The 444,332-nt window shown below is 36.4% G+C and overlaps 1 protein-coding gene and 2 long non-coding RNA genes across 7 annotated transcripts; 2 read left to right on the top strand and 1 right to left on the bottom strand.

The window, feature by feature from the left end:
• The first annotated feature begins 34,806 nt into the window (after nucleotides 1–34,806).
• Nucleotides 34,807–108,531, top strand: LOC123287192 (uncharacterized). Of its 2 annotated transcripts, XR_011504717.1 has the most exons (6): nucleotides 34,828–35,072; nucleotides 43,443–43,566; nucleotides 46,393–46,556; nucleotides 83,691–83,777; nucleotides 104,080–104,168; nucleotides 107,308–107,602. It is a non-coding gene; the product is annotated as an uncharacterized lncRNA (long non-coding RNA). The 2 variants fall into 2 exon arrangements; XR_011504716.1 differs by lacking the exon at nucleotides 104,080–104,168 and having other exon boundaries at nucleotides 34,807–35,072; nucleotides 107,308–108,531.
• Nucleotides 55,529–437,809, bottom strand: CEP128 (centrosomal protein 128). Of its 4 annotated transcripts, XM_014846721.3 has the most exons (25): nucleotides 437,479–437,809; nucleotides 435,467–435,622; nucleotides 421,250–421,408; nucleotides 419,469–419,555; nucleotides 406,389–406,515; nucleotides 405,210–405,328; nucleotides 402,066–402,157; nucleotides 398,062–398,134; nucleotides 381,886–382,002; nucleotides 349,871–349,957; nucleotides 347,037–347,111; nucleotides 345,039–345,171; nucleotides 337,495–337,646; nucleotides 316,473–316,823; nucleotides 308,418–309,068; nucleotides 301,268–301,432; nucleotides 286,419–286,595; nucleotides 281,674–281,733; nucleotides 264,941–265,133; nucleotides 128,834–128,883; nucleotides 110,334–110,357; nucleotides 82,588–82,665; nucleotides 79,138–79,251; nucleotides 67,606–67,714; nucleotides 55,529–59,897 (listed from the first exon to the last, which is right to left on the bottom strand). In XM_014846721.3, the coding sequence occupies exons 3-25, from the start codon at nucleotides 421,391–421,393 to the stop codon at nucleotides 59,770–59,772; spliced, it is 3,306 nt and encodes a 1,101-aa protein (XP_014702207.3). In that variant the 5' UTR covers nucleotides 421,394–421,408; nucleotides 435,467–435,622; nucleotides 437,479–437,809; the 3' UTR covers nucleotides 55,529–59,769. The 4 variants fall into 4 exon arrangements, with proteins under 4 accessions (XP_014702207.3, XP_070370246.1, XP_070370245.1 ...); XM_070514144.1 differs by lacking the exon at nucleotides 301,268–301,432 and having other exon boundaries at nucleotides 58,682–59,897; nucleotides 437,479–437,787; XM_070514143.1 differs by lacking the exon at nucleotides 110,334–110,357 and having other exon boundaries at nucleotides 58,686–59,897.
• LOC139045718 (uncharacterized) lies at nucleotides 60,733–65,028 on the top strand. Its single transcript, XR_011504718.1, has 3 exons — nucleotides 60,733–61,449; nucleotides 64,050–64,126; nucleotides 64,834–65,028. It is a non-coding gene; the product is annotated as an uncharacterized lncRNA (long non-coding RNA).
• Nucleotides 437,810–444,332: the final 6,523 nt, after the last annotated feature.

Raw genomic sequence — 444,332 nt, forward strand, 5'->3', positions numbered from 1 at the left:
TAAGGCAATCTGGAAAAAGAAAACAAAATCGGAGAACTCACATTTCCCAATTTCAAAACCTACTATAAAGCTACAGTAATCAGGACACTGTGGTACTAATACAAGTGTAGACATATAGAAAAATGGAATAGAATTAAGAATCCTGAAATAAACCCTTATATTTATGGTCAATTAATTTTCAACAAGTGCCAAGGGTTGGACCCTTACCTCACACCATATACAAAAATTAACTCAAAATGGATCAAAGATCTAAATGTAAAAGCTAAACTATAAAACTCTTAGAAGAAAATATAGGTGTGAATCTCTATGAACTTAGGCAATGGTTTCATAGATATTACACCAAAAGCACAAATAACAACAGCAAAAAAAATAGATAAATTGGACATTTGCCATCTTCTTTTTTTTGGTTTCTGTTTGTTCTCTCTGATTTTTGTTTCTGTTTTCTTTTTCTTGTCATATTGTGGGGGTTTTTGAAATAGTTTTTAGAATTCCATTTTAATTTATCTACGGCATTTTTTAGTTTCTCTTTCTAGTTTTTTTAGTAGTTGCTCTAGATATTACATTATATCTACATAACTTATCACAGTCTATTTGGTATTGTCATTCTACCAGTTTAAGTGACATATAGAAAACTAAACTGGCTTTACATCCCTTTACCCTCCCCCACTTATAATTATAATTAATATTTCCTCTCCATATATTTAGAGCCATATCAGACATTATTATAATTTTCTTTCAACCGTCAAGTATAATGTCTGTTTAGAGAACTTCCTTTATTCATCATTTAGGGTAGATCTGCTGGCAATAAATCCTCTTAGTTTCCTTTCATTTCAAAATGTCTTGATTGCCCTCTTCATTCTTGAAGTATGTTTTCTCCAGATATGCAAGTTAGGGTTGACAATCCAGACTCCTAGGCCCAAGGGTGTTGCATGGGAAACAGCAACAGCACTCACGGACTTTAAAGGATCCTGGACTTTGTAGTAGTAACTAAAATGAAACCCACATCCCTGAAAAGCATACTTGGCCAAAGATTTCCTGCATGACACTTGCAAATGGAGAGAGAGTCCCAGCAATAACCCAGAGTGAATTTACCACTACCTCTGTGGTATTGAAGCTTGGGGTCAAATTTAATTTGACTTAAAGGAAATTTGACTTACATGCTTTAAACCTCTTCCACACAGGGGAACAGGAACTCAATCTCGGAACAGTTATATTTCCCCTTCCTTTTTTATTTTTTCTAATTTGTTCATTCAATTTCTAGATGACTGTAGCCTGCTATGATAACTGTATGCTCTTGGTTTAAAAAAAAAAAAAAACCCACATATCTGAAATAAGTCAGCTCTTCTTACAGAGCTAGCGTTCCACACTGTGAAACTACTTTAGCCTGGGCCCCAGTGTTCAAAGGGAATTTATCAAAAGGAACATGAGTTTCGAGTGTGATGCTTCTCTCACCTTGCACTGGAATGTCATCTGCGACTTTAAAGGTAAAAATCTCTTCTTTTATGCTCTCTATTCCCTCTGTGGTCTGGGAAACGCAGACATTGCCTAGACAATGTGAATCCACTTTTGTAGTTTTACAGACACAGTGGACATTATCGGTTCTACCTGAGATTTTTGGTGTACCATGTAGTTTTCTAAGGCTGTATTTTCTACCACTTTTTGCTGGGTCCTCCTGAGACTTCCATGCTCCTCCTCTGCTTAAAATCCTTTTAAAGCTATTTTTACTCTTATTTTTTCCAATTATTTTCTCAATTACTAATTTTGAAAAATTGGGGGCACCCAATAGATACTGTAGTTGTAAATGTACTCTTGACTATCAGATATTTATCTTGAGGCTAAGTCTGTCTCTGTTTCCCTGATGTCAAACCTGTATAGCTGCTCCTACTACATACAGGAATCTCTCCAGGACGTAGCAAATGTATCTCAAACTCAATGTATACAAAGCTGAACTCCAACTTTCTCATTAGAAACAGCCTCTCCTCCTGTGACCCCCATCTCAGGAAATGGCATCACTGCTTATCTAGTCAGGTACCCAAGCTATCTTCTCACCTCCTAAATCAAACTGTTACCAAGACCTAAACCTAAATATACAAAACTCTTCCTTTCTCCATCCCCACTGCTATTCCCTTACTTCAGCTGCCAATCATTTCTCATCTAAACAAACTACTACTGTTACTCCTGCTTCTCCTCTCCCTCCTTGTGCTACTACTGCCACTAATAAAACAATAATAATAATGGCTGGCATTTATTGAGCAATCTCTATGAGCCAGACACTGTTCTAAGTGCTTAATGTGATTTGGTTAGTTTGTTCCTGCTCACACAATTTTAAAGAATAAGTTCTACTTTTATTCCCATTGAACAGAGAAGGAAACTGAGGGCACTAAGAAATTATATATTTTACCCAAAGTACTACAGCTAGGAAGAGGAAGATCAGGGATTCAAACCCAGGAAAGACAGCTCCAGAGTCAGGACAGTTAACCGCTATCCATCGCCTCCAACCTCACCTTTATTCCCTCCCTCCTGCAAATCCCTCCTTCAAGCCACTGCCACACTGATGATTTTAAAATGGAAATCTGATCACGTCACTCACCCAGATAAAATTCCTGGAGCCTGAGGATAGTATTAAATGACTTCCTGTCTCACTGAAAAACATTTATCCCCTACTCCATCCAGGCTCATCTCCCAGAGCACACGTCCTCCAAACTTGCTCCAGTCACATTCACCATTTATATGGAGATCCTTTGCACAGATTCTTCTGACTTCATTTCTCCCCCATTTTCTTCTGCTGGCTGAAATCTATTTTTACTCCAAGAAGTAAGCGGGTAGATGGCAACCTCTCAGCAATCCCCAGGACAGGTAGTTTCCAATAGCCAAGGGCCATTTTCCAAAATAGGTGTCAAGTGTAAGACATTAGCTTAGCATTGGCAGCAGCTGAGGAAAGCATATACCAGCCAGGGAGTGGAGATGGCAACAATAGCATCTCTTACAGCCTCTTTCACATTTATTGCTCTGCCTCGTAACTACTTGTTGTCTTCATGGCTACATAGGGGATTTCCTGAGGACAAGAATTATAGGTTTTACTCTGTATCTCATTTGCAAGCACAATGTCTGGTAAACTGTTGAATGAATGAATAAATGACAGACAGACAATGCAGTCCCCCAAGGAAATCCCACCATAAGTAGGGAGATATGCAGCCAAACAAATACTTACCCAAAAAAAGTGAGTAGTGCAATAGAAATACAAAGGAGTGACATGCTCAGTCTTGAGTTCCAAGAGAACAGAGTCCATGAGAGAAGGGTTTACTATTTGTCTTATTCCCTACTCTATCCCCTGAGCCTAACAGAGGGCCTAGCCTTTACTTGGCACTCAATAAATACTTGTGACTACATAAAAGAATTTTCATGGACTGAATTCCTGAAATCAAGAGTTGATTAAAATTAGTTACAATTAATTTCTTGTAACTTGTACACATCAGAAATTCAGCAACTTCTAAAACAGTTCTCAGAGTGAGGTCCCAGCATAAGCATCACCTGGAGGCTTATTAGAAATGTAAATTCTAGAGCCCCACCCTAGACCTACAGAGTTAGAAACTCTGGGGGTGGTGCCCATCAATATGTTTATTAGCAAGTTCTCCAGGTGGTTTTGATGTACGCTAAGGGTTGAGCAACTGTTCTAAAGCAATGGTTCTCCAACTTGGCTGCACATTAGAATCACCTGGGTGTGAGTGTGTGTTAGTTATGGACTGAATGTTTGAGGCCGCCGCATAATTCATATGTTGAAGCCGTAACCCCCAATGGGATGATATTTGCAGGTGGGGTCCTTGGGAGATAATTTGGTTTAGATGAATTCGTAAGGGTAGAGCCCATCCTTGTGATGGGATTAGTGTCTTTGTAAGAAGAGGAAGAAAGATCTCTCCATCATATGAGGACACAGAGAGACGGCAGCTATCTGCAAACCAAGAAGAGAGTTCTCACCAGAAGGCGACCCTGCTGGAACCCTTACCTTTGACTTCCAGCCTCCAGAACTGCGAAAAATAAATGTCTGTTGTTTAAGTGACTCAGTCTACGGTATTTTGCTATAGTGGCCTGAGCAGACTAAGCAGACCAGTGTGTATAGCAGACTGAGCAGATCAGTGTGTATACGTTTATACACGGACGCATACATATATACACATATTTTGACCCTTAGTCTATCCTCAGAGAGCCTGATTTTATTTGCACTGCACCAACACTGGTTTTTCTTGGTGCTCAGAAAGCTTGGGGCTGTCTTGGAACTTCTCGGTTTTTGCAGTCTAAGGAGCAGGTCCGTGTTCTGAAGCTCACAGATTTTTACTGCCCCTCTCATCCTTCACTTCCTTATTTTTGGAGGCAGTGTGTGCTGGGATAAAAAGAATGTGGACTTTTAAGTGAGAGACATGGATCTTGTTTATATCCAAGCTCCACCACTTAATAGCTTTGTGAGCTTGAGCAAGTCACTTAGTCTTTTTTAGCTTCAGTTTCTCATCCCCCCAAAATATCCACTCTCTGAATAGTGTCAAGATTAAATTAGATTATGATAATGAATATAAAATTCTAGCATAGCACATAAAGCTAGATAAATGCCCGTTATCTTTTCAAATAAATAATCCTCCCTCTCAAAGACCATATTACAGGTTTAAAGACTTCCCCAAACTTCATAATTATAACAATGCAATAAAACAAGGTGTATTTTTGTCATTTCTGACATGCACATATTGAAGTAATAGAATACAGCAGAGGTTTTTTAAGCGAATATGCTATCTTCAATGACACAACACGTAGAATATTTGCATATCCACCAATAAATAGTATTAACCTTGACACTCCAATTATTAAAATATCAAGTGAAAACAAAACCTAAAATAATATTTTTAATAAGGGGTTTTAATAAAGAATCTCAGACATGTTCCAAAAACACAAAACATCTTGCTTTAAGATAGTCTTACTCTCTTGGTGAGTGAACACAAGAAGTTATGTTTTATGGTTGTATTCCCCTGAGCTAAGGGAAATTTTGAGAGTTTTGTTCTCTTCCATGTTGTCTTCTCATTTTGCCTTCTCAGACACTGACCAGAGGCATTAGGCTACATGCCTGTTGGGGGGTGGGGAGAGGAATTACTGTCAGTTTAATGAAAGACATTTAGCTCCCTTTTGCAAATTTTTTAAAACCAACTATTTGAGGTATAATTTAAATACAATAACATTCACCAACCTGAAGTGAGTAATTTGATGAGACTGGATAAATGTACACAGTTGTATAAATACCGCACAGTCATGATACAGACTATTTCCATCACATAAAAAAGTTCTTTCTCCTTTTGCCGTTAATCCTCACCCCCTCTACCTCAGACCTTAAGAGCTATGGGTCTGCTATCACTGCTATCACTGTAGTTTTGACTTTTCTAGAATTTCATGTAAATGGAATCATACAGTCTTCTGTATTTGGCTTCTTTTATTTAGCATAATGCTTTTGTGGGTTTTTGATTTGTTTCCAGTTCTTGGCTATTATGGACAAAGTTTCTATGAATATTTCTGTACAATTTACTGTGTGGGCATGAATATGTTTTCATCTCTTTGGATACTTACAAGTGGGGTTGCTGAGGTCATGTGGTGGGTGTATGTTTAACTTCATAAGAAACTGCAAAACTGTTTGCCAATGTGGCTGTAACGTTTTGCCTTCTCACAAGTGATGTGTGAGAGTTTTAGTTATTCCACATCCTCACCAACACTTGGTATTGTCAGTATTTTTTATTTTAGCCATTATATTGTACCGATATGGCATCTATTTGTGGTTTTATTTTACATTCTTCTGATAACTAATGATTTTTTCATGAGACATGAGATTTCATATTAAAAATATAATTCTTTAACATTTTAATTTTATTATATTAACTAAATTAATATAATATTAATATGATATCTAATCTTTTTCAGCAAATGATACAGCTTACATTGTATTATAGTTTAAAGTCTTACACATATTTAACAAATTATTCCTAAGTATTTCATAATTTTATCACTATTATAAATGATACGTTACATATCAATTTCCAGTTGTTTATTGCTCATATATTCGAATACAATTAATCTTTGTGCATTGACCTGGCATCCTGCAACTTTGCTAAATTCATATTAGTCAGCACTTTTGTAGAAATTTCCTTAAGATTTTCAAGATAAACAAATTTGTGGCCTGAAAATAATGACTTCTTCCTTCCCAGGAGTCACATTTCAACCTCAAGTGAAAACTAACCTCATATAATAACTGTACATTCACCAACTTCTCACCATTACAGCTCTTGAAAAGTTAAACCACATTTTGGACAGCTCCCTTTTTTCAGAGTAACCTTTTTCACCCAAAAATGCACAATAAAAACACAATAAAAGGTGATATTTTGACATTATATACTAATTTTCTTGACACAACAGTTTCTAGTCACAGAACCTCATGTGGAAGCAAATATAAATTGTGTGCCCATATGGGTGACCCCCAAATGTTTTGCTTTTATATATGCACACAGAGTGAGAGGGATGGAAAAGTAATGTATTCTAACACTCTTTTGTCTATATTGGATGTGTGCTATTTTCACTTGTTTTTAAGAATTTAGTCTTTACTTTGCCTTAACGGTGATTTCCTATGCTATAACTCTTCTAAGTGTAGTTTGATTGCAAGATAAGAACGAGCCCCAAAGTATTGCAAATTGTTGTAGGATTCTAGTTTGCTTCCTATCTGTTCTTATTCCTGTGAGCATCCCCCTAGCAATGCTTTTCACCTTTGTAACAGTGTTGCCTTTCAGTATCAGCAGCTGAAGCCAGTTTTTAATTTTTCCAGTACTGGTAGAACCATCATCACCCAATTCTCCCCCGCCCCCAAAGATCTCAGCACCAGCAAAGCAAAGCCACTTGGTCAGAGGTCTGACTTTCAACTTCTAAGATTTAAAATTTCCAATCTCTCCCCCTTGCTCATACACCCCTAAAAGTGGGGGCCGGGCTGCTCCCTGCAGTTGCTACCTCTGCGACACCTTAGCGTTCTCTCGCTTTTTTTTTTTTTTTTGCTTTTTCCGTTACATAGATAATAACTTTAAACATAGTTAATAATTCATTAAGTTGATTCATTTCTGTTCAAAAAACTGCTGTACTTTGCTTTTGGCAGACCCTGACAAAGATATAGGCACTCGGAATAGTCCCGTAAAGCAGATCATCAAACATACTGCATTAGGGTTAATTTGGTCATTTCATGGGCTTGCATGAGTGTTGAGCTACTTGTTAATGGGAAATGGATTGTTACAGATCCATGACATGCACTGGCATATGATAAATCAAAACATCACTTGTGATTGATTGTGATGAAGTGCTAACTAAAGCAGGTCTTTAGGAAACCAAATGGCTACTGCCCTTCAGCACTGTGGCAGCAAAGGTAACAAGGATGTGGTGTGGGATGGATTCTCTGAGTGAACTGGAACACTGACAGAGAGAGAGTGGGGAATACTGTGAGTGGATTCTAAGGGTGTTAGACCAAGGAGGACCGAACAGAATTCTGCAAAGGGCCAAATGGATTGATGTTGATGTATTTATGAGTGTTTCTGGATTTAATGTGTTAATTGGAAGTGGTTCTACTAGTTTATAGTGGGTCCAAATAGTTTATTTTGATTGAGTGACACTTGACTCTTTGATAGCCTGCATTTAGTGAGATTAAGATGCCCGAACATTCCTAGCAAAATGTAGAAGAGCGGATCCAAAAGGCTTGGAATGTTACAGCAGATTTTTCACCTGTGACCTGTATTCCCACACCACTACCACCCTCAACCCACACTACATTCACTGAGGGGGCTCAAAGGACACTCCCTTTACACTGGTGAGGGGAGAATCAGAATCTTGGGAAAGCGGTCTGGTTGCCGTCCTCTGTAAGCAGGTATTGAAAGTGGGAGACGGTGCCATTGAGATAGATATGCTCCTGATTTTCAGTGGGATCCTGAGGTGCAGAGGCCAAGTGTCAGTGTTTAACTGACCAAGATAATGTGGATGCATTTACCATAACAGGCAGAAGAAATAAACTGGTAATCAGTATGTTTTGACCTTCAGATATCTTTGGCAGTGGCAAATTGATTACACTGTCTCTAGGAATGAAATACATAGACAGCTTACTAAAATGTTATTTGAGCTATAAAATAGCAGTTTCAAGTCTGATAGAATCCAGACATCAGTTGACACGATGCAGTGGCATAGTCTCTTGCCCAGTTTCTATACATAAGCCTAGAACCCATTGATTGAAGGGAGAGTCTAGGTTCATTTGAGGGCAGAGCCTCCTACACTGACACACATATATATCATAAATCTTCCTTCAAGACTTTTTCAAAGGGAATTGTAGGCATTTATTCATATGACTGTGCTATGGGAAAAAGAAATAGCCAGATCTTTTTGGAATTATGAGGCACTGGCTTTCAACTGGCTCTGACTTCTAGGAACCTAAATGTCACTTGGTCTGCCAGTCATATTGGAGGTTTATGGTGGTCATGTAGCAAATGGAGTTAACAGTAGTGTGCTGGAGAAAGATATAAGATAATTTTGGAGTCATTATAATATAGATGAATATTTAGAGCCATGATACTGGATGACATCACCAAAAAGTGGTGTACACAGAGAAGTCCAAGGATTAAGCCATGGGATATTTCAAATTTTAGACAATGATGATATGAGAAGGAACTAGCAAAAGAGATTGAGAGGCAGTAGCCAGAAATAGAGTAGGGATACCAAGTGAATGTGGTGTGCTGGAAGCCAAAGGAGGAAAAGAGAATGAGCAACTGTGTCAAATGCTACACATCAGGCAAATAAGAAAAGGACCAAGAGATGGCAACTGGATTTTAGCAATGTGGTGACCAGGAGAAAAGCAGTTTTAGAGCAATGGTTGGTGCCTGATTAGAGTGGGTTCAAGAAAAGAAATGAGAGGATACATTGGAAACAGCAAGTGCAGACAACTTTTTAAAGAAATTTTGCTGTAGGAAAAGAGAGAAATCGCACAGCAGCTGGAAGTAATGAGATCAAGAGAATATCATTTGTGTTGCTGTAAGATGAAGAAATAATAGCATGTTTTATGTTGATGGAAATGTTCCAATAACAAGGGGAGAATATGATAATTCACAGAAAGAAAGGAGAATTATCAGACCAATGTCTCTGAGCGGAAGAAAGTTATGACATTTCATGCACAAATGAAGAGATTAGACTTAGCTTTGAGCACAGACAGTTTATAATCAATAATAGGAGAGAAAGTAAAAAATATTAGTATAGATTTAGGACATATATAAAAGAGAAATAATCTGCAAACAAAAACTTTGTTTCTTATAAAATTATAAAATTCTTATAAATTCAATTTTATAAATTCTTATATCCTTACAAGACTTTAGCATATGTTAAAAGTTCTTATGAACTTATAAAATTGAAAAAATGCTGGCAAGGTTTAGCAAGAAAAAAAATGAATGCTTTCATAGGCAAAATTAGGAATAAAATAGAAGATATAACTAAAAATGCTGCAGATTTTTCAAAGACAACAAAAGAATACCATGACCAACTTTGTGGCAACAAATTTGAAAACAAATTCTAGGAAAATGTAACAGTGAAAGTGACTAATGAAGAAACAGAAAATTAATAATCCAGTAGCTGTTTAAGAATTGAACCTGTGGTTTAAAATCTTCCCTCAAAGTAAACTCCTACTGAAGGATGAAGTATTGAAATGGCTCTCTTTAAGATCAGGAATAAGAGTAAGAAGAAAATAAGCTATCACTGTTTATATTCATCACTGTACTGGAGAACCTAGCCAAAGCAGTAACACAAGAGAAAGAAAAAAGTTATGAGAATCAGAGGGTAAGTATAAATACTCTTAATATTCTCAGAAGCCATCACACCCTTCATGGATAACCTAAAAGAATCAACAGAATCTTAAAGAATTAATAACAGCTTACTGGATTAAAAAATCAGTATATAAAAATTACACTTTTGAAAACTTTCAACAGAAAGATTATTTTTAAAACAGTATCATTTCAACAGTAATACAATTATAAATACCTAAAAATGCACAAATGAAAATTAATTGCCTTTTTATAAACTTTCAGCAGAAAAATTGTCTTTAGAAAACAGTATTTCAATGGTAAAATTATAAATACTTAGAAATGTAGAATACCTATATGAAAAAATTGTAAAACTCTTGAAAGACATTAAAGAAGACCTAAGTAAATGGAGACATATAGCGTATTCATGGTTCATGAGACTCAATATCATAAAATGTCTTTTCTTCCAAAATTAATGTATGGTTTTGTGCACTTCCTCAAAATCTTAACATGTGCCTGTGGTGGGGGGTAGGGTGGAAGGTGTGCAACCATATGCGTTTAAGCAAATAAGTGAACCCTGATAGCTGGTTCTGACATCAATAGAGAAGCTCAAGGTTACAAGAGCACCCAAAATTCTCCTAAAAAACAAGAATGACAATTGACAATAGATTGTAAGGAAAAAATAAAAGTTGCAGTTTAAAAAAAGAATCTTCTAAAGTATCCTGTGAAATTTTTAAAAACAGCTTTATTGAGGCATAAGTGAAGCACAGGAAACTGCACATATTTAAAGTATACAATTTGATGAGTTTTGACGTATGTATATACTTGTGAAACCATCACCCTCCAGAAGTTTCTTTTGCCCCTTTGTAATGCTTCCCTCCCCGACCCCGCTCCATTTCCAGACAACCACTGATCTACTTTATATCACTAGAGATTAATTTTCATTTTCCTTGAATTTTATCTAAATGCAATCATACAGAAGGTCCTCTTTTTATCTGGCTTCTTTCACTGGGCATAACTATTTTAAAACTCATCCACATCATGGCATGGATCAATAGTTCCTTCCTTTGTTGCCGAGTAGTATTCCCAAGTTAGAATTAAAATGGCAACTTCCTTAAAAGATGGGAAAGCAAACACCAGGTGGATGATCTCACATCCTAGAAACCTTCATACCAATGGACCTTCACAAATTTTCTTATGTTGGTCCTCATTTTGCTGCCTCACATTAGGAAGCTGTGGTTTTAATGAATTAAATCCTTCTCAAAGACCTCTTGCTGAACGCCATCTTTCCTACTCACATGCTTTGACTGTTTAGCTGAATACAGTATATTGTTACAAAATTGTAGCTCTGAATATGGATTCCCTACAGGCTATTTAGGCTTTACTTTATTCTGTTTCTAAAAACTGTAGCCTGTGCACCAGCTAGCTAATGTGAGCTTTTGATCACAAGAAAAGGTTTATGGATAGCTCAGCTCTGTTGCGAGAAAAGCAACTCAAAGGGCAAGTTGACTGATTATCAGGAGAGACAGGACAAGTAGCAAAACTTTGAGTAGATGCATCATGTACTCTAGGGCAGTCGCAAATTAACATTTACTTGAGTATCTCCTATATCCTGGGCATTATTATCAGAGTTTTATATGTATTGTCTCATTTAATCCTTAAATCCCAATGAGATTGATGCTATTAATTATTCTTATTTTATGCAGAGAAAACTGAGGCATGGAGACAGTATGGTCACAGAGGAAACAGCAGGACACAGCAGAGCCTGGACTCAAAGGGCAGATACACCCTGGTGTGAATTCTAGCCTTGACATTTTAGTAGTGCCCAGTTTCCTTGCTGGTTAAATAGACTTCTATAAAATAAATACCACACAATAACAGTACCAGCTCATAAGGTTGTTGTGTGGCTTAGAGGATACAATGCATGCAAAGTACTTAGCAGAGTGCCAGGCACAAAGCAAGTAATAATTAATAGCTATCATAATTACTATTATTAACATTATTATTGCAATGACCAGGCAGTAATATCGTCAACCATTATTACCCTGAGTCAACTACGCGAAAGTAAAATGTTTCCAAATCTTCTAATCAAAAATAAACTGTCACGTCTAAATATCCAACATTTAAGAAGCACAGAAGATTAATAGTAATTAAAATACGTTCTGATTTTCCACCAAAAGTGTTGATTTCTACTCTGTCACTAAGCGTGATTTCTTACAACACTTTAACACAGCTAATTTTCTTTAAAACACCTTCAGAGAGAAAGGCACCTAATATTTTAATTCTGTGACAAATGTATTCTCTACATGGGTATTATCTGAGAATTAGCAATTTGACTCCTTGATCAGTAATCCCTGCTTTACTTTGTTTAGTTCAGCCAACTCCCATTTCTTTTACTTTTCTCAGCACATAGTGTGATAAACGTTCCCACTGCAATGTGCTTCACAGGGAAACTGTGAGGTTGCCAAGGCACACACACAAAAAGTCTCACCAGGAGGAGATGAGGAGGAGAGTAATATAGCAAGGCTGCCATGGCATTCTGGAATTCTTTATGGCTAGGGAAAGCTTGAGGGCTTGCTCTTGAATATAGTTAACCTCATGGCAACTTTTAGTGTAAGTTCTTCCTTTCCCATATCTGATCACAGCCAAGGATTATAAACTCTTAACTTAGATAAGATGGGGACCACGAGCTTGCCACATGCCCTTGCATGCCACATGACAAAATTAGCCTTGCCAGTTGCATCTCTTCCTATCCCCATTCCAGCTCAGGATTAGTGCAATGACCTTTTCTAATTGAATGGCACAAATTCCTGTCTGGAGTCTTATTCTGAATTGTAGTTACCAATCATATGACTGTAAGAAAATACTCTGAGCTGTTAGCACCAGGCAGCTGGAAGAGGAAACTAAGGTAGGAATTCTCGTTCTACAAAGCCGTCCTTGGCTCTTTCATTATAATAGAACATAACTGAAACACTGTCTAGCCTTGTGGGAAAATAAAGATGAGCATTTGGCAATTGTCACTCATCACTGTCAAGTCCTTCTCAGATACCTACGTGAAAGATGATTTTACTAATTTTAGCCTCTTATTGGAAACAAGAAAGAGTTGGAAAGGACCTTAGTCCAGACCCACCACCTCTTTGATTTAGGTTTATTGCTCAAGTCATTTGCATTTAGGATCCATCACATCCCTTGCCTGTCTCTCCCTCAAAAATACCCCCTCCTCACCACATAAACACTGAGCCCTCAATACCATCCAGCAATAACTGCAGTGTCAAGAGACTCACTCTTCTATTCATCATGAGTATGCCCAACTCTCTATGCCCCTTACATCTCCAGACTCCTCCACCTACCCAATCCTTTTCAGTCAGTGATCTCATCCTTCTACTCATAGAGAAAACTGAAGCTACCATAAATAGTAAACCTAAAAAGTACAGGCATCAACACATGTTGCTCCTTCCACAATGAGGAATGGATGATCCCCTTATTTAAGAGGGACCTGTACTATGTACACCTGTACTATGCATCCTTTAATAGTCCTGACTTCTTAAGAACCTAATTCTATGGATTTCCCCACCTCATTAATTCATCTTCAACCATTTTCTCTCTGTGGTCTCTTTGCCATCAACATTTAAACATTTTCAAGTTTCTCTTCTCTTAAAAAGAAAGATCTCTCCCTCAACTGTATTTCCCCCACCAGCTACCACTCTATATGTTTTTATTCACAATCACCACTTCTATTTTAGTCCCTTTCTCTGTTTTATTAGCTCCTCAGAAACTTGTTCTCCACCCTACCACATATACCATGAAACAGTTCTTGCCAAAGCCACCAAAGACCTTGATGTCATCAAATTTAATTGGTCTAGCTCTGTTTACCTGACTTCTCTATAGTATTTGATACACTCAAATTTGTTTTTCTATTTATTTGTTTCCTCCTACCATAGACATCTACCTCTTCTCATCTTTCCCAACTCATCCTGCTCTACTTCTCCAGTAAGTGATGGAGTTTTCCAAAACTTAGTTCTAGGCTCTCTTCTCATGTAAAACTATAAACTCTCCCTAGGTGATTCCAATTGCTCTGCACATTTTCATTTACCATTGCTATGCTAATTAAGCAAAATTAACTTTTCTTTTAGCCTTCTGTGAGGTCCATATCTATACATTTAACTACATATTCATCCTTGTTCACACATTTGAAAGGTAGCTTAAATCCAACTTATCCAAAACCAATCTCAATCAGTTCTCCCAAAATTAGTTCTTCTGAATCTTCCCCATCTAATAGTCCTACAATATATATTTAGTTGCAGGCACAAGAAACTGAGGAATTATTCTTGAGACTTTCTTCTCCTTTAACTGTCATATACAATCAATCATCAGGTTCTCTCTAACTGAGAGAATCCCTATTTCCTTCTGGTCATGTTGCCTAAAAGGAACTTCTGACCCTAGGAGAGAATTGTATTGAAATCACACTTCCAGTTCTCTTTCCATCCCTCCTCTCCCCACCCTCCTCTTTCCTCCTCAGAGAAGAAACGAATCACCTTACTGGTTAGCTTAGGAGAATGAGCCAGGCCATTTTGTGTATTTCCTTCTTTTGGCCGTTCATGCTGTAACAGTATGAATTCTAAAACACGTAGAAATAAGCAACCAAAAAAGTGCAAGACTTGTACATTGTGAACTACAAGACATTGATAAAAGAAATTAAAGAAGATCTAAATAAACAGAAGGATATCTCATGTTCATGGATTGGAAGATTTAATATTATTAAGATTTACCCAAAAATGATCTACAGATTCCCTGCAAACCCTATCAATATCCCAGGCGGCTTCTTTGCAGAAATTGACACGCTGGTACTAAAATTCCTATGAAAATGCAAAAGAGACAGAATAGTCAAAACGATCTTGAGAAAAAAGAACAGAGTTGGAAGACTCATGCTTCCCACTTTCAAAACTTACTACAAAGCTATGGTAATCAAGACAGAGTGGTACTGGTACAATGATAGACAAATAAATCAATGGAATTTATTAATTCTAATTAAGAATCCAGAAATATAACCTTACATTTATGGTCAATTGAATTTCAACAAAGGTATTAAAACAATTCAGTAGAGGAAAGAACAGTAGTTTTGATAAATGATTCTGGGACAATTGGATATTTGGGTGCTAAAGAATAAAGTTGAACACCTACCTCACATCATATGTAAAAATTACCTCAAAGTGGATCAGAAACCTAAATGTAGTAGATAACCTAAAAATAGGTTTATAAAACTCTTAAAAGAAACAAAGGAATAAAACTCTATGACTTGAGTTAGCAATAACTTATGAGATATTACTCCAAAAGCACAAGCAGTAAAAGAAAAACTGGATAAGTTGGACTTCATCACAATCAAACTTCCGGACTTCAAAGGACACCATCAAGGAAGTGAAAAAGACAATCCACGGAATGATAGAAAATATTTGAAAATCATATATATTATAAGGGACTTTTATCTTGAATATATAAAGACAATCTCTTACAACTCAATAAAAAGGTTGAAAAATGGGCTAAGGATCTGAATAGTTCTCCAAATAATGTATACAAATAGCCAATAAGCACATGAAAAGATGCTGAACATCGTTAGTCATCAGGGAAATACAATTCGAAATCACAATGAGATACTACTTCACATCCATTAGGATAAATATAGTGTTGAAAAAAAAGACAGATGACAAGTATTGGTGAAGATGTGGAGAAATTGGAGTCCTCATACATCGCTGGTAGAAATGTAAAATAGTGCATCGACTTTGGAAAATTATCTGGGAGCTCCTGAAATGTTAAACATAGAGTTGCCAAATGATCCAGAAATCCCACTCCAGTTATGTCTAAGAGAAGTGAAAATTTATGTCCACACAAAAACTTGTATGTGAACATTCATAGAAATATTATTCATAATAGCCCCAAAGTGGAAACAACCCAAATGCTCATCAACTGAGAAATGGATAAACAAAATGTGGTGTGTCTGTATAGTGAAATACTATTCAGCAATAAAAAGGAATGGAGTACTAATACATGCTACAACATGGATGACCCTCAAAGACTTTAGATTACGTGAAAGAAGCCAGTCAGAAAAGACCACATATTGTATGACTTCATTTATATTAAATGTCCAGAACAGGCAAATGTATAGGGACACAATTACAGCATGTGTAATTATACTAAACTACTGCATTTTTCACTTTAAACAGGTAAATTTTATGATGTGTGTATTACTTTCCTTTCCATCTTCAAAATTAGGAAAGTCATATCTCTCTGACCCTTATTACGTTGTCAAATCTTTCTTTGTAACCCAGCCAGAAAAGATTTTCCACTTTCAAGAACCCATGTCATGAGATTAAGCTCATCTGGATAAACCAGGATACTATCCCCGTCTCAAGGTCCCAACCTTTAACCATATCTGCAAAGTTCCTTTTGTCATGAAAGGTAACATAGTCCCAAGTTCCAAGGTTAACTTATGGGCATCTTTGGGAGCCCATTATTTTGCCTATAATGTAAATTATATCTCAATGAATATGTTTTTTCAAAAAGAGTGGGTGCATTCTGCTCTTCTGCCTCCAGGAGGATGTAGACCAGGCTCAGAGCCCAGGTCTGGCTTGCAGAGGCAGTTGGAAACCCCCGTCTCGCCATCCATGTGACAGGACCTGCACAGAAAGAAGACAGCAATCCTAGGAAAGCACATCTATAGGCTAAACCACTCCTTCAGTGGGTCCACATTCTAGACTTGGACAGAAGGCATTAGGAAATAATTGGCCACACACCTAAGCTTCCCTCGAATGATGCAATCGTCTCATGAGTCAACTTTCTTCAATTTATTCCAAACTCAGAGGATGGAGAAAGAGGATAAATTACTGGCCCAGAAGCTCCAGCACTGATTTTGTCTTCTAGATAACACTCATAAACATCAATTTTACTCTATCTTTACTGACAACACTTTACTTTAAGCCTCCATCATGGCTCAATACGATTATTAAAATGACTGCTTTGTATATTTTCTCTTTTCTTCTAATCCACTTTCCTAGATGCAGCCAAGGTGACTTTATTGAAATGCAGATGTTATCACGTGACTCTGCTGATTAAGCCTCCACTTGGCTTTCCATTACTGTTGGGATAAAAATTTTAAACATCCCACATCCTCTGGTTCCAATCACGGTGTCAGTCTCCACTTGAATCATTCTCCCCCTGCATTATGGCATCTCAGAACCCTCATGCGCTGCCTGTTTTCTAGGTGCTCCCCTTTCCCCTCAATCTTCACCTAGATGATGGTAGCATGGCTCACAATTTCAGATTAAACTTCCCTTCCCAGAGCTCCAGTCAAACTTGGAAAGTTTAACATGATGCACTTTGCTTTAGCACCCTGCCCTTTTCCTTTGAGGCACTTATCACAACTTTTATTTAATATTAATATCAATAAATATTATCCATCACTTCCAATCCCAACTGGTACATTATTAACACATCATTACCAGTGCGTGAGAGAAAGTTCCTACTGTCCCAGGCAGCCCTATTCCCACCAGATCGTCTCTATGATAACTGAAAGAGAAATCCACCCTGGGAAAAATGGCACAACCCAAATGTATTCTAACATAATTTTGTATCACTTGTCTGGTGGTAGAATTAATGTGCATAATAAGACTATGCACCCATCCATAAAAACAGATCATAAATAAGCTCATAAAAAAATCACCATATCATAGGAGTTAATATTTCAATGACATATCCTATTTGTTTCTTCTGCTATTTTCCTAGTACTTCCATGATAAACAAATCCATTTTTTTTAAAATGATAGGAATCACAGGGTTAAAAGGGACTTCAAAATATCACTAATTTTTTAACAGTGGTTTATATAGAAGTACATAAACTATATGGTAGGGTATAAACAGGGTAGACATGAAGAAAATCTTTAAATTTTGAGTCCTGACTATGCCATCTACTAGTTGTGTGACTTCAGCTAAATTATTTCACCTGTCTTAGCCTCCATTTCTTCATCTGTTAAAAAACAAGAGATAGTAACACCTAACTCAAATGGCTGTGAAAAGTAAAAGTAAATTAGGCCATTTGTGAAGTGGCTAGCACAGACTGTTAACGTTAAACACAGTCATTCTTAGACTTGTAGATTTCACAAAAATTTTATATCTATAAAATATCTCTGAACATTATATATAAATATAAACATATTTGCATAAATATAATATGTAAAATTTAAAAATAATGTATATTCAAATATACATATATTTGATTTAGGTAACATCTACAGGATATGTTATTGCTTATTTTGTCAAATATCATTATGAAAAAACATCTATAGAACACCATTATTTTATCAAAAGAAAGACACCTTAACAACAAAAAAGTAGATCTTTACATTTAAATTGAATACATTTAGTTTTACGTTATGCATTTCTCTATGGGAGGATGAAAACTTGATCTCAGACTATTACTGGCTTGTGGGTTGCATCTGGAGACTCACAGTTGTAGTAGATATTTCATTAATACAACTTAAACCTAAACCTGTTCTAGGCTCTGATCTCAGACAATAGAGTGTCTGAACCATTCAGTTGAACCCAGCCCAATTGCCTGAGCTCCTTGAGTTCTCAAGAAGAGACTCACTCTCCTGTGACTCATGACATCTCCAAATCTAAATACGCCACATAAGATTAACCTTTAATGTATTTTCAAGTAAACTCATGCCCATTGTTTTTGATGGCAGAAAAGTATGGTTCCTAGTAGGAGTTTTTAATTTAATTAATATTTAGCTACTTTTCTATTATTTGGGAAAATTCCAATTAGCATATTCCAGCCTAGTTGTCTTTAAAGTAAGTTTGAAGAAATTTTAAAATATAGGATTAAACTCCAGCTAATGAAGCTGCAGAGTTACCTACAGAAGGGCTAAATTTCAGTAAATTTGAAAAAGACCACCTAGTGCTGTTGTGGAATATAGTTTGGGCAACTTTTTGGAAAGAAGCTGGCAACAACATAGCAAAAATCTTAAATATTTACACCCTCCAACTTGCATAATGATCCACAATAAAACTCTTCAGGAACAAAGATATTCATCTTAATTTTAATGACTAAAGCTTGGAAAAATCCTAAAAATCCCAAAATAAAGAAAACCAACACACTAAACATACACTCACATGATAGAATATTATGGAAATACTAAAATGTTCACAAAGAGTTTTTACTTACATTGTATCATAGACATATTCTCATTTATTATGTTCTAGGCCAGGGGTCAGAAAACTCTGAGAGTCTGTGGGCCAAACATATTCCAGCACCTGTCTCTGGATGGCCCATGAGCTAGGAAATAATTTTTACGTTTTATAATGATTGAAAAAAATCAAAAGAAAAATAATATTTTGTGATATAGGAAAAATATATAAAATTCAAATTCCAGTGTGATAAATAAAGTTTTATTGGAGCACAACCAAGCTCATATGGTTATGTATTGTCTATGGTTTATTTGGCATTACAACTGCAGAGTTGAAGAGTTATAAAAGAAATTATGTGGCTCACAGAACCTAAAATATTTATTACACGGCCCTTTACAGTGAAAATTTTGCCAAGCTCTGTTCTAGGAAACAGTGCTATTTCAGTTTGGTCCACTTCCAAAGCTCCTTCCTTCATGCCATGCTGTCCCCCACGTGCATATGGAGTGGGAGTGAAAGGCAACACATCAAAATGTTAGCAGTGGAAAGTTATCTTTGAGAGAATAGCGTCTGGTCCGTGACGGACACTCAATATTGTTTAAGTGAGTGAATGTCTGCATGAACACTAATGCATACAGAGAGATTCATATGGAATTGGTGTTCTTGAAAGGTCCTATGTCTGTCTGTCCCTTGCCATTATCTACAGAGAAGTAGCCACTCAATGAAGAAGCCAACAATTGCTTAAAGGGGACTTTGGGTTCCTCATTGCAAGAGGATGCCAGGGTTAAGAACTTCTAGAGTTATGGATTTATGGGGAAAGAATCTTCTCTCATCAAAGTATGGTTTCTGAGAGGGCTCTCCTGACCTACGGAGTTTGACAAGCCAGTACTGCTGTTGGAATTAACCATGCTTGGAGCGGGGTCATGCAATAGAAACGTCTGGTATATTAACTTGTCTCTACACCTGTGCCACTAGCTACATGTGGCTACCTAAATTTCCATCAAACTATTTAAAATTAAATAAGATTAATATTTTAGTTCCTCAGTCACTCTAGCTACATTTCAAGTGATCAATAACCACATATGCCTAGTGGCTTCTGTTTTAGACAGCTGAGAATAGATAATTTCCATCATCATAGAAAGTTTATTGAATAGCGCTGCTCTAGACAATAGGATAACTCTTTTATGCAATTTATTGTATGGGGTGGGATTGAGCATTTTTGCCCTAAACCATCTGTGTGATTTGTTAAGCTAAGCTTCTGGTTCCAGTATTTTCCATGACAACACATCTCAAAATTTAGAAATCATTAGGAGAGGAGATTTGCCTTCCAAAATTCTGTTTTCTAAGTTTTTAGAATCTATATGTACCTATCTTACCTTATGCTGGAGATCCAAAAATTAGATGTGGCTCCCCACCTCACATAGGAAAGGCAAGGCTGATTTTCACAGCGTACAATTCTTATTATGCAATTATGATATATCAAGGTCTGTGAATGCACGTTGCTAATCATTTCCTTCCCTTCTCTTCTTCTCTGTGATGTGTTTAAAGCTTGTGGGCTATAAATCAAGTAATTGTTGACTGTATCCTGGCTTGCAAATTTACTTATAACACTGTTCTCTACTCCCGAGGCCTTTTAACATCTTCTTCTCCTGGATCGATGACAGGAATTTAATCTGCTCACAGATGGAGAGACCAAGGGAAAGAGAATTACAAGGTCACTGTGTGACATTGACCTTTCTAAGAACTGACTCCACTCAACCAACAATAACTGACCCAGTGCTAAGAGTGATGATTTGACCTTGAAGAACATTCTTCAGCCAAAACTTCTTTACAGGCATTTTTTATTTCTGGAACTGTTTTCTGCATCTGTGGAAAAGAACAGCTCTTTTTCTTTCTTTTTTTCTTCTTTTAGTAATTGTAAAAGTAGTGAATGCTCATTTTTAAAAATTTAGTGAGCATAAAGGATAAAAAAATTCAGAAACTAATTGCTCACTAATTCATTTTTCTTTCATTCAAGAGTATTTAGTAAATGCTTACTACATGCCACACACCATTTTACTTGAAGACAACTTTTACTTAACTCTTGATGCCTACTTTTTTTCCCTTCATATAAATCTGGGAGATAGCACAGTATAGTGGAAAGAGCATGATCGTCAGCATCAGACCAACCTGTGTCCATATCTTGGCTCTGACACGCACTGTGTGAAGTTGAGTTAAGTCATTTAAACTCTCTGAGTTCCATTTCCTTATACATAAAATCAGTATGTTAGTAGCAGCTCTGCAGGTTTTCTAAGCATTTGGACAATCTCTGCTCTGTTGGGCAGCATCTAGGCTGTTTGGGACACAAGCCCATGAGTCCCAAGCAGGACTTTGCACCAACCTGGAGCAACACAAATGAGCAGGGATTCTTTTTTTTTTTAGTCATAAAAAGAAGCCTGGAGCAGGCAATCAGGGAATATGCGCCACTGGGATAGTGGCCAAGTTTTTCCAAGATTCAGGGAGGAAAGACAGATTTTTTTTTTTGTGGGCCGAGCTTGCAAATCCCCAAGTGTGTCACCAACTACAAAGCGCTCCATGTGAACACACCATTCAGAGCGATGATTGTTAGGTTCTCAAGCAAAGTGGTAGACTCAACACAGAAGAGGATGTATGCAGGGCAAGTAGGGCTGTGTAATCTTAAATTATAGTGAGTTAAATAGGAGCCTTTGAGAAATGATTAGGTTTATCCATAGTATTTGCAGGTCTCTCTTGCCAGCTCACATACTGCGGCCACAATGGGAGTGAAGGAATCATGGAACCTTCCATACAGCCTTGCCAATTCTCTTTTTTAGTAGGAAGCTGATTATTCAGTTTGGAAATTAACCCAGATTCCTTGTTTCTCTTTCTGCCTACTTTCCTCCACTGTTTTCTGATCAGTTCACTTATTAGAAGCTCTGCCAGAGGGTAGAAAGGAACATGCTCAGGAAGCATTGAGTCAATGTTTCATTGTTTTCTGGTAACACAGATAAAAGTTATTTGGAAGACTATACTCTAAGACTGTCCTTTACTCCTGATTATGCAAATGGCAGATCAGTCAAAGCCCTGGTAGAATTATCTTGTTTTCTACACCAATACTCCATTCTTTAGAACTGGACATTCAAGGGCTACCATCTCCTTTTTCCCTCATTACGATGGACAAATTAAAATCTGGGTGCACCAAAACTCTCCCAGACGTTTTATGTTTATTTTTAGCTCCACACATTAATCCAAAACTAGTTTAGAGAAAAACAAAGTGAATTTCATCTTTGAACTGATGAGAACAACCTACAACATATTGAATAACTTAGAGAGTTTCCACTGTATAATAAGTCAACGATTGATATAGTTTAGTTTCCTGCCTTATAATCTGATTTTATGAAAAATATAGTTATTCGGAAAATTTTTAAGAACATTATCTTCTAACCACCATGCCACCATGCAATATTTATTGCTACTGCAAAGATGTTTTTTCCCCCTTAGCCCCAGCGTGAGATCATTTTATGCCCTAAAGCACATCACAGTATGCCCTGGAGCACATCTTGGGAATCAGAAGTGAATCTTTAAATCACCTAATTTCACATCTCAGCAGCCATGCTTTGGTCAATAAGTGTGCAGAGTACACACTGAGGCAGAGGTTAAAAACACAAAGACAAAACCCAAACTGAGTGGAATAAATAACTTGCCTTCAGGTGGAAAGAGTTTGTATTTTTGTTGACTTAGTCCTTCGTAATACCCCTTTCAAAAAAGACTAGCACCTCAACATCCACAGAACAATACCCTCCTCCCACCAAAGTATTTTTAAAATAATTAGGCTCTGTCTTTATTACATGTGAGATGTCAAATAGAAGTGATATGCCTCTGGAGTCTGCTTCCGGGTGATATATCACTTCTGATCTTTATTTGTTCAATTTGAAGATTATTGCTTTTCATATTGCCTGTGAGCCTTTGGAAGCTAAAAATGAGATCCAGCTCTCAAGATCTAGGCAAGCTATCGATTTAGAATCCTTTAAAAAGAGTCAAGTATGCAAATCCAACTCTGGCCACAAATATACTTTTATTTTATTCTTAAAATTATAGAAGAATGTATATGGACTTTGGAGAATGGCAAAAATTGCTGTGTGACCTTCATCAATTTAATTAGGATCAGCTTTTTGTTCTGCAGAATGGATTTAGAAATCCCTGCTTCACAGGATGGTGGTAAAGTCTAATGCAGTTCTCACTCTAAACTTCCCAGAGTGTTACCTTTCATACAGGAGACATTCAAATATTCACTGACTTTATAAGCAAATTTGAAAAGTTAGTTGAATATCTTCTTGTTATGTTACAGGCAGGACAACACTATTTGGAAACAGAAATGCCTTGGGGGGAATATCAGTTTTTCTGAAGAGTCCAAAGAAGGAGGGTTGATTTGTTTGGTTTTGATTTAGTTTTATTTGAGGTCCTGCTGTATATCACGCATTAGGCTAGGCAGTGGGTATTTATTTCTCTCTGGACTACAGAAGTAGGGGCTGATTCCCCATTATCCATTCCATCCTCAAATCACTGGCCCATGTAAATTCTGATATTTTCTATACCTTCCATGAGTGATGGGTTCAGGAGTAACCAGTTCTGATCAAAAAGGGTGCAGGGCAAATTTAGAAGAAAGGACACCTGCTAAGAGACTGCCCCATGATGTAATAATTTCTCTCCTACCTCCAGACTTGGTCATTTTAGGGCATAATCCTCAGGGCTACAGCAGCTATCTTGTGACTAGCATGAGGATGAAACAAAATCCAGGATAGCAGAGGGTAGACGATATCATTGAGTTGCTGAGACAACAAACCCTCAAGTCCACCCTGCTACTGGACTTCCTATATATGAAATAAATCATGACCCTCTGTAAATCAGTCTGGGTCACTTGGATTCAGCAAATCAGAACACCACTCCAACTAAAAAGAGCAGCCTCCAACTGGTCCCATTCCTTCAACTCTTTCTCCCTCACAGTCTGTTCTAAACACAGCAGCCAAAGTGATCTTTCAAACTCATATCTTCTCATTCCCTGGCTCAAAACCATCTGATGGCCTCCTAAAACCCTTAGAATAAAATCCAAAATCAGTACCAAGGCTTACAGCCTTCCATAAGCAATTCAATAGTGACCTCCAGTAAGATGGATGGCATCATCCAATGTGATCTGACCCTTTTCCACTTCTCCAAAGTCATCCTCTCCACCTTACCTTCTCTGGCTCTGATATAGCCACAATGGCCTTCTCCCTGTTCCTTCAGTAGTTTTTTTCCCACCTCAAGGCCTTCATGCTTGTTGTTGCCTTTGCCTGGAATGCTTTCTTCCAGTTCTTACATCATTGTGTTCTCAGCTGAAAGTCATTTTCTCAGAGAGGCCTTAATGATCTTATTTAAAAAAAATAGCTTGCATACTTACCTAAACCCAACTCTCCACTTCATTATGCTAAATCATTTTTTTCATAGCATATGTCACTATCTGAACTTGTATTATTCATTTATTTATTTACTTGGTTTTTCTGTCTTCCACACTAATATGAAAACTCCATAAGAGCAGACTGCCTATCTGCCTTGTTCACTCTTGCATTTCCAAGGCCTTGCATAGTGCCTAGCATATAGTAGGGATTCAAAAATTATCTGTTGAATGAATGAAAGGCTAAACCATTGCAGCGATAGGAGTAACTCAGCCTGAGATAAATAGATAAAGCAGAAAGAGGAATCAAAGGAGGCAGGAAAAAATATTCAAAAGAAGTCTTGGTAGAGGTATTAAAATTGAAAAAGTACAAATAGGAATATGTAATACAAAAGAAATGCTATAAATACAAATGGCTAGACATTTAACTCTAGGAGAAGAAAAATAAATAGATGTCGCTTAAGTTCAACAACAAATCTAAAATCTGAAGAGGAAGATATGGTGCCTGGTCCCAAGGGGAAGTAATCCCCACTGGCCCAGAAGTCAAAAGGACCTGAGATCTAAACTAGAAGACCACACAGATGTAAATTTAATTGTAGCTGGTCAAAAACAAAAAGTTTGGGATTACATATCCCCTCCCTTCTTTGTGGAAAAAAAAAATATGAGAGATTGGAAAGAAATATGAGCTCTGTCTCTAGGAAACTACAGAAAATTTAGAGAAATATGAAAACATAGGAGGGGAATAACCTTTAAAAAGTGTCTCTTTACATAGTATTAGCATGACATGTTCCTTGGAACAAACCTAGAAAAAGTTTGTGAATTAGGAAAATGAAGAGGATATACAAGGAAGGAGATATGGAGCCATGTGAAATGTAAACAGCTCTCTTTTCTGCTCACACGACAATATAGCTGAAATTGTCTTCCAAAGCTTAGAAATTAGACAGTTATCCAACAGTGAAAAAAAGCATCACCTATAACAGGAAGTAATTAAAACATGCTTGAAGGGGGCAGTAAGACATGAGAACTTTGTAACAAAAATTAAAAATACATACAAAGAAGGTGCGATGAAGAGGTAAACTCAAAAGCTTTAAAACACTGAGAGATCCCCGTCCACGTAGCAGGTGGAAAGAGAGAAGAAAAGAGTAATATTCTCATGGACTTCAAGCAATATGGAAAAACTAAAGCTGGTTGAAGGAAATTTACAATGGTCTTTCTGAACACTTGGACCCCAACCAGAACTCGTGACCTATGATTCTATCATTACATAAAAATTTACCGTTAAGTCAAGGGCACCTGTGTGATTATAAACAGATCAAGGAAAAAAATGTATTAAGACCAGTAGTCTTCAAAAACAAACAAACAAAAACTTTAGAAAACTGATGTTTACCTCGTAGACACAAGAAAAGAGGAAAATAATAAAGCCATCTGTGCTGATCAAAGAGTCCTTAACTCAATCACTTGGAGTAGGATCCTGCTTATGCACAGGACTGGAGACTGAACTGTGAGAGGAGGATAAGAAGGTACTACCCAAGGTTGTGCAGTCTTGAAAACTCCAATCTCTTTCTACCGTGTAAGACATTTGGGGTTATTGTCACTAAAATAATAGTAAAAGCTAATTTTCTTTTCTTTTCTTTTCTTTTTTTGTGTAAGGAAGACTAGTCCTGAGCTGACATCTGTGCCAATCTTCCTCCACGTTAAATGTGGGTTGCTGTCATAGCATGGCTAATGACCGTATAGCTGTGCCCAGGGTCCAAACTTGCAAACCTGGGCACCAAAGCAGAGCATGCCAAACTTAACCACTATGCCACAGGGCCTGCCCCAAGATAACATTTTTGAGTGCTTCCTGGCTAGCAGACACTGTTCCAAGCATTTTATACATGGTATCTCATCTCTCATAACAACACTATAAAGTAGGTTCTCTTCTTTCCCCATTTTATGAGAGGGAAAAGTACTCATCTCTGACTTCACAGAGTCTATTGGGCCACCATTGGAAATAGTAGACTCCAAAATACCTATTGAATGGATATATTAGGGAATGAGTGGAAAGGATTTAGAAGTAAAGAAAGAAAGGAGAGACAGCAATAGAGAGAGAGAGAAGGAAGGGAGGGAGAAGAAGAGAGAGGTGATTCTGGAACAATTGGTAATAACAAAGGTCAAAAAAAACAGTAAGACAGCCCAAAAGACCATAAACAGAAGAGGAAGATGAAAGTCTGAGGATCTCAAGAGGACCCTTCAGAAAAACAACAAAATGACAACAGGAATAATTGAATAAAATGCACCACATGTCTCAGTGGCTGTAATAATGTCTAACATCCTAGACAGGATGTAAAAACACACAAGTCTAACCATTTGGGAATATGCTGCTTACACCTTGGGCATAGTATAGACAAGTAAGAGAAGCAATTCAGCCTACCAGAGAAGATGGGAATTCTTTCTTTCAAGGTAAATAAAATACAATAAAAGAAAGAGAAAAAGGAAGGAAGGGAGGAAGGAAGGGAGACTTAACATCCTTATTATATTTACATTGACTACTAGGACCTGGATATTCCATAGTATACAATTCTGCTCTGAAGGAAGTGCCAAAAATAAAAGTAAAGCTAAATATACTGAGGCATGCTTTTCTCGACTATAGAAATTTGTATGAAAATTAACAAGAAATATAGCCTATTTCATGCATGCTTGCTGTGGAGGAAAGGATCACTATTCTTATTAGGACTTTGGTCTAATGAAGCAACTCTTAATTGCAAGAGCTGGGAAGACTGAAATGCAGAGATGTCCCCCAGTGTACAGAAAGACAGCCAACAGGATGACATAAGCTTCCAAAGTCTGCTAAAAGGTACAGAGGAGTAGCCAGGGAGAGGCTGGACAATCACACCTCTGAGCACTTGCTAATGCATTGCAAAGATAGTTTCAAGACCATGATGAAAGAAAATGTTTAGAATAGCACAAAGACTATGAGATACACCCAGAAGGTTGTCAGAGAATGGCAGTGATGCCTACCTCTTCACGCATAGGCTTGATCTACCTAAAATTAGAACTAGACTGAGTGACACGGGGTGGTGAAAAAAAGACCATCCCTCATGCAAGATGTCTACTGTCTAGTACCATTTCTATTACCGTCTAGTTGTGTGACCTTGGGCAACTCATACAACCTGTCTGGGATTCAGTTTCCTCATCTGTGTGAGACAGGAATTATATTGGTTGATCAGAGAGATTGCTTCCATGTCAGAAAGCAATTCTATAGGGGCCTCCAGTAGGAACTGGAACAGTAATCATTGTAGTAATCACTACAGTAATCATTGCAAATAGGGCAAGTCCCAGTGAAAAAAGTCAACTGCTGTATAGATGGACAACTTCAACATAAAGATCTCTGTGTCATATGGTAGTCCTTTGCAAAAGTGACTAGTGATGAATTTCAGAAATATCTAAACTATTGTGAGATGAATATCATGGTCATTATTTTGAGTACCTATGAATTTTAAGTTTTTAGCAATTTTCAGAATTATCCTCTGACCCATGGAATAGTGTTCTCTCAACCTTAGGTTATGACAATGATATAGAAGCTTGGGATAAAATTTCTTCTTACAGCAATAACATGATCTCCCCTAGTTTTAATTCTTCCACCCAACTACTGTGTTGATCTTGAATTGTATGCAGAGGCATGAAATGAAGCCCATCAGCTCCGACCAACTACATGGTTGAAGAGCAGCACTGTTTAGAATGCTCTCCTGGATAGGCATTGTTTTTGTCTGCCCAGGAGCCCTTTGTTGGAGAATCATTTATCCCTCATAACCTGAGATCCTAGAGTGGCTACAATGGCAGGACCCTGCTTCCTTGGCTTCAGATAATCAGATATTTTATCTCCTGGGAATTTGAATCTTCATGAGAAACACACAGCCACATAAGACAGTTGAAAGGAATCATCCAATAAAGGCGCCCTAGAAAGAATATACACAAATTCCTTATTTGGTTTTCCAGTTCTTCCTTGACTCTATGAGCTATTCTTCACTTAAGCTAACCAGGGTTAGTTTCAGTTGCTTGCAGCCAAAGAATCCTGATGCCAAGATGAGACAGTGTTAGTCTTCCTAATCAAGTTTCTTGAAGGGAAACATCAGGATAATGTTGGAATTCCTAATCATTTGGGAAAGTAAAGAAAAGAGTAGAGGGGCTGGCCCGGTGGTGCAGCAGTTAAGTGCGCTCATTCCACTTCAGTGGCGTGGGGTTCGCCGGTTCAGATCCCAGGTGTGGACATGGCACCGCTTGGCAAGCCATGCTGTGGTAGGTATCCCACATATAAAGTAGAGGAAGATGGGCATGGATGTTAGCTCAGGGCCAGTCTTCCTCAGCAAAAAGAGGAGGATGGTAGCAGATGTTAGTTCGGGACTAATCTTCCTCAAAAAAACAAAAAGAAAAAGAAAAAAGTGGATTGGAACTGGAAGAACAGAAATCATCTGGATTAATTTATTTTACTAATGAGAAAACGGAATGACAAAGAGAAGAGACAGATCTGAGATCATACAATTAGTAATTGATGGACCCAAATTCAAAACACCTGATGCTTAAGTCAAGCACTTTGCTCCAAACACCAACAATTTTAATGGATGATCCACAAACAAATGAGTAATTATCTATTAATTAAACACAGACTATTTCTAATGAAAAAACAAAGTTACATAAAAGTGACCATTTTGTTTTTAAATGTTTTAATAGGAAATACATTCACACAATTCAAAAAATATATAGAAATATATGCAGTGAAAGGTCTTTCTCCAACACCTGCCTCATTACCCTTCTCCATCCTCAGGTAACGAAGTCTTTTCACTTCTTGCATATGCTTTCTTGTGTATGCAAATACAAATATATTTTTCCCTCCTTTCTTACATAAAAAGGAGCATAATCGACATAATTTTATGTACTTTGCTTTTTTTATCTTATAGATCCTCCACATCATTACATAAAGAATTGTCTTATTTTTACAGGTGCATAAAATTTCACTTTGTGGATATACTATAATTTATTTAACTCCTCCACAACTGATAGACATTTAGGTTGTTTCCTATCTTTTGCTGTTCAAACAAGACCCTTTTAAATAACACCAGTTTGTAGCAAAGCAATATTTTGTGGGGATAAGTTTCCAGAAATGTGCTTGCTGGGTCAAAGGGGATATATGCATTTGGAAATGTGATAGATATTAACAAATTGCCCTTCATAGGGGTTCACGTAGTTTTATACAATACACCCATGATCATAATACCTGTTTCCCCACAGTTTCTCTAACTGTGTTACCAAAGAATCACCGCCCAGTTCAGCCATCTTAGGGAAAGTAACTCAGAACAGTTCATTTTGTTTAACAAAAACAAAATTATTGAAAAAAAATTTTATAGCAGTTTCACCTATAGGTTTTCCACCTTGAATGTGCAACAAAGAGAATGTAAACAGAGAGCTAAAATCTACGGTTTTAAATAGTTACACAGTGTAAGCTATTCTCTGAAATCCTTTTTGTTACATGAGAATTCTTTCCTTTCATCAGCCGTCATTGTAATTCTTTAAACCAGAGAATTTCCAAGGATTCAGGCTCCAGTTGATTTTGATCACAATTCCACCTACCTGGTAACCAGACTTCTGGTGAACTGGAACATCAAACCTAAAAGTGGCACAGGATTCCAGTAAACAGCTGTTCCAAAACCAGAGTACTTTAGTCTTCTTTGTAGACACACCTCCAGGGCAAAGTGAGGGCCTAGTATTCTGGGCAAAACTGATTTGATTCACTTTATAAGCTGGGTTATTTCTTTTCCCCATTAGGCGACAATCCAGACTCTCTCTTAGACCCTTTCTCTGCCTCCACCACATCTTTCTATCACTCAAATGTGTTAGTCTCTAATAGTCAACTCTTCTCCCTACATTCTCTCTCTCTCTCTGAGAATCCACCCATCCTCAAAGCTTCAACTACCAGCTCCAGGCAGATAAAAGTCAATATTACAGATTTTACCTCTCTCTCTGTTGGCAGATTGCATAGTAATCAAGAGTGCCAGCTCTGAGTTGTTGGCCTGAGGGAAACTCCTGTAGCTACACTACCACCTCTTAACCATACCACGGCCAAGTGAGAAGAGACCTAATCTTGATGACTGGAGGATGCCTTTAGAAAGAGGAGGCTGGCATTCTTATTCCCTATTTGGATGGCTGCCTCTTGGAAGGCAGCTCACTTGTTGGTCTATCTCATGCTTTCTTGAATAAAAGACTTGATTAAAGTGGCTAGATTGGAGGAGCTCCTGGAATGCTACTTCATGGTGTGGCAAGGAGGTGTGAGTTTCCCCTGGGGTATCTAGTTAGAACTATTCTTGGAGACATATACCTGGGCTAGAGTTTTTCTTGCTGGTACCCCAGCCAAGGATCAAGAGGCTGTAAGATATAACGTTGGGGATGGGAGCTGGGGTGGGCAAGGTAGAGCCAGAGCAGAATTCCTAACTGAATTATAATACTGTAAAGAGAGCCCTACCTCGCAGGCCATCCAAATAATTTATACATGTGACTTACTATAGACTCAGCATTTGCACACCTGTTACACAGAGAGCATAGCAGGCTAGTTTGTGTTGGCCAGAGAAGCAAAGATAATCTAAAGAAAGAGAACTACAACCTGGGCAATTGAGTCAAGAGACATCTGCCATTCCTCCATTGTTTCCCCCAAGCATCCCTCAACACTAGAGGTCATAGACCTTGAAAAGAGAATGAGAGAACCAGATTGTGACCCCAACTCCCAGCCCCAATACACTCACACATGCCACACAATGCCAACATTCAACCTGGACTTGACCACCCAGTCAGCTTTGACCCCTTCTGCCTTATTGCCTCTTTATCCTGTTGGTCACCACGTCCTATTCATGCCTCCACTCAATGAATTCTTAGCCTCCTTTCCAAAGTAAATCCAGAATACTCCCTGTCTTTGCCCACTTACCTACCTATGTTAGTCAGCTATTGCTGCAAACCTAGGGACTTACAACAATAAGGGTATATTTTTCTTGCTCACTGGTTTGAGGGTCCCCAGGGACAGATCTGCCTCAGTCTGTAGTTGGTTGGGCTCCAGGCTTTAGGTCAGGAACAAATTTACATCACATATCTCTCATCATCCTTGGACCAGCAGCTGTTTGGGGCATGTTCTTCTTAAGGCAAAAGGCATGAACACAAGAGGGCAAGCAGAAAAACATGATCTCTCTTGAGCTATTAGCTCAAAACTGGAACACTATGACTTCTACCCACATCCCATTGGCCAAAGCAAACCACAGGACCAATCCCAACATCAATGAGGCTAGAAAATATACTCCATTCACTCTAGTGGGAGGTATTGCAAAATCATATGGCAAAGGGTATAAATGTGTAATTCTAACAAAGAGAGGGCATGGATAATTGTGACCACTGAATGAATCAATAAAAAAAGTCCATCCTTTGGTCACAATTATTCACATCCCTCTCACACTCAAATTACACTTAACGTCTCCCCAAGACACTACAATGGGATGGAGACATGTGGAGCAGAACTGAACCCAACTCAGCCTGGAGCCAACACCAGCTTAGGTGACCTGCAGCCTAAAACAGAGATACTCCGCTAAGCCAGCCTAAATCAGCAGAACTAAAGGGTATTTGCTGATAGAAGACCTGAGTTTTAGGGTGGTTTATTAGGCAGTATTTATGTGGCACTAGCTGATTAATATAAAGCATTCTCTCATTTTTTTTCTATATCCTTGACATGACTTCAACACTTTCTCAAACTTCTTGAATCCTTCTTAGGTCTCAGATTGACCCAAATCTTCTTTCAACACCTGTTATCTTCGTCTTATCTCCATTAGTATCTATAGAGGCTATGCTACTTACTTTATACTTTAAATATAGTCACTCCGGGTATTTTTGAAAACTTGTTATTCATTCATCTTTCAACAAAGACTTTTGAACACCTACTATGTGAACAATGACAGGAGCTAGGAATACAATGATGAAAACAGAAGCCATCTTCAAGGACTTTATAGTCTAATAGGAACAAAATAGTAACAATTAAGAAGGGACATGAATGCTTTAATTTCTAAAATATCAGTCTTAGATGCTCAATGAAAGTTTTGCCAAGGCAAAGAGTTAAAGGCAAGGATTATTTTATTCTTTCTTGATCCCCTTATAGCACCAAGCCACAGAGCCTTTCTAGAATAAGTGTCCAGTAAACAGTCAATTGTTTTGTTGTTAAATGGCCCCTACATGACAACTGCCTTTGTGATATGTCTAGCGGCTGAGTCTTTCATCCACTGTTCTCAATCACTGACAAAAAATGTGTCGAACATTGTGCAAGGCCCAGGTGGTCTTGGCTGCCAAGGGGAGCATAGTCTGGATGAGACAGGTATGTATACACAAGATCATGATAGTAGTTAAGATACACGAGAGTACTATTGGAGCAAAGAAGGGTGACCAACTTCATCTGGGGAAGTAACTTTATAATGTTATAATTATAGTTAGATCTTTAAGTGTACAAGTTTTTGGGGAAGAAAAAACTGGGAAAGGCTACTCTAGGTCACAAGAACATCATGTACAAAAGTACAGAGTCATGAAAAAGCAGCTGGGTTTGGAGATTAGCAATGCATAAGGTATGGATAGAATTTAGGTTGGGTAGGAGCTGAGGGATGAGAGATGAGGCCACAGCTGAACTGAGAAGAGCTCTGCATGCCAAAGTGACGAACTGAGATATTATTCTATGGAGATCAAAGAACAAATGGAACATTTTAAGAATGGAAGAATAGTGATTGGATTCTTTTATTTATTTGGGGGTGACCACCTCCTGTAGTATGGAGGTTGGAATACATAAGGATAACTTGATTATAGAAAGATCAGTTAGGGGGGCCGGCTCCGTGGCCGAGTGGTTAAGTTCGCATGCTCTGCTGCGGCGGCCCAGGTAAAAAAAAAAAAAGCAAGATCGGCAACAGTTGTTAGCCCAGGTGCCAATCTTTAAAAAAAAAAAAGAAAGAGCAGTTAGGAAACAGTTCCAGGCCCTAAATGATAAAGGCCCATCTAGGCTGGAGGTGGATTGGAGAGATATTTCTCCCATGGAATTGACAGGATATGCCGAGTCAGTAGATGGGCAATATAGGGGAGAAGGAGGTAAACCAAGGCTGCATCGTGTCTAAGCTGGGAGCCCAATGGGAGTAGTGACTTCATAAAGTAGGAGGAAAGGCAGGTTAAGTAAAAAGAGCACTACTCTAGCACAATGGTAGCACTACCCAATTACATCTTGTTCGTTATACTCATTGCTCTACAATCTGGGTAAGGTACTTCACCTTTCCGAACCACAGCTGCATCATCCCTAAAATGGAAAAATAATATCTACTTCGTGACATTGTCCTGAGGTTAAATAGGAGTAAAACATAAAAACATCTAGCTTACTCCCTTGATAAATAATTCTTGATTGAAGGAAACTGACAGAAATAGAATGAATAGCAGAGACAAGGGTTTAAAAGTAGGCTTGGTTATGTGACCTTGAGCACGTTACCTAACCTCCTTGACACTCAGTTTCCTTATATGTGAAATGGAAAATTTGTCCTACCTCATTGTTTGGTTGGGAAGATTAAATCTGAAACCCTGTGCAGAGACTGATGTAGTCACTGGCACATAATTGATGCTGAATAAATGTGCATTGAATGAAAGTATCAATTAATTCAACTAAGCTCAGTACTTCTCATTTAAGGAAGTAGAAAACTACCTCAGTTCAGTAAATATTACCTACACACTCATAAATATACACACAAAAGAGGATGTTAAGTCTGTCTTACATTAGAATTTAAAATGCTAAGCTCCTATTATTTGGAAAGTTAACTTACTTAGCAAAGTTCCTTCTTCAATAATGTCCAAAATAACGGCATGCCTCTCTATTCTGGTTGTGTTAAATAACAACTAGAAACTAGCTTCATGTCTTCTCATTAAAGACAAAGCCAGGTATACAACTAATTCTTTGTGCAGACTGTAGATGACCTGCATAAATATTACCCCAAAGAAGTAGTACTAGACTGAGAAAACTTGAGAACCACTGTTTTTAAATAACCCAACTACTACCAGCATTAATTCATTTTTTAATTGTTTGAATACCTTTGATGAATCGTTGTGGGTATTACTTCTGCTTGAATAAATGCATTTACTTTGTATATGGTTGCTGTGACAGATAGTGCTGGATGTTCCGTAGAATTCCTTCTTCTCAACTTTCTTTTAATAGATGAGCCCACTCCTCCACCCTCTAACCTTCCTTCTCCACCCCATTTTTTTAGAAACATGGCCTCCCAGCTACAGACTACATTTCCCAGCATCCCTTGAGGCTGAGTTCATGTGTAAAGTTCCAGGCAATGGGAGAGGAGGGAAATTGATATCTTTCATTTCTGGGTCATCTCCTTAAAGACACTGGCCCTGGCCTCTCTCCTATCCCTTCTTTTATGGGCTGTAGCACAGACGTGGTAGATAGAGACCCAGCTTTGGTAATGCTGACAAGCACGACATCAGGGAATAGTAATTCAGCAGAAAGGAAGTAACCTGTGTCCTTTAATAACCTTGAGGAGTCAATCTACTTCATCACCTGGACCTCGGGACTGAAATGTGAGAAATACATTTCTATCTAAGTAAGCCACTATCTTTTTTTTTTTCCTTTGGTTATAGCATTTCAACCTCTACCCCATGGAATACAGGGTTTTACCTTGCTTTGCAAGAATTAAAAAAAATGGTTTCAATTGTGAAAATTGCCTTTAGGACAATATGTATAAATACAAAAGTCTGATGTGCCAGGCTGAACTTTCTGAATACTTGTTATCACACCAAGGTTATTACCAAGGGCTTTTCCATCGCTCCTTATTTGGTAACGGTATTTTGAGTTTGAATGGAGAATGGTTAATTGTCAACTTGGTGGTTTTGATTATGTTTATGCTGTTGTTTGTAAGTAGCAGTTTTCCATTTCTTTTATTAACCTTGCCAGTGAGTGCTGGTTGAATAAACTAAAGACATTTCCATTTGCCTTCTCTCTGTTACTAGACATAACCATAAATTACATAAAGAAATGAGAGCCTAAAAAAAAATGATTCACCAAATTTTAACCTTGAAATAATAGTGTCAATTTTGTGTACCATAATCACCAATTTCCATTAAAAAATTTTTTTTGACTGAAGGGCAGTATTGGAAACAGAATTTCAATATTGTTTTGACAGTATTTTGACAATGCGACAAAATATGATTCAAGATTCTAGATTTGCATATCTTCAGTAATAGAGTATCTTGCATCAGTATTTTTATTACTAGTGTAATAAATAGCCATGAGATGGTTTAGTTGTCAAAAATAAAGTCAATAAAAAAGATAGGTAACATAGAATTAGAGCACCAGGAGATGGTGGAAGACAGCATAATATAGACAGAACATTTCAAAGTTATTACTCACGGCCGCTTATACAACTTAACTCAATCACGTATAGGACTATCGTGGATCAACGGACTTGCAAAATAACTGTACTGCCGATATTTCAGTCACTATCAATAATTCTCAACTTCACAGAAGCTAAATCAGTTTCTTCCTCTCGCCTTCCCAGTAACCAGTGACAGCTGTTGTAGTGGAAAGAACGCCTGGCTAAGAATCAGGAAACTTCATCGCTAGCCCTGGCTTTCCCACTTACTAAGTGTGAATTTGGGCAGGACATTTAACCTTTGCTCAGGATGATTATGAAGTTCAGAGTAAGATCATCTATAAAATGTATTTTGGAAAATAAATAGCTTTATACAAATATACAGTAGTATGCATATATGTGTGTGTGTGTGTGTGTTATGTAAGAAAAACTATCATTAACAATATAAAGGCACCTATAAATGTATTTGTTCATATACACATATGAGCACATATATACGGATATATATATTCATGTATATAAAGATTATATATTTGTATACACACACACACACACTAACTAAATTCAAACTTTGCTATTTAGGATTTATGTCCTGGCTGCTTCTAAAATGAGTCAAGGCAGTTGAAAATTAACACAATGCAAAGGTGCAATGAGAAGCTTTAAAGCAAAACAAAGTCCATGTAGATGACATTTAAGAAGTATTTTTTAGTGGAGCACTTCTGCTCTTCATTGACGGCTGAAAACCAAGCAAATAAAGGGACATTCATAGTAATAATAACAGGTTACTAATAATTTATTGTACACCAGTGAACTCTCCCCCTCCAAAGAAAAGTTAGACTCTTGACAATAACCTATATTTGGCAATACGGTTTCACCCACATCCCATTCTTCTGTCTCCCCCTCCCTGGCTGATGAAGTTAATAGGCCAGCTTTGCCAGAGTTTTCAGGAAATAACATCTGGGAGGTGTCAGGTTCACATAGTGGAATACGAGGCACACATTAGTCTTGCACCCTAGAGTCAGTGGTACTGTTACTGTAACATACTCTTGAGCTTTTTTCTTAGTGATCATCTTTAATCATGAGATTAAGGAACAAGACGACTATCATGAGAACAACCCATCTTTCCTTTACCTAGTCTCACACCATCTGATGGTTATTGCGGTCCCAATAATCTTCCCTACTAAAATAATTTCAAGTGAGCTACATTCTTTTTTATACACGTGTAAATAAATTAGGAATTAATTTCATTGTTGGGTGGAGGGTAATACAGAGACCTGTGATTCATCAGCTTGAACAATACCATTCAATTTTGAAACCATCCATCAATTCCCTTTGATCTTTATTTTAACACTACCAAAAGTAAAGCATTGCATGTTATGGCCTCAGTCCTCAACTTGAACCACAAATATGTTAGACTGTATTTTTATTGGACAGATTAGTATTGATGGTCATCTATCTCAAACTGAATCACACACAGTAATCACTGGGTTAACATTGGGACTAGCAAAGAATGGTATTTGAGATTCTCTCCCACCCCCTAGTCTTCTTAAAAATGGTAACAAGTAAAATGAGTTACAAATATCTGCACAGATGGCCTGGAAACAAAGAGTAAGAGTGAAGATTGAATACCATTTCTGTACTTCGTTCTACTGCTGTGGTCGGACTCATCACTTAACCAGAGCTTCACACCAGGAGCGTGTCCAGACATTAAAAAAATGCTCACAACTGAGACGTAGGCCTTTCAAAAGGTGGAATTTCTTCTCCAGAGTCATATTTGTACTTTCTGATACTCACAAGAAAACAGTTCCTATGGAAGAATTCTGCAGCAATGCTTTCAAAGTTTGCCATCTTATAACCGTAATGTGCCTTTCTTCCAAAGGAGACCTCCAGAGCAGAGTCTCACTTAGTTATCACAGTCTACTGGCCAAATAGGCTGCAGAGCACGCTGGCCCCATTTTACAAATGGACGCCTGAGTGTCATCTCAGGCTCTCCCCACACAGAGAGAACGAGAGTGACAGCCATGTATTCCACTCATTTCTTGAATGTGCATTTGTGAGCTCGCATGTCAATGCCAGACTCCTTAAGCAGGTGCAGAGTAAACAAGTAAAATACATTAGGAACGCTGGTCCTTGTGATTAGAATTTAACCAGTCTCGCAGAGCTACTGCAAAGGGACAAAATGTATGGAGGTAAACATAGTCTAGTTGACCCCAGACTCACCTGACCCCTCTTGTCCTCTTGGAGTTGTAAATACCTGCCCAGATTGGCAGAAGTCGGCTAGAACAGAGACAGTGGAGAGAGAGAGAAGCCCCAAACCCTTAGCCTTTATATACCCCCTCTCTCTCTATTCAAACATCCTCTTCACTCTGATTGGCTTCTGGTTCTCTCACTGTCCCTTGCCTTTGAAGTGTTCTCCACTCAGCAGCACTCAGGGTTAATGTCCCCAACTTCCCCAAAGCATCTACGCACATCCTGGGCACGTAAGTGTATTTCCAGTGACCCAAAGTGACAGTCAGTGGACGGTAGCTTCTTATAACTCCTTTTCCTGAAGACTTGTGTGTCTCCCTTGCACAGCTTGTCTTGGCTCTTCTAAAAGGCCAAGGGAGGTTATCTATTCTTTTCACCCACAGGATATAAACCATAATGTGATTCTGTTTTAAAAAGATGGTCTGCAAGACTGGCAGATCACCGCCAGAAAGAAAACTCAGGTTCCATATTTGAAGCCCTACCTCATCTTCCAAATCAAGCACCTCTAAAAACTTATGAGCCCATTATTGCCTTTCTTTTTGTTATCTTCCCACCCAGATTCACAATATTTTCCTTTCTTAATCTGATTTTTCCCTTTTTTCTTCTTTATAAACTTTATAAAGTTCATGCTGACACAGCTGAAGCTATGGATTGTTTTTCTGAAAAAAAAAGGAAAACAAATTCTTTATTCCAGGCTTCCCACACCATATTATAGAATGAACACATGTGATTTCTAAGGAGTCATAACTGAACTAATTTTGTCATTTCATCGTCATTTCTTGACTGCACAAATGAATGTTCAGGTCAAATTCTGTCATAATAGGATAAGGGAGTTTCCAAGCTCTTTTCTTGGGGTAAAATTTTATTATACCCATTATTGAGTAAAAGCAAAAGTGAAGTTTAGGAATCATTCAGCTATGCATAGACTTTGCTGTTATAATGGTATTTGCTGAAATGGCAGATGTCCAATATACCATTTTTGAATTTCACCATGACCATTTCTGAAAGCCAGAATATGATAGCATTCTTACCTACATGTAATTGAATTTTACAGCTTTGGTCTACACAGAGACTACAAAAACCTCTTTTTTAAAATCATGTTTAATTGAATTGAACTGATTTCTGCCAAAGGGATAAATATCTGCTTTCCCTGAAATCTTTATTTTAGCGAAATTCAATTAGTAACGAGATTTAACTTTTTTGACAATGAATTTATAACATACTAAGTTTAATCTCTTGAAATCTTGAAACAGACTAACACATCCCTCTGTCCCAATTTCTCTGGATGCAGATGTACTGAATGTCCTCTCAGAATCCTCAAACGTTGAGTTATTTTTGATTCAGAACATTTCCACTGGTTGCCCTTGAGTAGACATGCCATATTATCACGTTACCTTTGGAATCTCTTTAGACTGTGACCCACATTCTCAGCAAGGCAACTAGATATGAACACCTTCTTCTCTGCTGACTTTTTCTTTTTAAATGACATCTCCCTTGAGTAACTGGTCACCTTGCAAGGTCTCAATCCATTGAGTTGAGTACATGTGATACACATTCAATCTATTAACTATAGGGATTATTTTCTCAATTTAGAAGTACCAAGAACATTATTAATATCTCCCTACATATTTGAGTTGTGAAGTTCACAATGTTGTCCTAGAGAATTGCATTCCTCAATATTTCTTGTCTGTACGTGTGTTTGTGTAGTCATATACCTATAGTTAGAAACATAAGTTCTAGGTCAAGTCCCACCTATCTAACTCACAATTTGGGCTTTGATAAAATAAATATTCATTTAAATTTAGCTCTTAATATTAATTATTGTTCTCTGTGGATACAGAACAGGATATTCTGTCTTTGACAATAATCTTTTCCACATGGTCTGTCTGAAAAGAATCTTGTGAAGTAACTGTCTCCTTGTCTTCACCTCCCGTCTCCAGGTGCCCATACCAATCTTCAGAAGTGTGTTTAGCTAACAAAGACTTCAAATGTTCTGTCTACCCAAGATATCTTCATTTTAACCAAGAATGAATCTTAATGAATTTCTAAATGTTTCTAAAGGTTTCCAAATACCCTTGATGGGGGTAGGGGAGATTGGGGTGGAAACATTGCCAGTATTTTGAAAAGAAGGGAGCAGAAGAGAAGTGGCAAAATGCATACCTTGCAGTTTCAATGAGCAAAATTGCACCAACTAACTAGTACTTCCATACATTATTTCTAATCTTTACCCTGAAAAGTGGATATTATTATTAACTCCTGGTTTTTAAATAAAAAAGCTGAAGCTCCCACTTGTTATGTGACTTGCCCAGGGTCAGACAGCAGTGAAATGAGAGGCAAGATTCAAACCAGATCAATGGAGACCCACACCCACTCTCCTGAGCCTGCACATTTTCCTGGACTCTGTCAAAAGTCTTTGGAGAAGGATAAGTAAGAGTTCAAAATCTCCAAGGATCAGTTCCAAGCAATTTGGAATTTGTACAGGCAAAGATGTTTGAATCAGAAGAGATATATATATATATATATATATATATATGGAGAACCTAAATATGCCCCTCCCTCCATCCTTTTAAAACCCAAGGAAGGTAGAAGAGTAAAACAGAAAGTGCATAGGCTTAGAAGTCAGACAGCACTGGGTCAGATTCTGCTTCTGCCATTTACAATACCAGCTCTTACCCTGGGTAAAATTATTTAGCTTTTTGGAGCCAAGTTCCCCTACATAAAAAATGAATATGGGCCAGCCTCATGGCCTGGTGGTTAAGTTCAGCACGTTCTGCTTCGGTGGCCCAAGTTCAGTTCCCGGGTGCAGACCTGCATCACTTGTCTGTCAGTGGCTATGCCGTGGCAGTGGCTCACGTACAAAAAGAGGAAGATTGGCAACAGATGTTGGCTCAATGCAAATCTTCCTCAGCAAAAAAAGGAAGATCGGCAATAGATGTTAGCCCAGGGTGAATTTTCCTCAGGAAAAAAAAAGAATATAACAATATCCATCCTATGAGCCTACTGTAAGATTAAATGAAATAACTTATACAAAAGTGTCAAGATAAGTGTCCCACTCCTAGTATGACCTCAACAAATGGTTCTTCCTAAGGGCCATTTCTTCATCCTTCCTTGAATGGCTGGAATGGTCCTTCCTCTCATCTATTGTTATAGTTTGTTTACAACCTTTAAATAGCTGCAAAGGAAGACGATTTTCAAGTCAACAGCAACATATTCTTAAATGAGCACTGGATAGCAGCTGTACCATCATGGCTATGAGCATGAATCCTAAATCCTAACTGCTGGTTCAAATCCTGGCTCTACTCTTTATAGGTGATGCTATCTTAGCACATTTGCTTAATGTTTCTGTGCCTCAGTTTCCTTATCTGTAAAATAGAGATAATGATGGCATTTCCCTTGTGAGATTTTGTAAGATTCAAATTCATTAAGACAAATGAAGTGCTTAGTACAAAGACTGGCACTTAGTACGTGCTCCATAAATGCTAGCTATTATTATTAACCAAGCAAATAATAGAACTAGAACAATAATTCTCAGTCAAGGATGATTTGGCCCTCCAGGGGACATTTGACAATGTCTGGAGACATTTTTGATTGTTACAACTCAGGGAAGGGATGACATCTAGATGGTAGAGGCTAAGGATGCTCTAAACATTCTAAAATACACAAGGCAGCCCTCACAACAAAGAATCATCCAATCAAATGTCCACAGTACCAAGGAGGAGAAATACTGAGCTGAGAAAAATCATCCCTGGTCAACAGAGATCCTAAGATATGTTCCCCTTGGAGCACAAATAGTCATTAATGAGATATCGCTGGAAAACCAAACATCCCTGTAGAAACTACACCCCATTCAATGGCAATGTTGGAAAAAGTCAAAATAGTTATTAGAACACGTCACAACTAGAAGGACCCACAACTAAAATATACAACTATGTACTGGGGGATTTGGGGAGAAAAAGCAGAAAAAAAATAGTTATTAGATATATGAGATTATACCACTTGAGTATGTCTTAGAGTGATGTTAAAATACTCTTTTAAAAGACCAATAATTATCATTAGAATCACCATTCTAAAATTCATTGAATAAGAATCCTGAGAAAGGATGCATAATGGCTTTAGAAACCGCAGGTCCCATAAAAATTAACACTTGCAAATTTATCTGGATTCCTTCCCTCATAGGACCCAGCAAGAGGAAGTGATCTGCTTATAATGGATACTGGGTAGGAAAGAAAGTGGGCAGGAGTTTTCTTACTCCTTTCTATGTTCATCCTCCTCAACCTTGCTTAGATACTTTCTGGTAGTGGGTTTACTGAAAGAAAGCTAAGTATGAAGGACTCAAAGTCTCTCTTTTCTCGCAGTCTCAATGTCTCAGGTGAATTTAGCAGGATCTCTTGCTGGGAGGATTAGTTTTCAGTCCTCTCGGTGAGCTTCTCTATATCTTGTCTAGCTTGAGTTGAAGAGGGTATGTTGGCAACTTGAACCAGAACCGACTAAGCACAGGGGATGGCCTTTCCTTACCAAAAAATAGCTTTCAAAGTCTGAGGAGGAAAATAGGAATCTCTCCATAAGGAACTCACCCTTGGTCCTGACCTTCAATATTTGGGACTTGATGGTGGGGACTCAGGGAACTGGAAATTTACAGTGAGGTCCCCCTTCCCTCCTCAGTCCTTGGTAGGGAGGTACTGCTCAAACTCAGAATACTGTTCCAATGAACAGAGAATGCATGAAGAGGTATGACTCCTTTCTCATGCTTGCAGGTAAGATCCACCAGAAGGTCATATGTGTTTAGGATGGACTCAACAATGTCTGCCATACGTCAGAGGGAGATTCTTTGTACCATTCTGATTGGAGTGGGCTAAATAATGGTGCCCAAAATATCAGGGCCTAATCCCTGGCCCCTGTAACTGTTACCTTATTTGGAAAAAGGGTCTTTGCACATATGACTAAGTTAGGGATCTTGAGATGGGGAGATTATCTTGGATTATTCGAGTAGGCTTTAAATGTAAACATGAGTATGCTTATATGAGGAAGGCAGAGGAAGATCTGACACATAGAGACAAGGAAAAGGCCATGTGACCAGGGAGGCAGAGACTGAAGGGATGTAGCCACAGGCCAAGCAATGCTAGAAACCATCAGAACTTGGAAGGGTCAAGGAATGGATTGTCCCCTAGAGCCTCTGAAGTAAGTGCAGGCCTGCTAATACCTTGATTTCTGTCCAGTGGAAATAATTTTGGACTTCTAGCCTCCACAACTGGGAGAGAATACATTTTTATTGTTTTAAGCCATCAGTTTGTGGTATGTTTCAGTAGTCACAGGAGTCTAATACACTGGTCACAACTGTGGATTCTCTTCTCACAGGCCTCCATTAGCCTAACCTAAGAGGGAAAAAGGAAGGGAGGAAGAGGAAGAAGAATGAAGAAATAGAAGGCACGCAAGAGATAAAAGAAAACTGAAGAGGAAGAGAAGAAGAAGAATTGAAAAGGTAGAGGAGAAATAATTCCCTGAATGGTATAGGTCACATGTGAATCGTATTGGGGAGAAGTACATATATAGCCCCTAAATTCCACTTCTATTTACATGATGAACATTAAGGCTATGCCTAGGCCTGGGTCATAAAAGGAATTTGTCTTTAAAACATCTTCACGATTCATCCGATGGTCATAATGTAGCTTACTTAAGTTTTCCTCATTAAGGTTACCAATGACCTCCTTTCGGTCAAAAGACAGAAACCCCTTAGTCATCAAGCTCTTTAACCTGACTTACCAACACTAAACATCCTTCGAGATCCTGCTCATAACCCACTTCCTCCCCAAAATCTCCCTTGATCTTTGTTGCTTCTGTTTTCTGAATTCCTATGACACTCACAGGAAGCATGTCTGTTATTTCTGCCCTTCCAAAAAGAGGCCAGGGATGCTGCTAAACATCCTAAAATGCACAAGACAACCGCCTGCAACAAATAATTATGATATTTTTATACCCCCTCCAGCAATTTGCACAGGGCTGGTCTGTAATAGAGTCCTTGTGGTGACTGCCCACTATTTTGAGTCCAACAATACAGATGGTCTCATTTCCTTCATCTTCTACCTATTTATCATATTGTACAATGATGACTGATTTTGAGAATTATATCCCTGAGGCATGTTAGGTCTAAATGATAAAAAATAGATTGACAAAATTCATTGTCTAGCTAGTTAAAAAAAATCTACTCACACATTCTAGAAAGATTTCCAACTGAAAGAGTTGAGGCCAGAAAGCATTTCTCATTCATCCTAGTTTAACCCCAAAGTGCAATTAACTACAACCCCTCAGTCCCAAATATTTGAAGCATCTGAAGATTTACTTTATTACCAGAAGAGTTAAAGGTTTGTCCTAAAATATACCTGAAGGTACTTGCCTTCTGGTATTTATTTCGCAGTATGTGGCAAGTCTTAGTATAAAAATAAGCTTATTTTTTAATTGATTATATGTTTCTGGTTTAAAATTTCCCAGAGGAAAGTCTCCATTCTTGGGCCTCTTTATGTTTTTCATAGTGGTTTTTTTCTCTTTTTTTTTTAGTGAGGAAGATTGGCCCTGAGCTAACATTTGTTGCCAATCTTCCTCTTTTGTTTTTCTCCCCAAAGCCCCAGTACATAGGTGTATATCCTAGTTGTAAGTCATTCTCGTTCTTCTATGTGGGATGCCACCATAGCATGCCCGGATGAGCAGTGCGTAGGTCTGCACCCAGGATCCCAACTGGTGAACCCCGGGCCACTGAAGCGGAGCATGCAAACTTAACCACTCAGCCACGGGGCCGCCCCCTTCATATTGCTTATTTGCATCCAGTGTAACTGAAACTGAAGTTCAGTTCAGCAAAGTGTCCCACAGTAAGTGATCAGGTAACTGCCCACATGCCAACCATTATGTACACACCTGGCTAAAGAATCTAGTCAAGGACATGCAACTGTCTGCAAGCATCCCTCATGATGTCATGTTTAAATGTTTATTATTTTTTAAGCATAAAAAGACCAAGGCACATTGTGCCATTCCCATAATGTAAAAGCAGTGAATATAAACCACATCGTACAATTATGAATCACAAACACACAGAGAATGGAAATAAATTAAACAAGTGAACTAATTAACTCACTTCCCAAACAGAAAACCAAGACATAAAATATTGTACACCTTAGTGAAATAACAGCTGTTCTTATTAAAAACCATATATTCCATTAATACGATATTTTGTAATTTATTGCCTTTCCCACCTTGGAAAAATTATGTTACAGCTATATGGCCTATATTAACATTTTTTTGGCCTTTTATAAGTAACAGCTTTTGAAACTGGACATTTAGCTATCCATTGTCAGTTGCTTGAGAAAAGATCTCTCTTTTTTTTCTGGCTCTTTTAGAGCACTCCAAAAGAATGATTTCAGAGAAATCATAAAAAGATTAATTCATAATGATGAAATGATGAAATTCAAAAATATAAATGCACCCCCCACCCCCCGCCCCAGTGTGTTATCTATGTATCTAGAGCATGATGCAGTCACTTCATCCACATGAACCACAGATTTCTACTGTGATGACCTTAATTAGGCCAGAATAATGACAGGATCAAAAGGCCCACACACCCTGGAAAGCTTAGAGCCTTTTTAAGTAGGGAAAAAAGTTCTGGACTAGGCTGATATTACCAAATTCCTTTCTTCCACTTTCTAAAGAGAATCCTATAGGTTGTAGCCTGTTTTCCTGTTTGTTAACGATAAAATGCTTAATATTCTACTAGCTCTTTCCGAAGCTCTTCAGCGTCACTGTCATCCTGAGAGAACTCTGTCCCTGAAGGGGAAAATAGTTTTCTTCACCCAGGGCCTCTTTCCTTGTATTAACATCCCGTGAGAATATTAGCTCTGGAGGAAAGAATTTGGTGGCGAAATTCCATATTTACTCATGAAATCCACCCCCAACTTCCAGTCACATGTTTTAGTAGGACAGTCAGAAGAAAAATTCCCCATTCCCACTGCCCTGTCTTCCTGCTCCCCCTTAGCTTCTTCTGACACCCATTCTGGGTTTTTTTTCTTCCTGAACCAAAAGCCACTTTTACTAGCAGAGGCTCTTTAAGGCAGAAAAATACTTAAATTAAAAAAATTACTTGGCACTGGCTGGAATATAGACAGGAAATGGAGTCTGTTCAGTCCTCTGGGCTCTAACCCCACCTGACTCCTCTTTTTTCCCCTCCCTTGGGTTGTAGGAAGGGTATATAAGAGTATATAAGGCTCAATAAGATGCAGGCAATATTGTGGGGTTGACAGGTTGCCTCTCTTTCCTTTCCTAGAAATGTTGCTTCAAAGACCCAGAGAAAGAAAAGAAATTCCTTAGTGCCATTGATTTCTTAAAATGATTTTTAAATGGCTGTTTGCACATGTGGCCGAGTAACAAAGCACAGGAACTCTGATGCCACTTTTTGCATTCAACTGTGGGCTCCATATGCCATCTTGGGTAAGTTACTCAATTTCTCTGTGCGTCAATTTCCTCATTTGAGATATATTCTTGAATGAAAATGATAATAATACCAACCTCATAGGGTTGTGAGGATTAAACGAGTTAAAATATGCAAAGTACTTCAGAATAGTGCTGGCACATAGTACACAGTATGTATTAGGTATAAATATCTACACCTCTTTCCCAGACACATAGGAAGATCTGAAGACATGGTTATAGCAATATAGTGTGTATATGTGTGTGTGCATGTATTCATATATATAAATAAATCAACTAGCACTAAATACTTGATGAATTAAATATGCTAATTCTAAAATCCAATTAGCTTTTTCCTGATTGTTACATAGTTTGAGTGATCCCTTGCTATGCAGTAAATGGAGACAAGAATCTCAGAGGTCAAAGGAGATTTTTACAGCTGAAGTGGATCAGGCCTAGATAATAAAGAGAAGCAAGGGGGATGGCTCCATGGCCGAGTGGTTAAGTTCGGGTGCTCCGCTGCAGCGGCCCAGGGTTCAGATCCTGGGCGCGGACATGGCACCACTCCTCAGGCTACGTTGAGGCGGTGTCCCACATCCCACAACTAGAAGGACCGGCAACTAAGATATACAGCTGTGTACTGGGGGCTTTTGGGGAGATAAAGCAGGAAAAAAAAAAAAAGCAAGAAACTTTTATGGCGGATCACCGTGTACAATGTTCTAAGCTTGGCACTTTTCATGTGCCATTACATATAAGTCTCCTAACAATTCTTTTCAAGTAGACACAATTAGTTCCATTGTGCAGATGAGATAAATGAGCTCATGTTAAGTAACTACCCGATATTACACAGCTAGTAAGTTAGTGGTGGAGGAAGGATTCTAATCCTACATCATTTTTAAGCAAAACATAACATGGAAAAAGGAGGAAGGCAGATTATGCAAGTAAAATTTTACAAAAGGTTAATTATTGAATAGATCGTTGACAGACAAGATTTGTAACTCAAAGATGGTTTGGCATCTCTTAGAATTAGCTTTGAGGTAGAAATTCAGACTATACACTGTCCACTCTTAATCCGGTGAAGAATGCCATTGTACATTTCAACAGTAGACTCACAGACTATCAGAGACAGAAGTGACCCAGAAGACCATTTAGTCCAACTCCTCAGTTAACAGCTAAGCAGCACACGAGGTGAAATACGAGGCTCAATGTGCTATAGGCAATTAGTGGCGGAAGCAGCCAGGATTCCTCTGGAGCCAACACTCCTCCCCTTTCAGCATGCAGGATGGCCAAGTGGACACCACAGTTTTAAATCCATCCATTTAGGTGAATGTAAATTCCAGTTAATTTTAAATACCCCAATTCCTACTTAAGCATCTAAACCTAAAAAGAATATTAGGGTGATTCTTAAAATTCTTTGGGAAGATGTAATGAATAAAAGAATATTCTTTAGTGGAAAGCAGGGAGAGTTGTAGATCTAGGAGCTGCTACTTTTAAAACCTGACTAAAATTCTGGTATTGTTGTATCCTGTCAAACAGGAACAAAAATTAAATATTGTCTTGGTGGGAGATCAGCTTTTTAAAGGGAAAGTGCTAGTCTTCTTCATGCAGAGTGGAATTGAAAGGATCTTTAGGGGCTGGCCCTGTGGTTGAGTGGTTAAGTTCATGTGCTCCACTTCGGCGGCCCAGGGTTTCACTGATTTGGATCCTGGGCACAGACCTAGCACCACTTATCGAGCCACACTGAGGCAGCATCCCACATAGCACAACTACAAGGACCTACAAGTAGAATATACAACTATGTAGTGGGGGGCTTTGAGGGGAAGAGGGGGAGGGGAAGGAGGAGGAAGAGAAGGAGAAAAGATGGCAAAAGATGTTAGCTCAGGTGTCAATCTTTAAAAAAAAAAGGGTCTTTTTTTTTTATTAGATTGCATTCATTCACCAAATATTTGCTGAGTACCATACAGCTATAACAACAGGAATCCTACTTTCCTTGCACATTTCACAGTGTTCATTACAGTGCTGGGCTTTAGGTAGTCATTGATGGATTGGTGGTGCCTTCTCCTATGTTCAGTATATTAAATGACTGCAGGACAAAGCCACTGAGGTTATGTCAACTGCTAATGATGACTTCCTATGGAAGTGGAAGGAAATGGCTCGTGACTATTCCCATGCTTTTGTTGTCCAGAACCATGCAGCATAGTATGCACTTCCTTAGTTATAATATCATCAGTAATGTGAAGTCCAAAGGCTTAAAATTTCTTTCATTGTGCATGCATCAGAAGTTTATAATCAATAGCACTATCTCTTATCAGGCTGACAAGCATCAGGCTGTGTGATGCTACCCATACTAAAAAAATTGCACCATCTAGCTCTATCATAGTATATAGCTAGATCATAGGGCCTAGGAAGCTTTGTTAATATGAGTTATAAGACATATGAAAAGCACATTATTCATGACTTCAGCAGCTCTAGATTATTTCAAACATAACAAAAGAGCTGAAAATGCCAGACCTTGGGAAGCTCAAACTTTTTGACCTAAAACTTCAAAATATGCCAAACATCATTTTGGTAGAAAGAGTTGTAGATTGCAATACCAATATGGAGAGAGAGGAGATACTAAAGGTAAAGACAAAGAAGGACGGAAGTACACAACTCTAAGAGATTTTTTACAGTAGACACTTAGCTCAAGTCAGCAAATAAACTACTAACTGACAAGAAATTGGCATTTGAACTAAGCAAGGGTCTTAAGCCAAATGTCCTGAAATAAAGGAATGCTGGTGGGATGAATAGGCAATGAAGCCACAATCAGCCACAAAATAGCTGGCTATTAGCAGGCCTATGAGGCCCAGCAAAAATCTCCCCACCATATTGCATAGGGCGTGGAGCAAAACTTCCTGAAAATGATATTGAAAAGTCAACAATCATGAAGCAACTGATGTTAACTCATCCATGGGTCCCTCCACTTTCCCTAAAATACCACATTGCAAAGTCAACTTTGGATTTAAGGGATCAATATTACAATCTCAAGGATTTTGCTCCACGTTAACCATCCAGTGAAAAAGTCTTGGTGAACTGTGGGGTGATGACAGGAATCTACAAAAATCCACAAATATGATGGCCAACACATAATCAGGCCTCAATTGTACACAAACACAATGGAGACAGTATATGCAATGATAATTTACTGATATCCATTATGAGAAAATCAGTACATTTCATGCTCAGTACATTAGTTGCTAATATTTGTGACATAGAGCTATTAACTGACAGGTATGGTTTTCATGCCATACATGGCACTGAAGGCATGGTTTAAATCCTTAGGCTGAAATTCCAAGAACAATACTGTGATTTGAATTTTCATGAATACAATTAGGCAACTCATCTGTTAAGGGCTGAAAGACTGCAAATTTGGCTATTGAGATCAGTTAATAAACACCTTGCTCACTGTAGTAGCGAGGCATGGTTGAGAGTGTAGGTGTGGTTAGCTCAGCCAGTGAATGTATTTTCAACATTTAAAATAGGCCAGCTACTGTGACAGGCAAAACACAGTGCCTTTCTTCAAAGTGCTTACTACCTAGTGAAGCATCTTGCAATTTTAAAATACAGTAATTATATTTAGAGCATGTATACATAATGCATCAGATAAAGACGTTTGCTAGGTACCATTGGTTGCATTCAGCAATTTACTACGTAGCTTTCAAAGATTCTTATTGTGGATACAATATTGATTGGAAGAGGTAAGAAGATGTTCAACTTATGATGACATCAAAACAATAACAAAAAACCTAAATCTTGGTTCCTATTACATACATTTTTCTATATGTTAGGCCTTTGGCTAATAATTAACTCAATGCATTGCCAATATTAAAGTGGTGATGATTTACTTTGCTCTGACTTCCCAAGTCCTACCTGGATTCCAAATATTATCAAATGGCTCTTCACACAAGTTATGGGTAACTCGGGAATTGGCTCCCATGATACTACCAGCAAAAGGTAAGTAATTATTCTGTTGGTAAAAGACAGTGTTGCCTTTGTACAATTGAGCAAACATTTGTACAAAGTCGTGGTGTTGAGATGAGTACCAAAATAAACATGGATCTCACTTTGGTGCTTGCCACTTTGATGAACATCCGTTATCACATTAGGAAAGTTGGTAGGTTTCAAATGTGTTGTCTGCACATGTAGAAGGACAAAAGAAGATTCCTTACACATCCATGCTTTCAACATATAACACCTGGGTTACAGGCCCCAGAAGATTTTAACTTATCCTCCTTTAGATGCCTACTTTGTTGCCAGTTCACTTGTAATCACTCTCTGAGCAGAGCAATAAACACTAAATATTTAAGGGTAATGAAAATTTAGCCTTAACATCAACTTGCATGAATACTGCATGAGAAAGTTTTTCTTTAGCTGCTCTGTGGTACCAGTGTCTGCGACTGTACATCCCACTGAGAAATATAGAGTCCCAAAGGGTAAAATTAAGGATAGAGAACATATGACCTCAGTCACGGGCGTCAGGATAAGAAATGCATAACACATGATCACAACTCAAAAGATGTGATCTCAAGGTTACTGCAGACAGAGGATGGCAGCTGTTCAGTTGGACATCTGGATCTCAGTGGCTCCAGAACTGGATTGTTCTCACATGAGATCTGTCTATGAGAAGCTCAGCCCATCTTCAGTAATGGTTCTGAGAATTTGAGTGTAATCTTCATGTAGTGCCCAAGTAATGATACATTTTCACATACACACAACATCTTTGTTTCTGGAAAGTAAAGGTTGCCCAAAAGCAAAATATTAAAACAAGAAGGATCATTTTTGGGTTGCATACAACCCAAACTGTCCAAACTGATCCTTCACCTTCAGTGTTTACACGCAAAAGAAAGCAAAGATAATGTAAAGGTCTTGGGTGTCTTCCCGTATTATCTGATATTATCTAAATACATATAACAACTTTTTACCTGTTTTAAAAGTTCAGTTTCATTCCCTTTTCTGAGAAGAGCAATAAACAGCAAAATGTTGATGGGCATATGCAAGTCTAGTTTAGTATGGAAGTCTAGATGTACCAATTTCAAATGGTGTATTATATAACTATTGTAATTGGTACCTAGGAATTATGAAGTATATGCATATTTGAACATATATATCCAGCTAATCAACTTTTTCAGTGCACCAAATGAAGAAATTATGTTTAAATTCTTAAAAAATACAAGGTTAAGATTAGTAATATTTACTGAAGACTTTTTTAGCGAATTAAACAAGACATAATAGGTTCACATTAATTGATGAATGAATAAATAAATGGATAGACAATTGAATTAATGGAAATAATGCTTTCTTTGGTGAAGGGCCACAAGTGCTGAGTAACTTATGAATGTAAGTTTGTTGTTGACATAGTCCCTGTTCAACACTGGGAAATTTTTCCAAAGCAGATAGCAGCTTTTAATAAAATGCATTTGTATGTTCATGTAGGCTGGTTTTTCTTAATTATCCATATAACCCTTTGGTACAAATTCCAAACCACAAAATAATTGACGATATTTTAAACACAGTTTCAGGGGTTATGCTGTGTGCTCAATTGACTTGATATTGTTATTTATGCAAGACCTACATTTCAGTACTTTTATTGCAGCGATTGACTGGGCAGGGAGGTGTCCTTAGCAAAGACTCTGAATGGGGCCTGTCGCATTGTGTTGCTCAGTGAATAACCACTCTTCTAGAAAAAACACACTTTCTTTAATGTGTGACATAGTGTAATATTTAAACCAAGTGTTCAGAAATTGAGAGATGTTCTTGAAAAGATTTAGTTGAGATACTTTAGAATTGGAGAATTTTGTAAAGATTTTGATTTAGTCCAGTCCTAAGCAAATAAGGGGAAGGGGAAACAACTTAATTACAAACCAATATTTCAAATTATCAATTATTTATAATGGAGGGTACAAAATGTAAGATAAAAGGCCAAGACAAATTATATACGGGCACTAATGGTCAGCCTTTCAAGGACAAAGAAGTGGAAAGATACAATAAATCCCTGATCTCCTTTGTAGACAGTGAGGAAAAGCTGGATGAGACTTAAATGTTCAGGGGTCATCAAATCAAAATCTTTCTTAAGATGACAACGTCAGAGTCTGGAAATGTTACTCTGAAACATAGTGGATGACTGTGAGCCACTGTTATAGACAGGAAAAAATGAAATTGCACGTGAAATGGTAACAGAACCAATGCCCCAAATCAGGTTACTCCCAAGTACCTGAGACAGAGAAAAAACAGGATTAGAACTCAGCCCTAAGGAAGTTCATATGCTTTTGATAATCAAATACCATTTCTACTCTTCAAACCAGAGAGAAGAGCCATATCTGTAGGTCCTGATTTAATAGGATGCCTTGATGATAATCGTGATGACTGAGTGAGGGTTCTGGTTAACAGAAGTCTGCTAGGCAGAGCTGGTGGGGAAGTGACCTCTAGTAGTGAAATCAAGCATCTTTGGAAGCTGTTTCAGGTCCTTCACCTGGGTAACCCTTGGGAATGGGAGTCATAGCTTGGACACCTGGGAAAGTACATGATATTGGAAACCAAATTTTAGAAGGGTACCATTGTATATCACCTGGAAAAGAAACGATGTTCTTGTTTTTGTTTTGGGATAGAGACTGAAACTCAGAGAAGGCTATAATCAAATGAACTTTTAAGGCATGGCTCTTGAATCGGAGCATTCATCAGAATCATCTGGAGGACTTGTTACAACACAGATTGCTGGCCCCACCCCCAGTTTCTGAATCACTAGGTCTGGGGATGGCCAGAGAATTTGCAGTTAACCAGCTCCCAGGTATTGCTGCAGTTGCTGTTGGTTTGGGGACCACACTTTGAGAACCAGTGCTTTAAGGAATATCAAACAAAAGGATATGTATCTTCCTCCCAGAAAACTGTCATTTGTTCTCAATGGAATCTAATCAGTAGGTTTACATGCAGTTAAAATTTAAAAATGAGCAATGACCACCACCATTAATTTGGAACAGTCAAACTAACCGCACAAAAGACTTCTCCAATGGAAAAAATGGGAAACTCTTTCCACGGTACACATTGGCTTTATTGACTGTGGTCTTAGTCAAAGCACAGAATGAACCTTGGCCAGCAGCATGAGGTCTCTCAAGCTTGCAGCTGTTGGGAGCAGGCTGCTCTGCCAGTGACTCTGGGCAGGAAGTGCCTTGTTAGAACTGATGTATCTATTTTATTCAGCTCAGGGAAAAAAAAAGACAAAAATCCTTAGGTTTCTCCAAACTTCTTTTAACAGCCCAACCTCCCCAAAGCCACCATGTTAGATGGCTTTGCTGCCATGGCTGCTTGACTCCTGGTAACTGACAGCTTGAGGGTCAGTATGATGCGAAGTTTTAAAAATGCTAAGCCATAAATCAAGCCTGTTATCTTCACTCACGGTGGGCTTAATGATAGCATAAATAAAATGAAAATCCAAAATGACAGACAAGCACAGGGCCCTCAGACTGAAAAATATCTGAAAGGAGTCTACTTTGCATCGAGATCCAAACTGTCAGCAAGCACTCATTAAGGATGAGTGCAACATTCATCAGAAATACGACTTGACGGTGCACAAGTTCAACAGGACTTCTCACAATGCTGCTTTCCAGGGCCCTGCATCAGATAGAGGATGGACTGCTACTGCAGTTTTTTCTTTCAAGCAAACAGTCTAAAGTGTGTGTTGTTGAAGGCAACCCAGCTTCCTCTGTGTTCATATCATCTTACAGAACTCCTGCTATCCTTCATTCCCTTATCCAGCTAAGTGCTCAGCAACAATGGACAAACAAAATCTAAACTAGCATTACCACTACCCTAGGGATAACACTGAATAAGAATTATGCAGTATGATCTGATAATCGCTGGCTTCAAGAACTGAAAAGAAAAAAAAGCTTGTAAAGGAGATGTATTAGAAATTTAGATTTTAATGCAAAGTGACACATTTTGGGAATTGCTCTTTTGGCTTTAAGGCAAAGAAGGTGATATTGATTCTCTTGAAATATGAAGTACATATAAAGATGGCACTAAAAAATAGCCGTGCACCTTCACACAAGGATGAAGAGTAACCATATTGTTTTACCAACAGAAGACTTTCACACCTGGTTAGAGACCGGCCCACATCATGAGAAAAGTAACGTGCTTCATGTATTAATCCTACTAACTCTACAGTCGCCATCATCCTGATGTCTTGGCATACATGCACAGGTCAAGTGAGCATGACTCCAGTCCACAGGCTGGCCCAAATAAAAGACACAAAATTGCTTCCAAAGATCCTTGAGGAAATGACTGTGGATGCCAGAGAAAGAAATGCAAGAGAGACACTTCCAATTGAAATATAGTATTTCAACAACAAAGAGAGATGCACTATCTTGAAGTACATGTTTTTACATTTTGGCCAAGTGTTTTGGGCTTTTAAAAGCCATTTGAACTCCTCATGGCTTCAGTGACTCAAAAATACACCTGACTGTAAATTGAAAAATTTCTAAGAAAAAAACAAAAGGAAACTGTAATTTTATGGAAAAATTGATACTGTAAAAGTTAGACTTATCCTTTTCTTTTAAAAAAAAGTATGATTTTAAGAAAATATTAAATCAGAATTTAAAGGAGACTGTCAATTAGTGACTAACTAATGAGCATATAATATACTCCTTTCCCTCAGAATAAGATATTTTCTTACTTTTAAATTATAACATCTGAACTGTTGGTAGTTTAATATCCACTAATTTTGTTTAAAAAAATATTGCTTCGAGCCAGTATTCTGATCTGTTATTTCCAGTAAAGTATACAGCTAAGATGACACAGAGGTCGAATATTTAAGGATAAATTTTAACTTTCATTTTCATTTAAATAATGCCAGTCAAAATGCTTTAGTGAAGAATGAAAAATTAAAGTGTGCCAAGTCGTGGGGATCTATGGAGAGATGACAGAAGACAGTCTGGGCATGAAAGTCCAGCATCTGACAGTTTGAGAAACCAGTGCATTTATTCTAGGGAATAGCAATTGTGCAACTCCAATTTCTTAAAACATAGCAAGTTATTGTTATAATTATTATTCTATTGTGATAAACGTTGTATGGCTCTATTTTGACTATAGTAACATTTTTTTTTTCACCTTCCTGCCTATATGCTCAAAGCCACAAGGTTCTACATGTTGAAAGGTAGAGGTCATCAGATTATACATTGTTTCAACTATCCTCTTGAAAGGGAACTAACATGCTGCTATGTTTAGAAATCTACTATATTCCCACAGAGGGCAAGGCAGCAAGTGCACATCCAGAGTTGTCACATGGCTTTGTACCACATCAGAGTCAAGCTGTGTTATAGAAGAAAAGATAATACCCAGCCACAGAAGTATTCCTAGGGTTTCAACCATGTGAGTAGTCAAACTGGCTGGTCCTGAAAGAAATGCAGGTGCTACAAACCTCAGTCTGCCCCTTTATTGAGGGCTGTTGAGTTACTAGACTTCAGAGATCAACAGTAGGCGTGCACCTGGTAGAACACTAAGAGTGACTTGGGTGGGGTAAAGATTTAGGTAGGTTGTGGGTATAGGCATGGATAGAGCAGAAGAGGCTAAAATGGGGGCAGATGAGGTTAGAACTTGAAAGTTGGGCTGGTTTCACCAGAGCAGAGCAGCTTGGTTTACTTTGTTACTAATCAAAAGCAAGGGAGACTTCCCTGCAATTTGTTTGGGGGCTTGGAATCTAAGGTTCTGCTTCTAGATGTAAGCATTTCTTCTAGCCTTAAATTAGATGTGTCGTGTTTTGTACGGAAATGAAACGAAATGGAATCTTTGATGGTTTAAATTTCTTTTCTCAAATAGGGCTAAGCTGATATGTTTTCATTGCTAAACATTTGAGAACTTAAAAGTTGAAAGATGTAACTATTTTTATATCATACTTTGGTGCACGAAATGCCTTTATATACAAACTTTCTCAAATTCTCTTTCCAGCTTAAGGTTCATGGTTTAGTTTTGATCCAAGAAAACCAGATGCTTTCGTGAGGACAGCTTCCTCATTTGAAGGCCATGAAAATCACAAATTTTCTGTTTCGTTTTGTTTTAAACTGAGAGAAAATACTGGGACAGTTGGTTTGAGGAGGGGGTGTAAGAATCCTGGAAAAGGAGTAACTTCCTTAATGATCATTCATATTCTTGACTACCATATGATGTGTAGTTGGGTTCATAATACAAATCCTGAGTAAAACAAATTGAGATATTTACCCCTTCTAAAAAGGGGTTTGCTAAGTAAATATACTATCTAATTATATATACGAACTTGGTCTCACTTAAAATAATATTTGTTAACTATAAGATTCAATACAGATTAGAGAAAATGTAACAATTACTGTGACTCTAAATACACTTTACATACCACTGACTTGAGCCTCAAAATGGAAAATGCATTTAACATAGTTGAAATGAGAACAAAAAGAAAAATAGGCTTGTTTTCTTAGCTAAGTAGCTAGGCACTTTCTCTCCATGTAACCTTTAAATCCAAATGCCCTATGTGCACTATTTTGTTAAGCTATAGATTTTATCTCCTTATTAGTAAAAATGTGTAAACTATCACAATAAGAAAGTAAGTTGGGTTCTGGGAAACTGGATGCATAAGATGTTATATAACCAACTAGTTTCCAACCTTCAAATCAGACACAAGTGAAGGAAATAATAATGACCTGAGCCAATGGGAAAAACATCAAGCCAGATTTCTCCCAGCTGTGTTTCTCGCCTCTGTGGCCTTCAGTAACTTCAATGGAAGTTTAGTGTGTTTAGGGAGAAAGATGGCCAGAAGAATCAAAATTATTAAACCAAAAAGGTCAATATTCAAATTAAGTCTTGGACCAGGCCCACCGCAAGAATAAGGTTTATCCCTTCCAATGTCCTAGTGCTATAAGCAATATGGCTGACCGGCCACAACTCAAATGGGGCTGATATCACATGCTATCCTGCCAAAAGGGTGAGTAAAGGAAAAACAGTTGCTGGCTTTAATATGAACAAATCAAACTATTAGTGTTCCTTAGCATTCCTCCTGATTTCCAACTCAAGCTTATGGTGACTGCAAGAGATAGGAAAAATCCTCAGAGGACACAAGTCCTTGGATTTAATTCCATATACACAGAGGGCCAAGGAATTTTGACAAAATTGTTGCTCACAAAAAGTTGACTTTGCCTTTGAAGTTCTTGTGTGTTCCATATTTAAAGTCCGACACCTTCATTCATCCAACAGTAGCATAGGGCTTTCAATAATATGATATAATGGTCTTGTTTTTTTTCAGATTTGAAAAAGGTCTTTCATAAGATTCTTCTCCATTCTGTTATAAAACCATCAGCTAATATGTTTTCAAGGGTTTGCCAAGTAAATAATCTGAGTTACCTTAAACTTTCATGTCTTACTGGCCTGATGTAATTTTCTAATGACCACAGATGTGCTAAAAATGGTTTAGATTAGTTCCTATTAAATAGAATGGACTGTATGAAGTTCCTACTAACACACTAAAGGAAAGGCTGTTAAACTAACCTTTATCTGTAGGATTTAAGTCATTTAGATCCAAAGAAATAAAATATTATGGTGTTGGTCAAAACATCAATGCAAATACTGACATAATTTCTCAATACCCCAAACATTACTATAGAGTGATATAGGTCATGTGGAACACCAGGATTGTGAGCCGCTCCTTCATACAGGGCTACTCTCACTAAAACCTCATAGAGCTCATTAGCACATTAACAGCTTGAAGTCCTGAGGTTAGACAAAACCAAACCAAACCTGTTTAATGTTGTCTAATTCACAATTTCTACTAGCCTGAACACGTCACTTCTTTTTCATGTAATTCCTAATGCCGAACACACTTTTGGACATGCACACCTGTTTTTTCCTGTCTCTTTTTTCCTGCCTAGCACACTGACTGGCCTATAGTAGGAACTCATAAAAGGTAATTGGAATGAACAAATGATAAAATACATGGCTGTACTCTCAGAGGTTATGTCGACTGCTATTATGTAATTTTTTGATATAAAACATCTCCTTCTTCTGTAGTAACAGTTGCATTCAAATTCAGAGAAATAGAGTGCCATTTCTTCTGCTGCACTTTAAAAATATGGTAAGTTAGGAAAACATATCTTGAATGGTAATAGAAGCATCTTTATGAAATATGAGAAATCCAACAAGCAAATATACTTTAACAAAGACAAAATGTAATGCACATTATGAAGGTATTGTTTTATTGTCCTTGTCCCTGTGCAGGATATTTCCATCATGGCCAGTGGGATTCAGTTTCTGGATGTTTACTATAATCTAGCATTTAATAGAAATCTTTCTCCACTGGTAGATCAGCATGTAGAGGATAAGTTCTTACAGACACTGATGCTGAGAAAGGCTAAAATGCTCAAAGTAGATCGATAGTATCAACTTATACAAGAACTCTTGCAGAGTAAATCTCCCGGACACAGGAGTTTGGTAGTATGATTTTGATCAGAGTGAAGCAAAGATGATGCAGGATATGACTGAAGTAACCACAGTGGGACATTTGGCCACAAAAAGACAAATAAATAAATTGTGCTATGAATTCTTTACCATGCTCTACAATTCAGATAGCATTTGTAAATCCTTTATTGCTGTAAAAAATGGATGATTGGAAATAATTTTAAGATACTACAGGTAGTAATAAACTGCTGAGATGATGGATGTAACAATCCTGAGCATTTATAAAGTGGACTGTCTAATATTATATGTGCATATCTCCATGACATGTTACAACACATGATAATTTAGGGAGAAAGCATTTTAAAAAAATCAGTGGTACATAAACACTCTCTGACTCTAAAGTGCTGGTAACTTCTGCCTCAGGGGGAACTCATTTTCCTCCTTTCTAGAAAGCCAGTAATTTTTGAAAGACCTCAATTACAAATCCAAATTTTGGTTGGAAAAATGTGACTGACCACCCCTGAAAAAGGAAAATGCAAAGTGAAAAATATCACTCTTTCTCTGCTGGTGTTAAGTTGTCAGTAAGTTAGCTGCATGTCATTCATGAGCTGATATTACTTTGATTGTTTTAACTTATATCATTTACAAAGATCAACTGTATTGTTATTTTAGTCCATATTTGGCAACGCTGAAGAGCAGAAGCTTCGGATATGGCTGATAGATAATCTGGGCCAAATTGCAGCAAGGATAGGCTATTATTTGTAAAACATTCACGTAAAGCAATTAATTACATTTTGCTTTTTTTGCTTTCGTATTCCTCCGTTTTGGATTGTGGACTTGTTCCATCCGTAAGTAAACTTGTGGCATCTTCCTTGATCGAAGGGGAATCTGGAGCAACAGATCTTTTGGTAAATGCTGCCAAGGTAAGAGAAAAGAGAAAAATAAACCTAGATGAATATAATCCCTGGGTTGACAAAATTGTAAGTAATCACTGTGTTTGATCCAGTTTTCTGTAAACTTTACATGGACCATCATGTAGGAATAAACATAATCTGTGTCGTATATTTTCAGCAACACATCTATAATTTAATTTTTATTTTTTGGGGGGGATTTGAAGAGTATGTGAGAGTGGAAGAGGTGTGCTTGGTCATATATAATGGTAGAAAGCACACACAGAATTCTGGAAGGAGAAATCTTAAGGGTCTTCTCTTTACAGAATCCTTTGTTATGCAAAAGGAAACTGGGGCCAGATCCGGAACCTAGGTTTACTGTTCTACTACTTCTAACCTCTCTGCTGAGCTCCAGACATCTATATCCAGCTATCTATGTGAAATCTTTCCACCGGATTTCTAATGTCTGATACCCGCCCATCCCTTACTCTTCTCCATCTTAGAAAATGACATATTCATCCACCCAGTTTCTCAAACCTTGGTTCTTTCCTTCCTTTGTCCAACCTGCTCCACCCATCCAGTTTAAGAGTAAGTTCTCATGATTCTACTTCCCAGATTCACCTAAGGCATCTGCTTCACACTATCTCCTCTACCATCACCCCAGTCCAAGCCACCATTGTCTTTTTTTGTTTTCCTCTTGCCCCCTTCTCCACACCACAACCAGAATTATCTTTCTAGAAGGTAAATCGGATGATGTTACTCTCCTGCATAACCCCCTCACCCCCATCCCACCAATGGCTTCCCAGTGAACTTGGAATAAAGTCCAAACATCTGACTGTGGCTGAAAAGGCTCCACCGGGACCTCATCTCCTATGCTCGCTCTCTCTCACTCATTCTCTCACTCATTCACTCTTACTCACCCTCTCACACATTCATTCTCACCCTCTCACTAATTTACTCTCATCCTCTCACTCACTCTCACTCTCTCACTCATTCACTCTCACTCTCTCACTCATTCACTCTCACTCTCTCACTCATTCACACTCACTCTCACTCATTCACTCTCCCTCTCTTTCACTCGCTCTCTCTCATTCACTATCACTCACTTTCTCACTCACTGTCTTACTCATTCACTCACTCACTCTCACTCATTCACTCTTACTTACTTTCTCATTCATTCTCACCGTCTCACTCTCTCTCACTCATCCACTCTCACTCATTCATTCACTCTCACTCATTCTCTTCCTCATTAATACTCTCACTTATTCACTCTCACTCACTCTCTCACTCACTCTCATTCATTATCACTCACTCTTATTCATTCTCTCACTCACTCACTCTCTTACTCATTCACGCTCACTCAGTCTCTTACTCATTTATTCTCACTCACTCACTCACTGTTCCATCTCTCTAAAAGACCATACCACTTTCTTCTCTGGGGCCTTTGCACTTACTGCTCCTTGTATCAGGACATCTCTTCCTACCCAATTTTAACTCAGCTGGTTCTTCTTGCATTCAGGTTTCAGCTCATTTGTAACCTCCTCAGAAAGGTATCTACAGTAGCAGTCCTGTTCCAGGTACCTTTTATCATTTCACCTTTATAGCACCAATCACCATTTTAAATTATTTGTTTACTTGCTTACCACTTGTTTTCCATGACATGACGTGACCTATTCTATCTTGCTCATTACTGTTTCCTCCAGAGCCAAACAGACAGTCTTGTGCATAGCCTCTTAGCAAATACTGCTTGAACAAGTGAACGTACTTGGGGGATTTTAAGACAGAGTCAATTGGGATTTTCTAGCTGCTTTCTAGAAAGTGTCTAGAGAGTACCTTGTCAAATTGCAACAATCAGAACTCAATTATTTAAAATTATCTGGCACCTAATTGGTCAGTGAAAAGAGAGTCAAAAAAGAAATCACGGGGGCCAGCCCCGTGGCTGAGTGGTTAAGTTGGCGCGCTCCACTTCGGCGGCCCAGGGTTTTGCCAGTTCGGATCCTGGGCACCATGCATCGGGCCACGTTGAGGCGGCATCCCACATGCCACAACTAGAAGGACCCACAACTAAAAGTATACAACTATCTACTGGGGGGATTTGGGGAGAAAAAGCAAAAAAAAAAGATTGGCAAGTTGTTAGCTCAGGTGCCAATCTTTAAAAAAAAAAAAAAAGAAATCACTATCACATAAAATGAACCTATACAATGGAGAGACAGAAAGGTTGTGGGTTCATGGAATAAATAAATCCTTTCACGGACAAGAAACTTTTTTTTTTTTTACCTTATCAGTACCTCAATGTTTTTGTTTTTGTTTTGCAGGGAAGGATTCGCCCTGAGCTAATAATCTTTTGCCAGTCTTTCTCTTTTTTTTCTCCTCAAAGCCCCAGTACATGGTTGTATAACCTAGTTATAATCCCTTCTAGTTCTTCTATGTGGGGCACCACCACATCAAGGCAAGAGACAGACGTGTGGTGGTGTTCTGCGACCAGGAAATGAACCCAGGCCACTGAAGCAGTGAGAGTGCTGAACTTTAACCACAGGGCTGGCTCCCCAATGTTTTTATTGCCATAAATCTTTGGCATTTTATTCTACAATTTTGAGGACAGACTACATATGAAGCATCTATTCACAGTTAGCCAGGTGAACCCTAAGTATAACACAGAAGTGAAAAGAGTGTGCTATTCTTGCCGTTGGTAAATTATTTTTCATCCGAGGGACTTAAACTCCTTCTAAAGGCACCTCAAAACACAAATTGAGAATACTAACTTTTCTTTTAATAGCAATGTAAACTGAGGTGAGGAAGTGAAATAAAGTTCTTTTTAGTAACGTTCATTGATTTGCTTTTCTGAAAATATCAAGTTAAATTAACATGTAAAATTCATTCCAGCTCCCATAATAATCCTTAGATAACACTTTGCGCCCATGAAAAATCACAGTCCTTTCTTTTTGGGATTACGTATTCATTTATTTTAATAAACACTATTTACAACAGTTTTAGAATTACAGAAAATTTGCAATCTGCATTTATTTTTAAAATTTAGTTTAGAGATACCAACTCCACAAACATTAAGCATTTTAATCTCAAAGGACTCAAGATTTCGAGAAGTCATCAGATTACTGCAGACCTCACTCAGTTCCAGTCTGGTCCCGGCCCCAGGAGTGAAGGCCCTGTCCTGGAGTTGTGTTCCTTTAGCCTAAAAGGAGCTATACATGGAGACTAGTGGTCAGTCAGTACTTATAAAAAGTAAAAATGACAGTTTCAAAAGCTGGCATTATGAGTTTCTCTTACTAAGCCCCCACTGTCTACAGGCTGAAGGTAATGGAATCCAAGACTTCTAAAAGAGTGTCCTGAACCACGGCCATAACTTCTAGCCAGCCAGGATAAATTTGGTAGTAATCATGGCTCTAAATAATGGATTTCTGTGTTTCTATTTCCAATGGTAATATAAACTTACAATTTATACATTTCTTCCCTTCTTCCTGGCAGAAGGAATTTACCTTTTCTTGAATTGACCTGAACTATACAAAGCTGACACAAATTACTACTTAAAACAAACTTTCATTAATGCTGGATCATTTCAGAGACCACAAATTATGCAGTATTTTCCCATTTCCTTTGTTTTTTCCATGGTCAGTGATTCTAACGCTTTAGTTTGGTCACAGTTTGACAGGGCACCTAAGTCAGCAGAATGAATGCCTTCGCATCTCCAGCACAGACAAAAGGGCCTCATCCAGTACAAACCCCAACTTGAGTAAGGAGGGGCCGCTTCTGTGGGCTCATAAACTCAGGTCTGCCTCAGCACCTACGCTTATTTACTCCTTATGTCTTCATACAGGTCTAAGCTGTTTTCAACGCCAACCTCCAGCTTTCATGTTCCATTCAAAAGTTAACAAGAAAATCTAACCTTGCTAGTCAGACTTACAAGCTGGGGTTTTCTTAGGAGCATTTTATTTTTATAAGATTACTTTTTAGTCAGTGTACATACACCTATCAACTAGCATCAAAGGGCTCCAAAGAAAGACAGCAGTCTCTTGCCCCATCCCTCCCAATCCCACAGTCCTACTCCCCAGAGTCAGCCACAATCGACTCTTTCAGCTTTATTTTCTGTATTTACTTCAATTTTTGTAAAAAAAAAAAAAAAAAAAGCTTATATTGCTATTTTCTGATTTATCATTTTTAGACTTATCCACACCCATCCACTTACCCTCGCTCCATCCTCCCAAAATAGCTACATCTGAACTCCTAGTTATGTCAATAGTAAGTATTTATATTATTATGACTACGTAAATATGGCTTACACAACCTAATAGGTATACTACGACAATGTTTCTTTTCTTGCTCATTTTTTCCCCTGGAGTTATTAATTGACTAATGTTTTTATTTCTGTTTTTTATTTGCTGTTTCTCTATGACCATCCTTAATTGTTTCCAATAGCTCAATTAGATCTGCCATCTATTAGTAGTTTTTTTCTAAGTGTTCAACTGAATCAAATAATCTATGAGTTTGTTTATTTCTTAAAGATTTTCCTGATGAAATCTTTCCCCTCCTCCTTCAATGTGAGAGACCTCAGGAACATGCATGTCCACGTTAGAAGGGCCCACCCAGCAAGTAGCTAGAAAAGTGAATGAAACAAGACCCATGGTAGGGGTGGGGATATCATCACGAAACTCACTGGGGTGAAAGATAAGATCCTAAAGGTTCTCAGGGCTGGGGTCGGGGGTAGTGGTGGTGGAGAAGGTCACTTCAAAGGAGTGAGTGTCAAAACAAAATGACGTAAGGTTTTTCAACAGCAGTACTGGATTTTGGAAGACAATGGTACAATGGCTTCAGAAGGAAAATCATTTTCGACTAGAATTTTATAGCCAGCCAAAATCTCAGTCAAGTGTGAGCGGAAGAAATCCTTTTTCAGAAATACAAAGACTGAAAACATTTACCTCCCTTTCTTTAATGTGTTTCCACAAAAGAAAGGACTGAAACAAGCAGAGAAAGGCATGGGATCTGAGAAATACGGGCATCAACACAGGAAGAGGATGAAGAAAAACATCAGGATGACAGCTGTGCAGCAGGTCGTCCTTGTGTGGTGGGCCCTTGTAAGCTGCCCACTTCCGGCCTTTGTTCTGTTTTCCTTATTCTCTCATCCCAAGACTCTCACTAATCAGGTATTGTCCCTCTTGAAATGATTTTCTGAACATCCTATATTTTCTCTCCTATTGTTCCATTCTTTTTCTTCTCCTTTCTTTGTGATTTTCTCAACTTCTTCTACCTTTCTAGTTGATCATATTTTACATTTCTGAGGCTTCTTATCCTGTGTTCCTTTTTCATAGCATCTTGCTCTTATTTTTAATGGATGTAATAATATTTTCTCTTAGATCTCCGAGGGCATTAATGAATATTTTAAAGACACCTTCTGTTCCTTGTATTATCAATTTACCATAGGTTCTATTTTTCTCTTTGTTGGTCTTGACATCTCTCCTTTTTAATTTTGGAGGTATAAAGGGAGATTAAAGAAAAATTATAGGGCAATTTCTATAACTAAGCTGAAATTGTGCTACGAAAATGGGAAGTATTCAGAGTGATCCTAATCCAATTCTAAAATACCACATTATGAAAAATGCACAGAAAATTCAAGGTTCATCAAAAAAGCAAATAAGAACAAATATGATTTTTAGAAAAAAGTTTAATTCGATCACTTAAAATGATTAACAATAAGGTAGCTATGCTTAAATCTTTTAAAGTATCCTTGAAAATATGGAGGCGGGTGTGGGAGGAAAGTCCTAAAACAAAGTTGTCAAAAAGAAGAGTAGTAAAACATAAGGCTATGAATTAACAAATAATTTATCAATAAATTAAATAAACAGGTTTACTTTTTAAGCTAAAGTTTTGAGTCAGATCTTACAATCTAGACTATAATAAGTATTTTCTTATCCAAATTATGTTCTCAGTGATATTTTTTTACTATGCTTATTTCCTCTTGAGCCAGTGTATTTATAAAGAAACCTATGGCTGCCTGTGAGGAACATCTTAGAGAAATGACCACTGCTGATCATGAAATGCTACTGAGTGGAAAACTGAATACACTTTCTTTCACTGCCTATCATAATAATAAATAAAATTCCAAACATCTTGATGTTTTCCCCTTAAAGTCTTCTAACCACTTTCTTCGAGGTGTCTTTCTAGGGAGCCTTACCAAAGTCACGATGGCAAAATAAAATACCAGTAGAACAATGACCTCTGTGCTCATATCATGGTGCTGTTTATCTCCAGGCTCTTGAATATCTTACTGGGTGGGATACTATGATGTTTAATGGTGCTCTATCCTTACCCTCCCCCTCCATGTTTACATACATCAAACAGACCTGAGGAAATTTTTCCATTACTTAATATGAAAGATAAGAAAATTTAGCCTACGTATATATCAGATTCTAAGGTACCAAAACCAACTTGAGATACGATCCATATTAAAGGGCAGCTGCCAGATTAGAATAGCAGAGGGTTTATGCAGATATAAAATCACTTGGTAAAATGCTTAGGACAGGAAAGAGAAAATGCTTAGCTTTTGGAATAAAATAATCACGGTATAATGAAAACCAAACTATTTATCAGAAACTGATACATATTTATTTAATGAATCCATGAATATAAATCAGCAAAAAAGAGAGTTATCACTTTTGGATTTGACCTACTTCCTTGTGGCTTATTTTGGTGTTTTATTTTATAGCAACCTAGCTTTTTTAAATGACAGAGTTGTCAAATTTAATGGACAAACTCTATGCCCATGGTAAACTGAAGAGCTAAATGATTATCTAAATAAGACTCCATTAAATAATATTTGAGTCCCAATGGTTTGGATGAAAGTGGACTTAAAAAAAACAACTCATATCATCATTCATCTAATATTAAATAGGCTTTTAGTATTTGCCAAGTACTATGAGGATTCTAAGGACACAGTGGTGAACAAAACAGACATCATTCCTATCATCATGGAATTCACTCTTTGGTGAAGAAAAGAATCAGTAAACAAAAAATCACTCAAATAACAAATAACTCCAGAATTATTCTGAGAAATGTTTTAAAGTGAAGTTGTAAGGCATTGTGGGCACTCATAACAGAAACCATACTTAAAACTGTAAATTCTGGAGGCTTCTTTAAGGACATTACAGGCAAACTGAAACTGAAGAATAAGTATAGCAGAGAAGGAGAGGGAGTAGATGGTGGGAGATGGTAGCCTGGGTCAACAGACTCACACTTGATGTTGATGACATCTCATCAATACTTACAGTATACTCACAGAATGAAATCTAGCCGGTAATAGTATTAGTATCCTTATCTTTGCACAAGATTAGGTATTGCTGAATAGTTCTATGTAATGAGTTTCCACTTTTTGATGATTTGAATTTTATTATAATACCATCTAACTTCCATTACCCCCTCATCCACAGTTACTAATGGTCACCACACACAAAATTTGCTTCATTAAGATTATTACCTTGGGTGACTGATTTTAAGTTTTTCTGAGAAGTATAAGGTCAAAAAGAAGGGATTCCATATTTTTTTTAGTAAATTGGTGACACAATAAATGTACTTTTGGGGCATTATTTGTACGACTCATAATGAAAATTTTTTCAAACTCACAACATGAATATAACTTTCATGTCCTGGCCTTACAGTTTAATCTTTCTATGAGTTGCATTTTCTTAAATCCAATTTAAAAACTGGTTCAGGACTTCATTACTTACAGTTCAAGTGTGAAAATCGTGGACTGGACAGGAAGTGACTGCGATCCTGCCAAGAGGATGAGTGACCTAACCCATGAGCATGGGAACTTTCCGCAAAGGTTCTGTCATCCTAAAATGGAAAGCACAGAATTTCAGTTCCATGATTATGAAATGTAAGGATTGGGATTTATTAGAATGTACTGAAAATTAAAGTGAACCTCAATATACAAGCTATGTTATACCACAATTTAATATAAGACTTGAACAAAATAAAATATGTACTCTTAAAGAAAATATGAAAAAAAAAAAGAGAGAAGGACATCACCCATAGCTACAACGGCATGACATATTTCTTTCCAGTCTTTTTTTCCTGTGGATAGAATCTGTAAACGTTATTATAAAACTTTGTGTTCTTCATCTGCTTACATTAATACTATAAATATTTTTGAAGTCATTATATTATCCTACCCTTTAGCTTATGTGCTACTCATATACTATCTGGTGGATATCCTACGCTTTACTCAGTTATTAATTTAGTGGGCATTTAGGGCGTTTCCAATGTTTTACTCCTATAAATAACACTGTGAGAAATATCCTTAAATATATGACCTATTCCATATTTAGCACTATTCCTTATGACAAATTCTTAGTTGGAAATACTGGGTCAATAAAAATAATTTGACGTTTTAAAATACATTTAGCTAGACTGCTTTCCATAATGATTACACTAATCCTCTTACTCATTCAATAAATATTTAATACATAAACAAAAATGAATACAGAAATGTTCCCTCTCCTCATACAATGTATGAATGTGTCCTTTTCCCCAAATCTTAGCTGGAAATGGGAATTATAACTTCAAATAATTTTACTAACTAAATAGACTAAAAAATATACGCTTTAATAATTTTTCTTTGATAAACAGTAAAATTGCAATTTTTCTCTTGAATGTTTTCCAGTTATTTATTATACTTCGTTTTTTCTTTCTTTCACTCATTCATTCAACAGTTATTTATTGGGCACCTACTATGTGCTGGTCAAAGAGCAAACAAAACATTGGGGTATATAGTCATGAAAGCTTCAGGCTTGCAGGAGAGAAAGGCATTAAACAAACTACACAAAACACAATCTAATTTAAAACTATGATAAGAGCTATAAGAAGAATAGGCAATAAATAGGAAGACCTACATTTAGATTTGAGGTCCAGGGAAGGCCCCTCTGGGAGGTGATGTTTAAGGCAATATTTGAATGCTGAGTATGAATCAATGAGTCAGCCAGGCGAAAACTTAAGGGTGGAGGATGGGAAGGTGGGAGAGAAGGGGCAGCAGGAGAGGGTGGTCAGGGAATGATGTTCCAGACTGGAGTGGAGGTGCTGAGGTGAGAAAGAGTTGGTGTGTTTGAAGAACTGAAGGAAGACCCCATGGCTTAGGCACACCCAGTACGGGGGGAGTGGTTACAGTGAAATCCAGAAGTGGGATTTAGATTTGAGATTTTGTTTTTCTTAAGTACAATCAGAAAGCAGTCAAGGCTTTTAAGGAGAGGAATGACATGCTTTGATTTATATTTTTCAAAGATTGCTCTGGCCTCTGTGAGGAAAATAGATTCCAGCGGCTCAAATGCTGAAGTGAGAAAATCAATTAAAAGACTGTAATTGAGGATAACTGGGGGGGTCAAGGGAGAGGAAGGGATCAAGAATGGTGCCCAAGATTCTAGACAAACAACTTCAGGTTAGGTGGCCCCCACATACAGTAAAGCCTTATGTAACACGACTGTCTGATGAATTAGTTGTCCTTCTCTGTACTAAGTACCAAGTTTATATTTTATTTCTTTGTCACATAAGTATGTATGTAAATGCAAAAGAAAGGCCAAAAAGAACACATTTATATATTTTTGTAAAAGGCCCACTATTCTGAGCTAAAAGCATGGACATAACCCTCAGACGGTTCATGATCATTAGTCCTCATGTACCAAAAGATGAAGTCCCTGAGGTTTTTAACCAAATGATTTATAGTTTTCACTAATTACAGGGATTTCATAAGAAACTAGAAGTCATTCACTATAGGATCTCTGGAAAGGAAAGGACATTGTGTCCCAAGTGTATTCCAACAGCTATTTTAGAATGAGCTGATACAGGGCAACCAGAGGCAGGGGAATGGACTTGGCTATTATAGTTCAGATGTGCAACACTAAAGGCCTGGGGAGAGTTGGAAGATGCACAAATGGAGAATTATGTTCACAACCAATGTTAGAACATTTGATCATGGTTTCTATATGAAGCATGAAAGAGAAAAGCATAATAAATGGTTTCCGACTAAAAGATGCTTTGATGCTTATGGGCCAATAAGCGGAAGAAAAAAATAATTTTTTGCCCATGACACCTAGACTGAGAAAGACAATGAGAGGACCTATGTAGGTAGGTCTGGGAGTCTTGCTGCATGAAACAGATGGTGCAATGACAGCCTCAATGTGTGCCGACCAAAGGAAGGATGAAGTACACAAAGATATACAAATCCTCTTCTTTCCAAAAGCATGTTTTTAAATTTGTAAAACAAAATCAACTGGCATCAAAGCATAGATTATATCTTTTCTATTTACAGAAAGAGAACAATTTATATTTTTAATTATAAAACCAACTTGTCGGCATGTAACAGTTAAAATGTGGTATAATTTGGAAAATACAGAAAATATTAAGAAGAAAAAAATTAATCCAACAAAATAAAAAAAAAACCTATTAGCCTAATTTAAGGATCTACGTTTTCTAGTTCTTATTGATAAATATCTGTTTATACTGAGATCACCCTTTGTTGATAATTTCATTTCCTACTTTTTTCATGTAACATTATATATATGATAATTTTCTCTATCATCATCATTATCATCATTATAGTTATACCATAGTTTATTTTTCTGATCTCCTATTGTTGGAAATTTAAGGTTGATTTCAGTTTTTTTCTATTATAAATAATTTGATAAACATCTTGGTGCATAAAGCTTTGTCCCTATTTTTAATTTATCAACAACGTAGATTCTGAGAAGTAGAATTACTGGGTGACACATTTTAAGGCTCTTTATTTATAACCATTTCATCTAAGTTGTCAAATTTATTGGCAGAGTTGTTCATATTTCCTAATTACCATTTAATGTCTATAGGAGTTCTAGTCATATCCTTCTTTCAGTCTGAATATTGGCAATTTTTATCTTCTCCCTTATTTTCCTAATCAATCTGGGTAGAGGTTTTTAAATTTTATTGATCTTTTCAGAAAACCCAGTTTTGGTTTCCTTTTTTTCCCTATTTTTCTGCTTTCTATTTCACTGATCACTGCTCTTCATCCTTCCTTTTACTTAATTTAGGTTTAATTTGCTCTTTGTTTTCCAGGTACAAACTTGGATTATCGATCTGAGATTTTTCTTTTTTTGTCACATACACATGTAATGTCATAAATTTCCTTCCAAGCATTGCCTTAGCTGCCTCCCACAAATTTTGATAAATTGTGGTTTTATTCTCATATAGTTAAAATACTTTCGAATTATCCTTTATATTTCTACCTTGACTCACCCATAGGTACTTAGAAGTATGCTGTTTAATTTCTAAATATTTGGGAATTTTCTAGATATCTTTCTGTTATTGATTTCTAGTTTCATTCTACTATGGTTGCATAATTTCAATCATCTTAAATATATTGAGATTTGTTTTATTACCCAGAATGTAGTCTATTTTGGAGAATGTTCAATGTGCACTTGAAAATATGTGCAATCAGGTGTTGTGGGGTGGAGTGGTTGTGGTCTCTAAGTGTCAGTTAGGTCTAGCTGGCTGACAGAGTTGTTCAAGGATTCTATATCTTACTGATTTTCTGCCTACTGTTTTATCAATTACTGACAGAGGAATGTTGAAATCTCCAACTATAATTATGGATTTGTCTGTTTTTTTTCTTACAGTTGTATTAGTTTTTGCTTCATATATTTTGACACTCTATTAATAGGTACATAAAATTTAGGATTCTTATCCCTTCCTTTTAAAATTGATGACTTGTTCAATCAGTCACATTTCTTCTTTTCATATAGAGAAAATGAGGAGGTTTAATTCTAATATATCTTTAAGTTCCAACATTTTGTGTCTTCAAAAGATTGTCAGGACCTCCAACATTATTACCTTGAAGTTTAATAAAATGAACCCTAAAAGAACACTCTAAAAGAAAAATATTTCACAATCCCTTTGAACAATCAACATACCAGAACACGAAAAAAGTACCTTTAGGTCCTCCATTATATAGTGATATAAATATAAAATTTATAAGTAAATTTATAAATATAATTTTATAAATATATAAATTAAAATTTGTGGAATTTCTATATAAGCAAATTTTACAAGGTGACCATAAGATGAATGTTTCTTTCTAATTCCTATTTTTTAACCGAATGCTTAAATATTAAAAGGAAAGTATTGGTTAAGAAGGAAGATTCTTTGCAATTTTAGTAATCCTAGCTTTTGCTTTTTACCAATTCTTATATCCTTAGCACAAGGACCTATTTTTATTGCTGTCTTCAGTCTCAACAAGCCAGTTAGCCAGAATTCCTTGCAAAAATTCCACTGGGTGAAGGGACTTGCATTTTCTAATATTTTCCCTGGGTTTCTTCCACTTCTTTTTCATAACCCACATTGTAACTGGTTTCTTAAAAGCTGTTCCAACCTGACTAAATCTCTTTGCTAAACTGATCTCTAATGATTAATATTTAATGACGCCCACCAAGTATTTTTCTCTCAGGAATATTCTAAGTTCAAAGTTTATAAGACAAATGATACATTTAATTTTTTTTTAAATTTTAATTTATCCAACCCTTCCCCTGGAGAGAAGGAAAAAATACTTATGCGTTTCTGAATCTGTAGCAGAAATGTTTTCCTGAATTTGTCTCTTGCTTAACAATGCACCATCCCTCCATCTCTTCCCTACTCTTAATTCCCAATTCTCCATCAGTGCTGGAAAAAGCTTAACCTCTTCCTCAGTGAACTTAATTCCTATTTGAAAGTTCAATCTGAACAGTTTACTTAATGTCTGCCCTCCATATCTCAATCTGCATGGCTGCTGTAGCTTTTAGCCTCCATGAGGGTGAGGCTTTGATTGTCTCTATCTTTCCAACTACCTATCCCAATATTCTACAATCTAGCACAGTGCCATTTGCATTAGGAACTCAATAGAGGTAATATGTAATCATTTCTTGACCAAAAGGCAGAAATGAAAGTTTGCTGTGGTGGAACTTGGGAAATAGGACACTGTCACTCTTGAATTTCTCAGTTTCTTCATATAAAAAAATGAAGACACTGGATCAGATCATCTCTAAGTTCTCTTGGCACTAATATTTTGCGATTCTAATCTATCTGATTGGAACCACTAAACAACCAGTATTTCTAACTATGCAAACTATCTTTACCACAGGAGGTCCAAATTTACACGACACTATAAACCCAAAGCCAAACTCATCTACAGATGAACAAACTCAGAAAAATACTGTGCTAGTCAGGCAATTTGATAAATGTATTTTTATCCAACTGATATTTTATTGTATAAAATTTAATATTCCTAGAAACTCACCAATGAAAAGGATTGTACTCATTTTTTTTAACCTATTTCAGACTTGGCTCTACATGACTTTAATCCATTTTCAGAAACCAAATATATTCACAGTAAATAAAAATTTGCCATACAAAAGGACACTCAAAAGGATGTGCCACGACTTAAGAAACAAAGCAGAGATGCAAAGATATTTTAAGGGTGGTGCCTCATTGGAATCTATGCTTATTCTCTGAAAGTGACTATTTTAAAGGTAACAATAATTGTTTGGATGAATATGCTATGACATGTTTATTAAAAACTATTAGGACATTCAATTGGCATTCCTTATGTACCTAGTACTTAGTATCTAGAATTTTGAATTTGAGATTATGAAAAATGTTATCTTTATAGGTGAATTTCTTCACAATCTTTCCTAATGCTCTTGTTGTGTAAATTATTGGGAAGGGTGAAAGCCCGTGGCTTGTTAAGGGAACTGGGTTTGGTAGGGTGGGGCTTAAGCAGGTTAAAAAACTAATGTGCTTATCTAAGTACCCATGTTGATTTGTAAACAAGCACTTTTGATCCACTGCTATTTTCAGATTTTATATAACAAGAAAAATGCCAACTCATTTGGCAACCTTTTGTTTAACTTCTAAAGAGAAAGATGAAATCAACTAGTTAAATATTATGGCTGGCAAGTTAGTCTTGATCACTTCAAAAGAATAAAAATCTCTTCAGATTTCAGCATGATTTGATTGCCTACAAGCTTTCAGATGTATCATCTAGGCATTACTGGAAAAATAGCAATTAAATTTTTGTTAGAATTCCAGAAAGGTTGAAAACTAGGAAAAAAAAGTTTAATCACCAATTTAACATATATTGTACATTCACGGTGTATTCTGGAGTCAAAGATGAGGCAGACAATGTTTGCCCTCAAAAGTCACACAATCCAGTAGAACAGTAAGTCCCAAATTTCAGTATTCACCTATAGTTATACCATTTTCTTTTACGTTAACTTAAAGATTAGTCTTGCACCCTAAATCTCTATATAGAAGAGGTTTAAAGGATGGCAAACTGGTTGGGGTTGGGAAAAGTATGGAGCTATATTTGCATAGCAGTTTACATATGATTTCTTATCAAAGCATGGAGAGAGATGGTTATAAATGCGATAACTGGGGTATTATGCGGTTAAAGCTCCCTCAAATTCCCCCATGGTTGCCACTACTGTTCCCAAGCAATACTTGTAAAAATACCTGAATAATACATTAGTGATAGTTTTTAATAGTCATTAAATAAAAATCACCTACAATCTTGAATTACACCAGGAGTTACGCATAGCATGTTTTAGAAGCTACTATCGTAGAAAATTTAAGAGATGTACAGAAATAGCTGACCTAAGAGAGAAAGTGCTAGCAGCCATTAATTGCTATGAGCAAAGTAGAAACAAACCATGGCAAGATTCAAGGAGGGAGAAACAGCTTCTAGGAGCAAAGCACGTACTTATATCATACACATGCTTACATTGAACAAATATGACAAAGGGATTGGCAAACTCTGCCTTTGTAAGCTGTGCTGAAAGCCGTTATCAACACTTCCTCAGCTACCTCATCTTATCCTGTAAAACATCTGCTTCTTTAAAAAGAATTTGCATGCTAACTCTTCAACTAGAAGTTGAAAATCATGATTTTCCTCTCAGGAGCAGGAAGGATGGGAACAAAACATGCCTTCTATGATTTTATTAAAAAATCTACTGCTAATTAAGACCATATATTTAGTATGGGCAGAGAGCAAAAGGGGCAGGTAGCAAATGGGGATTTCTTGGACAAAACCATGCTCCTCTGTGAATTCAGATCAGCAATGCTGTGTTATTGGCTAACTTTTGAACATTCTGTTCTATTTGAAACAGCTGGGACAGCAAGGAAGCCTGTATGTCCTACAGAAACCCAATTAGGCCTGAAGAAAGAGAGGCCGTGAAATGCTTCTGTTGTCTACACAGCGATGGAGGAAATGTCGTGTCAGATTCAGCTTTGAATTGAATTCTAAATATAAACTTTTGGATCAGGCTTTGTCCAGTTAACTTGGTCAGCTTAGTACAATGTTATATTATGCTCTCAGCAATTGGGACGTTGGTCCTGCTGAAAAATCTCGATAGGTTTCTAGAAATCTGATCATTTTTGTCCTGGTGATGGCCATGGGAGTAAACAGCAGGTGATGACTTTAGCTTGGATTGAAAGAGAACCTGACTTGTACACTTCCTGCTAATGCTGCCCTCCAGCAGCAGTGTGGTCATGCTGGATGTCTCACTGCCTTCCTACATCAGCAACAACACGAGAGAAGCCAGTTGCCAACATGGCTCTGCTATTCCAACAGTTATTTGTCTGTCAACAGTAATACAGTCAGGGCTCCACAACTGTAATGCTAATAGTGATCCTCTTCCAAGCAGATGCAGATAAAACACTTCCCTGTACCTTGTCATCACAGACATCTCTTCAAAAGACTTTGGAGCCTCAGAAATCCCAGTGCAGTTTATGGAGGGCTCTGGTACAGCCTTTAACCCTTTCTACTTTGCCCTACAGTTGTTTGTGCGAAGGCTTTGAATTCTTAAGGCTGGTAATGATTTTTCTTACTATGCCATTCTCTCTAGCCCCTAGAAGAGTGCTTGTATACAGCGGAAACTCAATAAAGGTTTGTTGAATGTTATATTTAAAAACAACAACAAACATGAATGTCCCATAATCAGAATGGAAGTTCCAAAAAGGCAGGGCTCTTCTATTTTGTTCACTGATGTGAGTCCCACGTGTCTAGTAAGTTCCTGGTGCACAGCTGATAACCAATGAATATTTGCTGAATGAATAGATAACTATTATGACTTTCCACAGAGCTTGGGCAGTATTTATTTGATTGGTAAATAAAGAAGAGGCAATATTTTCCATATGTGCAAAGGAAGAAAGACTAGATTGGTAATTTCTCCTTTCTCTACACCAGGCATTGGCAAACATCTAAAGAGGGCCAAACAATAAGTATATGAAGCTTTCTGAGCCACACAATTTATGTTGCTGCTACTCAACTCTGCTGCTGAGTGTGAAAGCAGCCATAGACAACATGTGAGTAAATGAGTGTAGCTGTATTCTAATAAAACTTTATTTACAAAAGCAGTTGGCCGGCAACATTTGGCCCATGGGTGGTAGTTTGCCAGCTCCTGCTCTGAAACAACTGTGCAAGAATTATCTATTAGTATTAAGACAAATAGATAATTATTCCCTCCTTGAAGACCATGACTTTTGTATCTTTATACCTCCCACATCCCTCCCTCTAAAAGGTAGTACAGTGCTTTGCAATATGGTAGCTGTTTGTTGAATTAAGCTGAATCTTATAGTAATTGATTTTCTGGAACCACAGTTTTCAGGGGACCCAATGAATTCAAGTCCCTGCAGTGTGTCTTTTCTTTGAACTCTATCCTAGCAAAATCTGTGGGAAGTTAATAGCACTGAAATAATGTCTTATTTCATTTCAATATGGGACACCTTCCCTCTTGATAGAAAGAGTCCCAATGCCTCTTATTGGAAACATTTTCTTCAGGGTGTCAATGATTAACCAGAGGTGGCTCTTCTGATTATCCATGAAGCCAAGAAATGATTAACAACTTTCTCACTGCCCATCTGAGCTCACACTTTTGAAATTGCTTCGCCTCTCAGTCTTTTTAAATAAATTGTTTTCATAAAAAGCATATAAGCAAATGATCATTGGTATCTACAACAGGCAAAAATGTGCTCCCACATTTTCCTCTCCAATGACTACAAAAAATGTGATATTCTCATGAGTTTTGCGTTAGATTACTGCATTATTTCAGGCCAGACATCTGTTACACGTGGTGATAGTTTAGAAATTCATCACTGAAATGGATCAACGTTTTAAAATGTTTAAGTAGTATTAATGTGGAACAATCTTATCATAAAATGTGCTTTGTGACTCTTTCCTATACTTGCACTCCTATCTGCAAAATCTTCAAACTTATTTCGCATTTTGCTAAGTGTTGGCCTCACTTACAAGCCAGGCCTTATTTCCTCTTCAGTTGCAAATGTAATTTGAAGGAGAACTCCAATGAGATTACTTGCTGCACATGTTACACATTCACAGCTTTGCCATATGCTGTCACATAAATTGCACTGATTTATAGCAATTTGGGTGCCAGTAGATAGCAATGATTCACCTGATACTAAATCTCACTGTATTGGGAAATAATGTTTTAAATGTTTCGTTTGTATCTAGATCTCTGTTGAACTAAGAGGCATGTATTGCGTTTATGTCTTTTTAGAGACAACTGACTTTTACATATTAAAAATACAGTCCTATGTTTGGTGACTTCCAGAAAAATTAAGGCATATGAGGTCCAAATTTACACTGTGATAGCCTAGTGGTCAAGGACATAGATTACTGAAGCCAGGCAGATTTAGGTTTTAATCCTGATTCAACCACTTACTTGCTCTATAACCTTGCTTTCTTCAACGGTAAAAGAGGAAAAATAATGGCGCCAACCTGACAGGGTTGCTGTGAGGATTAAATGAGATAATGCATATAAAGCATGCATCTACAAAAAATGCAATCTCATGTGGTTTGTCCTAATATATGCTCAATAATGAACAGTTATTATTTTCAGCTACTGTTGCCTAAGCCTCAAACTTCTGTTTAAGGCTGGTGGCACTCCTTTAAGTGGTAGAGAAATGCTTGAGGATATGGGACCTGATGGGAATGTTCAAAGACAATTTAGTGAACTTCAAATTTTCCATACGAGACAACAAGGTCACTACTGGAGGCAATAAAGTCCATCTATAAAAAGCAAAGGTGCAAAAGCACCAAGTCCCAGGACACTCTCTTCACAGTAGGGTAGCAATAATGTGGCATAATTGTGTTAGGTTTTTGTTTGGGATGGGGGAAAGAGAGTGCTGATTTTAAACATGGTAGGGAGGAAAATGAACACTTTTTATATCCACTGAGCATTCTATCCAATTACATTCAGAGGAGGGAACAAGCTTCTTAGAAATTATATTTGGCTGTAACAAGTGAGTATATACACGGCAATGAATATTCATACATACTGAAGTTTGTAAGAATATAAAAATGTCAGAAGAGCCTTTAGCTTGTTTTCCCATAAATTGACATGGAGTGTACATTTGAATATAGAAGGATTCTCTCTAGGTCAGTGTTCTCAATGGGGAGCAATTTTACCCTCTAGGGGACATTTGGCAGTGTCTGGAGACATTTTTTGATGCCACAAGTCAGGATGGGGGATGTTACTGGCATCCGGTGAGCAGACTCTAGGGATGCTGCTAAACATCCTACAATGCACAGGACAGTCTCTACAGCAAAGAATTATCTTTGTTAATAATGCCAAGGTTGAGAAACTCTGCTCTAGGATAATAACTGTGCAAGGTCAAATGGGTTTAAAACCACCTACACCCCAGGTGGATCTTGGGGAGAGTCTGGAGAATGGTAAGCTTTTTGTTGATATGAGCAAATTTTCCCAGTCTCCTGTGTTGGTTCCATACTAATGAACCATAAGTTGAAGGAGTAGTTCACATCCTCAGGAAAAGAATGAGTGTAAATGCCAAGACAATAGTTTACAAAATACTACATGTTACTTGACCTATTGGGGACTTCAGCATAGAGGAGGGCAACCATCCACACTAAGCCTTTGACCAATCAAGAGACTAAGGGTTTCCTGGCTCAGGATTCTTAAGCAACATCAATACCCATAGACAAACAACATATTCATGGCATAAACTTAAAGATTAGTTCCCAAGTAAAAAGTTGTAGGCACAATCTTTGGCTTTTTATTTTCTACTGCCACAAAATTGGAAATCCATTTCATATATCAAGGAATATCTTTTTTTTTTTTTTTTACAAGTACCCTTACGCAAACCCTACAGGGGCTGCTTAGAAGGTTGTAGCCATAAACATGGATAATGAATGCTCAAGGACTGAAAATGTATACAAAGGACATTACTTTGAAGCTTTTGATTCTGTACTTGGTGTCATCTCGGCGCTGCTGAAGAGATTCCCTGTGACCTCTGTATTTAGAATATCTCCCATCAATTCTCTCAGATAAACTGCAGGAATCCTGGAAAAACAACAAAGTTTCTAAATTAGTAGATGAAAGAAAAATCAGTACTCAAAATTAGAATAAGAAAGTATTGATATGTAGATAATAATTAAGGGCATTCAGAGAGATATATAGGGGAATCATAGGTCCCCAAGGATAAAGAAGAAAATGTTTGCTTTGGATGCTACCATAAAAACAGGGTCCCAGATTGGTTATTTGCATTCTTTTTACAATTAGTCCCTATGCCAATCTGAAATGATTGACATCCTTTAGTTGAAGGGAAAAAAGTTCAAGTAACAGTGAGTTGTCCAAAGATGGTCATTAATGGCACCACGCCACTTTTGGATGTTGTGTACTGTCCCTTGCAGTAATACTTGGTATCAAAATATTCTCTTTAAAAAAAGAAAATGTTACCTTTAAAATTAGCGCCTCTTTTTCTTCACTAATTCTTAAAAAACATTCTACCTTTTAACTATTACATCACGTAGATTTTTAAACTTAAGGATATCTCATCTGCCCTCAAAAGCATAAAAAGATTCAGGTAATAAAGAAATTAAGAAAGCAAAAACTTCCAGGGCCTGTCTCCCTCCCCCTACTCCCCCCCTCCCCTTCTATCCCTTTTCTTCCCCTTTCCTTCCTTTCTTTCCATTGTTCCTTCATTTTGAGGGGAGAGAATGGAACACAGTACACAGTCACTACAGCCAGTGATTTAGACATTTGTATTATGAATTAGGGAGAAATAAGAATAAAATGAGGGCAACTGATTTTCATATGTAAGAAAAATCATCTGTGGGATTTAGTTCCCCAAATAGTCCCAAGGAAGTTATTGAATGTTCAAGCTGGAAGGGATATTAGAATTCCAAAATTCTCATTTTTATTAAAAAAAAACTACAGCTCAGGGAAGTTCAGAATGATTTGCCCAAGGCTAGGCAATTCGTGGCGGACTGAGCTTGGAACCCAGCGCTATTTCCTTTCCACCAGACCAAATGTGTAATGTTTAAATGTGGGATTGTAGAGCTGAACTACTTTAAAAATGAGGTTAAAAAAAAATGAGAGAGAGACTATGACACATTTAAAGAAGACTAAAGTCAAGACTAAATAAGATGAGGTTTGTATTCACACTTAATGTCACAGACTATAGTATTATCAAGAAATATACAGGTGAAATATATTTTCACGTATATGCCAATGATGCCAGTGTCAGGAGGGACTATAGAGATAATATCATTCAAGTCCCTCATTTTATGGATGAGGAAAGATCCTGAGATCTTCAGTGTTTTCATCTGTGCATGAGCTCAAACTAGAACTTAGTTCTCTGGACTCCTGTTCACAGCATATTGATCTGTAGAATGTTAGGGGTTTGAAAAATATAATCTACATCTAATAATCTATAGGCTTTATGTATGTGTATTTAAGGCGATTTCTAGTTGTTTTCATTAAATTGATTAAATGGGCTCTTTTTACTTGTATAGATGGCCCTAGAGTACATAAAGAATGGGTTTCAAGCTAGAGGCAGTAGGGAAAACAGACAGGCTTTGTTGTTAATACATAGAATTAGAGCCCAGTTCCAACCAATTTGTACACTCCAAGCATCAGTTTGCTCAGCTGTTAAGATGGTGGAAAATAATACCCATCTATAGGGTGTCTCTGAGGATTTGAAAAAATGTAATGTAAAGTACTTAGCTACCACCTGCTACATAGTTGTGCATAATACCTGCTAATGAACTCCTTTCCATTTCAAAGGTAAAGGTCTCAATTTTAATGACTGATATTGGAAAGTACAATTCTGAATTTTGAAAAATGGTCTAAAAATTTCACTATTTGGCATCGTCATATGTGATGTGTGTAAATGTAAGCTAGACTTGTAGATAATCACTAGCCCATATAATGAAAAATAATAATAAAATAATCTTTTGGTAATAGTAGAGAACAGAACTTTTAAACTGTACTTATGAATATTCTGTTCAGTGCAGACCACTGGGGAAAAAGTGAGCTGAGACTGGAGGTTAAACTTTGTTTTTATGCTGTTCTAAGACAGGCATCTGTTTCTCAGTGACAAATGCCACCTGTTTCCAATACTGTCTCTTGTCTGCCCTTCCCTCATGTAGATAACTTTTGTTAGCTACAGAGAAAAAGGTGGAAAGGATGTGGGTGTAACATAGTGCCTGCTTTCCACACTGGGCAATATAAGAGTGAGTAGAAATCTCATCTTCTTGGACAGTGGTTTCAAAATTCTTTGACAGAGTTTTAGACTGCAAATATATAATCAAATCATGAGAAAGAATCAAAACTTTAGTAAAATATACTAGAAACTCTTGGTTTTATTCTATTTGTGATAGTCCAGATTTCCGAATGTATCAGCTCAACCCAAGATCCCACTCAAAAATGTTTAGTTACTGAACTACCAAAAACGCTTAATGAAAGGTGATTTTAAGATAGTGCAGATCTTGAGAGCCTCATCATATCAGTGCCTCCAAAAAATCACTATGGCATGTCAGGCTATATTTCCTACTTACTATATCTCAAATAACATGTTAGATTTAAAGAGAACTTAAACATAAGTCATATTTTAAAGCCGATGTGAAATAAGAGGTTAAGTGGACAAAGAGAACTCTCACCATTGCTAGCTTCAGCCATATAGGGTCAAGAAATTATAAATCACTCAAATTTTCATTAAATATGCATCCATAAGGGGAAATGAAAAGATGTTCTCCAGCCTGGACCTTGTCTGGTAGGACTGGGTGGCAGGGTTATTTGCTTTGCATCTGTCCTCTATGAGGAAATCTACAATATTACAGTAGATAAATCCAACATGTAATTAATTGGCTTGATAAATGAAATGCTTTGTGGTTAGAGTTCTATCAACAAATGGCATGGGATATAAAATCTAAAACTCTATGTGGATTTGAATTCATGTAGCATAGTATCAGGGTAACCTGTGCACCATCATATCTCTAAACCAAACAGTGCTTTGGAAATCTGTAATTAAAAAAAGAAGATAATCCATAAATTAAAATTGCTTATCAAAAAAGGTATCTATTGTCAATGTAATGTGCTACGTCTTTTTAATTCTTAAGTTTTTCTAAATTATAGTTAAAGCTTTAGGTGGCCAAATGAGCTTCTACTAGTGGGGTAAAAGTTTTTATTTTCCTATATTGTGCTAATATATAAGTTCCATTATTTTCAATCCTGTCTTTACAAATGTCAATAAACTCTGATATGATGGTGCATTAAAAATCCCCACTGTTTTTCGGTATTTCCTCCCTCCCTACAATTTTCTTTGCACATCAGGAAGATGTCAAGTGTTCTCACTCAGATAAAAATACTGAAAGAGACAAGCCAACTCTTTCTCACTCTGAAGTCTTTGAAATCTTCTAGCAGGCTCAGTTTCTCAGGCACAGACTCCAGATGGTCCAAGGCCACTCGGGTACTCTGGGAAAGAAAACATAAGGAAACCAAACATTATAAAAAATTGATCAATACTCTCAGAATCCAACTACTAAAAATCAGTTGCACCATTGGTGTAAGCAGTTCAAGCTGAAGATTTGGAGAGTCAAATAAGAACAGATATAACAGTATTTCTAAGGTAAACATACCTTTTTAAATCAGAAGAATTATTTCCTTTCACACAGTATATGAGATGCATTTGCCAGACTGACTCAGATATGAAAACTTCCTGAATAATTGCTTTCATCTGATATGCTATGAAACTTTCTATAGAGTATTTCATATTAATATTAATTTACAAACCTGCTTCAGTGAACATCAGAAATAAACCACAAGGTAATACTGAGAGATGAATTTGCAGTTACGTATCTATGCAGCATTTAGAGATCCTCACACAGTGCCATTATAAAGAAGAAAAGAGTTCCCAACAATTATTTTAGCTAAAAAGGAAAAGAGCAGTTCTCAAAAGACTTGGGAAAAATATCTAAAATTAAATATTTGTGACAGGGATACAAGATCCTGGTTATAAATCAATAACTTATATAGTCTCTGATTAGCTAGTCCCTGATTTACACCCACCAATATAAACATTAAGAGAGAACGATCTGAAAATTATTTCAAAGCCAATGTGAACCAAGAGATTAAATGGTAGAATAGCCTTGAGACCAGAGACTGTATCATATGTAACTCTGTATTCTTAGTCCTGCCACAGGGCCAGCACACATAAGGCAGGCAATAGATGTTAGCTTTTAAATTTAAAATGAATTTTAATTATTAAATGAAGTAAACAACAACCCCTATGGCTGGTGCATGAGAAGAAAGTGAAGTGTCTTGAGAGAACCTGGACATAGGTTTTCACAGAGCTGTCGAGAAGTTAGTGGCCCCCCAATATTCCATGTGCTACCCTACATCTCCCATGTGAACGGTTCTTAACAATATGAGTGCAAGTGACATGTGTCACCTCTGGGCTCAGACAGTTAAGAGGCTTTATGCTCCCTCTTCCATCCCAGCTCCTGCCATGAGGACCTTGGAGGCCACACGCTCCAGATGGCATAGCTACAAGACAGAGGAGAGATGTTGACCATATCGGACTTCATGTGAGTGAGACATCAACCTCTACTGTGTTAAGCCATGAGATTTCAGAATTTGTTAGTGACCAATGCATAGCACAGCATTAATTACTGCAAATAATAACTGAGAATTACATAATTGAATGGCAGGCTTCTCAGGTGGCCAACTGGGTTTTTTTTTTTGACGGGGGGAAGCTCCAAATTATAAGTATCATGAGGCTTTTTTTCTAACGCGGAGTTCAGTTCTTCTGGAACTAGACAGGGTTAGGAACTGGTGTTCTCATCATTTGGTGTACCCACTTTCACTTAATCTTCCTATTTTAAATCACCTATCTCATCCTAATGCTGTTCTCTGCCTTCATCTCCAGTCGAGCTTCTCCAGGGCATACACTTACATCTCCGTGGGGTTTGTGTTGGGGCCGGGATGAAGAGAGGGAGTTGAGGGTGTAACTCCTCCTTGCAGACACTTTCAATGTGTTCATTTCCACCCCCTCCTTCTGCGGTAATTGGTACCTCCAATTCAAAAGCCTTTCTGAAAATCTACAGTGAATGATGCTGCTTTCCATCGCCATCCTCTGACAGGCGCTTGGGTTTCACCTTCTGTGTTCCGAGTCATTTTACCATTTTTCTTTTATTCTTTGACTTGGAGTCATAGATGTCTTCCAGTTGTCAACATGCAAATCAGTGTTTGTTTCTTCATATTCTTATTTTTCTAACGTGACTTTTGAGAGTAGAGCATAAACACTCTTACTTTGCCATTTTGAAACTGGAAGACATATGTGCTATTTCTTCACATTCACAAAATCTTCCTTTTCTAGTTCCATTTAAAGAACTTAGTATTTTGTTCCTTCTGTTTAATATTTTATGATTGTCTTTTCTGCCATGCATTTCAAATGGCTTCATTTAATTTTTTCATTTGTAGGAAAGATTCATTAAAATGACGTTTCTTAATACATGCCATAACATGTATGTTTGTGAGAACAAGTAATTTTAGCCACCATATATGCTATATTTATTTAAATAGCAAAATTATAGATTTCTTCAAGAATCATATTGGCCCTTGGACAATAAAATACAAATCAATGCCATGGTGATTTTAAAGCAAAACTTTATGCATTGAATAAAATCTTCTTTATGAACAATGGTTCCAAATAGACTTGTAGTTATAAAACTTTCACTTTTTTCTTTTTTGGTGAGGAAGATTGACCCTGAGCTAACATCTGTTGCCAATCTTCCTCTTTTTGCTTGAGGAAGATTGTCTCTGAGCTAACATCTGTGCCAATCTTCCTCTATTTTGTATGTGGGATGCCACCACAGCATGGCCTGATGAGCGGTGTGCAGGTCCACTCCCATGATCCAAACCTGTGAACCCCAGGATGCTGAAGCTGAGCGCATGAACCCAACCACTCTGCCATCAAGCCAGCACCTAAACCTTTTTCCTTTTATCCCATAATTTTTCTCATTCAAACGTGACACTCTGAACGTGGGCTAAGTGTTAAATTCATTTTGTTTTTAAAATAAACAAGTGATCTCTTTCCCTACAGTAACATCCAGCATATTATGCAAATATTTAGGCTTAAAATTTTCAATCAACTAAGTGACTCCACGAAAAAGTTTTTTCTTGCATGTTTCACATACTGGTTTATTTTGACTATTTGATTATGTTTTGGGGTGCATATTCAAATGGCTATGTCTTTTTGAGTGAACCTTAAAAAATTCCTTGGCTCCTTCTTTCTCAAGTGCAGTCATTTCTCTACTCCATCCCCCCACTCCCCATATCTCCATTAACATCTTTCTACTTTCTCATCATCTAGTTGATTGTGGCTTATTATATATTCTACTTATGTGTTGTTTCTAAATATCTTCCTCAATATCAGAAATACTTTTTGGTACCATGACTGTCTCTTCATCCTGATAGTCCAGTCAATCAGTTAACATCCAATGTACATCTAGATATCATAGAAAGATCCACAAGACATAGATGGCACAATTCCTGTTCTTCAGGAACTTTTAACTTACTTTAGGAGAAACATGCATATGCGAAAGATGTAAGAATTATACAAAGAAAAAAGTGAACTGCATTTATTTTAAGGAAATTACACATACTGCTGCTGAGATTTCTAGGGTATCTGCAACAATAAGATGTGAAGTCATGAAGACAATGAGTCAGGCCTGCAGGCATCTCAGGTCTCATAATTTCATGCTTAAGTGATATTTTGGGGAGTACATTTATTTTCTGACTGTCCTTCACTCTCTCAGTATGCTTAAAACCAGCACGTTGGCATACAGACTTAAGAGTATGCATATTCACGTTCAAACTCTTTGTTTTGTTTTTTCAAATGTCAGATTGGCTGGGGTTCGGTGATAAGAGTCTTGTCACATTACATGTCATTTCAAGCTCACTTTTCACCAAAAGCTAACACTGCTAGAGAGACAAGAATGATTAGCAGATGAATAGTCTACCTAAGGAACTTGTTGGGTTTTAGAGATGCCATGAGGACCTATAGCATGTTAGTTCCTAGGGCAAAATACTGCATGCCGAGTTAGGGAAGCTTTTTTATTTTTAAGTTGGTTAATTATTTCTGCCTTATATAGTCTAATGTTTAAAAGGGCACAGACAAGTCCCCATTGTTAGAATTAAGGGAACAATTTCTCAAGTTCATTCAATAATGGCACCAGCAAATGACAGGTGCTTAACCTCTCTTTAATTTTCTTAAAGCAGTTTTCTAGAACTAAATCAGACATTCCCAAAGGGGTTTAAAGACTGTTTCTCCTTTGAAAGTGTTACAAGACAGTAAATTTCACATCAAATTTGAAAACAAAGAAAAATTCACAATTAAGACTCCATTTCACAAAGGACCAATACACTGTGTATAATACTTGGCTTATCTCAGAGGTTTAAGGAGCTAGACTTCCATTAGTCTAGGAGCAGTGGCAAAGAAATGATCAGTTACTCCTAATCCTGTTTAGAAGCACAATGAAAGACTGAGCACAAAAATATAATTCAATTTTGAATATACTTCTTAATCCTCACACCACTGTATGATGTAGATACTACTGGTATTCCCATTATACAGATGAGGCAACTGAGGACCAAAGTGTAAAACCTCACAGTCACGTGTTGGCAAAACTGGGATGTGAATCCAACAAGTCAATATTTTTATGGTCAAATCAGCAGTTAAAAAGGATAGCAACTAGAAGCTGTAACACTGAGTGCTTTATGTGAATTCCCAATCCCTCTCTAGCTACCAAATCTTAACAGCTAGAATTTTGGAGATATGTCCTTGATGGGCTTATTTCTGGAAGAGAAGTTTTAAGATGAACCCAGGAAGGACTTCATCTTGCCAGTGCTGAAGAGTCTGTGCTCAAGACCATGCCTCCAAGCATATACACACACAAAAGGGGTCGGGATATTCTTTCTGTTGATTAGAAGAAGTTAAGGATGAGATTGAATTCTGTGGTACTCACTATCAACCCCTTTTCTTTTTCTGTAACACTTAGCATTAGCATAGCACACTATCTGGCCACAAGAGGTGCTTCAATAAATCTAATGAACCCACTAACTCTTGGCCTCTTTATTAAAAACTCAGAAGCAAAAGTTTGCTGTTTCATGTATTTTTCTCTAGACTAATGGCAAGATCGAGTGGTAGAAACAACAGTGAAACTCAGAAATCCTACAGGTGTGTTTAGATATCTGCTGAAAAGGGCAAAGAATAATCTGGCAATTTTACTATTCCAAAATCTTCAACACACACCAAACTGCCATAGAGCTGGGCAGTTTGTACTGGTTCACAGTTATTTTTCCTTAGTTGTCCCTTTGTTTCAGACTACAGGGAAACTGAGTAATACAATATGACAACATAAGTGACAGCAATTAGAAATTAGAAAAGAGCTTCACTGCAATTCTTAGATTCCTGTCTCCTGTAAAGACAGCTTCAGAAACAGATTTAACCATAGGTGTATTTTAGTAAATACACTTCTCTTTGTAAAAATGCATGTGTTTATTTTCTTATTAACATCTAACCACTACCATTTTCTTCTACTGCTATTGAATTCATGTTTTGAAGTTTAGACGATAAATAAATTAAAGGAGATGCTGTCTATATTTTTATTTTAAAAATAAGTGTGTGCTGTTTTGGCAGTACACGGATGTTAAATAAACAAGGTTCTGAAGCAGTTTATTTGGGTTCAAAAATGCAATTCTATTTCATTTGGAAAGAGATCCACTGCAAAACTTTCTTGACAAATGGTTGAAAGATGGTAAAAGGACCTGAGTAAATAAGTTTCAAGGCAAGGAAAGGTGAGATCATAAAAAGGATAGACGGTCTGCCTTTTCATTTGTGGTGACACAATCCAGCACAGCTGTATCGGCTTCATAGGGCCCTCTTTTCATCCAAACTGTATAAGACACCCACTGGAAACAAACTGAACAGTAGCAGAGAATGGACTGGCAAAGTCATTTTGTTGATGCGTATCCTTCAAAGAGCCCCAGTGCTCAAAGTTGTGTGGATTTCTTGGAATATCAAGAGCCCTCTACTTCTAGATTGTGTACTTTAAGAGAGGTCTCAAAATCAGACACTCACTTAGCAGTGTTTACGCGTGTCTTGGGGTAAGAGGGTACACGGGCTTGTTAAATAACACCAGTTAACATAGCAATATGACATCAGTGACAACATTTGAGCTGAATTCCAGAAAAATTTTCGTCAACAACAAATTCTATTTGTCTTCATATAACATCATTCTAGTCAAAAGTGGTAGATCTCCTTTAAAAATCACAAATTTATAAAATTTGAGAATAGGTAGCATATCTTCATTGGAAAACTTGGACAAGGAAGGCTTTCTAAGTATGTTCCAACTCTCATTCAAGTGAAGAAGTATATGAAACCTACAGAATCTGCCATTCCAGATTATTGCTTTCTTATTTTTAGATATAAGCAAATTAGAAATTATAGCCAACCTATGATCTTATTATTAGCTTAATTTGAGGATTTTTTTTCAATAAGACCAAGAATGAGTTGAAGGAGAAAGGAAGACAGAGGGAATAAAGAAACATATCTCTTCCCCTTGAGATGCCCTCTTTAAATATTTTTCTTGCCACTCCCTGATATCAAGGAAAAACAGCACAAGAAGACCAATAAGGACTAGTTTAGTGTTCTCTGTATGCTTAACAAGAATTAGATCCTTACAACTGGTCTACAAGGAGGAGGGTCTTGAGATTCACAATCTAGTTTCTGTGAAATCATTTTATTTCCTAAAATTGAAAATAAAATGTACTCATAAAGAATTTAAGAACATTTGCCAAAAAAAATGTGATTGTATGTTAATAATGAGCAAACAGTATAAGCAAGGGCTTCCTGGAAGAGACCAAGTTTAGTAATTTCTGCTAAGGTGGCAAGTAAAGAAACTATGCTTCTGGATTTACCAGTCCCAGACACGTGTTTCTAACTGGCCCATGAAGAAGAGTGGTGAGGTGGAAGGTATGCTGAATCGGAAGTCAGCATACCTAATTCATGCATATGCGCAGCCCCAGTAATTACTTACTTGTCTTGTGCGATTTGGGGAATATCACTTTTCCCTGCCCTTCTGAGCCTCAGTCTTTCATTTGTACAATATGGATAAAGAATGATGATCTTTATTATCACACACCCCCAGGGCAGCTGTAATTATCAAGTAAGAGAGCGAATGTGAAAGTACACAGCAAATTGTCAAGTACTTTCCAAATAGCAAGTATTAAAAAAACCCTGATTCTGGGAGGTACTGTCAACTCTGGGGACTTTCAAATGCAGAAGAGGAGGCTAGTGGCAATCTAAAATTACAGCTAATAAAAATTAGTCAACAGAAGACAAAGCAGAAACAAGGCAAACAATTATAACTATACCCAATATTTAGAAATACATTTACTGTTCTACAAACATCATCCAAAATATAAAAGTAGTAGAAGCGTAATGGCACCTAAATTACTTTTGTACATACTGTGCCCTTGGTGGAAAATATTTCCTCCAGTCTCTTTATCTGGTTAAAACTTTTCCCCTCAACATTATGAGCATTTTCAAGCATATAGGACATCTGAAAGAAATTTACAGAGATCACCCATATGCCCACCACCTAAATTCTATTATTAGCATTTTCTTATATTTGCTTTGTCACATATTAATCCATCTATCCATCCTTATGTCTATTCATTAATCCAACTTACTTTCTGGAAGCATTATAAAGTAAGTTGCATACCTGTAGTACACTTTCCCCTAAAAAGTTTAGCATGTATATCAACTCCACCTCAATATTTATTTTTTAAATGTAAAATTTACATCTAATGAAATGCACAAATGTTGAGTGAACTGGTTAATTTCTACTACCTTTCATCACTTCCTCAGGGAAGGCTCCCCTCTCTTCAGTGATTCCCTCAAACAAACTCTCTGTTGCATCATTAGCTTTCCTTTGTAACACTTACCAGAATACTAGGGTTACATTAATTTGTGTGATTATTTGATTAATGTTCATGTTGACATTGGAAAATAAGCATTATGAGGGGAGGGAATGTCTGTCTTCCTTCACCACTGTATCCCCAACATTCCACCCAGTGCCTCCATAGTAGAGATACTCAGTTACTGCTTCTTGAATGAACGAATGAGTCTTTCTCAATGAAGGAAATACTGTCATTCATTTATTCAATCTGCAAACATTTACTGAATGACTACTCTACATCAGACACTGTTCTAGAGTGAGCTGACCGGGAGCAGGACAAGATGAGGCCAAAGATGAGATGGCTTAGGCAAGATCTTAGAGAGCCTGTTAGGGCACAGTAAAGTTCTTGTATTTCATTCTGAATGAGATAGAAGGTCTTTTGAGGGTGATGAGCAGAGGGGTGACATGCTCTCATTTACACCCAAAGTTGTCTGCAGACTGCTAGCCCCTCATTCCCAAGCAAGAGAAGAACTCACGGAGTTTGGGAGTACTGGGAGAAGGTGAGACAGGCATCTCACTCCCAGGCTGGGGACTTGCTGAGCAGCAGAAACTCCGAGACCCACGTCAGAGGTTCCATGTGAGTGGAGCTCTATGAGAAATTCCCTGGGAGAATGTACTGAATGCTCAGAAGGACAAGGATGCCACACCAAAAGCTCTTGATTTACCCAGAATACTCTGACATCCCAAGAACACATATTCTCACTGTAAAGTTCTAAAAATGTCTTAAATGTCCACAAAATGCTTCTCCAATAGTTTATTTAGATTAAATTAGAGAATATTTTTATTTGTGGTAGCCTTCTGTTGAGGACAGCCAGCAGGATAATAGTGGGAAAGATCACAGATTAGAAATCAGGAGACAAAAGGTTATATCTCAGCTTTGCCACAACCAGTTAGATGAAACTGGGAAAATCAATTAATCCGTGGACTCTCAGTTTCCAAATCAGGAAAATGGACAAGTAGGATCTAAAAATCTCTAAGAGCCATTTTGGCCCTAGTTATAGTCTACCGTAGCTTTGACTTCTTCCCCTAGGAGGTTGGGATCTGATTTTCATATTAAAGAATATGAAAGAAAAGAAAAAGGTTTTAGAAAGAGAAAGTAAAACAAGGAGAAAACCTTATATCAGATTCTAGGGGTTCTTATTTACCCATGGATACCAGTGGGATGGGAAAACCTTCACTCTTCTATGGCAGAAAGCAAAGGTAATGACTGCATAAGAAAGACAGAAAGAAAGACATTTTTGTCTTCTTGGATGTTCACTCCATCAAATGACCAACTCCAAATATTTGTGATTTTGTATTTTTAAAATGGATACTTCTAAAAGCAGGCAAAAAACTTGCTTTTCATTTTTTTTTCCACTTTATAACTGGTCAAACAAAAAAAAAATTTCTTTTTTACAGTTCTCCTCTCATCTTAAATACTGCTAATTAGCGTCTGGTTCTATCCCCACAAGCGTTATTTGGTACTTTAGCTTCCCTCCTCAAAGCTTCTGTGCCATCATGACTTTGCACATGAAGGTCCATCTGTCTTCCATGTTCTCTACACACTGCTTAAGTTAGCTCTCTGATTCTCCTGCAAGACTTGGCTTGGTCACACCTCCTCTAATGTGGTCATTAAAAGCACAAGCTTTTGAGCCAGTCAGCCTGAGTAGAAATCCTGGTTTAGTTACCTACTGGTTATGTGTCCCTAGGGGAGTTCCTGGATCCCTCTGCACTGGGACTCAGTTTCCTTATCTCTATATAGGAATAATAATAATACCAAGTGTAGAATTATTGTAAGGATCAAATACATTAACACACGCAAAGTACTTAGAGCAGGGTGGGGCACTAGGAAGCACTCCAAAAAACACTAGCTTTTGTTACAATGATAACGCGAGCTATCGTTCTGTGAATGTCTCCCTTTAAGTCTGGGTTAGGTGCCCATCCTCCACGCTTCCTTCCTATGCACGCATGCCTCCTATCACGTGTCTGATCATTTCCTAACTGCGTGTTTACTTGTCCCTTTCAGAAGACAGCGAACTCCTTAAAGGCAAGACTGTAATTTTCCCTATATTTCCAGTGCTCAGTACTTGGTATCACACACAACAGCTTTTAGTTTTATGAGAAAAATCTTCTCAACACAAAGATCAATAAAGACAAATGTAGAACTTAGAAATGTTGTGGAAAGAAAAATACAGCAGAAATTATTTTTTAAAGGTGATTTCAAAAATGAACTGTTTTTGAGGGACAGAGAATATTTCTAAACAGACTCAAAATCAAAGAAATACAAAAAACAAAACTGGAAGAAAGATGAGGGATAGTAAAGTTGAGTTATATGCTCTAGATAGAGTTAAAGAGACGAAGAGAATAAAAACATTTGTGGGTCTAAGAAGATGAAGCAGGAAACATGTGATGTGAAGGACAAGCTGCTTCCTGTGGACAAGCTGACAGGGGCTTAGCCATGCTGGTTATGACAGGGACACACGCACAGGGTAGATACCGAGAAATGCTAATGATTTCCCTGAATACGGCAAAGCCCTCGCCCCAACGCATCAAGACACGCTAAAGTAAGCAATCACACTTGCCTCCTCCATATTTAACATGGAACAGAGGGTCCTGATATGGAATACCGATAAGGAACGATAATTGTTCTGGCTGAGGTAGGGTCCAGTCTAATTTACTTCAAAGGACCTTGGTGAGGTGAACATAATTAATCTTCTCTGTTCTCAAAATAAAGGGTTATTTTCTTTTTAAGAGATGTCCTGTGTTCTCAAAGAGAATGACAAAACAAATTAATCATTTTCCATTACTCCACACACAGCACTTGGATGTTGAAAGAACATGTGAACAGTTAATCCCCCTATATGGATGAGTTTCTGGTGACAGGCAGATGAGATCTAAATAGAAATCAGGCAAGGTATGTTATTTTTATCATCATGGCTTTGAGACTTAATTCAAAAATATCTGAGATGGACTCTGCCTATACTTTTAAAGTATCCTTTCATAATTAATCCTTTTTTGAACACTTAGAAACACTCTTTTGGATCTTGTACAAACCATTCCTCAGGCTGACTGCTGCCAAAGCAGACAGAAGCAAAGACTGTCTAGAATTTTTTTTTTTTGCCACGGAAGATTAGCCCTGAGCTAACATCTGTGCCAATCTTCCTTCACTTTATATGTGGGTTGTCACCACAGCATGGCTGACGAGTGCTATAGGTCCGCGCCCGAGATCCAAACCCGTGAACCCCGGCTGCTGAAGCGAAATGAGCCAAACTTAACCACCTTGCCACAGGGCTGACCCCCTAGAATATTTTTAAACCATAGAAAATTCAACTGAACTATCTCTTAAGGAATCCCAACTGCCAGGTTATACTTAGGTCTAAGTTATAGCAATACATTTTGGCAGATAGCTCACCTAAACAACTAATGTCAGAGATGAACTCTAAGTATGTTTGAGATGCTCTGTGAAGAAATGTCCTGAATGGCTGAACAGAAGGGCAAGAGGGAAGAGATGGATTATATGTGAGCAAAAGTATATATTTTTAAATAAAGTCACTCAGAATTTTCAGCCATTGGCTGAGAAAGGTGGACCATGAAAGCCAGTGGGCATAATACAGCCGACGATACTATTTGGTGAGCAAATTTATGTGACATTTATGTGACACAACCAATTGTTTTCCTGAAACTTCAATTGCCAGAAAGTTTTTTTTTTTTCCCTTTTTCCAAATGAAAGCCATGGATTCCTTCAACTGGACAACAATGAAGCTTTGTGGCCTGGCGGTTAGTATGAAAAGGAGTTGGTCTTGCCAAAACAATTTGAAATTTTGGACTTCGCCTCCTTCCCCCACTGCACTTTAACATACGCAACTAAAATGGACAAGTTCTGCAGGCTTTACTAGACACATTAAAAAAAAAAAGTAGCCAAAACCACATGACTTTGGATATTTAAAGTATGTTATGAAAACATGCAATACTCTGTAAATTAGGCAGGATTTCACAGCACTTATTATACAGAAACTGGATTGGACATCCAGTCTTTCCTTATCCAACAAGCATTTACTAAGCACTTACTATGTGAAAATTAAACTATAATATCACTACATTAGACTTCATTCTGCTAAAGCTGACCAGATTTAGTTCAAGTGTATTCTTTCAGTTTCTGTGTGAAAATAAGTTATTAGGCCAATAGAGAGAAATATGTATATTATATTGTAATCTTTAATTAACTGCCTTTTTCCCCATTAAATTGGGAAATTTTAAGTATAGGGACTATGCCTTATTGACTATTCTTTGAATCTATGGTGTTAACACATAATAGCTACTCAATCAATATTTATGGAATTTGGTGCTACAATTGCTTCTTAGTCATCCAGTAGCTATATATGTGCAATGATATTTTAGAAATTTGCTAATGTGAAAGGTCATATAATCTACATTTGATTTGGGGATGATCCCATATGCTGCCAAGTGAATATGGGTGTGTCAGGAGTTCTGGGATACACTCTAAATGAAAAATGAAGTTGCAACAATAAGATCAAATTATGTGAGAAAGGTATTCCACTTTTTTTTTTGAGGACTCTTCCTCCCTACATTTTCTCAGGATATTCTAGTACAGGACACCCATAAGAAGTACCACTTAGAAAGACCAAATCTGAAGTATTTTATACTGCTTTCCCTGTCCTTTGCTCCCCAACACCCAACTTTAGTTGGAGGCCAAAGGTGAGAGCTTTGCTCTATATTATTTCTAAGAAGGTGCAGGCATAGGTACATATCACAAAGTCATGCAGAGTACTACTTTAAATATACCTACTCTCTCTCTCAGAAGGAATCCAGTGCTTTAAAGGAAGTTTCTGGAGATGCAAATGGGATGCCTACTGACAGTGAAAACTGGGCCTATCAAATTTACTGTAATGTCACTTAAAGTCAGTTGCAATTTGCATGCACACTGTGGGAACCACAGAAGATTCATTTGTAAAACAAACAAACAACAAAAGAAACAAAAAGATGGTCATACAGAATGGCAGTTTGCTCCAGATACTGGAACACAACACACTTTCGCTTAATCTTTAATATAGCAGGAAAATTAGTCACACTATTTACTATTCAGGTCCATTGGGCAGATTTTTAAAAAACATTTTAGTTATTTGATAAATAATTTAGAGAAGAATAAAGAAATAGTAAAAATAACTTTATTAGACATTTTAGTGAGAATTTAAACATGTTACATATTCTCCTGGTTTTGAAGATAAGAATGCTACAAATTGCTGTATAGTGCCAAATTTCCCCACTCTGTGAGCCTTCCTAAACCCCTTTTGCAGGGTCTGATATGCAATCTGATAGTTCATGAGATACTTGTGTTATCCTTGCAAGAGGAACTACACTTCACACTCAGTCGTCTGCATGGAGTAGTCGGTTGGCACATGTTGAATGGAGAAATGAATGAAAGGCACTGATCGTGATGCTATAGCTAGTATTAACCCTAAAGTAGAAAGGAGAAACAAGAAAAGAGAGATGAAGGAGGCAGGTAGTTTACAGAATCTTAGTCAATATACTGACAGCAACTTGACTAAATAGCCAATTTGCCCAATTTACTGATTTATAAAACAACTTATTTGTTTTTTAACTGTTCATATAGTTTCCAAAGATATTGTTTTAGTAAATTAGCCAATTTGTTAAAATCAGAGAATGAGTCATTTGATCAATTAATGACTAGGCAAATTTGCCCTCCAAGTTAGGTCTGATAACTTTAAATTTTAGGAAGATGCTAAAATTAAGCACCCTAGATTCTAGGAAAATAACATTTGAGAAAGAATCTTACAACTGCTTTTTTGGTAGCTTAGAAAGAAGAAATACTGGGGACAGAATGATGGTATCAGTAGAAAAGGCATGAAATTAATTCAGTGGAAATGAATGGGACTAAATCCAATAGCTAGGAAGGCAGTCACACTAGGCTCTAGGGAATGGACTGTAAAGTACCTTCTTAAAGTAGACACTGAAGATGGCCCAAATCAGTGATTCTCAACCATGACTGCATATTAGAATCATCTGGAAGAGCTTTAAAAAATAGTGGGTCCTGGGGCCGGCCTTGTAGCCCAGTGGTCAAGTTTGCATGCTCTGCTTCAGTGGTCCAGGGTTTCCCCGGTTTGGATCCTGGGTGTGGATCTAGCACTGCTCATCAAGCCATGCTGAAGCGGCATCCCAAACAGCAGAACCAGAAGGACCTACAGCTAGAATATACAACTGTATACTGGGGGCTTTGGGAAGAAGAAGAAGAAGAAAAAAAAAGAGGAAGATTGGCAACAGACGTTAGCTCGGGGCCAATCTTTAAAAAAAAAAAAAAAAAAAAATTAGTGGGTCCTTCTCCAGGTCAACTGAATCTGGAGGCTGGGAGTGTGTTGAATTAAAACTATTAGCATTATTAAACAAGAACTGTAAATCTAAATTTCTCAGAGCCTAAATTTGAAACAATTGAACAGAATTTTGGGGGTTAACTTTACATAATATAGAATAAGACAAATAAGCAGTGTAACAGAACTAGGACCAAAATTCAAATGTCCAGATTAATGAGCCAAAACTTTCCAGTCCATATACTCCTCTTGTGACTGGTGAAACACACACAAAGGAGGAATGTTTTTAAAAATTAGAAAAGAATTTTCCCACTCCCTATCTCATTTGATCTTCTCAGCAAACCTGTGAGACAAGCAGGACAAGTATGAGGCCCATTTGATAGATAACAGAAATTAGGCTCAGAGAAGTTAAGGGAGTTGCCAGTGCGAAAGAGCCAGGACTCACGACCAGCTCTTCTAACTCCCAGTCCACCAAATGCTAATCATTCTCTAAGAAATCTGGGGATCACCTGGCTTTTGCCTCACCCTCTCACTCAACTCCTACATGTCTAGGAACAAACACACTCTTCTTCAAGAAAAAAATTGATGTCTAATGAGGAGCTTTGAGGTGTTATAGAGCAAAACAAGTTCTGAGTTAGAAATGATAGGAATAAAGATGAAAATAGGAAGTTCTCTGAAAAGATATAAAGGGAGTCCAAGTGTTTTAAGTCAGTGAATCTATATTTAATGCGTTTTATACTCTCTGGTTAATGTCTGGTGACAATGAAACAAACAAATCAAGGATGTGTTCCATTGACCTTTGCTGTGGATATAGGTAGAGAGTGAGATGTTAGTATAGAAAAACATTGAAGAGGCACCATAAAATCATTTATGGAACACCAGCTATGCAAAATAATTAAGAACTGAGCCTAAAGAGAATAATGAGGGAAGGGCTATTTTGATGGTTTGGCCTTTACTGTTTGATATTCAAGTATAATGTAATTGGGGGCAATGATAGGTTGAAATCTTTCACTGATGTTAAATAATTAACATAAGACCACTTTGGATATTTATATTAATAGTGCTAATAGTGACAATTTATACGCTCTCCAGCCTTTCATCTGAGATCAAAGTTTATTACACGTCCTAAACAAACTTTATAAACACTTGTGTAAGTGGAATTAGAGCTGCTATGCAGATGCATAAAATAAAAGATCAACTGAGGTGTTTAATATCACTGAGCAAGCTCAAGACAGAACTAGCAATGCAACCTAGGGGGCACGTCAGCTCTTTTCTTCAACATTCAAAAGGTAGAAAACTAGATCAAAGTTTTTTTATGAAACTCCACTTACCAATAAGTTGAGGGCATATTCTGACAACTCTAAATATGGTCTAAGAATGTCAGTGTCCTATTTATGAGTCTACTTCTTGCCCTGCTCAAGGTAAATAAGAGCTCTGGCTGTTAACTTTCTTCCTCTTCACTTTGTATCATTCACTAGATACTTGTAAAGCGTTCCTTAGTCATGTCTTCATTACTCTCACCAGTCACAAGTTGAGTATGTGGAATGGAAAGAACATTCTGTCACTAATCAGGACACTTGACTTCTAGCCCTAGTTTTGCCACACTTGGCAACTCCTAAACTCCTCTGGTCTCCAGACTTCTCAGCTACAGAGTGAGGGTTTTGACAAGGATCTCTAAGACTCCTTCCTATTGTAACACTATCTAAAATGTGAGAGCCATGGCGGCAGGGATCTCATTTGCTACACACCCTAGGACACCACTGAGACATGGTCGGGATTCAACAAGTATCTGTTATATAATATTATATAATTAAATCAGGGTAAATTGTTTGACAGTAACTACCAGCAAGGTGGACATTTTGTGAAGATCAGATTTTTAATTCCCCCATAAAGAGCCTATGATAAAGAGGACCTTTTAAAAATCACCTAGTTCAGCCCTATCATTAAAAAAATAAGAAAATTGAAATGTAGAGAGGTTAAACAACTTGCCCTGGGTCATGTGCCTGGCTATCGTGGAAACATGACCAGAATCTAGCTTTTCAGATTCCTAATAAAATACAATTTTACCAATTTTACCATATCACTATCATTTTAAACTAGGCATATAGTAATTTTCACTTGAAACTTGTATGTAATTGGTTAAAATTAGATGCACAAAATGAAAATACTCCAAATCAGATTTTATTTAAAAGCTACTTCAAAAATGTGTGTAACATACACTACTCACTCCAACTAGACATTAAGAGTGTCTAGTATTTTGTTTTATAGTTAAGTTAGGATCTTTGAAAAAAGACGTAATACACCATTACTCTGAAATTTTACACAGATGTGCTCTCTTAAAGGGAAGGGAAAGCATTTCTTACATGTATTACATTTTTCAGAAAGATACTTCCCTTGTGTTTTCTAATATACACTCATATTATCTTCACAATATAAAGCAAGAGCTTTTTATCCAGGGAGGGTACTATGCTATTGATAGTGTTTAGAACAGGACCATAAAACACATTATCCAGCAAGGCAGTTAGACTGTATGACTACCTATCAGCATCAAATATGAAGCTGTCAGTCTGACCTCCAAACACTGAGCAACTCAATAATACTAAATTCATCTGCTGGTGAAGCTGCACTCACTACAAAATTTCTCAATGATATTTCCCTATGTCACCGTGTTTATGAAAAATTTGAGGCCTGTAAGAAATCATTTTTGCAGGCTGAAGGAAGTTTTACATTTTTAAGTTGGTCATCACCTTCAGCCACAAGGTTGCAACTTTGAATAAACAGCCTACCTATTTTACTAGCATTTTCTTCATTTGACCATAAGCACGGTCGTGTTTAGAAATTTAACCCTTTGAAGATGACCCCATTATTGGAAAACATACATATTTTAATAGTGAGTAACACAGAATACAGTCTCTGTATTTTGGGACAAGGTGGCGAAAGGAGAATGTCTAGATTGTTTCAACCAAGATCCCTCATGAGAGATTCATGAGGATATTTCCGTTTGCCCTCGATGCGAATATACAGAAGGTAGACTAACATTAGAGCAGTGGGAAACTTGGCAGAACGGGCTAGGACAGGGTTTGTGCAAACCCTTTTTCCGGTTTCAGTTTGAATGGGTTCCCAGGAAGTGTCAAGTTCGAACAAATCCAAAATTTTACAATGTAGCTCAGCCAAAACTGCTGAGATTCACCTGATTCTGGGTCAAAACCGTACAGAGCACACTGCGTTTTATTTGGTGTAAAGCCAATTTGACTGAACCTTTCAGGCAACTTCAATGAGAGGCTCATAGCCTTGGCAAAACCAAAAATGAACCTAGCTTGATCTTTGGTTTTGAAACAGCAAGTTCTGGCCTTCTAAGGCGATAAAGGCAAGTTTTACTTCGCTTCAGGATTCTTACAAATACTTAGAAGAGGCATTGCAAATAATTAACAGTTATTTGGCCAGATTTTACATACTCAAGTCAGTTATTTCCTGAGCTTAACCGGGTCACCTCAGTAAGTACATTAACTCTATTGCGTCCACATACTCCTAACGGCCCTAGAGCAGAATCTGGTGTCCTGACATAGAATAGTGGTCCTTCTTCAACAAGTTCTGTATCTGTAGAGTGGACTGGACCTGTAGTAGAGTGAAGGACAATTAGTGCCAGATCCAGGGTGGGAGGGAAAGAAGATTACAAACAAAAACTCCAACAGCCATTGTCTAATCTGACAGCAGACATGCGAAGTGAGAGCATACAGTGTTAGTTAGTAATTTCCAGAGACATGCTGGCATACTCTTAGACTCTTGGACACTGAGATCTTGAAGATCAACCCGTGTGCATAGTTCAAATCTGTGACCACTAATATTTGCTGAATGAATCCTTTAGAGATGTGTTAAAGGCTCTAACAGTTTTTTAAAAATAAAAATATTTCTGACGGTTTTCTAATGTTTTGTAATTTTTCCCAACATAGGCAAATTTATGTATGTTTTTCTCTACATAGCTACAGGTTAGGATTGATCCTACAAATTATGTTATCTCTGTTAAGTATACATTGAAAACAAGGGAGCTTAGATTGCTCTAAGGAAATTGAATTGAGGAGCTGATTAAACACTGACAAATGGCAACTGCATAATTACACATTTGCTCTAAGTCAACGGTTTTCAAAATTTTGAGTAGATACTCCCTAAATAATTTTTAAACTATGTATCTCCCTTATCTCCCCTTACCATACACATCCATTTTTAATTTGTCTAAATGTTTTCATCATGAGTTTAGGTAGTTGCAAAGGATGAAATTTCTGGAATATTGTAAATATTGACATTTTAAAATAAGACTCATATTGCTTATATAAACCTATCCAGTGAACTTTATAAATACTTCAGTAATTTGTTACCATCATTTATCTACTTGCAAAATAACTAAATAAGCTCCTCTTAAAAGGTAGAAATTTTATATTGTTCCTTTTCCCTTTGAATTTATTTCCAATCTATTTTCCCTCACAGACTTTTATCCTAACATAAAATATATTTATGCTTGCAAGCTTTTTATTGGTTATCTTATACTTCATCCTTCTCTGTAACAAAAATTCATACATACAGAGAAAAAAACTGACTTTTAAAACTCCCTGTGACCATAATGCTTTGTGTTACACTTTTATAGATTGAATTATTAAAATTAGTAATAGATATATTAAAACTTTTGAGAAAAATTATTAAATGTGAAATGTCAAAACCCTCAAAGCTTCCAAAAGCATCTCTCTCAATGGGGTGGATACAGCTTTCTCTTCTCCTGCACTCAATTAGCTCATGTATCCATTAGTAAATGCTAACTTTTGTTTGAATAAAACAGGTTTCCATTTCATTTCTATTCCAACTTTTTGTTTCTATAGATTTAATCACTGAGAAATCTTGTTCACATAAAAAAGGATATGAAAATGAAAGTAGTTTTGTTAGAACAATGTCATTCAATTTCTTGAATGCCTTCCTAGTTTTATTGCAAAGATTACATAGGGATCTGTCATCAAAAATTAATTTTAATGATCTATCAGCTCGATTAGGTCCTCTTTCAATTTTGCTGAAAGAATTAGAAATGACTTGGCCAAAGGATTGTAACATAGTTATTCAAGTCATTCACTTTCTCTTTCTGGAAGGTATACCAGAAAGGCTTTATTTACCAAGACTTGTCAAATGACTACAACTGTTCTTCTTTCACTTACAAGCATTTCACTGAACTCAACATATGTAAAACAATTGAGAAAAATAAAATTGTTGTTAATTTTAACACCATTCTATTAGTATAAAATTTTTAATACGTTTATTTTATCTTAGCATTAAACATATTTTCATCAAGACCTTAAAGCTGCAGATTGGCAAAGCCAGTCCTCATTGTCAAACCAATCAGCCAAATCAGGCTTACTTTCTGGCAGAAAATTGTCTGACTTCCTTTTTCAATTCTGTGAAGTGTGTTAATGTGTCCCTGTGACAACCATCTCACTTTTGAATCATAATTCTAGGACAGAGAAGTAGATAAGGCACGGAGCCATGCCAGTGTTTGTCACCTGGATTAAATAAGACTGCTGCTTTCAATTACATATTTCTTTCCAACACTTCTTAGTTTTGTTTTCTGGAGCTATACATTCTCTGATCACAGTAGGATGGTGGAAAAGATGAGGTCATTAAGTAAAATTGTCTTTAATCCCCCTTAACACCAGTCAACAACATTATGTCAATTTCAGAACACCTCATTCCCAACACCCCATATATCTAACACAACTTTTTGTTCTTATCAAAAATACGTGTACAACTAAGGAGGACAAAGAAGCCTTATCTTAGTGACTTGATTAAAGGAGGACAGGAAGGTATCAAAATCTTAAATTGAAGCTTGTTTGGCACCCTGAAGTGCCTGGGGGAATCTGCCATCATAGGAAAACCCTGAATGGGTGAGATGTCGGTTTTTCTGTAGATTGGGAGGAGGGCGACCATTTTGGGAGAAAGTGCATGTAGAAGCTGAGGATATAAAAATAGATTCTCTTACAAGTATTTGCGTCCGAATACCCCTTGGAAGATCTTTGCATACTCCCAGGGTACGCTACTGCAGTTTGAAGACTACTCCCCAATTCATCAGCTATCGTTAAACATTGCTGTCAGGGGCAGCATTAATCATGTTGTTGTAAAACTTAAAAAAAGTGCTGCTAACGTGTTTCAATTCCCTTTGTTTTTTAGTGAAATGTGTCATAGATACAGAAAAGTACATAAAATATATACATACAGTTTAAAGAAAAGGACAATTCCTCATGGTTTTAATTAGGATTTCCCTGGTTACTAATGAAGCTGAATATATTCTCACATGTTTCTCCTTCAATTGAAATGCTTGCTCATGTCTTTTACTCTTTTTCTTTCCTTTTTTGGAAATCCGGGTTTTTTTTTTTCTAATTGCTTTGTTGGCAATCAGATTTGGATACAAATTGATTTGGATACAAATTGCTAGTCATTTATATCTTCGGCTACAAATATACTCTATGTGGTTTTTCCTTTCACTCTTTTTATGTTGCCTTTTGATTCACAGAAGTTCTTAATTTTAACGTGGTCACAACAGTCATTTCTTTTATGATCTATGTTTTCAGCGCCTTTTTCCCTCCCCAGAAATCCTCCAAAGTCCCAAGGTCATGAAAATATTAAACCATATTTGTTTTAAAGTTTTATGATTTTGCCATTCACATTTAGGCTTTCATCCATTTTTTGCATCTGAGATAGGGTTCAATTTCATCTTGTTTATACCATCTGTTGAAAAGTCCATCCTTACTCCCCCGATAGGTGGTGCCAGTTGTATCAGATAGCAAGTTTCCACATACACCTATTTCCGTTTTTGGGTTCTCTACTTGATTACGTTGACCTATTTCTATATTCCTGTGCAAGGACTCCACTGTCTTAATTTCCACAGCCTTAATAAGGTCTGATATATGCTAGGAAAACTTCCCCCACCTTGTTCTTCAGAAGTGTCTTGGCCATTCCGGGGTGTCTTCTCTATAAACGACTTGTGTTTTTGTTGCTGTTACTGTTAAGATTTTTTCCTATGTACTTTGTATTTGTTGTTACTTTTGTATTGATATACTTTGAATTACATTTTTTCACTGCTTGTTGCTGGTGTTAGAAATAAAATGGAGTTTCATTTACTGGGGTTTTTTTTGGGCACCTGAGCTAACATCTGTTGCCAGTCTTTCTTTTTTTCTTCTTCTTCTTCTCCCCAAAGCTCCCCAGTACATAGCGATATATTCTGGTTGTTGCTCCTTCTGATTGTGCTATGTGGGATGCCGCCTCAGCAGGGCTTGATGAGCAGTGCTAGGTCCATGCCCAGGATCCAAACCTGTGAAATCCTGGGCCACCGAAGTGGAGCATGCAATCTTAACCACTCAGCCACGGGACTAGCCCCAACATTTACTGTTTTTTATCAAACAAACTTGTGAAACTCTTTATTTTTCATAATTTAACTATGAATTCCTAGAGCTTTTTATATCAACAATAACATTATTTATAAATAATGATAGTTATACTGTTCTGGCTAGGACCGCCTGCACAGTGTCTAACAGAAGTTGTGGAATGGGACATCCTTTGCTTGTTCCTGGTCTTAAAGGAGGACTTTCAAAATACTAAGGTGATATTTGCCATAGGTTTTTATCACATGACCTTTATCAGATTAAGGAAATTCCCTTCTGTTCTTAGTTCGATAAAAAGATTTATAATGATGATAATGATATCATGGGAGTAAATGCTTCTTATTCATTGATCGAGAGGACTGTATTAAATTTATTTCTCCTTAATCTGTCACTATGGTGAATTTCTTTGATTAATTTTCTAATATTAAACCAATTCTGAATTCCTAGAATAAATTCAATTTGTTCATGATGAACTATCCTTTTTCTACCTTCCTGGATATATTTTGCTAATGTTTTGTGTATAGTATTTTTGTATCCATGTTAGTATATGAGAAGTCCCTTAATTTCCCTTATTAATAATTTCCATGTTTGGTTTCATCTTAAAGATTATGCTAACACATGATAAGTTGAACATGTTCCCTCTTTTTCTAGTTTCTGGAAAAGTTTTTGTAAAACTCAAATGATTTGCTCCTAGAACATTTGGTAGAAAGTATCTATAAAATTATTTGGGCTTGGTGGCCCTTCCTGCAGAAAATTTTAATTGAGCAAAAATTGTTGATGAAATATTTTATTATTTTTTAAAAATTTAGTTATGATACTATTCATGTTATTTCTTCTTAGTTCTGGAAAACTTTATTTTTCTATTGATTTAGTTATTTCTCCTAATATTCAAATGTATAATTGCAAAATTATTCACAATACCCCTGTATGTGGTTAAATTCTCCAAGAGTTATAATTATATCCTCTTTTTCATTCATAATATTGTTCATTTGCTCCTTCTCTCCTTTTTTCTTCATCGATCATGTTGAACACTGGTCTTTCTATTCTTCTTTTTAAACAATCAACTTTACTTTGTTGGCCCTGTCTATTGCATGCTTGTTTTCTATTCATTAATTTATAGTCTTTTCTCTATTTTTTCCTTTATTTTGCTTTTTTCTTAGGTTTACTGTGCCATCCTTTTAATTTCTTTTGTTGGGTGACTAGCTCATTAATTTTTATTCCTCTTTTCTAATATAAGCATTTAAGCCTTTAAGTTTCCCCATAAATACTACTTTTGCTGTATCACACACATTTTAATATATAATATTTTCACTATCATTCAGTTCTGTATATTTTATAATTTCTATTATAATTTACTTTCTGACCCATGAGTTGTTTAGAAGTTTACTTTGAAATTTCCAAAAGTCTATATCTTACCTGGCTCTCTTTTTGAATCTCAGAGCTAGTTATAATCATATCACTAAATTCTGGCCCATGGAAAGGAAGAGAAATGGTATGTGCAACTTCTGGTTTCCACTCAAGGGAAGTTACATGCCCTCCTTTTCGTTCTTTTACCTAGTTAGAATGCAAATATAAGGGCTGGAAGTGGAACAGGCATCTTGGGCCAGGAGGGGGAAGCAATATATTGAGGATGGTGAAACAAAAAGACAAAAGCAGCTTGAGTTTCTGACACCATACCTGCCATGGACACCATCTATTTGAACTGTCACACAAGAGAGAAATTAATTTCTATCGTACTTAACTCACTATTATTTTTTGGTTTCTCTGCTAACTGAAGTCATGCCTAACTTTAACTAATACAAAAGCATAAGTATCCAAATTATCATGGTATTAATGGAAATGAAAATAAAGACAGATTTGAAAAGTGCTATGAACTGAACTAAATTTGTGTCTCCAAGATGAACGGCCTTATATTCCCCTTCACTTCCTAAAATGACTCTTACTTCACCATCTATGTCTCCTCTTCTCCCTTGACTTCCCACTTACAAGTTCACTAGTTCTCTTCTCTAAATCCTGGCATCCACTTTAACCCTGCCTTTTTGGCACTAGAATACCCCAACCCTTAATTTTCCAAGCATATTCCTAAAGTTGGATTACTTCCAATGTGCACTTTTCCTATTCTTATTTGCAGTCTCTCACCACTCCACTCTATCCTAAACACTATTCCTAGAGTTGTATTCCTATTCACCACATTACCATGACACAACCCCGGATTAAAAACCATGAATGGCTCCCTATTGGCTAAACAGCTGTGCTACCACTTTTTACCCACCAACCTTCAATGCATATGATGGCGAATGCCCAGAGATCACAGCACGCTTTCCAAAACAGCAGTCAGCATCCTTCCCAACAGAATGTTTCAGTAGCTAGTACCAACCAGGAGGAACTGGAACTCAGGAAGAAACCCATTTGTCTCCCTGATATAAAAGATCAAGTCTAAATTCCTTGGTTTGTATTTCAAAACTCCAAAATGTCTCCTATTACTCTCTCAAAGGGTTATCTCCAATGAAACTACAAGAAAAAAATGTGAAAGACTTTGAAATAAAACAAAAACTCACGGGATGTCTTCAATGAAAAACGTTTTTGCCTAGTACATCCTTCTGGGTTTTCTGATTCTGTAGGATCTCCATATCTGTCATTGTCTTTGAGCTATCCATAATTCCTCCATGAGATATAGATAACTGATAGCAATGCAAATGATTCTTGTTCATAGACATGCAAATAAATTTCATCTGGGGAGGTTCAATTGATTTTCTCCCTCCATTTTGGAAGAAGCCAGTTTTGCATCTATTTTAAATTTATTTCAGCACTCTTTAGTGCCTACATATGTGTGTTTCTTTGACTGTTCTTTTAAGTCAGAGATAACATCTTGTTCATTTTCCCATTAGTAAGTTAAATCAACTCATTTGTCATGAGATCATTTTATATTTGTATGTTAGGCATGATTCGATGATTTGTTCTTTTTTTTTTTTTAATATCTTTTTAACAAACTCTTCATGACTACCTTCAAAGCTTGATTACATCCCCAATATAGAGTGCCTTTTCTGGCTCTTTCTACCTGACAATACTGACTCTTCACATTTCAGAGATAAACCTAATTTCCTCCATCATGTCTTCAAACTGGAAAATCCATGACTTTTCATGATGAACTTAGACTGCAATGATGTCAATTTATTATACAATTATTTTTTCTTCATAACTCCTACAAAATGCATTATCTGTGTCATTTATGTGCTGTAGATAGTGTATTTTTATCTTGCACGATTAATTTATTTATTTAAGTAACTTCTCTCCTCAATTAAAGTGCAAGTTCCTGAGAGAACTGATCACAATCTATTTTCCTTTTCTTCTCTTCAGAGTCAACGCAGTGCCTTACACAGTGCCCAGGAAATATCCATTGCTGAGTCCCATTCATGGCCCATGAATCGGAGCTTTCAACAAAGATTTTTTTTTTCAGGTCATCGCTTAGCTTTATTTGGAGAATCCATCTGTTATATTTTGGCTGAAGGTGGTTCCTTCCTAGGAAAATTCACACTAAACTTTAATGAAGATCATTAGAGCTTCTGTGAAACACCAAATAAAAGGTAGTGCCGATCAGAAAGGCTAGGAAAAAAAGAATAAATTCATGTGCTTCTGGAGGATTTTTTCCCTCATCTATTGGACTGGTACTGTGTATACCCATATTCCTAAGATCAGCCTTATGTGAGGGTCATGTATGTTCAGTTCAAAATTCATTCTTTCATTCTACAAATGTTTATTGATTGTCTACTATATATCAGGAATTTTGGACAGGCCCTGGGTCTGCATTTGCAAGTAAAATGTAATTTTTAATCCAAGAAACTTACTTGCTAGTAAAGAGGGAGAGGGGAAGTTGAGGAAGAGGGGGAGAAATAACCACCTGATTGTGATTTAAGCATACAGAAAATCGATGACAAGCCAATTCAAGTTTCTTAATAGGATGAAAAGAGCATCTTATTTTCAGGTATTATAACTACTGAACCTTTAAAATCAACCTATTGTAAATAGTCTGAATTGAAGGATGAAGTTTCAAACCTCTGCAGATTTGCATTACCATCATATACACCCTACATTCAATGCCTTATGCGATCTTAATACCAACCCAACCAACCAAGTGTTAGTAGACCACCAACACTTTTCTGTGGTTTAAGTGCTGAGTTCTGGGAGAATAATAAATGAGCTTGAGATTACTTTCAGCATATTTGGTTTTATGAACTATAAAATATTTTACCAGTTGTATAGTCTACCAAGTATATTAAATCTGCTCCTTATAATGCCATATGAAGTCAAAGGACTTCATAATATTTGAGTATTAACATTATTACTGAGCATTTTCCTTTTTATGGTTTTACTTAATGATAATTATTTCAAATTAAAACCATCTTGAGAAAACTGCCATTGTAAAAATCCTAGTCCATTTAATCAATTTTATTTTTCTCATGATGACTTTTAATTTTTACCTTTATTCCTAAAGGAACCCTTAGAATAAGGCATTTAAGATTCTACTCTATAGTACTTTGTTAGTAAAGCCATTATATGAATAAAAAAGACTAATAAAAGTTATAGGCTTTTTGTTGTTGATATAACTTTCAGCTTCTCATGAGATATTGGTATAATTAAAATGATTAAATAAAAAATAATAACCAATCACATAATGATAATGATAACCTAACATTTGTTTGGTCCTAAATATTTTCACATATATTTTCTCTCTCAATTTTCACAACAATCTGATAAGTTTAACTATAATCATTTTTACAGACGAAGGAATCAAAAAACAAGTGATTTGCTAAATGTTGTATAAATGGCATTTTGTATGCTGAACGCAAGTCTTCAAACTCAAAATTTCTGGTTTTGTTCATACTTTTAAAAAGAGCATTTAACTCACAAGCCAAATCCTGCTGGCAAGACACTTCCTAAGGGTGAGTAAAATATATATGGAGGAACACTAAACATTTTATTCACTTACAACGTCATCATACCGAAACTGAGAAAGTCAGTGTACTTTCCAAATGGCCCAGTTAAATCTAAGGAATTGATTATTTACCCATGAGGGTCTGGACACTGTCAATCAAAATCACTTGCTTACATAGGCCTAAAATATGCTCCATTAGCATCTTTCCATTCCTCATACTCACAAAATAAATATTTTATTTTTTATTACCCTTATCGTTTAAAAGTTTCATTTTTTTCTGCTCATTAAAAGCATAAAAAGAGAAAATAAAAATCACTACTAGTCCCACGCCACTCCTAATAGTTTGCGTGTTTTCATAAAGTCTTTTTAACACAAAATGTGCATATTCAATATTTGCATCATACTCTCCTTCTATCTTTATATACCACTTTTCCCTCCCATATTACAGAAGGCAATATTAACTTTTTGAAAATATGACTTTTTATGGCTGAATAATGTTTCATCATAAGGTGGTACCATAATTTATTTCACCATTCTTCCAATTCATATGGTTTTTATTATAAAAACGTTTATTTATAAAAGTAAAATAACCTTGCTTTATAAAACTTGAAAAACAGAGAAAGGAGTGAGATCACAGCCCTAATTCTGGTCTAACAAGTCACTATTATGAATTTTGCTCACTCCTTTTTATTATTTTTTCATAGGCCTATCATTATATGTTATCATTAAAGTACACATGATTTTACATCCTGAATTTGTTTCCATTTAACATTTTATTATAAGCCTTTTCCATAACCATTGTGGCACGTTGGCTGGAAATTCCACACTTTATCTAACCATTATTTTATTGCCAAACAATAAGCTGTCTCTCTTTTTTCTATTTAAAAATAAACCATTTTCCAATAAATATTGCAAGCATATAGTCTTTACATTCATGCACTTAAAAAAATTCTTTCCTAATACTAGATTCCTGCAAGTAAGATTATTAAGAAAAATGCCGACCAGCTTTTAGTATTATTTGGATTTTGGTGGAAAACAGTGCCAAAAAAAAAAGTTAAGTGACCGAACTTCAAAGTATACACAGCATCCTGATCTGTTTCTTATCAGCCAGTCCTTTTACTGATTGAGAAATACAGAAACAAACATACGGGATATCGATTACATTTAAACTAATTACGTTTTCCATAAATTAGTATACTCTGGCATCATCAATTTTGGGAGGGCAGTGACCACTTAAATATGCACATTTTCATTTTTTCTAAAATTTTTTTCCCTTTTAAAAGTCTGTATCTACATACCTTTCAGGTACAGTTTAGCTTATTTTGCCCTTTGCATCTTAGATGTAGTTTTAGAAATGCTTTCCGGAATTTCTTCCTTGGGGGTGCTCTGAAATCCACATCAGACACAGCAGTAATTCTGACAGAAGGAGAAAGAAAATGCCCCAACTTACCGTTTCTAATGCATTTACACGGTCCTGCAAATAAAGCATAATATATAATTATAAAAACAAAGCTATTAAAAATCATTTCAAGTTTACTTAATTTTCAGATTTTCTATTTATCTTCTATTAGTAATAATTTATCTTAAAAATGTAAAAAATGAAAACTCCTACTCAGGATGATCTCTCCAATAGAAAAATAGACATAAAAGAATCACTATACCTTTTCTCATCTCAGCTAGCATTAGGACTATACAGCTTAATTTAACAGTAAATACCATAATTTTAGATATAGTAACCAAAAGGAATAGTAAATAATGGAGTATAAATATTAGATATATTTGAATATATGAAACACAACTAGGCAATAATAGTGATGTAAAAAAGGAATTTAGCACATATACCAGCTCTCAATTATATATACAGTACAAAATGTAATCTCACAGGAAGGTAAAATTCAGACATAAGAACATTTCATCAATTAAAGTTAATAAGTAGGTTGTTAACTGAAACAAGGCAGGAAAAATAAATGAGAAAGATACATCACACGCAGCCAATCCTGAACCCAGATGGGACTCCATTACCTGTAGTATCTTAGAAGGTTTTAGAGACATATTGTCTTTAAAAAGAACCATTGACAACATTGCTTGAAAAGCTAAATGATTAAGAAAATGGTTGCCTTTTGAATCCAATAGTTGTATTCTCAACTCTTTTCAGGGCTGAGAGCTACGTACAGAAAGCTTTTACAAAATACAAAAGGCTGAATTGGAGAGCAGAGTCTGAAGATTTAAGAAAGTGGAAGGCCATCCTTTTCAGGAGGGTCAAGGCCATTTTTCTTTCTTTTCTCTCATTTTAAGCAGCTGTAGGGAACGTGTGAAATTTGGATTTCTTTTTTCTTTAATCAAATTAATCATCTCTTCTAAGAGGGAAAGGGGAGAGGGGGGAGGCACAGAGAACCACTCAACTCAGGTCTCTTGTGGCCCTGCAGGGAATCCTGACACTTAGGAGCAGAAAGAACTTGGCCCTCACCTCCATTCTCCCCGCCTCCCCTAGCACATAGAGGCCTAGCCTTTGACAACTTCTGCAACGCAAGCTCCACCCTCACCCTGGGAAACTGGGTTGAATATTTCTACCCTTTAAACACTTGGCTATGTGGGCGTGAGTTAAATGAATTTATTATGCAACAGCAGCCCAAAGCAGACTGTTTTTTAGCAATATAATCTGTTTAACTGCATTTTTTTGTTATCCTTGAGAGAACCTTACCCTTGCCCCCATAATTTTCATAAAATAACTGCTATTTTGTTGGTGACTTGTGTACTGTCACATTTCAGCACTTCATAATAAATGCATATAATGCCTCAAGGGGGCTTCGATCTCTTGTTACCAGGCATCTTATTCAGAGGACATCAGGGACAAAACCATTCAGCAATGCTTTATCATTCTTTGCAGACTGAATGAAACCTTATTAGATGCCTTACAGAGACAGAAACAGTCTTTGGGCCATATCACAATTCTGTAAACCATCTTGGAAGGCTCAAAATATTTACAGTTACTATTTGGGCCTTAAGTTTTCTCCATACCGTGTATTTATGGGCTCATATTATTTAGGATTAGCATATTTTAAAAGCACACAAACAGCTGCTTTGAAATCAGTGATTGCAAGTGATGTCAAAACAGTAGAATTGAATTAAATTCTGTCTGTCTTAATTCACATCTCAGTGTTTGGCAAAGATAAACTGATATGACTTATGTATTAGTGTCTTCTTTTTACTTAAATATTTGTTACAGGATTTTAAAAGAAAGATATACTGTCATGGACTGCATGTTTGTATTCTCACAAAACTCGTGTGTTGAAACCCTAATCCTCAATGTGATGGCATCTGGAGACGTGGCCTTTGGGGGTAATTAGGTCATGAAGATACAGCCCTTATGATGGGATTAGTGCCCTTATAAGAAGAGAGACAAGAATGGTTGCTTCTCTTTCTGCTCTCTGCCATGTAACGACATAATGAGAAGATGGTCATCTACAGGCCAGGAAGAGGGCCCTCACCAAGAACCAAACCTGCCAGCACCTTTGTTCTTGGACTTTCCAGCCTCCAGAACTGTGAGAAATAAAGGTTTATTTAAGCCACCCAATCTATGGTAACTTTTTACGACAGTCTGAGCTGACTAAAACAGGTGCCTGGTTTATAAGATTATGAACACAAATGGTCAAAAAAACTCCATTTTGGTAAAATATAAAGATCAATTAATAATCTATTTCAATGCAATTTAATTATGTCTGTTTGTCTATAACCTACTTCATTCCAAAACGGTATTGAGACAGCTTTCAGAGAAAAATACATATGTTTAGAAAATGAGAAAATTAAAGAAATAGAAAATTCAGTTCATTAACCTGAATTTAAATTAGTCAATTTGCCAAACAACGACAGCTAATAGGATACCAGCCATTGCTGCCGATTAGTGAGTTCTGTGTAAATTGTAGAGTTTTTGGTCTTAAATGTAGGCTATAAATAAAAAGAAACTACTCCTAGTCTTTACGAACTTATTAACTTGCTTTTAAAATTTAAGAAAAGTATTTTGAAAGTTTAAATGGTTATCGTTGACTTCTTCTTTGGTAGGCAAGATTAGTTATTGTAATTCTGTATAGAAAAGCATTAGACTACAGCAAATTCTTATTCTCAAAAAAATATTTGCATACTTCCTTTCATGGTATTTTTATTACAAAAGAGGTAACCTTAAGCCAATATTGTGGCACTAATACAGCATGAAAAAAATGCCAGCATATGTCCTAGAATGAACATATAATTACACCAAAATATACTCTCTTTAACCTCAAGCTAATATTGATTTGCTACTTGGTCACAATGGGGTGTACACTGGAATTTATGAATAAGCCAAGGCGAATTCGTTAGCATCATTGGAGATGGGCAAATATTGGTAGGCTAAGTTAGGAGATGAATGCTAAATGGACTGTTGGTATCTGAATCCCTCATCATTAACAGTTTATTTGATTTAGCTCAGCCAATCACCAATCAATTAGCCACACTGATTCATCTATCCCATTTAAGAGATGAATTAGAGGATTGAAGGGCTAAATAATCAGAGTTCTCCTGTTTCTGGTAAGTGTAGTCAGATAGGCCTAGTGACTATTTTATCACAATGATACAGCATTTTCCAACAATGCTTTAAATTTACCTATTAGCAAAACAAAAAGCACAATATGGACATACAAATAGAACAAGAGTCTCTATGCCTTCCAAGTCTAAGAAGCTTTAAGAGTATACAATGATTCTGGAAACTTCTCTGGGACTGAAGGGCAAATGATAGACATGTAATTTTCAAAAAGAAAAATCCACAATGAGGTCTCCCTCTCACCACTCTTCTAAAAGCACAAAACCTCTCTTCTGGAAGAAAAATCCACTCAGCTCCACCCAGAGAGACCACTGCAGAGCACTTTTCCTGTCAATGTTAACTCTGTTTAGTCAATAGTCACAATTTACCTGCTACTTTCCATGTGAAGTATATAAAATACAGTCCAAATATGTACCATTTTTCCTCTATGCATTTCCACATGGCAATCCATTACATTTAACAAATTGCTGATCATTTTTTAATAATTAAAAGAACTAGAAATAATTTCAAATGTGTTCTTTTCCAAGCTTCAAGATATTAAAATGAAAGAAAAGGAAAAGGCCTTTACTAACCTTCTCAAAAAGAGACCAGCATTTCCTAGAGTGATATAAATAATTTAAAACAAAATAGATAAAAATTACAAACAACCTCAATGTTGCAACACCAAAAAAAACTTTAAAATATAGCATAAGTTGGCTCTGAATATACCAAATGAATCAATGATCCATACATAAAATGGCATGTGATCTATTAAAAGTCAGACAAAGCTACTCTACTTAAGAAAAACCTTAGCACGAGGGGCATTAGAGAAGCTTGCAGGGGGGGTTTCCCAATCACCCAGTGTCAGATTTAGCCATCATTAGATCCCTGTAGTCAATCTCTGTTAACTCATTTAGCTAGCTGCTTCTGTGCCTTTTTCAAATAATCTGCCTCAGGGTCCAAATAACAAAACAGAAATGTTGAAAAGAAAACCACAGCAAGCCATCCAGATTTTGTGTAAAAATTTGTCAATAAAAACCGCTCAACATTTGACTCATCAAGAAAAGCCAGTTTAAAGCGATGTATCCTTTTCAACCCGAGAAGGAGTACCGGTTACGTTCCTTCTATCTGCTTTTCACTCGGGTGTGGCAAAATCCCTGATACACTCAGAAGCAGAAACTATCACAAGGTTTAAGAACAGAGTTGAAGTGTGTGCTCCACATTTCCGATTTGTTCTCTCATCTACTACCACTGTCATAATGGAGACCTGAGGCAGCCAGCTGTTCTTCTATAGCTTTCTCCTGCTGTATTCTCAGGTTGGTGTTTGGTTTGTGGTTTTGTTTGTTATGATGCCATTACTGACCATTGTGCTCCAGTTAAGTTCACTGTTCAGGAAGGGCTGAGGATGCACTTACAGTGAAGTGAGATGCGTACAGGGTTTTGTTGGGGTGGGGAATATCAGTGGGGTGGAGGAGAAAGATGAAGAGCAAAAAAAAAGAAATGGGCCTCTGTTGGTTTGTTTCAACATATTTCACGTTGAAAATGCAGCCTGAGAGGCTAGGCAAGGGTTTTGCTTAAAGTCCCTATAAACATTTCTGGTCAACAGTGTGAAACTAATACCAAAAAAAATATCTCAGAAACCCTTTATATTTCAGATCACAAAGCAAAGCAATGAGGTTTCGTTTTTATTTCCTTTATAATGAAGAATCACTTTAAGATTCTTCTTTAATGTACAACATAATGTGGTTCTTACGTGTGTGCCTACAGGATAAGACTACAAACCAAATGAAGGACAAAAGACAGAATTATCTTTCCCTGGGAATTGCTCAATTCCACAGTGAAACTGCTGGTAACAGGTAACAAGAGTTCAGTGAATGACATCGGGATTGGGGAACAACTAAAAATTATTTGCAGATAATATAAAGGCTATGATGGCGGTTAGGGCCAACGCAGATGACAACCAATGTAATTTCAAAGATGGACTGTCCGCCCAAAGACACACAGGAACAGGAGCTGAGTAGCAGGGGGAGAAAGTCAACAATCCAGAAACCAACACACCATATTTTTTTTTCAAGGATTTACATTTTAAGAAACAAAGTACATGTCTCCAGTTGTGAGGTTAGTCATATATCAGCTGAATATGCTCTGAACTCTTATGCAAATCATAGTGCAGTGGTGATTATGGCATAATTTATGAGTAGCTTTGTGTCATGCAGAACTTGTGGAAAACAATAGGGTATGCTTTTTTTTCAGAGTGTGTATCTGACTGCCACCAAACACAGCTGATCTAATGAGACTCCCTGAGGCTGGCATCTCCTCTGTTTCCCTCAAGGGCACACATCTCCTGGGCTTCCAGGTGAAGAATGCTCACAAGGACATGCACATAACCATAGAATCCTTTGACCCAAGCTCCTTCCTCCCGAATATCTGAATCACAGCACTTGATGGTTGACTATCATGCATGTCACACAGCTGAGTCATTAAATGGTACAAGCAAACAGTCCACTTTGGGAATTAAACTGCTTACCTTTGAGCAATTCCAATAATCCCCATCCTAATTTACATGCAGAGTCATTTACTCAATTCTTTTCAGGAATTAAAGCACAAAGAACATTATATTAGAGATTCTCTCTCTCTCACCCTCATTCCCACATTCCTTCTGGGGGTTTCTGCCTACAGTTTCCTCTCACCTTTACATAGCAAAGAGAGAGCCTGCTGATAAAGATAAGTCATAAGCAGATGATTTTAAAATAATATATTTGGCTGACATGAGTTAGGTTTTTCTTGCTTCCTAATTCAGTTTGACTAAGATTAAAACTATTATTGATCTCCACTTCCTAATATATAAGCACAGGTAGGAAGAGAAATGTGGTTAAAGGATTTAAAACCAACCTTAGATTATCTGTTCTCTGATAATCAATGGCACGCTATTCTTAGTATCTAAGAAAACCCAGGGAAAAACCCAACAACTTGGTTTTTAGTTGCACTTCTGGGAAGCATACCTGAGGGTTGATTATTCTCTATATCCTAAAATAAAGCAGATGTATTTTGACTATTCAGTTTCAAATATCCTATATATTCCTACCTATGAAATACTTAACTGCTTTTTCTTCAAATTGAGCTTCATTCTGATTTTTCCTTGCAGTCTGACTAATATCTTCCCAAGATGGAATTTTAAACAGTAGCCTTGGCTGTTTAAGAGAGATGTGAATAAAGAAAAAGTTGGAGGCTCTATTGTCTTAAAATAATCGAAAGCACTATAAATAGTAACAGTTATAAAAACAACATTAATAGGACTAAAATAGCTTCAAGTTTTTAATTTCTGCAGTTATAGAAAATGATATCATATTATACTTTTAAAATGGTCCCCCAAATAATTCCACGCCCAACTTAGTCCAGATTTTAGGGAAACCTTTACTTGAAATTTAAAACATTTACTCTTCAGGATTATAAATACAGAGTAGTGATTTAGTTCAAAGTAGCTTCAATTGTCTTGCTTTCAAAATCAGTCCTGGAAGTAACTGATCCTAAATTCCAAAGTCCATGAAGTGAAGGAATAAATAAGATGGGAGCTTGTTAAGAGACACATCTGGGTGGTCTGAGCTGGAAATGAAAGTTACTTTTACACTCACAACCTTACCTGTGGATAAGGAAGTACTGATATTAAAAGTTCAGGAAAGTCTGATTACTCAAAATTATACTCTCCCTCCATTTGCAAAATTATTTAAAATTCTATCAACAAAAATTTATTCTTTGAGGAAGAACTCAAAAATTGATTCTTTGACTCCCCTACTCCAGTTCCTCTTTTAAAGGGCAAACATTCTTAAGACGGATAACCATTAGACTAGTTCATTCCAAGGAAGGGGGCAGCAAAGTAGGACGGTGGGTCAAATGCGGCCCCCTGCCTGTTTTTATAGGTCCACGATTTAAGAATGGTTTTTACAATTTTATTTGGCTGAAAAAAATCAAAGTAAGAAAATTTCATGACAAGTGAAAATTATATGAAATTCAACTTTCAGTTTCCCTAAATAAAGCTTTATTGGAACATAGCCTACTCATTTCTTTACATATTGTTTATGGCTGCTTTCTTCTATCCTGGCAGAGTTGAGTTGTTGTGAGAGAGCATATGGCCTGTAAAATTGAAAATATTTAGAATCTGGCCCTTTACAGGAAGTTTGGCGACCCTTTGTTCTAAGATGTTGGTATCCTACAAGAATTACTTCCTGCCTCACAGAGGTCACCCTGTAGCAGACCCTGTAAGATTCTAGAAGGAAAAGATAAGGTAAAACCCACTGACCAGGGACAAGAAAAGATAACAGGAACTAGAAACTTTTTACTCAACTTATAAACTTTGAAACAAAGTTTAAAAGTTGCAGTATATGCATAAATACATATATCACAATATAAGCCATTCCTTAGGCCATATCAGTTTCTTCCTTTTGTCCTTTATGCCTTTTATCCACCATTTTTCCTTTCCTTTCAATGTCTTTCCTTCTTTCCTACCTTTCTTTCTCCCTCTCCCTCTCCCACTCATTTATTCATTTAATTAACTCATCCATTCATCCGTTCATTCACATTGACTGAGGCAGACACTATGTTGGCCATTGGGTACATAGTTATCAACAAGGAAGATAAGTTCTCTTTGCCTTTACAGAGCTTACATTCTAAAGAAGACGACAAAGACATCAATAAAGAAGATACCCAGGAACTGTGATGGGGGGTGAGGGCAGAGGTTTACTTTAGACAGGTTGGTCAAGTTAAGTTCCCACAAAGGGATGACGTTTGAGCTGACAGTGAAAGGATGAAAATGAGCCATTATACAAAGAGCTAAGAGAAAAGCACTACGGAGAGAGGGAATAGAAAATGCAAAGGTCCTAGGACAAGGAAAGGTTGCTTAATTTCAGAAACAAAAGGGACACTGGTGTTTGTGTTGTGGCTGTTAATGAAAACATTCCTTTAAATTACCAGTATCATAAAAATCAACGCTATTTATTAAAAGCTTATTATTTGCCAAAAATTGCATTGGGTGCTTTTCACATATGGTCTCATTTAAAGCTCACAAAAACTCTCTATAGGTGAATATTATTAACTTCATTCATTTAAAGTCGGAGAAACAGACTCAAAGACATTAACTGTACTGAACTCCACACTGTGATTAAATGTTGAAGCTTAGACTAGCAGCCAGGTCCGCCCAACTCGAAGGGGTCTACACTTACTCTCAAAAACAAATTAAAGGTCATATTAAAAAAAAATATATATATATATATCTATTTAACAGTTCTATAAAACAGAGCTAATGGAAACACCATATGCTGACAGTGCAGTTTTATGGGCAAATAGACAATAAACACTTTTTTATTACCATCAGGGATATTTTTTGTATGTGTGGTAGAGGTTAGGGGATACACTGGAAAACTGTTCTGGAGCCTCTTTCACAAAATTACACACGCCAGAACAGCATTCCAGAACTTTAACAGATGTCAGGTGACAGTGTAACAAAACGCATACTCTATCACAATAAAATTTAATGCTCAAATAAAAACCATTATTTGTACACATTTTTATATTTATTTACTATATAATAAAAGGGATGATATTTTTGCCATATGCCTTTCTTAAGTAAGTTGCATGTCCCTCTGAGATCTTGGCCCGACATTAGGTCAGCTGAAGCACACAAAGTCAATACCACTGGGGAAATATCAGAAGAAAGGATAAAGGAAAACACAGATCTAAGCTTAAGTAGCTGTGCTGTTGTGCAGTTAAATGGCACCTCTACTGTGCTGGTCTCCCAATTCTTTTAGATCTGCGCTGCAAGAGCTTAGATGCATCACTGAGCTCATAAATGGCCTCCTCCTCCCACCCCTGCTTCATTTGTGACAAATTTATTAGTTCTTTCCTAGCAGTGAAATGAGAACTAGGGATTTCAATTACAAGAACATAGTAAACGCATGGAGTCTCTCCTAGGTAATATTTTTCTATTTCACGTTATGAGCAAATATAGAAATATTGTTAACAGACATTAAATGTTATTTATTAGCATACTAATCAGGCTTCCCACTTTTAAAAGTAAACAGTAAACTTCTAACAAATTAAATTTAGAATAGTGAGTGTAATGCAGATACTTTGGAAAAGGCATGTACTTCAGAATCAAATTTTTAAAACCAAAATAATCACTGGTTATGATAAGAAGAGAAAGATATAAGAAGAGATGTTTATTAGTCATTCTTTCAGCTCATTTTAGTTTTATCACTTTTTGCACAATTTAAAATTTATGCAAAGTTTTCAATGTTGCCTTTAATTTTTGCCAGAATATTTTGAACCTGGTTTAACACTGAAATTGAAGAAGCCCGGGGAGGGCTTTCATAACAACTTTCTTCAGTCTGTTTATTTAAAACATGATGAATAAGCAAAATGAAAAGGTGCAGAATGGAAAAAGAAAAATGATCCCTTCTCCTTCCTAGAAGTGTTCGAGATTACTGGATTGTTCGTAGTCTCACACCAGGAATTGAAATGTTCCTCACATGCCAGCAGCCAAATATATACATGACACTGTCCCAGTTGCCATGTATAAGTTAGTTTAGAGCCTAAGGGTTTATAAGTAGTTTAAAGTTGCCTGACTTATTTAATGCACTTTCTAAAACTTATTTAGTTTCTATCGTCTTTTTTTGAGGAGGTAGGGGGTCAGTAGTATTTGGCCACACTAAATGCTTAATATATTTCCTAATGAGTCATTCTTACAGAAAAATTATGGAAGAGACTAAAAGAAAGATGGCCAGGAACCTAAACAAACAAACAAAGTGTAGAAATTCTGATCTCCATAAGCTGGTAGGGTGGTATAGAAGCCAGGCAGATTCTAAGAGCCCTGTCACTTATGGGCTGAGCCAGCAATGAGCCTTAGCTTCTTCATCTGTAAAATGAGAATAACAGTATTTACCTTATAGAATTGTTGTAAGGAATAAATGATATATATTCAGAAGTTTTAGCATAGTATATGACACAAAAGAATTCCTCGTTAGCTATTAATATCATTCATTAACCAGTCAGAGGGGGATTTTTTCCTTTTCTTTGATGAAGGCCCCATCACCCTTTGGGGCCGATTTAGCACAATGTTGACAGGAATTTACAAGTGCTAAATAAGTATCTGTAATAGGTTGAAACATAGTATTAGTGAGTTTTCAAGATGCCAGACAGAAGAAATCCTTTATAGTGTTTCTGGAAAATTAGCCAGAGATGGGAATGGGAGATAGCCCTAGAAGTGAGAATTATGAGTTTCTTCCAATGATGTCCTATTAACGCTTAGAATCTCAGAGATTTGTTTTATGAGTCAATAGAAACTGTTTTAACCAGAAGTGTATTATTGATGAACATTTGCTTCCCAATCTGTTACATAATACAGTCATTATGAGAAATATTGCTCTTTATAACTGTCCATGTTATCAGGAGATGGAAGACAAAATGGAGAACATGTGTTATGGTATGAAAGTTTGTGTCCCCCCCAAAATTCATAGGTTGAAATCCTAACCCCCAGTGTGATGCTATTAGGAGGTGAGGCTTTTGGGAGGTGATTAGGTCACACGAGGGTTCCACCCTCATGATTGGGATTAGTGCCCTCATAAAAGAGACTCCAGAATGCTCTCTCTGCTCTCTGCCATGCAAAGACACAGCGAGAAGACAGCCGTCTGTGAACCAGGAAGTGGGCCCTCACCAGATCCTGAATCTGCTGACACAAATACTGAATACAGATACTGAATCTGCCTTAATCTTGGACTTCCCAGTATCTCGAACTGTGAGAAATACCCGTTTCTAGTTTAAGCTACCCAGTCTAAGGTATTTTTGTTGTAGCAGCCTGAATGGATTTAAGACACACGATTATCTGTCTGAAGCTTAAGGCCTATGTAGGGATGTGACGTGAGAAGAACTAGCAGATACATATTATGGAGAACAGTCTTCAAATGATCATTTAAACTGCAACTCAAATGAAATTGCCCCAAATTGTAACACTACAATTGACTCTGGAGACACGGCAGAAAATTGCAGACAAGCTCAACACTGTGAAACATCATAAAGTGCGTAGTTTTCATTTTTCACAAGAAAACGTAAGCTGCTTTTTACATCTTTACATCAGCCCCAGTGCCTGTGGAGCCCAGAGCTCAGACTCTGATAAACATACCAAGGGATGTTTTACGGAAGTGTTGCTTTTCATGGAGTCAACCGCAATGGGGACAATGTAGGGAGACAGACAAAAGAACTTCCCCCGTTGTGGGAGCAATTTACAAAATCTCTAACACAAACTTGGTTCATTTTCACTACCAAGTTTTTTAGTAAATTTTCTGTCACAGTATAAAATTTGGGCTTTTGAGCTCAAAGATCACACTTTATCTTTGCATTTTTTCCTAATGTTTCCAAATGGCGTCTGTTTTTTTCAGAGGCTTTTTAGGAGCTTGACTCAAGGAGACTGCTGAATCCTGAAGACTGGTGCTTTGCATCCCTCTGGATAAAAAGAACCAGGCATGTTTTTATAGTTTTTATTCTCAAAAGAAAATGATCTAGTCAATCAACTTCCACACATTCAGACACAAGAATACTTCACTCTCAGGGCATTCTATTTTCCAGTTTAATTCTGTCATAAATTTGGAATTAAAATTAAGTTGCAAATTTCAGGTAAAATAGGGTGATAAAATTTAATGATCACTAAAATTTCAAGTGGAATCTATTTTACTGAGCTTGGTTCCCTGCTCTCCTGAGGCCTCTTGACGTAGTAAATTGAAGTGTGCAAATCTAATTGGCTGAGACCCTGCTTGACCCTAATACAGACTGCTAATGTTTTATCTCTGTTGAGACCTCATACGGAATTTAAGGCTTAGCAAGCCTTTTCACCTTTTGAGAAAACAGAGATTTTAATGAGCCATTAAGTCACCTAGCCCTGAAAGTGGCAGTGTCGCCCCATCCTCCATCCCCCATAATCACCCATGTTTTGTTTTGTTTACATCATTGCTCAGAATAGTTTTTTTTTTTTAATCATATATCAGAAAAGGAAATCGAGATACATGGTGATTTGCCTTTGTTCTGGGGAATGCATCTTGGAAAGAATAAGTAGGTATGCATTACATTTTGGTTTCTAGAATTACAGGGGTTCCATTATAACTCTCATGAGTCAACCTAGAGATAAGCAGGATACTGAATTTACCTTCTAGTTTAATAAAGCCTTAAACAGTCAATCCCAATTTATCAATTTATTCAAATTGGGACTTCTAAAAATGTACTTTAGCATCTCCCAAGCAAATTAAAATTTCTGGGGAAAATTAGGAATTGCTTTAACCAATCCTTCAAATCTTCTGGAGATCCAGTGACAGCCCACAGCATCCCACTTCACCCTCACTTTCCCTTCTAACGTAACTCAAGGACTTTTAGCTGCCCCATCCCTGCATTTCTACCCATGATCTCTAAAATCCCCAAACCACTCTGTGGTTTGCAAGTACAGGTTATGGGCATTCTACAGTCAGGCAGAAATGACTGACAGCAAAACCACGGAAATTATCTAGTTGGTCTGTCACTAGCCCAGTTTATCACATGGTTGTTTACCAGGATGGATTGGCCATCTACCGGGACTACTGAGATGTCAATGAGCTCTACTGCCAGCCCCTGCCAAGGCAATTTATTTGCCCATGTCAAATTTTTGCCTTTGGTGGTTTTTCCTGCCCAGTTTATTTCCAACAATGTGCCTGCCAATTCTACACTGGAATTCTTTTCCATAATATCCCTATATTAATATTTATTAGACTTGTTCCAAAAGAACTAAGAAATTCAACTTCTATTTTTTTCTTCAAAACGCAGTGCTGCCATAGGCTACTCCATAAGTAGCTGAAATGAAGTAATGGCTGAGGGAAAGATTATCTTCTCCTTCCTGCTCATCTCAAATGCCCTTGCCTAAGCACTATATAGGTGACAAAAACAAATCAAACACCTGCCCTCACTCCCAAAACATTTCTAAAAAGTAAATCAAATCCTTCAAATGGAAGGTCCAAGACTATTTATAAAATATCTGGGAGAGAAATTAAATATAATTATAGGTCATCTGAAAACAGTATGTTAATAATGCTGCTTAATATTCTTTCAAGGGCATAGCTTCTGGAATGTCTTAGGAAAAATATATTACTTTTTTAAAAAAACATAAACCCAATTTGTACAAATTAAATGAAGGATTCAGCTCACTTCTAAAGAAAATACTGATACTAAAGAAAGTGCCCAGAAGTACTTGTGACATTTAGAGACCCAACAACTAAAATGTTTCCTTTTTCCTCTTAAAATAATGAGATTGATACTCATATCTAGCCCATAAAATCAATTTCATTATTGCCACATTGTGACTTTTTTCATCTTTTCATTATGTGTAGTAGCTATCCAAAGATGTAACACTTCCTTTAGCATAAGCTGACCAAAATCTGAACTTAAAATCACTGTTGCCCATGGAAGGAGAAGGGGAGTAGGTGAGAGAGAGGGAGAGGATGAAAGAGGGAGGGAGGGAGGGTTCCAGGAGGGCAGGGACCTTTACTGCTTTGTCGCCAGTATGCAGCACCATGTCTGGTATACAGTAGGTGAAAACAGTCAGTGTGTGGAATTAATATTTATGGAAGACCTGCCAGGCACCAAGGTTTCTACATTTCTTATCCTAGTTAATTCTCCCAACAGTCCTATGAAGTATCATTATTGTCCCCGATTTATAAATATGGAATTGCCTCAAAATGACGTAAAGATGGCCCAGTAAAAGAGGAAAATGAATAAGAAAAATCATGTTCATAATCATCTAGTTTTATCTCATTTAAAATAAAATGAAAAGTGAGATGACTAAGTTAGCATAAGAGGAGGGGCATATACATTTTCCAGATACTGTTTAGTGACTGTCATAGGGAGCACTTTGAAGCTTTTCATAACTAAGCACAATACTCTGTTGGTGTGATTTGCAATCTGGGGTTCACAAAGCAACATGGGGAAATGCAAGAAATTGATGAAAGGCAAACTAGTAAAGTAGGTTGGTAATTAAAAAAATGAAAACAAAAACCAACAACAGCACCTACTACTTACCAGCCATCACAAGGAAGGTGTCAGTCACCGAATACTTTTCAATTAAATTGAGGAAACATGGATTACCTTTTGTATCTATTTAAAATGTTTCAGCTGATCTTGAGTGGATTAAAGAAGGGATTTGCTTGCTTCACTGTACCTCAAACCAATATGCAAATACGACTCTGATACCATACCACAAATTGATAGTCAAAGACAATACTTTGTTTTTAAGAAGAGTAGCACACAATGTAACTGCAAATGAATGTCACACAAAAAAATGAGCTAGACGATGTTAAGCTCCAGTGAAGAATTTTGGTAATTACCAGCTGCATTGTAAAAATCACTGTCAAATATGTTTGTCTCCGTTGTTTATGATTCCTCTGAAGATTGAAAACATTCTCCTCTATGCTCCCCTCCCCAGTCGCCATTTTATCCTTTTCCTTTCCCACTGATTTCTACCACTCATGCCAAATTTCTCACTTATTGACCTTTGGTTTCAATACTACATTCAAAGAGGGAGGGAGAACAGAGCAGGATGGAAAAAAGGAGGGAGAAAGCGTATGTGTTGTTTTTTAATGGGTAGGTCTTAGAGAGAACCAGGAATAGGTACTATATAAACAAGAGACCAGTAGGGTGGCATTCATTTGTTTATTTAGTCAACAGAAATGTACAGAGTACCTATATGGTGAGGTGCTAGGCTAAGTAGAGGATATTTGGGAAAGTGAAAGACATGAGAGTTGCTTTATAGGTATGATAGGAAATTACAATTCATCACGAATTTTTATTTTAAAACCTAAACCCTTAGTTTAGTGGATTTGAGGATTTAACAAATACTTATTCAGTTTTACTGATTACTTTCCCTTAGAAATAGTCTTTGCTAAACTTCATGACGCTATGCTCTCCTGAATTTATTTTTCTTTATGCCTTAGACTCCTTGGCAGGATTTTCATCCTTAGCTTGTTACTTAAGTGTTGATGTTCCCTAGGGTTCTGGCTTAAGTTTTCATCTCTTTATGCTACATACTTCCTCTGGGAGTTCTCATTGCTCCTATGAGTTTTAGTAGCATCTAGATGATACGGAGACCAGATCTGATGATACCAAATTCTGCATGTTCAGTTCAAACTCCTTCTGAGCTCCAGACTCATATTTGAACACCCTCTTGACATTACCACCTGGATATTTCAAGGTACCCTACCTCAAAATATCATAAATTGAACTAATCAAGTTCCCTTCACTCTCACCGATAAATATAACCATGCATGAAGTTGCCCAATCAAGAAACCTAAGAGTCATTCTTAACTCCTTACTTCTTACTTCGTAACAACCAATCTCAAAGTTCCATGGATTCTTATACCCTAAAATATATTAAGAGACCATCCATTCCTCTTCATGCTCTCTGCTACCACCCAATTTAGGTCACCATCATCTCTTGCCAACATTCTCACAAACACGTGCTTAACTGGTCTCCCTGGTTTTAATCTTGCCTGTCTCCAATTATTTTAGACTTTATAGCCACTTATCTATTAAAAATGCAAATTTGATTATATCATTCCCTTGTTTCAAACCCTTTACTGGTTCCCCATATACTAAAGGTAAAGTCCCAACTCCTTTACGAGGTCCTTTAGACCTCTACAAACTCCTGTCTTGCCTCTCCTCTCCCAGATGCTACATTCCACCGTAATGAAATTCTTTTAGTTCTTTAAACATGAAATTGAAGTTTTCTTTTACCTTAGGCCTTCCCATACCCTTCACACCGCTAAAACTTTTCTTATCTTCACTCTAAACTAGCCGATGCTAACTCTTGGTTATCATTTAGATATTGGCTTCCTTTGGGAAGCCTACTTGAATTGCCACTCCACCCCAGCTCACCCTACCCACTTCAACCCCCGACGCTTGCACCCAAACTACCCTTATCTCCATCAAACAAAGAAAGGTGTTATATGTTCCCACAGTGACTTACACATCCCCTCTAATATCATTTTTTAATATTATAAACACCTATTTAACATTCTTTTCCACTAACTCTGGTGTACAGAGCAAGAAACTATCCAGTATAAGCAGCTTGCCTTTGTATCACTATCATGTAGTACAGTGCCTTGCACAGAATTGGTGCTCAATAAATATTTGTTCACTGAGTAAATGGAGGACCTTTTACTTAGAGGAAATTGGAAAAGGTTTAGAGATAAATAAACACCCACTACCCTTAAGGAGGATAACATTAAATGCAGAATGTCTGTTATACATAATTATATGATGATAATGAGTAAATAAAATTGACTACAATTTGGATACATGGGGATTTGCTAACATTGTAAATTGGAATTAAATATTTAGCTCTCCCTTCTGGGATAATCTAATCCACACTAAACACTTCTGGAAGACAGTTTTATGATTTTATATTACAGATGAGAGCATAGGCACAGCAAAGTTAATTGAGTTACTCAAGGTTACCCAGTGAAATAGAAGCAAAGCCAGGACTTAAAACTCATGTGCTATCATTTTGGTTTTTTGAAACAATTTTGTCTTTTTGTCCCCAAAATTCTATTGTGTGATGGTAGGACTTCAACCTATAAACTTTAATAGTCTTCTCAACACTATCACCTGTGATATTTATATTTAAATATAGAAACTAGGAATTTAGGCATTTTTTGACAGATTTTCCTCTCGTCTTTAAAATGAAACGCTTTCTGTGATGTGTCTCTGCACCCTTGTGCACTATGAGAGGTGTCAGTTCCTTCTTTGTTCTTAATAGAGCGTTAGTACTAGGCACTAATTACCACTACAAAGTGCCAACATTGAACTCTCCTGCTCTTGGACATCATATTAAATACTCTACATTTATAAACGTCCATAGTTAGTTGGCTGGTGCATTCTATTGCATTCAGTGAGCATTTTGGTAGAAAATGCTGCCAGTACTTAATAAATATTTGAGAAGCAATATAAGCTATTAAATTTAACAGGATCTGGTTCCAATATTCATATTGCGAGAGAGATAAACTCAAAAAGGTTTGTGCTGCCATTTCAAAAGGCCAGATATGTACTATGTACCCAATAAATATGTTTATACATGGTACTCTGGGGCCAATGGCAAACACACTGCATAACCAAAATGCCTCAAAAGCCTTTATTACCTTCTCAGTATACCCATCTAGTGTACATAGAAGCTTTGCTTTTTATAATAACAAGCATTACTGATATTAGTTTCTCAGAGATAGACAGGGCTAGTATACACATTAGAGTTTTTCTAGCCCCAGACTGGACCAACCAGGGCTCTCTCTTTTTATACCTGAATATAGTTTAAGATGTTAAAAGAATTTAATCTGTACAAAATTGTGGCTAACACATCCCACTTTTGTTAGGTATATAGAACTATATTCTCCTTGATGATTTTCAGATCAATTACACAATTTTCTCTTAACAGATACATCATCAAATAGAAGAATCCTCAATTAAAGAATATTTCCCTTGCTCTTTGGGCTTTGCTTAACCCATCCTTCATTCGCCAGACGCAAACATCTTTACCCCTAAAGCCCTCAAGCCAGCTCATTATACCACTCTCCACTCTCACCGTGCAGCTCTAGGCCCAGGAAGAACTCTAAATGTCCAAAGTATTTACTGTTCTTAATCCCCAATGTGACGCTGAGTGAATTGGTTCTGTCATGTGAGTATAACTGATTATGTTTCCCCTAATAAAGACAGACACTTAAGTTACCCACTTGTAAGTTAGCCCGATGTAAAAGGAAGAGAGAACTTCCGTCAGATGCCAAGTTAACATCAATTGCTCATACCACAGAAACGTCAGTTAAAATTCTACTGCAATCTTTCAATCACAATTTTCCAGTCCAAGAAAGGTGTATAAATCCATAGTGAATTGAGAGGCATCTAAGGTAAGTCTTATGCCCCATATATGTGTAAATATTCTTGTTTGGCCATTGGTAGATGACATTCATGGAGTCAAAATATTGTTGACCTTCACTTGAAAATGTAGATTCCATGAATTCATCCTCATTCATCAGCCCTGTTTTTGGGGAAGTGACTTTGCAACGAGGTTGCTTTCATTTCCTAATGCTGTAGTCCATGTCAAGCTATACCAAGGAATAAAGTTCCTTTCAAGAGAGAGTAGCAGAGAGGCTGAGTCAGCTTCCTGCTTTAGGAGACTACAAATGCTCTCAAACACTTCTAAAGGGAAGCAAAGTCCAACTTGGGCTTTAAAGTTCTAATGTATGTTTTCACTCCATTTGCCATAGTGGTCTGAATGTGACAATAACAAGGATTAATAGAGTAAAACAGTTTTCATCCCAAGGATACCTGCCCTATTGGAGAATTTACTTTACCTGCAGAGATTCCATTTCTTCATCTTTTCTGTGGGTCTCCTCCAGCAGATCTACAATAAGAAAGTAAAATACCCATCAAAATACAATGTAAAAATGGCTTGCCTCTTATTATCAAACTCAATTCAGTAAGTAGCTTGTATAAACTGTTGCCTGGAAAGAGAATTTGATGTTTAAGTGTGAGAAGCAACGTGAAATAAATGCCAGAGAATGAGACCAACTCAATTACAAATCCAAAACTATACCAATATTTTAGGAATTTGGTCCAGTGCTTATATAATTCAAAAGTAATACAAAATTTTCTTTAAAAAAAAAGAAACTTTTTTTCTTTTGAAAGAAAAATTAGAAGCAAACCACTTCCTCTTAAAATAAGCTCCCAAGCCAAGTTCCACCTCCAGAGTCAATTTTTATAACCAAATTAAAACAATTTGGAATAATGGGTGTTATTAACGGAAGCAGAACACCACCTTAACAGTAAAGTCATATTAATTATCATTTCACACTGAGAGGGTGGGAAGCATTGAAGCTACATCTGACTGGGAGTTTGGCACTATCTCAGAGAAATTGGTGGCTGGAAGGGAAGGTAGTCAACTGAAGAGAGTTCTGTCTAAATGCATGCGTACAGCCATGGTGTCTCAAGGCCCTACATTAATTTATGAACTTGCTATAAAGGAAAATATATTTGGCAAGCAGACTTTTCTGCCTGCAGCTAAACCACGCTGTGCTATGATCTTATTAGATCTCACAAACCTAAAGAGGGCTGGGCTGAGTCAGAACTTGGATGAAAACTGGCAAGAAACACCTACAGCAGCGCACATTAATATTAGCATTTGCCTTACTCTATGATTGATATAGTTTACCAAGAGGCTGTGCCACATAAAAGGAAAATATAACTTACAGAAATTCAATATATATCCCAGAAAGGCAAATGCAAATGTTTTTAGCAAGCGCTGCACTGTATTACTACAGCAGGAAGCAGTAATATAGTGGGCAGCCAAGTCACGCTGGTGTATGTCGTAACCAGGCAGGCAATACACTGAAAGTTTAGGAGACCCTGTAGATGATATAATTGATAGTGATGGCCCTTTGAGACTGCACGGCTAAGAGAGATACAGAGGAGTGGCAAGCAATCCTCTCAAGACACAATGCACTGGGATTAAGAATAAGAGGTAGTTTTTGCTCTGTATCCCATAGAGGAACTGACTTTGGCTCCCAGACCTCCCATAATCAGAGTTATAACCTCTAACTTTAGAGCAGAATGCCAATGTATTAGGGGATATTTTTTAAAAGAGTTTTTGGTTGATATATTAGGTTTGAAGCTAACGATGGTTCAGAAACTAACTTGGGGTGTGGTAGATTAAGTGCGCTCAATCATTCCTCTCCCTCCATCCTCACTCATTTACATTGTGATGTGGCAGCTACTTTCATCAAGAGGCTACACACATCTACTTCCCACATCTTGCATCTAGGATGGCCTCCTCACTTGATTTGGTAAACAAAATACAGCAGAAGCAATTTTGCCCCAATCTGTACTGAGGATTCAAGAGGCCTTGCACATTTTCACTTTTCCATTTGGAATTCTATCACTATAAACAAGCCCAGGCCAGCCTGCTAGATGACAAGAGACACATGGTCCAGGGCCCTTCCCACCCCTGACACACTGCAGGTTGCCCCAACTGGTAGCCAGCAAATGCCAAGAAGCAGAGCTGCCCAGCTGACCTGAAGATGACTACAGATGACTCAGATGGGAGCCTAATTGACACCAGAAAACCTGCCCGGCTAAACCTAGTGCCAAGTCCAACTCACAGAATTATGACCGAAATAAATGGAATTTGGGGATGGTTTGGTACCTAGCACTTACCAGCTGATAGCGACCAGCTGCTAACTGAACACCAACCACTTGGAATTTATTAGAAGGATGTAGGAGTAATTAACAGATACATGGGAAAAGAGGATCGAGATTCTGGAGAGAATAACAACTGGTCTGGGTGGGTAGGGATGCAGGTAGCATGAACTAGCGGGCATTTTATCCTGGTGCCTCTAATCTTTGTGTCCCTCCACTCAAGAAGAAATTCCATACAGAGAAGAGCTAATGAACCTAGCTTAGATGTCTTCCCTACTTCTTGGCTAGAGGAAAAGTACGGAGCGCTTTTATTGATAATCCCAAAAGGAGTAGATGAAGAAGAAAAAGGATAGCTTCCAAATGCAAAATCAGGGTACTGTTAACAGAAGGAGGAGGGATGGATACCAGACAGGCCAAAACAGCAGATGCCTACTCCAACTGGTTGCAATAAATTGTGTCTTCTGCACAGCTCTCTTCAATATTTGTGAGATATAAGATCACTGTTGTGTCCGTGTGTGGACGTGGCCATTTTGCCCCACTCCTTATGGATATTAGGAAGTTCTCAGAGCTGAGCGCCTTGTAATGAATTGCATTGTTTACTGGTACGGTGCAGTTGGAGTGATGGATAGCGGGGTCCACCAACCACTAAAGAAAACTGATCTTGTTCCTTCACAGTCAACTTGGTATGGCAAACACCAAACACTTTAGCTAAAACTTACTGGATAAATAATAGGTATTGGATCTCTTATATAGCCCAACTCAACTCACACATTTGATAAAATACTGATGTAAAGAAGGTCAGTCTAGCCTCAGCCCTTCATAGTAGAATTACTGCAATTTAAAAACTATGTTTTCAGTTTTCTCCAAATACATAAAAGTCATCCTGCTCTTTCAGAAAAGTCAATACAACTGGCAATCCTTGATTTTGGATGGCTGAACAAAAACAACTACAAAGGAATTCCTACAATTGGCATTTAAAATATAGAACTCCCCATCTCTTCAGCCCCACTGAGCCTCATCCCAGCTTCTATCAAGAGTATAAGTGGACATGTGTTTTTGTGTTTTCCTCTATGCCACATCCCTTCCCTTTGAGAACTTCTTGTTGCTCTTCTCCACGTGATTCCTGTGAAACTTTCAGTCAAGGTGCCTAACTAACTTCTCCTGCCACAAAAGTAGGTCACGACTTAGGCTGGATGGTCAGAGCACCTTACCACCCTGAGCATATAAGCTAAGCAACACCAGCATGAATCCTTTTCCAGGGACTAATATGGGTACCAGGAGAGAATCTCTCTCCTTCTGAAGCTGCATCTTATATTAGCCTGGTTTTTCCAAGGCTGTATTTTCTACTTTGTCAAAGAAACCTGTGCAAGAATGAAGCTGGCAAAGAAGAAAGCAGAGCCAAGAAACAGAGAGTTGGCTGAGGACAAGATCCACCCTTGCCTGAAGCCCACATAACTCTTGGACTTCTAACACTTTCTTCCTTTTTTTTCCTTCCTTGCTTTTACTTAAATTAGCTTTATTTGGATCATTGTCATTTTTAAAAGCTTCTGGAGATGTGGTTGTATTGAACTCTCCTGTCTCTATTTGGGAACTTGGAGAATTTAGAGTTGTCAAGAACTTTCTATATCAGTGAAACGTTTCATTCTACAATAAACAGATGAAGCCATGAGGCTCAAAGAAGGCAAATGGTTTGTCTGAGATTACCTAGTTAGTGCTTGAGCCATAGCTAGACCTTGGCTCTCCTACCCTCCCGCCCTATCTATCTATCATGCTGTCATTTGTACCACTCAGTACTTAACTGTATCCTTCCTCAGACTGCTTATTTTTTAAAATGCACACATTTGTATTCCTCTCACTTCCTTTAGGAGTTCTCTGATGTAACACCCAGGGCTTGAATGTCTTTATATCCATATGCTACCTAACTACTGCCTCTCTACCTTTGCTACTTAACTTAGATCCCCAAATTGCCTTCTCTGCCTACATCCTGCTCTACGCAACTGCTCACTTGTTAGGTGCATTGTTCAAGTACATGCATTTGGAATGATGAACAGGGTTATTAACCTGTGCTGATGAAATATGGCTACTGGGCAGCACTGAGAAGTGACTACTCTACTGCAAACAGACACAGATGAAAGAATGTAGGTGAGACCTCAGGACAGTGGAAGTGACGTAATGCTAAGACACCTGAGTGTGATTAGTGCACCTCGTTATAATGAATAATCTTATTGCTTTGTTCTTACCAGCTTTAGAACAAATGATCAGCATGGAAAAAGCTGAAGGGCAGCTCTGCTTGCTTGCTCACCACCGGCATGTTCGTGTTTTGCTTTATTATTCTCTGGTTTGCTGTTCAATACAAACAGCAATTCCACTGCCATGCAAATTGCTGTGGCTAAATGTGCTTCCATCAACATTAGTTAATGAAAAATGTTTTTGGTGAAAAGGGCAGCAGTCCTGTGTATTTTCCTTGGACTGGCTCCAACTCTTTAAATGAACTGATACTAACTCATTATGACATACAGTCATTAGAGGGGAAAAAAATCCCATTTAAAAAAGCAGGACAACACGGATGAGAATTGGAGAATCCCGTTGTTTTGCTTTTTTCCACTTTGCATTTCTCTGGCACACTCAGGGTAATATATCATGACCGTGTTTTTGGCTAAGACAGTCTTCTACCACTTCCTTCACGGTCTTTGCAACTAGTGGTCTGGCTGTTAAATGTTTAAGGATGTTTCACACTTTTTTATGTTGATTCTGGTTCCTGGTAGCCAAGAAAGCAGATAGGTTGTTTGTTTATTTGCTTTTAAAAGGAGAATCATACCCAGGTGTGCATGAGCAACACATCCATCTAGCAACTTGACCCTTCCCAGAAAGGTTGGAGATCAAGTCTAGAAATGAGTAGTTCTTTCTTTTTACTATAAAATATCTCATTCATGCTATAATTCAGCCTAGCTGGTAATGGAGAGAAAGTTACAGAAACAAGGGCTTCAGATATAGCAACATTTATAATAACAGCACTGGCCAGAACAGCACTGGCAGCAGAATATTGTGAATCAATGACTGCAGTTTAGAGAAAAGCATTTTGTTTCTGGCTCTTGTACCTCACTTAATAATTCAGCCCTCCTGTTCAGTGTTAACTCTATGCATCCTGACATTTACCTGAAACAATAAACAACAAATTCTCAAAAGAAGTCAATATCTTTTAAAAAGTAAATTTGTGCTATTCCTCTTTGTGGGTGGCTGTCATGGTATAATGAAATAAATCAAATAAAACAGCATGCTATAACCCTTAAGGGGTCATAAATGAGGGACCTAGCTTCCCACAGTTGTACACTAGATACGCGAGGCACTAGCTACATGCTGAAGACAATGGCCAATTTCTCTTTTTCTTTTTTGGCTCCTACGTTATTAAAATCATTGACATTTTTAGGGACAGAAGGGGCCAGTGAAATAATCTAATCCCAGGGTTTTCACTTGTTTTTTAAAGTAGAATTCTGTCTTATGAATGAAGTCATACACACTTTCAAGTGCATATTATAAATAAAGAATTTAAAAAGCTGAAAGGAAGCTGCTTTGGTGAAAGCACAAGTAGAGAGCCTGGGGCCAGCCTGCTGGACTTCCCTCCCATCATGGGGCAGACCCCTGGGCTGCCACGGATGAGCTATAAAGCTTCAAATTATGCTGACTGAAAACCACGGGTCTAATCCAACCACCTCACATTTTACAGATGAGGACTGAGTTCCGAGGGATCAAAAGCTTCTGTCAATGTCACACAGCTAGTGAACAGAAGTGTATTAACCTGAGCCGAAGGCTTCTGAACTGGACCAGGGTCTGGTACTTTTTTTCACAAAACAGTGGCCACCCTCCTTTGTCTTTCAAAATTTGTATTGAAACAACATAGTATTCCAAGTTCTACTATAAATGCCTATACATTTTCCACTGCCTCCCCAACGTAAAGGAAACTTTACTAAAGCACTTATGTAACATAAGTGAGAAGATCTACAGTCAAGGGCTGTCAAGAATAAAATTCCTCTACTCTGGGAGATGACATCAAAAGATGTGGCTTTGATGAGAAGCAAATACCTAGACACTTGACAAGGCGGTTGTCTTTGGCAATGTGTGTTCAACATACAATATACAGAATATCTCACAAAATAAAACAAAAAAAATCTGCATAAATGAATAGGTGACAGTTAAATAGTTCCTCAGCTTAATATAACACTTGTCAGTAAAGACTTTTCCTATTACACTAGTAAATAGGATAAATGAATAACAGTATCACTCTAAAATAGCCAAAATACCTAAAAAACAATCAAATGTTTTGGCTTTAAATCAGTGTACGTAAAACACTTAAAATAGTGTCTAGTACCCAGCAAGAATTATATATGTGTTACTCTTACTATTATTTTAAAAAAATTACCCTTCAGAATGCCTACTAAAATCAGGAAGATGTGTGGAAAAATAATCAGCTGCATTTTAAACAAGCAAAAAATTCCCTCAAGTATACTGCTTTTAGACTCCATCTATGATTGGTAGCTACATTATTTAGAAATCTGCCATATCTACTGCCACCCACTGGTACATATCTGGATATACCGCAATGAGTTAAGAGTTTTCTCATCAGGCCTGACCACAGAAAACACACAGGTTAAAATGAAGAACAACATTCAAAAAGTATGGCTATCCTCTGTGGTTTGTCTCAGACACTGAAACAACATACTGGTCTACAGATGGAGCCCAAATGGTCCAATAAATGAAAGGTTTATAACCCACTGTCTGTCTTGGGTATGTGGTAAAACATCCAAACACAGGTACTCATGTTTTATTTGATGTCAGTTCATTTCTGGTGAAACTTTCCATCTTGACAACTTTAGAGATTTAAAACCTCTTCTCCACCAAACTGCTACTCTACAGAAAACAACAATAATCAACCCCGTTCCACCTCATTCTCGGCTCGGGCATGGAGAAACACCAAGATATAGAACGGAAGTTCTGACTCAGTCAACGACTAAGATTTCTGTCATTTCCATTAGCAACAAGAGCAGAAAAAGTAAGAACATATTTTAGGAAACAAGTCACTGTCCTAAATTGGTCTAAGAGCTGTCTTGGTCAAAAGGATTATATGTGAAAATTAGCAAAATGAGCAAGAGAAGGTTATGATCTATTGTAAACACTACTTCAAGAATAAATTTCATACACTCAAATACAGGCATAAAATCACATTTCTTCCCCTATATAGATTATCTCTAACTTGTGTTCACCTAATGGAAAGCTGGCTTTTGTTTAAATTCCTAAGGTTGGAAGGCAGTTTATTTTGGACTCTGTACTGGCTCTAGACTCATAAGGTGCAAGTGGTTATATATTTGGGGCATATAGAAATCCTGTGTATTTGACTTGTTATCTGATGATCTCCTGTTTATAGAAGCTACAAAGTACGTGCGGGTTTCTTGATGCATCTACTACCAAACCAAACCTAGGCTTACTAGGCCTTCCAGACTCCTGGGTCTATCATAGATCTACTCTAAATGTATCATAGACAGAGTTCTGAAAACCAAACATGAAGAACAAATCTTGAAAGGAGTGAGAAAGAAACAATATCTTAGCTAAAGGGGAAAAACAGAATGCTAGTGACTTTCTCATTGGAAACCATGGATACCTGTCAGAATGGCTATTATCAAAAAGACAAAAAATAACAAGGAGAGGCAAGGATGTGGAGGAAAGGGGACCCTTGTACACTGTTGGTGGGAATGTAAACTGGTGTAGCCACTAGGTAAAACAGAGGTTCCTCAAAAAAATTTAAAAAATAGAACTACCATACAATCCAGCAATTCCACTTCTGGGTATTTATCTGAAGAAAATAAAACATTAATTTGAAGTTATATATGCACCCCTATGTTCACTATAGCATTATTTACAAAAGCCAAGATATGGAAGCAAACGAAGTGTCTATCAATAGATGAATGGATAAAGAACATGTGGTATATATACAATGGAGTAATAGCCATAAAAAAGAATGAAATCTTGCCAATTCTGACAACATGAATGAACCTAAAGGGTATTATGCTAAGTGAAATAAGACAGATTTGTGATACTGTATGATTTCATTTATATGTGGAATCTAAAAAACAAAACAAATGAAGAAACAAAACAAAATAGAAAAAGACTCATAGATACAGGAAACAAACCAGTGGTTACCAGAGCAGGGAGGGTTTGGGGGGTGGGCAAAATAGGTGAAGGGGATTAAGAGGTACAAACTTCCAGTTACAAAATAGATAAGCCATGGGGCTGTAATTTACAGCATAGGCAATATAGTCAATAACACTGTAATAACTTTGTATAGTAACAGATGGTAACTAGATTTATTATGGTTATCATTTTGTAATGTATATAAATGTCAAATCACTATGATATATACCTGAAACTAAGAGTATACTGTATGTCAATTATAGTTTTAAAAAAAAGAGAAAAAAGAAACCACGGAGGCCATAACATATTTTTTAAATGCTGAAAGAAAAGAACTGACAACTCAGAATTCTGTACACAATGAAAATATCCTTCAGGAATGAAGGTGAAGTCAAGACATTCTCAGGAAGAAAAATTAAGATAATTTGTTGCCAGCAGAACTACACTAAAAAAGAAATGATGAAAGAAAGTTCTCTAAAAAGAGAAGAAACGATGAAAGAATCTGAGACAATCAGAAAGAAAGAAGGAAACAAATAAAAAGTAGGACAAACCCAATAGATTTCCCTTCTCCTATTGAGTTTTTAAAATTACGTTTGATGGTTGGAACAAAAATTTAACATTATCTGATGTGGTTCTAAATGTATATAGAGGAAATATTGAAGACAATTACATTATAACAGGAAGGGCAAAAGAATATGAAAGAAGAAAGTTTTCTACACTTTGAACTGGTAAAATGACAGTGGACTGTGATAGTTATACGTATATATAAAGTAATGCTTAGAGCAACCACTAAAAAAGCTCTACAAAAAGATGCACTCCAAAACACAAGTGATAAATCAAAATGGCATTCTAAAAAAATGCTCAAATAACCCACAGAAAGGCAGAAAAAAAAGCAGAGAAGTAAAAAATACAGAAAAGAAAGAAAACGGCAGACTTAAGTCCCAACATATCAATAATAGTGTTATATGAAAATGGTCTAAATACAGCAATTAAAAGATAGAAATTGGCAGACTGGATCAACGACAGAGAGATCCACAGGTCAGGACCCATGCATCTGACAATATGCTGTCTGTAAGAAACTCACTTCAAATATAATGATATAAGCAGGACGAAAGTAAAAAATGGAAAAGGATACATCATGCAAACATTAATGAAAAAAAGCAGGAATATAAGATAAAGTAGATTTCAGAGCAAAGAGAAAATTACCAGAAACAGAAAGTGACATTATATAATGATAAAAAGGGCTAATCTACCAAGAAGATATAGCAATCCTATATATATACACATATTAAACAACAAAGCTGTAAAATATGTGAGGAAAAAACTGATATAACTGAAAGAAAAAATAGAAAAATTCAAAATTAAGAGTTGGAGACTTCAACATTCCTCTCTCAACAACTGATAGCACAACTGGACAAAAAATTTTTAAAAACTCAGAAAAAAAAGAAATAGAAGGGAACTTCCTAACTTGATAAAGAGCACCTACAAAAACCTACAAGTAACATTATACGTAATGGTGAAAGATGGAATGTGTTCCCCTTAAGATCAGAAGTAAGGCAAGAATGCTTTCTTTCATAATTCTTATTCATCATGGTATTGGAAGATCTATCCAATGCAATAAAGCAGGAAAAGGAAATAAAATGTATATAGATTGAAAACAAAGAAATAAGCATCCCTATTTGTAGATGACATGATTGTCTTCATGAAAATCACAGAGACTCTACTCTGCTCTCCCTACCCCCCCACCCCCCGCCAAAAATAAAAAAACAAGCTCCTGGAATCAATAAGCCAACTCAGCAAGCTCACAGGATACAAGACAAACATATAGAAGTTGATTATATTTTAGTATACTAGGAATGAACATGTGGAGACCCAAATTAAAAATTACAATACCAGTTGAAAAAATCCCCCAAAATGAAATACTTAAGTGTAAATTTAACAAAACATGTAAAGGACTTATGTGCTGAAAACTGAAAAACAATTGTGAGACATATCCTGTTCATGGATTGGAAGATCACATCGTAAAGATATCAATTATCTCCAAATTCATATAAAAGTTCAATACAATTTCTATAAAAATCCCAGCAATATTTTTTGCAGCTAAAGAAACGATAATTCTAAAATTCGTACGGAAAGGAAAAGAAACTAGAGTAGCTAAAACCGTTTTTAAGAAGAAGAGTAAAATGGGAGCAATCAGTCTATTCAATTTCTAGACTTATTATATAGCTATATTAATCAAGACTGTGTGGTCTTGGTGGTGGTACACACACATACAACGATGGAACAGAGAGAGAACCCAATTACCGAAATGGAGAACAGATTAAAGGTTGCCAAGGGTTAACGATGGGGGGAGGGGGGCGGTAGAAGGTAAGTGGGTATGGCTATAAAAGGCAACATGAGGGATCTTCGCATTGATGGAAATACTCTGTATCTCTACTGCATCAATGTCAATATCCTGGTTGTAATATTGTACAATAGTTGTGTAAGATACTTCTATTGGGGCAAAATGGGTAAGAGGATCCTAATGTATTATGGGATCTCTCGTTATTATTTCTCACAACTTCATGTGGATAGAAAATTATCTTCAAAAGAAAAAGTTTAAAGAAACCAGACAGGCTTTAGACAAAATGGCAGATAATGGATATTAAAAGTTAACTGATTAATTACTTTTTTTTTTTAGGAAGATTAGCCCTGAGCTAACATCCACCACCAATCCTCCTCTTTTTGCTGAGGACAGGCCCTAAGCTAAGATCGGTACCCATCTTCCTTTATTTTATATGTGGGACACCTGCCACAGCATGGTTTGATGAGTAGCACATAGGCCCACACCCTGGATCTGAACCGGCAAACCCCAGGACCCCAAAGCAGAGCATGCGAACTTAACTGCTGCACCACCGGGCTAGCCCCTGATTAGTTACTTTTTGAGATCAGTACCTAAAACATCTACCCTTTCCTGTCCATCCTCATTGCAACTGCCCTAGTCCAGACAGCCATATTCTCTTTTCTAGACAACCACAATTGCCCATATTTCTAAAGTAAAGTATATGGTTTGACACTCTACTACTGCTAAAATAAGGAAAAAAGAAAACGTTGGACATGCTAAGGAATATAGAGCATGAGTGCTGGTATCAGAGTCACTGGGATATATCATCTTATCCATCTACTCCTCTTTTCTCCACTCTAAAATGGAGACAAAAATGTCAACATTATAGGATTACTAAAATGATTACATAAGACAATGTACATAACTTTTTCAATTAATAGTAATTATCATCACATTATTCATCACACTTATAAAAAGATATCATGATAATAATTGCTATTATTAATTATGAACATAAATTGTGTTGATGATTAGAGAGTCCTGCTTTTGCAAGAGAAATAATTGGGTAAAACTCCACATTGATAGGACAAAGACTATCAATATTCTCTCAGATATTGTATTTGGTTCTGAAGACTGAGACTCTACAGTATTATTGCCCCCACGTCCCCATACCTTATAAACTAGAAATTAAGTCCTTTCTTGTGGATTTGAATTCATGGGGATCAATACAGTGGAAATGTTGTGAAACATACAATGCAGTTTTTATTAAATCCAAAATGAATGCTGTGGGGGGAAAAGTTGTCAGTAAAACTTTCAGAAAAACAACGATATCTTCAAGTTCTATACATTCTATTTCAAAAATATGTCCTGAAATTCTCACCTTAATTACTACAATAGCGTCCTGCCTGTGTTCCCTACGCTGTCTCTTATCATTCACTCTTTCCCCTACAGCTGCCCTCAGTTATGAATCTAAAAGAAACATGCTTAAATCACTCTTCACTCAAAAGATGTACCGTGGATTTGAATTGCTTATAGTTTTGGATTCCATCTGTGCTGCCACAAGTGACTGATTGGTCATGGCTTTCTGGAGTGTATATGGTCAAGTATTCTAGGGATATGCCTGAGCTCAGTGGAAAGAAGTTCTTAAGTTCAGTTTTGATGTTGTCCATGGATATAGAGGCATGGGAGAACAGTGAAATGTAGATGTCTAGTATTTTCCATGCTGAGATAGATAAAGTCCAAACTCTTTAGTATATTGTTTATAAAGGATCTGTCTACAAATTTACTTCTAAGACCATTATCTTCTGTCATCACTGCAACATCTCCTTGCATTATCTGTAACATCCTTCCTAGACGTTACTAACTAGAAAATATCTAACTACTCTTCAAATCCCAGCTTAAAACAAATATATTCTGTTGAGTTTCACAAACCATCCCATGCCCAAGCCACCACTCATATTCCTGGGGATATCGCTTCTGCTTCTGTGTTCCCAGAGTACTCTGTTTCTACTTTTTAAGTTTATTCTATTACAGTTAATCGTTACACATTTGGATCTGTTACTAGATTCAAAAGCTTTGATAAGTATCATATTCAGGAGCTTTAGCTCAGAATATTGTATATATTAAAGAAACATTTACTGAGTAAAGGAATTTTGAAGAAACCAATAAAAGCCAAACTCCTTACAAATGTTCATAGTGTAAATGGAGTCTTCTCCATTTGCTCTGGCCTTACATCCATACCACGATATCTGGAAAGCTGGAAAGGTAAATCCTGGGCTGATACAGAAACATCACAGACTTGATATACATCCCTCAAGGTAAGAACATTAGATGACAAACCAAATGAATCAAAATAGGTAAATGCTACCCAGCATTTCAAAACATTTTTCTGAAGTTATAACCACAATTACTTCATTACAATTTATATTATTCTTCTATATTTTATCCCTTCTAATCTTCCTGAAATGTTTTTGATTTCCTATTCCAAAAGCAGTTATCCTCTGGCAAAAGTCAGAAGAATCTAGTCTGATCTGAAATCAGAATAACTTGACAAATAGAACAATCAAGGCAAAACCCATGACTACACAGGTTGATCAGCAATTTTCAAGTTCACAGCCAACTTTCTAGGAAGCCCATTCAAAAAAGGTATGGTTTACTCAGTAGATGGAAAAAAGCGGAATGAGGGTCAGGAGACCTGCGTTCTAGTTCTTTCTCTGCTATTAGTTAGTTAACTAGATTTGTAAGCATGACCATTTAATCTTTCTTGGCCACAGAGATCATATCAAGAAAATAACAGGAGTGGACTAGATTACTACAAAGTCCCCTCTAGCACTGAATTGAAGCACTGTACTTTAGTAGGTTGCTGCATGGTCTCTACATGTGAGTTTCTGTCGCTTAGTTGAGTGGCTCAATCTGCATGAGCAACAATTATCCACAATTAACATGGATGACAATCACCACCTTAAAACTTTTTAGAAACCCAAACAGATTCTTCACTTAGTTGAAGTAATTATTCTTATTGTTAGGACTGTTTATAGATAATAAGGACATGTGAGAAATTCATTCTCATTCACCTCTAATATCCATCTGTTTTCTTTTACACCCAGAGTAAATACACTTTAGATAATTACAAATCTTCCTGTTTTGTTCTTCAAATCTTCACAATTACAATAATTCTTCTATATCTTCTTATTCAGAGTTCTTTTAAATTCTAATAAACAAATTAAATCAACTGTTCCAGCTAGAAGTAGAAAAACAGCACAAAATGGGTTTTTACACAAATGGATTATATAACACAAATATTTTCATTTGTCAGATCACTTTCTTTTCTTGTCAGTGTCAAGGCAAAAAAAAGACCAAGAATGTCCTCAAAGGGCAGGTTTCCCCCAAACTAGATATCAGACAGACCTTCTAAAGAGTAGTTAAGAGCCAGCCCTGTTGGCCTAGTGGTTAAAGTTTGGCGTGCTCTGCCTTGGCGGCCCAGGTTCAGTTCTTGAGCTTGGAACCACACCACTCATCTGTCAGTTGCCATGCTGCGGCAGCAGCTCACATAGAAGAATTAGAAGGACCTACAACTAGAATATACAACAATGTACTGGGGCTTTGGGGAGCAAAATAAAAAAAAAGAGGAAAATTGACAACAGGTGTTAGCTTAGGGTGAATCTTTCCCAGCAAAAAAATAAAAGAATAATAAAATAAATAAATAGCGAGCAGTCAAGCTTACCCAAACCCAATTCATAAATAGGTGGAATTGGGATTTTAGTGGTTTCAGTCCTATACTATTAATGAGAATTTAAAATGTGTGTCTCATCTAAATAGAAGGTATTCAAAAAGTATCCAACTAACTGATAATGGAAAAATAAAAGTAAACCAAAATAGTCTCAAATGTAAGATTACAGCATGAAAAGAAAAATTTTAAAGGAGTGTTTTCTTTGGTGTTATGTTCAGATGGCAAATGGTTTTCAAGGATAGTCTCACAGGTCATTGCTTCCTTTAATTAGGAACTTTTGCTAAACATAAAAAAGCCTCAAGTAATTTTTAATACTGATTACAACTGCCTAGTACATTAACAAATTGTCATATTAACACTGGCCATCTTGTACTGCCTATGTTTAAAGGTGATTCATTTCATTTTCACAGATTTTAGTTAATTCTTCCTTTCCCACTAGGTTGATCATTGAACAGTGACAGAGACATTTTGCCATTTTTGTTTCTGGATCTGCAGCATTTTGACTGAAAAAGAGGTCCAGAAAATGTAAAAACCGTGGATCCAAATTAGACAGTGGTAGTGACTTGTAGATATATTCAAAAAAGCCAGGCTCTGTGAACTCCACAGGCACACTGATTGAATAAATTTCATGTTGCCACAATACTTCTGGAAGTCTCTTTAAAATTCCTCTTTCCATCAGCAGCTTCTCTTATTTGCATTAGCTGGGAACAGTACATATAATCATAACTGACAGTGTAGAGGGAGTTTAGGCTTATGAAACAGGGAAAGGAAAGGAAAATGCTCATTGTTTAGATTCTCTAAAGTAGAAACTGTTATCTTTGTTTGGGAAACAGAATGTACTGTACTTGGAGTCTAATCCCTAAGGTTTAGGCAGGTCTGCAAGTTTATAACAGACCTCCCAGGTTCTACTCTCAAACAATGGCCTGTTTTCCCAGCACTTTCACACATAAATACATGTAGAGAGCAGAAGAGCCTGGCTCTTGAACATCATGTTATTTCGTATATATGATCTCTTTTCAAAGGTCACCTTCTCTGAGAGGACTTTCCTGATCTAAAAAGATCTCAAACAGTACACATGCTCTTCTCTGCCATCATTACTCTCTAAACCTGCTCTGACATAGATACATATGTATTACATATAAAATATATACATATTTACATATTTATCAACAATATCAAAAGCTATATCTAAAGACAAACACACATAGCTCATTTACAAAATAAGTAAGCATTCTAAAGAAAATAAGTATATACTAAGAAAAGATTGAAGCTGCATAATAAATATGAGCAGTTACAGGGTAACCAAAGCAACAGAAAATGTGAGAAAGAGGAGGAGGAAGGAGATAGAGTAGAAATAAAAGCTAAAGACACATGGGAAAGACTGCTCTTCCAAGAGCGTTTCCTCCTTCTATTTTTAAGTTCTATCCCTCACATATGCGACCATACTTTCAACACCTTCCCTGGTTCCCTCTCTCTGCTCTTATCTATTACAACTCTCCTCCTTGCAGTCTCCGCTCCACTTCTGCTTGCTTCCCTTCCCCGCTCTTGGAGCACTACGCCATTAACATCAGCTCAGGGTCTTTGCCAAGACTGACTCTTTGGCCTATACAAACTTTCCATTCAATCCACTTCATTTAGGTCTCTGCTCAAATGTCACCATATCAGAAAGGACTTCCCTGATCTAAAAAGATTGAAAATAGTACACACATCCATTCCTTCCAACTTACCCTGCTTTGATTTTCTTCATAGAGCTTTTTGACACATGGAGCATTACCTGTATATTTATTTAGCTGTTTATTGTCTTTTCCACTCCAGCAGAATGTAGGCACTGTGAAAACACTGATTTTGTTGTTCAGGTCACTAAGTGTCTCAGGCATCCAGAGTGCTGCCAGGCACATAGTGGGTGCTTAGTAAATACTTGTTGAATAAATGAACCTAATAATGTAAAGTCGAACTTTATACAACACAAATTACAACTCATTTCACATCTTCATTTTCCTCCAATACCAACCTAACCTTGCTTAATCACTTCCCAAAGCTTTTAGAATATAATCTACATTCCCTTTACGGGTTGGACTGTTTAATTTTCCAGTCTTGTCTTTCACCATCCCTTTCCATACTAAATTCTATTCATATGAAACTATTTGCAGTTCTTAAATGGAGCATGCTCCCTTATACCTCTAAATCCAAGTCTGTTTCTTCTGCCTGGAGTACCCTATCTACTCGTTTATCCTGGCCAACTCTTACTTCTCCTTCAGGATCCAGCAAAACTTTCCCATTTGGGGTTAGATACCCTTAGTAACTGCTGCCCTGTGCTTTGCTGTAACACACTACTTTCACAGTATTAAAAAAAAAAAAAATAATTGTCTCCTTATTGATCTGGTCCTCCTCTCACATTATGGGATCTTTGGGGACTGCAAAGGATCTCTTTGCACTTGTTTAACACAGTACCTAGAACCCAATAAGCACTTAATGAATACTGATTAAATGGATGTATACCGTAAATTTACATGAAAAACTAACGTATTCTGGTTTTTGAGATTCGAGAGATTTCTGAACTATGACTTAAGAATATTAGAGACATACTATAATACTGCAAAGACTAAGATCACAAATTTCTACATTAGAGTCTTCATTTGCAATAAACTACATAATCAAATATTTGTTATACGTAATTTCAAATATAAGGCTGAGATATTTTAAACTTGGTAAAGCATTTGGATAAGTAAATATTATGTAATTGGGAAGGGCTAGGCATGACTCATTTTTTTTTTCAAAAAGTAACCTTGGTTAATATTTCATGATTTGCCTATAAACTGAAACTACTTGCCTGTAACTGACTTCGAAACTTTTAAAACTAAGACATTAAAGCATATACTTTGAACTTTACAGCAGAAATAATACGAATTTCGTTTAAGATGCAAATGTAGAGATTCTATTATGATAGTCTCCCTCAACCACGCTCCCCTCCCCCATCAGCTGGGTGAGCATTTGGGTGTCCATTTTCCCACATGGTGATGGATTTGCACTTTGCTTCATCAGGTCTCCCTTAGGCCAAGAACACATTTTAGACATAATTATGGGAGCAGTCTGTGGCAGTGGAAAACCAAAGTTAACTGAGCCACATGGAAATAAAACCCATGTCATTGGTGTCATTACCAGTACACTCTAACCGACAGAGTTAACCTCAATGTAAACAGCAGGCAAAAATAGCACAACACTCCATCTTTTGGAGAAATCAGTCCCGTTGGAAAGAATGCAATGAGAAGGAAACACCTGGACTCATATTTTTTGGACCAAAAGAGGACACAAGTATTGATATTTTAAAATTATACACGTATGTGAGTAAAAAAAGTAAAACAGTTGAAAAAAAGCTTACAGTTAAAAGTAAGTAATCTTCAAGGATCAACATACAAAAAGGAAGAGCACTGAAGAAGGAATAAGTGAAGGTAAAATAAAAACTTTTATTTTCCTCATTCTAAATGGTCTAACGGATAAGACTGCGCGAAATAATAAGAGCAACAATGTATGTGTTTGTTTATACATATATCTTACGTGTGCGTGTGTATACACATATATGCTTATGTACACTTACATGTAAGTGAAATAAATAACAATAAAGATATAACAGATGGGAGGGAGGAAACTATTTTATTTTAAGGTACTCATACTATTTGTGAAGTGCTACAATGTTACTCGAGAGTGGACTTGTATTAGTTGTAAATGTATATCGCAAACTCTAGGGCAAACACTAAAAAAAAGTTTAAAAAGAAGTATAACTGATATGCTAAGAAAGAGAGAAATGGAATCATATAAAACACTAAACGAAAGCCACAAAAATCAGAAAAAGAGAAGACAAAAAAAGGAAGAAAGAACAAGAGCAACAAATAGAAAACAGTAACAAATTAATCCAATTATATAAATAATTACTTTAAATCTCAATGATATAAATGCCTGCAGAGATGGTCAGAATGGATCAACAAACACTATAACTCAACTATATGTTATTTACAAGAAATCTACTTTAAATATAAAGATGCATATATATTACAAGTAAATGGGTGGAGTAACGAACCGTGTTAGCACTCATCAAAAGAAACCAGGAATAGCTGTATTAATTCCAGCAGAGCAGACTTCGAAGCAAGGAAAGTTATTAAAGATAAAGAAGGATATTTACATAATGATGAAGGGGTCAATTCTTCAAGAAGACATAACAATCTTTAATATGTATGAACCTAACAACAGAACATCAAACTACATGGGGCAAAAACTGATAGAACTACAAGGATAAATAGATACATCTACTATCATAGTTGGAGACTTCAACAACCCTCTGTCAAAAATGGACAAATCTAGCAGTAGAAAATCAGTAAGCACATAGCTGAACTCAACACCATCAATCAACTGGACCTAATTGACATCTATAGACTACTTCAACCAATGATAGCAGAATATATAATCTTTTCAAGCTCCAAAAGAACATTTACCTAGACAGATCACATTATGAGCCACAAAACATACTTTAACAAATTTGAAAGGATAGAACATCCCAACATACAATGTCTGCTCTCAGACCACAGTGGAATTAAACTAGAAATTAATAACACAGAGATAATTTGAAAATACTCAAATATGTAGACATAAAACACCATATTTCTACAGAAACACATGGGTTAAAGAAAAAAATCAAGAGAAATTAAGAAATACTTTGAACAAAATGAAAATAAAAATAAACTTATTAAAATTTGTAGGATGTTGTGAAAGCATTGCTTAAAGGGAAATTTATAGCATTGAATGCATATATTAGGAAAGAGCAAAACTCAGTAATCTAAGTTTCCACCATAGGAATCTATAAAAAGAAAAGCAAATTAAATCCAAAGTAAACAGAAGAAAAGAGATAATAAGAATTAGAGCAGAAATCCATGAAACTGAAAACAGAAAATCAACAGAGAAAAATCAACAAAACCAAAAGCTGGTTCTTAATGATGATCAATAAAATCGATAAGCCTCTAGCCAGGCTAACTAAGAAAAAAAGAGAGAGGATACAAATTACTAATATTAGAAATGAAAGTGGGGACATCACTATAGATCCCACAGAAATTAAAATAATAATAAAAGAATACTATGAATAACACTACACCCACAAACTTGATAATGTAAATGAAAAAGACCAACTCCTTGAAATACACAATCTGCTAAAACTCACACAAGAAGAAATAGACAATATGAATAGGTCTATATCTATTAAAGAAATTGAATAAATAATTAATAACCTTCTAAAACAGAAAGCACCAGGCCCAGATGGGTTCACTGGTGAGTTCTACCAAACATTTAAGGAAGAAATTATACCAATTCTCTAGAATCTCTTTCAGAGGACAGAAGCAGAGGGAGCACTTTCTTACTCATTCTATGAGACCAGAATTACCCTAATACCAAAACCAGACAAAGACATTACAAGAAGACTACAAACCACTATCTCTCACGAACATAGATGCAAAAATTCTCAACAAAATGTTCACAAATCTAATCCAACAATGTGTAAAAAGAATTATAAACCACAACCAAGTGGGATTTGTACCAAGTATGCAAAGCTGGCTCAACATTTGTAAATCAATTAATGTAAGCTATCATATCAATATATTAAAAAAGAAAAATCACATAATCACATCAATAGATGCAGAAAAAGGACTTGATAAAATCTAATGCCCATTCATGATAAAACCTTTCACTAAATTCGGAATGGATGGAAACTTTCTCAACTGGATAAAAAATATCTATAAAAAATCTACAGCTGGCGCCGGTCCAGTGGTGTAGTGGTTAAGTTCGCATACTCTGCTTCAGCAGTCAGGGGTTCACAGGTTCAATTTTCGGGCGGGACCTAGCACCATTTTGTCAAGGCATGCTGTGGCAGCATCCCTCATAAAATAGAGGAAGATTACCATGGATGTTGGCTCAGCAACAATCTTCCTCCAGCAAAAAGAGGAATATTGGCAAAGATGTTAGCTCAGGGCCAGTCTTCCTCACACACACACACACACATACACACAAATCTACAGCTAATGTCATACTTGGTGTGAAACTTGAAGCTTTCCCACTAAAGATGTACCCTCTCATCATTCCTTTTCAATATTTACTGGAAGTCTTTGCTAATGCAATAAGGCAAGAAAAGGAAATAAAAGGTATACAGACTGGGAAGGAAGTAATAATAAAACTGTGTTTATTCACAGATTACATGATCACTTATGTAGAAAATCTGAAGAAAGAATCAACAAAAAAGACTCTTGGAACTAATAAGTGACTATAGCAAGATTGTAGGACACAAGCTTAATATAGAAAAGTAAATTCCTTTCCTATACACCAGCTATGAACAAATGGAATTTGAAAGTAAAAACACAATACTTACATTAGCATCCCCAAAAGGAAATACTTAGGAATAAATCTAAGAAAATATGTACAAGATCTATTTGAAGAAAACTACAAACCTCTGAAGAATAAAATCAAAGAAGAAATCAATAAATGGAGGGATATTCCATGTTCATGCATAGGAAGACTCAATATTGTCAAGATGTCAGTTCCTCCCAACTTGATCTATAGATTCAATGCAATCCCAGCAAGTTATTTTATGGATATTGACAAATTGATTTTAAAGTTTATATGAAGAGGCAAAAGACCCAGAATAGCTAACATAACACTGAAAGAGAAGAACAAAGTAGGAGGACTGATGCTACCTGACTTCAAGACTTACTATAAAGCTGTTTACTATAAAGTGTGATGTGGTGCAAGAATAGATCAATGGAACAGAATATTGAGCCCAGAAACACGCCCACATAAATATAGTCAATTGATCTTTGATAAAGAAGCAAAAGCAATACAATGAAGCTAACATAGACTCTTCAACAAATGGGACTGAAACAACTGAACATCCACATGCAAAAATATAAATCTAGACACAGACTTTATACCCTTCAGAAAAATTAACTCAAAATTAATCACAAACCTATATGTAAAACAGAAAACTATAAAACTTCTATACAATAACGTAGGAGAAAACTTAGATGATCTTGGGTATAGTGATGCCTTTTTAGATAGAACACCAAAGACACAATCTATGAAAAAAATAATTGATAAGATGGACTTCATTAAAATTAAAAACTTCTGCTCTGTGACAGACAACATCAAGAGAGTTAGAAGATAAGCCACAGACTGGGAGAAAATATTTGCAAAAGACACACTTGATAAAGCACTGTTATCCAATATATACAGAGAACTCTTAACACTCAATAAAAAGAAAACAACATGACTGAAAATTGGTCAAAGACCTTAACAGATACCTCACCAAAGAAGATATACAGATGGCAAATAAGCAGGAGAAAAGATGCTCCACTTAAGATGTTGCCATGGAAATGGAAATTAAAACAACAATGATATACCACTACATACCTACTGGAATGACCCAAATCTGGAACACTGGCAAGGATGTGGAGCAATAGGAATGCTCATACATTGCTAGTGGGAATGAAAAATGGTACAGCAACTTTTGATAACAATTTGGCAGTTTCTTACAAAGCTAAATACACTATTACCATATAATCCAGCAATTGCACTCCTTGGTATTTACCCAAAGGAGGTGAAAATTTATGCCCACACAAAAACCTGCACAGGCATGTTGACAGCAGCTTTATTCATAACTGCCAAAACTTGGAAGCAATCAAGATGTCCTTCAGTAGGTGAATGATAAACTATGGTACATCCAGACAAAGGATTATTATTCAGCATTAAAAACAAATGAGCTATCAAGCCATGGAAAAACATGGAAGAAACTTAAATGCATATTACAGAGTGAAAAAAGACAATCTGAAAAGACTACATACTATATGATTCCAAATTTATGACATTCTGAAAAAGGCAAAACTATGGAGACAGTAAAAAGATCAGGGGGTTGTGAGTGGAGAGGGATGAAAAGGCAGAGAACACTGGATTTTTTAGGGCAGTGAAAATATACTCTGTATGATATTACAATGATGGCTATGTCATTATAGATTTATCCAAACTCACGGAGTGTACAATACCAAGAGTGAACCCTAACAAAAACTACGGATTTTGGGTGATTATGATGTGTCAATACAGGTTCATCAAATGCAACAGTGTACCACTGTGGTTGATAATGGGGGAGGCTATGCATGTGTGGGGGCAGGGAATATATGGGAAATCTCTGTACCTTCTAATCATTTTTGCTGTGAATCTAAAACTGCTCTAAAATTTTTTTTCAAAAATAAGCTACATTCCAAAATACTTAAATACTAACTCCTGTCTCTTAGGTAACCTCAAGTCAACTTCTACCACTACTTTCTAAATTTTATTTCCAGCTCAGTGTATCTATATGTGAATATGCAATGTGTGTGTCCATGCGCACAGTCCTCTCCCTTTTTTTCTAACAAACGGTAGCAAGTTATATACTGCTTTTTTTAAATGTGTAAATCTTTGTACCATTTGGAATTAATTTTGTTGAAAGGAGTGTAGTATGGGTTATACTTTATCTTTCCTTTTTTTGTCAAGATAAATGGCTAGTTGACTTAAAGCCATTTATAGAATTACCAGTCTTTTCCCAACTTACTTGAAATGAGACCTTATTGGGAACTAAACTCTGTATTTGAGCATATGTCCAGGAATGCTACTGTTCTTATAATCTGTTTGTGTAGTCATTTGCTACTACCACTGATTTAACATTGCTTTATGTCTGATAAATCAGAAGAGGTATAAGAATCTAACAACGTATTATGCAGTAGGTAACAGAGATTGGTAAAGGTGGTATTATGTTATGGATACTAGAAAATATAATTCATGGGGTATTCTCATCAATCCTGAATCTCAAGTATTTACATACAAAATAGTGATAAAACCTTTGGTTTAACAATCAAATAAAAAGTATGAACACAATATCGGTGTACGTATGGGGAAACACATATTTTCATTCATTTCTGGTGGGAGTGTAAATCCGTACGACCCCATTGAAGGAATTTATGCAAATGCCACCAAAACAATCCATTCACACACCCTTTCACTTACCAATTCTACTTCTAGGAATTTACTCCATAGCCATATTTTAGTTGTGCAAATGACATATGTATGTTGTTATTCATTGCAGTGTTACAGCAAAAGGTGAGAATATCTTAAATTCATTTCGGTAGGGATACTTGTTAAATAAATTATGGTACAGACACACAATGGAATTTCTACACCGTTGATAAAAGAATGAGGAAGTTCATTGTATATTAATATGGAAAGATCTCCAAAAAAGGTTAAGTAAAACACATGATGTTGAACAGTGTGTAGTGTGCCATGATCTGAGTAAAAATTAATAGAAAAAGAATATATATTTTTATTTGCTTATATATGCATAAATTATTCCTGGCAGGATAGATAAGAAAATAACAGTATGCAAATGTATGGCAAACGAATAGAACTGAGAGTAAGATTTTTCAATAAATTCTCTAATGTATCATTTTAGTTTTAAACCTTGGAATCAATGATAAACAAAGTATATATTGAGAAATTATTTTCCCAAAACCATAAGATAAGGAGTTTTCACTTTTATTATTATTCAATTCAGCTTTATTAGACATCAAGAGATTACTAGAAAAATATTAAGAACCTTACACTGCCATGAATTATTGGGTGAAGAAAAAGTGAACTAGATACTTGTGTCAAGTAACCAAAAAAAGTGATTAATTTTTATCTAAAGTAAATTTTAGTTTGGAATGAGAAAGAATTAATTATACATTATAAATTATGGCCAAGTAAATCTTCAGTGAAATCTAGTGAAAAGTACCTCAATGAGATATAAGGATAACTCAATTTAACACTAATGTCATAGCATCTTAGATTATGGTTCTTTTAAAGTAAAAACATCTTCATAAAATTACAGCTTAAATTCAAGTAGTCCTCAAAGTTAAATGATAAAAGAAGATTAAATATTTTAAATATAAGTGAAATCAGTAAATATTGCTCTTAAAAACTTAGATATAAAAGTACCTGATAGCATAATAATGGCTATGATCTTGCTATTTTGTCATAGAAGCCACAAAAGTATAATCTGTCTTTTAATATTCTGAAACAATGGTAAGCAGTTTTTTGTCTAATATTCTTCATAGATTTCAGAGTTCTTTTATTGTCTCTGATGAAATTAGGTTGAAATCACCTTGGAAATCTCAAAATGACCTCATGAAGGGAGTAAAAGGGTAAAAGAAGAAACTACAGAGAGTTATATACACATATACAATGAACGAATGAAAAGGAAAAATTTTAAATTCTAAGATTATGAATAGCATGAACAAACAGAATGACCATATTAATTTGATCAATGTACTTCTCTTGTTGTGTATAGTGCCCTTGGTGATTATTACATTAGATCTTACTGGATCAGAACATTATGATTCTTAGTCACTTTAAAAAGTGCCGTGAATTTTCATTTGAGAATTAACCAGAATTTCACTTTCAAAAATATCAAAGGAAAATCATATTCTTTGAGAGTCCATGAATTACTTAATAATACCATAGCCGGGAAACTGAAAGCAAACTGGTCTATCAAACACTAGAAATCACAACTGATCTGAAGAGGAAAAACGGACTTAGTAAAATTTATATCACTTAATAATATTAGTGAAAATTAAACTAACACATCCAGAGTTACTGTTGACAATATTAAATTCAACTGAAGCCAGGAAAGCTCCAATGGATCCAATCACATTTTGAAAGTCATTTCTAAAATCCCTACAGACCAGAGAAACCAGAAACTTGGTTCCTAAAAGCTTAGAAACAGAAGTATCTGCTGGGTAATGACGGTTGTGCTCTCACAGCTAAAGGGTAGCACAGATTATATACAGAATGGCAGTCTGCCTCAAAACTATCCTGAAACAAGAGAAAGCATCTTTAAAAAATAGTTTCTGGGGCCAGCCTGGTGGCATAGGAGTTAGGTTCGCACACTCCGCTTCGGCAGCCCGGGGTTCGCTGGTTTGGATCCCGGGCATGGATCTATGCACTGCTCATCAAGCCATGCTGTGGCAGGCATCCCATATATAAAATAGAGGAAGATGGGCACAGACGGTTAGTTCAGTGCCAATGTTGCTCACAGACACAAAAAAAATTTCCAAAATCATCATCCAAATGACCCTTTGAAAGACATAGTCTATGTTCCCCCTCTACATACAAGTATACATAAAACATATTTCTAAATACAAATTCTAACTGGCTTCATTATATTTTGATTAAAAGTCATTATGAATTAAGACAGCAAGCTACCCAGGGATAAGACTAGAGTGGAACACTGGACAGAAGACAGCAAAAAGCCTTTGAGGAAACAGTTCTTTATGGTGGGAAAGTTGAGATATGCGCAAATCCAAATATGCCTCTTTATCATCACAATAAGGAAATACAAAGGAAATGATTTATTTACATAAAAAGCTAATCTCATTTAATTAAAAGATGATTACAGAAAATATTTTCTATGCAATTTTCCATAATAAAGTCATCTGTTTCATATTTGACAAAACAAGGTTTTTAAATTATAGGGGGAAAGACAAATGGATAAAAGGAAAAAGAGACATAAGAATTAATGAGCAAGATATACAAAATATAAATAAAATGGGAAGAAAAATATTGAGATGGTTAAAAAAGAAAGGATAAAAAAGAACACAACGATTTCAAAATGACTTAGAAATAGTATAGTTTATTTTGCTTTATAAAAGTATAATTATCATTACATAACCTCCATATTGCTGAAGCCCATGGACACTTTTCTATCCCTATCTTATTTGGGATCTTCGCAGCATGTGACACTGCTGACTACACTCCTCTCCTGGAGACTCACCCGTTCCTTGGCTTATGCGACACTGCTCTCCAGAGGTCCCTCTTATCCTTTTGCCACTCCTCAGTATCTTTTGAGAATTCCCTTTCCCCTGGCTAAACCTGAATATTACTAATTAATGGGTTCTGTCCTTAAACTCTTCAGGTTAACATCTAGGATCTCTGCAGATCTGGTTCCAGAATATAACGAGCCTAATTTCAGCTCTCATGACCCACCTCCAACCACACAGAGCCCTGTCCGTTCCAGGCAGGCTGCTTCATGAGATCTTCTTTCATAATGCTGTTCCTTGTCTTCGGAATGCCTTTCTTTGCCTGGATAACCCCTACTCAACCTTTAAAACTCTGGTATAGTGTCATGTCCTCTGAGAATTTTCTTATAAATCCCTAGTCTAAGGTGACTTTTCTCTGTGCTTCCACAGAAATCTGCTCATATAATAGCATTCACCACTGCTTAAAAATCACTAATTCACCCATCTCCTTTCCCACTAAAGTATAAACTCCTTGAGGTCAGACCACATCTTTTTTCTTTTAACTTTTTTACTAAGAAGTGTAAAATGCACACATAAAAAGTTACTAAAGGTACAGTTTAATGAATTATCACCAAGTGTACACCTGTGTAGCTATTCCAAGAAAGGTATCTTATTCGAATCTGCATCCTCAATGATTAGTGTATAATAAACACTTAATAAATATATGATAAATACTAATAAATGACAGTAATTAGGTTTGAAGTATATTAATCGCTGCAAGAAATCACCCCTGTGCTATGATCCAAACATCAGATTTTAGATACAAAGATCAAATATTATTTATAATGGGGAAACTCTATAGTCATGTAAACTGCATGGAACTGAAATTTGCATCTCAACAAATATTATGTTAAATGATAACCTTGCCAGGAAACCAAAAATATAGAGAGCTTGGCATCAAAGCTCAGGGAAAGATCAAGGTCCATCAAATATTACTTTTGTCAGCTCATGATCTTCTGGGTTAGCCAGTTACAGGGGATAGCCATAGAAGATCTCTAAGACGAAAACCCAGAGAGAGGCAATCAGCCAGCAGCTACGGAACTTGGCTTCCTAGCAGTGACGACGTCAAAAGGATTGATGAAAATGAAACAGCTACCCATCTGCCCCATGGTGGGTGGATGTGGGAGACTGTAAGCATGGTGGCCAGGAGAAATGCTATAGGGGCATGGAGAGGACAACTCCAAGAGTCATTGAGTCAATTGCTTAGAAATGATAGCAGCAGACAGGCCCACTGGAGTACTGGAGATAGTACTGAGAGATAGGTTGTCTGAATTTACATAGGAACAGTCTGCAGCCTGGGAGGCTAAAGAGCGGAAGCTTAAATACAGAAAGGCTATAAAAACAACAGCAGCAGCTGCTAAGCAATGGGACTAACTACAGATGTATCTCACTTAGAAAGGGCTAGAGGTCTCCCGTGGCCTGTTCAATTTCACTCTTGCTGATGGGCGCAACCTCCCTACCAGACTCAAATAATTATTTAACAAAACTTCAAAATTTGCATTACATTTTTACTTCCCTGATACTTCATTCAGCGAGAGCCATAATATAAAGGAAAGATGCTTAATAGGCATCATCATAACGACAATGACAATAATAATAGCTAAAATTTATGAGTGCTTACTGTGCTCTAGACACTGTGTTCAAGGTGTTCATGCATTTTCTCATTAATCTTCATCCAATTACCCAGAGACTATTATTTTCCCCATTTTACAGAGGAAGAAACAGGCTGAGAGAGAAATTCACCTTCATGACTCATAATCAGCAAGGCAGGATGTCTAATCCAGGATGGACTCAGAACCTGCACTTTTCTCTGTTATGCTAAATTACCCAAATTCAAATGATTTCTTTCTGTCAGACAAGTATTTTAAAAATTAAGTCTTTGCATTTCTAGTCAGGATGATGTACGCTGACAGGATTCTTAACAAGCAAATAGGAGGAGGGTCTTGGAGGATGCCCAAATTTACTTGAGTTCTCCGAACACCCGTTATGAGTGTTTCAAATTCACATTGCTGTACATCACAAAGTACTATATAGTCTCATTGAGGAAAGAGTGGCAAAGTTAGATTGAATCAAGACCTAACTGTCTACAGTTTTAAAAACTAAATTATTATGACTACTGGTGCTCAATTAGAATATCAAAACTACAAAGATATTTAGAGATGGTATAGTTTAAACACAAAAAAGAGAAAACTGAAACCCAGGGAGAATAGGTAACATAATGAATGATCCTACTGTCTACTCAGTTACATAACGAAGACTGCAGACTTCTTAGAACACAGTCCAATGACTGATTCTGATAATCACAGGGCTCCAGTGGAAATTATTTAGTCCCGTAAACAAAAGCCTTCCAACAGTTGGGCTGGCAATTTTGCAATCAATCAACTATATCATAAACACAGAAGAACAAATTTCAAATTACCTAAGCAAGCCTAGTTACCCATGCAGAGGATGCCGTGGCAGCAAAGAGACCTGGATTCAAATTCAACTCTGATTCAAAAGAGCAAAATACTTAACCTATGTGAGCATCATCTCTTAAACATAAAAGGGTAGGGTGACTGGTACTAACTACTCATTGGATTGTTGTAAGCATCAAATAGGAAATAGGTGAAAGCATCTAGCATGACACAGAAAACGTGTCTGTTCAAAATGCTGTTTTCCTTCCTAAAAGGAAGGGTGGTGTATTGGTTTAGGCATCAGCTGTGTAGTTGGGCTACGTGGTTCAAATCTCACTTCACTTAATAGCCATGTGATTTAAGCAAGATACTTATCCTCTCTGTTCTTCAGCTTTCTCATCTATAAAATGGGAATGGACTGTTTCTAAGGATTTAATGAAATAATGCATGTAAAGCACTCAGCCTACATCCCAAGACATAGAAAGCATTCTTGAGAGGAATTATCTTGATTCCATTCTGTAATATGCAAGAACTTTAAGTATTCAGATACTCCCATTTATTTTTCTTCTGTAAAAGATACTGTCAACACCTTTGCTTCAATTTTTATTCCCATATCATTTTTTTGGTGAAGACTTAAAGAGCCTATGGTCATCAAGTAATTATATAAAGAAAATTGAGGGCCACACATCCATTTTCAATATCCAAATTTAAAACAAACCACAATGCATATTCACCATTCAAGATAATACCAATGTATAAAATGAACAATTTAGCTAAGGCCTTCTGGCAATAAGTTGGCTCTAACTATGCTAGAAGTCTTCTTACTGCACACATCTTGAAATTTTGAATAAAACAAATACATAGTTAAGTTCACAGGAAAAAAGGGGAAGTCCTTGCTTGCATAAAGAGTTAAATGAAAACCTGAGAGGTACAAATAAGTTGTTGCTGCAGCAGACCCTGTGTGGGGATAGGATTGTGGGGGAGGTCTAGCAAATCTGAAGACAGGCTGTAACAGCTAGACTTTTGGATTTTAATACCCTTAGGTGACAGGAAATAAAATCTTGGACTCATCCTGAAGGAGGCAGAAAGCTGGGACTGAGATTCTTGCATGAAGCTGGGATCCTCTCTAAGGCCATACCTTCCAAACTTGAGCATCCAAAGAATCACCTGGAGGGCTTATTAAAACCCAGATTCTTCAATCCATCCCAAGTCATTCCAACTCAGCAGATCTGGGAATTTTCATCTCTAACAACCTCCGAGGTAATGCTGGGCTGCTGGTCCACAGACCAAATTTTGAATAACACTGCTCTAAGGGCTGCATCATTAGTGAAAACGATCATAAAAATGATCTTCCTTGACCCAGGGAAGTAAGAAAGCTTATCCCTGAGGGCTCCTATGCTGTAAACTGGTTTGGAGTAAAATGTACACTGCCTACATGGTATATGAATGCTACAGCTAAGAAAGTAACATTTAAAAACTGGTCCTGGGTAAGGGATTCCTCTCAGGCATATGGAAGAAGTAAACATAAGACGGCTCTGTAGGGAAACTTTCACAAGCCACATTATGTAAAATTCCCATTTAGATAACTCACAACCAATAATTACAAAACACACAAGGAAATGTTTATCAGGAGCAAGAGTCTATAAAAAACAGGAGGATTGGCATCCCTACAACTTAAGATGCTAGAACAATTGAAAGAACTTATAAAATAAGTTTTCAATTATCTAAAGACATACACAAGCAGGAAAAGAGAACAGAAAAAAAAGAACTTCTAGAAATGAAAAATAATACTCACGGCTACTAAAAGTTCAACAGATAGATTAGACATTGGCGAAGAAAGAAGCGGCAACTTGGAAGAACTGTCTAAAGAATGCAGCACAGGGGATAAAAAGATACTAAATAGCAGTGAAGGTTTATGAAGGATACGATGAGAACTTCCAACATGTGACTAGTGGAAATTTTATGAGTAGGCTAAAAATAGAATAGAGAGAAGCAGTTTTAAAAGACATAATGGTCAAGAATCTTCCAGAACTGGAATTCTAGGTTTAAAGATCATAGAGAGAACCAAATAGAATAAACAAATAAGTCTATACCAAAAACATAAAATAGTAAAACTGGAGAATACATTGGCAAAAAAGACCTCAGAGGAATGAAAAAGATAAGACAATTCATTTGTAAAGAAATCACCACTTGGCTGACAGAAGACAGATAATGGCAGCAAAACAGAGACTGGAAAGTACTATCTTTCAAGTGGTGTGAGAACATAACTATCAGCCTAGAATTCTCTACTCGGGTAAACAACCATTTAATAATTAAGGCAAAATAAAAGACATTTCCAAGGCAGAGAATTTACCACTCATTGAAAGAACTACTTAATGATGCTTTTTAGTAGGAAGGAAGGAAACTGAGCCCAAAAGAAAAGACTGGGCCACAGAGACAATGATGAGCAATGCAAATAGTAAGTATGTGGGGAAATCTAAATAAGCATCATTATTAACAATAATTTAAGAAGGTTTTAAAAAACACGGAACTAAAACTAGATAATTCTAACATGCAAAATGGGGTGAGTAAAGAGAGTGGAGGGATTCTAAGGTCCTTCTAACGTTTGAGGATAGAGATGCTGAGTCACTGCACACTTTAAGTCAAGTAGACATGCTCTAGTTTCAAAGGTACCTACTGCAATAAGACAAATAGGATGCAATACTCCCAAACATGTAGAGAGAAAGAATGTAAAGAAAACTGAAACAAGTTATGGATACATAGACAAATAGTAAAAGTATAAATATACACAAAAGAATGATACATACTGAGTTCAGGATCGTGGTCACAACTAAAGACTGAGAGAAGAAAAAGGGCTATGCTTAGAATCCTAACAATATACAACAATGTTTTCATGTAAATATGGCAAAATGTTACCATCAGGTAAATCTAGGCTGTTGGTACATTAACTTCCATCATTATGATTTCTGTATACTCTATGTTTGAAATATGATGAATTTTTCTTACGTTAAGAAAGCAAGGAACTTTGGTTAAGCTAACAATAAGAAAGGCTTAGTTAGCTGGAAAGTAAACAACTTACAACACATTTATTTTCCAAGAGAAGTCAGAGTATGCTAAACTAATCAGGTGGCAGGCCCAATGAAAACCAGGTTAAAAAAATGTTTAACATATATTTTATTTCCTCTTGAATCCCTACCTATTTGGTTTGTCTAAATTCTCTGATTGTGGAAGAACTTATAATGAAAAATACACATACAAAAAAGTTGTGTTCTTATTCTAATGATGGTTGCATCAGTGGTCAGAAGTGGAGATGAATGAGTAAGAGATGATATTAGATGAGATTTAAAGCAAATTCTACAGATCAAGCTAAATCTTATAAAACTATTTGAAGGGCAAGAGTAATATACTAACCAGCATAAAACGTACACATAGAAATTTAGAAAAACTAAAAATGGGTTGCATTCTAGATTAGTCTTTGAAATGCATTTGTTTTCTTATTTCTCAAATCTCAAGCCCCAAATCTATTGTGATATATTTTTTTGCTTTGGTTTCAAAGGATCTCTAACTTCAGCATTTTTCACTGATAATTCAATCCCTCTGCTATTTGTAAGGGGTTTCTTTTTCCACTCAACATCATATGAAAATCATGCTTTTTTTTTAATGACTCATACCTTACAGTACGTTGTTTATTAATTCCAAAACAATTCCTGTTAGTGACTGTTATGATATGCCCTGGAGAATAAAGGCTAAAATTAGACTTTTTGGCTTTCACTTCATTCATGGGCAGGTATGTGCAGGCTTTGACCTTTCCCCTCCTCCAGCTGCTTATTTCTTATAAGGCAGCAGAATAAGGGCAGAAGTCAGAAACATGGAATTGCCTGCCTAGCTTTCAAAATTAAAGCTGACAGGTACAAGGGGGTAAAAGAAAAACGTGTGCACACAGATGTGGTGACAGACTTTGGGGAGCTGTTTATGGCATTATTTATGCAGTTAAAAATAGGTACATGTATCGGAGTGTTTTCTTCTCGGGGGGTGGTCTTTTGGTTCTTTGTTTTTGCCTTTACAAAAAGATGGCATCTTCAAAAGACGTATTTTTCATTGAAATGGATCTCCAAGCTGTCCAATGCCAATCTCATTTATTAAGGTTTAAAGCATTGTCTGTCTCAGGTTTCATCAGCTCTGGTCAGAAACAGACAATGTTATAATTTATATTCATATTTCATATAACAAAAACAAAATGTGTTTGTCAATGTCATGAAGCAAAAGACCAGGAAGCTAGAACGTCACACGATTCTTCGCACACAGGAGGCACTCAATAAATATTTGGTGAGTTCAATGACAAACTACAGTAGTCAACAAATTTTTTTCTATAAATGACCAGATAACATATATTTTAGGTTTGCAGGCCATGCAGTTTCTTTCTCAAATACTCAACTCTGTCATTGTAGTGGGAAAGCAACCTCAGATAATATATAAACAAATGAGTGTGGCTGTATTCCAGTAAACGTTTATTTATGGATACTGAAATTTGAATTTCACATAATTTTCATATGCCACAAAATACTATTCTTTTAATTTTTTTCTGACCTTTGTAAGTAAAGACTATTCTTACTCATGGGCCACACAAAAACAAAGAGTCAGAACTGGCCCGTGGATTGTAATTTGTAGACCTCTGAAATAGAGTTTAATGATTTCATAAGCCATATGATCTTATTTGTCAAAATTACATGTGGAATATAAAGGATTAAATTATGGAGCATAAGAAGAAGTGTGGAAGCAATTGAAACCATGAGTAAAGTGGTTAAACTCATTAATTCATTTAAACTGTATCCACAATTACACACGCATTTTTCTTTTTGAGTAGCTTCATAAGAGATTAGTGACCTTTGACCCATGTACCTGCAGGCTGAAAGCAACACACATCTTGACAATATAGATACATTGATTTGAGTTGAACTTTATAACACTCCAAAGAAGGATACATCTAAGGCAGGAATTCTTAATCCGGACCTATACATCTACACTTAGAATCAATGGCTAGCCTTCACGGATTCCTTGAACTCCTGATTTTTAAAGCTGTAAATATTTGTTTATATGTGCATTTTTCTGTACAGTCAGTAGAGCTTTCACCAGATTTCCAGAGGTCGCGAGTTCAAAAACCAGTGATCCAACTGATTGGAAATGATTATCCAATAGGGCCAATCACCACTTTGAATCTTCAGTATGCAAATGCAATACCATTTTTTTAAAAAAGAAAGTATCTAAAAGCTTGATATTCTAATTAGCATTAAATGGAACACATTTAAAAAGATCATTTCCTTCTAGAAGTGATTTTTAAGGTATCAGATTAGCTCCCTCATTAATGCCAAAATCAAGTGTGTCTGTATCACTCTTAAAAGCAACAAAACACTAAAAACGAACTGTGGTACGCTGAATAATAACCCTCAAACATCTCCAGGTTCTAGAACCTGTAAATATGTTACCTTATATGGTAAAAAGGACTTTGTAGATTTTTAAGGATCTTGAGATGAAGATATTAGCCAGGACTATTCAGCTGGACCCTAAATGTAATCACAATTACATTTCTTCATTTTAAGAAGGAGGCAAAGGGAGATTTGACCACAGGAGAGGAAAAGGGAATATGATGACAGAAGCAGAGATGAGAGTGATGCGCTTAGAAGACGGAGGAAGGGACCACAAGCCAAGGAATGCAGACAACCACTAGAAGCCGAAAAAGGCAGATTCTTCCCTCAGAGCTTCCAGGAAGAACCAGACTTGTGGACACCTTAACTTTAAGCCAGTGAAACTGATTTCAGACTTCTGACTTCTAGAACTGTAAGAGAATAAATCAGTGTTCTTTTAAGCCACCAAGTTGTGGTAAATTTTTATAACAGCAATAAGAAACCAATATAGAAACTATTTATTCCTGCTTCCACCAGTTAGTACTAACTGGTCCTGCACCTTTTCACCTTAATTTTTATTGAGTTTGATCTCTGGTTTCTAGGAAATCAAGATATGGACAATTTGATTTCACATGTTATATTTATGTGTTCCACAACTAGAGAAATACACAAACAAACCAAAACAGCAGGTAGTAAGTGTCTAAATCCAGCCAACTTTTCTCTCCCTAACGTGAATTCTATAGACGCATTTGTTGAATAACTATTGAGAACTTTCATATAAGTTATGTCTTCAATTTTATACTGAAAATATTCATCTAAAAAAGAAAGTAATTTTAGAAATTATCAACATACCATGTGCTTTCCCTAAATAACGGTCTCAACTTTCATAGGGCAGTTGTGAAACAAAAGCAAGATCCTCTCTCCAAAGACATCCCATTTTACCTTTCCTCCACCACACTTATGCACATGAGTTTGAGGGACGGGGGAATGATATGAGTAGTCAAAATAGATGCCCTCAAACCTATGCATCCAAAAAATTATACATTTTATTTACAGGTAAAATCCTCAAGGCTCTTCTCAAAGCCTAATGACTTTAATATCCCATTTAATATCCCATGACCAGGTAGTAGTTTTTAGGCCAAAGCATATTTAAAGAAGTCAATCACACTTGGCCACATGGAGATTCTGTGGAACTAGTAACAGAACACACCCTGATTGCTGGAAGAAGTAACATCTCAGCATAAGGAAGGAAAGAGATGTAGGAAATGTTACAGCCTGATGCAAGAGTAAGCAGTGCTATGTTCTCAGCTGATGTTGAGGACAGTCAGTTTGTTAAAAGTGCAATCAGCAGGTTGAGAACAACTGCCCCAAGTCCTTAAATAGATGCTCAGCATATTTTGCTTAAGAATGTAAGAGAAACCAAGGAACTGTAAGGAACTTTTCAAAAGACGCTTAGATGCAATTAAAACAAATATTCATGCTTAAGGAAGTAAGCATCAGTCATCTGAAACATTTACCTCTGTACAGCACCTCATTACTAATGCTGCTGGCAGGACATTGTAGATGTTCAATTAACATTGATGGGTAAATTTATTTTTATTTTTATTTTTATTTTTTTGAGGAAGATTAGCCCTGAGCTAACTACTGCCAGTCCTCCTCTTTTTTGCTGAGGAAGCCCGGCCCTGAGCTAACATCCATGCCCATCTTCCTCTACTTTCTATGTGGGACGCCTACCACAGCATGGCGTGTCAAGTGGTGCCACATCCGCACCTGGGATACCAACCGGCGAACCCCAGGCCACTAGAAGTGGAACGTGCGAACTTAACCACTGCGCCACTGGGCCAGCCTCGATGGGTAAATTTATGAATGAATAGTACATTAAATCAATATCATTTGTTGTAGATATACTGATAAATAAATAAATTACATATTCATTTAGATTGTATTTAAGAGAAATATTTAGAAATTATCTAGTTCAAGAGCAGTTTTGCAAAAAGAAAATTAGACATATGAAAATACTTAGAAAAATAATTTGAAGTCCACCTTAAAAAAGTTTTAATGAAGTCAAAAACAGTGTCTGCTCATTCAGATTTTTGGTGTTAGACATAAAAGAACTAGGGCAATAACCCTAGCAGGCCATAAAAGGAAAAGTCCCATATGAGAGATTGCATTTGACTTCCCTTAAAAGTTTCTCAAGTAACCTAACACACTTACCTCGTCAGGCTATGTGTGTACGTTTAAACCATGTTCAAAATCTCCTAAGCACAGCTCTACTGAAGACAGTTTAGTTCTCAGGAGTAAGCATACTAGTAAAAAAGCTTAGTTTGCAAGGGCAGAAAATTCAGAGAACTTTATACTGTTATAGACCCATATGGTGGTTTGACAGATCAAACTAACCTCTAAAGGGAACTTTCCATTTGAATAGTAAGTAGATAATTATGGACATGTGCTTGAGGCTTTATTTAGAAACATAGATTAATGCATCTGTTATCCTAAATGTGAATGTTGGCAACAAAGATTTTCCTTTCCCACATTTGGGAACGCTACAGATAACTGCTTATCGGTATCCTCTTGTATTTTCAAAATAATGTACATTTTCTTTAGCTTGATTGCTTGTCTTTAGACATAGCATCAAGCATCAAATTAGGAAAAGCACTCTGCAAAAATGGTTATATGCTGAAGCTAAAGAGAAGAGAATGTCTTTCAATATATTTAAACCAATTTCAAAATATGAACAGATACAGCTTTATTTAATTGGCTCAATTCCCAGCATAAAATATAGCTACAATGGATGTCTATTATTTTTGCTTGTCCAGCATCTATTTTCCCCTTTTCCCTAAAGAGAGTGCCCAGATTTTGCTTTGACAACTACCCTTCCCCACAGCCATCCTTTAAAGTTCTAGTAGGGCCAACCGCACTGCCTGGTTTTAGCTTTGGACAAGTGACTGAAATCTGGTTACTTAAAGTACCATAACTGGGAATAGTTTAAGGGTAGCATACATGACCAGGTAAATCAATGTCAAGGAGCATCAGCCCCAGGACTTTTACTGGAGCTACTGGGAAGTAAGCCTTTGCTTGCTAAGGTGGTAGGATGTGAGCCTACAGCTACTGGGGCCATGTTGTAACAGCTTAGAGAGCGCCTGGCTGAGAATGTCAACATAAAGGGAAACTTTAAACATAAATAGGCTGATAGGTTAATGGAGTAAGATTTCTGGATGCCACAAATAAATTTTCTTGTGCCATAGTTAGACTACATTATATTTTTAGTTTTTTAAGTCAAAAGATAACCCCAGCTCCCCTTTCTTTTTTTTTTTTTTTTTTTTTTGCTTAGGCCAGTTTTTTACCAGGCTTAACATCACTTCAAACCAAGGAGTCCTGACTAATACAATAGATCCTACAATTCACTACTTTCTTTCCAAATGACTTTGACATTTTATTATCTAGCAACAATTGAAAGAATTGGGCTTTGACTTCTGAGTGAGGCCTGAGTACTAGTCCTGGGCTCAACAATGAGAGTTGTGTGGTCTTGGACAAACTATGTTCTCTGAGGCTGGTTTCTCTGTCTGTAAAATACACAGAAGAATATGTATCTTGCAGGGTTGTGGTGCAGATTAAATGCACAGGGTGCTAAATGTCCAGCATTTGGTAAATTGCACTTCCTTTCCCTTTTTGGAGAAATAGAAGGGCTTTTATATATTTATATTTTTTACATTTTGTGGGTAGAATAACAAAAAGTTTCCTCTGAGACAGGGTTCTCAAATTCAAACAACAAAGGTAATCCTTAACACACCAATAAGAAACTTTCTTTTTAAGGTAGGGACATCTCGTTTGGGGGAACTAAGAAACAAAATTCTAGAGATAGGTCGTTAATAAAAGATCTAGTAAAATTTTTTCACACAAGAAAAAGCCTTACTAATGTACATCAACATGAGGTCCAGCGTATGAAGGCCTAGAGTTTGCGCAGATCCTATATGGTTTTTATTTTTTGTTGAATTTAATTGGCTTGAGGTATTTGGCTTTTGTTTTTCTTTTCTTTTCCATCAGTGTCTTGCTCAATCTAAGTATCTGTAACTTTGAGGCACATATTCCTGAGATACTTACTTCTGAGGACAACAGGAGAATTAAGTACCTTGGTAACAAATCATTATGACTTGGTGTTAGGTACACAAATCTAGTTAAGAGTGAATTTAATGTGTTTTAATCATGTGGTTTGCTATTCATTGACCCAATCAAGACACTTTATAGTGAATTCAACAAACTTGTAAATTTCTAGAGCCATGTCAACTAGCATAAAAATTCAGGATATTTTAATTTTTATTTTACCTTTGAAATTCAATCCAGATAATATTTTCATATAACTATTACCTATTCTCAAAAGAAAAAACAATCTGTACTATTAGGTATAAAAGAGACCCTTCTGCTTTGTTCAATATTGCTTTAGCAGTGGTCACTAAAGACATACCTGTTATCTCAGTGGTTTAAAAGCTGATAAAAATCAACTATCACTTTTAAATATTATGTACTTTTACAAACTATGTTGGACACTTTTCTTACATGGCATTAACTTATCAATGAAAATTAGATTCCATAAACTCAAAGCAATTTATTGTAAATTATCTAACCCATGATTTTGGAGAAGTCATAGAATTCTGTAAACAACTGGAATTGAATACTTGTTATCGAGATTAACTAGTATGGAAATGTGACATAATATTTACTATTAAAACTTTCTATAAGATTTGGAGTTTACAATTACATGTAAGATAAATTCATTAGGACAATACTTTATGGGTCACCAATTTAATGGTTAGCATTATGAAAGATTCTTTAGGATATGAAAAAAAAACTCTAACCCCCCCCCCCGAAAATCTGCCTGTAAGAACTGAGTCATATGGCAAAAACCACAAGTTATTATAGAAGCTGACTTGTTATGATAATACACACATTTCTTCTGAATTATACAGATAACAAAAAAACTCCAGCTCCCTAAGCCAATAAACAAATATTTGCATTAAATTCACAGTATTTGTTCTCATGGCCAAATCTGTGCAAGTTTTTATGTGTAAATATTGATCAATATAATGAAAACATGTTAATCAACCTAGATGCAAAAGACAACTCTGCAGTAATCTGGAATCACTAAAAGTCACTGCCAGGGCACAGTCTTATATAAGGAGAAAGGACGTAATATTAAGATTACAAGAGACATAATCTTACAGTGTCAGACAATTTTCCATAACATGTTTTATTTGGGCTTCCATTTTTTACTTACGGACAAATGCAAAAGAAAATCTGCAATGCCAACTTTCTGGAGGGTAATTTTTATCTTTGTACCAAGATACTTAAAAACACTCATACTTTTTTGATCCAGTAATTCTACTTAAAAGAATAATCAGAAATGTACAGAATTACAGACGTGCAAAGATTATCATTCCCTTGTTACTTATAATAGCCTACTTTTCTAAAGAACCTAATGTCCAGCAAAAGATTAGTTATCACCTCCTTTAAGAATGTGATGAAGCTTAAAGATTCTTCACCCCAGAAATGCACATATCTGCTTTACTGCTATAAGACACACACACACTGAACATGATATAAAAATTGCATTGTCACCTAACTTTGAGAACTATTAAAGGAGTCAATAACAATTCATAATGTATAGGAATAACTTTTAGGATGATGGAAAGAAGAGAATGCAAGGTTTTCAGAAAAGTGAAAAATGCAGTACACTTACTACTAAAGTTAAAATGATTGGTTTAAAGAACTCAGAAAGACAGCAGATAAAATGCAAAAATTAAAGGCTACAAAGATGCTTATATATTATTAACAACGCTTACTCTATTCTTCATATTCAAAGATAACACTACCGATATACGATTCAGTAGCTGCTAGAATCAGTGAGTGAAGCTCTAGAAAGCTGATCTTTGATTTGAGTTGTAACTGTGACTGACAAAGCCTGAAGCCATTTGCATTTCTCTTGTCTCACAGAAGTACAGAGTACAGTGTTCACTTATTCAGGCGGTTCAATCCCATAAACACTCTCATCAATTCAATTCCATAAAAATACCTATTATGTGCCAGATACAGAAAGATGAATAAAACACCGAGTCTGTATTCCAGAGAGTTCACCATTTTAAGGAGAATTCATAAAAATTTATTTCCAACAGCTAGAAGGTAACTGCATGAGGACAGGGATTTTTGCCTATTTTGCTCAGTAATATATCCCAAGTAAACTAGAACAATTTCTTAATTACTAAAAGAGAGAGGCAAAATTTGAACCCAAGTTTTCCTGACTCCAAAATCCATATTCTTAGCCAATGTTATTTGATTCTCCCTCAATTTTCTGATTAAAAATTGGCTTCTTCTAAAATGCGTAAGTTATATATCTGAAACAAAATAGCAAGCACATTACATAACAACGAAAACTGAAAAGTGAGAAAAATAATAATAGATACTATGACCACTATTATTCAGAATTGCTCTCCAAAGTTTTCTCTATATGTACATATCTCTAAAAAATATAGTATTTCATTTTCCTTTTAACACTACACAAATGTAATTATACCGTATGCAATTTTTGTGACTTGCTATTCTCACTCAACTTTATACTTTTGAGACTACCATGTTGGTGAGTTGATATATACAACACATAAATTTTAGCTTTTTTTAGTATCCTGTTGTGTGAACATACAGTTATGTGCCACACAAAGACATTTCGGTCAGCAATTGACCACATACACAACAGTGATCCCATAAGATTAGCACCATATAGCCTAAGTGTGTAGTGGGCTATACCATCTAGGTTTGTGTAAGTACACTCTCTGATGTTTGCACAACAATGCATTTCTCAGAACGTCTCTCCGACACTAAGTGATGCATGACTGTACCACAGTTATTTGCATTCTTCTATGGGTGGGCATGTCAGTTTTCTGTCAATGTTTTGCAATTACAAATGGTAAATATTTATGTGCATAATCTCCTGGTTCAGGTGTACAAGAGTTCCTCTTGGATGTATGCCTAGGGGTGGAAGTGCTGAGTCATGTGGCAAGCATACAGTCAACTTTATAAAACAGTGCTGAACTATTTTCCACTGTTCTTATGAGTTTATAGATATGCCCTAAGAATGAATGAAAAGTTCTATTGCTCTAGTCTCATCACTTTTTTTATTGTACATTTAAAAACAAAAAATGTGTGCTAATCTAAAAAGAAAACAAAATGGATTCCTTTATGACTTTCCTCAGAGAGAGAATACACATTGGCATGAGAGGTCTGCTACGTTAACAGTAATAGTTTTCACTGTAAAAGTTTCATAATAAAGTCTTATGTCAATATTAAGATACAAATCTACTCATATCACTCTCCAGTTTAAAGCATAAAAGGCGTCACAGGAGACCTATGGTCACACCAATACTCCTTGAGGGGCTCACAAGCTCTCTTGGCTCTTTACTAGTCCCTGCTTGCTTCTCCAGCCTCTTCTGTCACCACTTTCTCTCTTCCCCTCTCCCGAATTTTAGTGCCAAACTGAACTTCTTCCAGTTCCTCCAATGAAACTACCAAGCTTGTCAGTCAAGCCTCTGCCTCTTGCACACCTACTTGCACACCTAGGACAAGCAGGACTTCCCACCATGTGCTCCCATCTACCAGCTGGACTGTAGGTTTTGGGAAGTTGGGGATCAGTTCTACCTCATTCACCACTGTATCTTCTTTGCCCAGCTCACTGTCTGGTTCAAATTAAGTCCTCAATCAATATTTAAATGGATGATGATATGTTGCCAGTTAAAATAAATCCGCTCCTTGGAGTCTTCCCTGGGCATGCGAGTCTGGGATAGGAAGTGCCTGCACCAAATGTATCTTCTTTAATATTTTAAATACCATTTCTCATGGCTGGGGAGCTGCCGATGAAAGGGGCAGGAGATGAGGCTAGAAATGTGGGTCACTATGGTTCCTGCATGCTGCATTACTGAATCCAGATTTTGTCCTACAGGACACGTCCTATAGGAAACCAAGATTTAAGCTTAGGCAAGTTATGATTAACTTAGTGTTTCAGATAAACAACTTAGGATGCTTTATGAAGAAAAACTGTTAAGAAACAAGGCTTCTGGCTGGAAAGCCATGATGCCAGCTTTTCCTTTACATTGACTACGTTCTCATAGATGAGTGAATCCTTAATGTTTTCCTCTGGGGAACACTTTTTGGATTTTGATGCCAGAGATTCCTGAAGGGCATTTCTGGGTGGGAATTTTTAAAGCAATGAAAGTGTTCTCGAAAGCCATTTATGACTATTTTAAAAGATTTGAAAGTGGCACTAACATCAATATAGAAGTTCTATGGAGACACAAATAAAAAAGAAAAGTAGTATTTTGTGCAACTTTTCAATATTTTATATTTTCTCAATTGGTGGGTCAAGTTTGGTAGGTATTTTTTCCCAGATTGTACAGATAAGAAAATAGAACTAAGTTGTCATTCTCCCTTATCCTGGCTATCATGTCTTTCTAACTTCTAGTTCAGAGAAGCCAACCTCATAATCTTCGTTACGTTTTATTTCTTTCTCTTTTATTCCTCCCTTTCCATCTTCTCCTCCAAAGTCTCTCACACGTCTTTTTTCCCATTTCCACAGCTACCATTTGGTCCATCTCCTGAAGCTTGCATTGTAACAAAAGGCTTCATTCAGTTTCTTTATCTACATTGTCTTGCTACTCTAGTATATCCCCAACACAGCCAACATGACAATCTCCCTTACACAATTTTCATAACATTTTTCCTCTTAGATAAGAACCACCAGTGGCTTCCCACAGCTTGGTTTATCAGTCTGCACTCGCCTTAATATTCATGGTGTGCCATTCATATATGACCCTGCTCCCAACTCACCAGCTATTTAAATTCATAAAGGATTTTCTAAATATCTCCTCTCTACCTAGAAGCTGATTCTCTCTGGGCCAATCCCTTTATTTGGCTTGCTCATCTCAGCTACCTATAATGCCTACCCATCAACACCTTACAGAAATGTTCCTGGCCTTACTTCATACAACTCTGATCACTTAGTCTGACAATGAAAATTCATTACAATGTTCTCCTTGAAGCCCATACTCAATTATAGACGAGACACTTGCTAACTGAATCTCCCTTTGATTTGGACCTAGAATAGATATGACACATTGAATCCAATGCATGGCACATTATAGGAAGATTGACATCATCACCGCCTCTGCGTATTAGTTCTTCCCTCCCCAGAATTTCAACTCTGCTAGAGAAAAAAAAAATTAGGCCCTTCCATTATCATCCAAAGCATCCAAATATGACTCTGTTATTGTACTTACTAAACTGTTAGTCCTTGAGACTAAAACTTAAGAGTTTGAAGGCAAGAACAGTGTCTGATCATTGCATTCAGAGGATACAATGACAATGACTAATATTAGCAGGTTTTCAACAAATTTATCAACCTATCTATTTATTGAGTGCCCATTATATGTCAAGCATTGTATTAGGTAATGCAAATTTGTCAGTGAACAAGAAATTTAATTCTAGGAGCTCTTGAATAAATAAAAGCACATCTTATGTTCCTATTGCTTATTACTATTTCTTTGTCCTCTGAAATATTCTCTGGCTGTGACTATGTCTTCCACCTTTATGATGTTACTCCACAGAATGGGAGCTGTAGGACCTATGGTAGTCAGTGATGACTTGCTATATGGGTGCATGAGACATTAGAAAATTAATGATTTACTAATACTCAAATAATTAAGAATGCTACCTTTCAGCCTAACACCCATCCCCACCCCTGCTCTCCAACATCATGGTTCTCCAGGAACATAGCTTATGTTTTATAGCATAAAGACACAGTCTCTCCCTCCTATTTCTCACATGCAGTTATCAACTTGTGCCAATCCTTACTCCAAAATGTCTTACTTTCATGCTATTTTTCCTTCTCCTATTGCTGCCTCCAGGCTTTGTAGAAACCTAACATGTCATTATTTCCCCCAAATCTCTTCCTCTTCGAGTATTCTCTCTGCCAGTGAATAACACCATACATAGTCTTTTAGTTCTGTATGCCAAAATGTACCCCTTATTTCTAATCTATCATAGGGTCCCTCTGATTTAAACTCTCTCGTATCCAGCTGCATCTCATCATTTCCATTACCACTACTCCAAGTTAATATTCTACTTTCTCTGGGACTAGAATAGCCTCTGAAGTGGCCTCCCCAATGCCATTTTGCCCCTAGCTCTTTTCCACATTTAGTCAGAATTATCTTCTTAAGATACAAATCTCACCATATAGCCCCAGCCCGCTTAAAATCCAGCAATGGAATGTCAGTGCAGTTAGAATAAAATTAAAACACTTAACACGGTCTATCCTACCTGTGGGAGGCAGAATAACAGCCCCCCAAAGATGCCCACATCCTAATCTCAGGGACCTATAAATATGTTAGGTTACACAAGGTGGAATTAAGGTTACGGATGGAGTTAAGTTTGTTAATCAGCTGACCTTAAAACAAGGAGAGTATCCTGGATTACCCAGCTGGACCCAAGGTAATCAGAAGGGTCCTTAAAAGTAGAAGAGGAAAGCAGAAGAGTGGGAAAAGGAGATGTGAGGACAGAAGCAAGGTTGTCAAAGTGATGTCATGGGAGGAGAACTCAATCCACTCTTGGAGCCATGAGCCAAGGAATATGGGCAGCCTCCAGAAACTGGAAAAGGAAAGAGATTCTCCCCTAGAGACTCCAGAAAGGAATGGAGCCTTGTCAACACCTTGATTTTAGCTCATTTTGGACTTCTGACCTGTAGAACTGAAACTTATAGAAATAAGTCTGTATTGTTTAAGCAACTAAGTTTGTGGTGATTTGGGACAGCAGCAATAGGAGACTAATCTGCCACCTGACACTACTCTTCTACACCCTCTCCTTCTTAGAGGTGCCATGCCCTCTGCTGCCACAGGGCCTGAGGGTATTTTTTACACCTATGTGTGTAATCTTTGGAGTAATAATACCACATCCCTAACTAGATGGTAAACTCCATGTAGGTAGAGACAGAGTCTCCTTTTTGTCCATCATTCTGTCGTAAGCTCCCAACCCAGAGCCTGACAGAGAGTAGGCTAAATAACTATTTGTTAAATGAACGCAGCCAAGCATACATGTGCCACCAAACACTTGACTATAGGTTTCTAGTGGACTTCTGTTCCAGTGTTCCTCTCTTCTAACACATCCTGTACACCAATCCTAGATATAGTCTTCTAAACTACCAAATGCACAATTCCTCAATTGAGGAGTTCACCAGGTCTCAGTAACTGTTCATGGGTCAAGGTCACTTACAGAGATGTACATTAGTGAAGCACATTGCAATTCCCCTTTTCGCCACTTCTTTGCTGAGTTAAGTGGCTTTAGACAATTTAATTAACCCCTCTGGGCTTCAGCTTCTTCACTCTTACATAGCAATAATCTCACAGAGGTTAGGAATCTGGACAAGGGATACATGACTCTATAATTTCCAATCCTTATATTAGAGGCTCTCTGTTTATGTCCCTACTTTACCCTCACTTTCACCTCACTTATAAATTCTATAAGGTCAAGGGCTTTGCTTTTGTGCCTACCACTATGTCCTACACAGTGTCCATCCCCAACATTCAGTAAATATTTTCTAAATGCATGAAGACAATCAATAAATATTTGCTAAACACATGAAAGAAATATTTCTAATAGGAACTTTTTTATTTCTTTATCGGTGAGGAAGATTTGCCCTAATATCCATTGCCAATCTTCCTCTTTTTTTTTTAACTTGAGGAATACTAGCCCTGAGCTAACATCTGAGTCAATCTTTCTCTATTTTTTGTATGTGGGATGCCTCCACAGCATGGCCCATGAGTGGAATAGGTCCATGCCCAGGATCCAAACCTGCGAACCTGGGCTGCCAAAGTGGAGCACACGGGACTTTAACCACTCAGCCATGGGGCTGGCCCCAGAACTCTTGTATCTGATCAGTCTCTGTTTTCTTTAACATGTTTATCTTCTCTATAGTGGGCTGAATGGTGGCCCCCCCAAAAGATATCAAGACTTAATCCCAGAACCTGTGAATGTTACCTTATATGGTAATATTTTTTGCAGATGTGATTAAGTTAAGGGTTTTAAGATGAGGGGATTATACTGGAATACCCATACGTGATTGAGTTAAGGATCTGGAAATGAGGAAATTAGCTTGGATTATTCAGGTGGGCCCTAAATGTCATCACAAACATCCTTATTAAAGAAAGGCAGAAGGAGATGAGACTCACACAGAAGAGGAGACAATGTAACAACAGAGGCAGAGAGTGGAGGGAGGTGGCCACAATCAGGACATGCCAGCAGCCGTCAGAAGCTGCAGGAGACAAACAATGGATTCTTCCTTACAGCCTCCAGACAGAATGAGGCCCTTGATTTGGGCTCAGTAAAACTGATTTCAGATTTCCAGTCTCCAAAACCATGAACGAATAAATTTCTGTTATTCTAAGGCAACAGCTTTGGGTAATTTATTACAGCAGTCATAGAATGACTATACTCTCTTTCGAATTTCTGATCATATCCTTTTCCTTTCTTTCTTCTCTCCATGTGTCCAAAAACGTTCAGTAAATAAACAACAACAAGGAGCCAAATCCTATAGCTCCTTCAAGTGTTACTTTTCCATAAAGTGTTCCCTGAATACATACTTCAGGCAATATAAATCTCTCCCATCTATGTATAGAGATGATAAATTGTATAGACTTTTGCAATCTGAGACTTGTATACCCACTGGTATATTTTTCTAATTATCCCACAGAAGCAATTCAGTGTTTTCATTTTTCCTCCTGTCCCTCAGACACAAGGCCCATTTTATGGGTACATAGGGCCTGAACTGTTCTCTTCCCAGATGTCCACAGGGCTTCACGCCTCTCTTCCCTCAGATGTTTGCATCACTGTCGCCTTTTCAGAGAGCCCTTACCCAACAATCTAATCTAAAAATAACACCCCGCCGCCATTCTTCTAATTCCTTACTCTACTTTTTCTTTATAACTTTTCATACCACCTGATTTTTTTTTATGATATCTCTTCCCCTTTCACAGTGATACAGTGAGCCCCAAGAGGGTGGAGACAGTGACTAGCACATAGTAGGAACTCAATAAATATTAATTGAATGAATGACTGAATGTAAGAAAATGTCAAATATTAATCTTTTTATTAGCTTTCTGAGACTAAGTAGTCTGAACATAGGTGATTGAAACAGTAGTTCCTAATATTTAAATACTATCTCTGAATTCAACCAAAGCCCAGAATTATTCAATTTCTTTTAAAGTCAATGATCCACTGCAAAACCACCGAGAGGTTAAAAAAAAATACAGTCATTCTTTTTGCTTCTTTTCATTCCCTTATACAGAAGCTCTGAAAGTTGAGATGAGAAGAAAAAATTACGGGATGTAGCCTCCAACTCTCTAATGCATGGATGGTCTGTTGTATTCCATGTACAATGTCCAGCAATGACAAACTGACCATTTGTCAGTGGAGTGAACTATGTTAGAAAATAGTGTTGAACCAAAGAACCAAATCTATATTAAAATTGTACTCCTCTATTTCTGCAAATGAGATTTAACTCATTTTACCTTCAAATAACTGAAATGTTTCTGATTATGAAGTTAACTGTACAAACATAATTCAAACAATCCTTATTCTGGCAGATCCATACAAGATATGGTTCAGAAGCTGAGTTCAGACAAAACAATTTTATGCGAAGGCTAACAAACATATGGGATAAGTTACCAAAAGAGAATCACTGAAGCAAAAAACACCAATATGTTCCACTGAGAGCAAGAAGGGTATTTACATACAATTCAAATGAAGAATGTGGGAGAAGAGGAAAATGTAAGTTTAAGAGAACTGGAATTCTCTCCAGCAATTTGTGCCTGAAGTAAACTCATTGTCTTTATTATAACTGAAAGACAATAAGGTATTCTATGCTCTTCTTAAATAAGTTTATTATTGACATTTGTTAGATCCCTTATAATGAAAATCGGTGGACCACCCAAATCTTTTTATTCTAATACAATTTGTCTAAACACATTACTGGAAATAATATTCTTAGTTTGTATGTCTTAGAAACAGCTGATTACCATCTTTCAATAATGACTAGTGTGTACCTTGTGGGGTAAAAAAGAAGAGATAAGGAGATAATGCAAAGTCCCTCAGTCCTTTGAGTAGAATTCTAATCTTATATGGAGCCATAGCTGTTTGGATGGAGGGCTGTGCTCTTAGGCTGGAATAGGCAAGAAGAGTTAACAGTAATTATCACATGCTGTCATGACCCAAGAACAAACAACAAAGTTTAACTCAGTCTCTCTGACTACAAAAGCAAATAACACATTAGCAAATTGCTTCTTATAGAAAGTGACTTTTCCATGGACTGAGACCAACAAAAGCACTAGCTGCATGAAATTTATAGTAACCTCAATAACAAAGCATTGTTTCTAACCAACGTTTTTTGGAGTATTAAAACATCTTTGTTATTTTACTTTGAAAGAGTATTTACAGTAACAGATTTTTATTTCAAATGCAATAGATCTCTCTGGTTAGTCAGTTCAACTGGCCAGATCACAGTGCAAATAAGTCTAAGTCTAATTTAGGTGTAGAGGAGGTACTCTCACCTTTCTTTTCTAGATTATAAAGTATGTCATTAGTGATAGGTGAGATCAAACTAGAGGTGGAGGATAAGGTTTTTTTTTAATCTACCATCATTATTGCTAAAAACCAAATTTCATAACCTATTAATAATGGGTGAAGACTACCACATTCATATAAGGAGAACAGTACATTCATGTTATTTTTACCATCTCATCCATTAATTCCTCAAGCTACTATAAAGGGGCTCTTACCTCTTCTTAAAACCACTACAAATCCTCTGCCAATGTTGAATCCAATGGACATTTTAAGTGACTTACCTAACTGAACTTATCTTTTGCATTGGATACTAGGACCATTTCCTTAAAATTTTCTCTTATTTATTTTCCCACAACATTCTCTCCTTCTCTCTGAATCCTCACTTCTCTGCATGTTTCCCTGGTTGTGCTTCTCTTACCATCCCCTTAATTACTGATGTTCCCCAGGGTTCAATCTAAAGTTCTCTTCTTTTCTCATTCTAGGCTCAGCCTCTGGACAATCACAAATATGAACGTGGCTTTGACAAGTACCTACATATAAACAACTCCCAAATTGGCCCTCCCAAAAGACCTATCCCTTTCCTGAGCTTAAGTTCCAAATTCCAACAGTCTATTGGAAGACTTGACCTGGATATTTTAAGGGTATCCCAAATACAACATTTAAGTCTCTACTTGTTGTTCCCCACCCATCCTAAAAATCTAAGAGCATGAGTTTTGTAATTAGAGAAAATATCCAGCTCTGTCACTGCCTAGTTATACTTATTTATATTAACTTACTCACATTCTTTGAGAAATAATCCCTTGTTACTTTGAAGGGCTGTTATTATAAGAATTAAGTTACATTACATAATGGCCCTCCATAATCACAAGTTTCCAAGTTTAGTTGTATTTCCGTGTAGTCTCTATCTCAGTTGAAGGTATGTTATCCACCTAGACAGCCAGGGTAGAAACCTGAGAGTCATCTGGACATCTCTCCCTCTCTCTGCATCCATAACCAATTAGTAATAGACTCTGAACCATCCTCCATCTGCACAGCTCCAGCATTTGCCCCCTTCTCCATAACTACTATCATTTCAGATTAAATCCTCAACCGTCCCCAATTAATTTAGATTAAATCCTCAATTTCCCCAGTACCCTAAGCTTCAGTCACAAACTATTGATACTGTCGTCATTATTTCTCTAGCTTTGGACTGTGAGCCTGTCTTTCCACCTTTTTCCTAGAGTCTGATACAATACCTGGTGTACAGTCTGCAGAGAATAAATAATTGTTGAATTAAAATTCTCTACAGTTTAAAACTAAATTTTAAAGCATTTATGGCTGCTGAAGAGTGTTTTCTGGGTCTAATGTGAATGACTGTTAAAAGGTCAAAAAAGGCTATTTTCTCCCTACTCAACAGTATTTATCTCAACAGTGAAAGAAAGCTCTACCATAAATAATTAACATAGCCATGTCATAACAATTTAGCAATATGATTCAATTTAATTTAGTATTACGTGTGTGGGATGGAGGAAATACAAAGAAACAGGCAGCTGGCCCTACCTTGAACTTAAGTTACAGGCTGCTGGGATTCATTAGTGCCAAGATTTTATATTTGAATAGTAGGTAGAGAGGGGCCTGCCAGGAACCAGTTTGCTTGACAGATGAAAGAGTAAGTCTCCTGGAAAGACCTTATCCTAAGAAAAGGGAAGTGTCAAGCTTTGTCCAGTAATAGAGCTTTAGCATTAATGAGAACAAGTAATTCCTAATACAGCATTGGATGTGTAACCAGGATTTTTTGCTTTAGAGCCCACTCTAACTATATAAACTCAAAAGAATGCTTTTAGTTTCCACAGGTTTCCCACATATCAGCAGGGGTGCCATTGGGGAGTACAGGGCCCAGTGGGAGACTCGAGCCATGTCCATCTGTAATGGTGGTCAGCAAGCCCCACAGCAATTAGCAAGGACTGTTGGGAGGCCTCACCAGTGTGGCACACACCCCAGCTTAGGCAATAGAGCTTAATAATGATGGTGGTATATGGAATACACAGTGCCATGCAGCCAAAGGGGCATTGGTATCCAACAGAGGCAGTACAGCCTGGCAGGAACAGCAATATACAGCAGAAGAAAACACATTCCCAGCAAAGAGGGCAGAGTATTTGGCTCATATCAAGTGTAGTGAGAGGAACAGTGACACCATTCCCCACCTGAAAAAAATCACATCCACCTGCAACCTCAGAATGTGACCTTATTTAGAAATCAGGTTAATTGAGGATCTCAGAAGAACTATCCTTGATTTAGAGTGGGTCCTAAACCCAATGACTGGTATCTTTACAAGACAAAGGAGAAGGAGATCTGGATGCAGAGACACAGATACACAGGGAAGAAGGCCATGAGATGACGGAGGCAGAAACTGGAGCGGCAAGCCAAGGAATGCCAAAGACTGCCAGTCACCACCAGAAGCTGGAAGAGGCACGGAAGGATTCTTCTCCAGAGCCTACAGAGGGAGCATGGTCCAGCCAACACCTTGACTTCTGACTTCTGGCCTCCAGAACTGTGATAGAATAGATTTCTGTTGTTTTAAGCCACCCGGGGTGTGAAACTCTGTTATGGCAGCCCTGGGAAATGAACAGAGCGTGTGTTACTAATTAGACAGGGGTACAGGCTCACTAGAGACAAACGCTTAGGACTCCTCAAAATACTTGTAGCAACAGGAGAGAAGACTTTACTGAGGGGGTAGGACCTGCAAAAGCAAGTAAGGACAAGTGCTAGTAAAAAAGGGGTGTTATACAGTCAAGAGAAATACAATCTACTTTGTTTTGTCGGCATTTTTCTAACACCACTTGTTCCTGTTGTTTCAAAAAGATATTGTCAACTTTCTCAGAAATCTCACTAATATAAAATAATGAGAAATCAAAGCTCAAATATCAAAGAAGTGATTAGTAATGACCATTATTAATATTAGCCTCTTTTGTTAATATTCAATTCAATTAAACACTGTAATACAGTATTAATGTAAAATGCTTCTTTTAAGATAATAAATTTAACCACTCTTTATTTGTAAGAAATTAAGCTCATTGGAAAGTGAAAGGATGTAAGTCATGACAACTGGCCTTTAGTTAATGTCTCATGTGAATTAATTAGTTAGATAATAAAGATACAAAAAGAGGCACAGTAACATATATAGCTCACATTGTTATTTTAATGAAATAGAACACTCAATAATATGTTCTTAAATTACCAACTTGCATTTTCTAGGAAAAGAGTCCATTTTCATAGAACAAAACTAATCCAAACTCAGTTAAAATGGGAGAGCAACAGCACAGTTTTGAGGAAGGACTACAAAGAATGATAAATGGGATGTATCACAATTCTACCTATGTCATTATCAAAACACTCTGCATCCCAGATTCCTCATCAACAAGTTAAAAAGTTAACTGGGTTATTCTTCATTTTAACAAACTGTGCCTCCATGGACTATATATAAACATGACACTATTTTACCCACTTCTCAACAAAAATGAAGCAGTTGAGATATACCAGGGTATATTTCTAAGTACTTTTACATTTTAAAATAATTTTCATCTGAAAATATAATCTCAATTCTTCTACTCAATAAATGTTAATATTTATATTTTACAGAAATGTATTAAAGTATTGCACCTTGTTTAAAAACGTCTGCTTTCATTAAAGAGTTAATATTCTACCAAGAGAAATGAGAGAAGAAATTAGCAGCATGCAGTAAGGCTAAAAGAGTGGTAAAAATGAAGGTAATTACAGTATGGAATGGGGAGATATTACTATTTAATGGGTTGGTTAAGGCAATATTATACAGGATGTAGCAATCTTAAATTGGGCATTTAAGATGGAAAGAAATTAACATAAGCAAAGAAAACAGTGACAACATCAAATGCTGGCAAGGATGTGGAGCAACAGGAATTCTCATTCATTGCTGATGAGTATGCTAAATTCTAGAGATGCTTTGGAAGACAATTTGGCGGTTTCTTACAAAACTAAACATACTGTTACCACCTTATTCAGTGATTGTGCAATTTGATATTTACCCAAATGACTGGAAACTTGCACCAACACAAAAATCTGTGCAGGGATGTTCATGGCAGCTTTATCCATAATTGCCAAAACTTGGAAGCAACCAAGATGTCCATCTGTAGTTGAATGGACAAATAAATGGTAGTACAGCCAGACAACAGAATATTATTCAGCGCTAAAAAGAAATGAACTACTGCGCCATGAAAAGACATGGAAGAACCTTAAATGCATATTACAAAGTGAAAGAAGTCAATCTGAAAAGACTGCGTACTGTATAATTCCAACTATATGGCATTCTGGAAAAGGCAAAACTATGAAAACTGTAAGAAGATCAGGGGTTCAGGGAGAGAGAAGAATGAATAGGCAGACCACAGAGGATTTTTAGGGCAGTGAAAATAGTCTGTATGACACTACAGTGGTGGATACACATCATTATACATTTTTCAAAACCCACAGAATGTACAATACCAAGAGTGAACCCTAATGTAAACTATGGAGTTTGGGTGATTATGATGTGTCAATGTAGGTTCATCAATTGTAACAAATGTACCATTCTGGTGGGGGAGGTTGATAATGGGGGAGGCTATGCATGTACAGTGGCAGGGGGTATATGGGAACTCTTTGTACTTTCCACTCACTTGCTGTGAACCTAAAACTGCTCCAAAAAATAAAGTCTATTATGAAGAAAAAGAGCAAAAATTGTTGGAAGGACTTGGGGGACAACATATTACAAGCAAAGACAAAAATATAAATAAAGCCTTGGAGTTAGAAAAGCACAGTGGATATGAAGGGTTCAAGTGATGTTCAGATTGGTCAAAACACACACTGTTCTACTGAATCAGTAACAGAATTGATCTTTAATGAATACATCTTTAATGTACATACACACAGGAAAATGTATCATTATATATGATATATCATATAGATTATATCATACATATATGACATTGATACATATATCAATGCCATCATTGAAAATGGATGTATAATATTCCATTAATAAATGTAATCAACAAATGTTACTGAGTACCTACTATGCCCAGACACTATTTAGATACACCAGAATTTATTCAACATTCTCTACTTTGGCAAATTATGTTGATTTCATTTGTTTATTATCGTTAACACTGAGATGAACACATGTATATAATTCTTTCACACATATTTTTCTTTTTTAATTTTTCTAAGAGCAATTTCTTAGAAGTAGAATGCTGGGCCAAGGAGGAATTTCATTTATAAAGCTTTTAATATATAAATAGGAAAATTGCATTCTAAAAAGATCGTAGGGAATGTTTAAGAATGCTATAACACTACCTCTTACCAACACAACATATTATCAGGTTTTAAGAAAAATCTGTCAAATTTTCTGTGCAATTTGCTTATCTCCTTCTCTCTTTTCACTCCTTTTGCTGTTTTGTTTTCTCAGTATGGCTTATCCCATTTCCAACCTCCCTCATTTGAGGGCCTTGCATTCTGTTGAGTACATCAAATGGTATAAGAATTATTTTTTTCCTGGAACTTGAAGTACATCGTTTTCAAAGTTGTGCTTTTCCTTCAGGTAATATTTTCTTTCCTTTGACCTACAGTATTTTAAAAACAGACTCTATATCGATTTCTTCTACTTTACTGATCCTTAAATAAGGCAATAGCTATCAAGACTCACTCATGCCCCTTTGAGACCTCCTGTTGCAGCTGTCCTCAACTGGAGGCAATTTTGCCCCCAGGGGACATTTGGCAATGTCTGAAGACATTTGTGATTGCTGAGACTGGGGAGAGTAGGTATGCTACTGGCATCTAGGGAGTAAAGGTCAGGGATATGGCTAAACAGCCTATAACGCACAGCACAGCCCCCCAAAACAAAATAACAGTGGTGCTGAGGTTGAGAAACCTTTCGTAAAAGACCAAGTGGTGATAGTCACTGTTTTGAGTCTAATTCACACTACCTTGCAGGTATTCATTAACATAATGCAGTTCTGTGAGGTGGATATTGCTCCTAATATCACTGCTTGGTTCTCAGACCCTCTAAATTAGCAGAGGATGTGGAAGATCATATTTCCACATTTCCCAAATTTAACTCCAGTATCTTTCTAGGTTTTACTGTGGAGAATACAGGTCAAAATATGCATGTTGTCACAACCAGTCCATCCCTTACGTCTTGATGAATTATCTTCTGGAAGTTATTGCTTCTAAATGGACACAGAAATATGGCTACCTCAAAACTCAGTGAGCGGGAGAGTCGGCAGGTTTAATGGTTGCCACAGAATCTGGGTCTCTGAGTTGGGGAGACGCTGGGGAGTAGGAAAAAGTGTCTTCCTACCTGTTTTCAGAGGGTCTCTGATTAATGAAGTGAAGCCTGATTCCGTTTTCCACAATTCAGCTTCACCTGCCTTATTTCTAATTCTAAACTTCAGCATTAGGTTACCTGCTAGTCCTGGGTTTTAGTATTACTGCCATTTTTCATCTTGGTAAGTTGCTTCATAGATATTTTGGTGGCGTGTTGAAAGAGTCTTCCTTAGAGGCTGCAACTAATATGTGATTATGAACCAAAGTCTAAACAATGATTTTCAGTTGTCAACACTAACAGATGCACTAAACGAATATTACTAATCCTCCTTTGCTGTTCCTCAGTTACTCTATTAAACTAACTTCTATTTCAACATTTCCCTAAAAGAGAGAAGATGGGTGTATAAAAATAATAGTATGCTACAGACAATGCCAATTAATAAAGAAAGTCTGTAGACCAGTATCCACATATTTGTAAACTTAAAAAAAAAAGTAAATGACATCTGAGTGGTAGAAGTTCATCTGTTTACTCATTCTTTCATTCAGCAATATATTTATTATATCTTAGTTTAAATATGAAATTGTATTAAATACTAATGGATCAATGAAAATGGACAACATACTACTTGTCTCTGGGACCTTATGATCTCTGCAAGGAGAAAGGTAAGATCTAATTTCAGCAAACAGGGAAGTATGATAAAGTGAAAAGAAGCTGGTTCACAGTAAAGTACAGATACTATCAAGTGGGTTTCCATCATGGCTTAGAACTTCTATGAAAGAGTTTGAAAGTGTGTTTGGAACAATGGAACCTAGGCAAACCTAGCTGATGTATGACAGTGTAAAATACGGACATGAAGCACATTTGCAGGAATAAGTAAGAAGTAGGAAAGCTTAATCATAAGCTTAACATGAACTCATGGAAGAGGAGGCCTGGCAAGCAGGTAAGATGCTGTGGTTGCTTCCTGAAGATGTACAGGTGTGAGGAGATGGAAATGGGTGGATGGGGTGGGGGGGCTCCAGAGGTAAACATGAAGGACTGTGGTTAAACCGCACACCCCAATTTCCCCTCCTCCCCACCCTTCTCCCCGTGAACTAACAGGTACACAAAGAAGTGGCACATGCTACATTTGTCTCCCGAGGCCACCTATAATCTTATTTGTTCTACTTGATACTAATCTCTCCAGTAGAGGTAAAAAGTAAAATTAAAAATAAAAAAAGGCTTAAAGAGTATATCTCATTTCTGGATTATGACAAAGCATGTCATATCTAGAGAGCATAAACAAATTACATAACTAAAAAATGAAACTCAAAAGAAATAAAGATTCTAATGCAGTGGAGAAAATGTGAGCCTGGAGAAGAGAATGAAGGGTAGATGAGTGAGACAAAGAGATGAAGGGGAGGAAGCAGGACCCCGGATTCTGCAACCTTGGAGAGAAGGATTCAAAGCTTCCGAAAGTATGGTCACCAGGCCACTTACATGGGGTAACTTGGGGGAAGTGTGAAACAGTGAATTCTAGGCCCCACCTTGCAATTTAAAATCAGAACCTTTTGGGGATGGGGCTCAAAAATCTGTGTTTTATAAAAGCCCCAAACATTTATGTATATTAACTTTTGGAAACCACTGGAATGGAGGGTGAATCCAGTCCTTCTGATTTAAAAGCAATCTTCCATATCACATGTGAAGTTTTTCGAATGGTGAGATGTGACCCATTGGTGGATCATTATATCAATTTATCGTGTTCGGTAAGTTCCTTCACTTTGTATTGACACAGAATGCATAGCACAGTATTAAAAAAAAACACATCTTGGCATAAAGAAAGTATTATTTTGTGAAACTTTTGTTATAGTCATACATATGTGTGCAGTGCATGTGTGTCCATTGCTATTCACATGTACCAGGTAGTGACATCAAATGCATTTTCTGATGGAGAGCCATGATCAAAAAAATGGGAAAGATACTGCTTTAGACAGAGAACAATAAGGAACATTCGAATGTAGTAGCCGGTTTGAGGAATTCTATTCTTGACCTCAGGAAGAAGAAATGGGCATTAGTGATTGGTGATTCTCTGCTGTACACTATATAGGCCTGACATGACAAATTAGAAAGTGTGCTATTTTCCTGTAGCAAATATCAGATATGTGACCTGACAAGGCTTTTCAAATCCACTGGCTGATATTTATTATTTCTGATTCACTTGGCCATGAATAACATAGTCAGGAAAAAAAATGGAATATATGTATAGTGACTCTGAAGCCCAAGATAGGAAGCTGAAGGGCTAGGGAGATACAGGTTTCACTACTTCTTTTAGCTGAAGGTCAGGACATTTAAATAGAAAGGGGGATACGGGAAGGGAAGAACTAGCGACATAGATGATACAGGACACAAAATGGAGTTCGTTTTCTGACCAAGCCTACGAAGCCCGAAAAGGGATCTGGCATAGAAATTTATCTCATCATTACTAAAAAGAAAAATTTGGTGAGATTTTTAACAGAATGCCAAAGAGGATTTTTGACCTGAAATGTGGATAAGTGGAAAAAAGTTTAAAATCCGATACTATGGGAATCACTATTCAAGGTGAGCTAAATATTTTACAGGAGAAAGTAACCCAGAGAAAGGTGAAGGACTGTGCAGACAGCTGTGGACATCTACACATCATTATGAGACTGCGGGTGACAGCCATTGTCAACTTTAGAATTGAACAGATGGAGATAAATATGTCATAAGTGTTATCGATGAGACTCACTTGCTCAACAGATACCAAAAAAGAGAGGGAGCTAAATGAGTAAGTCGGAAATGGGCTTCAGCCCCAAGGAAGTTGAACTTAAGGAAATGAGACACCTAACACATCAAGTTATGTTAATAGAATATGATTGCTATCAAAAAAGATGCAGATAAACTGCAGTGGGAGTTTAGAGGGAGGAAAAAGGACTTGGCAGGGAAATTAGGGAAAGCTTTCTGCAAGAGGTGGCTTATTTTATTTTATTTTTTTTCAAAGATTGGCACCTGGGCTAATATCTGCTGCTAATCTTTTTTTTCTTCTTCTTCTTCTGCCCAAAGCCCCCCAGTACATAGCTGAATATCCTAGTTGCAGGTCCTTCTGGTTGTGCTATGTGGGATGCTGCCTGAACGGGGCCTAATGAGCGGTGCCATGTCCACGCCCACAATCCAAACAGGCAAAACCATGGGGCGCCGAAGCGGAGCCTGTGAACTTAACCACTCGGCCAACCTGGGCTGGCCCTGGGGTGGCTTATCTTGAAATAAGTCTTATAAGAGGAGTTACACTCAAAAATTATTTCCAGAATGGGATAACGGAATGGAATAAATTATTTTAGAAACCCAATCCAATGAAGTGATCAGGGACTAGCAATATCTTCCAATACACTTATATACTTATTTATATATTTCATATATGCGTATTTGTCTATCATAAATGTGTGTACAAATATATGAATAAAAATTAGGAAGAATAGTGAACAGCTTTTTTGTGAATAAAGGAAAGAGAAATAAATTGATATTTCTGGAACGATACTACATCCGCCTTATTAAAGAGATAACATGGAAGATGCCTTCTCAAAAGTTATTGTAAGGCCAGACCAGAGAGCAAGATCTACTATGAAGGAAGAACACAAAGGTTAACACAAAGTCTCCCCTAGGCAGCAACTATCTTATTTATCTTTGCATTTTCTGTATACCCTTCTCCCTAGCTTGAATAATGCACAGTAAACATTCGACTATTTGCTGCGCAAATGACTGAAAGAATGAAAAAATAAATGAATTTCTAAAAAGAGAGCACTTGATATATTCTAGACTGGTTGGATTTGAGCGTACAGGACATGATCAGGAAACAGCATGAATATTTCACTTTGGCTGAAGTACCGGGAGCACATAGAAGAACTTAATGTTCATGGGATCAGTGAGAAATTAACATTGGAAAGTTAGCTTGGCTCTTGGATGACTGAATCCAGGCTTTCCCACTTAGACTTTGTCCATTCAGTAATGGCAAGCCACTGAGGATTCCTGAGAAAGAAGTGGCATGATCTAAAAGAACTCTAAGAAAATTAATGTGGTAATAGGTTGGATTTGGAGAGACTGGGGTAGAGTGAAGGATTTGAAAATCATCATGGTGGCTAAAATCATGGAATTAGATCAAGTCCCTTGGGAGAAGTCCAATGACAGAGCTTTAGAGATTTCCTCTGACCAGAAAACTTCCTGAAAGTGTAGACAACATGATGTCTCCACTCTCTTAACACCTATTTAACAATTTGGCTTGAAATGGTCTCTCAAATATCAACAGTGACCTAATTGCCAAACGCAATGTCCTTACTTTTTTCCTCAATCTTCATTTTTAACTTTCAAGAGGCATTTTTATACAACTACTTGCTCTTAAAACACTTTCTTTGGATTTTTTGGGTTTTTTTTTTGAGGAAGATTAGCCCTGAGCTAACTGCTGCCAATCCTCTTCTTTTTGCTGAGGAAGACTGGCCCTGAGCTAACATCCATGCCCATCTTCCTCTACTTTCTATGTGGGATGCCTACCACAGCATGGCTTGCCAAGTGGTGCCCTGTCCGCACCCGGGATCCGAACCAGCGAACCCCGGGCCGCAGAAGAAGAATGTGCACTTAACTGCTGCACCACTGGGCCGGCCCCACTTTGGATTTTTTTACTCTCTTGGTTCACTCACCTCTCAGATCAATCTTCTCCTGTGTCTTTTAGCTCTTCTTTCTACTTCTGCCCACCCTACTTGCTGGTATTTTTCAAGGTCTTATTCTTGACCCTTTTCTTTTCTCTTTGTAAGTCATCTTTTGTTGTTTTTTTCCCCTTTCTTTCATCTCTTCTCCCTGTGTGAACTACATCTCTATATACATGACCTAAATCTCCATGGGCTTTAAGGTACCTGATACAGCTTGCAACTGCTCCTCCAAACTTTAGTTTCACAGTTTTAGCTAATGTTCTAATTGTTCTGAGAATGTGATTTGTGCAAATATTCATCTACCTGACACCAAAATCATTGTTTTCCTCTAAACGTCACCACAATTCTCACTGCCACGCAGTCTAAATAAATGTCCCTTTGATCTCTCACCCTCTTCTGTGAGTTGGCAATTCCTGTTGAGTCTTTGTTCACATTCACTCATATCTAATTCCTCAACCTATTTGTATTGTTTCTATCCCTGTTTAAACTTTTATTACTTTATGTTTCATATCTAGACCCTGATTGCCAAATCCAAATATGGCAATAGGGGGGTACACAAGATTATATTTTGGAACTCAGGAATAAAATATTACAATTTCCATATCTCTACATCTCTGTCTCTATCCCTGTCTCTCCCCCAGCCCCCTCCTCTTCAGATTGCCGCCAGGGTGATCTTCCAAAATATAAATCCCTAGTACATCCTTCAATTAGAACTTTTACAATAATATGCAAAATCCTTAACTAACATTGAAACATATGACTGACTGCTCATAATGTGGCTACTGTTTCCACTTCTAGCCTAGTCACTCACCACATGCCTTTCACTATAATCATATGTCTCCTTTGTAATTTTCCTATTCTCTCCTTCCTGGCCACTCTTCTTTGTCTGCCTGGCATCCTATGCTCCTAAGGGGCTCCAGGAATAAGTACATGACCCAAGCCTGGCTATTCAGAGAACAACTTCCTCCCAGCCACAGTGACTGGCTCCCAGGAAGACAGCTGATTGAAGCTGAGTTGTGGAGTAGCCTCCAAGGGACTTTCATGATAACTTTCAGGAAAGGGGTACCTTACCACTGGGGTTGTTTGGCTGATAGATAGACAGATGGGGGGTGGTGGTGGTGATCTTTGCCACCACTTGGGAGAAATCTGCCTGAGAAACATGAAACAAAATGGAAAAGAGACAAAAGCAGATTCCTGACAACACACCCATGCTGGGCTTTTGGGTTACATGAGCCAATGGAAATCCTTTTTCTTTTGTTTAAGCCAGTCTGAGTCTTCCTTTTACTGCAACTGAAAGTATCCTACTGATAAGGCCTTTTGCTGACCTCTGCTCTGTTTACTCATCCTTTTTCTGTGCTGCATATTGCTGTTTCTCCTCTCCAAATATCATGTATCTGGTCATAGAGTTAGATAAAAACTGGAGCCTTTCAAAACCCTAAGGAGAAATTTTACATCTTTAGCAAAATCCAAAGTTAATTTTCTACACTAAAGCTCTCCGTTGAGATTTAATGAATAACGGGGAAAAAAAGGTCAATATAAATGTGAAGGATTCTCAGGTATTTCTTGATTAATCCAAGTTTATAAAAGAAAACTCTTTCAGGATAATAGCTCCCCAGCCTTCAACGTTCTTCCTATTGAATGAGTTACAGGTTGCACTTGGGCAACTCGTTGAAAGCAAAGGCACGCCATCAGCGTGGACTATTAGAGCACCAGGCGAAAACCAACAGGATGCAAAAAGACGAGATTCCTTTTTCTTTCTCCAGGTAAAAAGTTCTAACCCTTCCTAATCATGGAATTATTCAGAAACTAAATGTAACAAGTTCCAAGTTGCCTCTGGAGAATATTAAATTTAGCTCTATTCTACCTAAATCTAATGGGAAATTTGTGAATAAGCATTCTTAAAACAAAATCAAAAGAAAACCAAATCCAAATTTAACTTTTGGTGTCCAAGAAAGAGACCAGAATTAATATTTATACTGTGTTACTAAATTCCCCTCCTCTGGTCATCACCTAATATCCAGTGCCCATTTCTTTTTACTGGCCCTGGGTCCACCAGAGCTCACTCATACAGACCTTTGCTGTTCCCAGATGTCCTAGCCTAACCCTAATGTGGTGGAAATAAAACAGTATCAGATATACCAAGAGAACACCTAGTCAGGTTCGACTACTCAGAAATCCATTCATTTTCTAAGAATAAATTGAGCTTTTTTTTTTAAATGGTGGCCTCTCATTTTTCTCAAAAAGCCTCATATTTTGGCCTCATATTTGGGCACCATTAAATAAAGACTAAGATTCTTTCAGGGAAATGACATAAAGAAGTATCTGCATTTAATGTGTGATGTATACACATAATTCCCATTAATACTAGAGCTCAAACACGTAAAAAGCTTTATGGAAGGAAGGGAGGGGAAAAGGGAAGTTTGAAACTCTCTTTAGTAAGGCAGTCAAGGGTCAGTTTTGAGCAAGAAAAAGAAATCTTCTGTAACCAAAAAGAGTAACAGGTGACACAGGTACTGATGTTGAGCACGACAATAAAATGTACCTTTAAAAATCCTTTTTGAAAACAAGGACTCTCGAGTAAACCAAGTTTAAGTTGAAAGTCCCTCTGAACATCCTGTCTCCTGCTATTGTGTATACTTTAAGTTTTTAAAAGCTATCACCAAAGCAGAGTAGTTTAGATTGATAATTTAGATCTTCCAAGAACATGGAGAAAAAAATTAAAAGTTAATTGGTGTTTAATTCACCTAGTACAAGTTTAAAAAAGGTAATTTGTCATTTTTGATCTGACATTGCTTATGGGCATGCCAACTATAGAAGAATTATGGCAAGGGATATAGAAAATGATAGAGAGAGGAAATTGGTTTTGAGTCCTCTTAGGTTTTGCATCAACATTCTTTTGTTGTTGTTTGCAAGCTTTCTTGCCCTATTCATATTTATGCTTGTCAGCAAATTTCCCTTGGCTACATTCAAAAGGCAGCTGTTCATCCACAGTCCCCAATAAATAAAGACTATATCAAAGCCAATTCTTGGCCCCAGTGACATGATCTGATTTCTAGAAGAGTTGCCAGCTTCCTCCTTTTAAGAGACTCACAGTGTGTCACTTGGACCCAGACAGCTTAAATATTTATTTTTAAATTAACTATTACTACATCCCAACGACAATGTTGCAAAAGTAGGATAACCACTGTTGAGTCCTGACTGCTCAAAGCAAGTAGTAATGCAATTTTTTAAACAACTCCATAGATTTGGAATGTCGATAACACCTTAAAATAAGAATGATGCAGATTCCTCCCTAAAAGCTTATAACAGGTACAACAGACACGATACCCTTGTGAGCAGAAGAGGTATGCTTGATCAAGAATTTGAAACAAGCACAAGCAAATGACAGGACCTGGCTCATGCAGTATATCAAGAGCTATTTTGATATGGGAACACCATGGGCAAAATCACATTAGCTGTAAAGATTTCCCACCACCCTAGATGAGAATTCAACTCCCAAAGTAATGGGTAAAGTTACATAATGAGACTGCTGACAGAGGACAAGGAGCAGCCAGATGGCAGAATAAAACTTTTGTTTCTATGTTAACTGACCTACATGAACATAAACTATAAACATGGCCTGCAAATACCTGGGCAAATGAATTTAGAGACATTTTTAGAAAGACAGTGGAAAAAATATTGTGACAAGTGTTCAAATGATTTCAAATGACAAAGTTACTGAAGAACTTTGTTCCCTTCAAGGAAATGGCCGACCTTTTCACTGAAAACATGCTTTCCCAATTAAAGCAAAAGTCATAAAGTACAAATAGGTCATAGTTAAATTTTGTTGGAAAACATATTCTAGAGAGAAAAGTGGCAAGATTTGGTAATAATTTTGTCCCACAGCAGGAAAGGAGTCAAGAAAAACTTGGATTCCAAAATGCCCTTCTCTGCATCAAAATAAATTATCTTAACGTGCATTACAATTTATTAACAGTACCTGCTTAAGGGTCTGTCTTCTCCATTGGACTGTATGCTTCCTGAGGGCATGGAGTTTGACACATAAGCGCACCATCCGTATTTGTTAAATCAATGAGGATACGCATGCCTTGGTATGCAAGCAGGAACTCACAGCAGCAGTGCCATCAGGTATGGCTTTCTTCATGTAACAAGCCTTAGCCATGTCTACAATCCTCCAGTTTACCCAGTTGAGAGCTCTACCACTCTAAAATTTTGAAATTATTATACTAAGCATAGTGAAATGCACTTGCTGATCTAAACAATTATGGTATTACTATTGAAACACGACAGTGACATTTGTATTTTAACTAATAGAACAGGCCAGTATCAATCTGTTATACTGGAAACTCCTGAATCCAGTATGTATTTCATTAGCAGCATTTGTTTTTTAAAAATTCCAGTAAAACTATTCTAAATAATGGTGACATCCATTTTCCAAGTCAGATGTGCAAATATATGACATGTCAACAGTACTTATGATTCCTCAGCTATTATGATGGGCTCTGACTACCCATGTACCTTATCAGGGGGCTTGAGAGGCCCTTTACTGAAATACAAACCTAAACTTTCCCAGAATCCAGGCTCTTTTAACTGCAATGTTCCAGAGTTAGAAAGAAGATGCTACAGGCTGTGTTAACCAGAGATCACAGATCTGAGGTATGTGGCAAATGCTTATAAATGGATGGGTAGGTCTTTTACACACACTAAAGATACTGTGAATTATCAAGATCATAAGGTCTTCAATCTCCCAGTAGTTTATTTTCCCCTCTTCCCTTATTTACCCATAAATCCCTCAAAGATAGAACTGAATCTGGCTTTAAGATATGAAGAGGTTTAAATAACAGGATGAGGCTCACAGCTCTTCACATACTTTATCTGTATTTTCTTTTTGTAAAATTAAAAGTCTTCAGTTTGTACATGTTAACTGAATTAACATGTCAACTTATCATATGTTAAAATATTCTTTGCTTATTGTATCATATCAATTAGTTCTGAGATACAAATGTAGTAAGTGACTCTCAAATAATAACTGTTAATCTTGAGTGAGTTAAGCGCCATTTTCCACATTAGACATACTTGCCAATTATGCAGAACACAAAATTAGCTCTTCGATCAGATCTTATGACTGCAGTGATAAATCTGGAGGAGTCCATAACGAACATAAATTTAGCCTCCATCAGATTTAGGCATAGATAGACACGTGCTAAACAGCAATTTAAAAGCATTAACAGATCATTGTCATGTTGACTAGAGTGCGTCAATAACAACATTTACTAAATGGTTGTTGTTTTTAGGTACTATGCTAAGTATGCTTAATCTATACAACAATTTTTGAGGTATACAGTATTATTTTTATACATGTTTTATGCATGAGAGGAAACTAAGGGTCAGAAACGTTATATAACATACCCAAAGTCACATGGGAAGCAGTAACGCTAAGTCCGCTTTTTTAACCATTTGGCTGTTCTCTGTCTCTAGCACATTTTCCTTATACATACACTTTGAAACATATAGAGATATTTTATCTAAATTATCCATTTTACCTGAAAAAAAGTTCTACCCAACATCTTTAGCTGAGCTATTTCTTTGCTTGGAAAAAAGAAAATCCATATTCTCATCCACTGACTTACTCACGTTTCTCTACAGAAAACATGTGTACCAGGAATCCCATAAATTCTCCCCACTCCCTCCCCACACTGATAAGAGTAGCAAGGCTTTCTAAGCCACTCACCCTCCCAGTGGTCTCTGGAATCCTTTTGTGTTTGGGTCTTGATTTGAGGAGATTCATTTCTTTGGGTAGCCCATTACAAAAAGTGAGCCCAAGGCTCCCTCTTGGGATAGTGTCATAGTGCCAGGTGGCACTTGGCTGATATAATATGGTTGGTATCATCAATCATTTTGTATCTTGCCATGGGCTGTCTAATAAACCTGTGGGACCCTTGTGCAAAAAAACAGTACTATTGAAAATGGAGCAGAAGAGGAAGAAAGATTGATGCTACTGTTTTGTTTGGTGGGGGAACACTTTTATTTAATATGTACTTATGTACTTTATTTTATAACACTTACTAGTACCATTTCAGGACTACAGGAAAATGAGTATCATCATTATTTAGTTTCTTCAAGAAACTGAAGAAAAAAATGAACATAGGTGAAAATTAACTAGCCTGGAGTCAAGCTGATGAGAAATTTAGTATCGGGTAGTAAAGAAACTGTATACCAAATTATGAATTTTGCACATTAGATCTTAGAGAGAAGGAATTCATTTGAAATATGAAGTTACAGAGAAAGATTCACATATTCAAAACATTTTTATATGAAAATGGCCAGGAGTTCAATAAAAACCAGGACAGTGCCACACACCAAGTAAGGTTCAATGAAGGCTTAATTGTTGAATGAAAATTCGTTTGCCTGAACTCAAGCTTGGTCCAATGAAATAGAAATAAGGGTTAAGAAATAGAACTAGTAAGTTGATATTATAAAAAGAGTGTTAAGGAAAAAGTGCTCCCCCACCAGACAAAGCAGTAGCATCAGTCTTTCCTCCTCTTCTGCTCCATTTCAACAGTGCAATGGCATTATTTCCACCGGTTTAAAACTAAAGAGTCTACTGGTTTGTTGTGCTAATATTTGTCATTGCCAGGACCACCCCTAGATCTTAGAGCCACCATCAACATACTTCAAAGATATGAGAGGCCCTGGACAATCACAGAGGAAGGAAGAAGTTGTTCTGCCTAATGGTCTGAGGTCATGAATCCTTTTTAATTAGAGAAATGTTTCCGCTTGTGACAGGGGCTAAACTGAAGTGTACCTCTTAAGAATAACAACAACAAAAATAGCGCAAACTGTTTTCAAGGGTAATATTCATACAACTGAGAGCACAAACTGCAAGAACTTCAATATACTTGTTACCTAGATACATATAAATAAACTGTAAATACAGGCCAACATTGTCCCTTAAAAAGATTTTATGAAATTATAATTCCTATTTTTTCATTAAAGGTTTTTGCTGGGCTGTTTGACTTCAAATAAATATATATATTAAGCAAGACAAGTAGGTTTTTCCAGAATGCTTTATGATTTATAATTCAAATTTTTCACTAATGTTGCCTCTCAACTCCACCTAATGAGATTTAAAAAACGATCAGAATAACTAACAAAATACGAATTCAAAGTAGTGTTGGGGAGGGTGGATGAAATTGCTTAATGGACTAAAGAACATCAATTGCTTAATTATACAGAATACATTGGGCTGAAACAATATCACTCAGTTTCTATCAAATCTCCCATCAGCAGAGACAGAAGCTTTCTGGCTGCTTAGACAAATGCTTTTTCCAGATTTGGTAGAACTACAAGATTTTTAGATATGAACAACTTGATCTGAGCTGAATGCATGAGAAACAGCAGTGACAACATTTCAAATGACCTCAGTATCAGAGGAGAATATTTCTTGAAACATTTAATGACTAATTAATGAAAATGGGTATGTACATCATTGGAGAGCACTAAAATATGCAGGAAAGTTAGTCTAAATAGTTTACGCCTACCTAGTCTACCTAAAGACCCTTTTGGAGTCTACCTAAAGAACACATAATATCACAGTCTCTAAAGGTGGTTCTTTTACTATCTTTTTAATTAATGACTGATTATAAAATTTTTTTAAAAATCAACTATCTTCAAAGAATTATTATTCATTGTGACCTTAGTCTTTGCAAGAATCAAGACAAACTATCAAGGTCAATCTCTACCTTGTTCACTCAACAATATAAAGCCATGTGTCCAGCCTTTAATTTAAGAGCACACAGTTAAATGGAGGATTTGCAACACTGCAAAGAAGGAAAAATGGAAAAAATTAAAAAGTAGCCTATGTAATTATATTCTGTAGTTGACTATGTACTTGTTATTTTCCCATATATAATAATTAGATGACAGATGATGGGATAATTAAAAAACAAAAAAACAACACTGGGAGAGAAAAATAAAACATTAGACATGTCCCTTGAGCTAATCTCAGATAGGACTTAGGGACCACACCAATATTTATACCATGACTGTCCAACAGAAATTTATGTGATGATAGAAATGTTCTAGAACAATTCAATATGGAAGCCACTAGCTACATGTGGCTATTGTGCACTGGAAATGTGGCCAGTGCAATTAAGGAAACTAAAATTTTAATTTCATTTAATGTAATTCTATAGAGCCACATGTGGCTAGCTGCTCTGTATTGGAGAGTACAGTTCTATACTTTACTTCTCTCTTTACTTTCCTTGACAGTGACACTCCTGAGTGTCTGAAATACAAAATACGAGAATTCTGTCATTAGGTTAGGTTTTCTTGTATAAACAAGCAATCCCAGTATCACAAGTGATAAGGATTATTTTTTATCATGCTCCATGCTATCTTCACTCTATGCTCCAGGCTGAGAGGGCAGCCTCTCTCTAGGACACTGCCAACTTCATGACAGAAAGGAAGCAAAGAGAACCTGCTTACTGTAATCTGGCTAGAAAAGTTTCTATTTAAAAGTAATTCATGTCACTTTCACCCACACTTTAGTGGTCAAAACTAGCATGGCCTCTCTTGATTTCAACAGGATGGAGACTAATGTCACATGGCCAAGCTGAGGTCAATGGGACCAAGCAGTATAGTCCACCTCCAAGGAGCAGGAGCAAAAATTTTCAAAAATATTACAACCTACTAGAAGTCAGTGAATAGACAGAGGTCCTAGGACATTTCGCTTCACATTGTTCACCAGACAGTCAGAATATAAAATGCCCCTAGATCCTGTAAACAGCTCTTTCCCAGCCACCTTCCAATAATAATAACAACAAAAGTCACAATAAAAACAGAAGCAACAGAAGAAGCAGCGATAACACCATGGCTTACTGATTCCTTCCTCTATGCCAGGCACTCTGTGTTTACATATGTGACTTCATGAATTCTTCCACCAGCTCCAAGAGGTTGGTATCCTTTCCCTCAACCCCCTTTAAAAGAGGATCTGAGGCTCAGGCCCGATCTAGGAAACTGCAGTGCTCAATTACTTCTCGGATGTCTCAGATAGGACTGATTTCAAGTCTGATTCTTGTTCCACATACAGCACTGAATTCAAGGTTGCTTTTTATTAACTGCAATTGTCAGTGTTTAGAGGTAGGTCCAGTGCAAAATTTACCAGGTAGCTCCCTACCCTGCACTCCTCATCTACCTCTCTACATTTCCAAGATTCTAAGCAGCCCCTGGTATAACCATCACCCATACCTGTCCCTGGCAGGATGATACAAAATCAATCTTCTCATTACTTTTCTTGGAAAATGTACACTTCTAGGGCCTATTTGCCACTTTTCATTAGCTGTTCAGCCTGGAATATAAGCTGACTTTAAATATGAACTGTGATATAGGTAGCACCTAACAACTGGAAATTGGAGATGCCCTCCAGTCTAGAAGTCCTGGAAAGATGGTGAGAAGGTGGCCTCCAGGCCTCCTGGCAGCAGGCATCGGAAGGGATAGAAAGGTGTTCAGGTCAAAATCGATCATTTGTAGGACTCGAAAATAACTGAACTCATCGATTCCGAGGAAATAACAGTATGAGGGAGTTCACTAAGCTGGGCAACTCAACAACGAGCAAGTTGGGAAAGAGCTGTCAGGGGGATGCAGCCAGCAAACTGATGCTCTGGCTAAACGAGGAGTTAGAAAGCAGAGAGAGGAAATGAGGGTGATGAAAACCAAACTGCATTCATTACTGACCACACTGGACAATGCGCTAAATAATTGCTGACAACAGCTCTAGAACGTAGGCGTTATTTATCTTCATTTTACAGATGTGGAAACTGAGGCCATGAGAGGATAAATTCACTGCCCTACCCACCAAGTGGAAGAGATGGGATTCAAACCTAGGTCCGTCTGACTTTAGGGACAGGTTCTTAACCTCTAAGATCAGTCCAATTCTAACAAGAAAAAACCCTGCCAACTGGGGTGTGGGCATGCCTAAAATCAGAACCATAGAGCTTATCACCTGATTTGATGCTAAGAAACTGTTCCCTATAGCAAATTTCCTTTCCAAGGTATTGGAACTGACTCTAGAAAGATGAATATGTGGTTCTACATTCTTAACTTTCCCTCTATGAGCATGGGTGATGGAGATCTGACTGCAGTGTGATCACAGGGACTTAGCCAAGCCTTAGAGTAGGTTCATTCTAACAACTGGAAACCAACGAGCAAACACCTCTGCCAGCAATAAAGGTTTAAAAACAGAGAGCACTGTAAGAATCTATAATCTTAAAATGGATTTACTCTAAAAGCACACAAAAAAGTCAACTCCAAGTGTCACAATGGACATACCTACACTGTGCAGGTAGGTCTGGGGCAGGTCTGTTTTACTTAGCTGGAGGTCAGTTGTATATTTGGTACAGCACTGAAACTTGACCACATTTTAAAACAAATAAGCAAGTATTTCCTGATAGCATCAACAGCCAAAACTAACAATATGAGACCCCCCCCTAGGCTACAGCAAAGGAAGATCCAATTAATTGGCGATGGCCAGGAGACACCAAAGTTAATTAATTTTGGAGAAAAGGCATAAAGCAGAGACTGAAAGAGGAAAAGACAGGACTCCAGATGTAATTGACTCTCTTGGCTTCAGTTCTCACTTCTTCATTGTTAGGTACTATGTCTTATGATAGGGGTAAAATCAAACCCAGACTACCACTTACAGAGCAAGTGCCAAAAGCAAAAATTTCAAACTCCATAAAAAGAAAAGGGAGGGAACTCACAGGTTAATCAAGAAAATATGATAGGATAAACGCAATTCCCATCTTCCAAATGACCAGAATCACTGTCTAAATGATTACTCTTTGATCCCTAATCTCTCCTCAGAGAAAAACTAGCAGATACGGGTGCTTTACATTATATAGATATAGAAAAATCAAATTAAAAAAAAGTGGGAGAAATGAATCAAGATGGCTGACTGAGAGAATGTACATTTCTCCACTCCAAGCCCCAAATTATGAAATGATGGTTATGAAATGAAATAAATAAAAAAGAAAGATACATCTATACCAGCACTAGAAAGGAGAAAGTAGGCCATAGACTGACCAGAACATGAAAAATAATTGCAACATTTAAAATAGATGGAATTGGAATAACAGAGAAAGATGAGAGGAGTAAATGTTATCCAAAAGAGGGACAGGAGAAAATCACCTCTGAGCCATAAGCAATTCCAGGGCTTTTCCAACAGCAGAGTAAAACAATTATTAAAAAATCAGGAAAGGACAACCACTAGGGTAGTTAATTTTACAGCTCCATTAAGCTGATTCAATCAAGCTTGCTTATAATGAGCAGCAGAGGAGAGTGATGTGTGTCCCCAGGATAAACTCCTAAGCAATCCTTTTAAATAAAACAATAGTATGACAAGAAGAAAGACAAGCACAGATTAAATTTCCAAATTCTGCTGACACTGGAGGAAGAAACAAAGAAAGGGAAGTACAGACTCCAGCCTATGGGCCAAGGACAAAGCATTGAGTTGCCCTGTCTGAACTGGAGTTCTGATGCCAAAGTCTCAGAGATTTGATTCTTGGGCAAGATAAATAAGGCAGGTCTTGGTAATTTACACCTCCCAGGAAGTAGGAAAGATTTAATTCCCAGGAAATCAGCAACAATAGTCACAGGCTTCTGATATCCCCCCAGTCAGAACCACTGTTCTCTGAGAAGTCAACAAAGAGTCACAAATACACATTAAACATAAGAATAAGAAACCAGAAACCCATTTCCAGGACCCAAAACAAGGCAACCACCTTCATGAACATGAAGCCTCACAGATCTCCAACGAGCATGGCTGAAGCCAGACATCTGCTTGGCTCCAGATCATGAAGCAGGTGGTGGACAGGGAGTTTAGCTCCTACAGGATAAGGGGACTCAAAGAATTCATTCAAGATAGGGAAATGGGCCCAAGATATCTGCTTGAAGACAGAAATTTATGATAGGGCTACAGACATTAGAAAGGAGGCTGATGAAAAATGCTGCCTAATGCTGCCTGAGGCTCTTAGGATTCCTGAAGTGAAAGGACACAGACACACCTTACAAATGGAAACAACAAAGCGGCTGAGGGGCTCAACAACTGGATGTGGATCCAGCCAGTATCTTCCTAGGGCAAGAATGCAGAATCAATTATCAGACATGATTTGGGAATATGGGATAGAGGCAACTCCAAAACTGTTGGACAGGAAGTGAGGAATCTAGAGGAAGAGAGCGAGAAAACAAAACAATAACCAATGAATCAAAATGAGTTTTCAATCCCAAATTCCAAAACACTTGAAAAAAATCTAATGTTATAAAACTGGCCGACAAAATCAACATTCAGAGTATGAATTTCCTTCATAATAAAAGAATTTTACAGGACATTATGACAAAGATTTAAAAGTAACAACATTTATCATGCTCAAAGAAATAATGATACTGATGATGAAGCTGATGATGGTGTCATTACTGATAATGACAGCTAACAATAATGGAAAAATTACTATGTGTTAGGCATTGTTTTAAACACCTTACAAGGAGTACTTCATATATTTTATGCACAATCCTCAAAACAATCTATAAGGTAGATATTTACATTATCTTCATTCCATTGATGAGAAAATTGAGGCCTGGTCAAGTTAAGTAACTTGCCTAAAGAACACATCTGTTATGTGAAGAGCTGGAACTCAAACCAGGCAGGTTTAAGCCTCCAGAGCCTGTTAATTTAACTGTACCACGCCATCTTTCTGAAGGAAGGAAGAAAATGCACTGAAATCCTTTTAAAAAGAACAAAAAATTGTGAAACACAACGAGGCAGAAATGAGACAAGAAATTTGGGATATAAAGAACTATCAAAGTGAAATATTAAGAAATGAATGCATAGTCATTCAAATAAAAATTAAATATATGTGATAAACTCTGGACTAGACAAAGTAAATTAGAGAATTAAAAAATGAAAAGTACCGGGGCATTCACTCAGAATGCAGCACAGAGATAGAGATTGTTAAAAATAACGTGAAAGAGCAGTTACGTCACATGAAGGATGGACTGAGAGGTTCCAATAATTGGTTATTAGGAGTTCCAGAGGCATAAAATGAAGGAAATGTTAGAGATACAATGTGGGAAGAAATAATGGCTGAGAATCTTAAGAACTGAAGAAAGATGTGAGTTCTCAGATCGCAATCTTGAAACAAATGTAAGGTGGGATCAATAAAGGAAAACCCCCCACCTCAGCTTACCAAACTCAAATCATGAGACATTACAAAAAACATGACAAGCTAGTAATGAGATAGATAATGTACAGAAAAGAAAAAAAGACAACTACACTATCAGCAACAATAACTCACAAAAGATAACCATTAAAAGAATGAAAAAAATTAGAATTTAGTATTCAACAGAGTCTGTATCATTGATTCATATTATATACTGTCCCTTCTCATAAGAGAATTACGCTTCTCCACTCCATTGACACAAGGCCATATGATTTGTTTTGGTCAATGAAATGGGAATCGAAATGACATGTGCCCCTTTTGTGCAGAAGCTTTAAGAAACATAGTTTCGATCTGCCTTGGTCTTTCATCCTTGCTCCAGCCTGATTTCCAAAATGAGTATACACCAGCAGCTGACCTACAGTCAACATGTAACATGAGCAGAAAATATACTTTTGCTGTTATAAGTTACAACAAAAGGGCAATATAGAGACATTTCCAGACACATACATTCTCACTAAAGAAAAAAGAAAACTATTAAAGGACCTAGTTCAGCAGTAAAAAAAGAAAGAAAACAAAGGGAAAGCAAGGGACAGAAGAAATAGATACAGCTTAAAATTGAAAAAAAATTGGAATTGAGTACTAAATCCTAACACACATAAACGTTTTGCTTGTGCTTCTTTTACAAAAATATTCAAACAAAATCTATACCTTTGAAAGCATCAAAGAGGGAAAAGGGGAAATATAGAAAATGTTAGTTCAATTCAGGTCAAAAAAGAAAGAAAAAAAAGTAAAGGATAATGAACAAAAATAACACCAAAAGATGACAGAAACAAGTCCAAATATATTATTAGATACAATACATATAAATGGAATAAACTTAGTTATTAAAGACACACTGAAAACAAACAAAAAACACAAAAAACCGCCTGTTGCTTACAAAAATCCCACTTAAGGCCAACAGGGAGGAGTGAAATTAAATTGATAAGAGAAAATATAGTGGGCAACAATGAATCACAAAAAAGCCACTGTGGCATTTTTAAGATCAAACAAAATTGCACTGAACTTCAGTATGGATAAAGAGAGAGATAACATCTAAAAAAGTACAAGCCACAAAGAAAATATAACAATAATAACCCCGTATGTACCTAGCAACAAAGAGTCAAAATATTGAAACCAAAACTGTCAGAATTACAGGAAGAAACACAGCTATCCACAATCTTATTAGGAATTTTAACATACCTGTATCATAAGCAGATTGAGCAAAGAAAAAAATAGAAAAGATTCTAACAACAAAATAAGCTAAATCTATTAGATATACACAAACTCCTTAACACTAGATACAGAAATAATATATGCATGTATATATGTACATTTTTTGAAATATTTACAGAAGTATGACAGACACTAATATATAAAGTAAGTTTCAATAAATTGCAAGGGACAAATATAAAAAGGCCATTTATATGATAATGCTAAAAATAAACTTAAAATTGGCATTGAAAAGGTAGCAAAACCAAAACAAATGCCAAAATTTGTTTGAAAGATTAAAAACATAGCTGTACTCCTATATAACTCAGTGGAAATTATAAAATATTTATAAATGAACAGCAATGAAAGCACTACATATCAAAATGCAGGAAATGCAGCTAAAGTAAACACAAGTAAGTATGTTACTTTAATGCATCGATTTATAATATTGAAAATAAATTAGTTTAAATATTCCCCAAGGAAACTAGAAAAAGAGACTAAATATTAAAGAGTAAAAGGAAAGAAACAGACACAAGGACAGAAATTAATGATACAGATAACAAAGAAAGATCAGAGGGACGAGAAGGCCAACATTTTCTCTTGGGCAGGGAAAAATACTAATAAAATAAATAAGCTGATCAGAAAATGGATAAAGGTAAAACAGAAAAAAATAAAAGAGAAAAAAGTGAGACTTCTAGTTAGAAATGCAATTGAGTTTCTTAAACTATTAAGAAAATACTATAACCAACTTTATGATAATTGACTTCAAATAGAAAGCCTCAATAAATGCATAATCATTGAAGGAAATAAGTAAGAAATTGAAGGTTTCTTCCCCACTCCCCAAACAAAATACATCAGGACCAAATAAATACGTTGGTACACTTTACCAAATAGTCATGAAACACGTAATCCCTAATTTATGGAAAGTATTTCAGAGAATAAAAGAATGAAAAATACTTAACTTATTTTAGGAGGTCAGAAAAATACCAATACTAAAAGTAGCTAAGATATATTATAGACCAATTTTACTTATGAATCATAAATAAAATATTAGCAAATAAATTCAGCAGCAGCATTTGAAAAGATAATTTATCAACCTAAGAATGCCAGGATGATGCAATGATCTAAAACCTTCTGTAATACATTAGCAAATTCATAAAACATACATGTATGTATGTTTGTCTATATATACATAAATATCAAATAAAAAGCAAACTATAACAAATATCCTCAGTGGTGAGATTTTAGAAATATTAGACTTTTTAGTCCAGAACAAAAGCACCCACGTCCCACAGTACACTGCATAACTGAGGCAATGTAATAAGAGAATGACCTACTGGCAGAAAAAAAGAACAGAAAAGAACACCTAAGTAGATTCATGAATGTAGACATTTCAAACGAGTAGGGCAAAAGATGAGCTAGTCAATAAATGGTAACCCATTACACATATTTTGCTCATACATATATAAATACTAAAATATACAAAGGGCTGAGAAATATCCAAGTCATGTGGTGACCTCCAGAGAGAAAGAGAAATAACAGAATTAAGAAGAGGTAATAACAGGCTTCAAATGACTTCTTTAAAAATACTAGCATAGGGGCCGGCCCGGTGGTGCCGCAGTTAAGTGCGCACGGTTTGCTTCGGCTGCCCGGGGTTCAGTTCAGAGCCCAGGTGCAGACATGGCACCACTTGGTTAGCCATGCTGCGGTAGGCATTCCACATATAAAGTAGAGGAAGATGGGCACGGATATTAGCTCAGGGCCAGTCTTCCTCAGAAAAAAGAGGAGGATTGGCAGCAGATGTTAGCTCAGGGCTAATCTTCCTCAAAAAAAAAATTACTAGTATAGTTAATTAATAAAAATCAGAGTTGTTTTGTTTCTAAAGATCACCAAAATGGAACATTATTTGGCAAATTTTACTTCACAACACACATATATAAAACCCAGGAGCAATAAACATCACAACGTGAGAAGCAAAAATTTTAAACTTTTATTAGAAAATATAGAAGACTGTCACTGTGAACCCAGAGCAAAATAAATTACACATACACACACACACACAAACAACCTCTGTTAAATAATTGAAACCATAAGCAAAATTAAAAGACAAGCCATGGAATGAGATAAGAGACTTACAAGGCATATAACCAAAATAAAATAAATACTGTGTGTGTGTTCCAATATGTGAAATAAATATAGAAGATCTGATTTTAAAAATGGGTAGAAGATCTGATCACTCAATTCACGCAGATTCACAGACGAGAAAAGAAAAACGGCCAATACTCATGAAAATGTGGTTTCCCTAGTAATCAGTATGACACCAGGTAAAGCAATAACCAGATACCATTAGCCAGCCATCTGATTTCCCGAAAGTAAAGTCTGCAGATGCCAAGTGTTCTATAAAACATAAACAAAAAGAATGATGGAAATATATACCAAACAACCACTTTGGACAGCAATTTGACAATAAGTTGGATTGTCTATAGCTTCACTTTGATTCAAAACTTTCATTCCTAAGAATCAATCTTGGAGAAATTATCTCACATATGCACGGGGGACATATGCAAGGGAGCTCAGTACAGAAATTGCTTTAAAAGCAAAAATCTGGAAGCAACTTTAATGTTCATCAACAAAAATTGGAAAAATGAATTCTGGTATAATTGCAGCCAAAATGAATGAATTAAACTACAGTACATGGTCAAAAGAGTAAAAATTAAAAATTAGGTTATTACATAAAAAAGTCATCTGTATACATAAAACTTAAATTCTAAAATCAATAGTATATATATTTTACTGATACATAATATGCAGTAATAAAAGTATATAATATGTTTAAGAATGATAAACACCAAGTTCAAGATAGCGGTTACCTCCAGGTCTCTCTTTTAGAAAGAATAATAGAGTTGGGATCGGTTATAGAGGCATCAACTCACTTCTTTAAAAATAACGGTAGAGTAAATCAGTAAAACTCAAAGCTGTTTTGTTTTGTTTTGCTTTCAAGATGAACAAAATGGAAAATTATTTGTCAAATCTGATTAAGGAAAAAAAATTAGGCAAATTTAACAACTCTGAAACAGTGGAGACCTAAATATTTGCCTAAGTCCCATACTTTCTGTTATCGGGGGAACTGTGTTTCTCCCAAATTCATATGGTGAAGTTAACCCCCCAGTACCTCAAAATAGAGCTACATTTGGAGACAGGTCCTTAAAGAGGCAATTAAGGTAAAAAGAGTTCACTAGGGTTGACCTTAATCCACTATGACAGGTATTCTTAAAAGAAGAGAGTAGGACACACACAGAGGGAACAGCACGTGAAGGGAAAGGGAGAATATGGCCTCCACAAGCCAAGGAGAGAGGTCTTGGAATGTAACCAACCCTGCTGACACCTTAATCTTTGACTTCTACCCTCCAAAGTGTGATAAATTAAATTTCTGTTGTTTAAGCCACCCAGCCTGTGGTACTTTGTTATGGCAGCCAGAGCAAACCAACACACATGGGCAAAAGAAGTCCCCTCATTAATGAAGACAGTGTGGTTAGCTTTTCCGTCATGAGTCCTAATCCACTCTCATTTTATTTGGGCAGGCCTTTTTTTTAAATGTCTTGAAAGAGCAAGACATTTAATTTACTGCAAACACATTTTAAATTATTTACAAAATTTATAGTACTTGAGAAAAGTACTACAAAAACTTTCTTAGAGGCTCACATACTATTTACACATGAAGAAAATACAAGAAGCACATATAAGTTCATTTCAAACCTCTTCTTCTCTAAAGAATTGCAACCCTGGTTGACTAACATCTTTGGTGGGAAAACATTTGTTGATAATTTAAAGGCTGGTGCTTATTTAGGATTTATTTTGTGAAGACTGAGGATGATCAATTGAATTCAATTTAATTATTGATTGTGTTCCAATTTTATTACAATACAAATCTAGAAATGAAAGCTTTACTAGCTCCAACACAAAAACATCCAAATCCAGAAAAAAAAAATTGGCAGCTCATTGTATGTTAAAAATAATGAAAACAAATTATCACAAGAAATTATTAATATTTCTAAATCACAAACAGTTTAGCGAGAAAAAAGCAATGTATCTTCAAAACGGCAGCTGGGAGTTTAAGACTAGATGAACATATACTTTCTAGACATCTGTTAAAAGTCTGAGGGACTCAGGAAAATTTAAATGACAAAAATTTGGAAATAATCAATTGAAAAAGAATGTATATCTAGTTAATGTGGTCAATGTTATTACATTTATATAAGTCTCACTCGCTTCAACAAAATTGGAAACTGTATTCTACTATTCTGTGCTACAGTACTTTTATTTTATTGTATTGTTAGAGGCCTTATTTTCTGAGAAAAAATAATCATCTTGATGCTGCTCTTAAACACAGGAACGTAACTGGTCTACTCTCTCCCAAGGTTCTTCCGCTTTGATTGCTCCCTAGCAATTTGATTGCTCAGATTCCTACCAATAAAAAGTACTTTAAAATAGACTTAGAAAATTTGGAAGAACATGGCTATAGCACATGATTATCGAATTTTACTGTGAGGTTAATAAAAATGTATAGGACTAAATGCTTCAATGTGCTCAACCTAGAAATGTGAGACAGAACTAAAATCCTAGATATTCAGTGGTACTATAACAGATCAATATATACATTTTTTTTGGTGAGGAAGATTGGCCCTGAGCTAACATCTATGTCAGTCTTCCTCTATTTTATGTGGGATGCCATCACAGCATGGCTTGATGAGCAGTCTGTAGGTGTGCACCTGGGATCCGAACCTGTGAACCCTGGGCTGCTGGAAGTAGAGTGCACAAATTTAACCACTACGCCACCAGGCTGGCCCCAGATCAATATTTCTAAAACCCAAAGCAGTCCCATTCCACTTATCAGTCACTAGTGCATACACTCACCTCCAACTTTCAGTTCATTTTCATAAAGATCCATCGCCATTTAAAAAAAAAATATACACCTTAAAATTATTATTAAAAAAGATTATCAGTAAGAATGATTCTATACTTGACTTTTTATATAAATTTGATTCAATGATAATTATCTTGAGCCATAAGAGAACCACCACATTCAGCTGATTTTATCTTTTTAACTTTAACTTTTACTAAATCAGAGAATCCTTACTTAAACCAATGGGTCATCAGAGGAAGGACTACAAGCATTTGGAGGTTCTTTAGGATGTTGTAGATAATCAGATCAAACAGAGATCCAGAAAGAGAATGAGTCTGTCACAGACAACCACTTCCAGCATTTTATCTGATGGTAAGTTATCAAATGCAATGCATTGAAAAATCAGAATGCTAAATATTTCCTCTAGGTAGATGAAAGCAAACAGATTTACAAAGGGTAGTCTATTAAACTGATTAAGTCTTTTTGAATTAAAAATAAGGAATGAGAACTATAAACCACTGCTTTATAGTTAAATGGCCTTGAATTTTAGGTGAGGTACTGGTGGTATCAGACAAAACCTTAACAAATTCCAAGTCTTTTGACAGACTTCCCCATCAGTTAATTACATATGGCTCATCATTAATAAAAATATCACAAAGCAGACTTCCGGGGAGGAAGAGTATCAAAGCTAAACCTAAGATCAATTCAGTGATTCTCAAACCTTGTGTCATGTCAAACCAGCACACAACACGACTGCCTCTACAATGAAATCAGGACCCACAGACCTTTTCTATACCTTATAAATAACTAAAAGATAAAACCTCCTTTCTGTGCCAAAGACAAGCTATGGGGAATGAACATAACTAAGCAGGCAACTGATAACAAACCAAAAAGAGTTGGGATATGTGAACAGTTCAAAGTGAAATTCACCACCCTTTTTGCAAGCTGGGCAAATTGGATGCTGTACTTTAATGAGCCATGAAGAAGGCCTGATTGATTAGAGGGGATGTTGCTTTAATGGTTTACTGTTCACAAATCACTGATCTCCTTATTGTATTGTCTATATATAGTAATCTGTTTTCTCCTTCTTGCTTTTTGGGGAAAGAGCAGAGGGGACAGGTTGGGGAGAATTTTACATCTTCAAAATTATCCTCACACATCAAAACTGACAGGCCCTTGAAGTTTAAAGGCACCTTTCACAATTCCAATTTAGCAAAAGCAAAAAGAGAGATTTACACCAAAGAGATGACAAACATAAACTGACCTTGAAGCCCAGTGGCCCGCCCGTTATAAATTACAGATTTCTAGACCTACTTTTCTGGCAATATCAATAGGATATATAAGCTAGTTACTGGCTGTAAAATAAACACATCTATACAATTTATGACAAATAAAGAAATTCAAACTAGGAAGAAATGTTGTTTAAAATAACCTTCACAAGAAGCACAGAAGTGTTCTCTTGTTCTTCTCTGCAATTAACATTATCATTCAACAAAGTGAGATACTTACTAAGCAACAAAAGAGAGAGCACTGAAAATGAACAGAAAAATGTTTTTAAAACAACTATCACAGAATTGCTAATACTATACTCAGTATATTAAAATATTCCTTGAAATTAGTTTCTATAAAAAGGATCTACAAAGACAACCAAAAATGAAATAAACAAATCCAATATAGCTAAGTTTTTTAAGGTAAAATATTCAGCTACAGAGTATAGGAGGTGGGGGATATGGGAAGCCAAAACAATTTTCAACCAAGTTCCAATGTTTTTAACACTTTTCTTGGTCCTTTTGTTTTTCCCTGCAAATTACAGACACATATTTGTGCCCATTAAAGGCACATCTGTAGTGTGGTTTATTTTCACATTTCTTCTAAAATTTCTTTCACCTCTAAATCGATTAGTTTCATTTATGTTTCTTTTCTTTTCTCTTTTTTTTCCTGCTGAGGAAGACTGGCCCTGAGCTAACCTCTGTGCCAATATTCCTCTGTTTTGTATGTGGGTCGCTGCCACAGCATGTCTGCTGAAGAGTGGTGTAGGTCCACAACCAGGAACCAAGCCCAGACCACCGAAGTGGAGCAGGCCAGACTTAACCCCTAGGTTACAGGGCAGGCCCCCAAAGATGTTTATTTTCTAATTCAAAAGTACTATGGCATCTGGGGAAAATATTACATCACATGAAAACTAAGAAAAATCAAAATATAATAGTTTTATGCATAATCATTCTGTTGAACTTTGTGAAATTAAATGAAAACTATCAATGGCAATTTAATTATTGTCTGTCTTTATCCTCTCAAAATAATTTGTTCTCGTGCTCAAAGTTCTAAACTTTTGTCTCTAAGATACTGGAGGTTACAAAAAAGTAAAATGGTTAGAAATCTTAGAGAAGAGAGGTAAACATTTCTGTATTGTATGACCCATATAATAGCACTTCTCATATTCAAGGTGTTTTTACTCCTGAAATCTATTTTAGGACCATGATTAAGAATAACAGGGAAATGTATAGTCTTAGGAAAAATTTAAAATTACCATTCTAGGCAAAGATTTACGTAATTATAAACCATTTTAAAATAACTCCATTCTGAAATCATAAAGGAACCCTTTGTGGTATTTGTTTGCACGATTAAAGGAAGCCAGAATATTCATTAAAAGAAACATATTATCATTTCTTGCCTCACTAAAACTATTGTTTCATTAATGAGCTGATAAGCATTTTTATAATGCATTAAAGCAAAGGAATATCACACTCAGAAATGTAAAATTGCTTACAAGCTATAATCCTGGCCTACCTTTGGTTTTCCTGAAGGAGATACGTATGCCTTTCTTTTTCCTTTCTTTTTTTTTTTTTAAGCATCAGAACTCTAGAAAGATAAGCTTCCATAAACTCCTGGAAATTAATTAATACATCCAAGAACATGCTATCTTCACAGCAAAAACAATAAACACAGGATTTTGAATCACTGGTCCTTTATAGAAAATAAAAAGTGCTTCTGATTGCCCAATTTTGAAGCAACTCAGCAGAGAAAATAAAGTATGCAATTATATAAATAGAATTATGAAAAAGAGTTCCATTTACCTTTCTCTTCCTAGACAAAAGAATTTTTTAGAAAGTTTCTTGAATATTCATTCTATTTTTTTTTCCACTTTGAAAACTGTACACATTTTTGGAATAGAGAACTGATAAAGAGCTAAAAGATTTTAATCAGAATACCTGAGTTCCAACCCTAGCTTTGACACATATCAATTGTGTGATCTCTGAACCTAAAAAGATAACAATATCTTAATCAAGGGACAATTGAAAAGAATACTAAAAGCATAGAAGAATTAACATAGTTAAAATGTCCATACTTCCTAAAGCAATTTATAGATTCAATGCAATCCCTGTCAAAGTTCCAACAACATTTTTCACAGAAATAGAACAAAGAATTCTAAAATTTATATGGAACAACAAAAGACCCCAAATAGCCAAAGGAATCCTGAGGAAAAAGAACAAAGCTGGAGGTATCACACGCTCTGATTTCAAAATATACTACAAAGCTATAGTAACAAAAACAGCATGGTATTGGCATAAAAACAGACAAACAGATCAATGCAACAGAATCAAGAGCCAAGAAACAAACCCACACATCTATGGACAGTGGATTTTCGACAAGGGAGCCAAGAGCATATAATTGAGGAAGGAGAGTATCTTCAATAACTGGTGTTGGAAAAACTGGACAGCCACATGCAAATGAATGCAAGTAGACTATTATCTTACACCATACACAAAAATCAACCCCAAATGGATTAAAGACTTGAGTGTAAGACCTGAAACCAGGAAACTTCTAGAAGAAAACATAGGCCATATGTTCTTTGACATTGGTCTTAGTGGCATTTTTTCAAGTACCATGTCTGACCGGGCAAAGGGAAAGACATTTTATAACAGTAAAAGAAAACGTTTAAGGGCTTAATTTTCTTCTTATAAAAAATTTCTTTATTGAGTTTTAGAAAAACTCTACAGTTTTCAACGAAGAAGCAATGTCTCAAAAATGTGTCTGTGTGTGTGCATGTGCGTGTGTATGTATACGTTTATGTGCAAATGAGATAGAAAAAAAGGCCTACATTTCATACTAACTTCCTTTATTTTGTTTCCACCATATATACTGCCACTGAGTTACCTTTATTACAGAGAAGGCACTAAGGCAAAAGTCACAATTGGCTTAACCATCATAGAACTTATTTCATATTTTCCCCTATAAAGTGACCCGAACATCTTGCTCCATTGCACGGAAGTAATATACAGATACAACTCTCCATTAACCCATAAGGATACTACCCTATAGAGCTGTTCTAAGGCTCAAAGGAAATCCTATTCTACCTTAACGCAAAAATTAATTATAGTCATTTTGCTTTAATCTCACAATCACTCCTACTCCTTTTTACACTCTCCTGCTCCTTTATTTGATCTTCTTTAATTTCATTCATTCATTCTTTCTCAGTTAAGGAAAATTTCAACCATACACAAAAGTAGAGAGTATGATGTAATGCCTTGCTATGCAAAGTGTGCTGATGAACATTTGAATTCTTTCTTGATTTTTTTGCTCTTCTAAACTGTGATTCTATGAATATTTGTGAATAAACCACCTGTTAGACATATGCAAGAGGTTCTTTTGGGTAAATACTTAGGAGTAATATTACCGGGACATACAGTATGTGAGTGTTCAACTTTACAAGATAATGCAATTTTTTGTCAAGAGAGGTTTTACCAACTTACACTACCACAACAATTTATAAGGTTCTGGTGATCCATATCCTTTCCAACACCTAATGGTGTTAGATTTAAGTTTATGCTCAATGAGTGGAACATTGGATTTTACTGAATTAATAACCTGCAATTATCTCATTATTCTTCACGTTTATTGGACCTATATGTCTTTCTTCTATTAAATGTTTATTCATGTCTTTCGCCCATTTTTGATTGAGTTGCTGTCTTTTTCTCGTTAATTTGTAGGAGTTCATTTATTCTTGATATTAATCCTTGGTAGGTTAAATTTTAGAACTAACATCTATCTCTTTATCTGTAGCTTGTTTCTTTGTTTTTTCTTTTCCTTTTTTTCAAACTATCTTTTTATGAACAGAAGTATTTACTTTAAGATAGTCAAACTGTCAATGAATAAGGGATCTTTTAAAATTTTTTTCCATATGGTTAACAATTTTTCCCTACCACTTTTACCGAATAGTCTATTCATTTCCCCCTAATATGCCACGTAAAAATTTGTCGTATTTCGAAGTTTCATATATATATTCCCCTATTGCTGGGATTGCTACTGAATTATTTATCCCTGAACCAATGCCACAAAAGTCTCAATAACTACCTTCACAATAAGCTTTGACATGAATTAGCATATGACCCCATCCTTGTTTGCTTCAGAATTTCTCTAGGCTACATTTGTTCATTTACATATCCCTAAACATTTTAGAATCAGCTTGACCAGTTATATAAAAGTACTTTGATATTTTTATTAGAATTAATATCACTGAACCTATAGGTTAATATGCAAATGATTGAACATCTATAGGAGATAAAGTTTCCTATTCAAAAACATGAGATCTTTCATCATTTATTTCTTTTAAAGTATTTCAGTAAAGTTTTATAAGGTATATGCATACATCGTACACATCTTTTCATAGATATATTCCAAAGTACATTATCGTTGTGTTGTTTTTGCACATGGAATCTTAAAAACTATGTTTTCTAATTGTTCATTGCTAGTAAAGAGAAATGCAATTGATTTTACATCAGTTGTATAAATTATAAAATTGAATTTTATATCCAGACACTTCTAATTTTTCTGATCATATCTAATAATTTGTCTGTGGATTCTTTTTATTTTAACAATCAGATTATCTACAAATCATAGTAGTTTTACCTTCTCCTTTCCCATCCCTACACAATAAATTTCTTTTTCTTATTTTATTGCACTGGCTAGCAGCTCATACTAGTAGAAGGTTGAATGAAAGTGGTGAAAATAAGTATCATTCCTTGTGCCTGCTTTTTTAAATAGTATCTTCCTATATAAAATGATGTTTTTAAAAGAGATTTTTGGTAGATATTTTAGATCAGGTTTAAAAATTCCCTTAATTTACTAAGAAATTTTTGTAATATGAATTTATGTAGAAATTAATCAAATATTTTTTTCCACAGCTATTAATATGATCATGTGCTTTTTCTCATTTAATCCTTTAATGTGGTAAATGACATTTATAGATTTTTTTACTATTAAACTACCTTTGCAGTTCTGGGACAAAGCCAATTTGTGCATTGTATATCTTTTTCATACAATATTAGATATTTGCATTTATACTTGTGAGTAAAATTAGTCTAAAATGCTCTTATCAAAATGATAGTGGCTTCATATTTGAGAACATTGGGAGCCAAACTGGAAAAGACTACATCTAAAATATGGCTTTTATACATGAAGCACCTACCATTAAATTACCTATAAGAGTTTACTTCACCTTTCTTCAATTTGGAGTGTGTGTTCATGTGTGTGTGTATTTGTCTGCTTCTTTTATGTTGATAATCTGTTCCTTACCTATAGAAGTATCAGTCTTAAAAAGAGTTGGAAAGCAATTCTCCCACCCAGGTGGTTTTAATCCAAAGAAGGTAAATTTACCTGAAAACATGCAACAAAGAGTGAAAGAAAGTAATGTTATTTAGGTCAAAGAAATTAAGATAACAATTTAAGGAATTTGCTTTAGTTATATAAGAACTAGAACTCTTTATATATTTAAAGGAAAAAGTATTCTTCCTCAAGTAACGATCTAGAGTTGATGAAACGTATAACTTGCCCAAGTGTGGTTGAGCCCAGTGAAAAGATAAAGTGAAAGATTTAGATATATATATATCAAAAGAAAAACAGAGCAATATTATTTATCTCACAGTGTATTAAAACCAAAACACCTTCATTGTAATTGGGGTATTAGATTGGCATTGAAAGAACAAATAATTTAGGAGTTTTAGCAAGAAAAATATTTGGATGCTCAAAAATATATTTAAGAGATGTCTTTCATGTTTAGAATTATATAGTAGAGTACCTAAGATAGAAATCTAGGATGAACTAATCTATATTTTTCAGATTTTCTTGGCTTAAGAAAAGGCTGTTTGTCACTTGCTGTCCACCCTCTATTTTCAACATAGACAGTTACTCTTTAAGAGATACATATGCTCAAAGGAAAATTACACAGCAGCTGAAGTCATGAAGAACTGCCCATCAGCTAAGCAAGGATTCCTGCAGGTGACCTGACAGCCCAATTAAAATTAAAATAAAATGGAACAGCATGTATACAGTAGATCCAGACTTTCCATCACTTTTTTCTTGGATACAATCATTGGGGATAATCTACAATCCTGCTGTGAAGGGAAATAAACTCAAACGCTACTTTCACATAAAAGATCGTCTATCAAAAATATCAAAAACTCTTTTATACTGCTTAATCCAAAATGTTCTAACTCCATTCCTTTAAAAAAAAAAGAGAGACTCTAAATGTGTATAAGGTTAATCAGTTAGAAGCTAAAAGGTAAGAGTGAACTCTCGCCAGAAATGAGACTCTACTTATGCTTGAAAATAAACATCTGACCACTGAATGCCTGATATTACGTGAGGATACATCTTATTCTTTAAAAAACATAAATACATGATAGGTTTTCTCCAGGTGACAGATATAATATATATAGTCTAGGAATTAAGAATTTTTTTTATCCCTGTACGTAAAGCTTTAAAATATTTATTTACCTCCTTTCTCTCTTTCTAATAGTTGCTTTACCTTATTCTGGCTTGACTTTTAACAGACTAAGTCTCTGATTATCTATGTCTAGTTCTCCCTCTGCGATTTTATAAAATACAGACTTGCCAGTGTTTCAATTTAAACTTATCATTAAATATTAACCCTCTACCAAAATGCGTGCTTCTCTAAACCCTACACTGGTAGAGTTTAGTATTAAATATTATATTAATCTTACTTAAAACAACAAAAAAGTATTTCTAGGGCCGGCCCAGTGGTGCAGCGTTTAAGTGCGCACATTCCACTTCGGCGGCCCTTGGGTCGCTGGTTCGGATCCCAGGTGCAGACATGGCACCACTTGGCAAGCCATGTTGTGGTAGGTGTCCTATGTATAAAGTAGAGGAAGATGGGCACTGATGTTAGTTCAGGGCCAGTCTTCCTCAACAAAACGGAGGATTGGCAGCAGATGCTAGCTCAGGGCTAATCTTTCTCAAAAAATATATATATATCTTTCTAGATAATCAGTAATTCCTTGATAGGGTCTTTGTAATTTCTTCCAATCCTTATGCATACTGATTTCATTTATCTGGGCCAGAATCCACACTGACCTTAATTCTCTGCTCTCTGCTACTTTGTCCTCATTGTAAAAGTGTGAACTTGCCAACAAGTATAAAGAATGCATAAATTCAATTATTCCCTAGCCTGTTCTATATCCACGTAATAAAAATAAATGAAACCAACATTCTTTACCCTGACTTAATAAATAGCATCAGCTTTAGCAAGAAACTCTTTGCAACAGTTCTCAAACCTAGATAATTAATGTCTTTGTACTAAACAAACTTTCATGTTGTTTCCCAGAATGTTAGATCCGATTAAGGCATCACATAGGAAACTCACAGGACCCCCCCGTTCACCTTCCTATTAGTCAATGACAGCAAACAGAAGGGTATTAAAATACTGGAAGCATTCTCCAAAGGTGGCTTAGAAATAATAATAGAATTACCATTCTCTCTATTTCTATAGGAAAATAAGTGAGAGAAGTCCTTGTCTGCTTTACAAAGCTTTGGAATAAATAAATCACATAACTTTATTAAATTCTTTAGAACTCTCTGAAACATGTCACTGTATTATAATCTTATCTATACAGTTCCTTACCATCAAGTCTGAATTATATCAAAGCCTTTTGAGGGCAGACATTAGATGGGAACAAGAAAAAAGATCAAGAGTTAAAAACAAAAGAATCATAAGGTAGAATTTTTCTCAGCAAATAGAACTATCCCAAAACAGTTATCAAGAAACTGTTAAGATACCTCATAATAGCCTAAGCAGTGGAAATACAAGGACGGGTAAGAAATGCTTCTTACCCTCAAGGTGTTCACAGCATAAGTAGGAGGAGATCAAGCTACATCAAGCTACAACTTGGAAGCATCACTGAAATGAAATGGACAAGTGAATTTAGAGGAACAATAAGTATTAGGAGAGGACAGAGCTGGAGTTGAAGAGGGCAAGAACAGTGGCAGGAATTCTAGGTTACTCGAACTGCTACACATTTAAGCATTATTCCCAAACTCTAGTTGGCTACACAGGAGATGAAACTGTATTTAAATAACAAAATTGCTCAAAAATATGCTGAATATATGTTAGACTCTTCTAACACACACATTAAAAAGGCATTAGGCTTTGAGAAACTTAACAGCGTGTGTGCCTATATTTACGTACCTATACACATATACATATATATAATTTATGAATAAACAGTCTTATTATATTAGAGGCCAAGGAAGTTCTCTTCTAAAATGAATAAAATATGAAAATATTTTAAATCTTTACTTATGCATCCATGAATTAAAATTTATATAATCATAGAGTTAAAAGATTATAGATTAACTTTAGTGACTTCCTAAACTATATCCCTTTAAAAAAATCATATAAACAATTTGAGGAAAATGACAAGAAGAGGGAGAAACATAACAGAGTAGGTCTGTGACACCGAATACAAGGCACGGCAATCTTGAAAATATCAACCATCCACTCTGCTCTGATCCCCTCGACTTATACCGGCATTAGCAAAGTGGCCTTTTCAGTAAGTTCTTGCAAGTTTTTGATGTAGAAGGCTTAACGTACTCAGTTAGGTTCATTGTTTTATACTGCTTTATGTTTATATTTGATAGAAAATACAGTTTGGCAGACATATATTCTCAGTTAAGTTACTCAGGAAGAGTTCGACGCTAAGTAGCTTCAAGCTTCTGGAAATTAAATTTCTCACACAGGTTGGCCCAAGCGTAAATAAAATCATTGCAAAGACACTTTGTCCAGGATATTTAAAGACAAGTGTAACAAAAAGCCCTACATCATGACATACACCTGCATGACAGGAATATATATTTCTTTTCATGTGTGTGCAATTCTAAAATAGTGTATTAACAACAAACCCAACTATCAATATCATATTTAATGCCTTACTAAATAACAACTAGTTTGTGACTTTCCCATATCTTTTTACTATACTTTTTATCACGAATCCGCTTTGGAACTCAAAATAATTTTGTTACGTAATATCTTGAAATACTGTATTATTATTAATTGAAACATGCTAAATAAGATGAATTAGTGGGTCAGAAAGTTTTTCTTGCATATGTTTATTCATTAAAAATAATAGCCAATGTTAGGAATACAAATTTAGTTTAAATATTTGCCACAAAACTATAAAACATAAACATGCTTTTAATAATAGGTGTGACAAAATGACAATATTGTAAGGTCTTTCCTGTTGCTCCATCACAACACAAAACTATTTTAACAGTACAGTATTAAATAATCCCATAAGCTTTTGTATGTTCAATTAGAACGTGTATTGTGACCTATAAGTACATGTAGTAGTATCTCATTTTGAAACCATTATTTACACAGAAATTTTGTATTAAAATCCACAGACCAACGAAAATAGATACAAACTCTTCTTAAATTCCTGGCCTTCCCAATACATTAAGAATGTATGTATTTTTCTTCTTTGCATCAGGCAATATTTAATTTCAAACTTACTACAAACTAACAAACACAAATGATATTCATCAGAGGACTCAGTTCTCTATTTAGTGAGTAGAAGTAGCAGTCATGTGGGTACCTGGGGAGAAGAGAATGTCATGGCTAATCCCAAATTATAGTTCAACCACAATCGTCTCCTCGCTATTTAAGGTCAGACTCTCAGGGGAGGATTAACCAGGGCAGAGAGTAACAGAGACCTAGGACACGCTCACCTTACCCATAAGCCTCAGCAACTAATCAACAGTTGTTTGGGGCTGACTGCCTGCCAAAGAAAGAAAAGGAGAGCAAACTGTTTATTCTCTCACAAACAATCTGGATCTTCCTAGATTTATAAATTTCCAATATTAAAAAAAAATACATTATCCAAAGAGAGAAGAAGAGAAAGTAAATTACTCACTAAATCTTCATAAATAAAGGGCCAATGGACTAATTGCATACCTCTATGAAACTGCAGTTTTGTAGGTAAAAACAGTGCAACCTAAGTTCCAAATTAAAGTTGGGATATAATAATTAAAACTAAATGAGGTTTCTAACATCTTGCATTTATTGCTGAAATATAATAATTTAAAATATTCTATGCCCAGAAATATTTAATAAAATTTTGCAACAGCTGAATCAGGGAGAGTCATCCAAAATTACACTGAAATTTTGACAGGATGAAAGGCAAATAAAGTAAATAGGACTATGGCCTCTTGGACATAGATAGGGTGGAAGCAAAAGGCCCCCAAAAGACAAATGATTATAACTGATCACTCACTTAGTACGGTTTTTGGACAGAAGGTGGAAAACGGATTGGGGGATTTAATAGTTTGTCAAAATGGAGAAATTCTGTTATTTCAGAAAGGGTCAAGATGTAGGATCCACTCAGAAGGGGCATCAATGGGGCCAGCCCCAGTTGCCTAGTGGTTAAGTTCAGCATGTTCTGCCATAGCAGCCCAGGTTCGGTTCCTGGGCACGGACCTATACTGCTCTAGTAACAGCCATGCTGTGCCGGCAACCCACATATCAAAAAATAGAGGAAGACTCGCATGGATGTTAGCTCAAGGCAAATCTTCAGCAAAAGAAAAAAAAAGAGAGACAGAGAATTAGAAATACCAAAATGTTATGAAATGGAAAGGTATTATACAATATCTATAAGAGTCGGTGGAGTGATCCAAGTGGTAGATGGAGAAATTTGGTCGGGTAAGAATTTTGAAAGAGTTAAAGATCATGGTGCTGAATCATATCTAGAAATCAACTTCCATGAGTCATCTCTATACTGGCAAATATCAGAAAAACTCTGCCTAAAAAGAAAAATTGACCTACTGAGTTCAATTATTCAAAGCAGTAGCTATCATGATGATACCAAAGAAAGGATGTGTACTCTGAATCTTAAAAGTATAATAGAATACAATTTATATGAAAACTGGTATTAAGATAACAGATTTAGGAGAAGTCCCCAAGATACGGTGAATAGTTCACCATATTTTGGGGAGTGGAAGAAAATTCACAGGTAAATTAAAAGCACAAAGCATGGAATGTCCTTCTCCTCTATATCTCGTCATTAAGTGGTGTTAATTATTCTAGACTATACTAAGCAGACTGTGATCTCAGGTAACGATAAATTATATTCAATAAATATTTAACTTTAACTTTACTTTTGGGGGCCTTAGATTTCTAATTATAAAAAGATAGGGTTGGACCATATCATTTCTAAGGATCCTTCCAGATTTAAAACAACAGGATCCTGAGTGGGGCTCCACAGTCTTCCCCACATCAACTTATACCCTGGTTTTCCATCAGATATGGAAAGCTTGCTCATATGGTGCTGTGGAATCCCTGAGCCCTTTTCACAAGGAGGCTTCCCATCTTTCTCCAATTAGGGAACATCAAATCCCACTGGTTTAAATCAGTGCTTCTCATACTTTAATGTGCATTTGAATCATTTGGAAATCTTGTTGATACTAATTCAGGAGATCTAGGATGGGGCATGAGATCCTGCATTTCTAATAATCTTTCAAGGAATGCAAATGCTGCTGGTCCATGGACCATACTTTGAGTAGCAAAGGTGTAAGGCACTCTGGAGGTATCAGTGGCTTCGAAAAAAGCAACAGCAGCCTACACTAGATTTCCTAAAGTTACATAGCAATAGTTCAATGAACTATTCATAATCTAGATGAAATTAGGGCCTATTTACCAGTTTTAATTTGTTTTCAAGTCCCCTGTAACGAAGATACAGTTTCCTCTCCATTGCTAATATTTCACTTTAGGACCATAATTTAATGGTATCAGAAAGAAAACCACATCTATATGTCATTTGTCCAGTAGTTCTCAGAAAATATAGGTTATAAACAGCTATGTTCTATTTCAGAAGCAGTAGTATTGACATTTGGGGTTTATTCACAAAAATTTGACTTTATCCTTTAATGAGACATAAAGTACTCTTTCAAATCTCAATCGAAATCCAATACTTTCTATACGGAATTTATTTTGATCATTAAAAATAAACTGGTATCATTATTTCTGTTTGGAAAAAAAACAAAGTCATCAAATATTTAAAAGATGCTTCACAAAACAAAAATGAGAGGCCATACTTCTTTAGTTTAAAAATAAGAGAACAAGGAAGTGTTCAATACTGTTATGAAATTTAAAAATCAAAAATATTACAAACATGCAGTTTCATACTTACTAATATGTTTAGCTATATCTGTAAGTCAGTTTGAAATTTAGATCATGATTTCCCACTTAAAATTGGTGGTTTCCCTAGGTCAGATAACAATGCATACTCAAATTATTTGGTTGAAATATTGTATTTGCAATGCCAAAATAGATACATGTCTGAAAAACTTAATAATTTTTTAAAATACTGCAATTAAGTAAGAAATCATTTTCAATTTACCTTAGATGCTAGTGTTTCAAAAGGGACATCTGAGGATGAAGAGGGATATAGCGGAGATTTCCGTGTTTTCTCCTACACATAGACTCTTCCTGACATGTGACTTCAGTTCAAAACTTTACTTTTTCTGGGCTGGCCCGGTGGCACAGCAGTTAAGTGCACACCTTCCACTTCAGCGGCCCAGGGTTCGCCAGTTCGGATCCCGGAACTGCTTGGCACTGCTTGGCAGGCCACGCTGTGGTAGGCGTCCCACATATAAAATAGAGAAAGATGGGCATGGACATTAGCTCAGGGCCAGTCTTCCTCAGCAAAAAGAGAGGAGGATTAGCAGCAGTTAGCTCAGGGCTAATCTTCTTCAAAAAAAATTTTTTTACTTTTTTCCTTAAGACAGGCAATTTCACTTGCATACTTTCTGTACATTAACATAACTAAGGATTGTTTGTTGCTTAAACTATTAAGCTAATCATATTATTAATCATATTATTAAATAATATTAACAGTTTATGAATGGGGAGGTTAAAAAAAAAGGCAAGGGAGTAGAGATGTTTCTGAGGGCAAAACTTGGAATAGAAAGAGAAGAAGAAAATTTGTTGCAGGGGTTGCATTTGTGCCTATGAGAAAGAGGTTGCCTAGAGTGGAAAAATATGGAATGCAAGACAAAAGAAAAGAAATGGAAAGTGTACAAATACATGACCTCATAAAGGAGAAGATAGAGTTTGGAAAACACTGGGTCAGAAATTTCTTTATTGGTCCAGAGAGAGGTTGGGAAAAGGCCAGGTAATGTTTCAGAGAGTAGGAGACACATATGTTGAGCTTTGAGAAATAATTAGTTCATCAACAGTTGAAGACGGAACTTGAAATGGAGAACAAGCATTTCCAGAGTCAAATGTGTTTGTTTGAGAAGGCAGGATGTGTTCAAATAACGTAAAGTAATTGGTGTTGCTAGAGGGCAAAGAGTCTGGGAGAGTAACAGTATTAACAGACTTTCAAATGCTCCATAAAAAACTTTAGGGTCCATATAATGTATCCCTTATGCAACAAAACACTAGAAAAAGTTTAAGTAGAGGTAAATATCTTTAGATTTCTTTATGGATCAAACGCTCTGGTACTATACAGAACAGATTGGATGATGGAAAGACTTAGAGAGAGGGAATGTGTCATGCATACAATGTGGAAAGTTTGAGCCACAGTTCAATAGTAACAAAAACAAAAAACAGTGGTGGAAGTGGTGAGGAATGTGGATTTTCAAGCTATGAAGAAGGTAAATGAGGACCGCTTAGTAATAGCTTAGTTATTGGGATGGGACAGGTGTTGGGAGAAGACTTGAAAGACGTGGTGGTTTCCAGATTGGTTGATTGGGTAAACAGGGAATAAAGGAAAACAAGTAGTATATGAAAGAACATAGTGGGTTAATATTCAGACACAATGCATTTGAGCTCCTTGTACTTCATCCAAGCAAACATATTTGAGAGATAGTAAGATACCCAAATCTGAATCCTGAGGAAGAGGGTACAGCTAGAGGTCATAAACATTCCAACATTTAAACCATGAGAATGGATTAAATCTCCCAGGAAGCACATGAGGTATGAAAAGATAAGACGGTCTAGAATCAATATTTAGGAAACAGCAAAGTTTAAGGAATGGATAGAATAAAAAGAGCTGATAGAAGAGCTTTGGAAATGTTTAGAAATGCACCTAGTAAGCAGAGAGGAGTAGTGTCAAGCGAGTTCACTAAGAAAACAGCAGCCATCAATGCCAAGGGCTACAGAGAGATGAAATAACAAGTTGACTGAAAAGCGACCTTTGGATTTTACAGTTAGGATATCGCCACCGACCTGAGTGAGAGTGGTTTCATAAAAGAATATGATGAGGAATCAGCTTTCAGTAGGGTGAAGAAAGAATGGGTGAGTTGAAAAAGACAAAGAGCAAGATGGTTCTTCAGAAACCTTTGAATAAGAATGAAATAAATTGAAATTTATTTAGAAAGAAATGAAATTGTATCTAGATGGCGTATAAAATTCAGAGAGGGTTGTTTGTTTGGACGGGACAGACTTGAACACATTAGAATACTGAAGGGAAGAAAGCATTACAGAACATGGGTATGAAGATACAGAAGAAAGTGAGGACTACTGACGGAGGAAATAATGATTCAGGGCAAAGAAGAAAGGTTGGTATTCAAGTGGAACCCTGTCAGCAGACTGCGTACATCATCTGGATTAAATCTAAGACATTACCCCTTGGTATTAGCAGTTTCCCTGAATTTAGGTCATACCAAATTACCAAATGCCAGCAACTGAAATTTAAGAAATGAAAAAGTTTTCTAAACATTGAAAATAAGGAACTCTATAAATCAATTTGACCTTTCAGCAACTCAAGGTTTCCTTCTCTTACTTTAGCTTTACTATAAAACATATCTTATTGATGAACTAGAAGTATAATGGTTGTTCTCCTTACACAATAAAAAGAATTTAGAGGTACTAAAGAGTAGGTAATGGATTTTCTATTTTTATGCCATAATTATATCTCCCAAAATGTATCTAACAGTCATTCAATTGAATGTCTTCAAACATATCTTTTGAAATATCTGACATTAGGAACTTTTAATGAAATACTTTCTGCACTGTCTATTTTTCCCTCTCTAAACCTACTACTAGTAAAATCACATTTGAAAAACCTTATTTAATTGATTTTATTCTTAAAATAAGAAAGCATAGACATTTTCTTTTTTGTCTGTGCTTGCATTTTGTTTTTAATAACTCAGACTAACTTAGAAAATGCTGAATAGAAAATGGGCTAACATTTTTAAATAGAAATATAGAGGGAGTCACACTGTAACATCTGTGCTATCTCCTTACCTCAAAATGTGAAAACATGTTAAACCAGATTTTGAATGTGCTTTATTTTATTAAACATGAGTTTAGGAAAGATTAGAAGAAGATTCATTGAACAAAGAGTTGTTAAGACAAAAGTTGAAAACCAGACAGACTTCAACACTTTGGGAGATATTATGGCATTGAATTTGAACGTGTGTGTATGCACACACATATTTACAGACATGTATAAAATAGTTGTTCATAAGAAATCTGGGCCCAGAAATTTTTCTTTAGGAATTTTCTTTTTGTTCCTCATTCTAGTCTGACTACAAAAAAAAAAAAAATTCAATGGAACTTAGTCAATGTTAATGATTCCCCATCTTTGGAATTGTGACTTGCTGTTACATTGAATTTTCCATGAAACTTCCATTAAACTTCTGAAAATGTTTTGTAAAGCATTTATTTTTTTCTATTTTTCAAAATTCTTTATTTTAGTTACCTCACTTTTCTGTTGTGGAACTTTTAAATGAAATTTTTATCTCGATCATTCTGTACTATTCCTTAGTAGGAATTAAATAGACCCATATTTAAGAAACACTGGCCTAAATGCGCAAACATTATCAGGAAGAGTACATAAGCAAATAATACTATGATAAGAAATAGGTAAGCTGCCCACCATATGCCAAGCAGTATGGAAAGTCTATTAAATTATTTAAATCAGTATTGATCACAATAACCCTGTGAGGAAGGTACTATGTCCATTTTAGAAACATTTAGGAAACAGAAACTCAAAGAAGTTAACTTATCCTGTCAGTTTATAGCAGAGACAAATGTCAACCCCTGACTATTGAACTCTAAAGTCTATGAAAAATGACAATGCACGGATACTAATTAATCACTACTTTATCCAGCACTTTTCAAAAATTAAGACAGTCATTTGACTGCAGCCTTGTTTTCCTAATGTGTATCTGTTTTCTTGGAAAACACAAGAGATTTATAATAAAGGTGACTTCTAAGTCACTGTCTAGAAGTGCTAGATCTAAATTGTACCCAAACCCCATCATGAAAAATCATATATATTAAAATATCAATGACATTTCAAAGAAGCATTTTATAATTCTTCATCTTATCTTTGGTAAAAATAAAATTTTATCAAAACAATAAACTGAAATCAGAATGCCATATCATTCCCTTTCTGGATCACTGGGGTGGCAGAAAACCTGAAAACCCTGAAAACGATGCCTAAATTACTTTTAAAGAAAAGTTATAATTGTCAGGAAAAAAACTCTAAAGCTTGGATGTGGAATCTTGGGAAGAGAATGAGAGGGAGGGAGGTAATGCTAGAGCTCTGTTTGTGAACTTGAAATCAGACAGATCTGATAACCCAAAAATAAAAGATTATTTTTGCCTGTCAGACACAACAGTACACATTCAGGACACTGCCTTAGGGATAGACCCACCTCTGTGCCACAGTCCCATCCACGAGTAGCTGAGAATCTCACCATTTCTTGGTATACCATGCTAATAGGACGTGCAGAGGATGAAGTAGCAGGTTCCCAAGTGCCACCCTGAAATCCTCCCATCCCTATCCAAATAAACAGCAGCATCTCCTATCACCATCCATGGACAGCATCCATGGTCATTACAGCACTTTCCCCAGATGACATCTTCCTTACTATTGTTTAAAGTCTGAGGAAGGGAGTTATTTTCCTTTGTTCATTTGTTTTTGACTCTCCTATGGGTCACAGTTACTGCAGACCGGTAGGATATATTCATTCCTATTCCTTAAAGTATTTAAACACTTTTCTCTAAATTATGTCCTATAATTACTGACATTGTAACTTCACTTAGTATATATTACCATGTAACCTAGGATTATGTTAATCAGAAAATTATTAGAACCATACCAAGCAGCTCAGTCACACATGGTAAATCGCTGATACATACATATTGACAGATTCAATCTGATCAAATATTTATTCCTACCTCCTTGGCTAAGATGTCTGGAAACCTACAAATTCCCAGATTACTGCTTAAGTGAGGAAAAATTCTGCAATTCATTTGGAGGGTAAGTCTTCTTTATCAAGACAGGACTCTGTAATTTTCTTCCAATAAATACTAAGATCTGACTCTAATTAAAGGCCTAGGAGAATGGGCGTAGGTCCAAGAAGGTTGTTAATTTATGTCTGCAAGGAAGTAGTTGTATCTTTAAGCAAAGAGCTAACAATCCAAACAAAAATAGAGGGGTAGGTCTTCTAAGAACAAGGAAGGCTTAAGTGGGAAGGGGTAGAAGTGAGCTTCAGTGCCCAAATCCTCCCACAGATTCTTCTAATTCTTGGGTGTCCATGGATTTATCAATCAACACCCTAACCCTAGCAAAAGGGACAGTGCAAAGTTGTGAATTTGAGTAATGATATGTTTCAGCAAACACAGGATCAAACTCTGAGTTTGATTTTTGAGACCATCACTAAAGTTATGCTATAGAAAGAGTATATTTCATGTGCCACTCTGACTCTGTGAGGAATCCCACACCTCCGTATTTGCTCATTCAGGATTCAGGATTTGGGGAGCAAGCAGCTGATTAGCTGAGCTGAAGTTTATTAGCTTATCTGCCAGGAAGACTCATGATTTCTGCAAATATCATAGTATAGAGTGACAAAGGGAGATGGGCATCACAATGGGTAATTATTCAAAAAAGGAGACAGCTGTAAATGGGAACAGGCAGATAGAGGAAATTGAATAAACAGAAAAATGATACATATCTACCACAAAGGTAAACCACATGGCACAGACTCTGGGACATTATATGTTAACTCCATCTTCCCTTCATTGATTTACCAAAGCTATTTCGAAGGACTTGTTTACTTGCATTAACAACAACAAAAAATGCCATGCTATTTCAGAGACTATATATATTATAGTTACAGATTTTTAAATTATTAATTTTTTCCTTTTATCTTTCTGAGTATGTAGGCTTTGTCCTAGTCATTCCAAAGCATCTATCTGACTGAGTGGCAGTTACAATTAGTAACTAAGGGTTTTGTTTTGAATTAGTAATTTAGGATTTTGTGACATGAAGAATTCAAAGAGAATGAACAATGCAATATTTATTTCTTTCATGCAAAAAAGGATTTATGGAGCAAGACAGGCTTGTAAACCAGAATATCAATTTGAGAGAAAATACTGTTTCTTTGTCTCCATTTTAGCAAACCCAAGGACAAGCTTGTTTAGCTGACCAGAGAGCTTTAATGTAAGGAATATGCAAACAGGAATTGGATATGACACATGGGACAGTCTGCTCCTTTTGTGTCTCACAGGAGGGCAGGGAAGAGAGAGGAAGCAGAACAAGACTGTCTCATATGTGAACTGATTTACCCTTCTCTGTGCTTTGCCTAGAGAGGAGGCAGCTCATTAGAACAAGGTAAAACTGAGCACAGGGCCGGGCTCTAGCTTCTTGGTCCCTGACCAGGACTCTGAAAAGTAACTGCCTCTCAGGCTGCCCCAGCCGGCAAAGCCACATCACCTGGGCAGGAGAGCACTGTCAGGTAGGAGGAAGACCCAGGGTTTAATCTGCGGATTAGTCTTTGGTTCCTGTGTAGTCTAAAATGGAAGCAGAAGCAGCTGAGGGTCTGGCCGGGGTGCTTCCCTGAGAGTCCGCCATAATGCAGAGAGGCTGCCAAGCAGACGGTTCTGTGGAATCAAACTGGACACACTTCCAGGTGTCAGAGGAACTGAGTGCAGCAGTTGGAGCGGAGAGAAGGTCAAGTCAGCGCTACAGGGAACACTGCCCAAGACTGAAGGCAGTAGATGACAAGTTCCACCAACCAAAGAACCTAGCCATAAGCAAACAGCAGCAAGGAAGCAACAACAAAATCAATGAAGAAGTTCACTCAGTGACACATGAGCCAGGGGAGTCAAGTCTTCTCTTCTGCCTGGAAGATGTACAAGCTGATCTCTCCCAAGGTGTCGGGGAGGTTAGCTGAAAGACTAAGTTTTCTTGGCCGAAGACAGACCGAAAGGGACTGTTTTAAATTTTAAACTAGATCTAACATTTAGTTCACTCTTTCCCACTCATTTTCTTTCCTGCTCCACCATCAGTCTTCCCCCCTCACACATGGAGATTCCACTGTTTCAGCTGTTCAGGCTAAAAACTTTGTCATTATCCTTGACCCGTCTCTTTTTCTCAAACTCCACACTATGCTCCCCTTTGCTCACTCTGCTCCAGCCACACTGGCTTCCTTGCGGTTCTTCAAGTATGTTAGGGACACTGCTGCCTCTGGGCCTTTGCACTGGTGCTTCTCTCTGCCTGGGATACTCTTATCCCAGATGTGCACATGAACTGTTCTCTTTCATTCTTTGTTCCAATGGCACCTTCTCAATGAAGCCTACTCTGCTGATCTTATTTAAAACTACACCTTGCCTTCACTGGCATTCTTCCGCCCTCTATCTAAGCCTTCTCTGCTTCTTCCCATGGCGATGATTACATTTTAAAATACTCTTTAATTTACTCATTTGTTTTTGTTTATTGTCTGTCTCCTGCCAATAGAATGTAGCAACACAGCTGCAGAGATTTTTGTGTATTTCATTCACTGCTGTATCTCTAGTTCCAAGAACAGAGCCTGACATCATAGTAGGCACTTGACAAATATTTGTTGACTGAATGACTAACCAAAGGTTCAAGATTCAAGAGGAAAATCAGATTAGTTACACGCTGAATGAAGGAAATCACATTTTCCCTATACATCCATTTGTTCTTGACATTACAGGTGCTCAAAGATAATTGATTGATTCCTTGTGTATACACTCCTGATCATATTCTTATTGTCACCCTTGTCCATTCCCCAGTGCAGCCCCAGGACTAAGCAACGTCTAATGAGAGTAAAACCAAAACTACAAGCCATGTGTAAAATTAGCAGTTAACATTTATTGACTACTTCTTAGCTACTGTTTCAGTCAATTTACATAAATCAGTGCATTTGATACAACCACCCTACCAGGTAAACAATAGTGCTAATCCCACTTAACAAATTAGGCAACTAAGGGATAAAGAGGTTAGGAAGGTTTCCCAAGGTCACAATGTAGTAGAACCAGGATTTGAACCTAGGTAGTGAGACTTCAGAGCCCACGCTCTTAACCACCCTTCAGCGTGTGTATTTCCATAGGTTGTTTGGATACCTTGCAGCAACTACCTACTTATTTTGTGCACTTCACTATATAAGAGCTACTTCTTTAAAATCAAGCAAAAAAAAATTCAGAGAGATACACTAACACAAATACCTAAAGCAAAACACTAAACAAACTATCCATACATAGCAGGGGTTTATAATCATAGACATGTTACCACCTAAAAATGTATGCTATAAAAAGATTATTTTTCATTTGTTTTAAATTATTCTTATGGTAACCTAAAGAGAACAGAACTAAAGGGACAGTTATTAAAATAACGAGTGAAAATATACAGATTGGCAGATGATGCAGGAAAAAGGCCAGAGATAAAAGGTAGGTAAACTCAACCACTGCTGTGTTAAAATAGTAGAACTTTGGAAAAATCACTTAAACCTTCTGGGTCCATTCCTTCATTTGTAATAGAGACAGTTATAAACAAATAATATACAGGGAACTTCCTAGTTCTCAAAACTACGATTGTCTCTAAGTTCAAAGTAAGTTGCGTACGTAGTTCTCCAGCATCTACTGTGGGACTGCCCTCTCTTTGGTATCCCAGTCTGTTGACACACCTTCAGCTACTCAAGACTTTCCATAGACTCTGTGTTTGTCATGGAACATTTAAAGACTCTTCTGCTGAACAGTATCAGTTTTTAAGAACTCATTCAAGTCCTCCTCTAATTTAAAATTTTTTAAAACTCAAAAGCTAAAAAATGAGAAATTTGAAAAAATGTTGACCATTTTAACAGATTCGATATCTGATTTTCTTATATCAGAAATTTCCAATTCAAAAATATTAAAAGCAACGTAATCTATTTTTTCAGCTTTTTACTGTGAGATAATTACAGACTCACATGTCGTTGTAAGAAATAATAGAGAGAGACGGCTTATACCCTTTGCTCAGTCTCCTCCAATGGTATGATTTTGCATAACTGCCATTCGGTATCACAACCAGGAAGTTAACATGGACACAATCCACAGACTTTATCCACATTTTATCAGTTTTTACCTGCACTCATGTGCGTCTACCTTTAATTCAATACAATTTTATCATTTCATCATACGCGCAGATTTGTGTGAACACCAACATGGTCAAGACACAGAAAGTTTCTGCACAAGAATGATTCATCCTACCCTTTTATAGCCAGATACCATCCTCCCTCCCTATTTTCTTTTAAAATAAAAGAAAACCAAAGAAAATTGTCTAGATAATAGCATCTTAATTTAGATTCAACTCACAAAATGATTATTGATAAAACTTTAAACTACCAGAATTAAGAAACTATTTAGATTACCAAGACAGATGCTTATGTAACGGGAAAAGCACACTAAAAATAACACCTTTATTTGCTCCTTACCACACAATTAAATTTAGAATGATAGTTAGTATCACTGGGAAATAATTTCAATATGTAGTCTTAGATCATTAGAAGATTTTACTAAGATTAAATTGGCATTTAAGCAGCCAATATTCATTTAGAGAATGAAGGAAACCACTGAGCAAACATTCCAGCCGAAAAAGTTAACATTTTAGCCAAAAGAATGTTCAAACTAAATTTTCTAAGGGGGAAAAAAGAAGTAATATATTTTAAATAAAATTTAGGATTTAGTTATTTGAAAATAATTATTTATGGGTATAAAACAAATGAGATGTCACGTAGACGTATATGTGTTTTCATATTTTATACATGGATACTTTATGTGTGTAAGGATTACACACACATTAGAACTCTAGGGCTCTAATGCAAGTACACGTATTTCCCCACGACATCTGTACTTCAATAAATGCAAAGAACTTGTTACGGAGATTTACAGGACTATTCCTTACAAGCTAAAAAATGACAGAAGTATTTTAGGCCTACATTTTTCAAAGTTTTATGTAAAAAAAAAAAAAAGCCTACATTTCATACATTTTTATGCTTGCAAAATGGAAAGGGATGTTGACTATAATTTTCTATAAAATTAAGACAGCAATGATATTGAATTATGTCAAAATTTCACCTAGGTTGATACCGCCTTTCTTTTTAAACTTTTTTACTGTGGAAATTTTCAAACCTATTAAAAAACAGAGAGACAGATCAGTATAATGAACTGATATGCACATTTCAACGTTTCCCAGTTTCAACGTTTATTAATACACGACCAACCTTTTTCACATACACCCAAAGCCACTTTTATCACCCCACACCAATTATTCTGACGCAAATATCAGACCATATTGTGTCATCTGTAAATATTTAGTTTGAACCCTCTTTTGGCTAAAATAAAATGATTCTTATCTTTTAAATATAACTGCAATACCTTTATCACACCTAAAAAACTAATAATTCTTTAATAGCATATCATCAAATGCTATTACGCAGTCAGTGTTCTTATTTCCCTGACTTTTTTTATGTTTGTTGATTTGAATTGGGATCATGCAATGTAATTTCATGCACTGCATTGACTGATAGGCCTCTTCAACTTTTTTTAATTCATAGATTCTTCCTCCAGCTCTTTTTATTCTCCTTGTAATTTTTTTGTTGAAGAAAACAGATCTTTTGTCCTGTAAAGTTTTCCATAGTCTGAATTCTGCTTATTGAAATGATTCCTATGTTTTTACTATAAATTGATAACTGAATCTAGAGCCTTGATCAGATTCAGGTCCAATTGTGTGTGTGTGAGAGAGAGAGAGAGAGCGCAAGACTACTCCATAAAGAATAAAGAGTGTGGTGGTTTTAAAAACACCTGAAAATCTTCAACATTGATAGGTGGTAGGCGGGCAGGAAGGCTGCGGAAGAGGGACAAGTTCCCCTCCTTGAATATGGACAGGATTGTTACTGGATGGAACAACAGAATGCAGGGAAGTGATACTGTGTGACTTCCAAGGCCAGGTTAGAAAAGGCAAGGCTCCTGCAGTATTCCCTGGGACCCTTGTGCTTGGAGCCCAGGGGGTTCCATGCTGTGCGGAAATGGAGCCATTTGGAGAACCATGTAGAGATTCTCTTGTAGGCAATCCTAGTCTTCCAATCATCCCAGCCCAGATACCAGATATTAAAGAGACATTCCTCTTCATTATTGCATATTACTGCATATTCTGGATGTGCATTCTTTCTTCAACTAGTCCCCTACTGATGGACTCTGGATTATTTTCAGTCTTTTGCTGTTAAAAATAGTGCTGCAACAAATAGCCTTATGCATTGGGTTTTTTGTATTGTTGCCACTGTATCTTTGACATAAATTCCTAGATGTCGGATTGAAGAGTCAAAAGTTAACGCTTATGAAAATTAACTAGATTCAAAGTCACCTTCAAAGGAGCTGCACCATTTTGCATTCCCACAAGCAATGTATGAAGGGTCTGTTTCCTCACAGTTCCTAGCCTCACAAAAAATGTCACACATTTGGACTTTTTTTTTTTTAAGATTTTATTTTTTCCTTTTTATCCCCAAAGCCCCCCAGTACATAGTTGTATACACTCTTCATTGTGGGTCCTTCATAGTTGTGGCATGTGGGACACGGCCTCAGCGTGGTTTGATGAGCAGTACCATGTCCTCGCCCAGGATTCGAACCAACGAAACACTGGGCCGCCTGCAGCGGAGCACGAGAACTTAACCACTCGGCCACGGGGCCAGCCCACACACATTTGGACTTTTTAATAAGCTGTTTATATATTAGAGGTATCACCTCTTGTCTAAGAAGGCTTGCAAATATTTTTCCCAGTCTGTAATTTGTCTTTTCATTTTGCTTATAATGGGGTTTTCTCAACTGCTTAAAAAAATTTCTATGCAATCAAATTTATCAATCGTTCATCCCTTACTGCTTCTGAATTTTAGCTAGTAGTTAGCTAACTTTTGCCTACTGCCAGATTACAGAGCATTTGTCTATGTTTTTTCCACTATTTGTATAATTTCATTTTTTACACTGAAATCTGTGATCTAGTTAAAATGTATTCTGGTGGATGGCGTCAAGAATGGGTCTAATTTTATCTTTTTCCATATAGATAACCAGTTATCCCAGCATACTTATTGAAAAATCTATCCACCACCACTGATTTAAAATTCCAGCTTTATGGCAGACTAAATTTCTTTAAGCATTTGGGTGTATTTCTGGATTTTTTATTTTGTTCCACTGGTCTCTCTCTTTTCAAGTTTTGGTTTTGCTTTTTTAATTACAGAAGTTTAGAACTAGCCTTTCCCTTGCCCTTCTTTTTCAGGACTTTGCTGGATATTCTTGCTTTTTCATTCTTCCTAATGAATTTTATAATCAGCTTTCCAAGCTCCAGTTTTAAAAATGAAAATAAAAAAATTAGACTGTATGTATATGGGATTACATTAAATTTATAATTTAATTTAGGAATAAATGATATCTTTATGATATTTGAGTCTTCCTATCCAAGAAAATGGTATGCCTTTCACTTCTTCCAGTATACTTCTATATCTTTCAGATGTGTTTTACAGTTTTCTTTATATGGGTTTTGACATTTCTTGTTAAGCTTAGTTATACCGAGGAATTTCTTTTTTGATAAATGAATGGGGTCTTCACTTCCATTTTATCAACTAGATTTTCTTCCAAATAGTTTCATTTCTTATTATCAACAGTTTTGATAGTTTGCAAATGAAATGACAAATGAAGCCATAGATCAGATAATATCTGATCTGATCTATGTAGGGTCCACTATCTAACTGTTTGTAGACAGCTATATTAGAAGTAAAACATAATCTTGGGCTGGAAGAAACTTGTAATGGGATCAATATTTGCCTCCACAATCAATTCACAAATACCACAGATAGACCATCACCTTTCTATCTCATATTACAGAGCAATATGGGAAATCTAAAAAGTAGGAGAATAACTAAGAACAAGAGAATGGCTGAGACAGGAATTCTCTTGTGAAAAAACAATAGCCAGCACAACAATTAGTTCTGAGCTAATAATTATTTTTGAACCCTGGACCTTTGTAGGGGCAGAAATAGATATTCCATACCTATAGCTATTTGCAAAAGACAGCTATTTGTTAAGGATAGTTATAGACAATCTCAGAACAATGAAATCATGTCATAAATTGGTGCAAACATAATCTCCATTACTAAAGGGTTTTAAACACAGTCTGAACAGTTTTTCTGTTGTTCTCATCTGCCTTACTTGACAATTTGTTACTAGGCAACAGATCTTATTGACTGTTTTCTCATGGGAGATCTCACAATTACAGGATGAAGTCCATATATCATATTGAGGATAGAAGAAAAGTTAAGAAATTCTGATTACTCAGAAAAGAAATAAGATATATCTATTCCTATCTAATTCAGAGTCAACTGGATTCATACATATCTCCACATCACCTACCAAAATCATCATCATCATAAAAATTTAAAAAAGTTGTAAAAAGATAACAATAACTTGTCTATATCATAAAACCTAATTTCTCAGACTTTTCTGCAAGTTCTTTAGGAATATTATAAATATTAAAGAAACGAATATTTTTATTTACATACTTTCATTAAGTACTGTACAACTGAGTATAAAATAAAGCAAGTCACTTATCATTTAAAGTTCTCCTAAAAAAGACCACCTAATTAACCACTTGTTAGTTGATCAACAACATCAACCTGCCCAAATGGCCAATAACTAGTCAGGAAGTTTACGGCATGCACATCCCATTGACTTTAATTGGATACGTTCTTGAATAGAATAAAAAAAAAAAAATCAAAAGTGATTTAGAACAACCAAAACTGACAATGTGAAAACTCCAACAAAACATTTACACAGAACAAATTCAAGACAATAATATGATTTTGGAAATAAACCATCTGATACCCTAATTATCCAAGAGTTTTCTTTAAAGTGATACAAAAAAGTATAGGCTAAAATCATTAACTTGCACACTCTGGAGCATTACAGTAAAGCTTGATAATTCATTAAATATAATAAACATGCATCCCCTTCAGAAAACAAAGCATGCCAGCTAAAAGCAAAACAACTCTTTTGGCTTACATGAGAAGCTATCTAATTTTGTTTCTTTGTTTTTCTGATCTCAAGAAATAGTTTTCATTGCTTCTGCAGATTGAGTTAAATGTGGGACTGAGGTAATACAAAACCAGTGAATCCACTAGGACAGTTCTCCTGTAACTACTCTAAATCAGTCTTTTATTACTTTTTCTTGTTCTTTCTAATGAAGAAAAGACACCAGTCCCTTTAAAGCGTAGTCTGAAGATTGACATATGAGACTATGCCATATATCTTTTGCCAGATAACGCCCTGAACTATTTGAAAAGAATACAAAAGTATCTGTGTGTATGTGTGTATTTTTACCACACTAATATGATACACAGCATCAAATAACATAAAAACAGTCACTTTCTCTTCAAACAAACAAAAGCAAGAGGCTAGCATAAGAGAATATATATGAAATTGTGGTAGCAGCATATTTGTTTTTTAAAATGGAGTGAAAATAATTCCACAGGCCTAATGGTATTTACATTAAATTAACTACTTGCATGCCAATTCACTTTTGATTATTTTATTCTACTACAAACATAAGTACATAAAATTAATTTGTTTCTTCTAGTCTAATTCCAATCACTATACACGGCCATCCTAGGGAATTAGTGCGTAACAGCATAATTCAATAATCCCTTTTAGAAAGAAACTTTTAATTTGAAACCTTTTTAAAAAATCTGAACCTAAAAGGGTAGAAAAGTTTGAAACTATGAACACTAGCATTAAGATCTGCCTCCCACACAATAAGAGGTTTGAGACAAATAATTGCAAAGAAACTAGTGCACACATTCTCTAAGGAGCTCAACTGACTTGTCTCAATTCTATACTGGAGCTTCTTGATCATCTTAACTGATGCACTCCCAAATGACCCTATCAGACCCCAGTAGGTTGTCCTTAACATTTTCAAGGATGTAAAAGGAAACTCTACGGGGTGCGGCCTTCCCTTCCCATCCCAGAGCCTGCCTAGCATGGTAAGGGGCCTCAGGCATGTGAGTGTGGAAACCCCTGCACACATCGGCGCCTGTTGCTCCCTCAGACAGCTACTCTTTAGCCCCTCTTGGGCCTAGAGTATTCACAGTGTCCTCGGGAAGACAGATCCAGGGAAGAGGACAGAACTTTTCCTCCAAGCAGGCTCGAGATCACAATGATCATCAGGATTTCCACACTTGTTCAACTAGAAGCCTTCTCAAAGTTTGCCAATCAACCTAATCTCAGTCAGGAACACATTAGCAACTCCATTGTTAATATTCTGAAAGGACAAACAGCCAAATCAGCAGCCAGAGTGCACTTTCCCTGAGCCTTGCATTCCCCATGAGATCCAGCTCAGACTGGACCAGCAGTGTACTTCCAAATACCATATACCTATGAACTCTAATCCATAAAATACAAGGTTGAACTAACTCCATCTTTTGCCAGATAATGCCCTGACCTATCTGGGAAGAATACAAAAGTTAAATTTAATCATATCATAGGGCAATCAAGGTAGACATAGGCATACCATCAAACTGAACAATACTGTAGTTCTTTGTTACTACTAATAATAAAACAGTTACCAAGAAAAGTGCTTTATGTGGGAGGCATTATAGGTAAAAACCAGTTTTCCCATTGCTCCTAGCATTATCCTACAAACAAATAAAAGAAATCAGTACACTCGTTCGCTAGAAAACATCTGGTAGTTGATATAAAACATTCTTCATAGGGCAGGCCCCATGGCTGAGTGGTTAAGTTTGTGCACTCCGCTTTGGTGGCCCACGATTTCACCAGTTCGAATCCTGGGCGCGGACATGGCACCACTGATCAGGCCATGCTGAGGTGGCATCCCACATGCCACAACTAGAGGGATCCACAACTAAAAATACACAACTATGCATGGGGGAGCTTGGGGAGAAAAAGAAAAAAAATTAAAAAATAAAAACGCTCTTCATAATATCGTACCAAACCACATTTCCAGGTTCACTTTATTCCATTCTTCCTCTCTTGTTTCTCATCTGCTGAAATTTACTCCTGCTCCTTATCAAAGGAAACCATTTTGTATTCTTGCCTTCCTGAGTTTCTTCCCATTTCCTGGGCAAACACGGCCTTTTCAGAATTCTATGACATTGCATAGGCTGTTTCCTTTGTCTACTTCTTCACCTGGTAAACTCCTATTTAACCCTCAGAACCCAACTGAAATATCTCTCTGTTCCCTGACTCATCCAGGCAGAGCTGATGTCTTTGTTATGTGTGTATACAGTACTTTATTAATAACTACAACAATATATACAAAGGTGCATTGAAGTGAGTATCTAGACTACTTGGCTATAACATCCTCTAGGGGAAGGGTATGGTCTTATTCTTTAAATCTCCCCAGTCTTGCACACAGTAGATTCATTTTTGTGTATGTATTTAAAGCATAAAATATTTTTAAGCACAATAACTTCTGTTTAGTGTCACTTACAACTATTGGATAAATACTAAAATAATGATAGTGGGTTTACTTCTAATTTTATGTAGATTGCATTCATCATCCTACAACTAGCCTATTTGCACAAAGAATCAAGAGTCAGCTGCATGGAAAATCTTGGTTACTAGAAATGATGTAAAAGCAACTGGAGCCTAGCCATTCAATACTGCAGTTTCCTATTTTTATTTTTCAGCACCTAGTGTTTATCTCTCTCGCTCTGTTGAGTAGTGTAAAGTTAGAGAATTCAGTTCTGTGGATATTATTTATGCACGTGGGATCCAATTTTAATATTCTGAAAAAATAAAGCTACTTGTAAGAATATATTAAACACCATATTCTTTTTCAATACAGCAGAGGCCAGCAAAATATCAAAACGTAAATCTCAGACATCTAATTGTACAATATACTTCTCCCTAAACAAACCTGTGTTTTCTTTAGACATGCATATACAATTGGAATTTTAAAACTTCCACATGAGTGTCCATGGGTTGCATCTCTCATTGGGAATATAAACACCAGCATTCTGAGCTGGGAAAGACAACAGAAAAGTAACAGAAGGAAGGCTATTGCTGAAAGGCCATTACGTAAATGGAACATTAAGGCGTGTTTCTGTGCATATATGTAAGTACACACGAGCACATATGTGTGTGTTTGTCCAACTAAAGGATAGAAGGCATAACTAATACAGCAGCATTTCTCAATGCTAGCTTAGAATCAAATAATATCAGACAAGAACATATCTAGAAAATTACCCAAGCTCTCTCATATTTTCTCCATGCTGATTGTAGCTACATCATTTCAAAGTCCCCATGAAACCAAGAGCCAAGAATTGCTCCCTCCACGCTTCACACTCTCTACGCACACTCCAGACCTAATAAAACCACTTCCTAGAAGCAGCAGATAAATAGCTTAAAAAACATAGAACATTTTAACAAGAGCAATATTATCCAATCACTCAAATATCATATTATCAAAAGACCAGTTCCCAGCCTAAACCAACTGAAGGCCAAAATGACACTTGGAAGGGACCAGTTACATAGGATTATTTTATTTCTCAAAAGTAAGTATAGTAACATCTGAAAAATATTCTTACATTGTAAGGCACAAAAACAATCTTCCCATAAGCACTTTATCCTCTCAAAACTGATTTTGACCATAATTTGAAAAGTATACCAAATCTTAACCTCTCACAAGTCAGAAGGTCAATAAACAAATTTTTTTTTGACCTCATACTATTTGTCAGGCATTGTTCTACCAGGTAGGAGCAAAGCATGCAGAATTAAAATTTAAAATACAATAATTTTAAACACTGAAAAAAGCAACGAAGAAAATACATGAAAGTGGGACAGCAAGTTGGAATTATGGAAGACGGATTTTCTTTTGGAGATGACACTGAAGTCAAGAATGATGAGAGGAAGGAAAAGTCTAGGAGAAGAGCATTCCAAAAAAAGGGAACAAATGCAAATGGCCCACAGCACGAATGAGCCTGGCAGAGGAGAGATTAGCAAAAAACAAAAGAGAGGGGCAGGGGCCAGCCCACTGGCATGGTGGTTAAATTCACAGGCTCCACTTCAGTGGCCTGGGGTTCGCAGCTTCGGATCCTGGGCGCAGACATAGCACCGCTCATCAAGCCACACTGTGGCAGCATCCCACATAAAATAGAGGAAGATTGGCACAGATGTTAGCTCAGCAACAATCTTCCTCAAGCAAAAAGAGGAAGATTGGCAACGAATGTCAGCTCAGGGCCAATCTTTCTCACACACACACACAAAAAAACAATCAAACATAAACAAGGGGCAAAGGAGTGAGAGAATGTCATTAGAGAATGTTAAGCCAAGGGGTGCCTTGATCTACTTTATGTAATAGCCATTTACTTGCTGGATGACCTTAGGCAAGCTACTTAACCTTTCTCTACCTGTTTCTTCATCTATACAATGGCAACAGTAGTAGCACCTACCTATAGATTAAATGAGTTAACATTTTAGTACTTAGAACAATGCTTGCCACAGCAAATTGTGAAATGAGTTAACCACTCTTTCCTAAGCGTTAATGTTACCTATATCATCATCAATTAAAAAATAATCACTCTGGCTGGTGGATGGAACAAATAACTGCATGAGAGCAAGAGTAGAGATACGTAAACCAGCTAGGAAGTCATTGCAGTAATGTTTAGGCAAAAGCTGATTTTGAACCAAGATTAGAGAATGTGACAGATTTGGAATAGAGTTTAGAAGTAGAGCCAGTAGGACTGTCTGATGTATTGAACATGCAGAGTGAAAGAAAGAATAGAAATTAAATGACTTCTAGTTATTGAAGCTTAATTGAGACATAATTCGTATGTCATATAATTCACCCATTTAAAGTATACAATTCAATGGCTTTAAGTATATGCACAAACTTGTACAACTACCACTACAATCAATTTTATTTATTTATTTATTTTGAGGAAGATCAGCCCTGAGCTATCTGCTGCCAATCCTCCTCTTTTTGCTGAGGAAGACTGGCCCTGAGCTAACATCCATGCCCTCCTTCCTCTACTTTATATGTGGGATGCCTACCACAGCATGGCATGCCAAGCGGTGCCATGTCTGCACCTTGGATCCAAACCACTGAACCCCAGGCCCCCAAGAAGCGGAATGTGCACACTTAACCACTGCACCACCGGGCCGGCCCCACAATCAATTTTAGAACATTTTCATCACCCTAAAGAGAAACCCTGTACACCTCAGCTGTCACCTCCTAATCCACCCATCCACCCAGCCCTAGGCAACCACTAATCTACTTTCTATCGTTATAGATTTGCCTATTGGGGAGATCTGATATAAATAGAATCACACAGTAAGTGGTCTTTTGCGACTGACTTCTTTCACTTAGCATAATGTTTTCAAGATTCCTCCATGTTGTAAAATTTATTAGCACTGCACTTCTTCTTATTGCCAAATACTATTCCATTGTATAGCTATGCCACATTTTATGTATGCAATCACAAAGTGATGGACATTTGAGTTGTTTCATTTTTTAGCTATTATGAACATTTGGCTGCTATGAGTATTCATGTACAAGTTTTTGTGTGGACAGGTGTTTTCATTTCTTTTCAGTGTATACCTAGGAGCAGAATTGCTGGGTATTATGACAACTCTATGTTTAACTTTTTAAGCAAATGCCAGACTATTTTCCAAAGTGGCTGCACCATTTTACATTCTCACTAGCAAGGTATGAGGGTTCCAAAATCTCCATAGCCTCTCCAACAATTATTATCTGTCTTTTTGATTATAGCTGTCCTAGTGGGTGTGAAATGGTATCATATTGTGGTTTCGATTTGCATTTCCCTGCTAGCTAATGATGTTGAGCATCTTTTCATGTGCTCATTAGCCATTTTATATCTTCTTTGGAGAACTATCTATTCAGACCTTTGCCCATTTTTTAATTGAGTTATTTGTCATTTCATTATTGAGTTGTAGGAGCAAAGCAAAATACCTTAAGCAAAGCAAAGGTTAATTGACAGAGAAATAATGGTCAAACCCAGTATGTCATGATAGTTCACAAACTTTGTAAGCTCTTAAGGGCAAGGACTCCGCCATCACTCACTTTGAATGATACTGCTCCTTCCAGAATGACCAGCAGAATTAGAAGTCAAATATTTTAAAGAACAAATGAAAATACTGGAAATAGAATTCTTGAAGCAAGAAGGAAGCGCCATTATCTTCAGTTCAGACAGAATGTTGTAACATGTAGAACTCGTTTCCTACAGATATTAACAACTGAATTCGCTTCATGAGTCAATTCAAATCAGCTGGCAGGGGCTCTCTAGAACAATGTTGTAGGAGGGATGTTGAAGTTGTGGCTGTCTCAGAGGAAACTAAGTTTAGTAATGTGTGCCATGAGCATCGGAAGATGAAAATGGTGCTAAGTGTGGTAGGGCACCAGCCCTAAGAAGGTTTATATATGTTGAAAATGTAAAAGCATTTCAGGAAGATTTTTTAAAGGCATAAATGTTAATTTTAAAAGAAACAAGATATTTAGAGTATACTCCTAATATTTGAAAATAACTAAATGAAACATAAGGACTGTCCTTCCACCAAAACATCTGCTTGGTGCCTTTGTCAGAATCAGAACATTGAGTCAAAAAGATCATTGATCCAATTTAGTATGCCATTTCATATGCATCTTCTCAGAGGCTCTAATCACGTACCCCTCATTTTCATGAAACTTAAAGCCAAAAGGGTGAGCCTGCCATTTTCCCATGTAGTGGAACACGTGAACCAGACTAGAACGATATCAACAAGTCTTACACAATTCAGTAGCAATGACTTTACTGGTATAAATGAAAGTCTGGACACATTATCAGTGCCAATTCATTAATTCTAGTATAGGGATGACTTCACCTTAGTAGGTATTTATATCACTCTCATCTTTTCAACAAAAGTAAAGTTTGATAGCATTTACTTCTAAATTCTAATAAAAGTACTGACTCAAAAAAAAAAATTAAGAACTAGTTTCAATGGACCCAAAATTTATATGGCACAAAAAGACAATAATTTTAGCAATCAAACGATATAGTCGACAAGTATGTAACCATTTTGTATTATACATATATCACACATAGATATTTTAGCTCTCTAGGTTTTCAGATATTGAAGGAACAACAGTAAGAATTCTGGACAGAAAATACATATTAGCAGAAAAAAAAGAACCACTATTTCCAAACTAAATAAAATTAGTTTAACGTGATCTTATAGTGATGCTGAGAAGTATTTTTTAACTTAACACAAGAAAACAAAATGGATCCTGACAATCCCTGCTGTGTGTAGTTAGGGATGTGACTGGGAGCATTAATCTGTCAAGGTTCTGCTTGTAAGGGACAGAGAGCTGAGTTTAACTAGTTTAAGCCAAAGAGGAAGGAATGAAATGCAGCATCTGAGCAAGAAGGGCACAGGCATAAATGAGGGCAAGTGCTTGGCCCCAGCGAGCCTATCACTTGCCCCACATCTTTTTTCTGAATGTTGGCTTATTTCTCTGCTATCACAGTTTTCCCCTCTTGACAGGGAATCTGATCTCTGACAGAGAAGATTTATAACCTTTCAATACCATGTCCAAAGCACAAAAAGAGGTTCTCTCTCCTATTTTGAATTTGAAATTTTCAATCAAGGAAAGACTCAGAATGGCCTATGCTGGATCATATCTCTTGGAACAATCCCTGTGGTGACGGAGAGTGAGCCACCAGGGCAGGTCAGACCTGGTTACACAGCCAGGGGTCAGAAACAGGGACCACTGGAACAAAGAGGGAGATATGGGGCTAGGAAGTCAACCCAATTAGTATGTATTACAATTAGGCAACATCAACAGATGAAACAGAGAAGTGAGAAGAAGGAAGTTAGGAAAAACACTTTAGGATGCAATTATGGCAAGCCAGGTACAAAAGGGCAAATATTTATTTCCAACAAATATTAACTATGCACTCACCATAGCAAGGGCAACAGATATGGTCATTGGCCTCATGGAATTTACAGTCCCGTGGGAAGGACAGACAATACATAAAAAAGTACACGAGCGTATTTCCAAATAAAATTACAGCTTTACAGGCTATGAAGTAGATCAACCGGCTGTAATGATAGAAATATGGGAAGGGACCTACTCAGACTGGGTGATGGAGCAAGGTCTCTCTGAGGATGTAACATTTAAACCAAAACCTAAAGCAGGAGGAGGCCAAAGCCATGAGCACAGGGGAGTTGGGGGAAGGGGAGGGTGGGGAGCAGGAAGTATGAAGTGGAACAAGTGTGAACTTTGTGAGGCAGAAGTGGGCTTGGCCATGTAAGAAGAACAAAAAGAGTACCAGCATAAAGTGTGTTTAGAACTTAATGCTCAAGTTGGAGGGGAAATGGATGAAGCTGAGAGTAGGCAGGAGCCAAAACAGGAGGGATGTTGCAAATCGTGATAAAGAACTTGGGGTTTTTTTCCTAAGTGACTGGGTTATTGAAATGTTTGATACTGGCCCTGATCTCAGTTCCCCTACATTGAACCCAGCACATATAGTATTAAAACCAAGAGCACTCATCTCCTTCCCCTGCTTCTTTAGTTACACTCATATGTAAATATCTGTTTCTTTAACCTTTGACTTCCTGAGCTTTAGAAGCAAATAGAAGTTATAAATTGTTAAAGCCCAGGTAGCCTCAAGCTGGGCTTACACTAAAGTTTTGTCTAATCACAGGTTCTTGAAGTTTATTACAGGGAAACTGAAGTCCAGAGAATATCAAGAAACTAAAGCTTCCTGGGCCTCAACTCCTTGGCTTCCAGGCACCAGAATCCACCATCCACCAGGGAGACAGATGGTCAAGGATACACACATGTGGAATCCCTTATCTCCCCCTTCCTACAAGGAGCCTCATAAGGCCAAAAGCAGGCTGGTGGGAAAGCACCTGCCTAGCAAGGCCACAGGCTCCTCCCTCCCTACAAGCAGCTGCATTCCTTGCAACCTTTAAAAGCCCTTTGTCTCCCATCTTTTGGGGAGACAAGACAAATTTGAGGGCTCAGTCTTATCTCCTGGCTAATGTCACCCAAAATAAAAACCCTTTCTTTGCCCTAAGCCTGGCGTTCCAATCTTTACTTGGCCCCTCTTGTGTGATAGGTAAAGAACCTATGATTGTAGCTGGTAACAGGTTGAGATAGGGTATTAAGATGGTATAATTTATGCTACAAAATAATTACTCCAGGCTGCTGAGTGGTGAATGACAGGGATGGGTCACAGTTTAGTGTGAACAAGGAGACAGAGTCGTTTCCTATGCTCCCAGTCAAGCCACATTTTACAAAGGAATCTCTTCTACATTATCCATGAATCCAAAGTCTTGTCACTTAACCTCCATGAGTTTCAATTTCTTCATTAGTAAATCAGCAATAAAAATACCTTTCTCAAATGAAAGATTACCTGAGAAATTATGTAACGTGTCTAACACCGTGCTTGGCATGTGGTAGGTACTCAAAAAACATTAGGTCCCTTTTCATTTACTTCCCCTGTAGCTAATATAAACCCTTCCAAATTCATTAAAAGGTGTTAAATTTTGAAAAATAAAAAGCTAGAGCCAAAAAACTTGGTCTAGGCAGTCGAAACAGTGCCTAAGACTCTGTAGTTTGAATGGAAAATAACTTTGACCTGAGCAAAATATTTACTAAGCTCAACACTCTAAACCAAAGACAATATAACCTGTGTACTCCTAAAAAATGAACTCTACTTAACAACCACCCAAATTCCTTACTGCAATCTATACAACACACAGAAAAATCTAGATAAAGAAGGTAAAAAAAAATCTCCTTGAAATGTCCTTTTTTCTGATTTGCTAAAGTTATTTTTATCTACTACCCAGCTGCATAAATAATTGTTTTTCTCTACCATCTGTGTTTTAACAGATGTACAGAAAATTGGAGTTCAAAGAATCTAACCTATGCAAATCATTTCAATAATCTTTAATTTCTCTTCTTATATTTTGGTACTATGGCTATTGTCTTTATTGTAAGATACCTTAAATCATTTTTAGATATAAAATAAATATTTTTTTGTAAGTAGAGTTAGTATTAGAGTATATGAGCTTCTGTTTACATTCATCATCTTAGACCTCCTAAAGAGTTCTCAACAATCCTGAGAATCCTACTACAGACGAATCTCTCATCAAAGGAATGATGAGAGGAAGCAACGGTCAATGCAGAAGGTCTTCTAGGGTTGTGCTGTCCAGGACATTAGCCAGGAACCACATGTGGCTATTGAGCATGTGAAATTTGACTGGCTGGAACTGAGATGTACTGTTTGGGTAAAACGCATGCCAGATTTCGGAAGTTCAATATGAAAAAAGAATGTAAAATATCACAGTAATTTTTCATACTGATTTTGTGTTGAGATGATATTTAGGATATAATGGGTTACATAAAATATATTATTAAAATTAACTTCACATTTTCTCTTTATCTTTCTTAATGAGGTTATAAGATAACTTTAAATTACATACACAGCACACAATTGTGTCTCATTTCTTTTGGATAAAACCACACTATAATGTACACTTTTAATTAAACCAACTCTGTATAAATCTGCTATACAACAAGTCAGGATATGAAAAGATGAACAAATAAATAAGTGTATAAATAAAGTTCACCATATATCTCTGGTTAAATGATGTCACAATATTGCTTAATAATTGTTTGAGGGAAATGCTAAGTTTAAATAATTACATGAACGTTAAAGTTCGTATTACATTTCATGTGATGAATGAACATGTATTAAACTAAATGCTTATGGGTCACACACTGTAAGAGGTCATAGAAGATAAATATATTTAAGACAAATTCTAAGCTTTCACATGGTTCATAGTTTTATGGAAGGATATAAACAAGAAAACAAGTAAGCGTAATACAATGTTTTTGGTGCTGTGAAAAGGCATCTAACAGTTCTCTAAACGAAATGTGGGGAAGCATTTTGACTATGTCAGAGAATGGATAGTGCTACTGGTATTTAGTGTGTGAAGACCACGATAACCAAAGCAGTACTTCAATGTGTCAGAAGCATCCTGCACCAGAAAGAACTGTCCAGTTCAAAATACTCACAGGGCCCCTACTGAGAAACATCCAACATCATGTCACACTCTGGGCAGACTCAGCACTGCAGAACACAACACAGACACAGGAATTATATTCTGATGCTGGTTCCTCAACACTGGGGGAATTCCAGAGCCAAATACTCAGAGACTCCATTCTAAGAGTGCAATCAACATAAGATCACACAAAACCATCTCTGCTCTTTGATGTATAAATATTGATAGACATATACATAAACACATCACACTTAAATATATGGTGGTATCAATAATACCATTTTGCCATTCTCAGTGAAGCATTTAATAGCTATAAAAGAGTTCCCATATATAAGCAAATAACTTCTTTTTAAAATTTTTCCCATTTACAAATACCTCTGTTACCAGTTTTGCCATTCTTATCTGATTCCCAATTGACAACTAAGCAAAGAAAGAGAGAGGAAAAAAAACTCTTCTATCATTTGTCAACAGACAGGTCACTCCTTCTTCCTTTTAACCATTAGAAAGGATGCTGCCAATCTAGAACGGCATGTTGAGCAAAAGATAGTCACTACTCAATACAAAATGCCAGGATCTTTGAAGAAAAAAATGAGTCAAACCACTATAAACAGAAATTAAGGCATTCACTATTTGATAACAATAACTTAAAAGCATATACGAAATATACAAAAATGTCGTACCTCAATGTCAAACCTGGTCACCTCTCCCACCCAAATCAAAGAAAGTTCCTCTGAAGAACTTACAGGCTTGAGGCGACAGAAATGTTTTAATCCATGCTTAAATCTACAGTTGCAAGCTATTTGCCTCAAAAATAAGGGTGTAGTACCCTTTTCAAAATGCCTTACTACATAACTTAATTACTTCTATAAGAAGCAAAAAACTTTGAACCATAAATTATGGAGGGAAATTTAGCATAATGGAGGAATAGTGTCCAAAAACTGATACCCTTTTTGCATTAAAATATTCAGGGCTAATTGTGATTTTAGCACTTGTTCTTATCCTTGCTTTGTTCATTGGCCAAACTTAAACACTTCTCATCTCCTTCAATGAAAAGTGGCTCTATTATGTTCCTGGAAGCATGAGCAGGGTTCCTCTAAGCCTAATTTTAAGGTCTTAATTGGCTGAGGCAATGGGAGACCATACAAAGCCCACTTCACAGAGAAGGGCAAGATTGCCAGGTCACTTGAGAACAGATGAAGAGCTAACTGGGAGCTATTGCTGAAATCTTACAGTGTTCTGGGAAGTTTTACCAAACAGTAACTTACGCAGAATGGAACACAATCATCCATCATAACACAGAACCCAGAGGAGTTAAAGTTAGCTTGTAGAAACAGAACAATTAAAACAAAAACATTTATCTTCACTTAATAACTGAATTGCATAACAAGCTAGGCAAGCTTTATGGAGACTGGGTATTCTAATTGGTTCTGAAGTGTGTTGTTGATATCAAATACTTTGTTATATCTTCCTATAACCTCTAAGTGTCCGGAACCATTCAAGAGGGTTGTCACTAACACTTCTGTGCACTCACTGCTACTGGACCTGCAGTCTGCTGTTCCCTTTCATGCACTGACCCACCCAATATTTGCTGTGTGTTACGTGATAAAAGAAGCTTAAGACATTGAATAAAATTATCTCGGTCCCCAAGCAGTTCATTATTATATAATTAATAATTCATCAACATATACACATTATAAAAACATACAATTTTGAACAATTTTAAATAAATTAATTCCTTTATCATCAACTCTAACCACTGATACCAGTTATTACAAAGATATCTGTTGTTGCAAAGAACAGGAAAACCAAGATGCCTGTTGTCATTAAGTTCTACCTCCACCTGCCTCTATTACACATCAAAGGTGCTTTGTTTCTTTGTTTGTTTCATTTCTCTACCAACCACTGGAATTCACTTCTTAAGTTCAGGTATACTCTATCTCATTCTTATTTTCCCAAGGCCTTTTACTGCTGAAAATTTACTCCTCCTTTTTTTCTTTTATCTATTCCAGAACACGAGTTCCCTCTTTCAAATTATCCACAACAGTAGTGACCCACAATTGGTGAAAACTGCATGTACCAGCAGGAAAATTTCTATAATTCTGAGAATTATAACATGCAGAATTTGGCACTGGAGGAAGTTCATGTTGATCAGTGGATACTGTAATTCACAATCAAAATTCAAGTCTAAGAGAAAAACCTCCTTTTGGAGAAAATATGCAACATTAAAAAAAACTGGAAACCTTAAATGGTATTAATTCCAAATAACTTACATGGAATAATCAGACACTGGTATTTTCAGCTACATTTGGAGATCTTTAGAAATTACAAATGAGATCTAAAAAAAATTATTGTCCCCCCAAAAAAGCTCTTCCCCAATAAATGCTCTAACCATTCACTTATTCTGTTCCTTCCCTTGGAATAAGAAAAGGGGAGAAGTAGTAAGAGGTACTATGCATAAAAATAAATAAGAACTCCTGTAAGATCCTTTTCGTGGGCAATTAGCATGTATCTCCCCTTTTCCTTTTCAATTTCCAAATCTCCCAGAGCATAGGTGCTTTCTTCCATCCCTTGCAGCTTAGAAACCAACAGACAGAGGCCGGCTCCGGTTAACTTTGGCATGTTCCACTTCAGTGGCCCAGGTTCAGTTCCTGGGCATGGACCTACACCACTTGTCAGCAGCCATGCTGTGGTGGTGATCCACATACAAAATAGAGGAAGGTTTGTACAGATGTTAGCTCAGGGCAAATGCTCCTCAAGTGAAAAAAAAAAGAGGAAGATTAGCAACAGATGTTAGCTCAGCGCAGATCTTCCTCAGCAAAAAAACGAAAGAAAGAAATCAACAGACATCTCCTATCTCCTATTCCATGATAGCTGTGGTGTGTCTGATTTAGCCAAAGCAATAAGTGCTAATAATATCTGACTAGTAGGGAAACTTTCTAGTAAGAAAAATCACAAAGAAAAACTTCTCTTTATGAGTGTTACCATAATCTACAATTTATATTTCCTTGGGGGCATTCCTAGCATTTCATAGTCATACAAGAGAGAAGGAATGATCCCTTCAGTGGCTGTTTCTTTGGAAACACCAAACCTACATGAAGAAAAGAACTCTAGAACCAACCAGAGCCACTCCATCAACAACTTTTCCCTTTTGTAAAACACACTCACAACTATATAATCCTTTTCATAGCTTTATACGTAAACTTTTGCGTAAAAATTATCTGAATTAGAATTTTAAATTCTCTAAAAGTTAAGAATATGTCTCTTTTACATATGGCACCCAATGGAACAACACACTTCAAAGATGCTAATAATCAGTCAGTGAAAACAAATCACTTTTGGCTTTCCTATGGCTTATCTGAGCAAGACAAGTACTTTCATTAGGACAAATTGAACTGAATGAGAAAAAAGTAAACCATACAGCCAAATGTGCATTATACAGCTATGAATCTCATTTAATACTTCTGGTCAGGTAATAATAAATGGATATTCAGGGAGAAGGGGTAAAAAAACAGAAAAAAAAAGAAAGTCAGCATAGTTTAATGACTGCATGCCAATTTTTTACAAGATGGACTTTGGGAATAAGAAGTTGGAAGGTGAATAAAATATTTGAGAACTAGAAATTTAAAAGGAGGGAGACATTTCAAGGTATTCCTGGAGGAAAACTGAACTGAAGAGAGATTGCATAAAAACTGCAAATGAAAAATAAACTACAAATTTAGATGGAACTAGCGCTGTGGAAAAGTAATGAGATGCTTAGTCACCTGGACATGGGTATGGAGGCGTGGAGATTGAAAGACCAATACAATACCATCACGAAGGAGTTCAGATTGTTTTACATGGAGACATGCATCCGGGGCCAAACAATATTTCTGTCTTGTCCAACACCAACCTCACAGCAAAACTTACACAAAAATAAAGTTACAATTCTACCTAGAAGCGAGGGATTGTAAAGGAGTTAAGTTGTAGGGTACATTAGTTTAAGATGGAATAAAGATCCATTTACAGTGAAGTAAATTAAAAAAAAATCAATCGATAAAAAAGCTTTGCATGTAGAAGCCCCCAAAGGAAGGACAGATATCCATCCCAGCTCATTCCAGATGTCAGAGGCAGCTACACAGAGGCAGAGAGAGCAAATCTGAAAGCAATCCTTTGACAGAAAGAAGATTTTAAAGCTTTGCTCCACAGATTCCAAAAGGAAGAGGAAAATCGGTACAAGTACACATTTCCATGGGAACTGTGTAAAAAGCATTAGTATTGAAATCAAACTCAAAGGGCAGAAAGATATTCCAAATTCTTATTAACTCGTCTTCCTAATGTATTTAGATAGAAACTTATTCATTCTCTCTTAAAGGCTGATTAGATTATTTCTCTGCTTGGATTAGGAGAAGAGTAAAAATAAATGATAATTTTTAGATTGAAGTAGAAAATTAGTATAAACATACATGCACACAGCAATACTGTAGAACACTGTAACTATGGTAGGCCAGAGTTGTATTTACTTTGATTTCCAACTGGTATGTAACCACCTATTAACGAGTTATATTTTCCTCTGTTAACAGTTTATTTTCTGTTAAAAGGACAACTTTTACATGAAGAATGTCTGCTTGGAAATGAGGTATTTCATTGAAACTGTATTTGCCACTCCTCTCCCCACTTAATGAACACCATCATGATACAAATATCTAGTGAAATATGAGAATTGGTGCATTTAGAGAGTATCTCTGAAGACATATTACACACAGCAGCCATATTCTCTTCCCTGTACTGTCCTGAAAAACATTTATACAAATATTCAAGAGAACCCATCAGAAGCCTCACTGATATGACCAGATTGTGTTACTTAGATATATACCTCTGTGGGGTGTTCACATTAAATAGCTGTAGCCACAAAGTGCCTGGAAAGCAAGATCAGTCCCTCATTTAAACGAGAGTTTACAATTTTGGTTAAAGAAAAAATTAAAAAGTTAATGTCTATATTTGTTCATAATCATTAGCATTTTTGTAACTAAATCATACAAACAGATGTTTGCCCTTCTGAAGATCTTTGAAGAAAGGACTCTTTCCAACTGCCATAGACATTTTCATTTCTAGTAATCTTATAGCTTTAAAGTATTCTTACATCTTAGCTAAATCCTTCCAGCTTCAGTCTACCTCTTTCTCAAGATGAAAGATTTCTTTGTTAAGGTATACTGAGTCATTCTATAGTCAGAACAGAAGCAGGTAGAGAGAGAGGTTAATTTGAGGGCAACTCTGCAACATTACTAGACTCAGCGGAGCTTCTAGTGGGAGATACGACTGTGTTAAGAGGAAAAAGAAGGAAAAAAGGGAGCATCATAAATTGGATATACACCTGGCCTCACCCCAGTGAACTCTGAAAGCTTTGAAGAAAGCCAAATTTCTCATGACCATAAAGGTATAAGTTAGTCAGACAGAACAGTTCTTGGAAATAGTTGTTCTATGGGATCTAAATAGATGGATGTGAAAACTAATTGGTTGTCCTGGAAACTATAGTGTCTACTAATCACTCTGTATTTTAAAAATACAACAGAGAAGTGTGGTCGTGTGATTGATTAGGAAGTAGATATCATTTTCACGGTAGAGGCACATGTAAGAAAAGGTTTGATCTTAGTTTCCTATTTACGGGAGAGAGAGTTTGCATACCATACATTAGAAGTAGCTTCATTAATTGGGCGTGAGGCTTGATGTTCCTGTGAGCTACTAAAGAAATTATGAGCAATCACATACTAAAATGATGTGAAAGAAAAATCTTAGAAATATTACTGTCATCACAAGTAAAGGGTTTATATATAAACAGCAAAACTGACCTTTTTTTCTAAATAAGCATTTCTAGTGGTTTAGTTCTTACGGTAGCCAAAAAGACTGAGTTTCTGACAGACTAATTTTCTCTCTAACATTCTTAACAAAAATTTGATCTCTTTACAACTTCAGGGACTAGATCCTAACAATGTGAGGATGGAGAGATTGTTTTCAATTTGCGAGGCCTAGTGAAGTTGATTGAGTACTGCTGGTTCATTCTGATACGTGATACAGTAGTAGGAACGCAAGCCTGAGTTTCACAAAGCCCTCTCCCATCTGTAATTCACTTTAGAATCTTATGAGAAACAACCTACCCCCCTTGCCTCCCAGACTCAGCTGCCTGACTATAAATAGAGATTAATAATCTCACATGGTTAAGGATTAAATGAGATGATACACATAAAAACCTGAATATTAGCAAGCCCTCAAGAAATGTTAGCTTCTTTCCTTCCCCTAAGGCCATCTCAAAGACAGTGAGGGTGAATGGTTGAACACAAAGATCTAACATCACCTGTAGGGGACTCTGGTGAGGAATCTTTCCAAAGTGTGACACGATTAAGAAATTAATTTTAAATACTAGAATGCAAGGTCAAGAGTCTCAATAGGAAATAGAGCAAATCTGTAGCCTCTCATGGTTGATGTGATGAACTATTCATCTAATCCAGGAAGGAGAATGTGTGTACCAGTCTTTCCAAACACTTTTAGGAAGTACTTGAAGGACTTTGCTCTGAAAAGATAAATAGGAGAAGGATTCTCTCATTGCCAAGTACCCTAGTTTCAAAAGATAAAGTGAAAACAGCTTACCTGATAAAGCACATCATTAGAATAGTCTGGTGGGTAATTCCAAGTTAATACTTTATATTTGTTCCTGTGTCTTAAAGAAGCAGAAATAAGAATAAATCAATATTGATGTTTGTTTTCTTTTTAATTGGTAGAACAGACCTAAGTGTCTCATATATATATGGTAAGGGGCTTCGGATGATGATGCCCTAGTAAATGAGATAAAGAGGCAGGAGGCTAAATCTGTGCTATCTATTTATCCATCCATCCAACCATCCATCCACCCATCCACTGGATCACCTACCCAAACATCCAATAAGTACGTTTACTTCCTGTTTAAATATAAAACATGGTACCAGATGCAATGGGAAAACAAGCATCTCTGAAACTAGAAATTAAAACTTAATATAAAAAGATATACATGCAGATACCCAGAGAAAAAACCAAATGTCATGTAATTATATCCTAAGTTTTAATAGTAATGGGGTGGTGAAAGGAAAAACATCTGCTAGCACGGGTGATAACAAGGGTAGAGTTTTCATAGGAAGAGAGGGGAAAATGGTGGGGCTCCTGTAAGAGTATGAACTTTGTCCAGAAGTGAGAAAGGCACTGAAGATTTCTGAGCTGAGGAGTCATGGGCTCAAAGCTGTGTTTAATGAAGATTCATCTGGCAGAACTGATTAGAACAGCAGTTGTGTGTGTGGGCACATGTGTGTGTTTTCTCCAATGAAACGCTATTGGGTGGGGGTCAATTGTGGGGTGTGTTGCAAGTAATTTATTATAAAAAATACAATACGGAAGTTTGAGAATGATTTAATTTTTTTGAATTAATCTGAGCATATTCAAGGTTATTTCTGAAAGATGTCACTTTTACCAAATGCTTTATTAAACAGCAGAGAAATGGATGGAGGATAGCTGGGGCCCAGGGAATCGTGTGAACTTGAATACATCCACTGGAGTGTGCCTACTTGGGAAAGTCACCTGTCTTGGGGGCTCTGGTAGGCTTATAGGTGAAGACCAGCGAAGAAGAAGGCAGAGAGTAGAGGCTAGGAAGATCTTGCAAATAAGAAGCTTCTGCAACCCTTGAAGATATGAAGTAATAAAGAGCTGAAGAAGACAGAGGTAGTCTTAACAGAGAGAGAGGAGCAGATATGCAAGAAATGACCAGGGAAAACTGTAAAATCACTAGTTGCAGGGGACAAGAAAGTGAGAGAAAGTAATCTTTCTTTCAAATCATAAGAGTAAAGATAGGTTTTAAATGCTCTCAGGAAAGCTTTCAAATTTCCATTTTAAATTTCATGACATGCATATGTTGATTCTCAGCAACCACATCTGGTAGCTAAAGCATTCTGGATCCCAAGTTAATCAACAATAAAGAACAATCAAACTTCAAAGATTTAGTCAAGAATTCAACCATAAATTGAAGTGTAATATCTACCAAACGTGCACCAGTCATCTGAAAATTAAGTCCACTGCAGGAATAGAGAGAATGTTATTAAATCAATTAGTGTATATCATTGGGTCAGCCACAATCTCTGTGTTTGCACTTTAGTTTCCTTATCTCAATATGCTCCAGACAAGCTCTCTCCCACTTCAGCCCTCCACACTGTGCCTTCTGCTGGACCAACTCTGCCACCATCCCTTGCACGGCATGCCCACTCACACTTGGGTTCCCCATACCTATCACTTTCGAAGGAAATCCTGTTATCCACATCTCCCTCACCCCCTACCCCCATATGATCTTATAGTGTGGCCTATACTCTTACATTCAAGGCCAACTTCTCCACTAAGCACAGTAGGCATAGTGTCTATAGCCAATGAAAATGTTTTCATTGTAATTTATTAGAAAACCAGAAGAAAAAATGAACAATGAATATATAATAAATCCAGCCTGGATTATATTCATTTTCATACCAACATAGTCAAAAATTTAATTTTTTTATGGAGGAAGGGCCCATGAAGGCATAAGTACCTAGGGATGACGAAAGTCATAATGTGTCCCTAGTTACTTTGTAGCATTTCTACTAAAAAATGAAACCCTCATTGTTTTTGTTTTTTGAAAGCTGAATGATAGTACCTATTTGGGGATTATTAAAACAATAAATTGCTTAAAGCACTTGAATAGTATCTGACACACAGCAATAAATGTTAGCTCTTATTAGTATTTAAACAATAACTGGAGACACTATTTGTTACATTGCTTGTAGAAAGATCAATACATACCTCATACATTCCTCTTGAATTTAGTTTCCAGAATAAGTTTGCTTCTCACTAGGAGTTTCCATGCCCTCTTTAACTAAATGATAAGAACCATGTGACCCAAGAGGTATCCCTCTTAGAAGTCAGATAATTCAGAGTTAAACTAAGTGATAAATCATAATAACTCCTTCCAGGTGCCAGGGACACTCTCTCTCTGTTCCCTAATTTTTTTTCTGTGATTTTATTTTTTAATTTCCTTTTATGTACGTTTTAACACCACGCTATAACTCAAAGTGGAAGAAGAATAAAATTTAAAGGTAGGACTATTAATGCAAAACGGCCTTACAACAGCCAGAGGTAACAAGGACTATCTGCATTTCAGGTTCATTAATGACACATGTAACTTCTTTGACTTTTCTTGCTATATTTAAATGAAGAGTACCAAATATGAATTCGTAGGTGTAAGCAAATTATATTCATTTTGAAAATACCACATTTTAAGAGCTGTTTCAGTGCATTTCGAAGTTAATTTTAATAGATTGAAAGTAATATATGTATATTCCTAATTTTCTGACAAATGTCCAAAGATGGGCCCATGTACTCATAGAGGTTCAAGCAGGCTGAAGAATGACCTGATATACAGAGAATCAAGTAGCAAAGAAACTATTACAAATCTCTAATTCCATGATTTTATTGGTGTATTAGTTTTCTATGGATGCTGTACCTATCTACAGTACTAGTCTCCCCTTATCCATGGTTTTGCTCTCTGTGGTTTCAGATACCCAAGGTCAACTGAGGTCCCAAAATATTAAACAAAAAATTCCAGAAGTAAACAATTTACAAGTTTTAAATTGCTTGCCATTCTGAGTAGCGTGATGAAATCTCTAGCCATCCTGCTCTGTCCTGCCTGGGACGTGAATCATCCCTTCCTCGAGTACATCCATGCTGTATATGCTACCGGCTCGTTAGTCACTTAGTAACCCTCTAGGTTATCAGATCGAATGTAGTGGTATTGCAGTGCTTATGTTCAATTTATTTAGTAATGGCCCCAAAGCATCATTACTCTCTTACTGTGCCTAATTTATAAGTTAAACTTTATCATAGGTATGTACGTATGGAAAAAAGTATATATAGGGTTCGGTCCTATCCACGGTTTTAGGTATCCACTGGAGGTCTTGGAATGTAGCCCCCATGGAAAAGGGGGGACACCTGCACCACAAACTTAGTACCTTAAAACAATGCAAATTGCTTATGTTACAATTCTATAGGTTAGAAGTCCAAAACAGGTCTCACTGGGCTAAAATCCTTGTGTCAGCAAGGCTGCATTCCTTTCTGAAACCTATGGGGAAGAATCAATTTCCTTGCCTTTTCCAACTTCTTAGAGGCTACCCACATTCCCTGGCTTGTGGCCTCTTCCTCCATCTTCAAGGCCATCAATGGTAAGTTGGAATCACTGCAAATCAGTGTGAATCATATTGAATCACTCTGACTTCCTTTTCTGCTTCCTCTTTCACTTTTAAGAACCTTGTGATTATAAGAAGCCCAAACAGACAATCCAGGATAATCTCCCCATCTCAAAGCCCTTAATCAAATCACAACTACAAAATCTCTTGCCATCTAATGTAACATATTAAGAGGTTCTGAGGATTAGGACGTGGACATCTTTGGGGTAGGTGGGCTGGCATTATTCTGCCTACCACAATTGATCACTATTATATACACAACAAAATAGAAGATATAACTCTTAAAAGAACTCGAACATAGCAAATATATGCTTTGAATTTAATGAAAGCTACTTACTGACCCAAAAACTCACATCAATTCTATTTGAGCAGATGCAACTTTATCTTATTTTTCTCCCTGAGTGTGTTTCTGATCTAAATTCAAGTAGACCAGCTTTGCTACACTGTGAAACAGCAGAAAACCATACAACCTATAAGAGGATAAAATAAGAAAATCTAAGAATTGATTCACATAATATACTTAACATTTCTGGATACTCCAGAACATACTCCAGAATACACATACATACACAAACCCACACAAATGCACGCACATATCCTTTAATTTAGAAGAGGAAAAGTGTAAACTTTAAATATCTGAACTCTCCATTCAATCAATACTTAACTGTTGTCAACTAAGTATATTACTGGAGATATTGAAAACGTTTGCCTCTAAAATTAAGTTTAGCCCATATAAGTAGTACAAACATTAGGCCCATTACACAGAAGGGTGGCAGGCAAAGATACTTATAGTTAATTGAAGAATAATTAAGCATAACTCTCCATTGCCGATTTATTCACTAGCAATCTGAATGTTGATCACATATTCAAAGGAAGTTGACACCTGCACTGGTCTGTGTATCAGGAGCTCCATTCATGTTATTAATTTATTTAATGCTGGTCCTAGGAATATTTAATCAATGACGTTTAATTTCAATTACTGTTGACCTGGGTTGGGTTTCAAATCATAGCATAAAATACACAAGAAACAAAATTATTGTAATGAAATATATATAAGCAAAAATACAGATTAAAACAAAATTTTGATTTGACTCAAATAGTGGACATAATTAAAAAAAACAAACTACTGTGGTTTTGAAAACAATTATGAAGAAATTCTGAAAATAAGAGGCAAGATGTCATTTGATATTAAACAAAATAATAGTTTGTGATTTTAAACACACAGATTAATGGCCTTAATCTATCAATTAAAATAATCTTTCATTACTCTAATGATCAACACCACTGAACTTCTGAACAAACTAGTGACATAAAATAAAGCACTAAACATATGTTAAAATATTAACCAGAATCCAAATAAAGAAATCATATTACACTTAGACATAATCCTCTAAATCAATAATTACACTCCAATATGCAATGGAAAAAATTGGTTCTAGACAGCCATCTAGTATTTCTGTAAATACCACGACTGCTAAAAATATTCTTTTAATGAGACAAACCAAAAGACTACTTAAAATGATGTGGGGAATAAGTAGTAGATGAATGGACGAGTGGTGGGAAAACTAAATCAATTAATCAATCAATAATGTACACACAAACATAAATGATGCAACCCCATGTACAGACTACTAGTTAGGAAAGATTCCTATGGTTCACAAGTCCCTCCTTCCTTTCTGTTCCACAAATGAATTCTAAGAAAACATCCTCTGTTTGGCCATCCACCAGCTGCAGAAGTGGTACAGAGATTCAGAAGAAGAGCAAGAAAAAAACAGAGAAATCAGTTGAAAGGAGATTCTCAGAACACTAGGAACAGTGAAACCAAAGGAAAAACCCTTTAAAAGTTGAGATCACCATTGGTCAAGACAAATCAAGTAGAATGTAACCTTTGGAAAGGCAGTGTTTTTTAGAGTCAATCCCTTGAACAGCACAGCAATTTTAGAACATTGAAAAAAAAACTGCATCATATTTCTATTATATAGTAAAAATACTCATCCCCAGAGTCATCTATAAGGCCAGAGTAATGAATGTACAGTATACCAGATTCATCCCTAAGCTTGCTCAATCCCTTGGATATCACATGACAAGTGTTATCCTTTGGAAGCAGCTTGTAAGATATATGGTCATGAGAAATGTTCTACAATCTGGCGTAAAACTCACAAAGCTTCTACTAAAATAGGTCTCTCAAAGTCTTATCTCTCATTCCTTCCACCTTTTTCTCCAAACAGGTATTGAGCACATACAAGGCAAAGTTCAATTAAACCCAACTACAGATGTAGAGGAGCTAACAGTCAAATTAAGGAAATGACTATACAAAATATTGTGCTGTGAAACTGCCAAAAATAGTAGTGTATTCAAAGTGTGGAAAAGGTAATGGAAGAAGATATCTAACTCTTTTGTCTTTGTTCTTTCGAGATTCATTTCTCCAACTTTACTTTCAACTTCATCCACTCTCATATCTTCTGGGATCCTGCTATACCAATTAACCTTTCTTTCACCTGTTCAACCTCTCCCATTCCTGGATCCTTCTACTCAACATTTATAATCAGGCTTAAGTTTATATACTCTAAAAGTTACATTCATTCTATTATTAAAGACTGAAACTATGTTAGACATACACATAGTATTAATATTCTTTGTTTACTTTTTTGACATTCAGATACTAAAAAATTTTTTCACGTTATACCAGAGAGCTAACTCAACTCACAGCACAATATGGGGCTAGAATTACTAACAGTGTTATAGCAGTCCTAAATGAATCAGAGAGCTCTTAGAGAATATTGTCATGAAGTGAATAAAAATATAAATGGTTTAAATACTTTTACTGTAAAATATAATACGTAACTAAAATATTAGGAAAGACAAATATTGTTACCTAATCCCAGAGTGTCATAAACACAATGTAAACCACTCTAATTGAATTACTTAATCAACTTCTGCCAAATATTTGCTGATCTGTCTTTTAGTTATGCTGAGTTCACTGTGATTTTTTTCACTAAATATTATGGCTCCTCTACTAACTGTGCCCCTTTATTGTTCTTTCATTTATTCACTGATTCACTCACTTATTCAACAAATATTTGACTTATCTACTGTTGAGCCCGATTCTTTCTAGGCACTGAGGATATAGCACTGAACAAAACAAAAAAATCACTACCTTCATAGAAACTCCATTCTAGTGGATACGTTCAACTGAACACATTTCTCAACTGTGCATCTTCCCAAAACTCATCAAGGCAAGAAACAAGATATTTCTGGGCTAGGACAGTCCTCTGAACGCTTGCTCCACCCACAGTCATTGCTAAGATGAGACTTAAAATTGGTGAACCGACAAAAACAAATGTAGGGCAATGATTTCTCAGTCAATGACTACTAAACTTCTAAGAGGTCCATGACATTAACTCTTTAATAGATTTCCTCCCATTTTGGAACCTTCCAGCCCAAACCCACAGGCCCAGAATAGCACAGGAAGCATAAGATAACTCAGATCTACAAATCTGGCAACACTTACTGATAAAAACTCCTTGTACATGGGCCTCAGTTAACCTGGCACATGTCAGTTAACATCACATTAAATCAAACTAAAACATGTATGCAGAGAATGGCATTAATTTCAGCAACTGGGAAGTTTCTCTGTCATGTTTTACCTGTAGATAGGTTAACCTTGTTCTACTTAACGGTTAAGGTTCCAATATGATGAAGGAATCAAACATAAACTTCTACAACAATTGACTTCGATACTTCAGAAATATCTAAACTTAATCATCAGTTTTGCTGCCTTTCACCTCTTCTGTATATACCATTGTAAACCAATGCTGAAGTATGCAAGAAGAGATCATTAGGCAGATGAATCCTGCAAAGAATCTCTTCCTCCTCGCCATCTTATGGAAATCTCACTGCATTCTTCAAGATCTAAATCAAATGACAAGTCCTACTAAAAACCTTCCCACATGGGCCTCAACAGAAATAATCAATACTGCCCTTTTCACCAGGAACATGTTGCTTATATTTCTAGCAATGTATTTATTTCATCCTACCTCCAAATAAACATGTTTATGAGTCTCTAACCATAACAGTCTCTGCTTGGTCTTCATTATTTATAGAGAGTCTTCATTATTTCTGAATCATGAGACAGCTAATATAACATCTTACACATGTAAGGCAAAACATTATCATAGCATTTCTCTGTTACAAAAGTTTGGGTCTTCCCAAAACATTTTTCGTTTGTTTATAATTTTAAGAAATAGGTAAAAAGTGGGGAACCCCCATTCTCTCCCACCAAATCAGCCCCTACTCCTGACTTTCCTATTTTTCCCAATGGCAAAGCCACTGAGATCATAGAGTCTCCTGCAAGTCTTCCTTCTCTCTCACTTACACTGCCCAATCTTTCACTAAGTGTTCCACAATTTCTTTTGCATTTGTTGCCACTACTAACGTCCTTCTTCAGTTCCTCATTTGCTTTCACTGGGATTATTACAATAGGCTCCCAACTGGATACATTCAATCAATGCCTAAGATACACAATCAATACTAAGATAAGCTCAAATAACATACTTTCAAAATATATAAAGCTAAAAAAAAATGACACACCCAGAAAAAACCTCACACAATAGTTAAATACTTTAACAATCCTCTATCAGTTATTGATAGAAGTAGATTAATTCAGAAGGGATATAGAAATCACCAGGGTCATAGAACACTGTGTAACAATTTGGCATAAGTGACATTTATAGAACATTTCACAATGAATGTAGAACATAAATTATTTTCAAGTGCACCTGGCAAATTCACCAAGATAGACTATATTTGGGGCCATAAAACAAATCTCAGTAAATCTCAAAGGATCGAAATCATGGACAGTATGTTCTAGGAACACAAGGGTATTAAGTTGGAAATCAATAATAAAATATCTAGGGGCCGGCCCCATGGCTGAGTGGTTAAGTTCACGTGCTCCACCTCGGCAGCCCAGGGTTTCACCGGTTCGGATCCTGGGCACAGACATGGCATTGCTCATCAAGCCATGCTGAGGCAGCGTCCCACATGCCACAACTAGAAGGACCCACAACTATAAATACACAAGTATGTACTGGGGGGCTTCGGGGAGAAAAAGGAAAAAAAAAATATCTTTAAAATAAATAAATAAATAAATAAAATATCTAGAAAACTCTCTATATAATTGGAAATTAAGTAATACACTTCTAAAAACCTCATGGATCAAAGAATAAATCATAAGAGAAATACTTTTTACTTCAAACCAAATGATAATAAAGACACAACATAGCAAGATTTGTGGAACGCACTTAAAGTATTGCTAAGGTAGAAATTTATAACTTTAAATGCTTGTATTTGGAAAGAAAGGTATTAAAAAAAGGCTGCCATCTTAAGAAGCCAGAAAAAGAGCAAAGGATACACAAAGTAATTATAGCAGAAGGAAGGAAATAAAAAGAAGAGTAAAGATGATTAAAACATTAAAAAGATAAACAACAGAAAAAATTGTAGTTTCTTTGAAAATATTAATAAAATTGATAGACTCCTCAGCAAGACGTTTAAAGAACCAAAGAGAGAAAACAAATTACCAATATCAGGAATATAATAGGAGACATCAGCAAAGATCTGACAGAAATAAAAATGATTAAAAAAGGAGACATTATGAAAAAAGTTATGCCAACAAATTTGACAACATAGATGAAATGGACAAATATCTTGAAAGGCATACAATAATAAAACTGACTCAAGAAGAAACAGAAATTACGAATAGTCACATACCTATTAAAGAATTTAGAGTTTGAAATTAAAAATCTTCCCAAAATGAAAACAACAGGCCCAGGAGCATTCATGAACAAATTCTATTATACATTTAAAAAGAAACAATATAAACTTTATGCAAATGCTTTCAAAAAATAAAAGAAAAAACACAACTCAACTTATTTTAAGAGATCATTGTTATACTAACATTCACATTAGATAAAGACATTAAAACAAAAGAACCTGCGGACCAATATTCCCCATGAACCCAGACGTGAAAATTCTTAACAAACTATTAATAAATCTAATCTAGCCATATATAAAAGGGAAAATACATTTTGACAAAGTAGAGTTTATCCCAGGAATGCAAACTTAGTTAAATACACACTGGAGGTCCCAACTAGTTGATAAAGATAAGAAAAAAGGAGAAGCAAAACTGTCCTTATTTGCAGATGATGTGATCATGTACAAGGAAAACCCTAACTGCTAAGGAATCAAAAACAACAACAAAAAGCTACTAGAATTAATAAATAAGGTTCAAAAAATACAAGGTTAATATACGACAAAATCAACTGTATGTCTATATACCAGAAAAAAATGTTGGAAATTCAAATTTCAAAATGTCCCTTAATATAACATCATAAATCAGAAAAAATTAGGAATAAATTTCAAAATGATCTTCAAGACCTGCTTGCTCAAAATTACAAAACTTCCATGAGAAAAGTTAAAGATGACCTAAATAAGTGGATAGATATACCATGTTCATGGATTGGAAGACTCAATATTAAGACATCCATTCTCCACAAATTAACCTATACATTCAACACAATCCTATCAAAACACCTTGATTCTAAGGTGATTGGCAAGCTGACTCTAAGATGTATAAAATAATTCAAATTCTCTATAGATACAAAATAAGCAATAAATTTTCATTAAATTCAAAAAGTAGAAATAAAAGCAATCACCTTGAGAGACTACAAACTTTACAGGTTTACCTTGTGAAGCTTTTATAAAAAAGTTGGGCATGTGAATATAATTATCTAAGTGCACAAATATGTGGTTCTTTTGGACTTCTCCCCACTGACAGTTTTACACATTTATGACACACTATTGCATGAATCTTCATACAAAGAAATGATATACAGGGTTACAATATTGATAATGTTTACTAAAAGGAAAACTGGGTTGTAATCTAGTGTCAGTGAATGGTCCACAACACGTATAGAGACCATATGGCATTTCAGCTATAAATTACATAATTAGATACTATTAGATTGTCATTTAAAAAAATACAAGGGCATCCTATGACTTTTACTACTGGCACAGTTTACATCTTTCAATTGCAGTAGATCAGCAAGGCTCAAATGGTGGTTTTGGAACCATCCAAGACCCCTTAATTATAAAACTAAGACATTATTTGCCTTTTTCTCACTCAGTTTCTCATAAATGTAAAGTGTAGTTTTTCCAGAGATTACATGACATGTAACATAATAAAAGATTAAATGCAGAAGCAAAAATGAAAATGCAGCTGTTTTCTTTTAAGACAGCAATTAAAGAGATTTCCAAAAGTGCAAAACAATTTTGTCTTGGAAAAGAGCTAAATTTCATTAATTTTTATATTAACACGTAATGGGTTTATAATTATCATTTTTAAGGAATAAATATTTTTAAATTATTAGTTTAAATTTTTAATACGGTAAGTATTGTTACACACAACACACAATAATACAATTTTTGAGAACTCAAAGAGCTTTTAAGACTGTAAAGTGATCCTGATACAAAAAAATTGAAAATCACTACATATAGTAATAAGTAATTTTTAAGTGGTACATGTGGAGCGAATATTCCTGATTACTAAAATGAAAACCAAAAATTTATTTTAAAAGGGATTATTACCATATGTTAATGTTACCAGGACACTGTATTAAGTCTCTTTCTGGTTCTTAAATTAATAAAGTCCACCAATAAAGAAAAGACCTAAGGCCAACACTACATGAAATCGCATACATAATGCTGTTTTTCTTCTTCCCATCATGATGCATCCTTAGTAGAATCAAGGAACAGAATAGTTTTCCAAGTCTCTTGTCTAACTTTTAAAGTTAAGTATTGCCTACACATTAACCCCTGCCCCCTGCTCGCCCTGCCCTTACTCTATGGTTTTCACCATTGTGCTTATAACCTCCTAATATACTATGTAATTTACCTACTTATAACATTTAGAGTCTGCCACTCCACTCAATATAATGTAAGCTAAACAAGAGCAAGATTTGTTTCTGCTTTATCCACTGATGTATCCTCAGCACCTGTAACAGTGCCTAAGAAAAAATAGGTGCAAAATAAATATTTGTTGAATGAATTAATGGATATTTTACTAAGTGAAATATAAATTTTGTCATTTTACCAGAGAAGAACAAACATATCTTGCAAATTAAAATTTGCAAACTGCCAACAGATACAAAAGTATATAGGAGGGATATAGCAGCTGAAAGAAAAACTCTCAGGGCAGAACAGTTTTCTCTTCTGGCCCCAGAAATGAAGAAAGATAAAAAGAGACGAGGAAAGGAGACAGATTTGGAAATAGTCTGAACTGGAGCAAGAGAAATAACTTTTTTTCCCCAATCCTAGGATTCCATGAACATAAACAAAGAAAACTAAGAGTAAGAGCAGCTAACACACCTCTCTTCTCCCGATGTATTTCTTCCAGAAGCTGCTCCTGTCTTTCTATCTGTTCAAAGAGACACTGGAGCTCAGATTCCTTGTTTTCGGTCATATTCCTGAGTTGTTGTCTGCACAGCATCAGCTGGTGCCGCAGACTTTTCTCTCTGTTTTCTCGCTCTTTCAGTTCCTCACAAAGCCACTGAAGTTTAGTCTAAAAAAAATGACATTGATATCTAATTAAAAATAAATCTAGAAAACAGTCACATTTCAAAACATAAGGAAAAAAAGTCATGATAATTTAAACAAATATAAACAATAACTGAGAAATTTAAGCAAAATTTAAAAATACCAACAATGTTTTAATTTGCATAATGGTTTATATTGATGAGGATTTTTAGGCTGCTTAATTTTAAAACGGTTTATGATGAGGATCTTTAGGCTGGTTACTTTTAAAACTGCAGATGAGAAGCAGGCTCCAAGGACTGGAATTTTGCTTGCCCTTTTGAGAGACATTTGCGTTTGTGAAGGAAGGGGGGATGACCTTGTAGGGACCTGAAATTGGCCACCCCAGGATATGTCTCTGGCATCGGGATTGTTTGGGGCTAATTGCTTTCGATAAACTGGGACAGAGAAGGAGGCTCTGGGGAATGGAACTTGCCCTTGTTGGGACACACTTACATTTGTAAGGTAAATCTCTGTCTGTAAAAGGTGCCTCCCTCTCTGTACCAGGAAGAAGAAGAGAGATGACCTTATCCCTAGAAACTCTTAATGGGGAAGGCAAGAACTTAAGTTGGTTGCTGTCTGGCAATCTCATGTAACTGATTTAGGATGGTGGCTTCTAACCTTTCTAACCTTTACTTAATCCGATTTGATTCTTGTCTAAAAGTCATGGGATCACCCAATGACCAGACCCCACCTGCACTGATACCATTTTAACTTTTTTTCATGTTCTTTCCTTTGTCTTGTAAAGAAATGACTCACATACCCATGCCTTATAAAATTAGCCCTAACCCTCAACTCGGGGCAGCAGCAGGAGCTCTGACTGCCCGTGGGTCCTGTCCCCACGCACCAGCTCTGCCTGCCCATGGGTCCTGTCCCCATGCCAGCGGGGGCAGCAGAAGCGGCTCTGCCTGCCCATGGGCCCTGTCCCCATGCTAGTGGGAGCAGCAGAAGCGGCGGCAGCAGAAGCTCTAATTGCCCATGGGTCCTGTCCCCATGCTATTCTATTCTCTAAATAAAAGAGCACTATTGCCAGATCTTAAAAGTCTAAGAAATCTTTCTTTCGACTCCTCGGCTCACCGACCCCGCATCAATATCAGTTAAAAGTTGGAATTATATATATATTTTATATATATATATATATATATCTCAGAATTTAAGCCATGATTTTCTTAGATTTTTATAAAATATTTGCTATACTCTATTATCTTTGGAAAGGCAATACTATGGAAAAGCTTGGCCTACTCAACTTTCAATCGTAACACCATTAGCCCCTTAATTTGATATATAAGGCAATCTAGTACAAGCATTTGAAAAAAAATCAAATGCACCCTAGAATAAGAACTAGAGAATTATTATAAAAGGGAGTTTTATTTCAGAGACTAAAAATAGATAAAATTCCTAGTTTTGATTCCTAAAAATGCATATACCCAGGGATCCAGCTAGTCAGATAGAGAGAGAGATTCTCTATAGTACGAGAGAGATCAAGTCAGCATTTGCCCACACTTAAGAGTAGGAAATTTAATGGAAGGAACTCTCTTTTCTCACGAACTCTAACCTCGCCATTTTTAATATTTAGATACTTAAAGCAGGGATGAGAAAAGAAATTTTTCTTCCACCTTCAATATAACAGGATTTCAGTCAAGTCTCAGGACCTTCCAAGTAAGGCTACCTTCCAAACTCCAGTTGATTTTAAAAAACCTAAACAGTCTTTACCTCAATAAAAAGCAAAATAAGGGAAGCAGTGGACTAGAAAGGAAAATTAGTCTAAGCTAGGGCACAATTTCCCTGAATAGCACTTGTGTGTAAGCAAGAAACTTCTAGGCCTCTGGAAGTCTAGGAGGTTCTCAGGACATGTCACAGTCTATTAAAAGTAGCTTTAACAGAACAATTTACCCTATGATGAAGTGGGACTGGGATTTGGCCCCTAGACTGGGGGATCCCCATATACATCAGCTTTCAAACACACCTAGAACTGAAAAAGAGGCACGGTTCTTTTGGTCAGAAGGTCTGTCGAGCAGACGGTACCTCTGTGACATAGAATAAACATTATCATTAGTCAAATTATAAAAAAATTATCCAATAATATTGTAAGATGACCAATGTATAACACGTGAATTGTCAGGTGAAGGGAAACTATGCTTGAAAAGCAAAACGTGGATCACATTTGTTAATATAAACTCTTATCAAAAACCAAGGGGGGACTTCATAGAGCTTCCACTTCCAGAATGATGGCATGAGGAGTTCTGTGGAACTCCTGCTCAATGAAATACCCATAACTGCTGAAAATTACTAAAAACAAAAATTAAAGTCTCTAGAAATTGTCCTAAGGCCATTCAGCAAATGAAGAAACATTCACTCAAGAAACTGTTAAATCTCATAAACAACAGCAAAAGTCTGTAGCACCTGAGCCATCATTGACTCTCACCCTCCCAACCCTGTGTGCCAAAAGCCCCACTCTTCATTCCAGAAGGGTACTGCCAAGAAGCCAGAGCTCTCTCTTCCCCCAGTTCACAAAGTATAGTCATACACCATTTAACAACAGGAGGATACATTCTGAGAAATGCGTCACTAGGTGATTTTGTCATTTGTGTGAACATCATACAGTATACTTACACAAACCTAGATAACACACCTAAGCCACATGGCACTAATCTTATTGGACTATCGTCGTATACACGCAGTCCATCCTCGGCCAAAACGTTGTTATGAGGCACATGATTCTATACAGTATTGTGGCAAAATAAGAAAGATATGTGGCCTTTGTGCTAATGAAGTGACTTAGGGTGGAGCCCTCAGTTAGCCTCAGGATGGGGCAGGTAATTAGAGAGTTGGAATTTTCAGCCCCACTCATTGACCTTTAGGACGAGGGGAAGGGGAGACTGGAGATTAAGCTCTATAAAAACTCTTGAACAATGGGATTTGATGAGCTTCCAGGTTACCGAACAGATCCACTGTCAGGAAGGTGACACACCCCAAATTCCATGGGGAAGGAAGCTCTTGTGCTCCGGACCCTTCAGAACTTTGCTGTATATACCTCTTCTGTTCATTTGTATCCTTTATAACAAACTGGTAGCGGTAAGTAAAGTATTTCCCTGAGATCTGTGAGCTGGTATAGCAAATTATTAAACCTGAGGAGGGGGCCACAGGAACCCCCAATTTGAGCCAGATCAGATAGAAGTGAACATAACCTGGACACTCACTACTTGTGATCTGCATCTGAAGGGGAGCATGGGGGGTAGCCTTATAGGACTGAGACCTTAACCTGTGGGATCTGTATTAACTCTGGATAGTTAGCGTCAGTTGAATTAAACTGTGGGACACTTAGTTGGTGTCTGCAGAGAATTGGAGAATTATTTGGTGTGAAAAAGTCACACATTTGGAGTCAGAATTGTTATGAGTAGAAACAGATCATGATAGCATGTATCTCAATGGCAGAGCAGACCACTAGCATTCTTTTCTTCACAGGTCTGATTTGCGTTAGCTAAATTCCTGCAAGTGTAGAGGAGACATTGAGAATTCCCTCCTCCACCCACCACTGATAGGGTAGCCTCTGTACCTCAGACACAGCAAGCAGACAATACTGGGGTCCTAACTGTCATTTACCCAGATTGAGTACAAGGCTGTGATTATGAATATAACTTATTTATAAAGATTTTTTTAAATCCTCAACAAAATACTAGCAAATGAAATCCAGCAACATATAAAAAGGTTTTTACAGCATGACTATCCCAGGAATGCAAGGTTGGTTATAATAAATAATAAATTAGCATAATATATGATATGAATAAGAATTATAGACAAAAGCCAATTGATCATATCAAAAGGTGCAGGGAAAGCATATGATGAAATCCAACATCTATTCATGATAAAAGCAATCAACATACTTGGAATAGAAGGGAAATTTCTCAACTTGATAAAAGATATCTATGAAAAAACTACAACTATTATCATACTTAATGGTGAAAGACTGAATGCTGTCTCCCTAAGATCAGAAACAGGAAAAGGATGTCCACTCTCACCACTTCTATCTAACATCATATTAGGAAGTCATGGCAGGGCAATCATGCAGGAAAATGAAATAAAATATATCCACATCGAAAAGAAAGAACATATTTGCATCCATTTGCAGATAACATGCCCATGTATAAGAAAATCCTAACGATTCCACTAAAAACCTATTAGAACTAAGAAAAGAGTTCAGCCAGGATGCAATCTACACAGAATTCGAAATATATTACAATGCACATCTGAAAGTCATATAATGTTATAATCCAATGTCACTGCAATACAGAAATAAAATTAAAATTAAAAAAATAAAATATGAAAAAAAAGTTCAGCAAGGTTACAGTATATAAGATAAATATACATAAGTCAACTGTATTTCTATACACTTGAATGATCAATCCAAAAATAAAGTTAAAAAGGCAATCATATTTACAACAGCATCAAAAGAACAAACTACTTAATAATATACTTTTTAAAAGAAGTCTAAAACTTATACTCAAAAGACTACAAAACACTGTCCAAAAAATTAAATAATGTCCAAATAAATGGCAAGATATCCCATGTACAGAGATCAGAAGACTTAATATTGTTAAGCTAGAAATACTCCCCAAACTAATCTACAGATTCAACACAATTCCTATCAAACTGGCTTCTTTGGGAGAAATTGAGAAGCTGATCCTAAATTTCATATGGACATTTGAAATGTCCCAGCATAGCCAAACAGAGGTGTTGAGAAAGAAAAGCAAAGTTGGAAGACTCACACCTACCCATTTCAGAGCTTAACACAATGCTACAGTAATCATGACAGTGTAGTACTGGCATATGCACACACATACAGATCAATGGAATAGAATTGAGAGTCCAGAAATAAACCCATATATACATATACGTGTGTGTGTGTGTATGTGTATATATATATAGTACATCGATTTTCAACAAGGATATCAAAATAATTTGATGAGGAAAGAACAGTCTTTCCAACCAACAGTGCTGGGACAACTGAATACCACATGCAAAAGAATGAAGTTGGACCCATACCTTATACCATATACATAAATTGACTTGAAATGGATCAAAGACCTAAACGTATGAGCTAAAAATGTAAGACTCCTAGAAGAAAACATAGGCATAAGTCTTTGTGACTTTGGTTTGGCAATGATTTCTTAGATATGACATCAAAAGCACAGACAACCAAAGAAAAAGGCTGACAAATGGGACGTCATCACAATTAAGAACACAGTCCTTCAAAGGTTACAATCAACAAAGTGAAAAAACAATCCTCTGAACAGAAGGAAATATTTGTAGATCGTGTATCTGAGAAAGGACTTGTATCTAGGATACATAAAGAACTCAGTAATAAAAAGACCAATTGAGAACTGGGCAAAAAATCTAAATAGACATTTCTCCAAAGAAGATATACAAATGACCAAAAGCCACATGAAAAGATGCTCAACATCATCAGCCATCAGGTAAATGTAAATCAAAATCATGATGAGATTCCACTTGCACCCAGTAGGATAGCTGTATCAAAAAGACAGATGAGAACAACCATTGGTGTATACATGGAGAAACTGGAATTCTCATGTACTAATGGCAGGAATGTACAATAGTGCAGCCACTTTAGAATACAATCGGGCCGGTCTTCAAAAGGTTAAACATAGTTACCAAAACTATGGCAACCCAAATGAACCCAAATGAACATCAACTGATAAGTGGATAAGTAAAATGTAGTGTTATCCACACAATGGACTGTTATTTAGCCAGAAGTGAAGTAATGACACATGGTACAACATAGGTGACTCTGCTAAATGAAAGAAGTCCATCATAAAATAAAGGACCACATATTGTATGATTGCATTTGTATGAAATGTCCAGAGTAGGCAAATCTATAGCAGATTACTTGTTGACTAGGGCTGTGGCGGGGGGTGGGATGGACAGATTAGAAGGTAATCTCTAAAGGGTCCAGATTTTCTTTTGGGGGTAAAGAAAATGTTTTAAAAATCATTGTGGTGGTGGCTGCACATCTCTGTGAAAGTACTAAAAACTACTGATTGGTACACTTGAAATAGGTAAATTGTATAGTATAGTATTCCAACTCAGCTTTCATTTAACAAACAAACAAACAAAAGGAGGGCCGGCCTGGTGGCGCAGTGGTTAAAGTTCGCATCTTCCGCTTCGGCTGCCCGGGGTTCGCCGGTTCAGATCCCGGGCATGGACATGGCACCGCTTAGCAAGCTATGCTGTGGTAGGCATCCCACATATAAAAAAAAAAAACGTGGAGGACGATGGGCATGGATGTTAGCTCAAGGCCAGACTTCCTCAGCAAAAAGAGGAGGACTGGCAGCAATGTTAGCTCGGGGCTAATCTTCCTCAAAAAAAAAAAAAAAAGGAAAGGAGGAAGTAAGAGTGTGTGAAAGCAAAGCTAAAATTAAACTTCCCTGAAGAGACGGTACCTGGCTTTAGTACCTGCCTCACAATTCATAGGCCTTTGTCGTGTCTGAATGTCACTGGATAAATATGGAAATCCCCAACTTAAATTTGCCTATGGACTTCCAACTATGATTGCAGAAATTTAATTAAGGCTGCTTTACTTTCCAATATCCACTTTGAAATACTCATTCAAATACCAAAACAGATAAAAATCTTCCATTGGACAGGAAACCAGGAAACATGATCAACTCTTTACTAGATAAATGGAGCACTTTCTACTAAAGCATTGAGGCCAGCCTGGGTGGTCTAGTGATTAAGATTTCGCCCTCTCACTGCTGAGGCCTGGGTTCATTTCCTGGTCAGGGAACCATGGCCTCCATCTGTTGGTTGTCATACTGTGGTGGCTGCATGTTGCTGTGATGCTGAAAGCTATGCCACTGGTATTTCAAATACCAGCAGGTTCACCCATGCTGGACAGGTTTCAGTGCAGCTTTCAGACTAAAGACAGACTAGGAAGAAGGACCTGGCCACCCACTTATGAGAAATTGGCCATGGAAATGCTATGAACAGTAGCAGAGCTGATATGGTGCCAGAAGGTGAGAAGATGGCCCAAAAGACTGGGCAGGGTTCCGCTCTGCTGTACACAGGGTCACCAGTTGTGAGAATCAACTTGACGGCACTAACAACAAAGCACTGAGGAAGAATACACGGTCAGGGTAAGGGTGAGTGATATACCACCACGCCCATCTAACCACACATGGGAGACAAGGAAGTGAATTGGACTGTTCTTTAGTAAGCATACTCTATACATAGAGTGGAGCACATATTGAAGGCTAGAAGTCAAGCGACTGTTACAATATTCTAAACAAGTGAAAATGGTAAGAGATTGAGACTTAAATGTTAGGGGTTAGGGATAAGGGAGAATAATAATTCAGTATTGATGGCCAAGTTTCTAGCTTAAGAAACTATGAAACAGGAAATCTAGAAGCAGCAAAGAATTAGGGGTTAAGAAGTTAACATCAGATTGGAATATGTTGAAGTTGTTAGGACTAAGAAACACAGAAGTACATAGATGACTAGTTGGATATATAGATCTAAAGCTCAAGAAATATGGATGAGAGATACAGACTGAAGAATCAATAGTTTGGAGGAAGTTAAAAGCATAGGAATAGATAAAATAGCACATGGAAAGTGTCTACAGAAAAGACAGAAGTGGGATTAGAAGAGATAAACACAAGAGAAATCTAAAATAAAGCTGGGAAGAAGTACTTGGAAAGGGAGGAGGAAAATCCAAGAGTTTGGGGTGATAGAACCCCAAAGGAAGAAAATACAAGATGGATATGCTCAATGTCAGAGACTGTCAAGAGGAAGGAACAGACATATTTAGCAATTAAAAAAATACATATCTTCGTCAAAAAATAACTACAGTTCAGCCCATCAAATCAAAATAGGACTGAAAATATGAACACCACGCTGTTTACGGTGATTACGCCTACCGAGGAGAGAGGCGTAAAATGGGAGATGAGGGTAGATATTCAAAACTTATTCTCCGTACTTCTATATTCTTAGAATCTTTAAAATGAAAATGTATTCAACGCATTATGCAATAAAAATTATTTTAGACAATTTAATCAGTAATTTTAGGTATAGGTCATTTGGAAAATGATCTAAAACACTACTAAGTGATTAATTTATTAATTGCTATTAACTATGCAAAATAAGAGAAAGCCTATGCTAGCGCTGCCACATCTATATCAAAACTACCAACTGAATCTATAGACCATGCATTTTGTTCCCCTCATCAAACTCTGCCAGTTCTTCAAGAAAAATAAATAAACTGAAAAGCCCTAGTGAGTACCATATTATAATTAGTATGATAAGGGAAAAGGGAAAGGTTAGATATATAGTTTCTGGAAAAGACATTTTCAACCAAATCTTTTTGCTATTTATTTGGCACCTCAAACACATACACATCTTTATCCTTGCATATTAAATAACTTAATACACTAAATCCTCAAGATTTTTTTCAAGAATTTTTTAATATTCTTCAATTAAAAGCTTCTTGGGAATAATGTGTATTCATGTTCATGCACAAACACACACACACTACAACTAGTACAGTGTTCTGCACATAGTGAGGACTTGACTCATGCAACTAAATGAAAAGTTGGATGCTATTAAGTTCTTGTAAAGAGATAGCACCTTGCGTTCAAGTAAGAACACAGGAAAAGAAAATGATATCTTGAAAACAAAAAATCCAAAGTGTTTTTTTTGTATTACGGTATTTAAAAAGCTTAATGAACATTCAAAAGTAACACTTTTAGGACCCAAACACTATCAATTCGGATTATAAAAATATCACCTCAAAGAAGAGTTGGAAGGATGTACATACGCCAGCCCTGACAACTCTGTCATTTAGGCACCATTCTAAACAACAGCTCTCAGGCAGCATTTTGGAAAGCTACAGGCTCTGATTCTGTTCAACCAACTTTGTACTCATAAATTACTTCACCAAGGATCCAGATATCAACTCCTGTGTTTCACAATTTGAGGAAGTTAGGCAAAAAGTAAATCTATAACCCTCATATCCACCTTTCAAAACTCAAGTACTTGGAGACTAGAATACATTTTCAAAATTATTTAATCACTGTCAACAGAAATGTTAAAGATTAGCTCCCCCAGGAATAGTCTAAGTGTTATTTAATATCATCAAAAATGTTTAGATATTAGAATATTAAATTGATTTACTAGTATGGTGGAGATAATTGTCACCTGTTGACAGAGAATAAAATGAAATAACTTTGATATACAAAAGAAATACATACACACAAGATGAAATTTAAAAGAGATAAACCTGAAGGAATGCACTTAAAAAAATAGCAATCAAATATGGATTGATAAAAGGTATGGGGTTTACAGTTGACCTCAAAAGGCCTTGGGAGAAAAGAGTAAAAGGAGACAGATTATTCAACAGAAATACCAACTGTTCTAGTATCAAGTCACTGTTAGATGATGTTACAGAACTTAATTTGGTTGGTTTACATCAGAGATGGCAAATGTAAATGCTAAAGGTGCCAGGTAGGAATCATCAACAAAAGTGGATAAAAAATATGTTTTCTTTTGTTTTTCTTGAAATATGCCACTCAATCAGGCTACTATTTTATTGTTTTACCATTTTGTACTGCACATGGACATAAGAGATATATCTATTTCTCCTAAATCTACTTTGAGAAAACTAACATGCAAGCATAATGATAAAATGCAACTAATACTTTCTACCATGTTGGGAATCAATAGAGAATAGTGTGGATAATGCCAAACTACGGTTAAGCTAACTATATTAAGAAAGCTTAATGAACTTTCAAAAGTAACACATTTAGGACCTGAACACTATCATGTAGAATTATACAAACACAACCACAAAGAAGCAGCTCTGGAAGGACACCCCTTCTAATGTGGTCATGTCCATGATTCTTCTCAGCTCCAACAGTTTTCTACCACATGAGAATGAAACCCTAGAGTTATCAGATCTTCTGACATCTCAAAAGGAAAACAAATTCCATGCTGTAATCATCCAAAGGCTTGATTTTTTTAAATATTCGCTACCAATTCAATTATTTAAAACCCTTATGTTCCAAACAAAACGAGTCCCTGTGGCTCATCAGTTTCAATCACCCAGTGTAATCTGTTCTTGCCCAGTAATTTAACTTGGAAAATAACTTCCCATTTCCCTTTTCTCAATGCTATTCCATTTACTCCCTCCCAATCCTTGGGCTGCGTTCACTACCACTGTTAGGAGGTGATAACAGAGAAATAACAAATCTGTTTTGTCATTAACAATAACCCTACTGGTTGTGGTAAAAACAAAACAATAACCAAAAAAAGTCTCTGAAACAAAGCATTAATCAGGTTTGATACGTGTTGCAGACTGAATGGTGTCCCTCTCAGATCCATGTCCTGAAGCCCTAACCCTCAGTGTGCCTGTATTTGGAGACAGGGCCTTTAGGGAGGTACTTAATGTTAGAAGATGTCATGAGTGTGGGGCCCTGATCCTGTTGGGTTGGTGTCCTTAGAAGAAGAGAAAATGAAACTCTCCTTCTGACTCCCAACCCCCAACTCTCCCAACCATACCCTTACCCCCTACTTTACTCCCCCAACTCCCACTCCCCACATGGAAGGCAGTCATCTACAAGCCAGGAAGAAGTCTCACCAGAAACCAACCCTGGCACTTTGATCTCAGACTTCTAGGCTTCAGAAATGTGAGAAAATAAACATCTGTTGTTCAAGCCACCTAGTCTGTGGTGTTTTGTTATGGCAGCCTGAGCAGACTATTACAATATCACCTACGGCTTCAGTTTCTTCCTATGAAGCCTTCATTCCATTGCTATACAAAGTTAAAAATAACATAGTTAGACGCTTGTTAAGATTTGAATATGTATGCAGAACATATTAATCCTACAAAACAAAATATCAACTTATGGAAATTTAATCAACCAATAATCAATTAGGAGAATCAGCGTTTGTTAGAGAAACACCCAGAATCTTTCATTACGTTTATCTTGAAGGAACAGCTTGGAACACAGTATAGGAATTACTTTACCAATTTCAAATAATAATTAGCTGACAGGGCTATTAATCACCGTACAAACACCATTCTATCAGCCACTCACGAGAGTATCTTACAGATTACATAATAGGCTCATTTATTTAAGTACATCAACTAGTATTGCTAAACAAACCAAAATAAAGAAAGAATTTCTAAATAAGGCAGTTTTTTACCTTCATAGTTGATAGCTTGCAATTAGGTGGGAATATTCATAAGTATCTAGTCAAACAATCAAAATGATCTTTTTAATCAGTAAGAGTCCTCTAGTGAGATTTCATGTAAAATATACTAAAGTCACTAAGGAATAACTCATAGCTAAAAACCAAGGAAAACAGAAAATTCAAATACAAAGATTATAGCTGATAAAGTTAGCGTTAATATTAGGACCCACAATTTTGTTGCTTTTAACTACGTGCTTCCTTTGCCAAAACTCTAAAAACAATTTTGAAAAGAAATGTTTATGCAGGAACCAAAAATAAAGAAAGAGGATGGCAAATTTTTAGAATATGCTAGGCCACCAAAACAAGAATTAAACCAGAACTGCAAAAGTCAAATCTAAATCAACTTCAAAATATATATCTTTCAGTAATACTCTCTCCACTTTTCTACTTAGTCATATAATCAAGAAGAAAGAAAGAATATCTCCATAATAAGAGTCCATATTTAAAAATATAAAATGCTTTTCTCTAATTAAATTGAATGTGTTCCACATACACAATCTAAAGAATATGTCAAACAAATGAATCAAGATACCTGAGTATTGGTATCACATTTTGATGTCTCCATCAGGAGGAGAGAATACTAAATGACTATTCACATCCTTCAACAAGAATTAAATACTCTCTGTCTAATACTTCGCACACAATGACTGCTTTAAAAAACCATATCATTAAAAAGACAATATTCAGGGGGCTGGCCCCGTGGCCGAGTGGTTAAGTTCGCGCGCTCCGCTGCAGGCGGCCCAGTGTTTCGTTGGTTCGAATCCTGGGCACGGACACGGCACTGCTCATCAGACCACGCTGAGGCAGCGTCCCACATGTCACAACTAGAAGGACCCACAATGAATCATATACAACTATGTACCGGGAGGCTTTGGGAAGAAAAAGGAAAAAAATAAAATCTTAAAAAATAAAAAAAAAAAAAAGACAATATTCATAAATGTAAAGTTTATATTCAAGTGTAGATTACACAACCAATGGAAAGAAACAAGGGCACAGAGTTCGGAGACCCAGATTCTAAACCCTTATCAGTAACTAACCAGCTTTATGTCCTTAGGTAAAACTCAAAATGCTCAGGGCCTCTTTCTCATCTACAAAATGAGGAAATCAAACCACATGATCTCTAAAGCTCTCTCAACTATAATATTCCAAAAACAGTAGGGAAAAGCAAATGCTTGTCAACATCTAGAACACATTATACTATAAAAAGTGTGACTCAGGGCCAGCCCCATGGCCTAGTGGTTAAGATAGGTGCACTCTGCTTTGGCAGCCAGGGTTCAGTTCCCAGGCACAGACATACACCACTCATCAGCAGCTATGCTGTGGCAGGGACCCACATACAAAATATAGGGAGATTGGCACAGGTGATAGCTCAGGGAAAATCATCCTCAAGCAAAAAGAGGAAGATTGGAAACAGATGTTAGCTCAGGTCAAATCTTCCTCAGCAAAAAGAAGTGTGACTCTTTGGGATGATTCCAAACAGGATAATATAGGAAAATATCCCAATGATTTGGAAGTATATTTTTTATCTGTATCATCTTAAAGTTTACAATTCTATTCAAAAAAAGTAATATTTGAGAATTAATATATTTACCAAAATTTAATCTGCTTGTTATTTATTCTTTGGTGATATTTAAGATGAGGAAGTAACCTGAGTAGGAAAATGCAGCAAGCCTAATATAATTACTCCTTAAGAAAAATATTTTTTGAGCATTTAGCCAAGCATTGTGGTAAATGCTAAAGATGCAATGAGGAACAGGATAGACACAGGTCTTCCCTCAAAAAAGCTTACAGACTAAAGAAAGAGGAGGAGTTTTAAATGGGAATTTCAACAGAGTGGGATAAAGGCCAAGAACAAAAAGAGCTCTAGAGCCAAAGCAGCATATAAAGTCACCTTTGTGCCATCTCACAGGAATAATGAGTACTGGACTCCCAGAAGTAAATGTGTTCTTCTGTAAAAAATAGCAATTCTACATTCCATAGAGTTTTTGTCGCTCAGGATGCTGCCTTGTGCTAAAGAGCAGCTGACATCAGCTGTTCTCTTGTTATATAAAATGATACTTAAGATCTGGGATCAACAGCGATGCTCGCTAGTATGGTCATTCCATCCTGATGGTGCCTGTCTGCTCTAGATTTGATAAATTGTCCCTGTTTTCTCACTGTGAATATCTCTGCCACTTCTCATTTCTTTCCATGATTTGAACCTAAACTCTGATCTGTGCCTTTGTCTCTGCTTCTCTTTGCGCCATCTTGTCCAAAGGACACTTTCTTGATATCAGTCCCTGTGGTGGAAACTCTTTCAATACTTCTGCTAGCTTGCCCAGCCAGGACCCTGCATGCCTGTCTATTCAGATACCAACCTTTGACTTAGGATCTTCTAGTTTGGGTTGAAAATCCTGGGCATCTCTTTCTTTCTCCATCACTCTCTGACATAACAATAAATATTACTTGTATATTGTCACCAAAATATCACTCCAGTCTGTGCTTTCCTCTGAATCTCTATAATTTCCTTAATTCAGACTCTTATCCTACCTCATCCAGAGACCTGGGTCTCACCCAGACAACTCTTGACTGGTCTTCCTGCCTTTGGTCTTCCCACCTCTAATCCACCTTTCACATCACTATCTGCGTGATGCTTCTAAAATACGAAAATGAAGGTGCCGGTCCAGTGGCGTAGCAGTTGGGTTCGCGCACTCCATTTCAGTGACCCAAAGTTCACAGGCTGGGATCCCGGGCGTGGACCTAGCACCATTCGTGCAGCCCCACTATGGCGGCATCCCACATAAAATAGAGGAAGATTGGCATAGATGTTAGCTCAGGGCCAATCTTCCTCACAAGAAAATAAAAAATAAATAAAATAAAATATGAAAACCAACATGCCACTCTCCTGTTCAAAACTCCTTCATGGTTTCCCACTAAACACACAACTGAACCTAAGCTTTTAAAAGGGCATACGATGCTCTTCTTGATGGAACTAATCTCTAGCTCCTTCTAGAGCCTCATGCCTGCCATTCTCTGTCTCACACTTTCATATTGCAGTATTGCCAAATCACTTGGTTTCTTTGTATTTATCATGCTGCCTTTCTTTTGTGCCATTCCTACAAGTGTTTGCTCTGCATGCATGCTCTTTCCTCACCTGGCTAGCTTCAAGGTTCATCTGAGACACCAGCCTCCACACCAGCTTCTGTATAATTCTATCACAGCTCTTCCATTTAATATTGAAATTATCTACGTAAGAGTCAGCTTTTCTAGAGAAAATATGTTCGTCAAGAGGAAGGATTATGTCTTAACTCATTTTTATGCCCACAGCATGAAACAGAGCATCTGGGACATAGTACTTTCTCAGTAAATTCTCTGTTAAACTGAATAAAATTTGATCTCTACATGCCTTGTCAACATTTATGACAGAAACAAATCCCTAATCCCTGGGAACTCTTTGTCTGGTATTCCTTAACAACCATCTCAACCCTCCCAATAACGTATTATTCTTACTATTCATTGGTGATTTTATCCGTGAGCCTGGCCCAACTTAGTTGGACTTCATGTTTATATTATGCCACTACCAGCAACAAAGCAACAGTGACACAATGCCCACTCAATCCTCTAGTTCTTCTAGGATTAACACTAACAGAAGAAATTCATTTGGCAGATTTATGAAAACAATTACCAAACGCCCTTAGAGGTCCTTCTAATACAGCAAGATGTCAGCACGGACTAGCTGAATAGCAATTCTACATTCCATAGAGTTTTTGTCCTCTGACTTGAGATCTTATCTTCAATACTTATAGAGCTGTCCAGTCATAGTTCAGGAGAATTACAGGATTGTAGCCCATCAATGACCTAAGCCATCTTTCTGGTAAATAGATTCAATTCCTCCTAAGTCAGCTGGTCAGTGTGGTATTGCTTATCACAATCCTTTTATACTGTAGAGGAACAGTTGTCTCATGCAGTATTAAAACTCGTCTGATCAGAAGTTCACTCCCATTAAATGATAAGGGAAAACTGCTCACTAGCTCCCAAATTAAAGAACTATGATTAAGAGTCATCTCTAGCTCTCATAATTTAACTGAACAACAGCAGTGAACGCTTTCTGTTCAGAAATGATAAAGATTTCAACTTGAAAGAACATTCCAAGCACATTGCTCTTGTTGGAACTGTGGAGTTGGGACAAAGAAAAATGAGAAATGCTTTATTAATGCACAGCAAAAGTTTATAGCCAAAAAGTTCTGAGACAGTAAAATACGTACATTCTAAATTTCCTATGCAGGTTGCATAAATACAACTTTGCATCTGATTCTATCAAAAATGATTAGGAATACACAGGATCACTGTACTTAAAGTAAGACAGAAAATTTTACATGGTTGGGCAAATTGCAATGTTCAATCATAATATTGTTAGTTTCTTATTAAGAATGCTTTTTTTTAGAGGCTGCTGTAAGGCATATCTGCCTTAGATAGGGTGAACCTTGTCTTTCTCCCACCTCCTACCTGTACCTCAGTCACCAATCTCAGGGCATTATCTGTGTTTACACAAATATTCTAATCCTCTTGCCATTATTATACCTATAATTAGCCAAGTGGAGAAGTTCTACATATTTTTTGTATGGCCAAATTTAAATATTACATTTTTGTAGAAGCCTTCTACGTGCTGGCAGCATCATACCCTCCCAGCACAAACATCATAGTTAGCTCTTCCCTCTTCTGGTTTCCTTTGTCAATGTTTACACATTTCCATAATGACATAACACACCTTCGGAGTTTTTCAAACTTGTTTACATCTCCATCTTCCCTGTTACCTTCCATGGCTTGCTAACACTTACAGACAGTTTGTAAATGAGAACACAAGACACTCAGAGAAGTGATGGGATTTGCTTGAGCCACACAGAGTATTTAGAAGGCTTTGAGCTCACCCTCAGGAACCGAAATATAATTAGTATTTATGGGTAAATGAAGATTGGTGTCTGTCTTCAAGGAAAGTCTGTCTACAAGCAAAAGAAGAATTTATCTCTTTGACAATCTAGTTTTAATATTTCAACAGTTTTACCTTCCTTTATTCTCTCATTCTATGTCTATATATTTAGGCTAATTTTAAAATGTTAAGTTAAAAGAACACGGAGGTATCTTAAATGCACTACAATGATATCTTCCCCAGAAATAACATACTATAGCTTCATATGCTCGGTTACTTGGCAAAAGGTATGGCTAGCCCAAATAGAACATTTTGAAGGTCATAAATATTAGGCTAACTTTAGGATACAAAGATTAATTACCTTGCTTTCTGCTAACCAGCGATGTGGGTCACAATTAATATCAGAACCAGATGAAAAAACCTACAAAAAAGAAGAAATAGTCTATTAGAAGTAGATTTTTCTATGAAAGGAACTTACATAAATGAAATTATTCACCATGACATCCAAAAGTTTGGTATCTAAATTTAAGAGTTTGAAAAGAAGAAAGTTTAGGGGCCAGCCTGGTGGCGTAGTGGTTGGGTTTGTGTGCTCTGCTTCGGCAGCCCAGGATATGCAGGTTCAGATCCCGGGTACAGACCTAGCACTGCTTGACAAGCCACGCTGTGGCGGCATCCCACATAAAATAGAGGAAGATTGGCACAGATGTTAGCTCAGTGACAATCTTTCTGAAGCAAAAAGAGGAAGATTGGCAACACATGTTAGCTCAGGGCCAATCTTCCTCACACAAAAAAAATTTAAAACTAAAAAAATAAAAAGAAGAAAGTTTATACCAATACTCAACCAATTTCAAACCACCACTTGTTTTAAGTTTATTTATATGAGCATGTATGTATGGTTGTATGTATGTACTGACAGTACAGATTTAGCTCATATATAGAGACATGAATCAACTTTCAAGTGCTATCATTGCTAGAATGTCTGGAGGCTAACTCCACAGAGTTCTGTAGGCAAGCAGCCTTAATTAAACCAGTACTCCATTTGTGTTCGTTTCTTTTCCTCAGTCTTGTTCCATGTAATGTATTTCACTAAGGGTTAGATGTAATTACACAGAAACTTAATTCTTTGTCTCATTTATCCTTTAGTTTTATACTATGAGGGCCATTTTGTTTCATTAATGGTTGTGTAGAACTGACAGAAACTAATCAACATGACTTCATGCAAACACCGCTTTATTTTTCATGATGGTAACAAAATCCTGCAACAAATAGGTTGTGTATACCAGCTACCCCGATTTCCTTCACACCAACTCATTTATAAAATCCCCTGGCATCTGGTTCTGCCTTATTACTGATAAAACTGTACTCAAAGGGCGTCACTGACTTTATAATTGTAAACACAAAAGTCTTTCTCAATTCCTACTTTCTTTGAATCTTGTGCTACCTATGATATTTTTGCAGGACTTCTTTCTAGAAATTTTCTGCTTAAAAACATCCTATCCCTCTACAAGAGATGTCTATTCCTATTCTCAAATACTTCCAAACTTCCTAAGGTGTGTGCACATCATTCCTCTAAGGAATAGCATTAGCTAATTCATTTAGACATATGATGAATGCATAATGAGTGCCAACCGCATGCCATATACAAGCGTGCTTTCTTACATCCAACCTTTCTCTCATCCGCTTTTCTCACTCAACTCTCATGCCCTCTCTGCTTTTTCAGTGAAACTTTCCTTAATCACTCTAGTTCATAGTATTTTCTTCCTCTTCTGTGTTGAATATTTGTAAATGTCCATTTGTCATTAATTAACGCTGTTTCTATTATTCTTTTTCATTCACCTCTGTCATAGTCTCAATCAAATCTTCAGTGACCTAAGATATAGTGTTAGAGATTAAAGTCTAAAATAACCTGAGATGAGTATAATTAATGTTCATATTTTGGGATTTGCTTTACAAATTTATATACAGTTTAGTGTTTAAGAGAACAGCCTTGTCTGCTTACAAGTGGTATGACAATTTCTCTAAGCTGCCCATCCATAAAGTGGCCAAAGTATAAATTAAATAAGGCCAAGGTATAAATTAAATAAAATGAGTGTTAGCACAGTCTGGCACAAAAACACTATTATTACTATTAACTGCATATCAAGATGTTATCATCAATAAATAGGCTTCAAAATCCACTATGACAAGAGCACTATAACAGGCATTTGTCATAAAAAGATAAAAGGAAGAGAAAATAGATATACTTGTATACACACACACACACACACATATAGGTATATCTATATACATAATGTATGAATATATTACAAAAAAGGCACTACCATCATGATAGCTAACATAAGTTGAGTACCTACTTAGTGTAAGATATTTCACACTATAACATGCAGCTTCCATATCTTATTTTACTTTATTTTCATAATAAGCCAAGTTATAAATAGGACACAAGACTGGTCTATGAAACGATGTGTCTTTAATTCAGACACTTTCCTAATTGTTTCCTAATGGTAGTAGTTTATTAAGTGTCTGTCCTTAAGTTTTTAAACACTACATGCATTTACTAAGATGGATTAAGTAATATATATGGTAGCTGGAAAAAGAAAAATATAATTAGCAATAATACAATATGCCCAGAGACTTTTCTCAGGTTCATTTGTTACATATCTATTATTCAATCCATTCCATAGCACAGTCAATCTCTATATAAAATGGCTGAAAATTTCATCAGCAATATTTCAAGAATCAACAAATAACAAAGAATAATTGGAATTATTCCATTTTTGAAAACATTTTACAAGGACCACCACTCTCCCATAGATCTCTGAACTATAAAGAATCAATTTTATTTTAACAAACACCTTGGGTGATTACTGCGAAGTGAGAACAAATGTTATGTTCTTGGGTATTCATTTTTTTCAATTTTATAGGAAGAAAACAACAGAAGTTATTAATGGAAAGAGACCCACAACGAAAAAAATGTATACTTAAAAAGAAAAAAAAGCTTAATAGAATTTCCTTTCTTTTAGATTTACTTTCCACCCAGCACTGGATTGAATTAGTCTCTCTCTAGGGGGAGAGGTGTAAAGATTCATTACCAGAATCACTCCATTCTGAAAGCCTATTAAAGAAGACGGTGCTTTTCAGAATATGGCAGAAGGATAATTTGCACCTCATAAAGGAATAAAATATTTAAGCAATCTGTTATCTGCACACTATGTGTTAGCCTATGATTGCCCATAACAAAGTTTATAGATCTTATAGCATGATCCAAATGTTTCCATTTTTACATCTCTACTTGATTGAAAACAAACCATCCTGAGACAAATACTTAAATATAGAATAAATATTACACTGTTAATATGTCTTCCTTTAGATGAAATGTTGATTTCAAGGCTACACATCCTTTTAATATACATAAACAAGACAAATCTTAAATTCTATAAAACTTTTTTTTTTAATTTTTATTTTTTGAAAGATTGGCACCTGAGCTAAAATCTGTTGCCAATCTTCTTTTTTTTTGTTTCTTCCTTCTTCTCCTCAAAGCCCCCCAGTACATAGTTGTATATTCCAGCCGTGAGTGCCTCTGGTTGTGCTATGTGGGACGCTGCCTCAGCATGGCCTGATGAGCGCTGCCACGTCCATGCCCAGGATCCGAACCGGTGAAGCACTGGGCTGCCGAAGGGGAGCGCGTGAACTTAACCATTCGGCCACAGGGCCGGCCACAGTCTTAAATTTCAAAACGCAGCATTAGACAGAAAAACAAATAAACCAGCATTATAACAGGCCCCACAACAGGTCTGAAAAAGTTAGTTTGTCCCCTAAAGCCAGTTATTTCTCATATTTGGCTCATAGCCCTCTCAAACTGACATCGAGCTTTTTAAAAAATGTATATAAAAATACATATTGTAAAAATTCCATCAACTCTACCAAATTCTATCAGTGGAAATATTTCTGTTAAAGTTGAGTCCTAAAACACCTTCAACTGTAAGAGTACAATTATAGTTTTATTTTCTTTAAGATACAACTTAAGAAAGAGAAGAAGAGGGTGGAAAAAAAAGGATGGGAAGGAAGAGTGGGAAAAAGAAGGGAAAGCAGTATGACTAGGGAAAGTCATTTTATAGGAGAAAAAAGACAAATGACAAAACAAAAAGAAGAAACTCCTGATGAAAAGTACAAAGAAAGAAAGAAAAGAAAAGCACTTACGCACAACACTGTAATTTGAGTGCTGTCATATCATCAAATGAAATAAACACAGGGGTGAATGATGGCTCAACCGTAATGTGCTATGGTTATACCATATGAAAGCAATGCAATGCTCTCTGTATGGAACCTAGCAGTACTGGAACCTAGAGGTAATAGAGGTGTTTACCTTCAAGGAATTAAGAACATCATGATTACTTCTGTTTTTATTTATCATTTTGCTAGAACTATAAATCGAGTAGCAATATTCCATTTTAAAGACAGAAAAACTAAATTAAATATAATTTGTTTCAATAAGGAAGGCCAATAGCATAGTGGTCACTTGTGTAAGCTCCAGAGTTAGACTCCCAAGGTCTGAAGTCCTAGTTCTGGAATTTAACTAGATATATGGCCAGGGGTAAGTTCTTAAGCCCTCTAAGCCTTACTTTTTCTTGTCCAAAATGAATTTAATCAGACTACCTAAAGGAAAGGGTGGTTTTAGGGGTAAGGGGAGAGCGCATACACCACACTTACCACAGTACCTGTAATATATGTACTATAATATAATAGTGCTCAACAGATATTAGCCAGTAATATTCTTACAACAGCAAAAATGGCCTGTGATAATAAAAAATTCAAAATCCAGGGCTCTTGACTCCAAGGATATTTTTTAGTCTGAACTGCTGCCTCTCTTGTAACACATTCTCTTTATAGAGTGAGACAGGCAATTCAATGGACTAACAGCACGCCTTCTCTCACCATGACTGTGCAATAGATAGAGTACCTCATTCTAAAAAGTGCAAGACATTATTTTGTTTCATAAAATCTTCCGGAATACAAATGTGACTACCATGTAACCACGTATTAAAATCTTACTATAATTATATATTAGGAGACTAACTGAAAGGCACAATGGGAACTCATACTTACTTTCAATTTCTCCATCGAGTCCCTGGAGAAGGTTTTACAAGCAGCGTCAATTTCCTTTCCTATCACACCAAGAATGGATTCCTGTTCAGTCTCCAGACAAAGAAGTTGATCCTTGAGCTGCAATCTAGCCTCTTCCATCCTCCTTAAGTGCTCTTCTTCATTGCTTATCTGTTTTTCCTAAAGCATTGATAAGAAATAAAAACAGAATTATTAAGTGGAAGCAAGAAACACCTGCAATATCTGTACAACCAACTCAAAGAAGTGTAGTAGAAAACAGACCTGCCTCTGCGATCCCTTCACTTTACTAAACAAAACAGTCTGCCTACTCATTAACTGAGGTCAAGTTATAGAGATTTCTCAAGTTAAGGCATGGAGGGAACTGGTGAGTGGATACATGGCAAAGAAAGTTATAGTAATTCTATAACCAAAAGAGAAAAAGGAGTTGAAAAAAACCTCTTTCACCATTTTAATAACATAATGCCATTCATGGATTAGAGAGTAAAAGCTGATGCCACAAACTGACTTTGAGCTTTCAACAAGTATTAGCAAAACACTAGAAAATGTAAATGTCAAATAAGATAGTGTTAGTTTATTTCAGAAAAAAATGTGTTACTACCTTTATCTCATCAAAACATAGTTTTTAAAGTCTAAGCTTTCAAATGGAGTCATACTACAGAAATGCTCTGAGTCATGAAAATTTGATAAACGCAAGATGGAGGTACTGTTCAAGTAAGCAAATATATTTAATGAAAATGGGTTTATAAGGAACCCTTTAAGAGATTATTTAACAGATTAGAAGGACTTGGGGGCCCCCTTTAGACAAACAATTCTTTTTCTTTTCTTTGTTTTCTTATTTTTTTTGGTGAGCAAGATTGGTCCTAAGCTAACATCTGTTGCCAACCTCCCTTTTTTTGCTTGAGGAAGATTGTCCCTGAGCTAACATCCATGCAAATCTTCCTCTACTTTATATGTGAGATGCTGCCACAGCATGGCTTGATGAGCAGTGTGCAGGTCTGTACCCAGGATCTGAACCCATGAACCCCAGGCTGCTAAAGCAGAGCACACAAACTTAACCACCATGCCTCAAGGTCAGCCCCAAGGCAAAACAATTCTTAATCACTATGATTAACCGATTTCATTACCAGAGAAATTCAAGTGGTATTGCACAAGGCACGGAGGAAAATAACAGACTCACTAGAATTGTAAGTATAAAGAGTGGACCAAAAAAGTCACGATGGCTGTCCAGTCTTGCCCTCCAGTCATCACATAGTAGCCCAATCATCTTTACCCACCCAGTAAATACAACACAAACAGGAAGCTTATGTGGTCAACAAACCCAGCTTGAATTTAAAATAACAAAGAGGTCTGCTCAATGAGAATTAATCATGAAGGTAGAATAGTATGTTAGCAGAATAATCACATGTATTTCCTTTTAACTTACTTTAAAAAATGAATGAAACACTCTCTGCCCCAAAGAACAAAGTCCTTTCACAACCTGTCTTCTGCCCGTCTCTCCAGCCTCATCTCCCTCCTTTCCATTCTCTCATACTTTAACTACTTGCAGTTTCTCAAATATGCCGACATGTGTCTCCTCTGACCAAATGTGATGTATAGAACTCTGCCTAAAGTTGCCCTATTTCTAAAATGGAGCTGGTAGCAAAGAGACAGGATTTATCTTGATGAGCACATCATTCTGGTCTGGATCTCAGCTTTGTAAATACAGGAACTGGATTTTCTTTTCTTTTTGGTACTCTGAGCGGAGCCATCCTTCAGCAGTAGAGTAACATTAAGCTCACATTAAGACTACTGTACAAACTAGAATGCCACTCAATTAACTATATTAGTTCACAATGAAAATCATAACTGCCATATGGATCAGAATGCTCGTGTCAGCATAACCTGTGCGTTTTCTCCCTCTGGATCAATCTAGATGGGAAGGCAAATTATAATCAGAACGCTGCTTAATGAACAGGAAATTGGAGCAAAGGGAGTTTGTTCTATAAAACAATATTTAAATGGCATCACGCCAATGGCAGCCTGGTGTGTCCATCTTCACATCAGGGATTTACAAACCACAATAACCAGAGCACTCCATTCTCTTGGATAGTGTCTAGATGGAGACTAGCGAAACACATCTCCCTAACTTTCTCCTTTGTCCACATTCAGTTTCTGCCCAAAATCTCCCTTCTGGTTGATTCAACATCTCTTTAGATATATTGATATCTTCACTAAGTCTTGTTCTCATCTAGGTGCCTTTCTGAAAAATTAACACTTGGCTCTGAACAATATTCGATGATTTTATAGTTTACTTACTAGAAAGCAATCTTACAGTCAAGTCCCCAGGTGAGGACACTTCCCCTGGACTGTTGTTATGTACCTGCACCTATACATCTTATCCTTCAAAGTTTATCCTTCAAACCCATTCTCCTTTCTTTCCTGATCTCCCAACACTGAATGTTCCCACAGCATATTATTTATATCAGAGTTTAAAAAATGCATCAAGCTGTAATATAATTATTTGTTTTGACACCTGTCTCCCTCAATAAACTGTGAATTTCAGAAGACCACAAAACATGTTTATAATCATCTTTAAACTCCCCAACTTTGCTCAATAAGTGATTTAAACATTTTTTGAAGGCTCAAATTCAACACCGCAAAGATCATTTCATCAATTACCGTGAAGATCACTACACTCAGAGGCTACCGAGGCATGCTAGGAGGTTCCCTCTATACACACACACGCCTCCAGATGCCGCAGTGTTCTCGCTGGGGTGATGTCAGTATTTGTTGGCCCTATGAATGCAGGAGCCTTATCTATCTTGTTTAGGGGTTACTGACGTATTTAGGGACACTGTTCCTATTCTAAATCCAGGCAATTCACAATGATGCTCTATTTGATTTTTCTCTTCTTATTTTCCTCACAGCCATTTTTCTTTAATTTACCATCACTTCTCTTTGCTCTCTGTTGACTCTTATTAATAAGAAGACAAAACTATTTCCACATTTTGATACTCTTAAGAATGTTGATACTGTCAGAAAAGGCTCTATAAGTTCAGTATCTTTAGCAAAGACTGAAAATTTCATGACCCACTTCACTATCCTCTGTGAGACAGTTAGCATGCCATATCCAATCTCCCTTTGAAGTAAAACTCACAGAACTATGAACTCACAGGGACCTTCAAGATCAGTGGATTCAACTAGCTGTTCTTTCAGGAATCTCTTCTTTGACATTTCTGACAGATGGTCATCCAACCACTATAAGACCAGCTCAAGTTTCAAGGAACAGAGTACTCGACAAAACTGTAAAATCTCTCCATTAGTTTAAGTTCTATACTTAAGAACTGAAGTAAATAAATGAATCCTCCCCCATTAATAAGTCTTCTAATGTTCCAGATAAAGATCCACGTTCTTTTATTTAACTAAGTTTCAGACACTGCATCATACCGCTTCTCCATCCTCTGCCTGTGCTCCAAGACCCTAAATGTAAGAGATAAGTAAACTCTTCCATTCTGTACTTAAGTAACTGTAATTTGATTTATTCACCCATTCAACAAACTTTTATGGAAGACGTACTATGGCCAGACATTCTTTTGGGTACAAGGGATAGAGTGAAGAAGACAGATAAGGCTCCTGCCCTTATAGGGCCAACAAAAATCTCCATGAAATGTCATCACTTTTGTTTAGTCCCGTTCTTCAGGCTTGCGAATATCTATTTGAATACTACTTGTGGCACCCAATGAATTAGCTCTTTCTCCCAGTTTCACATCTACCAATGGACAAGCACAGCTAATTCTGCGGGAGGAGTGAGAAACCGGCTGACATTAACCCAATTATCCTGTCTGATTTGGGGTATACAGATTAATAAGGGCAGATGATAAGATTTAGGCACTATTATGTCTAGTCCCTGGTCTTCAAGCGAATTCGGAGGGAACAGTAATTCTACAACAAGATTAACAAAAAGCTACCACATTTCTAGAGACCCAGAGACGAGACAAGGTATTTTAGAGATCGTTTAGGAATATGAAAGACACAGTCCAGCTTCAATGTTTCAGTGTGAATGGACACAGATCCCTGGGTCTTGGGAATATAAGGAGCTTCTTTGCAGGGGTGAGGTGGGATAGATACAGATGAAGCTAACTATAGCAGTCTATGTGATCCAAGAAGAGAGAGATCCTAGACCGTGGCTGAGTTTGAGAAAGAAGCTTAGAGAACAAACCCAACCTTTAATTTTACAAATGAGGAAATCAAAGTTCAGACAGACTAAGTAAGTTGACTAAAGTCAAAGAGCCTACACCCTGTAACCTAAGTCCCCTGACTCCCTGACTAGTGCTCTCTATTGAAATGCTGCAAAGGTCGAATTGTTAAAATTGCACTTTAGAAAACCAATGTGAAAAACTCAGAAAGTTGTCAGCAGGTTATGTGGGGACTAATGTAGTCTTAAAGTGGGAAGAATAACTCAAAAAATTATTTCTGAATGAGCCTTATCATTACAAATGAAAATATATGATATACTGGCAAATTCAGAAAAGATCACAAAAAAAGGAAAAAAATCCATCAAGGACGCACAATAACCTAAACTTTTAGGGCTTATCCAGCTACACTGCACATGTACCCTGTGTGCACATAAAGTAGACAATAACACACTAAGCAAGGTATGATTCCACTGTTAATACAGCAAAGGTTTTATGAAGCTTCCATTTCAGAACAGGAAAGGCTTATATTGTTGACATATGGGTCTAAAGGAAATTAAAAAATAATACTGCTAATAATTTCATCATACACACATGCACGCACACACACACACGCTATTTACTGGCTTGATCAATGGACCTGTAATTCAAAGGATACGAAATGCTCCTCTGATTATATATTTGTGTTTCAGCACACTCTTTACAACTCAGAACATTCACTCTCCCAAAGGCTGTAAAAATTATAAGGAGAGGCCGGCCCCGTGGCCAAGTGGTTGAGTTTGCGGGCTCCGCTTTCATGGCCCAGGGTTTCACTGTTTCGGATCCTGGGTGCAGACATGGCACCGCTCGTCAGGCCATGCTGAGGTGGCGTTCCACATTCCACAACTAGAAGGACCCACAACTAAAATATACAACTATGTACTGGGGAGATCTGGGGGAGAAAAAGCAAAGGAAAAAAAAAAGATTGGCAACAGTTGTTAGCTCAGGTGCCAATCTTTAAAAAAATAAATAAATAAAAATTTCAAAAAATTATAAGGAGATACAATCTTAATAGAAATAGAACAACTTCAATAAAACTAGAGCATGTCCAAAATGTTATCTCCTTGGTAAAAACTTACGAGATTCCTTCAATGTCTTAAGAGTTCCAGAAAAGCCACTTTATTTCCAATGTGGTCTTTCCATGAAATGAAAACAGTTCTTCACACACCCTAACAGGAACATTATGGTAAATAAAGCACAAACACACACAACTAAACAAATCATTAATTGAAAAGTTATAGTTTTTGCCTTATTGAAAACTAACTTGAATAAGCACGTGTGACAACATTTCAGCCCCAAGGCCATCTTTAATACTTCAGCAGGGGGTGGGAGAAAGATAGGATAAGAGGTAGAGAGAGATCAAATAATATTAAAGGCTGAAATTAAAATTAACACAATGTAATTCAAAGTTATTGGAAGCATGGCTTGTTGAAACTACAGACTTGCACACATCACCTAAAATGTTTTGAGAAGGAATATTTCTGTAACTCAACATAACTGTTATGCCTAGGCCTTAAATCCAGGACACCAGCATTACAAGGCAAATTATGAAACCATCCTGAACAAAAATTGGATCTGCCTGGAAGCCATTTATCTGACTCCCTAAAGAAGGCTCACATTACTTACACCAACAGAGTTGACCCAGCTGCAAGGAAGTTAAGATACAAGATGAAATGCCAACCAAGGCAGAAAATGCAGCACGACTAAAAGAGAAGGATCTGCTATGGATGTTCCAGGAAATCTGAAAAGAGTTTGATCTAAAAAATTACCCCACTGCAGTTCAAACTGTCTTTTAAAACAGCCAATAAATAAATACATAAGACATTAAGTGCTGGTTACACCATAACTCCTTTTTTCAAATTTATTTCTTAAAAATAGAAGACCTTATATGATGGTGAACTTCTTAAACTCAAAGTATGGCTATATATTAAACACTTAGACTGATAACAAAAAATAAACAAAAAACAAAGCAAAGCAACAACAATTCTCAAATCAATAGATCAGAGCAGTTTGCAAAAGTCTCCATGGATTCAACCTATGTATATCCTTTGCCATCTGTGAACCCAACACTATTCAGGAATAAAGAGGACAATGGAAGATCATCAACTAAATTTTTTTAAAATTTTTTATTTTTTCCTTTTTCTCCCCAAAGTCCCCTGGTACATAGTTGTATATTCTTTGTTGTGGGTCCTTCTAGTTGTGGCATGTGGGATGCTGCCTCAGCGTGGTTTGATGAGCAGTGCCATGTCTGCACCCAGGATTCGAACCAATGGAAACACTGGGCCACCTGCAGCGGAGCGCATGAACTTAACCACTCGGCCACGGGGCCAGCCCCTCATCTAAATTTTTTACTTGTTATACAAGTCCAATAACATGCACCTCCTTCCTCACCCACATAGATATTATAACAAAAACAGAGAACCTGACCTCTTAGGAGCACTAGGTGCCCCTTCACTATGCTCCCACAGCTCTTTACACAAGCTTCTGCTCTAGCACTTACTATTATGAGTGTCTTTTACATCTGTCTCCTCCCCAGTCTGTGAGTTCCTCTAGGGCAAAGATCTTAGTCTTCTTCGTTTAAATATCCCAGCATGAGTAGAGTATCTCATACAGCAGTCAACTGATAAATCTTTCTGGAACATAAATTCCCTTTTATGTTCCATTCATTCCACAGGATTTTTCTGAGTGTATTCTCTGTGTGCCAAGCATAGTAGACCCCAACTATACAATGAAAAAAAACCTCCAGAATCTCTGAACTCAACTTCTCGTGTTTCAGTAAGTTTGTTTCTGCAATAAATTAATTAGCAAACTCATTGAGGGCAATCATCTTGTCAGTAACAGGTTATTGTAACCATCAAGGAAAGTTGATAACACAAAAGTAAGTATTGCCAGTGGTAAGAAGTAATCAGATGCAGAATAAATTTTGAGGACAGAACCAACAAGATCTGCTGATGAATTAAGTATGGGTCCGTGTGTGAGAGAATGTGATGGTTCTTTATTTGTATTTAGTAAGCAAACGAACATTGCAATTCCTACTAGAAGATTGGTTTCCTAAAATAAAAATGTGAGCATTTTGTGAGTTAGATATACCCTTCTTTCTCCTCTGTAAGAAGATGCTTTATACTAGTTCCTTCAAAGGAGGGGAAGAAGCTACAATTAATTAGCATGTTAAGAGCAAGAACTGAGAGTTTTAGTAAAACAGTAGAATAGAAAAAATGGCAAAATTAGAACACTGGATACATGATTTGATGCACGTTAAAACTTGGGTGTGGAAGACTTTCCAATCCATAGCCTGGTCTTAGGCAGGCTGAGGAAAGTTATCCACAAGGCGGAAACCAAAAAATGTAAATTCATATTTAAACTTCTAAGCTCATTTAAGGAAATTATTCTTGCCTCAGGCTTTTTAGTATCTTTTTCTAGGAGAATATTGAGCAATACAAAGACCATTGGCAGCATAATCAAAAAGGTGTTAGGATATGTATTGGACACATTTCTAGAAATTAATATTCAAAGCTGGAAACAAAAATACCTCTAAAGGGTATTTTATGCATTCATTAAGTTTTAGGACCATTTTGTAATTATTACATATTTCTCTTAAGTCAAATGCCTGGAAACAGAAATAACATTAGTTATTTAAAATCAGCCACTTTGGTGCATTTCTACTTCTGAAACAAAATATGGACAAGGGAACAAACAAATAGAGTTTCAGATTATGCATTTGGAACGAACATCGTTTAATTTTCAAAAAGAAAATTTATCATTCATCTCCAGAGAAATGTTTATAAGCTTACATTGTCTTTTAAAACCATCAGGATTTCTTCTTCTCCTCTTTTTTTCTTAAAGGATGCTTAAGCACGCATTTATTCTTATGAAAGAATATGAAAAAAAGGTTTAAAAATAAATCTCTAAATAATATAACTCATGTATGCAATAAGCACCTCCTAGTTGTTGTTTTTTCCTAAAATTTACACAATATTGCTTGCTCCACATAAAACGACAAAATAGATTGAGTCAATAAACATTTTAAATGGTGATGAAAGAACAACTCAATGAAAACAAACCTGGATATTCATTTTTTGTTTCTTTTTCCGGTCTACCAAAGCAACTAGGACTGCTTAACTGCAAGTTACAGCACTGAAACAGACATAATATAGAACACTTCATGTGGGCTATTCCCTGTGGCTTTCCACACTACAACCAATTGTAGGCACTATGATTTAGCCTAATTCCTACACTAAGGGTATCACTCACAATTTCAAAAGTAAATGAAATCAGACTCATAGGACAGGATTTTAAAGGAAAGGGTCTACTTTCCTCTCAAGCCCCTGGAGTTAACAAACACTCAGTGAGTTAAGGACTAAATGGCAGGGCTCTCAATCAAGTCCAAATCAGGGGCCGTAAAGATGCAAACTTTGACTTCCCTCCTTAAATTCATTTAAGATCAACCTCTGATTGTAAATGCTTGGTAGAGAAGTCACTGCCAACGAAACAGAGTTTGAAACTGGCTTCTCCACACCTGTATTCCATTTTGAAAAGCAGAGACCAAATGTACTTCTATACGCCTTTATTTCTTGCCCTGCCCTCTGCCACAGTTCTGTGTATAACTGCCCTCCCCTGCATTGTATAATCACTTCACCTTTGCATGCTAAACTTGAGTCTTAACATCTGGCATAGTGTTTGCTTTATACATGGTGAGCCGTCTGATGTTCAGCCAATTCTACGTAAAAATCAAGGACTACTCTGAACTTTATAAGTGATTCAATTAAAAGCTCTTTATAAATGACAAATGCAAAATTTATAATTTGACCATTAATTTGACCATTTTATTATTTTCATCGTTGTTGTTCTCTAGCTTGACAGAAATCTGACAGGAAATTACTCGTAACATCCCAGTTAGTGTTTACTTAGAGTATCTGGTTTAAATTTGCCTCCAAATTAATCTGTAGTAGCTACAGCTTTATTTTTCTCACATAATTTAAAATAGGTGAAGCACCAAAGAAAGAGCATAGTCTGCCTAAAAATGGCCTAAAGTGTAAACAAAGTCAATGTGAGAAGTCAACAGTTCATTTGCTTCTATTTCTTTCTTGTTCTTCTAGAAAAAAACAATTGAATTCAAAGAATTCTGTCTGCTACTATCACAGAGTTCTTACTAAAAATATGGAACTGTGATTTCACAAAGCAGTGAACACTTTATAGACATCTGACAATCATATATATTTTTCCACATCATGGAAAATAGCAATTCTAAACAGATGGTCAAATTAGAACCAAAACACAAAATTAAACAACGCTGATTCATTTTTTCCTGTCATAGATATCTTTTATGGGGAAATATCAGGTTTTAATTAGATTTTTTAACAAAATTAGTGATGACGCCTATTCCGAAATTTGTGTCAGACTAAAAAAATAAGAGTATATGGTAATCTGTTGAATATAATAACCCTAAATTTAAATTCGACACTAAAAGTTCAATGAAAAGACACAAATGTGAGTCATTTTACTGGCAGTAAATAAATGGGAAAAATACAAGGAATTTGTGCTCATATCCTGTTTCCACCACAAGCTATGCAATGTTAGGCAAGCCACTACACAATACTATCAACCTCAGTTTCCACCATCTGTAAAAATGGGCATCATGATTACACTTGCAAATGAAAATTACAATTACCATTTTTTAAACATTCACATTTTGTATAAGAAAATCATTTCCTAAGCGTTTTTATCCAACACAGCCACAGCTTTAAATATGTTGCAAAGTGTCACTTCACAAACGATTTAAATAAAGCACTTCATGGGAAGAAACAAAAATCCATTTCTATGAATCCTGATCTTTTCAACATTTAATTTCCTAAGAACTGCTATAGCCTTAGATGTCTCACAATTTGTGGTCTTAAGACGTCTCCTAATTGTTTCATCACAGTTATTCTCATCTCCTGAAAGAACTAATAATAGAAAATAAGGTCCTTTGAAGGAGAATTAAATATAATTATGGAAATAAGCAAGTATTATATGAGATAGCTAAGCATCCCAGATAACCTACATAATCTATATACTAGCCAGCAATGGTTCTTATAGATTCTGACACAATGGAAAAAACAGGATTGGTAAGCCTGAGTTCTAGTCCATTTCTACCAATGGGCTGCTGGGAGCTCTTAGGCAAGTCAGTTAACTCTTTGGCCCAGAATTACCTCATCTATAAAAGATGGTGTTCAGAGCTGATGTTGTTTAAGGTCCTTTACACTTCAGAATTACACTGACGCCAAATATTTTAGGAAACGCCACCTCTGACATAGCAGTCCAGGGCTACCTCCTAAACTCTGAGACAATGCTTGCTAAAAACAAAAGCTGGCACGTAGATTTTTGTGTGGCAGAAAAACAGAAATTACTGAAGAATCTTCCAACACTGCCATGGCTGGCTATAACTACAAGGTGTGTGTACCCATATGACACCATCTCCTTTAACAGAGGAAGTTCCATGCGCGATTGAGATTATGGGTGGATTAAAGGAGAAAAGTAAAATGAGAGAAGTAGATATCTCTGGCTTCCTCCAGAGGAAATTTTGGGGTATCTAGCAGTAAGAAGCCTATTCTCATAATTCTGCTTAGAACTAAAACAGTAGCAAATACAAATGAAAGCTCCAAATGTAGAAAGCACTAGATCATACAGGATATAAATTACTTGATCTATAAATTTCAAATAGAAAAAAAAGAAGACACAGATAATGTAATCAACAATTAAAGAATGCTACATTCACCAGATGAAATAATGGGTGGCAAATAAACTTCATTTTTTTTTTTTAAGATTGGCACCTGAGCTAACATCTGTTGCCATTCTCCTCCCTTTTGCTACAGAATTACTTGGAAAGCTCTACAGAGATGACCAGTATCATTAATAAACTCATCTCTATTTTAATAAAAAACTTTAAAAAAATTAGATCAGATACAGGTCTGTATAGGTAAGACATTTAAAACCTTCACTATCTAAACTTTGATGCTGACTTGCTGAGCAAAATTTATTTAATTATACATTAACTCTTTGGGGATTTACAGATTCCAGTGAAACCAATAAAAATATTTTTCTGATAGAATAAACAGTATCATGATTTTCCGGGTAAATGCCAGAAGAATAAAAAGATTAATATTAAGACCGTTTTAGAACAAAGGAAGAAATCAAGTATTTTCCTCTAAAATTTTAAGGAAAAGGAATAATAAATTTTAATGATACTATAGATGAAAGAAAATTCTATCTATAACATTTCACGAGAGCATTTCCCTGGTAAGAAGCTCATAATAAAGTCTGAAATGCATACGTAAAAATTCTATGGGTTGCATAATACTTGTTCTCTTTGTCATGTAAAATTGAAAAATAACATTTGATGTTAAAGCAAAGTCAGATGTTGGAAAAAATGTATTTTATTACCACATATCATCATTGAATACATGAGGAAAATATGCTCAAGTTAGTTATTTTGTACATATATCCTAACAGCAATCTTCTACCCCTGATTAAGACTGCTGGTGCTAATGCTTTATTTGTACTTTCATGCAGTTTTAACATGTCTTAGCTTACCAAGTGGCAACAGGAGAAGACATAAAAACCTAAATCAAAGTACACAGTCAAAATAGTAGCAAGACGTTTAAAAAAAAAAGAGGGAGTATGCATTAACGGCATAAGTAGTAGCTTCATGTATTTATGTTGGGGATGGACATGCAAGAATACCACTTTGGTAAGTAAGCAAGAAAGGCTGCTCTTTTGATTATAACAAGGTCACATTAGAAACCCCTTCGATCCATAAGGCCCCATTTATCAAGTTCATTGCAGTGCTTAAATAGTAATCTTTGGGCTACAAGCCATAGGGCTTTTTTCCACTGAAAACGTATTTTTGTCTTGTTTTCTTGTTTTTATTTCCCCCAGTCTGGCCAACACACACACACATTTTGTGTGTGCTTGTATATATATAAAAATAGAGAGAGAGAGAGAGAGAGAGAGAATGTATATATATCCATAAGCTATCCATATTTCTTTATCTACATATATATACATATATATGCATGTATGTACGTGTATGTATATAGACACATACCTCTTTACCCACAATTCACTTATACATTGCCTATGTGTGTCAGGCTCTGTGTCTGGTCTTAGGGATGGAAAAACAACCAAGATTTCGTTCCTGTCCTCAAATAGCCAACACACATATAAAACTGCCTACCTCTTTGGTTTGCTTAATACACATGCCCTCAGTATCACTTTCTGCTAGAACTGCCAGCTCTTTCCCATGGGTCCCGCCTGTGAGGACCATCTGTCCAAGTGATTCAACACTTGGAACAGTGAGATTCAACACTTAGAACAGTCTGGTTCTAAATTTCCAATCATCATGGTTCTTCAGTAATTCTTACTCCCAGTTCCCTGGCCCTTAACTAAGTAACACATTATTAGAAGGACCATCAGTAGTCGATCAATACTTGCTGATTGCTTGACTGCTTGGTTGAAACATTTACCAGCCTATATTTGGAAACACAACAGTAAAAAAAATGGCAGCTACTAATTAATAGATTATTAGATATCAGAATACTCTCTACCAAGCATTTTATATATTGTTTCACATTTAATTCTATAGTAGAAGTAATATTATACCTATTTTAAGGATGATAAAATTGAGGCTTTGACTTTTAAGCAACTTGCCTAAAGCTCCAGAGCTAGAGAATGATTTACACTCTAAGTCTTCCCATAGCCACTAATGCTATACCATCTCTCAAAGGGAAAGGGCCTATCTGCGGACGGCCTGACACAAGGAAATTTTGACTCATAGTATACTAAGGAACGGATCATCCCAAACAGCTAAGTCAATCAGAAGTACATAACAATCACATACACAAAAAATAAATATTCAAGAAAAACAAGCATATAAGCTGTATATATTTAAGTAGTGGTGGCTCTCTGTTTCTTTAAGATTATTCACCATTTTAGACTCCAGAGACATCCTTTCTCTGCCTTAACACCCATTGTTAGGACTCGACTATACAGTTTTAACAACTGAAAGGGATTTTGTTTTTAATGATCCCACCGTAAGCTTTCAATTGCAGACCTGTGCCTTGTCTGTAGCCTATCCTCAGCATCCACCACAATGCCTGCTACACACTAGATGCTTAATATGTAGCAATGGAAGACAACCATTAACTCCTGAAACTCTGTTCTAAGGCGAATATGCCACTTGTATGATGTGTGATAACACATATATATCTGGAACATCACAAATAGAATCAGTGAGGAAACATTTATTTTAAGCAGAACAAGGTAAACTTTACATTTTCAATCTATCAAATTTTTCACCTCTATTTCTTAAATGCAAATAAGTAAATATAAAACATGTTAACACAATCTTCTGGCTAAAATTTTAATTGTGGAAACATTGGAAAATTTAGCATTATCTCCACAGCAACTACACCCTGGCAACTGATACATTAAATATGTGTGAACATTAGATATAATCAAAACAAAGCATGACATAAGAACTAAATTGCACTGGTTGTCAAGGTTGTGGACCCAAATTTAGCAACGCAAGCACATTTAATCATCAACCCCAAACTAACTTATATTTGATTTCCTCGATTTTAACAATTACTAGAAATATAAAAAATATATACAAAACATAGTAAATTTTGCAAACAATGAAAAGAGGAAAAGACGAGCACACCATTATGAGAGTTTCTTCCAAGATGTTTATGAAGAGTTTTACGACACCCCGCCCAGTGATACTCCTTCATCATAGATTTTAGTAACCCTTATCAAGCATAGGATTCATTTGGCCCAGTCTGAAACTGCCTTATCCTACTATCCGTATTTCAATGGTCTTTTCTATATTTGACTTCTATTACACTCAGTTGCAAATCCTTTTAGGAAGTTGGTGGAATAAACAGAAAGCAAATTTAAATATTCTATCTTCTATTTCTAGTTGACTTTTTGCCACAAAAGTAGTGACTCTCTAGAAGTCCCTAGTAGTCTCCCCAATGCCTGATATATAGCAGAGGCTCAAAGCAAATTTACACGTCTACTGACAGGAAAGCAGTGAGCTTGCTGGGGATGTTTCAAGGTTACCAAGCGTCTTAAGCTTCAGTCTCTCCACTGCAAAAATGAGCATAATAGTAGGAATTTCACAAAATTCCTATCAGCACTAAAAGTACTTAGCAAATAGTGAGCATTTAACTATTACATATTTTATTTTGGGCCTCAGTTTCCTCACAGGTTAAATCAATAAAATCTAACCCAAAGAAACGTGAGAATTAAATCAGTACACATATGTAAATCAGTTGGCATAAATGCCTTACATACAATAGGTCCACAATAAACCATAATTTTTTTCTTTGCTACCTTGCCTCTAAACTCCTATTTTAAGATCCAGAAAAAATTTAAAATCAAATGTATTAGAAGGTCACTGGTTAGTTAAAAGAATAAATATCACAGCATTCTAATAAACGTCTAGAATTTTTTTCTGGCACCAATACAACTTTCCTATGAAAGATTACAATTAGCATTTATTAATACATAAAATATGTTCTAGAAGAAATAGTAGAAGAAATTCAATAAGTCTTTTAAATTAGAATTCATTCATATTTTTACCTTTTCTTCTAGTTGGTCCTTCAAACACTGATATTTTAGCTTCAGTTTTTTGTTCTCATTTTCATTCTGGGTTAATTCCTGTGTCAGCCTGTCACACTGTGATTTCAACTTCTCTACCTGACAACGATGGACGTTAGCCATATTCTTATCTTCTAAGCTTTCTGCCTGAGAAAAAGAGAAGGAGAAAAGAGAAAGTCTACTAGCCACAGCCAAATTGTACACCAAACAAATTACACTTACATCAGTGGGCAAATACTTCAAGATCCTGCTATCTCCAAGCATTCCTACAGAAACATACACAAGGGAAATGCTCTTTGCATTTATTCAATCACTCCTTAGTGCTCACTGAGCACTAAGTGAAAGGTACCGTACTAGGGGCTGGAGATAGCAGATGTGACCAGCGAAAGAGACAGATACAACACTCAATTTCTACAACGATTGAGAAGTGCTTAATAAACGTGTTTAAGCGGGGATTCATGGACACTAACTCTGCTGAGAGGGGAAGGAGTTATCAGAGAAGTGTCCCAAAAGTGGAAATTCTATGAGATAGTAATGACTGATCAGTTTCCCCATCTATAAGGGGCTTAACAACATTCCTATTCAACTTACCTCCCGGTTTTTGTGAAAGAATTGTGTACTTTTAGTACAAAGTAATTATGGAAACCACCCTTCTGGGCTAAAAAGATTATGAATGGTAGCAGCCAAGAAACTACAAATAACTTAATAGGAAAAAGAGTTAACTATTTATTATTTCAGTACCAATAGTGTAATAAAGTAACTGATTTTTGATCTTTAGAATATAACCAGAATCAGCTTTAAAAAAATTAGGAATAATCTATTCTGCATGAGATTCAATAAAGATTTACCAGGTATGTGAATTTCAAGACTTTTAAAATAACAATGCAAACACTTACTATATGTCAGGTACTGCTTCTAAGATCTTTTTGTATAGGTTTTCCTCATATCGTCCTCACAACCACCTGACCAGGGAGGTACTATTATTTCCTGCTTTATTGAAATCGAAGCACATAGACACTAATAACTTGCCCAAGGGGACCTAGAAAGTACAGAGCCAGGAACTGAACCCAGGAATTCTCTCTAATGTCCATGCTTTTAACTACCCTGCCACACTGCCTTTCAAAAGGTACATACATTATAGGATTTTAAAAACCAGCTGGGTACAACTTGCAATGCTAACTGGTCAGACCTACCAGTTACTAACAGCCTGTAAGCAACAACATATAATTTGTTTAAAATAAATGTTTTAATGCCTAAAATATATCTGTTTCTTTTCCTTTTTATATGTGTTTGAGTATGTAGAAACACAATCATTGGAAGCAATTTCCTGAAAGGAAGAAGTTCAGTGAGTTTTAGACAAAAATCTATATTTTATTCACCCCACAAAATTCACCTAAGATTTGATGTCACTTTAAATTAACAAAGGAATTGATTTTTTATGAGGAATCCTGCATTCTCAACTCAAAAACAAATTTACAAAATAAACTCTCTCATCAGGAAAATTGTTCAATTATGATTTTAACTTTCAGTAGAATGCTTTGGCTTTTCTTTATGTCTTATAAAAAGCATAGGTAGGGGGCCGGCCCGGTGGCACAGCAGTTAAGTGCACATGTTCCGCTTTGACGACCCGGGGTTCCCTGGTTCAGATCCCGGGTGCAGACACAGCACCATGGGGCAAGCCAAGCTGTGGCAGGTGTCCTACATATAAAGTAGAGGAAGATGGGCACGGATGTTAGCTCAGGGCCAGTCTTCCTCAGCAAAAAGAGGAGGATTGGCAGCAGATGTTAGCTCAGGGCTAATCCTCCTCAAAAAAAAAAAAAGAAGGCATAGGTAGACAGGGCCAGCCCCGTGGCGTAGTGATTAAGTTCACACACTCAGCTTTGGAGGTCTGGGTTGCTGGTTCAGATCCCAGGTGTGGACCTACACACTGTTTATCAAGCCATGTTATGGCAGGCGTCCCACATATAAAGTAGATGAAGATGGGCACAGACATTAGCTCAGGGCCAATCTTCCTCAGCAAAAAGAGGATTGGAAGCAAATGTTAGCTCAGCACTAATCTTTCTCAAAAATATAAAATAAAAAAGTGTAGGTAGAGAAGGTTTCCTCTTAAGGCAAGTGATGTGCTGGAGCAGCTTATAGAGACTCTCAAGAACCAGCTGTGCTCATCTCTTCCCAACTCTGTCCCTCTCTAGTGACATCTTGCTTGACAGTCTGAAATCAGCCAAATGGAAGTATATACACCCCTGAACTTGGCAAATGCTACAAACCAGGTTTCCCCCACTAACCCTGAGACCCTATTTAAAACATTCACCAGCACACCAATGCCTAACTTTGACTAAGAACTTACTTCTTGTTGTGGTTTTATTATTACATTTACATTTTATTTGGGGGTTTATAAAGTGATGTCACATCACAAAAACCCTGTGATAGACAAAGACATTACTATTCCCAATTTTATTGACGAGGTGCAAAAAGGTTAAGTGACTTGACCAAGATCATATGGCCAGCAAGTGGCAAAAGTATAGAACTCCAATCCTTGGTCTCTTGATTCCAATAAAAGGCTCTACAAAATGATTTTTGTTGAAATTGTAATAAGATGATAATCCAAGAACCTTCATATGTTAATAGCAGCTACAGTATTTCATTAAAATATTTTACATTTAAGTTTAAAAATAGGCATGAGAAGGGTAGTTCTAGATGGGAGAAAAAATATTCGTGCAGAGAAAAATTATGTGTAACATACCAGCACTTACTAAACTCAGAAAAAGTAATAAATGAAGGTGAAGCTGAAAGACGAAGAAATATAACATTTATAGAGCTGCTTGTCCAAAGCACTCTTGTACATAATTCAGTATACTAAATCTTCTGTGATGACCAATGTTATCAATTCCTTTTAATTATTGTAAATAAGTAAAAAGTATAGGATTATATTAATGAAATAGCAAGAGGTGGAGGTTCCTTATGGGTAATTTATTCAGTTTAAAAGGAAAGTGCCGGGCCTCTCAAGATCTCTGCTCCCTCTTTTTAAGCTCTTGTGCTGCTTTTGTGCCACATTAAAGAGTGGCTGCCAGACCCCTCCTAGATCTGTCTTCCAAATTACAAAAAAAAAGTCTAAAGTTTTCAGAAGACCTACAGAATACTTCTACATTATATATTCTTTACATGCAGGTTGATTTCTTAAAGCCTTATTGTCATCTCTCTATATGTGAATACGAAAGACTTCCTAAAGGAAGGACGAGGAAATCAGTTTTCCCACATTACAGAGAGAAGTCCAAACCAGACAGATCACAGAGCAAGTCAGGAGCAAATCCTCTGATTTCCAGCTTTTTTAAACATTTGAACCCAACATCCACGGAATATCTTTTGTATGTCTAGAACATTATGCTAGACATCTGTAAGATGATACAAAAATGGCTAAGACCTGATGCCTGACCCACTGGAGACATAAGAACATACCACAAACCATGATATAAGGCAGCCTAAACGTGCTGTACTAGAGGTACTACCAAAGAACTGTGGAAACAGAGGATTGATTTATCCCAACCTCAGTTGAGATACAGTCCAAATTCGGTGAATCAATAAAAGAGGTGAAAATTTAATCGGGCCTTGAAGGATTAGGCAGCTTTTCTCCTCCTGCAGATTGGGAGAAAGGACAATCCAAACGAGGAACAAGCAGTGGAAAGTATGTGTGGGAGACGGTTGCCTATTCGTATGAGGAATGCTGGGGAGCATACAAGGCTCCAAATGTGGACAATTCAGGTGGGACCATATCAAGGAGGGCTGGACTAGAGTTGACACTTTGTTCCAGAGACAGTAAATAATCAAGGAAAGTTTTTGAGCAGGAAGTGATACACTCAGAACTGTGTTTTAGGAAGGGAAATCAGGTGGTATCTGAAGGTTGAAAGGGAGTAGTTGGGGGTAGAAAGACGAACTAAGGAGGAAGTAGGAAAGCTACTTAGAGCCGTGTCTGGGAAGTCCAAATTAGCAGCTCATATCCTATTTTCTACTATGACATATGATATATTGTTCATATGCCAATGCATTCAGGAGCAAATGTAATTTCTGTCAAGCAGGCTGTCCCTCATGACTTCATCTCCCACTCAAGAAAGCATATCACAGGGTGAGAATTATGTTCTTATAGAGATGATCTCGAATCTGAGCCAATTGATTAAATTATTACTAACTCCTGCGGACATGTATGATTATCATACAACCTAAATAATGGCCATGAGAGCAGAAATAGGTCAGCAATAGTGAGAAAAAAAGGAGGGTGTAGTTTCAATAATGCTCTCAAGAAAATGCAAGCTCCTTGAAAGCAGCATTTCTCAAGCCATGACCTAACAAATCATTACATACTTGTCCTCATGCAAAAACCCTGCTTTCCTTTGAGATTCACATATTCCTCAAGGAAGGAAACCCTGCCTTCTTTGCTGGCAACTGCTGACTCACCAGTCATCCTCTTCAGTGAGGTTTTTGGCGCATGTTCAACTAATGCCTTCACAATAGCATCAGAAATACCCAAACATCTATCTAGCAAACATCCAAGTTATCTGACCTGTCCACTTCAACCACCTTCACTCACATTCCACAAGAACAATCCACTGCGTTACCACACCTGGTGCCTTAACTCTGAAAATTTAAACTCTAACGTAAGAATTCCAGGACAAATAAGCAACCTATGATCACAGATTCTTGTCCCTCCACTCTCATTCCTTTGCCCACGATACTACCTCAATGTTAGCCAGGTGGCAATACATTGCACACTCCCAGACTAGCCTCATGCAGTTTGCTATACCAGTCTTCAAAGCAGTTTACATCTTCACCACTCATAAATTACTTACTGTACTGCTGCTCCACTCTACTTCAGAGGGAAGAGAGACTATCAGTCAAGATTCGCATCAACAACCCCAGGCCATCCCTATAAACTTACCCAATCCTACCAGTTTCTTTCAAAACCTTCAGAGGAAGATATGGCCTGTCTCCTGTTGAATGCTATCTACTGTTTTTTACACCCTCCTCCCTCACATCTCCTCACGGACCTTCTCCGCCAATCTCTGACAAATGGAGGAACACTTTTTTAGTTCTGGTTTTAGCCTGTCTGCCATATTTGACACTCTTGACTATACTATACCTTTCTTGAAATGTCCTGCCTGGGTTTCCAAGTTTCCATTCTCTTCTGGTTCTCCTCCTGTCTCACCTATGGTCCTTTAATCTTATTTGCTAAAACCTCTTTCTCAATTCTTCCATAAAACACTGGTGTTCCAGAGTTTCGTACTCTTCTTTTGCCCTGCACGATCTTATCCAAATCCCATGATTTCAACTATCACCAATGGGTTATTGGCTCCCAAATATTCAACTTTAATCTCAACTTCCTCCTCAACTGCTAGCCCATTATATAGTAAAGTATTCTTCTAGACTTTCATGGTTAGGCTTAAGGTCCTTTCCACCTAAAATTGTTCTCTCCAAATCTGCTATTCTGTCTGTACTGTCTACCTTGACAAATAGCCTCACTATCCACCTAGTCACCTAAGTCTATATCTAGTCATCCTTGATTCTAAAACTTTTCCAGTACAGCAATGAACATTGGCACTTGACTACCTGGGTTCAAACCCTGTCTTACTACTGTCTAACTGTAAGACCTTGGGCAAGTTACTTAACTTCCCATGTCTCAAGTTCTCCTCATCAGAGAGAAAATACCATATAATCTGCAGAGATGACATGAGTGTTAAATGATTAACACATGTAAAGTTCTTATAGTAATGACTGGCACAAACTAAGCGCTGAAAAAATGTCTACTAGCATTATTATTCTTGTCACAGCCAATCAATCAACATACTATATATATATTTTATTTTATTTAAAATCAGCTCTTCTTCTCCACATACCTGATTCCACTTTTATTTATGTCCTCGTCAACTCTGAAGGACTATTAAAATATATTTCATCAATATTAAGACAAATGTTTTTTCACCTTTTACCATCTCTGTCTCGGGATGCTGTCTTACAGTTGATAGCATGTCATGTTTGCATAGGCAGTATTTTTGTTTTCTTAGAAGCACACAACAATGATGCATCTTACAACTAATAGTGTCTTAGGTTCAATGAAATACAGTAAAGATTTCTTACCTATTCTTCCAGCCTCCATTGTGCACTGCCTACCCCAATTAATGGCCCCAAATCCACTACTGCCAGGCTATATAGGACTAGGGAAGAAGTCATAAAATAGCTGAAAGCATTCTACAAATGTTAGCTATTTCAATACAACTTCATTCTTTATCGTAAGCATTTTTATGGTAGTTGCATTTCAAGAAATTTTTGAAAAAAATTATTATATTAACCTTTGAAGATTTATCCACTTATTCACCTATTTAACAGATATTTAAAATGTTCCAAGAACTGTTCTAGGCACTGGGGATACAGCTGTAAACAAAACAGACTCAAATTCCAGTCCTCATGGAGTTTTCATTCTAGTAAAGGGAGATCAAGAAACAAATAATATGGACTCTATATCATATGATGATAAGCGCTAAGGAGAAAAAATAAAGCAGGAAGGAAGGATAGATTTATTACACTCTTGACAATCAGTTTATGAAATGGTTCCCTGGCATGGTAATAATGCTAATACCATAAGACCTTAGGAACATTTCTCCAAATGCAAGATCTCAATTATGCATTTACCCAGGCAACTTTGATTTGGAAAAGGAGTATATCTCAAAAGCCTACACAGCCCAAAAGTTGATCCACATTAGCTGCCATACAAATAAGGACTGTGGTTATAGCTTCTATGGCCTTGCCAAGTCTTTGCCTTTTATATTTTAGGAGGTCATAAATGTTGAATGAGGGCACGTTTCAGGTCTACGACTTACTGCCACCTCTGCCTTTCCTAAACTCCCAAAATAGCTAAATGTTCTTTTTAAAGGGCTTCAATGCTCTGAAATAGGTGCTCCCAGGTGGCCGCTATAACTCATTTCAACCTGGCCGAACAGGCATGAATAAGCCTTTTTATCGTTAGTTTTATCTTCCCTTCAGTGCATGGGAATACAGAATGATCTCTAAAAGTTTACGCTTTATTAACTTCATGAGCCACCAGAAAAATGCCTTCAGTATCATCAGGATAATTCAGCTCAGGTACCTTCAGTGTCCTAATATGATCCTCAGCCTCGCTCTTTTCTTTCTTGAAGTGCTTCATCAGCTCCTGGATATTTTGTTCGTGTTTCGTTTTCACACTCTGCAATGACGATGTGAGATCTTCCAGCTCCCTCTGGTGAACATCTCGTTCTAGCTTTAACTGTGTAATGATTGTAGTTGTTTCTTCATCTCGGGATTTTGCCTGTGTCTGGAGGTCAGAAAGGTTCTTAAGCACCTCTTTCCTGGCTCTCTGTTCCTCGGCCAACTTATTAGCGAGATCTGCCCGGATGGCACTCAAGTCCTTGATGGCCTCTTGCATCTCAAGAAGTTGAGCTTTGTCCTTGGCCTGGCTCTTCTTTAGTTCTGCAATTTCTTCCTCCAGGTGAGTTTTCTCAACTTTCATCTGGCTTTGAATCTTATTCTGCTTTTTCAGTTCACTTTCTAGCCTACTGATGGTGTCCACGGAATCCTTGACTTCTAGTTCAAGGTCAGCTTGATGCGCCTTAACATCACTTAGCTTCTGCTCCTTACAGTGAAGCTCCTCCTCTTGGAGGGCACGCTTGGTTAAGACTTCATCTAATTCTTTCCGAAGATTCTCCATTTGTTGTAACGCTGCATAAAGCTGGTTTTTCAACTCATCCTTTTCTTTTAGAATCTATAGGGTTAAAAATATAAAGCAAAGGAAAAAATAATGTAAAATTTACCATGGACACTGCCAGAAAACGAAATCCACAGAGACAAAAAGTTCATCAAATACTTGATTTTTTTCCATTTTTTAATAAAAGATCATTTTTAGCTAAGAGAAAGGAAGAAAAATACAATCACCCTGAAGTAGCACCACACTGAAATATACATTTCAGATTTTCATCACCAAAACACATCAATCCTTGATCCTAAATAATTATTTACATGTAAGATAAAATTGAGCATAAGAATAGGGAAAGAAAAAGACTCCTATTATAATTTACCAGAGGTTGAAATAATATAGTGTTACTTAAAATGATGATTTGCATTTCAATGGCACACTTTCAAAAAGGAGAAACCTCAAAACAGATACGGAAGCAACATAGGGAAGCATGCAGATACCATCTAAGAAAGGTTATGGTACAATCAGTCATTATTAATAAAATAATGTCAGTAGTGACAAGAAACATACCAGTATGTAACTGGGAGTCTCAAAGCCCCACAAAGATAGAAATGAGATTAATTTAAGATGAGGACAGGTTGGGAAGGGACTCAAGAGAAAAGTCAAGGGACCAGACACCCATCACCCTCTGCCAGCCTCTTCAGGGGATTAGAGTCTACACTGAGGGACAGAGGCCAAGAATCAACCCTCTTATCCTCTCCACTCATCAATACAAATGCAAAAGTCAGCAGCCAAGGAAACCAAGAATGTTTTCCCTCCCAACACTGGTACCCAAAACAATCTCCCTACCTATTTACTGATGCCTGCCATGGCTTAAATCCGGAGGAAAAAAAAATTAAGACTCCCATTTCAGAATGACAAATGAGTTAAAATACAAATATTTGTCAGGCATTCTATACTTTACATTTTATAATTCATTATGAAACAATTCATGATAAAATGTAATGAAAATTACTCCAAAAGAATATTTTTCTCAAATCCCTCTCAGTTTTAACAGGGAGAAACAGCATGAAGCTAACATGGAAATAATCAAAGGTGGTGATTAAGCAGTTGAGCTCGGACCAGAGAGAAGTGATTTGATTCTCAGTCTAGTCATAAGTAGTTCTTTGGCCTTAAGGACATTATCTTTATAAAGATAATAAGAATGATAGGGTTGTGAAGACTAGTGAGAAAGGAGAAACAAAAAGTGGGGGTGGGATTTAAGTTCAAGGACAAACCAGGATCTCAGGGAGGTATTTATGTAAGATAGTGACCAAAACTGTGAAAAGAAGGGATAACTCATAAAGCAATGTTCCTGGATTGAAGTCTCTGGAACACAGATGAAAGAGTTCACTTTGGAAAGACTGTAAGGCAGGAAAAATGGCTAGAAATAGAGATAAGCCTGATGGTAGATACATTATTTTTCTACTGCAGTGTAACAAATTCTAACAAACTCAGTGGCTTAAAACAATACCCATTTATTTCCATAGGTCTTAAGTCCAGACAAGGTATTTCACTCAGGGTCTCCTAAGGCTAAAAGCAAAGTGTCGGCTGGCCTGGGCTCTTATCTGGAGGCTTTGAGAATCCACTTCCAAATTCATTCATGTTGTTGGCAAAATTTAGTTCTGTGCACTTAGGACTTTGGTCCCTATTTCCTTGCTGGCTTTAGGCCAGGGGGTGTTGTGAACTTCTAAAGGCCACCCAGACTCCTTGGCTCATGGACTCCTCCATTTCTGAAGCCAGTAATACCCTGCTGAATCCTTCTCATGTTTCAAATCCCTCTTACTTCCCCTTCTCCCAACAGCCAGAAAAACTTCTCTGCTTTTATGGGCTCCAGTGATTAGATCAGGCGCATCCAGATAATCTCCTTATCTTAAGTCAACTGTGCCATATAACATAACATAATCATGGGAGTGCTATCTCATCCATCATACTCACAGGTTCCAGGAACTAAGGGGAGACATCTTTGGGAGGTCACTCTACTTAGCACACCAGAGAAGACAAAAACGGATAGGATCAAGTCTTGGCTATCAGGATAATGTGGGAGGGGCCTGAGAATGAGGAGAGGTGGCCTAAACATAGCGATTAATGCTTGGAAAGGACAACACAGCCCCCTGGCAATGAGTTAAGAGACTTCCAGGAAGTCCTGAAGAAAAAAATCCTATTTTCAAGACGAAGCTCTAGCAGGTAAAACATCTTTGATTGCAAAGTGCTATAATGTCTTCCTGAAGTTGGTTTAAACAGCAAGGATGTTTCTTTTTCTCACATAACAGGGAGACTGGAGATGGAGATGTTCAAGAAGAGTCCTTCAAAGCTCAGGCTCCACTACTTTACAGTTCTCCAGGTTTTCCCTCCACGTCAGTGTTCTAAGTATCACATCAATTCATGACAAAGGTGACAGCCTTAGGGTGGACAGTCACAGACTATGTTGCTCAAGTTTGGAATTTCTCTGGCAACATAGATGCTAAAAACTAAGTAAGTTCTGTCTGTTTGCTTTTGATTAACTGCTTTGGCTAGTAGCCACAGCCCAAGATTTTGTCTAGACATTGTCTGTGAGTCTGAAAATGTCAGTATCTTACCACCACCTAAATATCCTGACATTCCCAGGGGCCCTCAGTTGAATAGCCTTTATCTTGAGGGAATTGAAAACAATGGATTTGGGTCCCCTTTGTCTTGCCAGGAATGCTTAAGTAGAAGTACTAGAAGGGGCCTGAGAAATCAGGCTTGTTTACCTCAATTTTATTTCTGCTAAGTTTCCTACCTCCCTATCTTGCTTGGATTAGCTTCAGCATGGACAGATAATTTGGCTTTTCCAATGCTAAAAGACTCCAGCTTATCAGACTCAGTAAATTTGGATTACAGATTGCAGATTTTCAGTCTTCCCACCCCAAAAACTCTTGCTCTGCATTTAGATAGATGGGCCTCAATCCATAGTTGTCTCTCTTGTAGGACCCTTCTGAAGACTGTGATAAGTACACAACATACTCCAACATCTTAAAGCTTTCCTACTGGTCACTTAATACCATATTCTGTGGCACAAGCATCAACACTCCAAGGTACGGTTTCTGATGGTTTAAGAAACTACTTCCAATAGCACGGCAAGGTTTGCCAAGGTTCCCTTTGAAAAAGTATGATCCTCCCTGTCCCCACCCCACTTCTCCACTTAGTCAATCCTACATTTTGGGTCCTTTTACTTACAGCTCCTTACTTTTAAAATTGATGTTTCATACCAGCTTGAATTTCTTCTGCTGACAAGTTGGCTTAAATCAAAAGGTAACATTATCATTCAAGACACAGTATGTCAAAGCTCTAGGTCCACCTGTCTGCATATCTCTCAGCACTACCCTCCTCTGTGTGAGGCTTCAATCTCAGGACCAAAGCAAGACAGATTCAGCCATTCCATGTACCACGGCCAAATACAACAATACCTAGAGAAGGAGAAAATCTCTCTCCTTGTGTATCCTTGTTAGGAGAAAGGAAATGTTTACCAGAAACTCCTCAACAGATTTCATAGCTCATTTTTCATTGATCAGAACAGGGTTGTGTGTCTAGGAATTGGCCTACATTAATTTTTGAATGGAAGAGAGGAGGAGGGAAGGCAACCAAGACTATGACAGAAGCCAACTGATATTTCTATGTAAGGTTTGCTGGTACTACTCAGGAGCAGGAAGGGAAAAAGTGGTGAGTTGGATTTATTCCAGACTGAAGATCAGTAAAATGTGTGAGGTGGAAGGAAGAAATTGAAGATACTGGTGAGTATGTCATCAGACGAGTTTTTCATGAAGTCCAGTTTGAGAGGAAAAAACTGATTCCAGTAAATGACTGGTCAACCAGAGGAATGTGGAAAGATCAAAATCAGATGGTAATGATTAAAAAAAGGAAAAGAGAATGAAAGAACTGTGTAAGATCAGACTAAAATTATGGAACTAAAGATTTGAACACAGAGAAATTAGAGACGATGACAAATTTTAGCCACAGAAATTACTTGATGAGGATTTGAAGGTCACTGTGAAATAGGAAATTAGTAAAATATAAGGATACAGAGCTCAATGGGTTGCTGACTTGAACTTTGAGTTCACCAAAGATGACGGCAAGAATTACATGTAACAAAACAGGCTGAGAAGTCAGCTGTGAAAATCCTTGAGAAATATGGAGGCTAATGGAAAAATAAGAAACAGGAACAATGGGAAGAGAATGTTCTAACCAAGTAAATCCAGCTTCCCAAGAAGAAGAGCTATAAGGGAAGATTCTGAAAGAAGGATTGAAAATGGCTGCATGAAGCCCAAAGAATGACCTATCTAAAACCACGGCAGTTACAGGAACAGGAACCAACTCCCCAAAGGCCTGACCACAAAGTATATATAGTTGTCTTGAATTAACTAAAAGATAGACAAGAAAATTTTAAAATGAAGAAAAAAGGTTATTTTTCTGCATGTGGGGGAACATGCAGATAAATTGCTGCCTTCTATTAATATACCAGTACAATCCACATCAGTATAATCTACACTTTAAAAAAAGTATGCACTTTAGCACTGATCCTTCTTACTTTTCAACCATTCAAAAATTCAGATTTTAAGACAGTGTGTATTACATACAGCTTTTTTTCCCTTAGCATGAAGGGCAATATACAGAAAGAAAAGATGGAAATTTAAGATTCTTAAAGTCAAATTCTATCAAGCAAAAAGCTCAATACGTGGGCAAGGCAATTATTCTGCCAATTCAGCAAGAAAACATAAACAAAACAACCTAAGAAGCATTCCCATTTATGGATGGTGAAAAACAATATGAATTTGGAAACATTGAGAAAAGCAAACACTGTGATCAGAACCCAAGTTCAAAGTTTTTCCTTTATCTTTTTCAAAGCACATATAAAAACTAATGACTTCAGGCCGGCCCCAGTGCCCTAGTGATTAAGTTCACCATGACCAGTTTCAGAAGCCAGGGCTCAGTTCCCAGGCACAGACCTACACCACTCATTAGTTGGCCATGCTGTGGCAGCAGCTCACATATAAAAAGAGGAAGATGGGCAACATACATTAGCTCAGGGCGAATCTTCCTCAACAGGAAAAAAAACACTAATGACTTCAAACAGCACTTTAAAAGAAAAATAAAGACAAAAATATCACAATTTATGATTAGATTATTTGTGACCACAGAATTTTAGGTCTTCCTATTAATATATGTTCATCTACATATCCCGAAAGAACATCATGTAACCATCCCTGCCACTGTCTTTTAAGGAAAGTATACAATCTGATCGTTCTAGTTTTTTCTGCAATGATATACTATTTGTTTGATATGCCGTATCCTTCAGTAATGAAGTACCTTTGTAATATGATATATACCTGATAATCTTATCAAGATTCCAAAAATGTAAAAAGCAGGGAAAATATATATCAGAGCAATTTTTAAGACAATAAATGCCTTTAGCCCTCTAACGTATTTTCAAGTGACAGATCTTAAAGCAGAAAATTAATTGTGCTAGAAAAAGAAAAATGGAAGTAGGCACAGAATTATTTTGAAAATGCAAAGGTATCTTTTGAGAAGATAAAAATGGCTCAAGAAGGCTACTTATTAAACGATTAATTTATTCTTTAAACCATGTGTTTTCTTTGTAAATCAATATCACTTTTAATATATACTTCAAATATACCCTTGGAGTCACTTATTGAAAATAATTACTCCTAAAAAACAAAAAGGAGTAGGATCTATTACTGACGCTTTAAGGTGGCTTTGTGATTTTATTAAGAATTAAATACTCCTTAGAGGTGTTATTCAGTAAGACATAAAAAAATATGCATTTTTCCCAAAAGTATTTACAACGCATTTCCACATCACAGATGTACTGGACACTTGAATTTGCAGTGAAATATCTGTTACCCTTTCTTCCTTGATTAACCATTGCTCTAACTGTGACATGCTGCATTAATTTTTAAGGCTTTTAAAGTGGAAATTACAATGCCTGCTGTGATAATTGTGATACCACCCTAACTGTGGCAATCACTTTAAAACTACTTCTTTGCTTATCATTAGCAATGCTAAGTGATAAAAATAATTATCATAGGAGTATTCTGGGAAATGATTGTTTAATAATTTTTAATATTCTGAAAAGCTCAATCTAGAAATTCTCAACACCATGGATTAGGATACTGTCTGATGACATGGATCCTTCTAAATTTCCTCTAATTAAGTAAAATCCCCAGTTGGTTCTCAATCAATCAATCCCCCCAACCACTCTTCTCTCCAGCTACCTCCCTTATAGTCAGGCTCACTGAACCAGTTGCCAGAAGAAGAGGCTGACAACAGAATAATCAAGGTGGAGCAATTTCCTGGGATCCAATCAGTTCAGATTCAAGTCTGAAAGCTTTCCAACTGCTTTACCGCAGGGCAACCAGTCACCCGGTATGTGTCAGATGGGTTAAATTGAAAAGCACTCCACAGTGAGCGCCAAGTGATCACTTCCTCCATCTTCTATTATGTCCGAGAAATTCATATGTAAAAGGCAAAGCATCTTTTCCACGATGGCTCATCTGAAATAAGCATCTGTCACTTTTAAGTGCCGACAATTGATTTTATAAATATAATTGCCCTACATTTGTTTCCTTTTGTTCGAACTTATCCAAATGATTATTCTGGAATATTCAGTTCTTGACAAGTGACAAATGACAAAGCAGAAATGATAAACCAAGACTAAACATGGATAAAAATCAATCATGACTTTCCTGCTTATTATCTTATAAACATCTGGGCTTAATTCAACCCAAAGATATAGTTGAGAATCAACACAGGAGCATAAAACCCATTTAAAGTAACTGATTATACAAGAGAAAAGACGATGTGAAATGCATACATAGATCAGTGAAATGCTTTTCATTGTTATCAAAAGGGCACAAAAGCAGAGTCTTAAAGAGGCCTGTGATCTCACAATACTGCTCGTCAGTGAGATTGTCAATGTCACTCATTTAACTAAACCCATTATAACTGCTGCCAGAAAATGGTCCAGTAGTAACTACTACATTTTTAAATGCTTCTTTCTAACCAACACTTAAGTTAAAATATACAAGAAATGAGATTTTAAAATACATGCATTGGGGGAAGTCATGTAATGGTACAGAAGAGTGTGAGATTTTCTTCCATTTGAATATTAAAGAATAATTTCAATTTAGGGAACTAAAAGCTAACTGGGGGAGGGGAGCAGATCTATTTTAAGGGCCAATTCTGAAAAGCTACAGAAGGTTAAACTATTAAAAAAGGCTTTAAAAAGATTTTTTTTTTAAAGTAAATTACTTTTTATCTTGAAATAGCCAAGATATAAAAACTTTTCTATCAAGGGCATCTTGATAGATCATATGCACTCAAGTGTTTGTCCAAAGGACAGATGAATGAATGGTTGGTCACAGCAAAAATCATTCCTTAGGAACTTGGCTTTTATACCTGATTATTCTTGTCTGTCAGTTGACCAAGAGTTTCCGATTGTTTCTCCATTGCTCGCTCTAACTTCTTATGCTTAAGCTTCCACTGCCTAATGGACTCCTGAGCTTTCAGCTTCAGCTCTTCTCTCCTCTTCTCTGCTTCCTGTCTCAGGGCCTCTGACTGCTGGAACTCGATGAGGTACTGCTCGGCCTGTTTGGTTGCATCCTCAGCATGGTGAGTCAGCTCTGAGATCTGGAGGTCAGCATGCTTATACTTGGCCTCACACGTCTCAAAGTGATTCTGGATCTCCTTAAGCTGATCCAACATCTGTAGTTGCTGTTTCTCCTTGTTCTCCAATTCACGCGTTAAATTCTAGGAATAAAGCATGTGAAATATTAGGAACGTATTCTTGTCAAAATTGGATGCATAACATATCATCAAACAAGAATCTCTAATGTCACTGAAATGAGAATCATCTGTATTAAATTTCATTTGCAATCAATCTAGAAAATATAAGTCCTATTCCATGTATTTAACAATCACATTAGTTGGTAATAATTTTTTATAGAAATATTTGCTCTTTCTTAGACTACTTCATTATCTAAAAAGGGAAAATATGCATTTTCCAACTGACTGTCACTAAAATAGAACACCCTGTTGATGAGAAAAACAATGTGCATTACTTTAGTAAGAACCTAGTATTTCATCCAACTGAAGAAATATTAATGTTTTAAAATTTGTCAGGGGGCCGGTCTCATGGCGTAGTGGTTAAGTTCGGCGTGCTCCACTTCTGCGGCCCCAGTTCACAGGTTCGGATCCCAGGCGCCAACTTACACCACTCATCAGCCATGCTATAGCAGTGACCCATATATAAACTGGAGGAAAAATGGCACAGATGTTAGCTCAGAGCTACTCTTCCTCAAGCCAACAACAACAAAAAAAGCAAGACTGGCAACAGATGTTAGCTCAGGGCTAATCTTCCTCAGCAAAAAAATTAAAATAAAATAAAATTTGTCAGATTATCACAGCCATCATAAGTAATATTTCAGTTTCTGTGAGCACATAAAATATTGATATAATAAAACAAAAATCCATAACCAAAAAGTGAGCACCGATGATAGAAACATCAATATAAATAACACTCTATCTGAAAATTCACTTAAAAAGCTCAATAAAGTGTTTATAGATAGGTTATTTCCAGCTAAATCAACATAATGTTATAAGTTGATGAATTTATCTCAAGCTTACATGAATCACTGTAGGATAGATTCTTAAATAAACTTAAATTTACTTGGAACACTTATCTAATCAAGAAAAGAACCTGAACTCTTAAAATCTAGCTTCCCTAAAACAGAGTTGGTCAATAATACATTTGAAACTTACACTAAATCATCATGACTCATACATATTTTTAATTCGAGAAGAATGTGTAAAGATCTATTTTAACTTCAAAAATGAGAGGACATTGCTTTTATATAACATTTTATACAAATAAAAGTATGATATAACCATTAACATTAAGCCACTCTTGTAAAGCTTTGGAAGGGAGTGACAAATTCAGAAATAACTGCTTACGGTGTGCCCCGTAAGATGCCCCTCCTGAGCCTTAGTTTCTAAATATCTGAGGTAACAAAGGTAACATGAAAAGGCCATGTGTTGAAATAACATTGGGTTCAGGAGGCTAAGATGATGCTATGAGCTGGACAAAGAATAAATGTTGTCTACATTGTACCAACGCACCTACAAACGGAGACTGGAAACATTTACCAACTTCTTCTGCTCTAACAGCAGAATGTTCAGTTCCAGATTCCATGATCCCTGAACTGTGGCTCTCAAATAAAGTTAAATATAATTTCTTTCATGATTAAAGTCATGGTTTGACATTATGGCAAAAAAATAAAAATAATACCTCGAAAACAAGCATCATTTTCTGAGCAACAGGTTTGCGTTTGTTCAGTCTGCTAAACTCAATGCAGCCTGGAAGGGATGAGTCACTCCTTTATCCACCCAAACAAAACAGTAAATTGAGAACTGTGCACTTGTTTGTGTGGAAAATTCTAAAATGAGATCAGAAAAGCCTAGTGATGGTGGTTTACCCTTTTGCCCTTACCTAAAAGCTTTACCACTTGGCTAGAAATCGACTTTAGTATTCAAGTGATTTCTACATCAACAGAGAGGTATCATTTTTTTTTTCCCAACATACACTTGGGAGAGTGGTTGCACTTTGTATGTGCTAGGCACACAGTTTACAGAAAGGTTAATAAGACCTGGCTTCAACACCAAGAAGCTAATAATCTAACTGGGGAGATATTCACACTAACAGCTAAATTGCAACAGTGAAGGGGTCTGTATTCTACAGTGTCGCTGGGGAGGGTCTCTCTTAGGAGGTAATGTACAAGCTGAGATCTAAATGAAAAAGAGTCGACAATAATAATAATAATAAAAATTACAATGATACTGAAGTTTACTGAGCACTTGAGTTGTGAAAAGGATTGTGCAAATGCTTTGTATGAATTATCTCATTCAATCCACCACAAAACTAAAGTAAGGCACGATTACTATCTTGATTTTAATGATAGGAAACCAAGGCTTGGAACTTGCCCAAAACCGCATAACTAATAAGTGAGGGCATAGGATTCAGACCCAGATAGTCTGACTCCAGAGCCCATGTTTTCAACTCTGCTAAGCTTCCAGATTCTCAGCTGACCCCAACTCCATGCCTCTTCAGTCACCCACTCCCATAGTCCTATCTTAGTAGGTTTTTTGGAACTACCACTTTTGAAGCAAAAGGAATGCCCCAACCCTCCTCCCCTGCCTCTCTCCGCCCTCTCCTCCCACTCTTCACCCCTAGGTCTCTGGTTTTATCTACCAATCTGCCCAGTCCCCTCACTCTCTTTCTTCTGATACATCTGCTCTTCATTGTCCAGAAGATGACCCCTCCTTTGATATTCCTTTTGCTAGCTTTAAATCCAGGCTCTTTAACCTAACTTCCTTAATTTTCACTTTAGCCACACTCTTGTTCACATCTCAAACTCCTTTTTAAAACTCTTCATCGTCTGAACTTGAACAGCAAAACCACCAGCTCTGGGGGAACTAAAAAATTTCCTATTTCCTACATGAGGTATTGAGCCCTCTAAGGAAAATCACACAAGTATATCAATTAATGTGATGGCACACTGACAGCCAGCTACTCAGTGCCCAGAAATTCTGCTGCATGCCTCTACCCAGTCAACACACTGGCCATTCCAAAACGTCCTGTCTCTGAACCTATCCTCTTTTCACTCACTCCTAGTATGTAACATGGCTCCTCTTTGAGAAATAAAATTGAAGCTATTAGGCAGGACACCCCCAAAATTCCCTAAATGTATCATCCTTAAACTTACCAATAGCCAGTTTCTCCTCTTCTCCAGCCTCTGAGGAAAAGGGATCCTTCTTTCTTAGACAAATTAGCCTATCTTTACTATTTCCTTCCACATCTATCAAGGGTTTCACTATCTCAATCATGCCCTCTCTTCCATGTCTTGGACCTCTCTTCCCCTACTGGATCATTCTTCTCTACTTCTCCCATCTTAAAAAAATCACATTAATGATGAAAAAAAAAATGAAACAACAAAATCTCTATTAATCAACCTGATCTTCTAACCAGCACCATGTACTCTTCTTCCTGTTAAGCCAAGCTCCTGGAAAGAGCAGTCTACACTTGATACCCCACAATCGTATTTCCAATTCACCTCTCAATTCGCTGGATCTAGTTTCCTTCCCTATCATACAATTAAAACAGCTCTCATCAAGATCCCAAAAGATCACCTATAGCCAAACACAATAGACTCTTTAAAAATCTTTCCTAGTTTCCTTGTAGCATGTGAAACTGTCAATTACGTCTTCTCTTTCCTACGTCTCTTTTCTTCCCTGACTCATAACACGGCCAAGTGCTGCATAACATTTTAGTCAACAGCAGACTGACTCATATACAAGGGTGGCCCCATAAGATTAGTACTATATAGCCTAGGTGTGTAGTAGGCTATACCATCTAGGTTTGTGTAAGTACCCCCTATGATGTTCGCACAAAGACAAGATCACCCAGCAACACATTTCTCAGAACGTAACCCTGTCATTAAGCGACACAACTATATCATTTTTCACTAGTTCTCCTTTTTCTTCCGGTTCTTTCATAATCTCCTTTCCTGGGGCTCTTCTACAATTTAGCTTAGAGATAACTGTGCAAGGTTCTGGTAAAAAGCATGATCCTATCTACAAAATATTTTTGGTAGGTAAGTAAGTATGTAAGTAGACAGAGATATAAGCGATTCCTAATTGAGAAGCCAGACTGATCTTCTAAACTCCAGATCTTTAAACATCTAATTGCATAATGACTTTCTAGCCTTGGTAATCCCACAGGCATCTGAGTTTTAGCACGTCAAAGAGAATCTATCTGATGCTCAACTCCTAACAAAAAGATAGTCCCACTAAAATGGCAGTAAAGGCTCTCTCTGCTAAGGCAGGTTAGAAATGGAGGTGAAATTATGTATTTAATTAGTGAGAAAGCCTGAAACAACACTGTAGGAAAAGAGAAAATGAACAAGAGATAAGTGTTTAAAAGCTGACAAAAAGAAATAAGGTTACAGTTAGATAGTCTCAAATTTATCATGGACCCAAGAGTATACAAAACTCTTCAGATTTCTCCAGCAGCTCTTTTGAACCCAGAAGCAAAGCAAGTTCAGCATTATTTATTCTTCCGTAATTACAGAGCAACAACAATAGGCATAGCATTAATATATACAAACCTAGAGCTGAAGAACGTAAATTCCTTTGTTCTCACACTTAAAAATTGCAGGCTTTCATAATACACAATAATTCACTTACAAGAATATTTGAAAACATCATGGCATTGATTGGGTATGTAAGTGTAAATGAATAGAAAAGGGTGTGGTTCTTACAATAAATAATTGTGGTTCTCACTACTGATGGGAAAGTAGGCTTGAATTTGAACTGGATGAACATTGCCTCTAACTGCCCTTAGTTTGGAAACTATTGTTATTGCTTTGTTCCTGCCAGTCTGTTTGCATTATGCTTCACATAAAACTTGTCATAGAATTCCTTCCTATATTCATTCCTCAGAAGATCCTATTCAGCCATTGTTTTGACATTTCCTTTAATCCCCCTTCTTCAAATAACCAATCAGAATAATCTAACTGTAATAAACGTTTCTTCCCCATCAATCAAAAGATTATGCTACAGAACTCTCACAACAATTCCTCCTACACACATACACACTCATACATACACACACACACGTACAGAGAGCACACAAATATACAAACACATCATTAATCCATGGATAAATGCTTTCAGGGTAGGCACATATAGTAAATATTAGTCTCTTCCTATATATTACATGACATGCTAAATGAAAAGTAATTTCCTTATTTATTCCATTATGACAATTTTCAATTCTATTATTACTATCATACATTCCTGGAGGCATCTTCTACCCTGAAAAACTTTTTATATTTAAATTGTGTGAAATTATCTCAGCCACTAAAGCAGGGTGGTTAAATTTCATATCACTTAATTAAGCCCATTATTTATTTCTCACTATACAAGCACTGTCAAAGATAGGAACAATCTAAAAATGCAGAAACATCCTTTTACCAAGAATTCCTTCCAGTTGTAGAGGAGGAAAAACTTTTAAGTTCCTAAAAAGAACCCTTTAGGTGCGGCTGGGCCTAAGAATTAAACCAACATAAGACAGATTAACAAGAGAAAAGCATACAAATTTTATTTAATGTTTTTATGTACACACAGGAGACTCTGTAGGAAACATACAGACCCAAAGAAGTGGTTAGGACCAAGAGCTTACATGCCTTTTTAACAAAGAATTTATGGAAAAATGACAAGACAAGGGAAAAGAGATTAAATAAGCTTGTAGGGGTGGTAAATTGTGGGAAAGTCCCTAAGAAATATATGGAGGAAACTACTGGAAAATAAGGTTTATATTAGGTTTGTTTGTACAGATCCATTGTGGCATCAATTCCCAGTCTCCAATGATAAGAATGCTCTTCTCTTCCTGGTACAAGGAGGGCACCTTCCTCGTGGGAAATACTATGACTTGCCTTTACAGAGAAACAGCAGAGAGTCCTTCCTGCATCTACTGTTTCTCAAGTGCTTTCAGCTCAAAATAATCAATATACAAAGTGGCATATTTTGAGGTGGCATGTTCTGTCTGATCCCCTTCACAGTACAATTACCAAAAGGTTTATAAAAGCTCCAACTTTATCTAAAACTTTATATACTTGAATTCCATTCTTTTCTTTTCTCTTTCCTTCTTCAGGGGGGAAAACTGTTAATGGGTAGTTGCCTTGAAGGTCTCAGGTTTGATGATAGCTAGAAGGAGTCACAGGACTCAGCATATTGTCGGACTTATGCTAAGATTTATTAGTGAAAAGAAACCAGGCAAAATCAGCAAGGGGAAAGGAGATGGGGTGAAGTGCAGGGGAAGCCGGGCGCAAGCTTCCAAGAGTCCTCTCCCAGTGGCGTCACACAGGACATGCTCGATTATTCCCACGGGGAATTCTGACAACACTTGTCAAGTGTCATCTACCACGGAAGCTCATTAGAGACTCAGTGACCAAAATTTTAATCAGGGGCTAGTCACTCAGGCACCGTCTGCCTAGCATGTACCAAAATTCCAGACTAGTAGAGGGAAAGCAGATGTTCAGCACAAACCACATTGTTCGTACAAGAGGTGTAGGCACAGTGAGCTACCCTTATCATTTATAGAAAGTTTTCTACCAGTGTAGAGAACCGATTATCATTCAATTTCCCAGATGTCAGACAAGGGCTACCTTGCAAGCAGGTCCTCCTAAGAGAAGCTGTCTCAGGCCTACTATGTGAACTCTTTTCCTCCCAGTAGTAAAATGGCCAAAGAACAGACAGAAAAAAAAGAAGATAAAAGGCCCTAAATGAGTTCTTAATTAAAAAACAATTAACTATAAATAATACCTATAAAACAACGCATTAGAAGATTGTAGAAAAGAATACTCTCCCTTTAAAATTGATTGACCTTGCCATTGGCTCCCTTTTTAATTGCTCCAGTGGTTGTATTCAAATTCTGAAAAAACTACAGACAGCCTATTCATATGAATAGGCATTAAAATGAAAATAGACAATGAAACAGATTTCTATTTAAAAAAATGGTGTGGACTGGATCCACCATAAATTCTAGATTTCACTGATCACACATCTAGGATCATAATTTTATATATGTTGATTACAAAAGGATATTTATCAACTTGAAATTACAAAAGTGGAAAAATTGGACAAAGTAGGAGAATAATGGAGCAAAGTTACAGAATAAAGAAATCAGTTCTGTCTAGCATACAAAATCTTTCCACCTACCTCTTCCTATTTCTCATATTCATGAAGAAGAACTGCTAAGCCTACATTTAAAACATTTTCCATGAAGGGTTAAGGGATAAAAAGTAGACTAGCGTGTAGGTGGCAACAATAATTATTTGTTCACAGATATAACTAAAACACAATATAATACAATTTCTCCTCTACTCTTACTTGACAGTCAATGCACACAAAAGATTGAGCATCTTACTGAACATTTAAAAATGAAAACCTGGCCCCAGATAAGCCAGGGTACTCTCAATAACATAGATTTTAAATAAACATGTTCCTCTACAGTATTATGTGCTTAATGTGGAACCTTTAAGGGTAATGAGAAAATAGCTAGACTTTAATGATTCAAAGGTAATATCCCTAGGGAGACAGTGGACTATCATAGAAACAACAATAGTCACAGACTTGAGTTCAAAACCCAGCTCTGCCTCTCTGTGACCTTAGAAGAACTGCTTACTATCTGTGAAGCAATGCAACTAATTTATTAGATGGACTTGACAACACTTCCATCTAAGAATGACGACCTACATGAGATCATTTAGAGAAAATACTCACAAGAGTGACTGGCACATTTTAGGAACTCAACAATGCTAAGTTTTTATTACTAACTGGAAATAACGCTAGAATTATAGAGGTCATCCAATGCCTACATTTTAGGGATGAGGAAATTGAGGCACAGGAAGATAAAGTGATCAATCCAAGATAAGGGAGGTAGTTTTCAACAGAGAAAGGATCAGTCACAGGTTCTTAATATTGATTCCACTTGACTATATTACTGACTTGGATACTAGCTAAATAGTCTCTTTAATAATTATACAAGTTTCCATGTACCTTCCTGATACAGGAGGAAATCCTGAATAAGAACTATACAATCTCTGATGCATAGATGTTTCTGGAACATTTTTTAAACAGAGAGAGAAAAATCACAGGATAAGGTTGGCTTGGGTTAAAACAAAACCATGCATAGAATATTTATCCCCTTCTATGTTTTAGACACTGGCTAGGCACTGAGGAAAGTACTGTATGAGAAATACTGATTGGGGCAAATACGACTGAGCAGAAGGAAAGCAACATCAATGTTGGCTAGTAGAAACAGGATTTAAGTTAGTGAATTCAAGAGAAACTACTCTGATCAGCAAGACCTCATAAAGAAAGAGACATAAAACATAGAGATAATGGGCAAACTAAAGTGTGAAAAAGAGAAAAAAGGGGATCACTGATGGAAAGAAGATGAGCCTTCCTGACCAACGATACCAGGAGCAAGAGCCACAGAGTGGGCCACCAGTGGCTGCTCATAAAGAGTAATAGTTCAGGAGGCCTAAAAAGAGCTGGGAAATTAAGGTCAGAAATCAGATTGAAGGGACGCTGAAATCCAATTTAAGCTTCAAAGACTTTTCAGCAAGGAAATAACATGATCTGATACATACTTGAGAAAGATGAATCACCAAAAAACATTTTACTAACACTCAGATATTAAAATATTATGACAACATTAAAAATAATTGAAGATCATCCTTTTAAAGCAGGAATGGACTTTTATTTATTTTTTTTTTTAAATGTCTTTGTCATCTTTTTTTTTTTTTTTTAAAGATTTTATTTTTTCCTTTTTCTCCCCAAAGCCCCCCGGTACATAGTTGTGTATTCTTCGTTGTGGGTTCTTCTAGTTGTGGCATGTGGGACGCTGCCTCAGCGTGGTCTGATGAGCAGTGCCATGTCCGCGCCCAGGATTCGAACTAACGAAACACTGGGCCGCCTGCAGCGGAGCGCGCGAACTTAACCACTCGGCCACGGGGCCAGCCCCCAGGAATGGACTTTTAGAACCAATTCTTCTCTCATCCAAATTCAATTTCAGTAATCAAACTCAACGGAGATGGCTTAAAATAGATAAGAACGAATTGTGGCATTTAAGAGACTAGAAAAGAAAAAAAAAAAATTCTTGTCACTCTTTCTGAAGAAGGTACAGGTACGTTTCCATTCAGTCCAATACACATTTACTGCACTTAGCAACAACAAAACTGCTGAGACACGAAGATGAATAAGATGGCATGGTTCTACATTCTACTGCTCTGAGAACCACACAGCCTAGTTGAGGAAACAGACACAAGTTATTTTTAATAAACGTGATATGTATGAGCAATTCTTTCTTCTCTATTTCCAATTTTGCCTCTCTTCCCAATTTATGCTCCTAATCTGTGCTGACATTTCATTCCTCAGTGTCTCGATCTGATTATATAATGTTTTCTAACAACGATTCTGTGTCCAAAAGAAAAGAGCCCTGAGCTAACACCAATTGGTGGTGGCTAAGCGAACAAAAAGAAGATAATTCAACAGTTGCTACTGAAAGTAATAAAAAGAGAGAAAGAGAGGGAGGGATAGGGAAGAGAGAGACAGATACAGAGAGAGAAAATGAACGCCCATGCAGCCAATCCCAAAACACAAACAATGACCAACACCACTTCCGCAAGAGTGTGCCTAGCACTCCCGCCTTCCGTTGCCTTTGCTGCCTTCTTTCACGATCAAAGTACACTTAACATTGGTATTGGTGGGGGAAAGAGGGTTGAAAGGAGAATGAGGAAGAGGGAAAAAATTAACAAGAGGATCTGATCAAAAAGATACCTCTCTCAGACATTCACAAATAAAGCCTTTTGTAAAAATTCAAAATAATCTGATGGCGCAATGTTTGAAAAGAATGATCCCAAATTAGGGGCAAGTCAAACTAAAAAACGATCATTTGTAAAGCCTCGATTTACTAATGAGAAATTAGTAGAGAGAAAAAGCCACTTGTTCAATTTCTTCAATTCTCCCAAAGACTTTGATAATATCTGAGAAAGTCCCTTCTAAATTTCAGGACAAAAAAATAGTTACTATAAAATTTTATTTTAATATTTATAATAGCTAGCCTGTCAGTTTTAAACACATCAAAGGTATGGTTCAATAACTGTAGACGTACATACACTTTTTAGTATACCAGAGTAAACACGTACACTGTGAAATTATGTGGATGTTTGTAGTATACTAATTTTACCAAAACTAAAGAATAATTTCAAATTTTAATTATTACATACATTAAGAATTTTTATATCTTGTCATTGATGACAAGTTCATTTTAAGCATAAGTTTTGGTTAAAAATCCTTGGTTGGTGCTGGCCTGGTGGCACAGCGGTTAAGTTTGCACCTTCCGCTTCAGCAGCCGCTTCGGATCCCAGGTGCAGACCTACCCGTTGCTTGTCAAGCCATGCTGTGGCAGGCGTCCCACAAACAAAGTAGAGGAAGATGGGCACAGATGTTAGTTCAGAGCCAGTCTTCCTCAGCAAAAAGAGAAGGATTGGCGGCAGATGTTAGCTCAGGGCTAATCGTCCTCAAAAAAAAAATCCTTGGTTGAAAACACAATTCTTGACTATAATATTTCTCATATAAAAACACAGAAGCCACAATAGAATAATCTGTTTTACAATACAGTTTCTAGAAATCCAGTACCATGAAAAGTGGCAACTGTCTGAACGTATCAAAATGATACGCTAAAACGAAAATGATGTCTAAAGCATGGGTATATAAAGCTTGGTTCTTTACAAGGACAAAAACAGTGACAGTAAAGCTAATAAACAGCAAATGAACCTCAGGTAGATCATTTAAAACAAGATTCAATTAATCATCTTTAATAGTGACTCTGTGAACAAAGATTAGACTAATTCCAGCCCAAAACATGACTTCCTTAAAGCAAGGACAAGATGAAAATACTGACTGAAGAGAATAGGGACACTATATCCAAAATGAGATGCAAATACCCCAGTGAGGAAGATGACTGACTCAAGTACAGGAAAAAATATTAACATTTTCTTTCTAGTTTTTGCATTTACTGAAATCAAACTCTCTTCCAGCATGTTAGAACATTTTAGTTTCCAGGTGACCAGTTAATTGCTTTTATAGATGATTTAGTTTTAACTAAACTGAAATGGACAGAAAGCTTTTACAAAAAAGAAAAAAATCCCTGCAAAGAAATTACAGAGAGAATATAACACTACTAAGGCATGGATATGTATTTGTAAATGTGATATTAGGATTAACGTAAATTCAGCAAGCTTTCACTGAGTGCCAACCTGGGACACAAGGCTAGGGTAGAGGGTTATGAAAAATACAAGGCAAGGTCATGTTTCTCAACTAAAAGAAAGCTTGATTACTGGCACTGTCGTGTATGACCCAATAACAGTCAGCCCCATCCCCATCTCCTGTTCAATGCAGGCTGCAAAACTGCATGCTCAACCCTCCCTTGAGTTAGTGTTGGGGCCAAATTAGACATAATGTAGAGAGATTTAGAATGCGGAAGTGAGGTGCAGACCATATACTTGCTAATCTGGCGTTGTGGGGCTGGCCAGCAAGGTCACAGAGATATAATTTATTTGATTTCGTAGTGAATCTCTCCCTTTCTTGGAAGCCTAGGCAGAGCCACGTCTGCTGATATTATAACAACAATTGCATAAAAACCCAAAGCAGGTCTATTTCTCACAGTAAACACTTAACTGATGTTATCAAGTTTTGCCTTTACTGAGTAAACAAAAGAACTAACAGATTTAATAAGATTTCACCTAAAATTCTTAGGTTCTCAATTAAGCTACACCCCGCTGACCTCTACTGGGAAATGAGCCTGATGTATTCTTGCATGTCTTGATGAACTCATTCATTTTGGTATAATTTAGGTGTTTTATGAACTGATACCAAGAGGACAACTAATCAATTTTCTACAGTCAAGAAAACTAAGGCAAGTCTCTTTGAATAAAGAACTCAAATCAATCAAAACAAGTGTGGTTGTCCCAAAACACACCTACATGCAGCTAAATCAGGCCATCCCTGGTTGGGGGCATACCATTTAAAACTGTTTTCTAAAGCCATGATTGGTTGAAATTAGAATATATACTTAAAATCTGTCAGTCAATTTTTTTTAACTCAAGTAAAACAAATATTAATAATCTTTAAAATGTGATTCAAACCCTTAATGAGTTAGGGATCAGCCACATAAAACATCAGGGACCATTGCAGTAATAGTGTCACAAATATTCTTCTTTTAAAAATATAGCCTTCTGTCTTTTCTATCATACTAATTTTGACCAATAAACTCTTATCATTTTCCTTTTGCCAAACGAAGCAGTGACACACAAAGGACATTAATACCAAATAATAGTTTCCTCAGTCTTTCTCAGTGATTAAAAATAATTATTTCTCCACAAATCCTATGAGAACATATCTCCTTCATACAACTACAGTTTCCTTGTACTTTTTAATGAAACATGATACTAAGCTTAAGCAAAGTACAGAAAATAATGTTCAATTAATTAAATACATTCATCTCTTTGTGAAGAGATAAAATATTAACTTCTGTTTCATTAGCCGTGATGTTCACTACACAGAATATTTTAAATACACATTTCTTCAGAGTGTTTAACTTAAAACACAAGGGGGCATAAAATTAACATCTAGGCCCGAGCAACACACTAGGGAAATTCTGACCCTGGCACACGTATCTCAAAGTACATTTGTGTTTTCTTAATTTTTCTCACACTCTATTAGACCGATAATTTTAACTCTGCAACTCTGATGTTTAACTAAAGTAGGCACTTTGGGAGAAGAAAATTTGAATATAACTAAGATGAAATTGTCCTGCTTTAAGGAGACTGGTATTTGGGACTGCTTTTGATTGAGGCAAAACAACCTGTGGCTATACATTTGCTATGAAACGCAATAGGCTAAAGCAGGTGTCAATAAAAGATGCACACCAGTGTCTTACCAGTACTGATGTTACATAGTTCAACTAAAGAAATATTATTTTATTTCTAATTACATGACATATAGGTAGGAGGAGAAACTAAATGTAACCTAACACAATATTATTGCTTTAAATCATTATAGAACATTATGGTTTATCTGAAACAGATCAGACATATTATGTCACATGATACAATAACCTTGTGTGCTTGGGAGAAATCAATTTTTCTATTTTAGACAGGAGGAGAAAAGAGAAGCTAAGGAAGGGTACATGAGATGAGAGGCCTATTTTCTTTTTTTGAAGTATATATTGTTTCAAACAAAAAATATGATCCCTTGAGGGGCTGGCCCCATGGCCGAGTGGTTAAGTTTGCGCGCTCCGCTGCACGCGGCCCAGTGTTTCGTTGGTTCGAATCCTGGGCGCGGACATGGCACTGCTCATCGGACCACACTGGGGCAGCGTCCCACATGCCACAACTAGAAGGACCCACAACGAAATATACAACTATGTACCGGGGGGCTTTGGGGAGAAAAAGGAGAAAAATAAAATCTTTAAAAAAAAAAATAATAATGATCCCTTGAGATGCTACCACACATCCATTAGGATGGCGACTATTAAAAAAAGAAAAGAAAGTAGCAAGTGTTAGCAAGGATGTGGAGAAATGAGAACACTTGTACACCACTCGTGGTAATATAAAATGGTACAGCCTCTGTGGAAAACAGTATGATGGTTCCACAAAAGATTAAACATAGAATTAACATATGATCCAGCAATTCTACTGCTGGGTATTTATCCAAAAGAACTGGAAGGAAGGTCTTGAAGAGATAATTGTATACCCAAGTTCATAGCAGCATTATTCACAATAGCTAAAACATGGAAGCTACCCAAGTGTCCATAAACCGATGGTGGGTAAACAAAATGTGGTATATATACATGCAATGGAATATTATTCAGCCTTAAAAAAAAGGAAGGAAATTCTGGAATATGCCAAAACATGGATGAATGTTGAGAACATTATGCTAAGTGAAATAAGCCAGTGACAAAAAGACAAACACTGTATGATTTCACTTAAATGAGATACCCATAGAGTAGTCAAAATCATGGTTACAGAGGGTATAATGGTAAAAATTGTCAGGGGCTAGGGGAAGGGGAGAATGGCAAGTCATTGTTCAATAGGTATAGAGTTTCAGTTTTACAAGACGAAAAGAGTCATGGGGATGGATGATAGTGATGGTTGCACAACAATGTGAATATATTAAATAACGCTGAAATGTATACTTAAAAATGGTTAAGATGGGGGGCCGGCCCAGTGGCATAACAGTTAAGTTCACACGCTCTGCTTTGGCAGCCCGGGGATTGCAGGTTCGGATCCCGGGTGCAGACATATACACCACTCATCAAGCCATGCTGTGGCAGCATCCCACATAAAATAGAGGAAGACTGGCACAGATGTTAGCTGGTGACAATCTTCCTCAAGCAAAAAGAGGAAGGTTGACAACAGATGTTAGCTCAGGGCTAATCTTCCTCACAAAAATAAAAAGGTTGAGATGGTAAGTTTTCTGTTTATTTTACCACATTTAAAAAAAAGAAAAATATGGGGACCAGTCCCATGGCTGAGTGGTTAAGTTTGCATGCTCCACTTCAGTGGCCCAGGGTTTCTTTGCCAGTTCGGATTCTAGGCACTCACAAGTAGAATATACAACTATATACTGGGGGACTTTGGGGAGAAGAAGAAGGAAAAGAAAAGAACATTGGTAACAGCTGTTAATCAAGTGCCAATCTTTTAAAAAAATAGGAAGAAAAATATTAATAATCCCTATTTTTGACTCCAGTAGACATAGAAACAGATGACTTTGAGGAATGTTTCTTTAATCAGCTCCCCACTAAAGTCCAAGAATACCCCCCTCCCACATAGCCACACCATATTCAGACAATAAAAGTAAAATTAGTGTGCTTTCTAATACCAATGAGAATCCAAGACATGGCTCCTAACCCAATTTCACACCATCCAATCATGTTGCCATCTGTTAAGTTCCACCTATGTTCAAACTAAAACTAGGTAAAATTAAAAATTCAGTCACACTGACCTCACTTCAAGCACTCAACAGGTACATATGGCTAGCCTCTACTGGACAGCACAGATATCAGACACCTCCATCACTGCTCAACGTGCTACTTACTGCACAACGCTGACCTAGAGCAGCCACTAATTCCTATCAATGGAACGAATCAAGACTCTATAATTTTGCTTCTCCTTTGTACTATAGGTAAGAGCCCCTTTCTTGCACCTAATGTTAATTATATATATTATCTCTCTTATTTAATTTTAAAAATAAATTGCAGGGGCTGGCCCAGTGGCGCAGGGATTAAGTTCACATGTTCCGCTTCAGCAGCCCAGGGTTCACAGATTCGGATCCCAGGTACAGACCTATGCACCGCTTGCCAAGCCACACTGTGGCAGGTGTCCCACACATAAAGTAGAGGAAGATGGGCACGGATGTTAGCTCAGGGCCCATCTTCCTCAGCAAAAAAGAGGAGGATTGGTGGCAGATGTTAGCTTAGGGCTAACCTTCCTCAAAAAATAAATAAATAAATAAATTTTACTTAAGAATGTAGAAAAACATTTTTTGGTTTTCAATAAAAAGAAATAGTTACGGCAATATGTTTGGGGGAACAATATGTTTCATGACCGAACATGATTCATTGCTTTTTTGTTTTTAATTTAGCTTTAAATGTCTGATCAAAGTTCACTTTATTTTGATATTTGGTTTTAATTAGTGTCCTAGCCAAAATACAGACATCATTTGTTAATGTTAACAATGTATCTGTAGACTCTGTTGGATTTTCTAAACACCAATTGAGAATAAAGAGTATTATTAATTCCTTTCCAAACAGACATCTTTCTTTTTCTGTTCAGGTCACTGGTTGTCCTAGGGTTCAGCCCTCTGGGTGGCCCCACTGAAAATGTGGGGTGCACACCAGGGCTCTCCCTCTTCAGTGCACCTACGCTCTGCTGTAAGCTCTGCTCAGTTCATGATTCAGAAGACAGTTCAGGGGAACCGGTGCCAAATGTCAGAGCATCACTGCTCTGCTCAACAGAATACTTGACCCCTCCTCTCCTCCTGCCTAGATTACTCTGATAACTTCAAACAGATTTTTAAAAATATATGTCTTTTCTAGTTTTTCTCAGTAGGAGGTTTGCTCTACAACAACCTAGACCACCATTAAGACAGACAGAAACTGTTCTTTAATCAAGATGGCCAAAAGATTGCCTAATTGGTTAATCTTCTCCAAAGAAGAGCAAACTATAGGCTAACATCTTAACATTATATAAAGTCGTGCTGCCAATATTTGTTTTCTTTATAATCTGTGTATTAGAAATTACTTAGTACTCAGATAATACTTTATTTTACAACATGCATTTGGAAAAAGAAATCATAAGATTAAAAAAAAAAGAAGGGGGCTGGCCCAGTGGCACAGCAGTTAAGCTCGCATGTTCCGCTTCTCGGCGGCCCAGGGTTCACTGGTTCAGATCCCGGGTGCGGGCACGGCACCGTTTGGCAAAAGCCATGCTGTGGTAGGAGTCCCACATATAAAGTAGAGGAAGATGGGCACGGATGTTAGCTCAGGGCCAGTCTTCCTCAGCAAAAAGAGGAGGATAGGCAGCAGTTAGCTCAGGGCTGATCTTCCTCAAAAAAAAAAAAAAGTACAACAGGAAATGACATACAGAGTAATTAAGATCTCTAAGACCACAGGTCTCTAAGAAGGGTTTAAAAGTATTGAAGTGAGCATTATTGCATAGCAAAGTGGCCAGCTTTATACAAGAAAACCAAGAATCAAAAGAGTTTACCCTAAAAGCATGGTAAAAGGAACAATTTTCCTTCTGCTTCTACTATACTAACCATCAAAAAAATAGTTATTATTGATTATCATTTCTGTTTTCCACTATCTTCTCTCTTTTTAAAAGCAAATTCTGGCATTACAGTCCCAAGTTTCTGCTAATGAATAATCACGTTAGTTGTCACTCAATTACCACTCTCAGTGTTTAATCTAAATTATGGATAGCACCTTGTTTTTTTTTTCTTTCTTTGAAGTTCTTCAATGAATTTAAAAGTCAAATTTTTTTTTCAAGAAGAGTAAGTTGATGGAAGATGGAGGCTGAGATTAAATCAGGGAGAATCATTGATCAAGGATGCTTGGAATTCTTATGAATACAAATAGCCTATCAAGGTTAATGAGGTTCAACTCAAGTTTAGAAGGAGAGAAAAATGCACTTAGTATTTTCTATGCATATACAGATTCAAGGTCTTAGGTACAATTTGAAAGGTAAATTATGCAAACTCAAATGTAGCTTCCATTTGGGTTTTTTATAAGCTATTTTCGCTGGTTTTCGCCAGTGTAAAACAACTGCTTAAAATATATATTCTGGATCAACAAAAACAAATGCAATTAGTGAGACAGAGCAAAAGATTCCTTGAATACTGACAACTATTCAAGGAATTAATGTGTTTTTAAGGAATGACTGGACAACAAATGTTAGCTTTAAAAAATAATCATAAAAATGTTCTACAATATATTATTTCAGTCAACAAATATTAATTGATTGCCTAATATGGGTAAGACATTGTCGGGGGACACAAAGGGATACAGAGACAAGACCTGGTTCTTAATCTATACTCACTTATGATCTGAAAAGGATACAAGTCTTTAATTTATAAGTGGCTCCCAGAATGCCACAAGCTTGAATTGCAACATCAATGCATACTGGTAAATGGCCCAGAGCAAAATCTGTGCACAGCAACATATCAGAAGAAAATATAAACAGAAAGTTGAGCATCAGAGTAGAAACAGAGGAAAAGACTGTTAGAAAGACAAAAGAAGCCAGTTCAATACACTCCAGGAATAAAGACAATCTGGTGAAGTAAAGAGAATCTCTGGTTACAAGGACTCTGTTAAAGAGAGGTGGAGAGTGGGAGAGCCTTATCATAGCCATGAACAAACAGTCCTTTAGACATCATTATTCTCATATTCTGTGTTGACCAAGCAATTTTTGGGTTACTAATTCAGCTCTCCAAACACTGGGTATATAAAATTAGGAGACTGGTGCGCTGCATAAGAGAATATTGTTTAAATATCTCTATAGGACTCCCACAGGGTAAACCAATGAACTGGCACTCTTTCATATACCACTCTCTTATGAGTTTCATTGTTAATATGAGCCAGTCTCTTGAATCACATTAACTCTAGGACACAGAAAACCTAAGTTTCCAGATGTGAAGACAAGACCTTAAAACATGAGGCCTTCACCAAGGTAAGGACATCAAGGTTGGATTTATCTTGGTGATGGGCAGCTTTCTTCTGCAGCCCCTTTTCTCCTTTATTTCAATCCACTTTGAAATTTTAAAGAAATATACCCAGATTACTTTAAGACTGTGAAAAAGGTGCCCCAAGAACATTAGTGATGTGGGCAAAAGGACAGTTCTGAAGGAAAGATTATTACTTGCAATTGATATAATCCAAGAAGGCTTCAGGGAGGAAATGGTTTAGAATTTCCACAAAAAGAGGACATTACAGAAACAATGAACAACTGGAACTAAGACAAAAAAGAAGGAAATATGGAAATGAGCAGGGAAGTTTAAGAAAAAATGAGTTATTTGACAAGACCGTGCGTGAGGTTCTATAGGAGAGGTGTTAGAAAGCCAAAGCTAAAGAGAAAGATATTAATGATTGAACACACCAGAAGAAATGTTACTATACAAATGTTCTTAGCCCTAACCTTATATAATAACCTCATTTTGTGTATATTTTCTTATTTATATTTGGTCTCCAAAAAGCAACTAAAGATTAATCTCCATTTTTATAGAATGTACATACGGCAACATCCCATACTACCTAATATTTTATAAAAGATAAAGCAGAGGCTAAATGCTTTTCAATAAATTTCAATAAAATTCCCAACTGTTAGAGATTATAACTGATTGATCCATGACCTATACCTCTCACAAAGTCTAGACCAAGTGTCATTTTGAGAATAGCTTGGGAATAAAGATATTCAAAGGTACTCCACAAAGTATGAAAAATAGACAAGCCACAATCAGAAGTGTCACTAAATCTAAAACAACTGACGTAAATGTAATTAATTATTTTATTGTTAAAACTAAGAAAATCACAGAAAAAACTGGTTAATGGTAATTTCTTCCAGGATGAATGATGTCTTTTTGTGATATCTTTTTCAACGGCAACTGGAAAAAAATCTTTCATCCTCCAAAAGGAATTTGAATTAGACTTGAGACAAACTCAAAGAACTTTTGGCATCAATTTCAGAATGCCACCTGCATAGGGACAGGAAAACCTGTCAGCTTTTCGTTCGTGGCTATATCACCAGCACCTAGAACTGTCTAACATAATGACAGACAGTCATTAAGTATTTGATATGTGAGTAAATGTTCAACCTCTCTCTCCAATTGTCTTTCACATCTAAACCTATACAACCAATCCAAATTGACCCAAGAGAATTCCAACTCACTCGCTAACCCACATGAAAATGTAAAAGAAATATTAACTTAGGACAAAGGAAAAACCAGGCTCTTTGAATGACAGCATTATTCGGTTTTTATAAGTAATTTTTTAAATGCCTATGCATTTGAAATTTTTTTTTCAAATTATTCCACAAGTGGTAAATGAAAAGAAACAATGAGAAGGGAGGAAGGGAGGAAGGCAGTGAGATGGGGGGACAGACCAACACGTGGTTATAAACAGCTTAGCAAAGGGGTTTTTCCACCTTTGATATTTATTAGCATAGTTCTTTTAAACACTTACCTTTGGCAAAATGATCATATTTTAGCACTTTTGTCAGCAGGATCAAAGGCTAAAATAATTCCCATGAAGCAAACTTTAAAAGTCCTGTAATTACAATACTCTGAGAATATTTCTGATAAGTATTTATTAAACATGTAGAGGGCTTTGTAAAGAGTATGTCAATATTTCATTATCTTTACAATCTGAATCTTGAACCAAATCTAAAATACATTTTCTGTTGACACACTGACAAGATGAAAGAGAAACTCAGGCTGCAGTAACATTAAATATTTCCTTTGGATTATACAAAGTTAGATGCTTAACACCAATTTTCTACCTTTCATTACAATTTAAGAAATTCTTCAAATGTGGCAACTTATTACAATTAGAACATAACTTCACTAATAAAAACAGATACAGAGGAGGACTGATACATATCTATTTCCAAATGTCTCATCCATGTTTGATCTAATTTGCATAATTATAATTGGAATTAAGCCATTTCCCTTTTATGAAGTTCTTTCCTTTGATTTTTAATATTTTCTGATAATTACCCCATCTGTGCTGGATAAAAGGCAGGCAGGAAACGGTAAGCTGCCTAGTTACACACTTCACTCATGGTTACCACATCATCACGATTACTATACAACTTGAAATTAATGGAGGCAGCACAACTCCACCTCATGTCAAGCAGCTAGAGATTTGAAAATGTTTATGATTCTGAAGCAGAAGTATCAGTAATACCTTTCTGCTATACCTTCTGCCAGTTTCACTCCCAAAATAAATGATAATTCCCTGTTCGTTCAGAGAAGAAAGGTCTCTTCTGCCTGCAGAAAGGATTCAATTGCTACCAGAACAAAAATATTTTCAGGTTTCACAGATTCCTGGCTTTGAGGTCCAAATGAAAGAGAAATGAATTCATAGAAATTTATATATTTAGTCAACTATATAATTTATATTATCTATATACCGAAACCAGAGTTCACAAAATATCACAATCTTTATTTTAAAATTTTGTTAAGCAATTCTATGAAACAAAACAAAAGTCCTTTGAATATGGCTTAAAAATAGCAAAGTCACCTCTACTTGTGCTGCCAAATGTGCTTTCTCCTTGTCTTTTCGCTCCATGCACCGCTTCACCTCCTCCACCTCGGAGGCCATTGCACTGAAGTTCAGCTGCACTCTCAGATCTGACATCTGCTTCTCCAGATCCTCTTTTTCCCGTTCAATCCCTTGAAAGAGAAAATGTAAAGCTTTTGGTTGTTCCTTATTCACAAGAGAAGGTACTTTCAAAAGGTACAAAGCCTTGATGTTTTAATATTCCAGCTAACATAATCCACTTATTAACACTGTCACTGAACAGTCTTTTCACAATTTGCTAGTCTATTGTTTCACGTCTCACACAGTTTTCTAAAATATATACACAACTGTGTTATCACGTGATTACATTTTGATACTAAAACTTAAAATGTTATCTGATTTCTAATACAACTTATTTTAGGAAAATCCTACATATTTTAGCTTTCCTTAGATCCCTGTGCTACCTCCAACTTTAAAACAAAAATACTGAAAGAATTTTCAACTAAGCTACTCCAACTAAAGTTACTGAAGTTCACTGAGCTGCTTTTATTGCAACATAAACAAATGATGCTATTAAATTTCTGACTGTATATGACCACTAACCTACTAATTCTGGTGACTACTACCTGAACTTATATCACTGAACAATATAATTTAACTTAGTATTTAATTCAACATGAAATACTTGGTCTATGATGCACAGGGCACTGTGATACCATCTTCTTCAAAAATAAATAACACAAAAACCCGTCCTCAATGAGCTTGCACTCCAAGAATAGAAAGAAGACGTATAAATAAAGTACTGCCTTGAATCAAAATGTCAAAAATTGGAACTTATACCATCAATTTAAAACTACCGCTTTTTCCAGGAGTTTCCTTTCCAGAAAATAAAAGGAGGAAGGAAGGAAACACTACAAAATCAAATTTACAGATCATCCATAAGACACACCCCAACTTTAGAAATATCAAAGTGTTCAAAATTGTACATCTTAGGTGGAAGATACACAGGCATTTTAATAGCACGATAAGAGCACTGACACACTCCACACAGGTATCTCTGTATAAAGGTTATTATAGGCTATTAAGGAGAGTGATTAACTCTTTTTTGGTGAGAAAGTACTAAGTTAGTTTCACCAAATTTTGTGAAGCAAAAGAGACAAAGGAGACAGAGTTGGGGTGATATTTCAGGGAAAGGAAACAGCGTAAAGCACAGGGGTACAACTGGACTTAACATTCAATAGTTCACAGAGCGAACACATGTGAGCGAGGAAGTGGGACAGTCATCAGAGAGAGCAGGCACTGCTAGGGAGCTTAGAGATGATCCTATAGACCAGGAGTTAGCAAACATTCTCTGGAAAGGGTCAGATAGTAAATATTTTAGCCAGATGATCCCTGTCACAACTGCTCAATTCTGCCATTGTATTGCAAAAGTAACCTAGACAGTGCATAAATGAATGGGAGTAGCTGGTTTCCAATAAAGTTTACTTACAAAAGTCTGTATGTGACCCATGGGCCATACTTTGCCCATCCCTGCTAAGTCTCCAACCTAAAAAATGCATAGTTGCTTATGTCTAAATGTATTTATTCATTTTATAAATATATGTATTCATTCATTTTTATAAATACATTTTTTATTTTCTAAATATATATTCATATGCATATAACACATATATCTCCATAGTTCATATATATCTATATATAGATATGCTTCATAATATATATAACATTAGTATATATGTATAAAATAACATTAGTATTAATATATATTATATAAAATATGGGGATATTAACACATATGAATATGTGTATAAATACATATATATATGTATATTTCATGAAACATACTATATTTGGTGTGGAGAAATAATATTTTGGTATGTTTCATAATATAGTTACATATAAAATATTAGTATAGATATTCATGTAAATATATAGATATAACACATATATACACATATAATGAAACATTTCACAAAATTAAAATACTTAAAACATAAGGTATAAAATATAAATATGTTACAAAAACTCTCCTCCTACACCCAGAGGATTGTCTCATATGCTCCGTTTGGAAGAATGCTTGCTACAAACAGAGATGGATCAGTATAGGATAGCAGTTAAGAGCTCAAGTTTGGGGAGAAAAATATTTGGGTCTGCTAAGTCCCATAAATGTGACCTTAGGCAAGTTACTTAATCTCTTTGCTCTTCAGTCTTTTTTTTTTTTCAATCACTAAAACAGAAAGTACAGAAAGAACAGTACCCGTCTCATAAACAGTTGTAGGAAATAAAGGAGACAATGTAAAATGAGTAGCATAATGCCTTGTATGTAGTAAGAACTCAATAAATTATAAGAGGTTTTAATCAAGAGTGTAACATGAATGGTTTGTGTCTTAGAAAGGACCCTTTCATAGCAGTATAGAAGACAGATTACAGAGGAAACAGAAAAAGACATGTTTAGAGGGTAATACAGATGAAAAGAAGCATGCCTAAACTGGGATAGTGGGAATAAAAAAGAGGATGGGGCAAATTCAAAGAATATCAGGATGTATAAATAGAGAGGATATTGGGACGAATTAGATGGCGAGAAGAAGAAATAATTCTGGATGTTCTTTGTATTTTAGGCTTGGATATCTGGTTAAAGGATGATGCCATCAATTGAGATAGGAATAAAAGCAGGTTTTGAGGAAAGAATGAATTCCACTGTAAATCTGTTGACTGAGCATTCTATGGAACAGCATATGGAGATGTCCACTAGCAACTCCATCTGGAGGGCTGAAGGTTAGGAGAGTGAGTAGAGCTGGATTTAGAGGTCATCATTTACAGGTGATAGCTAAAGCATCAGATTAAATAACAACCCCTAGGGAGAAGTACTAAGTGAGAAAAGCCCTAAATAGGATTCTAGACAACAGTAGCATTTAAAAGACAAACTGGAAATAAAAAGAAGATTCAAATGCAAACAATGAAAACAACGGAGGCAGAAGAACCAGGAAAAAGCAGGAGCACTAAAGTCAGCGCAAGAGTTTCAAGAAGAAAGAGGAAAGAAACAGGGGTCAAGTAAGACAAGTAACGGCAAAACGCCTTTGAATTTGACTGAGGAGACCACTAATAAACTAAGCAAAGTCAAATTTAGAAGCAAAAGTAGAAATCATGTTGCAGTGGTGGAGGAACAAGCAGCAACCACAGTGTGACAATCAGTGTGATTTCTTATGGAGAATTTTTGTTAATAATACTAGTATTCGACAAAGATGAAAACTCTAGAATTGTTAAAAGAAGATGAAGTCCATTATTACCACATTGGTAAGAGAATTTTTGGATTTTTTTAAACCTGGTAAGTAGTTAAAAAAGTGAGATTCTTATAGTCCTCAAAGACGCACCAAAAATAACTAAATTAGGGGCTGGCCCCATGGCCAAGTGGTTAAGTTTGCACAGTCCACTTCAGCAGCCTGGGGTTCACTGGTTCAGATCCTGGGGGTGGGCCTACACACCATTCATCAAGCCATGCTGTGGCGGCACCCCACATAGGAAAAAAACTAAAATGACCTACAACTAGGATATACAACTATGTACTAGAGCTTTAGGGAGGAAATAAAAAAGAAGAAAATTGACAACAGATGTTAGCTCAGGGCCAATCTTTCTCACCAAAAAGAAAAGCATACTTAAAAAGAAAAACCAGATTCTATGAGGCAACAAACATAAAACAAATGTACCAGAGTCTTTTTCAAAACAAAATGAGAGTTCCTATGTGCATCTTTATGAAAATTTGATGAGTAATCTAATACCTTATGATTTTGTTCTTAAAAATAAATTTTAAAATACTTGATGTCAAAATATATTTAAATTATAACATCACATGAAACTTAAGTGAACTTAATAGCATGCAAATATATTGGAATAGGTATGTCAGAATTTGCCATCCAGCAAAGATTTTCTGGCAATGTGGAAACTCTAACAGGCAACATATTGAGTTATGTCTGGGAATCTGGAGAAATATTTACCTTCCCTGAATTTCATAGTACATCAAATGCTTATAAGAATTTCTCCAATAATTTAGGCATTTGAATAGGAAGGTTCATTACTGAAATAATTTACAAGCTGAACAATCTGGACTAGTCTATCAGAAACCATTATAAAATCTCAATATCACCATCCCTGTTAAACTTGAATTTTCAAAAAGAAATAAATCCAGAGTATTATTCCACAACCTAAATCAACACCTCCGCTGAAACAGTACTCTAACATTTCTCAAGCACAAAGTGTTCCTGATCCACATAAGAAAAAACCAGTCATATGGTTCATGACCACTTCTGAGATATGATCATTTTTTGCCACCATTCTCCAGATAACAAAAAAGACAGGATCTTAATTTTATCTGTTTGTATATATGGAAAATTGGGATAAGAGAAAGTGAAAACCAGGGGTATTTCTAATTTAAGTACAAGGACAAGTACATAAATACGCACACACACATTTATAAACAGGAAGCTGGGAAAAATTCCACTACTGGCTTTGCTGGCTCTTCCTAAGAGAAAGCCCCATGAGATAAGCAGGTCTGACAATTGAAATGGGTTTAAAAAATCAAGCAGGGAAGACATTAAACTTCAATGCTAATGTCAGCAACAAACAAGTGAAATTCAAAATTAAAAACATAATATCATCTACTTTAGCATCCAAGAAAGTGAAATTCTTAGGTATAAATCTAACAAAATCTAAATTTAAAAAACTACAAAACACTGATGAAAGAAATCAAAGATGAACAAAATAAATGCAAAGATATTCCAAGTTCATGGATAGGAAGACTCAATATTGTCAAAATGTCAGTTCTTCCCAACATAATCTATAGATGCAATCCAATCAAAATCCCAGCAAGTTATTTTGTGGATATCGATAAATTGATTCCAAAGTTATAAGGAAAGGTAAAGAATCCAGAATAGTCAATGTACTACTGAAGGAGAAGAACAAAGTTGGAGGACTGAATACTATTCAACTTCAAGACTTACTATAAAGCTACAGTAATCAAAACAGTGTGGTGTTGGCAAAAAAAAATAAATAGATCAATAGAACAGAATAGAGAGCCCAGAAATAGACCCATATAAAAATAGTCAACTGATCTTTGACAAAGGAGCAAAGGCATTACACCAGAGAAAAGATAGTTTTTTAACAAATGGTGCTGGAACAACTGGATAACCACATGCAAAAAGAAAATGAATCTAGACACAGACCTTACACCCTTCACAAAAATTAAGCCAAAATGGATCACAGACCTAAACGTAAATGCAAAATTATAAAACTCTTAGAAGACAGGAGAAAATCTGACCTCGAGTTTGTCAATGACTTTTTCTTCTGAGGAATATTAGTCCTGAGCTAACATCTGCCGCCAATCCTCCTCTTTTTATTGAGGAAGACTGACCCTGAGGTAACATCTGTGCCCATCTCCCTCTACTTTATATGTGGGACGCCTACCACAGCATGGCTTGATAAGTGGTGCGTAGGTCCACACTCGGGATCCAAACCAGTGAACCCCGGACCACTGCAGTGGAATGTGTGAGCTTAACGGCTGCAAAACCGGGCCGGCCCCCTGTCAATAACTTATTAGATACAACATGAAAGTCATAATCCATAAAAGAAAAAACTGATAAGCTGGACTTTATTAAAATTAAAAATGTCAGGTCCACGAAAGACACTGTCAAGAAAACAAAAAGACAATCCACAGACTGTGAGAATTTATTTGCAAAGATATATCTGATTAAAAAAACTATTACCCAAAAACTACAAAAGAAAAAAGTTGTATCTGCAGTCTCCTAAAAAGTCTTTTCTCAAAATTGTCCCATTCACAACAACATGGATGGACCTTGAAGGTATTAACATGCTTAATATGTTAACATAATTGTTAAGCAAAATAAGCCAGACAGAGAAAGACAAACACTGTATGATTTCACTCATACGTGGAAGATAAACAAACACACAAAGAGAACAGTTCAGTGGTTACCGGGGGCGGGGGGGGCGGTATGCACAAAGGGTGAACGGGTATATTATATGGTGACTGACAAATAATAATGTACAACTGAAATTTCACAATGTTATAAATTACTATGACCTCAATAAAATTAAAAAATTTTAAAAATTAAAAAAAAAAAACCTGTGGTACATTTGGACAATGGAATATAATTCAGTGCTTTAAAAAAAAGCTACCAAGCCCTGAAAAGACATGGGGGAACCTTAAAAGTACATTACTCAGTGAAAGAAGCCAATCTGAAATGGCTACATACTGTATGATTCCAACTATATGAGATTCTAGAAAAGGCAAAACTATAGGGACAGTTAAAAAGATATATAGTTGCCAAGATTTAGAGGAAAGAGAGGAACAAATAGGCAGAGCACAGGGCATTTTTAGCATAGTGAAACTACTCTATGACACTCTAGTGGTAGATACATGTCATTATGTATTTGTCCAATCCCACAGGATGCACAACACCAAGAGTGAATCCTAATGGAACACATGGATTTTGGGCGATAATGATGTGTCAATGTAGGTTCATCGGTCAGAACAAACGTACCACTCTGGTGGGGGATGTCAATAATAGGGGAGACTATTTTTGGTGGCAACAGAGGATATATGCTAAATCACTGTACCTTCTGCTCAATATTGCTGTAAATATAAAACTAAAAAATAAAGTCTGTTTAAAAAAATTAGATGCTAAATGATGATTACCTTGTTGGAAAACCTTATGTCAGATCAAGAAATAGATAGGATGACAAGAGCACAACATAAGGAATGAAATTCTGAAAACAGGAAGTATTTAAGAAAGAGCAAAGGATGTGGAGAGAAGGGAACCCTTATTCACTGCTGGTGGGAGTGCAAACTGGTGCAGCCACTATGGAAAGCACTATGGAGTATCCTCAGAAAATTAGGGATAGATCTACCATAGGATCCAGCTATCCCACTGCTGGGTATTTATCCAAAGAACTTAAAAACACAAAGGCATAAAGATACGTGCACCCCTATGTTCACTGCAGTATTATACACAATAGCCAAGACATGGAAGCAACCTAGGTGCCCATCAAGGGACGAATGGATAAAGAAGATGTGGTATTTATACACGATGGACTACTACTCAGCCATAAGAAATGATGAAATCCGGCCATTTGTGACAACATGGATGGACCTTGAGGGTATTATGCTGAGTGAAATTAGTCAGAGGGAGAAAGTCAAATACGATATGATCTCACTCATAAGTAGAAGATAAAAACAATGACAAACAAACACATAGCATTGGAGATTGGATTGGTGGTTACCACAGTGGAAGTGGGGAGGGGGGAGGGCAAAAGGGGTGATTAAGCTCACATGTGAGGGGATGCACTATAATTAGTTTTCGGGCCGTGAACATGATTTAATCTACACAGAATTCGAAATACATTATGATGTACATCCGAAAATAAATAAATAAAATAATTTTAAAAAAATAAAATAAAATTTTTAAAAAAAGAAATAAATTAAAAAAAAAAAAGAAAGAGCAAAATACCCACACATTTACGAATCAGAATCATACCTCTCCTAAACCTCCAGTCATCTCCTTGTTCATCCTGATGGTTTGACTGTTGCTTGGAAATCTGAGATACTTGATGTTGTAAACCCTTTCGATCGCCTTCTGCTTTCATAAGTTGTGTACGGAGTTCTTCTACCTAAATACATATAGTCAAAAATGAAACTTTTATCAGTTTTAAAAGCAGCAAAGGAACAATTGAACTGACAAATTGTTACAAAATATTTTTTTAGGGAAAAAATGTTTACTTCTAATGGGCTATTGCAAACACAAGTTGAAGCCAAATTAGTCTTGTTATGCCAAGCACAGTGGAATACTCTCTTGCTCCATTTCTTCATTCCTTCCACACAGAATAAATGTCTTTTCCCTTCTCTGTGTCTATTGTGACAAAGAATTTGACCATATTAAAAAAAAAAAAATCCCTTATTTTGACTTCAGTCCACTCTATTAACCCAAACCACCTCCAATTATGTGCTATATGTTTTTATACTTTTCACTTATTTTCTTTCATGTGAACATGTTTATTGGATGGTAAACTCAAGTGAAATGATCATGATTTAGCTTTTTTTTTTTTTAAAGATTGGCACCTGAGCTAACAACTGTTGCCAATATTCCTTTTTTTTTTTTTCCTGCTTTTTCTCTCCAAATCCCCCCAGTACAAAGTGGTATGTTTCAGTTGTGGATCCTTCTAGTTGTGGCATGTGGGACGCTGCCTCAACCTGGCCTGAGGAGCAGGGCCATGACCACGCCCGGGATCCGAACCAGCAAAACCCCAGGCTGCCAAAGTGAAGCTTGAGAACTTAACCATTTGGCCTCGGGGCCAGCCCTGATTTAGCATGTTTTAATACCAAAGTACTACGCAAAACAAATAAGCAATAAACGCTGCTGAATAAACTATAAACACCTTGAGGTCAGGGACTATTTTATTCATCGTTGTATTTCTAGAGACTAGGAAATTGCCTAGCACATAGCAGGTATGTCCCCAATGACCATTAAACAAGTTAGCAGTTGCAAAAAGACTCAGCTAAAGTCACAATGACAATCTGAACACAGAAGTCTCTTACTTCAAAAGATGAGATTAGAAATTACAAGGCAGAGTTCCAAAAAAACCAGAATGGAACTGAATACAAATATATAACTTCCGAAAAAGAAAGTCTGAACTCTGTCAACATTAATTCCATTGGACCACTGGCTGCAGAACAAAACCAATGAACCTTTTTAAAGGTTTTGTAAAACAGGTGGTATGGTGTATTTTCAGCACTGATTGTCAAAATGTAATACTCCTTCTGAACATTTATGATGCCTGACATCTTCGCCAACCTAGCACATTATGTAGTGAGTTATGTAAGCCACGCCTCAAAACAGAGGAAGGTGCAATTGCAGTTTACATTAAACTCAAGCAGAGAGGCAGTTAGAAACTCACATACCCTTAGCCAATGTATGTAAGATGGCTATTTCAAGTTATTGAACTTTAAATATCAGAAGCACCAAACTCCCATTATGAGCTAATGGGCTGCAAAATGTTATGCTTTAAAATTAAGCCTTCTCTTTGGTTAAAGGGGGCAGGTGGCATCTTGAAAATGTGAATATAAGACAATAATGCATTCAGAGTAACTTCAACATGCAAAGATCTGTTTTATGTATTTTACTTCCTCTTTCACTCTCCAATGACTCCTTGAATAAAATTAAGCTCCTGGGAAAATATTATCTTACACATCCAGTCTCACTTTTCCACTGGTTATGCTGAGAGAGATAAGTCCTAAGTTGGAGCAGCAATCAGCAAGGTACACTCTCACAGTGGGAATTTGGCTGGTGTTTTGTCCTAGCTTCCTCTGATCTTCCTGAAAGGATCTCATCTTCTCCTTGCGTGTGCTAACATGCATTCCTTAGGAAACAATTGTTCCAGACCTAGGTCTTTCTCCTTTCACAAAGACATCTGATAGAGAAGGAGACTTAAGTCTGCTTTCATTTAAAAGTAGATTATCATAGCTTGCATCCACTTACCTGATGCAAAAGCGTTTCTCTGCTGCCTTCTGACTGATTCAATAACCTTCGAGACAGCTCCAGTTCCTGTTCAAGCTAGAGTTCCAACAAAGGATAAAGAGAAACGTCCAATGGGGCAGAAGATAATTAAACGATTATGGGCAAAGTGTAAGAGGAAAAAAAGTAGGAACATTTTCAGAAGATATTTACAGCTAACATGAAAGAGTAAATATCTTGCTATAAATACATCTTAATACTTCATTAATGTTAATTGCATAACATCAAGTAAACCAGATCAGAGCTCAGGAGGTCTGGGTTCTCAAGTCAGTTCCATCTCAACAGTGACCCTGTTTAAATCTCTTATCCTTAGGCCACCATTCCATCATCTCTAAAATAAGGATTTTATATTAGATAATCTCTGAGATTCCTTTCAGTTTTTAATCATTATAACCTGAATTCTAAAGCAATTTTTTCTTTAAATTAGTACATGTAGTGTCATATGAACCAAATTACAATAAAAACTTCAGGGATTCAATGATTCAAAGTATATTTCATTCAATTGATAATTTCATATATTCTTAATATCTTACATTCCTGATATTTTCAATATTCATAACACTCCTAAAATTTTAAAATATCTAAGTACAGAATAAGACATTCAACTTGAAAAATACAATAGGGCAGGAAACAGGTTTGTTAAAAATCCAGAACTTACATATGCTAAATATGTTTGCATTTTCTAACAGTAAGGTTGTTTTGCGAAACCACAAATCTATATTAAGATGTTGTTAACTGCTTAGATTTGTAATAGTTATCCTAAATTATCATTTCATTTGAACAACTATCTATATATTAGCCCTCTAAAAAATGTACAGGTGGTAGGTATGGCCATGAAGAGTGGCATCAGGGAGGATTATGGCATGGAACAGTCCTGTATCTTGATCGTGGTGGTGGCAACATGAATCTACACGAGATAAAATTGCACAGCACTACACACACACACGCACACACACTCAACACACAAATGAGTGCACGTAAAGCTGATGAGACCTGCATAAACTCTATGGATTATAACAATGTCAATTTCCTGGTTTTGATATTAGATGGCAATTACGTAAAACGTTACCCTTGAGGCAAATGGTGTGAAGGGCACATGGGACTCTCTATAATTTTGTTTCGTGACACTTTATGAATCCATAATTATTTCAAAATAATTTTTTAATCTTGTTACACAATTTTTAAAAAACTATACATGTGGCTCATAAACTAAATGTTACATTTTTTAAAAAATTAAGTATATATGGAATCACAGAATCCACACAAAATAGTATCAGACCTATTCTCTTGTTTCTATGGAGAAATAAAGATGGAAGAAATCATACACCAGTCAAAATGGTTTCGAAACTTATCAAGGCCCATGTTGGTCATGATGCCTGGGTAATATCAGCAGTATCAGCTCCCAACGGGCAAATTTGATGACCTGACATACCTCGCTTACCATAAAGGCAGCATGTACGCATCATTTAACTTTACATAGGTCAGTGAAATAAAATAAAGGAGGTAATGGTAAATAGAAAAAACAAGACAGAGTAAAGAACATTACATCAGGGGCAAATCTTGACTTTAGCATTCATTACCTTGGGCTCATCCGTAAATCTACTCATTTGCAAACTGAAGAGAGTTTTTCGGCCTCTGAATTGCCTTCTAGCTCTAAGGTGCTAGGCTCTGTAGGTTCACAGATGTGAATATATGTCAAAGGTCCTTAATATTTAATGGGAACAGAGGATATTTCAGAACTAGGCTGCTAACTATGCCTATTCTATATAATGAAAACGAATATATCCAAAATACCCAGCCTTTAAGCAACAGGTCTTTCCTAAACCCTGCAGCAAAGCCAGGCTCTTTAAATGTTCTCCAGCGAGGAAGGGTGAAGTTTAATTTGCATCCTGGAAAGGAGAGGGGCCAGATGACAAGGTAGCAAAAGACCTGGACAGTAGTTCCCCCTCAGCCACGGAGCATACATCCCAAGACCCCCAGAGGATGCCTGAAACCATGGATAGTACCAAACCCTAGATACAGTAAATTTTTTCCTATACATACATACCTATGATAGTTTAATTTATAAATTAGGCACAGTAAAAGACTAACAACAATAATCAATAATAAAATAGAACAATTATAACAATATACTGTAATAAAAGTTACCGTAGATCTTAGCAGCCTCCAGAAACAATTTGTTTTTCCTTCCTTATTCAGTCGAGAACTTTCACCTTTTCACTTAAAGGATGCACTTTACGGCTTCTCTTTGGTATATCTGAATCGCCAGCATCACTATTCTTGTGCTTTGGGGGCATTACTAAGTAAAATAAGGCTGACTCGGACACAAGCACTGCGATGCTGCGAGAGTCGGTCTGATAACCAAGAGAGCCACTGCGTGACTCACGGGCAGGGAGCAAGTACAGTGTGGATACGCTGGACAAAGGGATGATTCACATCCCGGGCAGAGCAAGACGGCGAGAGATTTCATCATGCTACTCAGAACAGCATGGCAATCTATGACTTAGGAACTGTTTATTTCTGGAATTTTCCATTTAATATTTTCAGACTACAGTTGACTGCAGGTAACTGAAACGGTAAAAAGTGAAACCACAGACAAGGGGGGACTACTGTATATGTTTCCAAGAGCAAGTAGCAGAGAGTGGCAGAGCCCTTGAACCACGTCTGACTCCACATCAAAACATACAGGCTTCATTATGTTCTAACAAATGATCTCAGGGACGCTCTTCAAGGCACTCAATGAACATCACTGGCCCCAAAGAGCATCATTCTTTGAAAGATAACTTGCAAAATCTTACTTGACTCTTCTCAGTTTCAGTTTGTCTTAGCTTATTTTTCATTACTCCCTCATCCTCATCTGCTTTAGCTTCTTGTTTCTTCAATGCCTAGAATGAAAAAGGTGGGAAAATATGCATTATTCCAAAATACATATAAAACTGAAAGACACTACTAGGATATATTGAGAAAAGGCTAAGGAAGATGATTATGAGTTGTACAAAATATGTAAAGCATTCTTTTCTATATTTTTCCCTCTTTAATAAAATGGAAAAAAAGAACTTGAAGAAAATACAAATTTCAAAAGTTAACCATAAAAGTGTTTGTTTTGGTTTGTCTCTATGTTAAAACTTAAGGAAAAAATTTATATTTGGAGCAATCTTTCATAACATCTAAAAAGCATTCCACTTTTTAAAAATTTTTTTGACAATTTTAGCATTTAGACTTAGCAAGGTGTATGTATAGAGGCCATCCAAACTGAGAAAAGCCAAATTGCCAGGAATCTTTTCCAACAAGATCTATGGTGCTCAATAGAAAAATGATTTTTAGGCAAACAGCAAAACATGATAAAAACTATTTTGATACAAGTATAATCAATCATATTCAATTTCATTAACTTACATATCCAATAAATATCTCCTAAGTGCATTTACTAGGTGCCAGGCACTGTGCTAGGGGCTACTAATACACACACATATACATAAAATAAACATGGCCCCCTATCCATGAGGTTACAGCTCCGTCTGCCATGATTCCTACTCTCACTAATAAAAAGCAATTGAGTAAAAAGGCAGCGAGATATCATCAAAATGAAAAATAATTTTGACTTGAGTACAATAATGTTATAAAACTTTTATACTGTTTACTATGTACAGACATTCTTCTTCTTCTTATATTAAATAAATACATTACCTATATTGGAAATACACATTTAATTGTTATGATAATTCCATGAGTTATTTAAAAGCTCATTTTATTAAGGGGGAAATTGAGGTTCAAGGAGTTGAATAACTTGTCCAAGGTCATTCACCTAGTCCATGACAGAGACAGAAGGTAGACAGGCTGCCTCTTGGCCATTGAGTGGCACTGCCTCTCCATGTTGAAATAATAATATCAACCTTATAGGGTGGGTATGAAGAGTAAATAATTTGATCTTTGTAAAGTACTAAAATGTACAGTAAAAGAGAACTATTATGATTACTGAACTGTTAACATTGATAAAGTATTAAGAATCATAATGCTTTTCAGGTAGTTATCAAATGATTTTGATGTTTGACATTCTTTATTGTAGGGTAAGTGGAATTTGCAATAATATTTAACTCTATATACATAATCCATTATTCCAGTTTGGTTAGTGGGATGTGTTTAAAAATTTTTCCTAAACAAAATTATCCTAGAAACTTGAAAATTACTGCTGGCATCTTTATTCTTTCCAAGCTTCCTTGGTCTATCCCCAATGAGTGAGCGAGTGAGTGAGTGAGTGAGTGAGTGTGTGTGTGTGTGTGTGTATGTAAGAAAGAGAGAGAAAAATATAAAGGGAAAAGATAACAAGAAATTGTTGCTACATTTTTAATCAATTCATTTTATAAAATTTTAAACTATCTTCATCCCAACCTACCCCCACTTTCTTCTTATGAAATTGGTTGTCTTTTCAATATTTTTTCATTGAACTAAAAACTAGCCTGAGCTCTCCACAGAGGGGAGATTATGAGGAAGACTTCTTCAGGCAGTTGATAAATTTCAGCAAACTACAGTCATGTGCCACATAATGATGTTTCATTCAACAGCAGACTGCATATACAATGGTGGTCCCATAAAATTACTACCATACAGCCTAGGTGTGTAGTAGGCTATACCATCTAGGTCTGTGTAAGTACCATAGGGGAGGAAGAAATTTTCCTCTACCTTCCCAGGTTCTTCTGGCTGGTCTAAGAATTAAATTGACATGAGACATTAACAAGAGAAAAACAAACAAAAGTTTAATAACATGTATACACAAGAGAAACCCAGGAAAATCAAGTAACTCAGCAAAACAGCCAAAAGCCCTCACCTTAAATACCATCCTCAGCTAAAGACAAAAGAAGATATGAGGAGTGGGGAGAGTTAGGGACCTCAAACGGAAGGAAGGCAATTCACAGGTAGGTGAAAAGGAGCAAACATTTGGAAAACAAGCGTTTGGCCACTCAGAAAAAGAAGAAGACAGAAAGAAGCCCAACAAACAGGCTTTTCTAGGTCCCTCCCTGTTTACCACCTAGTTCATGTTATGCTATAGCGATAGCTCACTTCCTGAGACAGGCTTTTGTAATCTGAATTCTTTTAGGCAGATAAGGGGGAGACAACAAGAAAAACTCTGAGTATTCTGTTTCTTAAAAACAATCCACCTAAAATAATCCACATATTAAAGAGATATATTTTGGGGTGACAAATTTTGTTCCCATTAAGTACACTCAATGAAGTTCACACAACGACAAAATCTCCTAACAATGCATTTCTCAGAACGAATCCCTGGCATTAAGCAACACATGACTGTAGAAGTTAGTTTAATAAAGGAAGTGAAGAATAGCAAAGGAGAATTAGTAATATTAGTTTAGTGCATCCATTACTGTCAATAACTGAAAATCACAGTTTAGACTTTGATTCATAATCATGTATTAGTCGCAGCCTCTAATGAAGACTCTTCCAAAATCCCAACAAAATACCTATCAAGAAACTTATCAAGACAAAAAATAGCAATAATGCTAAAACCTATCGACTGACAAGTAACCTGTCAAATCTAGAATTAAAATCCAAAATATAAGGCAGGTGAAACTGAATGGAGGAAAACTGAATCAGGCTTCACTTCATGAATCAGACTCCCGGAAAAGAGGTAGAAAGACACCTTCGCTTACCCCCTGGTAATAGTCAGACTCTACTTCTGGATTCATCCTGAGTAGAAGTCACTCCAAATGAGTGTGCAATAAAGGATCATCCAAGCATGGTGAGGTCACTTGAGGCCATAAACAACTTCAAATAAGAAGGGCTTGTCCCAAGCATAAGAGCCATTCCCTTCCAAAGCTGAGTTCAAAATCTAACTGGAAGACTCTGCAACCTTCAAGCAGTAGTTGCTAGATCCTTCCAACGTGATTTTGTGCATCTCTTCATGTTCCAGATTGTTTCCACCTCTGTCCTCCAGTTACTGAGGTAAGAGAAACAGGAGGAGTCACCTGCTAAGCTTTTAAAACTTGATTTAACTTCATGCTGCAACTCTAAGAGATTAACTTAAGAATTTAAATCCCCAAAATTCTCCAGTGAAGAAATGTTTCCATTTTACTAACTGGAATTAATCCATTTCTTCTTTTTTTCTTTTTTTTAACATCTGTTGCCAATCTTCCTCTCTCTCTCTTTTTCCCTCCTCAAAGTCCCAGTATACGATTGTATATCCTTGTTGTACGTCATTCTAGTTCTTCTACGTGAGCCACCACCACAGCGTGGCAACTAACAGATGGGTGGTGTGGTTCCATGCTCAGGAACTGAACCCGGGCCGCCGAAGCAGGAGCATCCCAAACTTTAACCACTGATTATCAGGGCTGGCTCTGGAATTAATCCATTTCTGTTCCTTTCTCATGAGTTCCAAAACTTACATTTAAAAAGTCCTATGACATTTTACATCAAAAAAACAAGAAAGAGGGCCAGCCCTGATGGCCTAGTGGTTAAAGTTCAGCACACTCCACTTCAGCAGCTGGGGTTCAGTTCCTGGGCACAGAACCATACTGTCTATGAGTTGCCATGCTGTGGCAGTGGCTCACCTAGAAGAACTAGAACGACTTACAAGAAGCATATACAATCATGTACTGGAGCTTTGGGGAGGGGAAAAAAACTTAAAAAGACAAACAAGAAAGATATATTAACATTTCCCAAGTGTTTACATAACTTATCTTGATTGAACACATTAAAAATATATTTAATTCATTTATATGCTTATTTTTACTTACTTAGATAGACATTCAAAATAATCCTTGTTTATCCAGAGGCTTATATTTCCAAAGAGTAATACAAAAGCTTTGGTGTCACTATGGTGGAAGCTTCAGAAGGCCAGGGACCTCATCTGTCACGATCACATTTTATTTCCAAGACAATACTTGGCACATTTTAGGTGGTAAACATATGTTACTGAATAGATGAATAAATATCCCTTTATAATCTCTGAATAACATCTTCACTTTGCAATTGGCCACCTCTCTTCATCACATACATGTAAGTTTTCCAGATTTATCCCATCTCTTTTAATCACCATATTTTCTCAAACACCAAGTTGTATTTCTTTCTGGAAAAACAATTATGGTGTAGTGATATGGGAAAATAAATATTTATTTTTGGGTTTAAGTCAAAGAGTTAATACCTTTTCCCGTTTTCACAAGTCATCATTTTAGCCTCTTCTTTGGAAAAATATCTCCTGAATGGGTTTAAGTCTTCTAATTTTGAAATAATTTAGGCTTACAGAACAGTTGTAAAGAGAGCTCAGAGTTCCCACATACCCTGTACTGAGCTTTCCCTAAAATTAACATCTTACATAAGCAATGTAGGTTTATCAAAACTAAGACTTTAACATTATTACAAAATCATTAAGTGAAAACTTTATTCAAGTATCAAATGTCCTTTTTTTGTTCCAAGATACAATCCAGGATACTGTGGAGCAAGTTGTCTCTTTAGTCTCCTCTGATCTATGAAAGTTTCTCAATTTTTCCTTGTTTTTTATGATCTCAACATTCTTGAAGAGATACTTCAAGTATCTTCAGATCAGCTATTTTGTAGAATGTCCCTCAGTTTGGGTTTTTCTGACGTCGTCTCATGATTAAACAGGGCTCATAATTTGGGGGGAGAATATCACAGAGGTAAGTGCCCTTCTCATTGTATCACATTGTAGGGTACACAATATCAACATGACTCATGACTAGTGACGCTAACCTTGATTGCTTAATTAAGGTAAGGTATGTCTGCCAAATTTTCCTACCATAAAGTTAGTATTCTTTCCTTTACATACTCCTTTGTTAGAAGAGAGTCACTAAGTCCAGGCCATACTCAAAGGGAGAAGAATTAAGCTCCACCTCCCAGAGACAGAATATCAAAGAATGTGTGGAAATATATTAAAAACTCTAAAGTAATTAACAAATATTTTGGGAAACACTTTGAGGCTATGCAAGTATCCTTGAAGTTTCACCCACCAATTTTAGCTCAATGCCAGACCAACTATAACACTATCAGTTTTTTTTGGGGGGGCCTGTAAAATTTTCCCCCATCAAACCTTACAGCCTAATGCAACCCAGATTCCTAGTAAGTTAACCCACAGGCCAATGTCCACCAGTAAGTAGAATGCTGAACCTCTCTACATTCACCCCACAATAACCTGCTTACACCAAAAACAGTAACGAGTCATCTAGAATTTACACAAGACTATAAAAGTGGATGGAGTATGTACACTCATCAAACCTCCACCAAATCTTGGCTGTTCTCTTAATTCTCTTGAGCTCCTCCACAACTGGGAATTCTCCTTCTTCCCTGTTCCCCTACATCTTGTCCAGCCTCACTGTTTGGTTTCTTTGCAGCCTCTGGATCTTACGCAAAGGCTTCTAAATTTCCCTCTCCAAGCTATACAGAGAAATTTGCCTCTATTCCAGTTCTCAATTTTGAACACCTGTACTCATAACCACACCCAACACCCCCCACTTCCCCTACCCCATAACAAAAGGACCTATTAGTTAGCAGGATCCATTCCCCTGAAAAGGCAGTGTGGGAAAAAATTATTTTCATTCTCACACTAATAGATATTTAATCTTCACTTCTTATAATTAGCATAAATATTAACAATATTTTGGTGTTAAAGGAATAAAAATCAATTAGCTGAACTTTAATTAATCTAATTGTCTTACCTAGTACATAGAATTATACCCTATAAAAACATAATTCTTCTAAAAGTCAACTATTTTTTAAAAATTCAAATTTCCATATATGAGCTAGTTAAATAAAAGAACCTCTAATTCTCCTGGATATTTAGGAATTTGCAATAAAATTTCCTTTCCTCTTCACTTTCCACCTTCAACATCTGACTAGTTATTTATAATATCAGTTTTCCAAAATAATAGACTTTTCTTTTGTAGCTCTACTTTGTGCCTAAAACATTATTAATTACCTCCCTCCCCTTTCATTTCTCCTTTTTACTCTAGAGATATATAAGTCTTAGAAAATTTAGTCATTAAGAACTTCAACTCTATTGTTTTCAGTAGAGGAGCAGAAGTGAGGTATTGAAGAGCAGCCCAAAGCGAATTACTACATTTCCACCATGCCATCTAGAAATGTCATTAAGTTGGAACACTGTTTCTGCTTCCTATACACCATGAGTCAGTAAACAAGTACACACACATGCAACAGTCTAGCCCAGAATACTGAACCCATTTTCTACATTATCCAGCTTAAAATGACAAAGAAAGAAAATCTAACTCTTAAGACCTAGTAAATATATATTAACGTACTTTAAACTTCGGAAAATACATATAACACTCAACGAGAAACATTTTAAAAATTAACTGAATCAAAACTATAAGCCATTTCTTTAAACATTAATAATAAACTTTAACTCATTTATTACCTTTTTAAGTGTGTAAGGCTGCACTGGATTTCTTTTCCATTTGACTTAGATCAAGCAACTAAGAATTATATTAAAACTGACCCAGTAAAAGCAGTTATAAAAAGAGAAAAAAAATCACAAGCCAATGAATTTTTATTACTATGTTATTTTGCCCTTTAAAGCTTGTTTTTTTCTTAAAAGCAGTTTAGCTATAAAGCTATCATGTGCCCTGCTCCAGGATTCAGATGGTCTCTTCCATGTTTAAGATCACAGCAACAACACCGAGAATTAATAGAGGGTCCCTGGGGCACATTTCAATCTTTAATAACAACAATTATTCTTCTTTTTCTTAAGTGTGCCTATTTCCATTAAAAAGACTAACATATTGAGTACTGTACTGCTGCAGCACTTTAGAGGTGGATAATTCTGAATTTTCAGCTACATATAAATTTTTTTTTTAAATGCAGTCTCTCCCTTTACAAAGTAGAGGAAAGGAGACAAGAAAATGTTTGTAGACATCTCATCTGACCATAAAAACTCCCACAACTCTGACAATAGACATATTTATGAAGAGGCTCTAAAAAATAACACACTCAAAAATGTAGAGCAAATAGGGAATTAAAGGCCCTTTGTCTATTTTAAATGGACCAGCACACTAGGGTAAGAATGATGGAGCTGGAATGAAATAAAGGTCACATGTTAACTCCCACACAGGCCACTGAAATTTCAAAAAAAACTTATGAACGTAAGCTATCCTGTCTCATCTCCCTCACTCAGCAGTGCTAGAATTGCATGCCTTCGGCCACAAGGGCAAGAACATGTAGATGACTCTCTGGTAAACCAACAAGACTATAGAAAACAAGTCTGTGCTCCTATTGAACAATAGGTCAGTAACGTACTTCAAGGTACAAACTTTCAAGTCAAATTGTTTGTTACAGTAACAATAAAGAATGAAGTCATGTCACTGAGAATTAGAAAAACAGTTGCTCTTACTATAAATATATTTTTTAAGACTTTTTTTTTTTTAGCAGTTTTATGTTCACAGCAAAATTGAGAGGAAGGTACAGAGAGTTCCCATATACACCCTGCCCCCATACATGCTTAACTTGCCCATGATCAACATCCTTCAACAGAGGAGTACATTTGTTACAAGTGATGAACCTACAGTGACACACCAAAATCACCCAAAATCCACAGTCTACATCAGGGTTGACTCTTGGGGTACATTCTATGGGTTTGCACAAATAACATAATAACATGTATCCATCATTATGGCATGATACAGAGTATTTTCACTGCCCTAAAAATCCTCTATGCTCCACCTATTCATCTTCCCCTCCCTACCCAACTCCTGGAAACCACTGATCTTTTCACTGTCTCCACAGTTTTTCTTTTCCAGAATGTCATATAGTTGGAATCATACAGTATGTACTCTTTTCAAATTGGTTTCTTTCACTTAGTAATATGTCCTTACATTCTCTGTCTTTTCAAGCCTTCATTGCTCATTTGACTATATTTTTATAATTAAATTCTTCATGTAGGTACAAAATAAAAGTCAGCAAACAAATATTTTAAGCTTCACAATATAATGATATTCTGATCCAAATTAGAGCAGATAAGCCATAAACTAAAGCTAGAAGTTGCCTATATTTATGGATATTAAAATTGTTAAATAGCTTTAAAGATATTTGTTATATTTCAAATCAAGAAAAAACACTAGCAAGTATTTAATATGGATAAAACACTATAATGAGAACCCTTATTTCATTGGAATCTTTTTAAAAGAGGGAAATCTGGTGTCTGTTTCCAAAATTCTCCTTTGGAAACCTAAATGACAGCTCTAAAACCATCAAACGTGAATGGAATAATACATATTTTAAAAAGGAATATATATGCATAACACAGCAGGATTTTAGTGCTCAGAACTAGTACTACTTATTAAATTAACATAGATTTTACTTCTGTCAAGTTCTGTGAATTTCTAAATTTTGTTTTTTCCTAAATCAACTTAGAGATTCCTCCCACATGGGAACTAGCTAAAGTCATGGAAAATTTTAAGTTCATCCAGTTGGGGATTTCTGTGCCAACAAAAACAAAACAAAGCAAAAAAAAATTAAGTTTCTTTTCAAGGCAGAAAACAATGCATTCATATTCTAAATCCCTGAACCAATATCTAATTCAAAACTAGCTAGATGGATTTTACTTAAATTATTCAAAGAAATTTCTCTTTCAGCCATAACCAAGAAACAAAAATTCTATATTAAATCTATGATTAAAAAAAATTTAATAAGTAAAAGTAGAACTGTGTGATAGGAGTCCAAAGAGAATCCAATAGTGATCATCACTATTATGACACCATACAGATTTTCAGGATATCAAGGTAAGGGAGAAATTCTAAAAATTGCTGCCACTTGAACTCTGTGCATTTTCCAGATGGAAGTGGTAACCATGTACTGAGTGGAGTCACAAGGTACAACCATTCCTTTTGTTCACAGGGTAGAGTAATAGCAAGTATCATGTATTTAAGTAAGATTTACCAGTAATTAAGTACATTGGTATTATTTCTGATGGTAATTGTAATCCTTAATAATGTTCTCTAAAGATATCTGAGGTTTTAAAACATAAAACTCAAAGCTTCTCTTTGAGAATGGCCTAGATGTCTCTTCTCTTCTTTTTGTCTTCTAATAAGGTGTTTATTATTTCAGGAATCCAAAGTGCTCTTATAAGAATTCTTGTGGTAGGACAGACGGGCACTTACTACTGACCTATTTTCCCCAATGAATAAGCAAACTTACTGGATCCACTATGTCCATGTTTACGGAGTCAGTGACTGGTTACAGCACCCTATGCCAATGAGGCCAACCAGGTCATGGGTTCAATCACTGTGAGAGCCAACTTCCTTTGCTCTGTACCATGGCCATAGTCTTTACCCTAAACCTTAGCCAAAGGCCACAAGAAGAATAACTAGGCCAGAGACCATGGATGAATTAGCAAAAATCCACTACTACCATGACTATAAAAATAACCCAAAAGTAAAACCCCTATTGACTAGTATCAGGATTTCATTCTTCAAATGTTATTGAATTTGCCAATCTGCAAAACAAAACCTTAATCACTGCCTACAAAGTTGGTACACTTAAACACCTACAAGTCTTTTCACTTCTTTAATTCAAAAGCAACAATGGTAATGAGTATTATTCCCTAAAATGCCACTGCTTTTACTGGAATGAATTTTATTTTTATGCAATCTTTTACTTAATAAAAATCTTGCAAGTAAAGTTAAATGTGAGCCCAACAAGCGCACTTTCCAGGATTTCCTTCAAAATCAAAAAGCAAATGCTCTTAGTGGAGGGTCTGTTTTTATCCAAGTAGTTTCCTCTCAAAAAAGAGACTCATAGTTTTATTAGAAAACCAAGAGCAATATGATACTTCATTTGACTTTCTAAATGCATGACCACTGAGTTAGAATTGTTGACAAACAGAAGATCATAGGTAATTATGGAAATTTAATTTAGAATTTCTGAAGTTTTCAATGTATTTGAGCAGAATGCCCTGTAAATATACAACATCTTTCATTGTTCAGAGTTAAAGGATGTTATTTTATGCCTTTGGATTTGGGGGATTTTTGCTGTTGTTGTTATTATTGTTGGGGGTTATTTTTACTATTTTCTAATCAAAATAAAGCAGTAGCAAGTCTATCTGTACAAAGTAGTCTTTGTTTGTACAACATTACTATGCACTCAGTAGTTTCCCGATAAATATTAATTGATAATGATGGAAAAGGGCTTTATAAACAGATGGTCTAGGATAAATTCACTGAAAATGTAGATAGAAACATTCCACTCTTCAAGAAAAGCATAAAGTAGAAATTAAAGAAGTCCTGCACTCAGAAAATCTCAGTCTATTGTCAGGCAGCTGCTCAGTCAACAAGAACACCGACATTTTTCATCATCATCATAGCATTAACAGCATTAAATGTCTATTTGCATATGGTGCTACACAAAGGGACTCACAAGATTCATAGTAGCCTTATTTTTTATAATTTACAATAACAATATGGGCAAGAACAAATAAGTATATATAGCAAAACAAACGTGATTAAACACTTTGAGCTCTAGTCATATGTGGTATAAACATAAAATATGTGTCAGACTTAAATGTAACTCTTAGCAGCAATAAGAGTATTTATTGATAATGTAAACTTCAACTATTTCCAAACAGAATTTGAAACGCTTTATAAGAATACCTATATATATGCTTAAAGAATAGCTGAAATAACCATATGATCCAGTTATTCCACTTCTGGGTATTTGTCCAAAGAAAATGAAAACATTGATTTGAAAATATATATGCACCCCTACATTCACTGCAACAGTATTTACAACAGCCAAGATATGGAAACAACCTAAGTGTCCATCGATGGATGAATGGATAAAAAAGATGTATACATATATATATAAATACATAATGGAATACTACTCAGTCATAAAGAAGAATGAAATCTTGCCACTTGCGACAACAAGGATGACCTTGAGGGTATTATGCTAAGTGAAATAAGTCAGCCAGAGAAAGACAAATACTGTATGATTTCACTCATATGTGGACTCTAAAAAAATGAAACAAAAGAACAAACAAAACAAAATAAAAACATACTCACAGATACAGAGAACAGATTGGTGGTTACCAGAGGGGAAGAGAGTTGGAGGATGAGCCAAATGGGTGAACAGGTCAACTGTATCGTGATGGATGGTAACTAGACTTTCTGTGGCGATCACTTTGTAGTGATGTCGAGTTATAATGCTGTATACCTGAAACTTACATAATGTTATATACCAAATTTACCTCAATAGAAAATAAATAAATGGATGGAATCTAACATTATATACCACCTGTGGGTCAAAAAGTTTTTATATGTATAACATGAAATTTCAAGACAAACATGAGTTTGACAGTATTAAATTCACTCTTCACTGAGGGGGAGAAAAGGAACACATGAAATAAAGAAAGGAGTCAGAGGCCACAATGGCTATAATAGAATAATTAATGACTCTTCAAGAACCTAGAGAGCAAATAATCAGAAAAGAAAAAAAAAGAGGGACACAAAAATCGCATGAGGACTAACTTCAAAGAAGGTAGGAATAAGGAACCTACAAACAAATTGATCAACCCAGGAAGACATCCCGAAAATCACACATTATTCAAAAACACTTGAATAATAGGAACATGTAAGTTTATACACATGGGAGAATTTAGGAGAAAGACAGTTGAAATGAGGAGGTGAAAAGGGGTAGAAAGTACATGACAAGCATATAATAATTAGTAGCCTTAGGTAATATTTTCTTAATAAAGTAAAAGGCCTAAGAAGACATGACATAAGTGTTAATTATATAGAAATGAAATTATAAGAATTTCAAAACTTACATTTACACATCATCTCAGGAAACTGCACCCTTCAAAGGAATCCAAAGGCCTTAACTAGCACACTAACAGTTGACATGTTACTTCTTCTAAAATGTAAAATACATTTCTAAACTTTCAGCTTTTGTTTTAGCAACATTAAATTAGTAGGTCCCTGAAATATACTACCAACGTGGAATATTCTTTAATCCAGCCAGCTATTACTCCTGATATTTCTCAATACAAGAAAGATAATATGGCTTGTGGAGACTGTCTAGAATATCCATGAACCATAGAGGAAGGCTGCTCTGTCAATGGAAAGTTAAGTATCAAGTGAGTATATGGTTGAAAGAGACGAACTCCAAGATCTCTTCCAACTTCTCTAAGAAGTTTCGGGAAAAAAATATTTTCCACAAAAAGAATATTAAGAGTGTCTTAGTGTCACTTGAAGTGATCAAAGCCTAATAAAATAGACTCTAGGTTAAATAAAGGGTGGGGGAATGGGAGGCAAGGAAGAAAATCAAGAAAAAGACCAAGCAAGAAGACGAAAGAACACAGTATGTCTAGGACCTGCACATTTCAAGCTGTGCCAAATAGTGTTCAACCAGCTTTGAAAATAAATCCCATAATAGCCAATCATTCTTTTCCATCTATTTCCTTTTTATCAGCAGGTTGACATTAATGGTTCTTTCAGACCCTTACAGAAAACAGTGTTTATTTTATCCTTGAAAAAATAATAAGTAATCCACAGGTAACAAACATAACAGAGAGAAGAAAATAATTAGCATGGCAGAAAATGATAACAAAGAACAATGTTATAAATCAGAACTACAGTGAGTCAGAATTTAAATAAGTATTTCAGCCATAGATCGCTAAAGTGCTTATCATGTTGCAAGGAGGTAGAATCAAATTCAGAAAAGAATTGCCTAAAATGATTTAAAAACACAAAGTCTCAGAAAAAATGCTACCTCTTCCACTCAAATTTTCTCAAAGGGCCAAGGAAACAAACAATTTTTCCTCTGGGCTATGCTGGAGCCTATGCAAAGCTGCAATAAACAGCCTTACTGAATTACAGTGATTGTTAACATTTCTATTTCCTCAAGTAAACTGGGAACCCCTTAAGGGTAAGACAGTATTTTAAGTATCTTTAAATCCCTAGTCCCCAGCACAGTACCTGGCACTTAGAAAGCACATGACATTATTGGCTGAATGAATATTTTACTATATATAGTTCTGACTACACAGTATGCAACATTCACTCATTCATTCCTTCAAGAAACACTTAGTGGGTCTCTGTTCTACACCAAGCACTGATCTATTTGCTGGAGACACAGCAATGTGCAAAACAGACTAAGAGCCTGCCTTCATAAAACCTGCTCAGGGGGACAGACAGATGAGAGGGGAGGAAAAGCGCAACAAAGGAAAACTACAGCTTGTAAGGGGCTCAGGAGTGAGGAAGGGGGATTTTATCTAGGGTAGTTAATAAGCCTTTATGAAGTAGGGCTCTGAATGACAGGAGGGCTCAAGCAATGCAACTGTTTTCAGTGTTGAAAATTCCTGGCTCTGAGAATGGAAATGCAAACGTCCGGAAGCAGGAGGGTGCCTGGCATGTCCATGGAAAGCAAGAAGGCCAGTGTTGTTGGCCTATGGTGGGCAAGAGGAAGAAGCATAGAAAATGAGGGTAGGGGCATGCAGAGACCAGATCAGAGGGCCTTGTAGGCTAAGGACTTTAGATTTCACTCTGAATGTGATAAAGAAACCATTGAAGGGTTTTAAAGAAAGATGTGGCATTATCTGATTCTGTGGGGAAAAGACCGTAAGGAGGTAAGAGTGGAAGCCAGGAGGCCACTGCACCAACACAGGCAGGAGACACTGGTGATAAGATGACGGACGAGAGCAGTAGTGGTAGAGGGGATGAGTCGTTATCAATTCAGAAAATATTGTTTAAATAGAGCTGACAGAATTTAATGATGGACTGCTCGTGAAGAATGGGAGAAACGGAGAAGGCAAGGACATAAAGGAAACATACAATTTTTTAAATATAAAATTAAAATTATTTTATCAAGATGAGCATCCATCTTCTTAAGAAAAAATGAATCATACAAGTTATTAGGATGAACCACACAAAAAGCTAAGATTTACCACCTTGTGTACAAGTTCACGGGTCAGGAGGGGAAAGAACAGCAACAGAGTTCCAGAGATCAAGTCGGCCCAGGCTTTGTGGCTCTGACTCACAGCATCACTCTACGTTGATGCCCATTCAAGACAGACCAGCTAGCAATGCTTCCAGATCTCAGTCTCAGATAATAAACATGAAACTGTAAGTTTTTCTCACTGTCACATAAGACCCACCAAATGACTACATAAAGTTGTTGCTGTAAACACTGTTCTAACTTAACCATAATATGACAAAGATATGTTAGAAAAATCTAAGTAGTTTCTCACTCCTAGAACAATAAATAATACCACAGTTTCAGTATTTTTTAAAGAAAAGGAGCCAGGGGGCAGCTTGGTGGCACAGTGGTTAAGTTCATGCACTCCACTTCTGCAGCCCAGGGTTCGCAGGTTTGGATCCCAGATGCAGACCTACACACTGCTCATCAAGCCATGCTGTGGCAGTGTCCCACATACAAAATAGAGGAAGATCAGCACAAATGTTGGCTCAGGGCCAATCTTCCTCACCAAAAAAAAAAAAAGGATCCAGAGTGCTGAAAGGAAATGTAAATTAACTAGAAATACAATGAATCAGAACAGAGCTATAAAAAATGCTTTTCTATCAGGTAAAGAAAAACACACAAGATTAGCTAAAGGAAGAGCAAACAGCATTAGAACACCAGTACAAAATGATCATAACTGGAGTGGGTGGACAACAGGTGCAAAAGCAGTGATTATTAAGAAAAAAATTATAATTAGGAGAAAGGTTTGAATCTATAAGATAAAAATTTAGAGAAAGTATCTTTGGGACACTTCTGTATAGCTCAAAAATATGACTCTAGTGAAACAAATTCTCATAACAAATTATAGTCTCTGTTTTACTATATGTAAAAAGATTTTTCCACAGAAGGAAGGAAAAACTGTAACCCTGAATAAGAAGCATGAAAGAAATTCTAACAAAAAGGCATAGAAATGACAGTTTTAGTGTTAAATATAACAGATGTCTTAATATGTAATTCTCAATGTGTCATATTTTATTTTTCAACAGTGGAAAGAAACACTGTTTCTAATTTAAATTTTCAAATAGCAATAGTTAAGTAATTAGATTTTTTCAGTTGCAATGTTTGTGCCAAGTGCACTTTCAGGGGGCCCTAAGTGTTGAGGTACATATATTATAATCATTTTTCAACAAAGTTTAGCAACTTTTAATAAACGATGCCTGCTGACTCACAATTGATGATTCAATACTGACGCCTAGTGGTCAACAACAGGTACTAATTCCCTAATAAGTATTTTTCCAAACATTTTTATGAACTAAATGTGAAACATTTAATGTAAATTATGTAAAAAAACCTAAATTAAAAAAACTTTCCCTCACAATGCTCTGAAAACTACAAAAGAAAAATTGTATCTGCAGTCTGCTGAAAAGTCTTTTCTCAAAATTGTCCCATTCACAACACAGATGGACCTTGAGGGAATTATGTTAAGCAAAATAAGCCAGACAGAGAGACGCACATCATATGATTTCACTCATATGTGAAAGATAAATTAACATATGGACAAAGAGAACAGATGAGTGGTTACCAGAGGGAAGGGGGGTTCAGAGGTGGGCATAAGGGGTGAAGGGGCACATTTATATGGTGACTGACAAATAATAATGTACAACTGAAATCTCACAATGTCATAAACTATTATGACCTCAATAAAATAAAAAGATATGTATTTTAGTGGCTATGTAAAAGTCCACCATAAATATACTATAATTTGTTTAACTAAAAAAAAATGTCTTTTCTCCATTATTTGCAATGTCCCCAAGCAAAATCAACCAGCATTTGCTGTTTACCCATAACAGCAACAATTCCATGCAGAGTCAGTTTATTCACATAGTTGAATTATCATTCTTTCAGAAACCCGTACTTAATATTTCAAAGAGGTTTTACCTTTAGAATTCATGTATCTGGGCAGTTCTATCCTAAATTTTTTTTTCTAACTTTGTCTATTAAACTAATATCAGAAATCCAGCTTTCTTAATTTTTCAGTATGATTTGAAAAAACAGTAATCTACTATATCAAAATGTTCTTTTTATAAAGTTGGAATATTTAAAATCTAATAGTGATTGAATTCTTGAAGAATGTTTGCAGGATTTGGGTTAAATCATTTAAAGTACTACGTATTAAACTCCAAAGAAGTTAAAATTTGTTAACCTTTACGTTCTTTGCAAGAATATGAGCAGCAGAATAATACAACAATGCATACAAACCTTTGAGAGAAAAAGACTTCTTTACCAAGAATGATATATGCAGCTAAACTGTCATTCACATGTGAAAGCAGCATGCATTCCTTCAACAACTATTCACAGAATGTCTGCTGTGTGATAACCACTGTACTACATGCCCCAGAAAGATGTGATGGACAAAGTTCCTCCCGATGGAGTTTACATTCCGGTGGGGAAGAGATAATAATATAACAATAACATGACTAACAAATAACGTAAGTAAACAAATACACAATTATAGGCGGTGTCAACTGCTATGAAAAAAATAAAGTAATATGATATGATAGGGAGCAATGGGGTAGAAAACGGCTACTTTGGAAAGGGGGAGGTAGAGAAGTTCTCTGTGAAGAGGTAGCAATTAAACTTGAAGGATGAGGAGGGATAAATTATACAGGGAGATAGAAGAAATATGTTCCAATGAGATACTGAGAGGACATCACTGTGGCTGGAGCACAGATTTCTTAGAATAATTTGTAGTTAAATATGTGATGTTTAAAATTTAGAATAATCGTCTAAAGAATGGAAATACAATCCATAGCTTCAAACTCAGTAGTAAGTATAAAAATAAATATACAACACATTTCAATCCATTATAAAATAAAGAAGGGGGAGAAAAAAACAAAGAAAGAGCGGTTTAAAAAAACACAAATAAAGTGATAAAAACATTTTCAAAGGTATCAATAATCGTAAGCGTAAACTAATAACCCAGGCGTTAAAAGACAAAATTTATCGTATAAGACTTTTTTAAACCAGCCATAAGGTGTTTATAAGAAACATACAAAATAAAACTACAGGGGAAGGATTAAAATAAAGAGGAAAAATCATACACCATGAAAACAATAACTCAAAGAATGCTAATATCAAGAGGAACATCACATAATAATTTTAAAAACAACTGACCAGGAGGTAATTAGGTTATATCTATGAAAGCACAGTCACAAAATAGCAAAACTGACAAAAATCACAGGGAGAAACTGACAATCCTTATAATGGGAAGCTTTAGACTGACATATTTAATAAGAATTCAGAAGAATAGAACAAAATTGACAAACATGACCTACTAAATTTATATGAGTGTGTATGTATGTGTGTGTGTCACACACAAACACACAAAACTCTGCATCTAAAAAACAGAAAATGTCTAATTTTTTACTCATAAAATACTTTAAAAAATTGATGGATGATGGCACTAGGTCAAAATGAAAGTTTCAACAAATTCCAAAGGAATTAAGTTTAAAATAAATAATTTGAAAAGTTTAAAAGTAAGTATACACACATCTTTGCAAGTTCCAAAAAGTACTAAGTAAGTCTTGAGTTATATAGAGGAAATCCTAATAGAAATTGTAAAAGATTTAGAAATAGGCTACCATAAAAGAATGGCATATCAAAACATATGGTAATTTGGTGATAAATTTACAGTATTAATTTTTAAAAAAAGACAAGTTAATTAATTAACTTGAAAGTCTAAAATAGAGTATCCTAAAAATAAGAAATCAGAAAAAACAGATTTAAAAGCAGTATTTGATAAAGTAACAAACAAAGCTAGTCAAAACCAATAAAATAAATAAACCAATAAAACTAATAAAATAATCATATGTCTAGCAAGACTAATAACAAGGGGAAAGGAATAACTAAACAATATTGAAAAGAAAAGGATATAGTTTCAAAAAAGGATTGAAAAAATGATCAAGCAGGGCTATGATTGCTTCTTTAACTTAGTTTCAAAACACAAACAAAATGGATAACTTATAAGATCATCAATAATTACCAAACTGATTTAAAAAATAAAAAGTCTATAGAAACCAAAAACAACTGAAGAAATTGAAAATCTCAGTGGCCAAAAAGATAACCAGTAGAAATGATTTCATGGGCGAGTTTTAACAAACATTCAAGAAATAGACAATCCCTCTCCTAAACAATTGAGCCAGGGAACAGACAAAGAAGGAATTTACCTAACTCATTTTATGGGATTAATGTAACCTTGCTTCCAAAACCAAAAAGAGCAGTACAAAAAAAATTATAAATTGATCCCAATCATAAACATAAATATAAAAATCCTGAAGAAAACACTAGCAAATTAATTCAGCAATGTATAAAAAAGAATACATAACCAAACAATTCTCAGGAATGCAAGGAGAGCTCAAGATCCATTGAGAGAGTCAATCACATTTAAATATTAAAACAGAAAGGCAGCAGCAAGGATATTTGATAAATTTCATAATCTATTCATGATTTTTACAAAAACTCTCTTGGCCATCTAGGAATAGAAGGTGATGTTCTTAATCTGATAAAGGATAGCACTCAAAACCAAAAGCAAACACCAAGTAGAAAGATTAACATTTCAGAAGCATCCCTATTTAAATATAGGAATGAAGCAAGGATTCTTGATATTTTTGCTTCTATTCAATATTGCACTTGAGTTTCTAGCCAGTGTGATAAAACAACAAAAAGAATTATAAAGAAAGAGACTGAACTGCCTTTAATTTCAAATAATATGATTAGATAATATGTCAGTAGAGCTACAAACAAATTATAAGAACTAATAAGATCATTAAGCAAAACTGTTGGATCTAAGAGCCACATATAAAACCAGTTGAACTCCTATATACTACAAAAACCAATCAGAGATGCAATAAAAGAAAATATCCCACGCACAACAGAAAGAAAAACCTTAAGGTACCCAGGAGTAAGTCTAACAAAAGATGTACAAGACGTTTATACAGACAATTATAATATTGAAGAACATTAGAAAATACTTCTCCTCAAATTAACCTACATATTTAGAACAATTACAATCAAAATGCCAGCAGGATTTGTCATAGAACATGACAAGAGATTTTCATTATCATTTACCAAAATATAATAAAAGCTATAATAATTGAGATAAAATGACAGCAGTTCAGGGATAGACAAACAGATCAATAGTAAAGCATATAGAACCCAGAAAGATATTACAGGAAACTAGATCCATAACAGAAACGGCATTTAAGTTATAGGGGAAAGAACAAATTATTCAAAAATGATGCTGAGGCAACTCATTAGTCACATAAAAAATAACTTAGATTCCTTCCTCACATTATTAAAAAAACTTCCTGGGGGAAAACACAAATAATCCAATATTTTAAAATGAGGTAGTTATAACCAGGTGATCTGCAGAGGCACATCCAAACTGCCAACAAATATGTGAAAAGATGCTCAAGTTCACTAAGAGGGAAATGCAAATAAACATAAAAATGAGTTAACACTTTATACCCATCAGTCTAGCAAAAATTAAAAAGAATTATACCACTATTACTGTTAGGAATGTGGGGAAAAGGGCCACTCTCAACCATTTTGCTGACAGAAATGTGAAGAGTTAGAACCTTTTGGGAAAATAATCTGGTAACCTCTTTTATAATAAAAGATATATCCATAGTAATAAAAGATTAAGTTGAAACCCCATCAGCTGGTTGGAGGAATTTCCAAAACATATTGGTGAAAGGAAAAAGCTTGATGCAGAAATGTATATATAATGTGATCCCACTTTATTAAAATAAAAACATATCCAAAAAACCTCACCTACTTATGCAGAGGTGTGTATATATCTGTCCAGGATAATTAAGAGCACAAAGAAAAATATAAAGGGATATATTCCAGACTGTGTACACTGGTTCCTTGCTTTTAGGGAGTGAGGGTAGTGGCTGATGATAAAGAACAGAGGGGGAGAGATGGAGAAAAAATGAGCCAAGAAAATAAATAAATAAAGCTGCATTAAAAAAGAGGATGTTTGCATGAGCATTTATGATATGATCACATTTATACTTTATTTAAATTATACATGAATAAACAATTTTTATACTAAATATTTTATTAAAATGTTAAAAGAACTATGTGAGAAATAAAACTAGTTAAACATTGAATCAAAATGATGCATTAATACAGTCCTACTTAATGCATTCAGCAAACATTTATTAAGTACATAGTATGTTAAATGTTATAAATAAAAAAGGCTCAAAACGTACAATTAAAAGAGACAATATATCAAAAAATGGTCATTAACAGTAATAATCTGAGACAAAAAACATATATTACCTGAAACTGGACAGTGAGGAGAAAAAAGCCATCTTTGCAAAAGAAGGGGAAAAATAACCAATGGGATTAGCATGTATTAAAAGAATAAAAAGCATGGCTCAAAATAAGGCCAAGATTTCTGCTACACATACAGCTTCACCCCATGAAGAATGAACACCAGAGCAGGAGCTTTCAAATTTTCCACTGCTACACCCATTTTCCTACAGACTAGTACCTGTGTGGTTGTCCAGTTGTGATGCTCAGTGCTTTTGGCCCCTTCCTAGTCTGAAGGCCTGTGTGTCACCCTGCCTGTGTTACTCTCTGCCTGCTACAATTCACCCAGTCACCAAGTCTGACGAACACCTGAATTCTAGAACTCATATTCCAAAGTTGTGAGAAAACAAGGTGCATTCTTGGAGCTTTCCTTGTGCTTTCCATAAAGCTTGTGCTTTATTTTTAAACTTTCATTTACTTGTAAACTCTATTGGTCTTTCTCAAAGACCAGGGAAGCTGTTGAGATGGTCAATGTGATGGTAATTTAATAGTCATTTATATAAAAGGCATCTAATATCAATGGTGAAAGGGAAGCTCATACTATAAAATAAGTATGGGAAAATGTGGGGGATACCTACCAAAAAGAGAGCATTGACTACGGAAACAAGAAGAAGAGGGTAAAGTGAATGGCCAAGCAAAATTTTGCAATTCAGCCCTGGAAAGGTAAGTGAAGAGGAATCCAAAATCTAAGCTTACAAAGGCCTCCATATCTCCAAACCAGGGGAGAATGGTTAATGAGGCCATGTCAGAACATTTGCTTGACTTGGTTCTCCTCTGAATTAGCACAAAAGTCTCAAGGGAGACGCCAAAGCTAGGAAGAGGACATTAGGAAAATATTCGTGGCTTCTTTGAAAGCTTCTCCCATAATGAGTCCAAACTAAATAAACACTACATTATATCACATTAATAAACAGTACCTAAGGCTTTTCTTAGGTGAAGTATCCATATCACTCAGCATCTCTGGAGCCACAATGACATTTCTGGGATGAAATGAATAGCTATTTGTTCATTAGGTTTTTCATAATTAGTACAGATGCCAAAAGATGAAGAAAACTATTGGAAAAAAAATCTTCCCAGTTGGGGCCAGCCCAGTGGCATAGTGGTTAAGTTCCTGCACTCCACTTTGGCGGCCCAGCATTTACCTGTCTGGAACCCAGATGCAGACCTATCCACTGCTTATCAAGCCATGCTGTGGCAGGCGTCCCACATACAAAACATAGAGGAAATGGATACGGATGTTAGCTCATGGCCAATCTTTCTCAGTAAAAAGAGGAGGACTGGTAGTGGATGTTAGCTCAGGGCTAATCTTCCTCAAAAAAAAAATATATATTGATTAATTTTTTCTGTATATGGCTTTATTTTATTGATAAGTCTCACACAATCTGGTTTTCCATGGGAGCACAGACTGAAAACCACTTAGCTGAGTTCCCTCCTTACACTTAATTCCTCATTTAATCTTCACCATCTTCTATTAAGAGTTCACGCCATGCCTGCCCCATAGACTTCTCCATGAAGCACCTTTAAACCTTAAGGCACCTAACTCACCTTAGGTCATATGCAAGCATGGAATATTTTTTGTGAGGAACTAGCATTTTAATGTTATGAAATGCTCTGAAAAGTATATACAAACATACCCCAGGAATTTATCTCATGTTTTTCATTTTAAGTAATTCAATTTACAAGAAACAGCTAATGAGATCAATTACAGGTAAAGTCAGCGTCATGGCAGAGTGAACTTAGCCGGGACTCTCTCCCCTCCAACATACAACAAAAAGGAGTGACCATATTCCAACAGAAAATACCCTAAAAGCACAGGAATCCTTGGAGAGTCACAGCAGCCACATGATGGAGTGCGGAGAGGCTGAAGTCCCCCTCAGAGGAGCTGGAACAGGGTAAGAGAGAACTTTGGACTCCCCTAAAGACTGGGATCACTGCTGTGGGAGGCTCCGTGAGGGAAGCAGCAGTGGAGGGGTCTCCCATCTGTGGGGTCACCCATCACGCAGGACCCCCTAGCACCCTGGCAGCCTAGAGGGAAGCCCTTTAACAGGGCAAAAGCTTTCACACAGGGTGACCTCATCAAGCCAAGAACCTAGGAGACCAGATAGTGAGAGCTGATCAGGAAACCAGGGACTGCACACGGGAAAGTGCCCCTCCTCCAACCCACGCAGCACTGCACCATCTTGGCTGAAGGCAGAGGGCTCAGAATACACAGCTCTCAACCCCACACCCAGGGGTGATAGGCTGTAACTGCAAACAAATAATATCACAGTGGGAAAACCCCATTATTACAGCATCAGGCAGTTCATCAAATCTCCAGAACAGAGAGAAAACAATAAATACCCAGAATTCAGTCCTGAGGATTCAGAAATAACTAAACTAAGTGATGATGAATTCAAAATAGCTATTGTCAAAAATTTCACTGAGGTAAAAGAGAATATAGAGAAACAATTCAACGAGTTCAGGAGCTACTTCACAAAAGAGACTGAAACTATAAAGAAGACTCAATCAGAAATAGAGATGAAAGACACAATGGAAGAGACAAAACAAAATACGGATTCACTGAATGCTTGTGTGAACACCACAGAGGAGTGAATCAGCATAATAGAAGAGAGACATGTTGAATTGCTCCAGACAGAGAAGAGAGAACTGAGACTAAAAAGAAATGAAGAAAGTCTCTGAGAAATATCTGACTCAATGAGGAATGCAACATAAGAATTATAGGTATCCAAGAAGGTGAAGAGAAGGAGAATGGAGCAGAATGCATGCTCAAAGAAATAATAGCAGGGAACTTCCCAAATCTAGGGAATGAGAGGGAAATATGTGTCGAGGAAACTTTCAGACTCCTAGATTTGTCAATGTAAAAAGAGCTACTGCAAGGCATACAGTAGTAAAACTGTCAAAAATGAACAACAAAGAAAGAATACTCAGGGCAGCAAGGCAGAAGAAAATAACCTACAAAGGAACTCCTATCAGACTTTCAACAGATTTATCTGCAGAAACCTTACAAGCTAGGAGAGAATAGAATGACATACTCAAAACTTTAAAAGATAAAAATCTTCTGCCAAGAATACTCTATCCAGCAAAAATATCCTTCAGCTCTGAGGGAGAAATTAAATCTTTCCAAGACTTTGTAGCCATGAGACCTCCCCTATAAGAAATTCTCAAGAAGGCCCTCATACCTGAAAAAAGAAAAAAAGGGAGAAAGGGGTCACAAAACAAAGAGTAAGGAGACAAACAGGTAGACACACTCAGAATAGGATAGCAAATATTAAACTATAGCATTAGGCTAAAGGGAAGGAAAATACCAAAAACAAAGACAATCTTGTCACTTTAACCACAAACTCACAACACAAGTTGGAATAAGATATGAGAATAACAACTTAGGAGGGGAAGAGGAAAGGGACTGGATCAGTTGAGACTAAGGAAATAAGAGGCCATCAGAAAATGGCCTATGTTATGTACAAGATTCTGAATACAAACTTCAGGGTAGCCACTAAACTAAAAAGCAGAACAGAGACACAAAAAATAAATAAGAAGAAAACAAAGAAACACAGCACAAAAAACTGCATAATTCAATGGGTAGACCAAAACACACAGGACGAGAAACAAAGGAAATGCAGGAACTGGAAAACAAGTGATACAATGACAGCATTAAGCCTTCATACATCAATAATCACCCTCAATGTAACCAGATTGAACTCTCCAATAAAAAGACACAGAGTGGCAAGATGGATTAAAGAACAAGATCCAACAATTTGTTGCCTCCAGGAAACATATCTCAGCTCCAATGACAAATACAGGCTCAGAGTGAAGGGGTGGAAGACAATACTCCAATCTAATAGCAAACAAAAGAAAGTAGGTGTCGCAATACTTATATCAGAAAAAGCAGACTTCAAGATAAGGCAAGTAAAGAGAGACAAAGAGAGGCAGTATATAATGATTAAAGGGACACTCCTCCAAAAAGAAATAACGTTTATAAATATCTATGCACCCAACACAGCAGCATCAAAGTTCATAAAGCAACTATTAACAAACCTAAAAGAAGATATTAAAAATAACACAATAATGGTAGGGGACCTCAACACCCTGCTCACATCATTGGACAGATCATCCAGACAGAAAACCAAGGCAACAGTGGAATTAAACGAAAAGCTAAAACAGTTGGACTTAATAGACATATATAGAACACTTCATCCAAAAACAGCAGAATACACATTCTTCTCAAGTGCACAGAGAACATTCTCAAGGATAGACCATATGTTGGGAAACAAGGCACGCCTCTATAAATTTTAAAAAATTGAAATAATGAGAAGCATCCTCTCTGATCATAATGCTATAAAGTTAGAAATTAATTACAAGAAAAAATCTGAGAAAGGGACAAAGATGTGGAGACTAACCACTATGCTATTGAACAAGCAATGGATCATTGAAGAAATTAAAGAAGAAATCAAAAAATATCTGGAGACAAATGAAAATGATAATATGCCATACCAACTCATATGAGATGCAGCAAAAGCTGTATTAAGGGGTAAATTTATCGCAATACAGGCACACCTTAACAAACAAGAAAAATCCCAAATAAGCAATCTCAAATTACACCTAACCGAATTAGAAAAAGAAGAACAAAGCCCAAAATCACCAGAAGGAGAGAAAGAACAAAAACCAGAGCAGAAATAAATGCTATTGAAACAAAAAAGGCAGTAGAAAGGATCAATGAAACAAAGAGCTGGTTCTTTGAGAAGATAGATAAAAGTGACAAACCCCTAGCCAGACTGACAAAGAAAAAAAGAGAGAAAGCTCAAATAAACAAAATCAGAAATGAAAGAGGAGAAATAACAACAGACTCCACAGAAATACAACAGAGTATAAGAGAATACTATGAAAAACTATATGCCAACAAAATGGATAACCTAGAGGAAATGGATAAATTCTTAGACTCTTAGAACCTCCCGAAGCTGAGCCAAGAAGAAACAATCTGAACAGACCAATCACAAGGAAAGAGATTGAAACAGCAATCAAAAGCATCCCAAAGAATAAAACCCCAGGACTAGATGGCTTTACTGGGGAATTCTACCAAACTTTCAGAGAGGATTTAATACCTATCCTTTTCAAGCTATTCCAAAAAATTAGGGAGGATGGAATACTTTCTAACACATTCTAAGAGGCCACCATCACTCTGATACCAAAGCCTGACAAGGACAGCCCAAAAAAGGAGAACTACAAGCCAATATCACGATGAGCATAGATGCAAAAATTCTCAACAAAATTTTGCAACCCGAATTCAACAATACATCGAAGGGATCATCCATCACGATCAAGTGGGATTCATACCAGTGAGACAGGGATGGTTCAACATCTGCAAATCAATCAATGTGATACACCACATCAACAAATTGAGGAATAAAAAAACACATGATCATCTCAATAGATGCAGAGAAAGCATTTGACAAGATCCAACAGTCATTTATGGTAAAAACTCTTAAAAAAATGGGGATAGAAGGAAATTACCTCAACATAATTAAGGCCATATATGACAAACCCACAGCCAACATAATACTCAATGGGTAAAAACTGAACACCATCCCCCTGAGAATAGGAATGAGACAAGGATGCCCACTATCACCACTCTTATTGAACATAGTACTGGAGGTTTTGACCAGAGCAATTTGGCAAGAGAAAGGAATAAAAGGAATCCAAACAGGGAGTGAAGAAGTGAAATCTCACTGTTTGCAGATGACATGATCTCATATATATAAAAAACCCCAAAGAATCCATTGGAAAACTAATAGAAATAATTAACAACTACAGTAAAGTTGCAGGGTAAAGAGTCAACCTACAAAAATCAGTTGCTTTTCTATACTCCAATAACAAACTTACAGAAAGAGAACTCAAAAATATAATTCCATTTGCAATCGCAACTAAAAATATAAAGTACCTAGGAATAAATTTAACCAAGGAGGTGAAGGACTTGTACAAAGAAAACTATAAGATATTACTGAGAGAAATTGATAATGACTTAAAGAGATGGAAAGAGATTCCTTGTTCATGGATTGGAAGAATAAACATAGTTAAAATGTCCATAATACCAAAGCAATCTACAGATTCAATGCAATCCCTATCAGAATCCCAATGACATTCTTCACAGAAATAGAGCAAAGAATACTAAAATTCGTATGGGGCAATCAAAGACCCTGAATTGCTACAGCAATCCTAAGAAAAAAGAACAAAGCTGGAGGTATCACAATCCCCGACTTCAAAATGTACTACAAAGCCATAGTGACCAAAACGGCATGGTACTGGTACAAAAACAGGCAAACAGATCAATGGAACAGAACGGAGAGCCCAGAAATAGAGCCACATATCTACGATCAGCTAATCTTCAGCAACGGAGCCAACAACATAACAATGAAAAACAGATAGTCTCTTCCATAAATGGTATTGGGAAAACTGGACAGCCACATGCAAAAGAATGAAGGCAGACCACTATCTCACAGCATACACAAAAAATAAACTCAAAATGGATCAAAGACTTGAAGATACAACCTGAAACTATAAAACTGGAAGATAATATTGGCAGTACACTCTTTGACATCAAACTAAAAAGGATCTTTTCAAATACCATGTCCTCTCAGACAAGGGAAACAAAAGAAAAAATAAACAAGTGGGAGTTCATCAGACTAAAGAGCTTCTGCAACACAAAAGAAACTAGAATCAAAACAAAGAGACAACCCACCAACTGGGAGAAAATATTTGTAAATCATATATGTGACGAGGGGTTAATCTCCATAATATAAAAGGAACTCACACAAATGAACAATTAAAAAGCAAACAACCCAATCAAAAAGTGGGGAGAGGAGATGAACAGACATTTTTCCAAAGAAGATACACAGATGGCTAATAAACACATGAAAAGATGTTCAACATCACTAATCATCAGGGAAATGCAAATCAAAACTGCACTGAGATACCACTTTATGCCTGTTAAAATGGCTATAATCACTAAGACTAAAAATAACAAATGTTGGAGAGGGTGTGGAGAGAAGGGAACCCTCACACACTGCTGGTGGGAATGCAAACTGGTGCAACCACTATGGAAAACAGTATGGAGAGTCCTCAAAAAACTAAAAATAGACCTGCCATATAACCCAGCTATCCCACTACTGGGTATCTACCCAAATAATTTGAAACGAAAAATCCAGAGTAACATATGCACCCTTATGTTCATTGCAGCACTATTCACAATAGCCAAGACATGGAAGCAACCCAAATTCCCATCGACCAATGATTGGATAAAGATGATGTGGTATATATATATACAATGGAATACTACTCAGCCAGAAAAAAAGACAAATTCATCCCATTTGCAATAACATGGAAGGACCTAGAGGGAATTATGCTAAGCGAAATAAGGCAGACTGAGAAAGACAAACACCACATGATTTCACTCACATGTGGAATATAAACAAGTACTGGGACAAAGAAAACAGTTCAGTGGTTACCAGGGGAAGAGGGCCCGGGGAGGGGCACTGGGGGTGAAGGGGAGCACTTATGTGGTGACAGTCAAGAAATAATGTACAACTGAAGTCTCACATTGATGTAAACTATTATGGACTCAATAAAAAAACAAAGAAAGAAAACAGCTAGTGAAAAACAAGTCAGGAATTCCCAAGATGTCACAGCTAGGAGTTATAAGAGTTAGAAATTTTATGTAGGATTTTATGTGAATTTTGGACCTGCAAAAAAGAGTTTTGACTTGGGCTTACAGTCTAAATACCTCTTTCACGATCCTAGCACCCACCAGTCCTACCCCACTCCACTAAATTTAACTAATCAGTTAGCATACTATCAAGGGTCTGATCAAAAGAAGTTTGTATATGGTAAATGTACCCTAATATTAAACAAACACTTTATTGTTTGCACAACGATTCAAAGAGAAAAGACTGATGGTTATAGGCGTAACCAGATTTAAATTTGATTAATAAAAATTTCAGAGTAATTTAGAACCATTTAAAATTTAAAAGATACACGAAAAAAATATTATTGCATGACTAATATAAAACATCTCTAAAGAAGAGACCTCTACTAAAATACCAAAACAGTGTTGTTTAAAATATGATATATGAGGTCTGAAGGCCAGTGAAGGTCTTTCCCAAGCTAAGAAAATCTGACATTTATGTGACATCATTAGCATATCTAGCTGAGGCTCAAAAAAGGAAGTGGATTCCAGAGCATACACTGCCTTTGTGCTTAGACCAGGAGGAAAAAAAAGAAGCAACAGAAAACAGTGAGTAATTCCTTAAAAACTGTAAACAAGAAAAGGAGAATAGCTTTCCCTCAACCAATTTCCAATAACTAATACTGTTTTTCTTTAAACGGGAAGAAATAAAGCTCCAAGGACCTATGGACCTCATTAGATCACTAAAATGAAGCAGGTTTTAAACAAAAGCACAGATTGCCTCCCTGTAATATGACATTATACCTAGAAATCTCTGACATTCTGGAATTTTTAATGAATACTCCTAGTCTCTTAACAACTTCTAAATGTCATAATTTTCACTAACATTGAATTATACATTTTAGGAAGGCAGAAGAGCATAGTGACTAAAAGTCTAGGCCCACTTACTCATCTATAGATTCAATTTCTCACCATAGCCAGAAACAAAATATATCTATTACTATTAGACAGTACAGGTATTTCCATATTTTTTAATATGAAAAAGAAAGCAAAGTGTTTTCTCGCCTTAAACATGCCCTTTCCAGAACACTCTAAGCCACTTAACTTGGGAGTAAGAATCAGCCTAAATTAATCCTTTCCAGTTTCCAGTGCACTGTTTAATCCAAAACCACCTTTTAAAAGCGTATAGGTCACCACTTATAATAAAGCAACAGAATACGAAATTAAACATTTCTTATCAATAGCGATCCTCTATTGTATTGTCAGAGATGGAATTCCAAATCACAGCTCAAGCTTTTAGTCAAATTGACAATTACAATGCAAATATTCAGGATCTGGTTTCTCAAGAACAGGGGTGGGAAGCAATCTCCCTCTCCCTCTTTCTTTGTAATTTTGTGCATTCTGCAGAGAGAAGAAAATAAGAACAGAAAATTTCTCTAATTTTCTCTTGCAAAAAAGAACAATTGTCTCTTCAGTACTATTCTTATGCTCACCAGACGCAATTTGCTTTGAGAACAAATGTCTAAAAATCAAGGTTTAAAAAAACGCTACCCACATGCTGTATCTAATTATTCAACAAAGTATCCTCTTCAAAGGAATTACCAACTAACAAGGGTAGGCCTCCTTTTGTGAAATGAAGGAAAATAGAATTTTAAAAAACAAAAGCAGATTTTTCTATCAGTTTTCATTATAACTTCAGGGTTGCAACTTTTGTTCCTAATTTTCAATTGGCAGTGTCTCCTAATACTCGAAAAAAATGTTTTAATCTGTCTGTTATAAAGGTTAATGATCTTCAAGCACACATAAGTGCATTTGTAGAATATCACTTTTAGAGAAAACCATTTTGTATAAGAAAAAATACCTTTTGGTTTTAATCTTTTGGTTTTCTTGTTATCGCTGATGTTTTATACTTTATATACAGATCTAAGAAATATTTAAAGAGAATTTCAGAAATTAATTTTCTATAATGATAGTAATAAAACATAACAAATGTAATAAAATGAGAATTCACAAATCTACAACAATATAAATGAATAAATAAACGAATAGAGAAAAAGACAAATCCCTTCCTTTCAGTAGGAATCCACGTAATAAATGTAGAAAGGATGATGGACTTTTTAAAAAATCACTATTTAACATCATTTATAGTAATAATTGTTTCATGAAAGAATCATTAATAGGTGCTAAAATATGTGGGTGAAAGCATGATGAGAAGTAGGCTATTTTCAAGTTTTTTCCCCATAAAATAAATAATTAAAAAGGCATAATAGTGGGGTTGGCAGGTGGAATAGTGGTTAAGTTTGCACGCTCCACTTTGGCAACCCGGGGTTTGTGGGTTTGGATCTTGGGTGTGGATCTACACACCCCTCATCAAGCCATGCTGTGGCAGCATCCCACATACAAAATAGAGGAAGATTGGCACAGATGTTCGCTCAGGACCAATCTTCCTCAGGACCAATCTTCCTCAACAAAAAGGCATAATAGTAACTTTACAGTGGAGAAACCTGGCAGGCAACACTTTAACCAAATGTTCAGTTTTACGAGTAATGGGATAAATCAATATTACATGCCTCCTGATATGATATCCTGGGAAGAACACAACATCAGTTCTCTGGGTTTGCTGCCAAAAGTCCATAACCTGAATCTAGTCACAAGGAAACATCAACACATCCAAAATGAAAGACATTCTACAAAATAACTGGCCAGTACTCTACACAGTTGTCAAAGTCATGAATGACAAAGAAAGACTGAGAAACTGTTACAGATTAAAGGAGTCTAAAGCAATGATGGTCAAATGCCATATGTGATCCCATATTATATCCTGTACCAGAAAAGACGTTAATGGCAAAATTTGAATAAAACCCACAAGCTAAATCATAGTATTGATCCAACGTTAATTTCCTGTGATTGTACAAGAGAACGTACACACCATTTTACTGAGATGTAAAAGTATTCACATCACGTCAGCAACTAGCTGAAAAAATTTTATCTATACGTATATATGGATATGTATATATTTATGGACATATATATAAAATGATAAAGTAAGTCTGGTAAAATGTGAATATTAGGGGAATCTAGGTAAAGATTATACAGAAATCCTTTGTTCTAATTTTTGGCCTTCCTCGTAAGTCTGAAATTTCAAAATAAAAAGGTACCTAAAGGGTAGGTGACCTCCATTTGAATTGATTTGACAATAGTCCAGTCCAGAGGTTGGCGAACTTTTTCTATAAAGGACTAGACAGTCTACACTTGGGTTTGTGGACCATTTGCTCTCCTTCACAACTGTTCAACTCTGCCATTGTGTCACAAAAGCACCCACAGACAAACTGTAATGAATGGAAGTGGCTGTGTTCCAATAAAACTTTATTTACAAAAACAGGCAATGGGCCATATTTGTCCCATTGGCCATGGTTTGCTGAACCCTGGTCTAGTTCACACCAAGGAAAATTAATCAGAATAATTATACTTGCAGTTACCATTTTTTGAGCATGTGCCAGACACTATGTTAAGTGCTCTACTGACATTAACTCATTTATCCCTGCACCAATCTGATCAGATAAAACTATTATTTCCATTTTCCACAGAGGAAATGGGCCTAGAGAAGTTAAGGAACTTGCCCAAGGTCACACAGCCAGGAAGCAGTAGACTCTGGGTTTGAACCAGGTAGGGTTGCCTTCACACACTGAACTATAACCAATATGCTATACTGCTCATGTGGACTGAATTATACTGTCACATGCAACAACTAAGCAACTAAACCATTTTAACAACGGCTAAATAACTACCCAAACTCAAGATTTACACTCTGAGAAGGTATTTTTCACAAACCTCCTGTAGCTGCAAAGAAATAAGTCCCAGTTGATCCTGACGTCTTTCCACCAGCTCTCTTTCCGTGCGCATCTCTCTTTCTATTTCCTGAAGCCGTCGCTCCACCCGATCTGAAACCTGTTTAACATGAACAAACAAACGGAAATAGTGATGTTACCGAGCTGTTAGGCAAAAAACGCTAAATTGAAGAGATGTTTTATGCCAAATATACTATTTTGCATATTTTGTATACTTTGTAGAGCCCTTTTTAATGACGCTATTATAAAAAAGATCACAAAAAACTGACTGAAAATTACAAAAGAAAACAACCGGTAGTCTCTAAATAACCCAAACCTGGATCCCAATAAAGGACCTAAATTTTTCAAAGTATAATATAATAATTCAAAAGATCAGACTTAGAAGTAATAAACTAGAAAAGAGTGCCCTCTGGTGAGTTAGAAGGAAAATACCAATTTTGCCAACAACACATTTATTACTCTATTAATGGTAAACTGCTCTATGTATTTAGTTCTTTTTCATTTTTGTTATCTATAAGCAAGACCTGCCTAGGAAGGTTTTGATGTTTATGTGCAGCAAATAATTAAAAGGGCTTTTCATTTGCTTGTCAATCTTTCCTACTGTGATCTGCTAAAAATAAGCCAGTTTAGATCAAAAACTAAAGTCAAACTGAAAAATGTTTAATTGGGACGCTCTAAAATAAACATGAAAGAATTTTTCCCTCTGATGCAAGATCTTCCTTGATAAAAGTTGTGCAAATTCAAACACACTTCATGCATATCATTATATAGTCCCCTAAATGAAACACTATTTGACTATTTGTGTATATTTGGTACAGGAGAATACAGTGGATGGAAGATATTTGTATTCATGTAAGAGAAGCAGTAAATACAGCCCTGTTATAAGAAATCTTTGCTACCAATTCTGTAGAGCCAGGAAAGGTCCTGGTCACAAGGGATCTTACTGGGGCAATGGAAAAAACTGGATTATGATGATGGTTGCACAACTCAGTACATTTACTAAAAATCATTGAATTGTATACTTAAAGCAGATTAATTTTATGGTAAGTTATACCTCAAACCAAGTTGTTTTTTAAAAAGACATTGTTAAACATAAGTTTAATTAGTCAACAAAAGCTGGGCAAAAATATTCTATCAAAATCAGCAGTTAGTATTTACTAAGACTCATAAATCTTGGGCTGCCAATGCTTAAAAACAATTAAGATACTTGCTGTGATACTCATAGTGCTTTACTAAAAACTTAAAATACCCATAAGCACCAAGTTTCTAACATGTCCTAGTAATCAACCCTAAAATCTCAACAAACAATTTAATACTGCATCAGAAATAAATACAGTACTTGCTATAATATAAAACAATATTGGATAAATACTAAAAAATAAGAAGTTAATTTGTTCAATTTTTACAAAATGGAAATAACTTTATTGTTCACTCTGAATATAAAAAGTAATAGCAACACATATCAAAAAATAATAAAAAATCACTCAAAATTTATTAGGATGTCTACTATCAACAAAAAACAGGAAATAACAAGTGTTGGAGAGAATGTGGAGAAATTGGAACCCTGGTGCATTGTTGGTGGGAATGTAAAATTGTGCAGCTATTATGGAAAACAGTACAGAGGTTCCTTAAAAAATTAAAAATATCTTGCACCATACACAAAAATTAACTCAAAATGGATTAAAGACTTGCATGTAAGACCTGAAACCATAAAACAACTAGAAGAAAATATAGGTAGAGTACATTATTTGACATTGGTCTTAGCAGCATCTTTTCAAGTACCATGTCTACTCAGGCAAGGAAAACAAAAGAAAAAGTTAACAAATGGGACTACATCAGACTAAAAGCCTTCTGCAAAGCAAAGGAAACCATGAACAAAACGAAAAGACAACCCATCAACTGGGAGAAAATATTTGCAAATCATTAATCCAACAAGGGGTTGATCTCCAAAATATATAAAGAACTCATACAACTCAACAACAAAAAAACAAACAACCTGATGAAAAAATAGGCAGATGGCATGAACAGACATTTTTCCAAAGAAGATATACAGATGGCCAACAGACACATGAAACAATGTTCAACATCACTAATTATTAGGGAAATGCAAATCAAAACTACAACGAGATATCACTTTACACAAGTCAGAACAGCCATAATTACCAAGATAAAAAGCAACAAATGTTGGAGAGGATGTGGAGAAAAGAGAACCCTCATACACTGCTGGTGGGAATGCAGACCGGTGCAGTCACTATGGAAAACACTATGGAGATTTCTCAAAAAACTGAAAATAGAAACACCATGTTATCTAGCTATCCCACTACTGGGTATTTATCCAAAGAACTTGAAATCAATGATCCAAAGAGATTTATGCACCCCTATGTTCATTGCAGCACTATTCACAATAGCCAAGACACGGAAGTAACCCAAGTGCCCTTCTATGGACGAATGGACAAAGAACATGTGGTATACAGCCAGAGACACTCACAACTAGAATCTACAACTTGTACTGGGGGGCTTTGGGGAGAAGAAGAAGAAGAAAACAAAAAGATTGGCAACAGTTGCTAGCTCAGGAGACAATCTTTAAAAAAAAAAGAAACACCTGGGTAAAGAGAGAAAAAAAAGATGTGGTATACATAGACAATGGAATACTACTCAGCCATAAAAAAGACAAAATTGTCCCATTTGCAACAACATGAATGGACCTTGAGGGTATGATGTTAAGCAAACTAAGCCAGACAAAGACAAATACTGCATGATTTCACTCATATGTGGAAGATAACAAATACATGGATAAAGAGAACAGATTAGTGGTTACCAGAGGGGAAGGAAGTTGGGGGCTGGGTGAAAGGGGTAAAGGGGCACATGTGTACAGTGACGGACAACAATTAGACTACTGGTGGTGAGCACAATGAAGTCTATTCAGAAACTGATAAACAATAATGTACACCCAAACTTACACACTGTTATAAACCATTATGATCTCAACAAAATTACTGGAAAAAAATTTTAAATAGAGTTACCATATGATCTAGCAATTCCACTTCTAGGTATATACCCAAAAGAACTGACAACAGGGTCTCAAAGAGACGTTTGTATACCCACATTCACAGCAGCATTATTCACAACAGCCAAAAGATGGAAGCCATACAAGATGCAAGTGAAAAGAGTTCTGAATTTGGTTGCACAACAATGTGAATGTACATAACGCTACTGAACTGAACACTTAAAAATGGTTAGGAGGTAAATTTTGTTATATATATTTTACCATGATTAAAAATAAGGAAACAAATAATACAGAATGATAAAAAGTAAAAAAAATAATAATAATAATCTAATACCATCTGTCAAGAGTAAAACACTGTTAAGTATTTTGTTGTACATTTCCAGAAATTTTTCTATGCATATGTACATAACTAGTCAAATATATGTCCATTTCACTTATTTTTTTTTAAGATTTTTTTTTTTTCCTTTTTCTCCCCAAAGCCCCCCGGTACATAGTTGTATATTCTTTGTTGTGGGTCCTTCCAGTTGTGGCATGTGGGACGCTGCCTCAGTGTGGTTTGATGAGCAGTGCCATGTTCATGCCCAGGATTCGAACCAACGAAACACTGGGCCGCCTGCAGCGGAGCGCGCGAACTTAACCACTCGGCCACGGGACCAGCCCCTATTTCACTTATTTTTTAAACAAAAATTGAGTACTACTGGCATAGTGTTTTATAAATTTTTGTAGTTCACATATCACGGACAACTGTCTATGACAACAAATAAATCTACATCCTCATTCATAACAAAGGCATAGGTCTTCATAATTGATTAAAATAATTCCCTATTGACAATGGGATAACAATTATTTATTTTTACTAGTATATGCTGTTACAAACACTCCTGTATAAGATGACTTTTGTAAACTCAAGACACAATCTTTATGTAGAATTATTGAATCAAAATATACGAATCACTTATAAAAAGCAAAACATGGACTTGGAAGAATTTTGGACTTTTCATCCAAATCTTTTATTCTAAAAAGAAAACTGAGGAGATGAAGTAAGTTATTAATCAGGGATCACACTATTAATTAATGAGGAAAATGAGCCCAATAAAAGTCTCCATTTCCAGCAGTATCTCGTAATCCCCAGGTCCATTTTCATGCATTCATTCAAAAAGCAGGCACAAACACTAATGTGTTCCCATTATCGCCCCAGGTACAGGTTAGGGAAATGGCAATACACGTGCTATTTCCTCAGACCCTGCCTTCAAATAGCTTCTACCTATTGAAAACTGACACTGAATAAGTAGTTAGAATTTCCCTAATTAAATTCAATGAGTTGAATGACTTCTAAGTTTCAGGGAAGAAGGTTGTGCTTAATAGCACCCTATGAAAATTAAAGCAGTTCAAGCAACCAAATACTGAAATCAAAATCCAAAATTATTTAGACCTTATCTACTTTGCCACCATGGCTAGTACAAGTGATGATACAGAGTTCCTATGTTTGGAGGACTCTTTCTCAGTTTTGAAGTAATGTTTGGGTTGGGTAGCTTCTGACATGGTTTCAATAGTCCCTGCTTCCTGGTATTAACCCACTGGTGTAATTTCCTCTCTTTGACTGTGGGCTGGCCCTAGCGACTTGCTTCTAATGAACAGAATACAACAAAAGTGATGAGATGTCACTTCCATGATTAGGTCACAAAAAATTTTGACTTTCATCTTGCTAGCATGTTCTCTCTTGCTGGCACTCTCTCTTGACTTCTCGCTTGCTTGCTTTGATGAAGCAAGCTGCCATGTTGTGAGATGCCCTATGGAGAGGCCACATGTCAAGGAAACAAAAGAGAGCTCTGACCAATAGGTCATGATGAACTGATGCTTCAATACAATAAACTACAAGGAACTGAATGAGCTAGGAAGCAGAACCATTCTCAACAAGCCTTGAGATAACTGCAGCCTGTGAGAGACCAAGAGCCAAAGGACCAAGCTAAGCCACACCTCCATTTCTAACCCACAGAAACTGTCAGACAGTAAATGTTTTAACCTAGTAAGTTTAGGGAGATTTGTTATGCAGCCATAGACAACTAACGTAGTTTTTTAAACCTGTTTTCAAATAAATTCTCACCCAGGAAATAAGAGTCTGATGAAGGAAAAAAATATTATCCACCCCATTCACAAAATTTCTATCCATTCCATAGAATTTTGTTCATTTCAAAATATTACAGTTTTCCCTGTATTAGGCTTCTCTATAATCCAGTGATAGATGACCACCTCTGCTCCTTGCTGCGCCACACACTGGCCTCGTGATTAGGCTTCCAAATGAAGCACACACTATTTGAGCTGTTCAAGTAATTTAATCTCTCAAAAAATCATTCTCATCATCCATAAAATGGAGATAATAACTTGCCCTGCTTGCCATAGAGAGTAGTGTAGATCAAAAAGTACAGAAGTAGGGGGACAAAAAATACAGAGGATGTCGCAGAAACTAACAGTTGCTTTCTAATATCCATTCCCCTACCCCCATTTCTTCCATGGTAAAGGAATTTTTAACTAGACCAGTGGCTGTCAAATATAAACAATATATTTTCTCACCTCCTCAGTTGCCAGCTGGTCACGTGACTTAAATTTTGGCAAAATGGGATACAGGCGTAAGTGTCAAGTGACAACTTCAAGAAACTATTCCATAAGAGATAGCACATAGGCACCTTTGGGTCTCATACTCATCCCTTCCTCCATCTTGCTGCACAGTACACAGATGCTGACATCTTAGACCATGAACTTGAGGCAATGACAGCAGAAAAGCAAAGAGAGCATGAAAGAGTGAGCCAGAATCCCTTACACACTGTATACCAGCATGCAGAGCACCACATGGAACGCTGAACTCCTCACTTAAGACTTTTCCACAAAAGAGAATTAACTTTTGCCTTTTTTAAGCCACTGTTATTTGGGGTTTTTGGTTATTTATGGCTGAAACTCACCTTTACCGAGAGAGAGAAGCACTGAGTGAATTGCAAAATGCTAAGCAAGAACAACTACTGCTTATTCAACCATCAGAACATGGGAAAATCATAATATCCTTGCTCTGCTTTAGTCAAGTCTGAAGAAAACTATAAGTAATAAAACAAACAGACATTATAGCTAAGTCTGTATTCAGAAAAATAAAACATATACACAAATTAACATGAATAAACACAGAAAGTATTTAGAGGTCCAAGAGTGGTAAAATTACAATCATCCTATAAGACCACCAAAGGATCTTTATGGACCCAACCATCCAGACAGATCAATGTGCTCCAAATACTCTCCTTTTTCTACTGCTAACCCTGAGTCACGCAATTCCAACTAAGTCAGCAACTACCAAGGACCTAAAACATACATTTGGGTAATTCTAGTCTGTTCTTTGTATATTCCTTATCATCTATTTCTATGTCACATTTCTGTATCAGTTAGGGTACAGTATAGGCTCTTTCGAAAAGATCAAATATACAGCAGCTTAAATAAAATAAAAGTTTATTTCTGTCAGTCCAGAAGAAAGCAGGACAAGCTGGCAGGCCACTCTGTTCCCTAAGGTCATTCAGAGATTCAGGTTCCTACCATCTGTTGCTCCACTGTCCCTTAGCTTGTTATCCTCACTTGCATAGTTTAAGCTGGGTCAGTGCTACATCTTCATTTCAAAAACATGAGGGAGAGAGAGAGAAAGTCCCAGACAAGTAGATTTGTTTTCAAGGAGACAACTCAGAAGTTGCATGTGTCACTTTTACTCATGCTTTGTCACATGGGCATACCTTAGCTGCACAGGAAAACTGAGAAATGGCATCTCTATCTGAGTAACCATGTGCCTGGATAAAACTGATGGGGGTGGGGAGGGGAGTAACGAGGGGAGGAGTGTGGGGATCTGATACTATAGGGGAGAAGGAACTCAATATTAGGGGCCAGTTAGAATTAACATCACTTCAACACAAATTGTAATCTTAAGGTAAGTCACTTTCATTCTTTTCGGAAAAGGGTAAGATAAATGCTAATTGTCAGTTAAAAGCATTAAAAGACAACATTCAAAATACTAGTCATAAAATTGAGCAATATGTAACAAATTACAAATGCACATAGACTTTACTCCTGTAAATCCACTTCTGGAAATTTATTCTACCAACTTACTTTCCCATGTGAAAAATGGAACATGTACAAGATCATTAATTGCAGTACCGTGTATGAAAGCGAAAAACTGAAACAACCTAAGTGTCCATCAATATGAGACTGGTTAAATAAATTATGGGACAATCATTCAAAGGAATGCTTTAAATAATAAAAGAAAGGAATTAGCTCATTAGATGCTAATATGGAACAACCTCAAATCTCAAAAATATATTGTGAAAAAAGGTAATATACAGAATAGTGTATTTAGTATGTTAACTGCTATAAATTATATAATAAAAAAGGGAGAGCAGGTGAGAGACCTCTCTCAAGGTGGTGACATTTCACTGGAGACCTGAATGACAAGAGGGAGCCAACCACAAAAAAATTTAGAGAAAGAAAAGAGAAGCGAGTGCAAAGCCTGCAATGTAGGAATGACTTTGGCAAATTCAAGATTCATAGAGAAAGTCAGATGATATAGGCACTATAGGCTATAGTAAGAAATTCAGAACAGAAAAAGCTCAGGTAGAGTTTTAAAAAGCAGGAAAATAATTCACTGCAATGACAATTTTTGAAAATCACTTGACTACTGTCAGGAGCACAGGTAGAGGCAAGTTGAGGAGGAGAGAGACCACTGCAGTGAACTCAATATAGTCATACATTGCTTAACAATGGGGATATGTTCTGAGAAATGTGTCATTAGGTGATTTCATCATTGTGCAAACATCGTAGAGTGTACTTACACAAACCTGGATGGTATAGCCTACTACACACCTTATGGGATCACTGTCGTACACAACGTCATTGTTGACCAAAATGTTGTTATGTGATACATGACTGTATAAGCAATGGTGGCTTGGACAGAAGTATTAAGACAGAAGTAGATGGAATTGAGCAAGATTTCAGAAATAAAAAGGACAAAATTTTATAACAGATTGGAAGTAGTGTGGTATAAGAAAAAGACCTAGGGTGAATCCTAGGTCACCACCAGATGGATTGTGATGCCATTTCCTGAGACAGGGAAGAGCAAAGGAAAAGCAAGTAAAAATAGTTCCAAATAGAAGGGCAAGGACTCTGTACCTAATGACACAGCATATATTTATAACTTTCGAATGATAATGCCCAATAATAAGAATTATGTTAAAGCCTGCATTTATTATTGCCTCCTCGCTTTTATTATCTATTTCTGAGATCTAAGGGAAAAATATCAACAATGTCACCTAACACTAAAAACTTCATTATCAGAGACTATATTAATCAATTAAACTTAATGACTAAGATTTCAAAAAGTCCTGAATCTCTATATCTAGTTATAAAAATAGCAAAATAACAAGAATGAAAGTCAGAATAGCTTTTAAAGGTACTTAATGAAAGCATTTAATGAAAGGAGGGGAAACAAAAGCAAAAGCATTCTCTTTATGGCATTATATTCTGGCTTTTCAGTATGTTGATTCTTCAGGTCTTTAACAATATTTGCTGGTTTAAAATTCATTTCAGTAAATATTTGTTATATATCCTGCTGTTGTAATCTATGCAATAACCATGTTATCCTAAATGCAGTGTTGAAAGAATTCATAGAGTTCAATTAATGACCGACTCTTTCAGAAACAGTTGGATCCATGTTTACATTTTTAATTTAAAGTGACCCTCCTATAGAAAACTAAGACAAAATTGACTTTGTACTCCATAAACAATCAAACGTAATATGCACTCATATCACACTCAACTGGGTAAAATCTACGCAACTAATGAACTGAAATTTCCCATGGTATGAGGCCCATACAATATTGATTATTATGATATTAAGTGTTAACAGAAAATATTTGCCATCACATCATGCTATAAATAATAACTATTCCCTTCCAATGAGCAATTTGAAAAAAACAAACAAAAATTTATGATTCACAAAGGATTAAAAAATCAGATTTGAACTTGTATGATATGAACCAATACTTTTTGCCTCTCAAAGAAAAATTATTCTATAAGCTTTTAAGATATATTTTGGTTACTGAGGAAATGCATGATAACCAACTGTAGCCTCAGAATAATGAGCAATAAATGTGATTAACAGTGGTTAACAATAGAAAATGAAATTGGTAGGAGACAGGGGCAGTTGTTCATTTTCCTTTATATATTTGCACAATACTTAAATTTTCCACAGTAAACGTACATCACTTTGGTAATTTTATTTTAAACTTAAATCTGGAGTGGGGGGAAACAGCTGCAGCCTCTGAGAAGTTTAATGCTCAAATAATAAAACTGCATCTTCTCTGACAGCATGCTATCATGAATTCACAAATACAACACAATATGTCAAACAGTTATAAAATGTAAATGTTGACTTCAGTTGGAATAAGTAAGCCACAAAATCTATATTAAGCCTTGTACAAATTGGAAGCAAACATCACGTGGCCTTCAGAAGACCTTCTAAAATTCAACAATATTAAAGTTTCTGTATTAAACAATTGTTTCTTAATCAAGACTACATACACCCACAAGAGGTTTGAGATGTCCTCTATACATAGTTATGAGACAACCTTACTCTGAAAGGAAATTACAGAAAGCACAAAACAAGCTGTAACATCATAACTTGATGTGAGGGACTGGCAGATGAATAATTCAACCGAGTGTACAATTATGTGTGTACAATTGTCCAGGTTTAGACAATGTAAAGGATGTATCCTGATGAACTGGGCACACTGGACAGTTTGGTAAACTAGCAAATTGCATACACCCAATTACATCAATGAGCTGAGCACTACTAAGGTGCAACATTCAGTTGTGCGACCGTAGCTTCATCCATGGAGTAATGCTTGATGCATGGTAATGATGATACAAAAGAACTCAGGCTTTGTTTGAATTCAGCTGTTAACTTTTAGCTCAGTGGTATACTTTAGACCCACATTAATACTCTGTAGACTACGTAGACAGTACTTGCTAGTTTTATTTGCCGTATGAAAGAAAGAAAATGAAATGGTAACTCTGTTCATTATGAGTTCTCTTACAACATGGTGAACAGTGAAACTTAAGAAAGGTAATGTGCACTGTGCAAATTAGTATTTTCAAACTCTAAACTCAAGCCATCCCAACTATTTAACAATGTGAAAAAACAGCAGGACAGTACAGCTGAATATGCCCAGGGCTTACTCAGATCTACAAAGATCTCAGCAGAATACTGAGGATATTCAAGTTTGGATCAAAGCCATTGTTACAAGCATGCTCACAAGTTGTATACCTACGTAACAAGTAAAAGCAGCCTCAGACAACAGCTGAAAATCAGTAAAATCTTGTGCATTAGAAATAGCAAAGATAGTAAGGGAATCTGAAATATACACAAAGATTGAGGGGTTTTCACTTCCAAAAATGACAGACTAGATAATTCAGAACAACCTTTCCACTGAAAATAATTTAAAAGTTAGAAATAATGTTTTAAATAAAAATGTTTTAAGGTATTAGAAAATTAAAAAGAAGTAAAGACATATGAGGTCAAGATGCAAGAAAGGAAAGAAATCCAGAGAGGTCAGTCCATCTTTTAGGGCGACTTTCTCTGTGAAATACCAGCCCGTTTCAGAAAAGGCAGCTGAGACACTGAGAAGCTGAATAGAGGTTTTAACAGATGTGTGGGGTTAAAGAGGAAAAACTGGAGTAGAGAGCCTTTCCAAGGAGAGGAGTCCCTGGTTAAAATTCCTCTACCCCCCACCCCCCCGCCCCCCAGCCTTTGGACTAGAATCCTAAAGGGTTATACACTAGCAGTAAGGTGAAGTTGAAATAGTTGAAACCTGGCAGTGAAGTTAAACAAGGAAATATCTCAACAACAAATAAGGTACTCCATGGTTGCTAGAGCCTCTAATCTATAATAAAAAGCAAATATGTTCTCTCATACATAACAATTATTGAATTATCTATACAAGTTTTCTTTGCAGAGAATGAAATATATTTTCTGTCATCAAACAAGAATAACTAGATAATCAAAACTAAGCAGTAGGCAAAAACAATGTGATCAAAATCCAAGAAAAATAAGAGATAACAGAAATAGAAACAGACCTGTAGAAGATCTAGATAATGTAGCTATGAGACAGATACACAGGTTGAGGATTTTGGCAAAGAACTACTAAGTTAAAAACAATTAAATAAAAAATCTAGAAGTGAAACATGTAATAACTGAAGAAAATCAGTAGATGGGTTTAATAGATTTGATTTAGTGGAAGAAAGAATAAGTAAACTAAATAAAAGATCAGAAAAAAAAATTCAGAATAAAGAATGGAGAAACAAAGAACAAAAAATTACAAAAATGAGGGGGTCAGCCCTGTGGCATAGTGGTTAAGTTCAACGCACTCAACTTCTGTAGCTCAGGTTCACGGATTCAGATCCTGGGTGCAGACCTACACCACTCGTCAGCCATACTGGGGTAGCAACCCACATATAAAGCAGAGGAAGACTGGCACAGATGTTAGCTCAGGGCTAATCTTCCTCAGCAAAAAAAAAGAAGAAAATTACGAAAATGAACACAAGAGACAAAGGTGATAGAGTGAAAGATTTAACATTACATGAAACTTGAAGTCAAAAATGAAGAGGCAGAGAATGATGCAAAAGTAATCTTTGAAGAAATAATGGCACTATAAACATCAAACAACAAATTAAAGAACAAAACAATTAAGCTCAACATAGTAAAACTATAGAAAACCAAAGACTAAGAGGAAAAACTCAAAAGCAATTAGAGAAATATATATATTACCATCAAAAAAAGCATCAATAAGACTAACAGCTGACTTCTCAATAAAAATAATGCAACCCAGAAAATGATGAAATGCTATCTTCAAAGTACAGAACGGGAAAAAAATGGCCTAACTAGAATGTTATATTCAGTAAAAATCTCTTTCAATGAAGAAAGTGAAATGAAGCCATTTTCAGACAAACACAGAGAAAATCTGTCATCAAAGGACCCACTCTAACTGAAATTCTAAAAGGGATTCTTTCAAGTATATGCAGACTTACTCGAGGAAATTTTAAAATACGTCCTTAAGGCAAATGTGGAACCTCAGAGATGCAGAAGGGAATGAAGATCACAGAAAGGGATGAATAACAAAGAAGAGTAAACATAAGGGTTAATCTAAACGAACAATTACCGTATAAAATAATAATAATAGAAACGTCTTGTGTGGCTCAATTAAACATAGAATTAAAATAAAGGATAATAATATAAAAGTGGAGAGTGAGGTTAACGGAGTCAGGGTATTCTCAGATCTTTGCATTTTCTAGGAAGAGACTGAAGAGCTAATTTATATTAGATTTGATAAATCAAGGATGCATGCTTTAATCCCTACATTAACCATGAAAAGAATAGCAAAATAAGGTATAATTACCAAGCTAATAAATATGGAAAATAGAAAAATGAAAACTAATAAATCCAAATGACACAAGAAAAATTTTCAAAAGGAAACATAATATAGAGGAAACCAATAGAAAGCAAATGTAAGATGGTAGATTTATACAATCTAAATCAATATTTACACTAAATGTAACAAGGTAAATCCTTCAAATGAAAGACAAAAATTTATATTTTTTTAAAATGTTAAATGATACTCTATAAACTGGCATAAAAATATCAAATTCAAGGAATAAATCTTATAAAAGATGTATAAGATATAAGACCTCTGGATAAAAAACCATCAACATTATTGGAAGGATCGGCTGTGTTCATGAACTGGAAAACTCAATATCGTAAAGAGTTCAATTCTCTCCAAGTTGACCTATAGAAACAATGCTATCCAACCAAGATCCCAGCAGGTTTTCAAATAATTTCACGTGTTGATTCTAAAATTTATATGGAAATGCAAAAAGTGAAGAATACACAAGACAAGCTTGCAGAACAAAGTGAAAGGACTTACTCTACCATATGACAACTTAGCATAAAGCAACGGTAATCAAGACAGTATAATATGAGCACTGGGATAGACAAATAAACCAGAGCATCAAACAGAGAGTCCTGAAACAGATGCCTGCACAGATGAACATTTGATTTACAACCAAGAGAGGACTGAAAAGTGGTGCAGAAGGGGTGGTCATTTCAATAAATGAAACTGAATCAATGGGATATCCATATAAAATGTATGATCCCCTACTGCACACCATAAACAAACACTGATTGCAAGCAGATATTAGATCTTAGTGTGAAAGCAAAACCTATAAGCTTCTAGAAGATTACATAAGAGAACATTTTCATGATCTTAAGATAGGGAACAATTTCTTAAATAGGTCAAAAAAGCACCAATCACAAAAGAAAATATGGAAATCTGAATTGGACTAAATTTTAACAGAAGATCCCATTAGGAGAGTTTTAAAAAAGAAAAGAAACAGCTGTAGTATGGGAGACAATATCTGTAATACATAATACTGACAAAGTGCCCATATACAAAATATATAAAGACCCCCCCGCAAATCAATAACAAAAAGACAAGCAACCCAATAAAAACATGGGCAAAAGCAGCAAACTGGGGAGGTTGGCCTGGTGGCATAGTGATTAAGGTCAATCACTCCGCTTCAGCAGCCCAGGGTTCACCAGTTCAGATCCTGGGCGCAGACCTATGCACCACTTATCAAGCCATGCTGTGGTGGGCGTCTCACATATAAAATAGAGGAAGATGGGCACAGATGTTAGCTCAGGGCCAATCTTCCTCAGCAAAAAGAGCAGGATTGGCAGTGGATATTAGCTCAGGGCTAATCGTCCTCAAATTAAAAAATTAAATTAAATTCAAAAGCAGTATACTGGTATTTCAGAAAAGAAAACAGCCAACAGCCAACAAACATACGAAAAGATGCTCATCTTAATCATGACAACACAAACTAAAACTATGGTGAGATACCATAAAGACCTAATATAATGGCTACTATTGAAAGACTGATAATACTAACAGTTGGAAAGGATGAAAAGCAACACGATTTCTCATACCCTGCTAGTGGGAGTGTAAATTACTGCAACCACTTTGGAAACCTGTTTATCAGTATCTACCAAATTTGAAGGCATCTAGCAATTGCACTCCACGTTATATACCAACAGAAATGCATGCACATGTGCACTGAAATGATAAATAAAATTAATCACAGCAGCGTTATTCATAATAGATCAAAATTTAAAAGAATTCAAATATCCATCATAAAATGTTAAAATATATTGCAGTATATCGATGCAATGGAATAGTAAAGAGCAATAAAAATGAACAAACTGCAAATACATAACACAACACCCAGAAATATCACAATTACAACAACACTCAAAAAAACGCCCTATGTGATTCCATTCATATAAAAAGTTCAAAACAGGCAAAATTAATCTATAGATTTAAAAGTCAAAATAGTGGATATCTTTAAAAAGGAAGGGAAAATTAGTGACTGGAAGGGGAATTAGGAGACTTCTTGGGCACTGGTAATGTTCTATTTCTAGATCCCGGTGGTGGTTACATGGGTGTGTTCACCTTGTAATAATTCATCCAGCTGTATACTAATATATGTACTTTTCTGTATGTATGTTATACTTCCAAATTTTTTAAATTAAAAATAAGAAAAAAAAAGAAGACATAGTTTTAGCAGCTTCCCTTGTCACTTGAGACAGAGCAAGATCATTTAGATGAGAAGATGAGAAGAGTCAGAGGATCATTTACTAAGTTATACGGGACCTTGGCACTACATTCTTAAAAGTGTGCGTTCAACTCCTGTTTAGATAGTATGTAAATCAGACAACAGCACAGATTTCTTGCTGTGCGAACTATTGCAATTAACTAAGAAAGGCACCAATCTGTTATTCTCAGAAAAGAGTGTTTTTTTGAAGTATACAATATTTTAGACATTTTAGACTGGTACAGTTTAAACTGAAGGTGCGCTTGGTATGCCTGGAAAATTCTAGGACTTTATTTATAAAAAAGAAGTACCTCATATCCCGATTATACATGAGATGCTACATCATGATGCACTATCTGCAAAGATTTCGTCTACTTCAACAGAAGACAGGCACTTTATCTTCACCTCTCTGGGGCACTTCACAAAGAAATCACCACCAAAAACACATGAAGGAGGTGCTTTCATGTGCCCAGGTGCTGATTCATATTTTTGAAATGGGTAAATTTCACCACAAAAAGAGCAGTAACTAAGTCGATCTCTTTGAAAATAGAGTATACCCATTTCTTAGTGTATACGGCCCACAAATTCAAACTCCAAAATAAACTTAACATATCTATGTAAGGAATTGTAAACAACAACTGGAGAAAAGTTACCTGCTTTTATTAGGAAAACTTCAGTTTGAATAAGACATGTTAAGAAAAAAATTCTGCTACCATTCCTTGTCTAGAAAAAGCAAAAGGTATCGTGGGAAATGAATGAATACAATACACATTGCTCCTGAGATTGAAAACTTTGCAACAGTTTTGTGACAACTTCTACTGATACTTTTCTCCTGAAAAAAAAATCTGATGATGCAAAGAAATGAACACTATATGTACTTCATTTTTTACCATAATTCCACCAAGGATAGTGATTTGATAAAAAGAAATCACTGAATAATGAAAGTCAACAATCTGAGTTTGAGATAATGAAACTCAAGAATTAGGGATATTTTCAATTGGCAACCAAGTCGAATGAAAACAGCAAGGAGGTCTTTATAGCAATTGTGATTACACTTAAGTGAGATGACCTGAAAATACTTAATGGCAAATGCTACCAAGTCACTACCAAAAAATTCTATATTTCTCAAATCTCATTTAACAAAAGCCATAGAATCACTGAGTCAATAAAATTTAAATTATCTTTCAAATATTCATAATAAAACTAAAAATTAAAACAAATAAAAATTCTATCTCTAATATACTACCACGGCAAATATTTCAAACTTAAATGCCTAAAATTCATGAAGCTTCTATTTTTAGACAAAATGGCATATACCACCCAAAAAGTTAAAAATCTCCTGAACTTCACTGTGATTACGACCAGCCCAGCCACTCTCTCTACCATCTGCATATGAAATAAAACTTTTTATAAACAAAGAGTTCTCACCACTTCTTGTTTTTGGGCTTCATTTAGTTTTTCAGTCAATTCTTCCAAAGCCCTTTTTGTTTCAGCATCCGACCTAGGCAAACAAAGAAAAACATTTTAAGTTGGCTATCTAAGAAATTTCACATAATTAGTGAAATCTAAAACACAATAATATGTTATTACATAATACTCTACTGCAGTGGTTCTTAAACGTTAGCAAACCTATGAACCACGTGGAGGAGTTGTTAAAGACAGACTGCTGAATCAGTAGATCTGCGATGGAGCCCAAGACTGCATTTCTACAAATTCCTAGGTGATGCTGATGCGCTGATCTGGGGGTTACACTTTGAGAACCAATGCTATAGTGGAACACCACCTTCAGTAAACAAAGAGGCTGCAATATCCCCCGTTTTAAATTAAGAAGAAAAGACGAGAGGGAGGACAAAACTCTTATCTCACACCCTCTCCAGCAATTCATAATCAAAGTACATCAGAGTACGCTGTACAAATTCCATCCTCACTAACTTATTTCCCACTACCCTTTTTCCCATCATATTAATAACATACATGATAAATAATCAAACAGCACAGAAAAACTTATAGACAAAAGCAAAGCCCTTCCTCTATCACACTTCCTTTCCTCTGGTTCCACTCCCCAACCAGCAACCATGCTCAACCATTTCCATTCTTAATTCTTTTGCTGGTTATCTCCATCATTTTCAACTCTATACATTCTCAACTGACTCTCTGTTTTGAATATTTAGCACACTGATACTTCTGTTCAATTTTGCATAAACTTATTACTATTTTTACTTCTTCTATTGGTTACCTACATAACTTACATAATACATTTATACCTTTTATAAATTATTCCGTCATAGAAAATTGATGCTTTTTGCTTACCTTCTATCATGCTCACATTTTAGTCAGCTTCATATTTGGATCATTAACTTTCTTGTGTTTTTTTTTCTTAGAGTTTCTCATTATCTTTTGGCCTTATATGGGCCTTAATTATGACATCATTGATATTCTTCTCCCACTTCTTACAGAATCATCTGTTAAGAACCTACTCCATTCTTGTTGACTACATTCTTTTCAAAGGATGCTTACTTCCTCATCTAATTTAGAGTGAATACTTCCTGGGCCTGCTATATGGCTATGATTTTGGTTATCAGTTTCACTGAATTTCTGGGTCAGTTTTACTATTTCTTATAACCTATATCACTTCCTCTTTCTTGGTTATCATCTTATTTTACTTATATGTATTTAGGTAATTATCTCAGAAAGAAGTTCCTTAAAAGGTATATTTTCTAAGTCTCTAAATCTCTGAAAGTGTCTTTACTTGTACTTCTTTATTGGCCTTTGTGGTTCCATGTGCTACTGGAGTTCCCATATCTCACTAGCTGTTCTTCTCAGGCCAGCTCCTCTTTGTATATAAGACTTCTAAATATTGGAACTCCTTGGCTTTCAGCCCTGTCTTTCATGTTCTCCCTACAGTTTCTCTCTAGATAGCATCAATTTCCATGGTTCCAAATATCATTTCTATAAGCTGACCACTCTTAAATTTATAACTCTATGAAATATAATTTGAGCTCTAGAGTAAATATCTAGCTGCACATTTTACCTTTGCATGTTTCACAGACATCTCAAATCTAACATACCCAAGGCCACACTCTTAATTTCTATAGCTCAACTCCCTACCAGTCTTCATAGTGGTGGAAGTGGAATTACCATCTACATAGTTACTCAAACTTAAAAATCTGGGAGTCATCCTTGGTTTATTCTCTCTTACCCCCCATAACCAATCTATTACCAAATCCTATCTCTTCAATCTCCAAGAAGAAAATCTTGAAACACATTCCTGTCTTCCTCTCCCTTGCCCTAATCCTGGTCAAGCCATCATCTCTCACCTGCTAATGCAACAGTCTTCTAACTCACTCTCCTCCAATCAGTTGTCCACATAGCATCCAAAGCAGGTGAGTTCTAAATTTAATTTTATTTAATCCTTTCTAAAAGCTTGCTTTCCAGTATACTTTTATTATTCAATGTATCTTTTGCAATAAATGTTAATAAAAAATTAGTAATTAATGAGAATACCAACCTTTCTGAATCACTAGAATGTTAAACCTAGCAACTTCCTACCCAGTATTTTTATAAACATGAATTAAGAATTTGTGGTACAAGTAAAGCAGAATTGGATACTAAAACTTTCCTCATTCACAAAGTTAAGCCACCAAGTTTCACAAGAAATTTGACTCCTATTTGGGGTTAAATAAAGTTTCTCTGCCTCACACATGCCTCTATGTCACACAAACTATTACCAGATGGTATGGCCCATGGATCAGAAGATTCCCAGTCCATCACCACACATCCAAATGACCATTTCAGCTAATCAAGAAAATCATCCTTGCAACTTCCCCTGTATCTTCTTACAGGACAACTATTTCCTGAAACTATGTTCTTAGTGCTTAATTTGTACCCTTCCTCCAAATATGCAAAAGCTACATAATAAAGCCACTTCAAGAAAACACTATATTAGAATGCTGATGCCAGTCTGCTGATTTTATGATGTCCAAAATATCTAAGTACTAAATTAATTAACCCTTACCAGTTAATAATATAGCTCAATGGGGTAGCTCAAAATTCAGAAATTTAAATGCTTTATTCATATCAGCTATATGTGAAAATGATCTTGAACCACAGCGTACTATAAGCAGTAAAGAGCGGACACCCTGGGGCCTTACTGCCTAGATTTGAATTCTGACTCCTCCACAGCACCCTGTTTGATCTCCAGCAAGCTGAGTTACTTCATCTCTCTGTGCCCCTGTCTCCACATCCTAAAAATGACTACCTCATTAGGGTGCTACAATAATTAAACCTAAGTCTAACTGGCATAAGTGTTCAATAATACTAACTAGTAGTAGTACTAACATAGGAAGGTCTTTAATTCTTATTATTAAATTTTCTGCCTTCCTCATAAAAAAGCAGATAAGTTATGCAGACTACAGTTGATATTCATAGATATAACATTTATAACTCGCACTCTTTTTGCTATAGCAAAACAAAACCGGTATCTGGAATGATTTCATTAGCTGAAGTGGGAATTAGCAAGTAAACTTGGTAAATGAATTTCAATTCAGCTTTGTTGTTCCCTAGTCATTGCTGTATATAGATCGTGACTCTGGAGAAGAAATAAAAATCTGTTTCTTGTAAAAATATGGCCTCCAAATGAAAGTCAACTGTCACTGCTGCTGATGAAAATGAAACAGTGAAGAAATTTTAAATAAAGTGATACTTCTTGGGGACTACCCAGAATTGAAAAAACTGCAAAGACTTGGCAGAAATAAAGCACTGGCTTTCAAAGATTTCAACCGAAAGCTAAATATCAGATTCTATAATGGTTCGTGTCCACTGACGAATTTCACATTACGCCTTTTTTTTTTTTTTGAGGAAGATTAGCTCTGAGCTAACATCTGCCACCAATCCTCCTCTTTTTGCTGAGGAAGATTGGCCCTGAGCTAACATCCGTGCTCATCTTCCTCTATTTTATGTGGGATGCCTACCACAGTATAGCTTGACAAGTGGTGCTAGGTCCCCATCTGGGATCTGAACTGGCGAACCCTGGGGCCGTCAGAGCAGAATGTGTGAACTTAACCCTGTGCCACCGGGCTGGCCCCCATGCCTTTTTTTTTAAAGCTCCATTGTCAGTCAGTTGGTCTCTGTCTCTCCCTCTCCGATATATTTGCAAATCTACCTTTTAGCTAAGGTCTCCCAATGTATCTCTCCATAATGTCAAGATTCCATTATAAGTTAAAACGTTTTTAAAAATATGAAATTAATTCTAACATTGAGTCATGATACATTCTAAATTCAAAGGGTTTTGAACTGTTCTATGAATAAATTTTAAAACACAGGTAGGAAAACACAGCACTATTTTTTAAATTCATGTAAACATGTCAATTACAGAACCTATTTTATTATTCTAATAATTCCTGCTTCCAACAAAAACCATATTCTGCTTTTACCGGCTTCTTCTGGCCAGCTCGCGGTTGAAATCATCTCCAAGGCGAACTTGTTCACTGCTGAGGTCCCGGAGGGACTGATGAAAAGCATGAAGCTAGAAAAGGCAAAACATAGTTCTCGATTTAGGATTCTGTTGAATTCTTCCACAAAGATTCACTGAAGGTCAGAATAAAAACTTGTTCTTTGCAACAATGCTCAAAGTTTATAATGTTACTAAGACAGAATAAAATAAATGTCTATTCCGAAAGAAATAAAATATTTTTTCCAAAGAAAGGCAATTTCTAAAAGCTATATATAACATTAACCATCACACCCTCTATAGCACAGTAATTCCATTCCTTACAGATATCCTAGAAAAGGGGTCAGCAAACTTTTTCGGGGAAGGGTACAACAGCAAATATTTCAGGCTTTCAGGTTATATGGCCTCTGTAACAAATACGCAACCCTACCATTATAGCACAAAAGTAGTTATAAACAAAAGAGCATGGCTGTGTTACAATAGGACTTTATTCAACTAGACCGCACACCAGAGCATGCAACCCAAGCTGCAGAGAAACTCTTGCCCACATGCACCAGGAACCACGGACGAGAATGTTTGGAGCAGCACTGTTCATAATGAGAACACTGAAAACAAACCAAAACTCCATTAAGAATAGAATGGAGATAAATAAATTGCAATGTATTCCACCAGTGGATGCTGTACAGCAGCGAAAATGAAATGATCAAACCTCCCTACACGTGAGCAAGGCTGGATGTCAAAAACATAAGATCAAATGAAAAAGCAACTTACAGAAGAAGACAGTATTATTCCATTTATCCAAAGTTTAAAAGCAGGCAACACTAAACAAGATGTAAGTAATAAAAATGATTTTTTTAAAAAAAAGCTAGAATATCACGAATGTAAGTCAGGATAGTTGATAGCCCTTAGGGAAAGAAGGAGCATAAAAGAGTCTTTGAGGGTATAATAAGCTCTGTTGCTTGGCCTGGGCAGTGGCTACATGGATTTTCATTTATATTATTGTACTTTTAATTGTAAATTTGTATGCTATATATGTATGTGTATACTAAAATTTATAATAAAAATGTTGTTATATAGACTTTTGCAGAAACAACAAATTGATTCATTTCAACAAATGCACACTGAGCAAATAATCAGTGCCAACACTGTACTACGAAACAAGTGGATCTCAATTTAACATGGGAGACAGACAGGGAAACAAAACCATATAAGGTTGCACTGAGGCATTAAGAAAGTGCACACAGGGCTGGCCTGGTGGCATAGCAGTTAAGTTTGCATGCTCCACTTCGGCAGCCTAGGGTTTGCCGGTTCAGATCCCGGGTGTGGACCTATACACTGCTTATCAAGCCATGCTGTGGCAGGCATCCCACATACAAAGTAGAGGAAGATGGGCATGGATGTTAGCTCAGGGCCAATCTTCCTCAGGAAAAAGAGGAGGATTGGTGGCAGATGTTAGCTCAGGGTTAACCTTCCTCAAAAGAACAAAGAAAAAAGAAGTACACAGTCATGTGAGGCTAAAGGCCATCTTAAGAAAATGGGCTTAAAATAAGAAAGAAGAATTAAAAAGAAAGAAATGGAGGTAATATAGTGGATGAACAACAGACCATTCACTTAGATTTTGCCATCATGACTTTTTCCAGTGTTGCAAAGCAAAATCCTAGGCCTCACCTTGACACTTCCTTTTCACTCATTCTCACCCTCCCAAATGGTCATCTGATCTTCAAGATCTGTCATTTTATCCACTAAATAGCTTTTAAATCTACCCCCTTTCTCTCCAACTCCATTTATCCTAATCCAAGTGACTATCATCTCACACCCAGAACACAGCAATATCTGAACTGGTTTGCCAACATTGACTCCATTTTCTACACTGGAGCCAGCGTGATCTTTTCAAAATAATTATCACCCCCTTACAGGGCTGTGCGTGGTCTCAGCACTTCAGACTTCTTTAGCCACATGGTCTTCTTTAAATTACTCATAGGCGCCATCTTCCTTCCTGCCAAGGTATTTGTTCCACCTTGAATGTCTCTTACTCCACTTTCGGATCTCAACTCAATCAGCCTTTCTTCAGGAAGCCTTCCCTGACTTAGGCAGGCCCCTATACTACACACACTCCCATAGCCCTATGCTTTTTTCTGTTAAGGTGCACATCTTAGCTCTTAATTATGAGTGTATTTATATACTTATTTGATTAATATCTAACTCCCTCTCTAGCTTATGCTCCACAAAAAGGCAAGGTTTTTGCTTATTACTGTTTCCAAACACAAGCACTGTCCCAGGACACAGGTGCCAAATAAATAGAATGAGAGACTAAATGAGTAACGATAGGCTACCGTACTCTGTTCTAGGTTTAATCATACAATCCATGTTAGCAAGTTGCACCTACCAAAAAATAACACAGTCAAGGAAAAATTTCTACAAGTTGTCTTCTTATGCACTTAGTTCTGTTATCTCTTTATCTTATGCCCTAACAAGTGAAAGCTACAATGAGTATCCTAACAAACTTTGAGCCCTCAGTCCTAAAACTACCAAAACAAAGATGTCAAGGTCAGCAACATCCCCTAGCCCTTATCAACTTAGCTATCCAAGGCAATGAAAAAAATGTTTTTTCAGCTCTTGTGGAGAAGTTTAAAGAAGCAGAAAAAATATGTCCATCACACTAATACTTCAAAAATCTTTAGTGAATACATAGAAAAAGTATGGAATTTCTTGTTTAATAGAAAGTGGTTCCATCAATGATTCAAGAATCAGAAAAACATAAACAGAAAAATCAATACATTAACCACACAAGGACTAACTTGTCCACACTAAACTTAGCAAAATAAAATGTAGCTGACTTAGCAGAGCTTACAGAAGAGTGAGCTACCCGAAAAAGAAAACAAAACCTAGACAACTAAACTCACTTTTAAATGTTCTACAAAATAGAATCCTCCATAACCAAATTCAAAATAAACGTATAAGGACAATTAGTACATTGAAAATAAAATAGTTTACTTGGTTTAAAAAAAAAAATCAGTAAAAAGTTACCAATGATCAAACTCTTGGTAAAAATATAGCCATTAAATTCAAGTGTTAGTCATTTATATAAAAATGTAAGGAATATAGATTACGGAATGGAACAAAGTACCTGGCCCACATCATCAGTCTCCTGAACAAATCGGACACCAGTTCTGGATCTAATTCGTTTAATGCCCTGTTGATCCCCATAGTCCTTGAGAGGTGAGGTAGGTGGAAAACGGTGGCTCTCTTTACAAGTGAAAGAAAAGAGAGAGGAGAAAAATACTGTGTGAGAATTTAAAATTTTACGCAGTAAACACATAGCAGACGTGGATATATACATGCACCCTTAACCCAGAATATTTCCCAAGTATTTTGCTATGGCCATAAAATCCCACAAAATTGACACTAATTTTGCTCTTAAAGCAGATAAAATAAACAACAGAAATAACCTGGAAATAGAACACGTCAAAAGTCCTAATTTGCTATACTTTTCAAAGAAGCAATATTTTTCTCTTAGATAAAAATAAATTGCTAAATAAAAGTAACTTTTACGACTCCCTAAAATATAACTGAACAATAAAACAGAATTTTTCAAATAACAAATTAACCTAAAATCTGAAGTGTTTAAAAATCAATAAAAACTAACTACCATAAAGAAGAATAGTCGATCATGTCCAATTTTTAGTCATTATTCTGACGATCAATAGCAATATTAACAACACGAGCTACTAATGATTATTCTATTTAATCACCTCTCTTCACTGCAGACTTTTCTATTCTAAATCTTTTCCATTCAAACATGAACCTCAGTGCTGAAGGAAAGTATAAGTAAGATTAATTACAGGCAAACTAAGTGTTATCACCTATAACCTAGCATTGAAATCTAGCTGCACACCAAGGATAAAATTCACCTGTTCTTAACAAGTGTCATAGGCTATTTCATAAGCAGACATTTGAAAAACTATGAAACTAAAACAAGACTTCCAATCCAGAAAGTATACCACACAGTAAATTCTATTTGTGTTTGTTTTGATGCAAGGCAAACAATTAAATGCAAGTTTTGTCAGGTAAAGGTCTATGTGGTCTATGGAGTTGGAAAAGAACAAAAGTAACAGACTCAGAATCACAAAGTTTGTTGAACATATTTGAAAATATTCACTATAAAATCCTTGACTGCATCTTCTAACACCTTATTTGTATGTCTTTATGTATGGGTTGTATTTGTCCAAAGATTAAATGTATTTAATATGTACTTCCGGAATATTTTTAAAATAAAAAGGGTTTTCAGAACCTCTGAAAAGTTTACCTGTCACAGTGCCACCATCAAGGTCACTTGCACTCAGACTTGTAACAGAAATACTTCTCCCTCCTGAGTTTCTCAATAAACGTTGACTCCGCAGTTGGCCTATTGATTGCTCCAAGCTTTCTTTTAACTAAAGAATATAATGAAGGGAGATTTATTCTCTTTAAACAGTTTCCAAATACAAATAGACCAGAGACTTGAAAAGCTATTTCTGAAATATTTGGGTTCCCAAAGAGAATTTATACCCAAGAAAATTTTGAACTAAGTTATGTTAGGAAATATAAAAATAGTAAACATAAATATTTTAAGAACAAATTTTAACATCTGGTTTTAAATAGCACTGTCACTACCTATTCCATCTTTCCATTACCATATTGTGGAAGAGACGTCCACTATCTAAGGGCTTACAAAACCAGATTGAAATGTCTTATTGCTGTGCCACCCACGCTTAGAACCATAACGCCAACACATTAGAAAAAGAGAGAAGAAAGCCTTCCTCCCTTCTAAACATTCCAGCAGAAACCCCAGATCTGTAACAAACAGGAAACTGAACAGCTTTCACAGGAACTGCTGCTATTGAAACAATGTGCACTGCCCAATTCTGTATCAGAACATCTCTTTCATTCATTCAAAGACTTCAAGACTTCAAATCTCAGAAAACTATGTGGTCAGATGTCAGACTATTAGTACTAGGGATTACAGCTGTCCAAATGCCCTCTTCAGATTATTAGGGAGTCAGCCAGCAGGGGATATAAGAAGACATGTTTTTAGACCTAAAGAGCTACACGAAATAAAAACACGATAAATACTGAGAATAGCATTCAGAGCTGTACACAGCTACAGACCTCAAAAGAGGAGTCAACTAAAACCCAAGGGAACGAAGAGAGACGCCGAGGAAAATCCAAACCCCCTGAATTGCTGGGAAACTCCAGATCTAGATATCTCATCCAAGGATGAATAAAAAATAATGTTAATAAAAATAAGGCATGGATCCGTAGACCAAGTCATCTATAACTCTTTAAAGAGAATGCCAAAACAGAACAATTGATTGAGAAGATAGGGTTTCCTAAATTCAGCCAGAATTAAAAGGTAAAACAAGGTCCAGCCCAGTGGCACAGCGGTTAAGTGCACACGTTCCACTTTGGCAGCCTGGGGTCCGCCAGTTCAGATCCTGGGTGCAGACATGGCATCGCTCATCAAGCCATGCTGTGGTAGGCGTCCCAGATATAAAGTAGAGGAAGATGGGCATGGATGTTAGTTCAGGGCCAGTCTTCCTCAGCAAAAAGAGGAGGATTGGCAGATGTTAGTTCAGGGCTGATCTTCCTCAAAAAAAAATAAATGAAATAAAAGATAAAACATCATTTAATCGAGAGAACAAGTTGATTTCTTTAAGGGGCTGTGCAGAAAGCAAGCAGCCTTGGCTGAAGGGAGAGCAGAAGACATAGAGTAAGAGTCACAAATGAGCAAATCCTTTTTCATTTTGGTTGTCTGGATTTACTTCTTCTGGAAAACAAGGGTTAAAACAGTCCGGATTAAAAGAAGTAGAGTTAGAATTTCAGGAATCTACCTCTACTGTTGTTCTCATTTCTAAAAAAAAAAGCTAGTATTTCTACACCCTCTGTTCCCTGCTTCCTAAATTGGGACACATATGATACCATCCTGCCTGAGTGCTCACCAGCTGGAGGACCCAGCCTGCTAATCCAGGGAAACATACAGATGAGACAGGAGAACTAAGGACTATCTTGAGAGTAATTTATACATAAGTAAAATAAAACTGTATCTAACATATAAGTAGACTAGAGGTCTTACACATGAACACAAAATAGTATATCAGTAATCTGTGAAAAAGGTTCAGAATAAAATTAAATAATGTTAAAGGTAAAAAGCTCAAATCCAGGGGCTGGCCTAGTGGCATGGTGGTTAAGTTCACGTGTTCCATCTTCAGCGGCCCAGGGTTTGCAGGTTTGGATCCCGGGTACAAATCTACATACCACTCATCAAGCCATGCTGTGGTGGCATCCCACATACAAAACAGAGGAAGAATTGGTACAGATGTTAGCTAGGGCCAATCTTCCTCACCAAAAAAAAAAAAAAAAAAAAAATTGAATTTCAGGTAAACAAAAATCTTTTAAAAGCTCAAATCCGAACTGTAACATGAGAAAAAGACTAGAAATATAAAATGACTTTAGACCACACAAGGTACTGACAGAACCAGTCCTATTAAGTTCTCCTGTGTTTATCTTTATTATTCACATGTTTCAAGCTAAGCCTGATGTCAGTATCCTTTTAGAAGGAAAATCAGCTGTCATTTCTTATTATTGCTTCTTTTTGAAGGTAATCTTCCCTTTTCAGCTCTGGCTATTTTCAAGATTTTTTTCTTTGATTTTGATTGTCAACAGTTTTACTATGATATGACTATGTGCAGTTTTATTTGTAGTTATCCCATTTGACCCACAGAGATCATGGAATCTGTAGCTTGGGTATCTTTCATGTGTTGTAAATTCTCAGGCATCCTCTCTTCAAACATTGTTTCTGCCCCATTCTCTCTTCTCTCTCCATCTGGAAATCCAGAGGCATGCTGTGGTAGGCATCCCACATATAAAGTAGAGGAAGATGGGGTCAGATGTTAGCTCAGGGCCAGCCTTACTCAGCAAAAAGAGGAAGACTGGCAGCAGATGTTAGCTCATGCCATACGTCATCAATGCTCTTTTCTGTGTTGTTCATCCTTTCATTCCTCCATTCTTCTTTTTGCAGATCTTATGCTGGCCTATCTTTCAATTCATTAATTTTCTCTTCAACTGTACACGAGCTGCTTTTTAACCCATCCACTGATGGTTGTATAAAATTTATTTATTTGTTCACTTCTTTTCATTATATTTTTCAGTTTCTATAATTTTCATTTAGTTCTTTTTTAGTTTCCAATTCTTTGTCAAAATTCTCCATCTTGTCTCAAAATTTCTTGAACAGGTTAATCATGGTTATTTTATAATCCCACATGTTTCTATTGTCTGTTTTTTCCCTTGGTTTTCAGTCACTTTTTGTATTTTCTTACGACTGAGTAGTTTTTGAATCATGTGATAGACACTATATATGGAAAATTGTAGAGATTATTTAAAGCTCTGCATGATGACCTCTCCCTTCAGAAGGGACCCGGGTTTGCTTCTACCAGGAAGTTAGGCTAGAGTCACTAGGAAACCCAACCCAACTTCATCCCGTTAGGAACTGAGATGATTCAAAGCTGGGCTTCTGTCCCCATCAGGGCTGCTCTATTTTCAGTTTATCACTTCTCTTGTTTTCAATTCACCATTTTTCATAGGCCATCACCCTTTGGGTCTCAACTGAAAGCTGGAGGGCTCGTGAACTCCAGTTTTAGTCTCTAGCTTCCTGAGTCTGTTGATGGCTCTGATGCTAGCCTCTCTGCTTCTGAGCCACCTCTTCTGAAATCAGCCACTGACGTGAGGAAGGAAGAGTCCCAAAAGCAGGACTCATCTTTCTGGACTTCCATTTTTGCCAGATTTTGACTACAAATTCCCTACTGCTTTGGTAGTTCTCTGATGGGCTCATAATATTATATTTTACTTTTTTTTCCTCCTTTCGAGTTGTTGTGAGTAGGAGAGTTAATCCAAAATAATCTTATCTACCAATGCCAGAAGCAGAACTTGCCAATCTCCTTTTTATGCGGGATTATTTGCAAACAAATCCTGAGCTTTAACTAAAAGCTGATAAATAAAATGAATTTACACTTACACACACACACACACACACACACACACACTATCCCTGCCAACAACAACAACAAATAACACCATGGAACATATGGAAAAATATTACAGAACAAGAGAAATGATACATTACCCCCAAATTCTGGGAGGAATAACAGATGTTGGAAAATTACTCATTTCAGAAATAAGATAAAAATTTAGACAAACTATTTGGCAACCTCATTTTAAAACTCTAAAAGATAACATCATAAGCCATTGAACAGATAAACAGGCTGATATGTAAAGGCCAAAATGTGAAATGTAAAAGGTAAACGAGTAAGATAAAGTTTTTTTTTTTAACTACTCCTAGAAATATTGTGGCAAAAACAAGTCCTCCATCTAAGAAACAAAACTAAAAATGTAATAGCATTAAAATCTACACTTAAAGTAGCAGCAGTACAACAAACACTGCACAAAATCTCTAATCATGATGTATGAAACCAATTTGACCACTCCTAAAGTACAAAAACAAGAGATAAAAAGATTCAAAATTGTAAAAGTTGTTTTAAACTCTTTAAAATTACAACTCCTAGCTAGGTGCAAAAGCGAATCAAACTTGAAATTAAATAAAAACAAAGCAACACTAATAAAACTCAATTTAACACTAATTTACTATGATGGAGGGTGCCATTTTGCTAAAACTAAATCAATGCTCCACATGAGACTGTGGTACTATACTGACTCCAGTGGTGTAGACTCGAAGGGTTTAGCATGACTACCTCACCACGTACCAAGTGATGATTTCATTTCCCCCACTTTCCCCTATCTGAAATACCGCAAAATGAGCATCATAGAACATGCTATGACATGTTTTCACCTCAACTCAATATAAATGTATCATTCACATAGTAGGTCTATTCTTTTACCACTGGTTCATTTGATATTAGACTAAAGCACTTGAAGCATTACTACTAGGTACCAGTATGAATATACATAAAACTTGGGCACTGAAATTGAATGGCAATACTTGTTGATACGGGAGCTTATCCAAATTGTCAAGACATGCTTTAAACTTAGACGCCCAGTTGAGAAGTCTCCTTCAAGCCAAAGATGAAATAACTTGAGTATCAATAGAAATATTAACTACAATAGATTAAAACACTTCATATATGCATAAATTTGTGAGTGAATGATACTCAAGGAGGAAAAAAGACATTGGTCACCACTAGAGAATGCTGGGGAACCAACTCATTACTTTGGAAAGTAGCAAATAAATGAAATTTTTTAAAACTGCATAAGCTTTTAGATTAACATTAAAATAAAAATATCAAATTTTAAAATTTGCATAGAGATCTCTGAAAGCCCTGTGATGTCTCTATTTGAAAACTCTGCTTAGAGGCAAAATATAAATCAAGATAATGAATTGGAAAAAAAAAAAAAAAAACATGTAATTTGAAAGGAGTGACTACATTGCAAACCAAATTTACAAAAGGAGATCATCCAGGCAGCAATGGGTACACCAAATAAGAGATGTGATCGTTAAAAAATCACGATTCAGAATGACCAGAGGGAAGCCTGGCAGTGCTTTCCTCAGCTTCTGCTTCTGCTCCTGTCTACATATTTCACGTCCTATCAGATAATAACTTTAGCATACATTGTATTCGGAGGATGGAATAAGACAATGAATATAGGATAACTAGAACAATGCCTAGGGGAGATTAGTTTGTTCAGTAAATGGTAATTTTTATTATGATCACTATAGGCAATGAATATAAAAGCAGAAGATAAATGGAATGAAGAAACAGTATGTTTTAATCTGGAAAAGCTCTGTAGAAGAATGTGTCATTCTCTAAAAATAACTTCACTAAATTCCTCCAGCTGTCTATCTAGGGACCCTTGAATAGCAGCAAGGTCACTACTCCCACTATCAGCTATTTCTTTATCACTCCACTATAACTCCTCCATAATATGATTCAAATTTCACTTCCAACAGGATCACTTTTCATTTCTTTGTTGTACTTTCATTTTTGTTGGCCAATTCCTTTTTTATTATTACTTACTTTTGTAAAATACAAGCAGGTCTATCACTGGGAGACAAGGAAGCAACACAGCTGTACATTTCACCTTCTGTGACCAATCAGCAACAGACTTCAGAAGCAGTGATCTGTTATTCACATCGTAACATGTGGACTGAAGAGCTGGCAGCAAGGTTTGTACTTTTTGTAGTACTCGTGGTTAATACACTGTGTTAACTGAAATTTGAATTGTGTTGTTTGCAGACTGGTGTTATTTGACCAAATCAGAGTAATAAAATTCATGCAAGTCAAAACCATGCAACAAGGACTGCCTGTATTTACTTTTCAAAGAGTTCAAATCACTGCTTCGTGAATTCAGTAGAGGTTTTATAGCCGTATTCAGTGGAAGAGTATGCTAACTCCATCTCACCTGGGACCAGAACTCTGATTTGTTTGTTTTTTTAAGTGAAAAATATTGACTTTGCAAAATTCATAATCGTAAGCTTCTTGACCAGTCCCTAGAAAGGTAAGGTTTCCAAGCAATAGTAAACAGCTGGGAAACTAGGCACTAACTCCACAAACAGTATCAAGAATGCCTAAGAAATAAATCATTCAATAAAATTTGGCTTGAATAAGACAAGGTGAGAAATGGCAAAGAACCACATGCATACACTTCCTTGGTCAATATACAGCATCAGTAACTGCTTCACTAATAACCAGTGTGTCTCATATATTCACATTCTCAACAAAACGAATCCCATTCTGACTAAGCTCATCGAGAGAAGAAAAATCACATTAAAAATAGTCACTAGGAAAGTCTTAAAAGATATCCACCATTATTCCACAGAGACCATAACAGAAATAAACTAGGAACAGTGATTACTTACACATAAATATAGTAGCTACCAAATATGCCTCAACTAATTAGCTTCCATACGAATGAAAAACACAACGTAAAAAGAAAAAAGAGCCAGCAACAACTTAGTAAAAATTCTAAATGTTGCAATTTAAACTAGGCTTGAATTTTGGAAACCATTTAAAGAATCTATTTAGTTTCTTCACATACTTTCTTACTCCAAATTCTTCCTTATTTTCATACCAAGAAAACATAACCCCTAACATAACACAGGTTATACAAAAATGCATGCAAATTTGGTCATGTATAGATAACTGCATTCACTTAGCTGCATAGTTGAGCGGAAATTGTAAACATCAGTAGTTAGCAAATATTCACAATGTATATAGCACTGGTGACCATGGGGACAGTTTGTGTTGTAAGTTTAAATACACCTACAACGTTGACAGGAAAACACTGAAATACTTTGATTTATAGATGTTAAGGAGTCAGCTTGGCAAAATCCAGGCCAAAAGTAGAAGGCTGAATAAAGGTCATTTTAAAAATTTTGTCCAGGATAATAATTTCATCCACAGGTACTCTGTTAAGTGCTTTACGCTTGGCTTTCCTTCACTGCCTACTTCTCTACAGAATGTCAAGGTTTATGTGGCAACAGATTGCAAAATAGATTGGTTGTAGAGTTAATTTTATCAGCTCTATTTTGGTTCCTTACAGTCTATTTATCTTCTATTAAAACAAGAAGGAAGAGGAGGAGGAGGAGAGTTTTGTAAAATTAAACAAGAGTGCAAATTTATGGCTTGCGTTCTTTTCTGGTCCCACCATCTGTTGCTGAAATATATTTTTTAAATGGTTGCTGCTATTTTATTTTTTATTTACCAGAAGATCACTAGCTCCAGCTGCTCTGCCTAACCTCTCTCCACATTCTGATTTATGGAAATATAAGCCCATAATAAGATTCCTGAAATTCAGAAATTTTCTTTCAAATGATGCATCATTTTTATTTATGTAACTCTTATTTTTAAATGCAATTCCATATATTCAAAGCTCATATATCACACATATTCTAACCAAAATTTTTAAAGAATTTCTAAAATATCTCTACATAGTATTTTGAATGTCAATAAATAAGCACTCATGGAAACTGGAAGGCACTCTTAATAGCACATTACTATATTTTGGGTGGACAGACAACACACTCATGAAAATACGAAGGGGAAAGCACAGTATTATTTCCGCTGTCTAACTTAGCATATACTTTGAAGTCAAAATAATCAGATACACATATCGTTGAAGATGTTGCAACACATTATGCTGTTTAAAGTTACAAAACGATATGTACCTAAAACTGAAGTTAGGCCCAATGAATTCAAGGAAAGGAAAGCAACATGTACTGAGTGCCTGTAAAGTAGCAAGTACTATAATAAGAACATGGAAAACAGCTGACGGTAGGGATTACTGGATGAATGAAAGAAGTAACGAAAACATAAATGTTTATCAAGTGTCTAAACAGTGTGACCACTTCAATAAATGTTAGTTCTAATAAGGGATATATAATTATATTCTTTTTTCAGATGATGAAATTCAAGTTCAGAAAGGTTTAATAACTTGCCCAAAGTCACTGAGATGAATTCTAGTGGAAACGTCAGGATCCAATTTCAAGTCTGACTCCAAAGTCTACATTATTCCACTAGCCTCAAAGCCAAAATCTGGAAAAATTCTTCTGTTGTCCAGTAGTTTCAGGAGAGACTTGGTAATAAAATTTTAAACATAAGACTCTAAGAACCTAATTCTTAAGATCTGAAATAGGGGGCCAGCCCAGTGGTACAGCAGTTAAGTTCGCATGTTCTGCTTTTCGGCAGCCCAGGGTTCACTGGTTCGGACACCAGGTGTGGACATGGAACCGCTTGGCAAAAAGCCATGCTGTGGTAGGTGTCCCATGTATAAAGTAAGGAAGATGGGCATGGATGTTAGCTCAGGGCCAGTCTTCCTCAGCAAAAAGAGGAGGATTGGCAGTAGTTAGCTCAGGGCTAATATTCCTCAAAAAAAAGATCTGAAATATATTTACAAAGAGAAGGTCCTAACAGAATTTAACTGTTTGATTATAATTTCTTACCCATTGACTCCAACTACTTCACATTAAAGTTATTAAAAGACTGGGACAGCTCTCACCTTCAGGACAATTAGTAAAACTCAAACAGAAAGAAAGGGGCAGATACCTTCAACTTTGGGATATTACAAGTGGCTTCTGCCTGGCTGTAAAGATTTACCATCATGCTTCTGAGATGTCACTAAATATATCTGACAACTGAAACCCATTGAATAGAAGAAAAAACCTGGACTTCATTGTTTAACATTCAAATTCTTCCAAAGTTTATGTGCCAGTTGGTAACATCCTATTACTCCCAAAGGGGAAATTTTAATCAGAATACTTAATTGGAAGAAAAATTACCTATTAATGCAAGCCTCTAAGCTCTAATTTGATATTACTATATTTTAACCAATCTTTACCTTAAAAATGAAATTAATGAATCTATTGATTTGAATCAAGAGAACTGTATTTTTCTTTTATACCCAATATTAACTACTTTAACCTCATCAGCTGCAGTCCAAATTTCCACTCCAGAAGGTATTAACTTTTTATGTTGATTATTCTTTCTTGAGGGCATTCCATTTTTATAGCATTAACACAAAAACAGACCTGTTCACTCATGAATAGGAACACACAGTTCTAGAAATATTCTAAACGCTAAGCTAATCAATTGCACTATTTAACACAGGAGTATAATAATGTTCCAAATTTTCACAGTAAGCTCTCAAATAAAACCTTCCCCACATGTACTCTTTGGTCCAAATGTTCTCAGAACTTCCAAGAAATTTACAGCATGAGAAATAATGTGGGATGACACTTCCTCAAGGTCATGAGTTCACTGAGCCCAAAGATCCTAAGTCATACTATCCAACTAAATATGGCTCACTGGATGGAATGGCTGCCAGAAAGCCTAGTGAAAAATCAATGGTTGTTACTTAGAAACAGGGGGAAAATTGATGCTGGTGTAGACAACTTGCAGAATCCACCACACTGCCTAAGTGGCAGCTGGAACTGCCAACTTTGACAATCCGCCAATGCCAATCCTAGCTCAGCACCAGATCTCTTCCTAATTCGGTTTCTGTGTTTATTCCATCTAACTCTCACTCTGGACCTTGTACCAGCTGTAATATTAATGACTTATCTGACAGAGGCCTTCTGTTTTTCAATCAGTTAAGATAATCTCCAAAATCCAGTTTATCAATGTAAATTATATAACCCTTCAAACTTTGAATCCAAAAATCTCAATTTTCAGAAATATAAACTCACAGCATCATGAAAATGTGAGCAACCATGACTCAATGAGGTAAGTGAATCCTGATGCTAGGTTTGGGGATAACATCCTATCCTTGGCTCTGTCACTGACTAGCTGTGAGACCATGGGCAAGTCAGCAACCATTCTGTGCCTCAGTTTTTTTATCTTGCAAATGAGGATAATAATAGTATCTACCTAATAGGGTTGTTGAGAGAATTAAATGAGTTAATCTAAAAAAGTGCCTGGGATACACTAAGCTTATGGAGAAATTCCTAAAGAGACTACGAAAAGGTTGGTGCTCCTTCTCTATGACACACCACGGACCCCATCACTGATGCTGAAACACTGCTCAACTCTTCATAGAGTAGCTTTCTCACATAATAAGCAAAGAATTAAGTTTAGGATTTGGAGGTTATCAAGATTCAAGGGAACAACAGTGAAATGAAATTATGTATATTTCAAGGAAAAGTTGTCAAAAAAGTGACCCAACATGACTCTTGACCCTTAGGCCCTCCAAAACAACAGGAATAATTCTCACAGTTCTCTTGTTGGGGGAGATCATCTCAGGAGGAAAACACTGCACCCATTACTCATATATGCCCTCACCCATCGGCAAACTATGTTCACAAAGTTAAACACCAATAAAATAAATATTTAAATGCATATATGCCACTTATATCAATTTCCTGAGGTTTAGCACTAGAACCATTTATACAATCTAAGTTAATAATAAAAGTTCTTGTCTTCCTTAGAGCAAAAGACTTGATCTCATTTTCTAGGAAATCGCTTATATTTTAAAAGAGAAATGCTAATTCAATGCTAATTTCAATGAGGCAATGGCTATTTAGCATGGAAGAATTTTTTAACAGTTGAAGATTGGTTGAAATGGATTAACCTGTTACAGGATGTTAAAAAAAAAAAAAAAAAAGCAGGTTCCACAGTAACAGTACTTCTATAAGTTGCAGGATGGTCTCAAAAACAAAACAAAACAAAATCACCTCCAGGATCCCTCCCTAAACAGAACGTACGTTAATTAAAGGGGAGGGGGAGGATAATTCTACCACGTTCTTAAAGAACTTAAAGAATATGAATAGAAAGATTCAGATAAGTCACATGACAGTTGGCATATCACATATACTCATTTTTAGGTATGATGTTTTCTACAACAGTAAATATTTTAATGCTCAGAAAGCAGTTTTCATCAAGAAGCCATTAGAATCACTTGTTGTGAGAAATACTCTTTCTGAGCTGCATATCTTCCCATAAAGTGCGGCGAGTGCTCCCCCAGGTAACTTACAGTTGGCAGGGTGAAAATCATTGCTCTATCAAGTGAGGATAACATAAGGCAGAGGGTGACATACTCCTCAGGTATGCTGGAGGGACGGGTCATTGAGAACCAACTGTTTTGACTGAACAACAATTTGGAAAAACTAAGGAGGAGACTCTAGACCAGACCAAGAAAGAGGCTGAATCAAAAGGAAAGACTCTTGCTCTCCTGTGTCTTATTTTTTAAATGAGTGTCTTTGCATTCTATATATTTACAACTCAGATGGAAACAAAAGACTTGAGTTTATGTATTTGCCATGAATAAAACCACTCCCCCAGAGTTCAGCATTATTCAACTCTAGGCCTACCACAGAAGCTTAGTGCCACAGTAGAACACGTTTTGTGTTTTAAAAGCTTACCTGTTCAGAAATTCTTTAATACATAATTGCATTTCTCAACTGCTCAATTCAAAGGAAATATGCTACCATAAATAAGCATCTAATAGTCAACATGACAAAGTAACTTTGTTCTCTGCTACTACTTAATAATGGTTTTAATTTTTCACTAATAAATTAAAAAGCAAAGAATTAACTCCCATTATTAATAAGGTGGTTAAGTCTAAAACATTTCATGAGCTGCCAAAATATACAAAATCTACGGCTCTGTCAAATACATCATAAATCATAAAAAATTTGTAGATGCAAGAAAGTCCAAGTTTATTTTCTAAATGAAAGTAGTAGAAAACCTTATGAAGAAGATATGTTTCCTTGTGCTTAAGCAATTAGCTTCCAATTACCAGCAAATAATAATTTCTTTTGCTTTGTAAAGAGAAAATAGCAAATCATCAATTACAACTTGGAAGTTATGTAACAATTTAGTACAGCACAGATATATATAAAACAATCATTACAGTACAAATGTAATATTAGTCTTCTCATTAAAGTGTGTACTCGTAATTGGAAACATAAAGGAAAAAATTTAATTGGTTTTCCAAGAGTTTACAGAAGATGAGTTACCAAATTCCAAAAGAAGGAAATAGAGATAAAATTAGCAAAATATTAATAAAAAATATTCATTTCATTCCAGAATTCTGGGGTATCTTTCCTTCTTACATCCCCATGTGAAGTAAGTATAAATTGGCATATCCCTGAAATGGCAATTTTGAAATATCTAGCAAATTTGTAAGTGTACATGTCCTTTAACCCAGCCATTCTACTTCCAGGAATCATACATGATTACACAAAAATATGTGTACAATAATGGTCATTGCTGCATTGTTTACAACAACCACCAAAAACTATACACATACTATGGAATATTATACAACTGTTCAAAAGAATGAGGTAGAGATACTGAGTTATATGGAAATGATATATATTATTAAATGAAAAAAGTTACATAACATTATATTTTGTACGATTCCAGTTTTTAAAGCAATCACCCATATGCTTATATATGCATAGAAAATGTTTGGAAAGATAGACAAGAAACTGTGAAAATTGCTACCCCTTTGGAGTGAGACTGATAAGGGCTATGAGATAGGAGTTTTATTATTTATTTGAATAATGAGCATGTATTCCTTTAAAATAAACCATCCTTAAAATTCTTAATTCCCCATTAGGGCTATCCATAGCCCAAATTTAGTAAGTCTCAGTTTAATTCATGTCCTGAATTCTTCCCCCTCTCACGTAAAGCTTTCAAATTCAAAAGAATCTAATCTATATAGGTTAGTTGGCCATCCATCTGACAAGCTAACCTAAATTTAAACTACAAAATAGTAAAGCAGTCTAAAAGCTAAAGCTGTTCACCATGGTAATGTCCTTTAGCTCACATCCGTATCCCTCAACAACTGCATGTCCAAAACGTGGGTAAGAGAAAACGCAAATATATGTAAACATTCTTACGTGTTCTATAGCACCCGCCTGTCCGTTACTATATTCCCGATACTGTCCAAGCATCTGGTCTACTTGTCGCAGGTTCCGACTGGTATCCTTAAGAAAGAAAAGGTACTTTATTAATTGCTCCAGTTTTTCCCAATCAATCTTATTTAGGCCAAATGGCTAAGTCAACTGTTTGGAAAAGGTACAATTTACATCACAGTTAAGTTGGATATCAACACTGTTCATAAATATCAAATAAATCTTATTAACACCACTGAGAGAGAAATTCAAAATCCATCTGCAATTCACTTGTATATAATCTGAAGCACACAAGTTAAATCCTTATCCAAGCTTCCATAGGAAGTCAGCAACAAAATCATAAATCGAAAAGAATCCTCATTATCAATTTGTATGCCTCAACTAATTCACACCCTCTTTATAGAAAAGGAGTCCTAAAAGAACAAGTCTAGTAGACTGCGTACAAGAGAAGCAAATCATTAGGATCAGCGTTATTTCAATTATTACTTCACCTCAGAACTTGATGAAGAGAAAAGAAAAAAAGATGTGATTTAACCTTTAGGTATAAACAACAAATTTAGTTATAATCACAGTAAAAATGGTTTCCACTTAAATAGGCCAGGTTTCACCTGAGAGATTAATGGCGGCATTTCTTTCAAAACTATATACTTACTAATGTGTCTCATTGGTGGGAAAGTACAAGCATTTGTATTCCAAAAATCCATGGTTATGTTAGTTTAAATAAGTTTACAAAGAAAAAGCTTTGAGTTTTAAATCAAATTACAGCCTCTCCACCAAAAATGAGCCTCTTCTTATCTAAGCACACTAACCCAAAGCAATTAAAAGCCCGAGTCCATATTTAATCAAGCAAGGCAAAAGTAAGGGATTAATGGGTAGGGAAAAATTCTATTTCTGAGTTTTCTTGTTCCCAGTGTAACTGTGCTACCCTTCTCCCACCTCTTTCCCCAAGCCCTTTCCATGGAGAGGATGTAAACTGCCTCCACTCAAACTTCGAAACTCTGTCAAAGGTTAGCCTCTGGATCAAAATGGCATCTCAAGATTATTCAGCCATGAATAATCTACCTACCCAAAACATGAGCCACTTCTCTAAAGGCACATGTCCACAGGAAACTAAACTATGGTAATTTTTACTGGTTTCACTCCCACAAAATTTTATTTGGAAATACTGCCTTTTCCCAAAACACTTCCATAACCTGTCATATATTTCAAATATCTTTACTGACTGTGTTAGGCAGAATAACGGCCTCAAAAATGTCCAAGTCCAATCCCCAGAACCTGTGTGTATGTTACCGCACATGGTTAAAGAGATTTTGCAGACATGATTAAATTAAGGACCTTGAGATGGGGAGATCATTCTGGATTATTGGGTGGACCCAGTGTAATCACAAGCATCACTTAAAAGTGGAAGAGGGAAGCAGAAAAGCAGTCAGTGATGTGATGTGAGCAGGACTCAACCCACCCTTGCTGGCTTTGAAGATGAAGGAAGGGGGCACAGCAGCCTGGTGAAGCTGGAAAAGGCAAAGGAACAGATATTCCTCTAGGGCCTCCAGAAAGAAATGTAGCCCTACAGATACCCTGATTTTAGTCTAATGAGATCAGTGTCAGATTCTGACCTACAGAACTATAAGAAAATCAGTTTCTGTTATTTTAAGACATTAGGTTTGTGGTAATTTGTAACAGCAGCAAAAAAGCTAATACATTGACCAAAACTATGTCTCAGCTTAAACTATCTAAAATCTATTAAATGCAACCATTGTTAAACTAACCTGTAAAGTACTTGTTATAGTGTTGACCTTCTTGGTGACGTCTACTGTAGGATTTCGCATTTCCCTGTGTGTTGACCTGGCAGCCCATCGACTCAATCGGTCACGAGAGCGGAAGTGGTCTGAATCGCTGGAGGATTCTGCCATTGATGTACACAAATCCTTAAAAATAAATCCAGGTCAAGGTCAATCAAATGGCAAAGAGCATGAAAATAAGAGATTAACTACTTACTTTTTGATATTTTTAAGTATTTATTGCATTAGTCCTTTGGCATATCATAATTTCTAATTTCACAGAGATTGAAAACACGTCACTTCCCCACATAATTCTCCCCCCTTCGCTTTTTTCTGATTTAAGAGAGTAATTCCTCAGATATAATTTTAGTCATGTTTACAACTCCAAATAAGAACAATTGTTAAGTTTTGTACAATGCTTCTAAATTTTAAAAGCACTTTCACATACTAAATGGGACAGATAGATTGGTATCGCTACAATGAAAAAAAAAAGATATTCTCTAAGGCTAGGTCCTGCAAGTCTCATTATCAGTCTGAGGTCCACTCTACTAGGCTGTAAGAACACATGTATCTTTAAACAAAAATACAACGCACACAGAACAACCTAAAATAAAGGAATCCCACTCAGTGTACAGTGAACACTCATGCACCTTAATTTAAAATACAGTAGAATTTTTAAAACGTTGTAACAGAAGTACAATTCCACAATAACGAATATGTGAGAAGATGGCATCTTCAACATCTCCACAGAACAGAAAGTCAAACATCCTGAGCACAATTTCATCAGTAGAAAATTCTCTAAATATGCTTTCCTCCCATCCTTACCGCAATTTTCTGTTTAATGCAAAACAAAGTTTTTCCATGCAAGACAATCTCAAAAGTTTCAGAAAACCTTTTACAGAAGTTGAAGAAACAAAATATATTTAGAACAAAGAAGCAACAGAGAAAACTCAATTGATCAAAAGTGAAAGTTTATTGAGTACTCCAATAACTTCATTCTTAGTTGAGCATTACTTAATCTTTATTTTAACATTAATTGTTGCAATCTTCCTAAAATCCATATGACTATTTTCTTTTCTGGTTTATTAAATACAATGTGATGAAACCTTTCTTTGACGATCTAGACCATTCTGGACTTTTTGGATCTTTATTCTGAATGCATCTGGGAAGTGCATGACCATAGATCTAAAGTAAAGATAATGAGAATTTGCTAAATATGGATAGATCCTAGAACATTTAGTGAAAGCAGTCATGTTTTTAAAATGTTAGATAAAACTAAATAAAAAGATAAGCAAGGATCCTTGCTGTGAGTTTAGGTTTTTCGAAGTGAACTATAGTCTGCCCTTGTAGAATCAGAAAAAGAACCAGTGGAACATCCAACTTCTCCCTACTAGCTGAAACAGGGCTGGAGGACACCCTCTCCTCTGACCATACCTCTCAACTTCCTTCCACACCTGTCTCCTCTGGTTCTTGCCTCCCTTCTCCCGTCTATAAGTATGAAGGTATAGTGCCCACGATGTAGCCCCTTCCCACATCAGGAAACATGAAGAAGTGAAGCCTAAAGCAACTGTTTGGCTTTCCCTAGATCACAATTGCTCCAGTCCAAATAAACAGTGTTAAGAAGAAAGAAATATTAAATGTAAAGTTCACCTTTTAAACTTAGGAAACCACTTCCGTGCGAGTATGTCTCATAAATCTAAGCCACGTGACCTAAAAATCTTATCACCCTAAGTAAAAGTACTTTCCAGCATTTTCCATTTGTGAAAGCAGGAAGAACCAACATTTTCTAAGAGGCTGCTATTATGCCAGGTACTATATGGATGCTCATAGACAATCCAACTTAATTCTCATAACAAGTTATTAAAATCAGCATCAATCCCTAATTTACAGAGGATGCTGGAGCTAAGAGATGTTAAGCAACATGTCCAACTCCATATAGTGATTACAAGTAGTAGACCCAGGATGCAGACCCAGGAGTCAGCCAGGCTTCTCTACCTTCAATACGCTCTTCATTCCACTGTACTCTGCTGTCCCTTAACCACTAAGAGTGAACGATCTTAACACTTAGCAAAATTTGCTAAAGGCAGCACAGGCCATGGCTCACATGTGTGTATAGACTCCTCAACACCCTCTCATTTCATTTAAGCATAAAGTATCAAGGAAAGGGGGAAATCAAGTAGTAACATGAAATCGTTATTAGGCACCAGGAAAAAACTAAGTGGCATATCTATGCTACATTTCATAAAGAGCCCTGAAAACAAATCAAACCATTAGCCTTAGAGTAAAGGCATTTTTATCTCCATATTCCTTCTATCTCTTGTATAATGGAAAATAATGATGATGCCTGGATCTGTCAAAATTCTATAGCTAAAAGCATAATAATTTTCACTTTAACAAGTCATAATTCTAGAAACTACACTGAAGTTAAGAAATCATCAGGTAGAATAAAAAGGTGTCACTGAGGGGCCAGCCTGGTGACACAGCAGTTAGGTTCGCATGTTCCACTTCAGTGGCCCAGGGTTAGCTGGTTCGGATCCTGGGTGCGGACCTATGCACCACTTGTCAAGTCATGCTGTGGAAGGCGTCTCACATATAAGGTAGAGGAAGATGGGCACGGATGTTAGCTCAGGGCCAGTCTTCCTCAGCAAAAAGAGCAGGATCGGTGGCAGATGTGAGCTCAGGGCTAATCTTCCTCAAAAAAAAAAAAAAAAGGTGACAGTGAAAAAGCCAAGTGTTTCACATATGCACAGTGATGGATAAAAATTAGACTATTGGTGGTGCTCACAATGCAGTCTTTACAGAAACTGAAATATAATAATATACACCTGAAATTTACACAATGTTATAGGCCAATATGACCTCAACAAAACAAAAATTTTTTTAAAAAAAAGAAAAAGCCAAATGTTTACTATAATGGTTGTTGGTAAGAACAAGAAGCAAAATAACCATCTTTCGGACAACCTGATTTTTCTAAGAGTACCAAAATTTTAATAATAATCAGTTATCTACATATAATTTCAATGGATATAAATGGTACATTAGACCATTTATAGTTTCAACTTGACTACAAATAGTGATAACTGAAAACGTTATGGTTATTTTCAATAATTTGGAAAAATGTTTAAAATATAAAATAGCAGAGAGACTAATATAATAAGCATGCATGTATCTACCACCTAGGACTAATAAACATTATTATTCTTATTCTTTCCTATTTCTATTATCTTATTTTCACTATTATTTTATAAGAATATATTCTATTATTCTTATTCCCCATTCTGACATATGTGCTTCTAATACTTTCTATAAAATATTTAGAACACTATAAATAAAGTCTTAGTACCCTCCGCTCAGCACTATTCCTGCCACACCTCCCCAGGGATAATTGCTAGGACGATTTTGTATTTAACTCTCCAGGCCATATTTTATACTTTTACCACAGGTATATGTACCTCATAGTCTTTCTTAGTGGAACATACATTATAATCAGTTGAAAAATATCAACAAGTAAAGATATGGGGTATATGAAACTAACTTTAAAACAGATCATCTTAGCAGCAGTAAATAAAATTAAGAACATCAACTAAATTATATCTAATTGTCATATAAGACAAAAGAAAGACCTCTCACTTAGCCCTACTGAGGATTACATACTTTTAATAAGATAAATATCACACTTTCCAGCATGAATTTCACTAGCACAAACAGACACACAAAGTCTTCAGCTATTAATTTCAATTACTTAAAAGATGTTCAAATTCCTGCATCTGATGGAACTCCTGTAGAGATATCAAGATTTAAGGTAAGATATATCTGAGAATTTTGCATTTTTTATAGCATATGAAACATTCACCAACCATCTAAAGACTTTAATTACATGTGTCTTAAATGTCGAACTAAGGGAAATTTACAAATCTGATTATAATAAAAAGTAAAAATTAGATTATTTTAATTGCTGATAAAAACTTAGCACTTTCTTTAACTGTTACTGACAATTCAAAACCTAACTGAGACAGTGCCTAATCCCAAGTGTCACAATGCAGAAGGCAGCTATGGTGGCAGAGGTCCAACCTTATCAAAAAGATGCCAGTCTATCATCAGTCAACACCACCACTTCCCAGACACAAAGTTAATGGAGGGAAAGAGAAACAAATGAGAAAGGAGTGGCCACTGGAGGGGGCAGGAGGCTCATGCCACATAATCAGAACCTACAGTATAAAGTACGTGAGGCCATAAAATAGTTCCTGAGAACTATAACCAACTAAAGAAGAAAAGCACAAAGCAGTAAGTGTCAATTACACATTCTTCATTCACCATTAAGAATTTATTATTTAATACCACAATTAAAAGTTTTTAAAAAGCACTGTGGGGGCTGGCCCTGTTGCACAGTGGTTAGGTTTTCACGTTCTGCTTCAGCAGCCCAGGGTACACTGGTTCAGATCCCGGGTGCCGACCTACGCAGTGCTTGTTAACCCATGCTGTGGCAGGCATCCCATATACAAAGCAGAGGAAGATGGGCTCAGATGTTAGCTCAGGGCCAGTCTTCCTCAGCAAAAAGAGGAAGATTGGCAGTAGATGTTAGCTCAGGGCTAATCTTCCTCAAAAAAAAAAAAAGCATTGCGTATCCTAGTATCAGTGACATTAATGACAACTGACGAGGCCTCTGAAAATCTTCTCCCCAGTGAAATTGTACCCAAAGTATTAGATTCATTCATACTGATAAAAACACACTGAGAGTGGTCATATAAGAAAACAAATATGCATGGCCATGAAAAATGTTCTACCTAACAACCAAAGAAATATAAATTAAACAATGAGATGCTTTTCTCGCTTATTATGTTGTAGGTAGGGTCATGTCACTAGTTCTCACCAAGTGATGAGCTAAAGAAATGGGATCACAATGCCAATCTCTGTTTCATACTGAAGAGTACCGTCTGGCCAAAGGAACCATTTATCATGAGTTTATGAGCTAAAAGAATAATTATTTTTTAATTATAAATGATTCTCTCTTTGCAATTTTCCTGAAAGACAATTATTAGATTCAAAACCTGACTCTCTTAAAGAAACACTCTAAATACTGGAATGAACTTAAAGGATCACGTGAAAATATATCAGTGCGTACTGACATAGCTTATGCAACCCAAACCTGCTTTGAAAAACAAGTTAAAAATGGTTCATGGATGATATTTAATCACATTACAATTTGAAGCCCAAAGAATTATTAACCCTGGTAGAAAAACACCTATGTATTCTCAAGAAAAATCATGATTGCTAAAGATTTAAAAGAAAAAATTTCTGTTAGTTTAGAAATCCATTCTCATTATCATAAGAAATTTCAGCATAACATTTGTTGATAAATGACAGAGTTGTTAAACTTGAAGAAAGACTAAAGAACTCTTAAAGAACAATTTAAAGAAGCGAAATCACCTGAATTCTGGTTAAAGGGGAGAAAGGCCACTTCCTTCAACTGCAGAAAAAGCAGTAAATACTCTGCAGCTTACTACCACCTACTGGTACTACAAAATTTCTCACTGAGGAGAAAGCAATAATATTTATGCCGTCTGCTTTTCAGATGCTGAGCTTTTTCCAAGACTCTCTTAGAGAGGACGAAGATGGGTGACCTTGGGTGAAAGCCTCCAGCATCTCAGACAAAGCTCTGGGTCTGAAACCAGATGGTACAATTCTTAGAATAATTTATCTAGCTGTTCCCAACACATCAGTATTTAAAGGCATAAATATTGTTGCTTCTGCCTTAATGAACCTTATAAAGAAGACATACAGCCATCGGAGCAAGTAATGAACTCTCCTCCCACTGAGGATCTATCCATCAAAAACAAATGCCCTTATGCAACCCTGAACACTAAGATCAGAGAGAGTAAAACTGCATTCAAGCCTGTAGGAAGAGGACGGGTGGCGAGTCTTTACAAACTCAAAACTACCTCTTTCGTTATTTGACCTAAAGAGCCATCAGATTGTCTTCATTATAATGATGCACATTTGTATGTATGAGAGCTGTAATTTATTGATTCTCAAGTCTCTTCTCCTCAGAGCCAGTTTAAAACAATTAGGCTTTGCAAGCTGTTCCATAAAAGATAAGCGCCCAGCATCAGGGGTGATATTTCACAAAGGCTGACGAGCGCATGTTAAGTAGGTGATTGCTTCTGTGCCTCAGCCATCCCTGTCCAAGGCAACTGTCCTCAACGAACATGTTCAAGGTAATGATGTTGATATTTAAGGGGATCAGGGAGGTGGGGACCGTATTAGAAGCTTAATCACTAACCATGTTCAAATTTTAGAATGCATTTCTCACTGCTTCAATAGCTGTAGGACTTGAGAGCTTTGCCTCATCCTTCAAGCGAAAAAGTTAACAAGCCAGCAGAGGTTACCATGTACAAACAATTATCAGTTGTACCTGTCTTCTTTACATCAGTGCTCCTCTGTAACTTAATCTCCTCATATCCTTTTGGGAAATTCATATAAGATCAAAATCAACTGTACAGTCCACCAGCCAGTTCTCTGTTAAGTCAGTACATAACGTAAGACAACGGACACAGATCAAAGAGATACTTACAACACATTCATGCCTTCATCATTTACCGAATTGTCACTACATTAGAAATGAAGGATGAAAGTAAATAAAGAAGTCACAGTCCTTGATGGGAGAGAAAGATTTCTAAAAGTGCTCTCTATGGTGAGCTAAGTAATATGACAAAATGCCAGGGAAATTGGGTCAGGATTCTTCCATTCATCTGGAAGGATGAGTAGACGTTTGACAGATGGATGAGACAAGGAAACAGGATCCAGTTAGAAACCATCTGTCTCAGAGGAACTAGAGAAGGTACAAATAAGCAGAGTTCATGCATCCTTCCACCAGGGCATAAATTTAAAACTGTCTCCAGATATTGCTAAATGTTTCCTGGACCAGGGGCCAGGAGGTGGTGGGTAGGCAAAAGCATCCCCAGTTGAGACATTCTAACTTAGAGAATTAACATTTAAAATATATATATACACAGGGGCCGGCCCGGTGGCACAGCTGTTAAGTTTGCACGTTCTGCTTTGGCAGCCGGGGGTTCACCGGTTCAGATCCTGGGTGCGGACCTATCCACCTCTTGCCAAGCCATGCTGTGGCAGGAGTCCCACACATAAAGGAGAAGAAGATGGGCATGGATATTATTAATGCTCAGGGCCAGGCTCCCTCAGCAAAAAGAGGAAGATTGTCAGCAGATGTTAGCTCAGGGCTAATCCTCCTCAAAAAAAATTTTTAAAAAAGAGGAGGATTGGCAGCAAATGTTAGCTCAGGGCTAATCTTCCTCAAAAATTATATATATATATATTTTTTTTTTGAATATACATATATACACACATAAACACGAGTATATACGTATTTAAATATATATCTATATACACACTAAAGTATATATACAGATAGATATAAATATATATATATATACATACACACTAGTTGATTTTTGATTCTATGTTCTACTTATTCCTGTTGCTGCCATCCATCCCCTATTCATATACAACACACACACCCCCCCCTCCATTCCATGGGCGAAGCCAGGCAGGCTCAGCCCCAGACTGCATTTTTTCCCTTTGCTCCAGCACTTCCGAGTACAAGGGCAGAGTCCCATGGACCAGTACTTATCAAGCAGGGAGCAGGGGCATTTCTGGAAAAGGCCATGCAGCATACAAAACAACTGCTTACTCAAACAAGGACAGAAAAACTAGTAGCTGCTCAGATAATTATACTGCGTCCATTGTAAAATATCAGTGCAGTTTTAAAAGAAAATAAAGTTACTTAATAACGCCCTCCCTGTCTCACAAGCAGAATGACAGATATTTTAGACACACACACTCACACATACTTCTAAAATAAATAAGGCAGTTTACAAAATTAAATAAAAAGTAAAACATGTCAAGATAAAAAACAATAAACAAAAATTCAAGAAAAAAAGAAAACTTACAGAGAAATGGATGCTAACAAAACCCCTGAGATGGACCGATTACTTGTAATTAAGCCCTGGAAATGCACTCTTGCATTTGCTGATAAAAAATAAATAAATACTACAATATTTCCAAAATAGCAGATAAGAATGAAAGCTCTCGAGGTGCCTCTACTAAATGTCCAAACCGCCCCAGACTGGGCAAGAGATCAGCATGGACAAAGAAAGAGCTAGAACCCCCGAGTTTCTGACACCCTTTTGTTCAAATCAGAGGATGAAAACTGGAGGACTATAGATCAAATCCAGCCAACTGAAATGTATTTTAAAATAACATTCACCCTGTTATTTTCAAAGTTTAATTTGAAAACAAAGAGACTTCATATAAAAATTCTAATTTCCAGTTTCTGCTGAAAAATTCAAAGATCTGGCAACACTGGGGATGGATTTTCCCACGGCAACATGGACATGGACAATGGCTGCCCTGGAATCAGACATGCACCTTCCTGTCTTTCCCAGTTCCCACGGGGCCTGCTTCACACACAGTGTTACCTGATGAGCCCCTCTTAGCAATTGAGCTTGCAGCCCTATTTTGGATAAAGACCCAAGACAGAGAAAGTTTACCAGCCTCGCTGCCCAGTTAAAAATGAGCAACTCAGTTGGGAAGAATTAATCAAGGCTAAACGCTCAAGAGATGCTTTCCTCTACAGACCAGCAGGGAAAGTGGGTAACACAGCTTTGATGTTAGCCATGTTGATGGACTATAAAACCAGAATGAGGTACTACTACTGAGCAAAAGGACTTGATTTTAAGCAAACTATGTGAATGCTTTCCCACTTAGAACATTTTCCTACTGTGCATATCAGAAACCACATTCAGAACAAAACTGTAGTACATTGCATAGTTTGGCACCAATTCATCCCTTCTTATATACACTGCCCTCCTACTGTAAGTGGAGTTACCTCCTCAGGCCCCTGCCTCTGGGCTCAGCTATATGACCTGCTTTGGCCAAACATGGCACAAGTAGGGGCTTGAAATGGTATTACACACTGGAACTTGCTCTCCTGCAACTCTTCCATCACCTCGAGGACATGCCCAGGCTATCCTGTTGGAAAGTGTGGGACACCTGGTTGCCCCAAGGGCTTCCAGCTTAGATCTGCAGACAGCCAGCGGAGACCCAGAAAAATGAGCGAGTCTGGCCATGCACAAACAATAAATGTTTATTGCTGTATGCCTCCAAAGGTTTATTTATTATGCTGCAAAGGCTAACTGATATATATAGTTTACTAATAAACTGATTTGGTTTAGAAGATGGTTCACTTCCTCAAGTTTCTCCTAAGCCTACTCTCCTTGAGAAAACAGATTGGTTTCAGACCATCTTCTAATGGTGGAAGAAAAAAAGGACAGATTCAAATTAGTATGCACAAAATAGGCATAATTAGTTGATATAACAAGTGACAGGCTAGCAATTTTTGGTAAAAAAACTTCTAAGCAATCATAAGTAGCAGTTGGGCTACTCAATCCCTATAATATTAAATTTTTCATAAGAAACAAGCTATTTCTTAAGTATATTATAAAGCATACTTGTTTTATTCCTCCTACTTTTTAAAGTAGAAACAGGAACTCCTCTTAACTTTCCCAGTGAATGACACAACACTAAAAATTTTAAGGGAAATATTTCTTATTGCTATTTATACCTTAAATCTGCATATTGCTTTATAGCTTACAAAGCATTTTCATTAACGTTTTCTCTTTTGATCTCTATTTCAATCCCATAAAGTTGGTATAATGACAACTCTTTACTTTTGTTGCTAAAGGAAATGAAGCTTTGGGTAAAATACTTGCCCATGATTGCTTTGCTAAAAAGTTACAATAACAGAACCAGAACCCATCTCTTGTGTCTCTAAGCCAGTGCTTTTTCTACTGCATTCTTAGATGCAAAGAATTGCATAAATTCCAAAGACACTGCCCAATCACTGAAATGGTTTTTTGTCCTTCCTTATCATATTTCTTATGATCCACCCTCCCTCCTCCAAGAAACATACGTAAGGCCAGAATATTCCATCTGTACGTATTTACTTAGAACTAAAGGTTTATATAGTGAATATAAGATAAAGTATTAAATACGTAAATCTGCTATAAATCTAACTTTCTACAGCTCTTTCAAGATGTCTTAAATAATTCTTTCTCTTTTAAGAATATTTACAATCTCTTTTATGCAGAAAATCATTTCTATTTTTTCAGAAACCATATCCTAAAATCTTAAAAAAAAAAGGCATTCTCTTTTTGGTATACATGTATTTTCTACTTTTCTTTTTCCTTCACTCTTTCTCAGTTTCCACCTTTCTTTCTTTCCTCACTCTTCTTTAGATCTTTCCTTTAACTCTTCTATAATAAAGAACTGGAATTCATTTTTATTGTACTTATTGACATGTTTATTCAAGAGTTTTGTATTTCTCAGTCTTAATTTTAAAAGTGGATAAATAGAATGATTTGTATTTCCAAAATACAATACAAACTTCTAAATTAAAAAAAGATAGAGTTCTTAACTGTACCAAGAACTGTTTCCTGGAAATGTTTTTAAATATATACACAAAAATTTAAAAGATATAGGATTAGAAAGGAATCCAATTATAATGAAATAGAGTTCAAGACCATTTAAAACCAATCATATTTAAAAACTGAATTATTGAGAGTACATAGATGTGGACGCCAGTTAGGAACCTCAATTTCAAAAACATTCAAAAAACAAAAGCTGAAATAATAATGCTAAATGGCTAATGCTTTAACATCACAGATTGTTGCATGACAATAACCCTACAAGGTAAGTACTATTTTCATCATGATATATACATAAGAGGCTTAAAGAAGTAAAGTAAGGTACTCAAGGTTACCAAGGGGCAGAGTTGAGCACCATTCATAATTCAGGATGTTTCTTAACTAATTCCTAGCCACGACAACGGTTTCTCTAACCCTGTGTCTTTCCCTGCCCATGCCAACCTTCACTGACACCCACTGCCCACAGGACTGAGTCTAGGTTCTTGAATCAGGAATTTAAGACTCTCAGCAAGCCACCTTTCTCTTCAACAACAGAACCACAGAAAACATACGGCCTACATTCAGCTGTTACATCAGCTATTTTCCTACCACTTTCATCCCTCGCCAATATCATTAGTTCTGTCTGGAATGCCTTCTGCTGTTTACTATTGCGACCTATTTCAATTCCACTCATCTTTCCAGGCATAGCTCAAACAATACAATCTCAAGCGAAGCCTTCCATCTCCAGCCAGAAGTGATCTTCCCTCCTTCTGCATTCTTATAGCTTTCTAATTACAGCAAGACATTTATTAAACATGTCCAGGAAATGTAATTATCTGCACCTCAAAGGTTTTTTTTTATTTCCAAATCCTCAAATATGTCATCCTCATCTATCAAACCTATGCTGGATTCACCACCTGGAACATTATTTTCACTCCTTTTCCCTTAGCTAACTCCTACTTTTCCTTCAAGTCTCAGTTCAGAGGAAACTTCTAGAAAGCCTTCCTGAACTGCCCCCACCCCAACTCTGAGCCAACTGCCCACAGTGGACACCACCTCGTCACAGCTCTTGTCCATCCCCTCACTAGACTCTAAATCTCATGGGAGACTCCGTTTATTTTGCTCATGGTTGTATTTCACCTAGCATGGTGCCTGGCATGTAGATGGAACATTTTTGAATTAATTTACAATTAACTTCTCCCTATTATCCTGTCTGATTAATCCAGAGACAAATTTCAAAGGACAGGACTTTGCAATTAGCAAGTACTAATCAAATAATTGTTGGATGAAATAATTCTTGTGGTAAATGCCTTAGAAACAATATGGATTGAACTGCAAAATAGTATAAATATGAATGCTTGATATGTCTTTTCTAGAGTAAACAAAGACAAACACGTGAAATTTGTTTAAATACATGCATTAAAACTTATAACTGAATCAAACCTAGACGATTTGCTTGAATTATTGCAAATCATTTTAATTAATCACTGTCATTGCAGCTACCTGCATTCCTCAATTATTATCTATCTGTACTATAAAGCTCTAAACTCCAAATTTTCTAGGCTCTTTATCATCTGGGTCCATTCTCAATACTGTTTCAACGTACCAATTGCTGTTCATAAGCAAACTCACTCTTGCCATTTTGAAGCCTTCACTCTTCCACTATCAAGCTTTTTCCTTCTTTCTACAACTTATAAAACTCTCTCTTCTTCCTTTAAAATAATAAGCATAGTTCACTTCTTCCACAATGTCTCTCTTCATTCAGAAGAGCCTAGTTCAGGCTTAGCTTTAATTCACTTATCCATTCATCCATGAGTTCATTCATTCCTAAGCACTCATTCATTCATTCATGAGCACCTGTTTCATGGCAAACCCCGTGCATACAGTAGATTCTAAATGCTCATCAACTAAATGGATTCATGTGACCACAAATACTCCCATCTCCCAGGCACTCCAAGCACCAGCAATGTACAGATCTAGGTTAAGGGTTAAACGAATTTCAGGGAGGTGTGAATATCTGATAAAGGCCTCATAAGCCTCTTAGGATCATTCATAATTACTAACAACAAGACACCAGAAACAAGGTTAGAAAACTAAAGGACAAACTCAGGAAATATTTGTATCATATGGAAACCAAAGGATTCATCATCTTTTTTTTAAAAAAAAGTAGTAAAAAGTACAAAGGATATATAAAAAGGCAATTCATAGAATACAAATGACCCTAATAAATGTATAACATACTTTATTTAACTAAATTGCAAATTAAATTAATAAAATGATATTCTTGTTTATCTGTTTTATATAGCTGGAAAAAAGCTCTCACCAATAGGGTTGACAAAGGCACACCTTGCTGTAAGAATATTAACTAGAATAGCTTTTCTGAAGAACAATCTGGCAAGACAAGTAAAAATAAGTAAGTTGCATAAGTTTTGACCCAAAGATTCATATCATCCTAGGAAAACAAAAGGAGATGCATATATAAAATGTATGTATGCATCTTATGTGTAGATGCAGATGTATAAGAGTTTCATTGCAGAACTATTTACAGTAGTAAAAAAATAAGAAAACAAACCCATGATAAAGGATACATTAAATGTATCTAGTCACTTGGGATACTATGTAGTAGTTCAAAGAGACAAAGTAGAATTTAATGTGCTTATAATAGTACATTATTACAAGAAAAGAAAAGCACACTATAGAATAGTATGAATATATTGAAACATTTCATATTAGAATCAACCCAGTGACATTATTACATAGGTAATAGTGAATCTACTCTAGATTATTTTTATATTATTCCCAAATGTGTCAAGACTGCAGTTGAGAATTTCGGGCCTAAATTATCCTGAGGCCCCTCCAGCCCTAAAAGCCCTTAATTCTAAGAATTTTGTACAGCATAGATCTTGGACACAGGGTTATTACAAGGTCCCAATAGGTCTTCCCTATATGTTTAAGTGCCCTTTATCAAAATGCAACATGAAAATGCTAAAAGGTAGCCAGAATTTTAAATCTATGTTGGAAAACTTGGGTTTTTAACACTATATTCTTGATGATCAATGACAATTCATGTTGAATACGTACATTTTACAAAAATCACAAATTATAACTATTTCTTATCACAATAATGTAAAGACCATTATACATACCTTGAAAAACCTAAGAAAGATAATAGAACCCTTTGAACATTTAAAGAGACAAGTAACAGTAAACTTTGCTGTATATGGTACACAATCTAAAAATGCTAACTGTCAATCAAATCCTATTAGACAGTGATCATAAAGAGCAATGTGGCTTCTGTGAAGTGGGCAGGGCTGGAATTCGGAGTCAGAGGACCTGAGGATGAAGACAGCTCTTTTAGCTCCAGAATCCCAAGCAAATCAAATAAACTTTCTGAGCCTTACCTGTTTCATTTGTAAAATGAAGATAAGCATAATAAAAGTATTATAAATATAACATGTAAAAAGTGCCTAATACAGTGCCTAGAACAAAACAGGCTCTCAAATACCTGCCTAACAGAAACAGTTGCATCATTGTTGCTTTTGTTAAGGTTTCTAGATTGTTCGCCTGAATTTTTGTAACACTGCATGCACAACCATTCTATTTTATTTTTATATATGTCAGACAGGGGTTTCTTGCTCCTCGAAAGTCGATTTGTTGACATATTCTTTTCTACTTTAAAGATGCAAAAATTTATCTCAGAAACTCGGGGAGAATGCATACTTACAAAGCACACCCCCAAAACTCCGTGCTGCTCTCCTCTGAGCTCAGTGCTCTTCTTAGGCACATATGTCTGCCTCCTATCATTTCTTCATGAGGTTCCGGGCAAAAGGCCTAGGCAAGCAGATGATCGTTGGTCGCCCCTACACTTTCCCCAAACCACCTACAGATAAATGAAACAAGGGGGTAAAACATAGCTACAATCTTAAGTTGTTAAAAATAATAAAATATGACAATACACTCTCTCTGACTATATACTGTTTACGGCATATCAGAGAACAGAGAAAATGCTCCTTGGGTCATGCAAAAGCCCCACTGAACTCACGGGAATTATCCACACCCCAATGTCCAGCCAGCACATACTGGTGACTTCCACCCATGCCTGGTCACCCCCTGGGCTGGCTAGATCACGTCGCAGTGGGAACTGTAGCCCAAGTCCAGCCAAAAGTATTGTCCCGGAGCATGTCTGTCAGTGGGTAAACTAACTAAGGCAGGTAATGAAATTATCATGTTACTTCTGAATTTAATGGACCGATTATATTTCTAAGCCAGTTAACAAACTATAGGCTAGCACTCCTAAGAGAAATATTTTAAAAGCTGCCCAGTTTTTCCCACATTTAGTGTTGCAATTAAGTATGTAAAATGTCTTTGGTTGTAGGAAAGAGCTGTGGGCAGAAATAGTTTCAATTCTTTGAGATTGCTCTCAAAGCAGTCTGTAAGAATCCACGCAAAATTACCCACAGAACTGGTAGCTGCCCACATAAAAGGAGATCTGGGACTACACTGATAAACCACTTCAAGGAAAAACGTATTCTGGAAAAGTTCATCAAAATAAACTGTCGAGAGTTTGAAGCAAACCAGGTCGTGCAATGACAGAGAGGACATGCTGAGAAGCCACAGGTATGAGGCATACTTCACTATTCTAACAAAACAGCAATCTTCACCCCATGACATGATTCAGAGACACAACCAAATTTCTCTTTGCCAAGGTGAACCTGCCAGTTAATCTTCTACCTGTGCTGTCCAACACAGTCGTCACTAGCCCTAAGTGGCTCCTGAGCTCTTGAAATCTGGCCAATTCAAATTTGACCCAACAAAGTGAGTGTAAAATATACACCAGATTTTGAAGACTCAGTACAATTAAGCAAAAAAAAAGATGTAAAATATCTCAATAAGTTTCATATTGACTACATGAGAAAATGTTGGACATATTGTGCTAAATAACTTACTAAAATTCATTTCACCAGTTTCTTTTTACTTGTTTAAAGAGTACTAGAAAATTGAAACTTTCATGTCTGGCTCACATTATATTTCTATTAGCACAGTTCTGCATAACTCATAAAAATAAATTACAAATACTGAGCATTTCCACTGTGCCAGACTCTGCGCTGGATACTTTACATAATACTTGGGACAACTCTGCAAAGCGATTTTACTGGACTTCTGCAGAAGTGATAAGTTCCATTAACCAATTAAAGCATGCAGCTGAAATTCAACGTCAGGTGTTCCTCTGAAATAACTCAAATAAGTGACTGCTAACAGCTAACGTTGGGGCAACTCCCATGTTGGCAAAGGAGAGAAAGGTCACTGATACAGCGCCCCCAAGGATAGCAAACTTTTTTGTTAACTATAGAACAGGTACAAAACGTCAAGTTATATCCCAGGCCAGGCAGGGAAGCGCCAGAATGACGCCAATCTCCTTGACAGCTCAAGACTCGCAGCTGCTAGCGGCAGGACAGGCTGCTCCCCCAAAAAAGGACAACGTAGTTCAAATTCCCTGGATAATTTGGCTAGGACCCGTCTGTGGACACCCATGCCGAGGGAGGGGGTCGTCGGGATGCAAGGCCCGCCGTCTCCCCCGACCTTGGCACACACTCCACCCATCCACAGCCCTACCCTAGATCTCCGCGCAGCTTTGCTGTCCCCACCCCTGGGACGAGAGGAAGTGGGACCTAAAACGTCTACGATAAGATAGGGAAGTAGTAAAGAAAGGGCGAGGGGGCGGTTGGGGGCAGGTACCTGAGATAGAAGAGGACTCCAGGTCCTTAATGCCGGATCATCGCCGAGGCCCCACCCGGCTCCCGCGGCCACCAGTGACCCAGAAGGTGCAACTGACCAGACGCTGCGGCGCAACCGACTCTGCCGTCCCCAGACTCGCAGCTATGGCAACTTGAACTAGCCGCCCAGCCGCAGCAAGTGTACAGGACCCCGCTGCTGCCGCTTGGCCCTCTGGGAGTTGTAGTCCGTCTCATGCTCAAAGACAAGGAGTTAATAATGGAGAGAGGCCTTAAGAGAAACGACAAGTCCCAGCATACCATATGACTGGTCTTTGGGTGACTTTCCCGGAAGCAGCTAGATTAGCGGGCACCCCAGTCCTTGTGCCGCGCCCTCTTGCCCTGTTCTTTTTTTTTTTTTAAAGGGCAAGTAGCTTCTATAAGAAGCAAACACCAGATAGTGAATTACAGAGGTGCCCTGGCTCTGACTGTAATTTAATCAGAGAAGTCTAAAATATTTGCTTTTAAAAAAATAAGAAAAATTCAAACTAGTTGCAGTAGTAACATAGACTACGTTTCTTTTATTCCTTGGGGAATAGGGAAGCATAATTTCCAGCAGTGAAGCGTAAAAATCCCCTTAACGCCAGAGCCTAATGTCTTTTTCAAAGGCTCGCAAATTCTTAGAACTGGAAAGGAACAGAGAAGATTATCTATTCAAACCCTCTAGGCCTGGAAAGAGTAAGTGCCTTGCCTAAGATCACATAGCTCATTAATGGCCAACCAAACTGGTATGAGGCTGTCACTTCATGATGGCTGCTACTGTCAGTCTAGAGTGTCATCTCCTCAGTCATTCTAGAACTTGAAAGAGACATAGTCCACTCAGAGAAGTCGGTTTCAGTCATGAAAAAGTAATAAAAACCTCAACAATGAACTGAACTTAGGAAAAGCTAAGAAAAAGTGAAAAATCAAATTAGTCACTTGGAACTTTGTTCCCTTCTGTTCTGCCAAATAGAGCATTGATCTTTTCCTCCTCAAATTTTATTTTATCTGTGAAAACTTTCCTGGCTACCTCAGCAAGAGCTAGATCAAATTAAACCACAGAGGTTTCCTGTGCTAATAATTCTGTACTGTGATTATCCATTTCCCAGTTGGTCTTTTCCGTTAGACTCTAAGCCCTTCGAACACAGGGAGCTAACATTTTAAAGTCATTCTCTCTCTCTTCTCAGCCTGTCCTCACTTCACATTCTCCCTTCATATCTCTCTCTCTCTCCCTCTCACGTGCACACATAAAATCATACATAATGTATTCGAATCATTCAAATATTTTCTCTGGCCCACACTGAAAGGTAAATGTTATTTCATATGTAGTTTGAACATAAAATAATTCTTCTAAAGACCTACCTATGTATTTGCATCTATCTATCTTCAAGCTGCTTACTCAAAATTGTCTTCAATATACTCCACCTGACACAGAGATTAATATAATTCAGACCAGCCACAAAATTGCCCCAAATGCATGTAGAAGCATAATAATAATTCAGTTTATTTGTTGACATTTTAATTTTTCATAACAATTGTGTTCATTCATTCAATTCAGTGAACATATGCCAAATATTTCTAGGACCAGATGATTAGATACTGAAGATGCAGTAAAAATGAGGAGATAAACAACATAATTTCTGCCCTCGTGTTGCTCAGAGTCAAGTGAGGGAAATAGATGTAAACAAATTATTACAAATCGGGATGATAGGGTACTGCATTGCCTTCTATGGATGGACAGAAAGGAGAAACTTTCTGAGGAAGTGATATCTGATCAACAGCAGGAAGAATGACTACCAGAAAAGCTAATGTAATCTTGTGTTACATTAATAAAAATTGAGCGTGCACAACCTCTCTTCACCGGTCCGACCATATGTAGAGAATTTGATTAAATTCTGGTCCCCCATTTTTAAAGTGATATTAACAAAATAAAGCAAAATCAGAGGATAACTGGGAGTGATGGGTAGAGAATTGGATTTGAGTTCATTATGACCAAGAATTTTTTTTAATTTTTTTTTTTTTTTTAAAGATTGGCACCTGAGCTAACAACTGTGGCCAATTTTTTTTTTTTTTTCCTGCTTTATCTCCCCAAATCCCCCCTGGTACATAGTTGTATATCTTAGTTGCAGGTCCTTCTGGTTGTGGCATATGGGTCACCGCCGCAAAGTGGCCTGACGAGCGGTGCCATGTCCGTGCCCAGGATCCGAACCCTGGGCCGCTGCAGCGGAGCGTGGGAACTTAACCACTCAGCCACGGGGCCGGCCTGTATGACCAAGAACTTTTAAAATACATTATTAAATTTATAGCAGCTTCTTGTCAAATGGTGTGTTCTCCATCCACAGATGTGACATCCAGAAAAAATATAGTGAAGTCGCGTCATAGAATCTTTCTCCTTCTTAATAATATAGACAAAATAAGAAGCCAATAAAAAAGATTTTACACAAAATGTGCCTTGTAACTCCCAAATGACATTTATTGTTTTTAATCACTATGGCAGACACACATTATCCAACCTCAAAACCACGCTCAAGCTGAATTACCTGAATTTAGAGTTGGAAAAATCCACAAGAAGTATCACCCGCAGTATTCATCTTTTGCAAACGACGTAGAGGCACAGAGAGGTTACAGGATGTTTTGGTTGCTAGGACTGCCATAATAAAATACCACCAAATGCCTGGCTTAAACTGACATTTATTTCTCATAGTCCTGGAGGCTGCAAGTCCAAGATCAAAGTATCAGTAGGTGTGGGTTTTCCTAAGGTTTCTTCCCTTGCCTTACAGATGGTTGTCTTCTCTCTGTGTCCTCACATGCCCTTTTCCCTGTGCAGGCAGGTCCCTGATGTCTCTCTCCCTTTTTAGAAGGACACCAGTCATACCAGGTTAGGGCCCTACACTTATAACCTCGTTAAATCTTAATTAGCTCCTTAAAGGCCCTATCTTCAAACATAGTAACATCAAGAGTTAGACCTTCCACATATGGGATGGGTGAGGGGAGGGAACACAATTCAGTCCATAACACGTGATTTCCCCAAAATTATACCTATTCAGGTTAGTGTCATCAATGATCCTCCCACCACATGGTACCTTGATAAGGGTAGATGTGCAGATATTTTTGACATGCCTCACCCATATTGCCCTGTTACTGGGAATGATCCTACCCACGGCTTTGGGCCACTGAAGCCTTGTTTATATTATACAAAGCTCCTACCTCTCTAAGCATGGCTGACTGGACAAGGGGTAGATTCTTGAAACAATTTGCACCAGTCATGCTCTTTATCCTTCAAGGAATTAAAATTGGGATTCAATCATCCAATTGGTTGCCTGAATAGTCTTGAGATACAGGTGCAAGCTGAGGCTGGTACAGTAAGGTAACCATCTTCATCTACATTCAAGGAGAATCTGAAAAACCTAATCTTCAGAGAAAGAGAGAGACAAATGAGTAATGCAGTAAGAGTAAGCTGTGCCACCCCAGAGGAAATAAGCCTAAGAGAATAGAACCTTGGTTCCTGACAACTTCCAAGTCCTTGGCTCTAATCCCTTGTTATTCCCACTTGTATGTCCTGTACTTGTGTTCCAGGCAGCTGGAGGTGGTGAAATGCACAGACTCTGGAGCCAGACCACTAGGATTCTAATTTTAGCCATAATACCCATCAACTAAGTGACCTCAAGCAAGTACTTAATCACTCGTGCCTTCATTTCTTCCTCCACCAAATGTGGATGATAAGAATAGTACATAATGTATAGGGTTGTTCTGAGGACAAAATAAATTAATGTGTGAAGCATTTAGCCCAGTACCTAGCCCAAAGTGAGCACTCAGCATATGTTAGCTTATACGTACTAGGATATCCTAAAATGTTAGTTCCATGAACATTGAGACCTTGTTTATTGTTTTGTTCTAGGTTCTTAGAACAAAGAGTATACCATGTTGCCTTGTGATGACTTCCTTTTTGAAACTTAAGATATATCCTGTTGATTGAAATCCAGAGCCTTGACTAAGATTACATCCATGAAGCCTAAGTGCCCAGCCAGTGAGATCTGAGGTACTAACATCACATCTAGTTTTTTTGAGCAGTTTAATCAAAAACACTCTTGAACCATACCAAACATTAAACATGTAGACAGGCTAACCAATAAAGAGGTTCTGGAATCAAGCTGGTCTGAAATCATTGGAATGATCATCATAATCTGACTCATCTAGGATTGATAACTGTAGAGAAGAGAAGACAGCTATTATAGAAGAAGCTGTTGGGAGGCAGACACAGGCAGGGCTATTTCAAGTAGAAGGAGCAGAAGTTGTATTTCACCAATACTTGCAAACTCATTCTATTGTGAATCAACAGCAGCAAACTGATTATTTCCATAGCCTGAACCTAGCTGGCCTGCCCATTGGTATTAAAGGGAGGATGTCCCTCCAAAAGCAGCCTACATTTTGGCCAGGGTTTGTCCAGCACAAGTAATGACGATTTATACCATTAGACTTTGTGTGGTTCCAGCTAGCCCCCACAGATAGTCAAGCTCCCTTGTAATGTCGCAGGACAATTATAAGCCACAGGTCATATAAGAAAGATGGAGCACCAAAGTGGATGCTATAGGCAAGGTAAAAGAGACATCCCAAACATCCTGATTTGTTAGAACTGAACAGAACTACTTAAAATTCTCTCTGAGCCAAGACAGTGGTAAAAGCCACTCTCTTTACACCAGCACGAAACAATCATAAGTGATTGTTGATTCTTTCTGCATCAAGTTTTCAAGCTAACTGCAAGTCTAAGAGTCAAAATAAAAGACAAGTTTTTGGAAGCCTGGTATTGTGCACTACTCAAAGAATCATCTTCAGCTATTTATTGTGGAGAAGCACTATAGATTCCATAATTTTCTTTTCAGCCACACACTTACTAATTATGGGTATTTGTCACTGTCAAGAGCATCACAAATATAAAACACAGCAATTTGTATGCATTTAAGGTGAAAATGAATAACTATTAATGTACAAAACCAAAATTATAAAACATTTTTATTATAACTAAGTAATATATCCTATGCTCCGCTTTAATAGGCACCTTTTGAAAAAGATGAAACTCATAGAAGAATTCATTGCTAAATATCACTTTCTGATATTTGGGCGATGCTAATGGTTCTTCTATGAGAAGGAAAATGTTCTAGAGCCGTTCTCATTCATCTGTCATATTTAAAATGATTTTTTTGTGTGTTTAATGGATCTGAGTGCAAATACTTTTCTCTTTGCTTAAATTGATTCATCTCCTCACCTCATGTGTTTATTTGCCCAAGTTTAAAAGTTATGCTAAGGACAGAAAATTGCCTGTATTGATCATGATAGCAATTTGTTGAGCAGACTGTTAGAACATGGTTATCCTGAAGGCTTATTCCAATTTACTGAATTGAAACTGGTAGGCATAGGAGATTTTGCCTACATTATGATCACCAACAAGTCAATGTCATGATGTCTAAATCTTGATTAAAATGTTACAGATTTCAGCATACCATTTCTGTTCCCAGCAAAGATAGAGTAGCAGAGACCAGATTTACACAAAAACAAGAATGAACCAGAAAAGCAGACAAAATATATGAAACAATGCTTTTCATGCCAGTAGACATCAAACAGAGAAGGCCAACAATCCATGAGAGACAGGAGACAAGATAAACCTTATGATTGCCACAACTTACTACTTTGAGAGAGTTTCCAGGCCATGGTGCAAGGAGGAGGAAGCCAGGCAGAGCCCAGTGGATGCTCCGAATTGAGAAGACGGAGCTGAGGGTCTAAGAAGACCAATGCAACTGGAGTTTGCAGGACAAACTACTAGAGAGAAGAGAGCTACGTAGAGAAAAAATTCCAGAGAACTACAAAGGGTCTCCATGGAGTATTCAGCAGAGAACAAATCATCACATGCACATGAAGAAACAGGCTAGATAAAGAAGCACCAACAGGATTGGAGGGAAAAGTGCCTAACACTCAAACAGGATCGGGAATAATGACTATTCCCATCAGCCAGAATGAAACACCTCATAATTCCGGGAGCATTAGGCAGAATACTCAGAAGAATCTTGCCTCAGGACCGGGGAATAATTAGCGCTAGATTAAATGCTACTCTGGTCCCACCCAACAAATCTTGAAAGCAAGATCCAGAAATATCAAACTGTTTCCAAGTAATTTAACCACATCTGATAGCAATCTCAAAAATATTTATATGAAAGCAAATAATCCAGCACTAAAAGAGATAAAATTTACATCTGCCATCCAAACAAAGATTATTAGGCATGCAAAGAAGGAGAAAAATGCAACCCATTTTTAAGGAGAAAAATCAAACAATCTAAACTGACCCAGAACTGACAAAGATGTTAGAATTACCAAACAAGGGCACTATTGTGGGTTGAATTGTGTCCCCCAAAAAGATATCTTGAAGTTCTAACCCCTGGTACATGCGAATGTGACTGTATTTAGAAATAGGATATTTGCAGATATTCAAGTTAAATTGAAGTTATAATGGATTAGGATGGGCCCTGATCCAATGACAGGAGCTTGAGAGAAAGCGCGCCCCTATCAACATCTTGATTTTGGAATTTTAGCCTCCAGAACTATAAGTAAATTAATTTCTATTGTTCTAAGCCATCAAGATTTTTTTCCCTACTTTTTCTCCCCAAATCCCCCCAGTACATAGTTGTATATTCTAGTTGTAGGTCCTTCTGGTTGTGCTATGTGAGATGCCGCCTCAACATGGCCTGAGGAGTGGTGCCACGTCCACACCCAGGATCCAAACCTGAGAAATCCTGGGCCACAAAGCCAAGCACACGAACTTAACCACTCGGCCATAGGGCCAGCCCCAAG

Source organism: Equus asinus, chromosome 7 (genome assembly GCF_041296235.1).
Source record: "Equus asinus isolate D_3611 breed Donkey chromosome 7, EquAss-T2T_v2, whole genome shotgun sequence".
Taxonomy (NCBI): Eukaryota; Metazoa; Chordata; class Mammalia; order Perissodactyla; family Equidae; genus Equus; species Equus asinus.

What these genes read in the sequence shown, in the direction of transcription:
- CEP128 (XM_014846721.3), bottom strand. Translation starts at nt 421,393, where the DNA reads ATGGCAGAATCCTCCAGCGATTCAGACCACTTCCGCTCTCGTGACCGA. An exon ending in TTTCTTTGCAGCTACAGGAG is followed by an intron (nt 349,958 to 381,885) that starts GTTTGTGAAAAA and finishes TTTTCATTCTAG; the next exon opens with GCATTGAAGAAACAAGAAGC. An exon ending in ACGATTTTCACACTTGAACT is followed by an intron (nt 59,898 to 67,605) that starts GTAAGTAATGAA and finishes TTACCTTGGCAG; the next exon opens with CATTTACCAAAAGATCTGTT.